This window comes from Aotus nancymaae, unplaced genomic scaffold (assembly GCF_030222135.1).
Source record: "Aotus nancymaae isolate 86718 unplaced genomic scaffold, 86718_ANA_hifiasm-v0.15.2.pri h1tg000089l, whole genome shotgun sequence".
NCBI classification, from domain to species: Eukaryota; Metazoa; Chordata; class Mammalia; order Primates; family Aotidae; genus Aotus; species Aotus nancymaae.
In genome coordinates, this window is record NW_026988504.1 from 24,480,241 (window position 1) to 25,035,075 (window position 554,835).

The 554,835-nt window shown below is 50.3% G+C and overlaps 24 protein-coding genes, 1 long non-coding RNA gene and 3 pseudogenes across 45 annotated transcripts; 19 read left to right on the forward strand and 9 right to left on the reverse strand.

The window, feature by feature from the left end:
• Positions 1-9,035: 9,035 nt before the first annotated feature.
• Positions 9,036-87,257, forward strand: LOC105711172 (signal transducer and activator of transcription 5B). 3 transcript variants are annotated; one of them, XM_064369459.1, is made up of 19 exons: positions 9,036-9,095; positions 54,629-54,766; positions 59,051-59,207; positions 62,179-62,268; positions 63,493-63,667; positions 66,666-66,796; positions 67,044-67,195; positions 67,649-67,804; positions 68,232-68,411; positions 69,072-69,159; positions 69,246-69,368; positions 70,404-70,496; positions 76,015-76,221; positions 77,394-77,488; positions 77,591-77,721; positions 79,594-79,764; positions 83,729-83,780; positions 84,088-84,198; positions 84,657-87,257. In XM_064369459.1, exons 2-19 carry the CDS (start codon positions 54,639-54,641, stop codon positions 84,781-84,783), a joined length of 2,367 nt encoding a protein of 788 aa, XP_064225529.1. In that variant the 5' UTR covers positions 9,036-9,095; positions 54,629-54,638; the 3' UTR covers positions 84,784-87,257. The 3 variants fall into 3 exon arrangements, with proteins under 3 accessions (XP_064225529.1, XP_064225530.1, XP_064225531.1); XM_064369460.1 differs by lacking the exon at positions 9,036-9,095 and adding an exon at positions 53,041-53,200; XM_064369461.1 differs by lacking the exon at positions 9,036-9,095 and having other exon boundaries at positions 54,678-54,766; positions 59,079-59,207.
• Positions 87,258-91,604: 4,347 nt separating this feature from the next.
• Positions 91,605-97,400, forward strand: GHDC (GH3 domain containing). Its single transcript, XM_064369206.1, has 9 exons — positions 91,605-91,700; positions 92,242-93,087; positions 93,379-93,500; positions 93,628-94,129; positions 95,146-95,350; positions 95,462-95,533; positions 95,608-95,741; positions 96,248-96,333; positions 96,595-97,400. The coding sequence occupies exons 2-9, from the start codon at positions 92,820-92,822 to the stop codon at positions 96,811-96,813; spliced, it is 1,608 nt and encodes a 535-aa protein (XP_064225276.1). The 5' UTR covers positions 91,605-91,700; positions 92,242-92,819; the 3' UTR covers positions 96,814-97,400.
• Positions 97,401-100,644: 3,244 nt separating this feature from the next.
• Positions 100,645-102,193, forward strand: HCRT (hypocretin neuropeptide precursor). Its single transcript, XM_021673651.2, has 2 exons — positions 100,645-100,752; positions 101,731-102,193. The coding sequence occupies exons 1-2, from the start codon at positions 100,732-100,734 to the stop codon at positions 102,100-102,102; spliced, it is 393 nt and encodes a 130-aa protein (XP_021529326.1). The 5' UTR covers positions 100,645-100,731; the 3' UTR covers positions 102,103-102,193.
• A 3,382-nt stretch (positions 102,194-105,575) lies between these two features.
• On the forward strand, positions 105,576-128,060 carry KCNH4 (potassium voltage-gated channel subfamily H member 4). 3 transcript variants are annotated; one of them, XR_002479063.2, is made up of 17 exons: positions 105,576-105,651; positions 107,475-107,708; positions 107,999-108,145; positions 108,249-108,376; positions 109,836-110,079; positions 110,410-110,567; positions 113,675-113,882; positions 115,384-115,578; positions 116,005-116,204; positions 118,541-118,790; positions 119,405-119,649; positions 120,777-120,815; positions 120,987-121,339; positions 121,610-121,716; positions 122,923-122,996; positions 125,048-125,752; positions 127,841-128,060. XR_002479063.2 is itself a non-coding variant. In XM_021673650.2 (16 exons), the coding sequence occupies exons 1-16, from the start codon at positions 105,576-105,578 to the stop codon at positions 125,441-125,443; spliced, it is 3,054 nt and encodes a 1,017-aa protein (XP_021529325.1). In that variant the 3' UTR covers positions 125,444-128,060. The 3 variants fall into 3 exon arrangements, 2 of the variants coding, with proteins under 2 accessions (XP_021529325.1, XP_064225649.1); XM_021673650.2 differs by having other exon boundaries at positions 125,048-128,060; XM_064369579.1 differs by lacking the exon at positions 120,777-120,815 and having other exon boundaries at positions 125,048-128,060.
• A 1,964-nt stretch (positions 128,061-130,024) lies between these two features.
• Positions 130,025-159,223, forward strand: RAB5C (RAB5C, member RAS oncogene family). Of its 3 annotated transcripts, XM_064369580.1 has the most exons (7): positions 130,056-130,122; positions 151,294-151,460; positions 154,157-154,406; positions 155,931-156,082; positions 156,344-156,466; positions 157,692-157,785; positions 158,303-159,223. In XM_064369580.1, exons 3-7 carry the CDS (start codon positions 154,241-154,243, stop codon positions 158,416-158,418), a joined length of 651 nt encoding a protein of 216 aa, XP_064225650.1. In that variant the 5' UTR covers positions 130,056-130,122; positions 151,294-151,460; positions 154,157-154,240; the 3' UTR covers positions 158,419-159,223. The 3 variants fall into 3 exon arrangements, with proteins under 3 accessions (XP_012299506.1, XP_064225650.1, XP_021529324.1); XM_012444083.2 differs by lacking the exon at positions 151,294-151,460 and having other exon boundaries at positions 130,025-130,122; XM_021673649.2 differs by lacking the exons at positions 130,056-130,122; positions 151,294-151,460 and adding an exon at positions 135,502-135,576.
• A 1,279-nt stretch (positions 159,224-160,502) lies between these two features.
• Positions 160,503-162,520, reverse strand: HSPB9 (heat shock protein family B (small) member 9). Its single transcript, XM_012443789.2, has 4 exons — positions 162,451-162,520; positions 162,118-162,277; positions 161,179-161,272; positions 160,503-161,057 (listed from the first exon to the last, which is right to left on the reverse strand). Exons 1-4 carry the CDS (start codon positions 162,518-162,520, stop codon positions 160,524-160,526), a joined length of 858 nt encoding a protein of 285 aa, XP_012299212.2. The 3' UTR covers positions 160,503-160,523.
• KAT2A (lysine acetyltransferase 2A) lies at positions 162,456-170,251 on the forward strand. Its single transcript, XM_012444082.2, has 18 exons — positions 162,456-162,857; positions 162,994-163,117; positions 163,450-163,595; positions 163,704-163,793; positions 164,088-164,269; positions 164,369-164,560; positions 165,399-165,505; positions 165,719-165,829; positions 165,923-166,059; positions 166,143-166,351; positions 166,571-166,697; positions 167,796-167,906; positions 168,313-168,456; positions 168,733-168,847; positions 168,948-168,984; positions 169,065-169,128; positions 169,263-169,347; positions 169,505-170,251. The coding sequence occupies exons 1-18, from the start codon at positions 162,519-162,521 to the stop codon at positions 169,696-169,698; spliced, it is 2,514 nt and encodes an 837-aa protein (XP_012299505.1). The 5' UTR covers positions 162,456-162,518; the 3' UTR covers positions 169,699-170,251.
• Positions 170,252-170,903: 652 nt separating this feature from the next.
• Positions 170,904-182,638, forward strand: DHX58 (DExH-box helicase 58). 3 transcript variants are annotated; one of them, XM_012444080.3, is made up of 14 exons: positions 170,904-170,999; positions 171,435-171,513; positions 171,733-171,901; positions 172,135-172,336; positions 172,706-172,896; positions 173,580-173,696; positions 175,271-175,397; positions 175,596-175,787; positions 178,226-178,479; positions 179,021-179,170; positions 179,263-179,424; positions 180,336-180,526; positions 181,738-181,834; positions 182,108-182,638. In XM_012444080.3, the coding sequence occupies exons 3-14, from the start codon at positions 171,734-171,736 to the stop codon at positions 182,291-182,293; spliced, it is 2,037 nt and encodes a 678-aa protein (XP_012299503.1). In that variant the 5' UTR covers positions 170,904-170,999; positions 171,435-171,513; position 171,733; the 3' UTR covers positions 182,294-182,638. The 3 variants fall into 3 exon arrangements, 2 of the variants coding, with proteins under 2 accessions (XP_012299503.1, XP_012299504.1); XR_001105988.3 differs by lacking the exon at positions 182,108-182,638 and having other exon boundaries at positions 180,336-180,603; positions 181,738-181,825; XM_012444081.3 differs by lacking the exon at positions 171,435-171,513 and having other exon boundaries at positions 170,912-170,999.
• A 3,658-nt stretch (positions 182,639-186,296) lies between these two features.
• On the forward strand, positions 186,297-252,395 carry ZNF385C (zinc finger protein 385C). 2 transcript variants are annotated; one of them, XM_012444076.2, is made up of 9 exons: positions 186,297-186,524; positions 218,036-218,287; positions 241,005-241,153; positions 244,338-244,448; positions 246,274-246,439; positions 248,671-248,955; positions 249,497-249,693; positions 250,021-250,116; positions 250,607-252,395. In XM_012444076.2, exons 2-9 carry the CDS (start codon positions 218,038-218,040, stop codon positions 250,841-250,843), a joined length of 1,491 nt encoding a protein of 496 aa, XP_012299499.2. In that variant the 5' UTR covers positions 186,297-186,524; positions 218,036-218,037; the 3' UTR covers positions 250,844-252,395. The 2 variants fall into 2 exon arrangements, with proteins under 2 accessions (XP_012299499.2, XP_012299498.2); XM_012444075.2 differs by having other exon boundaries at positions 250,021-250,131; positions 250,607-252,394.
• On the forward strand, positions 228,576-240,744 carry CUNH17orf113 (chromosome unknown C17orf113 homolog). Its single transcript, XM_064369615.1, has 3 exons — positions 228,576-228,666; positions 235,082-235,817; positions 237,722-240,744. Exons 2-3 carry the CDS (start codon positions 235,275-235,277, stop codon positions 239,204-239,206), a joined length of 2,028 nt encoding a protein of 675 aa, XP_064225685.1. The 5' UTR covers positions 228,576-228,666; positions 235,082-235,274; the 3' UTR covers positions 239,207-240,744.
• On the reverse strand, positions 252,074-257,670 carry NKIRAS2 (NFKB inhibitor interacting Ras like 2). Its single transcript, XM_012444077.2, has 4 exons — positions 257,559-257,670; positions 255,954-256,061; positions 255,311-255,552; positions 252,074-254,067 (listed from the first exon to the last, which is right to left on the reverse strand). The coding sequence occupies exons 2-4, from the start codon at positions 256,045-256,047 to the stop codon at positions 253,828-253,830; spliced, it is 576 nt and encodes a 191-aa protein (XP_012299500.1). The 5' UTR covers positions 256,048-256,061; positions 257,559-257,670; the 3' UTR covers positions 252,074-253,827.
• Positions 257,671-260,411: 2,741 nt separating this feature from the next.
• DNAJC7 (DnaJ heat shock protein family (Hsp40) member C7) lies at positions 260,412-298,873 on the forward strand. Of its 3 annotated transcripts, XM_012444074.3 has the most exons (15): positions 260,460-260,517; positions 266,058-266,216; positions 276,109-276,197; positions 279,365-279,489; positions 280,181-280,294; positions 281,698-281,772; positions 287,647-287,765; positions 288,816-288,969; positions 289,485-289,649; positions 290,463-290,554; positions 294,421-294,494; positions 294,746-294,892; positions 295,139-295,291; positions 298,028-298,090; positions 298,520-298,873. In XM_012444074.3, the coding sequence occupies exons 2-15, from the start codon at positions 266,188-266,190 to the stop codon at positions 298,555-298,557; spliced, it is 1,437 nt and encodes a 478-aa protein (XP_012299497.1). In that variant the 5' UTR covers positions 260,460-260,517; positions 266,058-266,187; the 3' UTR covers positions 298,558-298,873. The 3 variants fall into 3 exon arrangements, with proteins under 3 accessions (XP_012299496.1, XP_012299497.1, XP_064225428.1); XM_012444073.3 differs by lacking the exon at positions 266,058-266,216 and having other exon boundaries at positions 260,412-260,517; XM_064369358.1 differs by lacking the exons at positions 260,460-260,517; positions 266,058-266,216 and adding an exon at positions 275,831-275,849.
• Positions 298,874-301,193: 2,320 nt separating this feature from the next.
• Positions 301,194-309,332, reverse strand: CNP (2',3'-cyclic nucleotide 3' phosphodiesterase). 2 transcript variants are annotated; one of them, XM_064369360.1, is made up of 4 exons: positions 309,286-309,332; positions 307,432-308,104; positions 303,493-303,632; positions 301,194-302,071 (listed from the first exon to the last, which is right to left on the reverse strand). In XM_064369360.1, the coding sequence occupies exons 1-4, from the start codon at positions 309,286-309,288 to the stop codon at positions 301,622-301,624; spliced, it is 1,266 nt and encodes a 421-aa protein (XP_064225430.1). In that variant the 5' UTR covers positions 309,289-309,332; the 3' UTR covers positions 301,194-301,621. The 2 variants fall into 2 exon arrangements, with proteins under 2 accessions (XP_064225430.1, XP_064225431.1); XM_064369361.1 differs by lacking the exon at positions 309,286-309,332 and adding an exon at positions 309,153-309,169.
• A 345-nt stretch (positions 309,333-309,677) lies between these two features.
• On the reverse strand, positions 309,678-342,865 carry ODAD4 (outer dynein arm docking complex subunit 4). Of its 2 annotated transcripts, XM_064369211.1 has the most exons (12): positions 342,646-342,865; positions 337,445-337,576; positions 337,039-337,189; positions 336,508-336,569; positions 336,115-336,280; positions 334,121-334,345; positions 333,729-333,936; positions 330,959-331,045; positions 327,522-327,718; positions 324,020-324,120; positions 315,922-316,006; positions 309,678-311,178 (listed from the first exon to the last, which is right to left on the reverse strand). In XM_064369211.1, the coding sequence occupies exons 1-12, from the start codon at positions 342,757-342,759 to the stop codon at positions 310,694-310,696; spliced, it is 2,013 nt and encodes a 670-aa protein (XP_064225281.1). In that variant the 5' UTR covers positions 342,760-342,865; the 3' UTR covers positions 309,678-310,693. The 2 variants fall into 2 exon arrangements, with proteins under 2 accessions (XP_064225281.1, XP_064225282.1); XM_064369212.1 differs by lacking the exon at positions 324,020-324,120.
• LOC105711387 (ATP synthase-coupling factor 6, mitochondrial-like) lies at positions 328,971-329,764 on the reverse strand (annotated as a pseudogene).
• Positions 342,866-344,958: 2,093 nt separating the features above from the next.
• On the forward strand, positions 344,959-345,386 carry LOC105711167 (small ribosomal subunit protein uS19-like; annotated as a pseudogene).
• A 777-nt stretch (positions 345,387-346,163) lies between these two features.
• Positions 346,164-346,840, reverse strand: LOC105711166 (large ribosomal subunit protein uL22m-like). The gene has a single exon (XM_064369562.1). It carries the CDS (start codon positions 346,838-346,840, stop codon positions 346,220-346,222), a length of 621 nt encoding a protein of 206 aa, XP_064225632.1. The 3' UTR covers positions 346,164-346,219.
• An 8,810-nt stretch (positions 346,841-355,650) lies between these two features.
• ACLY (ATP citrate lyase) lies at positions 355,651-407,133 on the forward strand. Of its 4 annotated transcripts, none has more exons than XM_064369464.1 (29): positions 355,651-355,796; positions 361,270-361,451; positions 362,656-362,778; positions 365,713-365,775; positions 366,292-366,482; positions 366,920-366,999; positions 368,546-368,676; positions 369,470-369,588; positions 370,570-370,706; positions 371,476-371,537; positions 373,566-373,683; positions 377,323-377,477; positions 378,260-378,350; positions 379,435-379,464; positions 383,342-383,483; positions 384,059-384,227; positions 387,702-387,806; positions 389,810-390,006; positions 392,112-392,193; positions 393,169-393,279; positions 396,197-396,324; positions 397,267-397,360; positions 399,774-399,928; positions 401,628-401,778; positions 402,269-402,412; positions 404,204-404,317; positions 404,667-404,749; positions 405,031-405,107; positions 406,156-407,133. In XM_064369464.1, the coding sequence occupies exons 2-29, from the start codon at positions 361,293-361,295 to the stop codon at positions 406,248-406,250; spliced, it is 3,306 nt and encodes a 1,101-aa protein (XP_064225534.1). In that variant the 5' UTR covers positions 355,651-355,796; positions 361,270-361,292; the 3' UTR covers positions 406,251-407,133. The 4 variants fall into 4 exon arrangements, with proteins under 4 accessions (XP_064225534.1, XP_064225536.1, XP_064225535.1 ...); XM_064369465.1 differs by having other exon boundaries at positions 355,660-355,796; positions 361,266-361,451; XM_064369466.1 differs by lacking the exon at positions 379,435-379,464.
• A 1,007-nt stretch (positions 407,134-408,140) lies between these two features.
• On the forward strand, positions 408,141-418,643 carry KLHL11 (kelch like family member 11). Its single transcript, XM_064369159.1, has 2 exons — positions 408,141-408,685; positions 416,919-418,643. The coding sequence occupies exons 1-2, from the start codon at positions 408,141-408,143 to the stop codon at positions 418,498-418,500; spliced, it is 2,127 nt and encodes a 708-aa protein (XP_064225229.1). The 3' UTR covers positions 418,501-418,643.
• Positions 418,644-423,847: 5,204 nt separating this feature from the next.
• On the reverse strand, positions 423,848-435,974 carry KLHL10 (kelch like family member 10). 2 transcript variants are annotated; one of them, XM_012444099.3, is made up of 5 exons: positions 435,734-435,974; positions 428,900-429,389; positions 425,496-426,113; positions 424,512-424,661; positions 423,848-424,301 (listed from the first exon to the last, which is right to left on the reverse strand). In XM_012444099.3, the coding sequence occupies exons 2-5, from the start codon at positions 429,317-429,319 to the stop codon at positions 423,927-423,929; spliced, it is 1,563 nt and encodes a 520-aa protein (XP_012299522.1). In that variant the 5' UTR covers positions 429,320-429,389; positions 435,734-435,974; the 3' UTR covers positions 423,848-423,926. The 2 variants fall into 2 exon arrangements, with proteins under 2 accessions (XP_012299522.1, XP_012299521.1); XM_012444098.3 differs by having other exon boundaries at positions 435,672-435,974.
• Positions 435,975-437,884: 1,910 nt separating this feature from the next.
• Positions 437,885-452,008, forward strand: NT5C3B (5'-nucleotidase, cytosolic IIIB). The gene is made up of 8 exons (XM_021673647.2): positions 437,885-438,259; positions 438,828-438,897; positions 438,984-439,030; positions 440,814-440,899; positions 443,984-444,073; positions 446,100-446,262; positions 447,407-447,607; positions 449,859-452,008. Exons 1-8 carry the CDS (start codon positions 438,173-438,175, stop codon positions 449,991-449,993), a joined length of 879 nt encoding a protein of 292 aa, XP_021529322.1. The 5' UTR covers positions 437,885-438,172; the 3' UTR covers positions 449,994-452,008.
• A 751-nt stretch (positions 452,009-452,759) lies between these two features.
• Positions 452,760-462,042, reverse strand: FKBP10 (FKBP prolyl isomerase 10). The gene is made up of 10 exons (XM_012444097.3): positions 461,711-462,042; positions 458,424-458,569; positions 457,370-457,559; positions 457,128-457,273; positions 456,556-456,745; positions 456,279-456,424; positions 455,490-455,682; positions 454,863-455,005; positions 454,144-454,307; positions 452,760-453,749 (listed from the first exon to the last, which is right to left on the reverse strand). The coding sequence occupies exons 1-10, from the start codon at positions 461,953-461,955 to the stop codon at positions 453,564-453,566; spliced, it is 1,749 nt and encodes a 582-aa protein (XP_012299520.2). The 5' UTR covers positions 461,956-462,042; the 3' UTR covers positions 452,760-453,563.
• On the forward strand, positions 454,710-462,930 carry LOC105711361 (uncharacterized). Its single transcript, XR_010339844.1, has 6 exons — positions 454,710-456,145; positions 457,188-457,251; positions 458,153-458,308; positions 460,506-460,609; positions 462,412-462,598; positions 462,845-462,930. It is a non-coding gene; the product is annotated as an uncharacterized LOC105711361 (long non-coding RNA).
• Positions 462,931-463,084: 154 nt separating this feature from the next.
• P3H4 (prolyl 3-hydroxylase family member 4 (inactive)) lies at positions 463,085-472,108 on the forward strand. Its single transcript, XM_012443785.3, has 8 exons — positions 463,085-463,546; positions 463,675-463,827; positions 463,925-464,096; positions 465,142-465,270; positions 467,284-467,429; positions 468,076-468,159; positions 470,585-470,729; positions 471,037-472,108. The coding sequence occupies exons 1-8, from the start codon at positions 463,085-463,087 to the stop codon at positions 471,057-471,059; spliced, it is 1,314 nt and encodes a 437-aa protein (XP_012299208.2). The 3' UTR covers positions 471,060-472,108.
• A 15,449-nt stretch (positions 472,109-487,557) lies between these two features.
• JUP (junction plakoglobin) lies at positions 487,558-518,024 on the forward strand. Of its 4 annotated transcripts, none has more exons than XM_012444105.3 (15): positions 487,558-487,681; positions 501,386-501,601; positions 504,147-504,406; positions 504,586-504,824; positions 506,202-506,403; positions 509,249-509,393; positions 509,501-509,604; positions 510,339-510,677; positions 512,371-512,526; positions 512,724-512,843; positions 513,729-513,879; positions 513,977-514,098; positions 516,423-516,462; positions 516,739-516,904; positions 517,197-518,024. In XM_012444105.3, the coding sequence occupies exons 2-14, from the start codon at positions 501,394-501,396 to the stop codon at positions 516,888-516,890; spliced, it is 2,238 nt and encodes a 745-aa protein (XP_012299528.1). In that variant the 5' UTR covers positions 487,558-487,681; positions 501,386-501,393; the 3' UTR covers positions 516,891-516,904; positions 517,197-518,024. The 4 variants fall into 4 exon arrangements, with proteins under 4 accessions (XP_012299528.1, XP_012299530.1, XP_064225666.1 ...); XM_012444107.3 differs by lacking the exon at positions 487,558-487,681 and adding an exon at positions 488,233-488,332; XM_064369596.1 differs by lacking the exon at positions 487,558-487,681 and adding an exon at positions 489,665-489,861.
• Positions 518,025-529,617: 11,593 nt separating this feature from the next.
• LOC105711163 (septin-7-like) lies at positions 529,618-531,270 on the forward strand (annotated as a pseudogene).
• A 4,707-nt stretch (positions 531,271-535,977) lies between these two features.
• On the forward strand, positions 535,978-544,415 carry HAP1 (huntingtin associated protein 1). The gene is given in 16 exon segments (XM_064369647.1): positions 535,978-536,109; positions 536,111-536,366; positions 536,369-536,455; positions 537,461-537,544; positions 537,881-538,044; positions 538,149-538,272; positions 538,275-538,317; positions 538,525-538,571; positions 538,574-538,629; positions 538,707-538,773; positions 541,015-541,145; positions 541,922-541,952; positions 541,955-541,990; positions 541,993-542,051; positions 542,194-542,285; positions 542,836-544,415. Coding segments are annotated over 16 exon segments (1,488 nt in total). The 3' UTR covers positions 542,915-544,415.
• A 320-nt stretch (positions 544,416-544,735) lies between these two features.
• Positions 544,736-548,617, reverse strand: GAST (gastrin). Its single transcript, XM_012444086.3, has 3 exons — positions 548,580-548,617; positions 545,076-545,291; positions 544,736-544,946 (listed from the first exon to the last, which is right to left on the reverse strand). Exons 2-3 carry the CDS (start codon positions 545,284-545,286, stop codon positions 544,843-544,845), a joined length of 315 nt encoding a protein of 104 aa, XP_012299509.2. The 5' UTR covers positions 545,287-545,291; positions 548,580-548,617; the 3' UTR covers positions 544,736-544,842.
• Between the last annotated feature and the right edge of the window lie 6,218 nt (positions 548,618-554,835).

A 554,835-nucleotide genomic window follows, 5' to 3' on the forward strand; every position in this document is an offset into this window, starting at 1 on the left:
ACTACTCAGGAGGCTGAGGCAGGAGAATCACTTGAACTAGGGAGATGGAAGTTGCAGTGAGCCAAGATCGTGCCATTGCACTCCAGCCTGGACAAGAAGAGCAAAACTCCATCTCAAAAAAAAAAAAAAAGAAAAACAAGCTGGGTGCAATGGCTCATGCCTGTAATCCCAGCACTTTAGGAGACCAAGGCGGGCAGATCATGAGGTCAGTAGATCAAGACCTGGCAAACATGGTGAAACCCTGTCTCTACTGAAAATACAAAAAATTAGCTGGGCATGGTGGCACCTGCTGGTAGTCCCAGCTACTTGGGAGGCTGAGGCAGAAGGTGGAGGTTGCAATGAGCCAAGATGGTGCTACTGCACTCCAGCCTGGGTGACAGAGTGAGAATCCGCTTAAAAAAAAAAAAATCATCCCAGGTCCCCTTTCTGCCTTGCCCTTGGCAATCAGGTCTGCCCATGCCCCTACCCTGGGGAGAACAGACTGAGGTCACCTTGACCTGACCTTCCTTGGGGGTGGAGGGAGGTGGTACAGAGATGCCTTTGTTTCCTATGATCCAAGTCCCTTCTTCAAGGAGAGTTCCTGTTGCATGGGAGCCAGAGGGGAGGTGGGGTAGGGGTGAAGGGCCTTCCCAAGAAAGCTGGAGGCTTTCTAGGAAGTATCCCTTCACCCTGCGGCAAAGCGGAGCACTTTTTTTTTTTTTTTTTTTTTTTTTTTGAGGCGGAGTTTCGCTCTTGTTACCCAGGCTGGAGTGCAATGGCGCGTTCTCGGCTCACCCCAACCTCCGCCTCCTGGGTTCAAGCAATTCTCCTGCCTCAGCCTCCTGAGTAGCTGGGACTGCAGGCGTGCGCCACCATGCCCAGCTAATTTTTGTATTTTTTTTTTTTTTTTTGAGACGGAGTTTCACTCTTGTTACCCAGGCTGGAGTGCAATGGCACGATCTCGGCTCACCGCAACCTCCGCCTCCTGGGTTCAGGCAATTCTCCTGCCTCAACCTCCTGAGTAGCTGGGATTACAGGCACGCGCCACCATGCCCAGCTAATTTTTTTGTATTTTTAGTAGAGACGGGGTTTCACCATGTTGACCAGGATGGTCTCGATCTCTTGACCTTGTGATCCACCCGCCTCGGCCTCCCAAAGTGCTGGGATTATAGGCGGAGCCACCACGCCCAGCCCCCCTTGGAGCACTTAAACATCCTGCTTCACCCCCACCTTGCCTCTGCTTGGACGGCCTACCTGCACTCCAGCTCCCACCCAGAAGCTCCTAAAAGTGGGGCGATGGGCCCATGATCAGAGTACACTCCATCTCTGAGACCAGGCTCTGGCACCTCCCTGTAGAAATGACACCCCCATTCTTGTTCTTGAAGACAGAGCAGGACCTAGGGAGGGTGTGTGTGTATGCACATGGTGAGGAATTCTGTGCAAATCTGGGAGAAGGGAAGGAGTTGCTGGAGCTCGGGTGAAGTCCGTTCCTGCCTCTGTCCCCTGTCCACCACTCTTTAGGGAAGTCGCTTTACAGTGAAGTCACCAAGAGAACGTAAGGCCATCCTGCCTGAGGCATAGTGACTGTCCTCTGTTTCTGGGAATAGCATGAGGGGAAGGGTGTGGGACTGGCAGGGTGGGTAGAAGGGAAGTCCTGCCTCCTCTGCCCAACTGCCAGCCTGCCGTGGGGAGAGGCTTGTAGGCAGGTTTCTTTCTGGACAAAGAGAAGAGGATGTAGAGTCTGTGCAGGGTTCATGTTTCCCAGCCAGTCAGGTGGGCAGGAGGAGCCCACCCTTTGCAATCCCCTCATTGCAGGGGCAGGCCCAGGAGCCTGGAGAGAGAGGAGAGAGGGCACACAGAGCCAGGCAGCTGAGTGGAATTGGCACTGTCCTAGGCAGGCTTGGGTCAAGCCTGGCTTCTCATCCTCATCCACGATGACTATCGGGCCTCTCTTCCCGCTGAGCTGGTTTCTCCTTCTTCCACCCAAACAAGAAATCTTTTGTGCCTTGGCCAGCCCAGTTCCTGACCTCAAGCCCTCTGGGGCTTGTGTGGGAGGGGGCTGAGCATCTTCCACAACACCTCCCAGTACTCCACCACTTTCCTTTGTTATGACTGGAGGGGGTTCCTTTCTGCAGACTCTGTTTCTCACTGTTCCTTGGTTTCTTAAGTTTCAGACCCACACACATCTTCCTTGCTCCAAGCCTTAAAAAAGTGCTTCAGCCAGGCTGTTCCCTTTATCCTGGCCTCCCAACTCCAAGCCCTTGGCCCTTCCATTCTATGTTCCTGGAATGTCATTCCTCCCTTGGCCACCTGGTGAAATTGTCTTTCCTAAGGTTAGTGTGGCCCAGAGGAAAACACAAGGCTTTGGAGTCATGAGGTCCTGGCGTGGACCCTGGCTCTGCTGTAGGATCCTGGGCGAGTGAGTCTGCCTCTTGGATCTAAGCGTCCTCACTTGTAAAGGAATAGCACGACCCACTGCCGGGATTGCTGTTAAGACTCAGTCACAGGCCAGGCGTGGTGGCTCACGTCTGTAATCCAAGCACTTTGGGAGGCTGAGGTGGGTGGATCACCTGAGGTCAGGAGTTTGAGACCAGCCTGACCAATATGGTGAAACCCTGTCTCTATTAAAAATACAAAAATTAGCTGAGTGTGGTGGTTGACACCTGCAATTACAGCTACTTTGGAGGCTGAGGCAGGAGAATCTCTTGAACCTGAGAGGCAGAGGTGGCAGTGAGCTGAGATCGTGCCACTGCACTCCAGCCTGGGTGACAGAGCGAGACTGTCTAAAAAAAAAACCAAAAAACTCCGTCACAGTGCCTGGTGCATTGTAGGTACTCAAAGGCCTTGGCCAGTAGAGCTGGGCGTTTTCTCCTCTGCCCTTCAGTCCCATCTGCATTACAGGCCCCTTCTTATGGCCCTAACATGTTCCCTAAAGGGCTATGTTCCACTGCTTGTTCACAATAGGGGCTTCATAAATATTTGTTGGATTAATGAAGGCCCCTAAAACAGCACAGAACTTCCAGAGCTCTGACGGTTCAGGGCAGCCCCCTGTTCACTGACCCTCACCCATGGTACCCAGAAGGCTCCCCCACTGCTGCCCTGGCCTCTGCCTGCTCTGGTCCCACTGACCTGCTTTTCCACCCACAGTGGTGGCAGCAGCCTCATCTTTCTGGTGCTGGGCTGATTTTTGAGTTCTTAACCTGCACAGCAAGTCAGCAGGATACTGGCTGCAGTGGCACTATGCTCTCTCCTCTGCGTCTGCCCCACCCTCCCTGGATAATGCTGCCTCGTCCCAGGACTCTGGGTGCAGAGAGCCCAGTGATCCTGTCCCAAGAGGCGGGGTCGGAGGATCCTTGGGTTTTGCAGAGAGCCAACCCCTTAGCCTTTAGCTCCAGCTGGAAGGGAGCCCAGATCGGTGAGGCACACAGGAGCCAGACTGAGAGTGGGCCTGTGAGACTGTCCTGTCTCACGCACCTGCACATCCATCGCTCCGTCCTCTCCCCTCCCCTTCATGTGACAAAGCACCAGCTCCCTCCTGGCCCAGCACACTGGCTGGGATTGGGCTGAGGGAAAGAAAGAGAAAAAATGCCCTTTTATCGAGTGCCAGGCATAGTTCTTAGTTGCCTTCACAAATACTCTCCTTTTTCCTATAAAAAATTGTCCACTTTACTAATGTTTTCATAGAGAGTACCTGCACATGGGACATGTATTTTGTAACAAAAGATCTTCTTTTCTTTTCTTTTCTTTTTTTTTTTTTTTTTTTGAGGCAGAGTCTCGATCTGTCGTCAGGCGCCAGGCTGGAGTGCAGTGGCGTGATCTCAGCTCACTGCAACCTCCACCTCATGGGTTCAAGCAATTCTCCTACCTCAGCCTCCCGAGTAGCTGGGACTACAGGCGCGCACCACCATGCCCAGCTAATTTTTGTATTTTTTAGTAGAGATGGAGTTTCACCGTGTTGGCCAGGATGGTCTTGATCTCTTGACCTCATGATCTGCCCGCCTCGGCCTCCCAAAGTGCTGGGAATACATGTGTGAGCCACCGCACCCGGCTTCTTTTCTTTTTTTGAGGAGTCTCACTCTGTCACCAGGCTAGAGTGCAGTGGCGTGATCTTGGCTCACTGCAACTTCTGCCTCCTGGGTTCAAGCAATTCTCCTGCCTCAGCCTCCCGAGTAGCTGGGTCTACAGGCGTGCACCACCATGCCCAGTTAATTTTTATATTTTTAGCAGAGATGGGGTTTCATCATGTTGGTCAGGATGGTCTCAATCTCTTGACCTCGTGATCTGCGCGCCTCGGCCTCCCAAAGTGCTGGGATCACAGGCGTGAGCCACTGCCCCTGGCCACAAGAGATTTTTAAAAGGGTATGTGGTGAAGTTAGTCTCTGCCCTTTCCTGTCCCCAGGGCCCTTCTGGAGAGGCAACAACAGTTGCTAGGGGCTTTTGTGCATTTAAATGGATTTAGAAGGATTCTGTGCATTTAAAACACTTTACCTCCAAACTATGACTTACACATAAGGGGAAACTGAGGTCCTCAGAGATGTTAAATACCTAGACCAAAGCCACACAGCTAGTAAGTTAGCAGAGCTGGGATTTAGAACCAGATCTAACTTTTCACCACCAATACTCCGATAGAAGTAAGCCGGGGCACTGACAGAGCCCCTCCCAAACCGCAGAGCCCGTTCTAAACCGTGGCCACTCCGTTCTGAGGCCCTGGAGAACTGGGGTTCCACCTTCCTCTCTGTTGAGTGGCTGTACCTTCTCCCCGTGGCTCCAGGCTCCTGTACTGACCTATCCACCTATGGAAAGACTCATCCCCATATGGAAAAAGGGATGTCCCCAGAAGTGCCCGTTCTTAGCAAATATGTGGCTGGTGGTCGCCCAGGGTCCGCCTGACTCCTGGGATGTAGGAGGGAAGTCACAGTAACGGGTCTCTGGTTTCTGGCCAGAGGGGATCGTGGTTGTGGCTTCAATGATGTTCGCAGAAAATGGCCTCATGGAGTAAGGGAGGATGTGAAGTAGGGGAGCTGCCCCACCAAGAGCCATGTGTTCACCCATGAGAGAGGGGAGGAGGCTGCAGGCAGTCCTGGCTGGGAGCAGGGGCACACGTGGACAAGGGTTGTGGACCAGACTTCCAGGCTCTTCCCCCAAAGCCTCTATCCTGGGTCAGGCCAGTGCTCAAAGGGATGAGACCCTCCAGTGGACATCGCTGCATCTCCAAGTACCTCCTTGGGTCATTCTCTCCGGGTTGGACTGTGGGGTCTTTCAGAATCCTAGCTTCCTATTCAGTTTCTTTCTTTCTGTCATGGCTTAATCTGGTGTCCCCTCAATTTAGGGGAATATGTCCCTGAGGCCTAGAAGAAGAGGATCTCACCCAATCAGAACTGTCAAGCAGAGAAACAGGTGTCAGACCTTCTTCCCATCCCAGGATGACAACATTCTGTAATGCTGCAGAAGTCACCCAGAACATTCTGTCCTCGGCGTCTGTGTACACACCGAGCCAGGCCTAGCTTGGTGCCTGATGACTATCAGTCAGAGATGAGCCTAGAGATGCAAGAATCAAGAGGCATTCCCCTCACCCTTCAGGACATTTAAACTAGCACCCTGCGGCTGCCACACACCAGCTGACTTGAGCCCTGGACCTTGGCCAGTCTTGGGAAGAGGGGTATTCATCTTAGCTGCTACTAAATACCATAGTAATAGCTAACCACTGTATAGTGCTTTACAGTAAAGCACTTTACATGTAGTAAACACTTATTTCACTACAGCCATCTGAGGTAGGTAGTATCTCTATCACCACATTACAAACGAGATAGAGGAAAACATGCACGAAGGTTACCTGGCTCAAGGAATTGAGAGTCTTGTTTGAGAACCTGTACTTTTTTTTTTTTTTTTTTTTTGAGAGAGGGTCTCACTCTGTCACCCAGGCTGGAGAGCAGTGGCACAATCATAGCTCACTACAGCCTCAGGCTGGGTACAGCGGCTCACAACTGTAATTCCAGCACTTTGGGAGGCTGAGTGGGGAGGATTGCTTAAGCCATGAGTTCTAGAACAGCCCAGGCAATATAATGAGACCCTGTCTTTACAAATTATTATTATTATTTATATTTATTTATTTATTTTGAGACGGAGTCTTGCTCTGTCACAAAGGCTGGAGTACAGTGGTGAGATCTCAGCTCACTGCAACCTCTGCCTCCCAGGTTCAAGCAATTCTCCTGCCTCAGCCTCCCATGAAGCTGGGACTACAGTTGTGTGCCATCGCACCCAGCTAATTTTTGTAATTTTAGTAGAGATGGGGTTTCACCATGTTGGCCAGGATGGTCTCGATCTCTTGACCTCATGATCTGCCCACCTCAGCCTCCCTAAGTGCTGGGATTACAGGTATGAGCCACCACATCTGGCCTACAAATTATTTTTAAAAATTATCAGGGAGTGGTGGTGCACATCTGTGGTCCCAGCTACTCAGGAGGCTGAGGCAGGAGGATTGCTTGAGCCCAGGAGGTTGCCTTGAGCTGTGATTGTGCTACCGCACCATGAGACCTTTTTTTGTGAGACCACACATTTTTGTGTGAGTCTGTCTCAAAAAAAAAAAAAAAATCATCACCACACCCTTGACTTCCCTTGCTTAAGTGATCCTTCCACCTTAGCCTCCTCAGTAGCTGGGACCGCACATGTGTGTCACCACACTGGGTTGGACCCTGTACTCTTAATGACTGCATAGACCTTGTAGCCTCCATGTCCATTCCCAAAGCACAGGAGTTGTTCCAAAAATATTTATTGAGTGTCTGGGCTTGAGCATGAGTAGGGGGATTTAAACTGAATGGGATATTATGTCTGCCGTTGGGGATAGAGACACATGCAAGCATGAAATTGTCCCTCAACACAAGAAGTGCTGTAATAGAGGCATAAACAACATGGTGGGAAACAAGGAGGGAGGTCATGCTGCCTGGAGCAAGTGTCATGGAAGGGCAGGCATAAGAAGGCAGAAGGACCTTCCAGGCAGAGGGAACAGCATGTGTGCAGGGATGAAAGCTCACAAGAAAGAGAAACATGGACCGGGCGCAGTGGCTCATGCCTGTAATCCCAGCAGTTTGGGAGGCTGAGGTGGGTGGATCACGAGGTCAGGAGTTTGAGACCATCCTGGCCAACATGGTGAAACCCCATCTCTACTAAAAATATACAAAAATTAGCCAGAGGCTGAGGCAGGAGAATCACTTCAACCCAGGAGGTAGAGGTTGCAGTGAGCTGAGATCACGCCATTGAGCTCCAGGCTGGGCAATCAATAGAGAGAGACTCTGTCTTAAAAAAAAAAAAAAAGGGGGGGGCTGGGCGCGGTCGCTCATGCCTGTAATCCCAGCACTTTGGGAGGCCAAGGCGGGCGAATTACGAGGTCACGAGATCAAGACCATCCTGGCCAACATGGTGAAACCCCGTCTCTACTAAAAATACAAAAAAATTAGCTGGGCGTGGTGGCGCGCGCCTGTAGTCCCAACTACTCGGGAGGCCGAGGCAGGAGAATTGCTTGAACCCAGGAGGTGGAGGCTGCGGTGAGCCAAGGTCGCGCCACTGCACTCCAGCCTGACGCCTGGTGACGGAGTGAGACTCTGTCTAAAAAAAAAAAAAAAAAAGGAAGAGAAACATGGAGAACATGGAGCGCCTGAGTGTCAAAACATCATGGGCAGTTGACTGTCAGGGAGGTTGCCAGAGAGCTCAGGGTTGGTTGGTGCATCCATCCTGCTTCCTGCTTCCTGCTCTGGCCTCCAAGCTCCCTGAACCTACTCTGTGCAAAGCACTGTGCCAGGTGTTGGCCCAGAGTGTGGGACTGGAGCAGTGGCCTGGGTAAGGGAGAAAAGCTTTTTAACCAGCTGGAGATCTTTGTGGCTGGTGTCATTCTGGAGGTGAAGAGAAGGCGGCTGGAAAGAGCTACCCAGGGAGGATGATGGGAGAATGTCCAGCTCTGGGCCACCTCTGGACATGAACATTTTGCATACACACAGGGCAGCTGTGTGTGTCTGTTTGGGGCCAGGAGGGGTCCTTCTCTCTCTCTTTTGCCCCCTGCAGCTGGGCTTCTGGAGCTTTCCTATGTCTTGCTTTAGTGCTAACCCTTGGAGGGTTGCCAGGGAAACCGCTGGCCAGCTCCGGGAGAGAGACATAGCGGAGGGAGGAGAGTGGGTGACTCAGGCTGGCTTCCCACACACCGCAACCCCCTCCCCAGTACGTGGAAAGGATCTGGGAGACCCACTTCCCTTGGATCCTAGAGGTGACCCTGGTTATTCTTTCTTCTCTGAAGAGAGCGGTCCCTCCCGCAGCTCTGACTAGTGGGAGCCTGCCAGATTTCCCCAGGAAGGGAACTGGCCCCAGGCACCCCGTCCTTCGTAGGTTCACCCTGGAACAGCGGACAGGTGCATTCGGCCTGGGCGAATGTGAACTCCTGCCGTGCCCATGCAGGCGGGGGAAGCCCCGGCTGAGACGCCCTCCTGGGGCAAACCCAGGATAATTATTGATCGGGACCGCTGTGGACTTCTGACCTCGGCCTGGGAGGGAGAGGACCCGGAACACAGACCTGGGCTCCCAGGGAGGGAGGTGGGCGGGCCGCAGAGGGGGCCAATCAACACGACCACGACAGTGCGCCCTTGCCCTGCTAGTGGTGGTCGACCCAACCCAAACAAAGCAGCATGTGCTTGTGGCGCGGGGCCCGCTGGGACGCCAAGCGGGGAAGACAGCCCCACCTCCGCAGAAAGGGGGTGCTGGCGGCGCCGGCCCCGGCCCCGCCGAGCGCGCCGCCACCCCGGGTGCGCTGAGGGAGGTCGGGTCCCTGCGGGACGGCCGCGGAGCGGGCGCTAGGGGCCCAGGGCTGGCGAGTGCGCGCGGGGCGGAACCAGGAAGCGGAGCGCGCGCGGGCCTGCCGGCGGCGCGCGTCACCGGGCCTCCGCGTGCGAGCGGCGCGCGCGCCCCCGCGGGCCCCGGCGGGAGGAGAGTCGGCGGCCGGAGCCGTCACCCCGGGCGGGGACAGTGCAGGCGACTCCTCGCGGCGGCCCGGCCGAGGGAGGGAGCGAGCGGGCGGGCGGGCGAGCCAGACAGCGGGGCCGGAGCAGCCGCGGACGCCCGAGGGGCCGAGCGAGGTAGGAGCTGCGGGCGAGCCCTGGGCCCGGGGTCGGGGGAGCCAGGCCGGGGAGCCAGCCCGGGTGGGGCCCGCGCTCTAGTCGCCCAGCCGCCCGGCAGTGCCGCGCCGCCGCCATCTCTCCCGGGCCGCGGTGGCTGCGCGCTGGGCGAGGGGCGCGCACGGGGAGAGGGGGTCCGGGCGGGCTGCCGGAGAGGCTGGGGGCGATGCGGGGCGCGCGAGGGGGGCGTGCGGATGCCGCGGCGCGGCGGGGGGCGTGCGCTTTCAAAGCTGTGTGCGCGTGTGCCCGAGTGGGTGTGTGTGAGGACCCCACGCCGACCCTTAGGAGCTCAGAGGGCTGCTGTCAGCCGCCTCGCACCTTAACGTTGCAATTCCGAATAGCCCCAGCCGTCTCCTTGCTTCGACTTCTTTTTTTCAAGAGAGGTGCCCGGACTCCCAGGGATGAGATGAACCTGCGGGGGTGCCTGGTGCGGTGGTGGGCATTAGCAAAGCTTCAAGAAACAGGGCCTTATAAGGAGTCAAGACAACAAATACGAACGTTTCGATACGACTCTGGGGGGCGGGATCCCACATCAGGACCCGCCAGGCCTGGGCTTGTGCGTGTGGCCGTGGGATGCAATGTGCTTTTTCTTTCTAGCCAGGGATAAAGGGTTAAAAGTGCTCCTGGTGTCGGGGGTAGATATGGAGAGTCGAAGGGGAGTTGTTGTATCACAAAAGCTGGTCTGAGGCTAAAGGAATCTGGCAAGATGGTCAGGGTGATCAAAGAAGAAAGAACTTGAGTGGAGCAAGAGGCGTTTGCAAACACTTGTAGCCAGCAGTGATGGGCAAAGAAGAAAAACAAGTGCCAGCTTTTAGGAAGACGGGATTAATGAAAACCACAAGAATTTTAAAGGCTAAAAGAGATACAGATTCTCTGTTTCCCAAAGAGCGAGGGTCAGTTCTTTTCTTCTTGGGCCCTGTGATCCCGCCATACCTTCTATCACATAAATAGTTGTGCCAAAAGTGGGTCAAAGAATGTTAGAGCTGGAAAGGAACCAGCGAAGATTCCACATTCTTTTATTGTACAAATGAGGAAACTGAGGCCCAGATAGGTGGAGTAAGTGGCCTGCTCAGGTGACATGACTGTTGAATAGTTGATTCATGCTCTTCCCAAAGCACCAAGCAGTGTATAGTTCTCCGTCTAGATGCAGTTCCATACATTTTCTCTGCAGTGCCCTCAGGGAATGCCCTTTGAAAGGCCCAGCCTGACACCGAATATCATACTTAGGCTTATGTCATTTTTTTCAGTCTTCAAGTGATGTTTATGGTCTGCTTGTAGCTTAGGTTTCCAGAGCTGTTGGATAGCCGCCTGGGTCATAATAAGCTTTCAGCTGTTGGGTCTACATTATTTCAAATAATTTTGTTATCGTTCAATTAAGATCATAGAACTTTGCCTCTTTCCCCAACATTCTGTTAGTGTCCATTTGCTTAGATTATATTGCGTTATATTAATTCCCTGTCAGTTCCTAGGTGAGGATGTATTTTATTGAGTGTGCCTTTCATGTTTTAAAATTTCATTTTGTCACACTATAAATATTGGATTGGTACTGATCATTTCAAATGGGGAGAATCTTACTGATTGATTTTATTTTAAGGCTTCGGGTTGTTTGTTTATTCATTTGGGTACCAGTTTCCGTCTCATGGAAGATCACAGTTGTTAGAATGGACAGGGCTAAATAAGAGAAGGGGCTGCTGATTTTAAGAAAAACTTCCTATGTGGCAATTTGTGATATCTGTTACATTTAATTAAAACAACACCACACCGTGGGTCAGGTAAGTGCATTATCTAGTAGGTGGCTTGTTTTCTACTGTAGCCTCTGGAAGATGAAATTTTAAGCTCCAGGTTGAGACACGGGGAAGGAATGGAGAGATTTTTTTTTGGTAAAGCAAACCATCAGAAAAAAGAAAAAGTTGATTTCTATCACCAGCAGTTTGGTTATTGCACAACTTGGAGCTAAACTCTGCACAAAATCTTTGCTGTATACCCAACTAAATAAATTATCCCATCTTCTCATTAGTTCCCACCTTTTCAGTACTCATATTTTTTGCCAACAGGATATTAATATGGATTGTGTTAAGAAATTGAAGGTGGATATGTTTCTTGAGTGTGTACTTCATAATATGTATGATAGTAGGAGAAAACTGTGCTATCATTGTTTGGAGTGTTACAACATAAATATTTTGGTCAACACTTCCTATCCTGCTCTGACTTTTCATCTCATCTCCATTTTCTTCCTTTCAGTTGATTGTTTTTATGTCATTTACATATGTAAAAGCCACATCAAGACTAAAGTTGCCATTTATTACCTTTTGATACTTAGGTCAAGTTTTTTCAAATCATAGTATTGTTAGTAGTCAAATTACCGGTAATTTGTGTTAGGCTTATATATTATGAATCCATTTGTTGTGGTTTATTTGGCTTGTTGTTATTTAGGTAGGTGACACAGGTAGTCTTATTGTAAAAAAGAAAGATGTTTTAAGTAGGTAAGTAACATGCTCAAGATTAGCTACAGGTTGCAGGTGGAATCAAAGGAAGCCTAACTATTTTCCTGCCCTACAAACATGTCTGTATCTCATAAAGTTACTCACAGATTTCTGGACATTCTATCTGTGACACATTTTTTCCCTTTGTATTAAGAGTGTAGATTACCACATTATTCCTACAAAAGGAAGCAAAATAACCCTAGTTTATTTGATTTTTCTGATAATTTGAAATTTATTCTTTTAAAAAGCTATCTGGCAGTTCCAGTTTGCTGAACTCTTCAGAAGAATATCCTTTTATTTATTTGCTACAATGAAGTATCAAAATACTTTAACTGTGGCACTTAATAAAAATAATGCTTAAAAGTTAGCTCTTCAAATGTGTGGTATTTAAAGGAAAAAAAAATTTAATTCTGAGCTTCGTGAACAGAACTCTTTTAAAATCATTTTTTTCCCCCTGCAATGTTGAAAACACAACAGTTTTATACTTACTTCTGGGAATAAGAAAGTCAAATTTAACAATCTAGTTTCCATCAATCAGCCAGTTTTTGTACTTAAATTTAAGTTGTAAGCATCATAGCGATAAACATTTTTTAGAAATTGTGTTCACTCTTAATTATAATGGCCTTATTTGAAGTAAAATCTTTTTTTTTTTTTAAAGAAAAAGATGGGGTTTCACCATTATGGCCAGGCTGGTCTTGAACTCCTGACCTCAGGTGATCCACCCACCTCGGCCTCCCAAAGTTCTAGGATTACAGGCGTGAGCCACCACCGCGCCCGGCCTGAAGTAAAATCTTGACATTGGATGTTTTGTTAATGATGATCCTCTGCTACTGGAAAGCTATGCCAGTTTGGAGAAGATTTTACACGTCTAAATCCATACTGTTTAGAAGAGTCATTTACAGGTGTTAGATTTTTAGTGGGTTGAATGAGACCCTCACCTTGAATGGTTTCAGAGTTTAAGTGACGTTTTATTACTTTTGTTAGTTTGGGTCACACCCATGACTTCCTTGGAAGGTATCTTTGAGGTTTGGTTTCCTTTTTTTTTTAAATGGTAATATTGGGGTGGGGGTGCTTCCTGTTTGTATTTTCAAAATTAGGTCCACATGTTAACCTTCTTGTAGTGTCACATTTTTATTTTAAACTTATAAAGACAAACATCAGATGCCACGTGGTTTTGTCTGTGACCCGTGGCGCTACTCCATGACAGTTTTACTGAGTGAAGCCTGAATACCCAGTCTGGAAGGCAAGATGTTCTTGTCTTTCCCTAACTCTCTTCAAGGTGTAACAGCCTTGCAGGGAGTTTTAGAAGAGTAATGAAAGCACAATTAACAGAAAAATGGAGGTGCTGCTCTCTTGTTTCCTCGCAGGTACTTGGAAAATGTACAGCAGTAAGATAGAGCCTTGAATGTCGGTGCTTCAAAGAGGAGTTGCCCTAGGTTTACGTGAGAAAGAATCCCATGTAGTACATGAAGTAGGAATGATAGCCATCTTTCTGGACTAGCCTAAAAGCCATACACAGTGTCATGGAAAAGAATTAAGAACGAGGAGAAATTTAGCAGAGCTCAGGAGGAATCACCTTCAGCCTTAAAACTCTTCCCTGATTCTCTCAGATAACTTTTAAGTGGTCGGTCACTTTTAATAAAAACGTTGGAAAATGAGTTAAATGGAGCCTTGAGAAATATGTATAGATTGTTTTGATGATTAAAGCAAATGTTCTTTTCCTTGCCTTTAACTTGCTTTATTCTAAGAAGTGTAATGACTAAATAGACTTCTAATTGAACCGACATTCAGATGTGTTTGCAGTTTAGGGGGAGTTTACCTCTTCTAACTTTTCATTTAGTAAATGACGTTACTAAGAGTAGTATTGCCTTAGCACAGTTCTGTACAATTCAATTTGCAAATGAAGTTAATGCTTGGAGTATCTTGACTTCCTATTCCCCTGGTGCGCCAATATTCAAGAAACGAGAAGTTGAGAAGTTGTAATTTGTCACATATAGGATGTTTTCTTCTTTAGGTTTATTCATAATAACAATGTCCATTTTCACATGTATGATATCACTGAGATGATGAATACCTGTATTGATTGATAAAGAACATTTATCTTTTTCTGCTTACTTTTGGAAGCTAGCTTGCAAAACCTACTGCAACATACACTCTTTATATATTCTTCTGTTACCTTTGGCACCCTGAATAACCTTTTAAAAAAATTTTACACCTTTCTATTATGAAGATAAATAGCTTCATATTCTATGCTAGTTTTTTGAGGTGCTTGTGCTGACTCATTTTTTAAAATTATACTAAGATATAGAGCATAGTTTGAGAGCAGTAATGAGATTCTCAGAAAATATGAAAACTTTCCTTTCTGACTAGTTAGAGAAAGGTTGGGGAAGACAAGGGGAAATACATCAATGAGCCAATCACTTGTTATTTGTTGGGATTAATTTTGTGACTAATATTTTTAATGCCCATCAGGCTAGTAAATGTGAATTTGGCTTTACCCTGTAATGACAACAGGACAAACCCAACAGGTTTCTAATATTGCTTGTTTTCCCCTGGTAGGGGATTTCTTTGCATATGGGAAATCAGGCCAAAGTTGCCAGTAACAGCCACATTCATGATTTGTATTAAAAATAACTATTCATCATTCTGGGCTAGAGCTCTGCTTAATGTGTCTCACCTGGGAAGATGTTCTGATTATGTATCTAATCATTATGATGCCATCTTTCAAGAAGTGAGCAATTAGCAAGTCCTTCAAATCATGTTCAAAACCCAGAGTTTGAGAAAATGTTCCCATGCCTTCAAGTATGAAGATAATAAAAATATGACCTAATGATTACTGTTCACTGACAGACATTGTTTTCAGCTCTTGCCATGTTTTAACTCGTGATTCTCAGAGGAGTGGGTATGATTCCTAGACGGAAGATGAAGAAATGACCACAGAGAAGTTAAGTAACTTGTCCAAGGTCACATTGCTAGCTGCATCCCTAACTAGTGTACGGCAAAGGCGAGCCGGCCACTGCCGCTTTGTTATAAGACATTTTGTTTCTTTCAGGCTTATATTTGTTTATTTGTGTTCCAAAATGGACTCTTATTGGTTTTTGAATATAGAATATTTTTATATGTTTAGGATTTTTTTAACGTTGATGAAGATGGTTATAAATATTTTTCCAATTAGAGTATATAATTCTGGTGGAAATTACGTTAAAGCAGAGAAAGTCTTAATTTTTATGATAAGTTGTCTTTTGTTCTTCCCCTAGCATTACCATATACATCATAGAAGAAGAGCTATAAGCTGTCTCCTTGGCCTCTGTTTACAAACCAAAGGATCATTTGTCCCCGTGTAATGGGTTCATGTTGACATACGCGTCTCTACCAAGAACTCAGCAGTGCAATTCATTTTATTTACAACTTTATTTTGAGGGGATTTCTGGTCCTCTTCTTGTTTTATTAAAGCTTTTTAGAGCTATTAGTCTTGATTTCTGAGATAGATCTAAGAATTTTACTTATTTGGGCTAATTTATTATCATTATTTATTTATTTATTTTTTGAGATGGAGTCTCACGCTGTTGCTCAGGCTGGAGTGCAGTGGTGCAATCTCAGTTCACGGCAACCTCCGCCTCCTGGGTTCAAGCGATTCTCCTGCCTCAGCCTCCCAAGTAGCTGGGATTACAGGCATGTGCCACCACGCCCAGCTAATTTTTTATCTCTTTAGTAGAGACAGGGTTTTGCCATGTTGGCCAGACTGGTCTCGAACTCCTGACCTTGTGATACGCTCGCCTCAGCCTCCCAAAGTGCTGGATTACAAGGGTGAGCCACCACACCCAGCCTATTTGGGCTAATTTTTTTTTTTTTTTTGAGATGGAATTTCACTCTTGTTACCCAGGCTGGAGTGCAATGGCGCGATCTCGGCTCACCGCAACCTTCGGCTCACCGCAACCTCCGCCTCCTGGGTTCAGGCAATTCTCCTGCCTCAGCCTCCTGAGTAGCTGGGATTACAGGCACACGCCACCATGCCCAGCTAATTTTTTGTATTTTTAGTAGAGACGGGGTTTCACCATGTTGACCAGGATGGTCTCAATCTCTTGACCTTGTGATCCACCCGCCTCGGCCTCCCAAAGTGCTGGGATTACAGGCGTGAGCCACCGCTCCCGGCTGGGCTAATTTTTAATGCAACTGAACTATTGTGTGTCTAGAGCTCTGCAAAGACCGTTAGAAAATAGTCTCAGAATGTTTTTTTTTTTTTCATTTATGATGCTTACTTTCTCTTAGCACTTTTCCTTGGGAGTAGATTGTGAAGTTGAGTCTTAGAGACAGAGTTCACAACCCTAAAGCATAGTGATTTGATTTTGGGAGATCAAGTCACAGACAAGAAGAACTTCAATTCCCTGTGCAGAGAGTATAAACTTGTTCAAATAAACAGAGGATGTTAGCTTCCAGGATTGTCAACTGTCACCTTTGACCAGGGTTGAATTTTCTTTGAATGTTGACAGAAGTTACAATGTCAGTGGAAAAAGCTTAATGTGAGGTATCTATAACTCAGAATTTCCTTATGTTTGTGTCAGTGAGATCCTGCAATTAAAACTGTTTCTTTTTTTCTATGTCTGCTGAGTTTTAAAAGGCTTCACTGGGGTTTTCCAGCCTTTAGGTGAGAGTAAGTTAAAAAGTTTGTGAAAAACTATTTTTTATTGTCTAAAATTCAGAGCCTAGGCCGGACGCAGTGGCTCACGCCTGTAATCCCAGCACTTTGGGAGGCTGAGGCGGGTGGATCACTTGAGGTCAGGAGTTGGAGACCAGCCTGGCCAACATAGTGAAACCCTGGCTCTACTAAAAATACAAAAATTAGCCGGGTGTGGTGGCGCACGCCTGTAATCCCAGCTACTTGGGAGGCTGAGGCAGAAGAATCTCTTGAACCTGGGAGGCGGAGGTTGCAGTGAGCTGAGATCACACTATTGCACTTCGGCCTGGGCGACAGAGTGAGACTTCATCTCAAAATAAATAAATAAATAAATAAAATTCAGAAGCTGTAGCTGGTGGCAAGCCACTGTTTTTGGAGGAGTGGGATTTTAAAAAAATCTAACCTGAGGCCGGGCATGGTGGCTCACGCCTGTAATCCAAGCACTTTAGAGGCCAAGGCGGGCGGATCACCTGAGGTCAGGAGTTCAAGACCAGCCTGACCAACATAGTGAAAACCCATCTTTATTTAAAAAAAAAAAATTCTTATTTTAAATAAATTTAAAAATAAAAATCTAACTTGGGCTAAATGTTAAGCTACATTCATACATGTCATTGTAGCCTTTATAAAAAGAAACTTGAACACTTAATCTCTTAAAGTACTAAAAATTGGAATTCATCAGCTTTGTGATATAGCATTTATTCTACAATATATTAATAGTTTTAAATAGGTAAAATGTTCTGTTAGAAATAATGCTAATTCTATTTTTTTTTGGTTTGATGTTTCTAAAAATCTTTTGGTGATCTTTTAGATTCAGGAAAAGTAGCAAGTTAGAGATCTACAGAAATCTACAGCTCTTTACAAAATGAAACGGTTCAACCCTGTGAATTTGTTTTCAGGATTTGAGATCTGTTTCTGATTCCGGGAAGGTGAGACTCCTACCTCATTTCTGATAGAAAGCGAGGGAGAACTGTGTATAGTGAGAACTGGATACTAGATTCTTACCCCAAAAGGTACAGAAAGTTTCACATGTAGGGATACAATGTAAATTGTCCCTCTTTTTGTATTTTTCTTTGGTTATTGTTTGTTACATAACTATAGTCATGTGTGACTTAATGGTACATGGTGACAAAGTTCTACGAACTGCATTAGGCTTTTTTGTCGTTGTGGGACCGTCATAGAGGGTACCTCCACAAACCTAGATGGCAGACGCTACTCCACACCTGGGCTGTGTGGTAAAGCCTATTGCTCCTAGACTACAAACCTGTATAACATGTTACTGTATTGAATGCTGTAGGCAATTGTAACACAGGGGTAAATTTGTGTAGCTAAACATATCTAAATATAGAAAAGGTACAGTAAAAATATGGCATGAAAGATAAAAAATGGTAAATCTGTACGAGGTACTTACCATGAATGGAGCTTGCAGGACTGGAAGTTGCTCTGGGGAACTCAGTGAGTGAATGGTGAGTGAATGTGAAGGCCTAGGACATTACTGTAGACTTGATAAATACTGCCTGCTTAGGCTACACTAAATGTATTTTGAAAATTGTTTCTTTCTTCAATAATAAATTAATCTTAGTGTATTGTAGTGCTTTTACTTTGTAAACTTTTTACTTTTTTTTTTTTTTTGAGATAGAGTCTCGCTCCTATCACGCAGGCTGGAATGCAGTGGCGCAATCTGGGCTCACTGCAACCTCCATCTCCCAGATTCAAGAGATTCTCCTTCCTCAGCCTCCCGAGTAGCTGGGATTATAAGCATGTGCCACCATACCCAGCTTATTTTTTGTATTTTTAGTAGAGATGGGGTTTCACCATGTTGGCCAGGCTGGTCTCGAACTTCTGACCTCAGGTGATCCACGCCTTGGCCTCCCAAAGTGCTGGGATTATAGGTGTGAGCCACTGTGCCCGGCCAACTTTTTACTTTTTTACACTTTTAAACTCTGTGTAATAACACTTAAACATAAACATGTACAGCTGTACAACAGTATTTTCTTTCTTTATGTTTTTATTCTGTTGACTTTTCTTTTTTTAAAAAAAAAAATTTCAAAACTTTAAAAATGTTTTCTTAAACATGAAGACATAAACACACACATTAACTTAGACCTACACAGGGTCAGGGTCATCAATATCACTGTCCTGTACTTCCACATCTTGTCCCACTGAAAGGTCTTCAGGGGCAGTAACGCATATGGAGCTGTTGTCTCTGTGATAACAATGCCTCCTGAAGGACCTGCCTGAGGCTGTTTTACAGCTAACTTTTTTATATAAGTAGAAGGAGAATAGTCTAAAATAACGATAGAAAGTATAGTAAATACATAAACCAGTAACATAGGCATTTATTATCACTGTCAAGTATTATGTACTGCACATAATTGTATGTACTGGACTTTCATATGACTGGCAGTGCAGTGGGTTTGTTTACACCAGCATCGCCACAAACATGTGAGTCATGCATTGCATTACAACATTATGATGGCTACAGCGTCACTAGGGGATAGGAATTTTTCAGCTACATTATCATCTTATGGGACTACAGTCATATATGTGGTCTAGCGTTGACTGAAACGTCATTATGTGGTGCCTGACTGCATATATGAAAACCCTGAGTGTAGTCATGTTTTACAAGTGAATTTCTCTTGCAGTGAGTTTAAATACCAAGTAAAGATACTAATTTCATTGTAATGTATGTAGAAATTGGCCTTTCTCCTCATGTTGAAGGTATCAAAACAAAATAGAAAATATTTGGCTTCCTGAGTGGCGTGGCTGCAATTCACATGCCGAGCTGATGATGAAGCAAGATCCCTTGACTTTGCAATACCAGAAAAATGCATATAATTAAAAAAAAAAAAATAGAGACAGGGGTCTTGCTATGTTTCCCAGGTGATCCCTCCCACCCCCACCCTCACCCTACCCCCACCTCCACCTCCCACAGTGTTGGGATTACAAGAGTGAGCCATGTGCCATGCCAAAAAGCATATAATTGTAAGGAATGAGCTCTTTTTTCTTTTCTTTCTTTCTTTTTTCTTTTTTTTTTTTTTTTTTGCTCTGTTGCCCAGGATGAATGAAGTGTGCCAGGAATGGGCCCTTAAGTAAGAGAACTTATTACTTTAGGCACACATTTAAAATTTTGTCCAAAAATGTGATATTCCCAAATTTTATGGTTTTGAATTTTATTTATTATTTTATTATTACTATTTTTTAAAGAGTAGGGTCTCACTATGTTGCCCTGACTGGTCTCTAAGTCCTGAGCTCAAGTGATCCTCCCACGTCAGCCTCCAGAGTAGATGGGACTGCAGGTGTAAGCCACTGAGCTTGGCTGGTTTTGAATTTTTTTTTTCTTTTTTAAAAAATTTTTATCTATCAAATCAGTCATATTGCATGGTTTAAAATTTTTATTACCCAAATGTGAAGAGGTCTAGTTTGCACAGAACTTAACATTACATTCCAGTTATATTGGTAAATTTGAACAGGATATAAGTGGCTTTAATAAATAACTGATAAAAGAAGATATATAGATCTTATTGTAAATATACATACATCTTCTTATATACACATAAATATTTAGAACTTCTTTATGTCAGGGTCGGGCGCGGTGGCTCACGCCTGTAATCCCAGCACTTTGGGAGGCCGAGGCGGGTGGACCACGAGGTCAAGAGATCGAGACCATCCTGGTCAACATGGTGAAACCCCGTCTCTACTAAAAATACAAAAAAAAATTAGCTGGGCGTGGTGGCGCATGCCTGTAATCCCAGCTACTCAGGAGGCTGAGGCAGGAGAATTGCCTGAACCCAGGAGGCGGAGGTTGCGGTGAGCCGAGATCGCGCCATTGCACTCCAACCTGGGTGACAAGAGTGAAACTCTGTCTCAAAAAAAAAAAGAACTTCTTTATGTCACAAAACTTACCACTTGCCACCAAAGCTAAGTGGCAAAATAAAAAAAAATTTCTAACATATATAACAAAGCATTATGGGTAAATATTCTTATTATATAAATAATCTATATAAATAGTAAGAAAAAGATGATTCCCATAATAGAAAATGAACAAAAGAAGTAATACATAGTCGATAATCATTTGAAACAGTTTTCACTCACACTAGAAATCAAAAAATGGGAATAAAAATGACTTTTTTTCAGTTAACAGCTTTATGAAGACTGAAATTTTTGAAAAATGAGAGCCATGTTTCTTGGGAATGTGGGGAACTGGACTTTCATACTCATTGGTTGGAATGAAAATTGGTGCTTTTTTTTGGAAGGCAGTTTTATACATGTATTGAGAGCCTTTAAAGAGTGCATACCCTTTGACTTAGTAGTTTCATTTAGATGAATTTCATTCTAGGACATAATCTGAAATACGTTTAAAGGTTTGTATGAAAGGATATTCCTCACAGTGTTATTTAAAATAGCAATAAATTCGAAAAAATCTTGGCGTTTGCATTGGAGGTTTAATAAACTAAATCATTTGTTATTCCTGTGTATAGCTGTCCAATGGAATATTATTCAGCTTTTTAAATTATGTTATAAAACAATATTTAATGACCACAAAATTCGCTATGTATTACTAAATGAAAAATCAAATTACAAACAATCATATACAATTGTGCCTGGAAAAAAGAATAGGCATTGAAAAAAGATTTCTTCTGGGTTGTGGGTTTCCAAGTGTGTGTGCTTTCTACTATCTTTCCATTTTTCTATAATAAACAGATTATGGCTGGGTACAGTGGCTTATTCCTATATTTCCAGCACTTTGGGAAACTGAGGTGGGAGGATCACTTGAGTCCAGGAGTTCAAGATCAGCCAGGGCAACATAGCAAGAGTCCATCTCTACAAAAAAATTAAAAAATTAGCTGGGCATGGTGGCACGTGCCTGTGGTCTCAGCTACTTGGGAAGATGAGGTGGAGGATCACTTGCACCTGGGAGTTCGAGGCTGCAGTGAGCTGTGGTTGAGCCACTACACTGATCCTGGTTAACAGAGTGAGACCCTGTCTCAAAAACAACAAACAAAAACAAACAAAAAATATGATCATACAGAAAATCCTTTTGTAATCAGGAAAATAGTTGTCTTTAAAATGGCATTGTATTTTGATTTACCTCAGAATACGGAATTTGTTTTTTGTTTTCAGTGTTTTCTTTTTAGAAGCAGAAAAAGGAGTTTGTGATGTTTTTGTTAAATATTTGGTATAGTATCCTATTCTTTGACATCATTTGTGGAACTATATTAAAATAATCATAATTCCATTTAACATTTTTAGAGTTAAAATAATTTGAACTTTAGGACTGAGTTATTTCCTATGCTTGGTGGTGGCCTTTATATTTTTACACAGAAGCTTATGGAGAATTACATATACATATATTTTTTTGAGGCAGAGTTTCACTCTTGTTGCCCAGGCTGGAGTGCAATGGCAAGATCTTGGCTCACTGCAACCTCCAACTACCGGGTTCAAGCAATTCTCCTGCCTCAGCCTCTCCCGTAGGTGGGATTACAGGCATGTGCCACCACGCCTGGCTAATTTTTTGTACTTTTAGTAGAGATGAGGTTTCTCCATGTTGGTCAGACTGCTCTTGAACTCTCGATGTCAGGTGATCCACCCACCTTGGCCTCCCAAAGTACTGAGATCACAGGCGTAAGCCACCAAGCCCGGCCTGGGTTTATTTTTTTTATAATTCTATTAGTCACACTTAATGACTTCTCTAAATGTTTATTATGGTACTCATTTGGGAATATCTGGTAAAGGAAATCTCTAGTGAAAGATACTTTCTCTTGGGTATAAGTCATTGCTAATACCCAAGATTTATGTTTTGCCTTAATTAAATTCACATTAAATTGTTTCTTTGTAACTAGAATTACTGTTAAAAAGCATTTTCCTGCATGGACAACATGCAAGACCCTATCTCTACAAAAAATAAAAATATTAGCACGGGGTGCTGGTGTACACCTATAGTCCCAGCTGCTCAGGGGGTTGAGGTTGGAGGATTGTTTGAGCCTGGGAGATGGAGGCTGCAGTGAGCTGTGATCGCTCCCCTGTACTCTATCCTGGGTGACAGAGCAAGATTCTGTCTCAAAAGAAAAAAATAGAATTGTAACACTTTAAGGAGTTTAAAGAAGAGGAATGAAAGTGAATTATGAGTTGATATTTCAAAAGAATTTTTTAAAAATTATAACCTTAAAAAAATATAAATTTTTGAAGCCAGCAGACTTACTTATTTCATGTAAAATTTAATTAAGTAAAAATCTATTTTAGGCCAGACAAGATGGCTCACACCTATAATCGTAGCACTTTGGGAAGGCGGAGGGGGAAGGATCGCTTGAGGCCAGGTGTTCGAGACCAGACTGGCCAACATAGTGAGATCCCATCTCTTTTTATATTTTTAAAAAATCTGGTTAGGCACAGTGGCTCACGCCTTTAATCTCAGCACTTTGGAAGGCTGAGCTTGGCTGATCACTTGAGCCCAGGGGTTCAGAAGTGGCCTGGGCAACATGGTTAACCCTCATCTCTAGAAAAATACAAAAATTAGCCGGAGATGGTGGTGCGAGCCTGTAGTCCCAGCTGCTTGGGAACCTGAGGTGGGAGGATGGCTAGAGCCCAGGAGGCAGAGGTTACAGTGAGCTGAGATTGTGCCGCTACACTCCAGCCTGGGTGACAGAGCGAGAGACCCTGTCTCAAAAATTAATCAATAAATAAATAAAAATAAAAAATCTATCTTAACTTGGATTGTGCTTTGGAATTTATTATAGTGAAATTGGTATAACAATTTTATTTTAAGCCAGTTTGGGGAATACTGAAACATTTTTAAAAATCACATAGTACCTTTTAGTGTTTTTAAAACCTAAATCCATAATTAAAATTCATGAAGTAAATAAGTATTTTTCTGTATTAAAGGTAAAACTATAAACATGTATTGCTTAGTATGCCTACATAAATAAATCATTCTCTTTGACTTTTTGGTTCTTTTTTGCTTATCACCTCTGTTTCCTAAAAACGTGATAATCTCATTTAATTCAAAATTATGTTTTCTGGCAGGATATGGTGGCTTATGCCTGTAATCCCAGCACTTTGGGAGGATGAGGCAGGCAGATCACTTGAGTCGGGAGTTCAGGACTAGCTTGGCCAACTTGGTGAAACTCTGTCTCTACTAAAAATACAAAAATTAGCTGGGCATGGTGGCAGGCACCTGTAATCTCAGCTACTTGGGAGGCTGAGGCAGGAGAATTGTTTGAATCCTGGAGATAGAGGTTGCAGTGAGCCTAGATCACACCTTTCCACTTCAGCCTGGGTGACAGAGTGAGACTCTGTCTCAAAAAAAAAAAAGAAAAAATTGTATTTTCCTTTCAGTTCATTTATAGTTGCTGATTTTCTCTGTAATCTGTTTTACCGATAAAATATCATGACCAGTTAGAGTACTCTCTTTTTTTCTCTTATATATCTGAGTCATTCTCACCAAACCATGAAGTATTTAAAAAATCATGTAACTTTGGGGCCTCATATTTGGCACCATATATTTTAGAATACGTCATCAGTAAGTTACGAAACATAGTTTAAAAATTAATATGTAAAATGATTTATTGCTTCATTTAAAACTAGTTACTTGATCATCTTCTAGTATTTTATCATTTTGAACACTTGGAGAGTATCATGAAGATAAGTCTTTTTTTCTTTTTTCAGTCCATAAATCTTAAGGTTATTTCCATTAAAGAAACGCAAATATATGTAAGATTGAAAAGACTTGAAAAAAAATTTCTTTTGGCTGGGCGTGGTGGCTTGTGCCTGTAATCCCAGCACTTTGGGAGACCGAGGTGAGAGGATGGCTTGAGCCCAGGAGTTCAAGGCCAGCCTGGGAAGCAAAGCAAGACCTCATCTCTATTAATAAAAAATAAATAAACAAATAAATAAATAAAATTACTTCTTTCAGAAGTTAGTGATACATTTCTGTTAGAAACTCTTTACTGTGCTTTTTGTTTCTTAGCTGCTGGAGGGACCTTCGGGGTAGTGTACATGCCAGTATGTTTCAAAATTACTTCCAAAGTGAGTAAAGAAATTTATCCCAAAATTGTATGATAATTGGGCTACCAGTCAAGATAAGAGTAAGTACTAAGTAAATATTTGTTGACTAGTGAATGAATGGCTGTACAATCACATAATGGTTTGTTTGTTTGTTTGTTTGTTTTTTTTTTGAGACGGTGTTTTATTCTATTGCCCAGGCTGGAGTGGAATGGTGCGATCTTAGCTCACTGCAACCTCCGCCTCCAGGTTCAAGCTATTCTCCTGCCTCAGCTTCCCAAGTAACTGGGATTACAGGCCTGTGCCACCACTCCCAGCTAATTTTGTGTTTTTAGTAGAGACAGGGTTTCACCATGTTGGTCAGGCTGGTCTCAAACTCCTGCCCTCAGGGGACCCGCCTGCCTTGGCCTCCAAAAGTGCTGGGATTACAGGTGTGAGCCACCGCATAATGGTTTTTAAAGCCGTTAGGCAACAATTTACTCTATTAAACTATATATATCTAGTGTTTCCTAACTGGGGATCAGGACTAATAAAATCATTGGGTCTCTTCCTGGTAAAATATACATACACATACAGTTTTTGCATACATTTTAAGGAATTAATGGACTTAAGATCCCCTACTCTGAGTGACCAGCTGTCTCTGAACAAAAGTAATCGAGGTGAGGGCATATGGAGAAGAGATAACAAATAATCCAAATTTATGGTTAAAACAAACCTCTAGCCTGATCTTGTTTGGGAGCTTGTTTTTCTGGGAACTCAATAAATATCAATCTACTTCAACATTTTTAAGGTCTGTGTCCCATCATACAGCCCTCCCCAAATTATAATCGTTCATATCTATTAATAGATATTTAGGTTATTTCCAGTTTTGTGTTTTTTTTTTTGAGGCGGAGTTTCGCTCTTGTTGCCCAGGCTGGAGTGCAGTGGCACCATCTCGGCTCACCGCAACCTCTGCCTTCCAGGTTCAAGTGATTTTCCTGACCCAGCCTCCCGAGTAGCTGGGATTACAGACATGCAGCACCACACCTGGCTAATTTTGTATTTTTAGTAGAGACGGTGTTTCTCCATGTTGGTCAGGCTTGTCCAGTTTTTTTACTTTTATAAACAACACTGCAGATTCTTAGATGGAGTAGATTTTTTCACATTTATGGGACCATCTTCTGACGTTCTAGAATCGTAATTGCTGAGTCATTTGCATAAATAGTGCCAATCTGCCCTCCAAAAAGACGAACCTAGTCTGCCTGCTCACCAGTGAACAGTACATGAAGGTGATGGCGATTTCCCCACAGCCTCCGTAATCGAGTATTGGCAGCTGTTTCATCTTTGCCAGTCTCTTGTATTTGTTTGCATTTCTTTGATTTCTATCAAGATGAGACATTGCTTTCATATGTTTATTGGCCATTTTGTTTCTTTGTGATATGCCTTTTTATTTCATTAGTTTGCTTTTGTATTACAGGTGTTTGAGTCTTCCCAAAGCTCTTTTGACTAACGTATTAGAAATGATTTTCTGCCATTTTTATTTTTTGGCTTATAAGTTTATATAGTATTTCACATTTTTGTACAGCAAAATGTTGAACTATTTTTTCATATATATATATATATGTATATATATATATATTTTTTAATAGAGATGGGGTGTCACCATGTTGGCCCAGCTGGTCTCGAACTCCTGACCTAAGATGATCCACCCATCTCAGCCTCCCAAAGTGCCGGGATTACAGGCGTGAGCCACCGCGCCCGGCCAGAATGTTGAACTTTTATGTAGTCTTTTCTGGTCTAGTGATCAAGACATGCCTAGGAAAACCACCCTGATGTGAGTCCCAATTGTAATTTTCTTAGTCTGTATAACAATAAAAAGTAAAAATAACAGATAAAATTAATTTTAACAATATATTTAATTTAATATATTAAGAACTATCAATATAAAAATTATTGATTAATGTAGTATATTGAGCCGGTTTGGCAAGCCAAGGCAGGAGGATCACTTGAGTCCAGGAGTTTGAGACCAGCCTGGGCAACATAGTGAGATTCAGTCACTAGCAAAAAAAAAAAAATTAGCTGGGCATTTGTGACGTGCACCTGTAGTCCCAGCCACTCAGGAGACCAAGGTGGGAGGATCACTTGAGCCCAAGCAGTTAAGACTGAAGTGAGCCGTGTTCATGCCACTGCGTTCCAGCCTGGGCAACAGAGTGAGACCTTGTCTCAAAAAAAAAAAAAAAAAAAACACCCCACAAAAACACAGATATTTTACATTCCTTTGTTTTGTACAAATCCTTCAAAATCTGGTGTGTATTTTGCACTTAGAAAATCTCTCAATTTAGCCACCAAATTTTCACCAGAAATGCACAAACTGCATTGAGATTTTATAAAACTTTCAGTTGATAAAGTTGATTCACATACTCAAGTTGTTCCAAACAAACGGAAAGGTTTTCCAAGTATTAAATTGAACACCAGTTTCTAGGTTTACATTTAAGTTATTAAAGTAACATAAAGTTTGCAGTTGAGTTCCCCAATCGCACTAGCTACATTTCAAGTGCTTAGGTAGCACATGCTGCTAGCGGCTATGGTAGTAGTGTGGTTACAGGCCTTCCAACGAAGGGAAGTGAAATATAGGCTGTCTCCTGCTTTATAACATCTGGCTTACAATCTGCAAATACAAATAGAGTCGCTTGGTGCAGCAAACCACCATGGCACATGTTTACCTATGTAACAAACCTGCACATCCTGCACATGTATCCTGGAACTTAATAAAACAAAACAGGCCTAGCACAGTGGCTCATGCCTGTAATCCCAGCACTTTAGGAGGCCGAGGCAGGCGGTGGATCATGAGGTCAAGAGATCGAGACCATCCTGGCCCACATGATGAAACCCCATCTCTACTAAAAATACAAAAATTAGCTGGGCATGCGTGCCCATAGTCCCAGGTACTCAGGAAGCTGAGGCAGGAAAATCGCTTGAACCTGGGAGGCAGAGGTTGCAGTGAGCTCAGATCACGCCATTGCACTCTAGCCTGGGCAACAGAGTGAGACTCGCATCTCAAAAAAAAAAAAAAAAAAAATAGGGTGTCTCTTGCCCTGTGGAAACTTTGAAGCCACTGCTCTGTAGGAAACAAAAGTGTCTCTTACCCAAAGAAAGTGATGCCCTTGAAGCTTCCTACCAGACCCCCACCCCCAAGACACACCCAGACATCCACAGATGCAACCTGTTGTTTGAAAATTGCTGCACCCTTGCATGACTGAAGCATTATGCATGTCCTTGGAGCTCCTGCTTTCAGAGGACCTCTCATTTCTTGGGAGTAGAAAAGCCCTCTTTGGCCAGGTGCAGTGGCTCATGCCTGTGATCCCAGCACTTTGGGAGGCCACGATGGGAGGATCTCTTGAGCCCAGGAGTTTCAGGTCAGCCTGGGCAACTGAAGATAGTGAGATCCCATCTCTGAAAAAAACATCTAAATAAAAATAAACAGCCCATAATGTGGTATGTTCTGGGGTGGTATTAAAAAATAATAAATAAATAAAAATAAACAGCCCACCCTGTTTTAGATATACCTCAACTGTCAAATCACTTTTAGGCAGGATATTTTGCTGTTTTTGTTTTGTTTCAGAGTGTTGTTTTACTTCATTTTTGAAACTGAGTTTGTCTAGAAAAGAATCATATTCACCTTTTGGTCTAAGCGACTCTTCATGTTTATGAAATACATCAAGTTGATGCCTAAAATTGGAGATCTACTTACAGATGAAATTTTTCCTTTCAAAATAAATGCCTCCACCCCTCACCCCCGCCGCAGTGTTCCTATAGTCGTAGGAGACACTTAAGGGAGGGGAACAATTATTAGTTCCCTTTAGGTGAGGTGGTAGCTTCCCTAAACTGCCAGGTTCCCACCATGACTGGTAACTCCACCGTGTGAGGAATACTGAACAAATGGAGCTTTGGAAGGAAGACACGTAGAGAGATCCTGGTATCTAGGTAGATGCCCACTACCTACTTAGTTTATCTTAATTTAATGGTTTTTTTTTTTTTTGAGACAGAGTCTCCTTCTGTCACCCAGGCTGCAGTGCAGTGGCATGATCTTGCATCACCTCACCATTCATCTCCCAGGTTCAAGAGATTCTCTCATGCCTCAGCCTCCCAAATAGCTGGGATTACAGGCACGTGCCACCACACCCAGCTGATGTTTGCATTTTTAGTAGAGATGGGGTTTCGCCATGTTGTCAGGCTGGTCTCAAACTCCTGACCTCAGGTGATTCGCCTGCCTTGGCCTCCCAAAGTGCTGGGATTATAGGCATGAGCCACCACGCCCAGCCAACCTTTTAACATTAAATAAACTATTCAATAACTTTTACTAATTGGTGGACTTCAGGGACCCCCTTTATGTTACTGTGTTGCCAAAAGTAGGTTCATTATAACGTTGAATACATCCTAATGTAGTTTACTGAATGTAAATTATTCCTCAATAAATTTGAGGATAATTTCCATAAAGGGAAACAAATTCCTTTCTTCCAAATATACTATGACAGCCTATTTTGAAATATTTAAAATATGTCCTTAAATACGAAAATTAAAGAGCAGGCATGAAGTTGTTCTGCTCCAAGGAGTCATTCTTTTGATTTAAAATTCATTATAATTTCCTGATTGTCTAGTGGTTAGGATTCAGCACTTCTAAAATTCATTATATTGATTCTACAAAAGTATATTGTGTGGAATTGAGAAACACATGGGCATTTTTAAGTATTTCAAAATATTTTTGCTATACCTAGGTTTTCACTGAGATGGCATTTGTTGTTTTAGTAGAATTTGACCTGTATTTTATTCTGTGGGAAAAAGAAGAAAGTAAACGTTGACTAGCCACCTGCCACCCTGTACTGCTGTTTGTTTGTGGTCCCATTGTGAATTGTTAACTCCATTCTCTGTATTTTTAGTGCTTTTTGAAGGTTGAATCTGCAAATCATCTTTGAAAGATAAAGGATTTGATTTGATTGTGAAAGTTATCCTCTAAATAAAACTGTATGTCCTGGATCAAAGCTGGAATAGTGCCACACCGTAGTGATCTTAACTGTGGAATCCTTGATTGCACCCGATTTGTTTTGCACATACAATTGCTCCATAAAGATGATCAGCTTTCCGCAGAGATGAACAGATGTTCTGGTTTTATCAGAAATTGCTTTTGCATCACCAAGACTTCACAAAAGCCAATAATCCCCCTGTTAGTCTGATGTTGTGGAGATGCTTTTAAAACTTCTTTGTAAATACTAGTTTGAAGGCACAGACTTTGTCATTGATCTGTAAGATTCAATTGTCAGGTGGTATGTTTCCCCTCAACAGAAATAAAGAGAAGAAGATTAAAAACAAAAACTAGAAAGTATAGTAGGGACGCAATTATTTATTTACACTTTAAAGTATTTGGCTGGGCACGGTGGCTCACACCTGTAATCCCAGCACTTTGGGAGGCAGAGGTGGAGGTGGGGGCGGGGGGATCACGAGGTCAAGAGATCAAGACCATCCTGGCCGTCATGGTGAAACCCTCTGTCTACTAAAAATAGAAAAATTAGCAGGGTGTGGTGGCATTCGTCTTTAGTCCCAGCTACGTGGGAGGCTGAGGCAGGAGAATCGCTTGAACCCGGGAGGCGGAAGTTGCAGTAAGCTGAGATCGCGCCACTGCACTCCAGCCTGGTGACAGCGCAGGACTCCATCTCAAAAAAAAAAAAGTATTTAATATTACACACCATAATCTAAGTTCCATAAAGCATGTGTGTTTTATTCACTGCCACATTCTTAGTACATAGAACAGAGCCTGACATGTAATAGGTACTCAGTAAGTATCTGTTAAATAAGTATAGTAGTCCTGCCTTATCCCCAGGGGATGCCTGAAACCTGAGATAATTTTGAATCCTATATATATATATATAGTTTTTTTCCTATACTTATGTAACTGTGGTAAAGTTTAATTTATAAATTAGGCACAATAAGAGATTAAGAATATTGATAATAAAATAGAACAGTTATTACAATATACTGTGATAAAAGGTGTGTGAATGTAGTCTTTTAAAATACTGCATCTTACTGTGCAGTACTGTGGGTAGCAGAAAGCATAGAAAACAGAATCTCAAATGAGGAAAGACTACGGTATTCCCTTTTAATCTCAGTATAGCAGCTGTATCCAGAGAGCTTCAACCCTCAGAAGGACTGAAAGTGTGCTCTTTACTGTGGAAGAAAGAAAAAGACGGGCTGGGCGTAGTGGCTCATGCCTGTAATCCCAGCACTTTGGGAGCCTGAGGCAGTAGGATCACTTGAGCCCAGGAGTTAGAGACCAGCCTGGGCCATAGAGTGAGACCCCGTCTCAAAAAAAAGGCTGAGGTTGAGGCGCCAGGGGAGAAAAGAGGGGGCAGCAAATATCTTGTTTCCTTTGGATTTCAGAATTAAAGATGGAAAAAACTGAGTTTATTAGGCAAAAACTGGCTTTTTACCCCCATTTTAAAGATTATGGATATATATATATCATAAAATTTACCATTTTTAACCTTTTTTGAGACAGTGTCACCCAGGCTGGAGTGCAATGTCATTATCTCAGCTCATTGCAACCTCTGCCTCCTGGGTTCAAGCAATTCTCCTGCCTCAGCCTCCCGAGTAGCTGGGATTACAGGTGCGTGCCACTATGCCTGGTTAATTTTTGTATGTTTAGTAGAGGTGGGGTTCACCATGTTGACCAGGCTGGTCTGGAATTCCTGACCTCAGGTGAACCGCCCACCTTGGCCTCCCAAAGTGCTGGGATTACAGGTGCACCTGGCCATTTTAGCCATTTTAAAGTACAGTTCAGTTGCATTAAGCACATTCACATTGTTGTGCAACCATCAGCACCTGGTCCATCTCCAGAATTTTTTCATCATCCTAAACTAAAATTCTGTATTCATTAAACAGTAATGAGAAGGTTGGGTGTGGTGGCTTATGCTTGTAATCCCAGCACTCTGGGAGGCTGAGGCAGGTAGATCATGAAGTCAGGAGTTCGAGACCAGCCTGGCCAACATGGTGAAACCCCGTCTCTACTAAAAATACAAAAATTAGCTGGGCATGATGGTGGGCACTTGTAATCCCAGCAACTAGGGAGGCTGAGGCAGAAGAATCACTTGAATCTGGGAGGCGGAAGTTGCAGTGAGCCAAGATCATACCACTGTACTCCAGCCTGGGTGACAGAGCTAGACTGTCTCAAAAATAAAAAAATGAAATTTAAAAATAAATAAATAAATAAAATAAACAATAATGAGAAGAAAACTCTCCATTTGCCCCTCCCCGCAGGCCCTGACAGCCGCCATTCATTCTTTCTGTTTTTATGAGTTTGACTACTCGAGGCATCTCATGTAAGTGGAATCATACACTATCTGCCGCTTTGTGTTTATTATTTTTTTTTCAACATGATCCTTTTGCTTGGAGACTTCACAGTTTTTCTTCCCTTGATGGTTTAGTTTTTGCTTTGTACCTAGACCTGGCCAGTGATGCATATGCAATGAGTATGCAAAGACAAGTTAATTCCGCAGCTTGTTGCATACCACTAGGTGGTTATTAAAGCTTTGAAAATGTGATTCCTCATCTGTATGTCTGTAGGCTTATCTACTCCAAGTCTTGCTGATAAACCTGCACTGACAGTAATAGCAAAGATTAGTCTTTCTCCATGTTTCATAAAACAAATTGTTCTTCTTATAGCCTGATTATGAACTGCAAAATTACAGGTACATTGTTGTAATTATTTATATAGACAATGAGACACACCCTCCACAGGGGACCTCGGCTTTGAGGGAGGTTCTGATTGTAGTGTCATTAAGAAATGACAGTTGAGAAACTCATTTTCCTTTCCCTTCCAGTTTGTCCCTCCCTCCCTCTCTTTCTTACTTTTTTCTTTCTTTTTCATTCTTATTTTTCTGAGTAGTTGCTAAAGAGACAACCTGATCTTAGGAGTCCAAATATAGGTGAAATAGTCATAGCTCTCTAGCAGTTCACCTGGAGGGAGAGAGAAAAAGAGAGTAAGAGAACCAAAATGAAGGGGGAAATATCCTTTTTTTTTTTTTTTTTTTTTTTTTGAGACAGAGTGTTGCTCTGTCACCAGGCTGGAGTGCAGTGATGTGATCTCGGCTCACTGCAACCTCCGCCTCCTGGATTCAAGCAATTCTCCTGCCTCAGCCTCCAGAGTACCTGGGACTATAGGTGTGTGCCACCACCCCCAGCTAATTTTTGTATTTTTAGTGGAGATGGGGTTTTACCATGTTCATCAAGATGGTCTTGGTCTCTTGACCTCAAGATCCGCCCGCCTCAGCCTCCCAAAGTGCTGGGATTACAGGCTTGAGCCACCGCGACTGGCTTTCTTACTTTTTTTTTAAGGACAGAAACTAACTTGTTGAGGAAAAAGAGAAATATATTGGGAGTTCTGATTGGTAAGAACAAAGAGAAAGAGGAGAGCTTTGAAGAATGATTTGAAAAGTAATCTCTGGAGTTTAGCTTTAAAGCAGGATCTTGGGCTGTAGATGACTTTGTTATTATTATTTTTTTGGTTTTTAACGTTAGTGCCAACATTCAGATATTATTATTATTTTTTAAAAGACAGAGTGCAGTGGTGCGATTGTGGCTCACTGTAGCCTCAAACTCCTGAGCTCAAGCCATCCTCCTTCCTCAGCCTCCTGAGTAGCTAGGACTGCAGGCACATACCACCATGCCTGGCTAATTATTTTATTTTTATCTTGTAGAGACAAAGTCTCCTTGTGTTGCCTAGGCTGTTCTTGAACTCCTGGCCTCAAGTGATCCTCCTGCCTCAACCTCTCAAAGTGCTGGGATGTTGTGGACTCCTTTAGAGCCTCTTGAAATAGAGCTAGTAAAGTGATTTTCTCCACTGTATCCGTGCTCATTTACATTGGGCAGATCACTTCTACTTGACCTCATAGTTTCAGCCTGTGACATGAAGGGTCAACAGGTAGATTCGGAACCATCAGTTTAGGCTGAAGCCCATAGAATATGAAAGGTATTTTTAAAGTGTATTTTTATAGTGTCTACAAATGCAGGTATTAAAGTGCCAGAGACAGAAGTATTGACAACGAGAAATTATCCAAAACTAGGCCAGGCGCGGTGGCTCATGCTTGTAATCCCAGCACTTTGGGAGGCAAAGGTGGGAGAATCACTTGAGGCCAGGAGTCAGAGGCTGCAGTGAGTTCTGTTCATGCCACTGCTCTCCAGTCTGAGCCACAGAACGAGACCCTGTTTCCAAAAATAATAATCATCATCCAAAACCAAGATTGGCTCCTATTGGAAAGGTGGATATGGTTGTGATAGAATTTAGCAACACCAATACCTTGCTATTTCTGACTTTAGGATGTTAGGAGACTTTTTCAGTCCTTCCTGTTTAAATATGAATAGACATGTATTGCCATTATTCCCCTGCCCCTACTTCTCCCAAATTTGGATTGCTAGTATTTATGTAAGTTTACTAGTGACAAATAGTTTTTGCATTTCCCATTTCTTGTCATAGGGCCCTCTTTCAGTTCAATATGCTTTTATTGGCACTTACTTTGGTTTACTTTACAGCAGCAGCTGCTAATTAGTGACAACTTTTGAACAAGCAGCTTGTCATTTTTGGCAGAGATAGAGGACATCCATAGCAAGTCAAGACTATATTTTCATTTGCTAAATTTACTTTGCTACATGGAAATACATCTTAGATAAAAAATAGTCAAAGGTGGCTGTGTTTACTGAACTATCTTCCTGAGTTGGCATTCTGTCTTGTAGTTGAAGAACTCACAGAGATTAAAAATAGGGAAAGAAAGAGGTTCAGTGTCTATCAGACTGATACCATTAGTCCTGAGTCATCCTTCTAACATTAATCTACATTCTGGGTACAGAACCTCATCATCTTGTTTTGGCACAATCATAAATCTTTCTGGATTGTGGTTAGTGGCATACATGGTAACTGAAGGAGTGAATTGTTGACAAATGTGCTTCTCATTTATACTCAGCTTCTTTCTTGAGATATAATTAAAAGAAAGGTTAGTTTGCTCAGAGAAGATGCTTTCTTTGGAATTTCAGCTCATCTTAGCATCATCATATTTCATGTAATTCTTCTCTTTGAAATTGCGGCAATAAAGTGTTAGCTCTATTTTACAAACTTGTCACGATGTTTATGGAGGTGGCACTACTTGCTCTTATGTTTACCTTGATTAGCACCAATGATGAGTCAAAACCTCCGTCATGGTTTCTATAAAGTGTGATTCAGTCCTATTATTCCTGTTATAAGGATTCAAGTTAACGACCTTCACAGTGTTAAAAATATCCTGAAGGAAATAACAGCTACCATCCATTTCCCCCAATTTAGGTTCTTTCTGTAACATGAAGGTCTACAAAAATTGTATTTAATACACAATTACTGAATACCAACCATGTGTATCAAGTACTATATTAAGGAAATCAAAATGAATGAGAGAGACACGGTCCTCGCTCTAGGATGGCTTACAGTCTATTAGTCAGGCAGCAGGTAACTCAGTTGCTTGTGTTCTTATGCCCAGAGTGTAGGGTAAATTCTAATTCTAGAGGAGGAAAACATCCTATCTTTTGAAAATAGGATGATCGGCCAGGCACAGCGGCTCACATCTATAATCCCAGCACTTTGGGCGGCTAAGGCTGGCAGATCACAAGGTCAAGAGATCGAGACCATCCTGGCGACGTCATGAAACCCTGTCTCTACTAAAAAATATATTAAAAAAATGTATATATTAGCTGGGCATGGTGGCACACGGCTGTAGCCCCAGCTACTCAAGAGGCTGAGGCAGGAGAATAGCTTGAACCCAGGAGGTGGAGGTTGCAGTGAGCCAAGGTCGCACCACTTTACTGTAGCCTGAGCAACAGAGCAAGACTCTGTCTCAAAAAAAAAAAAAAAGGATTATCAAAACGATCAGAGACATTGGATACAAATACTGTATTGATTCTATTTCTAGCTAAGGTGTTAAAGATTGTGTGAGGCACCTTTCATGGGAGTATGGAACTGCCAGGTGTCTTTGTCCCAAATTTCCCCTAGACATATTACACAGCACTGTTAAATTCAGAAGTTGCCTTCTGTATCAGAGTGTCTGTTTCTTGATGGCATGGCTTGGAGAACCCAGATGATCTCCTAGCATTTGACTCATACTTAATGCACATCAACAACAGTAACATAGTTATTTGTGTATTTTCATTTTTTTTTTTTTTTTTTGAGATGGAGTTTCACTCTTGTTACCCAGGCTGGAGTGTATATTTTCATTTTAACATGTGTTAATTACAGTAGGAATTTATCATGTATACCTCGTCTGCGACCCCATGCACAGTAGCATCAGGTAAGTTGATGTTGAGTTATTGGTATCATGTGAACAGGTATCCAGATGGCAGCTAACTTCAGTATCCTTTGTTATCCTGTCTTACATTTTGGAGTGTTTTGCAAGTTTTTTTCTCATTTGTATTAATGATATTGCCCCATGTATGCGAAATGTTTTCTGCCATTAGAAAACCTGAGTTTCAGATGATATTGGTGATGGGTAATAATGTAAGTAACGGAAACCCATTAAGGAATTTGCAAACAATTATAACAAAGTTAACAACTCAGCTTTTTTTTTGAGTGGGGGATGGAGTCTCACTCTGTCGCCCAGGCTAGAGTGCTGTGGCACGATCTTAGCTCATGGCAACCTCTGCCTCCTGGGTTCAACCATTTCTCCTACCTCAGCCTCCCAAGTAGCTGGGATTACAGGCATATGCCACCACACCCAGCTAATTTTTTTGTGTTTTTAGTAGAGATGGGGTTTCACCATATTGGCCAGGCTGGTCTTGAATGCTTGACCTTGTGATCCGCCCGTCTCAGCCTCCCAAAGTGCTGGGATTATAGGTGTGAGCCACTGCGCTCGCTCGGCCACAACTCAGCTTCTTATAGGAAATGTTGCATTGCTAATTCTGACCACAAGTGGTCAGGATCTAGGTTTTGGCCTTATGGGAAAGTTACCCACCCCCAGGACAGTTCTCGTTATTCTCCTCCCACTGACTTTTACAATCTAAAGCTTCGGCTAATTTCTGATCGACTTAAAAGAAGAAAGGTGAACCTTCACTCCCCAAATATGGCTTCCTTTGGTTGTGTTTGAAGGTTTGTCTTCTTGGTGCTCTCTAGCCCTCAGGGAAGGGAGTCTTACTTAAAGCCTTTTTTGGGGTTGTCAGATAATCTTTTTGTATCCCTTTGTGAGTTGCATTTTGTGATAATTCACTTTGTGGCTTGTATTATAAAGGAGTCTTAAACTGCATGTATCACTGTCAGGAAAAACTCATTTGGCTAGGCAATGATTTTCAAATTTTTTTTTTTTAGAGATGAGGTTTCACCATATTGGTCAGGCTGGTCTCAAACTCCTGACCTCAGGTAATCCACCCGCCTCGGCCTCCCAAAGTGCTGGGATTACAGGGAACGTGAGCCACCGCGCCCGGCTAGGTGATGATTTTGAATAAGTAAAGCACTGTGGTTGACAGCCTGCGCCCTGAAGGTGGGCGAAACTCCTTGGATATTTATTACTACTATTGCTACTGTATTTCTGTTACTACTGCTGCTTATACTTTCTTTTTCTCATTTCCCATGCTTGCTTCTTTGCTATTATTGAAAGTTTGGTGATGAAGTATAGGAAAGGCCTTGGAAATTAAGTAGTTTATTTTGTTTCCAACACAAAGCAGTTTCTAGTGTGGGTGTGTGGGTAGCTTAATTTAACATAACAAACTCACACTTTTTTCCTTGAACTCCATACTGTCTTCATTTCAAACTAGGTATTCTCAGAGTGGGGTTAAACTACTCTCCATCATCAAAGCCCAAACTTTTTAGAACAAGAGCTTGTCTCACAAAAAGCCTGGTGTCTCTTGTTGCCACCGCAACCTGAAACTGAAGAGTTAGAAACCACACAGAGCCGGCATTCGGTAGGAACCCGTCACATTTTCTCGCAAGTTTTTTGTAGCTAGTTTAGCCAGGAACTGATCTGATTGAGAAAACTTTTTAAATCATCATTTTTCCTTCCTTCTCCTTCATTTTTATACTCAAAAGGGTCTAATTTTGCTCCTCTAGGAAGACGGAATGCATAGGCTTTCATGCAGTTTAACTCCTTAATTATCCTGAGCAGTCTAGGAGAAAAAAAGAAGAAAAAAAACCACTCTTAATTAAAAAGTCAGGCTTTGGTGCAGTGGCCCACACCTGTAATCCCAGCACTTTGGAAGGCTGAGGTGGGTGGAGCGCTTGAGCTCAGGAGTTCGAGACCAGCCTGGGCAACATAATTAAACTATGTTTCTACCAAAAATACAAAATATTAGCCAGGCATAGTGGCACACACCTGTGGTCCCAGCCACTCAAGAGGCTGAGGCAAGAGGATTGCTAGAGCCTGGGAGGCGGAGGTTGCAGTGAGCTGAGATCACACCACTGCACTCTAGCCTGGGCAACAGGGTGAGACCCTGTCTCAAAAAACAAAATCTTATTTTCTATCCTCTTCCTCTTTTTGTTGATTTGTTTTATAAAAGTCTTTTCTCCATGTCTAATCTAAGAAACATATATTCATTGTGTATATGCCTGCTGGTTGTCAGCATTGAACCCTCCAGGGCCCTAGCATGTTGGACAATGACTGACTTGACTTTGAGAATAAAATATTTCAAAATTTATTCTTTTTATATCAGTCCATTAGGGACCTTATCTGTTGTTGCATTTATTATCTCTAAAATACCATCTTATTTTTATTATTATTATTTTTTGAATTGGAATCTCACTCTGTCATCCAGGCTGGAGTGCAGTGGCGTGATTTGGCTCAGTGTAACCTCTGCCTCCCAGGTTCAAGCGATTCTCGTGCCTCTGCATCCCTAGTAGCTGGGATTACAGTCACATGCCACCTCAACTGGCTAATTTTGATGGAGACGGGGTTTCACCATGCTGGCCAGACTGGTCTCAAACTCCTGACCTCAAGTGATCCGCCGGCCTTGGCCTCCCAAAGTGCTGGGATTACAGGCCTGAGCCACCGCACCCAGCCTACCATCTTATTTTTAGATGGAAACTTCTGGAGCATTGGTATAAAATCTAGATGGTTACAGTCCTGCCCTTTTCCTCATGTTTAATCTCACCTTCCTAACATTTCCACCACTGTTTAAAAAGTGTAGCTCCATATGATCTTACTGCCTTTCATTCAGTCAAACGAGACACTGACATTGCTTAGATTCTGGGTCTCACGTTTGCTTTGTTTTTCTAGGGAGCTTTACTGGAAACTAAATGCTATTGCGTACTAGCTGCAGAAGCAGGAGGGGAAGTTGGCAAGAATTCGCTGCTTTCTGTTTGGTCTGTCTGAGGCAGCTGACCTTTTGGAAGGAAATCGCTGCTCTTTGCTTCTTCCGGTAACAGTGGCTCTGTGAAAGACTTACACACAGAAGGGGTCTGCCGTTATCCTGGCTCATGCCTTGCAGCATAAGCCGTTAGTTAAGAGGCGGGAGCCTTTCAGGGCATCTGTTGTGTGTTGTAGGGACATGCATTCACGTTCCATGCTAAGTTGTATGTAGATATCCTAGTAGAGGTATAGTGAGAGGCAGGCTGTTACCAGAAAAAGTAGTTTGCTTTAGCAAAAATAACTACATTTTATTGCAGAGTCCCACTGTGAGTGCTGTGTAAAATGTGGACAGTTATTTTGTGCACAATTTTAATTCATCTTAACATGCAATGTCCTGGTAATGGTATTGCTTTTTATACCTCGATAGCTGTTCTTTTTTTTCCTAGCAGGACAAACATTTTGATTTGGTAAGACATGAGCTCTCATTTGAATGTCATTTCTTCTCAGAATTAGCATAAGGTGTTTTTGTTTTTGTTTTTTTGAAACAGTTTCACTCTTGTTGCCCAGGCTGGAGTGCAATGGCGTGATCTCAGCTCACTGCAACCTCTGCCTCCCAGGTTCAAGCAATTCTCCTGCCTCAGCCTCCTGAGTAGCTGGGACTGCAGGCGTGTGCCACCACTCCCAGCTAATTTTTGTATTTTTAGTAGAGATGGGGTTTCACATGTTGACCAGGGTGATCTCGATCTCTTGACCTCGTGATCTGCCCGCCTCGGCCTCCCAAAGTGCTGAGATTACAGGGGTGAGCCACCACGCCTGGCTTGTTGTATTTTTTTTAAGGATAAGATCTCAGTCTCACTCTGTCACCCAGGCTGGAGTGCAGCAGCATGATCATGGCTCACAGCAGCCTTCAACTCCTCAGCTTAAGCAATCCTCCTGTCTGTCTCCTGAGTAGCTAGAACTACAGTCATGCCCCACCACATCAGGCTAATTTTTAAATTTTTTGTAGAGATGGAGTCTCCCTATGTTGCCTAGGCTTGTCTCAAACTCCTGGCCTAATCGATCTTCCCATCTTGGCCTCCAGAGTGCTGGGTTTACAGGCATGAGTGACTGTGCCTGGCCCAGAATTAGCTGTTCCTTCTTTTTTTTCATACTTTTTTTTTCTTTTAGAGACAGTGTCTGGCTCTGTCGTCCATCTGGCATGCAGTGGCACAATAATAGCTCACTGCAGCTGCTAACTCCTGGGCTCAAGTGATTCTCCCGCCTCATCCTCCCAAGTAACTAAGATTACAGGTGTGTGCCACCACACACTACTACTTTTTGTTTTGCTTTCTTTGTAAAGACAGGGCCTTGATATATTGCCCAGGCTGGTCTGGAACCCCTGAACTCAGGTGATCCTCTTTCCTACCTCAGTCTCCCAAAGTGCTAGGATTACAGGTGTGAGCCACTACACCTGGCCAAGATTTAGCTTCTTAACAAACCTGCTACTCGTTGGATCCATTTTGTCTGCAGAACTTGTTTTACTTAAACGTAGGTAGTAGGACACCCCACACTTCGGGATTATTTTCAGAAAGCTGTAGGTGGGTTTCATATCACTCAGTAAGCAAACAAGGGAACTAACTAGCTGATGAGGCATTTCTCTCTTAAAAGAGGAGATTTCAGTTTTCTATTGTTTTAACTAAAACATATTAAGTTCAATTTTTATTTTGTTATTTGAAGTGACTTATATTCAATTATGTCGAAGTAAAAATGAAACAGATTTTAATTCCTGACAAATTAAAGGAACACAGCTGCCTGGAAAATGAGGCAAAAGGCCATATTCTGCATTTAGTGTGGGTTCGGTGGATAGGGGTGTGCTTTTCTAAGGTATTACTGGTCTCTTCCCTAGATTTACTGTTGATGGCAGAGGTCATTGGGTGGAGGTTTGTGTTGATGTACATAGAAGACATAGAGATCAGTAGAGGGAGAAATATCTCAGGGCCTCCTTGGCAAGATTGCCCTGCAGAGCCTCTGCTCTTGGAAACTGCTCTGATCTGTTTCACTTTCTTGAGGTAATGAAGAATCCAGGGGGAATACAAACTCTGCATTGGTTTTAGATATAGGTTCTTGGCACAGAATAAACTGGTATCAACAAAACAGGAAGATTCTCCCCCTCCCAGTTCTGTTGGCCTTTGAGTAGGAGCGAAGTTAGGAACCAACAGCTGAGGTTTCCTGTGATCTGCTCTGTCATGATAGCTTTCTAGAGGCCTTGCATTGTTAGGCTTGAACTGTCTAGGGCCTTCACATAAGCCGACTGTGTTCAGGCATGTGATTAGAGGTAAGAGATGTGTTTGTTTGTTTCTTTGTTTGTGTTTAGTAATGGGGTCTCACTTTGTGGCCTAGGCTTGAGCACAGTGGCGTGATCATAGCTCACTGCAGCCTTGACCTCCTGGGAGTGCTCCCAGCCCAGTCTCCTGAGTAGCTTGGACTGCAGGTGTGAGTCACCATGCCCAACTAGAAAGTGTACTATTTTAAAGAAATTCTAATACCATTGGGAGTGGCTTTCTCTGTATTTCATTCTATTTGCAGTTGATACTAGTTTGCTTAGTCACATCAAAGATGAAAGAGAGCCACAAATATATATAAATAGATGTCAGAATTACAAATTAATCTGTTATTAACAGTCTTAAATCACTACTTGAGCTATCCAGGTAAGACAGTGTCATAACCTGGATATTATCATGTTAGGAAATATTTCTTCCTATGTTTTCATGTCTCTTTAAACTTGGTTCCTGTGGGATAGTCAATAGTATCAATTCCCCGTTGATTATTAAATTTATATTTCAAGTTTTACATCTTAAACACAATTTAATCAAAAACTTAAAAAAAATTGTACCAGAAATCTCCTTCACCTAAATGTAACTACTGTTTACACTTCCGACATTTCTCTATTTGTCCTCTTGCATACGTGTACATGCTTTTATTTCTACTATAAAAAGAATCTGTCTATGGGTCAGGTGGGATGGCTCACACCTGTAATCCCAGCAGTTTGGGAGGTCATGGCGGGTGGATCACTTGAGGCCAAGAGTTGAAGACCAGCCTGGCCAACATGATGAAACCCCATCTCTACTAAAAATACAAAAATTAGGGCCAGGTGCAGTGGCTCACACCTGTGATCCCAGCACTTTGGGATTAGGCTGAGGTGGGCAGATCACCTGAGCTCAGGAGTTCAAGACCAGCCTGGCCAGCATGGTGAAACCCTGTCTCTACTAAAAATACAAAAAATTAGTTGGGCATGGTGGTGGGCACCTGTAATCTCAGCTACTCAGGAGGCTGAGGCAGGAGAATCGCTTGAACCCAGGAGGCAGAGATTGCAGTGAGCCAAGATTGCGCCATTGCACTCCAGCCTGGGCAACAAGAGTGAAAGTCCGTCTCAAAAGAAAAAAAAATAAGCTGGGCATTGGTGGCAGGTGCCTATGGTCCCAGCTACTCAAGAGGCTGGGACAAGAGAATTGCTTGAACCCAAGAGGTAGGGGTTGCAGTGAGCCAAGATTGTGTCAAGACTCTGTCTCAATAAAATAAATAAATAAAATAAAATAAAATAAATATTTTAAAATGTGTCTACATGGTTTGTATATTTCAACATAGCTTTTATATGTCATTTAACTGGTTGCACCTTATCCCATTAGGTTAATACTTTATAGTCTTATCATCCCTCTGTTTTAGACATTTTGGTTATTTCTGGCTTCTCCGATGGCATACGTCCCTGGGAGTTGGCCTAAATCAAGGCACTCTTCAAAGCAAGTTTTGCTAGGTAGAAACGAAATACTGTAACTCTCAATGGTAAGAGGAAGGCTGTGAACTTTAATGAGGAAAATATTGGTAATGTGTAGATTTATTAATAAATTGCCTGTTTTATTCGTTTTTAACTTCGAAACGAGGAATGGGATTATATTTCATTTAAGTAGTACAAAAATAGGGTATTGTAGTAGCTGAGAAGTTTTTTTCTTGAAAGATTTGAATTGTCCAAGAGACACATTCTAAGATGAGTTGATCTAGAATTACAATACAGATATAATCCTTCATTAGAAATTCTGAGGCTGGCAGGTGCAGTGGCTCACATTTGTCATCCCAGCACTTTAGGAGGCTGAGGTAAATGGATCACTTGAGCGCAGGTGTTCATGACCAGCCTGGGTAACATAGCAAGACCGCGTCTCTTAAAAAAAAAAAATTAGCTGGGTGTGGTGGCACATGCCTGTGGTCCCAGCTACTTAGGAGCTGAGGGAGGAGGATCACCTGAACCCAGGAGGTCAAGGCTGCAGTGAGCCATGATCGTGCCTCTGCACTCCAGCGTGAATGACAGAGTGAGACCCTGTCTCAAAAAAAAAAGAAATTCTGAGGCTAACATAGAACTACATGGCAGCTTCAAATCATTTCTTATTTTTCCATAATGCAGATGTCATTATTTATGGGCTACAGCAAATGCTTTTAGTCATCTGGAAAGTGATACTGATGTAGCTTCTTCCCAAAGGGGTGGCTGAAGTTGCTGGCCAGATTTGGACATGAAGATAATGATAACACATGTATGTTGTGGGCCACGGTGGTGTGAGAGAGCCAGACTTGCATGCTGGCGGCCTACCAGCTGCAGCACAATGTCTAAGAAGTCCAGTTTTTGTTTTTTTCCTCTTTTGAGACAGGGTTTCACTCTTTTTGCCCAGGCTGGAGTGCAATGGCACAATCTCGGCTCACTGCAACCTCCCCCTTTCAGGTTCAAGCAAGTCTCCTGCCTCAGCCTTCCAGTAGCTGGGATTACAGGTGTGCGCCACCATGCCAAGCTAATTTTTTGTATTTTTAGTAGAGACGGGGTTTCTCCATGTTGGTCAGGCTGGTCTCGAACTCCCAACCTCAGATGGTCCACCTGCCTCAGCCTCCCAAAGTCCTGGGATTACAGGCGTGAGCCACCGCGCCTGGCCGAGAAGTCCAGATTTTTATTTACCACCAGGGACAGTTTCAAAGTGAGAATCTCTGCTCTCGTTGCTGTGTTTTTCTTTTTTGGAATTTTTGCCCTTAATTTTGATTTTGAAAAACATGTAACTGACTGAATAGTGGAAAGAATAGAACAGTGAGTACTCTTATATACTTCACCTAGGTTGAACCAGTGTTCACAGTTGTTAGATTTACTTTCCCACACTCCCCACCACAGTCACTCTTCCTTTCTCCTTCCAAAGTAAGTTGCAGACGTCCTGACCATTTACCCTCAAATACTTGATGGTGTATCTACTCTGAGCCAGGGCATTCTCCTACAAAACCTCAATGCCATTGTCACTCTCAAATTTAGCAGTGATAAAATAATATCTAATATATAATGGCCTTTAGAGCTGTGGGCTTTTTGTTTTGTTTTGAGACAAAGTCTCACTCAGTTGCCTAGCTTAGAGGGCAAGTGGTACAATCTTGGCTCACTGCAACCTCTGCCTCCTGGCTTCAAGAGATTCTTGTGCCTCAGCCTCCTGAGTAGCTGCAACTACAGGTGTGTGCCACCACGCCCAACTGATTTTTGTATTTTAGTAGAGACAGGGTTTCACCATGTTGACCAGGCTGGTCTTGAACTGTTGACCTCAAGTGATCCATCCCGACCTCCCAAAGTGTGGGATTACAGGCCTGAACCACCGCACCTAGCTGTGTTTTTGTCTTTGAATTACGTTCTTGGTGGTTGTGTCTCTTCAGTCTCCTTTAACTTAGAACAGTTCCACCTGTTTGGGGTGGGAATGGGATCGTTGATGAGAGCCTCACAATTTGGATTTTTCTGGTTGTTTCTTCATGATTTAGTTTGTGTATTCTTTTCAGCAAATCATATCTGGAGGCACATAATATCAGTTTACCCCATGATTGGAGATGTTTGATCACTCAGTTAAGGTATTGTCCACCAGATTTATCCACAGAAATGCACCTTTTCCCCTTTATGAGTAATAAGTAATATGTGAATAGTACTTTGAGACTAAATGTCACTCCCCAACAACTGTCACCTAGTGGTTTTGGCAGCTGTGATGATCCTTGTCTGAGTCTACTCTCTTTATTTTTGAGAATGTGCATTTTTGGCCAACACCTTATATCCTATGTTTAGATGAGAGTTTTAAATATTTAGTAATCTGCTGATTGAAACTTGATTTTTATATTTACAAGTAGGTCCCTTCTCTACCTTTTCCTTTTTTCCCTCCCCTACCTTTTCCCCTCCTCCATTCACTGTTCTTCCCATTGTAATATGCAGTGATTTGGCTGTGACATAAAGATTTATGACTGATTGTCTTCTCAGAATATTATCATCTTTATGTTGCCTGGGTACATTTTTCCTTGTTTGTTTCTTTGTGAGACAAATGCTTTTGTTCTTTCTATTCTTTTCCCATCTGTTTAATATGATTTTTAAAAAAGAGAATTGCCTTCCAGATTGCATATAAAGTAGTATTTAGAAAAAAAAAAAAAGAGCAGATGGCTCTGGTATTGACCTACTTCTACATGTGATAGCCTTCTTATTTGATATTAGTCCAATTTTAATATGAACGAAGTCTTAATCCTTTATTATTTTTTCTTTCCCTTAAAATCCCTATTTTAAGGTCAGGCGCAGTGGCTCATGCTTGTAATTCCAACACTTTGGGAGGCTGAGGCAGGTGGATCACTTGAGGTCAGGAGTTCAAGACCAGCCTGGCCAACATGGTGAAACCCCGTCTCTACTAAAAATACAAAAATTAGCCAGACACAGTGGCATATGCCTGTCATCCCAGCTACACAGGAGGCTGAGACAGGAGAATCACTTGAACCCAGAGGTGAAGGTTGCAGTGGGCTGAGATGGTGCCACTGTACTCCAGCCTGGGCGACAGAGCAAGACTGTCTCAAAAAAAAAAAAAAAAATACCTATACTAGGTGACCACCACCACTTAATATATTTAATAATGTTGGTATCAACAGTAAAGCAGTAAACATAACCAGGGAACTTGCTCTCTATATTCTGTCCAGAGTCTTTAGTCATTCATTGGAGCTGATAGGTTTGACAGTCTTGAACCCTGGCTCCTTGCCTTATACTTTTTAGGTCAGAAGCAATATGTATACATCATCTTTTTCATCTGTCACCCAGCCCTAGCCTTTGCCAAAATCAGAGCCCCTCAGTATTAGGTTTCTTATTTTAATTTTTTATTCTTTGCTCTCTTTAAATTATGAAATATAACAAACAGGCAGAAAAGTACCTAGAAAATGACAAATCACCTTAAGTCCTCAACACGCCTGTAGCCTTGTCCAAATAAGTGCAGGTTCTTGGTAGGTCCAGACCAGATAGCACCCCTCAGTAGTATGGGAGCGACCCGGAGCAAGCGTTTCACCTCTTTGTCTTTTTTAAAATAGCTTTACTGAGATATAATCATATACTATAAAATTCACCCTTCCAAGTATATTCTCAGAGTTACACAATTATCACCACTATCTAAATCCAGACCATTCTCATCATCCCCTCAAAAACCACACCCTTTAGCAATCACTCCCCATTTCTCCCTCCCCTCTGCCCTTAGCAACCACCAATCTATGTTCTGTCTCTATGGGTTTGCCTATTCCAGACATTTCATAAAAATGGAATTTACGGTATGTTCCCTTGCATGCCTGTCTTTCACTTTGCATAATGATTTTAAGGTTCATCCACACCATAGCATGTGTCCGCCCTCCATTCCTTTTTAACATCTGTATAATATTCCATTTTATTCATTGTATTTATCCATTCCTATCCATATTATCTGTTTATGCTTTTGTGGACATTTGAGTTGTTTCTACTTTGGGGCAACTATGAGGTGATTATGAATAATGCTGCTATGAACATTTGTGTACCCATTTTGTGTGTGTGTGTGTGTGTGACAGAGTCTTCTTGCTCTGTCGCCAGGCTAGAGTACAGTGGCTTGATCTCGGCTTACTGCAACCTCTGCCTCCCAAGATCAAGCAATTCTCCTGCCTCAGCCTCCCAAGTAGCTGGGATTACAGGCATGCACCAACACACCCAGCTAAATTTTGTATTTTTACTGACATGGGGTTTCTTTTTTTTTTTTTTTTTTGAGACAGAGTTTCGCTCTTGTTACCCAGGCTGGAGTGCAATGGCGCGATCTCGGCTCACTGCAACCTCTGCCTCCTGGGTTCAAGCAATTCTCCTGCCCCAGCCTCCCAAGTAGCTGGGACTACAGGCGTGCACCACCACGCCCAGCTAATTTTTTTGTATTTTTAGTAGAGATGGGGTTTCACCATGTTGACCAGTATGGTCTCGATCTCTTGACCTCATGATCCACCCGCCTCGGCCTCCCAAAGTGCTGGGATTATAGGCGTGAGCCACCGCACCTGGCCTGACATGGGGTTTCAACATGTCAGCCAGTATGGTCTCGATCTCTTGACCTTTGTGATCTGCCTCAGCCTCCCCAGTAGCTGGGATTACAGGTGCTTGCCACCATGCTCGGTTAATTTTTGTATTTTTAGCAGAAACAGGGTTTCACCATGTTGGTCAGGCTGGTCTTGAACTCCTGACCTTGTGATCCTCCTGCCTCAGCTTCCCAAAGTGATGGGATTACAGGCGTGAGTCACCGTGCCCATCTGGAATACCATCTTTTAAAAGGACCAGGTTCACACCTGTAATCCTAACACTTTGGAGGAGGCTGACTTGGGAGGATCACTTGAGGCCAGAAGTTTGAGACCAGCCTGGGCAATATAGTAAGACCTTGTCTCTACAAAAACAAAATTTTTTTTTTGAGACAGAGTTTTTCACTCTTGTTGCCCAGGCTGGAGTGCAATGGAGCAATCTCGCTCACTGCAACCTCTGCCTCCTGGGTTCAAGGGATTCTCCTGCTTCAGCCTCCTGAGTAGCTGGGGCTACAGGTGTGTACCACCACACCCGGCTAATTTTTGTATTTTTAGTAGAGACGTGGTTTTACCACATTGGCCAGGCTCATCTTGAACTTCTGACCTCAGGTGATCCGCCCCCTTTGGCCTCCCAAAGTGCTGGGATTACAAGCGTGAGCCACCTCGCCTGGCCAGAAAAATTTTGTTTAATTAGCCAGGTGTGAAGGCATGTGCCCATAGTCCCACCTACTTGGGTGGCTGAGGTAGGAGTATCCCCCAAGCCCAGGAGTTTGAGGCTGCAGTGAGCCATGATTGCACCACTGCACTCCAGCCTGAGTGATGGAGTAAGACCCTGTCTCGGATGGATAGATGGATGGATGGATGGATGGATGGATGTAAAAGGTTATACTGGAGGATATTGGTTAAGAATGATAATGAAAGCCGGGCGCAGTGGCTCACGCCTGTAATCCCAGCACTTTGGGAGGCTGAGGCGGGTGGATCACGAGGTCAAGAGATCGAGACCATCCTGGTCAACATGGTGAAACCCCGTCTCTACTAAAAATACAAAAAATTAGCTGGGCATGGTGGCGCGTGCCTGTAATCCCAGCTACTCAGGAGGCTGAGGCAGGAGAATTGCCTGAACCCAGGAGGCGGAGGTTGCGGTGAGCCAAGATCACGCCATTGCACTCCAGCCTGGGTAACAAGAGCGAAACTTCATCTCAAAAAAAAAAAAAAGAAGAATGATAATGAGCTATTTGTGGAGGATTGATTTTGGAAAGTTTGCTAAATTGAGTTAAAATTAGAGATGGGGAGAAAGAACCCAGTTTTGTAAGTTTAAGGTAACAGTAAGAACGGTAGTGAGTACTTACAGAGCACATGCTCTTAGCCAGACTTTTTTTTTTTTTAATACAGACAGGGTTTCTCTATGTTGGTCAGGCTGGTCTCGAACTCCCGACGTCAGGTGATCCGCCCGCCTTGGCCTCCCAAAGTGCTGGGATTACAGGCTTGAGCCACCATGCCCGGCCCAGACATTGTTTTAAGTATGTACATAAAACTAATTCATTCTTACAGCAGCCCTCTGAGGGGCATAAGTATTATTATTCCCATTGTACAAATTAGAAAACTGAGGCACAGAGAGGCTGAAGGGGCTAAGTCTTTGGCAGACCATATTTAAGTGAGTTCAGTATTATCTCTAAAAGTTTTACCCCAGGTTAGAGACTTTTGCCCTGGGGTGGGGGGGATATGATAGAGAATCAGATTTATATAATGCTTTAAATTATACACATGAATCCAGCAGACCAAATCTGTACATACATATTAAAACCCTACTCCCACCCCAAGCTAGAATTCATTCGCTCAGTTGGTAAATACACAGTGGGTACCTTCTAATGTCAGACACTGCTTCCCTCCACCACAGTTTAACTATGGCAAGACCTTGGCCACAGTGTTCTAGAAGTGGTCAGAGAGAGTAATGCTTTTTTTTGGTTACAGTTTATATTTTACTTTTAGAAAGAAAAAGCATCTGAGAAAAGATACTTATTACTGAGACAAAATTATTCCAAATCCCACTCACTTATATCATTTATATGGTGGACATTCATTTTTATGGTTTTCCGTAAGCCTGTAACATTATGAGCTATTAGACTTTGAAACTTTTATTAACAAGTGCCTGAGGGCCCCACTGGTTTATTTGGCTCTCCAAGCCCGTGGATATATCCAGATATATAAGGTTGAGGTAGGTGCTTTATGCCTTCAGAAAGTACAGTCTTCTGTGTCCAAGGCTGTTTTATGTTGTTCTGAAATGCTTGTGAACTCAGAGTGCCGCTGAACCAAGCTCAAATAGTTCTCATGTTTGGCCTAAAAATAAAATTGTGAATCCATTTCCCAGTCTTTAGAGAATCCCCTGTGATGATTTACCAAAGAACAAACCACTTCCCTTGTCTGAGCATCACGCACTGAAATTGGAGCTGCCCGTAAATCAGCAGAAGAGGGTGGGTACTGGGGACAGAGGTCCAGTCCTCTCAGATGCAGAGTAGAGTTCAATGGCTGGATGAATGCCATTTGGAAGAGTGAATGCCAGTTAGATGAATGTCCCTTAGATCAGGCATGGACATAGCCTGATAATGGGATGAAGAGTTCTGACATCTATGAAGAAAAACACTACTTAGTGGCCTGGCACAGTGGCTCACGCCTGTAATCCCAGGACTTTGGGAGGCCAAGGCAGGTGGATCACAAGGTCAAGAGATCGAGACCATCCTGGCCAAGATGGTGAAACCCCATCTCTACTAAAAAATACAAAAATTAGCTGGGCGTGGTGATGCACGCCTGTAGTCCCAGCTACTCAGGAGGCTGAGGCAGGAAAATAGCTTGAACCCAGGAGGCGGAGGTTGCAATGAGCTGAGATCATGCCACTGCACTCCAGACTGGTGACAAAGTGAGACTCCATCTCAAAACAAACAAACAAACAAAAAACCACTACATAGCTTCTAGGTGTTATTTACATAACTGGGGAAACGGTTTTTTTCTGAACTGGGTACTTAGAATTTTATAATGATTATCTCAGTAAGTCGTCTCATATTTCACATGTAGATAGTTTTCAGTTAAACAGTAAAATAAAAATGACTCTGTACTAGTTAGTGTACGTTTTTTTTCTTTTTGAGCTGGAGTTTTGCTCTTGTGGCCCAGGCTGGAGTGCAGTGGTGCGATCTTGGCTGACTGCAGCCTCCACATCCTGGGTTCAAGCGCTTCTCCTGCCTCAGCCTCCTGAGTAGCTGAAATTACAGGCACACGCCACCATGGCCAGCTAATTTTTGTATTTTAGTAGAGACGGGGTTTCATCATGTTGGCCAGGCTGGTCTTGAACTCCTGACCTCAGGTCATCCTCCCAAAGTGCTGGGATTACAGGCATGAGCCACCACACCCAGCTATTTTACACTTTTGAATAGCAGTGAGCAGAATCTACTCTCTAGCTCTATCAAAGCACTTGTGTGTAGTGAAACTACATTGTATTTATTAAAATAAGGTGATTGCTACCTGATATTTACCAGCTATTATCCTTCAAATGGCATGCTATTTTAGAAAATAATTATTATGACATGTTCATAACTAGAATCATAAAAATATTCTGACAGATTCTAAGAGCTCAGCATTCTACTCTTTGATGAAAACTAAGAAATAATCTAAAATTTAAGGCAAAGTAGTGTGACTGACATTTTTATAATACCCCTACATGCATGGTATATCACCACAGTATTTCTTTCTTAAAACACTAATAGGTTCCTAAATATCCTTGACCAGCAGGGCATGTTAAATAGTGGCTCGTGCATGTAATCCCAGCACTTTGGGAGGCCAAAACAGGCAGGTCGCCTGAGGTTGATCATGGTGGAAACCCCATCTCTACTAAAAAAAATACAAAATTAGCTGTGCGTGGTGGTACATGCCTGTAATTCCAGCTACTCAGGAGGCTGAGACAGGAGAATCACTTGAACCCGGGGAGGCAAAGGTTACAGTGAGCCAAGATTACACCATTGCACTCCAGCCTGGACTATAAGAGGGAAATTTCATCTCAAAAAAAAAAAAAAAAATTTGTTTATGTATTTATTTGCTCTGCAAGTATTTTTTGGCCACTTTCCATGGGCCAGCTACCATTCCTGACACTGGGGACACTGTCGTGAATAAAATGTGCTTCTTTCACTTACCACCCTTGAGTACAGTGGGGACCACAGAAACAAAAACTAAATGAGAAATTGCAAACTATGGCATATGTTATGAAGGAACAGATAGACCATTGTCAACAGAGAATCATCCCAGTTATAAAATCATAACTGATCATTGACTGGGCGTGGTGGCTGACACCTGTAATCCCAGCACTTTGGGAGGCTGAGGCAGGTGGATTTCCTGAGGTCAGGAGTTAAAGACCAACCTAACCAACATGGTGAAACCCCGTCTCTACTAAAAATACAAAAAAAAATTAGCTGGGTGTGTGGTGGGGGCCTATAATCCCAGCTACTCGGGAGGCTGGAGCAGGAGAATTGCTTGAACCTGGAAGGCGGAGGTTGCTGTGAGCTGAGATCACGTCACTGTACCCTAGCCTGGGCGACAGAGCAAGACTCCGTCTCAAAAAAAAAAAAATTTTATAATTGATCATTTAAATGGGAATCTGTTCCATTTTCATACCTTGGTGTTTCATACTGATATACAGTTCTATTATAATTTTGAAAAGAGCTGATAGTAGGTCAAATTGTGTGTATACATTTATTTACGCAACAAATAAATTATGATGCTTATGTGCCAGGTACCGCTGTAGACCCAAGAGAAGGCACAGTGAACAAAACAAAGTCATTGTGTTCATGGTGATTTCACCCTGGTGGGAAGTCAGTAAGCAAATATATGATCAATGTCAGGAATTAATAAATGATAAGAAGAAAAATAAAGCAGATTAAGAGGATAGAGAGTGACCAGGATGCTGTTTTATTTGAGTGGGCTGGGAAGGAGTCTCTGAGCAGATAAAAGTTTCCATAGCTTTCCTTCTTTTATCTCTTGAGTCAATTCAGCTAATGAATGCAGATGCAAGAGAATTTTTGTATCTGTTGGTATCACTCACATATTCATTGAGAGCTATGATGAGGTCCTACTTCTTAGGAAGATTTACTACTTAGGAAGATTAACACATGAATTCTTCTCTTCATTCTTTTATCACTCTTCCATGTACCTAAGTGCCTAAGTAAACACCTTCATCCATCCATCCCTTATATATATATTTTTTTTCTCGAGACAAAGTCTGGCTCTGTCACCCAGGCTGGAGTGCAGTGGCACAATCTTAGCTCACTGCCACCTTCGCCTCCCAGGTTCAACCAATTCTCTTGCCTCAGCCTCTCAAGTAGCTGGGACTATAGGTGCATGCCACCACACCCAGCTAATTTTTTTTGCATTTTTAGTAGAGGCAGGGTTTCGCCATATTGGCCAGGCTGATCCTGAACTCCTGACCTCAGGTGATCCACCCACCTCAGCCTCCCAAAGTGCCTGGATTACAAGTATGAGCCACTGTGCCTGGTCATCCATCCCTCATCTTTCATCCAAAAATCATGATTTGGTATCTGTTCTGGTTTTCCAAAATCTTGTGATATGATTTACTTGATTAAAAAAATATATTGTGCAGTTAAATGTCTTCCACTGTTTGATTATGAAGTGGAATTGCTTCTAGAAAGAACTGTTTTATGCAAGTGTTTTGGGGAACTCACAAGCCACTGAAATTTGATGTCTTGGGTGATCTTACAGTGATCCCAGCCTTAATGCCTAAAAGCCCTAAATAAAATTGTACACTTCTCAAGTGTTCTATAGCATTGCACAAGTCTAAAATAGGTAACTGGCACCTCCCTACACCTCATTGTTGGCTAACTGACTTGTCCCATAAATAGCTCAGTGTTACGTGATCAGACAACTACAAGTAACAGAAGAGATTTTTGTTTCCTAACACACTTGTCCAGTCTCTGGTAGTAAACAAAATCCAAGTCCAAGTCACTGGCCCCTAACTGTAACCCAGTTCTTAGGATTGTGCAAATCAGTAGCCAAATCCTGTGGGATGGAATTCAAGATAACCCTGCCTTATACCAAACTCTACATTATGGAAAATAGTGTTACAGCAAGATTCATTTTCAGTCCTTACAGTTGCATGAAGTCTCTTCCCAGTCCACCCAAATGTTTCTGCCCTAATCTGGTTAATCCCAAAGAGTGTCTGCCAAATGAGTTAAAAATTGTCAGGTGAGTTTGAGGGGGCGTCATGGTAGTTTTATAAAGCTGTTTTTTTTTTCTTTTTTAATCAAGAGCATGCTAAAAACAGAAACTACCAGCTATCGGAGCATAATGGTTCCTATTTCTAACTCTTAGTTGGAATGTATTGTTTTTGTGTCTGAAATATTTGTAAATGCTGTAATATAACAGAATATTGCTTCATAAATTCCTTAGCAGTAACTAAGAAGGTAAACCTTGGGGCATTTTTCCAGATAAATCTGGGCTTTTCGTGTGCAAAGCATTGCTGCTTAGGTAACTAGTGATAATGCATCGGGCTCAATCCATGCTTTAGATATTTTTACTTTTCTTTTACTAGGCTTTTTCAAAATGGTGTATGTTTGTTGTATTTCTGAAGTCAAAATACCAAATCTAAAACAAGTGATTTTTTTAAAAAAAAATCTCTTGGCTGGGCACAGTAGCTCACACCTGTAATCCCAGTACTTTGGGAGGCTGAAGTGGATCACTTGAGATCAGGAGTTCCAGACCAGCCTAGCCAACATGGTGAAACCCCATCTTTACTAAAAATACAAAAATTAGCTGGGCCTGGTGGCAGGCACCTGTAATCCCAGCTACTTGGGAGGCTGAGGCAATAGATTCGCTTGAACCTGGGAGGCAGAGGTTGTAGTGAGCTGAGATCATGTCACTGCACTCCAGCCAGGGTGACAGAGCAAGACTGTCTCAAAAAACAAACAAAAAAACTCTTTGCTAAGTATTTCTTGCTGTTGAAATGCTGCTTACCATAGCTGACAATTTTGAACAAAAGTAAAGAATATATCTACAATATCAAAGTTAGTAATTCTTTCCCTAATGCTCCTTTTGTACTTTTGCTTATAAGGACTTAGTATATTTCATAGTCAGAGCTTCATAAACCCAGTTGTGTATCTTTTCATGGCCAGCCAAGTGTCTACATTTCAAAAACATTTTAAAGTTAAAATTCATTTCAAGAGTACTGTCTTCAGTCTACCAAAAGGGCTAAAAACATTTACTTTGGCTGGGCATGGTGGCTCACACCTGTAGTCCCAGCACTTTGGGAGGCCGAGGTGGGAGGATCACTTAAGGTCAGGTGTTCAAGACCAGCCTAGCCAACACAGCGAAACCCTGTCTATACTAAAAATACAAAAATTAGCTGGGTGTAGTAGTGTGCACCTGTAATCCCAGCTACTCAGCAAGCTGAGGCAGGAGAATCGCTTGAACCCGGGAGGCAGAGGTTGTAATGAGCCAAGATGGTGCCACTGCACTCCAGCCTGGGTGGCAGAGTGAGACTGTCTCAAAAAAAAAAATAATAATAATGACAAATAAAATGAAAACATTTACTTTTATTAACTGTGTGAATATTTACTCTGGTGGATGTAAGAGGAAAATAAAAAACACCCAAAGCACTGATTGTTTGTTCAACAGACTGTAAAGCATGGCTGTGTGGATACAAGCTCAGCAGCTCCAAGGAGAAGCCCTTCATCAGATGCAAGCGTTGTATGGCCAGCATTTTCCCATTGAGGTGCGGCATTATTTATCCCAGTGGATTGAAAGCCAAGCATGGTAGGTGAACAAGGATGTTTGCATCATATTTTGTGAAACACAAGAATATTGGAGTTGGGTTAGAAAGATGTCATGATGGCAACTTTAAAAGTTGTATTTAAACATTTTTAAATGTGATCCATGAAAAGGTATTTTTAAAAATTTTTCTTGGTGGGGCCTGTAAAAAAAAAAGGAAAAAAAAATTTTTTCTTGTTATAGCTGAAAGGTATTTAAGCCCATCTTAGATTGAGGGAGATGGAATAACTCTTGGGATTTTTTAAAACAGGATTTGTTCCCTTTAATACTAAATACTGGCTAAAAGCATCAGACTATTACTGCTAATAAAGAGCAGCCAACAGGTATGTTTCGAGTGCCCATAAGTGCTTAGTAGTGTCCTAAGTAGTAGAATTTGTGTAAAAAAAATTAATGCCCTACTTTGTGCTGTAATCCCAACATTTTGGGAGCCCAGGAGTTCAAGGACAGCCTGGGCAACATAGCAAAACCCTGTCTCTGCACAAAACACAAAAATTAGCCAGGTGTGGTGGTGTGCATGTGTAGTCCCAGCTACTCGGGAGACTGAGGTAGGAGGGTTGCTTGAGCCTGGGAGGCAGAGATTGCTGTAACCCATGATCACACCACTGCACTCCAGCCTGGGTAACAGAGCAAGACCCCGTCTGAAAACAAATAAACAAAATTAAAGCCTTCATCTCCAGATAATTCAGTGTTTCACTAGATGTGGTGGCACACACCTGTAATCCCAGTTACTCAGGATGCTGAGGTGGGAGGATTGCTTGACTTCAGCAGTTTGAGGCTAGCCTAGGCAGCGTAGCAAGATCCTATGTCAAAAAAAAAAAAAATTTCGTGTTTAACGGGGGAGGTAGGGTGGGAATATGCATATAATTTAATTATAATTTATTTCTTATAGTTTATTTTACTAAATGTAAATTATTTTACATTTCTTAACAAATTTACCTCTAATAAAAAATTTTAAATGAGTAATTTGACAGTAGAGACATTGGTGTTTTTAATTTATATGTATTTTACGTATACACATAAAGACTAAAAGAAAATTGGCTGGGTATTGTGGTTCATGCCTGTAATCCCAGCACTTTGGGAGGCTGAGGCAGGTGGATCACTTGAGGCCAGGAGTTCTGAGATCAGCCTGGCCAACATGGTGAAATCCCGTCTCTACTGAAAATACAAAACATCAGCTGTGCATCATCACGTGCACCTGTAATCCCAGCTACTCTGGAGGCTAAAGCACGAGAATCGCTTGACCTTGGGAGGCAGAGGTTGCAGTGAACCAAGATTGCACCACCAACCTCCAGTCTGGGCAACAAAGTGATAACACTAATTACATTCTGGTGGTAGATTAGACAAGCATTTTAATTTTTATTTTCCAGATTACTGATTACATACCTCAGGGAGGGGAGAGTTGTTTTAAATTTCTTTTAGAATTAGTACAGTGTAGTCAACTGACAGCACAGGTTTTTTTTTGTTGTTTTTTTTTTTGAGACGGCATCTTGCTCTGTCCCCAGGCTGGAGTGCAGTGGTGCAATCTCAGCTCACTGCAACCTCTGCCTCCTGGGTTCAAGCAATTCTTCCGCCTCAGCCTCCCGAGTAGCTGGGACCACAGGCGCGTGCCATCATGCCCGGCTAATTTTTGTATTTTTAGTAGAGATGGGGGTTTCACCATCTTGGCCAGGATGGTCTCAATCTCTTGACCTTGTGATCTGCCTGCCTCGGCCTCCCAAAGTGCTGGGATTACAGGCGTGAGCCACCGCGCCCGGCCGACAGCACAGGTTTTTAATTGGTATCATTATTACACACCAGGCAGCAGGATGTACCCTGCTCTGCTCAGGGTCTGGGAGCTTGCTAGTGGTTACAGTCTGTCAGTTGATCTGACATATTCATTAGATACTTCAAGCCTCACCGTCTTAACCAGGGGTCCTCTTTGACAGTCCCTGGGAGAAGCCAGCCTTGATGCTGCGATTTGTAGAGGACCATATACCTGTCTGTAATGTTGCCTTAGAATAATCGCACTTGTGTGTTAGTAGCAAATTTCTGTTCCGAAACCAAAGATCACCAAAGAAAGGCAATTTTCTAGGCAATTAAAAAAAAATCTCAGCTTTGTCTAATTAAGTGAGGGGGAAGAAATGATCTAAATATGAGAATGTCAGCTGTATCTTGTTAGTGCTTTCCACTCCCTTTTCATTTTCTCTCCTGTTTTCATGATTTGGAGGATTTAGAAAAACATGAGTAGGAAGTTTCCGTTAATTTCAGATTTCACTTAGCAGAGTTCCCATTTGGTCTTACTAAATGAATTAAAAGACTTGTGTTGATATTAAGGAAAATTTGAAATTTCTTTAGCTTTGGTTTTCTTCAGAATATAACTATTTTAATGAAGAATCTTCAATTCTTTATGTTTAAGCCATCGAAGCAAGTCTCTTTTTTTAACAGAGAATTAAGGTTTCAAGTAAAGAACCAGTACCTGACTTCTATGAGTTTTGCTCAGAGACTGAATCCTCTAAAGAGTGGGTTCCTGGGGCCGGATGTGGTGGCTCCCACCTGTAATCCCAGCACTTTGGGAAGCCAAGGCAGGTGGATCACGAGGTCAGCAGATCTAGACCAGCCTGACTAACATGGTGAAACCTCATCTCTACTAAAAATACAAAAATTAGCTGGGCGTGGTAGCACCCACCTGTAGTCCCAGGTACTCGGGAGGCTGAGGCAGGAGAATTACTTCAACCCAGGAGGTGGAGGTTGCAGTGAGCCGAGATTGCGCCACTGCACTCCAGCCTGGCAACAGAACGAGATTCTGTCTCAAAAAAAAAAAAAAAAGACTGGGTTCCTGGCCGGGCACGGTGGCTTATGCCAAGGTGGGTGGATTGCCTGAGCTTAGGAGTTCAAGACTAGCCTGGGCAACATGGTGAAACTCCATCTCTACTAAAAATACAAAAATTAGCTGGGCATGGTGGCACACGCCTGTAATTCCAGCTACTTGGGAGGCTGAGGCAGGAAAATCACTTGAACCCAGGAGGCGGAGGTTACAGTGAGCCGAGATCGTGCTACTGCACTCAAGCCTGGGTGACAGAGTGAGACTCCATCACAAAAAAAAAAAAAAAAAAAAAAAAAACCCCAGTGAATTTCCAGACCAGGGGCATTGTTGCCAGTTGAAACAGAGGTGCAGGGCTGCCCTCATTCCTTCCTGCCTTTCATTTAATACATACTCTATTTAATACATAGAGCACATATATTTAAAATTTGACTTGCTTTAACTGCCTTCTCAAGGTGCGGATTGGGGCATACTATTTGATAGAGTACGGTATCACTGTTTTTATATGCCTGTTGGTGCCTGTTTTTAAAATTAGTTGGTATCTTCAGGGATTTAGGGATGTCAGAGCCTTTTAGCTACCACTATCTTGTTTAGCTCCAGACCCAGTCAGCAGTTATTGAATGTTATTTCAGTCCAACAGCTGTTTGGTTTCTTCAGTGACTAAGTAATTTGGTACTTCCCAGTGTCAATGGTTGCCTAAGTTGTAGAAAGAAAGAAAGGAAAAAGGAAAGAAAGAGAGAAAAAAAAGAAAGGGAGGAAGGGAAGGAGGGAGGGAGGGAGGGAGGGAGAGAGACGATCCGACTCCTGTCACCAGTTAAATAGCTTGAAATCAATCCAAAGTCTGTAGTGTAGTTTCCCTTGTTTACTGGAAAAATAGGCATTGCCTTCAGGTCCCAGGTCTGCAACTAGTGATATAAATGTCTGACTCATATAAATTCTTGTAGGAACCCTCTGCCTGAATGTCTCATTAGGGCTTCTTAGAAATAGAAATAACTTGTTTCACCCGTCTCTACCTAAGAACCCCGCAGATACCAAACTCCTTGAGGCTGGAAAGGACATGTAGAAGAGTCTTGACCTTGTGCCTCCTTTACACCCATGAGGGGTAATTATAAATAGGAAATTATCCAAGTCCTTATTTCCCTCAGAGTACACAGAACACTTTCCTTTTCCCTGCATTTCCCGGAGCAAATAGCATAAGCACCAAGCACATCAGTGGGAGAAAGGAGAAACGGCAGTGCGTTGTTTAAAAAAAAAAAAAGAAATCTGCTGTACAATCCAACTATTTAGTGAATTACAAATAGATTAATGTAGGCATTGAGTCCATTTCTGTTAGGCTGTTTCTTAAAATTTGCAAGTGAGCTTCAAGAAGAAATCACTTTAGTTGAAGAAAAAGTGGGATGTGTTGAGGCTGCATTTATACAGGCTCATGTGCATGTATGTATACAGATTATGTAATTTTTTTCCCCTAGGGACTCAATAGATCTTGATAATCCACAGGAGAACATTAAGGCCACCCAACTCCTGGAGGGCCTGGTGCAAGAGCTGCAGAAGAAGGCGGAGCACCAGGTGGGGGAAGATGGGTTTTTACTGAAGATCAAGCTGGGGCACTACGCCACGCAGCTCCAGGTGGGTGTGGGCTCTGGGGTCACTCTTCATTATCTTCCCTCGGAGGTCTTCTTCCTGTAGAGACTGACTTTCTCTCCTTCAGCCCAGCATCGTTGAGTTACATGTTACATGCGTAAGGTTCTTATTGTTTGGTTTTGGTCTTTTTGTTTGTTTGTTTGTTTGTTTTACTTTTTATTTGAGAATAATTTCAAACTTCCAGAAAGTTATGAGAATCATACAAAGATTCCCTACCTATCCCCAGATTCACCTTTTGTTGACTTTTATGTTGTCTTATACTCCTTGCCGTCTCTCTACACACATTTTTTAGTCACTGGAGAGTAAGTTGCATACCTTGTGCCCCTGCACCACTGAGTACCTCTGTGCCTTTTCTTTTTTTTTTATTTTTATTTATTTATGTATATATTTTTGAGACAGAGTCTCGCTCTGTTGCCCAGGCTGGAATGCAGTGGCACAATCTCAGCTCACATGCAGTCTCTGCATCCCGGGTTCGAGTGATTCTCCTGCCTCAGCCTCCTGAGTAGCTGGGATTACAGGAGCCCGCCACCACACCTGGCAATTTTTTTTTTTTTTTTGTATTTTTAGTAGAGATGGGGTTTTGCCATGTTGGCCACGATGGTCTTGAACTCCTGACCTCAGGTGATCTGCCTACCTCGGCCTCCCAAAGTGCTGGGATTACAGGTGTGAGCCAGCTTGCCTGGCCCCTCTGTGCATTTTCTAAGAATGAACCTTGTCTTGCATGGTTAAAATACACTGATCAACTTCAGTAAATTTAGCATTGATATAATACTTTTAGGTACTCTTCTGGATTTCCTTTTTCATTTTTTGAAACGGAGTTTTGCTCTTGTTGCGCAGGCTGGAGTGCAATGGCGCAATCTCGGCTCACCACAACCTCCGCTCCTGGGTTTAAGTGATTCTCCTGCCTCAGCCTCCCAAGTAGCTGGGATTACAGGAGTGCGCTACCACACCCGACTAATTTTGTATTTTTAGTAGAGACAGGGTTTCTCCATGTTGGTCAGGCTGGTGTTGAATTCCCAACCTCAGGTGATCCACCTGCCTTGGCCTCCCAAAGTGCCGGGATTACAGGCATAAGCCACCACGCCTGGCCTGGATTTCCATTTTGTCAACTAACTCAAACATGTCCCTAAGGGTATTTTTCCCTGCAGCAGTCCAGAATCCAGTCCAAGATCACATATTGCATCTAGTTGTCATGTCTCTTTAATCTCCTTTCATCTGGAACCATTTTGCGACCTTGTCTTTCATTACATTGACATTTTAAAATAATTCATGTAGCCTGGGCACAGCGGCTCACGCCTGTAATATCAGCACTTTGGGAGGCCAAGGCAGGCAGATCGCCTGAGATCAGGAGTTCAAGACCAGTCTGGCCAATATGGTGAAACCCCGTCTCTACTAAAAATACAGACATTAGCCGGGTATGGTGACATGCACCTGTAATCCCAGCTACTCGGGAGGCTGAGGCAGGAGAATTGCTTGAACCCAGGAGGTGGAGGTTACAGTGAACCAAGACCATGCCATTGCACTCCAGCCTGGGTGACAGAGTGAGACACTGTCTCAAGAAGAAAATAATAATAACTCTTGTACCCCCTACTTTTTAAAGATAAAATGTTCCTCATTTGGGGTTTGTCTGATGTTTCCTCATGATTATGTTCACGTTGCACATCTCCAAGCAGACTTCTAAACATAATTGGCTGTCCATGTCCGTGGGTTCTGCATCCTCCGATTCCACCAAAATATTTAGGAAAATTAAAAAAGTAACAATACAACAATTTTTAAAACACAAATAAAAAAAGATATGACAGAACAGCTTTTTACATAGTATTTCCTTTGTATCAGATAGTATAAGCGATCTGTAGGTGGTTCAAAGTGTACGGAGGATTGCATGGGTTCTATGCAAAACGATACCATTTTATATAAGGAACTTGATCATCTGCAGATTTTGGTATCCAAGAGGGTCCTGGAACCAGCCCCCACAGATACCAAGGAACAACTGTAGGTGACATTGTATCCTTCTCGGGTATCACATCCAGAGGCAGGGAGTGTCCCACGTCCCCTCAGTGGTATTAGTTTTGATTGCCCAGTTGAGGTGGCGTCCAGTTCCTCCTCTGGCGAGGCTTTTTTTTTTTTTTTTTTGAGATGGAATCTCGCTCTGTCGCCCAGGCTGGAGTGCAATGGCGTGATCTTGGCTCACCACAACCTCCACGTCCCGGGTTCAAGCGATTCTCCTGCGTCAGCTTCCCAGGTAGCTGGGACTACAGGCAGGCACCACCATACCCAGCTAATTTTTGTGTTTTTAGTAGAGACAGGGTTTCACCTTGCTAGCCAGACTGGTTTTGAAATCTTGACCTCACCCACCTCAGCCTCCCAAAGTGCTGGGATTACAGGTGTGGGCCACCTCACCCAGCTCTGGGAAGGCTTTTAAAACTTACGTATTCCGTTTTTAAGAATGTTCCCCGAGTACTTTAGGCAAATTAAGATGCAAGACGTAAAACAGCACTTTGAGAGGCCGAAGTAGGTGGATCACCTGAGGTCAGGAGTTCCAGACAAGTCTGGCCAACATGGTGAAACCCCATCTCTACTAAAAAGACAAAAATTAGCCAGGCATGGTGTCAGGTGCCTGTAATCCCAGCTACTCGGGAGGCTGAGGCAGGAGAATCACTTATCGCTTGAACCTGGGAAGCAGAGGTTGCAGTGAGCTGAGACTGCACCACTACACTCCTGCCTGGGTGACAGAGCGAGACTGAGTATTAAAAAAAAACAGAAGTAGTAAAACGATCTTACCTTCTCACTGTAATTGGCTTTCTGTGATGTGCCTCTTTTTCCCGTTGGTATTGGAGGAGCAGTGTCTTCTGTAATTATGCCATCAGGTCCCTCAGGAGGCTCCCCATCCTGAAGCAGGGATAGGCTCCATAGTGTGGAGTGGCACAAAGTGATGTCTGCTGTTGGATTCTTTCAGAACACGTATGACCGCTGCCCCATGGAGCTGGTCCGCTGCATCCGCCATATATTGTACAATGAACAGAGGTTGGTCCGAGAAGCCAACAATGTGAGTGTCCCATGGGGATGGGGAGTGCATTCGGGAAGTCTTTTCTTACCCACCTCCCTCTGGACCCACCTTTGTCAAGGTGACTCAGGGTGCACAATTGGTGTCTCTTTAAAGAGAAAGTTGTCCTAAGGGGCACAAAAGAAATAGGAGACATGACTGAGTGTGGCGCAGCACTTTGGGAGACTGAGGCAGGCAGATTGCTTGAGCCCAGGAGTTGGAGACCACCCTGGGCAACATGGTGAAACCCCATCTCTACCAATAATTAAAAAAAAATTAGCTGGGCATGGTGGCACACGCCTGTAGTCCCAGCTGTTTGGGAAGCTGAGGTGGGAAGATCACTTGAGCCCAGGAGGTAGAGGCTGCAGTGAGCCGTGATTGCACCACTGCACTCCAGCCTGGGTGATGGAGTGAGACCCTGTCTCAAAAAAAAAAAAAGAAGAAGAAGAAGAAATTGAAGACGTGGTCTCTGATCTTCACTGATTTATAACCTTGATGAGCTTGCAACCACAAAACAATATGAACAAGTGCAAAGTAATTTGACCTCAGCTGAACAATTTTTTAGTAAAGGCAGCTCATATTCAGGTGAGAATGCTTAGCCCCTAAATCAGGTGTGGAATGAGTGGTCCGACCAGGTCACTTGCAGGGCTGGATCCACAGAGACCTTGTTTATGCCTCCCCCATCACTTCATTTGGGGGTCTCCAGGATGCCTGTGAGAGGTCTGGCCTCTTCCGTGGCGGAGGCAGATGATTCCATCACGAGGCTGTCTTGAATGGGGACACAGCTGATGTGTGTTCACCTGGCCCACTCCCCACAGCCTCTCTAATGCTTAATGCCATCCTTGCATTGGGTCGTGAGTGGAAGGGGAATTACTTCACCTCCTCATTAGTAGGAAAACCCAGGTGACCCTGAAATGGGTTATGTTCTAGTCTCTCGAAAGGTAATTTGATAGATCCTGTTTGGGATACTCTGGTGGAGGCCAGATCTGCAATGGAAGCTTCTCCCATGCTTTGTGATTTGAGGCGTGATCTGTCCACTCACCTGTTTCTCACTTTTTCTACCCTACCCTATGTCTTACACGTGATGTTTGCTATTCCTCCAACTAAAAATTTACCTTTTGGGATCTTCGCCTGGTTGTAGGAGCTGGCATAAGCTTTTCCTGGGGATTAAGGCCTCAGGCTTCCTCCCATTCCCACTGCCCTGCACTGCCCCCCATCTGTTCCCAGGGTAGTTCTCCGGCTGGAAACCTTGCTGACACCATGTCCCAGAAACACCTGCAGATCAACCAGACATTTGAGGAGCTGCGACTGGTCACACAGGACACAGAGAATGAGCTGAAGAAGCTTCAGCAGACTCAGGAGTACTTCATCATCCAGTACCAGGAGAGCCTGAGGATCCAAGGTGAGGCGCGGTATGGGGAGCCGTGTGTGGGCTGAGGAGGGTGGGTGGGGGTCTAGAAAGCAGCTCTGGTGAGGTTGGGAGAAAGCCCGTTTCCATTCAGAGGCAGTGACCTTTCTCTGAATAGTAGGGACTTATTTGCATTGAAGACAGTGCTGAGAGGATGAGAGTTAGAGAGGGAGATGACAGGGCACCTGCCCTTGAGTGCGGGTCTCACTCAGGTCCCCAGATCCAGGGAGCTTCTGCGCTGCTAGGGAAAACATTTCCTCTTTTTAGAAGGAGCTCACAGTCTAAATACTTCATAGCATAATACCTTTGTATATAGTAGGCATATTAGAAGTTGAGCTTTTTTGGTGCTAGGCACACAGAAATTTTTTTTAAAAAGTTGAGCTTTACTGAAATGATAAATAGAAATTATATAATTACATGTTTAAAAAAAATTCTGGTTGGGCTCGGTGGCTCACATCTATAATCCCAGCACTTTGGGAAGCTGAGGCCAGCAGATCACCTGAGGTCAGACGTTCGAGACCAGCCTGGCCAACATGGTGAAACCTCATCTCTACTAAAAATACAAAATTAGTTGGGCATGGTGGCACACGCCTGTAATCCCAGCCACTTGGGAAGCTGAGGCAGGGGAATCACTTGAACCCGGAAGGCGAAGGTTGCAGTGAGCCAAGATCTCACCATTGCACTCCAGCTTGGGTGAAAAGAGCAAAACTCTGTCTCAAAAAAAAAAAAAAAAAATTATAAGCTGGGAGTGGTTTTGCACACCTATAATCCTGGTGCTTTGGGAGGCCAAGGCAGGAGGATCACTTGAGGCCAGTAGTTTCAGACTAGTTTGGGCAATATAGCAAGAGCCTACTGTCTCTAAGAGGGAAAAACCTTTCTAAGCAGGGACAGTGTAAGTACTAAGGATCCGTATTTGTGGTAACTGACTTCTAATGTTCTGTGCAGTTATTCACAGAAATCTTCCTGGAACAGAGTACACTTACGCACCTTAGGTAGCCCCTATGGACAAAGCTCCCCTAGCCTGGTACGAATCCTGCTTAGTACTTGGGGCACAGAGAGCTTCAGTCTGTCATGAGGCTATGGAGCCCCACCAGCGCCCCCTCTTGACCCTGTAGCAATTTGGCAGTTTGAGCTATTAATAATAGTTTCCTCTCTCTGCTTCCATGCCCAGTTCAGAGTCTCAGGGAAACCTTATCTCAGCCACCCAGCCCCTGCAAACACACACACACAGCACGTGCTCCTCTCAGTCTATGCATGTAGGCTCCATCTTATGTCTGTAGGGATATTACTTATTTACTCTTTGTCTCCTCCACTGGAATATAAATCTTTGAGAAGGGACTGTATCTTTTATCTCTGTACGCTGAGGCCAGCACAGTGCTGGAAACTTAACAGTTACTGAGTCGGGGTTGACTGGATGATTCTAGTATGTCTTCTTGTTATCTGAACCTATCCCAGACTGGCCCTAGAAGAAGAGCAGCTCCTTCTAAGAATGGAAACAGGAGATTGCAAGCTGTTCTTTCTACCCAAGTCCTTAGATTGTTGACAGTGTTTCTGATCCCACACCTGGGTTTTCTGTTTCCTGGGCACGGTGATGGATTAGGTTTGGATCCATCATGCAATGTCTCCTCAGTCCCGTTTGTCAAGTTCACTCAGCAGAAACACGGACTGTTGATCTGTTTGTGCCAGGGAAGGCTCAGCTGCCTTCAGTGGAGGCGGGAAAACCTCCTTCCCAAAAGCTTCTGCAAATTTCCAGGAGAGACCTAAGTGGGTCCCTTGCGTAGGAAGGCTGGGTCAGCCAGGAGCTCCACCAAGACATGCTGGTGTGCACATCTTCTGACTCAGCTCAAGCAAGGACACTGGGCTGTTGAGAAGGTGACAGGAAGGGATTAATAGTCCCAGCATGGGGGACAGGGGCTGTCTTTGGGAGGGTGGGGCGGGCCTGCCTGTGGTGGCTGTAACTGTAGCTGTGGACATGTTTAGTTCCTTAGGCTGCGTTATTGATACACAGGTGTTCCTGTGTTCCACATTCCCTGTGTCTTAACGTATTTCATAATGGATACTTTTTAAAAAGGTAGGGAGGCCTGACTTACTCCCTCTCCCACCATCAAAGAGACTGCTCACAGCTGGTGTGGAGAGAAGCCACCTCCCTTCAGCCTCCCTTTTCTGAGAGAATCTGGGTGGCTCTGTGTCCCCAATGGGCCCTGGACATGCTCTCCCTCTGCCGTCTGTCTGTCTCCCCTGGTTGGTCGTCTGAGCTCACAGTCGCCTGGACAAACATGCTGGGCCCCTTCCAGCCCCTCGAGAAGTTCATCGTCCCCTGAGGAGGAACTGCTGTGCTCAGGGACGAGACAGAGCCAGGGCTGGGGTTCCCTTAGGAGGCCTTGCTATGGAGGAATGGGGCCGAGCACCTGCTTGTCTCTGTCACTGCTCTCTGTCCCATTTCCCGTTAGCCAAGAAAGATGAATCTCACACAGAGCCCACCCATGCCAGGCAGTTTTTTTGGTATCTTCCATGTCCTCATGTATTTAATCTTCAAGCACCCCACTGAGGCAGCTGCCGAGATTCTCCTGTTTTACATGTGGGGAAGCCGAGGCACAGGAAAGGAAAGCAATTTTCCCAGGTTCACCCACAGCCAAGGTCATGGGCACACTTCCACCCTAAGCAGCCTGGCCCCGCCAGGCAGTGAGAAGATGGCTGGCAGCCCTGTGGGGCAGGCAGACAGGAGATAGGCAGGACTCCTCCCGAGCTGCCCCAGCATCCCATGTGCCCCCAGAGGGGACGCTCAGAGTCAGGAGGCTGGTGAGTAGGCCCAGAGGTGCCTCCCGAGGCACACATTCGTCTTGGCGCCCCGAGCTGTTAGGAACACCGACTCGCCCTTGATGCAGCGTCTGAGCCTGGGAAGGTCTCGCTCCAGAACAAGCAAGTGGGCTCCTCTGGGCCTCCTGTTGGATTCTGGGAGGTGACGGTCATGGTGCCCTGTCCCCTCCTCTAGCTCAGTTTGCCACGCTGGGCCAGCTGAGCCCCCAGGAGCGTCTGAGCCGGGAGACGGCGCTCCAGCAGAAGCAGGTGTCCCTGGAGGCCTGGCTGCAGCGCGAGGCGCAGACGCTACAGCAGTACCGCCTGGTGAGTGGGGTCCTGGGCCTCTCCTGGGCATGGGTGCCACAAAGTCAGTCTCTGGGGACCCGAGGGAGGGCTGGGACCGGGATGAGAGCAGAACCTGGGAGGGCAGGAGGCCTTTTTACCTGGGGGCCATACGAGGCAGAGCAGCTTGGGGAGAGAGAAGGGCCTGGGCCCTGCCCTGCCGTTTCCCAGCGAGGCCCTGCGGGGTTCTCTGGGAGCCCAGAAGGGGCTGTTCTCCTCCCTCCCTCAGGAGCTGGCCGAGAAGCACCAGAAGACCCTGCAGCTGCTGCGGAAGCAACAGACCATCATCCTGGATGACGAGCTGATCCAGTGGAAGCGGCGGCAGCAGCTGGCCGGCAATGGCGGGCCCCCTGAGGGCAGCCTGGACGTGCTACAGTCCTGGTAACGGTGTGGAGCAGCCAGCGGGCAGGGCAGGAGGGGCCGCGGGGACCCCAACTGCTTCTGCCTCCTGCGCTGGCTCCTGCAGCAGGCCCCCTCCGTCCTGGGACAGCTCTTGTTTCTGTAGGGGCCTGAGTCCTGATTCAGACTTTGGTCCGCCGTCCTGTGCCACCTCCCCCAGGAAGGGGGCTGCTGTTCTGGGGGTAGGACAGGGCTCGGGTATGCGGAGTGACGTTCAGGCTGGTTGGGCCTAGTCAGGGTCCCCTCCTGTGAACGTCTCTAATTCTTTGAGGCAGGGAGCTCTGCTGTTCCTGTGGGTGGGAAGTGTGGGGAAAGCACAGAGCCTTCCTGGGCGAGACCTTCCCGGGGGAGGAGGAGCCGTGTCTTGGGGCTGGGCTCTGGCCTGGAGTCTGTGCAGAGAAGCCAGTGTCCTGTTGGCCTTGGGGCTCCGTGCAGGTGTGAGAAGTTGGCCGAGATCATCTGGCAGAACCGGCAGCAGATCCGCAGGGCTGAGCACCTCTGCCAGCAGCTGCCCATCCCCGGCCCAGTGGAGGAGATGCTGGCCGAGGTCAACGCCACCATCACGGACATCATCTCAGCCCTGGTGACCAGGTGACGGCTGCCTGTTGGCCATACCCGGGGCTTGGGGCAGCTCCCATGGGGTGGGCGTGTGGGGGGCCACAGGTGCTTTCCAGACCAGCAGCTTCACCTTCATCCTTGTCTCTCTTTGCCTCTCATCCCTCCCCACTCCGTCTCCAGTTACTGTGGCTGCTGGGTGCCGCCCTTGCCCAGTTTCTCTTGTAGACACTGCAAGGGATGTCCTTGGGTGGCATCCCATGCCAGCTGCTGCATTCATCTCACTCCCCCTCTCCAGCCTCTCCCTGGACTCTCACGGCCTCCTTGGGAACAGAGGCTGTGCCGTGCTCTTCCTCACCTGCTGAGCCCCTCGGGAGGCAGCCCCATTCCCACCACAGAGGGACCGAGACCCCTTTCCCCGAGCCAGCCCCTCATCGTGCGTCCGTCCCTGTGTCCCCTGCAGCACATTCATCATTGAGAAGCAGCCCCCTCAGGTCCTGAAGACCCAGACCAAGTTTGCAGCCACTGTGCGCCTGTTGGTGGGCGGGAAGCTGAACGTGCACATGAACCCCCCCCAGGTGAAGGCGACCATCATCAGTGAGCAGCAGGCCAAGTCTCTGCTCAAGAACGAGAACACCCGCAAGTAATTGTGCAGCTTCTTCTTCCCTGCTGCTTGTCTCACGTCCTGGCAACAGGAGAAAAGAATTCTGCCTCCTGTGTCAGATCCCTGTTTGCCCCTCTGGCCTCTTCTGGCTGTCAGAAAAGAAATATAAGGAAGTTATTGGGCTGGGCGTGGTGACTTATACCTGTAATCCCAGCACTTTGGGAGGCCAAGGCGGGCAGATCACCTGAGGTCAGAAGTTTAAGACCAGCCTGGCCAACCTGGCAAAACCCCGTCTCTACTAAAAATACAAAAAATTAGCTGGGCATGGTGGTGCGCACCATAATTCCAGCTACTCTGGAGCTTGAGGCAGGAGAGTTGCTTAAACCCAGGTAGTAAAAGTTGCAGTGAGCCAAGGTTGTGCCACTACACAACAGCCTGGGCAAGAGCAAAACTCCATCTCACAAAAAAAAACAGCTTCTTCAGTGAACTTTTTTCTGTGAATATAGTTTGATTTTGTTTCATTTTGTAGTGGTATGTCTGAGAAAATTACATGTATGTGTTATATAGCTAACATTTCCTTTAAATGATGTACATTTTTAGCAAACTTCTCTATTTCCTGCTACCCCAAATTATATTATGTACCGCACATGTCCTGAGTCCCTGGCCTGGGTTTGGAGCTGATCTCTCTCTGATTTGCAGTGATTACAGCGGCGAGATCTTGAACAACTGCTGCGTGATGGAGTACCACCAAGCCACGGGCACCCTCAGTGCCCACTTCAGGAACATGGTGAGGGTGGAAGAAGAGGAAGAATGAATGTTTTCCAGTTCTTAGAGAACAACTTTCATCTTACATCTCATATTCCTCCTTTGCAGTCCCTGAAACGAATTAAGCGGTCAGACCGTCGTGGTGCAGAGTCGGTGACAGAAGAAAAGTTTACAATCCTGTTCGAATCCCAGTTCAGCGTTGGTGGAAATGAGCTGGTTTTTCAAGTCAAGGTAAAGCCTTCCCTCAGCTCTGTGTGTGTGTGTGGCGGTGAGGGGGGTTGTACTTCGTTTTATAAAAGAATTTTTTTTTAATCACATAGCATCTTCTTCTTTTTGACTGTTTGTAAACTGAAAATGGACTGACCTCACACTGAGAACTGTATCTCTTAGATTCTCTTAAGACATGAACAAAGACCAGGCACAGTGGCTCACGCCTATAATCCCAGCACTTTGGGAGGCTGAGGCAGACAGATCACTTGAGGTCAGGAGTTCAAGACCAGCCTGGCTAACACAGTGAAACCCTGTCTCTACTAAAAAATTAGCCAGGCATGGTGGTGTGCACCTGTAATCTCATCTACTCAGGATGCTGAGGTGGGAGAATCACTTGAACCCAGGAGGCTGAGGTTGCAGTGAACTGAGATCGTATCACTGCACTCCAGCCTGGGCAAAAAAGTGAGACCCTGTCTCAAAAAAAACAAAACAAAACATGAACAAACAAGGCCCAGTGCAGTGCTCACACCTGTAATCTCAACACTTTGGGAGGCTGAGGCAAGAAGATTGCTTGAATTCAGGAGTTCAAGACTAGCCTGGGCAACATAGTGAGACCTTGTCTCGACCAAAAAATTAAAATTAAAATTAAACATGAACAAACAGTAATGAACAGAACTAGTTGGATAGATAGACTACAAAATGGATTATGAGAAACATTACTCGGGATGAATTTGAGTAGAGGTTGTGGTAAGTTTTACACATTTATTTGTAATTTTTTTCCCAGAAATGTCTCCAGTAGTCTCTTTTGTCTCTCCTGTTCTCCATGTAACTTTGAGACACTTTATCCTACAGAAATATCTAAGCAACATTGCCTGTAAAATACTTAAAATGTCTAAGATTGTGCCAGGGTGAAAAGTCATATTATTCCCAGGGCCATTTAGATTCTGTGTCTGAGAGGAACATTAACTGAAACTTGGAAAAGGGAAGTGTTGTGATAGTAAGAGAAGGAGAAGAACTTGAGGCTGGTGGGCGCTCAGCCTTCTCTTGTGTTTTTAGACCCTGTCCCTGCCAGTGGTGGTGATTGTTCATGGCAGCCAGGACAACAATGCGACAGCCACCGTTCTCTGGGACAATGCTTTTGCAGAGCCGGTGAGTGGATTCCTCAGGCATGTGGGTCTCCAAATCAATGCCAGTGTCATGAACCTCATTTATGTATTATCCCTTTAAAAAGCATAAGAGCCGGGCATAGTGGTTCACGCCTGTCATCTCAGTACTTTGGGAAGCCGAGGTGAATGGATCACAAGGTTGAGGTGGTCAGATCACAAGGTCAAGAGATCGAGACCATCCTAACCAACATGGTGAAATCCCATCTCTATTAAAAACAAAAAAATTAGCTGGGCATGGTGGTGCGTGCCTGTAGTCCCAGCTACTTGGGAGGCAGAGGCAGAAGAATCACTTGAAACCAGGAGGCAGAGGTTGCAGTGAGCCAAGATCACGCCACTGCACTCCAGCCTGGGTGACAGAGCAAAACTCTGTCTAAAAAAAAAAAAAAAAAGCATTGGAAAAGCCTGGGTGCAGTGGCTCACGCCTATAATCCCAGCACTTTGGGAGGCTGAGGCACGTGGATCACCTGAAGTCAGGAATTCGAGACCAGGCTGGCAAAACGCTGTCTCTACTAAAAAATACAAAAAATCAGCTGGGCATGGTGGCATGCCCCTGTAGTCCCTGCTACTTGGGTGGCTGAGGCACAAGAATCACTTGAGGCCGGGTGTGGTGGCTCACACCTGTAATCCAAGCACTTTGGAGGCCAAGGTGGGCGGATCACCTGAGGTCGGAAGTTCAAGACCAGCCTGACCAACATGGTGAAACCCCGTCTTTAAAAAAAAATAAAAAATCACTTGAACCCAAGTGGCAGAGGTTGCAGTGAGCCAAGATCACACCATTGCACTCCAGCCTGGGCAACAGAGCGAGACTCCATCTCAAAAAAAAAAAAAAAAAGTGGCTGGGCACAGTGGCTCACAAGGCCAAGGCATGTGGATTACCTGAGGTCAGGAGTTGGAGACCAGCCTGGCCAACATGGTGAAACCCTGTCTCTACTAAAAATAAAAAATAAGCCGGGTGTGGTGTTGGGTGCCTGTAATCCCAGCTACTTGGGAGTCTGAGGCAGGAGAATCACTTGAACCCAGGAGGCGGAGGTTGCAGTGAGCCAAGATCGCATCACTGCACTTCAGCCTGGGCGACAGAGTGAGACTTCCTCTCAAGAACAAAAAAAAAAAAAATAGGAAAAAAGATGCTGTTTTCTTTAGTGGGAGGCAGAATAGAAAGAATGCGGAAAGTGGAAAGAACATGGGCTTGACTTCAGCCAAGGTTTGAACTGAGACTCCATTTCCTCACTCCATGAGTACACGGAAGTTCACTTTCCCCCTCTGAGCCTGAGTTTCCAGTAAGTGTCTGCAGCACAGGGATACTCTTGATCTACTCGTGCAGACACTTACTTGTTAGGGAGATTAAATTAGGTAACATAGAAAATGCTTGTCACGAGGTCAGTCCTGAAACTATTTTGAATCCTCGGGTGAAACTATGAATGGGATTTGGGACTCCCAGGTTCCCTCCTGAGGTTAGCATCTCAAGAGGCTCACTTTAGCATAGAAGTTGCTTCCTATCCTCTACCTTTCAATAAATGAAGATGCCATTAGATTTCTTTTCCAAATTTTAGTTTCTGTGATTCATTTCAGGTCTCTCATGAAGAATGAGATGCTTTGCCTCAAGGAAGATACAATTTGGATTTATGCACCCAAATTCTATCTGAATCCTACTAGCGTGCTGCTTGATGAGCATTTTAAAGATCTTGTAGGCCAGGCGCCATGGCTCACACCTGTAATCCTAGCATTCTAGCAAGCCAAGGCAGGCGGATCCCTTGATCAAGCTGCAGACTAGCCTAGGCAACATGGCAAAATCGTGTCTCTACAAAAAATTAACCAGGCCGGGCGCGGTGGCTCACGCCTGTAATCCTAGCACTTTGGGAGGCCGAGGTGGGTGGATCACCTGAGGTCAGGAGTTCAAGACCAGCCTGGCCATCATGGTGAAACCCCATCTTTTTTCAAAAAACAAAACAAAACAAAAAAATAAAAATAACCAGGTGGCCGCGTGGTGGCTCATGCCTGTAATCCAAGCACTTTGGAGGCCAAGGCAGGCGGATCACCTGAGGTCAGGAGTTCAAGACCAGCCTGACCAACATGGTGAAACCCCGTCTTTTTAAAAAAAAAGAAAAAAAAATTAACCAGGCATGATACACCAGCCTGTAGTCCCAGCTACTTGGGGGGCTGAGGCAGGAGGATCGCTTGGGCCCAGAAGGTCCAGACCACAGTGAGCCAAGATCGTGCCTCTATTTTCCAGCCCAGGTGACAAGGCAACACCCTGTCTCAAAAAAAAAAATTTTTTTTTAGTAGACAAAGGTCTATTTGTTACATATTTTCAGCAGAGATGAGCCCATGAAAGCATGATAAAAGGGTTATTATTTGGGATATAAGAGTATGTCCTTCTCTAAGTATCTCCAACAAACCTGGACTATGTTTTGTTTTGTGGCTATTAGAACATAGGATTTGACTGTTAGTTCAGCAGCTCATTTACAAAACAGCATGGATGGCACGGGTTACCTTCTAGTTGTGTGTAAAGAAGGTAAAATGGAACCTTCTGGTTCATGTGGAGAGGCTTAACATTTCCCAGCAGTCCTCTTTAGAGAACAGTATTTTACTGCAAAGGTGAGATTTTTAAGAGATTCTACCATGCTTCACTTAACAAACCTTGAATTGGAGGCTCCTTTTTGAAAATATCTGCCTACCTCTTGTCCTGATAAGCCTCCTGGATAAGATGGTCACATTTCTCATTTCCTTCCTGCCTGTACACAGATCCACTCTCTGTGAAACTTCCGCATCTCCTGTACCGTGTAATTACTGAAGTATCTTGTCTAAATAAATAAGCATTTTTTTCTTCTTTTTTTATTCTTTTATTTTTATTTTATAAATAAGCATTTTTAACATTGTCAGCTATGTTAATGACTACTGTATATCTTATGCTATTTTATTTTTTTAATTTTTGAGATGGAATCTCGCTCTGTCACCCAGGCTGGAGTACAGTGACACAATCTCAGCTCACTGTAGCTTCTGCCTCCTAGGTTCAAGCTATTCTTCTGCCTCAACCTCCCAAGAAGCTGGGATTACAGGCATGTGCCACCACACCCAGTTAATTTTTTTTTTTTTTTTTTGTGACGGAGTTTCCCTCTTGTTACCCAGGCTGGAGTGCAATGGCGCGATCTCAGCTCACCGCAACCTCCGCCTCCTGAGTTCAGGCAATTGTCCAACCTCAGCCTCCTGAGTAGCTGGGATTACAGGCACGCAACCACCATGCCCAGCTAATTTTTTTGTATTTTTAGTATAGACAGGGTTTCACCATGTTGACCAGGATGGTCTCGATCTTTTAACCTTGTGATCCACCTGCCTCGGCCTCCCAAAGTGCTGGGATTACAGGCGTGAGCCACCGCGCCCAACCAATTTTTTGTATTTTTAGTAGAGACCAGGTCTCACCATGTTGGCCAGGCTGGTCTCAAACTCCTGACCTCAAGTGAACCACCCGCCTCAGCCGCCCAAAGTGCAGGAATTACAGGCATGAGCCACCACATCCAGCCAATCTTATGCTATTTTAAAATGAAGACTTTTGGCCAGACACAGTGGCTCACGCCTGTAATCCCAGCACTTTGGGAGGCTGAGGCAGGCGGATCACCTGAGGTCAGGAGTTTGAGACCAGCTTGGCCAACATGGTGAGACCCCCATCTCTACTAAAAATACAAAAATTAGCTAGACATGGTGGCACGTGCCTGTAATCCCAGCTACTCAGGAGGCTGAAGCAGGAGAATCACTTGAATCCAGGAGGCAGAGGTTGCAGTGACCTGAGATCACGCCACTGCACTCCAGCCTGGGCAACACAATGAGACTCTGTCTCTAAAAACTGAAAAATAAAATAAAGACCTGTGGCCAGCCACGGTGGCTCATGCCTGCAATCCCAGCACTTTGGGAGGCCAAGGCAGGTGGATGACTTGAGCCCAGGAATTTGATTCCAGCCTGGTCACATGGCAAAACCCTGTCTCTACAAAAAATATAAAAATTAGCCTGTTGTGGTAGTGTGTGCCTGTAGTTCCAGCTGTTTGAGAGCCTGAGGTGGAAAAATTGCTTGAGCCAAGGAGGCAGAGATTGCAGTGAGCCAAGACTGAGCCACTGCACTCCAACCTGGTGACAGAGCAAGACCTTATTTCGAAAATAAATTACCTGTGGCAATTTATTCTCCAGATATATTTGCCTATGTGTCCTATGGGTCAAATAACATAAGAACATCGCAGCATTGTTAGTAATAGCTAAAGATGGCCAGACGCAGTGGCTCACGCCTATAATCCCAGCACTTTGGGAGGCCAAGGTGGGTGGATCACGAGGTCAAGAGATCGAGACCATCCTGATCAACAAGGTGAAACTCCGTCTCTACTAAAAACACACACACACAAAAAAAAAATTAACTCGGCATGGTGGTGCACACCTGTAGTCCCAGCTACTCGGGAGGCTGAGGCAGGAGAATTGCTTGAGCCCAGGAGGCGGAGGTTGCGGTGAGCCATCGCGCCATTGCACTCCAGCTTGGGTAACAAGAGCAAAACTCCGTCTCAAAAAAAAAAAAAAAAAAGTAACAGCTAAAGATAAGAGGCTGTTACACTGATGCCCATCTACAGGAGTCTGGTAAAATTTCTTTATGTGCTGATGTGAGGTCTCCCTGATGGAGTATTCAGTGAAAAGAAGAAGATGCGGAACATGTGGATTTTGTGCTACCATTTATTAAAAAAAGAAAAAAATCATATGTCATTGCCGGCATGCTTAGAATATCTTTGGTGGTATGCACAGGAAACTATGTTAAGTGCCTTTAAGGAAAAGAACCAAGTTGCTGGGAGACAGGGATGGGGAGTGACTTCACTGGGTAGCCATCTATGCCTTTTGAATTTTAAGTCATGTGAAAATCACCTATTGAAAAAAATTTATAACAAAATGGAGTACTAGGACTAAATGGGTTGAAAAGCAGTTTATTAAAAATTAATGTTCTAACCTATTTCTCAGTCAAACTGTCCAGCTCACAATTTCCACTCTTTCATACCAAGTTGTTTTACTTTGAGCTGGAGTTCTTGGCAGAAGGAGTCGAGGGCACGGATTCCATGTGTGTGCACACACGCTTACACGTGTACACACATACGAACACACATTCTCTCTTCGTACCTAGAGAACCAGTCTTTCAGATTTCTAAATTCCCAAGGTGATTACAGTCTAAGAGCCGGACCTTGGTTATGTTTTGGTTTGTGGCTGTGAGAACGTAGGATTTGACTGTTAATTCAGCAGCTCATTTACAAAACAGCATAGACAGCATGAGTTACCTTCTAGTTGTGTGTAAAGAAGATGAAATGGAACCTCCTGAATTTCATGGGACTTCATACCCCAGCAGAGTCCGAATTTACCCTCAGGCCGCCCTGCAAGACAAATGTGTGTAACCACCCCCAGCCATCAGGGTTTTTCTTCTGTGGCTTGAGGGAATAAATCATGCAACTGTTTTCTCATAAGATTCTGGCCTCTCTCCCTCTCAGGGCAGAGTGCCATTTGCCGTGCCTGACAAAGTGCTGTGGCCGCAGCTGTGTGAGGCGCTCAACATGAAATTCAAGGCCGAAGTGCAGAGCAACCGGGGCCTGACCAAGGAGAACCTCGTGTTCCTGGCGCAGAAACTGTTCAACAACAGCAGCAGCCACCTGGAGGATTACAGCGGCCTGTCCGTGTCCTGGTCCCAGTTCAACAGGGTGAGGGGCCCGGCCACCAGCCTCTGTTAGATCAGTCCCTCCCAGCCAGACACCCTCAGGAGTCTCCCTGCCCAGGCCCTTATTCTTCCTGTCTCTAATAAAACGTACCAAAAGTAACAGAAGCTTCTGACTAGATGGGCAACTTGAGAGTTACCCAGGTCACGTGTAGAAAATTACATCTTTACACATTTTAAATAAGTTGGGCTTTGTCTACAGTTAATGCATTTTCCTTTGTAAAGGAAAGAGAGTAAAGCACATGTAGTTCATCAAAAGCAAAGCTTTTGAAGTGATTCGAGCTCCAGTGCTCTTTCCCCTTCGCTTTCTTTTGTTCCCCGATGTGTAATGCCAGATCAGGCTCCTATGCGACCCTCAACCAACACAAGGGGATGCTGATGAAAGAAACTTCTCCTCTAGCATCTGGTAATTCAGATGTCACTTTGATTTTTATTGATTGATTGATTGATTTTTGAGACGGTGTCTCACTCTGGTGCGAAGAGTGCAGTGGTGCCATCTCGGCTCACTGCAACCTCCATCTCCCGGATGCAAGCAATTCTCCTGCCTCAGCCTCCTGAGTAGCTGGGATTGCAGGCACCTGCCACCACGCCCAGCTAATTTTTGTATTTTTAGTAGAGACAGGGTTTCACCATGTTGGCCAGGCTGGTCTCAAACTCCTGACCTCAAGTGATCTGCCCACCTCGGCCTCCCAAAGTGCTGGGATTACAGGCATGAGCCACCGCTCCCGACTGTCCCTTTGATTTTAATTTAACTTTTGTTTCTTTTCCTACACCCCCACCCCCAAGGTGTTTGCAGTGTCCTTAGTTTGGAGCTTAACAATGTGCTTTTCTCAGAAGCTCCCAGGTGATACTGATGCTGCTGGTCACAGACCACACATCGAAACTAGCAGGGGGACAGGTCAGCCCAGCCCCAGGTGAAAGGGTCTGTAGCAGGAGTCCTCTGGGTGTTGGTAACTGCAGTTTGGCATTTTCCCCGTCTTCCCTCTCTTCCTCTCCATTCCGTTTTTCGGTTGTGGGACCGTTAGGTGAAACCCAGGTATGCCTCTGACTAGTGCAGATGTTTGTTTCCCATTTAATTTTTCCAGTTAAAGTATGTGTGTAATATGCCAAGTGTTACTCTTGTTTTCTTGTGTTCACTACTATTGTATCTCCAACCAGGAGAATTTACCAGGACGGAATTACACTTTCTGGCAATGGTTTGATGGCGTGATGGAAGTGTTAAAAAAACATCTCAAGCCTCATTGGAATGATGGGTGAGAATCATTATTTCTTAAGGCACCAACAGAACCTGAAGGTCTTCTTTCTGGCATCAATAAGTCACACTCTGCTTCTGTCCTTTGTCCTTGGTGATCCAGGGCCATTTTGGGGTTTGTAAACAAGCAACAGGCCCATGACCTACTCATTAACAAGCCAGATGGGACCTTCCTGCTGAGATTCAGTGACTCAGAAATTGGCGGCATCACCATTGCTTGGAAGTTTGATTCTCGTGAGTGCCCCTCCCTTCTTATGTCCAGAGTTAGCTGCTTTTGTTACAAAATTATTTTCACAAATAATTTATCAGGTACTTGCTCTTTGTTGGGGTCAGTACTAATTGTGAGAAACACAAATGTATAGCCATGCATACTCATAAGGCAACCTATGAAAGATACTATTATGGGAAACACAGTTACTCATTTGGTTATACATGGAAGATATGGTATATGGCAACATGGTTATACATGAACGTATAACCATGACATGGCTGCCTATGATGCAAGAGTGTGCAGACTCTCAATTGCTTCCCTCTTGAAATGTCTGCCTTATTTTATTAATCTGTGTAAAGCTCATTTCAGTGAGAATGACTTGGATGATTTGGAGCCCTTAACAGTAGTAAAATATTCCTTTCTCCTAATTAACATACAGATATTGCCATCAACCATTTCTAACCAAGATGTTAGTTCTTTTCTTTTTTGTAACAGGGTCTCTTGCATGGGCTGGAGTACAGTGGTGCAAACATGACTCACTGCAGCCTTGACCTCCTGGCCTCAAGCAATGCTCCCATCTCAGCCTCCCGATTAGCTGGGACCACAGACGTGCACCACCACCCCCATCGAATTTTTAAATTTTTTGTATGTTGCCCAGGCTGGTCTCGAACATGTGGGCTCAAACAATCCCCTGCTTTGGCCTTCCAGAGTATTGGGATTACAGGCGTGAGCCGCTGCACCAGGGCAGCAGGAATGTTAGTTCTTTCCTCTGACCCTCACAATAAGGGTAGTTTGCCAGTTCGTTTTTTGTGACTTAAAGTTTTTAATAAGTTTTGTCTGGATCCGGTGGCTAATGCCTGTAATTCCAGCACTTTGGGAGCCTGAGGCAGGAGGTTCTCCTGAGGCCAGGAATTCAAGACCAGCCTGGACAACATAGCAAAACCTCGTCTCTAAAAAAATAAATAAATAAATAAATAAATAAGTTAATGAGCTAGCTGGGCATGGTGGTGCTCACGGTGCATGCCTGTAGTCCCAACTACTCTGGAGGTGAGGTGGGATGATCACTTGACCAGGAGTTCAAGGTTACAGTGAGTCATGATCACACCACTGTATTCCAGCCTGGGCAACAGAGTGAGATCCTGTCTTTTAAAAAAAAAAATTATTCATCACTATTAATAGCTCTTACACTTTCTCTGTTTGTGGGCATGCTTGGTGGCTCTTATATATCTTTGTATAGGGAATCAGGGATTGGGGTTAATAAGAACTGTTTCTTCTCCTGAGGGTTGGAATACTGTTTGAACCTGAAACTACTGAGATCATTGGATATCTTGGGAAGTGATTTGTGTATAACCTGCTTATCTACCCATAGCTTTTATCTTTATTTTTATTTATTTATTAATTTATTTTTTGAGATGGTGTCTCTATCACCCAGGCTGGAGTACAGTGTCATGATCTCAGCTCACTGCAACCTCCGCCTCCCAGGTTCAAGCCATCCTCCTGCCTCAGCCTAGGAGCTGGGACTACAGATGAGCGCTACCATGCCTGGCTAATTTTTGTATTTTTAGTAGAGATGGAGTTTCACCATTTTGGCCAGGCTGGTCTTGAACCCCTGACCTCAGGTGATCTGCCAGCCTTGGCCTCCAAAAGTGTGGGATTACAGGTGTGAGCCATCGTGCCTGGCGCCTACCGATGACTTTTTTTTTTTTTTTTTTTTCATTTTTGAGCTACGACCCATGACTTTTAAAACTATTTCATCTGTAACTCATGGTTATTTTTAAACGGATTTCTATTGGAGCCATTATAATGGCAAGCTTGAATTTATAGTACGTTTGAGTTTTAAGATTTCCTATTCAGAAATTATGTTTAGAATATGATTGTTCTGTTTCTTGATCTAGAGGAAAGAATGTTTTGGAATCTGATGCCTTTTACCACCAGAGACTTCTCCATTCGGTCTCTAGCCGACCGCTTGGGAGACTTGAATTACCTTATCTACGTGTTTCCTGACCGGCCAAAAGATGAAGTATACTCCAAATACTACACACCAGTTCCCTGCGAGTCTGCTACTGGTAACAATGTTCGCATTCTGATTTGATTTTGTTGCGATTTTGGTTGTGTGTGTGTGTGGGTGCATGTGATGTCTCTTGCATGAAAACCTACACAATTAGCATTCAGTTAGAGCAGTTTGAGCATTTTCCAGCGCAGATGTAAACCCTGGGCTGTATTCTTCAGTCATACAGAAAACACATCTGGCACTAATCCCAAATATCAAACAGAAGAAAACAAATTCCTCCTAATACAAGCTTAGATCAAACAAACTTAGAGAGGTAAAATTTTGTTTTTCGTGACAGATGGTTTTATTGCTTTGAGTCTAGAAGGATTACATATTTATTATAAAATTTTCAGAAGACACATAAAGGCATAAAAAAGAAAACAGGCCAGCCACAGTGGCTCACACCTGTAATCCCAGCACTTTGGGAGGCTGAGGCAGGTGGATCATTTGCGGTCAGGAGGTCGAGACCAGCCTGGTCAACATGGTGAAACCCCATCTCCACTAAAAATACAAACATTAGCCAGGTGTATACTGTATTCCAGCCTAGGCGACAGAGCGAGGCTCTGTCTCAAAAATAAAAAAAAAAAATTAAACACAAATATATTCATTTAGTGATGGGTGCTCTGAAGACCCATAAAGCCAGGTAGAGGGATAGAGAAGGGGCAGGGAGGAGGGTGAAGGTGTCATTTCACTAGAATGGTCAAAGAGGGTTTCTCTGAGAATGTAATTTTTTTTTTGAGATGGGGTCTTACTTTGTTGCCCAGTCTGGAGTGCATTGCTCACTGCAGTCTCAAACTCCTAGGCTCAACTGATCCTCCCACTGCAGCCTCCCACATAGCTGGGACTATACGCATGCATCACCAATCCTGGTTAATCATTTTATTTTTATAGAGATGAGGTCTTGCTCTGTTTCCCAAGCTGGTCTTAAAAGCCTGGGCTCAAGCAGTCCTCCTTCCTCAGCCCCTTAAGTGTCTGGGATTATAGGCATGAGCCACTGCACCCAGCCAGGATGTGATGCTGGAAAAGACCTGAGCGAAGTGAGGAAGCTAGCCATATACAAAGATCTAGAGAAAAAATATGCTGTGCCAAGAGAACAAGCACAGAAATCCTGGGTTGAGAATGGGCATGTCTGGAAAGCCTCAGGAGGGCCAGGGAGGCTGGAGCCTGTTGAGCAGGGAAGATAAGTGGTAGGAGCTGAGGTCAGAGCACTCTGGCCTTGGAGTTCAAGGTGCAAGGTTGGGGTTTGGACCGTACCATATGTAATCTTTTGTGACTTTTTTTTTTTTACTTAGAAATATATTCTAGGTAGCTGGGCATGGTGGCTCACACGTGTAATCCCAGCACTCTGGGAGGTCAAGGTGGGCAAATCACTTGAGGACAGGAGTTTAAGACCAGCCTGGCCAACATGGTGAAACCCTGTCTCTACTAAAAAATGCAAAAATTAGCCAGGCGTGATAGCGGGCACCTGTAATCCCACCTACTTTGGAGGCTGAGGCAGGAGAATCACTTGAACCCAGGAGATCGCCCCACTGCACTCCAGCCTGGGCAACAGAACCAGACTCTGCCTCGAAAAAAAAAGAAAGAAAGAAAGAAAGAAATATATCCTAGGCAGAGTTACAGCTCAGTAAATGTAATCTTCCAACATCAATTTGATGATTGCATTGTTTGGTGAGTTCATGTTGGTGATTTAAGATACTTATAATTTGGGCCTAGGCACAGTGGCTCATGCCTGTAATCTCAGCACTTAGGTAGGCCAAAGAGGGAGGATTCCTTGGGCCTAGGAGTTTGAGACCAGCCTGGGCAACATGGTGAGACCTCATCTTACAAAAAATAAAAAATTAGCTGCGCGTGGTGGCTCATGCCTGTAGTCCCAGCTACTCAGGAGGCAGAGACTGGGGGAAAGGTTGAGCCCAGGAATTTGAGGCTGCAGTGAGCTATGATTGTACCATTGCACTGTAGCCTGTGTGACAGAGCAAGACCCTGTCTCAGAAAAAAAAAAAAAAAAATCCTATTTCTGGCAGCATTTCTTTCGTTTTTAGCTTCTTAGCCAATCTATAAAATTCTCTGAATTAGCCATGCGGGGTGGCACATGCCTGTAATCCTAGCTACTGGGGAGGCTGAGGCAGGAGAATTGCTTAAACCCGGGAGGGAGAGGTTGTGGTGAGCTGAGATTGCGCTATTGCACTCCAGCCTGGGCAACAAGAGCGAAACTCCATCTCAAAAAAATAAATTTTCTGTACACTGTAAAGCACAAAAACATGAGATGTTATGAAAAGTCGCTCCTGACACTTGAAGCCCTAGAAGAAGCAAATTAGGATAATGAGCAGTTGGTGAACCTTGCAGCATTTCACCCTCTTGGGCTACTTAAATGACAGGCTCTTTGTCCTGTAACCATAGTGTGATCGCCCTTGCCTAATATAATTAACATCCTGATCCTCGTATTCACATACCCGGAAACAAGACTTCATTCTCCCATGTCAGAGATCACACTGTTACTACCTCCTTACCTGAATGTCCATAGTCAGCCTTCAGAAAAGGTAACTCTGGCCGACCAGATCACGTTCAGGTTTATCTGCTCATCTGCCACATCCCGGCGGGAATTCTGTGGGAAACAAAAGGCACATCGCATTCTTGGCACCGACAGCGCTCACTGGGACTAGTGACCATCAGAGTACCCCAAATGCAGAAACACAAGGCATTAAGGAGCATGCAGGTGCCAGGAAAAGTAGCCTTCCCTTTCCTGAAAGACTAGACACTCAGAGTTAGAGGGACCTCAGACATCATCAAGTCAGATCAGCAGCTCTTCAGTGCTTAGGTCTTTCTGCAAGAATCCTGACCATTGTGTATGCACCTGCTTGAAAACCTCCAGTGATGGTTAGGCACTATGGCCCACGCTTGTAATCCCAACACTTTGGGAGGCCAAGGCAGGTGGATCACTTGAGGTCAGGAGTTCAGGACCAGCCTGACCAACATGGAGAAACCCCATCTCTACCAAAAATACAAAAGGTAGTCAAGTATGGTGCTGCATGCCTGTAATCCCAGCTACTTGGGAGGCTGAGGCGTGAGAATCACTTGAACCCGGGAGGTAGAGGTTGCAGTGAGCCAAGATCGCACCACTGTACTCCAGTGTGGGCAACACAGCGAGACTCTGTCAAAAAAGGAAAAGAAAAAGAAAACCTCCAGTGACAAGGAAATCAGTCCTTCCTAAGATAAATCATTTCTTTTCTGGGTAGTTCTTCTTAGAACATTCTTCCCTACATGACTGAACATTTGTCCTCTTATGACCTACCCCTCCTGGTCCTGATTTTATCCCCTGGGTGAGGTAGAACAAATCTTGCCTCTCTGCTTGGACTTTAAGATTTTCACTTTTTTTTAAATTAGTATGCAATTAATGCTTGACTTAGATTTGTATTGAAACACATAGTTCTGTGGTTTGAAGAATTTATTGAAACATCCATGCCAATTTGAAAGATATCTTGAATGTCTGTTTCAGTGTTGACCTTCTCCTCTACCAGGTCTTCCTAACAGATTGAAATATTAAGTGCTTGACCAAGTGCGGTGGCTCACGCCTGTAATCCCAACACTTTGAGGGACTGAGGTGGGTGGATCACTTGAGGTCAGGAGTTAGAGAACAGCCTGCGCAATGTGGTGAAACCCCATCTCTACTAAAAATACAAAAATTAGCCGAAGTGTGGTGGTGCACCTGTGATCCAGCTACTCAGGAGGCTGAGGCATGAGAATCACTAGAACCTGGGAGGCAGAGGCCGCAGTGAGCCGAGATCGCACCACTGTACTTCAGCCTGGACTACAGATTGAGACTCTGTTGTAAAACAAACAAAAAGAAATATTAAGTGCTTGTGTCATATCCTTAGATAAGTGAGGTGGTTGTGTCCTGTCCTAAGAAAAGGTGTAATTCATAACGAAGATCACATTTTTCTTTCACTTGAGAGCTTCGATTCACCACCTTCTCCCCTTGGCAGCTAAAGCCGTTGATGGATACGTGAAGCCACAGATCAAGCAAGTGGTCCCTGAGTAAGTGTCCAGGTGGCTCCGGCTCTCCTTCTGCCTCTTTCCTCCTCCCCCAGACCCTGCCTCCCTTCCTGATCCTGGGCCCAGCTCTCCGATCCCCCGGGAAACCTGACTCAGCCCTGGGGAGGGACCTGGGCTTGGTCACGCTGTACCAGTACCCGAGGCCCCACTCCTGCAGCTGGAGCCCCAGGGGCGGTGGGCACTTTGTCCTTCTATACCCCAAGAAAGACAAAGATGCCCCTTGGTCCCCTCTCCAGGTCACCCGCCCTGGCCTCCCCGGTGGCTGAGCTCTGTGCTCTTCCTTCTGCAGGTTTGTGAACGTATCTGCAGATGCCGGTGGGGGCAGCAGCGCCACGTACATGGACCAGGCCCCCTCCCCAGCTGTGTGCCCCCAGGCTCACTATAATATGTACCCACAGAAGTAGGTGGCATTCTCGTGGGGGTCCATGGAGGAGGAACTGGGGACTTGGCCCCAGCCTGGACTCCTGGAGGGGTGGTGGGCAAAGAATCCAGAGCCACCCAGTCCGGGCCCGGCCTCTGGCCCTTGGGAGGGAGAGATTTGACCAGAAATGATCGGTGGTTTAGAGTTGGGTTGGACAGATATCATCTGTTCCCCTCTCTCAAAATGGAGGTGTTTCTTCCTCTAAGGACAGTGGAGTTGTGAGGTGTCTGGACAGCCCGTGTGAGAGGTATGGGGAGGATGTTTCAGTCCAAGTTGCTGTACGCCAGCTGTTCGGATGGTAGTTCTTTTTCATGAAGCCCCAGGCTGAGGGCATAAGCTGGCTCAGACTGCCCCCGCTGACCCGCGTCCTGTGGGGCTTGGGGTGGTCTCTGACAGCCTTTCCCCCTCCCCTTCATCCCTCTTCTTTCCCTCCCAAGCCCTGACTCAGTCCTTGACACCGATGGGGACTTCGATCTGGAGGACACGATGGATGTGGCACGGCGTGTGGAGGAGCTCCTGGGCCGGCCGATGGACAGTCAGTGGATCCCGCACGCACAGTCGTGACCCTCGACCTCCCCATCTGCCGCTTCTTCATTCTCGCCAGAGGAATCACTCTTGTGGATGTTTTAATTCCATGAATCGCTTCTCTTTGGAAACAATACTCATAATGTGAAGTGTTAATACTAGTGACTTTAGTGTTTCTGTGCATGGTGGCACCAGCAAAGGGAGTGTGAGTGTGTGTTTGTGTGTGCGTGTATGTCTGCGTGTGTGTGTTTGCACCATGGTGTTTCTCCCTCTCACTGTCCGAGAGAGTAGCAGTAGCAGAGGGGCCATGGACAGAGGCTGTGGTGGTTTTTACTTTGTCAAAGAAGGCGGTGAGTTTCGTGAAGTCTGGAACTTGGCCATGTGTCTTAAGAGTGGCTGGACTTTGACATGGTGGCTGTTCGAGAAAGAGAAGGACAAAGGGAGGAGAAAGCATGTGTGCTCCAGTGAGTCTTCGTCACTCTGTCTGCCAAGCAATTGATATATAACCGTGATTGTCTCTGCTTTTCTTCCGAAATGTAGATAACTGCCTTTTGACAAAGAGAGCCTTCCCTCTCCCCACCCCTGTGCTCTTGGGTAGGAATGGGAAAAGGGGCAACCTACAGAGATCGTCGGGGCAAGGGAAGTTGCAGGTTTTCGGATGGGCTTTTCCGTGACACTTAGCCCACCTTAACATTCTCTCTTTGTCCCCTCCCCTCCTGCCCGCCTGCACCCTGGAAGTGCCACTCAGTTCCTCTGGGTGTGCGCATATGCAGACATGTTTGGAGAAAAGAGGGCTGCATAACTGAGAGCTGATGGGCCATGTCCTTTGTGTTCTGGCCAGAGCGGAGCGCCGAGCCCGACTCCCGGGTGCTGAGACTGTTGCCTGGTTACCCAGGAAGCTGCTGTTCTGGCTGCCCAGCCTTTCTCTGAGCCTGCGGATGCACAGTCCAAGGCGTTCTTCAGGCTTCTGGATAATGCTTTCTGCAAATGTTGAATCATGTTTCTGTTTCTAAGTCAGATCTTGTTTTCCCCTTCCCACCCTAATTTGACATCAGAATTCTGCAATGGGCCCTGGGTCATCCGAACCCAGGTCACTTCATTCCCCTTTTCTGTTCATACATGACATACTGAAGAGTGGTGGCAGCAGTGTGGGCTGAACCTAGGCCAGCTTGCTCAGCGAGTCACCCTGCGTGGGGTCCTGGGTGCCGGGTGTTGGTGATGTGGGGAAATGCAGTCACCAGGTTTGCTGGGAAGTTTGATTAAGTATAAAAATGAAACAAAACAAAAAGACTCAGTATAATTTTGTTCCACAATTTCTTCTGTAGCTTTACACCAGAAGGAAGGAATGGGCTACGGCAGGCAGTGGGGGACGAGGGGGGTGAGCAGGTGTATTAAAATAGCTTACGGGTAAGGCCTAAAAGGTCACCCTCGGCCCCCTCTCCAAAAGAAGGGCATGACCACCCCCAGGAGAGGATGGCGCCAAAAACCTTATTTTTATACATGAGAGTAAATAAACATATTTTTTTTACAAAAATAACTTTTGAACTTAACAGTGTTTTGCTGTTAAAGAAAAATATTCCTCTATAGTAAATTATTTATTGGAAGATGACTTTTTTAAAGCTGCCGTTTGCCTTGGCTTGGTTTCATACACTGATTTATTTTTCTATGCCAGGCAGTAGAGTCTCTCTGCCTCTGAGGAGCAGGTGACCCCCATCCCACTCAGCCCCTCCCTCCCCCCCAGGATTTGAAAATTCCCACCACGAGGATGGGTGCATCAGGGAAGGGCGAGAAGGAGAGCCTGACTGCTCAGGGACCCAGGCTCAGAGAGCCCCTCCCTGCCCGCCACCCGTAGATTCTTCACCGGCACCTGCCTCTGAGACCTCCCACTCTGTTCCAGCAACCCTGGGAGGATCGGACTTGATACACTTTCAGGTTGGGAGTGGACCCAGCCCAGGGCCTGCTGAGGACAGAGTAGCCAGGCAGTCCCGGGCTGCTTGGAGCTCACTTTGCAGTTGGCCCTGGGTCTGGGAGGAAGACAGCCGATGAGTGTGGCTTCGCTGAGCGTGGCGTTCCCCTGCTCCTCCAGCTGTGAGCTGTCCTCGGTGTTACCGAGGCTGTGCCTAGAGAGGGGAGATTTTTGACAAAAGGTGTGTTCACTCTCTGCGTTCTATCTTCTCTCTTCTCCCTGCTCCTGCAAACCACAAGGAAAGGTAGTGGTGTGTCTCGACCCCATCAGCCTCCCACCCACTCCCAGACACACACAAGTCCTCAAATGTTTCAGCTCCGTGTGTGGTATGTGCGGGGTTTTGTAGGGGGTAGGGGGAGCCTAAAATCAAATGAAAGTATACTTTTTATAATTTTTCTTTTTAAAACTTTGTGAAATTATTTCAGATACATATTTTAGTGTCAAGGCAGATTAGTTATTTAGCCACCAAACAAAAGTATTGTGTACAATTTGGGGCAGTCACAAAATTGTGTATTTTATGTTACAATAAAGGCTTCCTGTGAAGGGATGGTATTGAGTCCTGTTGTTACTTTTTTCTGTCGTGTGCCAAGGGAGGGCAGCTTGAACAGGGAAAAGTTTCAGGTCATCAGCATGACCCTGAAAAAGGGAACTGGTCAGGAATTGGCTGCCTCAGAGGGCACGTCATTAGCTCTGATGGTAGATGGGGCCTTTCATACCTTTCTGCTCATGTGATGTTTTGAAAATGAGAATGATGGTCTTCATCTTCTAGCCTCCTGACTCTGGAAAGCTCGTCCTTAAGATTCAGCACATTTAGAGTACCTGACCCTAAGTTCAACATTGTGTGTGGGATGAGAACTGGTTCCTTATTGCAGAGTCTCACAGTTGGAGAAACACAGCTAGCACAACTGATGATGCCAGGATGTTGGTTCCTGCTGCAGTCAAGGCATCCCAAAGTCATTACGCAAAAGAACATGCACTGAGCATGACACTGAGCAACTCCAGCTGATTCTTTTTTTGAGAGTGGGTCTTGTGCTGTCGCCGAGGCTGGAGTGCAGAATGGTGTGATCTCAGCTCACTGCAACCTCCGCCTCAGAGGTTCAAGATGCTGTCATGCCTCAGCCTCCTGAGTAGCTGGGATTACAGGTGCCACCACATCCAGCTCATTTTTGTATTTTTAGTAGAGACAGGGTTTCACCGTGTTAGCCAGGCTGGTCTTGAACTCCTGATCTCAGGTGATCCACCTGCCTCAGCCTCCCAAAGTGCTGGGATTACAGGCATGAGCCACGGTGCCTGACCATCCACTGCACCTGGCCCTATTTTTTCTTTGAGTCAGCTCGAGGCTGGGCACAGTGGTTCACACCCGTAATCAATCCCAGCACTTTGGGAGCCCGAGGCAGGCGGATCACGAGGTCAAGAGATTGAGACCATCCTTACCATGATGAAACCCCATCTCTACTAAAAAATACAAAAAATTACCCAGGCGTGGTGGTACATACCTGTAATCCCAGTTACTTAGGAGGCTGAGGCAGGAGAATCGCTCGAACCTGCAAGGTGGAGGTTGTAGTGAGCTGAGATCATACCTTTGTATTCCAGCTTGGGCAGCAAGAGCAAAATTGTCTCAAAAAAGAAAAAAAAAAGAACAAATAGGAGTGAAGAAAACGCAAGACTAGCACAGCTAAAGGCCTAGAGAGGCTGAGGCAGGAGAATCACTTGAACCCGGGAGGTGGAGGTTGCAGTGAGCCAAGGTTGTGCTACTGCACTCTAGCCTGGTGACGGAGCCAGACTCCGTCTCACAAAAAAAAAAAAAAAAAAAAAAAGCCGGGCGAGGTGGCTCACGCCTGTAATCCCAGCACTTTGGGAGGCCGAGGCAGGCGGATCACGAGGTCAAGAGATCGAGACCATCCTTACCATGATGAAACCCCGTCTCTACTAAAAAATACAAAAGAAGTTAGTCGGGTGTGGTGGCACGCGCCTGTAGTCCCAGCTACTCGGGAGGTTAAGGCAGAAGAATCGCTTGAACCCAGGAGGCGGAGGTTGCAGTGAGCCAAGATTGTGCCACTGCACTCCAGCCTGGAGACAGAACAAGACTCCATCTCAAAAAAGAAAAAAAAATTGCAGTAACTGAAATGAAAAATTTGCTAGAGAGTCTCAGATTTTAAAAGGCAGGAGATAGCAAACTTGAGGACAGATTCATGGAAATTATATACAATCTCAAAAACAGGAAAAAAAAGATAAAAAATCTGGGCCAGGTGTGGTGGCTCACTCTTGTAATCCCAGCACTTTGGGAACCTGAGGCAGATGGATCATTTGAGGCCAGGAGTTCGAGAGCAGCCTGGCCAACATGGTGAAACCCCATCTCTACTAAAAATACAAAAATTAACTGGGCATGGTGGCAGGTGCAGCAGTTAAGACCAGCCTGGATAACCCGGTAAAATCCCATCTCTACAAAAAAAATACAAACATTAGCTGAACGTGTCAGCACACCCCTGTAGGCCCAGCTACTCAGGAGGCTGAGGTGGGAGGATCACTTGAGCTGTGATGACGCCACTGCACTCCAGCCTGGGTGATAGAGCGAGAAAAAAAGAAGTCAGGTACAAAAGACCACATATTATATGATGCCATTTATAGGAAATGTCTAGGATAGGCGAATCTATGGAGACAGAAAGTAAACTTGAGGTTGCCGAGAGGCTGGGGTATGGAGGTAATAGTGAAAGGATACAGGGTTTGGGGTTTTTTGTGTGTTTTTTTGTTTTTCTTGAGACCGAGTCTGGCTTTGTCGCCCAGGCTGGAGTGCAGTGGTGCCATCTCAGCCCACTGCAACCGTCGCCTCCTGGGTTCAAGCGATTCTCCTGCCTCAGCCTCCCGAGTAGCTGGGACTACAGGCATGTGCCACCACACCCAGCTAATTTTTGTTATTTTTAGTAGAGACGGGGTTTTGCCATGTTAGCCAGGCTGGTCTTGAACCCCTGACCTCAGGTGATCCACCCACCTCGGCCTCCCAAAGTGCTGGGATTATAGCCATGAGCCACCACACCCCGCCCAGGTTTGAGGGGTTTTATTTTATTTATGTATTTAATGAATTGGGCAGACGCCTGAGCTAGAGTAGGCTCAGAGAGACTCCCCAGGGTTTATTTTTGAGGTGATGAAAATGTGATAAAATTGTCTGTGGTGTTGGTGGCACATATCTCTGGATATACTAGCTCTTGAATTGTAGACTAAATGAGTGATTTGTAAGGTGTGTGAATTATATCTAATAAAGCTGTTATTGGGTCAGACCCAGTGGCTCACACCTGTAATTCCAGCACTTTGGAAGGCCAAGGTAGGAAGATCACTGAGACCAGGAATTCCAGTCCAGCATGGGCAACATAGTGAGACTCCTGTCTAAAAAGAAAATTGTTTTAATTAGCTGGATGTGGTGGCACATGCCTGTAGTCCTAGCCACTCAGAGGCTAAGGTGGGAGGATCGCTTGATCCCAGGAGTTCAAGGTTGCAATGCCACTGAACTCCAGCCTGGGCAATAGAGCGAGACCCCCCCGCCCCGCCTCTCTAAATAAATAAATAATAAAAGCAAATGCAAGACCTCAGCAAGAAAAAAAGTGAAAGTGAGGTGAGTTAGCCAGAGAGTGAGAACAGACCTGTTGAAGAAGCTCAGCTGTGACGAGGAGAGGTACTCAGCAGGTAGCACCTCTCTTCTCAGAGGTTCCCGGAGGCCAGTGAGAGGAGGAAGGGAGTGTCTTAGTGTTTTGAGGGCCTAGGTCAAGAGCACACAACCTGGGCAACATAGGGAGGTCCCGTCTCTACAAAAAATAAAATTAGCTGAGAGTGGTGGTGCACATCTGTAGTTCCAGCCACTCTGGAGGCTGAGGCAGGAGGATCACTTGAGCCCAGGAGGTCGAGGTTGCAGTGAGCTATGATCGCGCCACTGCACTCCAGTCAGGTAACAGAGCAAGACCCTGTCTCAAAAACAAAAGAAAAGAAAAGAGAGAAGTTTGTAATTTTCTTTGGGATAAAGCCAGTAAGCTAACACGGATGGTCACCCATTAACCAGGTAAAGTTAAGATAAACTATATGTCACTGGCTGGGCGCAGTGGCTCACGCCTGTAATCCCAGCACTTTGGGAGGCCAAGGCCGGTGGATCACTTGAGGTCAGGAGTTCAAGACCAGCCCGGCCAACATGGTGAAACCCTGCCTCTACTAAAAATACAAAATTTAGCTGGGCATGGTGGCGCAAGCCTATAATCCCGGCTACTTGGGAGGCTGGGGCAGAAGTGTTGCTTGAACCCGGGAGGTGGAGGTTGCAGTGAGCCGAGGTTGTGCCACCGCACTGCAGCCTAGGTGACAGAGCAAGACTTGTCTCAAAAAAAGAAAAAAGATAAACTATATGTGACAAGTGGTGTCGTCAAGTCCTCTTACTTGAGGACTGGTTATTGTTTATCTTGAAAGCATGTATGTAATGGGTTGTATGCACTTGGCTATACAAAAAAGTGAGATTTCCTTCCGTCTCTGCAAGCTCTTAGCAGATCGCCTGTCATGCACATCACATTCTGGTTGAATGTTTATTCGATAATAAAATTGTTTTCTTTCTCTACTACCTGGAGGGAGAAAATTTCTGAGTTGGGAGAGCTGGGGTTTTAAGAGTTCTCAAGCTTGAGCCTGCTTGAGGGAAAAGTGTGCCCTCCCAGCTCAACAGTGCTCTTTCCCACACACACCTTTCTCTTCCTTCACCTGCATGAGTTTCGGACCATGCCAGTCTGGCCCTAACTCCCTCAACTGCCAGCCTGGGCTAGCACCCGACCTACAGTCCCGTAGGCAACCTGCCCCTTTAAGAGCACCCCCGCCCCCTGCAGCTCCTCCCTCAGGCCTGGTGGCCGGATTTTCCAGTTGGAGCCCAGCCCTTTAAAGTCATCGCTCCTTCTTTCTGGCCGGATATGTGCTGAGACCCAGGGGCCTACGTGCTGTGCCGGGAGTAGGCAGAAGCAGGCTGTGACAGGTGCATGTGGGTATGGACCCCACAGGAGGGCTCAGGAGGGACAAGGAGCTGGGACAGGGTGGATCCCGAGAGAAAGCAAAGCCACTCGGGAGTGGGCAAGAGATGCTGTTAAGCAGCTGCTGTGTGCCCGACCCTGTGCCAGGCCCTTCCTGTACCTTCCCTTCCTGTGCCTTTTTTTCTTTTTCTTTTTCTTTCTTTCTTTCTTTTTTTTTTTTTTTTGAAACAGCATCTCACTCTGTTGCCCAAGCTGGAGTGCAGTGGCACAATCTCAGCTCACTGCAGCCTCAACCTCCTGGGCTCAAGGGATCCTCCTATCTCAGCATCCCAAGCAGCTGGGACTATGGGTGTGCCACCACTCGGGGCTAGTTTTTCAAATATTTGGAGATAGAGTCTCCCTATGGTGCCCAGGCTGGTTGCAAACTCCTGGGCTCAAGAGATCCTCCTGCCTCCGCCTCCCAAAGTGCTGGGATTACAGGTGTGAGCCACTGCGCCCAGCCTGCCCCTACCTTCTGAGAGAGGTATTCTTATTCCCATTTTTCAGATCAGGAAACGGAGCTCAGTGCAGCCCACTGAATTACTCGGGGCCCTGAAGCTAACACAGGGCAGAGGCAGGATCTGAACTCAGGTCAGTGGGACTCCAAAGCCTTGATAATCTCTCCTCCGCATCCCCTGTCCCACAGGGGCCTGCCTTCTTTACAAACTTCATTTTTCCTTTGTTTTCCTGTATGCAGTATAGTATGGGGAAAGAAATGGGTATTTCCTAGGCTGGGCGCAGTGGCTCACGCCTGTAATCCCAACACTTTGGGAGGCCGAGATGGGCGGATCACCAGAGGTCAGGAGTTCAAGACCAGCCTGACCAACACGGAGAAACCCCATCTCTCTAAAAAATACAAAAATTAGCCAGGCATGGTGGTGCATGCGTGTAATCCCAGCTACTCGGGAGGCTGAGGCAGGAGAATCTCTTGAACCTGGGAGGCAGAAGTTTCGGTGAGCCAAGATCTCACCATTGCACTCCAGCCTGGGCAACAAGAGCGAAACTCCATCTCAAAAAAAAAGAAATGGGTAATTCCTGCATGTCCCATATCTGGGTTCCGTTCTCCTCCGAGGAGCTGCTTGGAGATGCTGCTGTGGCCACTTCTGCTGCTTCTGCTGCTGCTGCTGCCAACATTGGCCCTGCTCAGGCAGCGGCAGTCCCAGGATGCCAAGCTGTCTTGGCTTGCTGGCCTCCAGCACCAAGTGGCATGGGGGGCCCTGGGCTGGGCAGCCACCTGGCAGCGGCGGAAGCTGGAGCAGAGCACGCTCCGCATGCACCAGAGCCAGCAGCAGGCCCTGAGGTGGTGTCTACAGGGAGCCCAGCGTCCCCACTGTCCCCTGAGGGGGAGCACAGGTGTGTTTCCCAGGGTCTGGGGAGGTGACCCCAAGAGAAAGAAACCCCACAGGACCGTCAGATTCCAGAGCCTAATGGCCCCCTTGCCTCCTCCACTGCCAACAGAGTGCCCTGACCCAGATGCCCATGACTGGCTCTCTTGTCCAAGATGAATTTCCCATGCTGGGTCCTTATATCCCCTCTACCCCAGGCCTAGTCTCGGCTCCTCCCTCAAGGGTCTCACCAGTCTTGCCTGAAACTCTTGGGAAACTGTGGCTTCCTAAGGCATTTCTGTTGTCATTGGGGCTACAGACATAAGCACCTTCCGGAATCATCTCCCTTTGACCAAGGCCAGCCAGACCCAGGAGGAAGAGAGCGGAGAGCAGCTACTGCCCCTAACCTCACACCAGGACCTGGGGGAGGCCTCTCTGCAGGTAACTAGGATCCCCAGAGCCCAGTCCCACCCGCCAAACCCTCCTATCATGGTGGGAAAGAACCCTCAAATTGGGGGCTCCGGGTCTGGCCCTGACACCAGGCTGGCACGCTCTCTTTCCTCCTCAGGCCACCTTGCTGGGTCTGGTAGCCCTAAACAAGGCCTACCCAGAAGTGCTGGCTCAGGGCGGTGCTGCCTGTCTGACCCTCACATCCCCTTGGCCCCGATCCCTGCCTTGGCCTGGGAAGGCCCTGGGCCGGGTTAGCACCCCTGGAACCAAGGACCCTAGGGTCCTCCTGCTGGAGGCACTGAGGTCCCCAGGGCTGAGGGCACTGGAGGCTGGGACCGCAGTCGAACTCCTGGATATCTTCTTGGGCCTGGAGGCTGACGGTGAAGAGCTGGCAGGGGCGATAGCTGCCGGGAACCCTGGAGCGCCTCTCCCCGAGCGGGCAGCTGAGCTGCGGGAGGCCCTAGAGCAGGGACCCCGAGGACTGGCTCTTCGGCTGTGGCCAAAGCTGCAGGTGGTGGTGACTCTGGATGCGGGAGGCCAGGCTGAGGCTGTCGGTGCCCTCGGGGCCTTGTGGTGCCAAGGACTAGCCTTCTTCTCTCCTGCTTATGCGGCCTCTGGAGGTCAGTGGGATTCAAGGGCAGTGAGGTGGGGGCAAAGGTCAGAGGTCACATAGCAAGCAGCCATGCATTGAGTCCTACATAATCATCTCATTTAATTGTCCCCAACATGCTGTATGCTGGGGTCAGCAGCCTCCTTTTACAAGTGAAGAAACACAGGCTCATATAGGTTAAGAGTCTTGCGGCTGGGTGCAGTGGCTCACGCATGTGATCCCAGAATTTTGGGAGGCCGAGGCAGACAGATCACTTGAGGTAAGGACTTCCAGACCAGCCTGGCCAACATGGGAAACCTGTCTCTACTAAAAATACAAAAACTAGTGGGGCATAGTGGCACATGCCTGTAATCATAGCTACCTGGGACGCTGAGGTGGGAGGATTGCTTGAACCTGGGAGGAGGAGGTTGTAGTGAGCCGAGATTACACCATTGCAGTACAGCCTACAGCCTAGGCGACAAAGCAAGACCCTGTTTCAAAAAAAAAGCCAGGCGCAGTGGCTCACACATGTAATCCCACTACTTTGGGAGGCCAAGGCAGGTAGATCACTTGAGATCAGGAGTTCGAGACCAGCCTGGCCAACATGGTGAAACCCCATATCTACTAAAAATACAAAAATTAGCTGGGTGTGGTGGCACATGCCTGTAATCCCAGCTACTCTGGAGGCTCAGGGAGGAGAATCACTTGAATCCAAGAATCACTGAATCACTGAGCTGAGGTCACACCACCACTGCACTCCAGCCTGGGTGACAGAGCGGGACTCTGTCTCAAAAAAAAAAGAAGAAAAAAAGAGTCTTACACAAATTTATGTGGCACCAGGATTCACTCCCAGGTCTGCCACCTCCTCTTTCCAGTGAGGGCCTAAGAGGCAGCCCGCTAAGCCTGGGGTAGCCAGGAAGGACGGGGTGGAAGGGCAGCAGGAGGAGCAGGTGCTCAGAGGATTGGGCCTGGGGTCCAGGAGGGGCTATTGCCTGGCAGAAAGCAATGGCACCAGCAGACGCTGAGGAGGCTGCTTGGCTTCCACAGGGGTGCTCGGCCTAAACCTGCAGCCACAGCAGCCCCACGGGCTCTACCTTCTGCCCCCTGGGCCCCTCTTTATCGAGCTGCTCCCAGTCAAGGAAGGCACCCAGGAGGGCACCCAGGAGGAAGCTGCCTCCACCCTCCTTTTGGCCGAGGCCCAGCAGGGCGAGGAGTATGAGCTGGTGCTGACCGACCGTGCCAACCTTACCAGGTGATCACCTGCACAGCCCCTGCTACCTCGGGCCCTCTGGGTTGCTTGGTGCCTGGAGCATGAGCTCAGGAGCCCTCAGACCCGACCTCACTCCCACTCGCACCCCATCAGGTGCCGCCTGGGTGATGTGGTGCAAGTGGTTGGTGCCTACAATCAATGTCCAGTCGTCAGGTTCATCTGCAGGTAGGTGACTCTGGGGAGCGGAACGGCCATCCTTGTGTCCTGGGCTCCACCGCCACTCCCTGCCTCCTCTTCAGGCTGAGCCAGACCCTGAGTGTGCGAGGGGAAGATATTGGTGAGGACCTGTTCTCTGAGGCCCTGGGCCGGGCAGTGGGGCAGTGGCCGGGGGCCAAGCTGCTGGACCATGGCTGTGTGGAGAGCAGCATTCTGGGTGAGCTTCCCTGCCGGCTCCTGCCTACCATTCTTGGGCTGGCTACCCTTCAACTCCAAAGCTTTGATAGTCTCTCCTCTGCATCACCTGTCCCAGAGGGGCCTGCCTTCTTCCCAAACTTCATTTTTCCTTGGTTTTCCTGTATGCAGCAAAGTGTGGGGGAAGAAATGGGTAATTCTGCATGGGAGTGGACCCCAGCCCAGCCATTCCCCCACTTCCCCTGCTAGGAAAGAGATAAGAGTCAGCTTCCTTTGCCACTCCTACAAAAGTGCTTCCCCGCATCTAACTCTCATCCATCCTGCTGCAGTTTCTACCCATTTTCTTTCCTGCCGTGTCTCCTATTTAGGATCAAGCTCTAGGTCCCTCTCTATTTACCCCACTCCCCAACAAGAAACTTTTTTCCCTGTGAACCTCAGAGTGGGGAAGAACAGGTGTGAGCAGAGGGCACTGGACTTGGCAGCTGCCCATTCACTGGAAGCATGTGTGCACATGGGGTCTGTTCACAGATTCCGCTGTGGGCTCTGCTCCCCACTACGAGGTGTTTGTGGAGCTGAGGGGGCTGAGGAATCTGTCGGAGGAAAATCGAGACAAGGTAAAGGAGACAAGGCCAGGGTCTGCCTGTAGGCCCCTTCACTCTCACACTCCCGGGGTGCCATGGAGATCAGGTTTGATGGGGAGGGGAGGGGCAGGGGAGAAGAAGCTCCCTGGGGTTCTGGAGGGGAGGAGTGACTCCCACAGACACACACCTGTCCACCCAGAACTTCTAAACACGTGTAGCCTGGGCACAGCCACGCACGCCTCGTGTGCGCCCTCACAATCACACACCAGCTCACTCAAGCCGTTCTGTTCCCAGCTGGACCACTGCCTTCAGGAAGCTTCTCCCCGCTACAAGTCCCTGCGGTTCTGGGGCAGCGTGGGCCCTGCTAGAGTCCACCTGGTGGGGCAGGGGGCCTTCCGAGCACTCCGGGCAGCCCTTGCTGCCTGCCCCTCCTCCCTGTTCCCTCCTGCGATGCCCCGGGTCCTTCGGGACAGGCACCTGGCCCAGTGTCTGCAGCAGAGGGTGGTGTCCTGAGTCAAGGCCTGCCCCACCGGCCAGCTCCTCCCTCTGAGACCTCTCTGGATGGGGAGTCCTTGGCCGGGGTCTGTGACTCTGTGTCACCTGTCATTTGCCCATGAAAGCCGCTGGGCCTTAGGGAGGCCTTGGCCCAGTTGACCAGTTCTGAGGCATGGGCCTCCAGGGTTAGCAGACACCAGCAGCACCTGCCCGTGTCCCCGGGTCCTGGCATGGAGGACACTGCTAGAGTTCCCATGGATGCCGATAGTTTCCTGTGTCACAGCCCGACGGGCTTCTCTGGCAGCCACAGCCGTGTGCTCAGTCCATGCACTGGGCAGGCTGGAAGTGTTGGGGTGTTAATGTCCCCAGGAGCAACCCTGAGTCAATAAAGAGCAGGACCTCAGTTTCATTGTCCTTGAGCGGGACAATTCTGAAGCGTATTCTACATAAACTCTCAGAGGATGCCCAGCAGGATGGAGTCCCTACTGCCCGAAGCAGTAACCCACTCATTCATGTACTTCCTTTGGGGCTCCTCCCCTGCCTCCCTTCCCCACTCCCTCTTTGGGCTTCCTGGGATGCTCCCAAATAAACCTCTCGAAGCCAGATTCTTGCCTCAGGGTCTGCTTTGGGGAAACTGGGGAGTGGACCCTGGCTCCAGGTCTGGTCCGGGCCTGGCTAGGCCCTGACTGTGCGTGCACACAGGAGCCTTTGGGGACACCTAGCACCTCCTAGGCCAGCACCCACAAGCCACTTCTGCGGCGGGAACGAGAGAACGATTGCTTCACACCGTAAGGCATTGTAGCAGGAAGCAGCCCCAGAGACCATCTGGGTTAACTGTTCTATACCAATGAGGAAACGCAGCCTCCACAGATTTGTAGAGGCTAAAATAAAAGAAAGAAAGAAATTGGGCTTGATTTTGTCTTCCTTTCCTCCCCCTGCCTGGGCTGAGTTTTTAAGGTTTTCCATCTTGGAGGCTGCGGGGAGGGGCAGACCAAGACCCTCCAGCTCCTCCTGAGTAGAGCCCGCACTGGTTCCAGATGCCTCTGAATGGCTTGTCCATTCCATGTCCCCATAACCAGGCTCTTGCTGCAAGCCTCCCAGCCCCCGCCTCAGCCTGTCACTCCATCCTAAAATCCTCCCATGGGCCGGCCAGGTGCAGTGGCTCACGCCTGTAATCCCAGCACTTTGGGAGGCTGAGGCAGGTGGATCACAAGGTCAAGAGTTCAAGACCAGCCTGGCCAAGTGGTGAAAATCGTTTCTACTAAAAATACAAAAATTAGTCAGGCCTGGTGGCACATGCCTGTAATCCCAGCTACTCGGGAGCCTGAGGCAGAGAATCACTTGAACTCGGAAGGGGGAGGTTGCAACGAGATGAGATGGCACCACTGCACTTCAGCCTGGGTGACAGAGTGAGACACTGTCTCAAAAATGAACAAAAATCCTCCCCTGAAGCTGGGCACACTGGCATGGGCCTGTAGTGGCAAGAGGCTGAGGTGGAAGGATGGCTCATGCCCAGGAGTTCAAGACCAGCCTGGGCAACACAGCGAGACAGTCCCCGGAAAAAAAAAAAAATCCTCCCATAGTGGCTTCCATCACCCACAGGATTAAGATCAATTAGCTTGGCCTATAAGACCCTTTGACCTTGGCCCCCACCTACTTGTCCAGCTCCCTCTCTCCCCTTGCTTGAAAGAAGTCCTGGACTAAAGACCACACCTCACCTCTCAGCCCTTAGGTTGCTAAGCATTAACTCCAGGCATTTGCTCAAGTTGTCCCCTCTACGGAATGCCCTCCTTCCTGCTGCCCCTGATATGACCCTAGTTTTCATGCAGCGTCTTTGAGGACACCTACCAGGCCCACTCCAGGCAGGGTGACTGGCTCAACTTTGCCTGTGTGGGCAGCAGTCCTCTCCTTCAATGAACTATCATTATGCCTGAACTGCCTCCCACCTGCACTTATAAGCTCCTTGGAGACTGGGCCAGGTCCTGTGCACAGCTGCTCCCATGCCCAGTGCCTGGTGTGGCACACAGTAGGAGCTCAATAAAGAGGTTGTAGACCAGGCGCAGTGGCTCAGGCCTGTAATCCCAGCACTTTGGGAGGCTGAGATGGGTGGATCACCTGAGGTCAGGAGTTCGAGACCAGCCTGGCTAACATGGTGAAATCTAGTCTCTACTAAAAATACAAAAAACTAGCCGGGCATGGTGGCTCTCGCCTGTAATTCCAACTACTTGGGAGGCTGAGGCAGGAGAATTGCTTGAACCCGGGAGGCAGAGGTTGCAGTGAGCTGAAATGGTGCCATTGCACTCCAGCTTGGGGAAAAGGAGTGAAACTCTGACTAAAAAATAAAAATAAAAAAAAAAAGAGGTTGTGAATAAGAGACGGCCAGGCCTGGAGATGCCATGTGTCCATCCTGCAGGGTAGCTCAGTCCCTGTTGATGGTGGAGTGAGACCATATCCCTCCCCTCCAGGCAGCCTGAGCCGGGGAAAAAGCTGGGGAGGTAGAAGCTTTCTGCCAGCTTCTGGTAGAAACTGAGTTTGGTTAGGCACAGTAGCTCACACCTATAATCCCAGCACTTTGGGAGGCCGAAGGGAGAGGATGGCTTGAGCCAGGGGTTTGAGACCAGTCTAGGAGACTCAGTCTCTACAAACAAATTTAAAAATTAGCCAGGCATGGTGGCACACATCTGTGGTCCCAGGTACTTGGGTGGCTGAGGTGGGAGCTTTGCTTGAGCCCTGGTAATGGATGCTGCAGTGAGCTATGATTGTCCCACTGCACTGCAGGCTGAGGGACAGAGTGTAGCCCTGTCAAGAAAGAAAATAAAGAGAGAAAGAAGGAGAGAGTGAGAGAGAGAAAGAAGAAATGCAAGAAGGAAGGAAGGGAGGGAGGGAAGGAAGGGAAAAAAGAGGCTGGGTGTGGTGGCTTACGTCTGTAATCCCAACACTTTGGGAGACTGAGGTGGATGGATCACTTGAGGTCAGGAGTTTGAGACCAGCCTGGCCAACATGGTGAAACCCCGCCTCTACTAAAAACACAAAAGTTAGCTGGTCATGGTGGCACGTGCCTGTAATTCTAGCTACTAGAATGCTGAGGCAGGAGAATCACTTGAACCTAAGGCGGAGATTGCAGTGAGCTGAGATGATCATACCGTTGCACTCCAGCCTGAGCAACAAGAGTAAAACTTAGACACACACACACACACACACACACACACACACACACACACACCCCAAGAAAATAAAGAGAAACTAAACCAGGCTTGGTTTTGGCTTCCTTACCTTCCACTGCCTAGGCTGGGTTTTCAAAGTTCTCCATCTCACAGGCTAGTGGAAGGGGCAGAAGGGCAGAAGAAAGCTAGCAGGAGGGGGGCAGCTAAGGAACATTTTCATGAAGGAAGAAGGCCCTGGAGCCTGACAGTCCCCAAGGGCAGGGACAACAAGCAGGGGAGGGAGAGGGCTGTTGCTGGCTGCTCCACCCCCGACACACATAATGTGGGGTCTTGCAATGGCCTCTTCTCCCGCCCCTAATTAGCAGCTGCCTTCCCCCCACATTGTCCCAGGCCAGCGCCTCTTTTGTGCTCCCAGATTCCTGGGTGCAAGGTGGCCTCATTAGTGCCTGGAGACCGCCCCATCTCCAGGGAGCAGGCAGACAGACAAGGGGGTGACCGGGGCCACAGTGATCCAACCCTGGCCTCCAAACGCACAGCGGCCATTCCTTGGGCCCAGCCTGGAGACGGCCCCCCTGCAGGAGGCTAATCTTAGACTTGCCTTTGTCTGGTCTGGGTGTGGACGCAAGTGCCTGTCTCTTCCCTGCCACCTCAGAGCACTATAAACCCCAGACCCCGGGGAGTGGGTCACAATTGACCGCCTCAAGGTTCCCGGCTATTTGAACCACCGCGGACAACTCCGTTCTTGGCTACCCAACCCTGAGCGCCAGACACCATGAACCTTCCTTCCACAAAGGTAAAGGTCTGGGGACAGAGAGGACTCATGATACCAGAGAGGCCATCAGAGCGCCTGCTCAGAGGGCTGGAAGAAAGGCCGAAGGTGCCTCCATGCTTGGTTTTTTCCTGGGTGTGCTCTGAGGCAGGAGCACCTGGCTTGGCTAACCCTGGGTTGGGTGCTGCTTTCCGAAGAGCCTGTGCTTGCTGAGCTCTTCCTATGTGTCAGGTGCTCCGTTTGCACCTGTCATCTCTTTTCGTCCTCCCGACAGCGCTGCAGAATAGGAATTATTTCTAGTATATCCAGTTTACAGGTAAGGAAGCTGTGCCCCCTAAAAGGGCAGGAAACTGGTTCAAAGCCATGGAGTTCAGTAATTCCGGCAAAGGAGCAGGCAGACAAGAGAGCATTCTGGAGTCCTGCTAGGTCCTCATTTCCACGTTTCCCTGCTGGAGAGGAGGTGGGGAAGGGGGGCTCAGTAAGGCCCCTGTTTTTCCTACGTTTACAACTTCTGCTGCAGACAGGCCTGTTTTTAGGTGGAGTGGTAAGTGTCCTAGTGGGAGCACAGTGGACTAAGTTTCCAGAGGAGAGGGGGATTCACTCTGCCCAGGGGTCTCAAAAGGCTTCCTGGGGCCGGGCGCGGTGGCTCACGCCTATAATCCCAGCACTTTGGGAGGCCGAAGCGGGTGGATCACCTGAGATCAGGAGTTTGAGACCAGCCTGGCCAACATGGTGAAACGCCGTCTCTAAAATTAATAATAATAATAGTAATAATAATAATAATAAAAGGCTTCCTGGAGGAGATTCTCTGCTGGGTCTTGAGCGAGTAGCTGGTAAAGTAGGCTGATACGAGCGAGGGCACAGAGCTAGGAAAACTAAGTGACGGTCAGAGAGGAGCGCAGGCCAGGAGGGGGCGCGAAGCCAGCGGGGCGGGTCCTGGGCGTGCGAGCTGGTGGCGGGCACCATGGGAAGACCCCTAGCGCCCTGTCTCCGCCTCCCTAGGTCTCCTGGGCCGCCGTGTCGCTACTGCTGCTACTGCTGCTGCCGACCGCGCTGCTGTCGCCCGGGGTGGCTGCACAGCCCCTGCTCGACTGCTGTCGTCAAAAGACGTGCTCCTGCCGCCTCTACGAGCTGCTGCACGGCGCGGGCAATCACGCGGCCGGCATCCTCACGCTGGGCAAGCGGCGCTCCGGGCCCCCGGACCTCCAGGGCCGGCTGCAGCGCCTCCTGCAGGCCAGCGGCAACCACGCCACGGGCATCCTGACCATGGGCCGCCGCGCAGGCGCAGAGCCAGCGCCGCGCCCCTGCCCCGGGCGCCGCTGTCCCGCCGCGGCCGCCGTATCCGTCGCGCCCGGGGCACAGTCCGGGCCCTGAGTCGTTCTTCGGGCTCTGTCCTGGCCCAGGCCTCTGCCCTCTGCCCATCCAGCGTCAGCCCCCAGAAAAACGGCAATAAAGACGAGTCTCCGTGCGTGTGGCTGGTCTCTGTTCCTGTGCGGTCGCGTCCTGCCCTTTTGAGGCGGCAGTGCGTCTTGCGAAGGCGGGAGGGCCTGGGAGCCTGGCTCTGGGGCACCAGCCTTAGCTTTTGCGTAGCTGAATTGGAAACATTGTTGGTTGGGGAGCTCCCAGTGCTAGGCCCTGGAGCACAGAGAGAACCGCACACTTGCATGCTCGGATCGGGACATGCGGGACTCCCACGATGCTCTGCTAGGCATTCTGTAGCGGGAACTTTACCCAGAGACGCTGAAGGGGAAGGAGAGAAAGAAAGATTGCACAGGTCGGGAACAGTGCTCATGCCTGTAATCTCAGCGCTTTAAGAGGCCAAAGCAGGAGGATCGCTTGAAGCAAGGAGTTCGAGACGAGCCTAGGCAATATAGTGAGTGAGACATCTCTCCAAAAAGCTTTTTTTAATTAGCCAGGCATGGTGGCACTCGCCTATAGTCCCAGCTACTCAGGAGGCTAAAGTGGGAGGATCGCTTGAGCCCAGGAGTTTGAGTTTGAGGCTACAGTGAGCCATGATTGGGCCACTGCATTCCAGTCTGGGCCACAGAACGAGACATTGTCAAAGAAAGAAAAACACTGCATAGAGGAGCAGAATCCAGCTAGGAAGGGGTGGGAGTTGATCCTTCAACAATGAATCGTCCAGAATGGCTGCACCATGGGGTATAGGGTGTGGGGAGTGGAGAAGCTCGGGAAAGGGACAGGGTTACAGTCAGTGCAGCCCAGCTCACAAAGGCTCTCACAAATCATCAGGCTTTGCACTTTATCTTGTGGGTAACAGAGTCACGGGACGTTCTTAAGCAGGGGTAGGACAAGGTTTTACTGCAACTCCAGCCAAAGACACCTGTTACTGGTGTTCCCAAAATCCATGTGTTGAAGTCCTGACCCCTGGCACTTCAGAATGTGCAGAATGTGACTGTATTTGGAACTAAGGTCCTCGAAGATGTAATTAGTTAAGATGAGGTCATACAAGTGTGGGGTAGACCTCTAATCCACTGTGACTGATGTCCTTATAAAAAAAGGAATTTGAGGCCGGGCGCGGTGGCTGACATCTGTAATTCTAGCACTTTGGGAGGCCGAGGTGGGTGGATCACCTGAGGTCAGGAGTTCAAGACCAGCCTGGCTATACTGGTGAAACCCCATCTTTAGAGAAAAAAAAAAAACGGAATTTGAACACAGAAACGCACACAGGGAACCCATGTGAACATGACAGTAAAGATTGTCTCCTACAAACTAAGGAACACCAACGATTGCCAGCAACCCCCCAGAAGCCAGGGGAGAGGCACGCAACAGGTTCTAGCATCCAGAACTGTGAGACAATAGCTTTCTGTTGTTTGTGTGGGTGGCACTCCTAGGAAACTAATACAACATCCAAAAGTGGAGACACAGGCTGGGCACCGTGGCTCATACCTCTAATCCCAGCACTTTGGGAAGCTGAAATGGGTGGATCACATGAGGTCAGGAGTTAGAGAGCAGCCGGGCCAATGTAGTGAAACCCCGTCTCTACTAAAAATACAAAAATCAGCCAGGCATGGTAACACACACCTGTGATCCCAGCTACTAGGGAGGCCAAGGCAGGAGAATTGCTTGAACCCAGGAGGCGGAGGTTGCAGTGAGCCGAGATCACACCACTGCTCTATAGCCTGGGTGACAGGGCAAGACTCCATCTCAAAAACAAAAGTAGAGACACAGAGAAAGCTGTGGCACTTCTTAGCAATCTAATATCCCAGATAATACCTAGCTCAGAGGGAGGGGAGAATTTAGCCTGCCCTCCTTGCTCATTAAGGTTTTCACTTTCACTGGCTTTAGCTGTTTTGTCATAGGAAGCAGCCACCTTCGGCCACAGAACTCAACTGCCTCAATTTTCTGCATAGGTGGTGAGAAAGTCCTGTGTCTAGTCTCACCTGGGTCCCTCTTGCCGCTGTATTGGTTCCATCTTGGAGAAGTCAGAGGTCAAAGTTTTTCAAACCATGACTCTGACCACCTGGAAACTATCTTTTTCAGGGGTAGTTTCTCCCAAACTTGCTTCCAGCCTCTCTTCCACTTGAAGGGTAGCAGAGAGGAGGATTAAGACAGTAGGAAGAGGGAAAACAGGGAGGCAACTGCCCTCCAAGACACTTATTTTGTGCCAAAGACATGCATTATGGTATTACATTCTCATGGTAACTGCATCAGGTAAGAATTATTGGCTCCATTTTGCAGATGAGGAAAGTGGGACTTGGAGACACTATCGCTCGATTAGTGTCTAGAGCTGGGACTCTACCTGGTGGACTCCAAAGCTCTTTTCTTTCTTTCTTTCTTTCTTTTTTTTTTGAGACGGAATTTTGCTCTTGTTGCTCAGGCTAGAGTGCAATGGTGCAATCTTAGCTTACCACAACCTCCACCTCCTGAGTTCAAGCGATTCTCCTGCCTCAGCCTCCCAAGTACCTGGGATTACAGGCACGCGCCACCACGCCCCGCTAAATTCTTTTGTATTTTAAGAAGAGGTGGGGTTTTTCCATGTTGGTCAGGCTGGTCTCAAACTCCCAACCTCAGATGATCCTCCCACCTCAGCCTCCCAAAGTGTTGGGATTACAGGCGTAAGCCACTGTCCCCGGCCTCCGAAGCTCTTTTCATTCCACCATGCCGTGTGCTCAGTAGGCAGAGTTTGCCAGGGTGTCTTGAGAAAACTGAGGCAGGAGGCAAGAGTTAGCGGTGCTTTCTAGGAGTTGGGGTTTCAATCCTTCCCATCATCTATTCTCTACCAACAAACTAGCCTTGCTATCTCACGCTGGAGCAACTGGGCTGGGGTGCTGCGAAGTATCTCAACTCCAGCAGGCGGCACTGTGAACCAGACACCAGCCCAGCGTGGACAGTGCGCGGGAAAACCCGCGAGGTGGAGCCACAAGGAGCAGCCAGGGAACCACGTGTGGGGGCGTGGCCACCCGATAAGAGGGCGTGTCTATTAGTCAAGCCCCGCCCATCATTTCAGGCCTCCCCTCCCGGTGGGCGTGTCCCGAATTCTCTCCCCGAGAGACACGCGTGGGCCGCTCCCCTCTGGGAGGAGGGCTGCCCAGAGGGGTGCGGGTGTCGCTAGCGGCCCCTCCCCGTGCGGGGCCACGTGGCGGTGCGGGCCGAGCCCAAGGGGAAGAACCTGGCCCTTGGGGAGGTGGGGGGGACCGAAGCGGCGCTGAGCGGAGAGCTACGGGGTTCGGAGCAGAGGCGGCGGCGGCGGCGGCAGCGCAGCAAGAGGGAGGGGAGGAGGCAGGCGGGCGCATGGGGCGCCCTGGCCCCTCCGGTAGCGCGCCCCCTCCGGCCCGGCCGCGCTGAAAGCTCCCCAGCGCCGCGCCTCGAACCCACGCCACGGGGCCATGCCGGTCATGAAGGGGTTGCTGGCCCCGCAAAACACCTTCCTGGACACCATCGCCACCCGTTTTGACGGAACGCGTGAGTGGGACGGAGGTCGGGGCTGGGGCTTCTAGCTGGGGACCAAATCTCCTCGGGGCCGTCTCGGGTCTCCCGGACGTGGTGAGACCCGAGGCAGGAGGAGAGAATGGAGTTGAGGGTCTAGGAACTCTCAAAGCCGCAGTGCAGGAACAGGGCGGGGAGTGCCCTGCGAGGGGAGGAGGTGAAAGGGCCGAGAGCAGGGGGCCAAGGTTAGGGGGTGTGACTCGAGACAGAAGAGGCTCTTTGTGCGGCAGAGTGGAGGAGGGGCCTTGGGAGCCGCCCGCTCTTGGGCTGAGCTGTGCTGGGGGCGTGTATGAGGGTATCCGAGACACAGAAGTGGAACAGAGTGGCCGGGCGTTCTGGGGTCTACTCCCGGACTCCAGCTCCCACTACCCCCAGAAAAAAGGAGAAAAGATCAGACTTCAGCAGGACCTAGCTTGGATGAGGTCGTGTACCCCCAAATCGTGGGGCGTCCGTGTCTGAGGTGGGTGAGGCAGGAGGAGAGGAACGGTCTGTGCGACGGTGGGAACTCCTAGCTCGCCCACCCCAGCTTGGGTTTCAGGTTCAGCACCTTGGACAGCCGCATACTCCTTCCCTGCCTCTTCTCCCGCCATTCCCTCTTCCCACTCTGGAGCCTAGAGATTCCCTGCCCTCACCTCCCCCAACCCCGCCATTCCCTCGGGAACCCTGGCCAGGATTGAAGGGTGGGGGAGCGGTACCCGAGGGCGGAAACTGAGCCGCGGGGCCCTACTCGCTCCCCCCCCCGCCCCGCCTTGTTTCCATAGCGCCGATCACCGGGGCAACAGGCCCTGGGATGGAAGAAGGAGGCTGCGCCCAGAGCCCAGTGCCTCCCAGGCACCTTCAGTGTCCCCATCAGCCGCTCTGCCCTCAGATAGTCATCCCTCCTAGAGCACCAGGACTGGTTGTGTCACAGGCCCCATCTCTTAGCTGAGTCTCTGTCCCTGGATGGCCCACAGGAGACCCCCTGGCCTCCCATCCATTGGAACTGGAGGGAGACAGCTCTGGTTCTGTTGCTGGAGGTGCTGGAGCTATACACTCAATGCCCTCTCCTGTTAGACTTTGAGCACTGGGGCAGATCTCCTGAAAGCAGCTATAAGAATGCTAAAAAGTGGACCTTTCCTGGAAGGCAGGGAAGGATACCACTCATCACTGCCCCCACACTAAGGAGATCTGTGAGTTTGGATAATCTCTGCCTTTTGGTTTCCTATCAATAAAATGGATGTGATGTCACCAGAATCTGCCCTGCTTACTCCGTAATAGGAAGAAAACCAAGTGAATGTGGGGGAACAATTTCACCTTCTCAGAGTAGCACTTACCATGTGCTAGGACTTGTTCTCCCCAAGTAAACTCAAGTAACTCTCACAACGACCATGTGAGGAAGGCCTATTATGCCCTACTTTCCAAATAAGGAAAGTTCAGGCACAGAAGAGGTCATCAACTTGCCCCAGGTCACACAGTAAGTGGCAGTGGAGGGTTGCAGGAACCCAGGCTCTTACTCACCAGGCTATGCTGCCTTCTACAGTGACACCAGTTGGAAGGCAGGTGGATGGACGGCATGACCTCTTGGGGTCCTATTCCAACTCCCCGTTAGACCCTGCTTAAGTTTCTTAAGTTCTTATCTCTTTGCTCTATCTTCTCCTATTCTCAATTCAGAATATCCAAAAGTGGGATCAGGAGCAACATGGAAACCTGAGAAGCTTCTGACTCTGTGACCTCTAACCCCATCTTAGGGGAGGTGCTGCCCACCTGGAAGCCAGCTTGCCTCCCAGCCTTGACTTGACCTTGACCTCTTCTTCCCACAGACAGTAACTTCCTGCTGGCCAATGCGCAGGGCCCACGGGGCTTTCCCATTGTCTACTGCTCCGACGGCTTCTGCGAGCTCACAGGCTACGGTCGCACCGAGGTCATGCAGAAGACCTGCAGCTGCCGTTTCCTCTATGGCCCGGAGACCAGTGAGCCGGCCCTGCAACGTCTGCAGAAAGCCCTGGAGGGCCACCAGGAGCACCGTGTTGAAATCTGCTTCTACCGCAAGGATGGTGAGGGGGCCCACCCCACCCTGCAGCCCTGCCTAGACCCCTGGCCTTACCCAGAGGGAGTCTGAGTGCTCCTCCCCACACTGCCACAAGCTGACTGTGACCGAGTGCATCCCTGACCCTCTCTGGGCCTGGCTTCCCCCATCTGAAAGATGAAGGAGTCGGCTGACAGAATCTCTGAGGTTCCTTTTGGCTCTTGCTTTGCCAAGCTCTTTACCTATGTCTAGTAGGATGAGGAGAAAGTCATGTCATGGGCTGCCCATGCTCCTCCCTCCCTCTCTCCATGCCTACAGGCTCAGCCTTTTGGTGCCTCCTGGACATGATGCCCATCAAGAATGAAATGGGGGAGGTTGTGCTGTTCCTCTTTTCCTTCAAGGATATCACTCAGAGTCGAAGCCCAGGACTTGGCCCCCGAGGAGGCCGCGGGGACAGTAATCATGGTAACGGCAAGTCTGGACGGGCAGTGTGAATGGTCAGAAGCCCTCGCCTACCCAGCCACATGGGATGTGCCCCAACGTATCTCCGCACCTTCCTCCCCAACAGAAAACTCCCTTGGTAGAAGGGGAGCCAGCTGGAAATTTCGGTCCGCCAGAAGACAGAGCCGTACTGTCCTACACCGACTGACTGGCCACTTCAGCCGCCGGGGCCAGGGGGGCATGAAGTCCAATAACGTGAGTCCCACCGCCAACCCAACATCTCCCAAGTCCTCCAGACTTGACTCTGAGGCACCCCTGCCTGCCACCGTCTCCCCGCTTCCTTGCCTGTCTGGTGTCCCTCCTTGGCCTGCTCCTCTGCCCACCCATTTCCCACGTACTATTCTCTGCTCCATCCTATATCCTCCCCCCACCTCCTTCCAACCCCATCTGCCTCACTCCCTTAGGTGATTGATTGACATTATTCTGCTTCAATGATGTCACAAGGGTGGGGATCTAGCAGCAATTACCTCACCTGCCCGAATATCATAGGGTTATGCCATGTGTGGTGAAATTGCAAGCTGCTACAGTTCTAGGGAGAAATCCCTCATTGCGGGCCTGGCATCTGGACCTGTATACCACCTCCTAGAATCCCTACCAAGCCAGGGGATTTAGTCCCCAACCCTCTGTTAAGGATACAGGGAATGGGGTGGGCTATGCCAGTGTCCTCTCCCTGCTGGGACATGCCCATCCCCCACTGGGCCCCCAGAACCCAAGAGGAACTTCAGGGAGAAGTTAGTGACCCCTCAAGCTGCGGCATGTGCCGGATTTGTAATAGTCTCCTTCTCAAGGAGGATGAGTGTTGGGCCAGGCACAGTGGCTCATGCCCGTAATCCCAGCACTCTGGGGGGCCAAAGCAGGAGAATCAATTGAGGCCAGGAGTTCTAGACCAGCCTGGGCAACATAGTGAGACCCCTTCTCTAAAAAAAAAATTAAAAATTATCTGAGTATGGTGGTGCATGCCTGTGGTCCCAGCTACTCTGGGGGCTGAGGCAGAAGGATAGCTTGAGCCCAGGAGTTCAAGGCTGCAGTGAGTTATGATGGTGCCACTGCACTCTAGCCTGGGCGACAGAGTGAGACCTTGTTTCTAAATTTAAAAAATTTTAAATCAAGTGGGGTGAGTGTCAAGCCCTATAAATGCCCGTGACAAGATATGATTGGTTCAAACAGGGGCCTGGGGCAGGGCGAAGTGGCTCACACCTGTAATCCCAGCACTTTGGGAGGCTGAGGTGGGTGGATCACCTGGCCAACATGGCGAAACCCCGTCTCTACTAAAAATACAAAAATTAGTCAGGCGTGGTGGCATGTACCTGTAGTCCCAATTACTCGGGAGACTGAGGCAGGAGAATCGCTTGAACCCAGGAGGCGGAGGTTACAGTGAGCCGAGATTGCGCCACTTCACTCCAGCCTGGGCCAAGAGCAGGACTCTGCCTCAAAAAAAAAAAAAAAGGGAGGGGGCCTGGGAAGTATATTGGCAGGAGAAAAAAATGTCAATGTCAGCCTCTGCGCCCCTCTTCTGGCCTTCTATCTCCTTTCATGGTCAAAAGTGCCCTTGCAGCGCCCACCTGCCCCCTTTCCCCATGCCCTGCCTTTCCCACCCCCCATCTTGGCTCCTCTTTCCCTCAAGTGTCCCCAACCGCCACCCCTCTCCCCTTAGAACGTGTTTGAACCAAAGCCATCAGTGCCCGAGTACAAGGTGGCCTCCGTGGGGGGGTCTCGCTGCCTCCTCCTCCACTACAGCGTCCCCAAGGCCATCTGGGACGGCCTTATCCTCCTTGCCACCTTCTACGTTGCGGTCACCGTCCCCTACAACGTCTGTTTCTCGGGTGATGATGACACCCCCATCACTTCGCGACACACCCTTGTCAGCGATATTGCCGTGGAGATGCTCTTCATCCTGGGTCAGACCCTCTGCCTCACCTACCCACCCTGGCGGGTTGGCTGGGGGAATCCACTTGGTCAAGCCTCACCCACTCCTGGGACCTGCATGACCCAGGCACTCAGACACCCCCACTTTCTACGTCTTTAAGTCCCAATGGCCCATGTGTCCTGCCCCCTGCAGCCTTCAGCCTTGTGACCTGTCCTCCCCAAGGACCAGCCAGAGGCCCAATTTATCTCTCCATGCCTGCCATCTCCTCCTCCCATCTGGGTGTCCAGAGCTTGTTCCCAGCTTTCTCTGTTTCTTGGTCCCTTGGCCAAGGCCCCCCAGTAATAGCCTCTTGCACCCCCAGATATCATCCTGAATTTCCGCACCACCTATGTGTCCCAGTCCGGCCAGGTGATCTCTGCTCCTCGTTCCATTGGCCTCCACTACCTGGCCACCTGGTTCTTCATTGACCTCATTGCTGCTCTGCCCTTTGACCTGCTTTACATCTTCAACATCACCGTGGTGAGTGACCTCCATCCCACCATCCAGCCTAACCTCCCAACCTCAGCACAGCATCTTCCAGGAAGGGACTGACCCCAAATCCAGATATGCCCCTTCCCATCATTCCATCTGCAGATACTTATCAGGCACCTGTTCTGGGCGTAGTCCTCTGCTAGGCACTGGGAGGATCCCAGAGGGTCTGTGCTCCTGGGGAGCTCAGCTCACAATCTTTGAGGGAAGCTGAGACTCATGAAAAGCTAACTATGGCTACCAAGGCGGCATTGGTCTGATGCCAAATGAGTGGTACCTTCCACATTTTTATTTAACAAACAACTGATGAGCATTTAGCTGTCTGCAAAGCACTGTGTGGGGCATGGCCACCGTGGGGAAAGGGAAGAAGGACTCAGCCTCTAAACAGCTAAACTGGTGAGGGGGCAGGACTGCCACAGAGCATCAGGGACAGAAGAGGTGAACGAGGTGGAAGATGGGCCCCGGGTATGCTGCAGAGGGCTGGGCTGACCTTGGAGTTCCAGGCTGGAACATGAGTGTGTGTAGAAATGATCTGAAGTCTGGCCAGCATCTGGGAAGCAAAAGTGGCCTTGTTAGGCAGAGGCTGGAGGGGTCTGGGAAGGCTTCCAGAGGGAGACTGCAGGAGTACAGCTAGACCTTCAAGGGTGAGTAGGATTTAGCTGGTAGGAGATGAGGACAGTGAGCATTTTGGGGAGGATAGTAACCCTAGACAAGAAGGTAGAGGCTGTGGGGTGGATTCAGAGGCAGAGAATGCCAGGACCTGGGTTCTCACAGTTCCCTGGGGATACCCTGGAGGTGCACTGAGTAGTCATCCGTGGCCCCAGCCAGCAGAGAGTAGGTCTTCTCAAGTCCAGGGTGGGGCAGTGCTACCCCGTGTCCCCAGGCCCCCTTGGGTGTGGGGCGGGGAAATGGGGAGCAGTTTCCTTGTGTGCTCTCTCCCTGCACTCAGCTATAGCAGGAAACCACCTACATGTAGCCGAATTTAACTAGCCGCCAACGGGCTGTGGGCCTCCTCTCCTGGCTGTGCACACGTGTGTGTGCGCTCCCATACACGTGCATGTGTGTACATCTGCCTCGAGGCTCTGACCATTCTGAGCCGACCTTCCCACCCCTCCCCAGGAGTGCACCCACTCCTCTATGCCCATCAGGCATCATCAGCTGGGGAGTGGGAGACTGCAGAGAGCCCCCCACCCCTCCTCCCAGGGACCTTTGGGAGCATATTACAGGTCACTACGTTCTTTCACACACATCATCACGTGGGAGACCCACGAGAACCCTTCAGGGCAGATCCTTATTCTTTTTCAGAGGTAGGTACAGGGCTCAGAGAGGTTCAGTGACTTGCTAAAGGTCACATAGCTAGCAGGGGCAGGCAGGAGATTTGAACCAGGTCTCTAAACTTCCAGCCTACTATTTTTTCCAACACACCACCCTGCTTCCCAGGTAACCAGGGCCTCCGAGTGGATGATCTGGTGAGATGAGGAACGCCACTGGGGGCCACAGACGGGAAGAGCAGAGACAGAAAATGAGTAGGCACTGGCAGAGGCAGACTTGAAGGAGCCAGGCCTGGATATTCTAGTCCAAGGAGAATAAGAGGAGTATCCCCAGGAGAGGGGGGCCCAAGGGCGGCTGGCTGAGGGAGCCCTGAAGAGCTCAAGCTTGCAGTCAGGAGCTCTGGGACCCGGGGCAGGCATTAAACCCTGGCAAGGGTCCATGTGGAGGAATCAGAGCCACCTCCTTTCCAGTTCCTTCACCTAAAATTAGAGGAAAATTACACGAGGTGGTCCAGGAGCAGTGTAGGGCCAGGGCTGTGGGGAATGCTCTCTGGGGCTCAGGAAGGGGCAGTGAGGGGGTTTCATACCAAGTTTCCCAGGCACGGCCCTACAGCCTCCAGTCCTAGCTGCCACACTGCCCCCACTCAGAAGATAAGCCCTCCCCAGCTCCAAGATTGAAGGGCTGATCAATACTGATAACCACAATGCAGATGGTACTGGGAGTAATATTAGTGAATACGGGACACTTACTAGGTACCATTAGCTCCATCAACCCCTAGCGCAGCCCAGGCTCCCTCAGTCCCTGCTCTCCTGCCCCCTCGACTCTTCCACTTGACTCTCATCTGCAGTCCATCCACAAGAGGAAGTGTCCCGAAACCTCCCCCAGCCCTCAAGTCCTTGCCTGTCCCCCCTCCACTATGCTTCTCCATGTCTCGAAGGGTGGTCCCCATCACAATTGCTGTCATTGCTACCGGGGCTCTGCGGAGACGATTGTCTATCCCTTGACTCTGACCAGGGCTGGCTCCTCCACCATCTCCCAGTGCTTCGTGGCTGTAGAGCACCAGGTGGACTGTGATGTCAGTTAGCCCAGATGCCCACCCTGAGTCCCAGCTCTACCATGTCCTTGGTCTGTGACCCTGAACAAGTCATTAGCCTCTCTGAGCCTTAGTTCATTCATTTGCAAATTGGGAATGATGATAATTGAACTAAAGGTATAAATGTGTGTGTGTGTGTGTGTGTGTGTGTGTGTGTGTGTGTGTGTGTGTATTTTTAAATAAGGATTACAAATGTTTAGCACAGTGCCTGGCTAAGCACATAGAAAGTACTTACTGGCAGGGCGAGGTAGCTCACACTTTGGGAGACCGAAGCAGGTGGATCACGAGGTCAGGAGTTTGAGACCAGCCTGGCCAAGATGGTGAAACCCTGTCTCTACTAAAAAATACAAAAATTAGCCGGGCTCAGTGGCGGGCACCTGTAATCCCAGCTGCTTGGGAGGCTGAGGCAGGAGAATTACTTGAACCCAGGAGGCAGTAGTGCAGGGAGCTGAGATCGCACCACTGCACTCTAGCCTAGGCAATGGAGCAAGACTTCGTCTCCAAAAACATAATAAAGAAAAAAGAAAGTACTTACTAACTGTTAGCCACTGTATTATTGTTATTATTCCTTTCCTGCTGTGTTCCCTGGCCACTTTCTCAGGACAGCAGGGATGTCTTTCCTGTGGTAGCTTCCCCTGGCTCCAGGGTGTCTGGTGGGAAGGCCCTGGGAGGGGACTCTGAGGGCTCTGAGGAGGTGTGCCTGCTGACAGCCTCCCCCGCCACCCTCCCGCAGACCTCGCTGGTGCACCTGCTGAAGACGGTGCGGCTGCTGCGCCTGCTACGGCTGCTGCAGAAGCTGGAGCGGTACTCTCAGTGCAGCGCGGTGGTGCTCACGCTGCTCATGTCGGTCTTTGCGCTCCTTGCCCACTGGATGGCCTGCATCTGGTATGTCATCGGGCGCCGGGAGATGGAGGCCAATGACCCGCTGCTCTGGGACATTGGTGAGCCACCGACCCCAGACTTTCACAGACCACCTGTCCACCTGTCCCATCCCCAAGCAGATGCCACCACCAGTGCCCATACCCCTCGCCCCACATTCCTCCATTCACCCAACAAACATGCGTTGAGCTCTTTCTGGATCAAGCATGGGAATATGGATTTGCAGACCAGGGCTCTGTTTGGGGCGGCAGGTGGGGAGGAATTTACAGCCTAGCAGGGGAGCAAAACCAGTGATAGTGATCAAAGTATAATGTAGGAAACACTGAGGGTGGAGGGGTGTGTTTCAGGCAGGAGCAGCACGTGAAAAGTCCCAGAAAGAACCTGGCATCTCTGCCCCCATCAATTCCTCCTTCTCTAGGGTTCATGGCCATGGGCCAGGAGACGTGGGCCAGGATCTGACTGGCCTTTCAGGCCCTTGGCATCGCCCTGAAAGGCCAGTCAGATCCTGGGCATGGTCTCTGTTACCTCCCTCTCCTCCGCCCCACACCTAGCCCACCACATCAATCCCACCTCTCAAATGCCCCTTGAATCTGGCCTTTTCTCTCCATCCTCTCTGCCCCTTCCCAGTCCACTCCACATCCCTTTCTCACCCAGTCCTGTGCAATAGCCCCTTACTGATCTCACAAATCCCTTCTCATCCTCCCCACAACCACCCTCCTCACCACAGCCAAATGGGTGTTCCAAGATTCAACACTGACCTGCCACACTCCTGCTGGGATTCCGTTAGTGGCTTCCCACTGCCCTCCAAATGAAGTCCATACTCAGTGCGTGCCCTGGGCGGCCCTGTGCCCCCTGTCCCCACCTGCCTTCCCATTCTCCCATGCTCCCTGCACTGCAGCCACAGCAGCCTCTCCCCTGGACCCAGGACATACTGCTTTCTCACGCTGAGCCTGACCATGTCATTTTCCTCTCTGGAATCCTCCCTTGTTTGTCTTCCCTCTCCACCTAGATGGCTTCTCTGTTCCTTGCCTCATTAGGAACCAACGTTCCATTGGTTCCATTTGTCTCAACCAAAATGTCCTGTCCTAAGGAGCATGCCTTCCAGACACCATGTACCCAACCCCCCAAATGCCAATGGGTTGGCTCTCCCTAACCTGTTAGGATTCCTAACATACCCTATACAATACTCTCCTTCTGGGAACTCACCTCCCACCTGTAATGATTTATGTCATGTCTCTTTCCCCTCCAGGCTATAGGTCTCACCAGGGCAGGGAGAGTGTTTGGCTGAGTCAATTCCCCAACACTTTGTATACAGCAGGGGCACAATAAACTATTGGAAAGTTTCAGGAGCCTTTGAACAGTCAGCAGTGTAGTGAGTTGGCGGCCTTGGACTGCAACTGTAACCAGTGCACCATGCAGGGGCCCAGGCTCAGGCCACTCCTCACATTTCCTGTGCCAACCTGTGCATAAATACTTGCCCAAGGTCAAGTGCAGGCGGCTCAGGGAAACCTGGTCCTCCACCGCCGGCACAGCCAGGGCTTCCTGCATCCATCCACCCCGCAGGCTGGTTGCATGAGCTGGGCAAGCGTCTGGAGGTGCCCTACGTCAATGGCTCAGTGGGCGGCCCATCGAGGCGCAGCGCCTACATCGCGGCACTGTACTTCACTCTAAGCAGCCTCACCAGCGTGGGCTTTGGCAACGTGTGCGCCAACACCGATGCTGAGAAGATCTTCTCCATCTGCACGATGCTCATAGGCGGTGAGGCCAGACCTGCCATGCCTCAGTGGGGCCCTGCAAAGCCCAGTGTGCACGGGGACACTGAGGCCCAGAGAGGGCAAGGCATCGGCCTGAGGTGTCTCCCCAAGTCCAGTCGTGCATTCATTCCTGGACGTTTCCTGAATGCCCACTATGTGCTGGCCCTGGGGATGCCACAGACAGGCATGGCCTCTTGCAAAGGGGATGGGAAACCCAGGTTTATGACCTAATGGTGGGGAGGCCTGAGAGGAGCAGGGGGTGTTACCCATCTCTGGCCCACTCCCTATTCCCCACCCCTAGTCTAGTGCCTGGCACCCAGTAGGCACGCAGGAGCCCTCTCGCTCTTGGTCGAGGACAGGGTGGGTTTGGGAGCTGGGGAAGTGGCCAGAGGGGTGGCCGCCCCTGACTGCCCCGCTGCTGCCACTGCAGCCCTGATGCATGCCGTGGTGTTCGGGAACGTGACAGCCATCATCCAGCGCATGTACTCGCGCCGCTCACTCTACCACAGCCGCATGAAGGACCTCAAGGACTTCATCCGTGTGCACCGCCTGCCGAGGCCACTCAAGCAGCGCATGCTCGAGTACTTCCAGACCACGTGGGCCGTCAACAGCGGCATCGATGCCAACGAGGTAGTGTGCAGGGGCTCCTGTCTTGCCCTCGCCCTCTGAGTGGCCCTGCAGTGGGGTAGGGAAGGGGTCACTGCCCCTCTGGCTTAAAATGGAGGCAGGCTGGATGTGGTGGCTCAGGCCTGTAATCCCAGCACTTTGGGAGGCCGGGGCGGGTGGATCACTTGAGGTCAGGAGTTCAAGACCAGCCTAGGGAACATGGTGAAACACTGTCTCTGCTAAAAATATGAAATTAGCCGGCTGTGGTGGTGCACGCCCACAATACCAGCTACTCAGGAGGCTGAGGCATGAGAATCACTTGAACCAGGGAGGCAGAGGCTGGGGTGAGCCAATATTGGACCACTGCACTCCAGTCTCGGTTACAGAGCTAGACTTTGTCTCAAAATAAAATAAAATAGAGGCAAACAGGGCCCAGGGGCTGAGATGTTCACAAGGTCACACACTCACCCAAAATACAAATTCTTGTTTCTTTGCACTTGAATATGGGAGCGAAAGAGCTCAGGGCCCAGCTGACGCCACCCTCCCTTCTGCCAACATTTCCTGAGTGCCTGCTTTGAGCCAACCTCGATGCTAGACACAGGGAGCTTAGAGATGATGACACTTAGCCCTGGCCTGGCCCTCACGGAGACCCGGAATAGTGACAGAGGGAGACAGATGAACAGGGAGTGTGGCAGTGAATGGGGCTGTAAAAGAGGGATGCTGATGCCATCTGGTCCTCATTGTGCCTGGGCGGGAGGAGTCAAGGAAGGTGGCATAGCAGAAGGGACATTGCAAAGGACAAGAAGGAAATCAGCCTGCTATAGGAAGTCCATCCCAGGTAGAAAGGGCCATAGGGACACAGGTCCAGAAGTGATGCTACAACAGTGCAGAGTGGGGGCCAGGCACGGTGGCTCACGCCTGTAATCCCAGCACTTTGGGAGGCTGAGGCAGGCAGATCACCTGAGGTTGGAAGTTCAAGACCAGCCTGGCTAACACGGTAAAACCCCGTTTCTACTAAAAATACAAAAAATTAGCTGGGCGTGGTGACGTGCGCCTGTAATCCCAGCTACTCAGGAGATTGAGGCAGGAGAATTGCTTGAACCAAGGAGGCAGAGGTTGCAGTGAGCCGAGATCTTGCCACTGCACTCCAGCCTGGGTGACAAGAGTGAAACTCTGTCTCAAAAAAAAAAAAAAAAAAAGAGCAGAGTGAGTGCCTTAGGGAACGGAAAGCGGGTTTGGTAAGCCTGCAGGAATGGGCATGCGTGTCCTGCAGAAGGAGAAGGCAGGGCAGGAGGGCACGATGCCCAGCCCAGGTATGGCCTGAAATTTAGATTTTATCCTGTGTAATGTTTAGGCTGGGGAGTAGCATGGGGATCTGGGAGGGAAGGGATCGGTGAGAGATCTCTAAGGATGGGATCCGCTAGTTGCAGGAGAGGAGCTCAGAGTGACTCCTAGGTTTCTGGCTTAGGCCAAGGGTGGGGATGGAGGCATAACAGGAGGAAGATGGGGCTTCTGGATGAAGGTGAGAGTCCCAGGTCAGCTTAAGAGGAGGGTATGGTGCCTGGAGGAGGTCCAGAGGAGGATTGCCTAGTAGGTAGATGGGAATCAGGCCTCAGCTGGGCGTGGTGGCTCATGCCTATAATCCCAGCACTTTGGGAGGCTGAGGCGGGCAGGTCACGTGAGGTTGGGAGTTTGAGACCAGCCTGGCCAACATGGTGAAACCCTGTCTCTACTAAAAATACAAAATTAGCTGGGCGTGGTGGCAGGTGCCTGTAATCCCAGCTACTTGGGAGCCTGAGGCAGGAGAATTGCTTGAACCTGGGAGGCGGAGGGTGCAGTGAGCGGAGATCGTGCCATTGCACTCCAGCCTGGGCAACAAGAGCAAAAAACTCCATCTCAAAAAAAAAAAACAGAGGTCTTTGGTAGCACCCAAGATCTAGTACAACTCTGCATCTTACAGGCTGAGATACAGACCGGGATACTGAGGCCCAGCGAGCAGAAATGGGTTGCCCAAGGCCTACAGGGACTTAAGAGCGGAGCTGACTCCTGGTCTCCTGACTCCCAGTTGAAGGCTGACCCCCAAGGGATGGTTCTTGAATGATGGGGTTGAGTGCCCAGCAGGTAGCCATAGGCAGGGGACTGATGGGAGATGACCTGGTCTCTGCCCCTGGAATTGGGTTGCGAGCTTCACACAGCAAGCAAAATTGAGGTTAGACACAGAGGTTGTCCTGAAGGTCTGGAATGGGTGACCTCAAAGCAAGGGCAAGCAGAATTCTCTCTTTAAAGACAGCTAAGCACATTTGTAGACTCAAGTAGTAGCTGCAGGGGGATGGCCAGAATGACCTATGCCCCTTATGCAGTTACTGCGTGACTTCCCAGACGAGCTGAGAGCTGACATTGCTATGCACCTGAATCGGGAGATCCTGCAGCTGCCGCTGTTCGGAGCGGCAAGCAGGGGCTGCCTGCGGGCCCTATCGCTACACATCAAGACCTCGTTCTGTGCTCCGGGCGAGTACCTGTTGCGCCGTGGGGATGCCCTGCAGGCACACTATTATGTCTGCTCCGGCTCACTTGAGGTGCTCCGAGACAACATGGTGCTGGCCATCCTGGGTGAGGACCCCATCAGCTACCTACCCCACTACCTACCCCAGTACCACCTGCCCCCACCTCCCCTTGAGGACTTGGGAATGGCCAGGATTCTAGGGAATGGGATATCCCTCGTGGTTACCTACAGTTCCTGCTGAGGAGTACTCTCTCTTGGTCCCTTCTCCCTACGACCATCCCCTTTTGACAGTTCCCCTCTGATTCTCCCCTAACTCCCTTGGCTATCCCTTAACCCATCAACTCTTCCCGGTGATTGTCCCCCAGCTCAGCTGCTCCTTTCCCATTGCTCCACTTCCCAGCTCCATTGACCTTTCCCCAGTGACCTTAAACTCCATTCACCTTTACCCTCTAACTGACCCAACCCCCAAGCCATGGTTGATTGTTATCATCCAATTCCATTGACCGTTCCTCTAGCCCTACTCACTCCCACTGATTGTCTCCCAACCCCACCAGTCATTCTCCGCTGACCTTTTCCTAACTCTGTCGATTATTTCCACCAATCCCATTGACTGGCCCATCCTTCAAACGCACTGACCGCTCCTTAAATCCACTGACCAACTCTGGCTGATATTCTTTTATTCCCACTGCCCCCACTGACTGTCCTCATCCCTTATCTACAGGGAAGGGGGACCTGATTGGAGCAGATATCCCTGAGCCAGGGCAGGAGCCTGGGTCGGGAGCAGACCCAAGCTTCGTGCTGAAGACCAGCGCTGACGTGAAAGCTCTGACCTACTGCGGCCTGCAGCAGCTGAGCAGCCAAGGGCTGGCTGAGGTCCTGAGGCTCTATCCTGAGTACGGGGCTGCCTTCCGGGCTGGCCTGCCCCGGGACCTCACCTTCAACCTGCGCCAGGGCTCTGACACCAGTGTATGTATACCCCTGATGGCCGCCACCCTTCCAGAGTCCCCTCCTCCAAAGCAGACTTCCCAGCCTGAGAGTCTTGTGTACCTCCTTCCACCCTAAAAACATCATGCCTGAAGCCCAGGCACCCTCCTCCATTGCCCCTTACCTGCTTCATACCTTCCAACCCCGCTGACTGTACACTGGCCGTCACCCAATCCCCTGGCCGTCTCTCATCGCCGTCTACTTCCAACTCTACTGCCCCATCTCCTGCTGGCCACCCCTCAGCCTCACTCCAGACTCCTTCAAAGGAACCTCCCTTTTTTTTTTTTGAAACAGAGTCTCACTCTGTTGCCCAGGCTGGAGTGCAGTGGCGTGATCTCGGCTCACTGCAACCTCCACCTCTCGAGTTTAAGCAATTCTCCTGCCTCAGCCTCTTGAGTAGCTGGGATTACAGGCATGCACCACCGTGCCTGGATAATTTTTGTATTTTTAGTAGAGATGAGGTTTCTCCATGTTGGCCAGGCTGGTCTCAAACTCCTGACCTCAAGTGATCTACCCGCCTCAGCCTCCCAAAGTGCTGGGATTACAGGCATGAGCCACCATGCCTGGCCAGGACCCTCCCTTTGGAAACAACCCCTTCATGTGCTTCTCTTTCAAGCCCCTCTGGACCGGGCATCATCCCCTGGGGCTTCCTCTTCTCTCACCAAATGTCTCCCGAGCCCACTTTGTTTTGGGCTCTGGGCCAGGCCTGTACATTACCCCCTGGGCCTTGGTCTTTTGCTGCTTTTCAGTTTCACTTTGCTGTGCAGTGTTTGGTAGCGCCCAAGCTCTAGTACAACTGCATTTGACAGACTGAGATACAGACTGGGATACTGAGGCCCAGTGAGAAGAAATGGATTGCCCAAGGCCCACAGGGACTTAGGAGCGGAGGTGACTCCTGGTCTCCCTTCTCCCAGTTGAAGGCTGACCCCCAAGGGATGGCTCTACAACTCTAACTCTTGTTTGAGTTAGAGTTGTAGTTTCTGACTCAGTTCCCCAGAAGACTCCACATTCTCAACCCTGTAACACTGTTGGGTGGGACGAGAAGCGGGGGGCTGCGCTAGGGCCGTGGGGAGGCGGGAGTGGGCTTGAACTCTCCTCTGTCCTCACAGGGCCTCAGCCGCTTTTCCCGATCCCCTCGCCTCTCCCAGGTAACACCCACTTCCTAGGTGGGGTTGAATTGCCCCGGGGAGAGAGTGAGATGGGGAGCAGCCTCCCCCTTTCTGTGGATGGGGAACTCTACCCACTGGTGAAGGCTCTTACTTAATGAAGGGGTCTGTTGTTCACTGTCCCGAAACATCAGCTGCCCCCTCTGCCCGCAGCCCCGCTCAGAAAGCCTCGGCTCCTCCTCAGACAAGACGCTGCCATCCATCACGGAGGCCGAGAGTGGCGCGGAGTCTGGGGGTGGTCCCAGGCCCCGACGGCCCCTCCTGCTGCCCAACCTCAGCCCAGCGCGGCCTCGGGGCTCCCTGGTCAGCCTTTTGGGCGAGGAGTTGCCCCCATTCTCGGCCCTTGTCTCCTCTCCTTCCTTATCACCATCCCCGTCCCCTGCCCTGGCTGGCCAGGGCCACAGCCCCTCCCCTCACGGCCCCCCCAGGTGCTCTGCTGCCTGGAAGCCCCCTCAGCTTCTCATTCCCCCACTGGGAACCTTTGGACCTCCGGACCTCAGTCCCCGGTGAGACGCCAGCCTCCCCTGCCATCCCCAAACCCTCACTGGCTTCCAGAACCTTCTCTGGGCTCTATCCCCGGCGTTCCAAACAGTGCTTCATCCTGTCTCCACCCATGTGCCCGCTGCACCCTTCCAACCACAGCTTGCAACCCCAACCCACTTTGACTACTGCTCTTGCTCCACCCCCTGGCACTGCTCCCCCAGTCCCCCTCTGCCTGCTCTGCTCTGGCCCTTACCCTCACCCCACAGTGCTGATGAGCACTGCCCTGTCCCCAGGATAGTGGATGGCATTGAGGACTCTGGCAGCACAGCTGAGGCCCCTTCATTCCGATTCAGCAGGAGGCCTGAGCTGCCAAGGCCCCGCTCCCAGGTGCCCCCTACAGGTAAGGACCAATAATGGACTTGAACTCCATCATCCATCTGCCCATACACCTATACGTCCATCTGTCCATCCATCCCACATGTAGTAGGGGCCTACCATGTGCCAGGTCCCATTCTGGGAATACAGAGATAAAACAGACCCAGCCTGCGCTCTTGGCATGAGTCTAGCAGGGAGACACCTCTATACACAGCAATTCCAGATGCTAAATACCATGACAGACAAGAACAGGACTCTGTGGTGGAAGAGAAAAGTGCCCACTGGACTTCCTCCTAGAGGAGAGGAGGGAATGCTTTTGCTTTTTTTTTTTTTTTTTTGAGACTGTCTCACTCTGTCGCCCAGGCTGGAGTGCAGTGGCATGATCTCGGCTCACTGCAACCTCTGCCTCCTGGGTTCAAGTGATTCTCCTGCCTCAGCCTCCCAAGTAGCTGTGCCACCATGCCTGGCTAATTTTTCATATTTTTAGTAGAGACGGAATTTCGCCATGTTAGCCAGGATGGTCTCAATCTCCAGACCTCGTGATCTGCCTGCCTTGGCCTCCCAAAGCGCTAGGATTATAGGCATGAGCCACCACGCCCAGCCTTGGGTTGCTTCTTAAAGGATGGGTGGGATCTTGAAGGGTGGAGCAAAACAGTTATTGAGCTGGCGTGGTGGCTCATGCCTGTAGTCCCAGCACTTTGGGAGGCCAAGGAGGGCGGATCACTTGAGGTCAGGAGTGCGAGATCAGCCTGGCCAATATGGTGAAACCCATCTCTACTAAAAATACAAAAATTAGCCAGGTGTGGTGGTGCATGCCTGTAATCCCCTACTTGGGAGGCTCAGGCAGGAGAATTGCTTGAACTCGAGAGGTAGAGGTTGCAGTGAGCTGAGAGCATACCACTGCACTTCACCCTGGGCAACAGAGCGAGACTCTGTCTCAAAAATAAATAAATAAATAGAGAAGTTGTTGAAAGGCATGAAAACCAAAGAGATGTTGTGTTCAGACACCAAAGAGAAACTCCATACCAAGATGGGGCGAGGGGGCAGGATGAGACTGGGGAGTTACAGGGGTCTCAAAACCAGGCTAAGGAGTTGAACCTTCCATCTCACAGACCCTAGAGCTTTGTCTCCGCCTGCTCTCTGCCTTCCCAGAGATAGGAGGGCTCCAGCCCAAGTCACAGGCTCAGGTATTCATGCTCCATGAACTCAACTGCATCTCTTCACCCTGCAGGAACCAGGCCCAGCCCAGAATTGGCCAGTGAGGCTGAGGAGATGAAGGAAAAGGTTTGCCGGCTGAACCAGGAGGTAGGTTGGGGCTGGCTCAGAGATGTGCCTGATATAAGAGCATTTCGGGCCCAGCACAGTGGCTCACTTGATGTCAGGAGTTTGGGACCAGCCTGGCCAACATAAGGAAACCCCATCTCTACCAAAAATACAAAAATTAGCTAGGCACCTGTAGTCCTAGGTACTCAGGAGGCTGAGGCAGGAGAATCACTTGAACCTGGGAGGTGGAGGCTGCAGTGAGCTAAGGTTGCATCACTGCACTCCTGCCTAGGCAACAGCATGAGACTCCCTCTCAGAAAAAAAAGAGCATTTCAGATTCTGGAGCCAGAGACTGGAATTGAAATATTCATGCTAGGCCGGGCATGGCAGCTCACATCTGCAATCCCAGCACTTTGGGAGGCCGAGGAGGGCGGATTACCTGAGTTTGGGAGTTCGAGACTAGCCTGACCAACATGGAGAAACCCCGTCTCTGCTAAAAATACAAAATTAGCCAGGTGTGGTGGTGCATGCATGCCTGTAGTCCCAGCTACTCAGGAGGCTGAGGCAGGAGAATTGCTTGAACCTGGGAGGCAGAGGTTGCCGTGAACCAAGATCGCGCCATTGCACTCCAGCCTGGGCAACAAGAACCAACCACTGTCTCAAAAAAAAAAAAAAAAAAAAAAAAAATTCATGCTAGCTAGATGACCTTGGGCAAGTCCCACAACCACTCTGAACTTAAACTTCCTCATCTAAAATGGGGAAAATAGTAGTATGTACTTCCCGGAGTTTTGAGGATGAAATGAGAACGCACATGTGCCTGATCCAGTCCCTGGCCCATCATAGGCACTCAGTACTAGTTGGTTCCCTTCCTCCCCGACTGGCTGAGGTTTCCCAGCCTGATAAGAGGATTTCTTCTGTGGGAGTGTCTCCTGCCCAGACCCCTTTCCCTTGTCCTTACCCCACTCATGGGTAATGAGTGCTAAGCAAGTGTGGGGGCAGAGGACAGGGAGGCTGAGAGGCCTTCAAGCCTCAGGGAACGGGATCCAGATGTGCCTAAAATCCCAGCACTTTGGGAGGCTAAGGCAGGCAGATCACAAGGTCAGGAGATCGAGATCATCCTGGCTAACATGGTGAAACCCTGTCTCTACTAAAAATACAAAAAATTAGGTGTGGTGGCACATGCTTATAGTCCCAGCTACTTGGGAGGCTGAGGCAGGAGAATCCCTTGAAACTGGGAGGCGGAGGTTGCAGTGAGCTGAGATTGCGCCATTGCACTCCAGCCTGGGTGAAGAGCGAGACTCTGTCTCAAAAAACAAACAAAAACAGATGTCTGAATTGTGTTCAGGAAGAGTCTAGATCCTATATGCTGAGCCTCTGTGTCTGCCTCCTCCCGGAGGGATTTCAGACTTGTCACCACAGAGCAACCAGGCCCAGCCCCTGGGAGCCGGCCCTCCCTGTGTTCTCATAAACATCGGGTAGCCCAGAGGGGTGGCACCTGAGCTGGTTCGGGCCCTGGGGCCTGGGTAGGGCTGACACATGCTGAGCAAGCTTGAGGGACAGTCTGCTCAAGGCCTGGGGCCTCCCTCGGTTCTAGGCCAGTGTTTCGCAAACAAGTATCTATCAAAACTACCTGACAACCTATTAAGGGCAGACTTCTGAGCCTCTCAGGATTTGATATGTCTGGGGTGGGGCCCAGAAATGCGCATTTTTAAAAGTTTCTCAGTTGATTCTATACTCCCTGAAGTTTGAAAAGCACCGATAGAGACCCTTGAGCTTGTGCGATGGAATCAGCTAAGAATAAGGCTGTGCCTTCACAGATGTATGGCCTCTTGGAGCATTTTTCGACATCTTGGAAGTGCATGTGTGTGTGTTGCGGGGAGCGGGGCAGGGATAGCAATATCTGCTGCCCCAAATCCTTTGTGGAAAGAGACTGAGGCATTTTACATGTAGGCAAAAAGAACCCCCATCCTGCTTTCTTCCCAGGGTGGCCATGAGCAGAAAGTGGCTGTGAAAGAGCTTTGTGAACTGGAGCGGGGGGGTGCACCTGGCTATTACTGTGGCACCTGTGAAACAACTCAATGTGTTTTCAACAGATCTGTCGTCTCAATCAGGAGGTGTCTCAGCTTAGCCGGGAGCTGCGGCATATCATGGGCCTGCTGCAGGCCAGGCTGGGTCCCCCAGGCCACGCAGCAGGCTCCGCTTGGACCCCAGACCCTCCTTGTCCGCAGCTGAGGCCACCATGCCTCTCCCCTTGTGCATCCAGATCACCACCCAGCCTCCAGGATACTACGTTTGCTGAAGTTCACCCCCCAGCCAGTATGGGGACCATGGAGACAGGGACTGCGCCCCTGGACTCGAGACCTTCCATACTGCCTCCCTACCCCCCAGAGCCTGACCCTCTGGGACCCTCTCCAATGCCAGAGGCCTCACCCCCAACCCCAAGCCTCATGAGGCGCAGTTTCCAGTCCAGGTCAGACATGTTCCACTGACCCTGGCCCAAGGCCCAGGCCTGTCGGGGGTGGGCGCTGCTGCTCACCATTCTGGGAGGACCTGGGCCCCTTGGCCTCCTGCCGTGGGGTCAGCAGCCACCAGCTGGCCTGGTTGGCTCTGGATTTCTGGACTTTTTAACCAAGCCTGATTACCTCTGATGCTATTCCCTTTTCCAAGCCTTCCCCAACCTCCCCCTCTGTGAGGGGAGCCACCTGAGGGCCGTGGAACCCAGCAGGCATGGGACGAACCACAGTGCCCATTGGACTGGGCAGATGAGATCCTACTTTCTCCCCAGGACCTGGAGGCAGGTAGAGATGGGGAGCAGAGGGGACGGGCAAGGGACCCAGCTCCAGCCTAGGACATGAAGGCAAGACCAGGCAGGATCATAGCAAGTGAGACAGGTTGCAGGATTTAGCCTGGAGATAGCTTAGTGATATTGTGGGGTCTTCTGTCTCAGCCCCTGGGTCTCTGCTGAAGACCTTAAGAGCAATGTTACTGGCTGGGTGCGGTGGCTCTCGCCTGTAATCCCAGCACTTTGGGAGGCCAAGGCGGTGGATCACCTGAAGTCAGCAGTTTGAGACCAGCCTGACCAACATGGGGAAACCCCATCTCTACTAAAAATATAAAATTAGCCAGGTGTGGTGGCACATGCCTATAATCCCAGCTACTCAGGAGGCTGAGGTAGGAGAATTGCTTGAACCTGGGAGGCAGAGGTTGTGGTGAGCTGAGATCGCTCCATTGCACTCCAGCCTGGGCACCAAGAGCAAAACTCCATCTCAAAAAAAAAAAAAATTAGCCAGGCGTGGTGGCGCACGCCTGTAGTTCCAGCTACTCTCAAGGCTGAGGCAGGAGAATCACTTGAACCCAGGAGGCAGAGGTTAGAGATCACACCACTGTACTCCAGCCTGGATGACAGAGGAAGACTCCAACTCAAAAAAAGAAAAAAAAAAAAAAAGAGAGGTTTTATAGGAATCCAGATATTCCAGTTTCTCTAAAAAATGTAGCACTGGACACAGTCACTCATCCTTGTAATGCCAGAACTTTGGGTGGGAGAGGTGGGAGAATCGCTTGAGCCCGTGAGTTTGAGAGCCGCCTGGGCAACATAGTGAGACCCTGTCTCTATAAAAATATTTTTTGGGCCGAGCGTGGTGGCTCACATCTGTAATCCCAGCACTTTGGGAGGCCAAGGCAGGCTGATCACCTGAGGTCAGGAGTTCGAGACCAGCCTGACCAACATGGAGAAACACCATCTCTACTGAAAATACAAAATTAGCTGGACATGGTGGCACTTGCCTGTAATCTCAGCTACTTGGGAGGATGAGGCAGGAGAATCGCTTGAACTCGGGAGGTGGAGGTTGTGGTGAGTCAAGATTGTGCCATTGCACTCCAGCCTGGTCAACAAGAGCAAAACTTCATCTAAAAAAAAAAAAAAGCTTTTTGCCAGACGTAGTGGCTCACTCGCAGCACTCTGGGAGGCGGAGGCGGGTGGATCACAAGGTCAGGAGTTCAAGACCACCCTGGCCAAGATGGTGAAACCCCATCTCTATTTAAAAAAAAAAAAAAAGAGAGAGAGAGAAAAAAATTTTTTTTTTTTTTTAATTAGCCAGGTGTAGTGGTACATGCCTGTAGTTCCAGCTACTCCAGAAGCTGAGGTGGGAGGATGACTTGAACCCAGCCTGGGCAACATAGCAAGACCTCCCCACCCCCGCCATGCCCCATCTCTATAAAAATAAAAAATTAGTCAGGTGTAGTGGTGTGTGTCTGTGGTCCCAGCTACTCCGAAGGCTGAGGTGGGAGGATCACTTGAGCCCAGGAGATTGAGGCTGCAGCGAGCATTGATCACACCACTGCATTCCAGCCTGGGTGATAGAGTGAGACCCTGCCTCAAAAACAAAAAACCCAGGACATCTGGCTACCATGGGCAAACATTCCATCTGGCAATAATTGAAATCAGCAGGGGCCAGGTGACCACTGTCCTCCTTAATGGGATCTGCTCTGCGCCCTACTTCACAGTCACCACTTGCAGTCAAGAGTTTCATGATCATCTCCCGACACCTGGCTAGCTTCCCTTGTTTGAAACTTTTGTCTGGTCTCTGTAGGTATTTGAGTTCCCAAAACTGAGTGTCCATCAGAACTACCTGAGATCCCATTAAAATGCAGATTCTGCCAGGACGGTGGCTCAAAAATAAATAAATAAATAAAAAGCAGATTCCTGGGCCTCACCCAATTTGGAATGTCTGGGGTGGAGCCCACAGGTGGAGTTGCAACCCCCGCCTCCTTACCTAAGAGCCTGTTCCCAGGTCCCTGTGCCTAACAGGTGCTTTTGGGGCCCAGTAGTGTCTGCTTCTACTGCTAGGCATGAGTCTGGCAATATCTTTGTTTCTGTCTCTCTGCAGGCTGTCTCTCAAGCTGGTCTCTTCTGCTGCTAGCAACTCAAAAATCCCAACAGCACGCCCTATCCCTCCCCTGACCCCCAGACCTCTGCCAAGGCTGTTCTCCCCCATGACAACGTGGTCTCACTCAGGGCCTGGACGGCTCCAAAACTCACCCAGGTCTCCAGCTCTCCTCTACCACCCAACATCTTGGGCTCACTTTTGGATAGAAAATAAAGTCTTTATTTTTGTAGTTATTGGCTCTGGGTGTATCTGGGGGTTAGTCTGAGAGTCCCAGGGCTTTGGAGGAGCAACACAGCAATCACTCCCCACCCCCACCCCCCTCACCCCCGCTGTACCCCAGGGCCCTGTTGCTATCTCTAGGAAGGGTTGCTATCTCTAGGAAGGGCGGAGGCACCAGCCAATCTATTTGGCACCACATTCACACCACCAGGGGCCCCAGAAATGAGGGAGAAACCTTAATTAGTCACTATGGGCCTGTTATATTCTCTTCTCTCCTGCACCTCAGTCATAGCCATATAAACACACAGTCTGTGGGAAGAACAGAGTCCTGGCTCAGGCCCACCCCTATCCTTGGAAAGGAGGGCCCAGGGGACTACCCATCCCTCCTAAGGAATTGTTGCAGAGCTGGGTATGGAAGCGGGGCTGGGGGAAGAGCTAGCCTGTCACCAGCCAAAGCCTGCTAGGAATCCCACTCTGCCCCATCCACTCTGTCCTTCCAACAAGCCCTCTTCCCTCTTCCCTCTTCCCTCTTCCCTTTCACTTCTCTCATGATCACCGGCACGGGAGTGGGGATTGTGTGTTATGGATGTAAGAAAGAGACGCCCTGCTGACCAGATGGAACTAGATGTGGGCACAGTTTTGTGGCAGGTTGTCCCAGAGAGGTCGATTCTCCGGCTGAGGCTCAAGGATATGCCTGGTGTTGGCCAGCACTACAGGCACAATGGCCACAGCTGTCTCCAGTGAGCTTTGATTCCACACAGGTTTTCAGTAGTGTCCCTGGAGGGTAACATGCAAAGGAAGAGGAGGTACTAGTCTGTGTTGAGAGGTAAGGGTGGGCGGAATCAGGAGCCGGCCCAATCCATATTCAGAGGAGCAGAAGAAACAAATAGTCCTGATCCATATGGGGAGGTGCAGAGTGGGGGTGGTTCTAGTCTTTATTTTCGGATGGAGAGGGCCGAGGAGAGGTTGTCCAGCTCTATATTCCGCGTCAGAGAGAAGAGCTGACCCTGGCTGGGAGCAGGGGAAGGCAGAGGCGGAGATGGTCTTTGCACCGGCCCCCACACACACCAAGTAGGGGATGGTGGCAGAAGCTCTCTCTTTGATCTCACCCAGCATCCTGCAGAGAACCCTTCCTACAGCCTTTCATCGCTTTCATCGCCTTCCCCATCACAGAGGCCCCCAGCAATCGGGCTTCCCAAGCAGACAGGGGCTTCTCCAGATCAGCGAGTTCACAGGACTGGTCCACGCAGCCTCGCGTGCATATTCATTCGCACCATGTTTTTCCTTTCCCAATTCTGCACACACAGTCCTCTGCCTTCTTCCAATTCTCCACCACCCGCCTTCCCTCGGGCGTCCGGAACCGGCGGTGACGCGGGTGGCAGGCTTGGCCTTAAAAAGTTCCCGGCCATAGGCCGGGCGCGGTGGCTCTGGCCTGTAATCTCAGCACTTTGGGAGGCTGAAGAGGGCGGATCACCCGAGATCGGGAGTTCAAGACCATCCTGGCCAAGATGGTGAAACCCCGACTCTACCAAAAATATAAAATTAGCCGAGCGTGGTGGTGCATGACTTTAATCCCAGCTACTCGGGAGTCTGAGGCAGGAGAATCGCTTGAACCCTGGAGGCGGAGGTTGCAGTCAGCCAAGATAGCGCCACTGCACTCCAGCCTGGGCAACAGACTGAGACTCCTCAAAAAAAAAAAAAATTCTCGGCCGGGCTCCGCCTCGTAGTCAGCCGGCTCCACCCTAAGCCCAAGACCTAGGCTGCCGCCGACTCTTCCCAGCGCTGCGAACTACAAGTCCCGCCATCCCTCGCGCGCGCCCTCCAGTCACTCCCGCGTTCCTACCGGCGCCGCTGGGTAGGTCGGCCAATAGTGCCTTCCATTGGTCTCTCCGCCCTGTCAATCACCTGGGGAGTATTGAGGGGCGGGACGGAGGTGGAGATCCGGATCCGGAGCGGCTGAAAGGCGGAAGTGGAGGCCGGAGCCTGGGACACCGCCGGGGGGGGGAAGAAGCGGAGCCCGTCCGAGCCCCGGCCCCAAGTAACGCCGCCGTCCCGGAGCCGCCGTGAGTATGCCTGTCCCTGGACCTGGTGTCTCGCCTGCGTTGAAGCATCTCCACGGCAGCCCTTACTCCCCACCCAGCCCGTTTAGGGGGATACTGACCCCTCCCCCGACCCGTAGCCCCCTCTGAAGGGGTTCCCCAGGCGTCGGGCCAAAGGAGCGGGGGAGCTTCTTTCTTTAGCTTACCTGCCTTTCGTGAGCCTTAAGGAAACCCCTATGACTGCCCTCTGGCCTGTCCATCCCAGTTGTGGGAGAGAGGAACCCTAAGTTCCGCTCCCCCTGCTCCCAGAATCGAAGGATCTTTGCCAGGTGTGAAGGAACCTGTCCTTCTTGTCTTTTAGAAGTGACAGGGAGTGCTGTCTGTCGCCGTTTTCCTTCCACCTGTCCCACAAAACCAGTTGTCCCCTCCAGCCCTAGAGGAATATCTCGATTTCCTATGGGGGAGGGGGGTCGTCCGGGTGAGACCGTTCCACACGCACAGAAGTGTATTTGCGCTCCCACAACTCCTTACTTCCCTCTTTCCTCAAGCCAGAAAACCAACCAGGACCTCAGAGTTAAAAGTCTGTTCACTTAGTAAGAATGAGCTGTTTTCTTGCTTTGCCCCTTCTGTCTCCCAGTCCTGTTCTCTAGTTATATTGTTCTCTGAGTGTCTCTCTCTTTCTGCCCCTGAAGAATTTAGCTGAGGTTTCCTCAATCCTAGCTACAGATCACAGATCAGGGTGGATATGCCCATTCATTATCTTCTCTCCCCTCCCCCCTTGCTCCAGGCTCAGCTCTATCCTCCCAGAGCACGTGAGTGGTTTCCAAGCCGCCTCAAAGGGACTGCTTCTCCTGGGACTGCTGTCCATGTGTCTATAGGCAGGAGAATAAGACCCAAAATGAGGAGTCTAGAATTGAAGAATCATCTCTTTCCCACTTCCAGACACACACACATAAACCACCCTGAACAACAGGTCTATGCCACGCTGGTCTCTAATCCCTTCTGGGCTTGGATTTATTACTGAGGACTAAGTCAAGATCCCACTGGCAGTTCTGGGATCTGAATTGTAGCCTAAGGAATTCCCACACATGTCAGAAAGTGCAGGATCCCTCAACCCTATTGACTGTGATTCCTGTCTGTTGCTTGGGGCTTAGGTGTGTGAAATAGCTGCTGTCTCTGACCAAGCTTTGTTATGTGGCCAAAGTACAGGCTGGAGACTGTACCTTAATGAGGAGTAGCCTGGCTCTGAGGCCATGGCTGACCCTTGCTATCTACAGTGGAGGAAGGGGCGGGGAGCCATGCAGTCCGTGGGAATGTCTGTAACTCTTCAGTTTTCTGAGCTACCTTTACCACCCTCTCGTGCCACTTAAAAGTGTTGTTTTTTGGCATTGAGGTGTTTTTGAGTACTTCTGGACAGTCGCTAGTGTCTGATTTCTACAGTCTTGTGAGTAGACCTAGGACTTATTTCACCTTCCCCCAGTGCCCTCCCTTCCCCGCTGCTGGAGTGCAGTGGCCCCATCTCAGCTCACTGCAACCTCCACCTCCCAGGTTTAAGCAAGTCTCTGCCTCAGCCTCCTGAGTAGCTGGGATTACAGGCGCATGCCACCATACCGGCTAACTTTTGTATTTTTGGTAGAGACAGGGTTTCACCATGTTGGCCAGGCTGGTCTTGAACACCTGACCTCATGATCCACCTGCCTTGGCCTCCAAAAGTGCTGAGAGTACAGGCATGAGCCACTGCACCCAGCCTACTTATTTCACTTTTTGTTGGACAACAGAAGCCTTCCTTAATAGGGTCAACAGCTGGATCACAAGCTCTTTATCTGTGTGGGTTCCTTGGGGGCTCATTGGAGACTTCTTCAGCCAATCTAGTTTTTCTGATCTGGTCAGCCTGGGCATCTGAGGGGCAGGGCCGGAGAGGCCTGACTGCTCACTGGCCATTGGTCTCTGACCAGACTTACGCCTTAAGGAATGGACCGTGGTTTGTCATTCTTCAGGAGTCCTGGGATGAGACTGACCAGCCTTCTGAGGAGACCTTTTTTCCTTTGTCTGGACATGCTCTTCCAGCTCTGACTCTGATTTTTTTTGGTTTGTTTTTCTTTTGAGATGGAGTCTTGCTCTGTCACCGAGGCTGGAGCGTGGTGGCATGATCTCCGCTCGCTGCAACCTCCACCTCCTGAGTTGAAGGGCTTCTCCTGCTTCAGCCTCCCAAGTAGCTGGGATTACAGGTGCGTGCTACCACGCCCGGCTAATTTTTGTATTTTTAGTAGAGATGGGGTTTCACCATGTTGGCCAGGCTGGTCTCGAACTCCTGACCTCAGGTGATCCATTCACCTCAGCCTCCCAAAGTCCTGGGATGACAGGAGTGAGCCACTGTACCCGGCCTGAAATGACTTTTGAAGGGGAAGCCCTGCCATTTAGAGAGACGAGGAAGGCCCCAGTGCTTTGGGAGGGTATGCAGCTGCTTCTGGCATCCAGAAATTACAGTCCTAGCAGAGGTCTGATGCTGTTCCTCTCCTGCCCTCTTGCCTCTCATGATTAGTGGGCTGTTAAACTGTAGAGGGGCAGTAACACTTATTTTTAAAAATCATTGTAAAGTTACAAAGTTATTTTCATATGTATTCCTCACGGGTACCCTGGGAATAGTGGGGTTTGTTTCCCCACTTGTTTTTAATTTTTGTTACTTTTTTTTTTTTTGGAGTAAGATAAGGCAAGTATGTGTTCCTGCTTTAGAGAACATGCTAAAGGAATTTAAGTAGCTTGCCTAAGGTCATGCATTTAGAAAGTGGTAGAGCTGGGGCTGGGATTTGGGGTCAGATGTGACCTTATCTTTTAACAGTGGGCCTTCTTTGGCCTGGTTTGTTTGCTAAATGAATGAACATGCAGGGTAAGTGCACTGCAGCACAAGGGCAGACTGTTAACCCTTTAGCCCTCCTCATCACTGGCACACCTCTCTTCTCGTTTTCTTCCCCCACCTCGACCCAAACTCCTGCCTTCTCTCTTGACCCCTTTCTTTTCTGCCTCTGAGGACCAAGACAGTTGGGAGTCCCAAGTCAGTCCTCTTCAGGGCCTGAGAGTTTGCTGACATCTGCATGCCATTAATTTTTTGGGAACCTGAAAGTCTTAATGGCTAGAAAATGAAAGTTAAAGTGAGTGAACTCAGGGGTCACTCTGGGCAGGGTTGAAGGGGAACCAGCAGAGGAGGCCTCTGATTAGTCCTCTGTTTCCCTGCTGGTACTGCCTGCTGATTGCAAGTGGGAAGAATGTGGCTGGCCACCAGGAGCTCTTGTCACTAGAATTTACATGGAAACAGAGCAAGATCATACATTTTTTTGTTTTTGTTTTTGTTTTTTTTGAGACAGAGTCTTGCTTTTGTTGCCCAGGCTGGAGGGCAGTGGCGCGATTGGCTCACTGCAACCTCCACCTCCCAGGTTCAAGAAATTCTCCTGCCTTAGCCTCCTAAGTAGCTGGGATTACAGGTGCACGCCACCACACCCGGCTAGTTTTTGTATTTTTAGTAGAGATGAGGTTTCTCCATGTTGGCCAGGCTGGTCTCAAACTCCTGACCTTGTGATCTGCCCTCCTTGGCCTTCCAAAGTGCTGGGATTACAGGCATGATCCACCGTGCCCGGCCAAGAGCATACATTTAAATTCAACCCACCAGGCAAGTACTTTCTTTACTTCCTGCTCTTCCGCAGGAAACAGGCAGTGTGGTAGGGTGGAAGGCACTAGAACTTTGGAGGCAGTTGGACCTGAGTTCTCATCCCGACTCCCCCACTTATCAGTTGTGTGACCTTGGGCTTGTTACTTGACCTCACTGAGCCTATGTTTCTTCTGGTAAAATGGGGATGCTAAATACCTTGCAGAATTAGAAACAAAGAAAGGAGCTAGTCCAGTGCTGGCACAGACTAGAAAATAGCTTTTGCCTCTGATGGGTAGATAGGGGATTGAAGGTAAATCATAAAATCATAATTCAACACTAAGATTCTTTCTTTCTTTTCTTTTCTTTTTTTTTGAGACAGAGTCTCGTTGTGTCACCCAGGCTGGAGTGCAATGGTGTGATCTCGGCTCACTACAACCTCCGCCTCCTGGGTTCAAGCGATTCTCCTGCCTCAGCCTCTTGAGTAACTGGGATTACAGGAGTGCGCCACCATGCCCAGCTAATGGTTTTTTTTTTTTTTGAGTTGGAGTCTAGCTCTATCGCCAGGCTAGAGTGCAGTGTGGGATCTCAGCTCACTGCATCCTCCACCTCCTGGGTTCAAGCGATTTTCCTGCCTCAGCTTCCCAAGTAGCTGGGACTACAGGCGCGTACCACCACACCCAGCTAATTTTTATATTTTTAGTAGAGATGGGGTTTCACCATGTTGGCCAGGATTGTCTCCTAACTCTGGACTTCAGGTGATCCGCCCACCTTGGCCTCCCAAAGTGCTGGGATTACAGGTGTGAGCCACTGCGCCTGGCCCTAATTTTTGTATTCTGAGTAGAGATGGGGTTTCTCCATGTTGGTCAGACCTCCTGACCTCAGGTAATTGCGACCAGCCTTGACACTGATTCTGATTCAACATTTGTACCAAATATATGCTGGGGCCTGGCGCAGTGTCTCATGCCCGTAATCACAGCACTTCAAGAGGATCACTTGATCCTAGGAGTCCAAGACCAGCCTGGGTTCGGGGTGTGGTGGATCAGGCCTGAGATCCTAGCACTGTGTGTTTTTTTTGTTTGTTTGTTTTGTGTTTGAAATGAGTCTTGCTCTGTCGCCTAGGCTGTAGTGCAGTGGCTCAATCTCAGCTCACAGCATCCTCTCCTGCCCAGGTTCAAGCAATTCCCCTGCCTCAGCCTCCTGAGTAGCTGGGACTACAGGTGCACACCACCCAACCCAGCTAATTTTTTTTTGTATTTTAGTAGAGATGGGGTTTCACCATGTTGGCCAGGATGGTCTCCATCTCCTGACCTCATGATCCACCTGCCCCAGCCTCCCAAAGTGCTGAGATTACAGGCATGAGCCACTGCACCCAGCCAATCCTAGCACTTTGGAAGGCTGAGGCGGGTGGATCCCCCGAGGTCAGGAGTTTGAGACCAGCCTGGCCAACATGGTAAAACCTGTCTCTACTAAAAATACAAAAATTAGGTGTGTTGGCGCATGCCTATAATTCCAACTACTTGGGAGACTGAGGCAGGAACCTGGCAGGCATTTGAACCTTGGAGACAGATGCTGTGGTGAGCCACGATTGTGCCACTGCACTTTAGCCTGGGCGATAGAGCAAGATTCTGTCTCAAAAGAAAAGAAAAGACAAGACCAGCCTGGGCTACATAATGAGACCCAATCTCTAAAACAAAAACAAAATGTCTGCTGGGATGCCTTGTACTTTGCTTGATGGTTTCACAAATTGTCTCATTTCATAGACATTGAACAGAATTGATGTGGGTTGAATTCCCATTTCACAGAAGAGAACACTGCCACTTCAGTCTTACTCAGTGGTAAGCATTTTAATATTTAAAAAGTCCTGCAGCTACTATAGATTAGAATGCAAGGTTTGCATGAATTGAAGCTAAAACAGGAAACTTTAAGATAATTTTTTTCTTGGGACGGGGGCTCTCTCACTCAGGCTGGAGTGCAGTGGTATAATCACCGCTTATGGCAGCCTTGACGTCCTGCTCCCAAGTGATCCTCCCACGTCAGCCTCCCGAATAGCTGGGACTATAGGCGTGTACCACCATGCCTGGCTAGTTTTTGTATTTTTAGGACAGACAGAGTTTTGCCTTGTTGCCCAAGATGGTCTCAGAATTCCTGGGCTGAAGTGATCCTCCTACCTTGGCCTCCCAAAGTGCTGGGATTATAGGCATGAGCTACCGCACCTGGCCAAAGACAATATTTTGGTTGTAGCCAGCTGCTTTGGGTTCGACTCTTAAATTCCTGGGAGTTTCCTCTCCCCTGACTTGAGTCAAGGGTACATTTTTGGGGCTGTTTGAGAAGCACTGCTTTAGGTAGAATTTATAAACTAGGACATGCCAAAATCCAGGTAATCGTGATTTCAGGAACCTTGGCAAAGGAGAATTGAAATATTTTTGGAGTCCTCTGCATTAACAGCTTGGTATTTTAAGAGATTAGTTTTCCAAGTAAATAGTCCCATCCTCTAAATATAAGAACAGTAATATAAATAAAAGCTAAACTTTGATTTTTGTCATGTGCCAAGTACTCTTCTGAGCCCTAAGCATGTGTTGACTCCTTTAATCCTCCAACAATCCCAGGAGGTAGGTTCCGTGTTTAATCCCCATGTTGCAGTCGGGGGCTATGTAGTGATGGCAGAGAAGGTGTCACTATTCAGTACAGCGTCTCTGACCTATCTTTGGGCTAAATGCCTACTGTTCACTTTGCCTTGAAGGATCTTCTCCACCTCATGTGCCTGGAAACTGCATCTCCCTACTTTTCTCTCGAAGCTCAGTTTGAATGCCACGTCCTGTGAAGCCTTCCTTGCCCCAAATAGTCTGAGGGCTTTTCTCCTGCATGGACTTTCTTCTCACTGCTTTCTTATTGTTCCTTGTCTGCCTCATTCTGTAGTGTATGAGCCCTTAAGGGCACAGATCGGGTCCTGTTTCATCTTTGTGTGTTTAGGGCCTAGTATGGCACTCAGCATAGTAGACCCGCTGCTGCTGAAGTTGTTAAAGGAGAGGGCAGACATTCAAACCTACCCTTGAAGGAAACACCAAACACCTGCCCACTTCTTTTTTTTTTTTTTTTTTTAATTGAGACAGAGTCTTGCCCTATTGCCCAGGCTGGAGTGCAATGGCGCGATCTCGGCTCACTACGACCTCCGCCTCCCTGTGACCTCCGCCTCCCAGGTTCGAGTGATTCTCCTGCCTCAGCCTCCCGAGTAGCTGGGATTACAGGCATGTGCCACCACACTCAGCTAATTTTTTGTATCTTTAGTAGAGACGGGGTTTCACCATGTTGGGCAGGCTGGTCTCGAACTCCTGACCTTGTTATCCGCCCCACCTCAGCCTCCCAAAGTGCTGGGTTTACAGGCGTGAGCAACTGCACCCAGCCTCGCCCACTTCTTTTAACACACATCCTTCCTTCACACACTTTGGATGTCTTGAACATAGGATTCAAACTTACATCCATCTGATCCTCCAGCTTGAGCCATATCTTTGGTCCATCCCCTAGAAAGTTGCTCACAGACAAATAGGAGAACAAACAGGTCAATAGAATGAATGTTACAGTACAGATGATGGGGAGCAGGTCACAAACTCAATTTTCAGGAGTTAAGACTCCAAATCTCCATTTCTGGTGAAGGGTTTAGTGGGATAATGAGGGCGTGGCCCTGACTAGCTGCAGTCCTGCTGACTGGCTTTTGCCGTGTGTGTGTCTGAGGGCAGAGCCACCAGGCTTCTGCAGCTCTGTGTGGTGAGGCAGCATCGACCCCAGGCCAGTACTTAACAAGGCTCAGTGAAAGTGAATTTCCCTCTGCCTTTGGGTGCTGTTCTACCTGTCTGCACAAGGCTCATTCCTGAGTGAAGGTGGCATAAGAAAGTGATGACAGCAGCTGTTCAGACCAGTGGTATGAGCAGCCCTCTCTTGTGTATTCCACAGATGGGGTCTTTAAAATTCCTTGATCCTGTGCCTGCAGTGCTTGAATAACCTCTGCTCACCTTGAGGACGGTCTCTTGTTGTTGCTGTTCTTGTTGTTGAGACAGATTCTTGCTCTGTTGCCCAGGTTGGGATGTAGTGGTGCAGTCTCAATTCACTGCAGCTTTAACTGCCTGGGCTCAAGTCATCCTCCTACCTCAGCCTCCCAAGTAGCTGAGACTACAGGTGTACACCACTATGCCTGGCTAATTTTTTTTTTTTTTTTAGACAGAGTCTCACTCTGGCACCTAGGCTGGAGTGCTGTGGTGCATGCAAATCTCGGCTCACCACAACCTCCGCCTCCTGGGTTCAAGTGATTCTCCTGAGTAGCTGGGATTACAGGCACATGCCACCATGCCCAGCTAACTTTGAGACAGAGTCTCCCTCTGTTGCCCAGGCTGGAGTGCAGTGGTGTGATCTTGGCTCCCTGCAACCTCTGCCTCCTGGGTTCAAGTGATTCTTGTACCTTAGCCTCCCAAGTAGCTAGCTGGGATTACAGGTGCCTGCCACCATGCCCAGCCAATTTTTGTATTTTTAGTAGGGATGGGGTTTCACCATGTTGACCAGGCTGGTCTTGAATTCCTGACATCAAGTGATCCACCCGCCTTGGCCTCTCAAAGTTCTGGGATTATAGGCGTGAGCCACCACACCCAGCCCCAGCTAATTTTTTGTTTTTTCTGTAGAGACGTGGTCTCCTTATGTTGCCGAGGCTTAATAAACTTACTCTTTAAGAGTAGTTTGCCGGGCGCGGTGGCTCACGCCTGTAATCCCAGCACTTTGGGAGGCCAAGGCAGGTGGATCATGAGGTCGAGATCGAGACCATCCTGGTCAACAAGGTGAAACCCCGTCTCCACTAAAAATACAAAAAATTAGCTGGGCATGGTGGCGTGTGCCTGTAATCCCAGCTACTCAGGAGGCTGAGGCAGGAGAATTGCCTGAACCCAGAAGGCGGAGGTTGCGGTGAGCGGAGATCGCGCCATTGCACTCCAGCCTGGGTAACGAGTGAAACTCAGTCTCAAAAAAAAGAATAGTTTTAGAAAAATTACAAAGATAGTACAGAGAGTTTTCTCACAACCCCCCACATCCAGTTTCCCCTATTAACATTTTATATTAGTATGTGTTTCCATTAAAGTCCATCCTTTATTCAGATGTTCTTAGGTTTTTACCTGATGTCCTTTTACTGTCCCAGGACCCCACATTACTTATATTCGTCATCTCCTTAGGCTCCACTTGGCTATGCCGGTTTCTCAGACTTTTCTTGTTTTTTATGACATTGACAGTTTTGAGGAATGTTGGGCAGGCATCTAAAGAGGATTTCAGCCAGGTGCAGTGGCTCACACCTGTAATCCCAGCACTTTGGGAGACCGAGGTGGGCGGATCATTTGAAGTCAGGAGTTCGAGACCAGGCTGGCCAACATGGTGAGACTCTGTCTCTACTAAAAATAGAAAAATTGGCCAGGTGTGATGGTGGGTGCCTGTACTCTCAGCTACTTAGCTGAGGCACAAGAATCGCTTGAACTGGCCGGGCGCAGTGGCTCACACCTGTAATCCCAGCACTTTGGGAGGCCGAGGCGGGGGATCATGAGGTCAAGAGATCGAAACCATCCTGGCCAACATGGTGAAACCCCGTCTCTACTAAAAATACAAAAATTAGCTGGGCGTGGTGGCGTGTACCTGTAGTCCCAGCTACTTGGGAGGCTGAGGCAGGAGAATTGCTTGAACCTGGGAGGTGGAGGTTGCAGTGAGCCGAGATCACGCCATTGCACTCCAGCCTGGTGACAGAGCGAGACTCTGTCTCAAAAAAAAAAGAAAAGGAATCGCTTGAACCAGGAGGTGGAGGTTGCAGTGAACCATGATTATACCACTGTACTCCAGCCTGGGCGGCAGAACAAGACTCCATCTAAAAAAAAAAAAATTAAAAAAAAAATAAAGAGGATCTCTTCTCAACTGGGATTTGTCCAGTGTTTTTCTCTTTTTGATAGAGTCTCACTCTGTCGCCCAGGCTGGATTGCAGTGGGGCAGTCTGGGCTCGAGCCATTCTCTCACCTCAGCCTCCCAAGTAGCTGGGACTACAGAAATGCACCACCATGCCTGGCTAATTTTTGTATTTTTTGTAGAGACGGGGTTTCACCATGATGTCCAGGCTGGTCTCAAACTCTTGGGCTCAAGCAATTTGCTTGCTTCAGCCTGCCAAAGTGCTGGGATTACATGCATGAGCCACCACGACTGGCTATGGCCAGTGTTTTTCTCATAATTAGACTGCACTGAGTCTTTGGGAAGAGGACCATCGAGGTAAAGGGCTGTTTTCATCACATTGTGTCAAGGGTACATGCAGTCCACGTGCCTCTCCATGACTGATGTCAACCATGATCCCTTGGCTGAGGTGATGTGTGTGAGGCTTCTCTGTAAAGTTGTTCTCTCCTTCCCCTTTTCATGCTGCACCCTTTGAAAAAAGTCACTGTGTAGCCCACACCTAAGGAACGGGGACTTAGGTTCATGCTCCCCCTTGCTGAGGGCAGAGTAGCTACACGAATTACTAAATTCTTCTATACAAGAGACTTGTCTATTTTCCCCCATTTATTTTCATTTATTTATTTATTTTGGAGATGTAGTTTCACTCTTTTCACCCAAACCGGAGTGCAGTGGTGCGACCTTGGCTCACTGCAACCTCTGGTTCCCGGGTTCTCCTGCCTCAGCCTCCTGACTAGCTGGGATTCTACAGTCTCAGCTACCTCCTGTGTAGCGATTCTCCTGTCTCGGCCTCCTGAGTAGCTGGGATTACAGGCACATGCCACCATGCCCGGCTAATTTTTGTATTGTTAGTAGAGAGCAGTTTCACCGTGTTGGTCAAGCTGGTCTCAAACTCCAGGCCCCAGGTGATCCACCTGACTTGGCCTCCCAAAGTGCTGGGATTACAGGCATGAGCCACCGCGCCTCGCCTATTCTCCCCCATTTATTTGTTCAATTATTTATATCAGTATGGATTCCAGGATATTTATTTTACACTTTGGTTTATAATCCAGTGATAATGCCAGGCTCGATGGCTTATGCGTGTATTCCCAGCACTTGGGGAGGATAAGATGGGTGGATCACCTGAGGCCGAGAGTTTGAGACCAGCCTAGCTAGCCAACATGGTGAAACCCCATCTCTACTAAAAATACAAAAATTATCTGGGTAATTAGAGTAGTTAATTACACCAGAGTAGCTCACGCTTGTAATCCAAGCTACTCTGGTGGCTGAGGCAGGAGAATTGTTTGAACTAGGGAGGTGAAAGTTGCAGTGAGCTAATAAACTGCCACTGCACCCCAGCCTGGGCAACAGAGTAAGCTCAAAAATAAATAAATAAATGATCCAATGGTACTTTGTTTTATTGCCCACAATGTTTCAACTTTGCTCATTGGGTGCTCATTCAGTCTCCTTTGACCTGCACAGTCATTGTGAGATTTTTGTTCTTGTTTGTTGCTTACTTCTTTACTTTTTGGCACTACCAGATTTTTGGAGATAGAGTCTTGCTCTGTCACCCAGGCTGGAGTGCAGTGGCACGATCTCGGCTCACTGCAGTCTCCACTTTCCAGGTTCATCCAATTCTCGTGCCTCAGCCTCCTGAGTAGCTGGGATTACAGGTGCATGCTACCATGCCCGGCTAATTTTTGTATTTTTAGTAGAGACAAGGTTTCACCATATTGGTCAGGCTGGTCTCGAACTCCTGACCTCAGGTGATCCAGCTGCCTCAGCCTCCCAAAGTGCCGGGATTACAGGTGAGAGCCACCATACCCGGCCCCAGGCTTACTTTGTATATTTCATGCCACAGTCATAGTTTCAGCTGGCTCACCAAAGGCCTCTGCCTTTTTCGCAAATGTTTTCTCTCAAGTATGTTGACATAGAGTGATGTGGATGCCTTGAGTTATTGCTTCTCTTTTTTTTTTTTTTTTTTTTTTTTAGATGAAGTCTTGTTCTGTCACACAGGCTGGAGTGCAGTTGCACGATCTCGGCTCACTGCAACCTCTGCCTTTCAGCTTTAAGCGATTCTCTTGCCTCAGCCTCCTGAGTAGCTGGGATTACAGGCATGTGCCACCATTATAATACCCAGCTAATTTTTGTATTTCTAGTAGAGACAGGGTTTCACCATGTTGGCCAGGCGGGTCTCGAACTCCTGACCTCAGGTGATCCACCCACCTTGGCCTCCTAAAGTGCTGGGATTACAGGAGTGAACCGCTATGCCTGGCTGTTATTTCTTCTTTTGATGGTTAGTCATAGTTACTGAAGACTCTGGAGTTGGGTAAGGTAGAGGTGGACCTGGGAAATCTGCCCCATGAGAATCAACTGTAGTCCTGGGAGTTGATCCCAGTAACTGGCTGTCGTCGTTCTGTTCACCCATTAATACTTCTCTTATCCCTGCCTGATGCCATGACTGATCCAAAATGGTCAGATTTGGTCTTCCCTTTGGAATTTACTTTGGAGTTGGGAAGATGAGGTATGTGTATATAATTGTTCTCTATTTCAGGTGCTAAGTTCTCCAGCCAAACCCTCCTGGACTCTGGGTCTTGTAAGAGATTCCACGTGGTCTGGGCCAGTGTCTTTTGCTGCCCTTCCAAAATGGGGTGCCCCTTGGGAGGGTTTGTGGCTGTTGGCGGGCTCAGGGCAGGCCGTCACTTTGTGCTGTGATCTTGAATCATCGAATAGCTTAAATCCTTCCGATGTACTGTTGTCTCTCTGAAAATGTGTAACTTGAGCCTTGCTGGAAACACTAACTTGGGATCTTAACAGGAGTTGGTTTACAAGCCTCTTGTCTTCTATACATAGTGCCATGTGTGTCCCCTTCAGGTGGCTGTCAGAAGCATCCTAGGCGTGGAGGAGGGCGTGGGTGGCCTCCCTAACCCTGGCTGCTCTCCTAGTCATCAAATTGCTCTCTGAGCTGCTCAGACTGGTGATGAATGACGCCAATTTCCAAACCTCTAGCATTTGCAGCCTGGTTTTTAAAAGGAACTCTAGTTTCTTTGTCAGCTCCTCTATTCTGTCCCCTCCCCCTCTCCACAACTGAACTGCTTCTTCCCTTTCCTGAAAGAGGCTTTGAGATGGAAGGAAGGGCATTTGGGCTTTAAGATGCTTTGTGGGCCAGGCACAGTGGCTCATGCCTGTAATCCCAGCACTTTGGGAGGCCAAGGCGGAGGCGATTGCTTGAGCCTAGGAGTTTGAGACCAGCCTGGGCAACATGATGAAACCCTATCTCCACACACACAAAAAAAAAACACAAGATGCTTTGTGTTATGGGGCTTTTTTTTTTTTTTTAATTTAAAGAGGTTATGGTTTGCCTAGTTGGGGCTTCAGCCCCATGCAGATTTATTGGATGGTGATGGTTTCTCCCCTCCATTTTTATGGTTTTGGGAGTCAATCTCAGAGGATAAAAGGTTAGGCTTGTTGACAGAGATTGAGTATCTTCTAGGAAATTGGAGAAAGGTATCCTCTTTAGCATTCTCTCCAAATGAGAGGTGCTGAGGAATGGAGTCCGGGGAAACTGGAGGTAAGAGGAATGCGTGAATGTTGTCTGAACAGATGAAGTGAGGACTCCGCCTCCTTCACAGGGAAGTGAAGGGACAGGGGCTTCCCTGCCACAGAACATGTACTGAATGCTCCCCCACGCCAGGCCCTTTGCTAAGAGTCTCACATGCATCATCTTCCTGGCAGCCCTGGAGATGGGTGGTCCTGGTCTCTCCATTTTAACACGTGAAGAAATGGGTTCAATGACGACACCAGGCCACCCTAGTAAGTGGTGCCTCCAGAACTTGAGCTGAAGTTTGTCTGACTCCGGCACTTGAGCTCTCAAGCCCTGTGCAGTAGGAACTGAGGAAGTCCTCCCTGGGGAAGTGAGGCAGCTCCTCAGCTGGGCTGTGGCTCTGTTAGGGGATCTGAGCCGTCTGGCAGATGAATGCATATTTAAGCCCTCAGCTCCCTCCGTTCACTTGCCAAGTGTGAGCAGGCTGTACCTCTCACTTGCGCAGTTCACTGTATCTGTGCTCACCTACTGTGTGTCAGGCTTGCTATGTGCTGTCAACACAAAGGAAACCCTGGGCTACAGAGTGAGACTCCATCTCAAAAAAAAAAAAAAAGAAAAACATCCAAAATATTGTTCTTTGGTGCTCAGGCTTCTGAGAATAGCCATCATCCCTCAGATCTCCCACTGAGGACTTTGACTTTTTCGTGTTGGTTGCACGGTCTCTGACCACACTGCGTGTGGTGTCTGAACAGAAGGCATTTGGCTTGCTGATTCTCCTTTCTCCTGCTTTCCTCTCAAACATGACCTCTGCTCTTTGTTTAGGAGCGGAAGGCAAAACAAAGAGGGCGGTGATTTAAACTGGCTTTCTTTTGTTTTCCGTTATTTGTAAGGACAGGAAGGGTTTGGGAGAGGTGTCCATTGGTGTGAGTGGCTAGATGAACAGGTGCTGCTTCTGATCCTGACTTTCAACCACGGTTCTTGGAGTCTTTCTGGGCCTAGGGCAGCAGTGGAAGCTGTCCTGGCTAATACTTCTGACCCCTTCAGGGCCCCTTTTGAGACAGGGGAAGACAGGCCCTACATTGATGAGATTCCAGTGAGAAATGTCCTAGGTAAATAGTAACTGCCTGAGCAAACCAAATACAGGATAGTTGTCAGGACTGCAAATCAACAGGAGTCCTCCATCTATCCTGACTGGCTTCCATTTAACTCATGCCCCATTCCAGGACAGTGGCAGGGAGGCTGCGGCGAGGAAGAACCTTTGTCCTGGATGGCACTCTTCCTAGCATCCTGCCTGGCACTGGCAGGTGAAGAACTGACTAGTGGCGTGTGAGCCACCATACAGCCATGTTGCCCTCCCCACCAAGCCCTGTGGCTGGGACGTGTGTGGATTTGGGCTGGCGAAAGATTCCAAGTTAAGCTTTTGCTTGAGGTTTCTGAGAGAACAGCCCTAGACGGGGTAGAGAGTGTGCCACAGCCTTGCTGACTGAAGTGCTGAGTTAAGAGACCAGGTCCTCTTAGGGAGAACAGTTTCCTTTTTTTTAAGAGGCGGAGTGTAACTCTGTTGCCCAGGGTCGGGTGCAGTGGCGTGATCTCGCCTCACTGCAACCTCCGCCCCAGGTTCAAGCCATTCTCCTGCCTCAGCCTCCCAAATAGCTGGGATTACAGGCATGTGCCACGCCGGGCTAGGGAGAACAGTCTCTCAGGAGTGTCAGCGTAGGGCCTGGGCTCCCCCCGGCCCCCTGTACCTTTTGGAATCGGCAGGATGGACGAGAGCCTTGCCTGGTGCAGCTGCAGCCAGGGCCCTGTCTGTGGGCCTTCCTTGCTAACCTTCTGCTCTGTCAGCCAGCAGGGCCAGTGACTGAGAGTCATTGAGCTGCCCATGAAGCCTGGGGCCCTTCTGTGGACAGCACTGGCTGAGCACACTGACCAAGCTGTGCCAGCAAATACATGGAGATGTCCTCCCACTCCAATAGTCTTCCTCCCTGTAGGTGCAAAAAGAGGGAGTGGATACGGGAGGTTTCCATCCAGCTCTGACTGCCCCTCTCTCTGAGCCTCTCTAGAGAACCCATCTGTCATTGAGAGCTGGGAAGACAGCTCAGGAATCAGGGAGGGATTTCATGGAGTTCTGCTGGGAAAGAGTCCTGGAAAGCTAAGGGTCTGCCCCTCAGGGGTGTCTTCCTCCTGACTGAGCTTGGCATCTGTCCCGAGTGATACAACAAGACTTCCCACACAAGGGAAAGGGCTGCGGGAGCCAGCTGTGCTCTGTCCTGGCTGACTTTGGCAAAGTTCCAGGCTCAGCCTGCACAGCGTTTATTAAAGACCACTTGGTAATGCGTGTCCAGGCTTTAAGCCTCTTGGTGCCTCTGCACACTGGCCCCTTTTGCAGGCGTTGGTGGAGTTGGTGGCTGCACTTGGGGCTCTGGTGGACCCCTTCAGGGCCTGATTGTGGTGTGGAAGTCTAGGTACTAAGCCCCAGAAGTCTTATTGAGAAAAGAATGAAATGAAACCAATCCCAGTTAAGGAAGATGGGGGTGCTTTCCCCATGGTATGGGACCCAGCTCACCTCGAGTGCCCCTCTGGGATTATTTACTTCCCTTTCCCCTGGAAAAAGGGTCATTTTCCTGTGGCTTTGGAAGGGTAGCACCTTCCTCGCTACTGCTGCCTCTCCCAAGTCCCCTAGGTTTAAGAGCTGGACCTCCTGAAGGTGGGAGGTAGAGCCCACCCTGTTCCAAAACCCCCCATCAGAATTGGGCTAGATCTCACCCTGGGCTGTTAAGCTTCTGGCTTCCAGGGCCAGGGCCAGGCTTCCCCTGTTAGACTTTTAGGTGAGACACAGGCTCTGTGTGTAGCAGTTCCATAGTCCTGTCACACAGAGGACACCCCTCTCTTTGATTCCATTCCCCAACCCCTAAACCCCTCTTTCCTCTGCAGATATCCTCTGGACTGGTTGGGGAGTGCAGAATATCATACTGTTATAACCTCTTTCTCACCATCGAAAAGATATAAATAAATATCAACTTCTCTTTATTATCGTGAAGCTTTTTTTTTTTTTTTGAGTCAGAGTTTCGCTCGTTACCCAGGCTGGAGTGCAATGGAGCGATCTCGGCTCACTGCAACCTCCGCCTCCTGGGTTCAAGCAATTCTCCTGCCTCAGCCTCCCGTGTAGCTGGGATTACAGGCGTGCGCCACCATGCCCACCTAATTTTTGTATTTTTAGTAGAGACGGGGTTTCACCTTGTTGACCAGGATGGTCTCGATCTCTTGACCTCGTCATTCACCCGCCTTGGCCTTCCAAAGTGCTGAGATTATAGGCGTGAGCCACCGTACCTGGCCATCGTGAAGCTTTAAACCACTTGAAAATTCTTTAGCCCACAGTCAAGCCCAAACACTAGATATATCCTTAACATATATGCAGGAATCTTCCTTTTTATGAGGAATCCCATTACCTTGCACATTGTGTGTAACATTTGGGTGTCTTTGTTCCCTTTGGTCTTTTCCAATTCAGGTGTCATCTTTTTGATTGTCTTTAATATTTTTTTCATACTAAAGAGGCAGAAAATATTTTATGTACAGAGGAGCTAGATTGCATTCATACCCTTTCCAAGCTTTAACTTTTCATGATTATATGCAAAATTCTGTACTAGCAGCATTTTTTATCTTTTTATTGACATGTGACTTACATATAATAGTTTACAAATTATAAATATGGCTCAATGGTTTTTACATTTGTTTGCACTCACGTATTTACCTCTCAAATCAAGATATAAAACTCTTCCATCCAGCAGTGTGCTTTTTTTAGTTTGATAGAAACTCATTTTTCCCTAGCTGAAAAGCCACATTTTATTAAAGCATGTGTAGAGGGTCGCAGTCCCTGTTTTATTTTTTAGTAACAGGGTCTAATGTAATGACATTGTTAACATTCTGGGGTTTTTCTTTCTATCTCTGATAAGAGAGCCTTGCTTGAATTATGAGTCTTGGGCAGGCTTGGGCTCTGCCACCAGCTGGCTCTGTGACCCTAGGCAGGTCACTTCCCCTCACCTTTATTTTTTTTCTCTGTAATTGTCAACAATAGGATGAAGTCTTTAAGGCCCTTTTGGGCTCTGACTGCCAGTTCTAGCCTCTAGGGTACTAAACCTGCCACATGGAAGCTTACCTTCAGCCTGATACTGTGGTGTATTGTTTCACTTGATCTGAAGTACCCTGTGATATTAGCAGTAAGGAATGCCAATTTTTAGATAAGGAACTGAAGCTGATAATGATCACTTGTGTGACTTAGCCAAGGTCACACGGCTAATAAACGGTGGAGCCTGGCTTAAACCAAACCCAGCTCAGCCTCCCAAGTCCTAACCTGCTGGACACGCTGGGGAAGGTGTGTGGGTACCTCATGTGACTTATGGCTGGTGTTGCTTCAGGTTTCTTTTCTCTGGGTCTGCAGCCAGCTAGAAGCCTGGTTAGTCCTGCTGTGAGTCTGTCCTCTGTTTCTGTGTGCCAGTAGTAATTTTCCCCTTTGAGGAGGAGCTGTGTTCTTGAGCCTATGGGTGAATCATCTCCCCAACTAATTGGAGCCTGGGAAGCATTTACAAAACCTTGGCTCCAGTTGGCTTTGTTTTTGGAAACAGAGTCTCTCTCTCTCTCTTGCCAAGGCTGGAGTGCAATGGCTCCATCTTGGCTGACTGCAACCTCAGCCTCCGGGGTTCAAGCGATTATTCTGCCTCAGCCTCCCAAGTAGCTGGGACTACAAGTGTGTACCACCACGCCTGACTAATTTTTGTATTTTTAGTAGAGACAGGGTTTCACCATATTGGCCAGGCTGGTCTCGAACTCCTGACCTCATGATCCACCTGCCTTGGCCTCCCAAAGTGCTGGGATTACAGGCGTGAGCCACTGTGGCCGAATAGTTGGCTTTTAAAACAAATGTCTTTCGCCGGGCGCGGTGGCTCAAGCCTGTAATCCCAGCACTTTGGGAGGCCGAGGCGGGTGGATCACGAGGTCAAGAGATCGAGACCATCCTGGTCAACATGGTGAAACCCCGTCTCTACTAATACAAAAAATTAGCTGGGCATGGTGGCGTGTGCCTGTAATCCCAGCTACTCAGGAGGCTGAGGCAGGAGAATTGCCTGAACCCAGGAGGCGGAGGTTGCGGTGAGCCGAGATCGTGCCATTGCACTCCAGCCTGGGTATCAAGAGCGAAACTCCGTCTCAAAGAAAAAAAAAAAAAAAAAAAAAAAAAACAAAAAACAAATGTCTTTCACTTTAGCCTTTGAACCAATTACCTCTCCTTCTGTGTTCCTTGCTCCCTTTTCTTTAACAACTCCTTTCTGTGGGGTTTTTTTGTGGGGGGTGGCGGGGCTGGACTCTAGTTTTAAATACTTAGGAATGCTTTTTTCTGGAGTAAAATGCAGCTGAAGAGTCACTGGTCAGAACCACCTCCAGGGGGCCCTGCAAGGGGTCACTTGGTTCTCAGGCTACTCCGCTAATCTTGAGTGAGCAAGTCTCTACCTACCCCACCCCTCGTCAACAGTCTGATTGGTTTCCCTAATCAGCTCGCTCTCCAGGCTGTGCCAGGACACTCAGCTAGAGGAAGTCTCTAAAGCAAACAGGAAGCACAAGAGACACTCATCAGCTGGAATTGCTCACCCTTCCACCAGGAAGGACAAAAAATATGACGTGGGTGACTTCGTGGATTAGAGGAAAGGTGAATATTTCTAAGGCAGGCTAGCAGGAGGAATTGCAGCAGCGTCTGGTGTCTTGGAGAAGACTCCAGTTGCTGAGTGAAGCTGAAGTCAAGACCCTCCCACATTTGTGGACTTACTTGCGCGCTTAGTTGTGCACAGCACTGATTGGGGGTGCCTTTCTGTCTCTTGGATTTCTCCCTCCTTCCTCTATCAACCGTAGCTCTGGTGTTTCAATCAACTGCTTAAAATCACTTTGGGAACTTATTTTTTAAATACTGATTTCTGGACTGCATCTCTAGAAATTCTAATTCCGCTGGTCAGAGCATTTTCTAAATACCTCAGAGTGATTCTGGTGAGAAAGAGTTTGGAGGTTGAGGTGGAAGGATTGCTTGAGCCTGGGAGTCGAGGCTGCAGTGAACTGTGATTGTACCGCTGCTCTACCCTGGGCAACAGTGAGACTCTATCTCAAAAAAAAAAAAAAGGCCAGGCACAGTGGCTCACACCTGTAATCCCAGCACTTTGGGAGGCCTAGGCAGGCAGATCACTTGAGGCCAGGAGTTTGATACCAGCCTGGCCAACTTCGAAACCCGTCTCTACTAAAAACACAAAAAATATTTAGCCAGGTGTGGTGGTATATGCCTACAGTTCCAGCTATTCCTGGAGGCTGAGGCATTAGAGTCGGTTGAGCCTGGGTGGCGGAGGTTGCAGTGAGTTGAGATTGCACCACTGCACTCCAGCCCGGGTGACAGAGCAAGATTCTGTCTCAAAAAAAAAAAAAAAAAAAAAAAAAAACTTAAGAAAAAAAAAGGAGTTTGAGACCCACTGACCACTGACCTGTAGTGTCCAGAGCATAGGGAACCCCGGAGCAGAGAAGAGCAGTGTCCCATTTTTCTTTCTTTCTCTCCCACCTTTGGCCCAGAAGTGCCTTTGCATAGGGCTGGGGTGTTGAGGAGCTTAGATCTCTTCTGCACTTTCGTGTGCATTGTATTAATAGGAAAATAGTGTGACTCCAAGTCCTTGTATAGTCTCTCCCCTTTTCTGCAGAAGACATGAGGTTGGGACTGGTGCTTGTTCTTCGTGGCCTCTGAACCAGCCAGGGTTCTTATTTGGATGGTGGGTCATGGCAAGGAGAATCTTTCTCCCTAGGTCTGAAGCTCCAGCACTGCCATCGTACTCGTGAAAAAAAATTAACTTTTTTTCTTTTTTTTGAGGCAGAATCTTACTCTTTCGCCCCAGGGTGGAGCTCGGCTCACTGCACTCTTCGCCTCCCGGGTTCAAGCAATTCTTGTGCGTCAGTCTCCTGAGTAGCTAGGATTACAGGCGTGTGCCACCATGCCCAGCTAATTAAAAAAACATCAACTTTCACTATAACTTGAGCTCTTATGGAGAATTCTATTTTTGTCTCAAAGAAGACTTTGAAAACTATGCCAGTTTTGGTTGTAATTCCATTACCTGACGGCACAAGTGGACAATTTTTGCCAGGGGTTCAAGAGGAAAGATTCCCAGTAAGACGCCCATCCCTGGGAGGCAGGGCAGCTCAGTGGATGAACCCACCTTTACTATTTGCCATGTCTTCAGTTTCCCAGGCTTGGGAGGAGAGGGTATAATGCTTCCTGGGGCCCTCGGTCTGGCCTTCACCTGGCTTAGACACCCTCATACCTCCGTGTGCCCTTCATAGCAAATTGGCTTCCTTGGGCTTTATTGTCTGGAAAGGTTGGACACCACTATTCATGTGATCAAACCACGAGGCAACAGACCATAAAAAGTGCTGTGTAAAAAAAAAAAGTGCTGCGTGTGCCTGCTCAGGTATCTCTGGAAGGCAGGACCAGTGACCAGGCAGAACATGTCAGCAGCTAGTTTATGCCAGGGAGAGCCTGTTTTAGTTCATTGGGGTGGCCAGGGTCTGTTCACCAACAGTCTTGGAGAAAGTGTTATAAATAACCATGTCAATACTCTTAGCTACTGTTTACTCAACATGCTGTGTGTGAGACACCTGGCCAACACTGCATTAACCCTGTGTGCCCCGTGTTAGTGATGAGAACACAGGCTTAGCTCAGGTGGCTTCTACAAGGTGATTCAGAAGCGGCAGGAGACAGTCACACCTGCAATGCCCAAAGCCAGCTAGTGTCTGTGCTCACTCTCTCCATGCCAGATGCTCTAGCCCTGGCTGTGCTTCAGTGACACCTGCAGATGCCGGGCCCTGCTCCAAATCTTCATGGGAATCTCGAGGGGCTGGCTGCACAGATGACTTCAATGTACAGACACCGTTGAGAACTGCTGCTGGAGGGTTATTTGTCTCCCCTTCTGGCTTGTTTTTAAAAGTCACATTCTGTCTCTATCCCTGCAGTTTGGTAGTGACAAGACTTAGATCTGTTACCTCCATTTTTCTCAACTTGCAGGTGGTGGTTACCTCCCAGCCCAGTACCCTCAGCACCAGCTGCTTTGGTATTTTGGAATCAGATACTTGGTTTTCTGTTACCATCTCCCAATTCATTCATACTTCCTCCTCTGGTGCCCCAGCCACACACTGTTGCTCAGCCAAGACTCTATGTCACGTGGATTCATGGTAATAACCAACTTGTAATTCCACTGTGGTTTCCCTCTGTCGCTGTTGCCCTGCCTGGCTCTGGGTGGCTCCTCCTGCTGTTGAGGGCACTCAGAAACTGCAAGATTACTGTGACCGTTGCTAGAGCCAGACCTTGCCGGGCCAGCAACGCTGCTGCCACAAAGAGAGAGCCTCATTCGCCTGGCAACCCTAAACCAGACATCGGGCGGGCCCTGCTTCCATTATTCTTCCATAGCAGGGAAGATGGCATCGTGTCCATGGTGGGGCTGGGGGGTTCTGTCACCTGTTTGCTGGGTGACCATGAGCAGGACATTTAATACATGAATGTTAAATATCTCTCTGTAAAATGGGGGTTGTCATAAAGCTTAAACGAGATAATGGTTGTGCAATTGGGGAGCTGAGGCGGGAGGGTTGCTTGAGGCCAGGAGTTGGAGACCAGCCTGGGCAACACAGTGAGACTCTGTCTCTGCCAAAAAAATAAATAATAATAAATAATGAGCTGGGTGTGGTGGTGTGTGCCTGTTGGGAGGCTGAGGCAGTAGGATCTTGGAGGCCTCCAGTGAGCTGTGATCACAACACTGTACTCCAGACTCCAGTCCGGGCAACACAGTGAGACCCTGTTTCTTTTTTTTTTTTTTTTTTTTTTTTTTGAGACAGAGTCTTGGTCTGTCATCAGGCTGGAGTACAGTGGCACAATCTCAGCTCACTGCAATCTCTGCCTCCTGGGTTCAAGCAATGCTCCTGCCTCAGCCTGGGACTACAGGCGCATGCCACCACGCCCAGCTAATTTTTGTATTTTTTAGTAGAGATGGGGTTTCACCATGTTGGCCAGGATGGTCTCGATCTCTTGACCTCATGATCCACCCGCCTCGGCCTCCCAAAGTGCTGGGATTATAGGCGTGAGCCACCATGTGCGCCTCCTGTTTCTTTAAAAAAAAAATTTATTTCCTCCAGTCACCACTCTTTGAGTTCCTAGTATGCACATAGGCACTGTGATGAAGGCATCTGTTAAGCAGAAAGCATTGCCTCTTCATTGACTGGGGTGAAATGAGAAAGCATCTTAAACCGTGAGATACTGAAGTGGCATAACTTTGAAATATTTACATGGTATTTCTGGTTGCTAATTGAGACCCACCACCCCGTGCTTCCTTCCTTGTACTTTTGGGGAAGAGGTGGGCCCCATTTCAAACCTCTTTTCCTTTGGTGCTGTCCAGAAAGGAAACTGTTGTTTCTGGCTAGTGAATCATTCTTCCTGACGCTCACTTTTTAAATGAGTTGCTGGGAGAATTTGGATGTGGAAAACGATTTGAGGTTGAACAAAGCAAGCCCTTTGCTGTCAGCTTCTTGCATGAGTGGGGACCATTTGCTTCCCACAGACACCTCCTGTTCATCCACATTGCTGTCCCTGGACCGCGAGGGAATGCACTTCCCTTGCTCAGCGGCAGATCAGGGCTCTCCCTGGGATCTTAGACTCCATTATGCAAAAAGGGAAGCCTAATAAAAACGTTTTCTTTCCAACCCAGGTTCAAATGCTGAACAGTGTTCAGTACTTAATACCTACTCACAGTACCTGTTTGTGAAACATTCTGTATATATCCTGTTGTCTGTTGATGTCAGATATATATGTCTGATGAAGACATACACTTATATCTTCTAGAGTCTTCTAGAGGTAGGCTCCTCATGTGTCTTTGCAATTCCAAAACTTACCAAAAGAAACCAAAAACTTAAGCTTCTGAAGCTGTCACCAACCAAGTGATTCAGATGTCTGGGCTGGAACACCACCTGTTGGGGGTACCGGACTTGGCCTCTGCCCTCCCACACCTCCTGCCTCTTCTTTCTCTCCATCGCCCCATCTCTGCCAGTAGAGAATGGAACTAGGTCGCCATTGAGAAAGGGAAAGTTGGTAGCTGTGCTGACTGCAGCAGAGCTCTGACTTCGGTGTGTGTGGTTTCTGCGTGTGTTTTGTTTCTTAATGGCTATGAGACTTCTGGCCCATCAAAAATGAGAGAACTAAAGAAGGAGGCTGAGGATGAGAGAGTGAAGCATCGCTTTGATTCTGGTGCACAGAGGCACACAATCCAGCCTTAGACAGAAGGTTGGTCAGTCCTTCTGAAGGTGGCAGGAGAAAAATGGCTATGTTAATAACAACTTGTGCTGGCCAGGCCCTGGTCCCTGAATGCCCACGAGGTTGGCCTAGCACCTTCTCTGAGGAGCTTTCTACCACGATCCCCTGGGCCCCTGTTTGCCTCACCACTTGGTCCTGGCTATCAGACTACAGGTTCATTGTTGACCTAAATCATGGTATCTTCCTGAGCATTTTGTTTTAAATTTTGCCCCAAAAGCCTGTTGACTGAACTGTCACCAGACTGGCATACATTCATTCGTCTCCTGTGTGTGTTTATTTGCAGGTGAATGTACATATTTGGGATCCAGAAGTCAGTATGTTTGCTCAGAACCATGAGCCTGACGTTGGGAGACCATTCTCTTTATGGCTTAAATGGTGGTAGAGCTGGTAGATAGCTAGTGTAGCCCAGTGCGGCCTCCTGACCTCTGGGAGTGAGGGCAGGCAGGTGAGGTGAGGGGAAGCCGTCAGCTAGGTCTTCAGTGAGGCCAGAGAGAAAGACCTGTAATTTAAGAAGGACACACTGGGTGACGGCCTCTGAACTAACCCAGTCCTTCTCATTTCTCCCTTACAGTTGGAGGTCCCCCTCCCCACTAAGTGCCTCTTTGCATAGCACCGGTCCCGCCCCGCTCTCTGGACCACTACAGCTAGACGGGCAATGGCGGGTCGGGGAGGCGCAGCACGACCCAACGGGCCAGCCTCTGGGAACAAGATCTGTCAGTTCAAGCTGGTTCTGCTGGGGGAGTCTGCGGTGGGCAAATCCAGCCTTGTCCTCCGCTTCGTCAAGGGACAGTTTCACGAGTACCAAGAGAGCACAATCGGAGGTGAGTGGGGACAAGGGTGTTGGGGAGGGGCCTCAAGGTTGCCAAAGAAATGCTTTGACCTTGAGGAGATGGGAAGCTGCCTGCCTGCCTGCATTGGAGACTACCTGCGTCTGTGGTGGCAGCCCTCTTCCTTACCTGGGCCCTGAAATCTAGTCCAGCAGCTGGTCTCCATGCCAGAGTGCCCGAAAGCATGGCGAGTAAGCATTAGCTGGGAGTGGAAAGCTAGCTTCCCATCCTGTTTCTGCCTCTTCCTGATTTTGTGTGGCCTTGACTGAGGCCCTTCCACTGCCCCAGCCCCAGGGAGGGAGAGGCTGGCTCTGTATCTCTCAGGCCCCTTCTTACTGTAATGGGTGGGCCATGTGCCCTGGCCTCTCCCGCTTCTAGTAGGAACGGCCTGGTAAGTCAGAGCTGGTGATAGATGGGCGTTTCTGAAGCTGACTTTCTCCTTTCTGGAGCTCATAGCCTGTTGTTGATTCTCCGGTGGTCAGCATTTAGGATGTGAGTGAGGGTCTGGCCTCAGCCTCTTGCCTTCATGGCTAGCACACACATCAAGAAGCTGGGACCAGTGTTGGCCTTGAGTCATCCGTTCTCTACTCTCTTGGTTGGTAGGAGGTTTCCAGGCAGCTGGAAACAAATGAGCTGTGTCAGCAATCTCCCTGCTGCCTCCTCAGCACTTGGGTCAGGAGCTGGAGAGGGGAAGTGAGGCAGTGTCCCAAGTCCCTCAGTGAGCTGGGGGAGGGCAGACCAGGAAAGCAGTCTTCTACACATGGCTATCTGGGGTCCTCTGCTATGTCCAGGGGCAAAGGGGCCTTTCACTGTCTGTCCCAACTCTGGGACTCCTCCTTTGAAGTATGTGTACAAGCACCCCGCGTTGCCCTGTCTAAGAAGGAGTCACCATGTTCCCTGAAGGTCAGATCACAGGGTGGCCATACAGGAACGGGTCTGGGTCAGAGCTGGGGGCGGTGTCTAGCTGGAGTGCCTGGAGGTGGCAGGGGTGGTTGGGAAGCTGGCCACCCAGCCTCAGCCTGGCAGTGGAGTAGTGTGTACTTCCCCGGCATAGCTAAGTGTGTGAGAACGTCCTCAGAAACCCAAGGTCATCAACACCCCTGCACTGGAGCAAACTGAGGGGTGGAGAGGTTCCCAGCTGGTCTGTTCTCAAGTGGCAGGAGGAGGAGGTCTGAGGGCGCTTGGAGTGAGGCTTCCCCTGGGCATCCCCTCTCCTGCCCCTGCTGCGTTCCTCTTCAGAGAGTGCTCCTGAGACGGCTCAATGCATGCAGGTGTCCCTTCTTCTGCCCTTGCCTGGGCTGGGTCTGTAAAGCCTGTGCAGACCCCATCCCCCAGACACATACATAAAAATCTAAACTCCACCAGCCTGCTCAGGCCTGCTTTGGCTCCTGGGTTGGGGGTTCTCTGTGCCCATCTCAGCGGTGGGCTTCTGAGTGCCAGGGCCTAGAAGCAACCGTGGGAATGTGTGGGGTGGCTTCTAACTCACTGTTGTCCTTGGACGCTCCTTTTCTCTTTCAGCGGCCTTCCTCACACAGACCGTCTGCCTGGACGACACAACAGTCAAGTTTGAGATCTGGGACACAGCTGGACAGGAGCGGTATCACAGCCTGGCCCCCATGTACTATCGGGGGGCCCAGGCTGCCATCGTGGTCTATGACATCACCAACACAGTAAACATTTCCCCTTGCTTCTTCCTCTGCCCTTCATCTTCTCCAAGTCCCAGGGATTGGGTTATCAAAGCCCGGATTTCAGGCCTTTTAACCTTCTGTTGCTGGCTGGGGGGTTGGCAGATTTCCTATTTGGGGACATTGTGCCAGAATCTTTAGGTGGCAATGTCTTAATTTGGCTGTGCCAGCTTGCAAGTCTCTAGTGGGTGGCCTTGGGCTGAATGCCTTCTCTGTCCCTTTGACATTCTGTCCCTGTCTTCTCAGGATACATTTGCACGGGCCAAGAACTGGGTGAAGGAGCTACAGAGGCAGGCCAGCCCCAACATTGTCATTGCACTTGCGGGTAACAAGGCAGACCTGGCCAGCAAGAGAGCCGTGGAATTCCAGGTGGGGAGACAATGGACTTGGGGAACGAGTGGAGGAAGCAGCTCCCCCTGGCCTCACCCAGGCTGCTCAGGGGCTTTGGGAAGGGCCGTGCTAGGAGGCAACAGGGAAGCTTCCATCTACTGTCCTGTCATGCCTCAAGCATGGGCCTAATGGGCATCATGGCTCCTGTCTATAATGCCTTGGGAGGCTGAGGTAGCAGGATCACTTGAGGCCATGAGTTCGAGACCAGCCTAGGTGACATAGTAAGACTCTGCCTCTACAAAGGATTTAAAATTTAGCTGGGCTTGGTGGCACACACCTATGGTCTCAGCTACTCGGGAGGCTGAGGCAAGAGAATTGCTTAAGCCCAGGAGTTTAAGGCTGCAGTGATTGTGCCATTGCACTCCAGCATGCCCGAGAGTCAGGCCCCATCTCCTTAAAAAACAAAACAAAACAAAATAACACCAGGTGCAGTGGCTCACGCCTGTAATCCCAACACTCTGGAAGCTGAGGCAGGAGGATTACTTGAGCTTAGGAGTTCAAGACCAGTATGGGCAATGTGGTGAGACCCTGTGTCTACAAAAAATACAAAAGTTCGCCAGGCATGGTGGTGTGCTACTCAGGAGGCTGAGGTGGAGAGGATCACTGGAGGCCAGGAGGTTGAGGCTGCAATGAGCAGTGATTGTGCCACCGTACTCCAGCCTGGGCAACACAGTGAGATTCTGTCTCCAAAAAAAAGAAAGAAGAAGTACTTTAGTCTTTGCTAACCCTAGAAACTCAACTTTTCTTTCTGTAATTTTCCATTTCTTGTCCTTCCAGAAATATGCACATAGTTTTTAATCCCTTTCTTTACATGGATGGCAGTGTGCTATACATACTGTATATGATAATTTTTACCAGTCCCTAATAATTGCAAAAAGACTGAAAACAGTGCCGCAGTAGACATCCACGTACTTGTGTGCTTTTGTGCAAACATGCAAGTGTATTTGTAGGATAATTTTCTAGAAGTATTTCCTAGCCTAGGGATTTTGAAGGGCAGGAAGGTAGCGTGGACCTAGGGAAACCTGAGTAAGACATCTGCCCATGGTTGTGAGCTGAGAGGTGCTGTACATGACCGGGCAAACCCTGATCAGTTTGTCCAGCTGATCTCTATTATGATGAGGCACTCAAACAGGGAAGGTTTTTATCCTGGGCCCTGGCCCCTGCCATTTCCTCTCACCTACTTTCTCACCTCCATCCGAATCAGGAAGCACAAGCCTATGCAGACGACAATAGTTTGCTGTTTATGGAGACATCAGCAAAGACTGCCATGAATGTGAATGAAATTTTCATGGCAATAGGTAAGTTGCTTCTCCTCCCCTCCTCTCTGCCACACCAAGGGCATATCACTAGTCTGCTGTCCTGGAGTGGGCCTGTGGGGGTCCCTTCACCACTTTTAACCTTCTGATAAAATTGTTTTCATCCTCACCTGACTCCCAGTTGTAGATGTTGGTTATTCACCTCATAAGTTCCTGAAGCCTGGGTCAAAGTCTCAACATTTCACTCTCTGACCCTTTCGCCTGCCACCCATTTCCGAGCCTGCCATCACTACCCCTGCCCACTTCCTGGGAGTTTTTAGCTCATTTGGCTCTGGAATCATCCTGCCTGGGTTGCAGATCCTGCCTCTACTACTCATTAGCTCTGTGGTTTGGGGCAAGTTATTTTACCTTTCCTTGCTGCAGTTTCCTAAAAACACATAGAAGCCCTCAATATGTTAGTTGTCACTTATGGGGTGTAAAGGCCAGGATCTGCTCCAGTGGAAGTGGGAGAGTTATTGGTGTACCCTCTACAAATGTACTTTCCCCCACTTCCAAACAGCTAAGAAGCTTCCCAAGAACGAGCCCCAGAATGCAGCTGGTGCTCCAGGCCGAAACCGAGGTGTGGACCTCCAGGAGAGCAACCCAGCCAGCCGGAGCCAGTGCTGCAGCAACTGAGCCCCCCTTGCCTGCCCGCTGCCCCCACCTCCTCCGCCTGAACGACCCGACTGGAATCCACTCTAACCAATCGCACTTAACGACTCGGGCCACCACTGGGGGGGCAGGGGGGAGGGGTCCACCATGATTTCTTCATATAATTTTGATCATAGGCTGGAGTGAGGTATTCCACCTGCACCTTTCTGTACAAATACTAATTCAATTTTAAGTCTTAAGTCACTTTTTTAATATATATGATCTTCTGCTCTTCCCACTTCCTCCCCTTTCTACTGCTCTCTCACTTTCCCTTGCTGGGAGTAGCCACATGCTCCTGTCCCCCTCGCCACCCTTGTATATGGGGACAGCGGGGTCAGAGCAGCTACACTTTCTTTCCTTCCTGCGGAACAGCGGACCCAGCAAGAGCATCCACATCCTCATCCTGTTCGGAGTGGTCTTGGGTTTGGGCAGTGGGGCGGACCTTGGGAAGGGGCTTGGGAAGGGAGTGGCAGCTCTTCCCTCAGCTGACTGTCATCAGCCTGCAGCCCCCTCCCTGCCCCCGCCTCCCTGCTGGGGAAGCACAGCATTATCACAGCATTATCGTGACAGCCACAAATCCATTTCCCACAGCCCCTCCACTCTCGGTCACCCCGACCTCTGGCTCTGAGCCCTGTTCTGACCAAATCACGATGATGAGTATTTGGGGGTGGGTGGGTAAGGGGGGGAGTGGGAGGGGACGGAACCAACTTTTTCTGTATTTTGTATTGTATGTTTTCTTCAACATGTAACCAATCAGTATCTTGTCAATATAGTCAGCCGATCGACCTCACACTTGTCTTCCTTGTCTTTCTCTGGCAGAGTTTATCAGACCATGCCCTCTCTAGTTTACTTGAAGTTGATTTAAAATGAACCACTGAATCTGGTTAAACAAAAGCTTCCCCTCAAATGTGCGGGAATGCTGGTGGTCATGGTGACCAAGAGAAAGAGGCTCTTACTGTTAGCAGCTCTGATGGGGCAGGGGTAGGGTAAAACTAACCAGGGCTGACCAAGTTTGAAGTTTCAGGGCCTGTGTTCACTTCTCTACCACTCCCTCCCCCTCTACCACCTACCAGATCATGCTGGGGTGATATGCGGTCTGTATTTGATGATCAGTAGTCTCTGAAACACCAGAAGCAATCTCTTTGGGTGTTTTGGTTGGTCTTTACCAAGCCTGTGAGGGTCTGAATCCTCTCACTCTCTTCCCGAAGAGGAAGGAATCTCAGCAGCCCCTGGAGTGCTGGACTGGTCTTAAGGCCAAGGCTGCAGCCCCTGGCTTTCCTCACCACCTCTGTCCACAGCACCCCCAACACCAGATCCAAGTTGCCCCAACCCAGCTCTCTACTGGTTCTGGAGTCAGGTGTGGACACTCTCAGCTCTCTGCTGCTCCCTGCTGGAGCTCCTGCTCAGCTAGGGCCACACTCCCCTCCAATTTCTCCGTGTTGGTGAGATGGAGTCTCTGTCACCTAAGCTGGAGTGCAGTGGGGCCATCTCAGCCCACTACAGCCTCTGCCTCCTGGGTTCAAGCCATTCTCCTGCCTTAGGCTTTTGAGTAGCTGGGGTTACAGGTGCCTACCACCACGCCCAGCTAATTTTTGCATTTTTAGTAGAGTGGGGTTTCACCATGTTGGCCAGGCTGGTCTCAAACTCCTGGCCTCAAGTGATCCGCCCGCCTTGGCCTCCCAAAGTGCTGGGATTACAGGCATGAGCCACTGCACGCGGCCTTTTATTTTTTGAGACAGAGTCCTACTCTCGCTCAGGCTAGAGTGCAGTGGTAGGATCTTGGCTCACTGCAATCTCCCTCCACCTCCCAGATTCAAGCAATTCTCTTGCTTCAGCTTCCAGTAGCTGGGATTACAGGTGCACACCACCATGCCTAATTTTGTGTTTTTAGTAGAGATGTGCTTTCACCATGTTGGCCAGGCTGGTCTCCAACTCCTGGCCTCAAGTGGACCACCCACAGAGGCCTGATTCTTGGTGGACCACCACCTTGAGGTGCCTTTCCTGCCTCCTGTGCCTCCACTCCCTCTACCTCTCACCCCATCCCCAGAAAAGACAACGGACACCCAGGCTGCTGCACACAGGGTTATTGTTTACTGGGTCAGCTTGGAAGCCTTAGAGCCGAGGCTGCTGAGTTTCAGGGACAGTCCTGTTTGGGCTTCAGGGAGAGCCAGTGCCCCACACTGGCCTCTGACCCACAGCTGGCCGGAGGGGGTCAGGCAGCAGGTCATGGCGGTGGGATTCAGGTTGGACAGGAGTCGCGTTTTCCGGTGCATCTTCTGTGACATGCCGTAACTGCCCCTTTCCGGGTCACTGCCCTCCATTTGCCGCTGTCCGGTCACCATCAGCCATTGGCCATCCACTTGCACCACCAGCTCCTCCGGGGCAAAGCCACGGGCATCCATCTTCATTTGGAAACTGTCTCTGGCATGGTCTTTGTCCTCCTGAGCTGCTGGGCTGTGCTTGAGCAGCCGCACCGGCAGTGTGGCCGCCTGGTTCCGTTCAGCGAGGGCCACGCTGGGACACCGGGATGGCACCCGGCTCTCGTTGGAGAAAGTGTTACCGACCCTCTGTATCCGAGTGAGCAACCAACTGCTGTCCAAAGGCTCGAGGCTCCGAGCGCAGAGCTAGGCGCGAGGACCCCAGGAGAGGAGGGACCTCGCACGGCCTAGCTGAGCTCGGCTCCGCTCGGTTCCCTTCGCTTCTGCAAAAGCAGGCGGAGTTCGAGGTCAGCCACGCCCATCTTACCACCAAGAGCAAGACTGTCAGCGCCAGGCAGCTGCTCTCATCCCAGACCCTGACCCTTTCTTCGCCTTTCCCCACCTTGTCAGTGGGTCTGGGGCTGTGAAGGAACTGGATCCACAACCAGGCCAGATCGGAGGGAGCCGGACCCCGCCGCAGCCAGCAGCAGACTGATCCACTGGCTAGCTGGAAGGGGGCTGTCTTGCCTTCTAAGGACCAGACTTGGGGCAAGGATTGTTCCCAGACAGAGCCAGAGGAGGGCGGCCTTCCCGGGTCATCCACCCTGCCTCTCCCTGACCACCCACAACTCCACGCGACACGTGGGACGAGGAGGCAGACTGGTCTCTCCGGCTGCCTTAATAAATCCGCTCCCAGGGCTTCATGTTGCGGCAAGCTGGGTTCTGGGCTCTGGGGCCACAAAGATGAAGACGCAGTTGGGGCTTCAGGAGAGCAGCTCTCAGTGCACAAAGACCTAGCTCTCCTCTGCCTGATCCTCCACCTCAGTAGCCTTGGTGACCATCGTGACCACAGCTATGGCTCTGGTGCTGTTATTTGATCAACTTTATTTTTTAAGAGACAGGGGTCTCGTAATGTTACCCAGGCTAATCTGGAACTACTAGGCTCAAGCGATCCTCCCATTTCAGCCTCCCAAAGTGCTGGGATTACAGGCGTGAGCCACCTCACCAGCCTATAAACTTTATTTTTTTGTTTTTTGTAGAGATGGGAGTCTCCCTCTGTTGCCCAGCCTGGTCTCGAACTCCTGGGCTCAAGCGATCCTCCTGCGTGAGCCAGCCACCTGGCCTGATAAACTCCCTTTGTTGAGCGATACTATTAAATACATACATACAGAAAAGCACACAAAAGGATGCAGGTGAATGTCAGGAAGAGAACGTACCCAAGTCACCACCACACTGCTGCAGAACTGTTGCTACATCTCATCTCTACCGCAGCTGCAATTCCGTGTCCGGAGCCGCGTGAGGCAGGGCCTGTGCAGGAGTTGGGGAGAGGGTTAAGTGGTAGAGAGGCTCGGGGAAGAGGCAGATCCCACGATTCTCCCAAGACTCCTTGTCCCCAAGAGAACAGCCATCGTGACTCGCCAGGACGCCTTTAAAAGAGATTAGAAGTGAAGAGGGGTCAATGTGGGGCTTTCGCTCAGGCCTCACTTGGCCGTCAGGGACCAAGAGACAGGACAGAATAGTCTGGAAGCTAAAGGCAGTGGGGGAACAGAGCGGGAAGACTACAACTCCCGTCGTGCGCCGCGCAGCGACTCCTGCGTACTGAGCGCCGGTTGCCCATGCGGCCCTAGGGCTGGGAGCGCGGCGCCGCTCTCCGCTGCGGGGGAGGCCATGGCGGAACCTTCCCAGGCCCCGACCCCGGCCCCGGCTGCGCAGCCCCGGCCCCTTCAGTCCCCAGCCCCTGCCCCAACTCCGACTCCTGCACCCAGCCCGGCTTCAGCCCCGACTCCGACTCCCACTCCGGCACCAGCCCCTGCTCCAGCTGCAGCCCCAGCCGGGAGCACAGGGACTGGGGGGCCCGGGGTAGGAAGTGGGGGGGCCGGGAGCGGGGGGGATCCGGCTCGACCTGGCCTGAGCCAGCAGCAGCGCGCTAGCCAGAGGAAGGCGCAAGTCCGGGGGCTGCCGCGCGCCAAGAAGCTAGAGAAGCTAGGGGTCTTCTCGGCTTGCAAGGTGGGGGCGGGGCCTGGGGTGAAGGGGCGGGGCTTGGGGCATCCCTGGGCTCGGGTGGGAATGGGGTCAAAGCTCTGGCTGCGGAACGGCTCTTGCCCCAGAGGTATAGGTCACTGACCGATCCTTCCGCCTCCAGGCCAATGAAACCTGTAAGTGTAATGGCTGGAAAAACCCCAAGCCCCCCACTGCACCCCGCATGGATCTGCAGCAGCCAGCTGCCAACCTCAGTGAGCTGTGCCGCAGTTGTGAGCACCCCTTGGGTAAGGCAGGCAGCGCCCTTGGAGCTGGGGGCAGGTGCAGGGTCCTGCTTGGACAGGGTGACAAGTCCCACAAAGCCTCATCTCTGAAAAAATCAAAGATGCTTCCTAAGGAGGGATTGGGTTGGGGGTATGCATGCATCAAGAAAGGAGAGAGGAAACCTCAGCCCAGAACAGGTCCGGGCAACCCAACGGTTGATATCAGAGCAGTCAATCTCACTGTTGGTCACTGGTTGGAGGGACGGAGTGTGTATCTTGGTTGGCTGTGAAGAGGGGCAAGAAGCCTTGTTGCTCTCTTCTATCAGTTTTTCCCAACTCTGCCACCTGTCTTGCAGCTGACCACGTATCCCACTTGGAGAATGTGTCAGAGGATGAGATAAACCGACTGCTGGGGATGGTGGTAGACGTGGAGAATCTCTTCATGTCTGTTCACAAGGAAGAGGACACAGACACCAAGCAGGTCTATTTCTACCTCTTCAAGGTGAGCTTCCACCTAAGGAGGGTGTGAGTGGGTGAAGGAGGTGGGGCCTTGAGGGGTTGTCTGTAGCTCTGCCCCGCTCCCCCCTCCTCCCCTTCCTCTTCTCTCCAGCTCCTGCGGAAATGCATCCTGCAGATGACCCGGCCCGTGGTGGAGGGGTCCCTGGGCAGCCCCCCATTTGAGAAACCTAATATTGAGCAGGTGGGATAGGGGAATTGGAGTTAGGGGATAGGAGAATTGGGGACAGCTTGGAGGAGTGGGGAGCCTGTGTTCTTCATCCTCAAGCTGAGAACATGGGAGAGGTTCAGAGAAGGGAGGGTGTTTTGTGCTAACCTCGGTGCTGTAGGGAGGGGGCAGAGCTTCTCTATAGAGAGCACCTGAGAGAGAGGGGAGACCCTTGTCCCTGGCCTCAGGAAGCATCTTCTTTTGTCTAAGAAGGCCCTGCGGGCTGGTCACACTTCATTCCTGGTTTTGTCCCCACTTACCCCTTCTCAGGGTGTGCTGAACTTTGTGCAGTACAAGTTTAGTCACCTGGCTCCCCGGGAGCGGCAGACGATGTTCGAGCTCTCAAAGATGTTCTTGCTCTGCCTTAACTACTGGAAGCTTGAGACACCTGCCCAGTTTCGGCAGAGGTCTCAGGCTGAGGACGTGGCTACCTATAAGGTCAATTACACCAGGTAGGTTCAGCTGGGGGCAGCGTCGGGACAGGCTTGCAAGCTCAGCCTGGGTTCAGTGGTTTCCGCCCTCACCTGTTTCCCCTCTGCCCCCTACTCTAGATGGCTCTGTTACTGCCACGTGCCCCAGAGCTGCGACAGCCTGCCTCGCTATGAAACCACTCATGTCTTTGGGCGAAGCCTTCTCCGGTCCATTTTCACTGTCACCCGCCGGCAGCTGCTGGAGAAGTTCCGAGTGGAGAAGGACAAATTGGTGCCGGAGAAGAGGACCCTCATCCTCACTCACTTCCCCAAGTAAGGCTCCTTCTGGCCTATCAGGATTTGGCACCAAGTTCACTTCCTCCCTGTTGTCCCCTTTTTTCCAGGAAGGCTTCCTGGATTGGTCCCTCCTCTCCCTCCATGGGCCTTCTGGGATCTGGGCGTCTACCTGGCAGACTTGCCCATGGCCCAGAAGCAACTTGCTAGTACTAGTCTGGGGATGGCAGGTACATGGCCCGAGCTAACGCTGCCCCCTCACCCCACGCCCTGGTAGACGTTACTAATTATTTCCCATGGGGGCCTGGACACAGCCTCAGACTCCTTCCCTGCACAGCTCTCCAAGAAAGCAGAGCTTACGCTTGAAGTGAAACCCATTTCCACTCCTGTTCTGGTCTTTTCTGTACCGTGTTCTTCTGTTTGGCCACACCTTTTAAAATCTGGGTCATAACTCCCCTGTTCAAAAAGCCTTACTGACTAATCCTGGCTCTCTAGTGCCCCCTGCCACCAGGTGGGAACAAAAAATGGCAAGGTGGGGTGGAGTCTGAGCCCATTTTGATACTGAGGGCAGTGAGGGGACTCAGGGTGACAAGGTGTCCTGCCTGGCCACACAGCACAGGATGACATCAGCTCCGACCTGTCTCCTTGTGCTGCCCAGCATGGTGAAACTGAGCCTCTTTGATCTCTGTCCTGGATGTGTCCTATCCTCTTACCTTCAATTGGAGGCTCCCAGAAGGCAGGGACTGTCTCCTCTTTGAGGCCCCCAGTTCCCTAAGAGCAGGGTCTGTCTCTGACCAGCCTCCAGTCCCTCTGCTGCCTGGCCCAGGCTGCACGCTTGGAGGATAGAGTTGTGGGACAGACTGTGTCCTCCCTACAGATTCCTGTCCATGCTGGAGGAGGAGATCTATGGGGCAAACTCTCCGATCTGGGAGTCGGGCTTCACCATGCCACCCTCAGAGGGGACACAGCTGGTGCCCCGGCCAGGTATGTGCCATGGTATGCTCCGTAGGGTCTCTGGCCTCCCTGGCTGAGCTAAGCCTCCGGGGTGGAAGAGGGCTCAGCTGAGCTGGAGGGTCTGGATCCCATTGAGGGATCTGCCAACAGCTGCAACCCCCTGTCCCTGATCTATGTCTCCCTCTCCCTCTCCCTCTCCCTCTCCCCCTCTCCCTCTCCCCCCTCCCCCCCCCACCTCTTCAGCTACAGTCAGTGCAGCGGTTGTTCCCAGTACCCCCATCTTCAGCCCCAGCATGGGTGGGGGCAGCAACAGCTCCCTGAGTCTGGATTCCGCAGGGGCCGAGCCTATGCCAGGTGGGATACTCAACCCCTGACCTCTGACCCTCATTCACCCCTCCCCAAACCTTTTTTACTGTTCCTGGACAACTTTGCCTACCTCCCCCATAGGCGAGAAGAGGAAGCTCCCGGAGAACCTGACCCTGGAGGATGCCAAGCGCCTCCGCGTGATGGGTGACATCCCCATGGAGCTGGTCAACGAGGTCATGCTGACCATCACCGACCCTGCTGCCATGCTGGGGCCTGAGGTGGGCAGCCTGACCTGCTGACCAGCTGGGGGACCCCCCCACCAACCTGAGACCCCGGCCCACTGCCCCTCCTCTCTGCCTAGACGAGCCTGCTGTCAGCCAATGCAGCCCGGGATGAGACGGCCCGCCTGGAGGAGCGCCGAGGCATCATCGAGTTCCACGTCATCGGCAACTCGCTGACGCCCAAGGCCAACCGGCGGGTGTTGCTGTGGCTCGTGGGGCTGCAGAATGTCTTTTCCCACCAACTGCCTCGCATGCCCAAGGAGTACATCGCCCGCCTCGTCTTTGACCCGTGCGTCCCCCGCAGAGCCCCTCCCCCAGGGCAGCACACCTAGGAGCCCTTCCTCCTCCACCTCCTCACTCCTCAAAATTGGGGATCCCCTTCTCCCCACTTGTGAGGTTCAACCTTGGAGCATTCTTACTTCTCACTGCCCAACCCTGACTACAGCTCAGACTTCCAGGGCTCTGAAGGGGACAGGCAGGGACTGTGATGTGCCTCCCTCTCTCTTAGGAAGCACAAGACTCTGGCCTTGATCAAGGACGGGCGGGTTATCGGCGGCATCTGCTTCCGCATGTTTCCCACCCAGGGCTTCACCGAGATTGTCTTCTGTGCGGTCACCTCAAATGAGCAGGTCAAGGTGAGCGCAGCTCCCTTGCTCCAGCCCCCAGCGGGATGTATGAGATGCAGCAGCCCCTGCTCCTCTCTTAGTTAGCGGCCAGTTCCTCACATCCCCACAAGGTGGCAGCCGTGCTTTAATAACTGGATTAGGAAACCACCTGTTCCCAAATGGAGCCCGAGAAGCAGCCACACTTCGGTGTACAAGAACATTTACATACATGGGGGAATGCATTATTTTATTTTTATTTTTTGAGACAGGGTCTCTCTCTGTCACCCAGGCCAGAATGCAGATCATGGCTCACTGCAACCTCTACTTCCCAGGCTCAAGTGATCCTCCTGCCTCGGCCTCCCAAGTAGCTGGGACGACAGGTGTGCACCACTACACCTGGCTAATTTTTGGATTTTTGTTAGAGACTGGGTTTCGCCATGTTGCTCAGGCTGGTCTTCAACTCCTGACCTCGTGATTCTCCTGCCTTGGCCTCCCAAAGTGCTGGGATTATAGTTGTGAGCCACTGCTCCCAGCCGAACTAATAATTATTACAGTAGCCCTGTGCTGATAGTCTTGGCTTCTGTCCTTTGTCACAACAGACCCACGCGCAGGGTCTCTGTCTGGTTCTGTGTGTCACGTGCCCCAGAGCTGCGTGGTGCGTCGTTGGCCCTGATTTGTGGGAGGCATTGCTCCTGCTCCTGCCGCTGGTGATTCCCTCTCCCTTTTCCCCCAACTCTGAGGCCCGAGGACTGGGAATCAGTGGCCCGTGTTGTGTTTGGGCCATGGCTGGCAGCCTGACCGTCAACACATTACCTAAGGTAGCTGAGTTTCAGTTTTCTCTTCTATAAAATAGAGGTGGTAATACTTGCCTCTGGGGTTAATTTGAGAATTGGTCTGTAAAACAGCAAGCACCTGACCCAGAGTGAGCTTAGCCCGCAGACTTCCCTTTCTCCTCATAAACTCTCCTTCCTCTGCCAGCTGCCTTTCTTCCTCGTGCCTGGATGCTCTCACTCTCCCTACCTCCTTTCCAATCTGCCCTGTCCACTGTGGGTTCTCAGCCCTCCTGAGACCTCTCCAGCACCAGGCCCATCCTCTGCTCCTGGTGAGTCCTGCTTCCCTCCCCCACAGGGTTATGGGACCCACCTGATGAACCACCTGAAGGAGTATCACATCAAGCACAACATTCTCTACTTCCTCACCTACGCTGACGAGTACGCCATCGGCTACTTCAAAAAGCAGGTGACCTGTGGCCTCGCCCCACACCCGTCCTTTGCCTGGAGCCTGGGATCATTCTGTCTAATGGAGTAGGAGTCCCTTTGTGTCCCCTGTTTCACCTGACACCTGCCAGGGAAGTCTCCATGCCTTTCTTCCTTCTTTCCTCTGCTGCCACTGCCCCAGGAGAGAATGGGGCCCTGTGGGGCCAGTAGAACAGGCTGGAGGAACTGGGGGGCTCTTGGGGATGAGTTGGGAGCGGGCGATGACCTGGGACCTTTCCAGGGACAGTTTGAAGCCTCACAGTGCCCCAGGAGGAGGTTCAGGATCAGGAGGTGGCACATGGCAAGCACCACTGGTGCTCCCAGGGGAGAGACTGCAGAAGGTGGGAAATACTTAGAGATGGACTGGGTCATGACCATCCATCCCCCAGGGCTTCTCCAAAGACATCAAGGTGCCCAAGAGCCGCTACCTGGGCTACATTAAGGACTACGAAGGAGCGACACTGATGGAGTGTGAGCTGAATCCCCGAATCCCCTACACGGAGCTGTCCCACATCATCAAGAAGCAGAAAGAGGTGGTGTGCGCATCTGTGGAATTTTCATGAATGTGCCTGGGGAGAGCCAGCGCACGTGTGTAGACCTATGCCATGTGTGCATGCGTGTGTGTGACTGAGGAGGGCACAGGCTGGGATCTTGGTTCTTGCTCTGCCTCCTTTGGGGAAGTAACGAGGGAAGGTGCTGGATTAGGTGGTGTTGCAGTCAGGTGGGTGCAGCTGATGGCTCCGACCATGGCCCCTGGAGGGGGCTGTTGCTGGGGCTGGAATTGCCCCTCAGACCCTTCCTCCCCTCAGATCATCAAGAAGCTGATTGAACGCAAACAGGCCCAGATCCGCAAGGTGTACCCGGGGCTCAGCTGCTTCAAGGAGGGTGTGAGGCAGATCCCTGTGGAGAGCGTCCCTGGCATTCGTAAGCAGGGGTCTGGGTTGCGGGGTAGGGGTTGGGGGGCACACTGCTTGGGGTGTGGACTGGCATTCTCAGGGATGTTCTCCCCCTCCCCACTTTGCAGGAGAGACGGGCTGGAAGCCATTGGGGAAGGAGAAGGGGTGAGTGTTTTGTCAAGAGAGCTGGGTTGGGGGGAGGGCAGAGGGACTGGGAGCCTCAGACTTGGTGTCTCTTGCCCCAGGAAGGAGCTGAAGGACCCTGACCAGCTCTACACAACCCTCAAAAACCTGCTGGCCCAAATCAAGGTGAAGAGAGCGGGTTTCCTTTCCAGGGCCCCTGCACCAATTGCTGTGGCCTCTTGATGCAGTGTAGGGTGGCTGGTGGTCTCGGGCTGGTGTGGGTGCAGCAGGGCTGTCCCCAGCTGGGCTCTTCTCTCCAGTCGCACCCCAGTGCCTGGCCCTTCATGGAGCCTGTGAAGAAGTCGGAGGCCCCTGACTACTACGAGGTCATCCGCTTCCCCATTGGTGAGGACCCTCCATTCCATCCCCTGCCCTCCTCTTCTGTCCCCACACCTGCTCCTGCCCTCACTGCACCCTGCAGCCTCATGGGGCCCACCCCGGCAGACAACCCTGCCGCAGCCCTCACCCTCTTAAAGCTGTGCTCCGTCTCCTGCTACCCCAGACCTGAAGACCATGACTGAGCGCCTGCGAAGCCGCTACTACGTGACCCGGAAGCTCTTTGTGGCCGACCTGCAGCGGGTCATCGCCAACTGCCGCGAGTACAACCCCCCCGACAGCGAGTACTGCCGCTGTGCCAGCGCCCTGGAGAAGTTCTTCTACTTCAAGCTCAAGGAGGGAGGGCTCATTGACAAGTAGGCCCCAGCTTTGGGCCGCAGCCGTGACCTGGAACATCTCCACCTCGGATTCTGATCTGATCCTTAGGGGGTGCCCTGGCCCGACGGACCCAACTCAGCTTGAGACGCTCCAGCCAGGGGCCCTCCTGCCCCGATCCTGTAGCCCTCTCTGGACCTTCGGGTACCCCCAGGCCTGCAGCTCTGTCCCAGCCGTCACTGTGTGTGTGAGCAGTCTCCTGGGTCTGGGCCCAGCTCCTCTAGAGTGGCTGTTGGCCGGGGATGGACCTTGCCCAACCGTGGTGGCCCCTAGACCTGTTCCCTAAGAGCTGTGAAGGCTTGGAGTCCTGGGCCTGGCCCAGGTGGCTGTTTCCCTGAGGACCAGGACTGCTCGTTTTAGCTTGAGTGATGGCTGCAGGGGTTGGAAGTCCAGCTCGGACACTCGGACTGGAGGGGCCATGCCTTGCCCAGCACTGTTCTGTCAGGCTCCCCCAGGGCTGGAGGGTATGGGGACCATTCACTCCCTGGCATTAATCCCTCAGAGGGAACAATAAAACTCTTTTTATTTCTGTGTGTAATTGTTTCTTTGGTATACTCCCAGTCTTAGCAGGCTCGCCTTTGCCCTCAATGATCTCTTACGAGCTGGAGGCTGCCCTCCCCAGCAAGCCTCAGGCCTGGTCCTGTGCTCCTAGGGTGATGGGTCCTGCCTGGCTGCAGCCGCTCACCCTCCCTCCTGATCCAGATGCCAGGGCAACGGGTCAGAACCCCCTGCCTTAACCTTAACCTGGGTAGCTGTGCTTAGAACTGACTGCAAAAGGGCCAGAGGGTAGAGGATCCCGTAACAGTGAGAGTATTCCCTGTTAGCACACCCGATTTTTTTTTTTTTTTGAGACGGAGTTTCGCTGTTGTTACCCAGACTGGAGTGCAATGGCGTGATCTCGGCTCACCGCAACCTCCGCCTCCTGGGTTCAAGCAATTCTGCCTCAGCTCCCAAGTAGCTGGGACTACAGGCGCGCACCACCATGCCCAGCTAATTTTTGTATTTTTAGTAGAGACGGGGTTTCACCATGTTAACCAGGATGGTCTCGATCTCTTGACCTCGTGATCCACCCGCCTCAGCCTCCCAAAGTGCTGGGATTATAGGCGTGAGCCACCGTGCCCGGCCCCAGTTCTTTTTCTCGGGGCAGGGATGGGAGCTTTCCTGAGTCGGCTCATCTGGCTCCTCCCCTCAATTTCAGTTTCCATATCCGGTCTCTGCTCTCTGTGCTGAGCACAGCAGCACCAGGCTAGGCACGAGACCGAGCTAAGGCCTACCTGATGGAGCAGGTGAGACCCGGGCTGGGCAGGGGGCAGGTGTAGCTTGTGTTATTCCCACCCCCACCTTTTGGCCAGAGCAGGCTCCTGATGGGTTCTGAGGGTGTCCTGCCCCAGTTCCCTCAAGTGGGGTGGAGTCCTGGGCAAAGGGAGGTCTCTGCATGGACCGGTCTGGCCAGGAGTGGGATGAGTGGAGAGGCCAGTGGGTCTGAGTCCCCTGCCATTCCCAGAATGGAGCTGTGGCCTTAGCAAGGGAGGTGATGATGCCTACCTGGGTGCTGGCGCAGTGGCGGTACTCGCCATTCAGGGTTTGTACTAGCGGCAGTTGGCGATGACTGTTAGCACAAACGGTTCTTTTTCTTCTTGATTCTTTTTTTTGGGGGAGGGATGGGAGATTCCTAAGTCGGCTCAGCTGGCTCCTCCCCTCAGTTTCAGTTTCCATTTCAGATCTCTGAGCTGAGCACAGCATCACCGAGCTGAGCTAATTAAGCAGGGCCGCCCTGGGCAAGCTTACGTGGTAGAACAGGTGAGACCTGGGCTGGGCAGGGGGCAGGTGTAGCCTGTGTTACTCCCGCTCCCACTTTTTGACGGAGCAGGCTCCTGATGGGTTCTGAGGGTGTCCTGCCCCACCTCCCTCAAGTGGGGCGGAGTCCCAGGCAAAAGGGAGGTCTCTGCACAGACTGGTCTGGCCAGGAGTTGGGAGGGGTGGAGGGGCCAGTGGGTCTGAGTCTCCTGCTATTTCCAGAATGGAGCTGCGGCCCTACCAACAGGAGGTGATCACTCCTGCCCTGGAGGGCAAGAATATCATCATCTGGCTGCCCACCGGTGCTGGGAAGACCCGGGCGGCTGCTTATGTGGCCAGGCAGCACCTAGAGACTGTGGATGGAGCCAAGGTGGTTGTATTGGTCAATAGGGTGAGTGGTCTGCCCTGCCCGGCCTGCCCCACTCCCCCACCACCAAGCAGGGTCTCAGCTCTTCAGGCGCCTCTCCCCACCAGAATTCCAGAGCTGCTGTGGCCATCCCTAAGTTCACCTGTCTTTCCACCCCGGCTCAGTACCCAGCTATGTCCTGCGGGTCACCTTACCTCCTCCCCACTCCCCTGGCCTCAGATTCAGCTTTCTCTTCCCACCTCATTCTCCACCCCCAGGTGCACCTGGTGACCCAGCATGGTGAAGAGTTCAGCCGCATGCTAGATGGACGCTGGACCATGACAACCCTGAGTGGGGACATGGGGCCACGTGCTGGCTTTGGCCACCTGGCCCGGTGCCATGACCTGCTCATCTGCACAGCACAGCTGCTGCAGATGGCACTGACCAGCCCTGAGGAGGAGGAGCACGTGGAGCTTACGGGTGAGGGCCGTGGGCAGGGGGAAAAAGGATATGCACCCGGGGTACCTCCTCCCACCAACCCCAGGGCACCTCCCAAAGTACAGGTGGTGGGAGTTTTTGTGGGAGCCTGTTTACAAAACCCCAGCAGACACTAGCAGAAACAGGCTGGGCTATGGTGTAGGATCTTAGGCAAGTCCCTTCCCCAGCTGAGCCTCCGTTTACTAATCTGTGAAATGGAGAGAAATCACCCGTGCCTGGCTTTTCATCCTGGGACCCAGCTGCAGGTTGTGAAAGGAAGAAGGAATTCTTAGATTATTGTGGGGACTGAGAGTTTATGAGAGGGAAGGGCTTTGCAAACACAGGTCACAGCCTTCCCCATTGTGCCCCCAGCCTTCTCCCTGATCGTGGTGGATGAGTGCCACCACACCCACAAGGACACCGTCTACAACGTCATCATGAGCCGGTACCTAGAACTTAAACTCCAGAGGGCACGGCCCCTGCCCCAGGTGTTGGGTCTCACAGCCTCCCCAGGCACTGGCGGGGCCTCCAACCTCGATGGAGCCATCAACCACGTCCTACAGGTGAGCCTGGCCCTGTGTGCCTCCCACCACCAGACACACCAGGGACCTCCCTCCCTCCCTGCCTGCCTGCCCACTAACCCATCCCCCGCAGCACTACCCAGGCTCTCCGTGGCAGGGTCTGGCCCCTTCCTCACCTAAGATCCAGCCTCCAATGGCTTCTTATGGCACAAAGAATTAACCGTAGTTCATACTACAGCCACACTGGACTGCCTTCTGCTTCTCGAACATGCCGGGCTTCTTCCCATCTTGGGACCTTTGCACTTACCATTTCTTTTGCCTGGAATGCCCTTCCCTTTAAACTTTACCTGCTGCCTCCTCCTTGTCATTCACTGAGCAGCTTAAATGCCACTTCTTCAAAGTCCTCCCTGATCGCCCCCTCTGCTCTCTGTCATATCATCCAGTGCTAGCCTCTTCAGAGCTTGTTAAAGCGCTCTGCAAGGTTCCATTATGCTTTGCTGGTTTATTATCTGTCTCTCCAACTCCAGTCTGAGTTCCTTTGTGTCCCCAGTGCCTAGAACAAGACTGGCATAGACAGGGCGAGCAATATTTGAGTGGATGAATGCCCATGCCCCCAATGGCCTTCCCCTCTCCTGTCCTCAGCTGGGATCCATCCTGCCCCAAAGGTTTACCCATTGTCCCCACAGACCCTTACTTTCCAGTAAAGTCCTCTCTGTTGCCCCCAGCTCTGTGCCAACTTGGACACGTGGTGCATCATGTCACCCCAGAACTACTTCCCCCAGCTGCAGGAGCACAACCAGCAGCCTTGCAAACAGTACGACCTCTGCCAGAGGCGCAGCCAGGTACACGGGGGCAGGGACACGGCGGGAGCGGGAGCCCGTGTGAAGCGAGGACCCCAGGCTTGGGCCCCGACTCCACCCTCACTAGCTGTATGACTTCAGGTCACTTGCTCTGTGTCTGAGCCTCAATTTCTCCTCTCTGTGAAATGGGGCAGATACAGCCCATGCCCACAGCCCACTCTTCGGATTGACTCAGAAGGCACCGCCTGCGCCTGTCACAGCACTGACATGCTGGGGAGTGCTCTGCAAACCAAAGAGCAGGGCCGCTTTGTGCTGAGGCTGTGCTGAGCTCTCTCCAATGTGGCCAGGGCCTGGTGCCTGCTGTGACTGGACGGGACAAGGACTAGGTGTCAGGTCCACAACTACACCAATGTTACACTCGGGGTCAGGCTTGAGTCCACGCTGTGGTCTGCAGGGAGTGAATGAGCAGATAGCTGAAAGAACCCTTGGCGGGGCCGTGGGCTGGTGAAATGTAGTTTTAGGCCAGATACAGTGGCTCACGCCTGTAATCCCAGCACTTTGGGAGGCCGAGGCCGGCAGATCATCTGAGGTCAGGAGTTCAAGACCAGCCTGGCCAACGTGGCGAACCCCTGTCTCTACTAACAAGACAAAATTAGCCAGGCATGGTGCTGCATGTCTGTAATCCCAGCTACTCGGGAGGCTGAGGCAGGAGAATCACTTGAACCTGGGAGGTGGAGGTTGCAGTGAGCCGAGATCGCGCCACTGCACTCCAGCCTGGGCAACAAGAGGGAAACTCAGTCTCAAAAAAACAAAACAAAACAAAACAAACTGTAGTTTTATTCAGCAGCTGCAGCTCTCTCACACTGTCCCCCTTTATCTGGGCTGTCTGCTCTGGCTCTGTGGCTCCTGCCACCCCCAGGCCTGCAGCTGCACTCCCTGGCCTGCAAGGCCAGCTCTGTCAGGGTCAGCAGTTAACTTTCTCCCTCTGGGCACAAACTGGTTCCTGGCTCCCCGCTGCCCATCTTCAAGGTGACCAGCTCTCCCTTAAAAGGGTTAGTAGCATTATTATCTCTCTCGGTGCGCCCATGTGCACTGCCATACCACGCAGAACTGAGCCCCGTGCGCAGCATCAGCAGGGCAGTTATACCTTCTGACAATAAAGGCTCAGAGTCATATGAACTTACACAAACAGGCTATATAGCAAGTGGAGTATGCGCCTGCCCCCTAAACTCGCTGAGTCACCCTGGCCCGGATGTCTGCCTCTGCCTATTCCTTGACCAAAGCACATCCATGTACCTTACACTAGGCCCCACCATTCCCAGGCCAAAAGGTAAGAGCACATCGCGGGTGAGACAGGGCAGGAGCCGGGTGCAGGAACCTGGCCCCTGCCTCTGGCCAGGACTCCTCCACACCCCAGCCGGCCTCCCTCTGGAGCTCTCACCTCAGCTAAGACAGATGGGTGAGGCAGTCGCGGCGCGCTGCACGCCGGGGTCAGCGACCCCACTGAGTTCCCATCCTCCAACACATTTTGGTTAGAAAAATGGGGTGTCCACCAGTATCCTCGCAGGCACCTTCCCATGTGTATGGGAATCCCCTCCAACCCTCCTCTTGCTAAGGATCCGTTTGGGGACTTGCTGAAGAAGCTCATGGACCAAATCCACGACCACCTGGAGATGCCTGAGTTGAGTCGAGACTTTGGGAAACAGACGTATGAGCAGCAGGTGGTGAAGCTGAGCGACAGTGGTGAGAGGGGCAGCCCCTCAGGCGGAGGCGAGGATGTGGGAGTGGTCAGGGGTGGGCCCTGCCTGGGTGGAGGCCTTAGGGGCGGGGCCTAGCCACTCAAGGGGTGGAGTCTGAGTGGGAGGTCCCTATGGGGCCGACAGAGGGTGGGGCAGGGGGCGGGCAGGGGCCCAGCTCAGACCCTACGCCCTGTACCCGCAGCGGCTTTGGCTGGGCTCCTGGAGCAGCGGGTTTACGCACTTCACCTGAGGCGCTACAATGACGCGCTCCTTATCCACGACACCGTGCGCGCCGTGGACGCCCTGGCTGCGCTGCAGAATTTCTATCAAAGGGAGCACGCCACTAAAACCCAGATCCTGTGTGCTGAGCGCTGGCTGCTGGCCCTGTTCAATGGTGAGGGACGGGAGAGGGGTTTGTGGGCGGGGGTGATGGGGCCTGGATGCGAGATCAGAGGCCAGGGCACAGGTGCCAAGACGTACGCGCGAGGATATTGGTGGACATCCTATTTTTCTAACCAAAATTCAAGGCCATGGGTAGGATGGATTTATTTCCTCATTTGGGAAGGTTTTTGCATAGTTATATTAAAATTAATTCACATTATTGACTTTTGTTTTAAGAGTCAGGGTCTTGCTCTGTCGCCCAGGCTGGAGTACAGTTATGCAATGATAGCTCACTGCAACCTCGACCTTCTGGGCTCAGTGATTTTCACCCTTCAGCCTCCCGAGTAGCCAGGGCTACAGGTGGGCATCACCACTCCCTGCTAATCAAAAAATTTTTGGAGCCGGGCGCGGTGGCTCAAGCCTGTAATCCCAGCACTTTGGGAGGCCGAGGCGGGTGGATCACGAGGTCAAGAGATCGAGACCGTCCTGGTCAACATGGTGAAACCCCGTCTCTACTAAAAATACAAAAAAATTAGCTGGGCATAGTGGCGTGTGCCTGTAATCCCAGCTACTCAGGAGGCTGAGGCAGGAGAATTACCTGAACACAGGAGGCGGAGGTTGCGGTGAGCCGAGATCGTGCCATTGCACTCCAGCCTGGGTAACAAGAGTGAAACTCCGTCTCAAAAAAAAAAAAAAAAAAAAATTTGTTGGGGGGGCCGGGTGCGGTGGCCCACGCCTGTAATCCAAGCACTTTGGAGGCCAAGGCGGGCGGATCACCTGAGGTCGGGAGTTCAAGATCAGCCTGACCAACATGGTGAAACTCCCTCTTAAAAAAAAAAAAAAAAAAAAAAAAAAAAAAAAAATTTGTAGAGGCAGAGTCTCTCTTTGTTGCCCAGGCTGGTCTCTAACTCCGGGGCTCAAGTGATCCTTCTACCTCTGCTTCCCAAAGTGCTTCGATGACAGGCATGAGTCACTGCGCCTGGCCCAGATTTTTAAATTTAATTAATTAATTTATTTTTTTAAAGATGGGGTTTCATCATGATGGCCAGGCTGGTCTTGAACTCCTGACCTCAGGTGATCCACCCACCTCGGCCTCCCCAAGTGCTAGGATTACAGGCTGAGCCACCGCGACCTGCGGCCCAGATTTTTTTAAACCACTAGTTAGGAGTGATTCCTTTAGACAGGGAGAGTGAGGCTGAAAGTCAGAGGGTGAAATTTAAGGCTGAAAATCTCAGCACAGGCTGGGACTCAAAAGATCTGGGTAGCAGAGGTCAGAGTGAAAAGTTCAAGGGTCATCTTGGTGGCTGGGTTGAAGGGCTCTGGTCTGAGATTCTGTACTGTATGACCCTGGTGTGAGGCTGGCCTTGAGAGTGGGCTCGGCAGGAGGCATCCTTTTTGTTTTTGCTTTGAGAGGGAATCTCACTGTCACCCTGGCTAGAGTGCAGTGGCGTGATCACAGCTCAAGTGATCCTCCCACCTCAGCCTCCTGAGTAGCTGGAACTACAGGGGTGCACCAGCACATCCAGCTACTTTTTGTGTTTTTTTGTAGAGATGGGGTTTCAGTGTGTTGTCCAGGCTGGTCTTGAACTCCTGACTTGAAATGATCCACCCACCTTGGCCTCCCAAAGTGTTGGGATTATAGGCGTGAGACCCCGCGCCCAGTTGAGGCATCCTTAAATATGTCTTGGTGCTCCTGGTGAGGGAGTCAACAGGAGCTCCATCCTCCCCTCACCCCCACCTTCTGCACTCCTATTCCTGTGACCACCTCCTCCACCAGTGCCCTGCCCACTCCAAGACCTGAATCCTCTGCCTCTGTTTGGGGTTGGTCGGTCTCCCTCCCTCCCTCTCTCCCACCCTCCTTCCCTCTCTCTCTCTTTCCCTTCCTCTCTCCCTCTCTCTCTCCCTCCCTCCCTTCCTTCCTCTCTTCCTTTTTCTTCCTTTCGTTTCTTTCTTTCCCTTCTTTCTTCCTTTCTTTCCTTTCCTTCCTCTGTCACCAGGCTGGAGTACAGTGGCGCGATCTCAGCTCACTGCAACCTCCGCCTCCCGAAATCAATCAATTCTCCTGCCTCAGCCTCCTGAGTAGCTGGGACTACAGGCCTGCACCACCACGCCCAGCTAATTTTTAGTAGAGATGAGGTTTCACCATGTTGGCCAGGATGGTCTTGATCTCTTGACCTCATGATCTGCCTGCCTCAGCCTCCAAAGTTCTGGGATTATAGGTGTGAGCCACTGTGCCCAGCCTCTTTCCTTCCTTCCTTTTCTTTCTTTCTGTTTTTTTTTGAGACAGAGTCTCACTCTATTACCCAGATTAGAGTACAGTGGTAACAATCATAGCTCTCTTCATCCTTGACCTCCTGGGCTCAAGCAATCCTTCTGCCCTCAGCCTCACAAGTAGCTGGGACTACAGACATGCGCCACTACACCTGGCAAACTTTTTGGGGTTTTCAACAGACCACAAGAATATGCTGGCCCACTTGGCAACTCATGGCCTGGAGAATCCAAAACTGGAGATGCTGGAAAAGATCCTGCAGAAGCAGTTCAGGAGCTCTGACAGCCCCCGGGGCATCATCTTCACCCGCACCCGCCAGAGCGCGTGCTCCCTCCTGCTCTGGCTCCAGCAGCAGCCGGGCCTGCAGACTGTGGACATCCGGGCCCAGTTACTGATTGGATCCGGAAACAGCAGCCAGAGCACCCACATGACCCAGGTGTAGGCTTCAGGGCAAGATGCTGGCAGTGGCAGGGATTCCATAGGAGACAAGTGCAGGGAACAGGGTATTGAGCACAGAGAGGTGGGGACAGGGAGACCCTGGGGGAAGAAGGTTGACTATCCCCAGGCAGAGGGTCAGGGAGCTGGGGGAGGGAGGCAGACAATGACATCCCCAGTGCTGAAGCCTCTCCCAGTCTGGGGGTCCCTGGAGACAGAAGGGTAGGGCATGGGTGTCTGTAGGAAAAAGGTGGGTGATGCAGATCCTCAGGGCAGATCAGGTCTGGGGTCCCTTGCAGGAGAATATTATGGCTTAGGAGTTGTTCCTAGAGTCCCTAGGGAAGTTAGGGGTTGGATAGGCATCTGGGAAGATGGGCATGATCCCAGGGGTACCTGGGGATAGAGATGGGATTCAAGTGCTCTAGGGAGGTGGACCAAGATTGAGAGTGAGGGCTGAACCAGGAGCAGCTGCTCTGGCAGGGGGTTCAGCCTGAGCCACCTCATGTGCCAGCCTCTTTCTCCTCCCTGCCCTCCCCCTGCAGAAGGACCAGCAAGAAGTGATCCGGAAGTTCCGAGATGGAACCCTGAACCTTCTGGTGGCCACGAGTGTGGCGGAGGAGGGGCTGGACATCCCACAGTGCAATGTGGTGGTGCGCTATGGGCTCCTAACCAATGAGATCTCCATGGTCCAGGTGCTCACACATCCCCTTCCACTCGGCAGCCCTCACAGGATCCTGTGTGGGGCCCCAGCCCAACTCAGAACCGCCCTTGTCTCCCTTCCCAGGCCAGAGGTCGTGCCCGAGCAGGTCAGAGTGTGTACTCATTTGTAGCAACTAAGGATAGTCGGGAGCTGCAGCGGGAGCTGATCAACGAGGCACTGGAGACGCTGATGGATCAGGCAGTGGCTGCTGTGCAGAAAATGGACCGGGCCGAGTACCAGGCCAAGGTCTGCAGGCGGCCTGCATGCCCTGTGGGAGGGATGGGGCGGAGGGAGCACTCCCTGGCAGGTTTCTGACTGCACACGTATGTCCCCCTGTCTCCTCTACATCTCAGAGCTAAATTTGCCCACCTAGGGAAGGATTGGAGAGAGGCCAGGTGTGGGGCTGCCAGGGAAGGCAGTGCCTGGACTCCAGAAGGCCTTGGGAACAGGCCTTATCCAGGGCTCTTTATTTATCCTTGCCACGAGATACTTTATGTATCTGCAAGAGCTGCATTACAGCCCTTCTGGAACCAGGCAGAGGGGACGAGATAAGTCCACGTGCAGAAGATAAGTCCAGAACTGGGACTTATAGCATCAGTTCCCCTGAGGCAGGGCCACCACCTGGTCCAGGGTGTTCCTTGTTATCCCAGCATAATTGTTAATGATGCCCCATGACAGAGTCACAGAAGTAGCTTTGCCTGAAGAAAGCTTACCCCTCCACTGTTGCCCCCACTACCTATACTGCTGCTCTCCATAGCTTCTTTTTTTTCCCCCCCCGAGACAGAGTCTTGCTCTGTCACTCAGGCTGAGTGCAGTGATGCATTCTCTGCCTCAGCCTCCCGAGTAGCTGGGATTACAGGCATGTGCCACCATGTCCGGCTAATTTTGTATTTTTAGTAGAGATGGGGTTTTACCACGTTGGCCAGGCTGGTCTCGAACTCCTGACCTCATGATCCATCCACCTGGGCCTCCTAAAACGCTGGGATTACAGATGTGAGTCACTGCGCCTGGCAACACAGCCTCTTTTAAGAGAGCTCCAGGGAGGGTTAAGGAAATTATCTTCCGGGTACAGATAATCTCAAATCTTTGGAACCCTTTCTCCCCCAGGGACTATTCTCTTAACCCCCAGCCATGCCTGGTGTCCCTTCCCACCCCAGATCCAGGATCTGCAGCAGGCAGCTGTGACCAAGCGGGTAGCCCAGGCAGCCCAGCGCGAGAGCCAGCGGCGGCAGTTCCCTGTGGAGCACGTGCAGCTACTCTGTATCAACTGCATGGTGGCCGTGGGCCACGGCAGTGACCTGCGGAAGGTGGAGGGCACCCACCACGTCAACGTGAACCCCAACTTCTCGTGAGACCTATGGAAGGGGCTACCAGGATGAGGGCTAGGTCTCAATGGGTCTGGTTTGAATGTGAGCAAATGAGAAGGTAACCATGGAGGGCAGGGCACAGTGACTCATGCCTGTAATTCCAACACTTTGGGAGGCCGAGGCAGGTGGATCACTTGAGGTTAGGTGTTTAAGACAAGGCTGGTCAACATGGTGAAACTCCTCTTTTTTTTTTTTTTTTTTTTTTGGGCGGGGAGTTGGGTCTCACTCTGTTGCCAGGCTGGAGTGCAGTGGTGTGATCTCAGCTCACTACAGCCTCTGCCTCCCAGGTTCAAGTGATTCTCCTGCCTCAGCCTCCCAAGTAGCTGGGACTATAGGCATGCGCCACCATGCTGGGCTAATATTTATATTTTTAGTAGAGACGGGGTTTCACCATGTTGGCCAGAATGGTCTCGATCTCTTGACCTCCTGATCTGCCCGCCTTGGCCTCCCAAAGTACTGGGATTATAGGCATGAGCCACCACGCCTGGCTGAAATCCCTTCTCTACTAAAAAAAAAAAAAAAAAAAAAAATACAAAAAATTAGCTGGGCATGGTGATGCATGCCTGTAATCCCAGCTACTTGGGTGACTGAGGCATGAGAATCATTTGAACCCAGGAGGCAGAGGTTGCAGCGAGCCAGGATCGCACCACTGCACTCCAGCCTGGGTGATAGAGCAAGACTCTGTCTCAAAAAACAAAACAAAACAAAAAACCAGTTGAGCTGAGTAGAAGGGACTGTGAATAATGAGATTTAGAAAGAGACAGACTAGCCCATGGAAGATCTTAAAGGTCAGGTGTGAAAGTGTAGCCTTTATCCAGGAGGTTCTTCTTAGGAATCTTGGATGGATTTTAAGCAAGGGGATGTCAGGGCAGATTTATATTTTTAGATCACTCTAGCAGTTGGTGGAAGGATGGCTTGATATTGGGAGTAAGAATGGAGGCAGGGAGACTTGTTAGGAGACTGTGAAGACCAGGTAAGCGATGCTGAGCTTGAGCCTGGGCACAAGGGAGCGTGTGATGGAGGCCACATAGGTAGAACTCGCCGAAGACTGGATTTCCTAGCCTAGGAAGTCTGTGCCTCTTGACCAGCAGGAAAGCCCAAGGTCCAGGCAGGGACTTGGCCAGTAGGAGGGCACGAGATCTGGGGCTGAGGAAGGTCAATGAGGGCTGTGGCCACCCCATTTCCTCTCCAGGGTCTACTATAACGTCTCCAGGGAGCCTGTGGTCATCAACAAAGTCTTCAAGGACTGGAAGCCTGGGGGTGTCATCAGCTGCAGGAACTGTGGGGAGGTAAGAGCTTGGGCCATGAGTCCCCAGCCGTGAGGCCCCAGAGTCCTCAGAGTCCTTGGCCCCAGTCTTCAAGAGGCCCTCACTAGGACAGGGGACACAGTCCCACCCCATGGCCTCCAGTCTGAAGAGGGAGGTCCAGCCCCTGTCTAAGGGAGCCCAGTGTATGACAGCCTCAGCTGGGAAGCAAAGGTCCTGTATTCACAGAATTCCAACTTGAGAGAATCCCAGTCTGAGGCCAGAGACCCAGACCCTACTCTCTCTCTCTCACCCCAGGTCTGGGGTCTGCAGATAATCTACAAATCGGTGAAGCTGCCAGCGCTCAAAGTCCGCAGCATGCTTCTGCAGACCCCTCAAGGGCGGATTCAGGCCAAAAAGTGGTCCCGCGTGCCCTTCCCTGTGCCTGACTTTGACTTCCTGCAGCACTGTGCTCAGAACCTGACAGACCTCTCCTTGGACTGACCACCTCATTGCTGCAGTGCCTGGCCCGGGCTGTAGGGGGCGGGAGAGTCCACAGCTGCAGTCGTCTTCCCCGGGACACAGCCTGGTCCAGGCCCCTCCTTCTGGAATCACCAGCTGTGGGCATCAGGCCCACCAGTCACAAAGGAGTCCTGGGCATCCTGGCTTAGGCTCCCGCAATGGGGAAGCAACTGGAGGGCCAGACCTCAGCCCCAGACCCACCTTGCACACACATAGACACTTTTATATGCACTGGATGGAGTTGGGGAAACGGAGGCAAAAGAATTGCCACACTTTGGACTTGGCTGCCATTTAAAAAAATAAATAAAAATAGCTGGTCTGAGTGCAGTGGTGTTTACAACTAATTGATCACAACCAGTTACAGATTTCTTTGTTCCTTCTCTACTCCCACTGCTTCACTTGACTAGCCTAAAAAATAAATAAATAAATTGCCATACTATACTTTGAATCATCACATTCTTTCCCTACCAAGGCCACTTCTAATTTTTGAGGCTCTTTATAAAAATAAATGGAAAAATGGGGTAGAAAATGTGTGGTGTCTTAACTTTGTTGGAATATAATTGGTAGAAAATAAACTGCACATATAGTGTGCAATTGGATACTTTTTTTTTTTTGAGACAGTCGCTCTTGTTGCCCAGGCTGGAGAACAGTGGCACGATCTAGGATCATTGCAACCTCCACCTCTGGGTTCAAGCGATTCTCCTGCCTCAGCCTCCCGATTAGCTGGGATTACAGGTGTGCACCACCACACCTAGCTGATTTTTTTGTATTTTTAGTAGAGATGGGGTTTCACCATGTTGGCCAGGTTGGTCTGAAACTCCTGACCTCGGGTGATCTGCCTGCCTCAACCTCCCAAAGTGCTGGGATTACAGGCTTGAACCACCGTGCCCTGCCTGGATACGTTTTATCATGCATATCCTCCACAATCAAGATAATGAACATAGCTATCAGCCTCAAAATTTCCTGTTTCTTCCAGTGGAATTTTTAAAGAACAAAAGTTTCCTGGTTCCCCATTGTAATCCATACCTCTCACCATTCCTCGTCTAATGACCTGCTTTGTGGTAATTTTTAGTGTTAAGTGTTTTTTTTTTTTTGAGATAGAGTCTTGCTCTGTCGCCCAGGCTGGAGTGCAGTGGCACAATCTCAGCTCACTGCAACCTCTGCCTTCTGAGCTCAAGTGATCCTCCTGCCTCAGCCTCCCAAGTAACTGGGATTACAGGTGCCTGCCACCATGCCTGGCTAATTTTTGTTTTTTTGGTAGAGACAGGGTTTCATCATGTTGCCTAACAGGCTGGTCTCAAACTCCTGAGCTCAGATGATCCACCCACCTTGGCCTTTTAAAGTGCTGGGACTACAGGCATGAGCCACTGAGCCCTGCTTTGTGTTTTTGTTTTGTTTTTGAGACAGGGACTCACTCTGTCGCCCAAGCTGGAGTACAGTAGTGCAATTGTGGCTCACTGCAGCCTTGATCTCCCAGGCTCAAGCAATCCTCCCACCTCAACCTCCTTAGTACCTGGGACTACAGGTGTATACCACCACACCTAATTTTTGGGGGGTAGCGGGGCAGTGTGTAGACAAGGTCTCACTATGTTGCCCAGGCTGGTCTCCAACTCCTGGGCTCAGGTGATCCTCCCAAAGTGCTGGGATTACAGGCATGAGCCACTGTGCCTGGCCTAGTGTTAAAAGTTTTAGGCCAGGCACAGTAGCTCACCCTTGTATTCCCAGCACTTAAGGAGGCTGAGGTGGGCGGATCACCTGAGTTCAGGAGTTTGAGACCAGCCTGGCCATTATGGTGAAACCCTTTCTCTACTAAAAATACAAAAATTAGCTGGGTGTAGTGGCGGCTGCCTATAATTCCAGCTACTCGGGAGGCTGAGTCAGGAGAATCGCTTGAACCAGAGAGGCAGAGGTTGCAGTGAGCTGAGATCATGCCACTGTACTCCAGCCTGGGTGAAAGAGTAAGACCCAACTCAAAAAAAAAAAAAAAAGTTTTAAACACTCCCTGTTTTTTGAGACAGAGTCTTGCCCTATAGCCCAGGCTGGAGTGCAATGGTGCTATCTCAGCTCACTGCAACTTCTGCCTCTTGGGTTCAAGAGATTCTCCTGTCTCAGCCTCCCAAGTAGCTGGGATTACAGGCACCCACCACCAAGCCAGGCTAATTTTTGTATTTTCAGTAGAGACGGGGTTTCACCATGTTGGCCACGCTGGTCTCCAACTCCTGACCTCATGATCCGCCCACCTGGGCTTCCCAAAGTGCTGGGATTACAGGTGTGAGCCATTGCACCCGGCCTAAACACTCCTCTTTAATGGCTCTCCTAAGCCTTATTCATAAAGAGTATCAACAGTCTCAACTTGAGGCCTATCAAGCGTGTGTGGGCTTCTTGCTCCCCCTTCCCCATAATAGCTTCCAACCCCAATGTCCCTGCTCTACCTTCCCTTAACCTTCAGGTCATCTCCCCTAGGCTGGGAGGAAGCTGAGATCCAGCATTTGAGGGGTGGGCTCAGGTAGGCATGGGGGTGGGGAGAATTACAAAGGCCTAAATTTACTGTTCTCATTTTAACAAGAAAGGAAAAGAAAGGCAAGATCTAGGTTGATTCATCAGGGAAAGGGCTATTTCTGTAGTAAAAGGCCCAGCAGGCAGGAGGCACCTTCAAGAGGAAGGGAGGGGGCTAGGGCAGAGATTTGAGAGGATGGCAGTCCTTCCTGCCGTCTAACCTCCTTCCCTCCTGCTACATCCTTGGTCCTGTCCCCAGGTAGATGGGAAATGCACCCTCTTTTCTCCCATCATTTTATTTTTTCTGTAGGCCTCTTGTCTGATTGAGGGCTGAAATTCCAGTTCTCATCTCCCCTAGAGAGTGTACCCCTCTTCCCCAAGGCCCCCTTCCTCCTCCTCTCCAAGTGTCCTTGGCCCTGACTCCAGGAGTCTCCTTCCTCCTCTCTCCTGTCCCACCTCCAGCTGCCTCCCTTGGGGAGAGTTGCTCATCCTCTCCCCACTTTGCCTTCAGTCAGTATACCGCCTGCCAGCAACGTGCTTTTTACAGGTCAATAAAATTAGCGACTGGGGGCAGAGGGAGGGGGCAGGGGCTCAGGGGTGCTAAGCTCAAGAGCCTTGAATGTGGCTAGACTCACGGAGTCAGGAAGCCTATCATTCCAGGGCTAAACAGTGACAGCTGGGGGACCTGGGCTGGCACTAGGGGCGGAGGAGGGGCTGTGTGGTAGGGAGAGAGATGGGCTGAGATAAAGATGGGCTGGGTGCCTCATGGCCCCTCAGCTGTGTAGCCTAAGCCCCTACACAGCTGACCCCTGGAGAGGGCACCCTACCTTTAGAGGAGGTGTTCGGTCGCGCACCCACCCTGACGGGTCTGAAGAGCTCAGATGGAAGGGGGACAAGGACCTGGAGGGGTTTCTGAGCTTTCTTCTTCGTGTGAGGGGTCTTTATGTGAAGTCACCGGCTCCAGGGCATGTGGTCAAGGCTGTCTGAAGGGGGGATTTCCGCCCCGCCCCCGTCCCCCGCATATGCCCGCAGTCCTAACTTCTCAGCCTTCAGAAGAACTCGAGCTCGGGGCCCTCCCTGTGGCCCAGACGCTCCCCTGGGACGTCCCACCTGAATGAGCCAGCACACCCCACCTGCGGGGCCTCGAGGAGGGGCCGGGCCCGGCTCCCCCTCCCAGCCCCGCCTCCGCCCCGCCGGGCCCCGCCCCTCCCGGCCAGCCCGAAACGCAGCGCTTCCAGCCAGGCGAGAGCAGGTGGCCGCGGCGGGCTCCGTCTCTGCCCCGCAGGTAAGACGGCAACGCGGGCTGGTCCACGCCGAGGACCTCGAGGGCAGCGCGGGAGAACGAGGCAGCCCCTTCCACCTGTCCAGTCCTCTCGCCTCAAAACTGGGGGACCCCAAGGGACAGTGAGGATATCCCTATCTCGGCTCTGCGCGCCGACGTTGGGCATCTGCTGGGCGGGACTGAACTCTGGGGCAATTAGAGGGTCCTCGCTGGTTATCCCTAATGCCAGGCGGGCTCCGAGGGATGGAAAAGACAGAGCCGGGCATTAGACGCGCAGCTTTCTGGAGTGGGGCAGGTTGGGGATGGTGACGACGGGGCTCCGGAGTCAGGAACCTCGTTGACGGAGAGCGCGCCAGGCCTCATCCAAGGGCAGCCTCTTCCCCACGATAGAGTGATGGCTTGACCCAAGCGGCTTCTGTTCTGTGGGCTAATGAGGTAAGAGCCACCGCATCGCTGAGCTGGGGCCTGGGTTTTCTAACGAGCCCCTGGGCACCCGCATCATTTATTTACATCTGGGTACAGAGCTGGTGAGCAGGGGATTACCCCGATGGCCTAGGGAACCCAGAAAGTCTGGGAACTTAGTAGATCTCTTTTGTGTCCGTGTCACAGAGCCGACTGGGGATCACAGATGTGGCCTTATGGTAGACAGGGGAGCATTTGCATACTCAGTGTTGGGATCTGGGCTGTAGGAAAGGGGTCCTGCCTCCCAGGACCTTGAGGAAGGCTTCCTGGAAGAGGAGGACCTGGGCTGACAGCTTGGATTTGATGTGCTCAGAGCTCTGAGCCACGAAGGAGAGGCAGCCTTTGGGTCTTGGTGCTGGGTTGAGGTAGAGCAGAGGACCCTGGATTGTAGAACAAAGGGAAGTCAGAATGTTGCTGTCTGGGTCCAGCTGGGACCCCAGGGATCTTCCCGAGATCATCACAAGCCTTTGGACAGACATGGGTGACAATGGGGGGAGGGGAGCTTCCCTTCCTCATCTGTCTAGATTCCCCATTCCACTGCCTCATTCCACCACAGAAACCATCAGAGGCAGAGGTTCGTTCTCATATCTGACCTTCATCCCTTCTGCGTCTGTGCCAGCTTCTTGCTTCTGGGGGGGGAACTGTGTGCTCTAGTGGAAAAAGTGGGGGCTTTGGGGTCAGACCTGAGTTCTAACACCTCTACCTACTTTGTGACCTTGAACAAGTTTCTTAACCCGTTTGAGCTCGCCTCCTCACCTGTAAAATGGGGACAATAATAGAACCCGCCTCACAGGGTGGCTGCAAGGATTAAATGAGAGTACACATGTAGAGCGCTTACCACAGTGCCTGGCGCCTGGCGAGGGCTCAGAAAGTACAAGTGTCCCCTCATGTGTCTGACTGGAAAGCCGATCTGCAGGGGGTGAGGGCGAGCAGGGGAGGGGGGAGTAGAAGGGTTTTTTTTTTTTTTTTTTAAAGCTAAGCTTGGCTAGAAAGAGTGCCCTTCACTGCATGCCTTATCCCCACCAGCCCCTACCCCCTGCTGGTTCCTGGATCTCTGGACCTGTCTGGGCTGCCCAGGGCCCCTCATGTCTTTAGTCACCTTGTTTGTGTTGCCTTTTGCCTCTGCAGCGGGGGAGAGGGCTCCCCCATCCCCACCCAAGGCAGGGACCAGTACCAGCAGGAGCTCACTTGGGGCTGTGCCTCAGTGGAACAAGCTCCAGCTTAGAGACCCAGCCTGAAAAAAAACTCTGGTCATCCCCTCTCTGCCCTCCCCGCCTCCAGAAATCCACAAGTTGGGATCAAGCTGCACTAAATTTTTCCAGGAAGATAAATAATACAAGTGACTGAAAGTCCTGTTTGGGGATTGTCCAAGCTGTCCTCCAATGGAAAGACAGCTTCGGGTCCTGGCCTGAGCTCTAGGCTGCCAGGGAAGGCTGGGTTCAGTAGCACCCTTAAACCTGGGCAAGGGAGGGAGTGCCCATGCCCTAAGCTGGGGGCTTTCAAAGGCTCCACTCTGGCCCTCTTCCTGCCAGTCCTCTCCCTGTGGGATGAGGAGTCAGCAGGGCCAAGGGGATGAGACTGTGAATACCCTCCAAGACCACATTCTCCATATCTGTGACCCTGGTGGTCCCTGCCCAGATGGTCACCATCTGGCTCCCAGCCCATTCTAGCCTCTTCCCTGGGTCTGTCTGCCTCAGGACAGGTTATGCCAATACTGTGTGCACCCCTAGGGACAGTGAAGGGACAGCTATTTGCAGGGGCTGTGGATGGAGCTGGAATATGAAGCTGAGCATCCTTATACATGCATGAGAGTCCTTTGCGGTGCAGATAGGACCTGGCAGCAGGATGGGGGTGGTCAGGTTGCTGGTGGAGCTGTCTCCTCTGCACGGAGTCGTTCTGGTACGTAAAGCTCAGGAGGCAGACAAATCCAAATTTGCATCTGGTCCTCCAGGTCATTAATGAAGGTATATTTGTCAGGGTGAGAGGTTAGCACATTTCACAGTTGGCTGGCTTGATTTATAACTTTTAAATATTTGGACATATGTCTGTGGGCCGCCATTTGTCCCCCTGCCCCAGGCCCTGCGAGTGTTCCAGGTGGGCCTGGCTGGGCCTGTGACTTCAGCTGCCATTTGGTTAATTCCTGCCCCACTCTCCCCATCCCCCAAAAGAGTAGCATCCCCATAAAACTGGGCTTAGAACATGTTCACCTGGACCAGGAAGGAGTTTCAAGGTGAAATGAAGATTGTCAGTTGTCACCAACAAGCAGTTCCCCTGTGGGCCTCCTGACCTCATTATCCACCACAAAACTGGGACAATTTTTTTTTTAATGTCCTGTGATGCTTGAGAGGGAAGGGCTAGGGAGGAGAGGTTACTTCTCTCCCGTGTGTGGTGAGGGTGTGGGTCACTGGACCCCAGGAACAAGGAGGGAGCTAAATGGGGCCGCAGCAGGAGGCAGGATGGAAGCTGGCCCAGGGAAAAGCCAGGGCTGGACCCCACTATCCCTCCGGCTGCCCTTCTCAGAGGGAGCTGCACCCACAGCCAGGGAGAGGGCCATGTGTCTATAATGTGGGTTCTCCCCTGAGTTTGGAGTTTGGGCTTGGGACAGGAGAGAGTGTGGGGCCAGCTGGCCAGGCGGCGGGGGTCAGCCCCACCGGGAATGAATGGCATGCTGGTGTTGACTGTAGTCAAGTGCCCTGTGGCACCTGGGCACACCGTCTGTTCAGAAGAGAGGCAAAAACCTTTGTTGTGGCCGTCTCTGCTCAGTGAGACTTGATTGGGCTACTTGAGGAACAGCCTGTCACCTTGGCCTCATTAGCACCGTGAGGCTCTTGATGGAACTGGACGCACACACATGCATGCACACTCTCACAGACTCACCCAGGTCCGCATTCCCCCTGCACTAACTCCCAGAGGTCTGTGTATAGGGTTATGTGCACCTAAACCCCACCCCAGGTGCAATCTGGGGTGTGGCCACGCTTGCAGATCCACGCTGACACACACGGCTTGCAACGCCCACACCCTCACCCCAGTCACACTCTCGCTGTCCCTTATTGGTGACTTTTCATTCACCTTGGGTGACCCGCCGGCTCCAGTGGCCAAGGGTTGGCTTACTAGAGGGTGGCTGGGGGCCAGATGCCAGCAGCGGTTGGTTCAGCTTTGGGGACAGGAGGCAGCAGCATTGCTCTGGTGAGGCCACCCTCGGTGGGGCTCAACCCCCCAGCACCGAGGCTCCCCTACATCTCCCAGGAGAGTTTATCGGGTCCTGAGGCGGTCTGTCCCTGTGTAGGTCCTGTGAGCTTCTTTCTACTTCCCCCTGTGAGCATGTCTGGCCCTGTGCCTCCTGTGTGCACGACCGTCTCTGTTCTCTGCTCCTGACCCCATCCTTTGCTGTCTGTGTCTCCTCTCCACCTGTCTAACCCTTTCTCTGTGAGTCTTTCTCACTTTGTCTTTTCTTCTTCCTTTCCTCTGCCTCCTCTGTCTATCCCTTCTCTCACACCCCCGCTCTCGGTGTCTCACTATGTGGCTGTCTCTCTGGGTGGGGCTTTCTGTGTCTTCACCTCTCTCCATCTCTGCCTCTCAGTCTGGACGTGTATCCTTCTGACTCTCTGTTTTAGTCTCTTGAGGAGTCCCGGAAAAAGGATAGCCAAGAGTCATCCCAGCACTTGGGGAGGCCGAGGCAGGAGGATCACCTGAGGTCAGAAGTTCGAAACCAGCCTGGCCAACATGGTGAAAACGTTGGCCATTTTCTGTCTCTACTAAAAATGCAAAATTAGCCGGGCATGGTGGTGCATGCCTGTAATCTTAGCTACTTGGGAGGTTGAGGTGGGAGAATCACTTGTACCTGGGAGGCAGAGGTTGTGGTGAGCCAAGATCGTGCCATTGCACTCCAAATAAACAAGGTGATAATGCCTCCCAGGGGGCCATGATCACTTCTTGGCCCCTCCACTGCCAGGCAAGGAGGCAGGAAGGGGACTATCATGTACTAAGGAGAGTGGATGGACCAGGCATGGTGGCTCACACCTGTAATCCTAGCACTTTGGAAGGCCAAGGTGGGCAGACTGCTTGAGGTCAGGAGTTAAGAAGTCAGCCTGGCCAACATGGTGAAACCTCGTCTCTACTGAAAAATACAAAAAATTAGCCTGGCATGGTGGTGCATGCCTATAATCCCAGGTTCTCGGGAGGCTGAGGCAGGAGAATTGCCTGAGCCTGGGAGGTGGAGTTTGCAACGAGCTGAGATCGTGCCACTGCACTCCAGCCTGGGTGACAGAATGAGACCCTGTCTCCACAAAAAAAAAAAAAGTAAAAAGAGCTGCTGGCTCATCTCCAGCTCCTCTGTTAGGAACGAAGGGGTTTTGGCTCCAACTCTGAAATGTTATTCAGTGATGAGGCCCAGGGTCACAGGCCTGGGAGCAGGGCTGGGGGTTCAGAGTCATCACTCTGGGAGAGAACCCCTTGTCTGTCTGGTTGACCTGATTGACCTTGAACCGAGGGAAGGGTGTTGGGACTTGGAGTCTCCCTCAGAAGAGGCATTGACCAGAGTGGGGCTGAATCAACACTTTTCTTTCTCCTGGAAGCAGCCAAGCTCAACCCACCCACCCCAGGCCCCAGCTTCCTGCTCTAAACCACGCTGTGCTCCCCACCCTGTTGCAAATATTTCTGCCAACTGTCCCAGGCCGAGGGGCCAGTTTAAACAGCCTCCCTGCCCTCTCCCAGCCTCCCCACCTCTGTGGCCTCCCCATCCCTCCCACCTCACACAGCAGCCGCTGTGTTGGCTGTTTGTTTATTTGACTAAGATTTCCTTGGGTGGGGCGAGGACCGATTCCACAGGTCCTTCTCCTCACTTTAGATGCCCAGGCGAGAGGCCAGCCCTAGCTTTGGCCTTGCCCTCCTGCCCTGTCCAGCCTTCCTGGGACCCCCAGATTTCTCTCCTATATCCCAAGCCCCAGACTTCTCTATCCTCCTGATCTCAGCTCTGTTCAGCCCCACATCTGATGCCAGCTGACCCCCTCCCCTGACCCAAAGTTAAGCGCTCTGGCCCTGGAGGGCAGGATGGGGATGGGACACTCCCCGACCCCCTGCTGAGAGGAGAGGAAATGCCAGGAAGAGGCTTTGGGAACAGGAACCCTTGGGTTTTCTAGGGGCCCCTAAAGAGGGAGGCATGGGGCGTGGTCTCTGGAATGTGGGAGAAGTCTGCCCACTCTCCCTGTTGGGCGGCTTGAACCAGTCCTCCAGTGAGACTTTAGCAGAGGAAGAATTCTCTAATGGACTCGGGGCCCCGGCAAGAATCCATCTCCAGAACAATCTCCCTGGGACCCCAAGGGGCCTCCTGTCCCTTGATTTTGTACAGAACTTTGCTGTATACAGAACTGCCTCATCCCATCCCATGAGCACCTGCAGAGATCAAAATTCCTTTTTTTTTTTTTTTGACACAAGTCTCACTCTTCAGCACAAGTCACCCAGGCTGGAGTACAGTGGCTCAATGTTGACTCACTGCAACCTCCACCTCCCAGGTTCACAAGATTCTTGTGCCTCAGCCTCCCAAGTAGCTGGGATTACAGGCGGACGCCACCATGCCCAGCTAATTTTTTGCACTTTTAATAGAGACAGGGTTTCGCCATGTTGTCCAGGCTGTTCTCAAACTCCTGACCTCAGGTGATCCACCTGCCACGGCCTCGCAAAGTGCAAAGATTACCGGCATGAGCCTCCGCGTCTGGCCGAGATCAAAGTTCTTTTTGTAGATGGCGAAAGCTCAGAGAGCAAAGCAACTTGGGCAGAGTCTACTGGCAGAACCTGGACTTGAACCTAGGTGTCCTTACACCTCACTGGACCATGCTGGAGCTGCTTCTTGGACTAAAAGAGTCACAGGCTGCAGTCACCCCTGGCTCTCCCTGAATCTCCCCTCACCCAGATCTCCTCACATACCAAGCAAGACTCCTGGCCGTGCGTCTCTGGCTGGGAGGTTAATACAGGAGCAGGTAGCATTCTGATAACCTCATTCTGAAATTTGCTGTCCTAGTTAGCAGCTTCCTGAGGGGAGAGGGACACAAGAAGCTTTTAGAGATGGTTTCAACCCTCTGGGTGCTAATTGGGAATGAGACTCTCCCTAGGTTGAGACTGGGGACAGCTATTCTGGGTCCGCAAGACGAGGTGTTGGGGTGGAGAGGCCAGAGGGGGGATCAGGAAGTTTCCCCAAATAGCCTGGCCTGAAGCCGCATGTGGGAGCCAAGCCCCAAGGAAGTGGCCCAGATGAAGGGGTGGAGGGGCAGCTGTCCAGTTGGCACATGGGCTTGACCCTTGGGAAGCTGGGCATAGGGCAAAAATGAGGAGCAGGACTGGTTTTGTCTCCTCTTTTGTTTTTTGTTTGAGACAGGGTCCTGCTCTGCCACCCAGGCTGGAGGGCAGTGGTGAGATAGCAGCTCACTGCAGCCTCCGCCCAGAGCCTCACGAACAGCTGGGACTATAGGCACGCACCTGGCTAATTTTGTTACATTTTTTTGTAGAGACAGGGGTCTCCCTCTGTTGCCCAGATTGGTCTCAGACTCCGGGCTCAAGCGATCCTTCTGCCTCAGCCTCCCAAAATGCCAGGATTACAGGTGTGAGCCACGCGCAGCCAGTCTCTGCTCTCCCACTGAAATGGGCTTTCCTGGAACTTGATGTCATGAGTAAGTGGGTGTGTCTCTACCTTGTCCCAGCCCCTCCCACCAAGCCTCAGCCTACTGTCCTAGCTCTCATCCCAGTGACACTGATTTACTCATTTATGTCATCAATATTTATTGAGTACCTACTATGTGCTATACTTGGTAGGCTCTGCCCTGGGAATTCAAGGAGGAACAAGACAGGGTTCCAAGAGGGAACAAGACAGATTCTCGAGAGGGAATAAGAGGCCAGGCGCGGTGGCTCACACCTTTAATCCCAGCACTTGGGAGACTAAAGCGGGTGGATCACTTGAGGTTAGGAGTTCAAGACCAGCCTGGCCAACATGGTGAAACCCCGTCTCTAACTAAAAATGTAGAAATTAGCCAGGTGTGGTGGTGCCTGCCTGTAATCCCAGCTACTCAGGAGGCTGAGGCAGGAGAATCGCTGGAACCCAGGAGGCGGAGGTTGCAGTGAGCCGAGATTGCACCTCTGCACTCCAGCCTGGGCGACAGAGCGAAACTCCATCTCAAAAAAAAAAAAAAAAGAGGGAATAAGAGAGCAATACAGGAAGGCCTTTCTCAGAGGTGATAGTTAAATAAACATCAGCCATGAGAAGGAGGAGGGAGGGATCAGGAGGAAAAGAGCACTCAAGGCAGAGAGAACAGGGTTTGAGAAAGCTCCCAGGTGAGGGAGAGATCACTGTGCTCCAGGGACAGAAAGAGCCCAGTGTGGCTGGAAGGTGGGGAGTCACGGGAAACAGATCCGAGGGGCACAGGATATTTTAACCACTAAGGATATTTTAACCCTAAGGATGTTTTGAATGCAAACATTTTAAACCAAAACATACCAACGCTGAAAACCTTTTAAGACAGTGTTCTCCAGCTTGAATTCTATTCATCCAACTTAATTCTTTGATGAGATTTTTCTGTTTTTCCACTGTGGTACAGTTCAACAAATGGCTGTGTTTTTCATTCCATTGTAATTTGACTGAAACTGTTTTCATCGGCATCGATTCCGTTCACATTTTGCTGCTGAGATTGGAGGCATCCATCAGTTTGGGGGCTGCAGGCTCCCGACACTAGTTTCTGCCATTGTGTGACTGACTGGGTAACCTCATCCCATTTTGGAAGATTTAAATTAAAACCAAAAAAAGATTCGTGTTCAGGATTTGATTCTTTTGTGCATTTTAGTCAATAATGAGCTTTCTCATATCCAGTTCTAGCCATCCTCAGTGTTACTTCTACCCGTAATATTTTTAGGTGGAGAGTTGTATTTCTATCTCAGTTAATCTGTGGGAGGGATCAGGTGGAAGGGAGAGAAGTGCTTCGGGGAGGGGAAGGGCCCGCATCTTCAGGGCTGGGCAAGCATTCTTCTAAATCAAAGGGGAAGCTTTTGGAGCTTTTGGCCCAGATCATGATGTGATCAGATTTGCCTTTATTTATTTATTTATTTATTTATTTAGAGACAGGGTCTTATTCTGTCCCCCAGGCTGGAGAGCAGTGATGTGATCACAGCTCACTACAGCCTCAACTTCCCAGGTTCAAGCAATCCTCCCACCACACCCAGCTAATTTTTGTATTTTTTTTTTTTTGTAGAGATGGAGTCTTGCCATGTTGCTCAGGCTGGAGAGTTGCCCTTTTAAGAGTCTCCCTCTGGCTGTATGAAGAGGGACTGGGAGGGAGGGGAGGTGGGGAAGTTAGAGGCAGGGGGACCAGTGAGGAGGCTATTCTGCCAATCCAGGTGGTAAAGAGAAGTGAACCGGGCCAGGCATGGGGATGTGTGTGCCTGTAGTCCCAGTGCGTTGAGAGGCCAAGGCTGGAGGATTGCTTGAGGCCAGGAGGTCGAGGCTGCAGTAAGCTATGATCGAGGCACTGCACTCCAGCCTGGGGAACAAAGTGAGACTTGTCTATTTTTTTTTTTTAAAGTAAATAGAGTACAGGGTAAAAAAGGGCAGGATAATCTCTGTCCCACTCTCCAAGATCCCACCACAGCCTTCTTCCAACATCCAGAATGGCCTCGCCACTATTCCCACACCCTCAGCTCCCCGCTCCTGGTATTTGAGGCAGCTGGGAGCCCTTCCCTCCAACACCCAGACTCAGAGTTTGCTGCAGAGTCGAGACCAAGAATTGGGGTGTTTCCCTTGAGGCTTTCTACTCCTTTGTGCCGAGGGAGAGTCGGGGGTGCCCTGCTGAGGTTGGGGTTGGGGGTGGAAGTGATGGGAACGCCCTGGGATCCACCTACCGTGAGTCCTGTGGCTGGGGCCGCCCAGGCGGCCGCAGACCTGGCGGTGAAACAGACCCAGACACTGGGCGCTTGTCCGGCCGTGCTCCACCCTCAGGGTGTGACACTGGGCAGGGGGACAAAGGGGCCTCTGTCAGTGTGGGGCACTGCGCCCACCTGAGCCAGCCTAGGCGCCTGAGAAGGGAGGGAGGTGGCCTGGGGTGCTGGAGGAGTGAAGGTTGAAGGGAGACAGACCCCAGGTTTCAGTGCCATCTGGGCAAGTCTCTTCCTCTCCGGATCCTCAGTCTGCTCACCTGTAAAGTGGAAATCTCAATCCCAACCTCCCGGATCCGGCATCAGCAGGACCTACATTGTTGATTGACTACACTTGTGCTATTTAGCAAACACGTGTAATGATGACCATGTGCCTGCTAAACCCTTGGCAAATACTGACTCCTGTAATCCCTAACAACCCTCTAAGAGTGTCGATTAAAAAAAATTAACCATTTAAACACTTGGTTTTATTTAGAAGTCTTACAGAGGACTATAGAGCAACGCCTATAGCCCTAGAACAGTTTTATCAGACTTTTTAATCAGTGTTTTAGCTTATAGTTTATATACAGGGAGTGGGGGTTCAGTATGTGCAAAATGACATCGAAATTTGGCTGTAAGAGTATATTTGGTTATAGATTACGGAGGTGTAATCGCCAACTTTGTCAGAGATTATCTTGTGTGCAAGAAAAAGCAATGACTACGGTTATTTTATTTTTATGGAGACGGGGGTCTTGCTACGTTCCCCTGGTTGGTCTTAAGCTCCTGGCCTCAAGTGATCCTCCTGCCTTGGATTCCCAAAGTGCTGGGATTTACAGGCATGAGCCACTGCGCCTGGCTGGGACTAGGGTCATCGGTCTTTTAAGAAATATAGTGATTCAGGCAAGAGCTGTCAGGTGGTGGGAGGCGCTGTGTTTTATCTTGCTCTCCATATGTTGCCCAGGCTGATCTTGAACTCCTAGACTCAAGCAATCCTTCTGCCTTGGCTTCCCAAAGTGCTAGGATTACAGGTGTGAGCCACCACATCCAGATAGAGGTTTTTTTTTTCTTTTTAATGAAAAACAATTTTTTTGGAGGGAGGGTGATTGGAGACAGGGTCTCACTCTGTCACCCAGGCTGGAATGCAGTGGTGTGATCATGGCTCACTGCAACCTCAAACTCCTGACCTCAAGCAGTTCTCCCACCTCAGCCTCCCAAAGAATTGAGATTACAGGCTGGAGTCACTGCACCAGGCCTGAAAAGTAATTTTGAACTAGGGTTGATAGTAAATGTTAGAGAAGAATTTAAAATAATAGCTGTGAATGACAAAAATAATACCCATTGTTAAACTCTGATGTAGGGTTTTAATTGGCAAGGAAATGTAGTTATTTTTACTATATGTAGTATTTAAGATAATTAGAATTCTGACTGTCAGCACCATGTGAGGATAATCAGATCTTTATTCCTTTTTTTTTTTTTTTTGAGACGGAGCCCAGGTTGGAGTGAAGTGGCCGGATCTTGGCTCACTGCAGCCTCCACCTCCCAGGTTCAAGCGATTCCCCTGTCTCAGCCTCCCAAGGAGCTGGGATTACAGGTGCATGCCACCATACCTGGCTAATTTTTGTATTTTTAGTAGAGACTGGTTTCACCGTGTTGGTCAGGCTGAACTCAAACACTTGAGCTAAAGCCATTCTCCCAACTTGGCCTCCCAAAGTGCTGGGATTATAGGCATAAGCCACCACGCCCGGCCCAGATCTTTATAAATTTTAAATAGTGTTTAGATTATTTATATTATTAACATATCTATATAAATATAACTATCAAAAAGATTTAACATAATTAGAATTATGACTGTCTAGGCATGGTGGTTCACACCTGTAATCCCAGCACTTTGGGAGGCTGAGGTGGGAGGATGGCTTGAACTCAGGTGTTGAAGATCAGCCTGGAAAACATAGCAAGACCCCATCTCTAAAAAAAGAAAGCTTTTCAAATTAGCTGGGCATGGTGGTGCATGCCTGTAGTCAAAGCAACTTGGGAGGTTGAGGCAAGAGGATTGTTTCAGCCCAAGAGGTTGAGGCTGCAGTGAGCCGTGATCACACCACTGTATTTTAGCCTGGGCAACAGAGAGAGACCCTGTCTCCAAAAATGTAAATAAATAAAATTATGACTGATAATATATTAGATTTTTATGAACTAATATAATTTTGAAACATTTATATTAATAACTGTAAGAAGTCTATTATTATATATTATTTGACAATGTCTTTTATATAACTTATTAAAGTCTATTTAGTTTAAAAAGGCTTAATTTAGGATGTTGATCTTGGAGAAACTTGCCAAAGATGTCAAAATGTTTCAGTCATTTCTTCACAACAGAATCATAGGTCATTCTAAAATGACATTTTGTTGTTGTTTTGGGGGTTTTTTGAGACAAGCTCTGTCGCGCAGGCTAGAGTGTAGTGGTGTGATCATAGCTCACTGCAGCCTCGAACTCCTGGGCTCAAGCAATCTGCCCTCATAGCTGGGCCTACAGGCATGTGCCACCATGCCTAGATTTTTTTTTTTTTTTTTTTAGCCCAGATTAGTCTGAGACTCCTGGCCCCAAGCAAACCTCCCATTTCAGCCTCCTAAAATGCTGGAATTATAGGTGGGAGCCACTGCATTCAGCCAAATAATATTGATTTAATCAGAGTGATAAATGACTTTAAAAGTAGCCGGGTGCAGTGGCTCATGCCTGTAACATCAGCACTTTGGGAGGCAGAGGCGGCTGGATCACCTGAGGTCAGGAGTTTAAGAACAGGCTGGCCAACGTGGCGAAATGCCATCTCTACTAAAAATACAAAAAATTAACTGGGTGTATTGGTGGTACCTGTAATCCCAGCTACTCAGGAGGCTGAGGAAGGAGAATTGCTTGAACCTGGGAGGCGGAGGTTGCAGTGAGCCAAGATCTCGCACCATTGTACTCCAGCCCGGGCAACAGAGATAGACTCGCAAAAAAAAAAAAACTTTAAAAGCAATTTAGAAAGTTACATGGATGTTAAAACTTTAATACTTTTAAAGTTCAGGGTTTTGTTTTGTTTTGTTTTTAAGATGGGATTTCACCATGTTGGTCAGGCTGGTCTTGAACTCCTAACCTCAGGTGATCCGCCCGCCTTGGCCTCCAAATTGCTTGGATTACAGGTGTGAGCCACCACACCCAGCCTAAAGTTCAGTTTTTTTTAGTAATCAAAACTAATAAAGGTAATTCAGGATTTTGTTGGTAAAATGTAAAATCTTTTGTTTTTTAGGCCAGTTACTAGAAAACAAAGAAAGACCTCCTGTAGTGTGATCGGTTTTTTACAACATTTTGTCATTGGAGTCAGGAGCTTTGTGAAATTATGCTGGCAAGCAAAAATGAACAGACACCCCACGGCTTCTTACATTTGCTACTTTGTCTCTCTAGAGGTACTTTTTTTGTTTGTTCGTTTGTTTTGTTTTTTTGAGGAGTTTCACTCTATTGCCCAGGCTGGAGTACAATGGTGCAATCTTGGCTCACTGCAACCTCCATCACCCGAGTTCAAGCAATTCTCCTGCGTCAGCCTCCCAAGTAGCTGGGATTATAGGTGTGCACCACCACACCTGGCTAATTTTTGTAGTTTTAGTAGAGACAGGGTTTCACCATGTTGGCCAGACTGGTCTCAAACTCTTGACCTCAGTTGATCCATCTGCCTCAGCCTCCCAAAGTGCTGGGATGACAGGTGTGAGCCACTGCACCTGGCCTTGCCTGGCTAATTTTTGTAGTTTTTGTAGAGACAGGGTCTCACTATGTTGCTCAGGCTGGTCTCAAACTCCTGAACTCAAGCAATCCTCCTGCCTCGGCCTCCTGAAATGCTGGGATTACAGGCATGAACCGCCACACCCAGCTGATACCTGGTTCTTTAGCAAGGATGGAGAGGACGTTCTGGAGCACCTTTGCCTGGGGGAATATAATTGTACACTGTCTCCCTTCCCAGAGTTTGGCCCTTTGGGCAAGACCAAGAGTGCAGTGGGTGAGAGAGAAGCCAGATGCTACAAGAGGAATCCTGGGACCAGAGACTCAGGTCAGGGGGTGGAGCAGGGATCTAGCGGGATCAGTCACCACCCCGCCACCTTTGGCGTAGTTGTGGGAGCAGGGGAGGCTGGAAAAGATTTGGTATTCCTTCAACAAGGACAAGTCATACCCTGTGAGGTGCTGGGCTTGGTGCCATGTGCCATGCATGAGTCGGCCCCACCTCTAGGAGCCCAGGATTTAGCCAGACATGAAGCATGCTGTGGAACAGGATGGCATGAGGGCTTCAGCCAAGGGGCAGAGGTGGTGGGAAGCTTCGGGCTTCATGGTCAGCCCAGGAGCAGGAGCAGGACTTGCCTGGAGCAAGGTGGGGGACTTCCTAGGCTGGGGGCAAGGCGGTGGGACAGTGCTCATGGGAACAGTGGGTGGTCCCATGCAGTGTGTCTGGGCTCAGTGTGAGGAAGGCTCTGAGAGCCAATCTCTGGAGCTCACCCTTGCTCTCCTAGAATCTCTTCAGAATCACCTGGGTGCCTGTTAAAAGGGTTGATGCCGGGCCTCACCTCAGGCTCCTGAATCTGAACACTGGAGGTGGAGCCCAGCCCAGGATGCCAGACAAGCTCCCCAGGTGATGCTCCTATAGCCAGGTACTTGGCAAGCCTGCTGGGCATTAGGTTCTCACTGTTGGCTGCACGTCAATCACCTGGGCAGAATTTTACAGTCCCAGGCTGCATCCAGACCAAGCCCATCAGAATTCTTGGGGAGAGCTCAGGCGCGATGGCTCACAACTGTAATCCCAGCACTTTGGGAGGCCGAGGCAGGCAAATCACTGAGGTCAGGAGTTTGAGACCAGTCTGGTCAATGTGGTGAAACCCCTGTCTCTACTGAAAATACAAAATTATCCAGGAGTGGTGGCACCTGCCTGTAATCCCAGCTGCTCGGGAGGCTGAGGCAGGAGAATTGCTTGAACCTGGGAGGCAGAGGTTGCTGTGAGCTGAGATCGTGCCATTGCACTCCAGCATGGGCAATAAGAGTGAAACTCTGCCTCAAAAAACAAAAACAAAAATTAACTGGGTGTGGCAGCAGGCACAATCCCAGCTACTTGGGAGGCAGAGGCAGGAGAATGACTTGAAGCCAGGAGGTGAAGATTTCAGTGAGCTGAGATCGTGCCACTGCATTCCAGCCTGGGTGACAGACCCCGTTTCAAAAAGATTTTTTAAAAAGTCCCTGGGGAGAAGCTTGGACGTCAGAATCTTCAAAGGCTGCTCAGGTGATTCCCGTGAGTGGCCGTGGCTAAAAACCTTTAGGCAGCCTGTCCCTCAGGTCAGCCAGGTCTGTCTGACATCTCCCCTCCAGAGGGGCCCTCCTGAGGACCTGTCTTCTGCAAGCCCTCGTCTGTCCTGATTCGTGTGTTTATCTGCTGATTGTCTGCGCTCATCCTTCTTCCCTCAACCCAGATTTGCAAGTTCCATGAGGGCCCCTTGGACTTTTGTTCACTGCTAGAACTCAGGGTACACAATGGACGGCCTGGCATATAGTAGGTGTTCAACAAATGTTTATTGAGTGAATGTATTGAGGCCCTACTCTGAGCCAGGCACAAAGGGAGACACAATCCCTATATCACCTCTTGGTTCTCCCGACAACCCCATGAGGTATATACCACCGGGTCCATTTTACAGATCAGAGAGGTAAGGACTTTGCCCCAGGTCTGATGGCTCCTGGAGCTCAGGCTCTGTCCTCCACGCTGCCCTGCCTCCCAGCCAAGGCGTCTGAGCGGCCCTGCTGCGGGAAGCTGCTTGGAAGCTGCACCAGCGGGTCTGGGGGGCACAGGATGTGTTGACACAGCCCGTTCTTGGGGCGTTTCTTGGAACCTCTCAGCTAGTTTCCAAAGGCCTCCTTCTTCATGGCCTGCTATGGCTGTGTGCCTGCCTCCACCCACTGGACTGATCTGAGAGGAGGACTTTGATGTGGTCAGCAACTGCTCCCCGGCCAGCAAGGTGGACCATGGATGCCCCACCGCCTCCCTCAGCCAATGGACTTGGAGGCTCCCTCTTCCCCTGCCCCAGGTGACCCTGGAACCTCGGAGTCATCCCCAGCCTCTCGTGCCTCCATCCTTGTGAGGTTAGGATGCATCAGGATTTCTCATATTGAGGAAGAGGAGAGGACCCCAAGGCCAGGATCGAAGGTCTGAGGTGGGACAATCCTGCTGGACAAACTAAATAAAAGCTTCAGGAAATGAAGGGAGGGTGAGGGAGACTTACAGATCTTAATTTCTGCAGGGTTGAACCTGGCTAGTAGTCAGGGCCCTTCCCTCCCAACACCTCTGAATGCAGCTCTTTAAGTAAGAGGAAAGGTGGCCAAAGTCCCTGTGAGGACCCCTGGATCCTCAGGCTTTCCCTTCCCTTCCGTGGGGCAGGATGAGGCAGTCCTCCCAGGAAGCTGCTGCCTTCTAGAATGCCGCGATTGCAGCTAATATTCAGGGGAGGGGGCCACCCCTGCTTTGGACACCCCAATTCCCAGCCTCCTTTCCTCCAGCTCTGGCCTCTCCTACACACTCCAGGTAGCTCTGCTAAGCTGGGTGAGGTTGAAATAATTTCCATTGTGTTGGCAACAAATACAAGCTGAATATTGAGCTCTGGGCTGGGAAAAATTGGGGACCCCTGGCAGCCTTGGGAGGCAAGGTGATGGGCAGGAGGGGGCCCGGACATGAGGATGGGCACCCTGGGTTGGGAGAGTGGATCATTGATGAGGTCTTTGGCATTCTACCCAAGCCTGTTTGTCTTCTTTTTTTGCCCCATTAGTTTCCAATGCACAGCTGTGAGGAAGTTCTTTCTGCAGTCTTACCACCATCGCTCCTGCTATAACTAATGATGTCATCCCTCACATCGCAATGAGCTTTTAGAGTTTCCAGGGCATTTTCCTACTTTCTTTTTTCAGGGACGATGAGGGAAGACAGAGTCTTACTCTTTCACCCAGGCTGGAGTGTAGTATCACAACCATAGCTCACTGTGGCCTCCAACTTCTGGGCCCAAGTGATCCTCCTGCCTCAGCCTCCTGAGTAGTTGGGACTACAGGCGTGCACCACCACACTCAACTAATCTTTTTTGTTTTTGTTTTTGTAGAGATAGAGTCTCAAACTCCTGGTTTCAAGTGATCTTCTTGCCTCAGCCTTCCAAAGTGCTGGGACTACTACAGGTGTGAGCTACTGTGTCTGGTCAGTATTTTTTTGTTTTTGTTTTTGTTTTTTGAGACAGATAGGGTCCCACTGTCACCCAGGCTGGAGTGCAGTGACCTGATCATGGCTCACTGCAGCCTCAACTTCCCGCCTTAGTCTCTCCAGTAGTTGGGATTACAGGCATGCACCACCATGCCCAGCTAATTTTTGTTTATATATATATATATATAGTAGTTGTTGTTTTCTGTTTTGGAGAGACAGGGTTTTGCCATGTTTCTCAGGCTGGTCTCGATCTCCTGGGCTCAAGAAATCCACCCACCTGGTTCTCCCAAGCTGCTGAGATTACAGGCATGAACCACCATGCCTGGCTAGTATATTCTACATTTTTATATATATATATATATATATATATTTTTTTTTTTTTTTTTTTTTTTTGAGACAGAGTCTTGCTCTTTCATCAGGCTGGAGTGCAGTGGCATGATCTCGGTTCACTGCAACCTCCATCTCCTGGATTCAACCGATTCCTCTGCCTCAGCCTCCCGAGTAGCTGGGACTACGGACTCGCGCCACCATGCTTGGCTAATTTTTTGTATTTTAGTAGAGATGGGGTTTCACCATGGCCAGGATGGACACAATCTCCTGACCTCATGATCTGCCCACCTCAGCTTCCCAAAGTGCTGGGATTACAAGTGTGAGCCACCATGCCCAGCTATTCTACGTTATCTTATTTAATCTTCTCAGACACCTGTCTTGAGTTAGGGAAGTTATTATTAGGCCTTGTTGTTACCATTATCTCCATTTTACAGACCAGGAAACTGAGGTGTGGAGAGAAGAGACATGTCCCCAGTCATACAGTTAGTGGCAGAATTGCAACGTAAACTCGCTTGCCTGACTCCAAGTTACTCCACTTCCCCGCAGCCCCTCCAAACTGCACCCGCAGACACACATGCTCACCTCTATCCCCTGCCTCCTCCCCCTTCCATCTTGCCACACCCCTGAGGCCAGCCCCAGAGAGGTCATGCTGTCCATGCCCCTGCCTCTGCAGCGCAGTGGAGCCTCCACGTGGCCTGTATCTGCAGCTCATCTGGTCGTGGTCCAGGAGAGGGTGACAGTGGGAAAGTTGGGGGAGTCAAGGGTGTCAGCTGCTGCTGCTTCTTTTTGAGTAAAGACTTTGAAAGTTTAATGTGATAATCTCATCCTGATTACTGCAAACTGAGGACCTTGGGCTTGTCCAAGAATCCATTACCAGCAAACACGAGGAGCAGGGAGGTTGCACTGGGTTCCCTACCTCCCCATTCCCCCAATCCCCTTGCATGCTGGGAAGGATCTGAGTCTTGGTTGATTTTTTTTTTTTCTCAATGGAAAGAGGTGTTTCTTGATCATTGTAGAGATTCTAGGCTTCCCACCTTAGGACCTGGACCAGGAGACCCCGGCTCTTTCCTTTTACATCTGGCAATTTAATATCCTAAAAAGTGCGGCTGGTGGCCAGGCGCAGTGGCTCATGCCTATAATCTCAGCACTTTGGGAGGCCAAGGTGGGCAGATTACCTGAGGTCGGGAGTTTGAGATTAGCCTGACCAACATGGAGAAACTCCATCTCTACTAAAAACACAAAATTAGCCAGGCGTGGTGGTATATACCTGTAATCCCAGCTCCTCCAGAGACTGAGGCAGGAGAATCGCTTGAACCCGGGAGGTGGAGGTTACAGTGAGCCGAGATCATGCCATTGCACTCCAGCCTGGAAAACAAGAGCGAAAAACTCCTTCTCAAAAAAAAAAAAAGTGAGTTGTGAGGCCAGTCAGAAGGTGTAGAAAATCAGCGCAGTCAGGGACCCCCGATCCTCATATCCCCTCACCCCAGTACACCACCAGGGAAACTGAGGCCTGTTACTTTTGTCTCCACATCATCTCTGCCCAGAAGCAAACCAATTAGCACTGTGTCTGATTCTGTGTTCCCAGCGCCTGTCTCATTATTTGGGGATTTATGTCCCGGTCACTGTGAAGGACGACTGTCCCAGTTTCCACTGGGGGAGGCTGGCCAGCGCTGGAGCCCAGTGGTGGCAGGAGTGGTGCCGTCCTGCTTGGGGCAGGATGGGGATTTGATTTCAGGGGGATTTGTAACCAGTGGGGAGTCGCCCTGGGCACATGGTGGCTCTGGGCTATTTTAGGAGGCAAAACATTGGGGGAGGGGTCACAGTCCACTTGTTCAAGCCACTAGAGAGCCTGTGCCCTTTCAGTGGGAGCAGAAAGGACCCATGATGGGTGGGGTGGGGCAGGCCCACCCACTGTTGGGGCCTTTCCCACCCTCTTAGAGTCCAGGGGCCCAGAATGATGCCATCCTCCTAGCCCCAGTCTGGGCTGTGGGCCCAGCAGGGAAGCTGTTGGCTGGGCCAGGGTCTCTGGCTCCTTGCCTGAGCCCCTTTGCTGCAGGCTTTGCTTCAGCTGGGGCCCTTAGTGTTATTATTATGAACAATTCTTTTAACCACCTCTTATCTTTGTAGTAGACATTTTATTTATCAAACATTTGGAGAAGGCCCCAGGAGCAAGAAAAAAGGGCCCAGCCTTCAATCCAGCGCTATCAGCTCCTGTTCTGTATGGGCCTCTTCCAAGCTGTGTAATGTTGCCTGCCTAAGTCCCTTCATCTCTCTGAGCCTCAATGTCCCTCTCTCTAAAGCCGGGACCAGCAACACCTAATAAATGACGGCCCTGTTATGAGTTGGGCACATATTATATGGGGTACTTTGCAGGCATGATGTCACATCATCCTCTATACTGTTAAGTATTAATTGCCCTGTGTTAGAGATAAGGCAGTGGAAGCTCAGAGAGGGGAAGTAACTTGCCTAAACTCACACAGCCAGAGCAAGACGCCTGATTCATTTCTCTTGCACCCACAGTGAGAGTTAGTTCATTCCTCAAAGCCGGCAATATGTCTTGGTTACTTTCTGTGTGCCAGGCACTGTTCTAGGGCCGAAGAGTCATCCACAGGCAAAACAGAGGAAGAGGAGACAGTGGATGAGACTGGCCAGTAGTGAGAGCTGGAATGGCCAAACTGGAGACTCAGAGGCTTTATTTAGACTAAGCGTCATTTTCTGGAGGGGGAGCAATATTTAAGGGGCCTGAATCCCTCACTGGGCAAGTGGAAGGTGGACCACCTGGCACCCCCAGCTCTCCATTACCAGGAAGAGCTTTTCCGTTTGTTCTTCCTCTTTGCCCCACCTTTGTAGGAAAAAAGTCACTGGATATATTGGGATAAGGCCTTAAAAGGCACCGTGGTATAAAGGAGAGAGCCTAGATTTTGGAGTCATCTGATGGGGTTCAAATCACACTCTGCCCCTTTCTTTTTCTTTTCTTTTTTTGAGATAGAGTTTTGCTTTTATTGCCCAGGCTGGAGAGCAATGGCGTGATCTCGGCTCACCACAACCTCCACTTCCGGGGTTCAAGCAATTGTCCTGCCTCCAGCTCCCAAGTAGCTGGGACTATACCACACCCAGCTATTTTTTGTGTATTTTTAGTAGAGATGGGGTTTCTTTTTTTTTTTTTTTTTTTGAGATGGAGTCTGACTCTGTCACCCAGGCTGGAGTGCAGTGGCACAATCTTAGCTCACTGCAACCTTTGCCTTGCGGGTTCAAGAAATTCTCCTGCCTCAGCCTCCCAAGTAGCTGGGATTACAGGCATGTGCCACCACACCCAGCTAATTTTTGTGTTTTTAGTAGAGATGGGGTTTCACCATGTTGGTCAGGCTGGTCTTGAACTCCTAACCTTGTGATCCACCTGCATCGGCCACCCAAAGTGCTGGGATTCCAGGCGTGAGCCACCACGCCCGACTAGAGACAGGATTTCACTGTGTTAGCCAGGATGGTCTTGATCTCCTGACCTTGAGATCTACCTGCCTCGGCCTCCCAGAGTGCTGGGATTACAGGCATGAGCCACCACACCCAGCCTCACTCTGCCTCTTTCTAGCTGTGTGGCCTTGAGTGGGTAAGTTAACTTCTCAGAGCCTCCCCCTCCTTATCTTCAAAATCAGGAGAGTAGTGGCAAACTTTCAGGGTTATTGGAGGACGAAATGAGTGGGAAAAGGCGTGGGAAGGATCTGGCATGCAGAAGGCCAGAGATAGATGGCAGCATTTTGCCTGCGTGCAGGGCTGGAGTGTAGGGGTGTGTTATTCCTAGGTATCTAGGTGAAGCCACGTCTTTGTGGGTGGCACTAAGCTGGCACCTGTGGTTCTGCTGAATGATTTCAACAGGCTGAGCAGAACAGGAGAGCCAACAAGTCCAAACATAAGGTCTGGGCCTCCCAGTTCAGGAAACCACCACTCACTCGGGGGCTGGGTTGGGGAGACTGAACTCACCAGCGCATCACGTGGAAATAGACCTGGGGGTTTCAAGGACCCTCAGCTCTAGGCAGAGCTAGTCCAAGGCTGAAGAAAAGTTGAGGGGTGGGCAGCATTAACAGAGGAGGACAGAGGCAGTGAAAGGTTGTGTTGTCCCTTGTTCTGTTCTAAGGAAGATACCAAAAGCCTAAAAGTTTAGAGGGATGTAACTGGGATAAAAAAACACCCGGAAACCATTTATTCAACACATTTTTTTTTTTTTGAGATGGAGTATCGCTCTGTCGCCTAGGCTGGAGTGCAGTGGCATGATCTCGGCTCACTGCAACCTCCGCCTCCTGGAGTCAAGCGAGTCTCCCGTCTCAGCCTCCCGAATAGCTGGGATTACAGGTGTGCACCACCACGCCCAGCTAATTTTTGTATTTTTAGTAGAGACAGGGTTTCACCATGTTGGTCAGGCCAGTCTTGATTTCTTGACCTCATGATCCACTTGCCTCGGCCACCCAAAGTGCTGGGATTACAGGTGTGAGCCACCATGCCCGGCTTATTCAACACATTTTTAACTAAGTGGTTTAGATCAGGTCAGTTGGTTACCATGCAAGGTACCGGGCAAAGGAAATGAATGAAGGCCCAAAACTACCCTGGGGGAGGGGCCCTCAGTATAGCTGGGTAGCCAAAGCAGGGTGTGGGGGAGACAGTTTAATACAGTGTGATAAAGGCAGTGTTAGGGTCCCATACAAGGTGCCCTGGGAGCACATACGAGGAGGAGGCGCATCTTCAAAGGCTTCCTGGAGCAAGTGGCCATGTCCGGGGAAGAATACTTGAAGCAAATGGGTCTCTTTAGCTGGGAGAAGCACCCCTTTAGGACAAAGCTGTGTTTCTCTGACTGTGGAAGGTGGAGGGCGCTTTTTCTGTGTTACCAGGCAGCAGATCTAGGACCAGTACATGAGCATTATCGGGAAACAGTTTCCAAACCCCCATTTTAATAAGCATTAGCATCATGGAATGGGCCATCTTGTTAGGTAGTGATCTCCCCATCATTGGCATGTTCAAGCAGAGGCCAGAGGGTACCTTGTCAAAGCTGCTACAAAAGGGACAGGATGACCTCTAAGATCCCTTCCAAGTCCAAGCAACTGCAGTTCTCCATGGGCAGCCGCCGGATGTGGACTGTGACGGAGAGCAGTGTGAGCAGATTAAGTTAGAAGATGCGTGTGCAGTGGTACACTGAGGTACACATGGTGCACCAGGACAGTCCTCCCCACCCTGGGTTTACTTTTAAAACACATGCTTTATTGAAATATAATTTGCACACCATACAATTCACCTATTTAAAATGTACAATTAATTGTGGATTTACCTTAAAAGTGGAAATGGTTTTGTTATTCATTCAATAACTATTTATTGAGTATCTATTAGGTATGTAATACGCTTTGCACTGGTGCTGCAGATCACTGGGAAATAAAGGCCTTGCCCCCCTGGGGGAGACAGGTCAGGGTCCAAACAAAAGAATTACAACCTGGGAGATACACTAAGAGGGTGGTAAACAGAGTCTGAGACAAAGATTAATGGAGCTGGGGAAAGGGGGGACTGGAGAGGTAACATTTAAGCTGGGGGCTGAGTGACAAGGAGATATCTCTAAATGTCGGGAGGATGTTCCAGGCTGAGGGGATAGCAGGGGCAAGGCCCAAGGCAAGGGTGAGTTAGTGGATGGGTGGACCAGGAAGTGCTGGGAGACGTGGTGGCATCCCTGGGGCTCCCCACGTGGGGCCTCCTCTCCGCATGGCCTGGTCCCCAGGAGGCCTGCCCTAGTGCAAGGCAGGTGAGTGGCACCGCCACTTTTCTTTGGCTGCAAGAGCCCTCTCTGTCCACTTTCCTCGGCTCTTTCTTGCTCTCTTACCCTGGTATTGTTTCTTCAATAACAGAATGGTGGCAGGGATCTGAGGAGGTCATGCCACCAACCTCTGCCTCTTGCCCTCCCTGGGTGGCTCCATGCCCCCTGTGTGTGCCCACTGTGTGCCGGACCTGTGCTGTGATCCCCTGGGATGAATCAGAAAGGACTCCCAGCCACACACACTGGTGAGGTCTCCCTGGCAGATTCTGGCAGTCTCCCCTGACCTCTAGAGACAGTGCCTAGGAGCAGCTTGGAGTCTCCCATTTGGTGCCCACTTCCTGTGTGACTTTGGATTCAGTTACTTAAGGTCCACAGTCTTTTTTTTTTTTTTTTTTTTCCTTGAGATAGAGTCTTGCTCTGTCGCCCAGGCTGGAGTGCAGTGGTGCAATCTCAGCTCACTGCAACCTCTGTCACCCGAGTTCAAGCGATTCTCCTGCCTCAGCCTCCCAAGTGGCTGAGATTACAGGTGCCTGCCATTGTGCCCAGCTAATTTTTGTAGTTTTTTAGTAGAGACGGGGTTTCACTATGTTGGCCAGGCTGGTCTTGAAGTCCTGACCTTGTGATCTGCCCGCCTTGGCCTCCCAAACTGCTGGGATTACAGGGGTGAGTCACTGCACCTGGCAATTTTTTTTTTTTTTTGAGACGGAGTTTTGCTCTTGTCCAGGCTGGAGTGCAGTGACACGATTTTGGCTCACTGCAACCTCCGCTTCCTGGGTTTAAGCGATTCTCCCACCTCAGCCTCCTGAGTAGCTGGGATTACAGGAGTGTGCCACCACCCCTGGCTAATTTTTGTATTTTTAGTAGAGACGGGGTTTCACCATGTTCTCCACGCTGGTCTCGAACTCCTGACCTCAAGTGATCCACCTGCCTTGACCTCCCAAAGTGCTGGGATTACAAGCGTGAGCCACCGCCCTGGCCTAGGTCCCCATTCTTTCGTTTCCTGGTCTGTGAAATGGGGATCTGCACCACTCTGGGGAGAGAGGTTCTGAGGTTTGAATGTGATCTCCCCGGCACCCAGCAGGTGGTCCATGAATGTCAACTTCCTCCTACCGCTGGAGTTTCCTCCCAAAAGAGGGCCCAGCTTGCGAGACGATGCGGGGGAGGGGGTGCTGGCGGGGCAGGGGAAGGCAGCCAGTTTGGGGTCCCTTTCCCTGAACTCTGGGACCCCTAGGGAGCCCTCAGGTACGCTGCGCCTGGTCAGCTAGGGGTAGGCGGGATACTCACCCGTGAGTCCAGCTCTTCAGCCAGGAGAGTCCCCGAATCTCCCCTCTCTTCCTCCCACCCGGGAGCCCCACCGCCGAGCCCCTCTCCCGCCGAGGCTCTCCTGGGCCGGCCGGGGCGGCGCGGCTCCTGGCACCTGCTCCCGCCGGGCCGCCCGGGGGCGGGCTCGGAGACGCGGCGGCTGCCCCGGGACGCGCGGGGCCGGGAGCTGCGACTCAGGACCGCCCCGGGCGGCCGCGAGCGGCTGGACGCAGCCGGGTTTGTCCGGAGCGCTCTCCAGGTAGGTGCGGGCGCCGGACTCAGGCCGGCACTCCACGCTGCCCATCCCGGACCCACGCGCCGCGGGGGCAGAGCAGGCGGGAGGGGGCCCGCCGCGTGTTCAGGGCGTAGGTGGCTCTGCAGGGCTGGGAGCAGCGGCGGGGACCCTGCTCGCCTGGTGACCTGGGAAGAACCGCAACTTAACCGGAAACTGAGGTCTAGAGGAGGACAGCAAGGGTGATGGTTAGAAGGACTTCCAGCTCCCATCAGGAGGAGGGAGGGAGAGAGGGTGAGACTCCCGCCCTACTCCCACCCACCTTAAGGAGGGGACCATTCTCTGGAGACAGGGAGCTCGGCCAAATAACCCACTGTCTTTTCTTAAGAAGTTTAGAGAATCCAAAAGTTGATCCACCCCTATCAACACTGAGATGGAATAGAATGGAAGAGGTGGGGGAGGGAAGAGCACCAAAGATCTTTTTGGGGGGGTGCAAAGAGTACTCCTGCCCCCCACCCTCCACCTGATTCACAGTCATTGGAGGCCTTCCTGTCCCGCCCCTTCCAGCCCTCAACGTGCAGAATGTCTCAGCTTCAGCAAGGGGTATGGGGGGCCCCGTGGCCGTGGCCGGAGCACTCTGCTCCCACCCACAACTCAGGAACAGTCCCAGGAGCTCCCAACCCTCAACTCTCCCAGTCACCTCTTGGAAGCGGTGACTATTGGGAGGCAGGGAGGGGGTTCGAAGGAGCTCCCCTTCTGGGGACTATGGAATTGGGCAGGGAGAGCAGGCAAGGGATAAAACCAGGCTGTGCCAGAATCCTGAGCTCTGGTGCTCCTAGGAGAGGGTGTGGGGGTCCTGTGAGCGGGATCAGGGCAACAGGTCAGATTTCTTGGGCTTTGCTTAGTAGCAGAGGCAAGGACAAGGGGGTACAGAGACATCCACCCCATCCTAGAGGCAGCTGCTCTGTGTTGTCACTGTCTGTGCAAGGAGAGATGCAGGTTAGACAGCAAGAAGAACTGACTTTCTGATGGTAGGGTCTTTGGGGGAGTCTCAGTGGCCAGCCGATGTAGGCCCTGTCTTTGGGGGTGTCAGGAGGGACTGAGGCCCTCTGGAGGATGTAGACAACCAGGGGTGAGGACAGAACAGACCAGGGAGGGGAGGAGGTGGGGGACAGTGACATCACCTCTGGACCATCCTGCTCCCTCCCCTCCGGTGCCCTCTCTCCCTTCCTTGGAGCTGGAGTGTTGACTTTCAGCAGCTCACTCCTGAAATCCCCAGCACCTAGAAGGCCCCAGGGGAAGGTGACAGGCTTCCTCTGTCACCACTTCAGATGGGAAGACAGACAACGGCTGCCTTGGGTGTGCCTAGTGGAACCCTCACCTGGCACTTGCACCAGCTGTTGCCCAGTCCCCGGGCCTCCTGCTCTGGCAAAGCAGGGGCATGTGTGCTGGGGGCTGGCACAGGTGACTCACCTCCTCTGGATCCTCTGAGGGCATTTCAGAGTGTGGCCCTGGGTGACCCTGTTTCCCCTTCCTCGCCCCAGGAAGGTGTCTGCGCTGGGAGAGGGCAGTGGGGAGGTGGCAGGGTGGAGAAGCCAGAATGCTCAGCGGCGGTCCCTCAGGGGCACTCAGCGGGTACCCAGACCCAGGAGGGCTCGCACTCTGCTAGGACAGGAACAGATCAGGCTTCTCTTCTTCCAGGTGCTTCTCTCTGCAGCTGGGCTGGCGGGGAGGGCCAGGATCCCACACTCCTGCCTGTGACCCCATGAATGACTGGGATGGGGGCTGCCAGGGCCCTTACTCGCTGCCTTTGCCTCATAGAATGGAGGAGACCTGGCTCTACCTACTTGCCTCTCTTTGTGACTCTGAGGCTCAGTTGCCTCAGGTGTCAAGCCTCGAAGGACCGTTCTGAGGATTCATGGAGGCGATGCTTCTGTTGTGCCCAGGGGGTAACAGGCACTTGCCAAGAATCGTATACCTTGGCCTCCACCCGCTTCCACCTTAGCAGCAGCTGCTCTGTGTGGCCACTGCAATTCAGCCGGCAAAGGACCTAGAAGCCCAATCCCCTCTCTTATTTTATTATTTTATTTTTTGAGATGGAGTCTCACTGTATCGCACAGGTTGGAGTGCAGTGGCGCAATCTTGGCTCGCTGCAACCTCTGCCTCCCAGGTTCAAACGATTCTCCTGCCTCAGTCTCCTGATCACAGGCACCTGCCACTACGCCCGGCTGGGATCACAGGCACCTGCCATCACACCAGGCTAATTTTTGTAGTTTTAGTAGAGATGGGGTTTTCTTATGTTTCAGGCTGCTCTCAAACTCCTGACCTCAAGTGATCCACCTGCCTTGGCCTTCCAAAGTGTTGGGATTATAGGCGTGGGCCACCACTCCCAGCCTATTATTTTTATTTATTAATTTTTTTGAGACAGAGTCTTGCTCTGTTGCCAGGCTGGAGAGTGCAGTGGTGAAATTTTGGCTCACTGCAACCTCTGCCTCCTGGGTTCAAGCGATTCTCCTGCCTCAGTCTCCTGAGTGGCTGGAACTACAGGCACCCACCACCACGCCCGGCTAATTTTTTGTATTTTAGAAGAGATGGGGTTTCACCATGTTGCCACAATGGTCTCAATCTCCTGACCGCATGATCCACTCACCTCGGCTTCCCAAAATGCTGGGATTACAGGCGTGAGCCACCGCGCCCAGCAATTTTTGTATTTTTAGTAGAGACAGGGTTTCACCATGTTGTCCAGGCTGGTCTTGAACTCCTAACCTCAGGTGATCCACCCGTCTTGGCCTCCCAAAGTGCTTGGATTACAGGCGTGAGCCACCACACCTGGCCCTCTCTCTTTAAAGACAGGAAACCAAAGCCCAGCGGGGCAGGTTCTGGCTCAAGGCTGGCTGTCCAGCCAGCCTGGCCTGGTCTTGGAAGTAGGCTGGGGAGGCGGGAGGGTGGCTGTTGGCTGACACGGAGGAAAATGCCAGAGTGTAATTGGGCTTGTTAAGGGTTTGAGGAGGGAGCCCTTCGTGTTCTGCCAAAGGCTGGGGACAGGCCTCGAACCTTCCTCTCTGGTTTTCTCTTTTTGAGAAGCAGACTTTTCTGGAGGACCCCTTTCCCAGGCTGTAGCAGAAACAACCCTCTGCTGCCTGCTTTCTGACCTCCATAGTCCTCTCCATCCAGCCCTCACTGGATAGACAGGCAGGGAATCCCATCACCTCACGGTGGCCAAGGACCTCATGGAAACCCACGGCCCTGACGTGCACTTGTCACCCAGCCAGAAGTGGTGGAGATGGGACCTCAGAGCCCTACCCAAGTGCTCCCCCGACTCCACCCCCCAGCTCCACATTGACGAACACACAGGCAGACAGGCAGACAGAACCTGGGCTACACAGCTCTCCAGCGCAGGTGGTGTGAGCCTGCCTTCAAGTGGGTGGCTCCCTCCCAGGGCCCAACCCCCTCCCTCTCTGCAGCAGTCTCAGTCCATCGCTCAGGGAAGATGGGGATAAGAGAGATTTAGCCTACTTCCTGTAGAAATCTCAGACAAACAGAAAGACAGATGGGTACATGCATATTCTTTTCCCCTGCTTTCTGCTTGTCCTTCCTCCCTACCTCTTTGGCTCTGGCCCCACCTCTTTCTGCCCAGGATGTGCCCCTCTCTGCCTGGCACTGGGCCTGATAGGCCCTGCACGCCCTGCCCCTCCCAGGAGCTCTTCTCCCAATCTCCGAATCTGTGGCCCCCACCACCCATCATTTCAGGTCAGGGCTCGGCAGGCTTTAAGCAGAGGTGGGATAGGGCAGTGGATAAGGACTTGGGCTTTGAGTTCAGGTCCAGCTACAGAACCTCCCAGAGACTGTTCTCTAATCATCTATGCAGTGGGATAACAGGTTAATAATGGTGCTCATCTCATGGAATTGTGACGTTTAAGAGAGACCCTGTCTGGGCATGGTGGCAGATGCCACCATGTAATCTCACTTTGGGAGGCTGAGGCAGGTGGATCACCTGAGGTCAGGAGTTCGAGACCAGCCTAACCACCATGGTGAAACCCTGTCTCTACTAAAAATCCAAAAATTAGCCAGGCGTGGTGGCAGGCGCCTGTAATCTCAGCTACTCGTGAGGCTGAGGCAGGAGAATTGCTTGAACCCGGGAGGCGGAGGTTGCAGTGAGCTGAGATTGCACCATTGCACACCAGCCTGGGTGACAGAGCAAGACTCCATCTAAAAATAAAAAAGAGAAAGACAGGGAATCTTCTAGAATTAGCTCTTGCATCGTCTTTCCATTTGCTTTGAAGTAAGTCCACTGCCCTGCTCTGGGACTCAGTTTCCCCATCTGCTCAAGGCAGCACTTGGACTAGGTCCTGTCCAACTGTAGGTCCGGCTAGGTTGGATCATGCTGGCTTTGTGTAGGGGCCAGGGTTGGGGATACCGAGCTGCCGATGCTCAGGTCAGGGTTAGACAGACCTGTGTGCCCCCGTCACTGCCTACCCTTCCACATTTTCTGACTGGGCTCCCCTAGCTTAGCTGGGGCAGTGTGGCTCCTAAGGGGACAGCTGGGAAGGCTGGGTCAGGCAGGGCAGGCTTCAGCAGGCCCAGCAGCCTGGCTGGGGGGACACGATTAGCCTGGAATCCAGGCGGCCCTGTGAGCCCAGAGGCTATATATCACAGAGGTTTAATCAGCTGCGTGGCAGATATTTGCTCTCTTGGGCCATGTCCCCGGCCCGCCTGTCATAAATTGCACTGAGATTTCAAAATACCCCTGTCCCCATGCTGGCGGGGCAGGCAGCTCTTCTTGGCATGGCCAGGAAAATCTCATTCCTCTGAAGCCTCCACCCCGGGAATGGGACCTCCCCTCTCTCCCCCCACACCCCTGCAACACTTGCACCTAAGACCTCCTTCCTGCCTCCAGCTTGGAGGGTCGGGGAGGATATGGAAAGGCAGGGGAGTCTCTGTGATGACCTCCATCTAGAGGTGAGAAGGTGCAAAATATTGGTGGGGGACTCCATGCAGCAATGGGGGCCTTCTCACAATGGCAGTGACCTCCAGTGTGCCCTCTGTGGGAAGAGCTGTACCCTGGACCCGTGGCATGGCTCCAGGAGACAGCTTCGTTGCCCCTCGGGTGTGGGGGACCGGGGTCTGTCCTGCCCAGGGGGTACCGAATCTTCACCTACCTTCCCACTGGATGTTCGATGCGCCACCTGGAGGCTATCACTGGTACTGCCGCCCGGCCACAACACCCAGCACTTAGGAACCAGGGTCAGATCCATGGTGTGCTAATTTGCTAGGGCTGCCATAACAAAGTACCACAGGCTGGGTGGTACTTAAACAAGAAGATGGCCAAGCGCGGTGGCTCACGCCTGTAATCCCAGCACTTTGGGAGGCTGAGGTGGGCAGGTGAATCACAAGGTCAAGAGATCGAGACCATCCTGGTCAACATGGTGAAACCCGTCTCTACTAAAAATACAAAAATTAGCTGGGCATGGTGGCACACACCTGTAGTCCCAGCTACTTGGGAGCTGAGGCAGGAGAATCGCTTGAACCCGAGAGGCGGAAGTTGCAGTGAGCTGAGATTGCACCATTGCACTCCAGCCTGGTGACAGAGCAAGACTCCATCTCAAAAAAAAAAAAGACACCCATCATATGAATTAGGGCTCACCCGTATGACCTCATTAACTTAATCACCACTTTGAAGACCCCATCTCCAAATAGAGTCACTTTCTAAGGTCCTGGGCGTGATTACTTCAACATATGCATTTTTAACAGTTTATTTATTTATTTTGAAACAGAGTCTCGCTCTGTCGCTGAGGCTGGAATGCAATGGCGTGATCTCAGCTCACTGCAACCTTTACCTCCTGAGTTCAAGCGATTCTCCTGCCTTGGCCTCCTGAGCAGCTGGGATTACAGGCATGTACCACCACATCTGGCTAATTTTTGTATTTTTAGTAGAGACAGGGTTTCACCATGTTGGCCAGGCTGGTCTCAAACTCCTGACCTCAAGTGATCTGCCTGCTTCAGTCTCCCAAAGTGCTGGGGTTATAGGTGTGAGCCACCGTGCTCGACTAACATATGCATTTTTTTTTTATTTTTTTTTTATTTTCAGGCCCATACTGGCTAAACATATGCATTTTGAGGGACACACTTCAGTCCATAACAGGAGAGATGGGCTCAGTCATGACTCGCCCAGGCCCTAGCCTTGGGGTTGCCCCAGCCTGAGGGAGAGACACAGACCTTGCTCTCAGGAAGCCCGCCCCCGACCTCCCGGCCGTCTGAAGCAGAGCCAGGAAGCATGCGCACAGATTTTGGAGAGAAGGCAAAATTCACTGAGCAGCCCCAGAATAGAAATGGTTAGAGGCAGTACGTCAGGCAGGGCAAGTTTCAAGACGTGAATTGGAAAGGAAAGACTGTCTGTGGGAGATGGGGGCAGGGACCACTTGAGGGTTCAGGAGAGGCAGAGAGAGAGAGGCAGAGAGAGAGAGAGAGAGGCAGAGCGAGAGAGAGAGAGAGAGAGAGGCAGAGCGAGAGTGGGGGTGGCAGGCAGAGAGAGAGAGAGAGAGAGAGAGAGGGGAGAGCGCGCGCGAGCGAGAGCGCATGCGCTTGGGGTGGTGGCGGGGCTGTGTTCAGCGGACCCAGGCAGCAAGGCTCAGGTCTCTACTGAAACCACCAACTGTTGCCTGAGCCTCGGTGGCCGAGACAGCAGGGGGCATCTGGAGCCACGTGAAGCAGGGGTTGGGATGGCTTCACACACTGTCACCATGCGTGAATGTCACCCTGCTGGGTGCAGGGTACAGGAAGGTTGTGTTTTTGGCTGGCGGCTGCTGCGGCTCCAGTAAGCACCACATGCCTGGCTGTCACAGGATTGTCAGCGCTTGCTGCGGAGCTGAGAACAGGACTCTCGCTTCCCCAAATCTGACTCAGCTGGCCTTGCCGCTGCCTCTCCCTCAGTGTCCACCTTTCCTCCAAGACCCAAGTCCCCCTCTCTGAGCTTTGTTCTCTGGCCCTCCGAGTCCCCAGGTGTTTTGGCCTCCTTGTGTGTAGATATGTTGGACACCCCTCCAGAGAGTCCCAAGTTTTGTTTTGTTTTCTTTCTGAAATAGAGTTTTGCTCTTGTTGTCCCGGCTGGAGAGGAATGGCACCTGATCTTGGCTCACTGGAACCTCTGCCTCCCATGTTCAAGCAATTCTCCTGCCTCAGTCTTGAGAGTAGCTGGGATTACAGGCATGCACCACCACGGCCTGCTAATTCTATATTTTTATTATTTTTTTATTTTTTATTTTTTTAAAGACAGGGTTTCAGTTTCACCATGTTGGTCAGGCTGGTCTTGAACTCCCGACCTCAGGTGATCCGCCCGCCTTGGCCTCCAAAGTGCTTGGATTACAGGCGTGAGCCTCTACGCCCAGCTCTAATTCTGTATTTTTAGTAGAGACAGGGTTTCACCATGTTGGTCAGGCTGGTCTTGAAGTGACCTCAGGTGATCCACCTGCCTCGGCCTCCCAAAGTGCTAGGATTACAGGCGTGAGCCACCGCGTCTGTCCGAGAGTCCCAAATTTTAATGCTGCTTTGCTTGAAACAGACCCCATTATGCGCCCTTCCACCATCCTCGAGCTGGGGTGTTTCAGAGCGATATAGATGATACAGAGCTCCACCATCTCCAGCCCCTCCTGCTCCCTCTAAGTATTCACAACCATTTGGCCTTCATTCGTCTCCCTCTCTATCCACTCAGGTATGAAGCGGCCACTGAGCCCACCCCCGCTGGCTGGGAAGGAGCCCCCCATATCTGGAGCTGCTGAGTGCCCCCCTCGGCCCCCAGAACCACCTAAACCCAAGCGGGAAAGAAAGCGGCCATCGTACACACTCTGTGATGTCTGCAACATCCAGCTGAACTCAGCGGCCCAGGCCCAGGTGCACTGTGGGGGGCGGGCCCACCAGAGGCGGCTTCGACAACTCAGCTTGGGGAAGAGCCCCTCAGGGCCAGGTCAGTGCAGAGGGACGCTGCTTCCACAAACTTGCTCTGGGGAGGATCTCTGTCTAGGCCCCTCTGAGGGGCTCTGGGTCTGTGGTCTCCCTCCACAGAGGTCTTTGCATCTGGTGTGCAAAGGGGTCTTAGGGTCTGACGCCACCCCCGCCCCCAACAATGCCAGAAAATTTTCTTCTGCATCTGGATAAACCTTCTGTGGGACCTCTCGGAATCTGTGGGTCTGCAGGCCACCTCTTGGGTCTTTGTTTCTGGGGACTCTGTGGGATCTTTTGGGATCAGGACTCCTAAGCAGCACTTCTCCAGCCTGGAGCCCCCTGCTAGCAAAAGGCTTTCAGACAAGGGCCTCATCTGCAGGGTGGCTGTCCAGGCTCTTGCTCAGGTCTGTGGTCTCTGAAGGCCAAGGTCAGCAAGGTACACAGCACTCCAACTCAGGTACAAGGGGGAGGCCCCTCTTCCTTTGGCTGCTGGACTCCCAGCCAGGATTTCTGCATCTCCGTAGCTGGGGCGACTTCGCAGAGGTTTAGCTGTGAGCTTGGAAGGGGCAGCTGGCTGCAAGGCAGATTTCTGGGGGAAATGGGTGAATGCCTCCATGAGGGTGATTGTAGCTGACAGGTGCATAGGGGCCATAGGGAAAATAAGAACGGCCCAGGCTGCTGCGGCCAGGGCAAACAGATTCACATCCAGGCCCAGCGTGGGGAAGTGGGAAAGGCAGGAACTTAGCCCCGGCTCCTGGGGGAGGCCAACAGAAACCTACCTTGCAGCTCAGGTTGGCAGCTTTGTTGGAGGAGACCTTCCTGGTGCCCCAGGGATGTTCTTTTGCCTTTGTACCTCAAGGGTATGTCGCATGTGGTACCCACAGCCCTTATCTCTTTTCACATCTGTCTCCACCCAAAAGACAGACTCAATCTTGGGGCAGGTGGTGAGCAGAGAGATTGGATCTTCCTTGTCTCCAGCCTATAGGATGGTGTGTGTTTGCGTGTGTGTGGAGCGGAGGACACAGTGAGTGCCCCATAAATATCACCAAAAGAGAAGACAGCCCTCAAGAGGGTGTCTGAGGCATCGCAGAAGCGGTTTGAGCAGGAGCAGTTAGTGTTTTTACGTGTCTCTGGCTTGAGGGTACCTGAGAAGGAAGGTGAGGTGAAATGGAGAAATAGATTCTGGAGCCTTTTCTTTAGCAGAAACGTCAAGACTTGGTGGCAAATGGGATGTGGGGGGTCTGGGGCCGTGTCACGCACAGCTCTAGCTTAGGCAGTGCCACAGAGGACAGCTCAGTTACGAGAAAGGGGGGTGCTGAGAGGGAGACAGAACTGGAGGGCCGGTGCTGACTGGGAAGGCCAGTCCAGTGTCTGAGGATGCTGTCTGGTCCTTGTTCCTCTTGTAACACACCCTCTTCAGGGCTGACTTCCTGGGCAGCGGTCCCTGTGGTAAAAGCTCCTCCCTCTCTGATCCTACCAAGGTGAAGGGAGCAGCTGTGGGGAGAGGAGAAAAGATCACAGCTCCAGGGCCAGGTGCAGAGGCTCACACCTGTAATCCCAGCACTTTGGGAGGCCGAGGCAGGAGGATAACTTGAGGTCAGGAGATTGAGACCAACCTGGCCAACATGGTGAAACCCTGTCTCTACTAAAAATACAAAAATTAGCTGGGCGCGGTGGCAGGCATCTGTAATCCCAGCTACTGGGGAGGGGGGAGGCTGAGGCAGGAGAATTGCTTGAACCCAGGAGGCGGAGGTTGCAGTGAGCCGAGATTGCGCCACTGCACTCCAGCCTGGGCAACAGAGACTTTGTCTTAAAAAAAAAAAAAAAAGAAGAAGCTGGGCGCGGTGGCTCACGCCTATAATCCCAGCACTTTGGGAGGCCAAGGCAGGTGGATCACGAGGTCAAGAGATTGAGACCATCCTGGTCAACATGGTGAAACCCCATCTCTACTAAAAATACAAAAATTAGCTGGGCGTGGTGGTGCGCGCCTGTAATCCCAGCTACTCAGGAGGCTGAGGCAGGATAATTGCTTGAACCCAGGAGGCAGAGGTTGTGGTGAGCCGAGATCTTGCCATTGCACTCCAGTCTGGGTAACAACAGCAAAACTCCGCCTCCAAAAAAAAAAAAGAAAAAAAGAAGATGCCAGCAACTGCCCCTGAAGTGAGGGGGTGCAGGGTGAAGGGAAGCACATCCAGACCCTCAGCCGCTCTGAAGGCCTCTTCAAGTTCTGCCCAGGTGGGGACTAGGTCGGTGTGCTGAGAGAACTTAGGTAGAGCTCCCTCGGCGAGGGCTCCCTGGGGAAAATGCAGAGAGCTGCAGCCATTCCCGGAGGCGGAGGCTGAGTGTGAGCACCTTAATGCACTGCATTGGTCCTAGGCACTCAGTGTCCAGGGCGCCATGCCAGACTGAGGCACGACGTCTCAGGCCTGTGGCAGCCAGGAGGGCACTTTTCCATGGGAGCTGTCACTTTGATTAGGGGCCTGCGGGGCTGGAGGCTTCTGCAGTGACAGGCAGTCACAGGCAGTGAGGCAAGGACCCTCTCCTGCTCACGTCCCCCAAGGCTGTCTGTGGGAGGAAGATTGGGGGATGGCTCTCCCCTCTCTGAGCCTCCTAGCCAAGGTCTCGGTCAGAGGCCTCCTTCCTCAGCAGCACCCAGCTCCTGGAATTCTCACTCCCAGCCCCGAGTGAGCCTCCAATACCTTGGAGGGGCACAGGCGGAGTAAGCAGCAGGAGCCCACACTTTGTCTCCCTCCTCCAAGCACTGCCCCGACTTACCCTGCCCACCACCTCTGCCTCCTACCCAGGAGGCCCTTTCATTCTTCTTTTTTTTTTTTTTTAAGACGGAATCTCACTCTGTCACCCAGGCTGGAGTACAGTGGTGTGATCCCAGCTCACCACAACCTCTACCTCCCAGGTTCAAGCAATTCTCCTGCCTCAGCCTCCCGAGTAGCTGGAATTATAGGCACCTGCCACCACGCCTGGCTAATTTTGTATTTTTAGTAGAGACGGAGTTTCACCATGTTAGCCAATCTGGTCTCTCAACCTCAGGTGATCCTCCTGCCTCGGCCTCTCAATGTGCTGGGATTACAGGTGTGAGCCACCACACCTGGCCACTTTCATTCTTCAGGAATGCATCTTGAACCCTCTTCCACCCCTCTTGGCCTTCTTCTCAGTGGGGGTGTGGCACAGAGACCTTCCCCAGAAAAAGGCTGAACTCCATGACCCTATGGACCATCACACACCCCACCCCCCAAATAACTTTAAGTAATTCTCCGACATCTGCAAAGAAACAGAGGTTTGCTGTCCCCTCACCCTAACCTCTGATGCAGATGTTGAACCAGCACAGGGCATCGGGAGGACAGCTGGGCAAGGAGCCATGATCTACCCCCAGCCCCACGTGGAGCATCTTCAGTGTGACATTCCCTCCTCACCCCGCTATCCTAGGCACAGATGATGACTTTCAGTTCTCACTTTATAAACTGGAGAGTGGGGCTCAGGGGGATTAGGTGATACCCAAGGCCGCACAGTTGGGTTTGGGTCCTAGGTTTCTGACTCTATTTTGTTTTGTTTATTGAGACAGCATCTTGTTCTGTTGCCCAGGCTGGAGTGCACTGGCCCAATCATAGCTCACGGCATCCTCTACCTCCTGGGCTCAAGCAGTCCTCCTCCCCCAGCCTCCTAAGTGGTGGGACTACAGGCATGCCCCACCACACCTGGCTAAAATTTTTTTTTTTTTTTGAGACGGAGTTTCGATCGTTACCCAGGCTGGAGTGCCATGGAGCGATCTCGGCTCACTGCAACCTCTGCCTCCTGGGTTCAGGCAATTCTCCTGCCTCAGCCTCCGGAGTAGCTGGGATTACAGGCACGTGCCACCACGCCCAGCTAATTTTTTGTATTTTTAGTAGAGATGGGGTTTCACCATGTTGACCAGGATGGTCTTGATCTCTTGACCTCGTGATCCACCCACCTCGGCCTCCCAAAGTGCTGGGATTACAGGTGTGAGCCACCGCGCCCGGCTAAATTTTTATTTTTAAAAATTTTAGAGACAGGGTATATTAGTCAATTTTCACGCTGCTGATAAAGACATACCAGACTGGGCAATTTTCAAAAAAAAGAGGTTTAATGGACTTACAATTCCACATGGCTGGGGAGGCCTCACAGTCATGACGGAAGATGAAAGCCACGTCTCACATGGTGGCAGACAAGAGAAGAATGAGAGCCAAGCCAAAGGGGTTTCCCCTCATAAAACCATCAGATCTCATGAGACTTATTCACTACCATGAGAACAGTATGGGGGAAACTGCTTCCATGATTCAGTTATCTCCCACTGGATCCCTCCCACAACACAAGGGAATTGTGGGAGCTACAATTCGAGATGGGATTTGGATGGGGACACAGCCACACCGTCCCATCACAGGGTCTCACTATGTTGCCCAGGCTGGTCTCAAACTCTTTGCCCCAAGCGATCCTCCTGCCTCGGCCTCCCAAAGCGTTGGAATTATAAGCGTGAGCCACTGCACCCAGCCTCAGGTTTCTGACTCTAAATTCTATCTCACACTCGTCTCTGATGCCTGGCTGAGGAGAGGAACATATATCAGGAGCAACTGAGCCATGTTTGAGCATGGGGAGGAGTACAGCCCAGAGAGGGCAGGCTGTCCCAGCAGATGATTCCACAAGTGACCTGGGGCCACTCCTCTGCCCTGTCCCTTGATGTGTGCTTAACTAAAAAATGGGAAGATGCCAGCCATCTGGCTAGGGATGGGGAGAGTAGCTTCTTAAAGCCAACCAGTCCCTCCTCTGTCTCTTGGTAGAAAGAACCCAGCCATCCAATTCGGAGTGGACCTGCCCCACGGCCCCCAGCATCCATCGCAACATGACACAGGAAGGAAGAGGAGGGGATTTCTGAAATGACTTAAGCTCTGGCTTGCTGAAATGGCCAGAACTTTGGTCAGGTAGTGCAAGGTAGACAGTATGGGAAACCGGAAAGCAGAGATCGAGTCAGACTACAGTGGATTTCAGGGCCGAGACGGCTGTAGCTGCCCACATGTCCCTGTGCCTTCCAGCGGGAGAGGGGTAGTGGTCAGAGTGGCAGGTCAAAGCTGGGCTCCCCTACTCTATGCCCTCAGACCTCCCCTAGCTCCTGTTCAAATCAGTCCCTCCATTCCCTCTCCAAGTCTTTGACTGCAGAAGCCTCTGGCTGCATCCTGGGCCCCAGAGATCAAAGACCTTGAGCTCAGGTCATGCCTGAGTCACTGGCTTGATGAGCTTCTCACCCCCACCCCCTGCAGATGGATTAATTTCAGTCCCATCAGGAGGCCCCGCAAGCCCTCCAGCCTGTCCTTCATTCTTCAGTATCTCCCTGGGTTGCTGTTTCCTCCCCAGTCACCACCTCCCACATACATACGGAGGCCTTTGGGTGCATGCTGCAAAGAAACTGAGCTCCCCCAAGTCCACTGAGAAGTTCTTCTTTGCAGTCTGACCTGCCTCTGCCGCTATTCTCCCTTGGTGGCAGGTGACATAAGTGCCCCACGGGCTTCCTGAATGTCATCACATCCCCCTCCCCCAGGTGTGACCCTGACCATTGGCATCCCCCTCCCCCAGGACCACCAGGAAAAGCAAGGCTGTCTGGGTAGAGAATTAGGGGGCTTAGCTCAGATCCCTGCCCTGGAAGGAGACAAAGATTCTGTCTGTGTTTCTGGGTGGGTTAATTAGCTCTGGGCTTGAGTTTCCTTCCTCTCCCCACACAAACAACTCCTCCCCCACAAAACCCCTTCCTAACAAACCTGTTTTCAGGAGCTGCTGCTGCCAACTCCTCCCAGATCTTCTTTGTGAGTGTTGGCTGCTCCAGAGATTACAGGTTATTGTCTGGTGGAGACAGGATGCTGAGGGGGTGGGGGGCTAACACTGAGACCTGGGCTTGGAATGCAGGACTGGATCCAGCTGTGGGCTGGCTGCCTCCTTCCCCCACTCTGCCCACTCCCACCCACCAGGTGCTCAGGGCAGTAAGAGCCAGCTTTTAGGAAGAGGAGGGAAAGGAATGAGCGAATGGAGGGGAGAAGAATGGGGGCTCTGGAGTGGGCAGGGGAGGGGTGTCAGGAGTTCTAGTGGGTGTCAGGGGTGTGGTGGCTCATGCCTGTAATCCTAACACTTTGGGAGGCCAAGGCAGGAGAATCATTTGAGGTCAGAAGTTTGAGACCACCCTGGCCAACATGGTGAAACCCCCTCTCTACTAAAAATACAAAAATTAGCTGGGTGTGGTGGTGGGGCGCCTGTAATCCCAGCTACTTTGGAGGCTGATGCAGAAGAATCGCTTGAACCTGGGAGGTGGAGGTTGCAGTGAGCCGAGATTGCGCCATTGCACTCCAGCCTGGGTAACAAGAACGAAACTCCATCTCAAAAAAAAAAAAAAAAAAAAAAAAGAAGTTGTAGTGGATCAGATAGATAAACTCCCTGCTCTCCTACCTGGCATTGCCCAGGTAGCAGATCCAAGGGTCCAGGCAGAACACTAGACTAACAGTGGCAAGACACCTAGATCCCCACTCCCAATCCCACGTGGCCAGTGCTCCTAGATAAAGTGGCAACACCTGTCTGAGGCTCAGTTTCCTCTTCAGCAACAGCAGCATCCCCTTCTATTTAAGGCATGGTGAAGAGAGGATGAGTGAGGCTGAGCAGGAACGGGCTCCTGCGGCAGCAAGTCCTGAGGCAAGAGGGCGGCCAGAGCCGTCCAGCAGGCAGAGCAGGGCAGCAGCTCCTTCCCTGGAGGTCCCTGAGGACAAAGTCAGCCCTTCCAACCCTTGCTTCAGTGTAAGAGGCCCCGGGCAAGGGACTCCTCTGGGAGTGGGGTGTGTGATGGATGCTCCCTGGTACCCTCCCCCAGGTTGTGGTCTGCGCATTTGTCCCCACACTTCTCCCTTGGGGGAAGAACATGCCCTGTTCTTTCCACCTGCAATTGGGATGGGAGAAACCAGAGAATGGGCAGCTCCTTCCTGGCAAAAAGAGACAGGGCCCAGGAACGATGCTGCTTTCCAGGCAGAACCAGGAGTCCCTCCCTCGCGCCCTCCCCTCCTGTCCCTCACATCCCCCCCCTTCCCTCTGTCACTCTGGCTGGGTTTCATTTGCTCCAGGTTCTGCGCTCCACGGTGCCTCCAAAGGCAGAGAATGCTCTTGGGTGAGTGCTGAGGACGCCTGGGCTGGGAGGTGGGGAGAGGGCTTAGGTGAGGGTGGTCCTCTCCCTTCTCCCCAGCCTGATTCTTTCCTGCTATCGTTGGCCCCCAAAAGTTGTCTGTCAGAGACGCCAGTAGCCAGTTGACTCAGCCAGGGCTGGGCAGGGAAGCCCCCACTCTGGCCGAGAACAAAGGTGGAAGGAGGGGCAGGAATGGTGGGGAGCTGGAGGTCCACCCTGCAGGAAACAGGGGTGCTGGACATCTGGGCAAACGCCTGTCCAGGCAGCCAAAGGTTCCTCGTATCAGACCTCACCTTTACCACCTCTGAGGGGCCAGGGGAATGGGAAGACATCCGAGGGGAGTGAAGAGGGAGCTGTTACTGCAGCAGAGAAAGAGAAGCAGACAGAGGGAGATGGAAATCAGAGGTGCTTCCTCCCTGAGATCTGGCCAGTGTACTGGGGTCCACACTAATGCCTCCTGCCTTTATCCGTGGTCTCTCAGCTCACCTCTCCACACGGAGGGTTGCCTGGCCTTTTTTGAGGGAGATAGCCATCACCCATCAAAGGGTGTTTGGGGGAACCCTTTCCTTGGGGGCAAAGGCCTGGAGGGGAACTGGGGGCAGAGTTTCTTTTGTGACTGGGCTTTGGGGTCTTTCTCCAGCTTGGGGGGAGTCTGCACATCCTGAGTGCCAGATGACCCAGAAGTGGCTCAGGGGCTCTGGAGAATGTGGGGGTGAACCCCCTGGCCATGGTGGGAGTGGGCACGTGGTGGGTCTTGGCTCAACCTCCCACTCCCCCCTTTGTCTCTCTCTCTCGTGGACTCCCATATTCTTCGCAAAGTTTAGGTTTTATCCATGATAGAAATGACAGTGTCAGTATTTGAGATGTGTTGTGTGCAGGCAAGTGCCTCTGGGAGGACCCTATTGTCCACCCTGTGACTTGGGGATAGTGGGGTGGGAGAAAGTGGGAAAGAGACTCTGTTTGGAGATATGCTCTTTTAAGTCCGACGCGTTTACTTTTGTAAGGGGGCGGGTGTGCGCACACCGATCTCTGCATCTGCATATGGCTCTTTGTGTACATGCATCTGTCCTTGTGAAGGTGTGTGCCACTGTGTGCCCATTGCTGTCCGCGTCTATATCTGTAAGGGTCTGCATGTTCCTGTGCGTCTGTCTCTCTGGGTATGTGTATACACAAGCATGTCTCTGTTGCTCGTGCCCATCTGTGTATGCACGCATGCTCTTGCGTGGCCAGTGTACCTGCCTTTGACTCCCAGCCAGCATGGGTATCTGTGTATCTTGGCATCAGTACCACCTCCATATGTATATGAATCTCGTGTGTAGATAGAAGACATCGTTTAACTGTGGGGAGAGGTATGTATGTGTGTGCCTTGATGTGTATACCTGTCACTATCCATGGGTGATATGGGCCCCAGGTTGTGTGTCTGTGCTTGTGTGTGTGTGTGTGAGTGTGTGTATGTCTGTCTGTTTCTCAGTTGTGGTAAAGTAGCAGGATGTGGTTTTCCCAGATCCTCTCCCTTGGTGGCCACCAGGGTGATGTTATTTCATAAGATGTCTGCTCTGTGCCCTGCCCCAGCCTCAGTTGGACCTTTGGGGGCAGCCTCTTCTCCTGTACTTGGTCTGGCTTGCTCATACCTCTGACCATACCCCACCCTCTTGAGGCAGTGGCCAATGAGCCATGGCTACTCCAAGACACTTACGGTGGCTGTTCTGCTGCAAAACGCCATCCAAGAAGACCTACCCGCATCCTGACCCTTTCGGGGTGCAGAATTCTAGACCTCAGGGCTGTGTGGTGCCATTCGGAGGCAGCTGTGGGGGCTGCGGCATCTCCCTTCATTGGAGTGTAGCCAGGAGTCAGGCGGCCACACGTGTGTGTGCATGTGACTCGCGCACCATCCCGCAGCCCTGGGGCTGGGGTTCACAGTGAATGTCAGAGGCAGACGGTGGGTGGCATAGAGCCGTGCTGCATGGAGGATGCTGGGGCGGGGGAGTTCCCAGCAGCCACTGGTGGGGCCAGCACCGCAAATCAACATGCACCCTAGGCCTTTTGCAGGAGAGCAGTGTACCCAATTGTGAGGGGACTGGAAGGCATTTCTGGGTGACTGCTGTCTGGAAGGGGAGACGGGTCATCAAGTGCTTCCAGATTCCCTTGATCCACAGCAGCAGACCTGCTCCCTCTCTGAATGGCCTCCACACCAGCACCTCCTTGGGTCTTCAGACCCATTTCTGTCCTGCCCTAGCCTCCTCCCCGGGTTGTCAGTCCCACTATACAGATGAGGAAGCAGGCTCGTGGCTAAGTGTCCAGTCCAAGGCCTCAGAGTTAAATATAACTGGAGCTCCATCCCAGGCCTCTGGATTCCATCCCTCCAGTTCTGGAGAGTTGTGGTGCCACAACCGCACATTCCTCCTGCTGGGAACCTCCTCGGTTCACCTCTCAGGGTAACACAGACAGGGTGAGGGTTGGCTGTATCTCAGAGTTCTAGGAAGAGGTCACTTCCACCTCTCTCCCTCTTCCCCACTCTGTCAACCCCACTGCAAATAACTAACAAGTTGAGCTTCCCAGCTCCAACTCCCCACCAGGTGGGAAGGTCAAAATTCCCAGCATTCCCCTAGAGCCATCCAGCATCAGGCACTGCCCCCACCCACCCCAGTTCTTCATGAACCTGCAGCGCCCTGTTAACTTCCCAATGGATCCTTGCTCTGCCATCCCATTGCCAGAGTGCGCGTCCCCTAGTAAAAGTTCACTTACTCATAATGCTGCGAACCCTCATTAACCCGCCCTGCAGACCTTCACCTGACAGCCCGCTCCTTCGTGATCGCAAAGCACTTGCTGCCAAACTCTCAGAGCCTTTTGCAGCCTCCACCGCGCTCTACCTGTCAGTCTCTGACGGCTGTGAGCCCCTCGAGGAACCCCGGATACACGCGCGGACCGAGTGAACCCCAGCCCCGCGCCGCCTGCGGTCTAGCCTCAGTGGCTTTTGCGGCGGCGGCGGCGGGGGCCGAGGGCGGGGCCGGGCTGAGCGCGCGGGACTGGAGGCGCGGCAGGTGGGTGAGGCCAGGTGAGCCCCGGGGGCGCCGCCCGCCCAGCCCGCGACCCCGGCCGGCGCCGGCTGCTGGCGCCTCTTCGCCCGCGTTGCCGCTAGTGGCTGCTGTCGCTCCGTGGAGCCCAAGGAGACCGCGGCCAGAGCGTCCACCGCCCAAGATGGTGCCTCCTGTGTCTCCGTGAGTGCGAGCGGACGGGGGCGGGGGCGCCGGGCCAGGCTGGGCGCCCCCTCCCGGAGCGGGCGGGACGGGCGGGCGGGGAGGCTCGGTGCCTCCGCGGGACCCACCGAGGGCTCTGTCACCATGCGCCCCCCGGAGGAAGTTCCCCTGCCCTCCCCGTCCCAGCCCCCAGGTGGATGGGTGAGAAGGGGTGCAGGGGAGCTCCTTCTCACCAGGGCCGCCAGAGCAGGGGGCGCCTGGCCCTACTCTGCTGAGAGCTGGACTCCTTTTAGTGGGGTCCCACGGCAAGGGGCCCCCAGGAGCCCGGGGAGGAGGCTCGGGACCCACATCCTGGGGCCACATGAATGCCGTTTGAGGATGAGGGGCCCTTGTCAAGTTGTTCTGGCTCCCATTGGGCTGGTCAGGGTGTGGAGAGAGGTGAGGGAGCTGGGGGTCTGCGACAAGTGTGCCCTCCTGGTCAGTCTTGGTCGCAACTGGACCCATGTAGTTTTGTTTACACCTCACTCCACCCAGCCTGGTTCCCTGAGGTTGAGGTGGGGAGAATGTCGGTGGAATTTGACCTGTTTAGAGTAGCTCTGTGCAATAGAACTCTCTGGGATGATGTAAATGTGCTGTCCAATGCAATAGCCACTAGCCACACTGGCTGCTAAGCACGTGAAAAATGCCTAGTGTGAGCTGAATGCTAAATGTTTTATTTAATTCTAAGTAATTGAAACAGCCGCATCTACAACAGCTGCAGTGGCCAGCTGCTGTGTTGGACACAGTCGTTTTAGAATCTCTACCTTCCCGGGCTCTATGTACCTGCCCCTTTGTTCTGCAGAATGGGCAGGATAGGCAGCTTCGAGGTACGTGGAAAGGATCTGACACACTTCCATAAGGGGATCACCTTGCTCTTGCACCCCCCTCGCCCCCATTCTAAGATCCTGTGTGTAGTGGGGCTGGGCAAGGTCATAGAATCACAGGATCTTGGAAGGAAAGGATGTCAAAAGCAGTTGTTTTAATCACTCAACAGGCAACCAAGGGCCGGCTCCACTGCCCTCTCTGCCTGGGCACCTGCTCTTTCTTATTCACTGCCCAATTGTGTGGTGCACTTGCTGGGTGTCAGGCACTGTACCCGTCTCTGGGATTCAGACATGAAGAAGTTAGTTACCTTTCCTGCCCTCAGGGAACGTGCATGAGAAGGTGGGTGGAGAGAGAATGAAGCAAGAGAATTACACAGAGAGAAGCAGAGATTTACGACCGAGCATGGTGGCGCACGCCTATAATCCTAGCACTTTGGGAGGCTGAGGAGGGTGGATCACCTGAGTTTGGGAGTTTGAGACCAGCCTGACCAACACGAAGAAACCTCATCTCTACTAAAAATACAAAATTAGCTAGGCGTGGCAGTACATGCCTGTAATTCCAGCTACTTGGAAGGCTGAGGCAGGAGAATCTCTTGAACCCGGGAGGCAGAGGTTGCAGTGAGCTGACAGTGCACTCCAGCCTGGGCAACAAGAGTGAAACTTTCTCTAAAAAAAAAAAAAAAAAAAAAGCAGAGATTTGTAATCTGTGGGGCATGCACTGGAGAGAACAAACAGGGAGCAATGACAGAAAAGAAGGAGCTTCCCGGGAAAGGATGGTTAAGCTAAGGCCAAAGGGGAAATGGAACAGTCCAGGTAAAGCATTGGGAGGGCAGCTGGGAACATTCTGGAAGAAGGGACAGCACATGCAAAGGACCCAGGGGATGGGAACCTGGCACTCTGGAGGAACCCAGAGAGAAGGGCGGTGTTACTAGGAAGGAAAGGAGACACAAGTGGCCACCAGAGAGGTCAGTAACCCTGAGCGCTTGGCCCTGGCCTTAGAGGAGTGGGTGGTTGTGGAGGGGTCTAAAGCAGTCTCTTTTTTTTGAGACTGAGTCTCACTCTGTGTCCCAGGCTAGAGTGCAGTGGTGTGATCTCAGCTCACTAAAGCAGTATATTTTTAAAAGCCTCCTCTGGCTAAGAGAGGGTAAGAGTAGAAACCCAGCGTGCAATCAGGAAGCAACTGCATTCGTCCAGGCAAAAATAAAGGTGGCCTGCACAAGGCCTCCAGGCAGCAGCGTGGAGAGAAGGGACAAGTTAGAAGTGGATTTTGGAGGGAAAATCAACAAGACCTGTGGATGGAGCAGGTTCTGGATGAGGAAGACAGGAGGGATTAAAGGGCAGGTTTCTGGCCAGGGCATCTGGGAAGAAGGATGGATTTCATTTCCTGAGACGGGGGACTGGGAGAGGGGCATATTTGTTTTTGTTTTTAGAGACAGGGTCTTACTCTGATCACAGTTCACTGCAGTCTCAAATTCTCAGGCTCAAGTGATCCTCCTGCCTCAGCCTCCTGACGTAGCTGGGACTACAGGCATATGCCACCATGCCCAGCTAATTTTTTTTTTTTGAGAAGACAGGGTCTCCCTATGTTGCCCACGCTGGTCTCAAACTCATGGGCCTAAGCAGTCCTCCCCCCTCAGCCTCCCAAAATGCTAGGATTATAGGTGTAAGCCACCACATCCAGCCAAGAGGAGCTTATTTGTAAGGACAGATCAAGAGTCTGTCTAGACAGGCCAGGAAGGCAGCTGGATGGACCAGTGTGGTGCCCAGGCTGGGGCCGTGTATTTCCAAGTGGTCTGCAGAGATGGTTCTGAAATGATAGATAATTTGAAGTTGGAAAGGGGAGAAGGAGATGACCTTCAGAGGCCAAGGAGGAGGGAAAACCAAGGGACATGGGATCCTAGAAGCCAAGAGAAAAGAGTGTTCCAAGGAGGGTGTGGTAAGCATCGCCAAGTGCTACTCAAGAGTCCCAAGGAAGAGGGCTAACGAATTTCACCTGCATCTGGCAGCATGGAGGGCCTTTCCTTACACCGAACCGCTGGCCCTGGATCTCTCCTCATCTGCCCTTGTTTTACCTACTATGTGCTGGTTCCACACAGGGCACTGGTATACATGTCAAGTGGACAAGACAGTTACTGCAGTCTCAGAGCTTAAGATCATCTAATTGGGCCGGGTATGGTGGCTGACGCCTATAATCCCAGCACTTTGGGAGGCCGAGGGGGGCGGATCACCTGAGGTCAGGAGTTTGAGACCAGCCTGGCTAACATGGCGAAACCCCATCTCTACTAAAAATACAAAAAAAAAAAAAAAATTAGCTGGGCATGGTGGCGTGTGCCTATAATCCCAGTTGCTTGGGAGGCTGAGGCAGAAGAATCACTTGAACCCAGGAGGCAGAGGTTGCAGTGAGCTGAGATTGCGCCACTGCACTCTAGCCTGGGCAACAGAGTGAGATTCTATCTCAAAAAAAAAAAAAATCATCTAATTCACAGCCTCAGAAACAAGAATTCTTTCATGTGGCCAAAATGAATCCATTCATTCTTTTCTTTTTTAATGTGTTCGCATTGTTCTCTATTTTAATTTTGTTTTTATATTTTTATTTATCTTTTGGAGACATGGGGTGTTGCTGTGTTGACCAGGTTAGTCTTGAACTCCTGAGCTCAAGCGATCCTCCTGCCTTGGCCTCCCATATTTTTATTTTAAATTTGTATTTATTTATTTAGAGACAGGGTCACTACAGCCTTGAACTCCTGGGCTCAAGTGATCTTCCCACCTCGGCCTCCCGAGTAGCTGGCACTACAGGCATACACCACCATGCCCAGCTAATTTCTTTTATTATTATTATTATTTATTTATAAAGACAGGGTGTCCCTATGTTGCCCAGGGTGTTCTGGAACTCCTGGGCTCAAGAGATCCTCCCACCTTGGCTTCTCAAAGTGCTGGGATTACAGGTATGAGCCACCATGCCCAGCCCTTTCATTTTTTAAAATAACCAACTTTTACTGAGAGATATCTGTGTGCCCAGCCCCAGACAGGGACTCAGAGATAAGAAAATGAACAGACATGATCTTGGGCTTCTAGGAACTCAGTGCAGAGTATGTAAAGGATCCCTGCATTCATGACCATATGTGTCATGAAGACTCATGCACAGGGAGCTGTGGGAAGCTAGAGGATGGCTACCGGCCCAGGTTGTGGGGCCCAGGTTGTGGGGATCAGCGTGGCAGAGAGGATCCCTGAGCTGTTCTCAGGGAATGAGTGGGAATTAGCAAGGAGAGAGGAGAGAGAGGGAATTCTAGGCTCAGAGGATGAAGATAGCGACAAAGTAACAGTTCAATGTATACTGGAATGGGAGCCTTTGGGATTGATTGGGCAGACAGGAGTGGTGGGAGGCTCTATTAACAGAAATATTCAGAGGCTGGTGAGGGTATTGTTGGCTTGTGGTGAGGTGTGTAGACTTAGGCAGTGGGATAGCAGTACAGAGGTGGAAGCCAGGAAGTGACACGGTTAGATCTGTGTGTGAGCTTGCTGTCTCTGGCTGTTGGGTGAGGGATGAGTCTGGGGGAAATGGACATGCAGAGATGGAGGCAGCCTGCAGTGATCCAGGTGATACTGAGAGGGCCTGAACTGGGTCAAGGCTGGACAGCTACAGCGAGAGAGATGATACAGACCAGGGTCTCAGGACAGCCTTAGTGGTCAGGAGGATGTGGGTTCTGATTCAACTCGGCTACTGACTGCTTATGAAACTCGGGCAAGCCAGTTAAAGTCACTGACCTCAGTTTTATCCTCTCCAAAAGGATAATGTCTCAGCCACAGAGAGTCATCTGGGTCTGCCCCTGGATCATTGTAAAGCACATGGCACAGGGCCTCAGCTCACATTCCAGAAATGGCAGTTATGGTTAGGCATGAAGAGGGCACAGGTTGGAGAGACAATTAAAAGGTAGAGTTGGCAGGTTTTGGCTGATAGCTGGACATGCCTTTTTGGTCCTCAACTGCTCATCCTGGCCTCATGCCTCAGGAGGTGGCAGAGTGAAGGAGGTAGAGGCAACCAACTACTGCCTTCGTCTGGAGCCCCATGTCCCATGTGGCCCCCAGGTCTGGCCTACCCATCCCAGAACCACTGGGTGGGTATGAGCATGTGTGCACCTGTGCGTATGAGGAAGGGAGCTTTAGAGAAAGCAGATCTTCCTGTGGCTTGGAAGAAATCAGCTTTGTGCTGATTTCTTTCTTTCTTTCTTTCTTTTTCTTTTCTTTTTATTTTGAGATGGAGTTTCACTCTTATTGCCCAGGCTGGAGTGCAGTGGCACAATCTTGGCTCACTACAACCTCCGCTTCCTGGGTTCAAGCGATTCTCCTGCTTCAGCCTCATGAGATTACAGGCATGCACCACCACACCAGCTAATGTCGTAGTTTTAGTAGAGATGGGGTTTCTCCATGTTGGTCAGGCTGGTCTTGAACTCCTGACCTCAGGTGATAGGCCCGCCTTGGTCTCTCAAAGTGCTAGGATTATAGGCGTGAGCCACCCCACCTGGCCATCCTTCTTTTTTTTTTTTTTTTTTAGACAAGGTCTAGCTCTGTCACCCAGGCTGGAGTGCAGTGGTGCCTTCATGGCTCACTGCAACCTCTGCCTCCCAGGCTCAAGCAATCCCGCCTCAACCTCCCTGGTAGCTGGGACTATAGGCCTGCACTACCATGCCTGGCTAATTTTTTTAAGAGGTGAGGTTTTTTTTTTTTTGAGACAGAGTCTTGCTCTGTTGCCAGGTGCCAGGCTGGAGTGCAGTGGCACAATCTCAGCTCACTGCAACCTCCACCTCCTGGTTTCAAGCAATTCTCCTGCCTCAGCCTCCTGAGTAGCTGGGACCACAGGCGCGCATCACCACCCCCAGCTAATTGTTGTATTTTTTAGTAGAGATAGGGTTTCACCATGGTCTCAATCTCTTGACCTCGTAATCCGCCCACCTCAGCCTCCCAAAGTGCTGGGATTACAGGTGTGAGCCACTGTACCCGGCCAGAGGTGAGGTTTTGCCATTGCCCAGGCTGATCTTAAACTCCTGGGTTCAATTGAGCCGCCACCTAAAGTGCTGGGATTGCAGGAGTGAGCCACCACGCCCGGCTTGATTTCCTTTTGATGAAATAGATGACTGTGGGCTGAAGGGCACGGTCAGCTTTTGGGCTAGGAGCTGAGAGTTCTGAGTTTTAGTCCTGGGTCACCATGAATTCCTCATGGGCCCTGAGAACCACTATCTGTCTCAAGACTCAGTTTTCCCCTTACAAAATACAGTTGCCTAGGTGATGCCAGTCTCTCCAGCTCTGAGATGCTTCAGCAGTCAAAGCAATCAGTGCCTTGTCCTGGGTAGAAAGAGACCCTGGGAGGGGGCTGGGTCCCCACACCTCCCGTGCTTTGGATAACATTCCAGGGCACTTTGTATAACTGCACCCACTGCCCAGAGCCCCTGCCCCATTGAGTCCCTCCACCCCTCAGCTGGGAGGACTCTGTGGAGAGCGTGACCTCCCACTCCACCCTAAACCGCCACCACCATGATGGACCCCTAACAGCTCTCCCTTGTCTCTTTCATCTCCAGTCTCCCACCGGCAGAGCAGGAATAAACTCTCCAGGCTAAGTTGGATGGATGGGCCCTCTTAGCCTGGCGGGCTGCCCCCATCCTGCCTCCCCATCAACTCCCCTTGTCAAGGGAGGTACCTCTGTGTGTGGGGGAGGCAGGGGGGCAAGAGCATTCAAGTGGGGGTTGGGGGTTCCTTGCTCAGAGAGCAAGAATGGTGCCCCCAGGGAAGAAACCAGCGGGAGAGGCCTCCAACTCCAACAAAAAGTGTAAGCGTTACTTCAACGAGCACTGGAAAGAGGAGTTTACCTGGCTGGACTTTGACTATGAGCGGAAGCTGATGTTCTGCCTCGAGTGCCGCCAGGCCCTGGTACGGAACAAGCATGGCAAAGCCGAAAACGCCTTCACCGTGGGCACCGACAACTTCCAGCGCCACGCCCTGCTGCGCCACGTGACCTCAGGAGCCCACCGCCAGGCTCTCGCCGTCAACCAGGGCCAGCCCCCTTTTGAGGGCCAGTCTGAGGGCAGAGGGGCCTACCCAGGCCTGGCTACGACTCCCACCTCCAGGGGCGTCAAGGTGGAGGTAGACCCAGCCAAAGTGGCTGTGCTGACTACCGTGTACTGCATGGCTAAGGAGGATGTGCCTGTCGACCGCTGCTCTGCCCTGCTTGAGCTGCAGAGGTTCAACCTGTGCCAGGCACTGCTGGGCACAGAGCATGGCGATTACTACAGTCCCAGGAGAGTGAGGGACATGCAGGTGGGTGAGAGCCAGAAGTATGGGGGAAGGGCTTGGGGAGGGAAGACACTGAGCTACCTGGGAACAGCCCCTGCATGCCAGGATGCCAGGCTCTTGGGCAGCAGATATGGCATTTCATTCATATGTTCACCCTTCAGAACCTTCCCTGAAGGCCCGCTGTGTGCCTGGTGCTGGGCCAGCTGCAGGGGTACAACACTGAAGAGGCCAGACTGGGCCCTGCCCTTAGTGGGCACAGAAAGAGACGTTGCAAACTGGTGGCCTGGAGGCTTGATTACACAGATGTATTTAATTTGTTTATGTATTTAATTTTTTTCCCTAGAAGGAGTCTCGCTCTGTTGCCCAGGCTGGAGTGCAGTGGAACCATCTCAGCTCACTGCAACCTCTGCCTGCCTGGCTCAAGTGATTCTCCTGCCTCAGCCTCCCTAGTTGCTGGGATTATAGGCGTGTGCCACCATGTCTGGCTAATTTTTGCATTTTTAGTAGAGATGGGGTTTCACCATATTGGCCCAGCTGGTTTTGAACTCTTGACCTCAGGTGATCCACCCGCCTCAGCCTCCCAAAGTGCTGGGATTATAGGCGTGAGATACTGTGCCCAGCCTTTTTTTTTTTTTTTGGACATAGAGATGGGTGTCTAACTACGTTGCCCAGGTTGGTCTCGAACTCCCGGCCTCAAGCAATCCTCCTGCCTTGGCCCCCCGCAAAAGTGCTGGAATGGAAATGGAAATGACTTGTGACCTAGTTTCCTTTTGGGGCTATTTTCTGTGCCCAGCCTGTTTAATTAGTTTTCATAGTGTTTTTGAAAAGCTCAAATTTGTTTTCAACTTTAAAAACACTCAGATTACCTATAAAAATCTAGATTTGTGACTTTATTGAAAATCAAGGTCTCCATGCTGTCAGAGCAGGATATGCTAGAGTTCCCCATGCCCTTTGGCTTATCCCTGGCCCTCTCCAAGCTCAACATCTCTCACGTGGCCCCTGGAGGCATGCAAATTGCAGCTCTGTCCTAGGTGCTAACTGTGTGAGTCCTATGGGCTGGGTTGGAGGTGGGGGAGTTGGATCTCATCCTACAGAGTTGACAAATAGAGAAACAGCCCAAAGCTGGGACCCAGGGTAACTGGTTGGGAATTGGGAGTTAGCGTGCCTATCAGTTAATCCCTGAGCTGGACAGAGGAGAGAGACCCCCAGGGATAAGGCAGACTAGGGGGATGCTATAGAAAAACAGTGAAAAAACTAGCTTTCCTGGAGATCTTTATGGTTCATAAAGCACTTTTACAGCAACAAAAGTTGACATTTATAATTCACAACAATGCTTTGAGAAGATGTGGGGCTAGTATTAGCTGACAGCAGGTATAAGAGCTGAGAAGGGCTGGGCGAAGTGGCTCATACCTATAGTCCCAGCACTTTGGGAGGCCAAGGTGGGCGGATTGCCGGTCAGGAGATCAAGACCATCCTGGCCAACATGGTTAAGCCCTGTCTCTACTAAAAATACAAAAATTAGCTGGGCTTGATGGCGCATGCCTGTAATCCCAGCTACTCAGGAGGCTGAGGCCAGAGAATCACGTGAACCCGGGAGGCGGGGGTTGCAGTGAGCCGAGATCGTGCCACTGCACTGCAGCCCGGGCGACAATGCGAGACTCTGTCTCAAAAAAAAAGAGCTGAGAAGACTAGACAGGGTGTGGTGGGAGGCCAGGGTGGGAGGATTGCTCTTACAGAGACCAGGAGTTGTAGAGGTGAGAAAACTGAGGCTCGGAGAGGTGAAGTGACTGGCCAGAGGTAGCACAGCCAGTAAGTGACAAAGCCAGGATTAGTCCCTAAGTCTGACCTCAAGGCCGCACTGCCTGTCTCTGCCTCTCAGGACAAGCCTAATTCTGTCCTCCTTCCCTTTCTCTTCCTGGCTGTCCCAGGTGGCCATTGCCAGTGTCTTGCACACAGAGGCCTGCCAGCGCCTGAAGGCATCCCCATATGTGGGGCTGGTGTTGGACGAGACCAGGGACTGGCCGGAGTCACACAGCCTGGCCCTGTTTGCCACTTCGGTGTCCCCCTGTGATGGCCAGCCCGCCACCACCTTCCTGGGCAGTGTGGAGCTACAGGAGGGCGAGGCCACTGCTGGCCAGCTCTTGGACATCCTGCAGGCTTTCGGCGTATCTGCATCCAAGCTGGCCTGGCTCAGCTCAAGCCTCCCCAGTGGCCGCCTGGGGAGTGTGGGTCCACAGCTCCGGGCCACTTGCCCACTGATGGCAGAGCTGCACTGCCTCCCTGGCCGGACAGATCCTGAGCCTCCTGCCTACTTGGGTCAGTATGAGAGCATATTGGATGCCCTATTCCGCCTCCATGGTGGCCCTAGTTCCCACTTGGTCCCTGAGCTCCGGGCAGCACTGGACCTTGCAGCTATTGACTTGGCAGGGCCTCGGCCAGTGCCTTGGGCGTCCCTGCTGCCTGTCGTGGAAGCAGTGGCGGAGGCCTGGCCTGGCCTGGTGCCCACCCTGGAGGCTGCAGCCCTGGCCTCCCCTGTGGCGGGATCACTGGCTCTGGCCCTGCGCCAGTTCACCTTTGTGGCCTTCACGCACCTGCTGCTGGATGCCCTGCCCTCTTTGCAGAAGCTCTCCCTTGTCATGCAGGCAGAAGAACCGGACTTGGCCTTGCTGCAGCCCTTGGTGATGGCAGCCGCGGCCTCCCTCCAAGCTCAGCGCGGCTCAGGTGGGGCCCGCCTCCAGAGCTTCCTGCAGGAACTGGCATCCTCTGATCTGGACACCAACAGCGGGCGCTGCACCTACCGTGGTGTGGAGCTGCTGGGTTACTCCGAGGCTGCTGTCCGAGGCTTGGAGCGACTCCGGGGGTCCTTCCTGGACTCCATGCGAAAGGGCCTACAGGACTCCTACCCCGGGCCTTCGCTGGATGCTGTGGCCGCCTTCGCGGCGATCTTCGACCCCCGCCGCTACCCACAGGCGCCGGAGGAGCTGGGCGCGCATGGCGAGGGGGCGCTGCGGGTGCTGCTGCGTGGCTTTGCGCCTGCGGTGGTGCGCCAGCGGGCTCTGGGAGACTTCGCGCTGTTCAAACGCGTGGTGTTCAGCCTTGGGCGGCTTGGCCCGCGGGCTCTGTGCACCCAGCTGGCGTGCGCGCACTCGGAGCTGCACGAGCTCTTCCCTGACTTTGCTGCCCTAGCAGCCTTGGCCTTGGCGCTGCCCGCGGGCGCTGGCCTGCTGGATAAGGTCGGCCGCAGCCGGGAGCTGCGGTGGTGGGGGCAGAGTGGGGCCGGGGAAGGCCGGGGCGGTCATGTGGTGAAGATCGCGGTGGATGGGCCCCCGCTGCACGAGTTTGATTTCGGGTTGGCCGTGGAGTTCTTAGAGAGTGGGTGGGGAGAAGGTTTCCTGGCGTCACATCTCACTTGAAGGTGGCCTCCTTCTCTGGGCCCAGCCTTCCTGGGGCCCTGGGCACTCTAAGGGCCAACCTAGACGTGACCATGCTACACCCAAGCTGATCTACTATCTGTGGTCTCCCAGGGGCCTGAGGCCACCCATCCACACTTCTGGAGTGTCCCACCAACACCACCCTGTGGGCTGTGGAGGAAGGGACTGGGTCAATCAAGAGGGACCTGGGGGGTGGGCAGAGATGCTAGGATCTGGGGCACGTGAAATCATTCCTGGCCTTTACACAGTTAGATGAGGAGTAGCTCACCCTTTTCCCTTCTGGACTTGCCCCAAGTTTGGCCCCCCGCCATAATGGAAGTTCTTGGCTGTCGGGTGGAAGACTGGGTCTTGGGAATTGAGTGGCTGAGGGAAAGGACACTGGTCCTTCGTCATTTTTGTTTGTTTGTTTTGAGACGGAGTCTCGCTCTGTCCCCCAGGCTGGAGTGTAATGGTGCCATCTCAGCTCACTGCAACCTCTGCCTCCCGGGTTCAAGCGATTCTCCTGACTCAGCCTCCCTAGTGGCTGGGACTACAGGCACCCATCACCATGCCTAGCTAATTTTTTTGTATTTTTAGTAGAGACGGGGTTTCACTACGTTGGCCAGGTTGATCTTAAACTCCTGACCTCATGATCCACCTGCCTCTGCCTCCCAAAGTGCTAGGATTACAGGCATGAGCCATCACATCCGGCCTGTCCTTGGCTATTTCTTAGCCCCACTCCCAGCAGTGTCTCTTCTCTTCATCTATGACTAGGGAGTAGATGATGGCACTCATTTCTGTCACACAGCACAGCGTCCTCTCTGTACACAAGCTGGTGGGTCAGGGGCACAGTGGTTCTGGGGGATAGCGGTTCCCTTCCTCCCCTCCTCACCAATAGGCTGCCTCAGACCTTTTTTGTGTATAACTATGTGTATAGACATAAAAACCGACAAATGTGAAATAAATCTATGTTATCTTTCATAGTGTTACTACACAAACATCTCAAAGGACTACTTTTGGTTTTGCAACGACAGGGTCCAAAAAAGCCCCAGGTGGGCTGGATTTTTTCTTTTTTCCTAATTTTTTCTTCCTCAAAGTCTGGTTGCTCTCCAGGTTCCTACCCCTCCCCTGCCCTTGCCTCAGACCTTTAAGACCAAAGAGTGCAAAACCACAGTGCTGTACCTGCCGCCTCTGAGACTAGCCTTGAGGCCCAACCCAGGGATACTGGCTTATTTCCTCCTGGGGAAAGCAGTTTAGACCTCATCAGAGCTGGGGACACATCCCTTCAGAGCCATGGGTTTCCCATTCCCTCCTGTCAGCCCTGGCTGTAAAAGTCCTGGGGATCTGATGGGAGGAAGGATAGTTAGAGAGTGAGAAGGGAGAGAGCTGTCCTTTTCCCAATACCCCTGGGTTTGAGTTTAATTTGCAATAAAGTGGAAACCCAGTGCATCATGCAGTCTCCATGGTGGTGTGTGTGTGTCAGGGGCCTGCCCAGACCCCTCTGTCCCTCTCTTGGCTGGGCTGCCTTGGGGTTCAGTGTGCTGCCACAGTAGGGGTGGGAGGGTCGTCCCTCTGGGTTGGGAGACTTGAACTGTGGACTCCCTGCCTCTCCTTCCTCAGCTGTGGGGAGGAAGGGCACAGAGAATGGGGCTGTAATCACCCTGGCTCTGGCTGGTGCCACTCTGGGAAGAGAGACACAAGTTTCTGCCTGGCTCCGTACCAAGAAGCCCATCCGCCTCTTGTTCTGGCTACAGAGGTAGGAGAGAGCCCATTTCAGACCCTGCCCTTCTTCCTCCTGCAGCAGGCACGGCCTCCAGCGCCCCCAGCCCCCTGCTGGCCTCCCTGCCCCTGCCCACCCGGCCTCTGCAGCCCCCGCTGGACTTCAAGCACTTGCTCGCCTTCCACTTCAATGGTGCCGCCCCGCTCAGTCTCTTCCCCAACTTCAGCACGGTATGGGCTGGGCTGGCGGGTGGGGGCATGCTGCCAAGCTGGTGGGTGGGCACAGAAGGTGGGCTCAGAGGGGCTCTCAGCAGCTGGGTCTAACCAGGAGCTTGTTCTCCAACATCCCCCTGAGGGGATAGGTGCTCCCCAAACAGGGACCCCTATTTGGGACCCTAGGAGAAGGCCCCATTCTCTCTTAGGCTGGGGAACAAGATGGTGTCAGCCCTCTCCCCACCCCCACCATCACAGCCGCTGGGCCTGCAAGGGCCTGTAGCCTGTACGTTGCACTCAAGCTTCTGTGTAGGGCTCCTGTGGGTGACCTCTGTGTGTGTGTGTGTAACCTGTGCCTTTCTGTTGTAGTTTGTTTCTCTATAGATTTTTGTATGTTATATGTGGATATGAGTTTGTGTGTTGGTGTCCAGTTTGTGTTTTTGTAAACAACTCTTTGTGCGTGGATAATTGTATGTAATTAAGGTGTGTGCCTGTGCCTCAGGCTTTATTGTGTCCCTGTGTCTTTTAAGTGTGTGGCGTGCATCTGCCCTCTAAGCATGTGTGTTTTTGTGTGGTTTGGGTCATTGTGAGTTTGTCTGTGGTCACGTGCCCTTTGTGTGCATGTGTGAATTGTTCTGCTTGTCTGCGCACGTGTAACCGCCTGAAGCTTTTGTGCTCTGTGTGTGTGTTGTGGTCTGTACATTTCCTTGTGCATGTGTGTGCATAACAAGTATAGAATGAATTTTACTTTGCTATATGAGAGATCAGGAACCATCTCCCTTTTTTTTTAATTTTGAAAAATCAAATGAAATCATAGGTGTGGCATGCCCCATCCTGAGCAGATGGTGGCAAACTCCATCTCAGTCACTCTTGGGAATCCCTTCCCTCCCACCCTCCAGAGTTAGACAGAGGTCCTAAGGCATCTGAGGCATTTTGGGGGTGGTCCTCTGGTCTTGAGTCCCTGCTGTTGCTTGCTGACAGGCTCGGTGTTGAAAGGCATAGCCCCAATTGCAGGGCACCCCACTGGCCATTCTCCTCTGAGGTCCTGTCCCCTGAGTCCTTTGCTGACCTTGGGTGCTGTGAGAATTTGAACCTCTTTCTGTTCTCAGGGAAGTTTCTGCACCCATGTGCTTCTCTCTAAGCTCTGTTTTCTTTTCTTGGTAAGGTTTGGAAAGTTCTTTTTTTATTTTATTTTTATAGAAACAGAGATGAGGTCTCACTATATTGCTGAGGCTGGTCTGAAACTCCTGAGCTCAAGAGATTCTCCCACCTCGGCCTTTCAAAGTGCTGGGATTACAGGATGAGCCATCGCGCCTGGCCTGGAAAGTTCTTGACAAGTTCAGACAACTGCATTTGGCCCAACCTCCTGAGAAAAGGGAACATAAAGCCTTAATTCTATAGAAGAAAAAATGACTTAAAATAAGGAAAAGAAGGCTGGGCGTAGTGGCTCACGCCTGTAATCCAAGCACTTTGGAGGCCAAGGTGGGCAGATCACCTGAGGTCGGGAGTTCAAGACTAGCCTGACCAACATGGTGAAACCCCATCTTAAAAAAAAAAAGGAAAAGAAAAAAAATCCAAATTAATATTCCAAATAAATGATCCCACTCCTCAGGGAAACTTAGGCCCCCACTTGCTGCTCCCTGCCCCTCACTGAGCCCCCCACCTCCCCTGGCTGTGGCTCTCACTCTCTCAAGACAGGTCGTCATGGCTGGGCACGGTGGCTCAGGCCTGTAATTCTAGCATGTTGGGAGGCCAAGGCAGGCAGATCACATTGAGGCTAGGAGTTCGAGACCAGCCTGGCCAACATGGTGAAGCCCCATCTCTACTAAAAATACAAAAATTAGCCAGACATGCTGGTGGGTGCCTGTAATCTCAGCTACTCGTGAAGCTGAGGCAGGAGAATCACTTGAACCAGAGAGGTGTAGGTTGCAGTGAGCTGAGATCATGGCACTGCAACAGAGCAATACTCCATCTCAGGGGGAAAAAAAAAAAAGTCATCAACAGCCTTAGGCCCTGTGCCAGTGGCAGAGCTAATGAGATAGGACTTATCTTCCCCCAGCCCACAGGTCCAGGCATGAAGCCTGGGTGACGGGAGAGGAAATCCAACAGAAGGATTCTTTGTCTCTTCCCTGCCTCTCCTTGTTTCTAGCTTTCTGTCCCAATAGTTGTAACTCTTGCAAAGGAGAAAACAAAAATAATGACCTAAGGGGCAGCAAGAGATGCCCAGGTGATCACCAGGACATGGTTCTGTGCTCCAGAATCATGCAGGACACTCTGGCCATTCCCTTGCCTCCAAGCAGAAGCCCAGGCCGACAAATGAAGACAGCTGGGAATAGGCAGTTTCTTTTTCTTTCTCCTTTTCTTTCCTTTCCTTTCCTTTTTCTCTCCCCTCCCCTCTCCTCTCCTCTCCTCTCCTTCTATTCCCTCCCCTCCCCCCCCTCCTTTCCCCTCCCCTTTCCTCTCTTCAGCCAACTCTCACTCTGTCGACAGGCTGGAATGCAGTGGTGTGATCTCAGCTCACTGCAGCCTCCGCCTCCCAGGTTCAAGCAATTCTCTTGCCTCAGCCTCCTGAGTAGCTGACACTACAGGCATGTGCCACCATGCCCAGCTAATTTTTGTATTTTTTTTTGAGACGGAGTTTCGCTCGTTACCCAGGCTGGAGTGCAATGGCGCGATCTCGGCTCACCGCAACCTCCGCCTCCCAGATTCAGGCAATTCTCCTGCCTCAGCCTCCTGAGTAGCTGGGATTACAGGCACGCGCCACCATGCCCAGCTAATTTTTTGTATTTTTAGTAGAGACGGGGTTTCACCTTGTTGACCAGGATGGTCTCGATCTCTTGACCTCGTGATCCACCCGCCTCGGCCTCCCAAAGTGCTAGGATTACAGGCTTGAGCCACCGCACCCGGCCTAATTTTTGTGTTTTTAATAGAGATGGGGTTTCCTCATATTGGCCAGGCTGGTCTGGAACTGCTGACCTCAGATGATTCACCCACCTCAGCCTCCCAAAGTGCTGGGATTACAGGCGTGAGCCACCGCACCCAGTCATCTGTTTCTTTTTCTAACATCCACAGGACAGAAAAGTTCTCCCTCAAAGCTGACCACAGCCCTCTTGAGTAGTCTTTAGTTTTGGGCATTTTGTGCCACCCCGAACCCTGCTTCCCAAGCCAACCCCAGAGTTATGCCCTCCTACTCCCTTCACAGATGGACCCTGTCCAGAAAGCTGTCATCAGCCACACGTTTGGGGTCCCCTCCCCTCTGAAGAAGAAGCTCTTCATTTCCTGTAACATCTGTCACCTGAGGTTCAACTCAGCGGTGAGAAGTAGCAAAAGCAGGTCTGGGGAGGGGGCTGGGCAGGGAGAGGGCTGGAGGCTGGGCTGCCAGGGTCTTTCTGGGAGGAATACCAGTGGCGAAGGGGCTGTGGGCTGTATTTCCCATCCCTGGTTGCAGGAGAGGCACTCTTGGTCCTTTAACCATCGAATCTGTCCTCTCTCTAGATTCTTCTGCCCCTTCCCCTTCTGCCCAGCTCTAGCCCGGTAGGATTCCATTTTCTTCCGCCAGGCCTCTCTCCTGTGTTCTGGATCCTTCTGCAAGAGAGAAGACTGCCCTTCCTCCACTCTGGGTTCCAGGGGCCACCCCATCAGTTCCTGAGGCACCTGAGAGGATCATGCCCATTACCTTAAATAATAGCTCTCATGATACATCTGTGAGATAGCTAGAGGCAGTTTTTTTTTTTTTTTAAGACAAAGTCTCACTCTGTCACCCAGGTGGGAAGGCAGTGGTGCGTTCTTGGCTCACTGCAACCTCCACCTCCCAGGTTCAAGCGATTCTTGTGTCTCAGCCTCCTGAGTAGCTGGGATTACAGGTGTGTGCTACCACACCTGGCTAGTTTTGTTTGTTTGTTTGTTTGTTTTTGTTTTTTTTGGCAGACATCAGGTTTTACTATGTTGCTCAGACTGGTCTCAAACTCCTGGGTTCAAGTGATCTACCCGCCTCGGCCTCCCAAAATGCTGAGATTACAGATTTGAGCCACCAGGCCTGTCCTAGAGGCGCTAATATAATCCATGATTTTCAGATAAGGAAACTGAGCCTACAGAGGTTAAGTGGCTTGCCTAAGACCACATAACTGATGAGTAGCAAAGCCAGGATTTGAACCCAGGCCTGGCTGACCCCAAGGCCTGTGACTTTCTACTACATCCTACCCCAAGGTAGAGGAGGAACCTCATTCTGGCCTCCCAGGGAAGGTCTGCCTCCTGTCAGGCAATCTGGAGTTTTGGCTAGATGTCAGCAGAACTGCTGTAGTGTGGCATCCAGGGAGGGACCATGGGGGCCTGTCTTTCTTACATTTCAAGGAGGTGGGCCAGGGAGCAGCAAGTGAGGATCCTTGGAGGGAGGTCACTGACAGATCAGATTTGGGATTTCCCTTCGGGCCTTCTGGTTCCATGAGTCCTGCAAGAGATGGAGGAGAGGCCGGGTGAGGTGGCTCACGCCTGTAATCCCAGCACTTTTTTTTTTTTTTTTTTTTTTTTTTTTGAGACGGAGTTTCGCTCTTGTTACCCAGGCTGGAGTGCAATGGCGCGATCTCGGCTCATCGCAACCTCCGTCTCCTGGGTTCAGGCAATTCTCCTGCCTCAGCCTCCTGGGTAGCTGGGATTACAGGCACGCGCCACCATGCCCAGCTAATTTTTTGTATTTTTAGTAGAGACGGGGTTTCGCCATGTTGACCAGGATGGTCTCGATCTCTTGACCTCGTGATCCACCCGCCTCGGCCTCCCAAAGTGCTGGGATTACAGGCTTGAGCCACCGCGCCCGGCAATCCCAGCACTTTTTGAGGTGGTTGGAGGAGGCCGAGGTGGGCAGATCACTTGAGGTCAGGAGTTTGAGACCAGCCTGGACAACATAGTGAAACCCCATCTCTACTAAAATACAAAAAGGAAATTAGTCAGGTGTGGTGGCAGGTGCCTGTAATCCCAGCTATTCAGGAGGCTGAGGCAGGAGAATCCCTTGAACCTGGGAGGCAGAGGTTGCAGTGAGATGAGCCCTGCATCCCTTTGACCTGTCCCCCTGCTGGGCTCCAGTTCATGGATGGAGCATGTGGACTCAGCCAATGAATGGTGACCTCTTGCCCTCCCCTCCCCAGAACCAGGCTGAGGCACATTATAAAGGCCACAAACACGCCAGAAAACTCAAGGCTGTCGAGGCTGCCAAGAGCAAGCAGAGGCCACACACCCAGGCTCAGGATGGGACTGTGGTGTCCCCAGTCCCAACGCTGGCCAGTGGAGCCCCTGGAGAGCCACAGAGTAAAGGTCAGTCCTGAGCTCTTCTCTTCCTCTCGTCCCCACTTCAAATCTGATTTCCTACAGGAGGTCGGGAGATTTCTGCTTATTCGTTGTGCTTGTGTTGGAGTATTGCACACAGTCAAAGGCACACAGGTGAACCACTCAATGCATTTTCCCAAGCTGAACACACTCAGATCAGGAAGCAAGTTACCAGCACCCCAGAAACTTGTCTTGCACCTGCTCCTGGTCACTACCTTGAAGTATTCATTTCCAAGGGCTGCCTTCACAAATGACTACATTCGTGAAGTTAGGCATGGTGGGTCACACCGTGTGATGGTTAACACTTTGGGAGGCTGAGGCAGGAGGATTGCTTGAGGCCTGGAGTTTGAAACCAGTCTGGGCAACACAGTGTGACCCTGTCTCTACAAAAAATTTATTAGCCAGGTGTGATGATGCACACCCACAGTCCCAGCTACTCAGGAGGCTGAAGCAGAAGGACCCACTTAAGTCCAGGAGGTCGAGGCTGCAGTGGGCTATGGTCATGCCACTGCACTCTAGCCTAGGTGACAGAGCAAAACCTTGTCTCTAACCTAAAAAAAAAAAAAAAAGACTACAACCTGGGTGGCTGAAAACAACGGAAATGTATTTCTCACAGCTCTGGAGGCCAGAAGTCTGAAGCCAAGGCGTTGGCAGGGTTGGTTTCTTCTTGGGGCTTAGAGGGAGAAGGTGTCCCGTGCGTCTCTTCTGGCCTCTGGTGTTGTGGGCACTCCTTGGCTCTCCTTGGTGGGTAGATGCATCACTCCAATCTCCACCTCCATCTCCACACCACATTCTCCCTTGTGTGTCTCTGTGTCTTCACAAGCTCTTCTTGTAAGGGTACCAGTCACTAGATTAGTCCCACCCAAACCCAGCGTGACCTCGTCTTAACTAATTTTATCTGCAAAGACCCTGTTTCCAAATAAGGTCACATTCTGAGGTTCCAGATAGACATGAATTTTGGGGGAGATCTATTCAATTACAGCCCCTCTGATGGTAATTATGATCCTGAGTTTTCTTAGCATAGATCAATTTTACCTATTTTTGGTGAATCATAGAGTAGGTAGGGTTTTGTATCTGTTTTGTTTTGTTTTGAGATGGAGTCTCACTCTGTCACCCAGGCTGGAGTGCAGTGGTATGATCTTGGTTCACTGCAGCCTCTGCCTCCCAGATTCAAGCTATTCTCCTGCCTCAGCCTCCCGAGTAGCTGGGACTACAGGAGCCCACCACTATGCCTGGCTAATTTTTGTATTTTTAGTAGAGATGGAATTTCACCATACTGGCCAGGCTGGTCTCAAACTCCTGACCTTGTGATCTGCCCGCCATGGCTCCAAAGTGTTGGAATTACAGGCATGAGCCACTGCATCCAGCCTATGCCACTATTTTTTAAAAATCTGCTCTCCTGTTGGTGGACATGTGGGTAGTTTCAGTTATATGCTATTATGAATAGTGTTCTGTGAACATTCTAGTACATCTTTTTGGTGATCTCTGCTTATTTAAGTAAGCAAATAATAGGAGGGCTGTGAGGGCTTTCGGAGACCACTGTGTCCAACTTTATGATTTCAGATGGGGAAACAGGCCCAAGTCTGCCCAGTGAGTTGGTAGAAAAGTGGGGCCTGGGCTGGGTGCAGTGGCTCACGTCTGTATTCCCAACACTTTGGGAGGGCGAGGCAGGTGGATCACGAGGTCAGGAACTGGAGACCAGCCTGTCCAACATGGTGAAACCCCGTCTCTACTAAAAATACAAAAATTAGCTGGGCATGGTGGCACTTACCTGTAATCTCAGCTACTCAGAAGGCTGAGGCAGGAGAATTGCTTAAACCCAAAAGGCGGAAGTTGCAGTGAGCTGAGATTGCGCCACTGCACTCCAGCCTGCGCAACACAGCGAGACTCTATCTCAAAAAAAAAAAAATGAGAAAAAGATAGCTGGGTGTGGTGGTGCATGTCTGTAATCCCAGCTACTTGGGAGGCTGAGGCAGGAGAATCGCTTGAACCTGGGAGGTGGAGGTTGCAGTGAGCCGAGATCGCGCCATTGCACTCCAGCCTGGGCAAGAGGGATATTCCATCTCAAAAAGAAAAGAAAAAGAAACGTGGGGCCTGGAATTCAGTGCTGGTCATCCGCCAGGGGCCCTCCAGGCCACCTCCATGGTCAGAGCTGAAGATCATGGTCTCCAGCGCCATCCTGGGCCTCATACTCCGCCCTGTGCCTTCCATCTCTGCAGCAGTTCCTGCAGTCCCGCCTCCACTCCAGCCACCACCGACTCCGGACCCTACATCCAGGGAACCAGCCCACTCAGACCTCTTGGATGCTGCCTCCTCTTCCTCTTCTTCCTCCTGCCCACCTTGCTCCCCAGAGCCTGGGAGAGAGGCACCAGGGCCTGAGCCAGCAGCAGCTGCCGTGGGAAGCAGCGTGAGTGGGGAAGGCAGGAGCGAGAAGGGGCGCCTATACTGCCCCACGTGTAAGGTGACGGTGAACTCGGCCTCCCAGCTTCAGGCTCACAACACAGGTCAGTGGTCCCTAGGAGCTGGAGCCCAGGGGAAAGGGTGGGGCAGAAGCTGAGCCTCATCAGATGTGGGCAGGCTTGAGTTCCTGGGTGCTTCGCTCAAGGGTTGGGTGTCAGAGGCGTTGTGCTCGCGTGTTATTGGGCGGGCATTTCTGGGTCCTCCCATTACTCCCTGGGGAGGGAGAATTGGGAAGAGAAGTGTGAGGCAGCAAGAACTGAATGAAGGTCGCTAAATCTCTGAAGAGTCACTCCACAGGAGACAGGAGACGTGTCCCTCTATCCTTAGATCACACCTAGAAGGAGGAGACTGAGATCAAAGCAAAGGGGAAACCAGCCAGTTATAGCCAGGAAGGCCTTCCATGGGAGGGGCTGGCATGGAAGGACAGAAGCTGGGAGGAGAAACCACGTGTGGCTGGAGGGTGATGTGTGCACAGAGCAGCCGTGAGCCTTACAGGGAGAGCTAAACTGAGTGAGTGTGGAGGGGGTCTCCGTGGCCCCTGTAACCCCTTTCTGCTGCTGAGACACTGCCTTCTTCCCTCTCCAGGAGCCAAGCACCGATGGATGGTGGAAGGTCAACGAGGGGCTCCCCGGAGGGGCCGGGGCCGCCCAATGTCCAGGGGAGGCACCGGACACAAGGCCAAGAGAGTGACAGGGGGCCGGGGGGGCCGGCAGGGGCCCAGCCCCGCTTTCCACTGTGCCCTCTGTCAGCTCCAGGTCAATTCAGAGACCCAACTCAAGCAGGTGGGAGAAGTGAGGCTGGGACTGGGGTTGGAGCCAGGGGAGGGGGCTGGGGGACAGGGCAGGAGAGGGAGGGATCCTGAAGAAAGAGGGCAGGTAGGGCAGAGCAGGGCGGGCTGGAGGAGCGAGGGCAGCAGGCCAGTGGGCCAATTGAGAGCAAAGGCCAAGACTCACCTCCCCTTCCCAGGGCCTACCCCAGGGTGAGGACCCAGTCTGTGTGCTTTGGATGTATGAGCTGTGGGTAGAGGAATGGGGAGAGGGTTGAGGATGATGGTCTTGGGGTCCTTGGGCTTTGAAATCTTGTTCCCAATCTGTCTGTCTGTCCATTAGCACATGAGCAGCAGGAGGCACAAAGACCGCCTGGCCGGGAAGCCCCCCAAGCCCTCCAGCCAGCACAGCAAGCTGCAGAAGCACGCAGCGCTGGCTGTGAGTATCCTCAAGGTATCTGTCTCCAGGCAACAGAGCTGGGACTGGGTCCGGAGGGGAGAGGGTGGGTTGGGAGGGCCAGATGGGGGCTGCGGTGGGGCAGGAAAGAGGCCCCCTTGCACTGAGGCTGCTGGGCCAGGAGGGAGCTGGGGCTGGGAATTGGGATCTACCCAGAGGAATTTCCGGGGAGGTGGGCTGGGGTAGTTCATCTTAGGGGCAAGAGCGAGGGGTGAGCGTGCATCCCCCAGAGACCATCTTTATCCCATAAATCCTCCCTTCTCCCATCCTGAGACTTTCCTCCCTCTGGACAGGAAGACAGGTGGTGGAGAAAGCCCTTTGGAATGAATGTTTGGGGGTGGGAAGGGAGGAGGATTTAGGTTTGGAACTCTAAAAGGCACGTTTTCTCTGCAGCAAAAAGCTTGAGGATGGGGCCCAGGGAGGGGATGGGTTTCTGCGGTGGAGACTGTCCATTCCTTTCTTTTCTGTGTAGTCTAAACTGGCCTTGCAGAAGCAACTCACCAAGACGCTGGCAGCCCGCTTCCTGCCCAGCCCTCTCCCCACTGCAGCCACTGCCATCTGCGCCCTGCCAGGGCCCCTGGCCCTCCGCCCTGCCCCTACAGCAGCCACTGCCCTCTTCCCGGCTCCTATCCTGGGCCCAGCTCTGTTTCGCACCCCAGCAGGAGCCGTCCGCCCTGCCACAGGACCTATTGTGCTTGCCCCTTATTAGCCCTCATGGGGAGGCCAGGGCTGATTTCCCAGTAGCCACTCCTTGTCGCCTCCTGTCCCAAGACACCTTGGTTTCCTACATGCCACAGGGACTGTGAACAGCTTCAACGGTCCTGCCTACTCCAGGAAGAGCTGGACTAGTTTTAAGGACAGCTGCCCTTCCAAGGACTGTCCCCACCCTCCTTTCCCAGGCCTTCTAGGCTTCCCTGCATATCCCACCCTGACAGATCCCAAAGATCTATGCAAATCTCAGCCCCAGCCACGCGGTGCTCTCTTTTTCCTCCACCCAAGACCTACACCAAGACCCACATGGCCAGACTCCAGGAATCTTAGCTTCTACAAGCCGTCCTCTCCTAGCCGAGGGACAAGTCTCTGACCTCTATTCCTAGGCTCTGGGGCTTCACTGGAGATAGGGATGGGGTCTCCAGCTGGAGCAGACTCAAGGCTATCAGGAAAAGTGACTGTGGGGGTATGGCAGAAGACCATGGAGGAGAAAGGGGGACCCAGAAGTCCCTCGATCAGCAGTGCTAAGGTGGGGCAGAGCCAAGGAGGTAGTGGGGTTGATTCTGAAGGCTTTGGGGGCTTCATATGCTCCGAAGGGATGGGACTAGGAGAGGAGGTGTTGTTCTGGTTGGGCCCAGGTGTCTTGTTTGTTTCAATCTTAGTCTTCCGGGCATTGATGGGCCCAGTCTTTTTTTGTTTTTTTAGTTTCATTCTGTCACCCAGGCTGGAGTACAGTGGTGCAATCTGGCTCACTGCAGCCTCTGCCTCCTGAGTTCAAGTGATACTCATGGATAGGCCCAGTCTTAATACTTAGGGAATAATTCATCCCTCGGAGGCTCTCCCTTCGTAGCCTTTCTCTGACTTCATGAACCCCAGCTCTTGGAGGGCAGGGGTGGGTCTCCCTCAGACTGTGGACTCAGCTAACACCGAATCCCTCCAGGGCTCCCATAGGAAGAGCTTTCCCCTATAGCATCCCACTCCAAACTGGTCCCAGCACTAAATTCAGCTTTCCCTTCTCCCATCCAGCCCCTGCCCCTGTGAAGCTGAGTGTTGGGAAACAGTCTGACATGCACTTGCAAGACGCATTTTCATGCTGTCAATGTCAATGTCACAAACTCCCTTTCACCCTAGTACTGCCCCCTCCCCACCCCACATCATGGGACCTTGCCAGTATCCCCCTGTATCTTTTTTTTTTTTTAAAAGACATTTCCGATGGGAGAACCAGAAAAAGGGGGGGAGGGAAACTTTTTGATAACAATTGTGGTTTTATTGTGTCCAATGAATGCATCAATAAATGAACTTGAAGCCCAAACCTGTGCATGTCCTAATTCCACTCACCCAGCCCTGGGCACCTGCCCGTCACCTCTGGCTTTGAGAAGGGCGTGTATGGGTGGTTGCCTGGCTGCAGTGTCTCACCTAGGCTAGGCGTGCACCTTAGACGCACAAAGCAGGCACAGGAAGTGTGGGTAATAAGCTCACTTTGTAGCCCGCTGGGTGTGTGCCCACCCTCCTGAGCCCCGAAAGAGGACCTGTTGGCTCCTGAGAGGCTACTACGGTTTGCCTTGTTCTATGCAGGCATCTGAGGTAAGAAGGAGGGGCCAGAGGAGCACCTTGTCCAGCCTTCACCATGGCAGCAGGCATATAAATATAAATACAGGTAAGTTATAAATAGAAGTCCAGCTCTGAGCTGAAAACCACAGGCAGGATGAACAGCAGCCTCCAAGGGTGAGGCTGGCGGGCTGGGCACGGAGCAGCTGCTCTGGCGATTGACAGCAGGTAGTGCACTCTTGCCCCCTGGTGGCTGGAGGGAGCGGCAGATCCCAGCCTCCAGGGCTGGTCGGCATAGCACCTTCAAGAGGGAGAAGCCATTGGCTTTACAAAATCAGAGAACTGGAAAGGATCTAGGAGATCATCTAAGCAACTCTGGTCATCTTACAGATGAGAAAACTGACGCCCAGAGAAGAGGAAGGTTTTTGCTGGGTCAGAGTTGGCTGGCCACTCATAGCCCAGTGATCATTCTATTCCACCTCAACTAATGAGGCCCATCTGCTCCCTGAGCAGGAAGAGGAAGTGAAACCATTGGTGGGGGTGGAGAATTTTTTTTTTTGAGATGGCGTCTTGCTCTGTTGCCCAGGCTGGATGGAGTGCAGTGGCATGATCTCAGCTCACTGCAGCCTCTGCCTTCTGAGTTCAAGCGATCCTCCTGCCTCAGCCTCCTGAGTAGCTGGGATTACAGGCATGTGCCACCATGCCCAGCTAACTTTTGTATTTTTGGCAAAGATGGGGTTTCACAATGTTGGCCAGGCTGGTCTTGAATTCCTGACCTCAAGTGATCCACCCGCCTCGGCCTCCCAAAGTGCTGGAATTACAGGGGTGAGCCACTGAGCCCAGCAGGGGTCGAGGATTTAAAACAGAAAACTACACTCCCAGGAGTCTAGCTTCTTCCAGCCAAGAAAAGGACAGGAGAAATGTCAGGGTGAGGAATGAGGAGACACCCCTAATGCCAGTGTAGGAGCACATGTGTGCATAACTAAATGCATACATGCAATACCTGGACACCCTTTCTCTGGAGTCCAGGCTGGTGCCGTAAGTGTTTGTGTGTTGCTGACAGGAAGCCCAGGGGGTGGGACCCCTATAACAGGAACCAGACCCAAGAAGGGGCACTGCTGCGTGGTGACTCTGCTTCCTGTCTGGGGCAACTGGAAGGGACGGTGATCCACAACTGCTCCAGGTGACAGTGGAGCAGATCTGATAAAAGCCGGGGTGGGGAGTAGGCTAGGAGGGCTGAGGGAAGGGATGTCAATCAAGAGTATTTGTACTTCACAGAGGTGAGGGGGAGCAAAGTGGCTGGGGCCTGGCCTAGTGGGGAGCTCCCTGGCTGACTGGGAAGGTCAGCTTGCCCTCCACTTTGCTCTCAACCCATCTACCAGAGCCCCAGATGCTGAAATGGGGCTGGGAGTGTGAAGGAGGAATGGCAGCTCTTCACCCATCCAAGGAGCCGCTGCCCTTGTTCTTACGGCTGAGGGGGAAGGCAGACTTGCTCTGGGGTTGGGTCATCTTGCTGGCCAGGTAGACGAAAGGCTCCAGGAGGGAGCGCCGGTCTGCCACTGACACCTCCCACAGCTTCACCTTCTCTGACTTGGCCCAATGCTGAGCCACGTCTGGGTCTACACGCCGCTGCTCCTGTAGGTCACACTTGTTGCCAAGGACCACGATGGTGACCTGGGGAAGAGGGACAGAGCATAGGCCCGTGAATGTACCATGGACCCAGGAATGGACATGGGGGCTGGCAACCACCTAGAAGTTCTGTGAGAGGATTCTCAACAGCTGATGTCTTATCTCTATGCTTGAAACCACTCACTGAGCGGAAGGAGATGGTTGCTTTTCCTTCTCTTTCCTCTGTTCAAATTCTGGCCTCCATCTAGCCCTCCTTTTAGGAGTTCTATCACCAGCTCTGTATTGGCCATACATGCTCATTACTAGCAGTCAGTTTCTGGCTCAAAAATTGGCGAGGAGGGCCAGGCGCAGTGGCTCACGCCTATAATCCCAGCACTTTGGGAGGCCGAGGCGGGTGGATCACAAGGTCAAGAGATCGAGACCATACTAGTCAACATGGTGAAACCCCGTCTCTACTAAAAATACAAAAAAATTACCTGGGGGTGGTGGCACACGCCTGTAGTCCCAGCTACTTGGGAGGCTGAGGCAGGAGAATTGCCTGAACCCAGGAGGCGGAGGCTGCGGTGAGCCGAGATCGTGCCATTGCACTCCAGCCTGGGTAACAAGAGCGAAACTCCGTCTCAAAAAAAAAAAAAAAATTGGCGAGGAAACACTCCCAGAATCCTGCAGCTTAGAGGGGGATTTTGGAGAACAGAAGGGCCTTTGTGGTCAGGTGGGGTGGCTCACACCTATAATCCCAACACTTTGGGAAGCTGAGGCAAATGGACTGCTTGAGTCCAGGAGTTTGAGAACAGCCTGGGCAACATGACGAAACCCCGTCTCTAATAAAAATACAAAAATTAGCTAGGTGTGGTGGTGTGCACCTGTAGTCCTAGCTACTTCAGGGGGCTGAGGCAGGAGGACCACCTAAGCCTTGGGAGGTTGAGGTTGCAGTGAGCTGTGATCATGCCACTGCACTCCAACCTGGGTGGCAGAGTGAGACCCTGTCTCAAAAAAAAAGTGCCTTCATAGCTAAAAGCATGGAACCATCAGGAAGAACAACTAATGGGGGCTTCATACATGAGGTCAGAGACTCCTTAAGCCACAGAGGCCTCTTTGGTTGAGCAGATTCAACATGTAGCCACCCCTGAGGGTGAAGGTACCCTCAGTGGCCTCCACCCCACCTCTAGCTCCTAACTCACCTTCTGGCAAATGAGTGAAGAATGGAGCCATGCCAGGCTTCCCAAACCAGCCCACCGCCCACACTGTCTCGCCACTGAGGCTCCCACCAGGAGCTTATGCCACACACCTCCTTCTTGTCCTTGGATTTGTCAATCTCCTTCTTGAGCAGCTCTACGCGCTGAAAGGACTCTCTGCTATCTGTGCTGTACACCAGGACGTAGCCATCAGTGCAGGAGAAGCAGTGTCGGGGCAGTTCAGCCCCGTCTCGGAGCCCCCGGGTGTCGTAGAAACGCACCTGCTCTCGCACCCCTCGGTCTGTCTCAATGGAACCTACGTAGATGTCCTCCTGCGTCTCAATCATCTCCGAACCTGGTATAAAATGAGAAAACTGTCTGAAGTGGAGAGGGAGGTGGGAAATGTGAGTGATGAGAACATCTTAAGACTGACCAGACAGGGAGAGAAAGGAGCGTGGGGGTGCTGAGGAGGCCAGAGAATGGACAGCCTGGGGAACGGACATTAATTTCATGCTAATTTCATACTAAGCACAAGTGTGGCATGAGAGCTTCTCCTTCCTATCTCAGACATTGGGTTTTTTTCCCTCCAGATATGCTCAGTGTTGTAGACTTACTTTTGGGGGTTACAATATAAGTTTTACTCTTCCAGGTGCAAAAACCACCAGGAGCAGCTTTTTGCCTGTGTGTGTTGTGATCGAGTGCTATTCCTTATTCTTCAACTTCTTCCACTGTCCCTCCCCCTCCAACAACACTCACCCACTACATGGTTCCCATACAGCAGCTGCTCTAGGATTGAAGTTTTGCCCACAGACGCCTGGCCACACACGACCACCTTGCAGCTCTTCCCCATGCTTAGCTTTCAACCTTGAGGAACAGAAGCACAATGGTGAGGTAAGGAAAGACAGCATCAACACAGAGGGCAGTTACTAGCTGATGTTTTCTGGTAGACAAAAACAAAAAACAAACAGAAGGCAGAACTTCCATAACTGAGAGCCCAAATTCTAAACTGAATGGTAGTTTCAGGGTTTCAGCACCATCCCAATGCTAGTCAGAAGAAACCAACGTCTCTATGTCCACTACTGGATGGCAAGCTGTTATTCTGTCTTTGTTATCCCCCGTACACAGGCAGTATCTGGCACAGGGCAGGTGCTTGGAAACGCTGCCATAAAGGGAGAGGAGAGTCACTGGCCACTGGCCAGGTTCCCTTCTGTGCACAAGTTGTAAAGAGGACCAATTAGTGAAGGGAGCTCAGCCCACCTTCCTCTCCATTTTTTTTTTTTTTTTTTTTTTTTTAAAGACAGGGTTTCACCATGTTGGTCAGGCTGGTCATGAACTCCCAACCTCAGGTGATCTGCCCGCCTTGGCCTCCAAAGTGCTTGGATTACAGGCGTGACCCACCATGCCTGGCCCCAGCTTCCTCTCTTTAACCATGACCCCATGGAGAAATAAGCAGAAATAGTATTTTGTGTGGCTGTCTGAAGCCATCTGCTCCCCGGAGGGGGTGGAGAGTGAGCAAATAAAAAAGATAATCTAGGGCCAGGCACACTGGCTTGTACCTGTAATCTCAGCACTTTGGGAGGCCAAGGCGGGTGGATCACAAGTTCGAGACCAGCCTGGCCAACATAGTGAAATCTCATCTCTACTAAAAATACAAAAAATTAGCAAGGCGTGGTGGCAAGCGCCTGTAGTCCCAGCTACTTGGGAGGCTGAGGCAGGAGAACTGATTGAACCCAGGAGGCAGAGGTTGCAGTGAGCCGAGATTGCACCACTGCATTCCAGCCTGGGTGACAGAGTGAGACTCCATCTCAAAAGAAAAAAAAAGATAATCTGCTTTCCTGTACGACTCATCTGGACAACAATCAATTCCCTCTAAACCCTAGTCAAGTCTAAGACTAAGATGAACATCAGACAAGACAGAAAAGAGTGAAAAAAAACTAAGGAAAAAAAGGCTTCAGAAAGGAGATACTTTTTGCTGCTCTTGGACGGATAGACCCAGAAGAGAAAGCTCACACACAGAAACCCTAAGAGGTCCCAGACAGATACCTCCCCGAAGGCAAACTTCCAAACACAAGCCCCCGCAACAACTCCAAAGATCCCCCCAGAGAGCAGAGATAGATCACTCCCAAAGACGGTCCCAAACAGAAACCTCTCCAGGGGAAGCTCCTGACACAGACTCCCCTCTCCATATAGTGAGCCCCACAATAAAAGACACCACAAGAGTGGGCCAGAGGGACCGTCACCACAGATTTTCCCACGGGGGAGCCCCCGGAGGGAATGAGAGGCAGAGACCAGCCAGCAAAAGCGGCCCGGAGGCGGAGGCCAATCCCAGCGCCCGACGAGCCTCGCCTCCCAGGTCCCTACCTCCTGGGGCCCCCGCAGCACCAGCCGGACCCTCGGAGCGCGCGGGGACCAGACGAGGGACAGCCCCGCCGCAAAGGCTCCAGTCTTCCTCCCGGGCGGTGTAGGCTCCGCCCCCGCCGCCTGCCCGCCCCGCCAGCTTCCGTCAGGCAAGACGAATTCCGGCAGCGAAGAGCCGGCGCGGACCGCGCAGCTCCCCCAGAGACCGGCGGGGGAATGACGGCCAGGACCTGGTCTGGGTGTGCGCGGGAGCCCAAGGTTCTAGGCTCACTGGACGTGGGCCGATGTTCTGGTGTCTCTGAGACCCGAATATTCTCTCTCTAAAGGCGATCAGAGTACGGTTACTCTTTGTTTACTCAACCACTTATTCGTCAAATGTTTTCTGAGCATCTTCTCTGTCTGTGCCAGGTACAGGGCCATATACTGAGAGAAGGTGGACAAGTTAGACGTGGTGGCTGCCCATCAGAACTCACGGTCTAGAGAAGCTAGATGTCTATCCAACAATTACTGAGATGCTATGGGGCACAGCAAAGGGGCATTTAACTTTGGGTCAGCGGACATTGAAGGGCTTGGGGGAAAGGGTATTCTAGGGTGGAGGAAACATGGCTACAGTCATGGAATTTTCCGGAACTATGATGACTTGGGTTCATTATTGGTGATAGGAAGGACCTAAATAAATATAGGTACTCAAGTCATTTAAAAAAATAAGCAGATAATCAAAGGCCTTGTGTGGCAGGCCAAAGAGATCAAATTGATGGTCATGGAAAGCCACTGCCAATGAAGTGACATCATCACTCCCTGAGGAAGATCACTCTGGCAGAAGAGGGAAGACTGGACAGAGATGAAACTAAGGACTGATTAGGAGACTACTGCTGTATTCCAAGTTTTTTGTTTTTTTGTTTTGTTTTGCTTTTGCTGTTGTTTTGTTGTTGTCACTTTTTTTTTTTTTTTTGAGACAAGGTCTTGCTCTTTTCTCCATGCTGGAGTACATTGGTGTGATATAGCTTACTGCAGCCTCAAACTCCTGGGCTCAAGTGATCCTCCTGCCTCAGCCTCCAAAGTAGCTGGGACTACACATGCCACCACACCCAGCCTATTCCAAGATTTAAAAAAATGATGATAGCCTGAATCAGGATGGAAATGTGGAGACAGATTTGGGAAATATTTGGTAGGAGAATCAACAGAACTTGGCAACACATTGGAAGCCAAGAGTCAGACAGAGGTAGGAGTTCATGATATCTTCCATCCTTCTCATATGGTGGCCAAGTGAGTGGGTTTAATCCATTTAACAAGATACGAAATTCAGGAAAGATAATAATTACATACAGCATTTGTTTTTTCTGTTGTTGAGGTGTGGGTAGAGAATGAAAAGTTCAACTTAAATATGGTAAGCCTTGGGGATTTGTGAAACATACAAGAGATATCCAGTAGACAGTTGGATATATAGCTATGGAACCTGAAGAAAGGTTTAGGTTGGAGATATGAAGGGTTGAGATCATCAACAGATGGAATTAAAGCTGTGGGAATAAATGAGTTGCCTTAGATAGAACATAAAGTGGGAAGATGGCGAGATAGGTTGGCTAGCATTAGACTGAACTTTGAGCCACTGGCAGGCAGGGCAGGTGGTCTGTGAGTCTTGTGCCCTCCCAACCTAGCAGAGTAGGCATTTTGGAAAGGGATATTGAGTGACTGGCTAAACGAATGACCCCTCCTTTCCAACCTAGTGAGCTTGTCCCATCCCTCCCTACTCAGTGGTCGCTGTGGTCTGGATTGAGAACTCATAGGGTACAAGGACACAGCTCCCTCCCCACTGGGATAGGCAGGGTAGGCGCATTGGCACATGCTGTTTTCCTGGAGGAAAACAGGTAAACCCTTTTAAAATTCCTTTGCCCTCTTTTTATTTTAGTTACTCTTAGCTTTATGTTGTAAAACTACTCCTCATACTCCTCCAATTTGACCCCAGAAAGCTCCAATTTAATTCAGCTCCACAAATAGAGGTTTGGGTGAGGGAATAACAACAAAGACAATTAAACTGTGCTCTTGTCCCCTATGAGTTCTCAATCCAGACCGCATTCGGCAAGACGAGCGTGATGAAAGTTTATATGAGAGGTGGGAGTACTGGGGACACAAGAAGCGGGGACCTCACCCCGCGAGCTTCCTTATAAACTCCAGGGCAGGGTCTGGGGCGCCATGTGTCAGCTTTCCTAGGCTTAATGCTGAGATGGCACTCCCAGGTGGCTGACATGAAAGCAGCCTCGTAAAAGGGTCAGCATCATTAGGGTGATGAACCAGCTGGTGTTTGGCGATCCGGAGTGGATGAAAGGCGCAGGGTGAAGACGCCCTGCGTTCCCCTGGCTTGGTTGGGCAGGGCTTCCAGAGAACGATGAAAGCTCGGGGAACTGGACTCAAAGTGTCTCTTGCCTTTCCCGGGAAGAAGCCGTGGACAACACTCCAAGGTCGGAAAGGTAGCAGTGGGGACTCTTTCCTTCCAGAGTCCTGGGTCACCTGGTCCCCACCCAACTCAGACTTCCTGGAGCCTTTCAGGGGACTCTCTAGGATTGGAAGTTGCTATGGCAACGAGGCTCTTGGAATACTGAAAACAGCCAAGCCCTAGAGAGGCTACCACCTGTACACCCCTCTTCCCACCCACGGGTAAAGTGGCGCCGCCTACGCAAAGGAAAAGTCCCTGGGCTCCCGCCCCGGTCCGGAGACCACCGTGGACATCCGGGGGCGGGAGGCCACTCTGGCCCCAAACGGAGCCTCTCGCTGGTAGACTAGCACGAGGTAGCCCTTCTGGGCGCAGCGCCGCTGAGCTGCTCTATGCTCCGACCGGAAGTGCTCTTCACCGCCTGCCTCCCACCCAGCTCTCTGGTCCCGGCGGTAAGATGGCGGCTGCCGCGGAGTGCGATGTGGTAATGGCGGCGACTGAGCCAGAGCTGTTGGACGACGAAGAGGCGAAGAGGTAACCGGGTAGCAGGGTAGTAGAGGGGGCGAACTGCAGCTCCGTGGCTCAGGAAAACCCAGTTCCTGCCGTGATGCAGCCCCCAGCTGTTGAGGCGATGCCCCGCCCTCCGCAAACACCCCCCACAACCTGAGATCAAGGCCGGATGGACCCCCTGAAGGGGCGCTCTTGGGGGTCGGCCTTCCTCTCCTGCTTCCGCCTGGCGAAGGACCTGAGACATGGCCTAGTTCTCCAGCTGAGAGGACGATCGTCCTTATAGGAGAGGCCGGGTCTCCGAGGGCAATTTAAGAGGTCTGATGCGAGGTGGGGGAGGCGGCGCGGCGTCGATGACGACTTCCTTACATCGCCCCCGACCCCCGCCTTTCTCTTGTTAACTTCTGTGCATTGTTGCCTGTCTGCACTTTCCGTCTCCAAAACCTTTGCTTTCCTCACCCCGTTTTCCCTAGTAATTGTACCCCAGCGATCACTAGTCTACGGTTCGAGGTGAGTGTGTCTCCATAATTGACCTGATTGCCCCCTGGTTATCCCAGAAGTCAAAGATGATGAAGAAAAAAGGAAGAGCGAGGGGGTTATCTGGTGTTCTACACGTGAGACTCCTCTTCCCCTATCCTTCCTTATCCTTCCCAGCACTGTTCTTTCTTAAGCAGCAAGCTAGAGGGCAGCTGCTTGGGCGCTGTTGGCACTCTGAAGCAGCCGCAGTGGCTCGAGATTGCCAGTCGGACTAGCCAAGGGAGCTGCTGAGTGAGTGGTTTTCGAGAACACTCTAGATTCTGGCAACAGTTAAGCCAGATTATTGGAAGTGGGGTTGGAACAGAGTTGTGGGTAGTCATACTTGTTCTAATCCTAAAACAGAATTGACAAAAAGGTTCTAGAAGTTTGGAGCCCTTTTCTCATCAGCTGCAGGTTAATCTGCTGCTTTTGTTCAAGATGACTACAGTGCCCTCAGTCTCCTTCCCACATACTTTATATCTTTCATACCAAGCCCGTTATGTCTTCAGGCTGCGTAATTTGAGGTGGTGGTGTAGAATTAGTTCATGAGATCTGAAATCAGTATTCTGAAGTTTTTACTATCTGATTAAGTTAAAAATATAAGAGATACTCAGGTGCAGTGAATCAAGCTTGAGGAATAGTTAACAAGCTGTTATCACAGCCAATGGCTCCCATCTTTGGGGAGCTGAGAGGTCTGACAAAGTGTAATAGGCCCCTGAGATATCAGAGAAGCCAGGAAACCAGAGTCTAGTCTCTGTTCTTAATTTTGAGTTTTCATGTTGTTCCTACTTCTTTCTAGATATTTCAAGTTGAAGCATCATCAATCCTTATACATCATTAAAGAGTTGCAAAATGGGAGACAAAACTCTGCCCAGCGAAGACAGAGCCTAAATTAATTGTAGAGATTTACTTGTATTTGGAAAGAGTTCAGTGGTTCTTTATATTATAAATGGGGACTTGGCCATAGATAACTTTAAAAACTCATTGTGCTCACTGTAAATCTCTGATGCAGAGTGTCCCTATTTTGGACTTGATTTCAAAGCCTCCTATCTAAAGCAAATAAATTTCTTCAATCACAGCCTGAGAGGATATTCTATCATAAAATTGGAGTAAATGAACCTGAAGACATATTATATAAAATAGGTTATGCTATAATGTGACCACATCACACAAAACATAGTATTTGGTAGCAGTACAATAAAATAAGTAAGGTAAACTACCTTATTACTTAAGGTAGTTTAATAACTACCTTATTTCATGGAATTTAAGATGTCATTAGGCCAGGCACGGTAGTTCACACCTGTAATTCCAGCACTTTGGGAGGCCGAGGCGGTGGGTCACCTGAGGTCAAGAGTTTGAGACTAGCGTGGCCAACATGGCAAAACCCTGTCTCTACTAAGAATACAAAAATTAGCTGGGTGTAGTGGTGTGCTCCTTTAATTCCAGTTACACCAGAGGCTGAGGCAAGAAAATTGCTTAAACTCTGGAGGTAGAGGATACAGTGAACCAAGATCACGCCATTGCACTCCCACGTGGGTAACAGAATGAGATTCCATCTCACATCATTTATTGCAGAATGCAAATTATTTTATCTGTCACTAAGAAAATATAACTGTAAATTAAACTATGACCACATGCATTGTTCCTGTAGTTCAAATAGTGAGAGAAAAAAAATTTTTTTAATTGAGAAAAGCCTGGGCCTGGTGGCTCACACCTGTAATCCCAGCACTTTGGGAGGCTGAGGCGAGTAGATCACCTGAGGTCAGGCGTTTGAGACCAGCCTGACTAATATGGTGAAACTCCATCTCTACTAAAGATACAAAAATTAGCTGGGTGTGGTGGTGCACGCCTGAGTGGAGATCATTGCACTCCATCCTGGGCAACAAGAGCAAAACTCCATCCTCCATCTCAAAGAAAAATTTAAAAAAAGAAAAAAAAAAATGCATTCTTATCAGACTTTTATATTTCTCATATATAGCACTCTTTTTGACATAAACATTTATTATATGTCACTTCTGTGCACAAATCAAAAGGAAAATAAATGAAATAAAATCAGTTTAACTTTTTTCCATATCAGACATCCTTAGAAGAATAAACATTAGGGGCTGGGCACAGTGGCTCACGCCTGTAATCCCAGCACTTTGGGAGGCCAGGGCAGGTGGATCACTTGAGATCAGGAGTTCTAGACCAGTCTTACCAACATGGTGAAACCCCGTCTCTACTATAAATGTAAAAATTAGCCGGACATAGTGGTGCACGCCTGTAATCCCAGCTACTCAGGAGGCTGAGGCAGGAGAATCGCCTGAACCCAGGAGGTGGAGGTTGCAGTGAGCCAAGATTGTGCCATTGCACTCCATCCTGAGCAACAAGAGCAAAATTCTGTCTTGAGAAAAAGAATAAAAGTAAACATTAGGCTCTGTTAGTATGAAAAAGCCTTGTTTATATGTGATTTTCCAGTGCTGAAAATAGAGTAGAGATTTAGAAGCTTTGGAGGGAGGTGGTTTTATGTTTTTCATGTTTCCTGGATTCCTTATAGCAGAGGGCAGTGATAGGAACATCCCTTACAAATGCCCTTTTACTATCTGGCTTGGTTAGAGTTCTTTGGCCAAGTTCCTGCCTGTCTCGTTACAGTCCTACTACCAGTTCATTTAGGGATACAAGAGGTAATGGGTCTCTTGGGTTGTTTTTGTGAGGTTCAGCAAGAAGTCCTTCCTTCCTTATATCTTGGCTTAAAATATGTCCTGCTGCTGCTAAATTGTCACAGTCCCACTGGGGGCAAAATGAGAGGAGCTTTTAAGACGTTGGACTTCACAATTGCAGCATTTTAAATGGCTACATGTTTTAGTTCCTTAGCTTTAGTGTCTCTAGAGAGAAAAGAAATGGATTTCAATTTTTTGTGTATAACACTGACAAAGTTCTGTTTCCCTTATAACAGCCAAGAAGCTAAAATAAGGCTAGGCATAGTGGCTCATGCCTATAATCCTAACACTTTGTGAGGCCAAGGTGAGAGGATTGCTTGAGCCCAGAAGTTTGAGACTAGCCTGGGCAACATAGTGAGACTAAGTCTCTACAAAAACATTTAAGGCTGGGTGGGGTGGCTCACTCCTGTAATTCCAGCACTTTGGGAGGCTGAGGCCAGTGGATTGCTTGAGGTCAGGAGTTCAAGACCAACCTGGGCAGCATGGTGAAACCCCATCTTTGTTTAAAAAAATACAAAAATTAGCTGAGTGTGGTGGTGTATACCTGTATGCCCTGCTGCTTGGGAGGCTGAGTTAGGAAGGTCGAGGCTACAGTGAGCTGTGATCATACTACTGCACTCCATCCTAGGTGATAGAGTGAAACCCTGTCTCAAAAAAACAAAAAAGATTGGGGCTAAAATAAAAGACATGTAGTTGGTACTCCAAAATAGATCAGGATTCTATTCATGAAGAGTAATTCTCTTTGCTTACCAGAACAGGCAAAGCTATTTATGAGCCAGAGGGTTAAACTTCAGATGTTTCACATTTCGACTAACTTAAGGCTTTATGTTTTCCTGGGAAGTTGCTGGACTGCTTTACCTAATATGGGAATACCTGGGTTTTTTTTTTTTTTTAATTGTACTTTAGGTTCTGTGGTACATGTGCAGCTCACACAGGATTGTTGCAGCGGTACATAGGGAATACCTGTCTTGAGTAAAGGATCTCTTATCATATGTCCTGGGCTGGGAAACGGCTTGGTCTCTATAGGGAGACTTGAGGGATTTCAAATGGTTGAGTTTTTTTGTTTTTTGAGATGGAGTCTGGCTCTGTTGCCCAGGCTGGAGTGCAGTGGTGTGATAACGGTTCATTGCAACCTCCATCTCCCAGGTTCAGGCAGTTCTCCTGCCTCAGCCTCCTGAGTAGCTGGGACTACAGTTGCATGCCACCGTGCCCAGCTAATTTTTTGTGTTTTTAGTAGAGACGGGGTTTCATTGTGTTATCCAGGATGGTCTTGATCTCCTGACTTTGTGATCCACTTGCCTCAGCCTCTCAAAGTGCTAGGATTACAGGCGTGAGCCTCCGCGCCCAGCCTCAAATTGTTTTTCAAAGAGAAAACACTTCTTTGTCTCAGCATATACCTAGTGTGACCGGACAACAAGATCTAAAAGAATCAAGGGATCCATAGACTTAAGACTCAGGACATCCTTACCTGATTCCTTGAGCTGATAAGCTTAACTTCTCTGTATCTGTTTTCTTGATGGGCACAAATAAGAGCAATTATTATTAGGCCCTTACTACCTAAGTATTGTAAACCCTTTGTAGATTAGGATTTTGCCTTTTATTTCTCTATTCACATTGTTAATGGGAACAACTGAACTCTGAATTCGTATCCCAGGGTCTGCTGTAGTTGCTATTCGTTTCCTGCAGCTTTGCTTGGTGTTTTTGAGTTTGTGGCCTTACTTAACTGAAGAGCTTGTGGGCACTCCTCCCCACTTTCTTTACCCCGTTTTAGATTCTTAGGAACGTCCTTCTAATATTCCTCTTGAAGTTTCAGAGCAAACAGCTAGACATTTTAGTAAGCCTGCAAACTGAGTGGGAATTTATCTTTGAACTTGAACCTAAATCAGTGAGAAACACTTTTTTTCATTTTGCTATGCACTAAATGTAGTCAGAAGTGAAGAAATGGGAGATGGGAGGAGAAATGAGTTATGGTTAAGGAAGGGATAAACCTAGGAATACAGAATTCTGAATACCGGCAAATTAATTGAACTCTGATACTAACAAATGGCAAAGTAGAAAATCATAATTGGAGCAGAGGTAGAGTATAGAGAAGGCTTCTCTGTTATTGCTTTAGTTCAGATTCACATATTAACCAGTGCCAGAGAAACAGGAATTTTGAGAAAATATTGGGCCAAGTGAGTGGCAGTTGCTCTAGCCTCTGGTCCATTCCCAACGACCAGAACTCTGATTGGCTGAAAGCCCAGCCTTATTGTAATTCCAGCCAATCAGGGATTAGTTTAGTCATTGAAGCTAGTATTTTAAAGGTTTTGAAAAGCTGAGTACTGGGCACTTGCTTTTTCCTTCTTTCTCCAGGACTTTAGAAGATTGGAGAACAATGGTCAGCAGCTGCCCAGTTGCCTTGTGGCCTGATGCAAAGTCCCTCTGAGAGCCCGTTTCTCCCTTACTCCACTAGTCTTTGGTCCCCTTTCTCCAGCGCTGAGTGATGTGGAAGTTACTTAGTGGTCGTTCCAGGTATTCTTTTAAATTTTCAGAAGTAAGAACAAAATTCAAAGTGTAGTTATCTCAGTAGGCTATTCATTTTATTGGAGTGACACTGTTTTTTTCTTCTCCAGTCCAGATCAAAATGGTAGTTCGAATGTTTTACCCTCACCATTGGTAAGAATATGAGTGGGTGAGGCTTTTGAGAATGGCAATAGGAGGAATATATGACTATCAGGGTCTTATTCTGAGACCTGAAATTCTGTTGGCCTGCTACTTACAATTTGTGTGGGGAGGCCAAATTGTCAGATAAGCAGTGTTAACCATCTCTTCTGATTTTAATATTACTTTTGGAGAGAGTGTGAGGGGCAAGCAGAACCCTCTCTTGTTTTTGGAGTTTCTGTCCTGAGAGTTCTTCCTTGGATAGTTTGCTCTGAGACAGTTCATCACCTGTCGAACTAAGGAACCAAGACAACTTTGAAAAGTAAAATACCAGTTGACAATCCAGGTTCCTCCTCACTTTAGTTCCCATCTCCACCCCACCTCACCCCACCACAAAAAACTCAGGAAGCAGCCTTTTTCTTAATTGTAGTTCCTCAGTTTTATATTTTTCATGGGTGCTGGTGTCCCTATAGTGGGAGATGTCACAGAATGGGGAACCAAGGGATTGAAAATGGTGGGTTTGGGGATATGTTGTGAAAACAAGCCTCTGGCTAACGCTGAAAAGCTGGTGACTTGTATCTTCAGAATGGTTTCAGAGAAGCATGTTTTCTAACGTAGCTTTATTGTTGGGTCTCCTCTCCCCAGGGATAAGTGAAGGAGAGGTAGATCCCATAGATTGTGACACTTCTCATTTAAGGACCTAAAATAAATTTAAAACTCACAATTGGGAGAAGTATTTTCAAGTTAATATCTTTCTGTCTGCAGTGATAGGATTTGTGTCAGGATTGAATTGGTTGCTTGCTATTTCTTCCCTACTGAACAAGGCATAGCCAGCTGTAGCTTACTGCCTGCTGTCCTTCTCTGCCTGAACAGTAGGGAGTGCTGCTGCTTTTGTAGACAGTCTGTGACTCCTCTTGGTGCATTTTGGGTCCCTTCTGACTACACATGTTGAGGCTTCCCCTTGAATGTCCACCCAGAGAACAATTTAAACTGGTGTGTTAAGGAATTTTCTTCATCTTCTACTTTCCCTCTTTTTTAGGGGGGAGGTTTGGAGGGTTGTTCCAATTGTGCTTTGAAGTGAAAACTGTCTATTCTATATGAGATTGGGTGAAGAAAGCTGGGTAGCAGGTAGCTTTGCTAAAAGGTAGCAGTTGGGTAGTGCTTACCTTCTGTTTTTTCTGGATAAGCACCCAGCGTAAGTACCTTGCAATATTTGTAGAATTATTCCAAGTCATATATCTATGGTCTGGTGTAATGGCTCACATCTTTAATCCCAACACTTTGGAAGGCCGAGATGGACGAATTGCTTAAGGTCAAGAGTTTGAAGACCAGCCTGGCCAACATGGCAAAACCCCATCTCAACTGAAAATACAAAAATTAGCCAGGCATGGTAGCAGGGCCCTGTAATCCCAGCTACTCAAGAGGCTGAGGCAGGAGAATCAATTGAACCTGGGAGGCAGAGGTTGCAGTGAACTGAGATCACACCACTGCCCTCTAGTCTGGGCGACAAGAGTGAGAATCCATCTCAAAAAATATATATCTGTATCTATATATATCTATACCTGAGACTTCCACTTATCTATGTGAAACTTATATTGACATTTCACTCCTATGGGGTGTTTTTGTTTGTTTGTTTGTTTTTTGGAGACAGAGTTTTACTCTGTCACCCAGGCTGGAGTGCAGTGGCTCCATCTCAGCTCTCTGCAACCTCTACCTCCCGGGTTCAAGCAGTTCTCCCGCTTCAGGCACCCGCCATCATACCCAGCTAATTTTTGTCTTTTTGTAGAGATGGGGTTTCATCATGTTGCCCAGGCACCTCAGGTGATCAACCTGCCTTGGCTTCCCAAAGTGCTGTGCTGGGATTACAGGCATGAGCCACCATGCCCGGCCTAGATTTTTTTTAAAGAAGAAATTTTTTTTCTGGCTGGGCACAGTGGCTCATGCCTCTAATCTTAGCACTTTGGGAGGCCGAGGCCAGTAGAGTGCCTGAGTTCAAGAGTTCAAGACCAGCTTGGGCAACATAGTCAAACCCCGTCTCTACTAAAATACAAAAACTTAGCTAGGCATGGTGGCACGAGCCTATAGTCCCAGCTACTAGGGAGGGTGAGGCACAAGAATCGCTTGATCCTGGGAGGTGGAGGTTGCAGTGAGCCAAGATAGCATCACTGCACTCCAGCCTGGGCAGCAGAACAAGACTGTCTCCAAAAAAAAATTTTTTTTCTTGAAAAAGAAACTAAATGACTGACTTTTGGTAAGATATAATAGAAGTTAGGCTCCTGGGCTCCTTTTACTTCATTCTCTTGTGAAGGTCAGGGAGAGTGCAACATGAAACAGGCCCTGTGACATGCCACTGGGGACAAGAGGTCTTGGACCGTGGGAAGGAAGAAAGAATTTCTACTCTGACTGGCTGAGATCCTGTGAATTCTGACGGGTGGAGGGCATTTCTAGACCACAGGCAACTAGTAAATTTGACTGAATAAAATAAATGGAGCACAACAATCATAGAGTAAGGCGACATTTTGCGAGTAGTAAATATAAAGAGGAATGCATAAGGGATATTGACTCATTGGCAGTATAAAGTATTATTTTTAACAGCCTAAAGGAAAAGAAAGGTATCTTTTTCTAAAAAATGTCTCAGTGTCAATGAAATATTCTGCAAAATCAAAGGCCACTAAACACTCCTCTCCTCTGCCAAAAGAAATCATTTTATCTTCAGTTGAAATTTCAGCAAAACTGAATTTTTTCTTCCACTTCAGGAATAACAGAATACATCAGGAAAATGAAAACAAAACTTCATTCAGTCTGCTTTGATTTAAGCTATTATTAATACTTTTGGAAGAGTTTAACTTGGCCAGGTGCAGTGGCTCATGCCTATAATCCCAGCACTTTGGGAGGCCGAGGCGGGTGGATCATGAGGTCAAGAGATCGAGACCATCCTGGTCAACATGGTGAAACCCCGTCTCTACTAAAAATACAAAAATTAGCTGAGCATGTTGGCACGCGCCTGTAGTCCCAGCTACTCGGGAGGCTGAGGCAGGAGAATTGCTTGAACCCAGGAGGTGGAGGTTGCGATGAGCTGAGATTGTGCCATTGCACTCCAGCCTGGGTAACAAGAGCAAAACTCTGACTCAAAGAAAAAAAAAAAAAAGAAAGAGCTTAACTTTATTAAAAATATTATTCTAACCAAATACTTGAAATAAAAGCATGTGGCAGCTGTGTGCAGTGGCTCATGCCTATAATTCCAGCACTTTGGGAGGCTGAGGCTGGAGGATTGCTTGAGCCCAGGAGTTTGAGAACAGCCTGGGCAATGAAGGGAAGTCTCATCTTGACAAAAAAATCAAAAATTTAGCCAGGCATGGATAATGGTTTGTTCCTGTAGTCCCAGCTCTGCAAGAGGCTGAGGCAGAAGAGTTGCTTAAGCCCGGGAGGTCAAGGCTGCAGCAAACAAACAAAACCATGGCCAGGCACAGTGGCTCAAGCCTGTAATCCCAGCACTTTGGGAGGCTGAGGCAGGTGGATCACCTGAGGTCAGGAGTTCGAGACCGGCCTGACCACCATGCTGAAACCCTGTCTCTACTAAAAATACAAAAATTAGCCAGGCATGGTGGCAGGCGCCTGTAATCCCAGCTACTCGGGAGGCTGAGGCAGGAGAATCGCTTGAACCCAGGAGGCAGAGGTTGCAGTGAGCTGAGGTCATGCCATTCGTTAAACTCCAGCCTAGGCGACAGAGCAAGACTCCATCTCAAAAAATCAAAACAAAACCAGGCCAGGTGTGGTGGCTCTCGCCTGTAATCCCAGCACTTTGGGAGACTGAGGTGGGTGGATCACAAAGTCAGGAGATTGAGAACATCCTGGTTAACATGGTGAAACCCTGTCTCTACTAAAAATACAAAAATATAGCTGGGTGTGGTGGCACACATCTGTAATCCCAGCTACTCAGGAGGCTGAGGCAGGAGAATCACTTGAACCCGGGAGACAGAGGTTGCAGTGAGCCGAGATCCTGCCACTGCGCTTCAACCTGGCGACAGAGCAAGACTCCGTCTCGAAAAATAAAAATAAAAAATAGAGTTCACATTTCCTAGGTTACAAATGTTGCAGAATAATGAAACCATGCTAGTCTATTTTTCATGCAGTGAGGTGGGATAAATTTTAAAATGATGAACAATCTCATCCCTGTTTTAATAATCTGCAGATACGTGATATGTCAAGCAATTCCAGAGAGAACCCAGCCATGTTAATGACATTTTTTTTTTTTTTTTTTTTTTTTTTTTTTTTTTTTTGAGACGGAGTTTCGCTCTTGATACCCAGGCTGGAGCGCAATGGCGCGATCTCGGCTCACCGCAATCTCCGCCTCCTGGGTTCAGGCAATTCTCCTGCCTCAGCCTCCTGAGTAGCTGGGATTACAGGCACGCGCCACCGTGCCCAGCTAATTTTTTGTATTAGTAGAGACGGGGTTTCACCATGTTGACCAGGATGGTCTCGATCTCTTGACCTCGTGATCCACCCGCCTCGGCCTCCCAAAGTGCTGGGATTACAGGCTTGAGCCACCGCGCCCGGCCCGTTAATGACATTTTTAAAACTACCACACAATTAATTCTGCATTAGTGGAGGCTGAGTGAAGTTTGTGACTGCTTCTTTAATTGCTAAAAGTTAGACTAGTTGGCCTAATGCAGAGATCTTGCTTAAGTGTTCAACTTGGATGTATTTCAAGAGAAAATGGAAATTTTTATAGGGTACCTAATTTGGGGCATGTCACAACGTCAACTATGATGTTTTAATGTGCTTTTAATTTAGTTGAGTTGTAGATGTGCAAAGTTGGCTAGCGATCATAAGCCCAAGTTGTCTGGTTTAATCACATGATGCTGAGCCCTGCTAAGACCTGTGTGATACCAAATGATTCCCTTGACAGTGTTTGTTGGACTAATTAGTGTCAGCAATGAATGAATGTTGAATTGAGAGAGATAATGTAACTGCATGTCCAAAGGATATACAGATTTTAACCAACATTTGGTGTAGAAGAGCAAGTTTTCAAAGCTGCAGTTTTCTTACTGGTGGTTTTGTTTTTTTGAGACAGTCTTGCTCTTGCTCAGAATGCAGTAGTAGAATCACAGCTCATTGCAGCCTCAACCTCCTGGGCTCTAGCGATCCTCCCACTTTAGCCTCCCAAGTAGCTGGAACTACAGGTATGCACGCCCAGCTAATTTTAAAATTTTTGTAGAAACAGAGTCTCCCTGTGTTTCTCAGGCTGTTCTCAAATTCCTGGGCTCAAGCAGTCCTCCTGTCTCTATCCCCTTAAGTGCTGGGATTATAGGCATGAGACATTGTGCCCAGCAAGGTTGTTTTTGAAAAACAAATACATTTTAAAACAGCAGAGGGGGCTGGGCGTGGTGGCTCACGCCTGTAATTCCAGCGCTTTGGGAGACTGAGGCGGGCAGATCACCTGAGGTCCGGAGTTTGAGACCAGCCTGACCAACTTGGAGAAACCCCATCTCTACTAAAAATACACAATTAGCCAGGTGTCGTGGCACATGCCTGTAATTCCAGCTACTCGGGAGGCTGAGGCAGGATAATCGCTTGAACCAGTGAGCAGAGATCGTGCCATTGCACTCCACCCTGGGCAACAAGAGTGAAACTCAGTCTCAAAAAAAAAAAAAAAAGCAAAGAAGACCAAGAATGGGATAAAGAAGACCAAGAATGGGATATTGTCTCTGAAGGCCAGTAATTCCAGTGCTGATCCTGTTGTGGGAGATCCTCCATGCATCCAGATAGGACAGATTTTTTGGAAAACCTTTCAGTAGCTGTTTTCACACAAATTTGTTACTGGCAATTGAAATGAAAAGACTGGATTGGTAGAGATGGAGTCATTCCCAGCATCTTTTGGTGAATCAGAGCTGTGAAATTCGTTCTGCTTAGAAGTTGGCCCAAGGATTTGGTGGGAGAACTGAATAAATTAGTTTTAATCTAAAAGCTTAACACTAACAGGATGTAGGGGAAAACATAAGCTTCTAGGACTTAGGAGACCTGTGCAGCCATTTTGGGTGCCTCACTAGCTCTTCCTCTGTTGGAGGATAGGTGAAATTATTGTCATAACCACCTCAGAAGGCCATTTGAAAATCTTGGCCAGGTGTGGTGGTTCATGCCTGTAATCATAGCACTTTGGAAGGCCTAGGCGGGTGGATCATTTGAGGTCAGGAGTTTGAGACCAGTCTGGCCAACATGGTGAAACCCCGTCTCTACTAAAAATGTAAAAATTAGCTGGGCATGGTGGCAGACGCCTGTAATCCCAGCCACTCGGGAGGCTAAGGCAAGAAAATCACTTGAACCCAGGAGGTGAAGGCTGCAGCGAACCAAGTTCATGCCACTGCACTCCAGCCTGGCCAAAAGAGTGAGACTCCATCTCAAAAAAAAAAAAAAAAATTGAAAATCTTCATTGGAAATGCTTTGAAAATCTGAAACAACACTAAAAATATATTGTAGTTGTTAATAATACCATCAGGTCAGTTATGGCCAAGTCTATATTTTGCTGTAGTATTATATTTCAGAGTTTAATCTGAATTTGATTTTGTAGCCACAGAAAATAATGTGTAGTTTAGTCTATTTGGAATTCTTTTATTTTTTTTTAATTGGTCTAGATGAAGCCAATTAATCCTAATTCTTCTTTTCTCAGTACTGGTGTGTTTCAGTAGGTACATGTTATAACCTCACTTGTCTATCAGATGAATTGACCCTGGCACTGAGTGAAAGATGCCACCACCAAATTGTCCTCAGTTCCAATGGTAACCAGCTCTTCTCCTTCTTTTCCAGTCCCACGCCTCTGACATCTCATCCTTCAGTCTCTTTGCTGTAAAGGCAACTTGAACAAGCTTCAGCCCTTTCTCAGACTTCCAGGGCAGGACTTGAATGGATTTGACCCTGGAATTGTTCCTGATGCAGCCTTGTTCAGTTCTTGCTGCTGCCATGCTGGATTCCAAAGATCCACTCTTTCCTCGACTGGTCTCGCAGGGTCAGGCCCATTGGTTAAAGCTTGTTGTGTATTTGGTGGGGAGGTTCAAAATGAAGGAGGGACTCCAGTCCACTTTGGGCATTGGACCTGGAGGCAAAAAATAAGCGTTCAGTTTAAAAGCACTAAGTCCCCATTGTTTAGGCAGCTGTTAATCAGCCACGTTTCTATGAAAATAAGTCCTTTTCATGAGGCAATTGTGTGGGAATAGCTAATTCTGGCCTGATGCTGTGCAGTGTGAGGTTAAAAACGTGGTAACTTGTCACAACACAATTCTTCTTGTTCTTTTTGCTGTGGGCTGACTCTACATTACTTGCTTTGTTTGCTCTAGAATGGAATCTACTCACCATTTACTAAAATGAAATGCATTTCTTTGGGGAGGCAAAGTCCATTTCACTAGGTCTTGCATCTTAAAGAGAAAGGAGCCCTGCTTCCTCTATGACTAATTGTTAGGAATGTCATTTTGCTTATTTAAATACCAATTTCAGTTCTGGGATTGAATATTATGTGCAGGGGCTACTATGTGTCTTAGTTTAAAGAAATTTACATATGTTGTCCACATATTTTGTCCATGTCTTACTCCTTATAGTACAGATTAATTTTCAAAATAGTTAGCAGTAAGTGAGGCAAGCATTAGAGAGAAAGCTTGGCATAGTAGAAAGTGCACAAGCTTTGTATTCTGACAAATGTGGGTAATATCCTGACCTCTGGCAAGTTATTTAACCTCTAGGCCTTATTTCCTCCTTTGAATAATGGGAATAATGAAGTTCACTGGACGGTGTTTAGAGGATAACGTATGGAAAATCCCTGGCCTCAGTAATTATGAGTAATCTTCTACCAAAACCATCCTTTGCATTTTTTCTAGAAGTCAGTTCTGAACTCCCCGATCTCCATAAGGGTAGTGTTTCAGGAAGGAGGAGGCTGGGGACACCTTTCAGCAGCCCTGGATGTTGTTTCACTTTCGACTAACAAGCTTTATACTGCTGACACAGTGTCTCCCCACGTACCTAGATCTCTTTGGTTTTCCTCAAAGATTTGTGTATTCTTAGCCACTAGCCAACTGAAGAACAGGCTAGATCTTCTCTGATAAGAGTTTGGGCCTAATGTCTTACTTTGGAATTTGCTACTCCGTTTCTTCACAGCAGTTTGACTAATAGAAATCCAGTATTGGGGAAGCCATTTATTCAAATCCCTTGGCCTGTCTGCTCTTAAAGGATAGGCTCCTCAGAGATTTTGTAAGCACCTTGCTTAATTTAGAGTTACAGGATGGTGTATACCATGTAGCCGGATTTCAGTTGGTCCTTTACATCTTGTGATTGGTGGATCTTTCTTGGAGATTTTTAATAGCAGATGGCCTCTTTACAGCATTGTGACAGTTGGTATAGACATTTACTCAAGCAGATTTATATCCATCACATTTCAGATCTGTCAGCATTTAGAGGTCATTCCCATTTTCCTTCTCCTTTCTTCTAGCAGCCTTTTCATATTAGTAGGGCTTGCCAGGACAGTGATGGAAAGAGAGAATCGCCTCAATAAAAGGAGGGCAGCTTTGCCAGTTTGTAGTTTAAAATACGTAAGTAAATCACAAATTTCCCTAATGCAGATATCCATAGACTCAAGCTGTAAATTGCTATACCATCACCACCATATAAGAACTATGACTTTTGTCCCCACTTTAGGCAACCCTGAACTAGGTTCTTTTTTGCATGTGAACAACAGGAAAAGAAAGATGCTTCCTTATAACAAAAATGATCAGATATTTAGTTATGTTGCAGTAATCATTTCAGTAAAGAATTACCTTTATCATTTAAGTTGAAGAGTGGAATGATTTTGAGTATCCCAATAGAGTTTACTAGTTCTTTTAAAACATTGTTGATCATGTCTGATTTTCTTCTAGGTATTTGCTCAGGAATATAATTCCCAATTATATAACATTGTTCCTTTAGGAAAGCGCACTTTGTCTAATGGCACAGTTTCAAAAAATAGATCTTAGAGGTAGGGAAGAAAATTCTATAACCCAGTTGCTGAATATATAAGGTACTGGAGGGAGTGCAAAGGGGGCAGCAAGTACCCACATAGATGTGATGGGCAGAGGGAACACCATTGGACGGGTGCTCCTTATAGTATGGCACTGGCAGCCTGTACCTCATATGTCCCTGACATCCATGGTCTTAGTCTTTGCTGTCACTCAGCTCTGTTCCTATCTTAAACACCAACAGGCTATGCTTTTAACTCTTGCCACCTACCGTTGCTCTGCTTGTCCTTCAGTGACAAATGCATGAGGCACTTTTCAGGAGATGAAATAATTAAAACTCTTGAGGATGTGATCCATTTCACATTGAGAAATCAGTTGCCCTTGAATGGAGTAACCATTTTTTCTCTTAACTTTGCAAAAGAGGCTGCGGTTGTGACATAGTGGAAGGAAACAGAAAAATTCCTTTCCATGAGGGAATGTCTAAATTCATCTGTCCTGCGGGAGGAGGACTACAGGCAGAAATAGCGAGGTGAGGCAGGAATATGAGAGGGATTTTCTTGATTTAGTTTGAATATCTAAGTGACAAAAAGCATCTGAAGAACTTAGATTCTTTCATTAGCACCTCCTTTTGATCCATTGGCCTATTGAACAAATCTATAAATTCCTTTAAGTATCACACTATTTTCAGCTCAATGTGCTGAGGGCTCTAGACCAAAGATGACTCTGTAAGATTACAGAGGTTATTCCCTATGTGCAGTAACATCATTCTCATTCTCTTTCATTTTCAGGGAAGCAGAGACTTTCAAGGAACAAGGAAATGCATACTATGCCAAGAAAGATTACAATGAAGCTTATAATTATTATACAAAAGCCATAGGTGAGAAAGTCCTGATACTCTTGCTAGAAAATACTTACTTGCCAAATATTGTTAAAAGCAGCTGCCATTCGTGGTAGCTCATTCCTGTAATCCCAGCACTTTGAGAGGCTGAGACAGGTGAACCACCTGAGGTCAGGAGTTCGAGACCAGCCTGGCCAACATGGCAAAACCCCGTCTCTACTAAAAATACAAAAATTAGCTGGATGTGGTGGTGCACAGCTGTAATCCTAGCTACTTGGGAGGCTGAGGCAGGAGAATCGTTTGAACCCGGGAAGTGGAGGTAGCAGTGAGCCAAGATTGCGCCATTGCACTCCAGCCTGGGCAACAAAACAAGACTTTGTCTCAAAAAGATAAAAAACGGTGTCTCATGCCTGTAATCCCAAAACTTTGGGAGGCCTAGGCAGGTGGATCATCTGAGGTCAGGATTTTGAGACCAGCCTGGCCAACATGGCAAAACCCTGTCTCTACAAAAATTAGCTAGACGTAGTGGCGGGTACCTGTAACCCAGCTACTTAAGAGGCTGAGTCAGGGAGAATCACTTTAACCCAGGAAGTGGAGGTTGCAGTGAGCTGAGATTGTGCCATTGCACTCCATCCTGGGCAATAAAGCAAGACTGTCTCAAAAAAAAAAAAAAAAAAAAAAAGGCCAGGTGCAGTAGTAGCTCATACCTATAATCCCAGTACTTTTGAGAGGCCAAGGTGGGCAGATCACCCAAAGACAGAAGTTCAAGAGCCTGGCTAACATAGTAAAACCTCATCTCTACCAGAAATACAGAAGTTAGCTGGGCCTAGTGGCTTGTGCCTGTAATTCTGGCTACTAAGGAGGCTAGGGCAGGAGAATCACTTGAACCCAGGAGGCGAAGGTTGCAGTGAGCTGAGATCGTGCCCTTGCACTCCAGCCTGGGCAACAAGAGCAAAAAACTCCATCTCAAAAATTAAATTAAATTAAATTAAAAAATAAAAGTAGCTTCTCTCTGAGAAGTAGCTTTTTGCTTAGTGGATTGATAACTGTTATTGTGTGAACTCCTTCAGGCTTAATGATCTCATAAAAACTTTTTTCTTTTTATTAAACTTTTTAAATTTTTAAAAAATAGAGAGAGGGTCTTACTGTATTGCTGTAGCTGGTCTCAAACTCCTGGGCTCAAGTGATCCTCCTATCTTGACCTCCCAAAGTGCTGGAATTACAGGCCTGAGCCACCACGCCCAGTTGTGATAACTTCTAACTGGGGTGGGTAGTTTTTCTTTTGACAAATTACAGGCAATTCCAGAAATATTGAATGTTATATCAAAACAATACCTACCTAAATGCATTTCAGTCATTGCCAATTCATTTACTACCTTAGAAAATGGCCTTTGTACATAAAAGAAGTCTTAGTTATCTCCATGCTTAATTTGCCAGCATACTTTAATCCCATGTAATCATTCTTCTCACCTAATTTGTTTACCCCAACTCAACATGCACATTTCATTTTAATATCTCATTATACAAAACATAGTTCATTAAGATTAATAAGCTGCCTCACCCCTCAAAAGATAATCACTGCACTTTAAAGCGGTATCTTATTTTGTTTTAAAACTGATTGTATCATTGCTTCTGTCCATTTGCACAGGCAGTCAGAAATTTGGCTGTAGCCTTTTATTTATTTATTTTTGAAACAGTGTCAGTGTCACCAAGGCTGGAGTGTAATGGCACAATCTTGGCCCAGTTTCAAGTGATTCTCATGCCTTAGCCACCTGAGTAGCTGGGATTACAGGTGTGTGCCACCATGCTTGGCTAATTGTTTTGTATTTTGATAGAGAGTTTTGCCATGTTGGCCAGGCTGGTCTCAAACTCCTGGCCTCAAGTGATCTGCCCATCTCAGCCTTGGTCTCCTAAAGTCTTAAGATTGCAGGTGTTAGCCACCGTGCTGGCTGTGGTCCCTTTTTTTTTGAGATGGAGTCTTGCTCTGTCTCCCAGACTGGAGATCTCGGCTCACTGCAACCTCCATCCGCCTCCCAGGTTCAAGCGATTTTCCTGCCTCAGCCTCCTGAGTAGCTGGGACTACAGTCGTGTGCCACCACTCCCGGCTTATTTTTTGTATTTTTAGTAGAGACAGGATTTCGCTGTGTTAGCCAGGATGGTCTCAATCTCCTGACCTTGTGATCTGCCCACCTCAGCCTTCCAAAGTAGTGGGGTTACAGGTGTGAGCCACTGTGCCCGGCTGGCTGTGGCCTTCCAAAGGGAGCATGTCAGGGTTGGGTGCAGTGGCTCATGCCTGTAATCCCAACGCTTTGGGAGGCTGAGGCAGATAGATCACTTGAGGCCAGGAGTTCAAGATCAGCCTGGCCAACATGGCAAAACTTCATCTCAACAAAAAGTACAAAAATTAGCTGTTCATGGCAGCATGTGCCTGTGGTCCCAGCTACTTGGGAGGCTGAGGTAGGAAGATGGCTTGAGCCCAGGAGGTGGAGGATACAGTGAGCAGAGATCATGCCACTGCACTCCAGCCTGGGCAACAGAGCCAGACTCTGCCTCAAAAATAAATAAATAAAAATAGAAAAATTAACCAGGTGTGGTGGCGCATGCCTGTAATCCCAGCTACTTGGCTACTTGGGAGGCTAAGGCAGGAGAATCACTTGAACCCAGGAGGCAGAGGTTACAGTGAGCCAAGACTGCACCACTGTAACGTCACTGCACTCTAGCCTGTGCGACAGAGTGAGACTCTGTCACACACACACAAAAAACAATCTCCACGAGAAAAAAGAGTTTGTCAGCATTACAGATTGATTCCCTTAACGTGGTTTGGAGGGAGATGCCCTCTACTCTTTTTTTTTCTTTTGAAACAGAGTCTTCCTGTGTCACCCAGGCTGGAGTGCAGTGATACGCTCTTGGGTCACTGCAACCTACACCTCCCAGATTCAAGCAATTCTCATGCTTCAGCCTCCTGAGTAGCTGGAATTACAGGTGCCCGCCAGCACGCCCAGCTAATTTTTTTTATTTTAGTAGAGACGGGGTTTCACCATGTTGGCCAGGCTGGTCTCAAACTCCTGACTTCAAGCGATCCGCCAGCTCAGCTTTCCAAAGTGCTGGGATTATAGGCATGAGCCATTGCGCCTGGCCCCCTCTAAGTTTTCAAAGCCAGGGACCTGTTCTAAACTTTGTTTTATATTCTTCTGCCTTTCATCTAGATATGTGTCCTAAAAATGCTAGCTATTACGGTAATCGAGCAGCCACCTTGATGATGCTTGGAAGGTTCCGGGAAGCTCTTGGAGATGCGCAACAGTCAGTGAGGTTGGATGACAGTTTTGTCCGGGTATGTATGTAATGGGACTGTTTGGGGAAGGCTGGGTTGCTGCAGTTGAGTTTCTTTAGCCCAGTGTTTCTCAAACCTGACAATACTGACATTTGGGACCAGATTATTCTTTGTTGTGCGGGACTTTTACTGTGCATTACAGATTGTTGAGCGGCATCTCTGGCTTTTAATCACTAAGTATGAGTAGCACCCTCTCTGCCCAATTGTAACAACCAAAAATGTCTCCTAATATTGCCAAATGTCCCCTGGAGGGCAAATTGCCCAGGTTGAGAACTACTGCTCTAGTCATTTTCATTCTGTGTTTGTTTGTTTGTTTGAGACGGTGTCTTGCTCTGTCTCCCAGGTTGGAGTGCAGTGGCGTGATCTCAATTCACTGTAACCTCTGCCTCCCAGGTACAAGCGATTCTCCTGCCTCAGCCTCCTTAGTAGTTGGGACTACAGGCATATGTCACCACGCCTGGCTAATTTTTGTATTTTTACTAGAGATGGAGGTTCAGCATGTTGGCCAGGCTAGCCTCAAACTCCTGACTTCAAATGATTCACCTGCCTCAGCCTCCCAAAGTGCTAGGATTACAGGCGTGCACCACTGTGCCCAGCCTCTGTGTTGGTTTTGTGTGGGTGTTTGTTGCTGCTGTTGGTTTCTTTCCGCTTGGCCAATCATGCTCCTTCTTCCCTCTTTGTGTTCTTCTAGGGACATCTGCGAGAGGGCAAGTGCCACCTCTCTCTAGGGAATGCCATGGCAGCATGTCGCAGTTTCCAGAGAGCCCTAGAACTGGATCATAAAAATGCTCAGGCCCAGCAAGAGGTACGGGTCTGATCCTGTTTCTATCAAAAGAAGCAGTGTGGTATATGTGGGAGGAGTGGCTACTTGAAAGTCGGTACTGAGGTCTAGTCTCACTTCTGCCATCAGCACACCTGGGTGACTTTAGGCGAATTTCATAGTCTCTTTAAGCCTCAGCTTCCTAATCTGTAAAATGAGTTTTGAATAGGATTGGCAGCTTTTTTTTTTTCATTTAAGTTTACTGCTTAAAGACAGCTTTTAAAAATCTGTGAAAATGGAAGCATTTCTAATGACTGAGGAATAAGCAAATGCTTCCAGGGACCGATTTGAATGGGGTTAAAGAATTTTAGAGCCTGGGAAACATAGTGAGACCCTGTCTCCACAAAAAAAATTTTTTTAATTAGCCAGACCTGGTGCCATGCACCTGTAATCCCATCTACTCAGGAGGCTCAGGTGGGAGGATTGCTTGTGCTCGGGGTCAAGGCTGCAGTGAGCCATGATTGTACCACTGCACTGTAGCCTGGGCAACAGAGCAAGAACCTGTCTCAAAGGAAAAAGGAATCTGAGTAAATTCAAGCCCTGATTAAATTGGTAGCAGCTAAAACATGTTTTAGTTCCATCTCTGTATGTAGTATGTGTTGTTTAATGACAGGCATACATTTTGTTAGGTGATTTCGTCATTGTGCAGACATCATAAAGTATACTTAAACAAACCTAGGTGGCATAGCCTGTTGGACACCTAGGCTATATTGCAGTAGCTACTGGACTACACACCTGTATAGCGTGTTACTGTCCTGAATATTGTAGGCAGTTATAACACAGTGGTAAGTGTTTGTGTATCTAAACAGAAAAGGTACAGTAAAAATAAGGTATTATAATCTTACAGGAGTACTGCCACATATACAGTTCATTGTTGACCAGAGTATATGACTGTATATACAGTTTTCCCTAGATGCATTTCAGTGAGAATCTCAAAACGTATGCTCAATCCCTGGCAATGCATTGCCTTTATTTTATGTATATCAAGCATGATACTTGTGTTTCTACTTGATTCAAACTGAGGATGAAGTTTGGGTCTAGCCTTTCTGTTAAGGAGCCTTGCCTGTATCGTCATCAACTTGATTTGTCAAATGTCTGTGGTTCTGATTTTCTTGAAAGAAAATCTTCTAGGGACATCTGTGAGAGAGCAAGTGCTACCTCTCTCTAGGGAATGCCATGGCAGCCTGTCACAGTTGCCAGAGGTCTCTAGAACTGGATCATAAAAATGCCCAGTCACAACAGAAGGTACGAGTCCGACCCTGTCTCTATCAAAAGAGGCAGAATGGTGTATTTACTTAATTCAAATTCATCAAGGCCTTGTTAATTTTTTGTGGTTATTTAATCTGCAGCGTCATTAAAACTTTCCTGTGTCTGATTTTCCGGTGTAGTTCAAGAATGCTAATGCAGTCATGGAATATGAGAAAATAGCAGAAGCAGATTTTGAGAAGAGAGATTTTCGGAAGGTACAGTACAACCATGAGATAATCTCATCTGCCCTTTGTCACAAAATTCCCATTTGTGTGTTTGTGTGATAATTAAGAGGAGTAGTATGGCACAAAAGACCTAGAATAGTAAATTATCACTTAGGCTTCTGACGTTTCCTCTTTAAAATATATTTTGCTGGCCAGGCATAGTGGCTCATGCCTGTAACCCAACCATTTTGGGAGGCCAAGGCAGATGGATCACTAGGTCAGAAAATCAAGACCATCCTGGCCAACATGGTAAAACCTCATCTCTACTAAAAATACAAAAATTATCTGGACGTGGTGGCACATGCCTGTAATCCCAGCTACTCGGGAGGCTAAGGCAGGAGAATTGCTTGAACCCAGGAGGCAGAGGTTACAGTGAGCTGAGATTGCACCACTGCACTCCAGCCTGGCAACAGAGCGAGAGTACGTCTCAAAAAATAAATAAAGGAAAAGTTTTAAAAAGTTTTTTGTGCTCATGCCTGTAATCCCAGCACTTTGGGAGGCCGAGGCAGGCAGATCACGAGGTCAGAAGATCGAGACTATCCTGGCCAACATAGTGAAACCCCATCTTTAAAAAAAAAAAAAAAAGCCGGGCGCGGTGGCTCAAGCCTGTAATCCCAGCACTTTGGGAGACCGAGGCGGCTGGATCACGAGGTCAAGAGATCGAGACCATCCTGGTCAACGTGGTGAAACTCCGTCTTTACTAATACAAAAAATTAGCTGGGCATGGTGGTGTGTGCCTGTAATCCCAGCTACTCAGGAGGCTGAGGCAGGAGAATTGCCTGAACCCAGGAGGTGGAGGTTGCAGTGAGCCGAGATCGTGCCATTGCACTCCAGCCTGGGTAACAAGAGCGAAACTCCATCTCAAAAAAAAAAAAAAAAAATTTTTTTTTTTTTGCTAAAATACTTATTTTCTTGTGTTTGGCCCTATGATAAAAAGTAAAATGAGTGTGTCACTAGAGTTTGTTTCTGTTGTTGATGTAAAGCAATGGCCTAATAGTGTACTGCTTAATAAAGGAAAAGCCAGTTGGAATTAAATATTAGGTTTAGATAATCTTTTTTTTTTTTTTTTTTTTTGAGGCCTAGTCTTGCTCTGTGGCTCAGGCTGGAGCACAGTGCCTAAGTGCAATTTCCACCTCCCAGGTTCAAGCGATTTCTCCTGCCTCAGCCACCCTGGGATTATGGACACATGCCATGACGCCCTGCTAATTTTTGTGATTTTTGTTTGTTTGTTTGTTTGTTTTTTAGTGGAGACGGGGTTTTACTGTGTTGGCCAGGTTGGTCTCAACTCCTGACCTCAAGTGATCTGCTGGCCTCGGCCTCCCAAAGTGCTGGGATTACAGGTGTGAGCCACTGTGCCTGGCCCTTGATAATCCATTTTTATTTGAATAATGGGAGCTGGACAGTGCCATGCCTATTGCCCAGCTACTTGGGAGGCTGAGGCAATAGGATTGCTTGAGTCCAGGAGTTGTGGACTGTAGTACCCTATGCTGATTGGGTATCCACACTAAGTTTGGCATAAATGTGGTGACCTCCTGGGAGTAGGGAACCACCAGTTGCTTAAAGAGGGGTGAGCTACCCCAGATTGGAAGCAAAGCAAGTCAGAACTCCCATACTGATCAGTAGCAGGATTGTACCTGTGAAAAACCTCTGCATTCCTGCCTGCGCAACATAATGAATCCTTGTCTCTTAAAAAAACAAAAGTGAGGGGCCGGGCGCGGTGGCTCACGCCTGTAATCCCAGCACTTTGGGAGGCTGAGGCAGGTGGATCACGAGGTCAAGAGATCGAGACCATCCTGGTCAACATGGTGAAACCCCATCTCTACTAAAAATACAAAAAATTAGCTGGGCATGGTGGCACGTGCCTGTAATCCCAGCTACTCAGGAGGCTGAGGCAGAAGAATTGCCTGAACCCAGGAGGCGGAGGTTGCGGTGAGCTGAGATTGCCCCATTGCACTCCAGCCTGGGTAACAAGAGCGAAACTCCGTCTCAAAAAAAAAAAAAAAAAAGGGGAAGCTCCTTTTACATTTTTGAATAGTGCGTTTAACCTGTCATCACCTCCTTTTTAGCGTTAGACTGTTCTAAGATGTTAGACTGTGTGGTAGTTCTTGAAAATTTACATGTCAAAGGGGTTCACATCTGAAATGTGGGAAAGGTATAAAAGTTCTAGATATCCTCCTAGACTTCATGGTTCTGCCTTATCTGTATAACTCCTTTCTTCTTTAGATGGTGCTTAGAAATAGTTTCCACTCAAGTTTCAAAAGGGGAGATTAGATAGCCCCCAAAAGGTTAAAAACCTCTGATCAGGAGAGATCTTCTGGATCACTTAAGTTTGTGACTACCATCCAAGGAAGAAAGTTGTCACTTCATTTGTGGGAATTTGCTCAATGCCTATAGCATGTGCTCAGTGAATATTTGATAAGGGGGTACATTAAGAATCATTCTTAACTCTCACACAGATGGTCTTTGATTTGGTAATGTATATATCTGATTAGCTTATGCAGAGTCCCCACAGTAACTTATTAGCATCCCTCTGCTGTCCGTTGGTTTTAATAACCACAGTGTCTTTGTAGTGTAATTCATAAGTTTGTTTTGTTTGGTCTGTGTGTGTTTGGAAAGCAATTCTGCCTACTGTCATGTTTTCTGAGGTTTACATAGGCAAAAGCTTTGTCTTGAGAGGCAGTCTTTCGGGTTTCTTTTCTCTCTTGCCTACTCTGGAGCCAGATCCTGAGTTTGTGACAGAATCCTCTGTTTGTGACATCCCAGCCCCCCCACTGTAGCTCATGGTGATGTCACAAATGAAGAATTATGATCCTGGCAGGGGAAACAGATGAACTTGGAAGAAACAAAAGATCTTCTTTGCCTGCAGCTGTCCCTAGTCATGGGGAGGTGGGGGTTGGGAAGTGAAGCGCTGATGATCCCCACGATTAGCAGAACCAGCTCTGCACAAAACAGGGTCCTTGTGAAGGCAACAGGGTGTGGCTACTGACATTTTGACTGACTTCTTCCTGCCCCCCTCATTACTTTTCCATCTGACGGGGGCAGGATAGTTAGCACACAATTACACCTACATAATGCTTAAGTTTACAAATTGTCCTTAGAACTTTCAGGACATGCTGGGTGTGGTGGCTCACCCCCATGATTCCAACACTTTGGGAGGCCAAGGTGGGAGGATCACCTGAGGTCAGGAGTTTGAGACTAGTCTGACCAACATGGAGAAACCCCGCCTCTACTAAAAATGCAAAAAATTAGCCGGGCGTGGTGGCGCATGCCTGTAATCCCAGCTACTCGGGAGGTGGAGGCAGGAGAATTGCTTGAACCTGGGAGGCGGAGGTTTTGGTGAACTGAGATCCACCATTACACTCCAGCCTGGGCAACAAGAGCAAAACTCCATTGAAAAACAAAAGAGGCCAGGCGCAGTGGCTCATGCCTGTAATCCCAGCACTTTGTGAAGCCGAGGTGGGCAAATCACCTGAGGTTGGGAGTTTCAAGACCAGCCTGACCAACATGGAGAAACCCTGTGTCTACTAAAAATACAAAATTAGCTGGGCGTGATGGCGCATGCCTGTAATCACAGCTACTTGGAAGGCTGAGGCAGGAGAATTGCTTGAACCCGGGAGGTGGAGGTTGTGGTGAGCCCAGATCACACTATTGCACTCCATCCTGGGCAAAAAGAGCGGAAACTTTGTCTCAAAAAAAAAAAAAAAAAAAAAAAAACTTTCAGGACAGTAACCTGTGCCACTGAAGGAGAGGCATTCCTGTCCCTGCTATGTGACACTGCAGAAAGTCTTCTCAGTGGAACAGCTGGTAGTGTTTACCAGCTTGCTCATATTTTAAATTTCAGTTTTGGAATAGGTGCTATTCATGGTTCAAAAACTAGAAAGTATGGCCAGGTGTGGTGGCTCATGCTTATAATCCCAGCACTTTGGGAGGCCAAGGCGGGAGGATTGCTTGAGGCCAGGAGTTCAAGACCAGCCTGGGCAACATAGCGAGACCCTGTCTCTACAGATAATTTTAAAAATTAGCTGAGTGTGGTGACGTGTGCCTGCAGTCCCAACTACTCGTGAGTCTGAGGCAGGAGAATCACTGGAGCTTGGGAAGTCAAAGCTGCAGTGAGCCATGATTGCACCACTGTACTCCAGCCTAGGCAGCAGAGCAAGACCTCATCTCAAAAACAAAAACAAACAAAAGCTGGAAAGTATGAAAAATACTCAGTGATGAGTGTGCCCTCAAACTTGTCCTCTCTCTGCCCAGTTCTCACTCCCCTAAACTAACCACTGTTCTTATGTCTTATATTTTCTTCCTTAGTTTTGTTGTACATATATAGAATAAAGATCCTTGATTTTCTTCCTTTATTTGCCATGAAAAGTAGTATGCTTTATGCAGTTCTGCAACTTTAAAAAAAAAAAAATAACTGAATAGGCCAGGCGCAGTGGCTCACGCCTGTAATCCCAGCACTTTGGGAGGCCAAGGCAAGTGGATCACGAGGTCAAGAGATTGAGACCCTCCTGGCCAACATGGTGAAACCTGGTCTCTACTGAAAATACAAAAATTAACTGGGCGTGGTGGCGTGCACCTATAGTCCCAGCTACTCAGGAGGCTGAGGCATGAGAATCGCTCGAACCCGGGAGGTGCAGATTGCAGTGAACCAAGATCGCACCACTGTACTCCAGGCTGGCAACAGAGTGAGACTCCACCTAAACAAAATAACTGAGTAGATCTTGGATGTCTTTCCATATTAGTACCTGAAGAGCTTCTTCATTCTATTTTGGAATTACGTAGTATTCCATTATGTGGATGTCTACATTATCTAACCAGTCCCCTGTTGATGGAATTTGAATTTTTCTACTTGTAAGTTTTCAGACTTTATCTCTTCCTGATCCCCGTGGCCAGATTCTTAGAGGGAATGGGTGTCCCTTAACTCCAGGTTTCTTCTTTGGTTCATTTATTCTTGGAGTGAATGTGATTCAGCAAGACTCTCCCAGGAATAAACAGTAGCTAAACCAAAAATGAAAGCTCAGAGGACAAACTAGTAAAAAGAGAAAAACAGAATATATGGAGATGCTTTATGAGGCTGAAAGAATAGATTAATCCCCACCTGGTTGTGTGTGTGAGAGCGCCTTGGCTTATGGTTTGTATAGTAGCATGATGGGGACAGTAATCTGATGTAGCCTATTTAAAGCCATTTAAAATGAAATATTTTATTGGTATGTTTCTCTACTAAAAACAATAGGTGGAAGAAAAAAAAACAATAGGTGGAAGAGGGGCCACCACAGTATTCAGTGTGATGTGAGGCTTACATAGTCAGCAATGATTCTGCACCAGGTTGTTATTTTTGCTATTTCTTGTCTTGCTTAACAGGCTAAGCATGATGAATTGTGCAAAGTAGCAAATAACAGTGTTCCTGAGAAGAATGTGAGTTTTGATGACAGTCACTATGGATATGATTCACTGTGGAGGCAGTTTAGCATGGTTATGAGGTTATAGGCTCTGGAAACTCGGTGTCTAAGATCAAATCCTGTTTCTACCACTAGCTTTGACAACGTGGAACCTTAGTTCCTTAGTTTTCTCGTCAATAAAATAAAAGTTATAATATTGCCTATTTCGTAAGATTGTTGTGAGGATTAAATGGTTTCATATATGAAAGTATGCAGTAAATGTTCACTGTCCTCATTATCATCTGGAATCATTGCTCTCATTTCAGTGCTTTTGTCTCATGAATTGGTTATGCGTTTAAATTTTGATAGTACTTAACAGTGGACCCAGAGACTTCTTTGAGCTTTGAGTCTATTACCTGTGACTAAACTAAAGTGAATATGTTTCTGGAGTCCAGGATGAAGAGCTTTATTGTTTTCTTCTTCCCCACAGGTTGTTTTCTGCATGGACCGTGCCCTAGAATTTGCCCCTGCCTGCCATCGCTTCAAAATCCTCAAGGCAGAATGTTTAGCAATGCTGGGTCGTTATCCAGAAGCACAGTCTGTGGCTAGGTATGCAGTTAGGCCAGTTGGGCATTAAAAAGCCAGATACCGGCTGGGCGTGGTGCATGCCTGTAATCCCAGCACTTTAGGAGGCCGAGGCGGGCGGATCACCTGAGGTCGGGAGTTTGAGACAAGCCGGACCAATGTGGAAAAACCCTGTCTCTACTAAAAATACAAAATTAGCGGGCCATGGTGGCACATGCCTGTAATCCCAGCTACTTGAGAGGCTGAGGCAGGAGAATTGCTTGAACCCGGGAGGTGGAGGTTCCAGTGAGCCAAGGTCATGCCATTGCACTCCAGCCTGGGCAACAAGAGCAAAACTCCGTCTCAGGAAAAATAAATAAATAAATAAAATGCCAGATACCATTGGACTGATGCTGTCAGGCAGCTTCACCATGGGATATGGTCCCCAGAGTAGGCCAGCTAAGCCTGATCAGGCATTGGGACTTAAAGATTAGGCCAGCTTTGAAAACCCTCAGGGCATATATACAGGAGTATAGTAGTATGACAGGTACTTGAGCTATATATGAAAGAACAGCTGTATATGAAACTCATGTAACAGATTGTGTTATGTGAGTTTTTTTGTGGTTTTGTTTGTTTAAGATGGTCCTTTTCTTCTACTCCACTGGTTGGCAAACTTTCTGCAAAGGGCCAGATTTTAGCCTTTGCAGGACACAGGGTCTCTTTGGCAACTAACGTAGCTCTGCCATTGCCGTGCAAAGGCTGCCTGTCCTAGATAATAGATGAACCAATCGGTGTGGCTGTTTCAAAAGAGTTTTATTTACAAAAACCAGTGGCAGAAAGGGTTTGGCCCTGTGGGCTGTAGTTTGCCAAACCCTGTCCAGTCTAAGAAGGATTGTAAGACACAGATGTGTATTAAAGATAATTATAGTTGTTTTATTTGGGGAAGGTTTGGGAACAGTTCTTGGGAATCTGTCTACCTTTGGATACTTTGAACACTAGACACATGGTCAAGGAAAAAAAAACTGGCCACAGTAGATAGTAATGGTGGAGACATTCTAAAGCACAGCTCATTGTGCCCTTTTCTCACTATTGCAGTGACATTCTACGAATGGATTCCACCAATGCAGATGCTCTGTATGTACGAGGTCTTTGCCTTTATTATGAAGATTGTATCGAGAAGGCAGTTCAGTTTTTTATACAGGCTCTCAGGATGGCCCCTGACCATGAGAAGGCCTGCATTGCCTGCAGAGTAAGTTCTAGTCACCAGACCTGACTGGGAAAGAAAGCTTCCCTTTGAGACCTTTAAGATGGTTACAGTGGAAGGTTTTAGAATCACAGGGAATGTGATAGCTTTTCCTCCTTCTTTGCAAGAATGCTTGGTCTTCATTAGAAATGGTTTCCAGACTACTTTTACTTACCTAAAGGTAAATGTGATCGTGTAGAGCCAGATGCCTTTAATATCTGAGTTTTTTTTTTTTTCCTTTTATCCCCCCTCAGTGAAAATAGATAGTAATACCTGCCCTGGGAAGTAGAGGCAGACCCAGTAACATATGTCTCATTGGTATTTTTTGTAACTCTTAGTTTCTCCTGTCCACTCTGTAGGAAGCACAAATGAGCAACAGATAGCCCAGGTTGGGGGTTGGCCGGGCCCTGTGATGCTAAACTACTGGAAGCAGCGAACTTTAAAATAGACTCTGGCCTCTCTGTGCAGTGGTCTGAGGCTTTGTGGATATGCACTGATCCTCTTCTTGCATTTTTCTGTAGAATGCCAAAGCACTTAAAGCAAAGAAAGAAGATGGAAATAAAGCATTTAAGGAAGGAAATTACAAACTAGCATATGAACTGTACACAGAAGCCCTGGGGATAGACCCCAACAATATAAAAACAAATGCTAAACTCTACTGTAATCGGGGTACGGTTAATTCCAAGGTAAGCGCTTGATCTGGATCTTGGGGCCTATAAAGAGATATTTTTAAGGGACATCAAAGGGTCTTGGGAAATCTGCCCAATGAGGGTAAGCAAGATGAAAGAGGATAAGTTATGACGGTTAATAGCTTGTTAGGAACTCCCTTCCAAGAGGCAAGCTTTTATCATCTCTGTGGAATTTGGGGGCAGTTGGACAATTTGCAAGGATATTCTCACCTGTTCTGTAAGGTCCCTTTCCTCCAGTAAGAGAATGGCTAGGGGCTGTGGGATAATTTTAAGCAGCTACTGTTGCTTTTTTTTTTTTCTTACGCAAGTGATCATTTTTTTTAGGAGTGATTTGGAGGAAGAGTAGAGGCAAGCTTGTTTTTCTCCAGTGTAACTGATGGTCACCATGCATGACTGACAATGGCCTGAGTGCTTTTGTGGCCCTACACAACATAAGAAAAAGTAGACTCCTTGCCCTTGCAGAGTTCTGTTAGTTAAAAATCAGAGTAATTTCTGATCCCTCTAATTGGCCTCTGGAAAAAAGGTTGGCAGGAACCAGCCTTACTATTTCCATGTTTTCATTGGGCACTTAACATGGAATGATAGAGCTAGTTTATCCTTGAAGAGAAGTGTGCCTGGCTTGCATCATATACAAGAGAAACCAATTTTGAAGTTGCGGTCCGTAGTCCTAGTGACAAAGAACTAGAACTTCATGTGACATTTAGGAGGCCAGCATGACTGATCCTCTTAGAGTTTTGAAGCCATGCTCACAGCTTCTGGGCTCCCTCAGTCACCAAGAAGTGAAGTATGATTGCTCTCTCTCTCCTGAAGCTTAGGAAACTAGATGATGCAATAGAAGACTGCACAAATGCAGTGAAGCTTGATGACACTTACATAAAAGCCTACTTGAGAAGAGCTCAGTGGTAAGTGTCTCTGGTGGGTGGGGGGAAGAGGGAGTTGCCGCTGACCTCAGGGGAATTGCCTTGTGGATGACGAAGCAGACCCAGAGATGTTGTGAGGTCATTTGGTCCTTCCCCCTGCCTCTAGGTGGGATTGTTCCAGCCCTAGACTATCTTTATAGACCTCCAGCGGAGGAGATTGCACAAGCTCCCTCAGTCTCCCATGCCTGTGTCTAACGCCCCTCACGGTCAGTAAGTTTCCTCTGATGCCTGACCCAAATTCCTTTTGTTAAAAGTTTAAATCCATTTCCTTTGGAGATTTTATTTTGTGTTGTACACTTATGCTCTAACTTGGCACAGTGCTTGACACATAGGTGCTCACTGAATAAATGTTTTGTTGAATGAATGTATGGTGCTTGGAAGAGAAAATATCTCTTAGAGATAGTTGAGAGTTGTACTTTATCCTGTTTCTTCTGGGTGAGGGAAGACAATCTTACAGTTGGAAGAGATGTAATCTGGCTCAGCTTCCCAGGATAAAGGAACCTCCTTTGAAATACCCTGGATGGCTACTGTCTGCTTGAGTGTTTTCAGTAGAGGGCACTCTCTATGTCTGACGAGGTGATTATGAGCCAGGATGTGACTACTTCTCATGCTCAGATTTGCCCCAGAGTCAGGGTATTCCCCGGCATAGTTGCTCCTCTTACTCTTAGACTCGACAGGTGATTTTCTCTAGAAAGGAACAGAGCTAGGAGAAACCTCTCTCAGAAATCCATCTCTTCTGATTTCAGATTATTCTCTAGGCAGAGAAGAACTTCCCGTCTTTAAAGTTCTTAAAGAAGACATATTTGTTGTATACGAATCCTCCAGCACCTGCTCCACTCCTTATTATCAAATGTCATATCCAAAGAACAGGTGCTGTCACTGATGCCTGATGAGCCAGTAGTTTAAGCTTCCTTGTCTCATCAGTGGTACAGAATATCTCATGGACTACCTCCCACTTAGTTTTCTCAAAATTATCTCATTTAAAATAGGAAAACTGCTGCTATGTGTGATGCTTTTTTTAAAAGTGAATTTCTAAGTTGATGACTGAGTCTGTCCAACAGAAACATACATGGAATTATATTATAGCTTCTGTGAGACCAACTGTCAGTCCACACCCAGCCTGTCAGTCATTCAATCTTTGCAAGCCACTGTCACACAGAAGCAGAAGCTTTGGAAGACAAAAGACCACCCTGTAACTCAGCCAAAGACTGACTTTTAACAGACCCAAAATGCTATATACATGAAGGTGTTTGCTGCAGTTTTATCTGTAACAGCAAAAACAAAAACAAAAACAAAAACTGGAGGACGGAGAATCACCTGCATGTCCAGTGGGAAGGGAGTGGCTAGATACTTGATACTGTATCAACTTAATGGAATGCTCTGTATAAGGAATGCCAGGGGATGGGAAGAGAACAGAAAAATAGTTTTGTTTTGTTTTTTGGGATTGAGTCTCGCTATGTTGCCCAGGCTGGAGTGCAGTGGTGCCATCTTGGCTCACTGCAACCTCCACCTCCTGGGTTCAAGCGATTTTCCTGCTTCAGCTTCCCAAGTAGCTGGGATTACAGGCATGTGCCACCATGCCCAACTAATTTTTGTATTTTTAGTGGAGACAGAGTTTCATCTTGTTGGCCAGGCTGGTCGCAAACTCCTGACTGCAAGTGATCTGCCTGTCTTGGCCTCTCAAAGTGCTGGAATTACAGGCAGGCATGAGCCACCACACCAGGCCTTTTTTTTTTTTTTTTTAAAGCAACCTCCAGCTAACATCATAGAAAATTCTTGATTTGCTCGGAGGCTAATTGGATGGAGGATTATTTTCTTCTTCGTTTATGTACAAGAAACAGAAATAAGGAATTGCTTTGATCAGACAACTTCTTATCTTTGTGGTAGAAAGAACAGAACTGCCCTTCTTGGAGTGGCTCTGCCTCTGAGATCACTACAGGGGAGACAGCATGCCTTGTTCAGCTGGCTGAGTATTTGGCAGCAATCTCCTGAAGCAGCTGGAATTGACAAGAAGTACTGAAGATTAGCTCAGGCCAAACCCTTACCAGAGGCCTGACCACTGCTGCAGTTTGCCTCAGTGTACCCCTAAAGTTGGGGAGATGCCACTCCCCGCCCCCCGCATCTTTGCTACACATGCCATCATGAGCTAGAGTTCACCCTTTCTCCCTAAAGCCTTATTTACTTTCCTACTTCAGCTTTAAAACGAAATTTAAATATGAGGATATCCCTGAATTTTAAAAAATGCAGATTAGTACAGCTTGTTTAATACATTACATATGGACCTAAAGAAAGTTCATCAGGGTTAATCATTTGTCACATCATTTTATACCCAGCGCTATCAGCTATCAATTTTCCTTTTTTCTTTTTTTTAATTCAGAATTCAGCTCTATCACCCAGGCTAGCGTGCAGTATCAAAGTATCAATTTTCTCTTCAAATTATATTACATTTTGTTCTGTAAATTGATTCTGAACTCCTACTATAACTTTTATGTCCTGTGTTTGCAGAGCATTGGGTTTTTTTTAAAGTCATAAATCAAAACGTTGCCAGAAAATCAAAGATTCCAAAGATGTTGGGCTTCTCTTCTGCCAGCCATATTTCTTGTGCGTTTGATGTTTGTGATTTCACAAACATCACAGATGCCCACCAGCTTGGAGGCCAGGGCAGGAGAGTGGTACCACAGCACTGTCCTGCCCTAGCCTCCGTTTTTATTTCATTTTGTGAAAATGGGCTTGTGGGGTAGCAATGTGAGAAACTGAATCTCTGTTGTGCAGCACTTCCCATTCCACAGCTGACAGTGGTTATCTCTGGAACTCCTATCACGGTCTTTAATTGGTAGGCCAGCCTTGGTGCCACTTGCTTCTGTGGAAGAGACACTTAAAAGATCTGGCAGTCAGCCTGTCAAGCTCGATTCCTCCCATCTTGGGCCAGGGGCCTCTCCTTTCCTTTTGTGCTACCAAAATAGAAGCAAACCTGTGTTTAGAGTTTCCTTTTCTGTCTCATTTACCTGCATCTCTCATTGATTGGTCTTAGTGACAGGATTTGCCAGCAGCCGCCACATTGAACTTGATCCTTTTAGTGGCTCACTAATCCCACTTCTACTCTGGATTGTAGCTAGCCCTGCATGTTGATGGCACTATAGGTTTCAAAACTCTTTCATATCCATTTGTTCACTTGATAATTTTTCTCTTGTGTGTTTCATCCCCAAGTAATCAAGTAGGTCCCTTCACATTGCCCGTTTTTTTTTTTTAGACGGAGATTTTGCTCTTGTTGCCCCAGCTGGAGTGCAGTGGTACAATCTTGGCTTACCACAACTTCCACCTCCTGGGTTCAAGTGATTCTTCTGCCTCAGCCTCCCGAGTAGCTGGGATTACAGGCATGTGCCGCCACACCTGGCTAATTTTGTATTTTTAGTAGAGATGGGGTTTTTCTATGTTGGTGAGGCTGGTCTTGAACTCCTGAGCCTAGGTGATCCATCCGCCTCAGCCTCCCAAAGTCCTGGGATTACAGGTGTGAGCCACTGCGCCCAGCCCACATTGCCTTTTCTGAGGCAGTCCAGTACCTCTTAGGTGGCTCTGTGTCAGAAGGAACTTTTTTCTCTTGATTACTTTCCGCTCAGAGCTGAACATCACTTTAATGTTTGGGTGCAAGTGCCATGCGGCCTCTTTTTACTTTATTGAGGAATTGATAGCTAATTTTCTCTCACTGCTAGATTAAGGGCTCCTGTTTCAGAAGCATCTTAGCAAAAGTGTGTGTCTCTTGCTTGAGCCATGCCTCTTGCCCTAGAGTGATACTGAGAACCATTGCTATTCATGTCTGAGTGCTGTATTGCCTTGTATTTCCTTCTCAGTTACATGGACACAGAACAGTATGAAGAAGCAGTACGAGACTATGAAAAAGTATATCAGACGGAGAAAACAAAAGGTAAGTTTGAAAGCATTTGCTTTTCAGGGAATTGTGTGGACTTTCTTTGTAAGCCCTAAATCTGTACACAAGGTAGTTTGATTCAGGGATCAGGGATGTACCTAGAACGTATCTGATTACCAGCCGGAAAGAAGTGAACAGAGGCCGGGCATGGTTAACAAGGCTTCTAACTCCCAGCTAGCTGGGCTGAGACCTGGTGAGGAGAAAACCAGAGTCAGATTTGTCCACTGATGCCAGATGTCTTCCTCTAGAACACAAACAGCTCCTAAAAAATGCACAGCTGGAACTGAAGAAGAGTAAGAGGAAAGATTACTACAAGATTCTGGGGGTGGACAAGAATGCCTCTGAGGACGAGATCAAGAAAGCTTATCGGAAACGGGCCTTGATGCACCATCCAGGTAGAGTAGGTGGGAGGAGGAGCTCAATGGGAATAACCCGCGGGGCAGGCCAACTGCCAGACTCAGTCCAGAGGGGATGCCTTGGAGAGGTTCTTCAGCTGAGAATAAGGTGTTGCAGACTTGTGGACCCTCCAAATTTGGGGAAATGCCAAATTCCAAAATCAGACATAAAGTGGTTTTTCTCTTAAACTTTGTTTTCTTGAATCTCTGACTTCCTCTGAGTTGTTATTTTACTCCCAACTTTAGATCGGCATAGTGGAGCCAGTGCTGAGGTTCAGAAGGAGGAGGAGAAGAAGTTCAAGGAAGTTGGAGAAGCCTTTACCATCCTCTCTGATCCCAAGAAAAAAACTCGCTATGACAGTGGACAGGACCTGGATGAGGAGGGCATGAATATGGGTGGTGAGTTGGCCGGGGCAACCTGGGGTGAATTTGACAGCTGTGGAATGTTAGAATGTTTTCCAAAGATGCTTCAGAGGGAGAGTCTGTTTGGGCCAAATCTGATCCCTGGTGCAAACAATAACAGACGTGGAGTCAAATTAATGCAGTCAAGTGTGGCAGGTTCACAGTGTGCAGTGAGCTCTGAGGAGGTGAGCACTAGCAAGGGAAGGCCTGGAAGTGCAGAAAAGCATAGCCCTGTGGCTCACGCCTGTAACCCCAGCACTTTGGAAGGCTGAGGCAGGTGGATCACCTGAGGTCAGGAGTTTGAGACCAGCCTGGCCAACATGGTGAAACCCCGTCTCTCCTAAAATACAAAAATTAGCTAGGCGTGATGGCGGGTGCCTGTAATCCCAGCTACTTGGGAGGCTGAGGCAGGAGAATCACTTGAACCCAGGAGTTAGAGGTTGCAGTGAGCCGAGATTGCACCACTGTACAACAGAGTGAGACTTTGTCTCCAAAAAAAAAAAAAAAGAAAGAAAAATAGAAAAATGAGCTGGGTATGGTGGCACACACCTACAATCCCAGCTACTTGAACCCAGGAGGTGGAGGTTGCAGTGAGATCACCACTGCACTCCAGCCTGGGCAACAGAGCAAGATTCCGTCTCAAAAAAAAAAAAAAAATGCAAACCAAAGCATGGCCCCTTTGGGGATGTGCAGGGGGCTCTGTCTAGGAAGATAAAGAATAGGGTGCTAGAGGCAGGTGGTGGTGGAAGGTGGCAGGTAGCTGGATCAGAGCTGACAGGCCATCAGGGCTGTATGTGATAGGGAATATGGGCATTTTCCTATTATCTGGAAGTTCTTTTTTACCCACTGCAAACTGTATGCTGATACTTATCTGTCATATATTCCTATAAACACTTACAGATTTTAATTTCTCAAAAAGACTTGGCATGATATAAAGCACAGCTGTTGTCAGTATTGTTGCTCACTTTGGGCTCTCAAGAGATAAGAGACCCTGAGCTGTGAACAGTTCGCAGACCACCATCTCTAATGCTAACCCTTAAACTTCCACTAAGAAAATCTATTGGAAGTTTTTTTTTTCGAACTGAGTCTTGCTCTTTTGCCCAGTCTGGGCGCAGTGGCATGATCTTGGCTCACTGTAACCTCCACCTCCTGGGTTCAAGCAATTCTCCTGCCTCAGCCTCCCGAGTAGCTGGGATTACAGGCACCCCCACCACACCTGTCTAATTTTTGTTTTTAGTAGAGATGGGATTTCACCATGTTGGCCAGGCTGGTCTCGAACTCCTGACCTCAAGTGATCCACCCGCTTTAGCCTCCCAAAGTGCTGGGATGACAGGTGTGAGCCACCGCGCCCAGCTGGAATTTAAAATAAGAATGATGGTACTATATAGATAATGCTGAGTCAGTAGACCTAGGTTCACCATAATAAACATGTTCCTCTGCCCAGCAGTTAAAAAGAGCTGTAAGCAGTTTTAAGTAGTGAAGAGTTTTAAGTAGGGGCACTGTGGACCAGATTTTGGCTCTGGAAATATATTTATGATAGAGGTGAGGAGGGGGTTTGGAGGGAGTAAGGAGGATGGAGATGGAAGGAAGACACCAAAGGTAGGAAAGGATTGGAGGACAGTCAGGAGATAGTGGGAGATTCAGCAGGAGTTGGTTGCTGCTTAGATGTGCTGGGGAAAGTGACTTAGGCATAGCTGACTCTTGGGGTCATTCACTGAGCAGGGCAGCCCAGGAGGATTCACAGATGCCAGCAGAAAAACTCTGGACACGAGGTGGCTGTGGGATCACCTGGTGGAGATCAGTCCTTCTGTGCAGCTTGGGAAGTCACTCAGGGATGGGGCCACCGGACGTGCTGTGGCCTCACAGAGAGCACACAGAGCGAGTCAGGCAGGAGTTGGATTTTCCAGGTCTGCTGCTTTCTGCCTGTGATCTTGGGCAAGTTACTTAAACCACCTACATATGTTTTGTTGAATATAATTGGGAATGATACTTACCCTGACAAATTGTTACTAAGATTAAGTAGTATAATGTATGCAAAGTACCCAGCACAATGACTAGCACCTAGTAGGTGTTTTTGCTGTTGTTGTTGTTGTTACTGAGATAGGATCTCACTCTGTCACCCAGGCTGGGGTGCAGTGATGTGATCATAGCTTACTGCAGCCTTGAACTCCTGGGTTCAAGCGATCCTCTCACCTCAGACTCCCAAAGTGCCAGGATTCTAGGTGTGAGCCACCACGCCCAGCTAATAAACCATAGCTTTTTTTTTTTTTTTTTAAGCAGAGTCTACAGTGTAAAAGACATGGACTCAAATACAGTAAATCCTAGATCTTGTTCTTTTATTTTTGGTAACATTTTAAGTGATACATTTTATCCTTTTTAGTAGCCACTCCAGCATTACAGGGAGGCAGAGTATGGGGAGAGTTGTGTAAGTGCAAATGGCATTCCCATTGTTGAGAAAACAGCCCAGCGAAGCAAGCCGAAGCAGAGAAAGCTTTTCTTTGGGGCAGCATTTGGAAGGGGAAGGGAACACGTCCTGGGAGTGGGATCACATAGCATGTTTTGTGCAGGACGGGGCGGGTTTGCTCATGTGCATTCTGAAGTGTTGGGAAAGGAGGGGAGTGAGACTATCTGGGACAGCTTTGGAGATCTGTTCTCAGTGTCATGAGTTCTCTTCAGACCTTTCTAATCTTTTCACCTTTTCTTCCCTTCCATGTTACTTGCCCTGCTGTACAGATTTTGATGCAAACAATATCTTCAAGGCATTCTTCGGCGGTCCTGGGGGCTTTAGCTTTGAAGGTAGGTAGGCCTGCTGTTCTGGGGAGTTCCAAGATCACAAACCAGCACGCTCATTGCCACTTAGGCAGCTCAGAGGGGCCCATGAGTGGAGGCGGCTGAATTCTCATCTAGCAGGGCATCTATCCACTCAGCTGTTGCTAAGGATGAAGACAGGAAGGTTCCCAGGACCTTGAGACCTTTAGCCACTGCATCTCTGCAGGACCAGGGAGGCTTCTCTGCAAGAGCAAAGGTGTTCAGAAGCTACCCATGTATCCTGTGGTCATGGGCTCCCTTTTGCACCCAAAAACAGCCTAGGCTGTTTGATACCCATAAAGTTTCTCTCTCTCTTTGAGTTTGAAGCAGCCCTTGAAGACTTTTCCATAATCAGAGCAAAGTGATCTTCCCTAGAAAATCCACAGCCGACTAACCAGCCCTTCTTTTCCCTTTCAGCATCTGGTCCAGGGAATTTCTTTTTTCAGTTTGGCTAATGAAGGGCAACCACCCAGAACCCAGAAAATGCAGATTTGCTCAGTTTAATCTTGAATGTGGAAACAGTTCACCTCCTCCCTTCATCGCGTCTCCGTGTCCTTAGAGCAGTTTCGTTTTCTCAGTTGGATGCCCTGTGTCTCTGTGAGTGGGTGAAGCAAAGGGAACCAATGCTGAAGACTGCGGGCAGGGGAGGGAGGCGGGGGGTGGACAGGGAGGCAGCTTGTGAATTTTTGTTTTACTGTTTAACTTTATTAAAAAAGGAAAAAAAAGAAGAGAATAAAATGTTTTGGCCCTTTCTGGCCCTTTGCTGTGGCAGCTGCTTTGTGTCACTCCAGAGTCTGAGAGCCAGAGCTGAGCCCCACCTGGACTTGGGGTGCAGCAAGCTGCTGCATGAGGGCTGTGGACCCTGAGCCTGGTGGCAAGTGGTGCTGCTCTGCCTCTCGCAGACCTGTCCAGCGTGTGAGTGCTGGGCAGGCCCTGGCTATGCCCCTGGGCCCAGCCTGACATCAGCCATGAAGTAAGTTGAGAAAGCATGCTTGCTTGACAGTGGGGGCCCCAGAAGTCACTAGAAGCCATGTGCATCCAAAGCTCACCCAGGAGCTCAGGTGGGTACTGACCTAGACAGGGCAGTTTAACTTAGAAAGGCTCTTAGTTCTTGTTGCAGTGTTGGTTTGAGGGAGATGGTAGACAAAAATAACCCTGCCTCCTGACCCCCAGACCCTTTTGAAGTGGGACAGGTGGCTCCAGAGCTCTGGTCTGGCCAATCAGCTATTTTTAGCAAAAGTCCCTAGCCTTCTCCACTCCCCCTCTGCATGCAGGAGACACTCTGCTCACAGATGCAGTGGCATGCGCCATGCTGTCCTGTCAAGCGTGGTGTTCAAGGTGAGTAGCCTTCTCGGGAGCTCTAGGCAGACACTTGAAGCTCTAGCCGAACCTCTAGCTAAAGCTCAGAGATGGCCAGGGACAGGCCTTGAGCTAGAAAGATAACTTAGGATTTCTCTTCTTCTGAGCTCCTGCCCCTTTCTTTCTAGTCTTCCCCGGCTGGTGCCTTAGCCATGGTGAAATGATGCCCAAGTCAGGCCTGGGATGTTACCCATGTGGCTGACTAGGCCTCTGGCGGCCTTGGAAGGGACTCAAATGTTAGGGTCTTCCCTGGTGCCTGAAGTTGCACTGACCTTCAGGTGGCCTTCCCTGGAGAACTGGGAGAAACCCATACTAGCTTCAGGTCTTACTGAGAGACCTTTCTGATCCAGGGGGCTGGGGACACCTGTGGGCCTGGTTCCCTCGTTAATGGGGTATGAGAGGCTTTTGTGCTCCATGTCCCTTGTACCCAGCCAACCCCCACCTTCTGTATGAGTCTGAGGCCAGCCTCTGCTTTCTGCCTCCTCATGAAAGCCAACACTGTTCAGCTGCCCAACCTCACCACAGCTGTGCCCGGCCAGCAGAGGGGAGACAGGACCGATGGCCCCAAGCTGTGGGACAAAGCCAGTCCTAATACACCCAGCCCTAGCCCCAGGGAAGACTGAGCTGGGCACAGAAGGGTAAGAGAGACTGCACACAGCTAGGATTAACATGATTTATTTCATTATCATCAGTCTTACAAGTTGCTGAGGTTGGGCAAAGCCAGGATAGTAACTTAAATCCAAAGCACTTTTGTTGAGTGACAACCCGATTAGCAAGGCCCAGTTACTGAACTGAGGACAGTGGAGGGCACCCCAGGAACCACAGCACATGGACCAGTATTAGAAACCCCTTCCCAGAAGCAACTGATGGGACTTGGCCCTTACCAGCCAGGGCTCTACTCCATTGGTTCTTGGTGCCCACCAGCCCCCGTTAGAGGAGGCCCAGAGGCCTCCAGAGGCACCATGGAGGCAAGATGGGCTGGGCGGACAGCAGGACTGGAGCTTCCTCACCACAGCAGAGCCAGGCTACTGGAAAGGAGGGTCAGTCTGGCCCCTTCCTGGAGTGAGGCCCCAGCCGGCAGGGATGTGGCAGCTGCTTAACTCTTCTGCTTTCTTCTCTAGTTATCAAACTGTTACCTAGTTATGGTGTGAAGGGGAGGGGGCAGGAACTTAGGACCAAAGGTGGGAGGTAGGCTCCTTTTTCTACCCTGGTAAATAGCCCCAGCCTTCCTGGGGCTTCACTGATTAAGAAATGGGATCACTCAGCCGGGTGCAGTGGCTCACACCTGTAATCCCAGCACTTGGGAGGCTGAGACTACTGGATCACGAGGTCAGAAGTTCAAGACCAGCCTGGCCAAGATGGTGAAACCCCATCTCCACTAAAAATACAAAAAATTAGCCAGGTGTGGTGGCAGGTGCCTATAATCCCAGCTACTCAGGAGGCTGAGGCAGGAGAATCACTTAAACCTGGAAGGCAGAGGTTTCAGTGAGCCGAGATCACACCACTGCATTCCCACTCCAGCCTGGGGGACACAGCAAGACTCAGTGTCAAAAAAAGAAAAAAAGATGGGATCACTCAGGAGGATCACTTGAGCACAGGAATTGAGGCTGCAGTCAGCCATGATTGCACCACTGCACTACAGCTTTGGCAACACAGCAGGACCCTGTCTCTAAAAACAAAGAATAAAGAGAAAGAGATGGAATCAAAGCCCAGAGGTCCTCCCCTTCTCAAGGCCACCACTAGTTCTCTGTGACTGTGGAAAACTACCCCCAGACCCCCCTGCCTCCGGTCAGTGAGTTTTGTAGGGCTCAGGTGTCTCCCCACTCACCTGGCTCTGGGCTGGGGCTGAGCTAACCGGAACCTGGAAGTAGGGCTTGGGGTCCTGGCCTTGGCCCCATGCCTAGCTTGGCCCAGCCGCGTTAGGTTTAGTCCAGGTTCCTGAATGGTGCCTCCCTGCCCACCTTGTGTTGGGAGTGCGAGCATTAGAAGGAAAGAGGGCAGGACAGGAAGGGAGGGTCAGTTATTTTACAAGTTTTTAAAAAGTTACAGGTTGGTTAACTTTGAGTAAAAAAGTCACAAAACAAGGATCGAGCAGGACACGTTTCCCTCTCCTCCCCTTCCCTTCTAAAGAGCGAGGGGCATACATGGTGGTACGAACACTCATATGATGGTGCAAGACTGCAAGGCACCCCCCTTCCGGCTGCCTTGTGTGGGCACGGGTTTGCCTTTCCCATAGTATCCCGTGAAGATGGCCCTGACCTCCATGTTCTTGGCCAGGTTCAACATCCAGCGCCCCTTGCCCAAGGAGTAGAGCTTGCCCCGGCTTAGCTCACCCACCTCCTCGCCTCGGCTGCCTCCCTTCTCCTCCCGTACAATCTCTAGGAGGTCAAGGCCTGTCTGCACGGCCTCCACGTCAGCCGCACAGCCGAGGGTGATGTGAGCGCGGCTTCCCCGCGGCAGGTTGTCAGTGGGCAACAGCTTGTCCACATCATTCGGCCACAACTGCAGCTGCTGCTCGCTCAACTCCACCCGGGCCCCAGTCGTCTTGGGTGTCACAAAGAGGGCAGAGATGGTCAGTGTGAAGGCCTTGGAGTAAGATTTCTTTAACACCTGGGGAGAGGGAGAAAGAGGGGCCCAAGCTAAATATGGTGGCCTCTTGAATAGGTGACCCAAGGAGGGTCCCTCCTGGAGGAGAGAAGGGGAAGTCCAACATAAGTGAGCACAGCTGAGCAGGAGTCAGGTATAGGCCCAGCATCCACAAACACCACGCACCTTCCACGGGCACGGCTCAGGCTCAAGTGAGAAACACCAAGGCACTCAGACAAGGCTGCGCAGGGAGAGCTGGACTTCCCCAGGGAGCCCAGCTCCCTGCACACTTGCTTCCGGCCTCAGCAGGCTGGCTGACCTCTTTGTGCCTTGGCTTTGTCACCCATAAAACAGGGAGAACCAGAGCCTACCTCAGAGTTAATGTGGCTATGGGAGTGACTAGGTGAAGAGCCTACAAGGGTGTGTACACACGCAGCTGCTGCCACTGTTGGCACCACTCAGCTTCCCCTGGGACCCAGGCAGCGCCCTGGAGCGCAAGGTGAGGTCAGGCTTGCCCTTGACTCAGAACCTGCTCTCACACTTTGGTTCACATCTGATGATATGTCTGCTTCTATCTGATTCTTTGAGAAAGCCCATCCCATCTCAGCATAAAAGCTTCTCTATTTTTGCTCACAGTCACTTGTCCCAACAGTGTCTGGCATGAAATGGGTGCTTAATAAATAAATGCTAAATGAAGGCATGGTTAGGGATGGTAGCAGCAGGTGTTACATATTCATTCCACTATGCTAAGGTGCTGGAATCAACGAAACTTAAACACTTGCTCTAGGGGAGCTTCCATTTGGGAGGACGCCCCAGTGAACAAACAAACAACTGTGATAACCTAGGCAGAGAAGTGGGAGAGTGGGCTTGGGGTTGGACACTTGGAGGAGGTTGGAGACTGCAGATCTGAGACATGCCTGGCATTCAAGGATCACCGCAGCCTGTGGCTGTGGGCGTAAGGTGCCAGCTGTGTGGTGCAGAAACGCCTCGTACCCTGTTAGCCAATAAGCTTCACTCTCCTATGACACTCCCTCACTCTAAGGCCAGGCCTCAGGCCTGGGGACAAGGACAGGGACCTCAGTGCACCAGGCTCCCTGGGGCCAAGGGACTCCTAGCCTTTGGAAGGTAACACAGGCTCAGAGAGGCCAGAGCAGGAGCCCACTGTGGACCAGCATTCTCCATGAATCTGCAGAAGGAGAAGGCACCTGGGGGCAGGCGAATGCACAGGCTGGTGGTACTGCGGCAGCAGGCTGCTTAGAACCCGCGGCTGAGGTCTATGCAAATATGCCTGGGGACAGGGGAACTAGGAGGAGATGCCATTTTTCTTGAGCTGACATCTGGTTTTTGGTCCCTGCCTGGCACCAGTACCCATCTCCAGAAGACGCTGCAGCCCCTTGCCATCCCCACCCGCCACCTCCGCCATGTTGACCCTGGGGAAGACTCACATCTTGTTGAGCATACTCCTCTGCCCCGGGGGCCTTCCCGTAGTCACAAAACTTGGTTGTGCAGTGCAGCACGCCTGGGGGTCTCTTTCCAAAGTAGGTGACCAGATCAATCTTCTCCCTGGTCTCATCCCCAGAGAAAACTGCCAGGAGAAAGAGGTGCAGTCAGGGCAGGGGAGTAGAGGCATACCAACGCCTGCCACCGGGACCACAGAGGCCCAGAACAAAACACTTCCAGCAACCCACAGAGCTCATTCATTCGTCGGTTGTTCAAACTAAGGGCAACTTTGGAGCTGTAAGAAGTTAAAATTCTCAGGCCGGGCACGGTGGCTTACACCTATAAATTCCAGCACTTTGGGAGGCGAAGGCGGGTGGATCATGAGGTCAGGAGTTCAAGACCAGCCTGGCCAAGATGGTGAAACCCCCTCTCTACTAAAAATACAAAAAAAGTTAGCTGGGCATGACGGCAGGCACCTGTAATCCCAGCTACCAAGGAGGCTGAGGCAGAAGAATTGCTTGAATCTGGGAGGTGGAGGTTACAGTGAGCCGAAATCGCGACACCACACTCCAGCCCAGGCAACAGAGCGAGACTCCATTTCAAAAAAAAAAGTTAAAAATTCTCAGGCCAGGCATGGTGGCTCACGCCCGTAATCCCAATACTTCAGGAGGCCAAGGCGGGTGGATCACGAGGTCAGGAGTTCAAGACCAACCTGGCCAAGACAGTGAAACCCCCCTCTCTACTAAAAATACAAAAACATTAGCCAGGCATGGTGGTGGGTGCCTGTAACCCCAGCTACTCAGGAGGCTGACACAGAGAATTGCTGGTACCCAGGAGGCAGAGGTTGCAGTGAGCCGATATTGTGCCACTGCACTCCAGCCTGGGCGACAGAGTAAGACTCTGTCTCAAAAAAAAAAAGTTAAAATTCTCTAGCTTTATATTGTATAGATCTTTCCATCTCTTCCCCAAACTGTAAGGCATTTGTAACAGAGGCAGGCAGTAGGCCAAGAGAATCTGAGATTTACCAGTACCACATCTCAAAGGGGAAGCAAGTCATGGGAAGTGGGGTGGAAACAGAGGGCTGGGAACAACATGGTACAGTGGAAACAGCCAGAACACAGTGAACATCTCAGCCCTGCTGCTTACCAGCCATCAGCCTGGGGCAAGAGACCGACCCTATCAATCCAGCATAACAGTTAGGGCAACCGTACACCCCAGTCCCAGGACTGCCAGGGAACTATCAGTAGTGCCCCATTTCATTCAGAGGCCCAAATGGACAAGCAGTCACAGGGTCACCATCAGTTTAATACACACCTTGCAGGCCTGTTTGGGGGATGAGAGCCTGTAGGGGGCCTCCTGGTACAGGAAGGGTCTTGGGCTATAATTGGGTGACATTATGGGGCTGGAAGACACAAAGAGGCATGGAGTATCTGTGATTTTGATTTCCAGAAGCCACGCCTGTGGTTGTCTTCAGAGTTTTTCTGTTATATTCTAAGTTGAGCCCCTGTGAAGATGTCTCACCCTCCATGGGGGAGGAAGGCCTCTCCTGAGAGCAGCCTTGCTGGCCCATTACATTTCTCCTGCTGTAACCCTGGGCAGAAAAGGATTCCAGTTTTTCATTTAAAGATAAAGTAGGCCAGACACGGTGCTTCACACCTGTAATCCCAGTACTGTGGGAGGCTGAGGCAGGCGGATCATAAGTCAGGACGTTGAGACCTTTCTGGCTAACAAAGTGAAACCCCATCTCTAATAAAAATACAAAAAATTAGCCAGGTGTGGTGGCGGGTACCTATAGTCCCAGCTACTCGGGAGGCTGAGGCAGAAGAATCACTTGAACTCAGGAGGCAGAGATTCCAGTGAACTGAGATCGCACCACTGTACTCCAGCCTGGATGACAGAACAAGACTGTCTCAAAAAAAAAAAAAAAAAAAAAGCAAAGAAAAGAAAATAGACTGGGCATCAACTCTCCAGCAACCCACCTAGCTCATTCATTCGTTAGCTGGTCAAACTAATGGCAACTTTAGAGCTGTACGAAGTTAAAATTCTCAGGCCAGGCGAGGTGGCTCACACCTGTAATCCAAGCACTTTGGGAGGCCAAGGCAGGGTGGATCATTTGAGGTCAGGCATTTGAGACTAGCCTGGCCAACATGGTGAAACCGTCTCTACTAAAAAGAAATTAGCTGGGTGTGGTGGTGGGTACCTGTAATCCCAGCTACTTGGGTGGCTGAGGCAGGAGAATCGTTTGAACCCAGGAGATGGAGGTTGCAGTGAGCTGAGATTGCACCACTGCATTCCAGCCTGGGCAACAGAATGAGACTCTGTCTCAAAATCAATTAAAAAATAAAAGTAAAAGCAACTTTGAGCAGCAGTCATTCTAGGACAGAGCCACCAGCTCACAGGTACAGGGCTTGCTCCTGGATGATATCACTGCAAATACTACAGTTCCAGTTTAGGAGCTGAGAAAAAAGTTCTCTGAGAACCCACACAGGCACAAATTCCCCGCTTCTGTGCAATATACACAATGTCAACAAACCAGAGTGGGACTATTTCAGGTATGAAGATCATCTAAAATTGGGGGCAGCTGGGCACAGTGGCTCATGCCTGTAATCCAGCACTTTGGGAGGCCAAGGTGAGCGGATTACCTGAGGTCAGGAGTTCGCAACCAGCCTGGCCAACATGATGAAACCCTGTCTCTACTCAAAATACAAAAATTAGCCGGGCACGGTGGTGGTGCACACCTGTAGTCCCAACTACTTGGGAGGATGAAGTAGGAGAATTGCTTGAAACTGGGAGGTGGAGGTTGCAGTGAGCCGAGATCACACCACTGCACTCCCACCTGGGCAACACAGCGAGACCCTGTGTCTAAATAAATAAAATTGGGGGCAACCAGAAATGGCCTAAAGGCATATAGATGGATTTGTGGGTGACATTTATCCAACAGGCCACTGCAGGAGAGCCACCGGGACCCGTTTTAATCCCAAACCCAAAAAGCCCATGCCAAGAGAGGCCCCTGCTAGAGCAACCAGAGTCCAGGGTTCCAGCCCTTAAATCCCACATCCCTCCTGGGCCTGTGTTCCCATCTGAAGACAGGACTTTTGGCGTAGGTGTGAGACTCATGTCCTCTGAAGCTGTAAAATGCCACAAACCTGGCCGGGCGCGGTGGCTCAAGCCTGTAATCCCAGCACTTTGGGAGGCCGAGGCGGGTGGATCACGAGGTCAAGAGATCAAGACCATCCTGGTCAACATGGTGAAACCCCGTCTCTACTAATACAAAAAATTAGCTGGGCATGCTGGCGTGTGCCTGTAATCCCAGCTACTCAGGAGGCTGAGGCAGGAGAATTGCCTGAACCCAGGAGGCAGAGGTTGCGGTGAGTCAAGATCGCACCATTGCACTCCAGCCTGGGTAACAAGAGTGAAACTCCGTCTCAAAAAAAAAAAAAAGTCACAAACCTATGAGTAAATCAAATAGCCCAAGGCCTGAGAACCATCCCCAGTGAAGCCACAGAATTTCATGTCAATATTTTTTTTGGATGGGGAGGGGGGAACACAATTCTGCTGCTAAAAATGAGTTGGAAAACACTGGGCTGGATTCTCCAAGGTTAAGTTAGAAGAGGACGGATCTCCTGTTACTAATTTGTTTTTCCCACCTCCAAGACAAGACAGTGGTCTAGCTCCAGGCTGGGAGGACGGAGGTGGAGAGAAGAGCCCCGGAAGGAAAGGTGTGGTGGGAGGAAAGGGAAGCCTTTCCTCTGGGAAGCCCCACTGTGCTGCCAACTCCCCAAGGCCACCACTGGGACGCCCCCTTGCCCCGCCCTGTCCCGGTGAGGCTCCCTCTGCCTCCTGTGCTTCGTGCCTCATCCTCTAGTACAGTGACGGTCCTATGCCCACAGAGCCCTGTGCCCAGCAAGGTGGGCTTATGATTAAGGCCCGACCCCGCCACCTACAGTGTCGCGACTCCTTCTTGAAGGCCTTGTGGTTCCCCAGCTCTTCCTGGAAGACCTGGCCCACTTTTCGGAGTATCTCAGAGCTCTTCTTGGTCAGGAACCAGCCGAAGTAGAGCGGCAGGAAGTCCTTCTCCAGCCCAGGCTTCAGCTTCTTCAGGTCATCGGCCGACAGCTGCCACTGGTTCTTCTCCTTGAGCTGGGCACAGTCCAGCCGCCACGCCGTCTTGGGCTCCACCAGCACCACCTGGTACTGGTACTGGTCGGCCATTTCAAAGAGCTGCTCCAGCCGTTCCCGCTCGTGGTTGGTGTCATCTAGCACAAGAATTTTGATGTCCCGGCGACGGCAGTAGGCAGCCAGGTCCTCATCGAGCCGCTTGTACTCCTCGGAGAAGGCTCCTCGAGCGCCAGGCGTGATCTTGTAAGCATCAGCCGACACCATCTTGGTGCCATCACGGTACTTGTCCACGATGACCCGTGCCAGCGTGGACTTGCCGCTTCCTGGCAGGCCGCGCAAGATGAAGAGCGTCTTGCACTCTTGCAGCGTGGCCACCGTGTCCTCATCCTGAAGGAAGGGAAACTGCAGCTCAGGCTTGTCCTTGGCCCCTGAGGATGACATCTTGCGAAAGAAGATCTTGGGCAGGAATGTGTGGCTTTTTCGGGAGAAGCCTCTGTTCTGTGTAAGGAGGGGAAGAGATGTCAGCCCAGGTCCTTCGCGGGCTCCCCGCCAGCCTCGCACCCCTAGTCCCTGGCCTGGTTGTGGACGCCTTTCCAAGCGAGGCAGTGCTGGACCTTTGTCCCTTTCCCGGGAGCACCTGTCCGCCTCTGGTCGTGGAGGAGGCAGAGGGAAGCCTGTCTGAAGCTCTCCTAAGCGCGCGCTCTCCCCATTGCTGCCACCTGGGAAAGGAAAACGTGCTGGAGGCATGCAGGGCGCGCCGGGAGCCTGCGGTTCTGGGACTGGCCTCGCTCTTATATGCTTGGCACCTACTAAGAACGTCCTCTTTGGAGGTGGGGGTCTCTGCGTCTGGGCCAAGCCACAGCTGCCCCGGCTGAGTGCACAGAGAAGGGCGGGGAGTGGAGAAGGGTTACCCCAAGACTGCCTCCCTTCCCCCAACAATGGCCGCAACAGATAATACTCTCTTGTCTGGGATGCGGGGACAATGGTCCCACAGAAGGGCTGGTGGGGGGCAGGGCAGGAGAGCTCTGGACAAAGGCCCTCTTTCACCGAGGCTGCCACCTCCTCCTCTGCTCCCTCCCGGCCCCACAGAGTCGTGGTCTTTGTGCCTGCCCAGGCCGGGGCAGCACAGGGCACCTGCAATCGGGTCCAGCTCTGCCCGCCACCGTGCTGTGTGTCAGCAGCCCCCCTCGGAGCCACTTGTTTTCCTGTCTGCTAGAAGCCACAAGAGACAGCAGCTTTTACTGTAAAGCGTCTCCTCCTCTGAACTGGCTCCACCTCCCGCGCGCACCCGGGCGCGGGGCAGCTGTTTCGCGTGAAGAGACGTGGCCCGGGGTGCGGGCGCGAAATGGCTGCCCCAGCGCGGGACTGCGCGGGGTCGGGAGCAGCTCCCGGGCTCCCGCGGCCCCCGGCCCAGGCCCACCCGCCAGCTGGGGCTCCCAGGGGCGCAGCAGCTTCTTCGGTTCCGAGTTCCCTCCTCAGAAACGCCACCGTTTCCCTCCCCAGGGGCCTCTCCGGCCCCGCGCAAGTAACCCCGCTTCTCACCGACCTCAGGGCTTCCCTGGGTACCAAGAAAACTGGCAGTCGAGCCAGAAGCCCCGGGTCCTGGTTTGCAAGACGGGCGCCGACACTCGTTTCCCGCCCCGGTGCTACCCCGTGCCCGGCCCCGCCCGGCCGCTCACCATGATGAGGAGGGGCGCCGCCGTCGCCGCCTCTACCGGCACCAGCTCTCTGGGGCCGCCCGCCTGCGCGGAGGGACGCGGCAGTCCGGCTGTGGCGCCACCCGAGCCCGGCCGCCTTACATAGCTCGGGGGGCGGAGCGGGCCGGCCCTTCTGCGCGCAGGCGCCGCGAATCGAAACCCGAAACTCCCGCCGCACGCTGGAGCTCCGGCGGGCCCCGCCCCTTGCCCGCCCACCCCACCCCCGGTCCCGCCCCTGCGCGCGCCTTCGCCCCCGCGCGCACCCACCCACTGCGACCGCCAAGTGGGCGGCCGCTTCCTTCTTCTGCATGTTGAGGGGTAACTCAGTCACCCTCCCCGCTCTCGTGGATTAGCAGGAAGTGAGTGAGGCAGGGTCGTGCAAGGTCGGATCCTGTCCTTAATTTTTGATATTTTATTCATCATGGACTTTTGCATTAATTAAAATTTTTTTTTTACCATATTGGATTAAAATATCACGCAGGTTGCTGGCACCACGGTAAACTCTGCATCTGAAATGGCTCACTAGCCTCACTCGTCCGGGCCCTGTGCCAGCCGAAAGTCAGTCTCAGCCCCTACCCTTCCTTGTAGGAGTTGTGGAGACAGACCAGGATGGCAGTAGCCAAAGGGGCAGTTAAGTAACGGAGTGAAACCCTAACATCCTCTGAGGCCAGATGCTCAGCTGCCACATCCTCTGTGAAGCCACTGAGAGCTCGGTTGGACTTTTGAGTTTCCTGTGTACCAGGTGCTGTGCTAAGCACTCAGTCTTCGTAGCAACCCCTGAGGCAGGCATCCCATTATTCAGAGAGGCAAGCTTGGAGAGCCTAATTTACCTGATTGTGCCACCCAGAGGTGTCAGAGGCAGAGTCTGCCTGTCCTTCCGACTCCCAGGCTACTGCCCTGTTCTTTGGCCTCAGCTCCAGCATTCGCTTGGTTCTGACTTGGGGCATTCTCCCACCTGGATAGCTGGGACCACCCCACCATTGTTCCATCCATAAAGCGTCCCGGTGTCCTGAGCACTGGAGGGACTCAGCCAGTCGTGGGTGTCGGGGAAGCACCTCTTGTGTCTGAGCCAAGCCACAGGCCTTCCCCTCTCCTCCTCCCTGTGACTTATCATTCCCTGAGGCTCACCCTCCTGAAACCCTTTCATCTTAGCACCTGTCTCGATTCTTCCAGGAGGCTCTTCTGAGAATGGGTAGGGGTGAAGAGGCAAAGTGACAGACTCGGGGTTTGCAAGAGTGAAAGCCATTTACTTAATGGTAAAACAGTGACAGAAAGCAGCAGAAGTGAAACCCTCATTTTTCCTGTCCTCGCTTGAAAATCCAGTTTAATCAGATCCGATGATCCCTCTGGACACCAGCTTCCTGATCCTCATCCCTACTGATGGCTTCACTCATATTCCTTTTTTCATCTCATTTTCTGTTTTTTTCATTTCTCCTATTTCTCCCAATTGTGTTTTTCCCAGTTCTTCTGGCTCTCCTCTGCCAACTTCTGAAAGTTCCTTTAGTCCTTCTGGTTCCTGTCTGCTGAATTCTCCTGAGAATCTTTGGTCTAATTCTCCTGAAGTCCTCCTGTAAATTTCTCTTGATTCTCTTCTGTCAGCTTCTAGTAGCTTCCTGCCTAATTCTTCTGATCTGGTGCCTAATTCTCCTGACAGGCCCTTGGCAACTTCTCCCAAATCGCTTCTGGCTTTTCCTGCTTCCACTCTCTGCTGTCCGCTTGCTGTGCTCTGCAGAGCAAAAGCCTCATCGTCCTCATCCGTCTCTTTCTCATCCTCAAAATGTTCCCACTGCTGTACCACCTTCTCGGGCTCATCTCTATCTCTCCTCCTGTCCTCCTCTGTTGTTATTACTGTTCTATCTTCATACAGTGAAGCTTCTGAAAAACAAGAGAAAGGAAGGAAAAACATAAAAGTTTATTCATGTCAGGCCGGGAGCAGTGGCTCACACCTGTAATCTCAGCACTTTGGGAGGCTGAGGCAGGTGGATCCCTTGAGGCCAGGAGTTCCAGACCAGCCTGGGTGACACGGTGAGACCCTGTCTGTACTAAAAATAAAAAAATAAGCAAGGCGTGGTGGTTGGTGCCTGTAGTCCCAGAGGCTAAGGCAGAAGAATCCTTTGAGCCCAGGAGGTTCAGGCTGCAGCGAGCCAAAATCGAGCCACTGCACTCCAGCCTGGGTAACAGAGTGAGACCTGTCTCCAAAAAGAAAAAAAAGAAAGAAATTGTTCATCTCTGTGGAGGCCTGTGCCTTTGAGAAGCAGATGAGGGAAAGGCCCTGAAAATGACTGTTCTCACTAGCTCTTTAAATTGGTGTGACAGCACACCTTTCCAAAAGCAGAGAAAGGGAACCATCATTGACTGAGCCCAGCTCCATCCTACGCATCATGTGAGGGCTGTATAGCTTATCCCATCTGGTCATCATGAAAATGCGCAGTGTCGTTGATTTGAGTTTGCAGTCAAGGGACCTGAGACTGATAGATAGAAAAGAAATTACACGGCCAGGCACTGTGGCTCACACCTGTAATCCCACCTCTTTGGGAGGCCAAGGTGGGTAGATCTCTTGAGGTCAGGAGTTTGAGACAAGCCTGGCCAAAAAGGTGAAACCCCGCCTCTACTAAAAATACAAAAATAGGGCCGGGCGCGGTGGCTCAAGCCTGTAATCCCAGCACTTTGGGAGGCCGAGGCGGGTGGATCACGAGGTCAAGAGATCGAGACCATCCTGGTCAATATGGTGAAACCCCGTCTCTACTAATACAAAAAATTAGCTGGGCATGGTGGCGTGTGCCTGTAATCCCAGCTACTTAGGAGGCTGAGGCAGGAGAATTGCCTGAACCCAGGAGGCGGAGGTTGCGGTGAGCCGAGATCGCGCCATTGCACTCCAGCCTGGGTAACGAGCGAAACTCCGTCTCAAAAAAAAAAAACAAAAAAAAAAAAAAAAAAAAAAAAAAAAAAATACAAAAATAGGCCAGGCGCGGTGGCTCATGCCTGTAATCCCAACACTTTGGGAGGCTGAGGCGGTGGATCACCTGAGGTCGGGAGTTCAAGACCAGCCTGACCAACATGGAGAAACCCTGTCTCTACTAAAAATACAAAATTAGCTGGGCGTGGTGGCACATGTCTGTAATCCCAGCTACTTGGGAGGCTGAAGCAGGAGAATCACTTGAACCTGGGAGGCAGAGGGTGCAGTCAGCCGCGATTGTGTCATTGCACTCCAGCCTGGACAACGAGCAAAACTCCATCTCAAAAATAAAATAAATAAAAATAAGCTGGGCATGGTGGCAGGCACCCATAATCCCAGCTACTCAGGAGGCTGAGGCAGGAGAATCGATTGAACCTGGGAGGTGGGGGTTGCAATGAGCCAAGATTGTGCCATTGCACTCCATCCTGGGCAACAAGAGCAAAACTCTGTCTCAAAAAAAAAAAAAAAAAAAAAAAAAATTAGCCAAGCACAGTGGCACAATCCTGTAGTCCCAGCTACTCAGGAGGCTGAGGCAGGAGAATCACTTGAACCTGGGAGGCAGAGGCTGTCGTGAGCCGAGATCGTGCCACTGCACTCCAGCCTGGGTGGCAGAGGGAGACTCCATTTCAAAAAAAAAAAAAGAAAGAAAAAGGTGTGGTGACTCACGCCCTGTAATCCCAGTGCTTTGGGAGGCTGAGGTAGAATCACCTGAGGTCAGGAGTTCGAGACTAGCCTAGTCAACATGGTGAAACCCTGTCTCTACTAACAATACAAAAATCGAGTTGGGCATGGTGGTGGCCACCTGTAATCCCAGCTACTCAGGAGGCTGAGGCAGGAGAATTATTTGAACTCGGAAGGCAGAGGTTGCAGTGAGTGGAGATTGGGTGACAGAGCGAGACTCCGTCTCAGAAAAAAAAAAAGAAAGAAAAAAAAAGAAAGGAAATCACACAGTAGTCACACTGCAAGTAACAAATAGCAGAGACCGAATCTGAACCCAGGACAGTCTGACCCCAGAGCATCTTCTCTTTTCCCTACAAGAAATAGCATAGGTGCTGGAAAATGACAGCAGGGTTTTCTCCAGCATCTTCATTCTGACACTTTCTCTTTGTCCCTGGAAAGCACATTCATTTTTTGTTGGGAGGTTTCCTATGAAAGTGTAGAACATAGAGAAAAAGATAGATTTCCTAAAAAAAAAAAAAAAAAAAAAAACATGCTACTAACAAAAAGTTCAGCTAGAGAGCTATTTTACAAGCAAAGGGATCCTTGCTCCTAAATGCTTTTTATCAGGTATGGAGAAAAGTCACATCCCCTTCTGCATCTCCCTTACATTATCTTCCTGGAAACCACTAGTTACTGAGGTGCCTGCAGAGGGTCTCGGGTCTCAGGGGTCACAGCACTTTGGAGGTGAAAACAGATGCAATGCTGCCACCTGCTGTTGTGAGAGGGAAGTGCCCGGCAGTTCTGCGCAAGGACGCAGGTCAGGGTGGGGGAGACTGGGGAGTCCGCTGCTTCCCTGCCGAGCAGCTGTTGCTCCTGTGGCTTCTCAGAGCAGCTTGAAGAGCACGTGGGGGCGGAGACAGAGCGCCTCCGAGGGGGTCCAGCCACCACAGAGCAGGTGCTGGATAATAAAGGGCTGTTGCCGAGCACGATGGCTCACACCTGTAATCCCAGCATTTTGGGAGGCTGAGGTGGGTGGATAAGGAGGTCAAGAGATGGAGACCATCCTGGCCAACATGGTGAAACCCCGTCTCTACTGAAAATAGAAAAACTAGCTGGGCATGGTGGCGCTCTCCTGTAGCCTCAGCTACTCAGGAGGCTGGGGCAGGAGAATCGCTTGAACCTGGGAGGCGAAGGTTGCAGTCAGCTGAGATCGCACCACTGCACTCCAGCCTGGGCGACAGAGAGTCCGTCTCAAAGGAAGGAAGGAAAGGAGGAAGGGAGGAAGCGAGGGAGGGCTGTCATCTGGCTGCTCAGATGCCCAAAAACCTCCCACTGCCCTACCTGGACCACAGAGGATTTCAGCCTGGGCTGTGTCCTCCTGGGCCCCCAACCCTGGCTCCATTGACTGCAGTCTGGCTGGAGTGAGAGTACCACAGACTGGGGCAGGAAAAGGCTGTCTGTGTCACTAGAAACAGTGTGGCACTGTGGCCAAAGCATGGGTTCTAGAGCCAGACTGCCCAAGACTGAAAACCACTGTATGCCTCTAACTCCTTTGCCTCCGTGTCCTCCGTAAAATCAAGCTAATCACACTTCCTTCATAGTGTTCCTGGATGGAGAGGATGTCTGTGCATACAAAGCCTTTGGAAGAATGGCCTGCAGGAAGCATGAATGGAGGTTGGCTACTGCTCTTAACACCCCTGCTCCTCTAGGCCCTTGTCCAGTGGGGCAGGGCTGCTCAGCCATCTTCTGCTCCTCCTTCTCTCCCTCCCTCCCTGCAGGAAAGGAGAGTCCGAAGGCAGGGGCCGAAGGCCTCTTTACTCCCTGGAAGCCTTGTGAGAAAGAATGTGGTAAGACACAGCTGTCAGGCAGCCTCTGCACCTGCTCGTCACACTGCTGGCCCGAGAGCAGCGCCATAGGCCCCGAGTCACCCCTCCCTAGCTACATGCCCCCAGCACAGCACCCACCTCACTCAGCCTCCCTTTCCCCCACAGCACTGCCATCTCCTAGGGTGGTAAGGACCCAACAAGATCATTCCTGTCTGCTGCTTAACCCAGTGCCTGGCACGCAGTAAGAGCCCCAAAAGTGTAGCTACTGTTACTGTCTCTGTGCCTTTGGCCCGCTGTTCCCTGCTGGAAATGCCTTTCCTCTCCCACCTCTCTCCTGGAAAACTTCTGGGCATCTTTTGGAGTGGGAGGTAGATGATTCTTTCTTTCTTTCTTTCTTTTTTTTTTTTTTGATATGGAGTCTTGCTCTGTCACCAGACTGGAGTGCAATGGCGTGATCTCGGCTCACTGCAACCTCCACCTCCCTGGTTCAAGCAATTCTCCTGCCTCAGCTTCTGGAGAAGCTGGGACTACAGGTGCATGTCACCATGCCCAGCTAATTTTTGTATTTTTAGTAGAGATGGGGTTTCACTGTGTTGGTCAGGATAGTCTCAATCTCTTGACCTCATGATCCGCCCGCCTCAGCCTCCCAAAGTGCTGGGATTACAGGTGTGAGCCACTGCGCCCAGCCTGGACGTAGATGATTCTTCCTTGTCAGAGCCTCCCCTGCCTCCCGAGAGGAGCCCATGCCCCGTTGCACATACCCTCATGGCAGCACACCTCCACCTCGCTGTAGCCCCTGCGTGCAGGAGCCCAGCAGCTGAAACTCCTCTGGTCAGCCTTGCCAAGGGGCCATGGGCTCCTCCAGGGCAGGGATGGGCCTCCATTTCCCCAGAATCAGACTCCTTCCAGGTACATGACAAGTGCTCAACATATACTTGATGAATCAGTTGAAGAGAGAAATGAGTGGGCTCTCAGGTCAGACAGTCCAGCCCATGGCGGGCTGAATCCTCACCCTCTACTGCCCCTGAGACAGGCTGGGGCTGCCGGTGACACTGAAATCAGAATGCATGGCGGGCAGTGCCAAACCCCGACTGGGGAGCTGCTGTCGTGTGTGTCTAGGACTAACGGAAGAGAAAGCAGAGGGAGAATGCTAAAGTTGTCTTTCCAGGAACTCACCTGCCTCTCTCTTTTCTTTGAGATTCTCCATGTAGTTGGTTTTCCTCAGTTCTCTGATGATACCCTTGTTGGCATCGTCCAAGGCCTGTGGATGGTAGAGGGAGCTTAACCCCTGTGTTTGGCATCTACACCATTAATTTTCCCCATGCAGATCAATCCCAGAAGGCAGGGCTCTGGTGGAAACCTATCAGCCTCAGTTTCCCTCTGGCCCCTCCAACAACCCCTACCCTCAGGTTAATCTGCACTTACTGACTCTGAATCATCCATGCCAAATTGTGTCTGAGAGATACACGACTGTGAGTCCATCAGACACATTTCTCTTGGGCTTAGGCATGTATTGGGAGCTGTGTCTATCTATTCATTTCTACCTTTAGATAAACTACCTAAAGCTGCTTTAGGCTTCTGTCAATGCAAAAAGACAATCCAAACCTGCAAACACTCAGCATGGCAGCGCTGAAGGGGCCCAGAAACACACCAAGGCGACAGGCTGGGGCTGGCCTGCCTTTAGCGGGGTCTTCCAGGATGTCTGCAGTTTCCCCAACTCAAGTGAGCAATCCATAGGGGCCTGGAGCTCAGCCCGTGAGCTCTGGAGGGCAGGTCTTGCCTTCCTGCTCACAGCAGGCCTGTGGGTGGTACTGACAGCACCAGCTACCCGCAGTGGCATCTACCAAGCAGCTCCAGGGTCTGGACGCACTCCCTCCCTGCGAGCCTTCCTGCCTGGGGCTGCCAATCCAGGAGGGTAAGGGGTCAGGAGCCTGGTCCCATGAGGAGCCACTGAGGGTCAGAGGTACCTTCTCTCTGCCCCTAACCCTTCAAACCACTGCCTAGCGTTCAAGGTGACCTCAAATCTTCCTTGCTGGGAAACCCTCCATCTCTGCCTCCCAGCTGGGGCTCTCTCACTCTGAATTCCCCTAGCCCCCTATGGCGCTGGTTATGAACCAGGGTTTGAGCTTTGTAATTTTTTTTTTTTTTTAAGAGACAGGGTCGGCCAGGCGCGATGGCTCACGCCTATAATCCCAGCACTTTGGGAGGCCGAGGCAGGTGGTTCACGAGGTCAAGAGATCGAGACCATCCTGGTCAACATGGTGAAACCCCGTCTCTACTAAAAATACAAAAATTAGCTGGGCATGGTGGCACATGCCTGTAATCCCAGATACCTGGGAGGCTGAGGCAGAATTGCTTGAACCCAGGAGGCGGAGGTTGCGGTGAGCCGAGATCGCGCCATTGCACTCCAGCCTGGGCAACAAATGTGAAACTCTGTCTTAAAAAAAAAAAAAAAAAAAGAGACAGGGTCTTGCTATGTTTCTCAGGCTAGTCTAGAACTCCTGGACCCAAGGGATCCTCCTGCCCTCAGCCTCCCAAAGTGCTGGGATGACAGGTGTGAGCCACTGTGTCCAGCCTTTTTGCTGTAATCTTCTTGCAGGCCAGGACCATGACCGTACACCTTTGGGCTTGGCAGCCTGGAGCCAGTCTACATTCGGTGAATATTTCCTGAACAGAAATGCCATGCTCCGTCTACAGGGCAATCACATGGAAGAGTCAAAGTATGTGGCGCACAGCGCGTCTGGCAGAGCTTCAGTGAGGTTGGTGCTCTTCCTCTGGAAGCCAGAGCTGGGAGCATGGTGTATATGACGAGGACGACAATGTGACAGGTTCCCTGGGCTGTGTGGTGGCAGAGGATAGACTGCGCCTGCTGCACTCTCTTGGGCATGATTTCTCCGCCATGAGAGGGCAGCGTTAGCCTCACCGCAGTCCTCACAAACAGGTCACCATGAACCTGCCTCCCCAAGCACAGAGGAGATCAGGTTACTTCTCTGCTGTCCACAGCCCTCCAAGTCCAGGCTGGTGTGCTGACTGTCTGGGGCTCGCAACAGCCCATCTCTACCATCAGGAACCCCCCATCTCTTGGACCCAGGCCAGGATCTCTCTTCGGCCAGCCACGGGCCCCGAGCGCCGGCCGCCGGCCTCCCACGTCTTTAGTGTACTTGCTCCTCCTTGGCCAGGCCAACTCTATCCTTGTCCTTCAGAGCACAGCATGAGGTCTTCCTCTAACTGAGCATCCTGAGCTTTCACTTCTCAGGGTCCCTGCTCCCTTTTCCCAGTGTGTGCAGACCCCAGGCTGGTCCCTGAGGCCGTGCCCCTTTGCTGCCCACAAGTTATGCAATCTGGCTTCTTTCAACCATGGCACAAGCTCCCCAAAGACGTGGGCCCCATTTACTTCACTCCAGCAGATATTTCCTGCACTCCAGCTGTGTGCCAGGGGTGCTCTGGAATTTGGCTCTGGAAAGGGCTTAGGAAGCCACCTGGTCAGGAGCGGGAGGAAGAGGCCTGGGAGTGTGCATATCTGTGAGGTCGGTGTGCAGACTTCACTGAGCTTGTGCAGCTACCTGGATGCACTGGGAGTGGGTGGGGTGGGGAGCCCAGAGCACCTCCAAGCTCCTCCCTGGTTTCACCCCTGGTCTCTTCCTCCTGACACAGTCTAGGCCAGCACTATTCAAAAGACATTTCTGTGACAATGGAAATATTCTAGATCTGTATTACGTAGTACCCATAGGCCACACGTGGCTATTAATGACTTGAAATGTGGCTAGTGTGGCTGAGAATTTTACATTTTATTTTATTTTATTTTTTTGAGACAAAGTCTCGCTCTGTCGCCCAGGCTGGAGTGCAGTGGCACGATCTTGGTTCAGTGTAACCTCCACCGCCCAAGTTCAAGCAATTCTCCTGCCTCAGCCTTCTTAGTAGCTGGGATTACAGGCACATGCCACCACACCCAGCTAATATTTGTAGTTTTTATTTTATTAATTTTTTTCTTTCTGAACTGCCCTCACCCAACCAATATTTGTATTTTCAGTAGAGATGGGGTTTCACCACGTTGGCCAGGCTGGCTCAAACTCCTGACCTCAGGTGATCTGCTCCCTCAGCCTCCTGAAGTGCTGGGATTACAGGCATAAGCCACCGAGCCTGGCCCTATTTACTTTATTCAATTTTTTTTTTTTTTTTGAGACAGTCTCGCTTTGTCGCCAAGACTGAAGTACAGTGACGTGATGTCAGCTCACTGCAACCTCTGCCTCCTGGGTTCAAGCGATTCTTCTGCCTCAGCTTCTGGAGTAGCTGAGACTACAGCCATGTGCCACCACATCCAGTTAATTTTTTGTATTTTTAGTAGAAACAGAGTTTCTCCACATTGGCCTGGCTTGTCTCGAACTCCTAACCTCAAGTGATCTGCCCACCTTGGCTTCCCAAAGTACTGGCATTACAGGCGTGAGTCACCGTGCTCAGCCTACTTTTAACTAACTTTAAGTAGCCACATGTGGCTAGCAGCTGCCTCCTTGAGCAATGGAAGTCTAGGCAATTACAAGTGCACAACGTGGACTTTGATGGGGAACATGGCGAGGCTGTGAAAGCCAGATGAGAGGGCTCCTCACCCAGACTCAGGGGTCAGAGAAGGCCACCTTGAAGAGGGGACACGTCCGCTGACACCTAAAGGCTGAACGGGAGTTAGCCAGGTGAAGGCGGTAGGAAGGGAAGGTTAGAACATTCCAGGTGGAGATAACAGCATATGTTATGAGGCATAAGAAAGCTGTTCAGACCGGGTGTGGGGGCTCACGCCTGTAACCCCAACAATATAAAAGATGAGACAGAAGGATCACTTGAGCCCGGGAGCTCAAGACCAGCCTGGGCAGTATAGTGAGAGCTCATCTCTACAAAAAATAAAAATGAAAAATATCAGCCAGGCATGGGGGCCCACATCTGTAGTCTCAGATTCTTATCTCTTGAGCCCAGAGATCAAGGCTGCAGTGAGCTGTGGTCACAACACTGCAATCTAGCCTGGGTGACAGAGAAAGACCTTGTCTCAAAAAAAAAAAAAAAAGAAAGAAAAGAAAAAAGAAAGCCTGTTTAGGAAGACAGAAAGCTGGTATTGGCTGGAGCTGGAATGCAAGGCGGTGGGGGTTAGGACCTGCCCGGCAGGAAGGCTGCAGAGGCCCACGGGGAGAGCTCACCCAATGCCTTCCTTCCCCTGTGGGAAAAAGCCAGGACCAGAGGCACCCAAGAAGCAATAAAGGGTTTAGGCAAGAGAATGAGGAATCACACTGGATTTTTTTGTCTCCTGGAGGAGGTAGTATTTTCCAAACTGCAAGTCCTAACGTCAATTTAGACCAGGGGTCCCCAATCCCTGGGCCACTGACTGGTCCATGGCCTGTTAGGAACCGGGCCACACAGCAGGAGGTGAGCGGAGGGCGGCAAGTGAGCATTACTGCCCCTGTCAGATCAGCAGTGGCGTTAGATTCTCACAGGAGGGAGAACCCTATGGTGAAGTGCAAACGTGAGGGATCTACGTTGCACGCTCCTCATGAGAATCTCATGTCTGATGATCTGAGGTGGAACAGTTCATCCAAAACCATTTCCCCCACCACTGGTCTATGGGAAAATTGTCTTCCACAAAACTGGTCCCTGGTGCCAAAAAGGTTGGGGACTGCTGATAAAAGAAAATGAGGGCTGGGGGCCGGACGAGGTGGCTCATGCCTGTAATCCCAGCACTTTGGGAGCCCGAAGCAGGTGGATCATGAGGTCAGGAGTTCAAGACCAGCCTGCCCAACATGGTGAAACCCCGTCTCTACTAAAAGTACAAAAAGATTAGCTGAGCATGGTGGTGCCCTCCTGTAATCCCAGCTACTCAGGAGGCTGAGCCAGGAGAACTGCTTGAACCTGGGAGGCGGAGGTTGCAGTGACCTGAGATCGTGCCACTGCACTCCAGCCTGGGTGACAGAGTGAAACTCTGAGCAAAAAGGAAATAAGGGCTGGCTACAGTGGCTCAGTCTCAGCACTTTGGAAGGCCAAGGCAGGAGGATCACTGGAGTCCAGGAGTTTGAGACCAGCCTGAATAACAGACTAAGACCCTGACTCTACAAAAATAAAAAATTAGCCGGGGATGGTGACATGCATCTGCAGTCCCATCTAGATGGGAGGCTAAGGTACGAGGATTGCCTGAGCCCAGGAGTTCGAGGCTACAGTAAGCTCACCACTGCACTCAGCTTGTGTGACAGAGAGACACTCTGTCTAAAATAAAAACAAAAAGTAAAAATAACAGGCCAGGCACAGTGGCTCAAGCGTGTAATCCCAAACACTTTGGGAGGCTGAGGCTGGTGGATCATGAGGTCAAGAGTTCAAGACCAGCCTGGCCATATGGTGAAACCCTCTCTCTACTAAAATACAAAAATTAGCTGGGTGTGGTGGCACGTGCCTGTAGTCCCAGCTACGCAGGAGGCTGAGGCAGAAGAATCACTTGAACCCGGAAGGCAGAGGTTGCAGTGAGCTGAGATAGGGCCACTGCACTCCAGCTCAGGTGACAGAACGAGACTCTGCCTCAAAAACCAAAAATAACAAAAAAAGGAAAAATAAAACCAAAATAAGAAAATAAGACTAGGCACAGTGGCTCATGCCTGTAATCTCAGCACTTTGGGAGGCCAAGGCAGGAGAATCATTTGAGGCCAGGAATTTGAGACTAGCCTGGCCAACATAGTAAAACTCCATCTCTACTTACTTATTTACTTATTTATTTAGAGACAGGGCCTGGCTCTGTCACCCAGGCTGCAGTGCAGTGGTGAGATCACTGCTTGTTGCAGCGCAACCTCCCAGGCTTAAGTGATCCTTCCACTTCAGCTGAGTAGCTATAGGCTAGAACTATAGCCATATGCCACCACGCCCGGCTAATTTTTTTTTTATTTTTTGTAGAGATGGGGTTTTGCCATGTTGCCAGGTCCCAGCAACACGGGTGGGCCCCCATCTCTATTTAAAAAAAAAAAAAAAAATGCCAAGTATGGTGGCTCACACCAGTAATCCCATCACTTTGTGTGCCCCAGTCGGGTGGATCCCCTGAGGTCAGAAGTTCGAGACCAGCCTGGCCAACACAGTGAAACCATGTCTCTACCAAAAATACAAAAAATTAGCCAGGCATGGTGGCAGATGCCTGTAATCCCAGCTACTCGGGAAGTTGAGGCAGGAGAATTACTTGAACCCAGGAGGCGGATGTTGTGGTGAACCAAGATCATGCCATTGCACTCTAGCCTGGGCAATAAGAGCGAGACTCCATCTCAAAAAAAAAAAAAAAAGAAAAGAAAATTGGCCAGGTGCGGTGGCTCACATCTGTAATCCCAGCACTTTGGGAGGCCGAGGCAGGTGGATCACGAGGTCAAGAGATCAAGACTGTCCTAGCTAACATGGTGAAACCCCATCTCTACTAAAAATACAAAAATTAGCTGGCATGGTAGTGCACACTTGTAGTCTCAGCTACTTGGGAGGATGAGGCAGAAGAATCACTTGAACCTAGGAGGCAGAGGTTGCAGTGAGCCAAGATCGCGCCACTGCACCCCAGCCTGGATGACAGAGCGAGACTCTATCTCAAAAACAAACAAAAAAACAAAAATTATGGCCAGTCACGGTGCCTCACACCTATAATTCCAGCACTTTGGGAGGCCGAGGCAGGCGGATCATCTGAAGTCAGGAGTTCCAAACCAGGCTGGCCAACATGGTGAAACCCCATCTCCACTAAAAATACAAAAATTAGCCAGGCGCAGTGGTGGGCACCTGTAATCCCAGCTACTGGGGAGGCTGAGGAAGGTGAATCATTTGAACCCGGGAGGCAGAGGTTGCAGTGAGCCGAGGTTGCAGTGAGCCGAGATTACGCCATTGCACTCCAGTCTAGGTGACAGAGCAAGACTCCATCTCAAAAAAAAAATGGCCAAGCACAGTGGGCTCACACCTATAATCCCAGCACATTGAGAGGCCGAGGAGGGTAGGTTGCCTGAGCTCAGGAATTCAAGACTAGCCTGAGAAAAGAAAAGAAAGAAAAAAAAAAAGACCAGCCTAAGGATCACAGTGAGACCTCATCTCTGCAAAAAAATTTTAAAATGAGGCAGGAGGATGACTTGAGCACAGGAGGTCGAGGCTGCAATAAACCTGACAGCGCCACTGCACTCTGACCTGGGCAATGGGAGGGAGAGAGACCCTGTCTCAAAGAATAAATAAATAAATAAAAATAAGAAAATAGAATAGGAAATATCAGCATGCAGAGTACACAGCAGAGGTAAACACATTTAGTAAAACTTTTGTTTTTGATTTTTGTTTCAAATAAAACTATGTGTACTGAGTTACTATACAAACTGATGGCAACAGCAGACACTTCAAAGCCATCACCCCACCTACAGTGTGTTCTGTTGTTTGTGGATAATAAACAGCTGTGAGGCTGGGCGTAGTGGCTCACACTTGGAATCCCAGCACTTTGGGAGGGGGAGGCAAGAAGATCACCTGAGGTCAGGAGTTAGAGACCAGCCTGACCAACGTGAAGAAACCCCGTCTCTACTAAAAATACAAAATTAGCCAGGCATGGTGGTGCAGGCCTGTAATCCCAGCTACTCAGGAGGCTGTGGCAGGGGAATCACTGGAACCTGAGAGGCAGAAGTTGCGGTGAGCTGAGATCACACCATTGCACTCCAGCCTGGGCAACAAGAGCAAAACTTTGTCTCAAAAATAAATAAATAAATAAATAAATGGCTGTGAGGCTGGGCGCGGTGGCTCATGCCTGTAATCCCAGCACTTTTGAGAGGCAGAGGCAGGCGGATCACTTGAGGTCAGGAGTTCAAGACCAGCCTGGCCAACATGGTGAAACCCCGCCTCTACTAAAAATACAAAAATTGGCCAAGCGTGGTGGATCACACCTGTAATCCCAGCACGTTGGGAGGCAGAGGTGGGCAGATCACGAGGTCAGGAGTTTGAGACCAGCCTGACCAACATGGTGAAACCCCATCTCTACTAAAAATACAAAAATTAGCTGGGCATGGTAGCACGTGCCTGTAGTCCCAACTACTCAAGAGGCTGAGGCAGGAGAATCGCTGGAACCCGAGAGGCAGAGGTTGCAGTGAGCCGAGATTTTGACAGAGCACTCCAGTCTAGGGAACAGAGTGAGACTCCGCCTCAAAACAACAACAACAACAAACCAGCTGTGGAATGGCTGCCCAAGCAGGCCAAGAGGGAACTGAGAGCCTGGCCTCCCGACCCCAATCCTGACACCCGAAGCTCGCTGGGTGGAAAGGCTCACACTGATGATGGCCTGCTGCGCCTCGTTGTTACGCACAAGCTTCGCTCTCTCCAGGGCCTTCTCAAAATTGTTCACGGCCGACTCAAAGTCTCTCAGCTTCACTGGAGAACAAGGGGAGAAGGCACAGCACAGGTAGAGTGTGACAACATGTGGTGCACGATGGAAGCTCTGGCTGCCCGCCCACTGCCAGGGCCCATCAGAAGCTTGTGCAAGCTGTAGTCAGCCCCGGGCCTCAGGCAGCATCACTGAGCTGCTCAGCACCATCCCTTCCACCGTGTTCCTGGCTGTGTCACTGAGGACCAGGACCGAGGAACCTGGGCCTTGCATTTCAGGTCATTCAAAGGGGTTTGTGAGAGAAGGGCACTGTGGTGCAGGCTAGTGCACGCATTATGTGTCTCTAAGAGTGGAGGAGAAAACCGTATCTTGCCCCATCTTCAGGTTGTTCCAGAAGAAGAAATTCTTTTTTTTTTTGAGATGGAGTTTCGATCTTATTGCCTAGGCTGGAGTGCAATGGTGCGATCTTGGCTCACTGCAACCTCCGCCTCCTGAGTTCTAGTGATTCTCCTTCCTCAGCCTCTCAAGAAGCTGGGATTACAGGCATGCACCACCATGCCTGATAAATTTTGTTTTTTTAGTAGAGACAGGGTTTCATCCTCCTGACCTCATTTTTTAAATGGTCATTCATTTTTTCAAAAGTGATATGCAGACCAAACAAAGCATGGAGACTGGATATGATCCATGGGCCAGCTGCTGGAACCTCAGCTGTCTTAGAGTCCAGGCCCCACTCAGGTACAATCTGAACCAAGAGAAAACACAGCTCATCTGGGCTCTTCTAGCGAATTAGTGCTGGAGCTGGGAATAAAATGATTAACAGATTGATTGAGAAATCGATTTTTGTCCTCAGAGCTTCATTTTTTTTTTTTTTTTTTTTCAGACAGAGTCTCACTCTGACACCCAGGCTGGAGTGCAGTGGAACAATCTCGGCTCACTGCAACCTCCCCTTTCTGGGTTCAAGTGATTCTCCTGCCTCAGCATCCCAAGTAGCTGGGACTATAGGCAAGTGCCACCACACCCCGCTAATTTTTTGTATTTTAGTAGGACAGGGTTTCACCGTGTTAGCCAGGATGGTCTCCATCTCCTGACCTTGTGATCCGCCCGCCTCAGCCTCCCAAAGAGCTGGGATTACAGGCGTGAGCCACCATGCTTGGCCTCATTTTTAAAAATTAAATACATAGGTCAGGCCTAGCACTGTGGCTCACGCCTGTAATCCCAGTACTTTGGGAGGCCAAGGTGGGTGGATTGCTTGAGGTCAGGAGTTTAAGACCAGCCTGACCAAAATGGTGAAATCCTGTCTCTACTCAAAATATAAAAGTTAGCCAGGCATGATGGCAGGCAACTAGAATCCCAGCTACTCGGGAAGCTGAGGCAGGAGAATCACTTGAATCTGGGAGGCAGAGGTTGCAGTGAGCCAAGATTGCACCACTGCACTTCAGCCTGTGCAACAGAGCAAGGCTCTGTCTCAAAAAAATTAATTAATTAAAAATAAATACCTACATACATACATACATAATAGGCCAGGTGCGGTGGCTCACACCTGTAATCCCAGCACTTTGGGAGGCTGAGGCAGGCAGATCACTTGAACCCAGGAGTTCAAGACCAGCCTGGGCAACGTAGTGAGACCCCATCTCTACCAAAAATACAAAATTAGCTGGGTGTGGTACCTCATGCATGTAGTCCCAGCTACTTAGGAGGCTGAGATGGGAGGATCCATTGAGCCCAGAAGGTCAAGGTTGCAGTGAGCTGAGATCACACTGCTGCAGTCCAGCCTGGGTGACGGAGTGAGACCCTGTCTCAAAAAACATACACACACACACACACACACACACACACACACACACACACGTATATATATATTTAATTAAATTAGTTAAAAGAGACAGAGTCTCACCATGTTGCTCAACCTGGTCTCAAACTCCTGGCCTCAAGCAATCCTCTATCCTGGGCTCCCAAAGTGCTGGGATTACAGGCGTAAAGCACCACACCTGGCTAAGAGCTTCACTTCAGGAAGAAAGAAGAAAGTGCTTAACAGCCAATTAAGAAAGCCAAGAAAGTGCTTAACAACCACTGCCATCTTTTTTTTTTTTGAGATGGCATCTCACTCTGTTGCCAGGCTGCAGTGCAGTGGCATGATCTTGGCTCACTGCAAACTCCACCTCCTGAGTTCAAGCGATTCTCCTGCCTCAGCCTCCTGAGTAGCTGGGATTACAGTCGCCTGCCACTACACCTGGCTAAATTTTGTATTTTTAGTAGAGATGGGGTTTCATCATGTTGGCCAGGATGGTCTTGATCTCCTGACCTCATGATCCGCCCTCCTTGCCTCCCAAAGTGCTAGGATTACAGGTGTGAGCCACCATACATGGCCACCACTGCTTTCTTTTACAATTGAGTATATGTAAGATCTACCTTCCTCCCAAACACTGCTTTGGGACTCATGGGGAAAGGAAGCCCTTGTGTTCATATGTCAGATTGTAAAAGGCCATCACAGCCGGGCTCGGTGGCTCATTCCTGTAATCCCAGCACTTTGGGAGGCCGAGGTGGGTGGATCACTAGGTCAGGAGTTCAACATCAGCCTGGGCAACATGGTGAAACCCCATCTCTACCAAAAATACAAAAATTAGCCTACAATCCCAGCTACTTGGGAGACTGAGGCAGAAAATTGCTTGCTGGGAGGTAGAGGTTGCAGTGAGCTGAGATCGCACTGCTGCACTCCAGCCTGGGTGACAGAGCGAGACTCCATCTATTTAAAAAAAAAAAAGCCAAAAATTGAGGGGTGGGGTCAGGGGAGGGATAGCAGGGGATGGGGGGATTGGGGAGGGATAGCGTTAGGAGAAATACCTAATGTAGATGATGGGGTGATGGATGCAGCAAACCACCATAGCATGTGTATACCTATATAACAAACCTGCAGGTTCTGCACATGTACCCCAGAACTTAAACTATAATAAATAATTGCTTTTTAAATGCCAAAAATTAGCCAGGTGTGGTAGTGGGCACCTGTAATCCCAGCTACTCAGCAGGCTGAGACCAGAGAATTGCTTGAACCAGGGAGGTGGAGGTTGCAGTGAGCCAAGATTGCATCATTGCACTCCAGCCTGGGCAACAAGAGCAAAACTCCATCTCCAAAAAAAAAAAAGTACCAAGGCAGGAGAAACACTGCTCGATACATGTGCAGTGTTTTGAGGATGACATGATGCTGTCTGGGTCTCCAGCTGAGATCCTCAAGGGCAGAGGCAGGCTCAAGCTGCCCTAACCCCTAACCAAGCTTTGCTTAAAGTAGGCACTTACCACATGCTGGTCAAAATGGAGTGGTTTATCCCCACTCTCAGAATGATCTGGGAAGAAAAACACTGGGATGGCAAACTCAGTCCACAGGACTTCCAGCCCTAGGGTAAGCTGGCGCTGAAAGCTGGGAAAGGTAGGGTGGTCATCTCTGAGCCCATACCTTGTGCCTGGGCCACCAGAACACTGGCATTCAGTTGCCACTCAATGTCCCCTTCCTCCTCGGCACACTGCTGGGACTTCTCGCCATAATTCTGGGCCTGCCAGGCCTGGTCCAGCTCCAAGTAGCAACGGCCAATCTCATGGAACAGCCAGGTCTTCTCCAGGGTGGTTTTTGCCAGAGGGATCTTTTCTTCCCAGCTGGGGACATAAATAACCAGGGTTAGCTTCTTGCCCCAAAACCGTACACTAGGCCACAGGATCCCAAGGCTTCCTGCTGGGTGATAGAATAAAACATATTCTCCAACTACCAGTTCTTTTAGATACAAGAGTGGAATTAATCAGCATAAAGATTTTTTTTTTTTTTGAGACGGAGTTTCGCTCGTTACCCAGGCTGGAGTGCAATGGCGCGATCTCGGCTCACCGCAACCTCCGCCTCCTGGGTTCAGGCAATTCTCCTGCCTCAGCCTCCTGAGTAGCTGGGATTACAGGCACGCGCCACCATGCCCAGCTAATTTTTTGTGTTAATAGAGATGGGGTTTCACCATGTTGACCAGGATGGTCTCGATCTCTTGACCTCGTGATCCACCCGCCTCGGCCTCCGAAAGTGCTGGGATTACAGGCTTGAGCCACCGTGCCCGGCCTTATTTTTTTTTTTTTGAGACGGAGTTTCACTCGTTACCCAGGCTGGAGTGCAATGGCACGATCTCAGCTCACCGCAACCTCCGCCTCCTGGGTTCAGGCAATTCTCCTGCCTCAGCCTCCTGAGTAGCTGGGATTACAAGCACGCGCCACCGTGTCCAGCTAATTTTTTGTATTTTTAGTAGAGACGGGGTTTCACCATGTTGACCAAGATGGTCTCGATCTCTTGACCTCGTGATCCACCTGCCTCGGCCTCCCAAAGTGCTGGGATTACAGGTATGAGCCACTTATTATTTATTTTTGAGATAAGATCTTGCTCTATTTCTTACAGGTAGTTAGGAATGAGCAGGGCAGCTGAGGGCTCTCCCTGACTCACCAGGAATGTCAGGTGATGGTTTGGCAATTATCACATTGGCTCTCTAAAAGTGATAAATTGGCCAGGCACAGTGGCTCATGCCTCTAATCCCAGCACTTTGGGAAGCCTAGGCAAGCAGATCACCTGAGGTCAGGAGTTCAAGGCCAGCCTGGCCAACATGGTAAAACCCTGTCTCTACTAAAAATACAAAAATTAGCTGGGTGTGGTGGCACATGACTGTAGTCCCAGCTACTCAGGAGGCTGAGGCAGGAGAATTGCTTGAACCTGGGAGGTGGAGGTTGCAGTGAGCCGAGATCACACCACTGCACTCCAGCCTCGGCAACAGAGCGAGATTCCATCTCAAAAAAATAAAATAAAGTAAAATAAAAGTGATAAATTGGCAGCCCAGGCCAGAGAGAGGCCATTTCCTGATGGTCCACACCTGTGGCACTAAAGTGTTAATTGAACGTAGATGGCAGGGAGAAGCAACTTCCCAGGCATGCACATTAAGAGACAAAATGATAGAGCATGGACTTCTGGAGGCGCTCCACTGGTAAGGGGGAGAAAGCCTCAGATAGGCATGAGTACAACTTCCTAAACACACTGTGCATGCTTACCTCCCAAGGGTAAGGAGGGCACTGCACATATAGGCAGCCCACCCTAAGGGAAGAATTAGGAAAGGGGCCAGTCTGTAAAGTCCTCGGATCAAGGTTAAACACCGCACTTGTCCTGCTCGGCACCCACTTGGGTCCCTTCCAAGTGTACTTTTTTTTCTGCCCTAAAGCTTTTTTTTTTTTTGACAGTTATGAAATGTATGTTTATTCTGAAACTTCTAACTAGTTGTATAACTAACCCATGACAAAGTACCAGATTAATTTTACTTTATTTCTTCAGGCCTGGGGTTTATCAAAGACTTCAAATTTGGGATCTTCAAATTTGAAGGTGGGTAAGGTATTCATGTCTCCTTTACCAAACATTTGCTTGAGCTTAAAAAGCTCCCTCTCCAGATCTTGCTGATATTCTGGACCAGCATCAACAGGTCCTCCAGATTTCTGTCACTTAGATTTGTATTCTCTAATCTTGTCCACAAAGAGTTTCTGTATAGGATCAAGTTCCTTATTTAATGCCACTGCTGTAACACCAATGTTCCTCCACAAATGGACCGAGACTGCTGACCGAATGACAGAGGAGAACCTGAAGAGCCTCTGAAGAATCATGCTAATTCTATGTTACTTGCACTCAGTCCCGAGTTGCCAAAGCCGCCACCACCACCGTTCTCAAGCTTTTTTTTTTTGAGACAGAGTCTCGCTCTGCCACCAGGCTGGAGTGTAGTGGTGCCATCTCAGCTCACTGCAACCTCTGACTCCCTGGTTCAAGCAATTCTCCTGCTTCAGCCTCCCTCGTAGCTGGGACTACAGGCCTGCATCACCATGCCCAGCTAATTTTTGTATTTTCAGTAGAGATGAGGTTTCACCATGTTGGCCAGGATGGTCTCGATTTCCTGACCTCATGATCCCCCTGCCTCAACCTCCCAAAGTGCTAGAATTACAGGTGTGAGCCACCGAACCCAGCCTACCCTAAATCTTTTTTCTTTTTTGAGACACAGTCTCGCTCTGTCGCCAGGCTGGAGTGCAGTGGTGCAATCTCGGCTCACTGCAACTTCCACCTCCCACGTTCAAGCAATTCTCCTGCCTCAGCCTTCCGAGTAGCTGGGACTACAGGCGCACGCCACCACACCCAGCTAACGTTTTTGTACTTTTTAGTAGAGACAGGGTTTCACCATGTTGACCAGGATGGTCTCGATCTCTTGACCTTGTGATCCGCCCACCTCGGCCTCCCAAAGTTACAGGTGTGAGCCACTGCGCTCGGCCCTTAAATCTTTTTAATAAACTTCCACTCCTGCTCTGAAACTTGTCTGTCACTTTTTCTGCCTTATGCCCCTCAGTCAAATTCTTTCTTCTTTTTTTTTTTTTTTAAAGATGGGGTTTCACCATCATGGCCAGGCTGGTCTTGAACTCCTGACCTCAGGTGATCCACCCACCTTGGCCTCCCAAAGTGCTAGGATTACAGGTGTGAGCCACAGCACCCAGCCCAAATTCTTTCTTCTGAGAAGGCAAGAATTGAGGTTGCTGCAGACCTGTCCAGATTCACCACCAATAACTTGGATACCTTCCAGGGGTAACATATTGCCCAGGCTGAAGTGCAGTAGGTGATCATGTCTCACTGCAGCCTTAGCCTCCCAGGCTCAAGTAATCCTTCCACCTCAGCCTCCCAAGTAGCTGGGACCAAAGGCACAGGACACTATGCCCAGCTTTTTTTTTTTTTTTTTTTTTGTACAGACGGAGTTTTTCTATGTTGCCTAGGCTCACTGGAAAAAAATTTTCATGTTAGGGTGAGAAGTTCTAATGGCAGAGGTGGGGAAGAGGCAATTCTTGATCACTCACGTGTCAATGGCTTGTTGGAATTTCCCAACTCTGGCAAAAACTTTGCCAATGTTGTCAAGGGCTCTCGATTTTGCATCAGGAAGGTCACTGCGGGGAAGAAGCAAAACAAGCCATTCACTAGAAATCAGCTGTTCTAGGCACTGTGGAAATAGGAAGGAAGGCAAAGACAGGCGCCCTGGCCTCAGAACCTCAGGGTTTCAGTTGGAGGGACAAGGCCCAGTCTGGCAAGAATATGGCACATAGGTTCTCCTGTGCCTTAGGGCCAAGAGTGAACATTATCAGGACTTTTCTGGAGGATAATCAGTCAACAGCTTGCAAAGATGTCCCTTTGAGCCACCAATTGCCCTTCTAGGAATCTACCTCAAGAAGATAATGTGACAAGAACAGTCATTAAAGCACAGTGTATAATAAGAAGCATTAACAATAATCTAATTTTTTTAAATATATATAGTCTCACTCTGTTGCCCAGGCTGGAGTGCAGTGGCATGATCTCAGCTCACTGTAACCTCCGCCTCCTGGGTTCAAGCAGTTCTCCTGCCTTATCCCCCTAAGTAGCTGGGATTACAGGCACATGCTGCCACGGCCAGCTAATTTTTGTATTTTTAGTAGAGACAAGGTTTCGCCATGTTGGAAAGGCTGGTCTCGAACTCCTGACCTCAGATGATCTGCCTCAGCCTCCCAAAGTGCTGGGATTACAGACATGAGCCACCATGCCCAGCCAAAAAAATAATCTAAATGTTATCAGTGCTTTAAGAAAGGCATAGTGTGTGCGTGTGTGTGTGTGTGTTTGGGGTTTTTTTTTTTTTTTGAGACGGAGTTTCACTTTTGTTACCCAGGCTGGAGTGCAATGGCGCGATCTCAGCTCACCGCAACCTCCGCCTCCTGGGTTCAGGCAATTCTCCTGCCTCAGCCTCCCAAGTAGCTGGGATTAACAGGCACGCGCCACCATGCCCAGCTAATGTTTTGTATTTTTAGTAGAGACAGGGTTTCACCATGTTGACTAGGATGGTCTCGATCTCTTGACCTCGTGATCCGCCTGCCTCGGCCTCCCAAAGTGCTGGGATTACAGGCGTGAGCCACCGCGCCCAGCCCTGTCTTTTTTTTTTTTTGAGACAGAGTCTCACTGTGTTGCCCAGGTTGGAGTGCAGTGGCGTGATCCTGGGTCACTGCAACCTCCACCTCCAGGGTTCAAGTGACTCCCATGCCTCAGCCACCGAGTAGCAGGGACTACAGGCACATGCTACCATGCCCAGCTAATTTTTATATTTTTAATAGAGACAGTTTCGCCATGTTGCCTAGGCTGGTCTCAAACTCCTGGCCTCCATAGCTCACTGCAGCCTTAAACTCCTGGGCTCAACAGATCTTCCTGCCTCAGCCTCCTGAGTAACTAGGTCTACATGCTCAAGAAACTACACCTGGCTAATGTGCCCAGGCTGGTCTCAAATACCTGGTCTCAGGCAATCCTGCCTAAGCCTCCCAAAGTGCTGTGACTATAGGTGTGAGCCACTGTGCCTGGCCTGTGTTTATTTTTGAGAGCAAGACACATTTTTTTTTTTAAAAAAAGAAAGAACATAGCAAGGAACTGCTTTTGTTTTAAAAATCCGACACATGTACATGAGTATGCAGGTAAATACACTGAAAAAAGGCCAGAGATGATTCCAACAAGGGGTTGGCTGAGGGCTGGACACTGAGGGCAAATGAAATGATGGGAGACCAACGAGGCTCAAGACTGGTGAGATGAGTAGAAACCAGCCAGGAGGAAGTCAAGAATGACTCCTAAGGGTAGAACCAGGATGCTGAGAAAGTGATGGAACCTCTGGGCAGAAGCCAGCAAGTCTTGAGAAGAGCTCATTTCTAGAGAGCTGGTGTTACTACTATTGTGGATACCAGGTACTGTCCTAAGCTCTGCACATGTACTTCCGCATCTTCCTCCCTTCTGCCCTACAGGGTGCCCAACTAACAGAGGAGGAGACCCTGAGGCTGAGGGAGCTAAAATGACTTGTCCCAGGTCCCACAGCTGGGCGGCACAAGTTCCACAGCCTAGGTCTGCCTGACTCCACAGCCGGTGCTCTTGGTCAGCAGTGGTTCACAAGACCATGCTTGAACCGACCCCTGCCCACTTCCTTCAGCCTCCACTTGGCCACTCTCCCTGGCAATATGTCGTGCTCTCCAGCCTTAAGTACCCTTCAGTCTCAGGACCTTTCCATAAGCCCTGTGTGTCCCCAGTGTCATCAAGTCTTCCTGGAATATATTTCCCACCACACTGGATCCTGTACTTTTCCTTCATGGCATTTATCACAATTGCAATGAATTAGCTATGTCCCTTTGTGCTTGAACTCTGCAGGGAAATGACTCTGTGTCTGGTCATTACTGTGTTCCCACATTAGCAGCATCTGGCATGTCTGGGGCTTCATACGTGCTTGTTAAGATGATGTAAGACCAAGAACTATTGCAGGAGTATACCAGACAAAAAAAAAAAAGGAAAAAAAAAGATGATGTAAGAATATAAACATAACCTAAGAGCCAGACCACTGGGTGGCTTTTTGGAATTTTGAGCCACTACCCTCCTTTTTGCATCAAAAAAGCTAACAGTCTAGGTGCCCCCACCCTCAGTCCTGGGCAGGTGGTCCCCACCTCCAGGAGAATCTAACTCGGGCATGCAGGGCAGAAAATGGGAGTCAAGCCACCAGCAGCCCTGGCAAGGGCCTCGGATAGCCCCAGCAGCTCTCCTCTGCAGGCTCATGGCAGTGGCCTGCCCCAGGGCACTCACTATTCCTTGGCGATCTCCAGGTCCTTTCTGTGGCTCTGCAGGGCTGCTGCCATCTGCCCCAGCTCAATCTGGGCATTGCCTATGCAGCTGTACAAGTTTCCAACCAGTTCATCCTTGTTGGATACCTCTTCCTTGTTCCATTCCAGTACCTTCTTCAGCACTTTCTCAGCTTTCTGAAGACTCCCCTCAGCACTGCCACTTGTGAGCACTGGGAAAGGAAAGGGGTGCTGTGGAGGCCAGGGCAGCCTCCTCTTCACTAACGGGGTAACTCCTCTCCCTGCAGACACCATCTGCAGGTCAGAGAGACCAGGGACTCAGGCTACTATGTTGCTCCTTCCCTACCTGATAGGGCACTGGAGGCACCTGCCCCACCCTCTGAGAACAACACCCACACATGTCAATGTCCTCCAGGCTCTTGAGGATGTAATGGGCTGTCTGTGAGGGATTGCGTTTGTGGTCCCGCATCCATTTCTGTTGCATCAACTTCCGGTCCTGCTCCCTGGCGTAGATCGGCTTCTGCTGCCTCCAGAAATTGCTGTGAGTATCCAGGTAGTTGAGGCCAGTCATGATGAGGTCCTCCACAGTCAGGCCGCCCTTCATGGTGCCTTTGATCAGGTCTGTGGGGAAGGAGTGTGAGGAGGCATCAAGGAGAACAGGCCTCTAGGGGAGATGCCTCCTGTTGCCTCCCGGTAGCTGCTGCAGGGCCCTCTGTGAAGAGCTCTGCCAGGAGTTGTTGAAACAGAGAGGAATGTGAGTGCGCATGGTGGCAGAGTGGGTTTATCCAGGCCAGGATGCAGCCAGAGCCCCACTCTCAGGCAGTTCCATGGGATGGGCCCCTTATGGCAATATCTGAGGAGCTAGCCAGAAGGGGCAGCTGATGGACGGCTCGCTGAGAAGCCTCGGGGCTTCCCCAGTTCAAGCTGTGTCCTCAGAGAACACTGAGTCTAAATGCATGATCTGGCCCAGGCTGCCAGTGCCCAGTGATTTCCCAGGTACCCAGTGGGCCCTTGCATGCAGGGAGCTGGAGGGGGTGGTGCCCAAGTCCTGCCCACTGCTTGGCCAGAGGTTACAGCCAGCAGCAAAGCTCCAAGGCCACTTGGGGTCATATCAAGCCACCCTTTTCTTCTGTGGCAGGTCCTCTGGAAAATAGGAGGCATTCAAGCCTGTTGCCAAGGAGATGTGCCAGCAGTGAAGCTGTTCCTGTGTCACAGCCCTGCAGGGATCCCTACACATGACCTTGGGAAGCCAATTCTAGAGAAGAGGCATTGGATTCACAGGTGACCTTGCTCAGGCTTATCAGCTGATGGCAACACTACCATCCCCATGTTTATATGAGACATTAATCTCAGGGCTCTGTCCTTCATCCTGTCACTGGCAGCAGTATGGTAAAAGGAGCATTAGACTGGCCAGGTGCAATGGCTCATGCCTGTAATCCCAGCACTTTGGAGGGCCAAGGTGAGTGGATCACTTGAGGTCTGGAGTTCGAAACCAGCCTGGCCAACATGGTGAAACCCCATCTCTACTTAAAATACAAAAAATTAGGCTGGGCCTGGTGGCTCACGCCTGTAATCCCAGCACTTTGGGAGGCCAAGGCAGGCAGATTACAAGGTCAGGAGTTTGAAACCAGCCTGGCCAATATGGTGAAACCCCTATCTCTACTAAAAATACAAAAAATTAGCCGGGTGTGGCGGTGGGCACCTGCAATCTCAGCTATTAAGGAGGCTGAGGCAGGAGAATCGCTTTAGCCCAGGAGGCGGAGGTTGCAGTGAGCCGAGTTCATGCCACTGCACTCCAGCCTGGGCGACAGAGCGAGACTCTGTCTTTAAAAAAAAAGAGAGCACTGGACTGGAGGTCAGAGGCCTGGGTTCCGCTGTTGACTCCACCATGAACTTGCTCGTCACCTTGTAAAATTTCCTCCCCAATAAGGGTCTCTATTTCCTTATCTATGAAAGGAGAACTTGGACTAGATGATGTTTCAGAACATTCTAGAAGTAACATCCTCATATTCAAGCACCTGTCACTGGATTCCTTTGCCCATTGTACAGATTGAAGGCAAAGGGGATGCCTCTTTAGGGTCTATGGTGGTAAAGGAGACCAAATCTCTGTTGTTCCCTCCCAGGGTACCATAGCACTTAGGACCACTGCTCTAAAATTGGACTTCCTGGATTCAAACATAAGCCACGTCATTGCCTACCTATATGTGACCTTAGTTTCTATTGGTCTGCGCCTCAGTTTCCTCATCTGTAAAATGAGAACGCTAATAAAACCTGTACATAGGTACATGTCAGCTAATACTACATGACAGGTTCTGCCTTCAGCTCATGCATTCAGCATCCACCCAGGTTTCCTTTCCCCCAAGGCCCCATGCCAACAAAGTATCTGAAACCTTCATCCAATAGGAGCTTCTCCAAGTACTCTTTGTCCACGTAGAGCTCCCCCAGAAGTTGGCGGACAGTCTTCTCACTCTTGAGTGAGCCCTTCTGCTTGGACTCTCCCTTGGTGGGGTGTAAGAGGTGTTTCATGGGCTGAGGCTTCTGCTGGGCTTTCATATTCTGAGAAAATGGAGCAATACCCAACAGAGCTTCAGCAAGGAACACAGCGTATCCAGCCATGGTCCCAGCGTCTATGATCCCAGATTCCTCCAACTCCCGGACTTTTCTGTGGGCCAAGAACCAGGGAGTATACCTGGTTGAGTTGCAGCCAGACTCCCAAGACCCCTTCTCAGGCACACATAGCCTCTTCCCTTAAAGGGGTACAGCCACAGAACCAGGGCCCTTACCTCAGCCTGCTTGCTTAAGAAGGAGAGGTCCCCTTTGTTCTCTAGCTTAATGGAAGAAGGACCTGCAAGGAAAGAAGCTGGAGCTCAGGTAGGCCAGCCCCCTCAGGCATGACCTATCACGCATCTTTATGTGGAGATGGCTGCCTTTGGCAGGGGGGTGGTGGAGGCTGTGGCAAAGCTGGCCCTATGTTTGGTGAGGGAGGAAGCCAGGGACTATGGAAGGCTGAGCTCAGGACCGTGTTCTAGCTTTGGACACCAGGCTAAAGACAGGCCTACTTTGAAACAGCCCTTCTCATCTGGACTTTAGGAAAACCCAAGGCTGCAGTGCTCAGAGATCAGTGTGCAGTGTGTCAGGGCCTGGTCCTCCCAGTGGACAGTTCCTAATCCTCAGCACTGCAGCAGCCAAATCCAGGTATGGGACTCCCTGTGGGCCTGGTGGTGGCTGCTCACTTGCTGTACCTCAGCCTTCCTCTCAACCTAAGGATTTCAAAAACCTTCCTAAATAAGGGCATAGGCCCTGTGGTCACTTACTTCCCACTGAGTTGTTGATGGCTTCCTGGGCTTTCTGAATGCCAACTTTGAATTCCCGATCAGGCCTCAGCTTGTAGCCTCGATGATAGAATACCAAGGCAAACTCAAAGTCTCCCATGGTGTATAGTGTCTCCGCCTTTTGTAAAATCCCCTGGAATGGGAGGAAGTCAAATTAATGTGAACAGATAAGGCCTTACAGGACTCAAATGTGGGGGAACAGAAGGCTGCTGGGTTGAGGGTTAAGGTTGGAATACAGGGGGCAGGGACGTAGGCAATGACCTAGGAAGAGAAAATGGCATCAGACAGTAGGTTGTCTGGCTGGTTCTTCAGCTACTTGTAACCAGAAGCTGCTGCAGGCAATGGTAGCGGTGAAAGCAAGATGGAGCCCTCCCCGCCATGCAGTCACCTTACAGAAAGTTGGGTCACTCTGGAGCGAAGCTTCAGCATCTTTCAGGGATCTCTCCAAGGCTCCCATCTTTAGGAAGCACTTCGAGCGAGCAACCAGGCAGTTCTTGTCTCCATTCTGAAGTTGAAGAGCCTGACAAAGAAACCAGTCAGGTTGACAGCCACCACGAAGAGCAAGGTAGAAGCTGGAGTGGAAACGGCAGCCCAAACCCTCCTGCAGAGGCTCAAGGGGATTCTCCAGGCCAGCAAACAGGCCTCTGGCTCCTAAGTAGCACAACTCCAATCTGTGCTTGGTCAACCTGATTATCTGCAGGTGGCTCATCTTGAACAAGGTTGAATCACAGCTATTGTGGAAGCCACTGGCCGAAGAGTGGGGATATGCTACTCTGTGGATATGCTGACTTTCTGCCAATGTCTGAGAGCCCCCCAGTACCCTCAGGCAATAGAACTGTGGGGTATTTTGTGCACACCAAACTCAACCACAAACCTGAAATGGCAACACATCATGCTCAAAACAAATTTCAAAGGCTAAGCATTCCGAAGTGGTCTTTAGGACAATCTGCCATGTGGGTTAACCATTCTAGTAGCCTTCTCTTTTTATGTAGCTAATAAAGAACTAATCACTATATCAGGGGATTAAGATGAAAATGCCAGGAAAAGGCTGGGAGTGGGTGGCTCACGCCTGTAATCCCAGCACTTTGGCAGGTCGAGGTGGGTGGATTGCTTCAGCCTGAGATTGAGACCAGGGCAACATGGTGAAACTCTACCTCTACAAAATACAAAAAAAATTAGCTGGGCTGGCCGGGTGTGGTGGCTCATGCCTATAATCCTAGCACTTTGGGAGGCTGAGGTGGGTGGATCACCTGAGGTCAGGAGTTCAAGACCAGCCTGACCATCATGGTGAAACCCCATCTTTTTATATATATATAAAAAAAAAAAAATTTAGCTGGGCGTGGTGGTGCATGTCTGTAGTCCCAGATACTCAGGAGGCTGAGATGGGAGGACTGCTTGAACCTGGGGAGGTCAAGGCTGCAGTAAGCCATGATCACACCACTACACTCCAGCCTAGGTGACAGAAGAGACTCTGTCTCAAAAAAAAAAAAAAGAAAATAAAATAAAAAAGAGGCAAGGTGCAGTGGCTCATGCCTGTAATCCCAGCACTTTGGGAGGCTGAGGCGGGTGGATCACGAGGTCAGGAGATTAAGACCATCCTGGGCAACATGGTGAAACCCCGTCTCTACTAAAAATACAAAAATTAGCTGGGCGTGGTGGCTCGCATCTGTAATCCCAGCTACTCGGAAGGCTGAGGCAGAAGAAACGCTCCAGGAGATGGAGGCTGCAATGAGCCGAGACTGCGCCACTGCACTGCAGCCTGGCAACAGAGCAAGACTCGTCTCAAAAAAAAAAAGTCTGCGCGTGGTGGCTCACACCTGTAATCCTAGCACTTTGGGAGGCCAAGGCAGGAGGATCACGAGGTCAGGAATTCAAGAGCCTGGCCAACATGGTGAAACCCTGTCTCTACTAAAAATATAAAAATTAGCCGGGTGCAGTGGTGGGCGCCTGTAATCCCAACAACTCGGGAGGCTGAGGCAGGAGAATCGCTTGAACCCGTGAGGCGGAAGCTGCGGTGAGCCGAGACCACGCCACTGCACTCCAGCCTGGGTGACAGAGCATGACTCCATCCCAAAAAAAAAAAAATTAGCCGGATATGGTGGTGAGCACCTGTAATCCCAACTACCCAACTACTTGGGAGTCTGAGGCAGGAGAATCGCTTGAACCTGGGAGGCAGAGGCTGCAGTGAGCTGAGATCATGCCACTGCACTACTCCAGCCTGGGTGCCGGAATGAGACACTGTCTGGAAGAAAAAAAAAAAGAAAATGCCAGGAAAACTGAAACTGTGATTTTGACCCTAAAGTGGGGTTGAGGGTGATTTTCCCACTCCCAGTGTCCTCTTCTCTTCTGATTGAGATGATTACCATAGACTGTGGTGTACTGTCCTTCCTGAGGCATCAAACTGTACCCCACCCTGATCTTTTTTTCTTTTTTTGAGAAGGAGGAGTCTTACTGTCGCTCAGGCTGGAGTGCAGTGGCACGACCTCTGCTCACTGCAACCTCTGTGTCCCGGGTTCAAGCAATTCTCCTGCCTCAGCCTCCCGAGTAGCTGGGACTACAGGCACATGCCACCACACTCAGCTAATTTTTTTTGTATTTTTAGTAGAGACAGGGTTTCACCATGTTGGCCAGGCTGGTCTTGAACTCCTGACCTCAGGTGATCCTCCCACCTCCACCTCCCAAAGTGTTGGGATTCCAGGCATTGAGCCACCCCACCCGGCCTTTTTTTTTTTTTGAGATGGAGTTTCACTCTTGTTGCCCAGGCTGGAGTGCAATGTCGGCAATCTTGGCTCACTGCAACCTCCGCCTCCTGGTACCCACCCCTTTCTAAGACCTTCCTATTTTTCTTTTTTTTTTTTTAATTTTTCTGTACTTGCGAACTACACAAAGAGACCTTCCTACTTTTCTAAGAAGAGGAAGTAGCTACTGTCTTTCTGGAAAGTGCTTCTCATCTGAGGCTACCCTCCCTCAGGGTGTTCTTTTTTCTCTGCCAGGGGTACTTCAAGATGGGACATGATCCAGCAGGAGGAGAATGAGTGGGGACAGGGCTCCTGAACTCAATTGTTCACTTATCTTGTCATTTCTGGTATTAGGGTGCAGTTGGTGACTGAAAGGGACAAACGACTCTGTTGAGAAGCTTGATTTTTTTTTTTTAAGAGATGGGTCTCATTATGTAGCCCAGGCTGGAGTGCAGTGGCTATTCACAGGCACGATCCCACTACTGATCAGCACGGGAGTTTTGACCTGCTCCATGTCCGACCTGGGCCGGTTCACCCCTCCTTAGGCAACCTGGTGAGGTCCCCTGCTCCCAGGAGGTCACCATATTGATGCCAAACTTAGTGCGGACACCTGATCGGCATAGCGCACTACAGCCCAGAACTCCTGGGCTCAAGCCATCCTTCCACCTCAGCCTCTGGAGTAGCTGGGACTACAGGCACACACCACCAAGCCCAGCAGAAGCTTGATTTCAGAGGAAGTCTTGAGACTAGTTAGAGGGTTATCCTACCACTCCTTCTGGAATAAGAAGTGGGCAATTTGTAGCAAAAGAAATGGTTATAAAGGCATCTTTTTAGGGCACTGTAGCTCATACCTATAATCTTTTTTTTTTTTTTTTTTTTTTTGAGACGGAGTTTCGCTCTTGTTACCCAGGCTGGAGTGCAATGGTATGATCTCGGCTCACCGCAACCTCCGCCTCCTGGGTTAAGGCAATTCTCCTGCCTCAGCCTCCTGAGTAGCTGGGATTACAGGCACACGCCACTATGCCCAGCTAATTTTTTGTACTTTTAGTAGAGACAGGGTTTCACCATGTTGACCAGGATGGTCTCGATCTCTTGACCTCGTGATCCACCAGCCTCGGCCTCCCAAAGTGCTGGGATTACAGGCTTGAGCCACCGCGCCCGGCCCATACCTATAATCTTAGCACTTAGTGAGGGGCCAAAGTGGAAGGATTACTTGAACCCAGGTGTTCAAGACCAGCCAGCGCAACACAGCAAAACACCCATCTCTACAAACAAACAAAAATTACCCGGGCATGGTGGTGTAAGCCTGTAGCTCCAGCTACTTGGGACACTAAGGTGGGAGGATCACTTGGGCTCAGGAGTTTCAGGCAGTAGTGAGCTGTGATTGTACCACTACATTCCAGTCTCAGAGATAGAACAAGATCCTGTTATACGTAAATTTTCAATTGCTAAATAAATAAATAAATAAATAGTTTCCTTATGCAGATGTCGGATGTGTAGTTTGATGGTTAGCACCTCAGCACTGGAGTCTCAACCCAGCTTTGAATCCCTCCTCTGCCACTTGCTAGTTCAGTGACCCTGGGCATGGTGCTCAACTTCTGTATGTTTCCTCATCTATAGAATCGAGTATGGGCCAGGTGTGGTGGCTCACACCTGTAATCCCAGCAGATCATCTGAGGTTGGGAGCTTGAGACCAGCCTGACCAACATGGAGAAATCCTGTCTCTACTAAAAATACAAAAAATGAGCCAGGTGTGGTGGTGCATGCCTGTAATTCCAGTTAGTTGGGAGGCTAAAGCAGGAGAATCACTTGAACCCGGAAGGCGGATATTGTAGTGAGCAGAGATCGCACCATTGCACTCAGTACTCCAGCCTGGGCCGTCTCAAAAAAACAAAACAACAGTCGAGTATGCTTAGCAGTGTGCGTGAGGCTGAGGCAGGAAAATCGCTTGAACCCGGGGAGGCGGAAGTTGCAGTCAGCTGAGATCTCGCCACTGCACTCCAGCCTGGGCGAAAGGGCGAGACTTTTAGTCTCGAAATTAATAACAATATGTTGCTTACTGCCCACCTTTTGTAAGCAAATGTGTGCTGGAGACACTGTGGCTTCTATACACAACCTCCCAGCCAATCTGCTGGCAAGGGATTGGGTAGGTACATTTTCGATTGCTTTAAAAAAAAAAATTGTTAAATATAAATTTTGATGGGTAGGTAAGGCTGCTATGTGGAAGGAGGCCAGTTAATAATGAAACATTTAAGCAAAAGTAAAGGAAGAGGTCACTGTTAACACAGAGAATGGAGAACGCAAGTGGGAATTGGTAGAAAACTACCAAGCACCGGGCTTATCTGTAACAGCAATGTGTCTATCAAGAATCAGTGAATATTGTTTTTTATTTTATAGGCTAAAAAAAAAAAGGCAAAAGAAAAAAATTTTAAAAAAGAATCAGTGAATAATACAAACAATAGAGTCCTCCAGGCATCATCAAGACCTCAGTGTTATCTGCAGTCAAAAGGTGACGGGTGGGCCGGGCGTGGCGGCTCACGCCTGTAACCCTAGCACTTTGGGAGGCCGAGGCGGGCAGATCACCTGAGGTTGGGAGTTCGAGACCAGCCTGACCAACATGGAGAAACCTCATCTCTACTAAAAATACAAAATTAGCTGAGCGTGGTGGCGCATGCCTGTAATCCCAACTACTCGCGAGGCCGAGGTAGAGAATCGTTAAACCCAGGAGGCGAAGGTTACGGTGAGCCGAGATCGCGCCATTGCACGCCAGCCTGGGCAACAAGAGCGAAACTCTGTCTCAAAAAAAAAGTGACGGGTGATGGGTGATGGGTAGGTTCAGAGCGCGACTCACGTTGCTGAAGCTCTGCGCGGCTTTAGAGAATTCCCCGCACCGGTAGAGCCGCTCGCCTTCCGCCATGTAAGACGGAAAGGTACTTCGCAAGGTCTCGCCTTTGGGATCCGACATGCTGACCGGATTTAGAAACGCTAAAGCAGAGAAATCGAAGAAAAGCTGGAGAACCTCTATCTGGTTTGTGGAAGCTCCGTTTCGTAGCAACCGTGAGACATACAGCGACTTCCGGTTCCGCTTCTGTCTGGCTTGGGCCGGGATTCTGGGTTGCAACCTCCTGGCGTGCGCATGCGCCAGTTCAGCCGCCCACTCGACTGGGGAGTGATGAGTGCGTGGCTGCCGGCTGCAACGCGGCTGCGTACCTTAGCATTGGCTGTTGCGCGCTCCGTCGGTTCTCTCTGGAGTTGCTGCGTGAAAAGTATTCTTTGTAAGACAGCCAAGAAAACAGGAAGAGGGTTGGAGGCAAAGTTCCAACTAGGGTTAAGGCATATGTGGTGAGGATATGTGCCCCGCGTACTGCCATTAGGGGAAGAGAGCACTGGGCTTGGAGTCAGCGGACGTGGTCTGACTTCACTCCTGTCACTTCCTAACTGCGTGACCTCTCGCGGGGCATGTAAGGGCCCCTAGCCTCGAATGTTCCACCTGTCAAATAAATATGAAAATAATGGAGCATTCAGAGATGTGAGGATTCGCATAAGACAACATGGAAAATAACATTGGGTTCAACATAATTTAATGCAGTTATTGAGCAACTGCTAGTAGCGGGCCTTGACCAAGGCATAGTCTGACGTCCTTTCCCATTCCCTCACCATCATCACTCCTCCAAAAGTGGACTAGGTGCTGCTTCTGGGCTCCCACAATACCCTAAGTAGCTTGCTTAACTGCCTTTACTAAGTTACTTTCAAAACGTCTATTCCCAACGCCAATGGCATTAAGTCACTGTTAAAGTTTAAATAGTAAAAAGATAGGCCAGTCGCGGTGGCTCACGCCTGTAATCCCAGCACTTTGAGAGGCCGAGGCAGGTGGATCACCTGAGGTCAGGAGTGCAAGACCAACCTGACCAACGTGGAGAAACCCTATCTCCACTACAAATACAAAATTAGCCAGGAGTGGTGGCAGGTGCCTGTAATCCCAGCTACTCGAGAGGCTGAGGCAGGAGAATTGCTTGAACTCGGGAGGTAGATGGTGTGGTTAGGCAAGATCAATCCATTGCACTCCAGCTTGGGCAACAAGAGTGAAACTGTCTCAAAAAAACAAAATCCTTAACTACAAATGCACACACGCAAACGCACACACACACACACGCATACGGCGTACATGTAAAACTGGGATATCTAAGATCAGTGGATTGTATCAGTGTCAATTTTCTGGTTGTGTTATTGCACTAAAGTTTTTTTTTTTTTGAGACGGAGTTTTGCTCTTGTTACCCAGGCTGGAGTGCAATGGCGCGATCTCGGCTCACCGCAACCTCCGTCTCCTGGGTTCAAGCAATTCTCCTGCCTCAGCCTCCCGAGTAGCTGGGACTACAGGCGTGCGCCACCATGCCCGGCTAATTTTTGTATTTTTAGTAGAGACGGGGTTTCACCTTGTTGACTAGGATGGTCTTGATCTCTTGACCTCGTGATCCACCCGCCTCGGCCTCCCAAAGTGCTGGGATTATAGGCATGAGCCACCGCGCCTAGCCCGCACTAAAGTTTTTAAAGCTGTTACCATTGGGAGAAACTGGGAAAAGAACACATGGGATCTTTTTTATATTTATTTCTTAGAACTGCATATGAATCTATGATTATCTCAAAAAGTCTAATTCAAAAGACAAAAAATAGCATGGTCCCTGCTTGAAAGAGTTCTATCTAATAGGGGAGAAAGATGTGTAAACAAGTAGTGGCCACTTAAAGTGATATTAACTAGTAATTCAAAGTTCTGTGTGCCTGTGAGGGAGATGAGGACAAAGTGGTGTGAAACCCAGACAAATGAATGATTCAGTCAGGTCTGAGATGAGTTAGAGACAGTTTCACAAAGGGATAACGTTTGAGCTGAGGGTGAGTACCGTGGTGCTCAGTAGAGATAAGTAGGGAATGAGGGCTCAGCATGGTAGCTCATGCCTGTAATCCCAGTACTTTGGGAGGCTGAGATGGGAGTATCGCCTGAGCTCAGGAGTTTCAGACCAGCCTGGGCAACATGACCAAGCCCTGTTTCTACCACAAATACAAAAATGAGCTGGGTGTTGGGACACGGCACTCTAGCCTGTGTAACAAAGTGAGACCCTGTATAAAAAAAAAAAAAAAAAAAAAAAGGCTTTTCTGAGGATCCGGCAAGATGGCAGAGGTGGAGCAGAAGAATAAGTGACCTACTGCAGCGTGGACCTGGACCAGCTGCTGGACATGTCCTACAAACAGCTGATTCAGCCATACAGTGTGCGCCAGTGGCCATGGCTGAACCCGGACCTGTGGCAGAAGCAGTACTCACTGCGGAAGCGCCTTTGCAAGGCCAAGAAGGAGGTGCCACCCATGGAGAAGCCAGAAGTGGTGAAGACACAGACTCACCGGTGGGACATGATCATCCTGCCTGAGATGGTGGGCAGCACAGTGGGCGTCTACAACGGCAAGACCTTCAGCCAGGTGGAGATCAAGCCAGAGGTGATCGGTCACTACCTGGACAAGTTCTCCATCACCTACAAGCCCATGAACCATGGTTGGCCCAGTATCGGGGCCACTCACTCTTCCTGCTTCATCCCTCTCAAGTAGTGTCTCAACTAATAAAGGCACACATTGGCCAGGCACAGTGTCTCATGCCTGTAATCCCAGCACTTTGGGAGGCTGAGGCGGGTGGATCACCTGAGGTCAGGGGTTTGAAACCATCCTGGCCAACATGGCGAAACCCTGTCTCTACTAAAAATACAAAATTAGCCCAGCATGGTGGTACATGCCTGTAATCCCAGCTACTTGGGAGGCTGAGGCAGGAGAATCGTTTGAACCTGGAAGGTGGAGGTTGCTGTGAGCTGAAATTGCACCATTGCACTCCAGCCTGGACAAGAGTGAAACTCCGCCTCAAAAAAAAAAAAAAGAAATTAAATAAATAAAAGGCACACATCTCCAAAAAATAATGAGATGTACAAAGGCTGGAGGTGTGTACATTCACAGGATGTTTAAGGAGTAGCAACATGACCTGCAGTGAAACTGGTCCTGTTCTAGGTTAAGGTGGGCTCCTTGATGAGTTGAGGACTGCTACTGAAGCAAACAGCATTAATAAAAAAAAAAAAAAAAAAAAAAAAAAAACTTCTGTAAGAAAGAGATCTACTGATTCAATGCAGTCCCAATCAGAATTTCAGTCTTTTTTTTTTTGAAATGCAGTCTTGCTTTGGTACCCAGGCTGGAATGCAATGGCGGGATCTTGGCTCATTGCAACTTCCACCTCCTGGGTTCAAGTGATTCTCCTGCCTCAGCTTCCAGAGTCGCTGGGATTACAGGCATGCACCACTAGGCCCAGCTAATTTTTTGTATTTCTTTTTTTTTCTTCAATTTTTATTTTTAAAAACTAAATGGCAAAATATATACACTGTGGAGTCTGAATCTCCCCATCATAGAGTGTGAACGATGGTCCGGCTGCGAAGATGCTGAATATACTTTTTGGCCTGGTCAACTGCCATCTTTGGTGGCTCAGGTGGAGGTGGGGGACCTTCCACCAACTTCACAAAATAATGGCAATAAACCTTCTCCATGATCCCAAAGTAACCTCTGCCATGGTAGCGGATGCATTTCAGGCACTGGCCTTGCCCTGAGGTGGAATCAGCTATATATAAATTGGACCTGAATTCCACATTGTGGTCTCTCACTGCCATATCTTGCGCTTCTAAGAGAACCTCTTTAATTATTTTGGCCCCATTTTTGTTGCTGAATTCCAACTGAGCTAAAGCCTGGTCAATAGACATTCCTTGTATCAATTTTGCCAAATACCACATCTTGTCTTTGCTGTCTTTTATTTGTCTTCGACAGTGGTAGATTTCCGCTGGTCTCCAAGGTTCTCCAGGCAGTTGTAGTGGATGAACAATTTTATTATTCTTCTCCCATTTTCGAGAAATGTAAAGAGAAGCACTTGTGTGGATATAGGATTGAGGTAAAACACCAAAGGCCAGCTTCCCCCGGCTCCTCAGTTTCTGTATCCATAACGCACCCAACTGATCCAGTACTGCCGCTGCCATCTTTCACCCTCCCGCTGCCAATTCTTTGTATTTCTAGTAGAGATGGGGTTTCACCATGTTGGCTAGGCTGGTCTTGAACTCCTGACCTCAGGTGATCCACCTGCCTCGGCCTTCCAAAGTGCTGGGATTACAGGCATGAGCCACTGTGCCCACCCTTATTTTTTTTTTTGTTTTTTGTTTTTAAAGAGATAGGGTCTCGCTATGTTGCCCAGGCTGGAGTGCAGTGGCTATTCACAGGCACGATCCCACTACTGATCAGCACGGGAGTTTTGACCTGCTCCGTTTCCAACCTGGGCTGGTTCACCCCTCCTTAGGCAACCTGGTGGTCACCTGATCCCGGGAGGTCACCATATTGATGCCAAACTTAGTGCGGACACCCGATCGTCATAGCGCACTACAGCTCAGAACTCCTGGACCCAAGAGCTCCTCCAGCCTCAGCCTCCCAAATAGCTGAGACTATAGGCATGCACCACCGAGCCCGGCCCCGCCCTTATTTTTATTTTTTGAGACAGAGTTGGCTTTGTCCCCTAAGCTGGAGTGAGTAGTAAGATCTTGGCTCACTGCAACCTCTGCTTTCTGAGCTCAGGCTACCTTCCCACCTCAGCCTCCTGAGTAGCTGGGACTACAGGCATGCACTACCACACTCAGCTAATTTTTTTTTTTTTTTTGAGATGGAGTTTCACTTTTGTAGTCCAGGCTGGAGTGCAATGGGGTGATCTTAGTTCACCGCAACCTCTGTCTCCCGGGTTCAATTGATTATCTTGCCTCAGCTTCCCAAGGAGCTGGGATTACAGGCATGTGCCACCTCACCCAGCTAATTTTGTATTTTTAGTAGAAACGGGATTTCTTCATGTTGGTCAGGCTGGTCTCGAACTCCCAACCTCAGGTGATCCGCCTGCTTCCCAAAGTTCTAGGATTACAGGCATGAGCCAACATGCCTGGCACCCAGCTAATTATTGTATTGTTTTAGTAGAGACAGGGTTTTGCCACGTTGCCCAGGCTGGTTTTGAACTCCTGAACTCAAGCAATCCTCCCACCTCAGCTACCCAAAGTCCTGAGATTACAGGTGTGAACCACTATGCCTGTCCAAATGTAAATATTAAATTTGCTTTTTTAGATGGAGTCTCACTCTGTTGCCCAGGTTTGAGTACAGTAGTGCAATCTCAGCTCACTCCTCCACCTCCTGGGTTCAAGCGATTCTCCTGCCTCATCCTCCCAAGTAGCTTGGATTACAGGCATGTGCCACCATGCCTGTCTAATTTTGTATTTTTAATAGAGACAGGGTTTCTCCATGTTGGTCAGGCTGGTCTTGAACTCCTGACCTCAGGTGACCCGCCTGCCTTGGCCTCCCAAAGTGCTGAGATTATAGGCATGAGCCACCGTGCCCAGCCAAAATATGTTTTTACATTTACATAAATGTAAAAAACCTTGACCCTTACCTCATATCATATACAAAAATTAACTAGTAATATTTAAATGTAAGAGGTAAAATAATGCAACTGGAAAAAAATGTTGAAAATGTTTTTCAATATTTCAATATTTGCCACAAAAAGCATAAAAAAGAAGAAATAAGTTTGACTTTATCAACATTGAAATCCTTTGTTCCTCAAAAGACACTGTTTACTAGAAAACTAAAAGACAAGCCACAGGACAGGCATGAGGCACCCCCCAGCACTATGGGAGGCAGTGATAGGAGGAGGCTTGAACCTGCTTGAGGCCAGCTCGAGACCAGCCTGGACAACATAGTGAGATCTCATTTCTACCAAAAAAAAAAAAAAAAAATTAGTCGGCGTGGTGGCACACACTTGTAGCCCCAAATACTTGGGAGACTGAGGTGGGAGGATTCCTTGTTCCCAGGAGTTTGAGGCTGCAGTGAGCTGTCATCAGGCTGCAGCACTCCAGGCTGAGCAACATAGTGAGATCTCATCTCAAAAAACATAAAATTCTGAAAATGCAAACTAATCTATATTGCCTGGAAGCAAAACAGTGGCTGCCTGGGAACATGGCAGTAGGGAAGTGAGGGGTAGATTACAAAGGAGTACAGGGAAACTCATGGAGGTGAAGAATATGTTCATTATCTTGCTTGTGGTAATGGTTTCACTGGTATATACATGGTTTTTTGTTGTTTTTTGTTTGTTTGTTTTTGTTTTTTTTGAGACAGAGTCTCCCTCTGTTGCCCAGGCTGGAGTGCAATGGTGCGATCTCAGCTCACTGCAACCTCTGCCTCCCGGGTTCAAGCGATTCTCCTGCCTCAGTCTCCTGACTAGCTGGGATTACAGGCACCCGTCACCATGCTCAGCTAATTTTTGTATTTTTAGTAGAGACAGGGTTTCACCATCTTGACCAGGCTGGTCTTGAACTCCTGACCTCGTGATCCACCTGCCTCAGCCTCTAAAAGTGCTGGGATTACAGGCATGAGCCACTGCGCCTGGCTATGCATGTATTAAAACTAATCAAATTGTACACTTTATATGCCGTTTATTGTACATTAATTATATATAAGGAAAGCTGTTTTAAAAATACAATAAAATAGCAATCATAATATGTGCTTTTCGGCAGTTTATAAAGCACCATGTGACCTTCACAACACCCTAGTGAGGTAAAGAGCCAGGCAGTAGTTTCCTGGTTTTACAGATGAAACACTGAGGCTGAGAGAGATGACAGGGTTTGCCCCAGGTTACAACACAAGGATATAAGTGAGCTGGATTGGGGCCTATGCCTTAGGTTGAATCAGCAGGGTAAAGAGGGCTAGAATTAGATTCCAGGCTGTCTCAGCCATTTATAGCTGGGTTCCTCATGTTATTGCTTTATTTATTCTTTTATTGTGAAATAGAACACAGTAAAAAAAAAAATACGCATAAAACATACATGTCTGGCTGGGCGTGGTGGCTCACTCCTGCAATCCCAGCACTTTGGGAGGCTGAGGCAGGCAGATCACCTGAGGTCAGGCATTCAAGACCAGCCTGGCCAACATGGTGAAGCCCCATCTCTACCAAAAATACAAAAATTAGCCTGGTGTGGTGGCACACACCTGTAATCCCAGCTACTCCGGAGGCTGAGTTAGGAGAATCGCTTGGCCAAGGCAGGAGAATCACTTGAACCTGAAAGGCAGAGGTTGCAGTGAACCAAGATCATGCCCTTGCACTCCAGCCTAGGCAGCAGAGCAAGACTCTTAAAAAAAAAAGTATACCCATGTAGTCATTACACAGGTAAATCAAGAAACATATTGCTAGCAGGGGGTGCCCTGAGAGGCCCCTCCTCAGTCACAGCTCCCTCCCCAGATTACTACTGCCTTCACTGTGAGCCCGAATCATCTCTCTCCTGGATTACTTCAACATCCTTCTAAGTGCATCTTCTTGGCCTACCCTCCCCCGCTTCCTTCTCAACACAATAGTCAGAAGATTCCTTTTATTTATTTATTTAGACAGAGTGTTGCTCTGTCACTCAGGCTGGAGAGCAGTGGCACAATCTTGGCTTACTGCAACCTCTGCCCTCTCAAGCAATCCTCCTACCTCCTGCCTCAACCTCCCCAGTAGCTGGAACCACAGGTGCACACCATCATGCCCTGCTAATTTTTGTGTGTTTTTTTTGGTGGAGAAGGTGTTTTGCCATGTTGCCCAGGCTGGTCTTGAACTCCTGGGCTTAGGTGATCCTGCCTTGGCTTCCCAAAATGCTGGGATTACAGGCTTGAACCATCATGCCTTGCCAGAAAACTCCTGTTAGTTTTTTATTTTATTCATTTATTTATTAAGATGGGGTTTCACCATGATGGCCAGGCTGGTCTTGAACTCCTGGCCTCAGGTGATCCACCCACCTCGGCCTCCCAAAGTGCTAGGATTACAGGCATGAGCCACCACGCCCGGCCTTTATTTTATTTTAAGACAGAGTCTCTCTCTGTCTCCCAGGCTGGAGTGCAGTGGCGCAATCTCTGCTCACTGCAACCTCTGCCTCCTGGGTTCAAGCGATTCTCCTGCCTCATCCTCCTCAGTAGCTGGGATTACAAGTGCCCGCTACCACACCCAGCTAATTTTTATATTTTTATTGTAGATGGGGTTTCGCCACATTTGCCAGGCTGGTCTCAAACTCCTGACCTCAAGTGATCAGCCCTTCTTGGCCCCCCAAAGTGCTAGGATTACAGAAGCCACCATGCCCGGCCTTTTTTAAAATTTGAAACAGAACTTTGCTCTGTCACCCATGCTGGAATGTAGTGGCATAATCATGGCTTACTGCAGCAAAGTGCCACCACGTCCAGCTAATTTTTGTATTTCCTGTAGAGACATGGATTCACCATGCTGCTCAAACTCCTGGGCTCAAGTGATCTACCTGCAGCAGCCTCTCAAGGTGCTGGGAATACTCTTTGCACCATTGCCTCCAGTCCCATTCAGCTCTTAAAGAATATCTGGGCTCCTTCCAGTTTTTGGTCACATTGAACAATACAGTACAATCGCAAATGTGTCTCTTGGCACATGTGTATGACATTTTACAGAGCATATGCCTAGGAGTAGAACTGTAGCGTTGTAGTGTATGTGGCTCTTTGATTTTACTAGATAATACCAAATGGTTTCCAAAGTGTTTGCATCAGTCTACCCTCTCACCTTTTTTTTTTCAGATGGAGTTTCACTCTTGTTGCCCAGACTGGAGTGTAATGGCAAGATCTCAGCTCACCGAAACCTCCGCCTGCTGGGTTCAAGCTATTCTCCTGCCTCAGCCTCCTAAGTAGCTTACAGGCACGCGCTGCCACGCCCAGCTAATTTTTGTATTTTTAGCAGAGATGGGGTTTCTCCATGTTGGTCAGGGGGGTCTCGAACTCCCAACCTCAGGTGATCCCCCCCGCCTCGGCCTCCCAAAGTGCTGGGATTACAGGCGTGAGCCACCACACCTGGCCTCCCTCTCACCTTTTTGAACCTCATTTCTCTTGTGTTTTGTTCGTAAAATAAGAGGATTGAAGGGTAGAATTTCTGAGATCTCTTTTGGTCCTGATATCTCATGAATCTGTGATCAAGGAGCCCTAAATCAGCAGCACTTGGTGCTGAGCATTTCTTTCTTTCTTTTTTTTATTGAGACCGAGTTTCGCTCTTGTGGCCCAGGCTGGAGTGCAATGGCACGATCTCGGCTCATCGAAACCTCCACCTCAGCCTCCCGAGTAGCTGGGATTACAGGCATGTGCCACCACACCCAGCTAATTTTGTATTTTTAGTAGAGATGGGGTTTCTCCATGTTGGTCAGGCTGGTCTTGAACTCCCATCCTCAGGTGATCCACCTGTCTTGACCTCCCAAAGTACTGGGAGTACAAAGCTTGAGCAACCATGCCTGGCCTGGTACTGAGCATTTCTGAGGGAACACCAAAGTTATGAGAGAGAGAGGTCAATGCAACCTGTGCTGGAGATGAGGCCTGCAAATGCTGTAGGGCTGGGCACAGTTCTAAACCTTGAATATTGGTGTTATAACAACCTGGGCAAGGTGGCATGACCCAGTCTCTACAAAAAAAAAATTTCTGTTTTTAATTATCCAGTTATGGTGGCATTTGCCTATAGTGCCAGTTACTCTGGAAACTGAGGCAGGAAGATCACCTGAGCCTAGGAGGTTGAGGCTGAAGTGAGCTGTCATTGAGCCACTGCTCACTGCTCTCCAGCCTGGGTGACAGAGTGAGACCCTGTCTCAAAAAAAAAAAAAAAATCCAGCCAGGCACAGTGTCTCACACATGTATCCCAGCACTTTGGTAGGCCAAGGAGGGAGGATCACTTGAGCCTAGGAGTTTGAGACCAGCCTGGGCAACTTACTGAGACCCCATCTCTATGGGAAAAAAAATGGTGTTGGGTAGAGACTTGGGCCTTGACAGAGCCTGGCAACTCTTATCTGTACACCATGACCTCTGCTCCTGTCTGCACTTGAGAGAATTTCCAAACACAGAATATGGCAAAGAGAGACAAGAGGCAAAAATAATAAACTCAGCCAGGTGCAGTGGATCACACCCGTAATCCCAGCAGTTTGGGAGGCTGAGGTAGGTGGATCACCTGAGGTCAGGAGTTTGAGACCAGCCTGGCCAACAGGGTGAAATCCTCATCTCTACAAAAATACAAAAATTAGCTGGGCAAGGTGGCACTTGCCTATAATCACAGCTACTTGGGAGGCTGAGGCAGGAGAATCACTTGAACTCAGGAGGCAGAGGCTGCAGTGAGCCAAGATCATGCCACTGCATTCCAGCCTGGGTGACAAAGTAAGACTCTGTCTCAAAAAAAGAAAAAAGTAAATAGAATGATGAGAAGATGGGTTCCAGATTGATTAATTTGGGGCAGATGAACCTCTGTGCAGGTGTGGTAGGGTAACAAGAGAGTCCTCCTTGAGGAGGCTAGGGGTTAGGGGCAGAGACCTGGTATGAGACCACTGAGTGAACTGGAAAACTTCAGTGGCTGGCTCATGGGCCCTCTGGCCAGCACCTCTCCTCCCTCATTCCTTGGACAGTTATTTTTTGTTGTTCCTGCCCAGGAATAGACAAACTTAGGCGTAGCAACACCTAAATGGAGGACAATCACTCAGCAAACATTTATTGAGTACTTACTATGTACCAGTCATTATTATTATTGTTTTTTTGAGACAGAGTCTTACTCTGTCACCCATGCTGGAGTGCAATGGTAGGATCTCAGCTCACAGCAACTTCTGCCTCCCAGGTTCAAGCAATTGTGCCTCAGCCTCCTGATTAGCTGGATTACAGGCCCATGGCCACCACGCCTGGCTAATTTTTGTATTTTTAGTACAGATGGGGTTTCACCATGTTGGTCAGGCTGGTCTCAAACTCCTGACCTCGTGATCCACCCGCTTCGGCCTTCCACAGTGCTGGGATTATAGGTGTGAGCCACCTCGCCTGGCCACCAGTTATTATTTTAACTGCTAGAAATACAGCAATGAAGAACATAGACAAAGATCCCTATCTTCATCATGCACATATGCAAGTATATCTGAAGGATAAATTATTAGAAATGGAATTACTGGACCAAAAGGCAAATGAATTTAAAATGTTTGCTGATATTACCAAATTGACATACAAAGAGTTTATTATATTTTATGTCCCATTTGGATGACCATTTCCCTAGGAGTGTATCTGTCTGTCTTTCTTTCTTTTTTCTGAGACAGGGTCTAACTCTGTAACCCAGGCTGGTGTTCAGTGGTGCAGTCACTGAACTGCATTTTTTTTTTTTTTTTTTTTTTTTTGAGATAGAGTCTCACTTTGTTGCCCAGGCTAGGGGACAGTGGTGCAATCTCAGCTCACTGCAACCTCCACCTCCCGGGTTCAAGCTATTCTCCTGCCACAGCCTCCCGAGTAACTGGGATTACAGGCATGCACCACCACGCCCGGCTAATTTTTTGTATTTTTAGTAAAGACGGAGTTTTGCCATGTTGGCCATGCTGGTCTTGAACTCCTGGCCTCAAGTGATCTGTCTGCTTTGGCCTTCCAAAGTGCTGGGATTACAGGTGTGAGCCATCACGACTGGCCTCCCCCATTTTAGGACTAAGAGAAGAAAGGTGATAAGGCACTGCTATTTCAAAAAATTGAATGGGAGGGAAGGGACCAGAAAGTGACATCATCAGGGGGCACTTGGTTCAGGCATGGGTAGCAAGTTCAGTTACCTTACTCCTGGCAGCAACAGAAGTGGGGGGAGGGGGGTCTTGGAGAAGTTTTTGTCTGTAAGTGTCACAACACTGTTGCAGCGGGAGTATGACCCAAAGTGCTTGGCAGGAGCATAGGCCTGCTGCTTCCCTGCATTCTGGGCTGACTTCTTCACCTGAGCTGGACAGTGGATGCATTTGGCCTTCTTCCTGGAACTAGACAGCTGTTAGGCTTGGGGAGCAGCTCGGGACCCACAGAGTTGGGGTGCAGGTAGGGAAGGAGGCTGCAGCATGTTGGAACAGTAAATACATGTCCTGATTTCCGGGACTGATTTCATGTATTCTGCCCCACAAGTTCACCAGCACCTGTCAGACTGGATGTCCCGGTTTTTGGTTTGGAAAATACGATCTGTCTCAGGTAATGGAGAAGGGGGAGACAGCAGTTCATTCATTCCAGTGTCTAAGCCTGAGGTTGGTGGGAGCGAGAGACCGTCAGAGATGGCTCCAGTCCTGCGTTGGAATTTCGCCTTGAATTCCCAGCTCCGCCCAGATCCATGCTGAGGCGAGCAGGTGAGTGGGATGGATGGCGCTGTGCCTGGCAGCCTCGTAGCCTCACTTGCTTACCGTGGCCTCCACCCTATCCCACACTGGGAAGTTGTCTCTGTTAACCTCAGCTCAGCTTTGCCCCATCGGCCCAGTAGGGAGACTCCAGGGAGGGGAGAGGCGCCACGTGCTAATGGAAAGCGGCCTGCCAGCCACGACTGCTTAAAGAGATGGTCTAAGCAATCAGGTTCGGTGCGGCCCAGATGCAGACGTCCGTTTCTCCCAAGGGAGGGAGCAAGGGGACTCCAGGTCCCCAAGCTGCACTACAGCCAGTTGGGCTAACATCCCACCCTCCCTTCCCCCAACTCCCCGAGTAGCAGTCCGTCCAACCCCCCAAGCGATCAGGCCACTACCCCCAGGCCCGCGCGTTCTCCTCCCAGCCTAGCCCGGCCCATCTGCCCACCCGGGGCCCCGCCCTCGGCTCCGCCCCGGCCCGGCCCCGCCGGCTCCCAAGAGGCGGTGGACGGGCCAGCGGGACTACAAGTCCCAGCAGGCCTCGGGGCCCGCCCTCGGGGGGGCGGGGACACAGCAGCAGCGAATTGGGAGGAGCCCTGGCGCTCAGGCTAGGGAACGCGTGTGACCAATCGCGGGGCCGCTCTCGCTGTGAGCCGATGGGGGCGGGGAGAAGCCCGGCTGGGCCGGGACAAAAGCCGGATCCCGGGTAGCTGCCGGCGGCTGGAGCACTCCGGATTTTGTGGTGTTCGTGTTTCCTGTGGAGCGAGTGCCGCGCACGGACTTTCGCAGAGAGGTGAGCGCGGACCACTGTTTTCGCTGGCTGGACCCCGCTCGCCCTAGGAGCTTCCTGCCTCCTTCCCCCAACCCGGAACCGCCTTCCTCGACGCGGGCTCGGTGCTCACGCGCCCTCCCTGCACCTGCTTGGAAGTTTTGAGGGTGTTAGCTTTAGATTCGCCTTCTCCCGGGGTCCCGGCTGGTGGCCGCATGTCGACGCTCTCCCCCGCCCCCCCACATTCCAGTTCTTGGGAGTTTGCGCCGGGCTTGCCGCCGTCCTTGCTTTTCCTGCCTCTGCCACATTGCATGGGCCCCCTCCTGGCGCGCCTCACCCCGCCCGGGCACAGCTATCGAGCCTCCTTTGCTGCCTTTTGGCCCCATCAGAGTTCCCCCATCGGATGCCGGGACGGGAAGTCGCGGTGGCGACTGGTCCCACTCCGATCCCTCACTGGCCAGGCCCAGGCCCTTCCCTTGCTTGGTTCTGTGGAGACTGGATTGAGCTCCACGCCCAAGTGGAGGGAATGAGCTGGGCGCGCCTCCGGAGCGGGCCACGCGGGGCCAGGCTGCCCCAGGATGCCGGAGGCCTCAGCAAGGACTCTTCTCGCACTGGAGGTGCCGTCGAGTCCAACCCCTAAGCGACAGATGGTCGGGATGCCACCCCACCCTTGAGCTGACGCCGAGTCTGGCCGAGACAAAGTCCTCAAGGGACTGGAGGATGCTGCCGCCGCCCTCCTGTCGAGCCTGGCAATGGGCCAGTCCCAGCCCCTGCCGCCCTCTCCAACCTTGGCAGCCAGCAGTGCCAAGTTCTGCCGTTACGGGGTCCCAGGAGGTCTCCTGGGAAGAGGATTTTGGAAGGGATGATAAGGAGAAGTGCACAGCACGGTTTGATCAGCTAGCCTACTCCTCTTCACCCTTAGCTTTGCTTTGTGTTTCCAGCCGGCTCAGCTGAACTAAAATATTGGGTGAGGGACAGCTGGTAGGTCCCAGTTGCCCAGAGGGGTGATTTTTCACCTCTTAGAAACCTTCCGAAACAGCTTGGGGGGGCGGTAGTGGGAAGAGCCCTCAGACACTGGGCAGCTGATGCCTCCATCCCCATTCTGACACTAATGCCTGCCTTAGTAGGGGGCACTCACAGAATTCTGCCTTTCTAGAACTTACTCCAGAGATTGCCTGTCCTCTCAAATAATAAAAATAATAATTCCCAGCTGGGCTCGGTGGCTTACGCCTGTAATCCCAGCACTTTTGGGAGGCCGGAGATCAAAACCATCCTAGCCAACATGGTGAAACCCTGTCTCTACTAAAATACAAAAATCAGCTGGTCGTGGTGGTGCAAGCCTGTAGCCCCAGCTACTTAGGAGGCTGAGGCAGGAGAATCACTTGAACCAGGGAGGTGGAGGTTGCAGTGAGCTGAGATCACGCCACTGCACTCCAGCCTGGTGACAGAGTGAGACTCTGTGTAAAATAATAATAATAATTTCCAATCCTGCAGATACTAACCTTCAAATGAGTGTTTTTGTCTTTCCCAGAGGTACCTTAAGTAGCATCCCCAGTGATCCCTTCCACTAGCTGTGTCCCAGGGGTATGTCCTGGGGAGCAGGCTTCTTTCATTCAGCTTTCTGTGTAGGCTGCTTCTTTCAGTGTCTGCTAAAAGTGAACTCAATCCTGGGTCACTCACCCGTCTGCAGAAAAGACCCCATTCAGCTCATAAGGTCTGTCCCTCAGGGAATGTGTGTATGTGTGTGTTTTCAGGTTCCTGGGCATGACTTCCCCCAAATGGTTTACAGATTACCTGTTACCAAGTAACAGTTCCTGGAGTCCGAGCTCAGCCCAACCATCTATCACGAATTTGACAGCGCATTCAGCTACTGGGGATGCACACTAAGACTTTGAGGGGAGAGGTCCCAAACCCAGACAGGTATTTGTAGGTATTTGCCCATTCCACTAGAGCAAATGTTGTTTTTTTTTTTTTTGAGACAGAGTCTCACTCTGTTGGCTGGGCTGGAGTGCAGTGGCACGATCTTGGCTCACTACAACCTCCGCCTCCCAGATTCAAGGGATTCTCCTGTCTCAGTCTTCCAAGTAGCTGGGATTTACAGACACCCACCACCACACCTGGCTAATTTTTTTTTTTTTGTGATGGAGTGCTCTGTCACTCTGTCACCAGGCTGGAGTGCAGTGACACAATCTCGACTCACTGAAATCTCTGACTCCCAGGTTGAAGCGATTCTCCTGCCTCAGTCTCCCAAGTAGCTGGGATTATGGGCAGGCGCCATTACGCCGCCTAATTTTTGTATTTTTAGTAGAGATGGGGTTTCACCATGTTGGCTGGGCTGGTCTCGATCTCCTGACCTCATCGTGATCCACCCACCTTGGCCTCCCAAAGTGTTGGTATGACAGGCGTGAGCCACCGTGCCCTGCCAATAATTTTTTTTTTTTTTTGAGACAGAGTCTCGCTCTGTTGCCAGGCCCCAGGCTAGAGTGCAGTGGCTTGATGTCGGCTCACTGCAACCTCCACCTCTCTGGGTTCAAGCAATTCTCCTGCCTCAGCCTCCCAAGTAGAACTACAGACGCGCACCACCAGGCCCAGCTAATTTTTATGTTTTAGTAGAGACGGGGTTTCACTATGTTGGCCAGGAGGGTCTCGATCTCTTGACCTTGTGATCTGCCCGCCTCGGCCTCCCAAAGTGCTGGGATTACAGGCGTGAGCCACCTCGCCTGGCCTTAATTTTTGTATTTTAAATAGAGACAGGGTTTCACCATGTTGGCCAGACTGGTCTTGAACTCCTGACCTCAGGTAATCCACCCACCTTGGCCTCCCAAAGGGCTGGGATTATAGGCGTGACGGCCAATCAAATGTTCTTAACTGGTGGTCAATCTGTGGGCCATCAGATAGTCACAGGTGAGCACCTTGAAACGATGTGCGCAGTTGAATATGTATGTGTACATTTTTCTGGGGCTTTCTTCAGTCTCAGAAGAGTCTGAGACCTCAAAGAGGTTAAGAGCCACTGCTTTAGAGAGACTTTAAGACCTTACTGAACCATTAAAGTTGCGATTTATCTTTACTGAGTCCACTCCCTGGGTTTATGAGCCAGGTGCCTTCTCTGTATTGGTGAATGTGCAGAGGCCCTTTTTTTATTCTCTTGTATACATTCCTTGACTCAACCTCCCCTATCTTAGCCAGAATGCTCTAGTGGCAAATCTCTTGTTTTGGTAAACTGGCAAATCTTGTTTTTTATCCTTTATCATCCCCTCGTTATATCTTCTTTCCCATCCCCCTTCCAAAGACCCTATGGAGGTGGACTCTTGGACCTGAAATATGATCTGAGTCTCAAGAAAATTGTGATTTCTCAGCTGCAGGGGTCCGTTTTCTCCTTGTCTTTTCCAAAGTTGGATCTTGTATCTGTTTTGGAGGTGCCAGGTTCAGAGGACTGTTTTACTGGGAGTGTCAGACTTCTAGAAAGGTGTAAGTCGAGGGACTTCCTTTCTCCTGGAGTTATGGAAGGAGTCTGAATTGCTGAGGATCATCAGCTATGCCCCCTCTCTCTGAGTGTGCCTTTATCTGCCCTGGGCTACACTCTGTTTGGGAGGGGGGTAGGGGGTGTACCCATTTAATTTCAGGACCAGTTTTTCTGGTTTGAGTCAAGAAGATTGGGAAATGGAGCAGTGGGTGGGAGGTGGAGGACTGTCGGGCAGTGGGGCTGGTTGGGCATCTCTGGAAACTCATATTGAGAAGGAATCTCAAGTCATTCCAGGGGAAGGCCAGAAAAGGGAACATCTCCTCTGAGCCCCTTCCCAGCTACCCCACTTTAGGCAGACACCCAGGCTGAATACGCCCATTGGGTGTGCCATGCTGGATACTAGCTGGGAGGCTTACCAGCCGAGCTAGGATTAGAACCCGAAGCCCTACCAGCCTGGCCAATTGGGAGGTGGTTGCAAAGTGGCCCCTGGAATGTTGGCCTTCTCTGAGCTGGGAATGGAGACCCAGCTTCCGGCATGTGTTAACCAGCCGGTTCCTTCACTCTGCCCTCCTTTATATGTACTGGACTTTTTTCTCCCCTAGCAAATTCAATAGCTTTGCTTCTGGGCCTTGGCCAGGGAGACTGGAGTGACTTCCTGATCCAGCCAAGCTCTTGGCCTCCCCCATTTCCACCTCTTGCATTCCCCTCCCCAGCTCACTCCTTGAGTCACCCACAGGTGAATGGGTGTCTCAGGACAGAGTGGTGGGGAGGGGGGGATGATGAAATTCTCATCATGAACTCTTTGAAGTGAAAATGACACACAGGCCTGGTTCTTGGGAAAATGGTCTTTTCTTGGGCTGGTGTGGATTTTTTTGGGGACCTAGGTGTATTAGGGTTTGGGTTTGAGTCTCAGGTCACAACCTTGCTTATTATTAGGGCTTCTTGGGCAAGTTATCCTAACCCCGCTGAGCTTTTATTCCCCATCTAAGAAATGGGGTTGTAAATCTCAGTGTACCTCCCAGAGCTCATATGAGATGAGTTTTTTTATCTTTTTTTAGACACAGGGTCTTGCTCTGACACCCAGGCTGGAGTGCAGTGGTGCAATCATAGCTCACTGTAGCCTCAAATTCCAAGATGAGTTTCCTTAAATATGTGATGGAGGATGGTTTCTGCCTCTTCTCCTCCTCCTCCCACTCTGGTTCAGTTAGAAGTGACCGGTACAGGGTGGTCCCCAGAGAGGCCTCTGTTTTGTTTAGTGAGTTTTGGTCTAAATTAGCAGCTGGATGACTCAGTGGAGCAGATGGGATGTACTAAAGGTCAGTTTCCCTGCCCTGTGTCTGCTTCATACTTGGGGTAGGAGGTCAGTGTTTGGGAGAAAAGAGCTTTGGAGAAAAGAGCTTTGCGATGACCCTCCCCCTCCCCTACTCTCCTCCTAACCAGGAGCTGAGGGTGTGACTCTGCTTGAGGCTAAGTAAACTTGCTGGCTTGGCCAGTGGCCTGGTGGTGTGTAAGGGTGTGTGTAGGGGTAAATCTGGGTGCAGGGCAGATGAAACCTGTAGGGAGAAAAAGGCTAGCCTTTTGCAATTTCAGCTGTACTCTGCACTGGTCAGAGAACAGAAGGGTATTCAGTGTCTCTGTGCCCACCTCGATGGAACCAGCACTCAGATTTGGGTCAAAGCACTGGTATTCCTGGCCTCCCAGCCAGCTGCCTTTTGCTCCAGGATGAGTCTGGTTGTGGGTTAGCTAGTTTGCCTAGAGGGAATGGGGCAGGGTGAGGCAAGAGTCCCAAGGCAAATGGCACCTTTGTTTTTCTCTAACCTCCCTCACCCACTGTCTCGGGATTGTCTTCCTCTGCTGGCAGAAGTGCTGCTTGAAATCTCTCTTCCACTCCTCCTGCTGGACAGCATTTTTTCCTTCCTCTTGAGAAAAGCCTGGTTTTCTTGTCTGGGGCAACTGGGAGTGGGTCTGCCCTGCTGGGGAAGGTAGTGCCTCCGCATGCCTACCTGCTCTGACCAGCTCATGTCTCCCAGACAGGTAGAGCAGGACCCTCTGCAGCCATGTCGGCCAAGGCAATTTCGGAGCAGACGGGCAAAGAACTGCTTTACAAGTTCATCTGCACCACCTCAGCCATCCAGAATCGGTTCAAGTATGCTCGGGTCACTCCTGACACAGACTGGGCCCGCCTGCTGCAGGACCACCCCTGGCTGCTCAGCCAGGTGAGCCCTGCCTCCACTCTGGGCTGTTCTTCCAGGCCCAGGGTCTGAGGAAGAGAAAGCTGTTGGTTTGTTGGAGACGCTGAGGGGGGTCACAAGGGTTGGAGCCTGCCAGCAGCAGCAGTGGGCGGCATTGCCATGGGCTGAGCAGGGTTTATCTTCATGCTGAGCCCTACATGTTGAGGTAACCCAGCCTGGTATACCCTGCCATGGGCTTGAAACTGGACAAACTGGCACCTAAACCACAGCTGTATTTATTAACCATGTGGCCTGGGGCAAGCCATTTCACCTCTTTGAGGTTTAGATTCCCCATCTCTCCAATGGGATAATACTGACTCTGAGCTCTAAGAATTAGCAAAAAAGTCCGGAAAGCATTTCGCGTGCTTGCTGCCTGGCACATGGTAGATGCTCAGTAAAAAGTAGGTGTATGCTCTCTCTTCCTCCAAGTGGAGTATATCAGGAGTGTATCAAGGCAATTAGGAAGTGTCACTTTGTACTTTGTGAAGAAGGGCCCTGACCCTGGAGGGTCAGCTTGAAATAGAGGCTCCGTTCTTGAGATCTTTGCAGGGCCATTGTTGGGAAGCGCTTAGATTTCTTTGGCAGGGCCCAGAGAGCAGGCCTAGGACCAGTGGTGGGGTTTCCTCCCACTAGGAGGCAGCTTAACTGCAAAGGGAGGGAGGGAGGGAGGGAGGGAGTGAGGGAGTGAGTTTCCTGGCCCTGGAGATGTATGAGCAGTGGTTAGGGGCTACTTGTTGGGCCTTTTGTAGGCAGGGTTCAAGCACAGGGATGGGGTTGACCAGATGACCTCTAAGGCTCCTTGCTGCCCCAAGCCTGTGTCTCTCTGTTCTCCTCTTTGGAACACATGTTCTGGGCCATATTCTGAGGGGCTTACCATTGAATGAAGACACTAATGTATTACATAGGGAGGGTAGAGAATCACTTATTCACTTAGCAGGTATTTGCTGAGCACCTGCTCTGTGCCAGGCTTCATTTGGGCACGAATGGCTCTAGATACCTGGTTCTCAAAAGAAAGATATTGGCTAAGGTAGGTGGGGGAAGCTTCCAGGAATTGACCCTCAAGGATGGATGGGACTGGCTTTGGAGCAGAGTGAATGGGAAGTCAATCCCTGCTGTCCTCTACTTTGGGTCCCCAAACTACTACCGTTTATCTAATTCTTCCTCTAAGTACAAACTCCTCTCATTCCAGAACTTGGTAGTCAAGCCAGACCAACTGATCAAACGTCGTGGAAAACTTGGCCTAGTTGGGGTCAACCTCACTCTGGATGGGGTCAAGTCCTGGCTAAAGCCACGGCTGGGACAGGAAGCCACAGTGAGTGGGTATGGGGTCAGGGTGGACATGCGTGGTAACACAAGCAAATATGGTCACCTCCAGGTCAGCAGTTCTGTGGATCACCCCCACAGCCAGTCCCATTGCAGCCCAGGGAAGTCGGGAGTCCTGTGGCACTGACCCACTCAGGTGGCCACCAGCAGCAGGGCCAGTCTTGGTGCTCATGCCCAGCTCCCTCATCAGGACATCCGAACTTTGTTTTATTGGTTTGGGCAAGACGTGCTATAGAGGAAACCCCAATATAGTTCAAGAGCCAGGTGGAAACGGTCTGATCCTTTAACAGTGATTGTGGAGATGAGGCTCTGAGGCCCCCCACCACTTTTTTTTTGAGAGAGAGTTTTGCTTTTGCAGCCCAGGTTGGAGTGCAGTAGCATGATCTCATCTCACTGCAACCTCTGCCTCCTGGGTTCAAGTGATTCTCCAGCCTCAGCCTCCTGAGTAGCTGGGATTACAGGCATGTACCAACATACCCAGCTAATTTTATATTTATATTTCTCCACGTTTGCCAGGCTGGTTTCAAACTTCTGACCTCAGGTGATCTGCCTGTTTCAGCCTCCCAAAGTGCTGGGATTATAGGCATGAGCCACCGTGCCAGGCCACTTAAAAGAAATTTTTAGTAGAGGTGAGATTTTGCTATGTTGCCTGGGCTGGTGTTGAACTCCTGAGCTCAAGCAATCGTCTTGCCTTGGCCTCCTATAGTTCTGAGGTTATAGACATGAGCAATCATGCTGGACCTTTTTATGTTTTGGTTTTTACTTTATTTGTTTATTTATTTTTTGGGATAGAGTTTTGCTCTTGTTGCCCAGGCTGGAGTGCAGTGGTGGGATCTCCGCTCACCACAACCTCCACCTCTCAGGTTCAAATGCTTCTCCTGCCTCAGCCTCCTGAGTAGCTGGGATTACAGGCATGAGCCACCACACCCAGCAAATTTTGTGTTTTTAGTAGATGGAGTTTCTCCATGTTAGTCAGGCTGGTCTCGAACTCCTGACCTCAGGTGATCTACCCACCTCGGCCTCCCAAAGTGCTGGGATTACAGGCGTGAGCCACCGTGCCTGGCCTACTTTATTTTTATTTATTTTATTTTTTTTGAGACGGAGTTTCACTCTTGTTACCCAGGCTGGAGTGCAATGGCGCGATCTCGGCTCACCACAACCTCCACCTCCTGGGTTCAGGCAATTCTCCTGCCTCAGCCTCCTGAGTAGCTGGGATTACAGGCATGTGCCATCATGCCCAGCTAATTTTTTGTATTTTTAGTAGAGATGGGGTTTCACCATGTTGATCAGGATGGTCTCGATCTCTTGACCTCGTGATCCACCTGCCTCGGCCTCCCAAAGTGCTAGGATTACAGGCTTGAGCCACCGCGCCCGGCCTACTTTATTTTTTTAAAGACAGGGTCTCACACTGTCAACTCAAAGCTGGAGTGCAGTGGCACATTCATGTCTCACTACAGCCTCCACTTCCCAGCTTCAAGTTATCCTCTCACCTCAGCTTCTTGAGTAGCTGGGACTATAGGTGCATGCCACCATGCCAGGCTGCTTTAAAAAATTTTTTTTGTAGATATGGGGTCTCTCATGTTACCCAGGCTGGTCTCAAACTCCTGGCCTCAGATAATCCTCCTGCCTTAGCTTCCTACGTAGCTGGGACTACAGACATGTGCCACGAAGCCCAAATTCAGTTATTGACTTCTCCCAGCTTGGTGATGAATTTCAACTATATAGATGAGAGAGTTAAAGTGAAACACGGTTTAGGAAGGCTAAGAGATACCTGGAAATAAAATTATGTTTTTTCTTCTCACTCCCCAAGGGAGCTGGAGGACTGAGGGAGGGAGTGGGGCTGAGGCCTGGCCTAGCTTGGGAAGAATGTGCTGTCCACACCCTGGCTCTGTGCACGTGGTTCTGAAGGGCCTGGTGCTCGTCTGGGTGAAGCTGCACCAGGGATGAGCTGTTTTCTTCCTTAGCTGCCTCGGGAATAGCAGTGAAGGTGGTGATGGAGGTGTCTTCCTCCCTCATTGGCCTTCTTCAGAGCAGCCCTTAATGTTAATTTCGCAGTTTTTGGCCCTCATTCGTAAAAAGAGATGTTTGAAGTTGCATGTGGACTCAGGCCTGAAGCAACCTGACCCTTGAGTTCCCAGGCCTTTGGAGAGAGGATGGTGGGATTGGAGGGAGGGATGCTGAGCACGTCCCCAGGGAGCACGTTGTGCTTCCTTCTCCTGCTGGCCTCTGGGCGGGGAAGGAGGGGGACGTCAGACATCGGAGCTGGCAGCAGCATTGGGCCGGCAGGAGCGGCTCATTACCTCTGATGGATTGCTGTCTGGTCCCTGAATCAGCAGTGACGCACAGGACGGGTGGGGGGTTTGGAACTTACTGGGATGAGGGCCGCGGCCACCGCCAGGGAATCACTCCAGCTGATTAGCTCTGCAGGCGTGTGGTCCTCAGCCAGGAGAGTCTGTGTGGAGAAGTTTCCCTGATTAAGTCCTGGCTCCCCTCTTCTCCCCCCATTCCCCAGGCCTGGACTCATGTCCTGAGGCTGAGTCACTGTGCCTACCTCAAGGCCGACGAAGTGGAATGGTCAGCTCCCTCCTACCCAGTTCCCCTCCCCCACAAGCTCTGGCACAGCCTTGACTTGTTGGAGCCCTTTCACTTGGGCGGGTCCTATGTCACCATCCAGGGGAGGCCAGGAGTGGACAAGGTCGGTGCGTGTTCAGGCACAGCTTGCATCAGAGCAAGGGGCGAAAGGGCATCTCATGAGGACTTACTGAGCTTAGGGATTGCTGACCCCATTTTTTCTGGAAAATTCTCTCTCTGTTGGATGTGGTGGTGGGAGTGCTTGAGCACCACACCTGGGCAATCCTTTCTTCTGCCCTGATTGAAAGACATGCCATCCCTCTGAGTTTCATCTCCCTCAATTTTTCTGTAGGTTGGCAAGGCCACAGGCTTCCTCAAGAACTTTTTGATCGAGCCCTTTGTCCCCCACAGTCAGGTATGTATGAGGTGGCTCCAGGCTGGGTCTCTCCCTCCTGGAACTTTGGGTTTGTCTACCGTAACATGAAAGAAGTCAAGCTGATGAGGAAAATCAGAGGGACCAGGGTCTCTGAAGCTGCACTGAGGATCTGAAGGTGCTGCGGAATCGGGAGTCCAGAGAGGAAGGAAAGGGCTTGGTCTGCAGCAGGGAGGAATTAGGACTAATAACAAAGGGGACTTCCCAGTATAGGGATGAGAAAGACCTCCAGGCGGGACCCCATCCCTCAGCTGGGGTCACACTGATTCAGTCTGGACCGTCAGCCAGTGGGGTAGTAGCTTCTTCTCCTTGTCCTCAGGGAAGAGATGGTGCAGAAGTCTCTGGGTGAATGTTTTTTACTGAGTTTTAGAAAGCAAGACCATGGGGGTTGGTTTCCTCTCCCAGTACTTGGTAGAACCCCCATCTTCCCCAGTTCAGCACTGCCACCAACCTCACCCCCCAACCCCAGTCCCACCACCTTCTCTCTTTACCTGCAAGGCGGAGGAGTTCTATGTCTGCATCTATGCCACCCGAGAAGGGGACTACGTCCTGTTCCACCATGAGGGAGGTGTGGACGTGGGTGATGTGGACGCCAAGGCCCAGAAGCTGCTTGTTGGTGTGGATGAGAAACTGAATCCTGAGGACATAAAAAAACACCTGTTGGTCCACGCCCCTGAAGACAAGAAAGAGTTGAGTGAAAGGGACGGTGGGGAGGTGGCAGTTGGGATAAGACTGATGGGCCCTGGGCGCAGACCAGGGAGAGCAGAGCGGTCTCCTTGCTGGGAGCAGGCAGTAGGCACTTCCTTAACCTGAGGAAGACAGCTGGGTGCAGGGTGGGGACTGCCTCGGAACCAGACTGAAATATGCCACCAGCGTCCCTCACCTCCTTGCCCCTGTCTGTCTGGCGCCTCCGCCTCCAGCTTCTTGCCTGACAGCTCCTGTCCGCCTCAGTGGCTGAAGAGCGATGTCCAGGGAGCAGGGATTGCAGAGCGGGTGGAAGGGCTGGCAGGGTGCGTGTCGGGAAATGGAGCTGTCAGTGGCAGTGAGAGATTGCTTCGGGGTGCCTGGGGTGCTGCCAAGCTGCTCCCTGATGGATCAACTGTCCCTCTCTCCCTCCCACCTCTAGAATTCTGGCCAGTTTTATCTCCGGCCTCTTCAATTTCTATGAGGACCTGTACTTCACCTACCTCGAGATCAATCCCCTTGGTAACTGGCTCTGCTGGGGTGGGAGGGGGCAAGGGGCCCAGTGCCTGTTGGCAACCCTGGCCTTGGCATTCAGAGAACCAGACTCTCACTGGCCAGAGGGCAACACAAGATAGGGGTGCACAAGCAGAGGGGCCCCCACGCTCGTTTAGTGCCAGTTCCTGTTTCTGAGCTCTCAGAAGGCCGTCATTCTTCTCTCAGTCAATTCCAACATCTCTCTTTGGTTTTAACTTGCTCTGAGATGGGGAAGTCCTGGTGTTTTGTTTTTTTTTTTGAGACAGAGTCTTACCCTGTCGTCCAGGCTAGAGTACAGTGGTGCAGTTTTGGCTCACTGCAACCTCCACCTCCTGAGCTCAAGCAATTTTTCTGCCTCAGCCTCCCAGTAGCTGGGATTTACAGGTACCCACCATCATGCCTGGCTAATTTTTGTATTTTTAGTAGAGGCAGGGTTTCGCCATGTTAGCCAGGCTGGGCTTGAACTCCCAACCTCAGGTAATCTGCCCTCCTTGGCCTCCCAAAGTGCTGGGATTACAGGTGCTGGGATTACAGGCATGAGCCACCCTGCCCGGCCAGAAGTCCTGGTTTTGATCTGACTGTGTGCTGCTGCTGCTGTTGCTCCCACCAGGTCAGGCTGTGCTGACAGCAGGAGGTCAGCCGCCTCTGCACTGCTCTCACTCTCTGGCCCTTCTTTCCTCCCGGGGCACTCAGAGGCCCAACGCTTGCCTCCCACCGTGGGAGTTGGTCAATCATTGACTCTTGATGCTGGAAAGAGCTTGGTCTCAGCCTCTTGGGTTGTGAAGGAAGCAGGTGGTGTTGGGGGAGAGTGGCGTGGGCTGGCTCTGGCCAGGCCTTCTCAGGGCAAAGTCCAAGAAGGCGAGAAATCAAATCATTCCAGCTGAGGATGCAGCCCCTCTAATGGACCAGATGGCCTTGTGCTAACTTCATTAGCTAAATGGTCCTGGGGAGGAGGAAGACGGATGTCCAGGGAGGTGATATAAACGAATCCTGTTGACCAGGGTGGTGTGGGGGGCCCAGTACCCCCAATGGCTCCCGCTCCACCTGACGCGGAGGCTTCCCCCTGGGAGACACGGATGTGCGGATGTGCGTACAGGGGGCGGGGGAAGTGGTCTTCTGTCAGCAACATGTGCCTTAAAACACTTTTTAGTGGCCAGACCATGGGTTTGTGCATGGTTAGATACTCAGGAAGTGTAGCATTTTGGAAAGATGTTTGAAAATTGCCATGGCAACTAATACAGACCTCCGTGTCCCATTACCTATAGGTCAGGGAGAGGGGAATGGTCTCGTAGTATTTGTTTTGCCTTTCATGGGGAAGTGCTCTGTCTCCAATAAGGGTCACTCTGGTTTCTTATTGAGCTTAGAGAGTTCTGACGCCTGAATGGGTCACTGTGGGAGTGGTATTTGCGGAGGGGTTGGAGGTTGGTGGTCGTCTCTCCCCAGAGCCGGTGTCTGATGATTCCCTTGGGAGTGGTGTTTGTGGAAGGGTTGGAGGTTGGTGGGTGTCTGATGATTGCCTCTGCTCCTCTTGAAGTGGTGACCAAAGATGGAGTCTATGTCCTTGACTTGGCGGCCAAGGTGGACGCCACTGCCGACTACATCTGCAAAGTGAAGTGGGGCGACATCGACTTCCCTCCCCCCTTTGGGCGGGAGGCATATCCAGAGGTAAGGCTGGTTTAGAGAGGAGATGGGGACTAGGGGGAGGACAGGGGGAGGTGACTCATCTCTGGTGTGCATTTGGCCCCCCTTCATGAGCTGTTTATTTGGCAGGGAAAAGAAGACCGAGAAGCATTTAATTTTCTTAAAACCCCAATGGGGTAGGGGGTGGGAGTGAGCCAAGCCTCTGAATCCCAGCCAGAAATCCTTTTAGACTTCTCTCTCAATCAGCCTCCCTCCGTTCTTCACTTGATTTGTTGCCTCTCCATGATTGCAAGTGGCTCCTCCTAATCCTGACGGAAGGTCATTTTCTCGGCTGCTCACTGAGAATTTTAATTGCTCCTTCCCACCCTGTCCTCCAATAAGTCCTCACAGCAGGGTCAGGTTTTCTGGGAAGTACCCCAGGCTCAGGGAAGAGGCTGGGCTGGGAGATGGTTTGGCCTGGGGAGACTGGGGGTGGCGTGTGTTGGGCTGGCAGATGCTGGGGTGAGGGCATGGTCAAGCAGAGGGACATGGTGAGGCTCAGTTTAGGCAGAGGGCCAAGGACTTGAAGTCAGAAAAGGGATTTGGGAAGGTTGTCCCTGGGCAGTGATGGTAACTGTGGGTGGTTTTGATACTTATAGACACCATCAACTGTCTTCAAGGCATGTGGGGCCCTGCACAGCCCCTTATTCCCACCCCGTTAAGGTGACTAATGGCCTCTTCATGTCCCTCCTGGGAATGCAGGGAGAGGTCCTAGGATCTGGGACCTGGTAAAGGGGGTACCCCCCAAAGGGCCTATCTGTTGCTGTCTGGTCCCCAGGAAGCCTACATTGCAGACCTAGATGCCAAAAGTGGGGCGAGCCTGAAGCTGACCTTGCTGAACCCCAAGGGGAGGATCTGGACCATGGTGGCCGGGGGTGGCGCCTCTGTCGTGTACAGGTGACTGAAGGGGGCTGCTGAAGGGATGCCAGCCTGGTCTGCCCAGCATCCACTTGTGTGTGACCTGGGTGGATGGGGTCCTGCCACTTTGGTGTGGGAATTTGGGGCAGAGGAAAGCAGTGGCATCCTAGAGGGCTTCGAGGGACTTTGGTGAGGGCCTGCCCTGCACGCGGTGTCTCCTGTAACCTTCTCGTTTGCGTCAAAATGAAGCTGTTTTATGAGTTTAATTCTGATAATTATGTGCTCCATGCAGAGACAGAGCAAATAGAGAAAATGAACTAGAAAGTGAAAGTTGTAAAAATAAAAAAACCAAAAAAAGAATAAAAGAAAAAGAAAAAAAAAAAACAAAAAACAAAAAAAAAAAAAAAAAGAAAAAGAAAAAAAAAGAAAGTAAAAGTTGCCTGGCCATTTCCCTATCCTCTCCCTGACCAGGTCACCCCAGTTAGCAAGCTACTGTATGTCCTGTCAAGCATATATAAATATTTACATTCTTTGCTTTATAGAAATGTTAGGATCATATTCTACACCCTTTACAATAATTAGCAGTCTTGCCTTCAAGCATAGTAGATGCCTGCTCGTTTCTAGATGTGTGATCTGCCATTCCCTTCTGTGAGTGGCTGGCACTCTTTCCTCTGGCTGCATCACACCTTCTCTTGGGCCCTGTCAGGGACTCCTGCAGGGTGTGATTTTTCTTGTCTTTATGTTAGAGAGGTGCTCATTATTCATTTTACTTGCCATTGTCTGTCCGGGGCTCCCCAGTGCCCTGGGGCAGGCAGAGTGTACTGCCCAGAAGAATCTAATGTAGCACCGCCAACCTGCAGGCCAGACTTGCATGGGAGCTGGGGGGCTGCAGGTCCAAGAGGCCGGTTCCACAGGCTGACTCCAGTGTTCTGAGGGATCTGCGTGTCCTCCCAGGCACCAGGCTGCCACCCCCTGCCCCAAGTCTGAGAGCCAAATCTGACTTCTGTGTCTCCTTGGCAGCGATACCATCTGTGATCTAGGGGGTGTCAACGAGCTGGCAAACTATGGGGAGTACTCGGGCGCCCCCAGCGAGCAGCAGACCTATGACTATGCCAAGACGATCCTTTCCCTCATGACCCGAGAGAAGCACCCAGATGGTGAGATGTGTGCGCGTGCACACACACACACACACACACACACACACACACACACACCTGGCCCCACTCCCCCAGGACAGCCCAGTGTGCTGCAATGGGACAGCTTCATCCGAGGAGTCACCAAGGCTGTGTGTCATCCTGGTTCTTTGCAACTTGAGGCTAATCATTTAATTTTTGGCTCTTGGTTTCTCTGACTGCACAGAGGGCAGGGAGCACATCTGTCCATGGGAAGGGACTGAGAGGGTAAGAAGCGACAAGTGCAGGGAGGAGGTGGCTGTAGCATGCTCTTGCTCCGATTGTAGTAAACTCAGTTTATCTGATTATGATAAACTCTGATTGCAGTAAATTCAGTGACCCTCTTATATTACCTGGCCTGTGTGATTCTCAGCACCCCTTTACCACCTGCCCAGTGTTTTGGGGCTCTGCATACCAGTTCCTCTTCCCTTGAGCCAGAGAGAGAGAGATAGAGAGATAGAGAGATTCCCTCCAGAGATATCTAGAAACCAACCTGGATTTTTGGGTGTCGGTTAGGAGTTATGTAGCACTCCTGTGGGTTTGTTCTGACCACTGTCTGGTGGCATAGGTAATGAGAGTTGAGCTGATAAAGTGGAATGTCTGGAGAGACTGTCCTGCTCACTCCCCAGTACCTCCTAGCAGATGGGGGACCCTCATTCAGAGGAACGAGAACTTCCTCAGTTGGATTTCTGGAAAGATGCTCAGGTCTACCTCTGTAACTGTGTTTTTGATTTCTCTCTTACTCTAAATCCAGGCAAGATCCTCATCATTGGAGGCAGCATCGCAAACTTCACCAATGTGGCTGCCACGTTCAAGGTAACAGCTGCAGCAGTGGTGCAGTTTCTGGGAAAAGTGGGTTTGGGGAAAGCAGGGAAGGGGCCTTGAAGGCGGAGTTTGAAGCTGGGCGCAGTGGCTCATGCCTGTAATTCCAACACTTTGGGAGGCTGAGGTGGGTGGATCCCCGAGGTCAGAAGTTCGAGACCAGCCTGACCAACATGGTGAAACCCCATCTCAACTAAAAATACAAAAATTAACCAGGTGTGGTGGCACATGCTTGTAATCCGAGCCACTTGGGAGGCTGAGGCAGGAGAATCGCTTGAACCCAGGAGGCAGAGGTTAGGGTGAGCCGAGATAATGCCATTGCACTCTAGCCTGGACAACAAGAGTGAAACTCCATCTCAAAAAAAAAAAGTGGAGTTTGAGCCAGAGCCAGGTTACCATGAGTTACCCAGGTCAGGTAGGGGGCTCTTGTCCCAGGATCTCTTATGGGGGTGTAGAAAACATTGGGACAGTACCTGTGTGTCTGAAGCTGTGTGTCTGGGCAAGCAGCTGCCAAGCTAGTCCATAACTCTCCCATCTGAGGCATGAGAGGCAAATTTCTGCTTTTCTCCTTCTCAGGACCAATGCTTTGGAGCACTGACTCAGTTGATCCTCCTTTCTTTCTTTCTTTTTTATTTTTTGAGATGGCGTTTCACTCTTGTCATCCAAGTTAGAGTGCAATGGCATGATCTTGGCCCACTGCAACCTCTGCCTCCCAGGTTCAAGTGATTCTCCTGCCTCAGCCTCCTGTGTAGCTGGGGTACTGCCACCACTCCTGGCTAATTTTGTATTTTTAGTGGAGATGGGGTGTCTCCATGTTGGTTAGCCTGGTCTTGAACTCCCGAACTCAGGTGATCTGCCCGTCTCGGCCTCCCAAAGTGCTGGGATTACAGGTGTGAGCCACCATGCCCAAGTGATCCTACTTACTTTCAGCACTCTTGTAAGACTGGGTTCTCTGCATCTCTTGGTCTTACATCTCTTAGTCATGAGCCCCTACTCCAAAAGATTAGAATGAAGAAAGTGCTTTGATGACCTGGGGCTCCTCTCATCCTACCGGGGTCTTCTCAGCCTAGGTGCCTGTTCACGGATCAGGACTGTGTGTGTACATGCTTTAAAGTACATGTGACTGCTGTCAACAAGGATGACAGGGCTAACGTGTCTCAAGAGTCATCCCCTTCAAGATAGCCACCTAAGGAGGCCGTTTATTACTATTCCATACTAACAGATGTTCAGTGAGGGTATTCAAAAGAGTGTGCCACATCTGGTGGATCCATGTAAGTTTTGAGAATAATGACTAGGTAAGTGTCAAACTTGAAAGTCTGAGATCTCATCTCAAATGAGGGGCTGGGCATGGTGGCTCATAACTATAATTCTAGCACTTTGAGAGGCTCAGACAGGAGGATTACTTGAGCTCAGAAGTTCAAGACCAGGCTGGGCAACATAATACAACCTCATCTCTATTAAAACTAAAAATAATTAGTGGGTTGAGGCAAGGAGGATCGCTTGAGCCCAGGAGGTGGAGGTTGCAGTGAGCTGAGCTCGCGCCACTGCACTCTGGCCAACAGAGCAAGACTTTGTCTCAAAAAAAAAAAAACTGTAAAAAAAAACTGTTTCCGCATATCACTTAAGAAGCTTTCATAGGACACTGGCTATGTCTTAGTACCTCTGAGAACCCTTGCATAGGGCCTAGCGTAGATATCCCCACCAAAAAAAGTTGTAGTAAGAGGGACTAATGACTGTAGATGGGACAAGAGAGAAACCAGCAAGGCCTTGGGGATGGTAGAGGCCTGGAGTGCCATGACATTAAGGGGTGTCAATCCCCGGTACCCCACGTTCCCAACTCAGTGGTGTTATGAGTGATCATGTCACAGGCCTTTGGGTGCTGTGCATAGTCCCATGCTTCCTGAAGAGCAGCCCTTGTCACATACACCTGGTCTGTTTGTTTCTCATGGTTATAAATCATTGACTTGTGGCTGGCTACCTTGTATTTAGTCATATGTCTCTGTTCTTCCTTTGGGCTTCCAGGGCATCGTGAGAGCGATTCGAGATTACCAGGGCCCCCTGAAGGAGCATGAAGTCACAATCTTTGTCCGAAGAGGTGGCCCTAACTATCAGGAGGGCTTACGGGTAATGGGAGAAGTCGGTAAGATGGGGACCTTTTCTCTCCCTCTCACTCTGAGTGTGGGTGGCCTTCCTCCTTGGTATTCCTGATTCCCAAGCATCAGTCTTGGGCTCTCTTGCTCTCCACTCCCCTTCCTGGGTAGGCAGTTTGGGTTTCCATTCCCTGTCCCAACACAGAGCATTGTCCTAAACTTTGGAATGGTCAGGAAAGCATTTTCATTCAGCTCTACACTTAATACTTATTAAAGACCACTTGTGGCTGGGCACGGTGATTCACACCTGAAATCCCAGCACTTTGGGAGGCTGAGGCGGGTAGATCGCCTGAGGTCAGGAGTTTGTATCTGGCCCTACCAACATAGTGAAACCCCGTCTCTACTAAAAATACAAAAAAAATTAGTTGGACGTGGTGGCGGGTGCCTGTAATCCCAGCTACTCAGGAGGCTGAGGCAGGAGAATCACTTGAACCTGGGAGGTGGAGTTTGTGGTGAACCAAGATCGAGCCATTGCACTCCAGCTTGGGCAATAAGAGTGAGACTCCATCTCAAAAAAAAAAAAAACCACTTGCCTTGTGCTGGCCATGAGGGTTACAGCCACAAAAAGGACAGACAGCAATGCTCATCATGGAATGGAGGACACAGACTGCAATGTCAGGGGGTGGCAAGTGCCAGGGGAAAACAAAACAGGGAAAGGGAGAATGCGTGGTGTGGGAAGGAATGGGGCAGGCTTCAACAGGGTCATCAGAAAATTCTTGATCAAGGCCGGGCATGGTGGCTCACATACTTTGGGAGGCTGAAGTGGGAGGATCCTTTGAGCTCAGGAGTTCATGACCAGCCTGGGCAACATGACGAGACCCCGTCTTTACAAAAAAATACAAAAATTAGCTGGTCATGGTAGCACACACCAGTAATCCTAGCTACTTGGGAGGTCAAGGCTGCAGTGAGCCATGATCATGCCACTGCACTCTAGCCTGGGCGACAGAGTGAGACCCTGTATCAAAAAAGACAACTGACATTTGAGCAAACACCTGGAGTGAGGAAGCAGCGCCATGGTGACTCTTGCGGAGGGAAGGGCAAGTTCCAAGGCCCTGCAGTGGTAAGGGGCTGGAGCTGAGAGAGAGAGGCAGCAAGACACTACAGGTCACAGGAGCGCTTAGCCATCGCTCTGAGACAGCCAGCACAAGAGGTGTTTAAGCAGAAGAATCATAAAATTTTTTTTTTTGAGACAGAGCCTTGCTCTGTTACCCTGGCTAGAGTACAGTGGTACCATCATAGCTCACTGTAGCCTTAACCTTCTGGGCTCAAGTGATCCTCCCACCTCAGCCTCCCAAGTACCGAGGACTACTGGATGACCACTACCACACCTGGCTAATTAAAAAAAAAAAATTTTGGGCTGGGTGCGGTGGCTCACGCCTGTAATCCTAGCACTTTGGGAGGCTGAGGTGGGTGGATCACCTGAGGTCAGGAGTTCATGACCAGCCTGGCCATCATGGTGAAACCCCATCTTAACAACAACAACAACAAACAAACAAACAAACAAAATTTGGGCTGAGTGTGGTGGCTCACGCCTGTAATCCCAGCACTTTGGGAGGCCAAGACGGGGGGATCACGAAGTCAAGAGATTGAGAGCATCCTGGTCAACATAGTGAAACCCCGTATCTACTAAAAATACAAAAATTAGCTGGGTATGGTGGTGCATGCCTATAATCCCAGCTACTTGGGAGGCTGAGGCGGGAGAATCACTTGAACCCAGGAGGCAAAGGTTACAGTGAACCAAGATCGTGCCACTGCACTCCAGCCTGTCAACAGAACGAGACTCCACCTCAAAAAAAAAAAAAAATTTGTTGTGAAGCAGTGTCTCACTGTGTTGCCCAAGCTGATCTGAAACTCCTGGCCTCAAGTGATCCTCTTGCCTTGGCCTCCCAAAGTGCTAGGATTATAGACATGAGCCACTACAGCCAGCCAAGTGATGCAATTTGACTTAGGTTGGAATCAAATAGTGTTAATTTTTTTGTTGTTGTTTTTTTGAGACAGGGTCTTACTCTGTCACCTAGGCTGGAGGGCAGTGATGTGATCACAGCTCACTACAACCTCTGCCTCCCAGGCTCAAAGGATCCTTCCATCTCAGCCTCCTGAGTAGCTGGGACCACAGATGCACGCCACAATAAATACACAATTTTTGTACAAAAAATTAACACACGCCTGGCTAATTTTTTGTAGGCGAGGTTTTGCCATGTTGCCCAGGCTGGTTTTGAACTCCTGGATTCAAGCGATCTACCCACCTAGGCCTCCCAAAGTGTTGAGATTATGGGCATGAGCCTTTTTTTTTAACAGAGCTGGTTCACAGTTGAGGGCCTACTATGTACAGTGGGTTAGGCCCAGGGACAGCACAGTGAAGTTTACTAAATCATGCTTTTAAAATTAGAACATTCTGGCAGGGCTCGGTGGCTCACACCTATAATCCTAACTCTTCGGAGGCTGAGGTGAGTGGATCACCTGAGGTCAGGAGTTCAAGACCAACTTATGGTCAACATGGTGAAACCCTGTCTTTACTAAAATACAAAAATTAGCTGGGAGTGGTGGTGCATGCCTGTAATCCCAACTACTCGGGAGAGTGAGGCTCAAGTGATCCTCCCACTTGAGCCTCAGCTTCAAGCCTCCTCCCAAGGAGAATCGCTTGAACCTGGGAGGTAGACACTGCAGTGAGCCGAGATCACATCACTGCAGTCTAGCCTGGGCGACAGTCTGTCTTAAAAAAAAAAAAAATTTAGAACATTCCACAAGTGAACAGTAGGAGAAGATGCTAGGGGTCTGTCTATACAAGGAGGAGGAGAGCATGACATGGGATAGAGTGACCATCAAGGTCAGAGGGGGTCTTTCTCAGGAGGTGGTGCTTGGGTTGAGCTGGGAGACCAGAGAGCAGCCAGGCGAAGCTCCATATGAGCTCCATGCAGAGGAAGGAGCAGGGCCAGAGCCCTGGAGGAATGGGCTCAGGGTGTTAAGAGAGACGAGGCGCTGATGTATGCATGCAGCGAGGGCTAAGCAAAGCTGGAGAGCTGGGGTCCAGGCTGTGAACAGGAATATGGGCTCTGATAATGCATTTGGTTACTTGAATCTTGCCAGTAAGTAAATTTGTTTCTTTTTGTCGTTGTTTTTTTTTTTTTTTTTTTTTTTTTGAGATGGGGTCTTGCTCTGTCACCCAGGCTGGAGTGCAGTGGTGCAATCTTGGCTCACTGCAACTTCTGCCTCCCAGATTCAAGGGATCCTCCTGCCTGAGGCTCCAAGTAACTGGGACTATAGGCACGTGCCACCACGCCTGGCTAATTTTTTTGTATTTTTAGTAGAGATGGGGTTTTACTACATTGGCCAGGCTGGTCTTGAACTCTTGACCTCAAGTGATCTGCCTGCCTTGGCCTCCCAAAGTGCTGGGATTACAGGTTTGAGCCACTGCGTCCGGCCTGTTTCTTGTTCTTGTTATCAGCAAGTGGAGTTTAGAAAGATTTGTCTGGTGGGGAGATTATGACAGCTGATTTGTCCTGGATATTGGTCTTCAACTGAATGCGCCAGACACTGATCCTGGCTGTAAAGGGCCTTTGCAGGTTCACATGGACTTGGGTGCTTATCTGAAGACTGGAATAATGGATTTTTTTTTCTTCTCCTTACAGGGAAGACCACTGGGATCCCCATCCATGTCTTTGGCACAGAGACTCACATGACGGCCATTGTGGGCATGGCCCTGGGCCACCGGCCCATCCCCAACCAGCCACCCACAGCGGCCCACACTGCAAACTTCCTCCTCAATGCCAGCGGGAGCACGTCGGTAGGTGCCAGCCTCGCCCAACCTCACAGGAAGGAACCATCTCATATTTTCCACCAGGATATAGTCCTCCTCCTCTGTTCTTGGGGTCAAAGAGGAAATACAGTAGAAGTTAGTGCATAGTTGGTTTCTGGATCTCTGCCAATTTTTTTTCCTGCTCTGATCAAAGTAGTATAATGGAAGGACCAAGAATTTAAAAATTGGATCCAAGTTCAAATTGTGGCCGGGTGTGGTGGCTCACACCTGTAATCCCAGCACTTTGGGAGGCCGAGGTGGGTGGATCACCTGAGGTCAGGAGTTCAAGACCAGCCTGGCCAACATGGTGAAACCCTGTCTCTACTGAAAATACAAAAATTTGCTGGACATGGTGGCACATGTCTGTAATCCAAGCTACTTGGAAGGCTGAAGCGTGAATATCGTTTGAACCCGGGAGGCAGAGGTTGTAGTGAGCTGCAATGGCGCCATTGCACTCCAGCTCTGGGCAACAGAGCAAGGCTTCGTCTCAAAAAAAAAAACAGAAAAAGTTCAAATCATTACTCTCTTACTTTTTGCTGAGGGAGCAACCTTAGCCAGTATCTTACCTACTCAGGGCCTCAGTTTGCTCATCTGTTACATGGGATAATATTAGTGTCTCAGAGGATTGTTAGAATAGTACTTTTGGAAGCAGCTTATAAAGAGAATTGCTGTGCATAATTTTTATTACCAGTTTTCTTTGGGGCCTTTAAGGACAGTGGGTTTTTTCCCAGCTGTAGCTCTTACCTCTTATTCTCCTTGTCTTACCCCAGACGCCAGCCCCCAGCAGAACAGCATCTTTTTCTGAGTCCAGGGCCGATGAGGTGGCACCTGCAAAGAAGGCCAAGCCTGCCATGCCACAAGGTAACTCCCTGAGGCTTTGGGCATGTTGCAGGGAGTGGCCCTCCAGTACCCTCTGTATCTCTCTTCCCTTTCCTTGTCCCCCCCGGGCTGGCAGAGGTGGATGAAAAGTGGTTTGGGTTTTGCTATGGGAGAGGGCTTGGGACTTGAGGATGGGATGACTGGGTGCTCCTGAGGCTGAGGACCCAGCTGTGTCTGGTCACCTCAGTTCCCCCTATTCTCTTCTACCGCTGTTCTTCTTATGGAGGTGTGACCTAGGCAGGAAGGCTGTGGAGGAGATAGGGTTACAGAAATTCTAGGAAGTGGGAAGTTCTCTGAGACTCTTCTCCTGAGTGGAGGGCAGACTCCAGGAGCCCAGGACAGCAGAGCCAGCTCCTACGACAGCAGTTCCTAACCTATCCCCACCATCTTGGGGCCCTAACAGACATTCCCTCCCCTGAATCCCCTGCAAGAGAAGCCCTTGCCTGCCAGCCCATCTGGACTTCAACTCATTTTCTCTCCATGTGGATGTAATTCCTGCCGGCCAGCCCTTGCGGCCAGTTCTACATAAGTGGTGTTAGTTACCCCTGGGCTGGTGTAGCCTATGCAGCCTCTTCCTGGGACACACTTTGGTTACAGCATTTTGGGAAATAGTGACACTGGCCCAAATCGGCATCTTTGTCCACAGCACAGGTCAACACCATGCTGGCCAATCATCTCATAGTGTTTTGTGGAGACAAGGAGGGATTGGCATTAAGAGGGTGGGACTGGGCCAGCTAGAGAGCCCAGAGTACAAGTCCTCCCGCTGTTCCTGCAGAGGGCCTGGGGGAGGCGCTGGTGTTGAGCACACCTACCCAGCCTTCGTCCTCCGCCTGCCTCCTCTCTGCCCCTTTGGTCTTTGCTCTTTCTTGCTTCCATTCTGCTCATCCGTGCTTTCACCTCTTCTGCTGGCCCTACTCCTCCATCCTTTGCAGAACAGGAGAGAGATGGTGAGGGCTTTAGCCCTTAAAGGCTTGTCCATGGGACCCTTCCCTGTTCCCACCCTTTCCCTCCAAAGCCTCCAGCCATCAGTGGGTCACTCAGTTGCCTTGGTCATTTTCTTTGACAGATTCAGTCCCAAGTCCAAGATCCCTGCAAGGTAGGTTGCCCTCACCCTGCCCCCACTCCGCGTGTGGCTTCGTTAACGGGTAGCAGTTTTACTGTGTGCTCTGTTTCCCTCTCCCCTGGTGGGTTGCAATGTTGTCTGGTCTATTTTCTGTCCCTGCCTTGATGTGGCCTGACCCCAAGTCCTAAGTCTTCGCTCATCCTCCCCTCTACCCCTGCTCAGTACATGTCCCACTCAGTGCTTTCCTCACTGTGTGGCTGTTTCTGGCTCCGAGCTTGGGAGGGGGTAGAGACTTTGGAAGGAGCAAGAGCCAGACCCACAGCCCTGGAGAGTGGAGTGGTTTCAAGGAGGGAGTGTTGCCTGGGAAGGAGGGGGCCATCCAACCGAAAGGGGAGTGGCAGTGAGCAGTGGGCGTCTGTCGAGGCTGGGGTGCAGCAGGGGAGCCACAGGTCACACCCCTGATTCTCATATACCTCTGATGTCATTTTCTCACCTTTCCTGCCTCGGCTTCACCACTGCCAGCTTCATCCTCAAGCTCCAGGGACCAGTTTATCTTTTTCTGGGGTTGTGGTAGAGGAACAAGAGAGGTGGAGGAGGAGATAGGCAGAAGTGCAGAAGGGTGTGCAGTGGATCTGAAGACTGGGTAATTGGAAGGGCTATGAGCTTTGTCTGGCGGATGAGGTCACATTTTACAGTGAACACTTCTGTGCATGCACATTCACCCAGTGGACTAGCTGAATAGATTAATTGCTTCATAACATCAGAGCTTCCATTTAACTTTGACATTCACAGCCATGGAGGCAGGGAAGTCTTTGTTGTCCTTTTGCTAAGGGGAGGGGAAGGAGTAACTGGCAGGGTTGATAACCAGCTGGAAAGGTCTGGAATGTAGCCCTTAGGCCTCCTGGCTTTAATCCTGATGTGTTTGCCTCTGGAAAGATCCATTGTTACCTAAAAGTTAAGAGCAGAGTGAACTTGGTGTGGAAAGAACGGGGACCAGGCCTGATTCTCCAGGAGCTCTTCTGTGTGCTGAAGGGGAGGAGGGTTATGAGGAGGGTTTATTCTTGTTATTTTCTGGAGTGTGAGAAATAAAAAGAAGATGTGTCAGGGAAGGAGAGCAGATTACGGCCGAGTGAGCTCTCCCCTCATCGAGGCCAGAGAAGGCTTGGTTGGGGGAGTACAGCTCCTGGCACAGAGGTTAACCTCTGGGGCCTCCTTGCTGCTGGCGGGCTGAGGATACACCCTTTAACTTGGGTTCCTCTGTGCTTGAGGAAGGTCACTCTACCTCCGTCCTTTCCTGCTGGAGATGCTGGTAGGTTTGTAGATTCCAGACTGTCCTGACTTCTGTAGCTAGTGGGGTAGATAGATCAGAGGCATGTGCACGTGCGTCACCTGTCGGGGGTGACATGATACAGGTTCCCCTGAGGATGGCTGGTTGTGATCTAACACTTACATTCTCCCTCCTCACTTTCACAGTTGAGATGCATTTTAACTGATTAAGTAAATGGCTCTGATGCTAGATGACCTAGGACCTCAGTCATTTTGCATCTCTGGGCTTCAGTTTCCGGGGACTGGGAAGTGAGAGAACTGGATTAGGTGGCTTCCCTTGTTCTGTGATCTCATGTCTCAGCAGAACCCAGGTGGGTCTAGGTGACAGTAAATCAGGTATTTGCAACATCAGGAAGCTTCTGTCATGAGAAGCTTAAGGCTATGATGGAAGAGATGGGCCTGTACAGGGATTTAATCAGACTATGAGCTTGGTTAGCCAAGCCTGCTCTAGTACAGAAGGTTAATTAATACCAGATGCCACTGGGCTAGATGCATCTCCCCAGGGGAGCTCAGAACCTTCCTGAGGGCTGCTTTCCTCCACTTGGACTTGCAGGGACCCAGAGGGGCAAGGTCAGCTGCCTGAAGCGTGGTGAGAGTCCTTTCCCTTGAGACTAAGGACTGCACTTTTAATTTTTAAAATATACTTGCTGCGTTAAAACTTTCTTTTTTGTTTTTGTGGGTATGTAGTAGGTGTATATATTTATGGGGTACATGAGATATTTTGGTACAGGTGTGCAATGCATAATAACATCATGGAAATTTTTTTCTTTTTTTTTTTTGAGATTGGGGGTCTCACTATGCTGCCGAGGCTGATTTTGAATTCCTGGACTCAAGCAATCCTCCCACCTCAGTCTCCTAAGTAGCTAGGACTCAAGCATGCACCACTATGCCCCTCTAGAGAACTGCACTTCTACCAGCTTCTTTTGTTCCCTTACCTTTTTTTCTTTTTTTTTTTTGAGACAGGGTCTTGCTCTGTGACCCAAGCCAGAGTACAGTGGCCCAGTCTTGGCTCACTGCAGCCTCCACCTCCTGGGTTCAAGTGATTCTTATGTCTTGGTTTCCCAAGAAGCTGGGATTATAGGCACATCCCACCATGCTAATTTTTTGTATTATTTTTATTTTTTTGAGATGAAGTCTAGCTCTGTTACCCAGGCTGGAGTGTAGTGTCACAATCTTGGCTCACTGCAACCTCCTCTTCGTGGGTTCAAGCAATTCTCCCTGCCTCAGCCTCCTGAGTAGCTGGGATTTCAGGCACCTACCACCATGCCTGGCTAATTTTTGTATTTTTAGTAGTGACAGGGTTTCACCATGTTGGCCAGGCTGGTCTTGAACTCTTGAACTCAGGTTATCCACCCGTCTCAGCCTCCCAAAGTGACGGGACTACAGGCGTGAACCACTGCACCCGGCCCAGCCTTATGTCTTAAGGAGGGCCTATCGAAGAGCACTATCCTGAGCAGGAAGGAGCCACCTGATAGAAGGAAGAGGACAGGAAAAACAGGAGAGGAGGTTGGGGGCACCTGTGCTGTGTGAGCAGCTTGCTGCTCCTGGCTTGTGCAGAGCTGTGGCCTGAACTGCAGTTAGCGATAAGGCTGCCATGTCCTCAGCCTCGGCTATAGCAAACCTTTTCATTGACCTAGAATTCATGATGATTCAAACCCTGACTGGAGCTGGCTTTATGTCCAGGTTTACAGGGTGATAAGCATTGTTGGGACATCGTTTTTTAGTCCTGAGGCCACCAAAATTGGGAGAGCTAAACATTTTTTTCCAATGACCTTACAAGTAATTTGTCAGATCATGCTCAGTGGCTCATGCCTGTAATCCCAGCACTTTGGGAGGCCAAGATGGGCAGACCATCTGAGGTCGGGAGTTCAAGACCAGCCTGACCAACATGGAGAAACTCCATCTCTACTAAAAATACAAAAATTGGCCGGGTGCAGTGGCTCACACCTGTAATCTCAGCACTTTGGGAGGCCAAGGTGGGCAGATCACGAGATCAGGAGTTCAAGACCAGCCTGACCAATATGGTGGAACCCCATCCTTACTAAAAATACAAAAATTAGCCTGGCGTGGTAGCACGCACCTGTGGTCCCAGCTACGCAGGAGGCTCGTGCGGGAGAATCACTTGAACCCAGGAGGTGGAGGTTGCGGTGAGCTGAGATCAAGCTATTGCACTCCAGCCTGGGCAGCAAGAGCGAAACTCCATTTCAAAAAAAAAAATTGTCAAAACTTCATTTGCATATAAGCTGATGACACACCTTGGCTGTGAAATCAAGCAGGTCCTTTAGGAATTCTCCTGGGCATCTTTGACTGTGGGGCCCTTCTTTCTCTGTTCTTTACAGAGCTACTTACCAGCTAGGCAGGCCTTCTTAGCTTGATTTGCTCTCTCTACCACCTTCTTCCAGAAAAATCGAGGTACCTCCTCCCCAAGTTCTCAGAATTCTGTCCTCTTGACCTTCCTTTACGGTTGTGATGAGCCATCATCCTGTGGACCTGGGGTGTGGAGGGATCTGGCAGGCAGCCCTTGCCCCTGCGGGTCTCCCGGGGGTGTGTGTTCTGGTGCACTCTCTGTATCTTTGCCCACCAGGAAAGAGCGCTACCCTCTTCAGCCGCCACACCAAGGCCATCGTGTGGGGCATGCAGACCCGGGCCGTGCAAGGCATGCTGGACTTTGACTATGTCTGTTCTCGAGATGAGCCCTCAGTGGCTGCCATGGTCTATCCTTTCACGTGAGTTACCCTCTGGGGGAAAGCATCTCCTCCCTCCTCGGAGACAAAACTTGGGGCTGATGCCTGTAATCCCTGCAGTTTAGGGGGTTGAGATGGAAGAATTGCTTGAACCCAGGAGTTTGAGATCAGCCTGGACGACATAGGGAGACCCCTATCTCTACAGATAATTTAAACATTAGCCAGGTGTGGTAGTTTACACCTGTGGTCCCAGCTACTTGGGAGGCTGAGGCAGGAGGACTGCCTGAGCCTTGGAGGTTGAGGCTGCAATTAACCCTGATTATGCTACTGCACTCCAGCCTTGGATGGCAAAGCAAGACCTTGTCTCAAAGGGAAAAAAAAAAAAGGCAAGGCTTGGGGAGTCAGTGAGCTCGCTCCCTTTGCTGGGGAAGGCTTTGCCCATCTCAGAGACAGGGGCAGTCAGTATTCCTTGGGGATCTTTGTCCCTTAGATGAAAATTCTTCGAGGGCAGAGACCATGCCTTTTCTACCTTTTAGGTGACGTTCTTTCCCTCAGCTTCCCCTTCCCCAGTCCTGACAGACTGAGGATGTTCTAATTCTTCTTTTACTTTCTCACAGTGGGGACCACAAGCAGAAGTTTTACTGGGGGCACAAGGAGATCCTGATCCCTGTCTTCAAAAACATGGCTGATGCCATGAGGAAGCACCCAGAGGTAGATGTGCTCATCAACTTTGCCTCTCTCCGCTCTGCCTATGACAGCACCATGGAGACCATGAACTACACACAGGTAGATCACTGGGCTCTAGCGGGGGAAAGCGGGGGAAGCAGGAAAGGCTTCTGAGTGATGTCCTCAGTCACTACTGCCTGAGAAAAAGGGCTGGGGATTTGGGAGTAGCCAGTGGTTTGGGTGGAAATAGTTGGAGACACATGATCTTCAGAAGTCAGGATAGTGACCCAGGGCAGGTCAATCCAGGCAGTGGCTGCTTACCTGGGCTTATAAAGAGGCAGCTCAGGCTGGGTACAGTGGCTCATGTCTGTAATTCCAGGACTTTGGAAAGTGAGGCAGGAAGATTGCTTGAAGCCAGGAGTTCAAGATCGGCCTAAGCAACAAAGCGAGACACATTCTCTACAAAAAGTTTAAAAATTAGTCAGGCCAGGCATGGCGACTCGTGCCTGTAGTCCCAGCTACTCAGGAGGCTGAGGCAGGAGGATGGATTGATCACCCAGGAGTTCAAGGCTACATTTAGTTATGATCATTTCATGGCACTCCGGCCTGAGTGGCAGAGCAAGACCCTATCTCTAAAAAAATAAATAAAGTAAAATAAAATACAGGCTGGGCGTGGTAGCTTATGCCTATAATTCCAGCACTTTGGGAGGCCAAGGCAGGAGAAATGCTTGAACCCAGGAGTTTTGAGACTAACAAAGCAAGACCCTGTCCCTACAAAACATTTTTTAAAAAAATTATTTGGGCATGGTGACATGTACTGGCTAAGGTAGGATGATCACTTGAGCCCAGGAGGTCAAGGCTGCAGTGAGCTGTGATCATACCACTGCACTTCAGCCTGGGCAACAGAGTGAAAGTCTGTCTGTCTGTCTCTCTCTCTCTCTCTATCTATCTGAGAGTCTTTCTCTCTCTCAATAAATAAATAAGTAAGTGAATAGATGGTAAATAAATAAATAAGGTGGCTCAGGCTCTACCCCACCCTCACGGTATCCTCTCTATCCATAACTAGCTTGAAAACTGGGACTGGCTGGATGCTGTGACTTGTACCTGTAATCCCAGCACTTTGCGAGGCTGAGGTGGGAGGATTGTTTGAGGCTAGGGCTTCGAGACCAACCTGAACAACACAGCATGACCCTGTCTCTACTTAAGAAAAGGATTAGCCAGGCATGGTGGCACTCACTAGTCCCAGCTACTAGGAAGGCTAAGGTAGGAGGATTGCTTGAGCTCAGGAGGGTGAGGCTGCAGTGTGCTGTGATCATGCCACTGCTCTCCAGCCTTGGCAACAAAGATCTAGATCCTGTCTCAAAAACAAAAAAACAAAAATCAGCATAAAGGACTTTATTTTATTTCATTTATTTTTTGAGACAGGACCTTATTCTGTCACACATTCTTGGCCAGGCTCAAGTGCTTCTCTTGCCTCAGCCTCTTGAGTATCTGGGATTACAGACACATGCCACCACACCTGGCTAATTTTTGTATTTTTTTGGTAGAGACGGGTTTCACCATGTTGGCCAGGCTGATCATGAACTCCTGGCTTCAAGTGATCCACTCCCTTGACCTCCCAAAGTGCTGGGATTACAGGAGTGAGCCACTGCACCTGGCCTATTTTAATTAATTATTTTTTTCAATCCGCAGCTTCCCAAGCTAGAGGAGGCTCAGAGAAACTCCAACATTTTATAATAAAAATATTACATATCACCTGTAATCCCAGCACTTTGGGAGGCTGAGGTGGGTGGATCACGAGGTCGGGAGATCGAGACCATCCTGGCCAACATGGTGAAACCCCATCTCTACTAAAAATACAAAAAAATTAGCTGGGCATGGTGGCGCACGCCTGTAGTCCCAGCTACTTGGGAGGCTGAGGCAGGAGAATTGCTTGAACCCGAGATCGTGTCACTGCACTACAGCCTGGGCGACAGTGCAAGACTCCATCTCAAAAAAAAAAAAAAATTACTTATTTATTATAGAACAGTTTCAAAATACTGATAAATATTGTTTTATTGAAAATAAATACTTTAGGTTCCATTTCAGAAAAACATGACTGCTGCTATGAGAGTATATCCTTATCTACACCTTTCTCTAGATTTGAACAAAGGGAATAATATTGTATGCCATTCATATAATCTGCTTTCTTCAGTTGCTCTTTTTACATCAATAAGCACTTATCGTCAGCATCACTTTTGCTTTTTCAAATCTTGTGATGGGCAATCTCGGATTAACATTTGCCTATATCCTTAATTATTCCTGAAGCATACATTTCTAGAAGTTGAACTATTGCATCAGAAGGTGCAGGTTTGAGGCTACATGCAGTGGCTGACACCTATAATCCCAGGACTTTGGGAGGCCAAGGTGGGTGGATCATTTGAGGTCAGGAGTTAGGACCAGCCTGGCCACCACCTCTACTTAAAATAAAAAAATTATCTGGGCTTGGTGGCACACACCTGTAGTCCCAGCTACTTGGGAGGCTGAGGCAGGAGAATTGCTTGAATTGGGGAGGTGGAGGTTGCAGTGAGCCAAAATCATGCCGTTACACTCCAGCCTGGGCGATAAGAGTGAGACTCACATCTCAAAATAAAATAATAAAATCAAATATTGATTCTTTTGTTCAGAATTATCATCTGATACTAGACTGGCTTATTTCAGTGGTGTGATCTCGGCTCACTGCAACCTCTGCCTCCCAGGTTCAAGCAATTCCCCTGTTTCAGCTGGGACTATAGGCTCCTGCCACCACACCTGGCTAATTTTTGTATTTTTAAAGAGACAGACATATTGCTCTGTAGCCCAGGCTAGAGTGTAGTGATGTGATTATGCAACTCACTGCAGCCTTGACCTCCCAGGCTCAATTGATCCTCCTACTGGGTCTCCCTATGTGGCCCAGGCTGGCCTTGAACTCTTGGGCTCAAGGCATCCGCCTGCCTTAGACTCCCAAAGTGCTGGGATTACAGGCATGAACCACTCCACTCGGCCCCTACAATACTATCTTGACCCTTTATAGAAGTTTGCAGGCCCTGGTTTGGAGCCAAAGAGATGATTCTTGGATCTGTCCCGTGTCCCTCCCACCCCATCTCTGGGTTGAGTGTAGAAGCAGCTTATTTCTCTCAGATGCTGTCCCTGTCCTGTGGGGATGGAGACAAGACTCGGAGGGTACCATGGAGAAAAGCCTTAGCTACTTTATGGGCAGGCACAGGAACAAGTAAACAGCAGGTGGGTGTGAGTTTTTGGGTGAGAGCGAACGTAGCTGTTATGACTGTAGCAGGGCTTCTGAAACATCTGCTCTCTGTTGAGTGGATCACTGCATGGTTAGCTAATGGAGATCAGTTTCGGCTGTCCACCTCTGTTTTCAGAGAGGATTAGAGTGATTAGAGTGATCAGGAGCAGAGGCCTGTGGGAAGAATGTGATACATATTGTTAATATTACTTTGTCGTTGGACCCTGGAAGGGGGCATGGGAAATGGGAAGTGGGCTCTTGAATGGTACTGTCTCGTTGCCCTTTCTGAGGCAGAAAGTTAACAGGAAGGGACTTTTGTCATCCTCTAGATCCGGACCATCGCCATCATAGCCGAAGGCATCCCTGAGGCCCTCACGAGAAAGCTGATCAAGAAGGCGGACCAGAAGGGAGTGACAATCATCGGACCTGCCACTGTGAGCTTCCCCTCCGGAAAGCGTTTGAGGCTATCATGAAGTTCAAGGCCCTTAGGAAGTTTACTTTTTTTTTTTTTTGAGATGGAGTCTCGCTTGGTTGCCCAGGCTGGAGTGCAGTGGCATGATCTTGGCTCACTGCAACCTATGCCTCATGTTTAAGCAGTTCTCTGCCTCAGCCTCCCAAGTAGCTGAGATTACAGGCATGTGCCACCAAGCCCAGCTAATTTTTTGTACTTTTAGTAGAGATGAGGTTTCACTATCTTGGCCAAGCTGGTCTTGAACTCCTGACCTCATGATCCACCTGCCTCGGCCTCCCAAAGTGCTGGAATTATAGACATGAGCCATTGTGCCTGGCCCGGAAGTTTACGTTTTGACTCCTCTATCTCCCTCCTGGGTTTAGGAGCACAGTGGAGCTGGAGCACAGTGGCATGATCTTGGCTCACTGCAACCTCCACCTCCTGGGTTTAAGCCATTCTCTGCCTCAGCCTCCTGAGCTGCTGGGATTATAGGCGCTCACCACCTCGCCTGGCTAAGTTTTGTATTTTTAGTAGAGACAGGGTTTCACCATCCTGGCCAGGCTGGTCTTGAACTCCTGAGCTCGTGATCTACCCACCTCAGCCTTCTAAAGTGCTGGTATTGCAGATGTGAGCCACTGCACCTGGCATTTAGTTATTTTTTTAAAGGGCTCTCTCCCTAGTCCATATTATGTTTATGGTTTCAAGGAGCTAATGAGAAGTTTTTTTAGTATTTGTCTACCTTCGTACAACTATAGCATAGTCTTTGTTAAACCAAAGAATAAGCTTCCTGCAGGCACAAAGTCTTCGTATAAGAAGAAATTATTCTTTTTTCTTTTTCTTTTTTTTTTTTTTTGAGACAGAATCTTGCTTTGTTTCCCAGGCTGGAGATCAGTGGTGTGATCTTGGCTCACTGCAGCTTCCACCTTCTGGGTTCAAGTGATTCTCTTACCTCAGCCTCCCAAGTCGCAGGGACTACAGGCATGCGCCACCACCATACCAGGCTAATTTTTGTGTTTTTAGTAGAGGCTGGGTTTCACCATGTTGGCCAGGCTGATCTCGAACTCCTGACCTCAAGTGATCTGCTCCCTTTGGCCTCCAAAAGTGTTGAGATTATAGTTGTGAGCCACCTTGTCCAACCAAAATTATTCTTTGAATTAATTTTTGTTTGTTTGTTTTTTTAAGAGGCAGGGTCTCACTATGTTGCTGAGTGCAGTGTCTTTCACAGGTACAGTTATAGCACACTTCAGCAGCCCCAAACTCCTAAGGTCAAGCAATCTCCCTGCCTCAGCCTCCTGAGTAGCTGGATTAAAGAAGGATTCTTCCACACCTGGCTTATTTTAACTTGTTACTGCATTAAAAAGTTGAAGCTAGTATTTCTTTCCAAAGAGCTGAGATTACAGGTGTGAGCCACTGTGCCGGGCTGCGTATACTTATCTGAACCTGCATTAGTGAGCCATGTTTTTTTTTTGAGACAGAGTTTCAGTATGTTGCCCAGGCTGGAGTGCAGTGGTGTAATCGTGGCTCACTGCACACTCCACCTTTGGGGTTCAAGTGATTCTTCTGCCTCATCCTCCCAAGTAGCTGGAACTACAGGTGCATGTCACCACGCCGGCTAATTTTTTTGTGTGCGTTTTTAGTAGAGACAGGGTTTCACTGTGTTAGCCAGGATGGTCTCGATCTCCTGACCTCGTGATCCGCCCACCACGGCCTCCCAAAGTGCTGGGATTACAGGTGTGAGCCACCGAGGCCGGCCAGTGACCCATGTTTTACTAATAAGGCTCTCTTTTGTTCTGTATAATGCCTCTTGAGAGAGAGAGAGGAGACTTTTCCTAAGCAGGAAACCCAATGGGCAGGTGCGATTCCTCTTGGTCATTCTCTTCCCAGCCTGGCCAGAGGGGGCTGGGCAGGTAATGCAGGGGCTTTGTGATTCTCTGTGGTGAATCTGGAAGTCACCTTCCTTCCTGATTGTGGTTTCTGCCCCCACAGGTTGGAGGCATCAAGCCTGGGTGCTTTAAGATTGGAAACACAGGTGGGATGCTGGACAACATCCTGGCCTCCAAACTGTACCGCCCGGGCAGCGTGGCCTATGTCTCCCGATCCGGAGGCATGTCCAATGAGCTCAATAATATCATCTCTCGGACCACAGATGGCGTCTTTGAGGGCGTGGCCATTGGTGGGGACAGGTAATTAGATGGGAAGCCAAGGAGGGCTTCCTGCATTGAGAGCGGTGGGCTGGGAGATGACTGTGTCCTTCAGGCTGCTCACTGCCCCTGAGCTCCAGGCCTGCAGGAATGCTGCTCAAGTCCAAAAAGTGGGGCATCTGTGCTCTTGTCTCAGGACTGACAGAGCGTGAAATCGGAAAACACGGAATAGGGCAATGGGCAGGAGAGGCAACTGGGCTTTGGGGATAATTCTGTTTGTTGTGATTGGCCATACGGAGGCAGCAGCATGCAGTGGTTAGGAGGGCCAGTTCTGAAATTGCACTAAAGAGGTTCAAATCCCATTTTCCCTCTTTAGTTGAGGGTGGATGGCGGAGGCCATCCTGGGCTTAGTTAACCTCCCTAGACCTCCATATTTTTTTTTTTTTGAGACAAAGTCTCACTCTGTGACCCAGGCTGGAGTACAGTGGCACGATCTCGGCCTTCTGCAATCTCCACCTCCTGGGTTCAAGCATTTCTCTGCCTCAACCACCTGAGTAGCTGGGATTGCAGGCCCATGCCACCACGCCCGGCCAACCTCCATCATTTTTATACATCAGATGGGTAAAATAATACCCCTGCCTCCTGGGGTCATTCTCGAGGAATAAATGAGGTGTAATATATGTAAGTGTCTGAGCCAGGATCTGCTCTTAGGGTGCTCAGTGAATTTTCACTGTAGTTAATGATATCCTCGTTATTTTTGTTAGTGGGAACACTGATGAGTGGGTCCTCAATAGAGTAATATCTTAGAGTAACATCTGGCACTTAGTAACCCTATAATAAATGTTAGCCATTACGTTTATTATCACTACTATTACTACTGCTATTGGGCTTAGAAACCAAAAGCTGTCGAGAGAGAGTCACCTTGTCCGTCTCCCTGGCTCTACCACATTATTTCAGATAGGATGCCTGGTTAAGGAATAACTCTCTCCAAGGTCTTTAGGGGTGTGGCCTGGGGATCTTCAGTCCTTGGGTCTCCCTGACCAAAAGCTCCAGGTCAAAGAAGTCTAGGAAATGCTGCTTGTTTAGACTGTCTTCTTAGATTTATAGTCCTCATATCAAAAGACATGACGAGGCCAAGAACAGTGGCTTATGCCTGTAATCCCAGCACTCTGGGAGGCTGAGGTAGGAGGATTATTTCAGCCCAGAAATTTGAGACTAGCCAAGGCAACACAGTGAGACCCCCAGCTCTATCTAAAAAAAAAAAAAAAGAAGAAGAAGAAGAAAAAATTAGCCGAATGTGGTGGCATGTGCCAATAGTGCCTGCTACTCAGGAGGCTGAGGCGCGAGGATTGCTTGAACCTGGGAGGCGGAGGTTGCAGTGCACTGGGATCGCACTGCTACACTCCAGCCTGGGTGACAGAGCATATATTTTTTTCAAAAAGAAAAAAAGTGTGTGTGTATGTGTGTTTGATTTTTTTTTGTTTTTTGAGACGATCAAAAAATTTAAGCAATTTGATTGTAAATTGGGACAAAAAAAAAAGAAACAAAAAATTCAAGTGATCCTCCCACCTCAGGCTCCTGAGTAGCTGGGACTACAGGTGCTCACCACCATGCCCAACTAATTTTTGTATTTTGTATTTTTAGTAGAGACATGGTTTCACTATGTTAGCCAGACTTGAACTCCTGGCCACAGGTGATCCACCCTCCGGGGCCTTGCAAAGTGCTGGGATTACAGGTGTGAGCCACAGCCGCTGGCCGGAATTTGTGGATATATTTTATTTTATTTTATTTATTTTTTTTGTAGATATATTTTAAAACAGCTGTACCAGAGTGTACTTTCTAGGTCATCTCTTACTGATCAATGAACCTCTCTGGGCTTATTTTGTGCTTAATCTTTTCCTCTGCGAGTTAAATAGCTCCAACTCCTTCGCTTCCCTTTCCTCCCCTTTCTTCCCTTCTGCTCCATTTGCCACCTTCTCCCTCCTAACCCTCTCCATTATTGCTGGGGCATCTCTGGACCCTTACCGGCCATCCACATCCCCCAAAAGTCCAGTGTTACCAGTACAAGTGTGCTTCCTAACCCTGTACACACCTCCTCATGGCTTCTCCTGATCCTATATCTTCCTGATCCTCCCTGCTCTCAACAGGTACCCAGGCTCAACATTCATGGATCATGTGTTACGCTACCAGGACACTCCAGGAGTCAAAATGATTGTGGTTCTTGGAGAGGTGAGTTACTTTAAAAAAAAATTATGATTGTAAAAGTGTAATAATGCATGATCTCAGTTTTCAAAAAATTAAAACCTTTTGGTTGCATGTAACTTAAAGGGACAGTCCCTGGTAATCCCACCCCCTAGATGCTGGGGCCTTGAGGTTGTCACTATTAGTACTGCCATTTGTTTCAGAGAAAGGAGTTCTTGTCTCCCAGTGTCCCAAACTTTAGCGCCAATAAGAAAGAAGCTCTGCTCTGGCTGGCCATGGTCTCTACCTGGTAGGCAGTGGAAAGCTGGAGTAAAAAGTGCATTTTTTTGGCCAGGTACAGTGGTTCTCGCCTGTAATCCTCCCAGCACTTTGGGAGGCTTGAGATCAGGAGTTCCAGACCATCCTGGCCTACATGGTGAAACCTCATCTCTATTAAAAATATAAAAATTAGCTGGGTGTGGTGATGTGCACTTGTAGTCCCAGCCACTCTGGAGGCTGAGATGGGAGAATCACTTGAACCTAAGAGGCAGAGGTTGCACTGAGCAGAGATCTTGCCACTGCCCTCCAGTCTGAGAGACAGAGCGAGACTCCATCTCAAAAAAAAAAGTGGGGGGATTAAATTTGATGACTTTTGGATAAACGAGTTTAAAAAATTTTCTAAATACTAAAAAATGGAGTCCCATGACACCATCCTTTGTTTGCATCTCTGAAGGCAGGTCTAATCCTAAATCATGTCATGTCTCTAGATCAGGAAGGGGGAGTCCCAGGGATTCTTCTAGGAGACCTGCTGTTTGTTCCTTTAGAAATCCTCCTTGTTTGGTGTTGGAGTAGACAAATCATCAAAAAAAAAAAAAAAGAAAGGAAAGAAATCGTCCTTGTATCCAGGCTGAAACTACACTCCTTTTATTTGGCCAAAGCCCGTGTCCCTCCATTTTCTATCCAGTTTTATGTCACGATGGGCTCTCCTAACTTGGCTTTTTCTCATTCCTCATTCCTTGGCAGATAGGGGGCACTGAGGAATATAAGATTTGCCGGGGCATCAAGGAGGGCCGCCTCACCAAGCCCATCGTCTGCTGGTGCATTGGGACCTGTGCCACCATGTTCTCCTCTGAGGTATGGCTGAGACAAGTCACTCCTGGGCTGGGAGTGGGGATTGCAAGAGGGGGCATTTGAGACGAACCATGTAGACATCTCATTAAACAGCTAGTTCCTTCAAGAAATGTTTGTTACTTGCTTGATTACTATAAAGTCCAGCCAGGGCCCCGCTCTCTGGGAGCTTATATCTAGTTGGAGACCAGCTTACAAGCAGATTGAAGTCAGAATCAGATGCTGAGTCCCTGCTCCTCAAAGGTAGCAGCCAGCTGTCTGGAGAAGTTTAGACAGCTTCCCTGAGAAGGTGATATTTGAACTGCAGTTTAGGGGATGAGAAGGATTTTGCTGATGAAAGGGAGGCTGAGGAGGGAGAAGAGCACAGCCTGGGCTCAGCTGGGCGGGGCTTGGCGAGATGTTTTGTGTGGGGAGAGGTGGTAGAAGGCAAGGTTTGTTTTTGATGTGTTAAAATTATGAAATATATGTGAAAGTGCCTGGAGGCACCTGACGGGTATTGAGTATAAACATTTCTTAGGCTTCTGCTGTCTGCTAAGCTTCTGAGCTAACTGTCTTCTGCTGGGGGATCATAACCCATATGTCACCCCCTGTGCTTGGGCTTAGAGAATCCTCTACCACCTTGAAGGTGGCTCACATGATGATGATGAAATTGAAGGAAATGCTGGGCGTGGTGGCTCACGCCTATAATCCCAGCACTTTGGGAGGCTGAGGCGGTCAGATCACCTGAGGTTGGGAGTTCAAGACCATCCTGACCAAAATGGAGAAACCCTGTCTCTACTAAAAATATGGAATTAGCGAGGCGTGGTGGCACATGCCTTTTTTTTTTTTTGAGATAGAGTCTCAATCTTTTGCCCAGGCTGGGGTACAGTGGCACGATCTTGGCTCCCCACAACTTTCGCCTCCCAGGGTCAAGCAATTATCCTACCTTGGCCTCCTTAGTAGCTGGGATTACAGGTGCCCCCCCACCACACCCAGTTAATTTTTGTATTTTTAGTAGAGTCGAGGTTTCACCATGTTAGCCAGGCTGGTCCCAAACTTCTGACCTCAGGTGATCTACCTGCCTCAGCCTCCCAAAGTGTTGGGATTATAGGCGCAAGCCACCACACTCAGCTGTAGTTTTGTTTTTTATTTATTTTTATTATTTTTTATTTATTTTTTTTGTTTTTAAAAAAAGACAGGGTTTCACCATGTTGGTCAGGCTGGTCTTGAACTCCCGACCTCAGTTGATTCACCCGCCTTGGCTTCCAGTGTGCTTGGATTACAGGCGTGAGCCACCACGCCCAGCCTAGTTTTGTTTTTTAAATAATTCTTCTCCCTTTTAGAAATTTCAGTTTTAGTTTTGAGACATTCTAGAGTTAAAGAAATTTAACTTCCTTTAACCCAGGGTTTCTGAATATAGAATCTCTTTTCTTTCCCACCCATCTACTGATGCAGATTAAATCCTACAAAGAACCCATCGGCAACCCATGCTTTAACATGTCTTTCAGCCTTTGCTTACAGAGTGGCAGTTCCTAACTTTTTCACCTTTTGTTCTATTTGCATGGTGAAGAGCACAGACTAAGGCCAGATTACCTAGCTTCAAGTGCTACCACATACTACCTGTGTGCCTTGGATAAATCAGTTTATTTGTCTGTGCTCCCATTTCCTTTTTTATAGGAAACCATCACAGTTACTGAGAGATTGAATGAGAAAAACTCTTAGAAAAGTGCTTGAACATAGTGTTGACACAGTCACACTGGGCGCTCTGGCCCATGCCTAATCCCAGCAGTTTGGGAGGCTGAGGTGGTTGGGTTGCTTGAGTCTAGGAGTTCAAGACCAGCCTGGACAACATGGCGAAACCACGTCTCTACTAAAAATACAAAAAAATTTTAGCCAGGTGTGGTGGCATATGCCTATTATACCAGCTACACTGGAGGAGGTGGGAGAATCACCTGAGCCTGCAGATTGAGGCTGCAGTGAACCAAGATCGTGCCATTGCATTCCAGCCTGGGGAACTGAAGAGAGAACCTGTCTCAAAAAAAAAAAAAAAAAGACACAACCACCACTTAGCTCTTCTTTTTTTTGTTTTTGTTTGTTTGTTTGTTTGCATTTTTTTTTTTTTTTTTTGAAACAGACTTTCACTCTTGTTATCCAGGCTGGAGGGCAATGGCACAATCTCAGCTCACTGCATCCTCCGCCTCCCGGGCACACACCTGAAGTCCCAGCTATTGGGATGGTTGATGTGGGAGGATTACCTGAGCCCAGGGAGGCCAAGGTGCCAGTGAACCATGACTGCCTCACTTTACTCCTGCCTGGGTGACAGAGTAAGACCCTGTCACTTCAAAAAAAAAAAAGATTAGGCCTGGCATGGTGGCTCACGCCTGTAATCCCAGCATTTTGGGAGGCCGAGGTGGGTGGATCACGAGGTCAGGACTTTGAGACCAACCTGACCAACATGGTGAAACCCCATCTCTACTAAAAGTACAAAAATTAGCCAGGCGTGGTGGCACGCATCTGTAATCCCAGCTACTCAGGAGGCTGAGGCAGGAGAATCATTTGAACCCGGGAAGTGGAGGTTGCAATGAGCTGAGATTTTGCCATTGCACTCCAGCCTAGGTGACAGAGCGAGACTCCATCTCAAAAAAAAAAAAAAAGGAAGGAGATTCTGGGGTTGGGCCACCAGTCTTTATATACTGACTTCCATGCGAATTAGCTGTGTGACCCTGAGGAAGCTCCTGAACTTCTTTGTGCTTTAGTTTCCTAATCTGTAAAATGGAAGTCATCTATTATACCTATTCAGTGAGCTTGCTTGAGTCTTAAATGAAGTGATTCATGTAAAGCGTTTAGCACAGTGCCAACCTATGACCAGTGCTGGCATTTTCCCGGGGATTCTTTGTTCGCTCTTGGGGGATTAGCAATAAAGCTACTTTCCTTTGCTTTCCAGGTCCAGTTTGGCCATGCTGGAGCTTGTGCCAACCAGGCTTCCGAAACTGCAGTAGCCAAGAACCAGGCTTTGAAGGAAGCAGGAGTGTTTGTGCCCCGGAGCTTTGATGAGCTTGGAGAGATCATCCAGTAAGTGGACCTTGAGGAGGATGCCAGCCTCCCTCTCCTTTCCAGACCCCTCCTGAGACAGCAGCCCCTCCCACACAGGGACATCCCATATTCCTGGTCCCTCTCAGTATCTAGCACAGCTGTATGGATGGTTCAAAATCCTCTTTCTCTTTGGTTTTCCTTTTGTTTAGTTTTTAGAAGCAGCAGGTCTCGGCTGGTGTTAAAACGTGTTGAGTTTCCAAGCCTACTATTTGGCTGGGAGGTGGCAGGCATGGATGAGAGATATGCATGGAAATGTTTAGAGAGTGTTACCTCTGATTGATAGAGCGTTATTACATATCCTATGATCTCTTCTCATTTCTTTTTCTTTCTTTTTATTTTTGAGACGGAGTCTTGCTCTTGTGCTCCAGGCTGGAGTGCAATGGCATAATCTTGGCTCACTGCAACCTCTGCCTTCCAGGTTCAAGTGATTCTCTTGCCTTAGCCTCCCGAGTAGCTTGGGATTACAGGCGCCCACTACAACACCTAGCTAATTTTTTTGATGTTTTTGGTAGAGACAGAATTTCAGGCTGGTCTTGAACTCCAGGTGATCTGGCCATCTTGGACTCCCAAAGTGCTGGGATTACAGGCATGAGCCACCATGCCCGGCTGATCTCTTCCCATTTCTACCTCTTACACCTGCCTGGGCTCTCCGCTCTGTCCTTCCTTGCCTTCCAGATTCAGCTTTCTATAAAGCCCCCTCCAGAGATGGGGACTCGAGGTGGTGGGGAGCAGAGGGGCAGGTGCAGTCATGGCTAGAACTTGTTTCCATTTAGTTCACAGAATTCAGCTGGTAAACCAGTGACTGGAAAGGGTTCAGAGTGAAACCCTTAGTGTTTGGGTTAGAAGGAGCATTCTTGGGATGGCTTACAGGAGTCTAAAATAAGAAAATCCATGTAGATGTCTTTTTTTCCTGCCTCCCAGATCTGTGTATGAAGATCTTGTGGCCAACGGAGTCATTGTACCTGCCCAAGAGGTGCCGCCCCCAACCGTGCCAATGGACTACTCCTGGGCCAGGGTAAGTGCCTTGACTGTCCCTAACAGTGTGAGCAGGGGAGATTTGTGGGGCTATGGTGGTGGGTTTTGAGTTGATTTGCCTCAAACTCTTGGAAACCAGGCCTTCTGTATTAGTCAGGAATCTCTTACAGGGACAGAACTAATAGGAGATATATAACTAATAGGAGATATATATATATTTATATATTTATATTTTATTTATATATGTTACATATATTCTATTTATTTATTTTTATATATATATATAAAATAAACTCATATATATATATGGAGCAAGGAGAGCCAGTCTAAGTCCCAAAACTGAAGAACTTGGAGTCTGATGTTCAAGGCAGGAAGCATCCAGCGCTGGAGAAAGATGTAGGCTGGGAGGCTAGGCTTTCATGTTGTTTTTGTAATAAAAATGTAACTGTAAAGCATTTTAAAATTTCATAGAAGATAATTGAAGAAATAGGATTGGACAGAATTGACTGATTTGCCCAACTCTGGAAATGGGAAATTTAGGAGCTCAGTCCCTGTCCCGTTAGTAAAGGGCATTTTAAGGGATTCCCCCATTTCTGTAGCCATGTATCTTGTCACTTTTTTTTTTTGAGATGGAGGATTTTTTTGGGGGGGGGATTACAGGTGGTCAGCAGCACACCCAGCTAATTTTTGTATTTTTAGTTGAGACGGGGATCCACCATGTTGGCCAGGTTGGTCTTGAACTCCTGACTTCAGGTAATTCACCTGCCTTGGCCTCTCAAAGTGGGGATTACAGGCATGAGCCACCTGAGCCTGGCCTGTAGTGTTTTTCATAGTATATTTATTTATTTATTTTTTGAGACAGAGTCTCACTCTGTTGCCGAGGCTGGAGTGCAGTGGCACTATCTTGGCTCACTGCAATCTCTGCTGCCTGGGTTGAAGCAATTTTCCTGCCTCAGCCTCCTGAGTACCTGGGATTACAGGCGCCTACCACCATGCTGGGCTAATTTTTGTAGTTTTAGTAGAGGCAGGGTTTCACCATCTTGGCCAGGCTGGTCTTGAACTCTTGACCTTGTGATCCACTCGCCTTGGCCTCCCATAGTGCTGGGATTACAGGTATGAGTCACCGAGCCTGGCCATCATAGTTTATAATTGTATGATTATTTTTAATTTAATTTATTTATTAAGTTTATTTATTTATTTATTTGTTTATTTGTTTGAGACGGAGTTTCGCTCTTGTTACCCAGACTGGAGTGCAATGGCGCGATCTCGGTTCACCGCGACCTCCGCCTCCTGGGTTCAGGCAATTCTCCTGCCTCAACCTCCTGAGTAGCTGGGATTACAGGCGCGTGCCACCATGCCGAGCTAATTTTTTGTATTTTTAGTAGAGACGGGGTTTCACCATGTTGACCAGGATGGTCTCGATCTCTTGACCTTGTGATCCACCCGCCTCGGCCTCCCAAAGTGCTGGGCTTACAGGCGTGAGCCACCGCGCCCGGCTTGTTATTTTTGAGATGGAGTTTCACTCTTGTCACCCAGGCTGGAGTGCAGTGATGTGATCTCAGCTCATTGCAACTTCCGCCTCCCAGGTTCAAGGTCAGGAACTCCTGACCTCAGGTGATCCACCCGCCTTGGCCTCCCAAAGTGCTGGGATTACAGGCATGAGCCACCGCGCCCAGCCCCATTACATTTTTGTTGTGATGGGCAGCTGTATCCGAAGTATACGTAAGATTTTCCCTTTGGATTCATTTTATTTCTGAGCCAGGTGACCTCAGGCTGGTTACTGAGCCTCTCTAAGTCTCATGGTTTTTTTTTGCTATAACACAAGGAATATTTCTTTGTGAGGTTAAAATGAAGCAATGGACTGTGTCTCACACCTGTAATCCCAGTACTTGGGGAGACCACAGTGGGAGAATTGCTTGAGCACAAGAGTTTAAGACCAGCCTGGACAACACAGCAAGACCGTGTCTCTACAAAAAATTTTAAAATTAGCTAAGCATGGCAGTGCGTGCCTTGTTGCCCCAGCTACTGGGAGGCTGAGGTGGAATGATCACTTGAGCCTAGGAGTATGAGGCTGATCGCACCAGTGTACTGCAGCCTGGGTAACAGACAGACCCTGGCCCCGCTCCAGAAATGAAACAATGGATATAAACTGCTTAGCCTATTTCTTAGCCCAGGAAATGCTCAGTGAAGGAAAGAAATAGTGCTGATAATGCTGATGCCAAGTGGTACCATGGGCCCTCCTATTTTCTATGTCCAAAATGATCTAATGAAAGGGCCTTTGCACTTCTTTCTTGGGAAAAGTTTGTTTGAGAATTGAGAGTTGTTGTTTGGCTGTCAGAGTCTAAGACATTCCTGGGACACTTTGGTTCTAAGAGTACACACAACAGGGCAGTCCTGCAAAACTCTGTGGTGGTCACCATGGCCCTGCTTCCCTCTGCCCCATCTCTGCCCAGGAACTGGGTTTGATCCGCAAACCTGCCTCGTTCATGACCAGCATCTGCGACGAGCGGGGACAGGAGCTCATCTATGCGGGCATGCCCATCACCGAAGTCTTCAAGGAAGAGATGGGCATTGGTGGGGTCCTCGGCCTCCTCTGGTTCCAGAAAAGGTGAGCATGGAGGACAGAAGATGACAGGGCCTTGCACCTCGAAGTTAATCATTTTTCCCCGACAAAGGAGTGGGAGTGGACGGGCCTGGGGAGTGTGTCCAGGGTCAGTCTTTGGGGCCACAGGTCAATTGAAAGGCCAGAGGAAGGACTCACAAGCTATCCCTGAGTCATCCAAGGACAGAAAGTCCAGTCTACACCAAGAGAAGCAGAAGGCAGTGACCTCACTAGAGGTCTTGGAATAGCCCCTTTGCCTTGGGAACTTTTAAAGAAATGTGACCAATAAATGCAGACCTCTTGATAGCAAGATAGAGCTTAAGGAGGGAAAACTAGAAAGATGTGGTAGCCTAAGGAGTGTGGGCCCAGTGGAGCTGCTGGACAGATAGAAAGTACCTTATGGGCCAGGCGTGGTGGCTCACATCTGTAATCTTAGCACTTTGGGAGGCTGAGGCGGGTGGATCACCTGAGGTCAGGAGTTCAACACTGGACTGACCAACATGGTGAAACCCCGTCTCTACTAAGAATACAAAAAGTTAGCGAGGCGTGGTGGTGGGCACCCATCATCCCAGCTACTCTGGATGCTGAGGCAGGAGAATCGCTTGAACCCACGAGGCGGAGGTTGCAGTGAGCCGAGATCACGCCATTGCACTCCAGCCTGGGCAACAAGAGCAAAAAAAAGTCCATCTCAAAAAAAGAAGAAAGTACCTTATGTTGTGTTCACTTTACAAATTTGTTTCTCCCATCAGCCTGAATGTTAGGAAAAAATTGATTTTCTCTGTGACTCCCAATCTTAGCCCTCCGGTGGGACTGATGGCTGGGCAGGGGAGCCCGTGAATATGCAATTCACAGATCTCTGGCTTAAGGTGGCACTGGGAAGAAAGCCAGGTCAATGTCTTGGGTTGTATCATGCCCTCACTTGCAGAGAGATGGGTATTGGTCCTTGTTTGGACCCTCCTGGGAAAACTTCACGGGTTATAACACCTGAGCAAGTCTCCCTCTGTCTGCTGCTGCCTCCCACGTCTCCAGACCTTGTTCTTGATCCTTAGTTGGGAGGTTGAATACTACAGGAATCAGGCATGGGGCCTCTTAACGCTGTGAAAGGACAGGGTTCTCATCCCCTGTCTATCTGGCACATGGAGCGTAGCCACAAATACAGGTCAAATCCTGGTGCAGGCAACTCATGCTGAAAATCACTGACCAAAGAATAGATTTTAAATCTTGGTTGCAAACTCTATTTTACAAACAGTATTTGGGGCCAGGCGCAGTGGCTCACATCTGTATGTAATCCCAACACTTTGGGAGGCCAATGTAGGCGGATCACTTGAGGGCTAGTAGTTCGAGACCAGCCTGGCTAACATAGCGAAACCCCATCTCTACTAAAAATACAAAAATTAGCCGGGCATGGTGGTGCTCACCTATAATCCCAGGTTCTTGGGAGGTCGAGGCAGGAGAATTGCTTGAACCCAGGAGGTGGAGATTGCAGTGAGCCGAGATCTCACTACTGCACTCCAGCCTGGGCGACAGAGTGAGACTTTGTCTAAAGAAAAGAATCAGGAGGTTTTGCCTTAGAGTTGTGTGGTAGTATTAGATTTGGATTGGTAGTTACCCTTCTTGGATTTAAATGACTTGTTCAGGGAGATGGGAGAAACTACAAGTGTGGCCTTGTCAACCATCTCCTGGTCTTTGTTGCACCCTCCTCCAGGTTGCCCAAATACTCTTGCCAGTTCATTGAGATGTGTCTGATGGTGACAGCTGATCATGGGCCAGCTGTCTCTGGAGCCCACAACACCATCATTTGTGCACGAGCTGGGAAAGACCTGGTCTCCAGCCTCACCTCAGGGCTGCTCACTATCGTAAGTACTGTCATCCTGGGAGGTGAACAGTGGGGACACTGGGCCTTGGTCTCATGCTGCTTTGCCACAGCAGGGCCCTAGAAGGAGTCCCTCAAACCTGTTCGGGACACACTGGGTTGCTTTGCCCAGCTTGAAGGAAACTCTTTTTTTTTTTTTTGAGATGGAGTTTCACTCTTGTTGCCCAGGCTGGAGTGCAATGGTGCAATCTCAGCTCACTGCAACCTCCACCTCCTGGGTTCAAGTGATTCTCCTGCCTCAGCCTCCTGAGTAGCTGGGATTACAGGCATGTACCACCACACCCAGCTAATTTTTTGTATTTTTAGTAGAGACGGGATTTCTCCATGTTGGTCAGGCTGGTCTCGAATTCCCAACCTCAGGTGATCTGCCCGCCTAGGTCTCCCAAAGTGCTGGGATTACAGGCGTGAGCCACCACACCCAGCTGAAGGTAACTCTTAAAGCTCAAAGCAGCATGCACGTGTTTCTCCTCCAGGGGGATCGGTTTGGGGGTGCCTTGGATGCAGCAGCCAAGATGTTCAGTAAAGCCTTTGACAGTGGCATTATCCCCATGGAGTTTGTGAACAAGATGAAGAAGGAAGGGAAACTGATCATGGGCATTGGTCACCGTGTAAAATCGGTGAGTTGTTACTCTCCTAAAAAAGTGGGATGGATCTCCCGGGTGGGCGGTGATGGGAGGCATTCATTATATAGGAGAATAACTAAACTCTCAACTCCCAACATACAAAGCTTTGGATGTGTTGTCAGATGCCAAATACGAGGCAGCTCTTTTATCCATATTATAATACAGATTGCTCTTAACAATTTTTCTGTCATTTGAGTGCAGTATGGAAACTACAGTTGAAATGAGAGGGCAAACTTGGTAACTTTGGCTTCCCAAATAAACCTTATGGGAGAAAGGTCCAAGGTCAGGTTGAGGGGACATATTGGTCACGTTATGCTAGTTAATACCTCGTGCTGCAGTAACTGACAACTCCAAAAATCTCAGTGGCTTGCCACAGCAAAGATTTATGTCTCATTCACACTACATCCTCTGAGGATTGGCTATGCTTGCTCTCTGCCATCTGTGCTGAAGGAACAGCCCCTGTCTGGGATGTGCTGGCCTCCTGTCAGCAGGATAACATCAAATGGCAGGACCACGTGCAGGCTCTTAAAGCTTCTGCTTGAATCTTACGTGATTCACCTTCACTCACATTTCATTGGCCACCACAAGTCAAGTGGTTATTCCTGGCAGCACTAGGGCAGGAAGAGTGATAATATCAAGGCATATCTGATGGGGAGAGACCAGTGGGAAAGGACAGTAAATATTTTAAACAGTTTATATAGTCTCACACAGAGCCAGTCATCTCTGTGTCCTCGTAGTGTGCTGTGGTTAGAAACTGAAAAGCAAGAGATGAGGTCACTGGCAGCTGCTCAGGGCCTTATGGGGACAGCTCCTTAGTAGATGCCTTTGCCCTGGGCTCCTTGACTCTGTAGCTCCAGAAACCTCATTTAGTTGGTCACTCCACTGGCCTAGGTGGGGAGTATGCATGTGATTCAGGACACTGCCTTCTAGGCAGCCAAACACTTGGCCGTCTCAGGTGAGACACCCAGAGGTTGCTTGATGAGCAAGGATCAGCTCAGAGCCAAGCAGGGAAGGTGGGTGGCGCTGAGGGACATTCCATCCAGGACTTGCTGAACTTTGCTCAGCCACCCCCAGCTCCTGAGCAGATAACACCTTTCCCACCGACAGCATAGGGCCTCTTTCTAAGATAATGCTAGACCTGCACTCCACACTCACTCATTCACTCTTTGCGCTCCTTGCTGTCTGGAGGATGTACTGACCCAACTTCCTCTCTTTGTTGAGGGCGGAAATTGCTTTGGTATTGGGATTTGGTATGTCCCTAAATCATCTTACTCCCCCACTGACAGGTGGTTAATTTCATTAACGGCAGGTCTAGAGTTTTTCCTAAAATTTTGGGAATACTTTGCCTCCCCACACTCAACACGTGTTTGCTTAGTGTTGAACTTTGTCACAGCTTGAGTAGGCGCAGAGCTGGTAGGGGCATGGCTGGAGGCTAGAACCTAAGACTGAGTTGGAGAGTGGTTAATCCTCAGACCTCTGCTGCTCAACACCGTAGTACCTGACCAGCTCCCTGAATGTCTCCAGGGCTCAGTTTCTTCTTTGTAACATAAAAGTGAGAACCTACAGAGGTTGTTTTGTAACCCAAATGAGATATGAGAGGATTTCAAAAACCAGCCCCACGGCAGTAGCACAGTGGTTGCCACATGGAATTGTACATGTGGGCCAGGTTCCTGAATTGCCTCTGAAGTATGTACAGTTCTACCCACCTGTAACACAGGTATGAACAAACACATCCCTTCACAGCAGTGTGTGAGTGTTCCTCTGTAATGCTGGGTTCATTTCCAGGTAAACAACCCAGACATGCGAGTGCAGATCCTCAAAGATTATGTCAGGCAGCACTTCCCTGCCACTCCTCTGCTCGATTATGCCCTGGAAGTGGAGAAGATTACCACCTCGAAGGTAACAAAGAAAAAACTTCCCTAATTCTCTAATCTTACGTTGGATAAATTTATTGGAGGAAATAGCCAGGTTACATTTTGATTATGCAGCTAAAAGCAAACCCAGTTTTCTGGAAATGTTATTTTTCTTTCATAACTAACTTCAGCAGACATGCACTAAATGTCAGCTGGTTTTGGGTACTTTGCTAGATGCTGGGAATTGAACTGAGTCAGACACAGCGTCAGCCAGTAGGGATGGTGCAAGGTTTTTAAATGATGGTCGCAATTCGTGGTAATAGTAGTAACAGTGGAAAATTACAAAGAAAAAATGAGAAATAATGATAAATGCTTTGAATTTTTTGCCTTCTCAGAAGCCAAATCTTATCCTGAATGTAGATGGTCTCATTGGAGTTGCATTTGTGGACATGCTTAGAAACTGTGGGTCCTTTACTCGGTGAGCATTGCAGCTGTTTTCTTCTTCATAACGTTTGTTAATGGTTGGTGTTTCCTCCAAACTATAAAAGCAATGCATACTCAGAATATTTAAAAAATAAGGAGAGGTATAAAGAAGGAAACAAAAATTGCCTGTAATCCTACCACCCAGAGCATCCCTCTTTTCTACTTTGAAACCAAAGAGAGCTTTTCTTCTCATTCCTGGGCAGTAGTAGTACTGTCAGTGGGGAGGAGGGCAGTCATGTGAGCCTTTTAAAACTACAAGTTGATTGTGTGTTGCAGGGAGGAAGCTGATGAATATATTGACATTGGAGCCCTCAATGGCATCTTTGTGCTGGGAAGGAGTATGGGCTTCATTGGTGAGTCTTTTTGTTGTGGTTTTTTTATTTTTATTTTTTACTCCCAAATGCTTGGAAAGAGTTTCTGTATAGTCTGATTTCATTGTATTGCTGTGGAGGCATCTGGCCACAATGCTCTTTCACATACCTGGCCCCAGAAAAGTCACAGAAGAATGTTGTAAAACTATGAGGGTCATTCAAGGGTATGCTGAGGAGGAGGCGCATAGTAGACACCTGACAGCAACCAGCATACCCCTGAGACTGAGCCTTACGGCAGACACCCCTGACAGCAATAATTTAAGTGAGATTCGTTGTTGTTTAAAGGGGCTTTTTTGTTTTTGTTTTTTAAACCCCCATGGTTCAGCTATACCACTTACACATGTGGTTGAGTTTATTTTTCTTTTTTAGTTCTCTTTTTATGGTTGAGTTTCTACAAGAGAAATGTCATATCCTCTTAATCATTTTTCTTAATCTTTTCCTTTCTTACTTTAAACTTTCCCCTTATCTTTGTTCTTTTTTTTTTTTTTTTTTTTTCTGAGACACAGTTTTCACTCTTGTTGCCCAGGCTGGAGTGCAATGGCACAATCTTGGCTCTGCCTCCTGGGTTCAAGCAGTACTCCTGCCTCAGCCTCCCAAGTAGCTGGGATTACAGGCGTGCGCCACCACGCCTGGCTAATTTTGTATTTTTAGTAGAGACTAGGTTTCTCCATGTTGGTCAGGCTAGTCTCGAACTCCTGACCTCAGGTGATCTGCCCACCTCAGCCTCCCAAAGAGCTGGGATTACAAGCGTGAGCCACCACACCTGTTCCTTTGTTCTTAGAAATGATTGCTAGCCCAGGAAAATATAATTTTTTATTTTTATTGTTTATTTTCCTTTAAAATTTTGTTTATAGAATCAGATCCAACAGTTCCCTTGTACGAAATCTACCTATGGAATGGATATGGACTAAACTTCCCACTGCTTTGTATTCACTTTTTTTGTGTGTTGGAACGATTTCCCTTCCTTAACCTCTCGCTCTCACCAGGCTTATGAAGCTCTAATAAAAAAGATGTGTTTGCTTCATTTTAGGACACTATCTTGATCAGAAGAGGCTGAAGCAGGGGCTGTATCGTCATCCGTGGGATGATATTTCATATGTTCTTCCGGAACACATGAGCATGTAACAGAGCCAGGAACCCTACAGCAGTAAACTGAAGACAAGAACTCCTCCCCCAGGAAAAAGTGTACAGACAGCTAGCTGGCAGTGGAGACTGCTTACCAGGGGCCTGGAATGTAAACAGCCACCGGGGTACAGGCACTGAAGACCAACACTCACAGGCTAACACCCATTCAGTCCACACAAGCTTCATATTTTTTTTATAAGCATAGAAATAAAATCCAAGCCAACACTTGTGACTTTGCTCTGCTACCTGCTGTATTTACTATATGGAAGCATCTAAGTACTGTCAGGATGGGGTTCTTCCTCATTGTAGGGCGCTAGGATGTTGCTTTCTTTTTCCATTGGTTAAACATTTTTTTCTCCCCTGGAGGAAGGGAATGAAACATTTAAGACGTCAAGATACTATACATTTAAAGCACCCTAATGTCTCTCTCTTTTTTTTTCCTCTCTCTTTCTTCTTCCTCATTTAACATGAAGAACATTGTATTAATTTGATTTTTAAAGATCTTTTTGTATGTTATGTGTTAAGAGCTTGTTTGGTATCCCACTGAAATGTTCTGTGTTACAGACCAGAGTCTGCATATGTCAGGGGGATGGAGCCATTGCATCCTTAGCCATTGTCATAAAATACATGGAGTAGTAACTTAATATGTAAAGTTGTAACATACATTTAAAATGGAAACGCAAAAAGCTGTGAAATGTCTTGTGTCTTATGTTCTCTGTATTTATGCAGCTGACTTGTCTGTCTGTAACTGAAGTGTGGGTCAAAGGACTCCTAGCTACTTTGCATATGTATTCCACAAAGATTCTGGGCAGCTGCCACCTCAGTCTCTTCTCTGTATTATCATAGTTTGGTTTAAATAAACTATATAGTTACAGTGAAGGCATACTGCTGTCTCCTGGCATCCACATCCTTTGATCTCTATTTTGAGACAGCATCTCACTTTGTTGCCCAGGCTGGAGTGCAGTGGCGTGATCTTGGCTCACTGCAACCTCCGCTTCCTGGGTTCAAGCGATTCTCCCTGCCTCAGCCTCCCGAGTAGCTAGGATTACAGGCACCCACCACCACACCCCACTAATTTTTGTATTTTTAGTAGAGATGGGGTTTCACCATTTTGGCCAGGCTGGTCTCGAACTCCTGTGATACGCCTGCCTCGGCCTCCCAAAGCGCTGGGATTACAGGTGCCCGCCACCACGCCCAGCTAATTTTTGTATTTTTATTAGAGAAGGGATTTCGCATGTTGTCCAGGCTGGTCTGGAACTCGTGGCCTCAAGCGATCCGTCTACCTCGGCCTCGAAAAGTGCTGGGATTACAGGCGTGAGGCACCCAGCCCAGCCCAAAGTGGCTTTTAAATTAATCTTTTCAACAAGGATATACGATCATTGACTATGAACCAAAGCAGTATGCAGAACGCTTGGCTTAAGAATTATCTCATTGAATCCTCTCCGTGAGCTTGCAAAGTAGGCAATATCCCCATGTTTAGAAGATAAATTAGGGGTAACAGGTAACTCACCCCTCATCCACTTAGCTAGGACTAAATCTTATAAAAATCCTGTATTGTCACTTAAGGCTTTAACAACAGGTGACCTAAGGTGGCTTTTACTCGACAAAATGACTGCAGAGAGCATGCTACCCACTAAGGAAAGGGAGCGAGCCATCCTAGCACCGATGTCCTGGTTAAGAGGCCTGGGGCGAATTCATCCCAACTGGGCGACGATTACAGCCGAACGTCACTAAGGTGGGCGGGGCTTTGGGAGGCTAGGTGGCGCATGCGCAGTCGGCGGGCGACCCGGCTCCGCCCCGCGCGCATTATTTAATCCCAGAATTCCTTTGTGTCGCACCAAACGGCCGCATCGTTCTGAGGCTGCGGAGGCCGGGCGCGGCAGCGTCAAGATGGCGGCTGCGGCTGTGGCGGCAGCGGCGGCGGCGGCCGCGGCTGCATCTCTTCAGGTGCTGGAGATGGAGAGCATGGAGACTGCCGCCGCCGGCTCGGTAGGACTGGCTGCGGAAGTCCGAGGCAGCGGCACGGTGGACTTCGGGCCTGGGCCGGGGATCTCTGCCATGGAGGCGAGCGGGGGCGATCCGGGCCCAGAAGCCGAGGATTTCGAGTGCAGCTCTCACTGCTCAGAGCTGTCCTGGCGGCAGAACGAGCAGCGGCGCCAGGGCCTCTTCTGCGACATTACCCTGTGCTTCGGCGGGGCTGGAGGCCGCGAGTTCCGGGCCCACCGCTCGGTACTGGCCGCCGCCACCGAGTACTTCACGCCCCTGCTGTCGGGCCAGTTTTCCGAGTCCCGTTCGGGACGGGTGGAGATGCGCAAGTGGAGCTCCGAGCCGGGGCCCGAACCCGACACAGTGGAAGCCGTTATCGAGTATATGTACACCGGGCGCATCCGCGTCAGCACGGGCAGCGTGCACGAGGTGCTGGAGTTGGCCGACAGGTAAGCGAGGGAGGCGGGAGCGCGGAGGGCGGCGGGCGCGGAGAGGGGGAGATGCTCGCCAAGGGACGGGCAAGCAGTGCCTGCCACGGCAGCCCGCGAGTCCTGAGTGGGCGCATTGGGTTCACACTCGCTGAGCGCCTGCTGGGGGGCAGCCACCGCGCTGGGCGAGGAGGATACACCCTCAGGTCAGGCGAGGGCGCCCCGCACCCAGGGAGCTTAGATACTAACGAGGTGGTGGGACAAAGATGATGAAAAGGAAAATCAGTATGTGTTAAGTGTTGTGCTGACGTTCAAAAGGAGTGAAAAGATACGGATTGAATAAAGACCTTTCTGAGGAGGTGACGTTTCGACCGACCTCTAAATGTCAAAAAATAACTGACCGTGCAAAGATGGGGAATGAACATTACAGACAGCGCAAAGGCCCTCGGGCAGGATCCAGTTTGGCTTAGAGAAAAGCCTTAAAATACAGTCCAGTGAGACTATCTAGTGGATGAAGAGGAAGAAGATGCGTGAGATGCGTTGGAATAACGACTTTGGATTTCACTGAGTGTGATAGGAAGCTGGGTAAAGAAATAATCTGATTTAAGTATTTTAATATTATTCTGCCACTGTGGTAAATGGATTGTGGGGAGCAGGAATGGATGCTCCAGAGACTGGTTAGAAGGCAGGTAATACCATTTATAGAGATGGAGAGGCGTTTATTTTGGCAATTATCATCTTCAGATTTGTTAACAACGCATCCACTCAGATGCAGGATTCTAAGGTATTAGGGTTTCAACAGTAATCAAAACAGACAAAAGTCCTTTTCCTTATCGCACTTACGTTGGTAGATGGACGGTGAATAAGTAAAATGTATAGCCTGTTATGATGGTTATCACTGATGAAAAATAAAGCATGGGGGGAGTACATAGAAAGTGCTGGGGGAGAGGAAGTGTTTTTCAAATTGGGTGGATAGAGACTGCCTCTTGAACAAGACGTTTTGCTCAGAACCGAAGGAGGCAGGTAAAGAGTGTGTCAGGTAGGGGACACAGGTACAGAGGTCCTGAGGAGGAGCTTTCTGTGTGTTAGAGAACAGCGGGAGCCAGTGTGGCTGTGTCAAAGGGATGCATGGTGAGAGGAACAGGAGAAGCCCCAGGATGGTAATGGGCATGGATCCAGATCCCATAGGGCCTTGATGGCCTGTGGAAGGACATGAGCTTTTATTCTGATTGAAATGGGAAGGTTTGGGACAGAGGAATGATGCAGCCTGATTTGATGAATAGTGCTGTGTTGAAAAAGGATGTGGCGGCCAGGCATGGTAGCTCACGCCTGTAATCTCAGCACTTTGGGAGGCCATGGTAGGTGGATGCTTGAGGTCAGGAGTTTGAGACCAGCCTGGGCAACATGGTGAAACACCGTCTCTACTAAAAAATACAAAAATTAGTCAGGCATGGTGGTCTGCCTGTAATCCCAGCTGTTGGGGAGGCTTAGGCACGAGAATCGCTTGAGCCTAGGAGGCGGGAGGTTGCAGTAAGCCGAGATTGCACCACTGCACTCCAGCCTGGCCAGCAGAGTGAGACTCTTGTCTAAAAAAAAAAAAAGAACAAAGGATATGGCATTGAGGAGGGAGCAACAAGGGCAGACACAGAGAGACTAGTGTAAGTGGTTGTGGCAGTAGTGGTGGATGCTTGGATTGAGGCGGGAGAAGTAAAGGTGATGAGAAGTGCTCTGGTTCTAGATGTATTTTGAAGGTAGATGAGATGAATTTGCTGCTGGATTTGATGTGGGATATAGGGGAAAACACTGCTACCTTTTTGAACCAAGCAATTAGAAGGATGGAATTATTAAGATGTGAAAGATTGCAGAAGAGCAAGTCTGGGTGGAAGATCAGGAGTTTAGATTTGGTTAAGGAGGTGCCTGGGGCAGTTGAATATAAGCACAGGGGAGCTAGAGATACATATTGGGGAAATTAGCATATAAATGGTAACTAAAGCTGTGTGGCTGGATGGTATTACTTAGGGAGTGAACCCTGGGGTTCTCTAGAATGTGAAAGAGGAGCCGGCTGGGTGAGGTGGCTCATGCCTGTAATCCCAACACTTTGGGAGACTAGGAGTTCGAGACCACCCAGGGCGACATGATGAAAATGTCTCTACTGAAAATACAAAAATTAGCAGGACGTGGTGGCAGGTGCCTGTAATCCCAACTACTCGGGAGGCTAAGGCAGGCAAGAGAATTGCTTGAACCCAGGAGGTGGAGGTTGCAGTGAGCTGAGATTTCGCCACAGCACCCCAGCCTGGGCAACAGAGTGAGAGTCAGTCTCAAAAAAAATTAAAAAAAAAAAGAAAAGAGGAGACTGATCTCTTGGAAACGTAGAAAGGAAGGATGTCAAGGAGGGAGTAGCCAGTCGTGTCAACTCTGTCAACCCATAAGTGATGGTTGCAAGTCATTGATGCCATTGACAAGAGCTAGTTAAGCCTTGCTTTATAAAGAGGATCAGAAAAATGGTACAAATGTGGAAATGTTTTTTAGGGGGAGGCAATCCCACCGAGGTAAGAGATACTAGAGCATGTTTGTGTGCTGCTGAAAATGATTCAGTAGAAGAAGAGTAATTGATGTCACAGGAGCAAAGGAATGATTGCAGGAGTAAAGTCCTTGCAACCAGGAAGGGAACTGTAGGGGTGGAAAAGGGGTGATCCCTTTCCTCCTTATCATAAAGGGTCACAGCTGACATTCTTAAAAGACAGGTTATAGGACAGAGAAAAGTGTAAGATTATTACAGGCACATGTGTGCTCGAGAGTCAGACAAAATAAGAAAACTCTAAGCGTGGCTGAAATTTTTAGACCATCCTGTGGTTACAGAAAGAATAGGGACTTGGAGTGCATCAAGACAGGTTATGGGAGAGCCAGGAGAGGAAAGCACGGCACCACAGGCTGTCCTGTTAGGCAGGCGGAACCTCACAGGCAGCAGCTGTCACAAAGAATAGATGTATCCTGTGGGAAAAGTTTCTGTCAGACCTTTAAAGTGTTGGACCTTAGCCTCCTTAGTTTTTCCTGTGAGTGCATCTTTCCTAGATCTGAGTACGAGGGGGGCTTCAGAGAAAGCCTGTTTACCTCATTAATGTGGATTTTCTCTACAGATACAAATCTCCCCCACAAAAGACAGCTCTTCAAAGCAAGTCCTGTGCTTTTGGCCCCTCTGAATATATCAAAGAAGTATATTTTTGGGTGAAATATTCTGTTTCAGTATAGAATCCATATTAAAATTGGAAAGATTGGGCTGCGAAGGTAGAGTATAGGGTACAGCTGCTGGCGGATTGGGTGATGGGAAGATGAAGTTCCTGCCTGATTGTTTCTGTTTTCTCAAGAGGCTGGGTCATCAGTGAGAAGGTGGAGTGGGTTGAGCATAGCTCTGAGGGAAAGAGGGTTGTTGCTGAAAATGGGTGGAAAAGGGTCATTGCACTCACCCAAGCTATGTTTGATTCTGTCATATGATCTTGAGTTTGACAGATTTGCCCCTGCTCTACTGGGGAGTTAGAAGAGAGGGTAGGATACTCCAAGCTTTTTACTCAAAACTCTTCTCTCAATCTGTCAGAGGCTAAGCAGCTGGCTTTTGTCAGGCACTGTTTGATGAGCCCTGCAACCAGCCATCACATTTAATCTTCCCATCAGCTCTGAGGCAGGACCCTCCACCCCTACCCCTAAATGCATTCTGACTGTTGAGCATGCCTGCCTCCTGGGCACTTGTAAGGATCAGAAATATAATAATAGAATATGCCTGATGCCCCTCACGTGACAGATACCTAGTATATGACAGCTATTTTCATAAAGCGTTGCTTCCAGACACCTAAGGGAACATGTCTCTGAATTACCTGGGGTGTGTGCTAAAACTAGGAGCCCAGGACAGCCTGGGAATCAGGTGACGCTGGCACCCAGACATGTCTGGGAGCTGCTATATTCCTTACCACTCCACTTTGTCTTTGCTTTATCTCTAAAATGATATGTTCCCTTAAAAGGGTGAAGGGAGCCTGCCTTATTCATCTTCGTATTATAGTTAAGATAGTTACTAAGCACAGTCACTAATAACAAATGGTTACTGAATTGGGAGAGGCCTGAACTGATGAAGTGATTCTTAATCTTGTTTTAAGGTTTTTCTTAGTTCTGGGGACTTAGTCTTTTTAAAGCAGTGGTCTCAAATTGGCTATCTTCAGGCTGATTGCTGCCAGATTTAAGAATTTGTTTGAAACGATTGTGGGTTTTTTTAAATTTACCTTTAAATGAATTTAGGTGAGCAGACAATATTTAGTCAGCTACATGCCAAATCACTTTGTTTTGTTTTTTAACCTACACGGTTTTGTTTTGTTTTTTTTTTTTGAGATGGAGTCTCTCTGTGTCACCTAGGCTGGAGTGTAGTGGCCTGATCTCGGCTCACTGCAACCTCTGCCCCCGGGTTCAGGCAATTCTTCTGCCTTAGGCTCCTGAGTAGCTGGGACTACAGGCACCCGCCACCATGCTGGGCTAATTTTTGTATTTTTTGTTTTTGTTTTTTGAGATGGAGTCTCACTCTGTTGCTGGAGTGTAGTGGCACGATCTCGGCTCACTGCAACCTCCGCCTTGCAGGTTCAAGTGATTCTCCTGCCTCAGCCTCCCAAGTAACTGGGATTACAGGTGTATGCCACCACACCTGGCTAATTTTTGGGTTTTTAGTAGAGATGGGGTTTTGCCATGTTGGCCAGGCTGGTCTTGAACTTCTGACCTCAGGTGATCCACCCACTTCGGTCTCCCAAAGTGCTGGGATTATAGGCATGAACCACTGAGCCTGGCCTAATTTTTCTATTTTTAGTAAAGACAAGGTTGTACCATTTTGGCCAGATTGGTCTTGAACTCCTGACCTCAAGTGATCCTCCTGCCTTAGCCTCTCAAAGTGTTGGGATTACAGGCCTGAGCCACTGTGCCTGGCCTGAGTCACTGCACCCAGCCTCTACACATGTTTTTTTGTTGTGTTTTTGTGTTGTATCCTGCTTCTTCAGATGTTTGAGTTTGCGTGGCATCCCTGCTTTAGTGAGAACCCAGTTCAGGGCAAATCTTCTGAGTACTCCATCCCCTCTGGCTGCCCAAAGAAAAAGCTCTGGTGATGAGATTAAAACCTCTGACACAGGGAGTATATGTATTCAGGGTATCTTGAATCTATGCTCCTGGAGAAAAATTTGAAAATAAAATAAAATCTCTAGCAGTAAGCCTGTTTCTTCTGATATCTGACTGAAGAGACCCCCCAACAAGTTCCTGCCTGGCTGTTACTTTATACCATAAGGTCCTTTCACTGAGACCCTGTTTCATTTTAAAAGAAGCTGGTGTACTGGGTGTGGTGGATCACACCTGTAATCTCAGCACTTTGGGAGGCTAAAGTGGGCAGATTGCTTGAGCTTAGGAGTTTGAGACCATTCTGGGGAACGTGGCAAAACCTTGTCTCTACAAAAAAAAAGTATCTGGGTGTGGTGGCGTGTGCCTGTAGTCCCAGCAACTTGGGAGGTAAACGTGAGAATCACTTGAACCCAAGAAGTCGATACTGCAGTTGAGGCTGCACTGAGCCATGATTGCACACTGCATTCCAGCCTGGGTAAAAGTGAGACTCTGTCTCAAAAAAGACAAAAACAAACAACATGAGGCTGGTGACTAGCAAGGAATTAGGGAAGAACGGCAAAGACAAGTTTGGATAGGGATTTGCCTTTGCCAAAGATAAATTAAAGTGAAAATAAAGTATGGGACTGTTGTACTTCATTAAATAATATGTTTCATGAAACCTTACATAATTAAAAATTCCCGGCCGGGCGCAGTGGCTCATGCCTGTAATCCCAGCACTTTGGGAGGCTGAGGTCAGGAGTTTGAAACCAGCCTGGCTAACATGGTGAAACCCCATCCCTACTAAAAAATACAAAAAATTAGCCAACATGGTGATGTGCGCCTGTAATCCCAGCTACTCGGGAGGCTGAGGCAAGAGAATCCCTTGAAGCCAGGAGGCAGAGGTTGCAGTGAGCTGAGATTGTGCCACTGCTCTCCAGCCTGGCAACAGAACAAGACTCCATCTCAAAAAACAAAAACAAACAACCAAAAAACTCCAGCTGGATCCAGTGTCATGTGCTTGTGGTCCTTGCTACTCTGGAAGCTGAGGCAGAAGGATTGCTTGAGCCTAGGAGTTTGGGGCTGTAGTTCACTGTAATCACACCTGTGAATAGCCCCTGCACTCTAGTCTGGGCAGCGTAGCGAAAACTTGTCTCCTAAAATAAAAACTCCATGTATGTGTGTGTGTGTATGTATGTTTATATGTTTGTATTTCACATATATGTAATTATATAAACTATAATATAAATAATACTTTAAATATATCATATATATATATATATATATATATATTTTTTTTTTTTTTTTTTTGAGATGGAGTCTTACTCTGTCACCCAGGCTGGAGTACAGTGATACAATCTCAGCTCACTGCAACCTCCGCCTCCTGGGTTCAAGCCATTCTCCTGCCTCAGCCTCCCGAGTAGCTGGGACTTCAGGCGCCTGCCACCACGCCTGGCTAATTTTTGTATTTTTTGTAAAGACGAGATTTTACCATGTTGGCCAGGCTGATCTTGAACTCCTGACCTCGTGATCTGCCCACCTTGGCCTCCCAAAGTGCTGATATTACAGGCATGGGCCACCATGCCCGGCCTATGTATTTTTTTTTTTAAGAGACAGTCTTGCTTTGTTGCCCAGACTGGAGTGCAGTGGCTATTCACGGGCACGATTATAGCTCACTAGAGCCTTGAACTCCTGACCTCAACCAATCCTCTTGCCTAAGCCTCCTGAGTAGCAGAGACTACAGGCATGCGTCACCATGCCCAGCTCTGTATGTGCTTTTTTTTTTAAGGCTAGAATCTCATTCTGTCACCCAGTGGCAGAATCTCGGCTCACCACAACCTCCGCCTCCCAGGTTCAAGCGATTCTCCTCCCTCAACCTCCTGAGTAGCTGGGATTGCAGGCACCCACTACCAAGCCCAGCTAATTTTTGTATTTTAAGAGACAGGGTTTTGCCACATTGCCTAGGCTAGTCTCGAACTCCTGGCTCAAGTGATTCTCAGCCTCCCAAAAGTGTTGGGGTTACAGGCGTGAGCCACCACGCCTAGCCTATATATGCTTTTAAACATCCTTTTCCAGCACAATATTTTCTAATTTGGTGGTGGGTTTTTTTTTTCCTTCAGGTTTTGTGTATAAAGTGAGATTAACCATTTCAATATATATAGTTTAGATGCTCTCAAAATGTGACCATAGACTGGGTATGGTGGCTCATACCTGTAATCCAAAATTCTTTGGGAAGCAGAGGCAGGAGGATTGCTTAAGGTAAGGAGTTCAAGACCAGTGTGGACAATATAGTGAGACCCCATTTCTAATAAATAATAATAATAATTTTTTAAAAACGTAGGCCATGGGCTGGGCGAGGTGGCTCACGCCTGTAATCCCAGCACTTTGGGAGGCCAAGGTGGGTGGATCACGAGGTCAGGAGTTCAAGACCAGCCTGGCCAAAATTGTGAAACCCCGTCTTAAAAAAAACGTAGGCCGTGGCCAGGTAGGGTGCTCACACCTGTAATCCCAACACTTTGGGAGGCCGAGGTGGGCAGATTACCTGAGGTCAGGAGTTCAAGACCAGCCTGGCCAACATAGTGAAATCTCATCTCTACTAAAAATACAAAAAATTAGCCAGATATGGTGGCACATGCCTGTAATCCTAGCTGCTTGGTAGGCTGAGGTCGGAGAATTGCTTGAGCCCAGGAGACAGAGGTTGCAGTGAGCCAAGATGGTGCTACTGTACTCCAGCTTGGCCAACAGAGTGAGACTGTGTCTTAAAAAAAAAAAAAATGTCGGCCAGGCATGGTAGCTCACACTTGTAATCCCAGCACTTTGGGAGGCGGAGGCAGGCGGATCACTTTGAGGTCAGGAGTTTTGAGACCAGCTTGGCCAACATAGTGAAACCCCACCTCTACTAAAAATACAAAAATTAGCTGGACGTGGTGGCAAGTAGCTGTAATCCCAGCTACTGGGGAAGCTGAGGTAAGAGAATCGCTGGAACCCAGGAGGCAGAGGTTGCAGTGAGCCGAGAACACACCACTGCACTCCCGCCTGGGTGACAGAGTGAGACCCTGTCTCAAAAAAAAAGAAAAAAGTAACCACATGAAATATGTACATTTGAAAAATTAATCTTTTCCCTTTTTCTTGATTTTAGGTTCCTACTAATTCGTTTAAAAGAATTTTGTGGAGAATTTCTTAAGAAAAAACTTCATCTCTCAAATTGTGTGGCAATTCATAGCTTAGCCCACATGTATACCCTGAGCCAACTTGCTCTGAAGGCTGCTGATATGATACGGAGAAATTTCCACAAAGTGATTCAGGATGAAGAATTTTATACATTACCTTTCCATCTCATTAGAGACTGGCTTTCAGATTTGGAAATTACGGTTGATTCTGAAGAGGTTCTCTTTGAAACCGTTTTGAAATGGGTTCAGAGAAATGCTGAAGAGAGAGAGAGATACTTTGAAGAACTTTTTAAATTGCTCAGGTTGTCCCAGATGAAACCTACCTACCTTACACGACATGTCAAACCAGAGAGGCTGGTAGCCAATAATGAAGTTTGTGTCAAGTTGGTGGCTGACGCAGTGGAGAGGCATGCTCTGAGAGCTGAGAATATACAATCTGGCACATTCCAGCTTCCCACTTCTCATGTTTCACTACTGCCTCGTTATGGGCAAAATATGGATGTGATCATGGTTATTGGAGGTGTGTCAGAAGGAGGGGACTATTTAAGTGAATGTGTGGGGTATTTTGTTGATGAGGACAGATGGGTAAACCTGCCACATATTCATAATCACCTTGATGGACATGCTGTTGCAGTAACAGAATCCTACGTGTATGTTGCGGGATCAATGGAGCCAGGGTTTGCTAAAACTGTGGAAAGGTATAACCCAAATTTGAATACCTGGGAACATGTTTGTAGTCTGATGACAAGAAAGCATTCTTTCGGGCTAACAGAAGTCAAAGGGAAGCTCTATAGCATTGGAGGACATGGCAACTTTAGTCCTGGTTTTAAAGATGTGACTGTTTATAATCCTGAGCTTGATAAATGGCACAACTTGGAATCGGCACCAAAGATTCTTCGAGATGTCAAAGCACTAGGCATTGAAGACCGGTTTGTATACATTGCCGCCCGCACTCCTGTGGACCGGGACACTGAAGATGGACTAAAGGCTGTAATTACTTGCTATGATACAGAGACTCGACAGTGGCAAGATGTGGAATCTTTGCCACTTATTGACAATTACTGCTTTTTCCAAATGTCTGTGGTCAATTCAAACTTTTATCAGACAGCATCATGTTGTCCCAAGAGTTACTGTTTAGAAAACGAAGAGGCAGTAAGAAAAATCGCCAGCCAAGTATCTGATGAGATCCTTGAAAGCTTGCCTCCAGAAGTCCTAAGCATCGAAGGAGCAGCCATTTGCTATTACAAAGATGATGTCTTCATTATTGGAGGCTGGAAAAACAGTGATGATATAGATAAACAGTATCGGAAAGAAGCCTACCGATATTGTGCAGAGAGGAAGAGGTGGATGCTTCTTCCTCCTATGCCACAACCTCGTTGTAGAGCCACTGCTTGTCACGTGAGGATCCCATACCGATACTTGCATGGCACACAGAGATATCCTATGCCTCAAAACCTAATGTGGCAGAAGGACCGCATCAGACAGATGCAAGAGATACATCGTCATGCCCTAAACATGCGGCGAGTGCCAAGCTCTCAGATTGAATGCTAGGCTCTCTCAAGTGTGCAGCTTAAAACTGTTATACCCGTTTCGTGAAGCTGAAGATATCCAGGCTGTTACTTGAAAAAGTATATCGGTAACTTATTTTCTACATGAACTGGTTATTACCCCATATAAAGGAAATACAGTTAAAACTAGAGAATGGGAAACTCAGTTCAATACGTGGTCGTTTTGTTAGCTTACAATCTTTGTCTTTGGTTTGTGCTAGCTAAATAAGATCTTATTAAAGACAATTGGGAAAATCAGGTGTAGTTGCTTGGCTGTTTTTCTGCCAACGAGTTATAACTCCTTTGTCTTGGGGACTTATGTTTTGAACATGCTTTAAGCACCAATTTTATTTGCACATTTACTTTGATATTTCTCATTTTTCGTGAAATGATTGGTTTTGGCAAGATCAGACTTATGCATTGAGCCCTCTCTGCAGGAGGCATGTGCAATAGTGAGACTGAAATTTGAATGAAAATGCTCAATATTTCAGCAAGATGGTTTGAGAATGTTTGCATTGATACTTTCTTATGTTTATCTAGAAATGCCATTTTCATTTCTAGAAGATGTGACTGATGAGAAATTTGTGATTGGCTCATGCATTTTTTGAATATTTTTTATTAGCAGCTGTTTATAGACTTTAAGCCTTCTGTCTGAGGTGAGGGTAGTTGGCAGAAGTATAGATCTTTAGCTGATTGACTAAATACACAGCAGGTCACATGTGTGAATTTTGTTTCTCTAAGAAGAAAAGTATTAGTGTAGACTGAGAAAGGCATTTAAAATTTTTTTTAAACACTTTTTTCAGGAGTTGCAGGATAATTTGAGGATATGTTAACGAGTGTAAATAACGCCTATGACAATCGACACTCAATGCCTTCCATTTTAATTTTTGCTCTAATGCATATTATATAGAATTTTCATTATTCCCTTTTTTGGCCTTTGAGATGGAATCTCACTCTGTGGCCCAGGCTGGAGTGCAATGGCTCAATCTCAGTTCACTGCAACCTCCGCCTCCCGGGAGGTTCAAGCGATTCTTTTGCCTCAGCCTCCCAAGTAGGATTACAGGCGTGCGCCACCACGCCTGGCTAATTTTGTATTTTTGGTAAAGACGGGGTTTCACCATGTTGGCCAGGTGTTCTCAATCACCTGACCTCAAGTGATTCACACCCGCCTCAGCCTCCCAAAGTGCTGGAATTGCATGAGCCACCGTGCCCAGCATTTTTTTTTTTTTTTTTTTTTTTAAGGCAAAGCCTTGCTCTTGTTACCCAGGCTGAAGTGCAGTGGCAAAATCTCGGCTCACTGCAACTTCCGCCTCCCAGGTTCAAGTGATTCTCCTGCCTCAGCCTCCTGAGTAGCTGGGATTACAGGCGCCCACCACCATGCCCGGCTAATTTTTCTACTTTTAGTAGAGACAGGGTTTTGCCATGTTGGCCAGGCTGGTCTTGAACTCCTGACCTTAGGTGATCCGCCCGCCTCAACCTCCCAAAAGTGCTGGGATTACAGGCTTGAGCCACCACACCCGGCCCATTATTACTTTCTACAAAAACTTTTTTTCAAAATGGGAAAGAAGTCACAATTTAGAGAAACGTTGCTAAAGAGAAGCCTTATTATTTCTGGCCTTGATTGTTATATTTTATCTAGTTGCTCTACACTTTTAAACTTTGCCTGAGCCTAGGATACCAAATTTGGGTACATAATTTTGGCTCCTAAAGATTTATGGGCTGGGCACAGTGGCTCATGACTGTAATCCCAGCACTTTGGGGGAAGCTGAGGTGGGCAGGTTTTGAGCTCAGGAGTTCAAGACCAGCCTGCAGAACTTAACAAGACCCTGTCTCTATAAAAAGTACAACAGTTAGCTTGAGTATGGTAGCTGGCACGGGCCTGTAGTCCCTCCTACTTGAGGCCAAGAAGGGAGCATCACCAGAGCCCAGGAGGTTGAGACTGTAGTGAGCCATGATCATGCCACTGCACTCCAGCCTAGGTGACAGATGCTGTCTCAAAAATTTAAAAAGATCACTTAAGCCATCTTTTATTTAGTTTTATACATTGTTCTAATTCTCTGTCTCCTGAACTTTATAAAAGCACTCAAATTGACTTTTTTTTTTTTTTTTTGCGATGGGGTCTCACTTTGTCACCCAGGTTGGAGTGCAGGGGGCACGATCTTGGCTCGCTACAACCTCCACCTCCTGGACGCAAGCCATCCTCCCACCTTAGCCTACTGAGTAGCTGGGACTACAGGCATGTGCCACCATGCCCAGCTGATTTTTTTTTTTTTTTTGGTATTTTTGGTAGAGATGGGGTTTCACCACGTTGCCCAGGCTAGTCTCAAACTCTTGGGCTCAGGAGATCCACCCCATCGGCCTCCCAAGGTGCTGGGATTGCGGATGTGAGCCACCATGCCTGGCCTCAAATTGACTCCTGGTGCTCAGTTAGTATAAAGGATTCCTAACAGTTTGCAATGTAGTTTTCTTGTTTTTTTATTTTTTTATTTTTTTAAGCTATGAGGTCTCACCTTATTGGTCAGGCTGGTCCCAAGCTCCTTTCCTCAGGCGATCCTCCCACCTTGGCCTCCCAAAGAGCCACCTGCCCAGTGATTTATCCTGTTTCTTAAGTAATGTCTTTACCTTCTTAGACATTTTGGAATACCATTCTAGAAGTCAAATTCCAAGTGCAGTCATTTATTTTTTTCCTAGTCCATTATACTTAACCTTCTTGTTAGTGATCAAATACCGAAAGAGAAAAGCACAACCAGAAATTTTGGCTATTTGCTGCAAGACTAATAGTTTTAGCTCTTGGGTCTATACTAAGAACTTGAAATTTTTAAATTAGTAACCCTGCCTAGGAGAAAAGTTTTTAATAAATGTGTGATGTGTTAAAGTTGAAAATCAACTTTAAATCCCTTTAATTTAGACTGGAGTGGGCGTGGGAAATTGCAAGTCTATTTCTACATATAAGGATATATTATCCTACCCCACCACTACCTTTTTCTCAATTTCCATTTCTTTGTAGTCATTTTAATAAAAGCCATTTGGATTCTGAGAAGCACTAATTCCCAGTTGTGAGAGGTCTATGCAAGTAAGAGTGAATCATTAAGTGAAGCTCATTGAATAAATTCTCATTTCTCTCCGATAGACTATGCTAGCAAACTTCCTTCTCTTGTGTTTAAATAATTTAATATCTCACTACGATAGTTTTTCACTAGAAGGGTGTGATGTGTTTTTTTTGTTGTTGTTCTCAAGAGTTGTCTTCTGAGATAATCATTACCAAGTCTTTCATGGGGTTGTGTTTTTTTCACATGGTGTGACAAAAATTATAACTCATAAGATTTAGGCATAATCTGGTTTTAAAACCTTGATTGAAACTGTTGTTTTTTAACTTAGCAGGCAGCCTAGGCCATGGCTGAAAAGAAGGGGTAAGTCCTTCATTGCATGATGATGTGTGCAGGTTTTCTGGAACTTCTGATTTTTATATTTGAATTCACATGTGTGATTTCACATCAGTAACTTGTGTTTCTGAAATATCCTAACTAACTTGTTAATAAGAAAAGAAACCAGATTTGCTTAAATTGTTCAAGGCTGACATTCTGAAATTCTAAACTGGAAATAACTTGCCAGAGTATTTGGAAAGATTCTAATTACAAAGATCAGGCCTAAAATAGCTCCTTGGGAAAGAAATTTCCTTTTTGATGAAAACTTAAAAGATGGTTTTTGGTAACGTAAGCAGTTAAAAACATGACTTTAGAAAGACAGCTTAGTGTGTGTTCAGGCAAACCTTTGTTTTGTTGCTGTTGCTTTTGCTCATGTTTGTAGAAGAGAGAGGAAGTCATTATACCAAAAAGTAATAAATATATATAACTTTGAGTGAGACTACTTATATCTTAGAATGGGTATCCTTGAACTATATCTACCCCACCATGGCTTAAAAAAATCAGTGGTGTATATTGAGAATGTCAGTCATGAGCTTAGTGTTTAAGTAACACATCCCACTTACAGTTGTTTGCATGATTAGTCTTGTGTATCTTGATATTCAACTTTGCTTTTGCTGTGCCAGTTCAAAAATAACTTTTTTGCTAAAAACTCTTAAAATTCATGACATCAGTTTTATTTTGATCACCTGGTTTTATATAGTGTTTCTGGGACCAAAAAATTTTAAATATACTTTTTTAATATGGAACAGAAATTTGAAGCTGGAAAGATAGTGTTTATGGAAGATTTGTGTGCTTTTGTGTTTTTAAACCCATCAGGCTGCTGGTAAGGCAGTTTCTAGGGCTCACTTTTCCTCATTACCTCTTGACTAGTGTAGCATGTGGTATGTTAAAATTCTTCATTTTTTGCTTCGTAATTCTAATATCAACACTATACTATATGTAGACAAATGAGCTGAATTGTATATTTTAGTTATTTGGTCTAATCAAGCATAACTAAAGGGACTTCTTTTTTGGTACTTTTCTCAAATTAAGTTTAAATATAGTATACTGGCCACATTTCATGTCTTTGAAAGTATACATTATTGTAAAGCAAGTACTCTGTCTATACCAGAGGGTGCTTTAACTGTAAAATACTTGAGAAACAGTTCAGTCTCACCTGAGCTCTGAAACATTTTGGCACAGTTCATCACTCCAGTTTGTTACTTTCTTGAGAATAGTCCATTTTTTGTTTTTGTTATTATAGTGTATGTTCTGGTCATTGGAAACAGAACAGCTCATAGTTGAGTGATGTAATATAATAACAGTAATATAACCTAGTAGTGATTCTGCTTCAAGGAATTTAATTAGATAGCAAAATCACTGCTGTTTGTTGATTATATTTGTAGGGCTTTTTTTGTCTTACTCGGTGACCATCACTACAAACGTCTTACGTTGAAGCACAGACAGACTGTAGAGCACTTGTTAACTTAATCCTCCTGCATAATGCACTCGTGGAAAGTAGTGCTTGCTAGATGTTTGAAGATATTTTGATCCATCTGCTTGGGCTCGTTATTTGTAAAATAAACATTTAGTTTGAGTTGATGCAGTGAGTTTTTTGGGCTAGTAGTATCCAGGTCCCTACTCTACTGAAAATATAATCTTCACTATCTCCCTTTAAGTCAGAGGAGATGTAGTATTTAGAACACCTTGAGACATTACTTTGTAAAATAGCTTGTTTTATGTTCTTGAAGCTATCTTGTTCTCTGTTAAAGCTACTAATTGTCTCAGTGTAAGTTTTAAATAAACATATTTCTTTAAAGCTGGTTTGTACCATGTGGTTTTTCTTCTTTAATTATGCACTGTTGGATATCATTGCCTTCTTCCCTCCCTCCCGCTCCCTCATCCAGCCATCACTCCCTTTAGCGGAACATTTTCCAGTACTCTTCAAAATTTAAACACTGCATTTATTTTAAAAAAAAGAATTAATTCTTATTGCTTAGACTTTTTATTAGCTAAATGAAGAGGCTCATACAGGTAGGGTACTTGTCGAAGCAGAATACTTTACTTCATCTCGCAGTGGTAATCCTGGGAAGTTGTCGCGTCTAGCTGCATATTCCCCAACATTGGCCAGCCCTGGTACCACACAGCAGCTCAGAGCACTGCGGTATATGCTCATGTCATGAGCATCATACCACTCATCGGTCTTTTCGTCATAGCACTCAACGTTAAAGGTGGTGGTAAAGCCGTTGAAGCCACCCACCACAAACAAGAGGTCGTCTACCACCTCGATGCCAAAATTGCTACGAGGGTTAAACATAGTGGGGATTGTGCGCCAAGTGTTAGCCACTGGGCTATAGGCTTCTGCACTCCTAAGGCGATTCGCTCCATCAAAGCCACCTACCTGTGGATAGCAAAAGAAACACCGTTGGCTGCTAACCATTGATTCTGTTCACTGAGGAGGCCCTTGTTGGGGGTACCAGTGATTTCATAACTCCCTCTTCCATGAAAAAAAGCTCTTCAAATACTTCACAATAGTAGCATAAACCCATTTACTAATATAAAATCTGGGGGTAATATGTGCGTGTGTTTTTGTAGTACTAGATAAACTTACCGCATATACGTGTTCTCCGTAAGCAATCACGCCTATTCCACTCCTCCTGCTTCTCATGGGTGCTATGACTGTCCACTGATTAGTTTCAGTGTTGTACACTTCTGCTGTAAACAGGCACTCATTTCCATTAAACCCACCACATATGTAGACCTGTGTGAAGAGTTCCAAGATTATTAAAATTTCCACCTCTAGGGAATAGAAAGAAAGGATATGTGTGTGGTGGTAGGGGATACTTAATCCCAGTCGGTACAATCTCAATTTATTTTTTTAGAGACAGAGTCTTGCTCTGTTGCCCAGGCTGGAGTGCAGTGGTGCGACCTCAGCTCACTGCAACCTCCACCTCCTGGGTTCTAACAAGTCTCCTGCCTCAGCCTTCCGAGCAGCTGGGACTACAAGCGCACACCACCACGTCTGGCTAATTTTTTTGTATTTTAGTAGAGACGGGGTTTCACCATGTTGCCCAGGCTGGTCTCGAATTCCTGAGCTCAGGCAATCCACCCACCTCAGCCTCCCAGAGTGCTAGGATTACTGGCATGAGCCACCACGTCTGGCCTATTTTTTATTTTTTGAGGTGGAGTCTCACTGTTGCCTGAGCTGGAGTGCAGTGGAGCTATCTTGGCTCACTTAAACCTCCGCCTCCTGAGTAGCTGGAATTACAGGTGTGTGCCACCACGCCTGGCTAATTTTTGTATTTTTAGTAGAAACGGGGTTTCACCATGTTGGCCAGGCTGGTCTTGAACTCCTGACCTCAAGTGATCTGCCCACCGTGGCCTCCCAAAGTGCTGAGATTACAGGCATGAGACACCGGGCCTGGCCACATTACTTTTTAATAAGCAAAAGAAGACAGTTTCAGCTGGGTCACTTAGTTGAAGGAAGAATGAGTACTACAAAGTGAATACTGCCACTTCATCTTCCACCCACCCCAAAGAAGAACAGCATCATTTCTGGGCTTGGGCTTTGCACCCTCCCACCCTGGTCCTTTACCTTCCCATAGAGTGTTGTGGCACTTGCATCACTCCTCTGTTCGTGCATGGGGGCGATGAGTGTCCATTGATTGGTCTCTGGCTCGTAACGTTCAGCAGTGTTTAGACGCACGTAGCCATCAAATCCTCCCATGGCATAAATAAAATTGCTGAGGACTGTCACACTGACATAGCAACGTCTGGAGTGCATTGGGGCTACCTGATGCCAAGTTTTCTTGATTGGGTCAAAACGCTTAACGCTATTGAAATAGTCTACACTATCAAACCCCCCGATGATATACACATAGCCTTTCAAATAGGCTGCCCCATGGTAGGCACGGGGACCCTCTTCATCACAAGTAACGTTCACCCATCTGTCTGCCCGAGTGTCATATGCCTCAATAGCATTGGTGGGGCTTCCACCACTCCAGCCACCAATTGCAAAGAGGATGGCATAGGGCAAGCGGGGTCTGGTGAGTGGGTTGGTGAAATCAGAATTAGAGGGTCCATTCATGTTGAGGTCATACATGGCTTTTAGAGCATTAATAATGACTGGTTTGCATTCCTCACTGTCTTTGACATAGTCATTCATCTTAACGTTGTTCATGAAGTACTCAGCATGCATTAAGGCCAGGCGAACCTAAGAAGCAAACGCAGAAAGTTATTCAGGTGAGGTGAGGGTGCCAGGAAATCCCATATCCTTAACCCCCATTTTATAGTCTGCCTTTGAATTGCTGGAAATATTTTGGTTTGTTTTTGAAATGTATAAGTCACAGTTTAAATAGTCGATTTTGAGGCTTGCACCATAATCCCAGGACTTTGTGAGGTCGAAGCAGCAGATTGCTTGAGGCCATGAGTTTGAGACCAGACTGGTACCAAAGCAAGACCCTGTCTATACTAAAAATACAGAAGTTGGGGCCAGGCAGGGTGGCTAACACCTGTAATACCAGCACTTTGGGAGGCCGAGATAGGCAGATCACCTGTGGTCAGGAGTTTTGAGACCAGCCTGGCCAACGTGCTGAAACTCCATCTCTACTAAAAATACAAAAATTAGCTGGGTGTGGTGGCAGGTGCCTCCCAGCTACTCGGGAGACCGAGGCAGGAGAATCGCTTGAACCCAGGAGGTGGAGGTTGCAGTGAGCCGAGATTGCCCCACTACAATACAGCCTGGACAACAGAGCTAGATTCTATCTCAAAAAAAAAAAAGAAAAAAAAATATTCGCCACCAGGCACAGTGACTCATGCCTGTAATCCCAGCATTTTGGGAGGCTGAGGCAGGTGGATCACGAGGTCAGGAGTTCAAGACCAGCCTGACCAACATGAAGAAACCCCATCTGTACTAAAAATACAAAAAATTAGCCGTGTGTGGTGGTGTATGCCTGTAATCCCCGCTACTCGGGAGGCTGAGGCAGGAGAATCGCCTGAACCCGGGAGGCAGAGGTTGCAGTGAGCCGAGGTCGTGCCATTGCACTCCAGCCTGGGCAACAAGAGCAAAACTCCATCTCAAAAAAAAAAAAAAAAAAAAGATCGCCAGGTATGGTGGCACATGCCTGTAGTCCCAGCTACTCTGGAGGCTAAGGCCTGAGAATCACTTGAACCCAGGAGGCGGAGGTTGCAGTGAACTGTGATCATACCACAGCATTCCAGCCTGGGTGACAGAGTGAGACACTATCTCAAATAAACAGTCATTTCGGGGAGGTGGTATATACATTTGGAAGCTGAGAATGAGCTAGATAGAAGGCACCTCAAGTGGCCACAGAGAAATCCCATTCGTTGGCCACTGGACAATGCTGTTAGACCAGGAAAAACCATGGTAATTGTTCAGTAATTGACTATGTCTGTATATGTAAACTAATGCTTATTAGCACCAACTGGCAACAGTTGTGTGCAATGCTCATGTTTTGTGGTTTGTTTTTTGTTTTTTGAGACCGATTCTCACTTGTGTTGCCCAGCTGGAGTGCAGTGGCACGATCTCTGCTCACTGCAGCCTCTGCCTCCTGGGTTCAAGTGATTCTCCTGTCTCAGCCTCCCAAGAAGCTGGGATTACAGGCATGCACCACCACGCCCAGCTATTTTTGAATTTTTAGTAGAGACAGCGTTCCACCATGTTGGCCAGGCTGGTCTTGAACTCCTGACCTCAGGTGATCCGCCCACCTTGGCCTCCCAAAGTGCTAAAATTAGAGACATGAGCCACTGTGCCTGGCCATGATTTGGTTTCTAATTCAACTTCTACCTTGGGTATGGAGAAATTCATAGAAAGGAAAAAAACTGAATTTCATCCCTTTAGAATATTTTTTCTTTTTGAGACAGGGTCTCACTCTGTTGCCTAGGCTGAATTGCAGTGGGGCAATCACGGCTCACTGCAGCCTTGATCTTGCAGGCTCAAGCAGTCCTCTCATTTCAGCCTCCCACCCAGTAGCTGGGTCTGCAGGTATGCACCACTATGCCTGGCTAATTTTTATATTTTATGTAAAGACTGGGTCTCTCTATGTTTCCCAGGCTGGCCTCAAACTCTGGGCTCAAGTGACCCTCCCTTCTCGGCTTCCCAAAGTGAGCCACCACACCCCACCTAGAATTATTCTGACGACTCTCCGCCGGTCACAGTGGCTCATGCCTGTAATCTCAGCACTTTGGGAGGCCGAGGCAGGCGGGTCTCGAGGTCAAGAGATTAAGACCATCCTGGCAAACACAGTGAAACCCCGTCTCTACTTAAAATACAAAATTAGCTGGGCAGGCCGGGCGCGGTGGCTCAAGCCTGTAATCCCAGCACTTTGGGAGACCGAGGCGGGCGGATCACCAAATCAAGAGATCGAGATCATCCTGGCCAACATGGTGAAACCCCATCTCTACTAAAAAAAAATACAAAAATTAGCTGGGTGTGGTGGCACGCGCCTGTCATCCCAGCTACTCGGGAGGCTGAGGCAGGAGAATTGCTTGAACCCGGGAGGCGGAGGTTGCAGCTGAGATCGTGCCATTGCACTCCAGCCTGGCGCCTGGTGACAGAACAAGACTCTGTCTCAAAAAAAAAAAAAAAAAAAAAATTAGCTGGGCATGGTAGCGTGCACCTGTAGTCCCAGTTACTCGGGAGGCTGAGGCAGAACTGCTTGAACCTCTAAAGGCAGAGGTTGCAGTGAGCCGAAATTGCGCCACTGCACTCCGGCCTGGTGACAAAGTGAGACTGCGTAGCAAAAAAAAAAAAAAAAAGGCGCTCTCCTTCCCCCACCACCAGGAAGGATTTTGGTCAAAGACTATAACTGAAGTTAAAAGAACTAGTAATGCCAAGGGAAACAACAGTTGCAAAATTCCAGAGAATAATAAATGCCTTCTATCTAAGGACATGAAGATACAGCCTTGGGATCTGTTATATGTCTAAATTTTGCTTTAGGACAATCTCTCTGGGTAAAGGAATCAAGAGTGAACATTGACCTTAGGAAGCAAAACTGAAATGTGCTGCTTTCTAGTTTGGGGGTCATGGGAAATCCACTTTAAAATGGCCTCAAATACAGCATCTTCCTGTTTGACGTTCAGCTCATCTTTCTCGATGATATCCTTAAGTTCAGTGATTGAGAGCTCTAAAAATTCCGCAGAGACTTTCACCATCTCCTCGAAGTTGTGCAGTATGAACATGTAGGCCTTCTGCCTCAGCTCAGGACAGTAGTAGTAGTCGGTGAACTTACAGATGCCGATACAATTATCCAAGCACAGCTCCGACTTGAGGAACTCGCAGCAACCCCTGACAATACCCATGATGTTAAATTGGTCTGCAGCAGCAAGCAGTTTCTCCACATTGTCCGGTGTGATAGGCACGGTCCGGGTGTATGCATACTCGATGATTAGCTTCATCATGTCGGGGGAAATGCCAGGGATGTTGTATACCTTCTTTTCAGTGTTGTTCCAGCCACTTGTAAACAAAGCTCTGGAAAAAAGAAAGAAACCAGCAGCCACTGACGCATTTCTCTCCTGTTAGGTGAGTACGTTAGAAACGGCCTGACAAGCGGGGTGCAGGCATGTGCTATATACAGTGGACAAGAAGAACAACTTTCCAACAACTTTGACTTTGGCCATTCTTACCTTGTGGATGGAGAAATTAAGATCTAGAACTGAGAGTAACACCCAGGTCTCTTGGGCTGGGCGCGGTGACTCACCTATAATCCCAGCACCTTGGGAGGTGGAGGTGGGTGGATCACCTGAGGTCAGGAGACCAGACTGAGCAACATGGCAAAACCCCATCTCTATTAAAAACACAAAAATTAGCCGGGTGTGGTGGGGTGCACCAGTAATCCCAGCTACCCGGGAGGCTGAGGCAGGAGAATCGCTTGAACCCGGGAGGCGAAGGTTGCAGTGAGCTGAGATCGTGCCACTGTACTCCAGCCTAGGTGACAGAGCAAGACTCTGTCAAAAGACCCAGGTCTTTTCTATCTCAACCAATGGCCCACCAAATCCTGCCTTGCTTAAGGAATTTAAACTTGAGCAATGTACTTTTTTTTTTTTTTTTTTGAGGTGGAGTTTCACTCTTTTTGCCCAGGCTGGAGTATGATGGCGCAATCTCGGCTCACCACAACCTCTGCCTCCTGCGTTCAAGCATTTCTCCTGCCTCAGACTCCCGAGTAGCTGGGATTACAGGCATGAGCCACCACATCCGGCTAATATTTGTATATTTAGTAGAGACAGCGTTTCTCCATGTCAAGCTGGTCTTGAACTCCAACCTCAGGTGATCCACCTGCCTCAGCCTCCCAAAGTGCTGGGAGCAATGTACTTTTAAAATAAGTATCATTCAAACAAATTGGCAGGATTTGATGCAGAATTTGATTACTTCTCACCTCTTGGTCCAAGTCATCCTCTCCTGCATAGAATACCAGGTGTAACCTCCTCACTGATCTCCCTGCTTCTGCCCTTGACAACTCTAGAGTTTGTAGACTTAAAATTTTTTTTGTTGGGCCTGGCACGGTGGCTCACACCTGTAATCCCAGCACTTTGGGAGGCTGAGGTAGGCAGCTCACAAGGTCAAGAGATCAAGACCATACTGGCCAACATGGTGAAACCCCGTCTCTACTAAAAATACATAAATTAGCTGGGCTTGGTGGCGTGAACCTGTAGTCCCAGCTACTTGGGAGGCTGAGTCAGGAGAATTGCTTGAACCCAGGAGGTGGAGGTTGCAGTGAGCCAAGATTGCATCACTACATTCCAGCCTGGTGACAGAGCAAGACTCCATTAAAAAAAAAAAACAAAAAAAAAAACTCATATAAAATATGAGATTGGCGGAGGAGGGGAGGAGGGTCTTTCTATATTGCCCAGGCTGGTCTTGAACTCCTAGGCTCAAGTGATGCTTCTGCCTCAGCCTCCCAAAGTGCTGGGATTACAGGCGTGAGCCACTGCACCCAGTCTAGAGTTTATACAGTTTATCCCAGCAGACAGAGTAATTCTTACGAGTTTATGTTTCTTTTCTACTTGAAATCTTCCACTAAATTCCCTTCTTACTCAGGCTAAAATGCAAAGTCCCTACCCAGGGAATGCTTAAGGCCTCTGAGATCTGGACCACTGATACCTCTCTGACCCTGTCTTCTCCCACCTTCCCTGCACTCTGTGTCCAGCCCTGCCGGCCCCTTTACTGTTCCTGAAGCACACCAGAGCTGCTTCCACCTTTGGGCCTTTGCACTTGCTGTTCCCGCTGCCTGGAAGGCTCCTCCACATCTGCATATTTCTTCCGTCTTCATCCCCTTGAAGTCTTTGCTCAGATATTACTGTGTCAGCAAGACCTTCTCTAACAATCCTATTTAAAATGGGGCAGGGGGCAGTGGCTCACACTTGTAATTCCAGCACTTTGGGAGGCTGAGGCAGGCAGATCACATGAAGCCAGGAGTTCGAGACCAGCCTGGCGAATGTCGCGAAACCACATCTCTACAAAAAATACAAAAATTAGCCAGGCATGGTGGTACATGTCTGTAATCCCAGCTACTCAGGAGGCTGAGGCAGAAGAATCACTTGAACCTGGGAGGCGGAAGTTCCAGTGAGAGCCAAGATCATGCCACTGCACTCCAGCCTGGGGGACAGAGCGAGACTCTGTTTCAAAAAATAAAATAAAATAAAATGGCCACTCACTACTTTTTATCTTCCTTTTCTTATTTTCCCAAGCACTTATGATGACCTGATATGCATTTTACTCATTTAATGCCCATTCCCCCTACTAGAGGGTAAACTTCATGAGAACAGGAATTTTTCTCTCTGTCTTTCTTTCTTTTCCTTTCTTTCTTTCCTTCCTTCCCTCCTTCCTTCCTTTTTTCTTTTTGTCTCCTTTCCTTCTCTTTTTCTTTCCTTCTCTCTCTCTCTCTCTCTTTCATACAGAGTCTTGCTCTGTCATCCAGGCTGGAGTGCAATGGCATGATCTTGGCTCATTGCAAACTCTGACTCCTGAGTTCAAGCAACTTTCCTGTCTTGTCTCAGCCTCCTGAGTAGCTGTGATTACAGATGTGCACCACCACACTCAGCCAATTTTTGTATTTTTTGGAAGAGACTGGGTTTCACCATGTTGGTCCGGCTAGTCTTGAACTCCTGATCTCAGGCGGATCTCAGATCCGCCTGTCTTGGCCTCCCAAAGTGCTGGGATTACAGGCGTGAGCTACCACACCTGGCCAATTGTTTTCTTTTTTTCAGTATCCAGAAGACTACCTGTAACAAAATAGGCATTCAATAATTTTCTTTTAATTAATAATAGAGATGAGGGTCTCACTATGTTGACCAGGCTGGTCTCAAACTCCTGACCTTAAGCAGTCCTCCCATCTTGGCCTCCCAAAGTGCTGGGATTACAGGTGTGAACCACCATGCCCAGCCTTGAGAAATAATTATTAAGTGGGCCGGGCGCGATGGCTCATGCCTTTAATCCCAGTACTTTGGGAGGCCGAGGTGGGTGGATCACTAGGTCAAGAGATCGAGACCATCCTGGCCAACATGGTGAAACGCCGTCTCTACTAAAAATACAAAAATTAGCCTGGTGTGGTGGCTCGAGCCTGTAGTCCCAGCTACTAGGGAGGCTGAGGCAAGAGAATCGCTTGAACCCAGGAGGAAGAGGTTGCAGTGAGCTGAGATTGCGTCACTGCACTCCAGCCTGGTGACAGAATGAGACGCCATCTCAAAAAAATAGAAAAAAAGAAAGAAAAAAATTAGTTGGATGTGGTGGCACACTGCTGTAATCCCAGATACTTGCGAGGCTGAGGCAGGAGAATTGCTTGAACCTGGGAGGTGGAGGTTGCAGTGAACCGATATTGTGCCACTGCACTCCAACCTGGGTGACAGAGCAAGACTCCATCTCAAAAATAAATAAATAAATAAGTAAGTAAGTTGTGGTATCTGCTCTAGGGTTTACATGAGTGAGAGGTTTTAGCAAAAGGTAGGACACATGATCATATATCTTCATTGGAACTGATTACTCAAACGTTTTCAGCTCATGAACAAAATAGCCCTTCTACCTTCTAGGTTACAATGGTTTTAGCCCAAACTCCTTTTTTCTTCTGATAAATATTTCTCGGATATTTCTCCCTTGTCCCCCTTCCCATCCCCTCAATCCTTGTTAATTTATCACCCTGTTTGAAATGGTCTCTACTGGGATAGAGGTACAGGGGTCCCTGAAGTAGCATTGTCATTTGAAATCCAGTAAGGATGTGCAACCTTCCCAAAGGTTAGTTTGGGTGAAAATCAAAGGTGAAAGCACCTGGGCCACCAATAGTTGGTTGAAATCCAGTTGAAAAATCAGATCCTTCAGGTATAACCTTAAGACAAAATTAAAAAAAGAAAAAAGAAAAATCAGATCTTGCCAGGTGCGGTGGCTAACGCCTGTAATCCCAGCACTTTGGGAGGTAGATCACCTGAGGTCAGGAGTTTGAGACCAGCCTGAGGAACATGGCAAAACACTGTCTCTACTAAAAATACAAAAATTACCCAGGCATGGTGGTGGGCGCTTGTAATCCCAGCTGAGGTGGGAGAATCGATTGAACCTGGGAGGCGGAGGTTGCAGTGAGCCAAAATTGCACCATTGCACTCCAGCCTGGGTGACAGAGTGAGACTCATCTCAAAAAAAAGAAAAGAAAAGAAAAGAAAAAAAAAATAGATCTCTCGATAGCAAAAGAAAAGGGAAAACAAAACAAAACAGACAGAAAAATCAAAGAAAAAAGCCCTGACCCTAGTCATGCCTCTTCAGAAGGCAAAGGAGCCAGGCAGGCTGAAGGACCACAGAGTTGGCCAGGCACAGTGGCTCACATCTGTAATCCCAGCACTTTGGGACACTGAGGCAGGAGGATCGCTTCAGGCCGGGAGTTCAAGACCAGCCTGGGCAACACAGTGAGACTCCATCCCTACAAAACATTTAAAAAGTAGCATGATGTAGTGGGATGTGCCTGTAGACCTAGCTACTTGGGAGGCTGGGGTAGGTGGATCGTTTGAGCCCAGCAGTTCAAAGCTGCAGTGACCTCTGATTGCATCACTACATTCCAGCCTGGTCAAAAGAGTGAGACCTTATCTCTAAAAAACTTAAAACAAACAAAAAAAATCTTCTTTGAGATGAAGTCTTACTTTGTCACCCAGGCCGGAGTGCAGTGGCACAATCTCGGTTCACTGCAACCTTTGCCTCCCAGGTTCAAGCAATTCTCCTGCCTCAGGCTCCTGAGTAACTGGGATTACAGGTGCATACCACCATGCCTGGCTAGTTTTTGTATTTTTAGTAGAGATGCGGTTTCACCACGTTGGTCAGGCTGGTCTCGAACTCCTGACCTCATGATCTGCCTGCCTCAACCTCCCAAAGTACTGGGATTATAGGCGTGAGCCACTGTGCTGGGCTTAAAAACATTTTTTTAAGGAGTCCAGAGCCTTGACCGTGTCCCTAAAGTTAAGGTGGTGGGGTGGGAAAGAGAAAATGGATCAAAGTGTCTCAAAATGAGCCCAATTGTGGGTAACCCCCTATATAGGCACTGAGGAATGAGAGCTAAGCAGAAACCTGGCACAGTTAGGGCTTGAGGAATATCTCACTTTATAGTGTTACTACTCAGCTATTTCCTTTTATATAATCCTTTACATAATCATATATTAGTTATAGAAATAGGGCTTGACGAATCCCTTTATATAATCCTCTATATATAATCATATAATAGTTGATAGTATGAATGCCTAAAAAACATTTCCCTACATATATACCTATAATTATATCTTAGTTCATAATCGGAGGAATGCCTAGAGTGGACACAGTACAGAGCATGAATTAAGGAATAAGCAGCTTATAATCGGAGGAATGCCTAGAGCACACACAGTGCAGAGCATGATTTAAGGGAAAAACAGTTACACCAGGACAAGAATCCATGGCCCAGGTGGCAGCGTTCAGTATCATAAAGATACCCGCTGTATGGCAGGCTTGGGGCAAGAGCCACTCCTCCTGATAAAGGAGCTGTAGGACCTTGCTCCAGTTCTTGTGGAAGGCTGCCCTCAGAACGGCAATCCACCTTGGTGACTGTGAACTTTATCAGCTCTTGCTACTGTGCTGCTCGAAAAGCATCTTCCCTTAGAACCCATTGGAAGCTGCCAGAAGGTGGCGGTAACCTTGACAGTTCTGTCACTGCTATGTGACTTAAAGCATCCTCCTATAAATCTTCTTAGAAGTAGTTTGCCCATAGATAGAAGTATTGCACACTGCACCCTCTTCACTGCACACGGCCCACTTTCTTCTTTTTTTTTTATTTTATGTTATTTTATTTTTTTTACGGCCCACCTTCAAGCCTCGGTGACCTAATGGGGGTGGACCCCTTACTGCACACGGCCCTTGCCTTCATGGGAATGGGCCCCTTGCTGCACACTGTCCACCTCCTGGCCTAGGTGACCTAATGGGGGTGGACCCCATGTTTTATTGCTCACGACCCTATCACAATCCTTAAAGATGATTTCACTCACTGCCCTGCCCCCTAACCTATACACAATAAATACTCATGCTTCTGGACATTCGGGGCCTCGCCTGACTCCGCTTATAGGTGGCGTGGCCCCCTGAGCCCAGCTGCATTTTCTTTGTACTTCTGTGTCCTGTCTCTTTATTTCTCGGATCCTGCACCTCAGCACAGCATAAGGCTCACCCCACGACCCTGTGGGGCCATCAGCCCTACATCTGTCTCCCAACGTGCCCTACACCCAATTACCCCTTTGGCTTAGTTTGGCAACCCTGTTATACCTAAAGTAGGAACTGCAGCTACAGAGGATGTTCTTGTGGGCATTGAACTCAAAGCCATTGACCTTGATGACCACGTCGCAGAGCTTGCCCTCTAGCCTAAGCTCGTTGAAGATCTCACAGGTCATCGAACTCATCTTCCTCTCCATGTGAGGCTGGTGGAAACGTGTGGAGGCCGCCACACTCTCCATCTCCATGGCACCCCGGGACCAGCAGAGAGAGGTTGCTCTCCTAGAGTGTTGGGGAGGGTTGTGGGGGGCCCCTTTAGCCAGCTGTTGCTCCTTTACCCTACTACATCTTTTGTATAGGGCCTATCAGGCAGACGAAGTTCCAGAATCCTGGGCCTGCAGTGAGATCATGCAGGATTGTGTTCTCAGGTTCTGGAACTGCCTCCTGGCCTTGCCCACTTCCTTCTCCCCTCCCCCCCACCCCACTTAGGCTGAAAACCACCTCACACCTCCTTCTGTGTCCTTGAACCCAGAACAGAACCGTGACCACTAGCACCATCTGAGCACCATCTGAGTGTTTATTGGTTCCAGCTCCTGTTACTCACCTGATACAGGTCTCTACCCCTGGAGCATCCATCTACCTTTCACTGCCCAACACTTGGCTCCCTAGACACTGAACTCAAGGAAATCCAAGTCACTTGAGGCTGAAGGGAAAAGTAAAGCTGATTAAATTTATTTATTTCCTCCCCTCCCTCCCTCCCTCCCTTTTTTCTCTCTTTCTTTCTTGACAGTTTCTCTCTGTTGCCCAGGCGGGAGTGCAATGGCGTGATCTTGGCTCACTGCAACTTCCATCTCCCAGGTTCAAGTGATTCTCTTGCCTTTGTCTCCCAAGTAGGTGAGATTACAGGCATGAGCCACCATGCCCAGCTAATTTTTGTATTTTAGTAGAGATGGGGTTTCACCATGTTGGTCAGGCTGGTCTTGAACTCCCGATGACTGCAGATGATCCACCAGCCTCAGCCTCCCAAAGTGCTGGGATTATAGGTGTGAGCCACCCCGCCTGGCGAATTTCTTTCTTTTTTTAGAGATGAGTCTCGCTCTGTCACCCAGATGCAATAGTGTGATCATAGCTCACTGCAGCCTTGACCTCCTGGGCACAAGTGATCCTCCCACCTCAGCCGCCTGAGTAGCTGGGATTACAGGTGCTTGCTACTGTGCCCAGGCAACGCTGATTACATTTCAGAATGCTGTCCCGGGTCTCCCAGCCCCTAGATGGGTTAGTCACTCAGTTTCTTCTGGAATGAGGAATGGCCTAGTTAACAGCACCTTCTGGGTGATTAACAAAATTCGGTTTCTGGCTCCTTCATCTCTCCTCCCATCCCGCCGTGTGTTTTTCTGTTTTTGTTTCTGAGACAAGGTGTCATCTGTTGCCCAGGCTGGAGTACAGTGGTGCAATCTCAGATCACTGCAGGCTGGACCTCCCGGGCTCAAGTGATCCTTCCGCCTCAGCCTCCCGCATAGCTGGGACTACAGGTGCCCATCACTACGCCTGGCTAATCTTTATATTTTTTGTAGAGACAGTGTTTCACTATGTTGCCCAGGCTGGTCTCGAACTCTTTGGCTCAAGCGATCCTCCTACCTCGGCCTCCCAAAGTTCTGGGATTACAGGCGTGAGCCACCGTGCCTGGCCCCAGACATGTTTTTGCCACACAAACTTTCAGCCTGGAAATGACCACACCTGGCAAGGTTTTTCCTCCACAGAGTGGCAGAACCCTACGCACCCACGTAACCCCAACACCTTGGGACCTTCACCCTTCTCTTCACAGTAAATAGAACCCTCCGCCAGTTTGCCTAGCGCACCAGGCAAGCACACCCAGATCGCGGCCAGCTCCGGGACCCCTCAATTCTAGGCTCCGTCCCGCCCCACCCCTCCCCGGTCCCCCTCTCCCACCCCCGCCCCCGCCCCGCCCCCGGTCCCCTGCCCCGCGTCCTGCCCCCCGCCCCCGCCCGCTCCCGGTCCCCTGACCCGCCTCCGGCCCCGCCCCACCCCGCCCCCGGTCCCGCCCCACCCCGCCCCCGGTTCCATGCCCCGCCTCCTTCCCCGCCCCGCCCCCGGTCCCCTGCCGCGCCTCCTTCCCGCCCCGCCCCCGGTCCCCTGCCGCGCCTCCTTCCCCGCCCCGCCCCCGGCCCCCGGCCCCGCCTCCGGAGCCCCGCCCCCGCCCAGGCTCTTAGCGGGAAACGACGCCTGCGCAGTGCGGCCGCGCGGCTGTCGTCGTCCCCCGCGCCGCCGAGCGGGCCTGGAACGGGATGGCGGAGGAGGTGAGGTGGGAGGAAGCGTCTGGCGTGGGGCGGGCCCCGACTCCGACCCCCGGGGCACTCCAAGCCCCCCCAGCGGGTAGCCAAGCCAACGCTGCTCCACCCAGGCCAGTAGCGGCCGCCGCGCGCACCCCGGTCCAGCCTAACACGCGCGCCTGAGCGAGCCCCGGGCTCCCCTCGGGCCCATCGCAGCGCGGGGGTCAGTGGCTCTCTCGGGTCTCGGGACAGGTGAGCGCCCTGATGAAGGCCACAGTCCTGATGCGGCAGCCCGGGCGAGTGCAGGAGATCGTGGGCGCCCTCCGCAAGGGCGGTGGAGACCGGTTACAGGTACCTCTGGGGCGAGGTGGGGGCAGCTGGGGCGGCTTCCTACCCATTGGGCCTTCTCGCTTCTCTCGGCTGCGGACCCTGCTAGCTCTCTGCCCCAAGAAATGGCCGGGAGCTTGAACGAGAGCGTGTTGGTTCGCCTGTCCTAAAACCTAGATTTCAGATTTCTCAATCTGGTCATGCTGCTTCCTCTAATTGGACAGAAGGCTCTCCAAACCAGTACCTGGGGCCTTATCCTCCCCAGGCCAGCGGCTCCCCAATAAGTTGAAGATGTTCAGATGGGTCGTAATGGTGCAGATCTCTTAGGGAGGACCTGATATTGAAGGAGTTAGAGGGGTCCTGAGTCTTCACCCTCACCCCCACACTAGGAGACTGCGTTTTCCTTGGAGTTAACAGGGGTGCTAATTAGGATCACCTTCTCCCTATTCCTCTCTGTCTCTAGGTAACTCCCCTATGGCTTTACCTGTATCTGGCCACTGAACTGTTTTGATATCCATAGTCATCCCCCAGGCTGAGGCAGGGCCGCACTAGAAGGTGCCTATTTAGGCATCATCTCTCTTTTGCCTTATAGGTGATTTCTGATTTTGACATGACCTTGAGCAGGTTTGCATATAATGGAAAGCGATGCCCTTCTTCTTACAGTAAGTCACATACTAGCTTCCCTTGTTGGGCTTGACAAGATGATGGGTTCTAACGGACAAGTAAAAGGAGTTTTCTCTTTTTCCAGATATACTGGATAATAGCAAGATCATCAGTGAGGAGTGTCGGAAAGAGGTGGGTTACTCCCGTCCTTTGTTCACAAATGGCTGTCATATGCTTCTTCAGATGGTTCCTGGTTGGAACCAAAGATTCCAGTAGAGAGACCTTAAAAAATTAAGTTTTTTTGTTTTTTGTTTTTTGAGATGGAGTCTTGCTTTGTGGAGTCTTGGTCTCGGCTCACTGCAACCTCCTCCTCCTGGGTTCAAGCGATTCTCCTGCCTCAGCCTCCCGAGTAGCTGGGACTACAGGTGCGTGCCACCACACCCAGCTAATTTTTGTATTTTTAGTAGAGACGGCGTTTCACCATGTTAGCCAGGATGGTCTTGATCTCTTTACCTTGTGATCTGCCCGCTTTGGCCTCCCAAAGTGCTGGGATTACAGGCATGAGCCACCGTGCCTGGCAGAAAATTAAGTTTTTAAAAAAGTGTTGTTTTGCTAAGGAGGATCTAGTTTTAATACATTAAGAGAGCTTTTCCTTACCGGCCAGGACATATAATGATTAATGGTTGGAACTGGACATTATGTTGACTGTTGGCTATAGAGTTTAGAAGAGATTTGAACATTGTGGGAGTTCAGCAACTTACCCAGGGTCATACAGCCAAATGGCAGAGCTTGTTTGTTTTGAGACAGGGTCTCGCTCTGTCACCAAGGTGCAGTGGCTTGATCATTGCTCATTGCAGCCTTGACCTCCTAGACTCAAGCAATCCCCCTGCTTCAGCCTACCTAGTAGCTGGAACTACAAGTGTGTGCCATTACACCTAGATAATTTTTAAAAATTTTTGTAGAGGCCGGGCACAGTGGCGCATGCCCGTAGTCCCAGCTACTCAGGAGGCTGAGGTGAAAGGATTGCTTGAGCCCAGGAGTTCTGGGCTGTAATATGCTATGCCAATTGGGTGTCCACACTAAGTTCGGCGTCAATATGGTGACCTCCCGGGAGCGGGGGACCACCAGGTTGCCTAAGGAGGGGTGAACCGGCCCAGGTCAGAAATGGAGCGGGTCAAAACTCCCATGCTGATCAGTAGTGGGATCGTGCCTGTGAATAGCCACTGCACTCCAGCCTGGGCAACATAGCGAGACTCCATCTCTTTTTAAAAAAAGAAAAAGAAAAAAAAATTTTTGTAGAGATGGGGTCTTACTATGTTGCCTAGGCTGGTCTTGAACTCCTGAGCTCAAGCAATCCTCACTTGCAGGGTGAGTACAAAGGAATGACCAGCTCTGTGGGTCCAGGTGCTCCCTGAACTTCACCAAATAGGTAAAAATTTGAGTGTATTGAGCAATTATGTTGGAAGATAATAAGAGAAGAGAAACTTAGGTCTTATAAATGACATGTCCCCAAAGGAAAACTTCAAGAAGATTTCATGTAACACTCTCTTACATGAAGTTGCATCTTTTTTTTCCTTTTTTTTAGACATAGTTTTACTCTGTTGCCCAGGCTGGAGTGCATTGGTGCGATCTCTGCTCTCAGCTCACTGCGACCTCCACCTCCTGGGTTCAAGTGATTCTCATTCTTCAGCCTCCTGAGTACCTGGGATTAAAGGCGCATGCCATTACACCTGCTAATTTTTTTATTTTTTAGTGGAGACAGGGTTTTGCTGTGTTGGCTAGGCTGGACTTGAACTCCTGAACTCAAGTGATCCACCCGCCTCAGCCTCCCAGAGCTCTGGGATTACAGGTGTGAGCCACCACACCCAGCCACAAAGTTGCCTCTTCTAGGTGACCTTTTTCTCATAGTAAGCTGACTTTGCTGGGGAGAACTTGACGTAGACTAATGGCCTTTCTCCCCATTTGGGTATCCCAGCTCACAGCGCTCCTTCATCACTATTACCCAATTGAGATTGACCCACACCGGACCATCAAGGAGAAGCTACCTCATATGGTGGAATGGTGAGTGATGGTGGTGGAGAAAAGCTTCTGGGCCCTTGAGATGGAGTGGACTGAGAGGGGCATATTTTTCCAGACCCTTGATGAGATGACAGGCTGCCTTACTTCACTGAGGGCCTAACTTAATGCTGTTAGTCCAGCTGTTGGAACACACCTTTCAGATGAGCCCAGGGCTCCTGTGGCTGCTGCTGGAGTGGAGACACTCAGAGAATCCCTTGGTATAAGTTAAAGACCCTTGGTTTCGGAGGGTAAGTGCTTTGCAGAAGTGACTCTGGTCTTAGTCTGTTTTTGTGCTGTGGTCACAGAATAACAGACTAGGTAATTTACATATTTTTTCTATTTTTTGAGACAAGGTCTTTCTCTGTTGCCCAGGCTGAGTCCAGTGGCATGATCGTGGCTCCCTGCAGCCTTGACCTCCTGGGCTGAAGCGATCCTCCCACCTCAGCTTCCCAAGTGGCTGGCCTGGTACTACAGGCACGCACCACCATGCTCAGCTCATTTTTTCTATTTTTTGTAGAGATGGGGTCTCACCATGTTGCCCCTTAGGCCCTTAGGCTATTTTCAACTCCTAAGCTCAAGCGATCCTCCCACTTCGGCCTCCCAAAGTCTTGAGGTTACAGGTATGAGCCACTGCACCCAGCCTTGACTGGGTAATTTATAATGAATAGTAATTTATTGGCTCACAGTTCTGGAAGCAGGGAAGTCCAATTTGAAGGACTGGCTGGCATTTGATGAGACCCTTCTTGCTGTATTATCTCACTGTAGAAAGGCAAAGAGAGTGGGGGAGAGAGAAAATGTAGGGCTGAGGGCCCCACAGGGTCGTGGGGTTAGCCTTATGCTGTGCTGAGGCGCAGGATCCGAGAAATAAAGAGACAGGATACAGAAGTACAAGGAAAACGCAGCTGGGCTCAGGGGGCCACGCCACCTATAAGCGGAGTCAGGTGAGGCCCCGAATGTCCAGAAGCATGAGTATTTATTGTGTATAGGTTAGGGGGCAGGGCAGTGAGTGAAATCATCTTTAAGGATTGTGATAGGGTCGTGAGCAATAAAACATGGGGTCCACCCCCATTAGGTCACCTAGGCCAGGAGGTGGACAGTGCGCAGCAAGGGGCCCGTTCCCATGAAGGCAAGGGCCGTGTGCAGTAAGGTATCCACCCCCATTAGGTCACCGAGGCTTGAAGGTGGGCCGTAAAAAAAATAAAATAACATAAAATAAAAAAAAAAGAAGAAAGTGGGCCGTGTGCAGTGAAGAGGGTGCAGTGTGCAATACTTCTATCTATGGGCAAACTACTTCTAAGAAGATTTATAGGAGGATGCTTTAAGTCACATAGCAGTGACAGAACTGTCAAGGTTACCGCCACCTTCTGGCAGCTTCCAATGGGTTCTATGGGAAGATGCTTTTCGAGCAGCACAGTAGCAAGAGCTGATAAAGTTCACAGTCACCAAGGTGGATTGCCGTTCTGAGGGCAGCCTTCCACAAGAACTGGAGCAAGGTCCTACAGCTCCTTTATCAGGAGGAGTGGCTCTTGCCCCAAGCCTGCCATACAGCGGGTATCTTTATGATACTGAACGCTGCCACCTGGGCCATGGATTCTTGTCCTGGTGTAACTGTTTTTCCCTTAAATCATGCTCTGCACTGTGTGTGCTCTAGGCATTCCTCCGATTATAAGCTGCTTATTCCTTAATTCATGGTCTGTACTGTGTCCACTCTAGGCATTCCTCCGATTATGAACTAAGATATAATTATAGGTATATATGTAGGGAAATGTTTTTTAGGCATTCATACTATCAACTATTATATGATTATATATAGAGGATTATATAAAGGGATTCGTCAAGCCCTATTTCTATAACTAATATATGATTATGTAAAGGATTATATAAAAGGAAATAGCTGAGTAGTAACACTATAAAGTGAGATATTCCTCAAGCCCTAACTGTGCCAGGGTTCTGCTTAGCTCTCATTCCTCGGTGCCTATATGTGGGGTTACCCACAAGAAAGAGAAAGAGAGGAATTATTATTATTTTTTTTGAGACATCTCGCTCTGTCATCCAGACAGGAGTGCAGTGGCGTAATCTCAGTTCACTCAAACCTCCACCTCCCAGGTTCAAGTGATTCTCCTCTTCAACTTCCCAAGTAGCTGGGAGGCACGTGCCATCATGCCCGGCTAATTTTTTATATTTTTAGTGGAGATGGGTCTTCACCATGTTAGCTAGGATGGTCTCAATCTCCTGACCTCATGATCTGCCCGCCTCGGCCTCCCAAAGTGCTGGGATTACAGGCGTGAGCCACCCTGCCGGGTGAGAGGAATTCTTTTTATAAGGATCTGTGATAATGACAATCTATTCCTGAGGATGGTGCCCCCATGACACCTCCTGTTAGGCCCCATCTTTCAACACCTCCACATTGGGGATCAAGTTTCTAACACATGAACTTTGGGGGACAGATTCAAAGCACAGCAACCCTCATCACTGTACAGAGCCCCAGTTCTCCAGATAGAGGGGTCACGGAGGAAGGGATTCAGAAGAGTTTCAGCTTAAGCAGTCAGCTTGCCCCCCACTTGTCTCTGTTGGGTTGCTTTCTTATTCTCTTCATCTCTTCTTATTCTTCCTTTTTTTTTTTTTTTTTTTTTTTGAGATGGAGTCTCACTCTGTAACCCAGGCTGGAGTGCAGTGGTGCAGTCTTGGTTCACTACAACCTCCACCTCCTGGGTTCAGGTGATTCTCCAGGCTCAGCCTCCTGAGTAGCTGGGACTACAGGCATCTGCCACCATGCCCTGCTACTTTTTGTATTTTTATCAGTCACGGGGTTTCCCCATGTTGGCCAGGATGGTCTCAAACTCTTGACCTCAGGTGATCTGCCTGCCTTGACCCCACGAAGTGCTGGGATTACAGTCATGAGTCACCATGCCCAGCCATTCTCTTCCTTTTAAGGATAGCTAACATCCTTCAAGAAGTGGCTCTGTGCAAAAAGATGAGGCCTCTGTCGGTAATGCTATCAGAGAGGACTTGGCTCTGTAAAGGGAAAGGATGATGGATTTACCTGAGTGACTTGAATGTGGGGTTTTGTGGGGTGTCTGTTTCTAGGTGGACCAAAGCGCACAATCTCCTATGTCAGCAGAAGATTCAGAAGTTTCAGATAGCCCAGGTGGTTAGAGAGTCCAATGCAATGCTCAGGTAAGTGTCTTGCTCTGGAAAACATTTCTGCCAGATTATTTGAAACTGTTTTTTTCAAAAAAATGAGGAGAGTAGAGAGGAGTTAGTTGTTTAAAGGGCTGGAAGAGACATGTCACTATGAACAACTGATGTGTTACAGCTAAAGGATTTCTCTGCCTTGCTAGGAAATAGTCAGCAGCTAGTGGATGCAGTGCAAGATGGCCAGGGAGCCATCTCCGAGACAAACCAAGTCTAGCTCATTTTTCACAATGGTCAAAGACTTTTGGGGTCGCTCTGGTGACTGGTGTTCTTCATGGCAACTGGGAGTTGGCTAGACTGGGACCCTTGATCGTTACTGGATGGCTGTCTCTGCTGGAGATTTCTTTCCTGGAGGAGGGACCAGGGCTCATAAAGGAAAGAGTGACATGGGTGCCTGCCCTCAAGGGTTGTGCATCCTAATTGGGGAGATTGGCTAGCTCCTGAAAAGCCAAAACAGTGGAGAGGTGCTGACCCAGTAAGTGCCAGGGTGGTAGTGGGTGCATCCTAGTGAAGGTGCCCAGGTTAGCTGCCTGGTTGTATGGACAGCAACAGAAAACATGCCTACCTTTTACTACAACAGCGTCTCTCCCCAGTATATACCCCAGAAAAATGAGGGCACGTAGCCACTACAAGACATGCACAGGGTTTTCACAGCAGCCGTATCTATAACAGCGAAAACCTGGAAATCTCTCAATTTTCTATCAAGAGGAAGCTCGGTAGAAAAATTGTGATATATTTATATGATGGAATAATGCTGTGTAGCAGTGATAAAGAATAAACTCATTCCATGCAAAATATAGATAAACTACCCAGCATTGTATCGAACAAAATAAGCCAGGCACAAAAGAGTACATTGTATATGAGTCCATTTATATGAAGTTCAAGGACAGGCAAAGTTAATCGATGGGAGGGATGATACTGACTGGGAGAGACCACGAGGGAGGCTTACGCTAGTTAGTTACGTGGGTGTATATGTATATCAGAAGTGACTGAGCTGAACACTTACGATTAGCACATTTTAACCACTTATTGAATATATCGTATGGTTATTTTATTTACTTTTTGAGATGGAGTCTCACTCTTTTGCCCAGGCTGGAGGGCAGTGGCACAATCTGAGCTCACTGTAACCTCTGCCTCCCGGGTTCAGGCGATTCTGTCAAGTAGTTGGGATTGCAGGTGCTTGCCACTACTCCCGGCTAATTTTTGTATTTTTTTTTTAGTAGAGATGGGGTTTCACCATGTTGGCCAGGCTGGTCTGCCTTGGCCTCCCAAGGTGCTGGGATTACAGGTGTGAGTCCACTCAATTTTAAATGTTTTTTTTTTCAACTTTTTTTTTTTTTTTGGAGACAGGGTCTTGCTCTGTCTCCCCAGGCTGGAGTGGAGTGGTGCAATCATGGCTCACTGTAGCCTTGACCTCCAGGGCTCAAGCCATCCTCCTGCCTCAACCTCCCAACAGGTGCAGGCCCCCATGTCTGGCTAATTTTTAAATTTTTTTTAGAGATGTGTTTTCCCTGTGTTGCCCAGGCTGGTCTTGAACTCCTGGACCCAAGAGATCCTGCCTCCGCCTCCCAAAGTGCTGGGATTACAAGCATGAGCCATGATGCCTACCCTAAAAGTTTAAAAAATATATATAACCCATCAGGTGTGGTGGCTCAGGCTTGTAATCCCAGCACTTTGGGAGGCCAAGGTAGGTGGGTGGCTTGAGCCCAGGAGTTTGAGACCAGTCTGGGCAACATAGGAAAACCCCATCTCTACAAATCATAAAAATATTAGCCAGATGTGGTGGTGTGCACCTGTGGTCCCAGCTACTTGGGAGGTTGAGCTGGGTGGATCACTTGAGCCCGGGGGGTCAAGGTTGCTGCGAACTGTGATTGTGCCACTGCACTCTGGCCTGGACAACAGACCGAGACCCTGTCTCACAAAAAACCCAAAACACAAATAACCGAAGTAGGAAACAAAGAACAGCAGTAGAGGCAGTGCCATTTCAGAATTCCTGATCTCGTTTCAGGGAAGGATACAAGACTTTCTTCAACACACTCTACCATAACAATATTCCCCTTTTCATCTTTTCTGCGGGCATTGGTGATATCCTGGAGGAAATTATCCGACAGATGAAAGTGTTCCACACCAACATCCACATCGTGTCTAACTACATGGATTTTAATGAAGATGTGAGCCAGATCCTGTTTGGGCTGAGAAAGGATGAGGGGTGGGGACCACCAGCCAGGGTGGTTTACTCTGCATGAACCCTAACCTGGGGAGGAAGGGGAGGAAAGGCACAATGGCTTCTTCACCCTTAGGCAGTTGTTTACGGGTTACTTTTTGGCCAGACATGGTGGCTCACCCCTGTAATCCCAGCACTTCAAGTTGCCGGGGCAGGTGGATCACCTGAGGTCAGGAGTTTGAGACCAGCCTGGCCAACATGGTGAAACTCCATCTCTACTAAAAATACAAAAATTAGCTGGACGTGGTGGTGGGCACCTGTAATCCCAGTTACTCGGGAGGCTAAGGCAGGAGAATCGCTTGAACCCAGGAGGCGGAGGTTGTAATGAGCCGAGGTCACACCACTGCACTCCAGCCTGGGCAATAGAGTAAGACTCCGTCTCCAGAACAAACAAACCTTTCAAAGGACCCTCTCTCTTTACTGTTTGCCTGACAGTCAACTCTGCCCTGGGGTACCTAGTTTATGGGCCTGCCCTGCCCCATGTCACTGTCATGGGGTTTGTGCCATCCTGGGTCCTGAAAGGCTTGGGCTTTGATTTGTTTTTCCCAAGTCAGAGGTGGGCTGCTCCAACTCATCCACGTTCTGACTTTTTTCCCCATAAAACTGATGGTTGGAATTTTCATCACATGGACCTGCAGTGAGGACGTGGCCCGCAGCTGAGCATAGCGCACATGTAACCTGAACGGCATTTATATTACAGCTTTGTGCATCCAGAACAGATGAACTGCAATATTGGGTGGCTCCTGTCCACTTAAAGGAGGAGTTACAGACTTATCCTGTAAAAGGCCCTGGCGTCAATATTTAGGCTTTGTGGGCCATGGTATCTCTGTTGCAACTGCCCAACTTTGCCGTTATAACACAAAAAAGCAGCCATAGCACCATGTAAACAAATGAGTTTGGCTGTATCCCAATAAAACTTTATTTACAAAGCAGGCCAAGTCTGGCCCCTGGGCCCCAGTTGAGGCTACAAGGAAGTGTTGGCATTATCTATCACTTTTGGGATTCCCTTTTCTCTGTGACTGAGACAGTGGGAACTGGTGCTGCATGGGTCCCTGCAACCCTTCCATCTGTCTCTTGTCTTCCTTATTTAGGGTGTTCTCCAGGGATTTAAGGGCCAGCTCATACACACATACAACAAGAACAGCTCTGTGTGTGAGAACTCTGGCTACTTCCAGCAACTTGAGGGCAAAACCAATGTCATCCTGCTGGGGGACTCCATTGGGGACCTCACCATGGCCGATGGGGTTCCTGGTGTTCAGAACATTCTCAAGATTGGCTTCCTGAATGACAAGGTGGGTAGAGGACCCCAGCTGCTCCTCTTCATGGCTTTCTTCTCTTTGAATGCCCATTAACAAATGCCTTTGAACACGTTACTTTTCTTTTCTTTTCTTTTCTTTTTGAGATGGAGTCTTGCTCTGTTGCCCAGGCTGGAGTGCAGTGGCGTGATCTTGGCTCACTGTAACTTCCATCTCCCAGGTTTGAGCCATTCTGCTGCCCCCACCTCCTGAGTAGATGAGACCACAGGTGACTGCCACCACGCCTGACTAATTTTTATATTTTTTACTAGAAACGGGATTTTGCCATGTTGGCCACGTTGGTCTCAAACTCCTGACCTCAATTGATAGGCCCACCTCAGCCTCCCAAAGTGCTGGGATTACAGGCGTAAGCCACTGTGCCACCTTTGAACACCTTCTATATGCTAGACACTGGGTAAAGAAGGAAGACACAAGCTGTTTTCTCGGAGCACATAATCTCATAGGAAACAGAGACCCAGTGATTACGGGTTTGCCTTACCACATGACCTGACAGAGATTGGATCAGGCCGGCATGGCATCCTAGCCTCAATTTATTTATTTATTTATTTTTTGAGACGGAGTCTTGCTGTGTTGCCAGGCGGAGTGCAGTGGCGTGATCTTGGCTCACTGCAACCTCCATCTCCTGGGTTCAAGCAATTCTCCTGCCTCAGCCTCCCAAGTAGCTGGGATTACAGGTGTGTACCACCACACCTGGCTAATTTCTGTATTTTTAGTAGAGACGAGGTTTCACCATGTTGGTCAGGCTGGTCTCAAATTCCTGACCTCAGGGGATCCACCCACCTTGGCCTCCCAAAATGCTGGGATTATAGGCATAAGCCACCGTGCCTGGCCCCTAGCCTCAATTTACTGAGTGTCTAGTGCACAGTCACTCTTCTCAGCATTTCATGGTAATTAATTCATTCGATTTTTATGATAACCCTTTAAGGTAGTGACTGTTACCCTCATTTTACAGATGAGGAAACTGAGGCCTGGGATTAAGTAAGTTGCCTAAGAAGATAGAGTTCAAGACACAGTGGGGGTGATTACTAGTCCTTCTAAATCATACTGGAAGGCCTGATTGCAATGGGAAATGTTGGTACTGAGGACATGGGTTTATAATTTAGAGAAAAAAATTATAAGAACAGATCGGGGACTGACAGGGGTGAAAGCAACATTGTCATAAAGGGGCCCAAATATGGGGTGAAGCTAGGTGGCTGCCAGGGTGCTTCCCCACAGCTGCAGGCACTGGAGCCCACCAGGACGCTTAAGCCGGATGAAACGGGGGCCTGGTCAGGTGCCGTGGCTCACGCCTGTAACCCCACCACTTTGGGAGGCCAGGGCAGGGGAATCACTTGAGGCCAGGAGTTCAAGACTAGCCTGGGCAACATAATGAGACCCTGCCTCAACAACAGCAACAGCAAAAATCAGCTGGGCATGGTTAGCATGCCTCTAGTTCCAGCTACTCAGGAGGCTGAGATGGGAAGATCACTTGAGTCCAGGAGGTCGAAGCTTCAGTGAGCCAAGATAATGCCCCTGCACTTCTAGGCAATACGGTAAGACCCTATCTCCAAAAAAAGAAAGAAAGAGAGGAAAGAGAGAGAGAGACAGAGACAGAGACAGAGAGAAAGAAAGAAAAAGAGAGAGAGAAAAAGAAAAGAAGGAAAAAAGGAAAGAAGGAAAGAAAAAAGAAAAAGAAGGAAAAGAAAGAAAGAAAGAGAAAATTCAGTCCAGATGGATTAGAGGCAACATTTGTTTGGGTTTTTTTTTGAGATAGGGCCTCACTCTGTCACCCATGCTGGAGTGCCGTGGCTCAGTCTTGGCTCAGTGTAGCCTTGACTTCCTGGGCTCAAGTGATCCTCCTGCCTCACAGGTAGTGGCGCCCACTACCATGCCTGGCCAATTTTTGTAGCGATGGGGTTTTGCTATGTTGCCTGGGCTGGTCTCAAACTCTTGGGCTCAGATGATCTTTCTGTCTTGGCCTCCCAAAGTGGCAACATCTGGTCTTTTGTTTTTATTCCTTGTTACTGTCCTTTGATATTGACCCAAGGATTAATTGTGATAGCCCATGCCCATCCCTCGTCTGTCTCTGAAGGATAGGTCCCGTAACCTTGAACTCCTCTGGCTCTCAAAAGGGAGCTGGGAGTTGCTGCTTGAATGCCCTCCTCCCCAGCCCCAGGGGCTTTCAGAGTGAGCTTCGGAGGGCAGGGCATTTGGGGACCCTCAGGTGTCTTCCTCTCACCCCGGGCAGGTGGAGGAGCGGCGGGAGCGCTACATGGACTCCTATGACATCGTGCTGGAGAAGGACGAGACGCTGGATGTGGTCAACGGGCTGCTGCAGCACATCCTGCGCCAGGGGGATCAGTTGGAGATGCAAGGCCCATGAGGGCGCAGGCTCCAGCCAGGCCTGCGGGCCATGGTGAGGAGGGGGCACCTCCCTGGAGTCCGCTCCCCCGTGAACACAGAGGCCAGGGTGGCCAGCAGCAGCTGGGTCCTTCCATGCCCTTCCGTCCTCCTTTCCCTGAGCGCGTTCATCACCAGAGGCTTGAGGGGCCCCGTCACGTGGCAGGGCACAAGCACCGTTCCTGGTGAACCTGGGACCGTAGCATGCCAGTGCTCTAGGGATCGTCTAGTCCAGGGATTTTTTTTTTTTTCAAAATTTTTAAATGTGGGAAATTGTTCTTCAAACAAATGTAACGTGTGAAACAGATCAAAATTTTAAAAATGAAAAACCAGCTGTTTTTATTTAGGAGATGTGGGTAGGGGTAGAACCTGGACCTCTTGGCCCTGGGAGCACATGTCACGTGATGCTTCTAGGGCTCCACGGAACACAGTTTGAGAACTGCCACAAATCAGCCTGGGAGTCCGTCTGAGCGCAGCCTGATTGTGTCTGTGTGGTTCAGGGTGGGGCTGAAAGGGTATGTTCTAGCCTACAGAGGTTTGTCTTTATTCTGCTGCAGCCATCAAACTTGAAATTCTGTTGGGATTGGTGGGGTTGAGGCAACCCTGAGCGCCCCCTCTTCAGGGCTCCCCTGGGGGACGCATGTGGGTGTGGATTTCCCCTAGGTTCTCCTATCCCCTCCTCTTATGGGTCATGGACACTAAAGTTGATGACCTGAAAAGGGGAATTTGGAGCAGGGCCCTGAGGGAGGCTGTGCCGTGGTGAAACACAAGTGATGTGTGCACTGTGGTCTTGCATTATTGGGCTGACTTCACAGTCTCTTTCCCTTCTTCCCTCCCTGTTGACTTGTATGGTCAAGAACTAGCTGATTCTCTCTAGGGCACTTTTTGAAGAAAAAATATACAAGAGCCAGTTCAGGAGGGGCACGGTAACTCACTCCTGTAATCCCAGCCTTTGGGAGGCCAAGGCGGGTGGATCATGAGGTCAGAAGTTCGAGACCAGCCTGGCCAACATAGTGAAACCCCATCTCTACTAAAAATACAAAAAACCAGCCAGGCGTGGTGGCAGGCGCCTATAATCCCAGCTACTCTGGAGGCTGAGGCAGGAGAATCACCTGAGCTCGGGAGGCAGAGGTTGCAGTGAGCCGAGATCGCGCCATTGCACTCCAGCTTGGGCAACAGAGCGAGATTCTGTCTCAAAAAAAAAAAAAAAAAAAAGGCCAGGCGCAGTGGCTCATAGTTGTGATTGGGAGGTTGAGGCGGGCAGATCATGAGGTCAGCAGTTTGAGACCAACCTGGCCAACATGGTGAAACCCTGTTTCTATTAAAAAAAAAAAAAAAAAGAGCCAGTTCAGCATTTTCTTAACTTTAGAGGAAATCACCGGCACCCTTTCCTGCAGAGTTTGGCTAGCTGTTGGAATGTTCTGTCATTCTGCAGATTTGAAGTGGAAAGTAATGGAGATGTTAACTGAAGTCCCACTGTGTGCCAGGTGCTACTCTGGGCACTTGGATGCCTGCCAGTTGACCCTCACAGTGACCCTGCCAGATCTCAGGCAGGATGGGTAACTTGCCCAAACTCCGTAGCTAGGAGCTAGACCCAGGATTCAAATGTTTCCGACCAAAGTCCATGCCATTTGCTGCATTTCTCTGCTTCAGGCCTGTTCCATTAGGTTTTGGGAGGAGGGAGTGGCTACCATCTGAGGCTGGGTCAGTAACCACTTTCAGACTTCAATCAAGGAGCTTTCTTGGCTGGTGCAGTGGCTCATGCTATAATCCCAGCACTTTGGGAGGCTGAGGTAGGCAGATCAGTCGAGGTCAGGAATTTGAGACCAGCCTGGCCAACATGGTGAGACTGTGCACATGCCTGTAGTCCCAGCTACTGGGGTAGCTGAGGCAGGAGAATCCCTTGAACCCAGGAGGCAGAGATTGCAGTGAACTAAGACAGCACCATTGCGCTCCAGCCTGGGCGACAGATCGAGACCCTGTCTCAAAAAAAAAAAAAAACAGACTTCAGTCAAGGAGCTTTCTGGATGCTTTAGGGCCAGAGAATGTCAGTCACTGGCCATGAGGAGCAGTCAGGTCTCTTAGGGGACTCTGGGCAAGAGGTGCTGTGCTGATGGAGGCAGTTTGCTGTGAGTCCAGTCCTGTCATTTTCTTTCCCAAGTCCCCACCCATCCTCAGAAGGCCTGGGTCATCCCAGGCAAGCAAGAGCAGATGGCCTGGCTGGTGGCTGAAGTCCTCCTACAAGACACTGGAGATCTGAACTCAGTTACCTTTCCCCTAGCAAGAAGAGGATGGGCAGGTGGTAACAGGTGGCGGCCAGGAGCAGGGAGAGATGGGAAAATCGTATTGGAAATGATCGACGGAAAAGGATAATCTGACCTGTGTGCTTTAATTTAATCCTTCAGCTTTGTCGGTTGAGTTTGAGGTCAGGGACCTTGTCTTTCCCATTCGATGGGGACAATTAGGGGATGAGGATCATCACTCCACACCCTGCTGCAGGCCTCTGTCCTCTACACATTCACCCCCTCCACAGACCAGGGCTCCCTTCCCACAGCAAAGCCCCCAGGTTAGGCCCAGGGCAGGCAGGAAACCTCCAGAGGGGGAGCCCCTGGTCTGGGGACACACTGTGTAGAGCTAATGAGGCCATGGAAACAGCCTGGTTTATCTTCTTCCCCAATGTGGGGAGCCCCCCACAACCCCCACTTCATCCCCTAGCCCCTCAACCTGTTCCAAAAGACAATTAAGGCCATTGGTTTAATCTTTTATTTGGAACAAAGGAAAAAGGGATGGACACTTGTTTAGCCTTTTGAGTGTGCAGAGCTCTGCCCACCTCCCTCCCACCCCTCAGCCCCAAATCCAAGATTTCACAGCCCTCACACCCACCCAAGCAGGTTCCCTCACACACACCCTTTGTTTCTTCCTCTTCCACGGTTCCTTAGGGAAAGGCGCCTTCTTTAGGAATGAAGAGCTACCTACAGCCCAGTCCCAGCCTCCAGCATCCCAAGGTCAGCCCAGCCTCCACTGGAGGCGAGGGAGAAGAGCAAAGGGCATGGGGAGGTAGGGCTGCCCTCCAGGAGCTGCCCCTTCCCCAGGAGCCAGTCAGAGCCGGGGATGAAGGCAGAGGCGTCCCGGGGAGCTGTCACAGAGAGGAATGGGGTCGGGGAGTGGGGGTGACAAGAAGTACAAATAAAGAGAAAGTTTGGGGAGACAGACGACAAGCCCAGCTGTGCTAGTGACGTGGAGGGGAGGTATAGTGAGAGACCAGCCATGGCCCTATCCAACCCCAGGCTCCACCAGCCCCAAACTGGCTTTGCAAATCCAAACATTTTAAGGAAGGGGTTTGGGGTTGGAAGAGAACAGGCATAGAGGTCTGTGCTGTGGATTTTCATCTAGGGTGGTGGGAACCCCAGAGATGTCTCCTCTGCCATCACCTTAGATGGCTCCCAGACCTCATCCCAGCAGAGGGAGGGTAACTGTCAGCAGGTCAGTCCCAGCGCCATGCCCCCCTCGCAGTGGGCCTCTGTGTCTCAGGCCTGGCCAGGCTCCCTGCCCCTCAGAGCTCCTCGTGGACCCGCTCCTCATCCTCATCTGACTTTAGCTTGAGCTCCTCGACTGTGATCTTGCCGTCCTGATTGCGGTCCTGGTTCTGGAACATGTCCCCTATGGTTTTCTCAGGGTCCTGCCCAGGCATGAGGCGTCCTTTGCCCTCACTCACTTGAGCCTTGATGAAGGTGGAGAACTGTGGGGAGGGGAGAGCCAGGGAAGTGGGGAGTGAGCATCCTGGCCTTGGGAGAGGCCCTGGGTGGAGGCCAGTGAGTGCTTCTTTTCCTTTCTTCCCAGGCTCCCCCACATGCTGCAACTCAGGAAGGACTGGGAAGGGCACTGGTGCTGGAGTCCTGGTGAGGGTGGGGGTGGAGGCATGGCATGGGGGACAGTCCGTGACTGGGCTCGGGTAGGGAACAGTCTGCATGGGTTCCCAGGAGAAGGCGGGGACGAGGAGCCTGAGGCGTGGGACACAGCACAGGCAGGAGCACCAGGGCGGGTGGACAGGGATGAGGGATGCCTACTTCCTAGATGCTTCCTGGGTCGGGGGAGTTCGTGAGCATGGTTATTAGGACTGAACCTTCACCTACCTCCTCCGGAGGGACCTCTCCATCCTTGTTGAGGTCCATGTCTTCAAACAGGTTAGCAGGAGGGTCCTCGTGCCACACAAACAGGTAGCCTGTGGGCAGCCCATCCTCCCGGGACACCAGCTCCACCTCAAACTGCAGCACAGCACTGCCGGGGACGCCCCGGGCTGGATGGAGGGCAGGAGAGGAGGGAGGGGTCCCAGTCAGGCCAGAGTCTGGGCCTTGCTTTGCTGCCTCCCAGCCTGCACAGGCCTGTTTCCCCTCTTGGAGCTGGGCTGGAGAGTGGGGCACGGGATGTTTAAGGAGCCACCCCACAGGCATTCCTGACTCCTCCCGCCAGCCATCAGGCCCACGATGGGCAGGAGCAACAGGGACGGATGCCAGTCTCACAGTTTCGGACAGAGCACAGTGGCTCACGCCTGTAATCCCAGCACTTTGGGAGGCCAAGGTGGGTGGATCACCTGAGGTCAGGAGTTCAAGACCAGCCTGGCCAATATGGCAAAACCACATCCCTACTAGGAATGCAAAAATTAGCTGGACATGGTAGCAGGCGCCTATAATCCCAGCTACTTGGGAGGCTGAGGCAGGAGAATCGCTTGAACCCAGGAGGTGGAGGTTGCAGTGAGCTGAGATCCTGCCACTGCACTCCAGCCTGGGTGACAGAGTGAGCCTCCATTTCAAAAAAAAAAAAAGAAAAAGTTACTTTTTTCTCATCCCCTCACCTCCATTCTCCCCGTGGGCCAGGTGCGGGGGCACGATGAGCTGCCGCCTCTCTCCCACACACATGCCCTGTAGGCCCATGTCCAGGCCTTCGATCACCTTGTTGGCCCCCAGAGTCGCCTCCTGCGGGGCCCCGTAGTCATGCCTGGGGGAGAGCAGATGCCCCAGTCAGCAGCCACCCTGTCCCCTGTCAGCGTACACCCCACTCTCTCTGAGGTGGGCCCAGAACAAGCGCTCAGTTCCGGCGTCACTCCCACTGGTGACTTGGGCCACACAGCAGAGTGTAGGGGCCCAGCAGTGCAGGCGTGGGGTTCCCTTCTCATCTCGCCTCTGCCCCTAAAATGTAGCCTTGAGGGCTCATGGCTCCCGCGTCAGTTTCCCCTCTGTGAAATGGAAAGAGCAGTTCTCCTGCAGTTGCTGGCTTCACCTTCCTTCCTACTATGAAGCGGAGAATCTCATCTCATCGTTCCCTGACAGGCTCTGAAATGGGACTGAAAGAAGAAGCAGGAGCCTGAAAGCTCCCCTGGGGCTCAAGGACCAAGAGGGAGGAGCAGGTGTCAGGGTGCTGTGAGAACTCCCCATGCCTGAGCCCACCCATGTGCCCAGCCCTGGCCCCACCCCGGACCCACGAGGTGAAGAGCTGGGTGCCGTCCAGCAAAGAACAGTTGTAATGGTATCGAACAAAGTCGCCAAGCTTGGTGGTCTCATTGCAGGTCTCAGATGGCCGGGACAGTGTCTTGATTTCCACCACATCTGCAGGGTTGTGGAAGTCAATGACGTGGACGTTGAAGATGAGCACGGCCGAGCCAGGGATCTTGTCTCCTGAGGCCGGAATCGGGGAGTGTGGTCAGCTCAGAGCACTAGGAGAGGCTCCTTGAAGTCTCTCCATGGAGGCCCTTAGACCTGATACCCATTCCCGGCCCTGGGGAGCCAAAGGAGGATGGGATGGGATGTTTGTCCAGAGTGAATTCTAACATACTCTCATTGGGGTGAGGGGCAGGGGAAGGCAGCTTCCCAGTTAGAAACCTCTTTTCCACTCACCATCTTGCAAACTCCCAGTAACTTACCCTGCGGATCAGCATGGCTTGCCCATTTTACAGGTGAGAACACTGAGGCTCCCAGCACAGCTGGGTCCCGGGGCTATGCTGCTTCTGTTTTTCCACAACCACCCTCCCTCCCCAAACTCAGGAGTTGGCTGCCCTTCTCCACTAGGGAAGGGAGAAGTGGGGTGCCACCCTGGAGGAAATTGATGGAGTCCGTGTGGCAGGAATCAGAGTGACCAGATGTAAGCTGCATGCATTTTCTGTGATGAGTGGGGTAGAGTGGTGGCTAGAATCCCACTATGGAGTAGGGATGGGGGGCGGCCTGGCCACGAGGGGCAGTTCAGGGGAGGAGCTGTGGCTGGGGAACGCCCCTACCAGTTCCGTTTTCCCCGTAGGCGAGGTGTGGGGGGATGGTAATTCTCCGGCGCTCCCCTACACAGGCGCCCTGCAGCCCCTGGTCCATCCCGGGGATGATGTAACCCTGCCCGATATAGGTATTGTAGGTGTGGTTGCGGGAGTAGCTGCAATACAAGGCGGGAGGGCCAGGAAGGGAGTCAAAGGGGCCCTCCCCTTCCAGGCAGCTCAGAGTGCCCCCCCAGCTTCTTCCACATTTTGCCCAGCCCCTGCCCTCCCACCTCAAGACCCTCCGGACCTGGAATCAAACAGGGTGCCGTCCATCAAGGAGCCATTGTAGTGGTAGCGCATGAAGTCCCCAGCCACGGCTCTGCGGACACAGCCCGGGGGGAGCTCCAGCGTCTCTAGCTGGACAGTGTCCTTCGGGTTGTGTACGTCAATCAGGAGGACGTGAAAGACCAGCGAGGCCTGCGGGGGGATCACTGTCCCTGGGGAAGGGATAGGGCTTGAACTATACAGGTGGGGAGCAAGCCGAGGCTCCTTGACTCAGGAAGGCTCCGTGGGCACCATGCAAGGAGACACTAGCCCCGCTCCAGAGCCCTTTCCCGTCCACCAGCAACCCTGCTTCCTGCTCCTCCAGTAAGGCCTGAGCTGGGTTTTACCCAGGGCCACCACCAGCTCATACTGAGCCTTCGTGTGAATCAGAATAAAGCACCCCTTCTTAGTGAGACGAGCACCAAGGGTCGAGTTCGTCCCGCCTTGCGTCCTTGGCTGGATGCCCTTGTACAGTAACAACCTGAGCAACTGTATGTGGAGGCCTGGTTTTCCCTCTTCTGGAGAATCTCCCCTTGACTCCTTGCCCACACTCACCATAGCCTTTCTCGCCATAGGCCAGGAATGGAGGGATGATAATCTTTCTTCTCTCTCCAGGACACATGCCCAGCAGCCCCTGGTCCATGCCCTTGATCAGCCAACCAGAGCCGACGTAGGTGTCGTAAGTGCCGCCCCTACTGTAGCTGCAGAAAACGAGGTGGGGGTGGGAGAGGCAGGCTGGACTCCTGCTCCCCATGCCACAGTCCCCAGTGCCTCAGGGCTCCCCTCTGGCCCCTTACCTGGTATCGAAGGAGGTGCCATCCAGCAGCGTGCCGTTGTAGTGGTAGCGGACAAAGTCACCGTCCTGGATCATGCGGGGGCAGTGGGGCGGGCGCAGCAAGATGCTCACCTGCACAGTGTCTTCCTTGTTCCACACATCCAGCAGAACCACGTCGAAGTAGAGGGTGGCATCCGGCGGAATGAGCCCCGCTGTGAGGGCACAGCAGCACGGAGGTCTCAGAGTTGTGCTCTGCCAACCAGGATCCCAGCCAGGGGCCTTCCTCTCATCCCGCACCAGGAGACCCAAACCAGGCACACAGCTGCCACTATGTTTGTTTGTTTTTTAAGAGATAGTGGGCTGGGCAGAGTGGCTCATGCCTGTTATCCCAGCACTGTGGGAGGCCAAGGCAGGCGGGTGGCTTGAGCCCAGGAGTTCAAGACCAGCCTGGGTAACATGGCAAAACACCATCTCTACTAAAAACAGAAAAAATTAGCCACCCGTGGTGGTGTGCACCTGAAGTCTCAGCTGTTTGGGAGGCTGAGGTGGGAGGATTGCTTGAGCCCAGAGGCAGAGGTTGCAGTGAGCCAAAATCGCACCACTACACTCCAGCCTGTGCAACAGGCTGAGACCCTGTCTCAAAAAAACAAAAAAACAGATGGGGTTTTGCTCTGTCACACGGGCTGGAGTTCGGTGGCATAATCATGGCTCACTGCGGCCTTGAACTCCTAGGCTCAAGTCCTGAGTAGTTGGGACTATAGGCACACGCCACCACACCTGGATAATTTATTTAATTTTTTTGTAGAGACGGGGTCTTGCTATGTTGCCTAGGCTGGTCTGGAACTTGTGGGTTCAAGCAATCCTCCCTCCTTAGCCTCCCAAAACTCTGGCATTATAGACGTCAGCCACTGCCCCAGCCAGAGCTGCCACTCTTCATACTGTGTGCACAGTGTGACACTGGGTAAGTCATTCCTCATCTCTGCACTTCAGTTTTCTAACCCCAGGATCCCTGATTCTGCCTCCTGGTCTCCTCCATCCCCAGCCTGTGCCCCAGCCTGTGCCCCAGCCCTTCTCACCCAGGCCGATGCTGCCATAGCCCAGGTGGGGAGGCACAATGAGGCGTCGTCGCTCGTTGACACACATGCCCATGAGGCCTCGGTCCATGCCAGTGATGAGGCGCCCCACGCCCACCACGATGGCCACCAAGGTGTTGCGGTCATAGCTGGGGAGGAGGGACAGATGGGATACAGTGACCTCAGGCACACACACACTGCCCACAGTGGCACAGGTGCACAGGTGTACCTGCACACATGCACACAATGCCCCTCGCTACACCCAGGTGTGGATATGCACACATGCTCCTCACCTCCTTTTTTTTTGAGACATAGTCTTGCTCTGTCACCCAGGCTGGAGTGCAGTGGCGTGATCTCAGCTCACTGGAACCTCCGCCTCCTGGGTTCAAGCAATTCTCCTGCCTCAGCCTCCTGAGTAGCTGGGATTACGGGTGTACACCACCACACCCAGCTAATTTTTGTATTTTTAGTAGAGAGGGGGTTTCACAATGTTGGTCAGGCTGGTCTTGAACTCCTGACCTTGTGATCTGTCCGCCTTGGCCTCCCAAAATGCTGGGATTACAAGCATGAGCCACCGCACCTGGCCTCTCCTCACCTCCTTTTCAAGTCCCCTTTCTAGGTTGGCCGTGTCACCCACCTTAAGAGAACGGGCTGTTACAAAAGGCAAGGCCCTGAAGAGGCAAGGGGCAGCTATTGCCCTGGGATGGGGTTAGGGTGGGATGCATGGGCCTGAATGCTGCTACTATTTGCTGACAGCAAGTGGGGAGTGGTAGGTACAGCACGGAGGGGCAGAGGAACATGTATTGAGCACTTACCATACGCCATTAAATGCTTGGCATTTTACATTCCTTATTTCTCTCCCCTGTAAGGTGGGGATTCTTGTTCTCATTTTTCTTATGAGAACAATGGAGACTTGAGAGACTAAGTGCCTTGCTCAAGGTCACACAGCTAATTATGTAGTCAGCGGAGATGGAAAGCCCAGGAAAAGAAGAGAGAGCAGAGATGGGGTGGGGATTGCTTTCACATTTTGAAAAGGCCTATTCTAAAAGTGCCATGGCTTTTGCTTGTTTTTAGTTATACACTTTTAATTAATGTATTTATTTTTACTTTTACAATAAGTATTTTTGGAGATGGAGTCTCTCTGTTGCCCAGGCTGGAGTGCAGTGGTGCAATCTCGGCTCACTGTAACCTCCACCTCCCTGGTTTAAGCGGTTCTCCTGCCTCAGCCTCCCGAGTAGCTGGGATTACAGGCGCACCACCACCACACCTGGCTAATTTTTGTATTTTTCATGAGGCGGGGTGGTCTTTGCCATGTTGCTCAGGCTGGTCAAACTCTTGGCCTCAAGTGATGTGCCTGCCTGGGCCTCCCAAAGTGCTGGAATTATAGGAGTGAGCCACTGCGCCCAGCCAATTATATATACTTTTTTTTTTTTTTTTTTTTTTGAGACACAGTCTCACTCTGTTGTCTGGGCTGGAGTGCAGTGGCACTACTATCTCAGCTCACTGCAACCTGCATCCCCTGGGTTCAAGTGATTCTCCTGCCTCTGTCTCCCAAGTAGCTGGGATTGCAGGCACCTGCCACCGTGACCAGCTAATTTTTTGTAAAATTAGTAGAGATGGGGGTTTCACCATCTTGGCCAGGTTGGTGTTGAACTCCTGACCTCATGATCTACCCTCCTTGGCTTCCCAAAGTGCTGGGATTACAGGCATGAGCCACCGCACCTGGCTATATACACTTTCAATTTTATTTTAAGTTTTCAGAAGTAAAGTGAGGATGGGAGATTTTTTTATTATTATTATTGAAGGGGCCATGGGTTAAGAAAGTTTTCCAAGGTCAATACTCATGAGCTGGGCCCCCAGAGTCCCTATCAGGGAAGACAACCCCCAAATCCCAACCCCTGCCTCACTCCCAGCACTCAAGGGCTCAGGGCTGCGCTCCTGGCTACTACCTATACGTGGATTTGCCCACCAAGTGGGCAGGTTTTAAGTCTGGACTGTTTCCTTCCCAGTGCAGTTACAAAGCCTTAAGCTCTGCATGAAGTTTCTATGCGTTAAACAGCATCAGGTCATTTGGTTCTCCTCAAGGTCAATGCTAATGTGTGCTCAACTGGCTGGAGGACTGCCAGGCCCTGTGAGAAGCCCACATTCATTCATCCATCTCTTTCGAGTCCTAACATCAGCCTTAGCAAGTAGGTTCTGTTTTTGTCTTCATTTTTCAGATAAGGAAAGTGATGCTTAAAGAGATAAAATTCTCTGTCCATGGTCATAGCCTGGTTTTGAACCAGGGTCTTGGGACTCTTAGAGTTTGTATGCTTACCCCAAAATATTGCCTGCCTCCAAAGTCATGGCCACTAATTTCCTGTGGGCTGAGTTGTGTGTTTCAGGGGAGGGTCTAAGGCTGACTTCTTTCCGTGTGCTGTGGGGTCCATATGTAACTGGGACCCTAGGTTTATCCCTGAGGCTGGCACACTGGCCTGTCCTGTCCCACTAACAAAAGTGGACTTGCTGGAGCAGACCAAAGTCCTGGATCAGACCAGGAGGCCACTTCACAAACCCCAAGGCTGGCAAAATGGGCGGCCTGCGCCTCTGGCCTGATTTACCTAAAATGGAGAGAGGTGAGGGTTCCAGGAGAACCAGAGAGGAAGGTATGAAACTCCTCTGAGGAGCCCAGGGTGGCATGTCCAACTGTGTGACACGTAGACAGACAGGGCCCCCGCAGGGAGCCATGCCCTACCCCCAGGTCCAGCCGGCTGCCTTCTTAGAATGCCCACCCGCCTTTGTCCCTGCCCACCGACCGCTGAAAACTCCCACCCTCTCCAAAAAAAGTTCTATTCCCTCTTCCCTAACCACAAAGGCACTGAAAATGGAGTGGAGCCAAAAAGGGAGTCAGGGTAGGTGGAAAAGTAGGGGGTCCAGGCTGGTAGACCACCCCAGGATTCTCAGGCAGCAAGGACCACCCCCTTTCCCCCAACACTGTAGACCAGAACATCCCTCTCCATCATGCCATTAAATACAGCCCTGTTAACTACATAGGGCGGTTCACCTTGATTATCGAGTCCTTTCCGGGATGTAGAGAGCTTGTGTGAAAGAAAAGGGGTCCTCTGAGAAGTGAGGGTTCGGAAGTGGGGGTAGGAGGGTATCTTTGGGGAGATGGATGTCTGGAGGCCCCAGGGGTGCTGTCTGGGGTTAGAGTACTAGGATGCAGAGCTTCAAAGAGGCAACTAGGAAACAGGACCCCGGGTTCAGGGGATGGAGTGGTGAATCCATCAGGGGCGCCCAACCCGGGTTACCTTGAGTCAAATTTCTTGCCATCTTCGAAAGTGCCGTTGTAGTGGTAGCGCACAAAATCCCCCATCTGCACTTCTCGGGGACAGGCCCTGGGGATGTGGTACCTCTCAATGACCACATCTTCCAGGGGACCCCCGGCCGGGCTGGCGCGGCCCAACCCCCGCCCCACGGCCTGCACCACCAGCAGCAGTAACTGCAGCAGGGGCAGCCGGAGGAGGCTGTAGATGGGGGGGCCCGCGGGGAACATGGTGCCTGGAGCTGGGACCGCCAGCAGTGAGAGCGAGCGAGGGAGCTGCCGCCAACCTCCTTCTCCCCGCCTCCCAGAACTGGCTTCCCCGCTTCCTGTCCTCCTTCCCTACCCCCGCCCTGGCTGGTCCACGTGGAATGGGGGCTGGGAAGACTGAGCTGGACAGGCGAGGGGCGGGGCGGGGTGCAACAGGAGGAGGGGGTCAGGCTGAGTAAGTTAGAGTCGGAGGGAGGCACCACAAAGAACTGCGAGGTCCCCTCCCCCCATCTCCAATCCTGTCTGCGAGACCTGGGGCCTGGCCAGGGAGGGAGGCTCGGGAAAGATGAGAAGTCTGAGTGGACACCAAATGGGGGAAAAAAAAGTTCAATGTCTTTTTCCGGAGCCCCCGGGTCCTAAAGCCGGGCAGAGGCGCCCCTTGCTTCTTTCGCGGGCACCTCCAATTCTAGTCCCCTCCAGGTGGGTGGTGAAGCCGCGGAGTGTGAGAGGCATCTCCGTGCTCGTCCGTCAACCCCAACTGTGCTCCAAGGGACGGCCTCTCCAGGGAAGAGCAGCTTGGCCCCGCAAAGGCTGGACTGCAAAAAGGACTTTGTGACTTGGGACGTGACGGACACGGAGAAGGAGTGGGGGTCGGTGGCGGCGGAAGGTGAGCAGGTGACAGCAGGTGTGTGCCTCCGACCAGGGCGGGGAGACACTCGGAGGGTGCAGGAGGGCGCAGCGACGGTCTGCCCGGCTCCAGGGCTTACCCCTCGCGTGGGCAGCGCAGAGGAGGCGGCCCAGGCTCTCGCTCAGGGTCCCAATCCCAGGAGGGGGCACTGTGTTTGCGCGGGGAGGGGCTACCTGGGCTCCCCATCTCTGGCGGGAAGCGCTCCCCGACTCACTCTCTGCCTAGGGGCACCCCCAAGGCAGGAGCCAGAGCGACGGAGAGGACTCAGGACACTATCGGACCCTGGGGAAAAGGAGGGGAGACGTCGCGCCCTAGGCCTGGCCCGGCCCCGCCCCGCCCCGCCGCGCCGCCCTCGTGCCCGGCGCTAAGACCCAGCGGGCGCGCCGCGGGCCCCGGCCCCGGCCCCGGCCTCTTCCGTCCGCCGGGCCGCCAGCTCAGCCCGGGAGAGCCGGCGGCGCGGCGGGCATGGCTCGGGCGGCGTGGGGGCTGCTGTGGCTGCTGCTGGGCAGCGTCGGGGCGCAGTACGAGAAGTACAGCTTCCGGGGCTTCCCGCCCGAGGACCTGATGCCGCTGGCCGCCGCCTACGGGCACGCGCTGGAGCAGTACGAGGGCGAGAGCTGGCGCGAGAGCGCGCGCTACCTGGAGGCGGCGCTGCGGCTGCACCGGCTGCTGCGCGACAGCGAGGCCTTCTGCCACGCCAACTGCAGCGGGCCCGCGCCCGCGCCCACGCCCGGCCCCGACGGCGGCCGCGCGGACGAGTGGGCCCGCGAGCTGCGGCTCTTCGGCCGCGTCCTGGAACGCGCCGCCTGTCTGCGGCGCTGCAAGCGAACGCTGCCCGCCTTCCAGGTGCCCTACCCGCCGCGGCAGCTGCTGCGCGACTTCCAGAGCCGCCTGCCCTACCAGTACCTGCACTACGCGCTGTTCAAGGTGGGCGTCCGTCTCGGGCTGGGCCTCGGGTCTTCCCACCGATCGGTCGGAGGAGCGTTGCCTTCACCTGGGGCACGAAGCCCGCTGTGCGCTCCGGGCCGCTCCCTCACCCTCTACCCCCCGACCAGGCTAACCGGCTGGAGAAGGCGATGGCGGCGGCCTACACCTTCCTCCAGAGGAACCCGAAGCACGAGCTGACCGCCAAGTATCTCAGCTACTACCGGGGGATGCTCGACGTCGCCGACGAGTCCCTCACGGACCTAGAGGCCCAGCCCTACGAGGTGGGGTGGAGGGCAGGAGGAGGATCCTGCAGATAGGGCCTGTAGAGGAGGGGGGATGTTGGGGGCACCCTGACTCCCTCTGCCACGCCCCCTCCAGGCCGTGTTCCTCCGGGCTGTGAAGCTCTACAACAGCGGGGATTTCCGCAGCAGCACGGAGGACATGGAGCGGGCCCTGGCAGAGTACCTGGCGGTCTTTGCCCGGTGTCTGGCCGGCTGTGAAGGGGCCCACGAGCAGGTGGACTTCAAGGACTTCTACCCGGCCATAGCAGGTATCCCCCACCCAGACTATGGTAGGCGGTGCAATCACCCACAGGCCCGGTAAGGCAGATGTCCCCTCCCTGCACGTGGAGCACTGCAAATGTGGAGGAGCCAGCCAGGAGGAAGGCTTTGTCCCAGCCCTCAGGGAGCCTTCGGTCTGCTGAGAAAGACACTGGGTACAGGGGCCCCAGCTGGGAGTGTCCAAGGGACTGGATCAATGTGGAGAGGCAGTGATATCCCTAAAGGGTCTGGGAAGCTTGGGTTCACAGGCCTTCCAGACAGAGGGCAGTGCAGGTGCAAAGGTGCTGCGGTGAGAAGTAGCCCGGCAGGTGTGTGCAGAAAGCAGCTGGTAACCAGAAATCACACCTAGTCTTGGGATCTCTAACCCCTGGGTCCCTCGAGCAGGGGCAGAAAGGACTGTCCTTGGTCAGGTGCAGTGGCTCAGGCCTGTAATTCCAGCACTTTGGGAGGCCGAGGCAGGCAGATCACGAGGTCAGGAATTCGAGACCAGCCTGACCAATATGGTGAAACCCCGTTTCTACTGAAAATACAGAAATTAGCTGGGCATGGTGGTGCACACCTGTAATCCCAGCTAGGAAGCTGAGGCAGGAGAATTGCTTGAACCTGGGAGGTGGAGGTTGCGGTGAGCAGAGATAACACCATTGTACGCCAGCCTGGGTGACAGAGCAAGACTTCATCTCAAAAAAAAAAAAAAAAAAAAGGACTGTCCTTTAGCTTCTCTGTTTGGACTTCTGCCCCACTCGTGGACCTCACCTCTGTTCTCCCAGAATGCCCTGGCTCCCTCTGGCTTGGGGTGGTGGTTGAGTGGTGGGGGTGGTGAGGCAGCTCAGCCCAGAGTCATCTTCCTCACCATCATTTGTCGTATAGTGTGGCCAGCACTTTACACACATTCTCCCCTGTGATTGCAACAGCAGCACCTTTTCCGGACCAGCGGCCTGGCTCAGTAGGCAGAGCTTGGATTTGGAGTCTTCTCCAATGGGGGGAGGGAGCTGTTCATGGCAATGCCAGCCTCTCACTGCTCCTTCCCGCCCCCAGATCTCTTTGCAGAGTCCCTGCAGTGCAAGGTGGACTGTGAGGCCAATTTGACCCCCAATGTGGGCGGCTACTTCGTGGACAAGTTCGTGGCCACCATGTACCACTACCTGCAGTTTGCCTACTACAAGTGTGAGCCCCCTGGGTGGGCTTGGGCAGGGGAAGAGGTGATAAGGGAGAGGACTGTGTGGGTGCCTCCCAGAATTGTGGGGAGCTTTCCTTCAGTATTGAGGATCCTGGATGATAGGAGAAAAGGCTAGGGGTGGTGGGGACATGGGGAAGGCACCATGAGAGTCTGGGGCAGGTCAGAGGCTTGTGAGTGGGAACAGACAGCAGCCTCAGAGAGAAGTAGAGGGTCTCTTGGGCAAATGACTAGGCAACCAACAATTGCAGAGCACTTGACAGTTTATTTTTATTTTTGAAACAGAGTTTCACTCTGTTGTCCAGGCTGGAGTGCAGTGGCACGATCTTGGCTCACTACAACCTCTGCCTCCAGGGTTCAAGTGATAATCCTGCCTCAGCCTCCCGAGTAGCCGAGATTACAGGCACCCGCCACCATGCTCAGCTAATTTTTGTATTTTTAGTAGAGATGGGGTTTCACCATGTTGTTCAGGCTGGTCTTGAACTCCTGACCTCAGGTGATCTACCACCTCAGCCTCCCAAAGTGCTGGGATTATAGGTGTGAACCACCGTGCCCCGCCAACACTTGAGAGTTTACAAGGCACTTACGTGGTCCTTTCATCAAAACCATGCAGCTGGCATTGCTGGACCAATTTTTCAGATGGGGAAACTGAGGCTTATAGAGGGCAAGGGGCTATTAGTCTCATGACTAATAAAAAGTGGCACCAGGACTTGTGGCTCTCCTCACTGGAGAGATTCTGGCATCTACCAGGGCTGAGATGGACAGCCTGCAGTGTTCCCATAACTCAGAGATGCCAAGATTCAGACAGAGCCAGGAATCTGAGCAGAGGGGCTGAGAACCAAGGGGCCGGGAGACCCTTCCTGGGAATAGATACCAGAGAGGTTGAGGGCTTCTAATTCCCTAGAGCCATCATTCTCCAGCTGTGTGAGCTTGAGCAATTTAGCTAACCTCTCTGTGACTCAGATTTCTTGGCTGTAAAATTCGGATGACAGTAAAAGGCAGGCTGGACGCGGTAGTCCACGCCTGTCATCCCAGCACTTTGAGAGGCCCAGGCAGGCAGATGGCTTGGGCCCAGGAGTTCGAGACCAACTTGGGCAACATGGCAAGACCCTGTCTCTATAAAGATACAACAAATTAGCCAGGAGTGGTGGCAAATGCCTGTAGTCCCAGCTACTGGGGAGGCTGAGGTGGGAGTATTGCTTGAGCCCAGGAGGCGGAGGCTATAGTGTGCTGAGATCACACCACTGCACTCCAGCCTGGGTGACAGAACAAGACCCTGTCTCAAAACAAACAAAAACATACAAAACATTAGATGGGTGTGGTGGTACGTGTGCCTGTAGTTCCAGCTACTTGGGAGGCTGAGGTGAGAGGATCACCTAAGCCCGGGAGATCAAGGCTGAGGTGACCCATGATGGCACTACTGCACTCCAGCCAGGGTGATAGAGTGACACCCTTTCTCAAAAAATAAAAATAAAAAGACAGGCCAGGTTCAGTGGCTCACACCTGTAATCCCAAGACTTTGGGAGGCTGAGGTGGGTGGATCACAAGGTCAAGAGTTCAAGACCAGCCTGGCCAAGATGCTGAAACCCTGTCTCTACTAAAAATATAAGAATTAGCTGGGCGTGTTGGCAGGTGCCTGTAATCCCAGATACTCTGGAGGCTGAGGCAGAGAATCGCTTGAACCTGGGAGGCAGAGGTTGCAGTGAGCCGAGATCACACCACTACATTCCAGCCTGGGCAACAGAGTGAGACTCTGTCTCGAAAATAAATAAATAAATAAATAAAAATAAAAAGACAATGAAAGTGAGGTTTAAATGAGTTAGGGCCTGGTGCAGGGTCAGTGCCCACTACATTCTAGCTGGCATTATGCTTGGGTGGCGTAAGGAGCCCAGTAGCTATTCTGGGAGGTGGCTGGGTGGCAGGGGTGCTGGACTGAACTGGGAGCTGGGGTTGACTCTGAAGGGGAAGTGCCAGAGCAACTCCTCACCCCTGTGCTGCTGCAGTGAATGATGTGCGCCAGGCTGCCCGCAGCGCCGCCAGCTACATGCTCTTCGACCCCAAGGACAGCGTCATGCAGCAGAACCTGGTGTATTACCGCTTCCACCGGGCTCGCTGGGGCCTGGAAGAGGAGGACTTCCAGCCCCGGGAGGTGGGCACTGCTTTCTGGGGCACTTGCTGGACGTGCAGTTTGCAAAAAACAAACAAACAAACAAAAAAAGCACCTGGCTTCCTTGGAAGGCAGGATGGAAAATGGAAAGAAAGAATATGAGTTGAGGTTTGAGGCCAGCCCCACTGCTGTGTGGTCCTGGGAAGACTATATCCCTTTCCAAATCTATTGTCTCACCTGCAAAATGGGGGTAGTACTGCCCCTCTCAGCAGTGTCCAGATGTGGGAGGTGCAAAGGTACATGTCCACTCCTGCCTGCTCCCCTCCCCACCTTCATCACCCTCACTCCTGGCCTTTGTCCCTCTTCCCCAGGAACCCGCTAGGTAACCAACTGAGAAAACCCCTTGGAGTTGAGGGCAAGGCTGGCAAATATGGGACACATGGTGCCACTCTGCTGTCAGTGGCAGACATTGCTAATCGATTGAGGGATTCTTTCTCACCAGACCCTCAAAATCCTTAACCCAGTGCTCCAGGCAGTCACGATGATCTGATTAGCTTGTGAGCTAATAGCTGTTCCCCGATCGTTGAGCTGGAAGAGGGCCAGTGGACCCAGATCCTAGGAACCCTGGCTTCTTGCCATCTGGCAGCAGGGTATGGCTCACCCCTCACCCATCCTTCCCTCCTTCCAGGAGGCCATGCTCTACCACAACCAGACCACCGAGCTGCGGGAGCTGCTGGAGTTCACCCACATGTACCTGCAGTCAGATGATGAGGTGGGTGCCTCCTGATCTCCAGGACTGGGCTGTGATGGGGACACGTTGGGCTTTTTCCTGGGGCCACCAGTGTGCCAGAGTTGAGCCCCAGCCCCTGGTGGTCAGCCGTTGTGAAGCAGAGAGATTTGCCTGTCCCTTGTCTGGACTGCCCCTTCCCCAGCCTGAGCATTCTCATGCCCCCTGCTGTACATGTCCTAATCCTGTTCTTCCCAGGTGCAGCTCACATGGTGCCTCTTCCAGGAAGCCCTTGCTGCATGCCCTGGCTCTCTGTTCTGGGCTAGCAGTGCTTCTGTGTACTTTCCTGGCCACTTGTGGCCTGGACCTGGATGATTTGCAGTCCTGGTCCATCTCAGGCCTGGCCCCCTTCTCCAGCCAGTCTCCAGGAGGACCTCACTACAGGACACGGGGCCAGGGTATTCCCTGCTCTCCCAGCTCTCCCATGTCCTGCATGGAGCCTGGGCTCAGAAACAGTTTGAACCAGTGAATGAATGAATGAATGCAGGGCATCAGGACCAGAGGACCATAGTGTATTACACTGATTTTGAGTGAGGGTTTGACAGCCTGAGTTTCTCTGAGGTGTTGCTGCTCAGTGCTTATTTATGTATCCTCTCCTTTGTTCACGCCCCCAGCCATCAAACATGGGGGCGGGGGGCAGAATCTACACTGTCAGCACCCAGGATGAGGAGCTAGCTAGATCTGGCTCCACTACTTAGCAGTTGGGTGGCCTCCAGACAAGTGTCGGGCAACCTCTCAAGCTTCTGTTTCTTCATCCACTGAATGGGGAGAATCATGCCCATCTCATATTGTGGTGGTGAGAATAATATGAGAGCTGGCCGGGCGTGGTAGCTCATGCATGTAATTTCAGCAATTTGGTAGGCCAAGGCAGAGGGATCACCTGAGATCAGGAGTTCAAGACCAGCCTGGCCAACATAGTGAAATCCTGTCCCTACTAAAAATACAAAAATTATCCAGGCAGTCGTGGGCACCTGTAATCCCAGCTACTCGGGAGGCTGAGGCAGGAGAATTGCTTGAATTCCGGAGACAGAGGTTGCAGTGAGCTGAGCTGGCGCCACTGCACTGCAGTCTGGGCGACAGATTGAGACTCTGTCTAAAAAAAAAAAAATTAAGATCAAGTATGTAAAAAAAAAAAAAGATCAAGTATGTGTTTTTATTTTTACTGGAGACGGAATCTTGCTCTGTCACCCAGGCTAGAGTGCAGTGGTACGATCTCGACTCACTGCAATCTCCACCTCTTGGGTTCAAGAGATCCTCCGGTCTCAGCCTTTGAGTAGCTGGGATTACAGGCACGTGCCACCACACCCAGCCAATTTTATTTTGTATTTGTAGTAGAGACAGGATTTCACCATTTTGGCCAGGCTGGTCTCAAACTGCTGACTCAAGTGATCTGCCCACCTCGGCCTCCCAGAGTGCTGGGATTACAGGTGTGAGCCACTGCGCCTGGCTGAGATCAAGTATGTAAAGCACTTGATAAAGAGCCAGCACCTGGTAGGTGCACAGTGAATGGCAGCACTTTTTTTTTTTTTTTTTTTGAGACAGAGTCTTACTCTGTCACCCAGGCTGGAGTGCAGTGGCGCCATGTCAGCTCACTGCAACCTCCACCTCTTGGGTTCAAGCAATTCTCCTGCCTCAGCCTCCCGAGTAGCTGAGATTACAGGCATGTGCCACCATACCCATACTTGTATTTTAAGTAGAGATACGGAGTTTCACCATGTTGGCCAGGCTGGTCTTGAACTCCTGACCTCAAGTGATCCACCTGCCTCGGCCTCCCAAAGTGCTGGGATTACAGGTGTGAGCCCCTGCGCCTGGCCTATGGCAGCTGCTTTGAGGGCTGTCGCTTGTTCCATGTGGCTTGTCAGACACCAGACTGGGGACTGGAATAAGTTGGTGAAAGTCATGGTCCCTTTCCCAAGCTCACAGTCCAGTGGAGGAGGTAGAAACAGCTGCTGGAGAGGGCAGCACGCAGCACCAGAGGAGGTCTTCAGCCCAGCCAGGGTCACCAGCAAGGGCTCAGCCTGGAACCAACACCTGGCTTTGGAGGGTTCATTGCGGGCTGCGCAGGCACAGGGGACAGCAGGAGTTCCTGGCAGGGAAACAGCATGAGCAAACATTATGCATGGACTAGCAAGATTCTCACCAGGGTGTTTGTGCTTAAAAGGTGGGGCTGTGCCGAGGCGATGTTTATGCTGACACCAAATTCTACCGGTGGTGCCCTGTGCAGCCACTCAGGGAGGGGCAGGTTGGGAGACATCCTCAGAATGGTCTCATTAGATCTTGAGACTGGGGAAGGGGAGGGGCCTTGGGGACCAAGAGGTGGGATGGGATGTCCCATTGGCCAGGAAGGGAGCCCATATGGGTTTGGGCCTACTGTGACCCAGTTTCTCCCACAATTGTGGCACTGCTGTAGATGGAACTGGAGGAGACAGAACCACCCCTCGAGCCGGAGGACGCCCCATCTGACACCGAGTTTGAGGGGGAAGGTGACTACGAGGAGAGCATCTATGCTGACTGGTGGCAGGAGCCGGATGCCAAGGGTGACGAGGCTGAGGCTGGTTAGTGACAAGTCCTTGAGGGGATGGGGATGCAGCCTGGGATGGAAGTTGGGAACAGACAGATTCACCTGCTGGGCTCCGGAACTCATGGTGTGTGTGGGTGCTGGAGCCCATCCTCCAGGGGCCTGCAGCCTGTTGGCCACCCCTGTCCCACCTGGGGGTGGAGGTGCAGGACCCCCACCCTGGAGCTGGGGGAAGCTGAGACCTGTTCCTGGGGAGCCTCACCCCCTTCCCATCAGGATAGCACCTGGACACCCACTGGGAGTGGGTGGGGGCCAACGCCAGTGCTTTCTCCTTTCCTTTTCAGAGCCAGAGCCTGAACTGGCATGAGAAGGGGGCACCCCACATCCCTCGAGCTTGGGAAGCCTGGGCCCGATGGCCCCACCCTCACCAGCCTGAGCAGCAGCAAGAACTTTTTTTTTTTTTCCTGAACATCTTTCTTAAATTAATAGCAAGAACTATTTATTAAAAACTTAAGATGGGCCCGAGCACGGTGGCTCACACCTGTAATCCCAGCACTTTGGGAGGCCGAGGCAGGTGGATCATGAGGTCAGGAGTTCAAGACCAACCTCGCCAAGATGGTGAAACCCCATCTCTACTAAAAATATGAAAAATTAGCCAGGTGTGGTGGTGGGCGCCTGTAATCCCAGCTACTCAGGAGGCTGAGGCAGAGAATTGCTTGAACCCAGGAGGCAGAGGTTGCAGTGAGCTGAGACCATGCCACTGCACTCCAGCCTGGGCAACAGAGGGAGACCCCATCTCAAAAAAAAAAACAAAAAGCAAACAAGATGGACCAGACACGGTGGCTCACACCTGTAATCCAGCACTTTGGGAGGCCAAGGTGGGTGGAGCACTTGAGGTCAGGAGTTTGAGAGCCTGGCCAACATGGTGAGATGCCCCTTCTCTACTAAAATACAAAAATTAGCCAGGCATGGTGGCGGATGCCTGTAATCCCAGCTACTCGGGAAGCTGAGGCCAGAGAATCGCTTAAACCTGGGAGGCAAAGGTTGCAATGAGCTGAGATCGTGCCACTGCACTCCAGCCTGGGCAACAGAGCAAGACTCTGTCTAAAAAAAAAAAAGATGGACACGGCTGACCGGACCCCCATCCTGTCCCACCCGTGAGCACTGCGCCCCAGACCCATCCTGCCTCTTCTGTGTCTCTGGACCACAGGATGGTGGTGGCATTGCAGGTTGGCAAGTGGGCTGATGGGGTCTGCCCTCTTCACCGCTGAGCCCCTCACCTGGACAGTCTCCTGGACGAGAAGGTTCCAGCTGCTGACTGGAATCTCAGACCGAATTGCAGAGGGTCCTCCAGGGTCCTGAAGAGCACTGGACTAGGAGTCTAGTGGTTCAATAAATGTTGTTTATTGACCAGTAGGTGCTCAATAAGTGTTGAATGAGTCATAGCACCTGCGATCCGGTCTCCGCGGAGCTCAGTTGTGACAGTACAAGTCCTTCCCTCCCTTTCTCTACACCCGTGCCCCCTCATCTGTAAAATGTGGGGTGAGGGGCACCATCTAGGCCCTGCCTGGTCCTCTGCACCTGGGTCTGAGGCTTGTGTGAGGGAGGACGCAGTGTGCAGACTCGCCACCAGGGGGCGTGAGAGGACACTCTATAGACCCGCCGCCAGGAGGCATGAAAACACAGTCCTCCCCAGGCTTGGGAAGACGGTGGTTTCTGATTTCTAAGATGGGAAGTCCTGCATTTTCCTAGTTCAGGATCACTTCCCTCGAGGAATGTGGCAAGTGTGGGAGGGGGCCAAGGACATTTGCTCCTGGTGTTTACTTTCTGGGCATTTACTGACGCAGGTTCCTTAGAGTCAGAGGGTGGTGGCCCTGCCGCTGCCCTGTCTATTCCCCCATTCCAGAGCCGGGTTGGGGCCCCAGCTTCACAGCCAGAGGAGCCCCAGGGATGTGATTTGATTCCTTTGGGCTTCTTGGAGTGCAGTGGGACAGCCAGGCCCCTCTCGACCGATTTTACATGGGTTCCAGGGGCAGAGGGTCTGGAAGTGTGCGGGCAATGATGGTGTCTGGTGGCTACCTCCTAGCCTGGGACCCACTGCCAGACACCCACCCCTATTCCACAGCGGTAGGTGGGGCAAAGGGGGTCTCTCTGGGAGGAAGCCAGGGCCAAGGCCAGCCGGGTGACAGTTCTGTCCCACATTTCCAGCTTCCCGGGGGCAGGGTGGCAGAGGTGTCTTCCTACTCAAAGGTGGAGTCAGGGCTGGGAAGGCAGGTTCTCACTGCCCCACCCCTACCTTCTCTCCAGACGTGCCAGGCGAACTAGCCTGGGCCCTGTCCACCTCTGTGCCCAGGAGGACTCCCTGCCCCGCCCCAAACCCCTCCACTAGGCCTTTGGTCAGGATGGGAGCTGGAAGGGCAGAGTCTTGAGTCTGGAAAAAGGGCTGGGTCAAGGCTGGGGGCTCGGTGACCTCACTCCCTCCTCCCATAGGTGGGTCCCAGGGAAACACATCTGCAGTGGTAGCCTTTCCTGACAGCCTCCGGGTGCAGAGTGGCCGTGCCCCACCCCACCTCTTTCAAGCTGCTGTGTTGTCAGGTCCAAGGCCCAGCCGTTTCTGGGAGGGGCTGGCCCTTCAGAGGGTGGGGAGCGGGATGTGCTTCTGCATGTCTGCGCAGACGTGAACCTGCCATGAGCATGAGCTTTGGAATCTGGACGGCTGGGTGTGGGTCTGAAAGTGCCCGCATGCTTGTGTTGCGTGGATGTGCGGGTCTGGGTGTGAATGTGTGCCTGCGGGTATGCATGAATGAGGGTGTTTTTGTTTGTTTTGTTTTTTGAGATGGAGTCTTCCGCTGTCGTCCAGGCTAGAGTGCAGTGGCTCAATCTCAGCTCACTGCAACCTCTACCTCCTGGGTTCAAGCGATTCTCATGCCTCAGCCTCCTGAGTAGCTGGGATTACAGGTGCCTGCCACTACACCCAGCTAATTTCTATATTTTTGGTAGAGACAATGTTTCGCTACGTTGGCCAGGCTGATCTCAAACTCCTGACCTCAGGTGATCCAGCTGCCTCGGCCTCCCAAAGTGTTGGGAATAAATGTGTTTTTAGAGGGATTCATTCACTCAATCAGCGCATATTTATTGAGTACCTACTATGTGCCAGCATCTTGAGGCACTGGGCATAGAAGAGTGAACAGAGCAGGCCAAAGGCTGGGCCCACATGGGCTTATGTTCCGGCAGGGAGGTGGGCTGTAAACAATAAACGTCAGAATGTATGAATGAGACGGGTACGGCAGATGCGGAGGTGGGAAAGGATCTGACAGCTGAGGGTTGCAATTGAGGTGTGTGGGTAGCTGTGCAAGTGTGCATCTGAGCGTGGCGTCTGAGTGTGGGGTGAAGCAGCGTGTGTGTTAGGGAGCAGGCCCGCCGCTCTCTAGGCACCGCTCAAGCCACTGGCCCAGCCTTGCCTTTCCCAGGGAGCCGCCAGCCCCTCCTACCTCCCCAGATGCCAGCGTCTCCCCATAGCCCAGTCAGCTCCCCAAACCGGTGAGACCTACTCCCAGCCAGTCCCAGTGTGGGCCCTCTGGGGCCCTCCAGCCCATTGTCCCAGCTCCACCCTTCCAGACAGCTTCACCTCCGCCACACCTTCAACCCTGATGGCCACCTCCCCACCTGCCCCCACACCCCACCCAGCACCTCACCAGTCCTGGAATCTTGGTATAATGGGTAGGTTAGGGATGACCAAAAGGGCTCTGGGGAGGCTGGCCTCATGCAGTAGGACCAGACTTGGAGAGATGCTGCAGGAAGACTCCATCCTGAGGAAATCGGAGCTGCCACCTGTCCTAAGTGCCTACTGTGTGCCAGGCACTTGGCAGCTTATTATTTTTTGAGACAGTATCTTGCTCTGTCACCCAGGCTGGAGTACAGTCACAGTCACGGTTCACTGCAGCCTCCACCTTCCAGGCTCAAGCCATCCTTCCACCTCAGCCTCCCAAGTAGCAGTGAACACAGGCACATACTAGCACACCCAGCTAATTTCTTTTTTTTTTTTTAGACAGTCTCGCTCTGTTGCAAGGCTGGAGTGCACTGGCACTATCTCGGCTCACTACAACCTCTGCCTCCCCCTCCCAGGTTCAAGCGATTCTCCTGCCTCAGCCTTCTGAGTAGCTGGGACTACAGGCGTGTACCGCCACACCCAGCTAATTTTTTGTATTTTTAGTAGAGACAGGGTTTCACCATTTGGCCAGGATGGTCTCCATTTCTTGACCTCATGATCCACCTGCCTCGGCCTCCAAAGTGCTGGCATTACAGGCATGAGCCACCACACCTGGCCCAATTTTTTTGTTTTTTGATAGGGTCTTGCTGTGTTGCCTAAGCTGGTCTCAAACTCCTGGGCTCAAGTGATCCTCCCGCCTTGGCCTCCCAAAGTGCTGGGATTACAGGCATGAACCGCCATGCCAGGCCTCTTGAGAAATTATTGATAACCCTTAAAATAGTCCTGAGATGTAGATGTCAGTTCCCCTCCACTCCAGGTGGGGCTGAGGAATAAGAGGCAGTTTGTCTAGGGTTCCTTGAGGTGGTGGGTGACTGAGCTAGGTTTGGACCTTTTCTCGCTACATCAGTGCTGCTCAGAGAAGGGGGAGAATGACCTGGTCCCAGGGGTTGGCCTGTTTTTTTTTTTGTTTTTTTCTGAAATGGAGTCTTGCTCTGTCGCCAGACTGGAGTGCAGTGGCGAGATCTTGGCTCACTGCAACCTCCATCTCCCAGGTTCAAGTGATTCTCCTGCCTCAGCCTCCCAAGTAGCTGGGATTACAGGCACACAGCACTATGCCCAGCTAATTTTTATATTTTTAGTAGAGACGGGGTTTCACCATGTTGGCCAGGTTGGTCTCAATCTCCTGACCTCATGAGCCACACCCCTTGGCCTCCCAAAATGCTGGGATTACAGGCGTGATGAGCCATCTCGCCCAGCCAACCTGGTATTTTAGACTGTCAGCTGGGGCCAGGGAGAGGAGATGGAGGGCTGCAGGATGTGGAGATGAATCCCCTACAGGGCCCTCTGCCATGGCTCACACCTATAATCCCAACACTCTGGGAGGCTCAGGTGGGTGGACCACTTGAGCCCAGGAGTTCGAGACCAGCCTGGGCAACATGGTGAAAGCCTGTCTCTACCAAAAAATAGGAAAATTAGGCCAGGCACGGTGGCTCACACCTGTAATCTCAGCACTTTGAGGGGTGGAGGCGGGCAGATCACCTACTTGGGAGGTTGAGGCAGGAAAATTGCTTGAACCTGGGAAGTGGAGGTTGCAGTGAGCTGAGATTGCACCATTGCACTCCAGCCTGGGCAACAAGAGCAAAACTCCATCTCAAAAAAAAAAGAAAAAAAAGAAAAAGAAAATTAGCTGGGCGTAGTGGAGCGTGCCTGTAATCCCAGCTACTCAGGAGGCGGAGGTGGGAGGATCACTGGAGCCTGGGAGGCAGAGGTTGCAGTGAGCCAAGATTAGGCCACTGCACTTCAGCCTGTGCCTGGGTGACAAAGTAAGTCTCAAAAAAAAAAAAATCCCCTATAATGCCACAGCTCAGCTTGCTGAAGGAGGCAAGGAGTGGGAAGGGAGGGGGAAAGAAAAAAATGAAAGGAAGAAAGGAGGAAGGGAGGACAGAAGGAAGAAATGAAGGGAGGGAGGACAGAAGGAAGAAATGAAGGGAGGGAGGACGGAAGGAAGAAATGAAGGGAGGGAGGATGGAAGGAAAAAATGAAGGGAGGGAGGACAGAAGGAAGAAATGAAAGGAGGGAGGACGGAAGGAAGAAATGAAGGGAGGGAGGACAGAAGGAAGAAATGAAGGGAGGGAGGACAGAAGGAAGAAATGAAGGGAGGGAGGACGGAAGGAAGAAATGAATGAAGGGGAGCCTGGGACAGAGTCGCTGCGATCACTTAGACTAACAACTTCCTGAATCCTGAGAGTGATGATTGGGGAGGTGGAAGGGAGTCCCCTGGGCGCCCTGCAAATTCAGTAAGTTCCAGCAGAAGAAGTTCCACTCTTAGATTTGAAAAGTAGTTGTTGCCGGGCACAGCTCATGTCTGTAATCCCAGCACTTTGGGAGGCCTGAGGTCAGGAGTTCAAGACCAGCCTGGTCAATGTGGTGAAACCCCATCTCTACTAAAAATACAAAAATTAGCTGGGTGTGGTGGCGCAGACCTGTAATCCCAGCTACTCCGGAGGCTGAGGAAGGAGAATCGCTTGAACCCAGGAGATGGTGGTTGCAGTGAGCCAAGATCGTGCCACTGTGCTCCAGCCTGGTGACAGAGTGAGACTTCTTCTCAATAAAGAGAAAAAAAAAGACCGGGCGCGGTGGCTCAAGCCTGTAATCCCAGCACTTTGGGAGGCCGAGGCGGGTGGATCACGAGGTCAAGAGATCGAGACCATCCTGGTCTACATGGTGAAACCCCGTCTCTACTAAAAACACAAAAAATTAGCTGGGCATGGTGGCACGTGCCTGTAATCCCAGCTACTCGGGAGGCTGAGGCAGGAGAATTGCCTGAACCCAGGAGGCGGAGGTTGCGGTGAGCCGAGATTGCGCCATTGCACTCCAGCCTGGGTAACAAGAGCGAAACTCCATCTCAAAAAAAAAAAAAAAAGAAAAAAAAAAGAAAGAAAAAAAGAGAGAGAGAGAGAAAGAAAGAAAAGCAAGCAAGCAGGGAAGGAAGGAAGAGAAAGGAAGGAAAAAGAAAAGTAGTTCTTGAAGTCTCACTCTGGTGCTCTGTCTCTGGGAGAACAGAATCTCCCCTGGGGACAAAGAGCGGCCCCTTCCCCATGTGAGAAGGCTGCGGCCAGTTGTTGCTGGAACCAATAGCTCAACCTGACTGGGGAGGTCCCGGCAGCCACAGGGCTCAGCTCCCGGAAAGTTTCCCATTCTGGGGGCTTGCTCCAGGCCTTCTCTTGTAACTTGTCTCCAGGGGTATTCCTGGCAGATGGCTTCCATTTCGTGGATGGGGAAACTGAGGCCCGGAGAGTCTGGATTGGGCCCTCAAGGCTGAGGTTTACTCTAAGCGAGGCTGGCGCAGCCCTGCCCAGCTCCCTTCACAAGTTCCAAGATGACCTGGGAATTAGATGGGTGTGTGCTGAGGACTGGGGACAGCCCCCTGGTACCAGCCCCATCCTCAACCCCAGGTCTGACCTGTGGACACATCATCCCATAATCACTACCTGCCTGGGTCCCAGCTGGCGCCGGGGTGCCTGGATAGCATCTCTTCTGTCCCCCGAATAGCCCTTGGGATGGGAATACCTCATGCCCGTGACTCAGGTGGGGAAACTGAGGTAGCTGGGAGGATCAGATTGATTGTTTACCCTTCCCTCCACATTCGTATACTGTACGACAGTCCCCAACTTATGATTCAAGATTCATCGTAGGATTTTTCGAATTTAGGATGGTATAAAAGTGATAAGCATTCAGTAGCAGCTGTACTTCGAGGACCCAAACAACCGTGCTGTTTTTCCATTTTCGGTATAGTATTCAATACGGTACATGAGATATTCAACAAGTTCTTTTTTTTTTCTTTTTTTGAGACAGAGTCTTGCTCTTGTTGTCCAGGCTGGAGTGCAGTGGCAGGATCTTGGCTCACTGCAACCTCCACCTCCTGGATTAAAACGATTCTCCTGCCTCACTCTCTGGAGTAGCTGGGATTACAGACACCCACCACCAAGCCAGGGTAATTTTTTGTATTTTTAGTAGAGATGGGATTTCACCATGTTGCCCAGGCTGGTCTTGAACTCCCAACCTCAAGTGATCCGCCCGCCTTGGCCTCCCAAAGTGCTGGGATTACAGGGGTGAGCCACTACGCCCGGCCAAGATATTCAACAAGTTCTTTTTTTTTTTTTTTTTAACAGTTTCGCTCTTGTTACCTGGGCTGGAGTGCAATGGCGCAATCTCGGCTCACCGCAACCTCTGCCTCCTGGGTTCAAGCAATTCTCCTGCCTCAGCCTCCCGAGTAGTTGGGACTACAGGCATGCGCCACCATGCCCAGCTAATTTTTTTGTATTTTTAGTAGAGACAGGGTTTCACCATGTTGACCAGTATGGTCTCCATCTCTTCACCTCGTGATCCACCCACCTCGGCCTCCCAAAGTGCTGGGATTACAGGCGTGTGCCACCGCGCCCGGCCCGTACAAGTTCTTATAAAATAGGCTTTGCGTTAGGCGATTTTGCCCCACTGTAGGCTGAAGTGTTCTGAGTCCATCTGAGGTAGGCTCGACTAAGGCATGATGTAATTAGTTGTATTAAGTGCATTTTCTTCTTTTTTTTTTTTTTTGAGATGGTGTCTCACTCTGTCTCCCAGGCTGGAGTGCAGTGGCGAGGTCTCAGCTCACTGCAACCTCAGCCTCCCAGGTTCAAGTGATTCTTCTGCCACAGCCTCTCGAATAGCTGGGACTACAGGTGCCTGCCACCATGCCCAACTAATTTTGGTACTTTTAGTAGAGATGAGGTTTCATGGTCTGGAACTCCTGATCTTGTGATCCACCCACCTCGGCCTCCCAAAGTGCTGGGATTATAAGCGTGAGCCACCGAGCCCAGCCTTCTTCTTTTTTTTAATTTTTATCTTAAAAAAATTTTTTTTTTTAAGAGATGGGGTCTCGCTATGTTTCCCAGGCTGGAGTGCGGTGGCTATTCACAGGCGAGATCCCACTACTGATCAGCACGGGAGTTTTGACCTGCTCTGTTTCCGACCTGGGCCGGTTCACCCCTCCTTAGGCAACCTGGTGGTCCCCTGATCCCAGGAGGTCACCATATTGATGCCAAACTTAGTTTGGGCACCCGATCAGCACAGCGATTTTTCTGCCTCAGCCTCCCAAGTAGCTGGAATTACAGGCACATGCCACCACGCCCAGCTAATTTTTGCATTTTTTAGTAGAGATGGGGTTTCACCATGTTGGCCAGGATGGTCTTGATCTCCTGACCTTGTGATCTGACTGCCTCAGCCTCCCAAAGTGCTGGGATTACAGGTGTGAGCCACCGTGCCCAGACTTCACCTTTCTTTTTTCAGAATAAAGGTGTGATATTGTGTTTCTGGGGTGAGATAAGGGGTAGCCAAGACAAATTCCTTTCTTTTCCCTTGACTACTTGGCTAAATCCTCCTGGCCTTCCTGGAGGAGGAGGCTGGGAAGAGGCAAGTTTCAGCCAATCTAATTGGGGAATTTGGCCTTTCCTCCCTGGTCCCAGGCAGTAGGGAGTCATTTGAGGGCCTTGCAGCCCTTGAAAAATCCCTCCCATTAAAATTTTTTACATTATCTCTGAATGCGGTTATCAACCCAGTCACAGAGACAGGGGCAGGACTGAAGTCAGAAAACCCTGTCATATGACTTTAACCTTGAGCACAATTATTTTGATAATGACAGTTTGCTTATTTTAAAATACATCTGTATCCTCAAAAACGGAACTGTCCCCGGCCTTGGAGCCCCTTTTCCCCAGCTCACACACACTTTGGTCCCAGCAGCCTTCTTCTCCATCCACCCTTATCAGCGCCCCGGCCCAGGCTTCACCCTCCCCCACGCACCCTCCCCTCCCGCTGGCTGCTTCCAGGTTCTCTGCTGGGGCCAGAAATGCTCCATGAGCTGTAAGTTGGCTGCTGCTTCCACGGGAGGCTCAAGAGCTGATGAAATATTCAAGGATCTCAACTCTCAAATTCCTCGGGGGCCGTGGGATGGGACTGGGAAAGACGGGATGAAAGTACAAGGCCAAGGGCCGCCGAGTCCTGTCCCAGTTCTCAGCCAGGTGGAGTCCAGTGCTCGGAGAGTCGGGAGACACGTGGGAGGCAGAGAGGGCGGGAGGGCGAGAGGTGGGGGTGGGAAAGGGTCTCTTTGCATAATCGCTGGCAGAGGCTCTGGGTGGTGCCATCCGCTGGTCAGCTTAGAGAAAGGAAGGCCTGGGTCGCTGACCTCCCAGAGCTGCCCACCCCTCCCCGAGCCCTGGCTCTCTAACTCCAAGGTTCCCCTGGAGTCACACCTCGGGCTGACAAAATCCAGCCGGCAAAATCAGTTCTCAGTCTCCTCCCCGACTGCTGCCTGCCTTCCCCTTCCCTGGGCTGGAAAGAGACCTACATTGGTGGGGGAGGTGAACTGGCTGGCAAAGACCAAGGTTCAAGCCCCAGCCCTGCCAGGAATTTGCTTGTGTGATCTTAGGGAAGTCCCTCTCCTGGCTCCAGCCTTAGTTTCTTCATAGATGCGGGTAAAAGGGGGCTCTGCTTAGACCATGCCTTCTTCCTCTTCCCAAGGCTCTGCACAGGTGGGGGAAGAGTCAGCTGCCTCTGGCTGTGTGTATGCGTGGGAGGGATGGCCTCTCCATGGGAATCGCGCCTTGTCAGGGCAGGCATCTCTCCTGGCTCTGGGAAGAGGGAGGAGCGGGCAGGCTGGCAAGGCGGGTGGGGCCCCAGCTGTGTCAGCCTGTGTGTGGAGTCGCCCAGACCAGGAGCAGGAAGCGGGTGACTCAGGTGGCAAGGGCTCAGTCACCCCTCCCCACCTCCAAAACCACTCAGGAGGAAGATGTCACTTAGAGAGTCGGCAAACCGGCTCCAGAGCACGATCTAGATGCCAGCAGTCCTGGAGTTGCAGCTTGGGACAGGCATTCTCTGGAGAGTCCGGACAGAGCCTCCAGCCTCTCCCTCCAGCACCACTGGCCGCTGCTGTCTCACCCTGGCCTGTACTATTTCTGGCCCGTCCTATCTCTGTTTTCTTACCTCCTGTTTTCCTTCTGACATTCCATCCCCACCCACACGCCTTGCAGTGAAGTGTCGCTGGAGCTACGTCTGTAATTAAGAGATACACGCCCATAGGACCAGGCTGTGGGCAGCCTCTGGCCTCAAGGCCCCTCCCCTGGACAGGCAGGAAAACAGGCAGGAGACCATCTCCCCCCAGCCTCCCTCCAGGACCCGGCACCATCCTGCTCCCTTCCCAGCTTCAGGCCATGCCTGGGTCCACTCCTGCCAGCAGAGTTTGGGAGCCGGCAGGCTCTTCTGCAGCCGTGTCCTCCCCGAGTCCTGAAGGGGGCCTCCTGAATGAGGCACCACCCCCAAAGCCAGTGGGCAGGGGCAGGGGCACAAATGAGGCCACAAGCCATAGATCTAGGTAAGTTACACAGCACGCTCCCAGGCTGGTCGTGGTGGCTCATGCCTGTAATCCCAGCACTTTCGGAGGCTGAGGCGGGCAGATCATCTGAAGTCAGGAGTTGGAGACCAGCCTGGCCAACATGATGAAACTCCATGTCTCTACTAAAAATACAAAAATTAGCTGGGCGTAGTGGTGCGTGCCTGTAATCCCAGCTACTCAGGAGGCTGAGGCAGGAGAATTGCCTGAACCCAGGAGGCGGAGGTTGCGGTGAGCCGAGATCGCGCCATTGTGCTCCAGCCTGGGTAACAAGAGCGAAACTCCGTCTCAAAAAATAAATAAATAAATAAATAAAAATACAAAAATTAGCTGGGCGTAGTGGTACGTGCCTGTAATTCCAGCTACTTGGGAGGCTGAAGCACGAGAATCGCTTGAACCTGGGAGGTGGACGTTCCAGCGAGCCGAGATCGCACCACTGCACTCCAGCCTGGACGACAGAGCGAGATCTGGCTCAAAAAAACCCCCAAGGCCGGACGCGGTGACTCACAACTGTAATCCTAGCGGGAGGCCGAGGTGGGTGGATTACCTGAGGTCAGGAGTTCAAGACCAGCCTGGCCATCATGATGAAACCCCATCTTTAAAAAAAAACAAAAAAAACAAAAAAATGGAGCACGCTCCCAAACTGCTAGGTCAGATGTACCTTGACAGGCGCACCCCCATGATGACCTGAAAGCCCATGACGGAGCCCCAGGTTCTCACTGTCAGGGCGCGGCAACCCGTGGAGAATGCTGGGCCATTTCCCTTTCCTTCCCATCTCTGGCTCTGCCTGTGCCACAAGGGCCTCCAGCCCATGCATGGAGATTCCCTAGCCCACGTGTCCATGCTGCCTCTGTCTCCCCATCCCAGCCATAACTACCCCTTGTCATAACTGTCCTTTGTCATGCCCCTAGTTTGGCCCAATTGTGTCCCTGCACTGTAGCACTGGTGCCACTGTGCTTCTGGGGAGAAGGACCAGAGCCAGGGACCTGCAGGCCTAAAAGTCAGATCGGTGCTGGGCAGGAACTCCAGAGTGGTCTAGGAGGGATGTGAAGTCCATGCAGGCTCCTCTGTCCCTTTACCCCTGTGTGGAGAGGGCGACCCCAGGAGGGCTAGTGTGGAGGCCTTTTAAAGGCCAGGACCTGGAGAGAAACTCTCTTCTCTGGGTCTAAGGATGACTCTGGCCAGGTGTGGTGGCTCATGCCTGTAATCTTCACACTTTGAAAGGCCAAGGTGGGGATCACTTGAAACCAGGAGTTCCAGACCAACCTGGGCAACAAGCCAAGACCCCATCTCTACAAAAAAAAAAAAAAAAATTAGCTGGGAGTGGTGGCACCTGTGGTCAGCTACTCAGGAGGCTGAGGTGGGGGGGAATCCCTTGAGCCCAGGAGGTCGAGGCTACAGTGAGCTGTGATTTTGCCACTGACTCCAGTTTTGGCGGCAGAGCGAGACCCTGTCTCTAAGAAAAAAAAAAAAAGGATGGCTTTGCCTCTGGGCTGAGAGGTGGCTCACGCCCAAGGTGCCTCTAGCTCCCTGCATTGCCTTTCTTCCAAGTCTGCCATCTGGGAAGAACCTCCCACTGTGTGATTTCCTTTTCTGCTGCTGCAAAGCCCGGGGAAGAGGCTACTGGGTGATGGAAAGGTATCATGATCAGCCTGAAGTTTGGCAACCCAGCTGTTCACCCTGGGCTCCCCTTTATATAAGTGGTCATGTCTTAGGCTACCTGAGGCTGAAGAGGTGAGAAGAAGGTGTACGTGTGTGTGTGTGTGTGTGTGTGTGTGTGTGTTTGGAGAGAGAAAGCTGGTGTTTGTGTATCTGAATCTGCATCTGCAAGTGTATATCCCTGAGGTGTGAGCATAGAAGGTTTTGTGTGTGTGTATGTGGCTTGTGTAGATCTAAATCTCTGCTTATTTCTGGGGAAAGGGCCCCCATAGACTCAGGGCTATGTTTGAACGGAGAACAGAAACTCTACCATCTCCTTGTATGGCCCAGAGGCCTTCCGGAAGATGATGGGCTTGTGAGATAAGCAGAGGACGGTGGCCTGGTGGTCCTGGTGGTCCTGGACACTGGCTGATGGTGTGCACCCTCCCCAAGAAACGAACCTCCCTTCCACAGCCCCTCACTGAACCCCTCTGCGCCAGTTACTTCTGTCTCTGCAGCAGCTTGGGATGGGCCATGTGGTACCCTTACATTCTCTACTCTGAAGCACTAGCAAGCTGCAAGGTTGAGTTAACCATATGTGTTTTTGGCAGCGCACGGACTCTGCTTCCGCTGAGCTCTGGGCAAGAGGAAGGAGTTGAAACTGCAGGAATAGGAATCGAGTCTGGACATTAGAACAAACAGACAGGGGCATTCACTATAAGGGAGGCCGCAGGCTCTTCTTTCCTGGACCTTTGTCATACAGAGAATTCTTACCTTTAAAGGCTTGCAGGCAGGGGACTGGAAAAGACGACCTTGGGGCCTTTTCTTCAAGTTCAAGCTACAGGGGAGACTGTGGTCAGAGCAATCCCTAATCCTATCCCTACATACCTCCCCCTCCCAAGAGACCAAATCCCCTATGCAGACAGCTGATGCTAGGAAACATGATTTCTGATTCTTTTCTGTATTCTCAGATACAGATGAATCCTCAGTGCCTGCCAGGCACATAGTAGGCACTTAATAAATATGAAGAGAATCACCTGATCTGGGAGGAGGGACTCCGCTCTAATCCCAGTCTTTGCTGCTGCTGTGGTGGTGCCTCCACCAGTCCCAACCTGTGTGTTTAGCTCTGGGGCTGGTGTGTTGCAACATGTTCTGGGGACACACACACACACACACACACACACACACACACACACAGTGCAGGCTTTATTCTGAAGTGTTACTTCTACTCCTCCACCCACATGGGCTCCTCCACCCCTCTCTGCAGTCAACCAGCCCTACCCTGCCTGTTTGCTGAGGTCAGGAGAAATGGGAAGGAGTTAGGCCAGGCTTGGTGCTGGGAAGTATGTTTGTGTGCCTGTGTGGAGATGGGAAGGTGGGAGATGGGCAGGAGGGGGAAGAAATGAAACCCTGGCAGCTTCAGCAGTCCAGGATTGTTAGCCCTTTCTCTCCCCAGCTGTGGCCTGGCCACAGCTCTATGTGACAGGGTGACAAGCAGGTGGATGGGGCAGGGGTAAGGCAGGGATAAAGATAGGGAGGTAAGCTAGAGGAGGGGAAGTTGGGGAAACAAGCAAAGGGCAGTGGCCCCTGGTGTGGGATGGCCACTAGTCCAGGGATGTCCATATCTCCCTGGCCCTGCTCTAGGATGGCGCAACTTCAGAAGCAAGAATATTCACCTGCTAGTCCTTTCTCCAGTGGGGAAAGTGGTCAAGGATGCTGCTAAGGTACCTTCATCCAGCCCATCCTGTGTGCTAGCTTTGAGGCTGTAGAGCTTTGTTGATGGGGGACCCTTTTCTAAACCACCATTCCTCCAGCACCCAGCACCCAGCACCCACCCACAGGCTGCTTCTGCGTATCATTCTATGAGCTCAGTGAAGGTTGGGATCATTTTTATTTTCTGTGTCACCAGGTTTTACTTTCTGTGTTCACCAGTGCCTAACATACAGTTGACACTCAATACTCAAGAGCTGAATGAAGGAATGTTTGTAGGGCCCTTGACACACCATACAGCCACCAGCAGCACGAGCAGGATTCACATCATCAACTACAGAAAGGAAGTGTCCTTGTCTTCTTAAACTGCCTGTGAGAAGTTCTTATTTTTTTGAGACAGAGTCTCACTCTGTCACCAGGTTGGAGTGCAATGTCACGATCTCGGCTCACTGCAACCTCCGCCTCCTGGGTTCAAGCGATTCTCCTGCCTCAGCCTCCTGAGTAGCTGGGATTATAGGTGCCCACTGCCACACCCAGCTAATTTTTGTATTTTTAGTAGAGACAGGGTTTCACCATGTTGGCCAGGCTGGTCTCGAACTCCTGACCTCAGGTGATCCGCCTGCGTCGGCCTCCCAAAGTGCTGGGATTACAGGTGCCCACTACCATCCTGGCTAATTTTTGTATTTTTAGTAGAGACAGGGTTTCATCACATTGCCCAGGCTGGTCTCGAACTCCTGACCTCAAGTGATCTGCCCACCGTGGCCTCCCAAAGTGCTAGGATTACAGGCATGAACCACCACACCTGACCGAGAAATTCTTTCTGATCTCTACCCCAGGCTCTCCCACCGTGGAGGGGTGTGCTGCCCAGTTTCTCTTTTTCTTTGTTTTGGTTTGAGATGGAGTCTCACTCTGTCATGCCCAGGCTGGAGTGCAGTGGCAGGATCTTGGCTCACTGCAACCTTTGCCTCCCGAGTTCAAGCAATTCTCCTGCCTCCGCCTCCCAAGCAACTGGGATTACAGGTGCCTGCCACCACGCCTGCCTAACTTTTTGTATTTTTAGTAGAGATGGGGTTTCACCATATTGGCCAAGCTGGTCTCAAACTCTCGACCTTGGGTGATCCACCCGCCTCGGCTTCCCAATGTGCTGGGATTACAGGCATGAGCCAACGCACTCCACCTGCCACGTTTCTTTCATGCTAGGGCTGGATTTCCTTTAGATCTGCGGCTTGATGTTTCCAAGCCCACCAAAGCCTCCTGACACCAATACTGTATTTTTGGGCCAAGTAATTTTTCTATCTCGCTTCCAATTGTTCTATCTTGCCTCTATCTTGTGCCTTTTCTCTGCCCCTTCCCCACTGCCTTGACATTGTATGTCTATGCTCTTCTTCCATGAGGGGAACAGCTGGTTTGGTGGTCCTTCAAATGAGAGGAAGGTGGTTCTAGCTTGGGATGTGTCACTTTGTAGTTTTGTGATTTCTCTGAACCTCGGTTTCTTCATCTTTACGATGAGGGTTGTTTTCTTGTCCTATTTTTCAGAGCTGTCACGAGAATTAAAAACAAAAACAAAAACAAAAAACCCATACCATTAATTTAAATTCTAATCTTTATCAGTTTGTGAGTGCTTCCACAAACCTGACTTCATTTAATCCCCACATACTCCAGTGAGGTAGATATGGCTAGTGTAACCCAGTTTACAGATGAGGAGAAACAGGGGGAAGGGGGAAGTAACTTGCCTAAGGTCATAGTAAGTGGCAGAACACAAACCCTGGCCTTCTAATTCTAAATCCCAGGAGTACCCCATCTTTGGTGAAAAAAATCCCAACCCAGCACAAAGCCTATGAAATGCCATACAAATATGTTATTACCACTTTGGGGCAAGGATGAATAAGCCCAAAGAAGCATCATGCCTGACGCTGAGTTGGCTGGCTGGTGAAGGCGTCTGTCCCTTCCCTTGGTATCCCCTGACTTACCTGTTGGACAGGTAGGGGGAAGGGGAGAGTAGTGAGTCTCACCTGCTCAGAGCAAGGGTGGGGCAAGACACACCCCATCCCTTCCATTGGTTTTTTTCCTTAGTCTTACTGACAGTCCCTTGTCCAATCAGGAGGAAGTAACTTTCTATCTGCCAATAGGTGAAGTGTTAGGGTGAGACCTCAAGTTAGAGTCCATCCCTAGAGCTGACTGGCAGTCCCTGGGGCCAATGGCAAGCGGATAAACAGAGGCGGCAGTGGAGGAGGACTGGACGCGAGGCTCCGCCCCTTGACGGGACAGTCAGGCGAGACAGCCAGTGAGCTAGCACCAGTGGGTGGGCGTCTCCCCCAGGGGCGGAGTTTCGAGGTGGCGAGGGGCGTGGCTTGGCTGTCAGGTCTCTACGCCTTTTGTTCGGTTACTGAGTTGCTGCCTTGGCCAGAGTCCGGAGCAGCCGCCGCCCGAGCGCGCCGAGCTCAGTTCGCTGTCCGCGCCGGCTCCCACCCCGGCCCGACCTCTACCCGGCCCGGCCAGGCCCCAAACTCAGGTGCGGGCGATCGAGGGCAGGTATCGATGGGGAGAGAAGGGGTGGCGAGCGGCCGCGGGGCCGGTCCCAGCCGTCTTTGGGCAGGTGAGGGCGGGTGCCATGGAGCGCCACCCTGCACCGGCGGCAGGGGGCGCGCTGGGGTCCTGGGCGCGGCGACTAGGGGGGCGCGCTGTTCGGGCCGAGCGCGCTTAGGAGCTCCGCGAGTCGGAGATCTGAGCAGGGCGGGAGGGCTCCGGGCAGGTGCCTCTGGGGTCGCGCCTCTCCCGGGGCCCGCGCAGCTCGCCCGACGCCGCGTCCCTGACTCTCGTCCTGAGCTGGAGGGGGAGACTTTGCCCTGCTTTGACGGCGTCCCAGGGCTCTCGCTGCAGTCAGGAATTTACCGTTTGGGAAACTTGCTGCCGCTGGTCTCTTTGGGGCCACCCTCACCCCACCCCACGCGTCATCCTCGCTTTCCCTCCCTCCCTACTCCCCCAGGCCTGGGTGGGGCCCTATTGTCTGCGCCCAGCTTGCCCAACCGTGGGGGCCGAGCGCACATTTTCCCAGTGACGCTGGCCCCACCTGCTGAGCAGGTGAGCGCACGGAGTCCAGAGGCCCAGCCCTCCAGCTCCCGGAGCCTCGTCGATACTACCTGCGGCGCCTCCCTCCACTCCGGTGGGTGCTCGGCTCTGGCTTCTCCAGCGGAGATGGGATGGAGTGACAGTGGGGGCTGGTGCAGGGCTCGGCCCAGTGTCCGGCTGGTGTTTGGCACCCGTGGCTCGGTCTGGGGGGAGGGGTCTGTGCACGGGTGAAGCATTCAGGGTCACCTGGCCCAGTTTCCAGTAGCTGTGGCTGCCAGAGTGTTGGTAGGGGAACAGGAATCGTCTTCTTCTCTAACCTCTTATTGTTGGAAAAATCACCCAAAACAAACTTTGCAGGAGGAAGTATTCACAGCAGCGTTCTCTGGGGGTTTTCCCGTCTCCATGCCCAGAACTTCCTTTAGGCTTAGGAGGTCCTTCTTGGTGCAAAGTCCCCTCCCCCAGCCGGCCCCCGGCTGAACATGGGCCTTTGCCTGCGCTCTGACCCTGGCTTCCCTGCCCCCACATCCATCCTGTTAGCTGCGCCCCAGGGGCCTGAGGTGGGGGCAGGGTGGGGTGGGTGGAAAGGGCCGAGAGGGGAAGCAGCTTCTTCCTTCTCTTCCTGCCTCCAGGGACCACCACACCCCCTCAGATTAGGCCTGCGTAAGTGGCTCTCTCTCAAGCTCTGCCCCCTCCCCAGGAATGGGGGTGGGGCAGGGCTGGGCCAAGCTAGGAAGGTGGGGGGAATGGATGTTCTTGTCTATACCCCATCCCCGACATTACTTAGCTGGCTGGTAATTGGGGCAGAAGAGCATGAGGCTGTGGGGCTTGCCTTCCATTTGATTTCTGAATTATGAAGGTGCATGCTTTCTGGAGGCCTGCGCAGTCCTTTCCCACCCCCTTTCCTGAAAGAATTTGACAGGGAAAGTGAGACTGGAGGAAGGCTCTTGGGGGGAAGGTTTCTTCAATGCTAGACTCCCTCAGGCAGACCTGCATGTCCCCCACCCCCACCCCCGCCACCTTCCCTACTCCTAGTTTCCTGAGACACCCCCTTCAGAATTGGGGGTCTTCACCAGGCTTTTTACCCTGGTTTAAAAAAGTCCTAAGTGCAATCATTTTGCAGGATTTGGAGCCCAGCCTTGGGAACAGAAAGGGAATATAGAAGTTGGGTTCTCTCTCAGTCCTGGGGGTGGGAGAAAGATTGCGGAGCTGGGGATTGAGAGTGCTTGGAGGGGAAGAGCCTGCCACCTCTTTCTTTGCTGTCGATGGGGGAGTGAGGCTGGGGGGCCAGACTCAGCCCCTTTGTCCTGGGTGGGGATCATGCACAGCCCTGGGCCAGGGGAAAGCCAGTGTGGGAACTCAGATCCTTTTCTGCTGGGGAAGGGGGTGCTGCCCACCTCTGGGGAGCAACAGGGCACGGAGTTTGGACAAAAATATCCTGCTTTCCCTCTTCTCCGTGCCAAGGTGGAGGAGGGGAGGGCATTGTAATTGTGTAGGCTAAATGATTAGTTTAGCTAATCTGGTTTGTGGCTGTGATGAAAAGATACTACTGAGGAAGTACTGCTAGGAGGTGCCTGGTGAAAACCGGCCACTGACTGGACTGGGGGCGCGGAGGAGGAGGAGAAGGTAGGATCCAATTAGTCATTTCTTGCTAGATCAAGCCCCAGCTTGGGTGACTTGAGCCCTCCCGCCCCCACTCCACCCCTCCCCTGCACCCTGGCTCCACCCCATTCCCTCTGGAACCTCTGTTTGGAATGCTAGGGCCAAGGCTTTGAGAATTCAGTGCATAGGAATGAAAATGGACGGGCTAGGGCTGCCAGCCTTTTTCCCCTCCTGGAGCCACCTTAGGATGAGATTGGTCCATTGACTAGTCTACAGAAGGACTGTTTATTTGGAGAGATGGGATGGTGGGGCAGTTCTGAGCACAGGGCTTTGGGCTTGAACTGAGCTGGGTTTGAGACCCACCTCTGTCTCTCATTACATTACCTGAGCCTCAGTGACCTCTTTGTCAAAATGGGAATACTAATAGCTATCTGCCCAGTAAGTACTTGACAAATGGTAACTCAAGATCAAGGTAAGACTTTACAGAAACCAAGCACTTTCATTAGCTAGTCTCACTTCAAACAAGGCTGCCCAGGCTCGATGGCTCAAACCTGTAATCCCAGCACTTTAGGAGGCCTAGAGGGGCAGGTTGCTTGAGCCCAGGAGTTCCAGACCAGCCTGGGCAACATGGCAAAACCCCGTCTCTAAAAAAATAGAAAAATTAACCGGGCATGGTGGTGCACGCCTGTAGTCCTGGCTACTGGGAAGGCTGAGGTGGGAGGATTACCTGAGTCCAGGGAGGTCAAGGCTGCAGTGAGCTGTGTCACTGTACTCCAGCCTGGGCTACAGAGTGAGGCTCTGTCTCAGAAAAAAAGAAGCGGGTATCATTATCCCCATTCTACAGATGAGGAAATTGAGACTCAGGGAACTTAAGTAATTTGCCCAAGGTCGTACAGCGAGACCCAAGCAGCACCAAGACTGGCGTTTGGGCCCTCTGATTCCAAGTCCAGAACCCATGTGCCGTATTGCCTCATGCAGCTCTGAAAAGGATTTTTTTTTTTTTTCCTGAGATGGAGTCCGCTCTGTCACCAGTCTGAAGTGCAGTGGCACAATCTCGGCCCACTGAAACCTCCACCTCCTAGGTTCAAGTGACTGTCCTGCCTCAGCCTCCCAAGTAGCAGGGATTATAGGCTTGGGCCACCATCGCTGGCTAATTTTTTGTATTTTTAGTAGAGACAGGGTTTTGCCACATTGGGCAGGCTGGTCTCGAACTCCTGGCCTCAGGTGATCCACCTGCCTCAGCCTCCCAAAGTGCTGGGATTACAGGTGTGAGTGGAAAGGATTTTTCTGCACTCCCTTTTGAGAGCCTCTGACTGATTGGGGAGAAGAGAATAAAGAATGTGACTGGTGAATGTAGGGCAGGTTTGGTAGGCGAGAGTGATACCTGTCGTGGCCACCGGCCCTCTGAAACCTCCCCAGTGGCTTGATCTTTAGTTTCTGGTGGAGGAGGCTTCTCCCTAAGGCCAGGGCTGTGGTGAGTGTTGGGGGGAGGTTGAGCGGGAAACAGGAGGCCGGGGTCAAAGCTGTGCTGCCTCCTAGCTTGACTTAGGTAGAACCATGGGTGTTTTGGGCTTGTCCCTGTGTAAGAGGTGGGAGTTGCCTGCTTTGCTGGGGGCTGGGGCTGTGCCAAGATGAAGGGGTGCTGCTCTGTGGGGAGTGGAGAGAAATGGGAGTCTGATTTATGCCTGGGCTAATGCCCTGCTGGAGTGGGCCAGGCAATGCTGCCAGGCTGCTCTTGACGGGGAACTGGCTGTCCTCTGCTCTGGAGCCCAAGAGACCTGAGATAGGCAGCTGCCGGGAGGGCCTTTCTGGTGATGGAGGTGGGGGGCATGCGTGCTGCCTGTCAGCCAGAGCCTCAGCCCTCTAGGGAGGAGCTGGTGTCAGATTGTCCTCCAGACCTGCCTGGTTCCGGCATTGCTGCCAGCTGGACATCTGACACCAGAATGGGCGTGGATTTGGGGTCTGGGAAATGGGTTCTCTTTATGTGATGGTGCAGCCGGAGTACCGAGCCTGCCACTACTGTTCTTCTGCATCCCCTGAGGGCAGGCGGGGACCCCGGGCCTGGGGATGATTGATCGTGGAGAAGGCTAATGGGACTTGAGACAGAGAAAAAAAGAGAATGCACCCTGTCCTGCTGACTGCTACCGAGAGGGCGTGAGGTTGCAGGTTTCCGTCTCCCCTGAGGACATGAGAGCTACAGCACGATGCTCTTACAAGAAGGGACGCAGTCTAGATGGGAGGAAGGGCTTTCTGCCTGCTAAAGACAGATCTTGAGTTGAGGGGTAAGAGGGAAAGGTGGAGGCTCAGCATTGACTCTTCTCTGATGAGGGCTGTCCTGTCTAGTAGGGAGGCCAGGCAGGAATCACTGCCCTTTGGGGAGACTCCTTATCTTGAATCTTTTGGGGGAAGAGCGACCTGGCAGTGAGAGGAAGAAGCATCTGTGAGCTGGCCCTGTGACCCCTGTGAAGAGGAAAAGCAGTGTGGCTGGGCAGGCCACCAGGGCTTGTGTTCCGCAAGTGACACTGAGAGGCCTCTCCTGGGACGTGGTTGAGTCTGGGGACATGGAGTATCTCCTTGTGCGGCAACTTCCTCTGCCGGATCTGAAGGGAAGAAGGCTCTCGGACCCTCCCCAGTGCTGAGCCTCCTGGTGTCTTGGCCTTTGGGGCCCTCAGGGCAGGAAGCTCAGTTTTCTTTCCTCCTCTCTTCTCTGTGCCCTCATGCCTGGCTAATTTTTTGTATTTTAGTAGAGATGGGATTTCAGCGTGTTGGCCAGGATGGTCTCGAACTCCTGACCTTGTGATTCGCCCACCTCAGCCTCCCAAAGTGCTGGGATTACAGGTGAGAGCCACCACGCCCAGTCTTTTTTTTTGAGATGGAGTGTCATTCTGTTGCTCAGGCTGGAGTGCACTGACTCGATTTAGGCTCACTGCAACTTCTTCCTCCCAGGTTCAAGCAATTCTCCTGCCTCATCCTCCCAAGTAGCTGAGACTACAGGCGCCCACCACCACACTTGGCTAATTTTTATATTTTTAGTAGAGACGGGGGTTCAACATGTTGGCCGGGCTGGTCTTGAACTCCTGACCTCAAGTGATCCGCTCACCTCGGCATCCCAGAATGCTGGGATTATAGGCGTGAGCCACCACACCCAGCCTCCTTTCCTTTTTTTTTGAGGTAGGTACTCTGTTGCTCAGGCAGGAGTGTAGTGGCGTGATCACAGCTCACTGCATCCTTGAACTCCTGGGCTCAAGGGATCCTCCCACTTCAGCCTCCTGAGTTAGCTGGGTCCACAGGTATGCACCTCCATGCCAGCTAATTTTTTTTTTTTTAAAAGATGGGGTTTCACCATGATGGCCAGGCTAGTCTTGAACTCTTGACCTCAGGTGATCCACCCACCTCGGCCTCCCAAAGAGCTAGGATTACAGGCGTGAGCCACTGCGCCCAGCCATGCCAGCTAATTTTTAAAGTTTTGTGTAGAGACAGGTTCTTGCTATGTTGCCCAGGCTGGTCTTGGAGTCCTGAGCTCAAACATTCCTCCCACCTCAGCCTCCCAAAGTGCTTGGATTATGGGCACGAGCCACCACACCCAGCTGAAACTCAACTTTCTGTGTCTTTCCCCACTATGGAGACAGTGACAGGGACCAGGGCAGAGTTGGGACAGGGGCTTGGCAATCAATAAGCTGCTTATTTAGGGGAGACTCCTCCTCTCCCTTGATTGAGAAAATAGTATCTGGTTGGAGGCAGTGACTCACGCCTGTAATCCCAGTCACTCTGAAGGTTGAGGCAGGAGGATTGCTTGAGGCCAGGAGTTTGAGACCAGCCTGTGCAATATAGCAAGCTCCTATCTCTTTAAAAATAAAAAAACAAGGCCGGGTGTGGTGGCTCACACCTGTAATCCCAGCATTTTGGGAGGCTGAGGTGGGTGGATCACGAGGTCAGGAGATCGAGACCATCCAGGCCAATGTGGTGAAACCCTGTCTCTACTAAAATACAAAAAACTAGCTGGGTGTGGTGGTGCGCACCTGTGGTCCCAGCTGCTCGGGAGGCTGAGCCAAGAGAATCGTTTGAACCCAGGAGGCAGAGGTTGTAGTGAGCTGAGATCGCCCCACTGCACTCCAGCCTGGCGACAGAGCAAAATTCCGTCTCAAAAAAAAAAAAAAAAAAAAAAAAAATTAGCCGAGCATGGTGACATGTGCCTGTGGTCCTGGCTACTCAGGAGGCTGAGGCGGAAGGATCACTTGAGCCCAGGAGTTCAAGGCTGCAGTGAGCCATGATTGTGCCACCATACTCCAGCTTGGGCAACAGAGCGAGACCCTGTCTCAAAAAAGAAAAAGAAAAGAAAAGAAAAGTAGTATCTGATCATTGTAAAAAAAAAAAAAAAAAACTGGGAAGTTTAGAAAAGTTTAAGAGAAAAGGAAAAAAATTGCCCATAATCTTAAAGGCAACTTTCATTAAGGTCCCTTCCTCTTTCCTTGGCATCCTTTTATTCACGAGCCTTGATCTTTATGAGCTCATGCTCTGTATATAGTAGCAGTTTTTGTTTGTTTGTTTGAGATGGGGTCTTACTCTGTTGTCCAGGCTGGAGTGCAGTGGCATGATCTCAGCTCACTACAACCTCCACCTCCTGGGCTCAAGCAATCCTCCCACCTCAGCCTCCCAAGTAGCTGGGACTGCAGGCACCTGCCACCATGCCCGGCTAAGTTTTGCATGTTCTTGTAGAGACGGGGTTTCACCATGTTGCCCAGACTGGTCTCGAACTCCTGGGCTCAAGGGATCCACCTGCCTTGGCCTCCCAAAGTGCTGGGATTATAGAGGTGAGCTGCTGCACCCTGCCTACAGTAATGGCTTTTAGCCAAACCTTTATTCCAATCCTGGTTTTCCAGCATGTGTTGTATAATAAACAGATGGATTGTCCCAGAAGAGGGTCATGTAGGGATCCTTGCAGAATCACACCCTGCAGAATCACTCCCCAGGGAGTGGGCGTCAGTCAGCTGGGGCTGGAGCTGCTGTGATTGAGGAGTGGGCTGCGCATGAACCCCAGGCTGCCCCAGCCCCACTGGTGGTGGTTGGAGGCAGCGGAATGAGAGTGCTTGTGTGTTGTGCGTCACCAACACATGTAAGCCTTTTACTGTTGTTTCCTGGTGTTGGGTAAAGTGTTTTTCCATTCCCAGGAGTCCCGTTTTGGGGTTGTCTGCCGGTTTGGGAATCTGCCCACGGGGGTCACCAGCAGGGAACGGAGCTCCAGCTGGAGCCCTCTCCAGGGGAGCATAGAGGTGCCCGGGTCGAGCCACTTGGCCGTGGCATTTCCCTCTCCTACAAATCCCCTTCATTTTCCCAGCCGGGTTTGTTTGCTTTGGGAAGGAGCCCAGAAGGAAGAAAACAAACAGCAGCTGGGTCGGCAGGCCCGAGCCTCCCCCAGCCCCAGCTCATCCTCAGGCCACAGCCCGGGCTGCCCTCCAGACTGGAAGTGAGGGTTTTCCTCTGGAAGCCTAAGATCGGCTTCTCTGACACAGCTCCTGCTTCAGTTCTGCGCTCTTGGAATGGACCACTTTGCTGATGGAGACCACAGTCTCTGCCAGAGAAGCTCTAGTCTTCGGGAAGTTCCCTCCTGGAGCTGCCAGCCAGAGGGTAGAGGCCTCCCTGGGAAGCCCCAGCCTGAGTGAGAGACAGGCTCTCAAGGGAAGCTGTCATGTCTGTCTCTCTGCACTTTTCTAGAGTCTCTTTGTGTCTGTGCTTGGAACTGCTGGCCAGACCACAGCGGGAGCCAGGGACAGCATGGGGAAGGTGGGGGGTGGAGACCCCACTGAGCCCAGCCTCCCCCGGGACTGCTGTGTGGGGGCCTGGCTGTGCAGCTGCCCCTGGCTGCAGGAGGCAGCCTGGACTCACGGGGGCAGCCTCGTGTCTCCACCTGGCCTGAGCAAAGCTTCACTCCCCATCTGCTCCTCAGCCATGTTCCTTCTGCCTCCCCAGGGCCTGGGAGGCAGCTCCCTACCAAGTCCCCATTTCAGGGGTCAGAAAGCAGCCAGGGTGCCCCCAAAGAGACCGCCAGGCAGGTCTCTGTGCCACTCTCACCTTTTTTTTTTTGAGACACAGTCTCGCTCTGTCACCCAGGCTGCAGCGGCGTGATCTTGGCTCACAGCAGCTTCAATCAGCTGGGCTCAAGTGATGCTTTAGCTTCCAAAATAGTAGCTGGGACTGCAGGGGCGTGCCACCATGCCCGGCTAGTTTATTTTTATTTTTTGTAGAGACAGGGTCTTACTATGTTGCCCAGGCTGGTCTTGAACTCCTGGGCTCGAATGATCATTCCACCTTGGCCTTCCAAAGTGCTGGGATTGCAGGCATGAGCCACTGCACCAGCGGCTTCTGCCTCCTCTGCCACCTTTGTTCTTCTAGTATGAGAATGCATGCCTTTCCTGTGGACTGAGGGCTTCCAGAGTCACAGTGACAAAAGAAGTCACTTGATTATCTCCATTTTACAGATGAGAAAAGGAAGCTTAAGAAAATTGAGTAATTTGCCCAAGGGCATAGCCAGTGAGTTCTGGGGCTGGAAGGACCCTTCTCCTCACTCCGAATCCTGCGTGCATCCTCTGTCACTGTCTGAGCCTGGGGACCCATGTCTGCACAGGGTGCTAGCCTCTGGCCTAAGGAACCTCTGGGGGACCCAGCCCTGCCCTGCTCCGCCCTGCTCCTGTGTCTCCAAATGCCATGTTTCTGAGCCTGCTTCCAGCATGGCCTCTGGGGTGACCCGTTCCTGTCCTTATTTCCAGGGGTCGTCTTTGCACTTGGTGCCCTGCAGTCCAGCCTAGTTGTGCCCGTTGCTGACTGTCCTTGGCAGGTGCTGGCTGGGGAAGGAGCCTGGTGTAGCTCTGGTGGGGCTATTTTTAATGTCAGGGCTGGCTCACACTCTGCCAGGACGGTCTTGGACCTAGGGTGCCTGGTGCCAGCGCTCTGGGTTGGCTGTGCAGAGGAGGCAGGAATGAAGGGTAGGGGTGCACCCAATCTAGCCTCATTACTTGCTCACTCTCTTAGCTGGTGTGAGCCCGGTAGGGAAGGGTTCTCTGCACCCCCTCTCCAGGGCCTGTCACCTCTCTTCCTGTCCTTGGGCTGTCCCTGCAGTCTCTGAGCTGGCTTCTTCCTCCTGCGCTTCTAACAATAGAGCACGCTCTAAACAAAGGCCCCCCATTCAACTCAGAAACCCGCCCTGTCTCTGTCCCTGCCTGGCTGGGGTGAGTGGGCAGGGCCCGCGTCTGTCTCTCCCGCTTCCACCCTGGCTCTGTCCGGGGGCATTGCGGAAGGTCTGACTCTGGGTCCAGGGTGGAGAGGGACAGGACCGACTGGGTGTGGCCCCTCCACCCTAGAAACTGTAAAACCAGCACTTTTGTTTCTTGTGGGAGAAGTTCTCTTGTTCTGGGCAGTAGGTAAGGAGAGGGGTGGGGCTGGTTGACTGTCCTGCCTGAGGTCTGACTTCCAGCCTTCCTGTTGCAGGAGCAGCTCCCCCAGCCCCTTCCTCAGGAGGAGTTTCTGGTGTGTGTCCTCTCTCTGAACTGCTTCCCAACTCTGATGTTGCCCACCCTCAGCTTTCTTCTGTCTGTCGTGGGAATCCTGGTATTGTATTCCTAGAATCTTGGACATCAGTGTTCCTTTGAGATCCAGGGACACAGGGACACCAAGCAAGTTTGTGGCAGAACTGGGACTAGAATCTGGGACTTTTTTTTTTGAGACGGAGTCTTGCTCTGTTGCCCAGGCTAGAGTGCAGTGGTGCGATCTCAGCTCACTGCAACCTCCTCTGCCTCCGGGGTTCAAGTGTTTCTCCTGCTGCAGCCTCTTGAGTAGCTGGGATTACAGATGTGTGCCACCATGCCTGGCTAATTTTTGTACTTTTTAGTAGAGATGAGGTTTCACCATGTAGGCCAGGCTGGTCTCAAATTCCTGACCTTGTGATCCGCCCACTTCAGCCTCCCAAAGTGCTGGGATTACAGGCATGAGCCACCACACTCGGCCTGAACCTGGGACTTTTGATTCGCAGCTGGGTGCTCTTCTTCCATCTGCAAGCGCCTTGGTTCCCTCCTCCCCTTGGCAAGAGGGCTCAGCCCCACCCAGGCTTCTCTGGTGGACTGGATGCTGGTCCTACCACGAGTGCTGCCATTTTGTCAGTGTGCAGCCATAGCCTCTTCACCTAGAAATTAGGAATAAAGCCGGGTGTGGTGGCTCACGCCTGTAATCCCAGCACTTTTAGAGGCCAAGGTGGGTGGATCACCTGAGGTCAGGAGTTCAAGACCAGCCTGGCCAACATGGTAAAACCCCGTCTCTACTAAAAATACAAAACTTAGCCAGGTGTGGTGGTGCGCGCCTGTAGTTCCACATACTTGGGAGGCTGAGGCAGGAAAATCGCTGGAACCCGGGAGGTGGAGTTTGCAGTGAGCCAAGATCGTGTCACTGCACTCCAGTCTGGGTGACAGAGCGAGATTCTATTTCACACACACACACACACACAAAAAAAAAAAAGGGAAAAAATTGGGAATAATAAAACATCTGCCAGGGTTGCTTTGAGGGAAGAATGAGATTCATTTAATACTAAAGACCACTGGGCGCTCTGCCGCCCCCATGGCATCCTGTGGCTTCTGCCTCTCCCTGGGCAGCCGTCCAGCCCTCAGCAGTCTCCTGGCGGCAGACCTGGGCTGTTGGGGGTGGTGAGGGGCCTACTGAGGAATTTCCTCACCCGCGGCCAACCTTGACTGTGATGGTCCTTTTCGATGTGAGGCTGGCGAAGGGTGACCCTTGTGGTTTGGACTGAGGCCCACTCCCCTCCTGCTTAGCTGAGAAGCCCCAGGGTGAGGCAGTGTCTATGGAGGAGAGTCCTCTGGCTGGGATGCAGTGTGTTTATTGACCAGAGCTGCAGATGTCCAGCAGTGTCCAGATGTCGCTCAGCCTTGAGCCCAACAGAGCAGTATTCAGAGGGTTACTGTGGCCGTGTTTACTGGCACATTGCACCTTCCTTCTCTCCTGCTTGGATGTCTGGTTTTCTCCCTCCTCCCCGGGGGCAGCTTCTCTTCCAAGCTCTCCTCTGTTCTCTCTTGGGACCCACCCTTGGGGCAGGGGGATGGTTGGGGAAGGCAGCCGGCAGGATTTTCCCGAGTCTGCCTTCACTGAGCCCCCCCACTCCCGTTTCCTGCCTGTGGCCATTCCCCTCTGATGCCGGGGAAAGGGTGCATGTGGAAAGGGGGCTGGGGGGCTCCTCCTGAAATAGCTGCACTTGTGAATGCCTGGGAAGCAGCTGTGCATATCTGGCGGCCCAGAGCCTGCTGTCTGGGGTTGCGGACCTGCTTCTGTTTATCACGAAACTTTTTTGAGTAGGAGTTTCACTCTTGTTGCTCAGGCTGGAGTGCGATGGCGCAATCTCTGCTCACTGCAACCTCCACCTCCCAGGTTCAAATGATTCTCCTGCCTCAGCCTCCTGAGTAGCTGGAATTACAGGCATGCACCACCACACTTGGCTAGTTTTGTATTTTTAGTAGCAATGGGGTTTCTCCATGTTGGTCAGGCTGGTCTCGAACTCCTGACCTCAGGTGATCCACCACGCCGGGCCTCAGCCCAAAACTCTGAGTCACTCGGGATGGCGGGAGGAGAGGGAAGGAGGCAACTGGGAGCCAGCCCGGCCCCTGCCTCTGTCTGTTCCAGGTGTGCTCACGGCTGCCTGCCATAAAAGGCTGGGAGACCTGCAGGAGCATTCGTCATCCTCCTGGAGGGCGGCACTGGGGCTGTCACGGGGAAGACTTATCCTTGGTGATCTTTGTTCCTGGGTGGGACCAGATTGCCAACCACACCACCCTCACCCTCACCTGGTCCCCGTCACAGTGAGACAACCCGGGTGCTGCTTGGCTTCGTGGGTGGACCAGCCTGACTTCTGCTTACTCACGGAGGCTGTGCTGGGATATGTAAAGGCCACAGAACTCAGTGCCCCTCACACCCATGCTTGGTCCCAGTCCCAACTCTGCCACTCTGCCATTTCTTTTTTTTTTTTTTTTTTTGAGATGGAGTCTGGCTCTGTCACCCAGCCTGGAGTGCAGTGGTGCAATCTTGGCTCACTGTAGCTTCCGCCTGCTGAGTTCAAGCAATTCTCCTGCCTCAGTCTTCTGAGTAGCTGGGACTATAGGCACGTGCCACCATGTCCGGCTAATTTTTTTGTATTTTTAGTAGAGACAGGGTTTCACCTTGCTGGCCAGGATGGTCTCGAACTCCTGACCTCGTGATCCACCCACCTCAGCCTCCCAAAGTGCTGGCATTACAGGCATGAGCTGCCGTACCTGGCAGCTCTACCTCACTTTCTGCATCTCTATGTGGGGGGAACAGCGCGTGCGCTTTGAAACCCACTCGTGAGTATGACGGTGTCTGTGAGAGGTCTGGCTTGTAGTAGGCCCTCATGGGATCATGGCGTCCATTCTCCCCGCAGCTGATGATCTCTGCAGGTCAGTTTCCAGGACAGTGGAGCCAAACACAGACCAAGTGGGAAGTTCACCTCCCTAGTACGAAGTATGGTCCTGCTACTCATTAACCTTCAGGTGCCCCTAAACCTCTGCAGAGAGAGAGAGGGGTTCCTGATGGCAGTGACCACCCAGAGGCCTGCCCCACCCCAGATCCCTAGCCTGGGCTCGGGGAGACCAGGAGGTGAAGAAGTACTTTTGGGGGAGAGGCGGTGCTGATGGTGATGGCCGTGGCCTCTGAGCACCTGCTATGCACCAGGCGCTGCACCAGATCCTCACAACCACCTTGGAGGGAAGTGGCGTGACCCCATTTTATGGATGAGGACACTGAGTTTCCGTGGAGAGGGGAATTGCCCCAGTAGTGAGAAGCTGAGATTTGAACTGCTCCGCAGGACTCACAAAGGCTTCTAGGGGCTGGGAAGGCTGGGAGAGAAGGGGCCTTAGGGCCTGGGCCTTGGGGCCACTTATGATCCTGCCCAACCTGTAGGAAAGCCAGATCCTGGAGTCTCGGAGGGAGCCTGGGGCGCTCCAGAGAAACCTGTCAGACCGCTTCCCTGCCCCACCCAGTTTCCTGCCCAGTGGCTGGGCGCCTCCTCCCTGCAGCCTTTCCCAGGGAGTCCCAGGGGTTGAGGGTGGATCCAGGGGACCTCAGAAGCTGCTGGAGGCCCTGAGTGCCTTCTCTTGCCCCTGGGAGAGTTGGGTCAGGGCAGCAAGGTGAGTGAGCAGGGGCTGCTGGCGGCAGCTGGTCCTTTACTGCCCTGCCCCCTGGGGCTCATCCCTCTGAGAGGTCAGAGACACAAGCCCAGGACTCACACACAGCTGCACCCCTGGGGCTCACTGCTCCCAGGGTGTCTCATCATAGGCAGCCCCTCCCTGGGCCTGGTACCCTTCTGGGCACTCCCCTCATCCCCTGCTGCACCCTCATTGGAACCCCTGGGGCCAGGGTGATGATGTGGGAAGACAGGCAGGACTTGGGGATAGGGTGAAGCTGGGGGCTAGGCAAGGTGTTGGGGTGCCCCACTGGGGCCAGCTGACTTCCTGCTTCCTGACTTCCTCTTTTGTGCCCCCAGTAGCCACAATGGAGGTGATGAATCTGATGGAACAGCCTATCAAGGTGACTGAGTGGCAGCAGACATACACCTACGACTCGGGCATCCACTCAGGCGCCAACACCTGTGTGCCCTCCGTCAGCAGCAAGGGCATTATGGAGGAGGACGAGGCCTGTGGGCGCCAGTACACTCTCAAGAAGACCACCACCTACACCCAGGGGGTGCCCCCAAGCCAAGGTCAGGACCCCCGGGGACTATCCGTGGGGCAGAAAACCTGCCTGGGTCCTGGAGAGAGGCCAGAGTGAAAGGAGGCAGATTGTGGGGGGGCTCCTGGCCTGAGGGAGGAGGCACAGCTCATGCTAACAGGGGCCCACCCAGTCTGAAGGAGGAGGTGCAGCTACTTCAGGGTGCTGCATCTGGGAGGGCTGCAGAATCCTCTTCTGTGAACTGCCGGTAGAAAGGGAAGGCATAGGCCGGGCGCGGTGGCTCATGCCTGTAATCCCAGCACTTGGGGAGGCCGAGGTGGGTGGATCATGAAGTCAAGTGATTGAGACCATCCTGGCCAACATGGTGAAACTCCGTCTGTACTAAAAATACAAAAATTAGTCCAGCATGGTGGTGTGCACCTCTAATCCCAGCTACTGGAGAGGCTGAGGCAGAAAAATCACTTGAACCCGGAAGGTGGAGGTTGCAGTGAGCCGAGATTGCGCCACTGCACTCCTGCCTGGTGACAGAGCAAGACTCTGTCTCAAAAAAAAAAAAAAAAAAGAGATAGAAGGCATAGACCCTGCCCTCAGGGTGCCCCCAGTCTGAAGGAAGAGGCATAGTCCTTGCCTTCTGTAAACAGAAGAATCTGATGAGGAGGCTGGGCTCATGCCTATAATTTGGGAGACTGAGGTGGGCGGATCACCTGAGGTCAGGAGTTCAAGACCAGCCTGGCCAACATGGTGAAACCCCGTCTCTATTAAAAACAAAAAAATTCTCATGTCTGTAATCCCAGCACTTTGGGAGGCCGAGGCGGGTGGATCACGAGGTCAAGAGATCGAGACCATCCTGGTCAACATGGTGAAACCCCGTCTCTACTAAAGTAATACAAAAAATTAGCTGGGCATGGTGGCGCGTTCCTGTAATCCCAGCTACTCAGGAGGCTGAGGCAGGAAAATTGCCTAAACCCAGGAGGCGCAGGTTGCGGTGAGCTGAGATTGCGCCATTGCACTCCAGCCTGGGTAACAAGAGCGAAACTCGGTCTCAAAAAAACAAAAAAACAAAAAAATTAACTGGGCATGGTGGTGGGTGCCTGTAGTCCCAGCTACTTGGGAGGCTGAGGCAGGAGAATTGCTTGAACCCGTAAGGCAGAGGTTGCAGTGAGCTGAGATTGTGCCACTGCACTCCAGCCTGGGTGACAGAGTGAGACTCTGTCTCAAAAAAGAAAAAAAAAGAATCTGATGAGGAGGCATCACTACGACTCTCAGGGAGCCCATGGATGACAGGGAGGACACAACTCTTTGGCTCCAGGAGCCTCACGTTTGATGACAGAGCCAGGCCCGTATGCCCCAGGAACCTCCCAGGGATTCCCCTTTGGGTAGAGGAGGTGTAGGTCTCAAGCCTGAGGGCTCCTCTTTGGGGCTGGAGGGAGACCAGGCCTCTGCCGCTGACATGCAGGTAGGCTGAGGCTACGGGAGGAGTGACTGACTCAGCTCTGGGGCTTAGCCTGAGACGGGGATGCCCCACCAGCCCAAGGTTCCCCTGCCCCTCTCAGGGAGAGGAGTAGCTAGACCCTAGGACTGTTAGCCACAGGTGCCTCCGGGGTCCTGAACATGCCAGCGGGTGGGCTGTGGGCACTAGGAGCAGTGTGGGTGGACTCTGGCTGGTGGGGCTCTACGAAGCTCAGCCCCTGCACGCTGGTCTCCTCCCTGACAGCTGGTAGGAGTGGTAGGGGCCTCTTGGCTGGGCAGGGCCAGCTGCGTTGGTAGCAAAAAGTACAGCATCCAGGTGGGAAAGCCACGAAGATCTCTCCTCCTTCCTGACTAATTAGAGGGTGGAAACTCTGCCTCCCCACTCCTGGGGGCATCAGGACAGTTGCCAGGGTGTGGCTGCCTGGGCGCCTACCTATGGCACTCCCAGGCCCACCCAGGGGATGGAAGCTAGAGAGGAACCTGACGTCTCAGCTGAGGACCCAGCTCCTGCTCTCTAAACCCACAGCCCTGACTTTCCCTTTGACCGTCTGTGTGACGTTTGTGGCTCTCTGGGCCTCTGTTTGCCTGCCTGTATAGTGGGAGGGTTGCTACCGATGGGGATGAGGAGGGTGTAATTAGACTCTGAGGTTTCAGAGTTGAAAGAGACCTGATGGGTAAGGGAGGAGAATGAGTAGGGGTCTGGGCCCCTGAGTCAGGCTGCCTTATAACCCCCCTGTGCCCAGAGGCTCTGTAAAGTGGAGCCATTGATAGTACTTACCTTGCAGGGTCGTTGTCCGATTATATGAGAAAATGTAAGAAAGGCACTGAATTCACTGCCAGGCATGTAATAAGTGTGCAAAAAAAAAAAAAAGAAAATCCCATGATGGACAGAGCATGTGGGGTCCATTTTACAGATGAGGTTACAGAGGTGATGGCGATTCCCCAGGTCCCTAGTGAGAGGTAGAATGGCGAGTCATGCGCTGGGGCTTTGGGCAGGGTGGGAGGTGGCCCGGATGGCCCAGGTGGGGCTGTCTGCAGCCTGCCCTGCTTCCCAGTGTCCGCCCAGCCCACCACCCACACTCAGTCCTTCTCCCCATGGCCCCCAGGTGACCTGGAGTACCAGATGTCCACCACAGCCAGAGCCAAGCGGGTGCGGGAGGCCATGTGCCCTGGCATGTCAGGCGAGGACAGCTCGTTGCTGCTGGCCACCCAGGTGGACGGGCAGGCCACCAACCTGCAGCGGCTGGCCGAGCCATCCCAGCTGCTCAAGTCGGCCATTGTGCATCTCATCAACTACCAGGACGACGCCGAGCTGGCCACCCGCGCCCTGCCCGAGCTCACCAAGCTGCTCAACGATGAGGACCCGGTCCGTCAGGGTCCCGGCGAGGGCGGGTGGGTGGGTGGGGCATTATAGGGCTGGAGGAGGTCTTGACCTGGGCCCCTCCTGTGTGTGAGGAGTCTGACTGGGGTCCTCCTTAGCGCTGTGGGAGGGTATCCCAGCCCCTCCTTAGTGCTCACTTCCCCGAACCTGCCTTTGCCCTCCAGGTAGTGGTGACCAAGGCAGCCATGATTGTGAACCAGCTGTCGAAGAAGGAAGCGTCGCGGCGGGCCCTGATGGGCTCTCCCCAGCTGGTGGCAGCTGTCGTGCGCACCATGCAGAACACCAGCGACCTGGACACGGCCCGCTGCACCACCAGCATCCTGCACAACCTCTCCCACCACCGGGAGGGGCTGCTCGCCATCTTCAAGTCGGGCGGCATCCCTGCTCTAGTCCGCATGCTCAGGTACGCATCCCTGCTCACTGCAGGAGCCTGAGACCCCCTCTCACGTGGGCCTCTCTCCTCCCTTCCCTGGGCTCCCATAAATACCCGCTGAGTACCTCCCATGTGCCAGGTAGAAGCACGCCCCATCCTGGTGCTCAGTGGCTCACAGCCCAGAGAGGAAGACAGGCATGTAAACAGCAGGTCAATGATCAGGATATGACAGGCTGTGGCAGAAGAGCATTGAGATTGCTCAGAGGTGGAATCGCTTAATGGCAGGGGATGGACAGATGAGTGGCATTTGGCTAGCGTAGAGGAAGGAAGAGTGTTCCAGGCAGAGGGAACAGCATATGCAAAGTCCCGAGCACACTTTATCTTTCCTGGCCTCCTACGAAATGTTCACTGGCCTCATTTCTTGATTTCTTTTTGAGATGAGGCCTCGCTCTGTCCGCCAAGCTGGAGTGCAGTGGCATGATCTCAGCTCACTGCAACCTCCACCTCCCGGGTTCTAACGATTCTCCTGTCTCAGTCTCCTGAGCAGCTGGGATTACAGGCTGTCTGCCACCATGCTCAGCAATTTTTTTTTTAGATGGAATCTCCCTCTGTTACCCAGGCTGGTGTGCAGTGGTGTGATCTTGGCTTACTGCAACCTCCGCCTCCTGGGTTCAAGTGATTCTCCTGCCTCAGCCTCCCAAGTAGCTGGGATTACAGGTGTGCACCGCCATACCCAGATAATTGTTTTGTATTTTTAGTAGAGACGGGGTGTCACCATATTGGTCAGGCTGGTCTCGAACTCCTGACCTTGTGATCCGCCCGCCTTGTCCTCCCAAAGTGCTGGGGTTACAGGTGGGAGCCATGATGCCTGTCTAATTTTTTGTATTTTTAGTAGAGACGGGGTTTCTCAGTGTTGTCCAGGCTGGTCTCAAAACTCCTAACCTCAGGTGATCCACATGCCTTGGCATCCCAAAGTGCTGGGATTACAGACATGAGCCACCATGCCCGGCCTCATTTCTCATCCCCATCCCAGGCTGGGAGCTCCCTGAGGGGAGATACTGATTTCACTCCCCTCTGGACACCTTGCAAGGCCTCTCTAATATGTGGCCTTCCATGTGGTAGTTACTTAGTAGGGATCTGTAGGGGACCTACTATGCACTCAGCACAGGACTGGGGGCTCAGAAGCAGGAGGAGTCATTGTCCCAATTGGGAGAAGAGAGGTGCTGTTTGCTTTATGCTTAAGAGCAGGGCAGGCTCAAGGAATGATGAGATTTTTGCAAAGGGATATTTCCAGACGGGTGTCAGTATGGGGGAGGCTACCTGGGGGAGGTGGAAGCCCATGCCAGGTTCATGTGTATGCCAGGGACATGTGGGGCCTCAGCATACTAACCCCTGCCCACCCCCCAGCTCCCCTGTGGAGTCGGTCCTGTTCTACGCCATCACCACGCTGCACAACCTGCTCCTGTACCAGGAGGGTGCCAAGATGGCGGTGCGCCTGGCCGATGGGCTGCAGAAGATGGTGCCCCTGCTCAACAAGAACAACCCCAAGTTCCTGGCCATCACCACCGACTGCCTGCAGCTCCTGGCCTACGGCAACCAGGAGAGCAAGGTGGGTCCCCCAGCCCTCCCGAGGCCGGAAGCCCACCCTCACGTCACCTTCCATCCTGCGCAGCCTCAGGCCGCTGCCTGCTTACTCCTTTTAGATGAGATATAGGTGCGGCTATGCATGCTCCATCATGCGACTGAATTGCTCGCAATTATTGTTTTGAGGATAAGGAAAAAAATCACTCATCCTCATACAGCCACTATTGTCATTGCAATGCGCTTCCTTAAGAGCTGTTCTGTGGGCATATTACAGATGTGTGCACATCCCTGTCACCATAACAATCTGCAACGTTGCATCTGTTTTCTGCCTGATTTTTTACTTTTTATTTTTTGAGATGGAATTTTGCTCTGTTGACCAGGCTGGAGTGCAGTGGTGTGATCTCAGGTCACTGCAACCTCTGCCTCCCAGGTTCAAGCGATTCTCTTGCCTCAGCCTCCTGAGTAGCTAGAATTATAGGCACCTGCCACCACACCCGGCTAATTCTGTATTTTTAGTTTGGATGAGTTTCTCCATGTTGGTCAGGCTGGTCTCCAACTCCCAATCTCTTTGCAAATATGCATTGATAAAAAGAAAAAAAAAAAAAAAAAAGCTCCCGATCTCAGGTGATCTACCTGCCTAGGCCTCCCAGGTCTCCCAGAGTGCTGTGATTGAAAGCATGAGCCACTATGCCCAACATTATTATTATTATTATTATCATTATTATTATTGTATTTTGAGACAAGGTCTCACTCTGTCACACAGGCTGGAGTGCAGTGGTGTAATCAGGGCTCACTGCTGACTTGACCTCTTGGGCTCAGATGATCCTCCCATCTCAGCCTCCCAAGTAGCTGGGACTTCAGGCACATGCCACCATGCCTATTTTGTTTTCTTTTTTCTTTTTTGAGATGGAGTCTTGCTCCATTGCCCAGGCTGGAGTGCAGTGGCGCAGTTTCAGCCCACTGCAACCTGCCTCCTGTGTTTAAGTGCTTCTCCTGCCTCAGCCTCCCGAGTAGCTATGATTTAAGGCACGTACCACCACACCCAGCTAATTTTTGAATTTTTAGTAGAGATGGGGTTTCACCATGTTGTCCAGGCTGGTCTTAAATTCCTGACCTTGTGATCCACCCACCTCGGCCTCCCAAAGTGCTGGGATTACAGGCGTGAGCTATCACACCCGACCCCTGGCTTATTTTTTGTAGAGATGGGGTTTCTCCATGTTGCCCAGGCTGGTCTCAAATGCCTGGGCTCAAGTGATCTGCCCGCCTGGGCCTCCCAAATCGCCAGGATTACAAGTGTGAGCCACTGTGCCTGGCCTGGCCTGTATGATGTGTATGTTTTTGTTTTTGTTTTTTTGAGACCGAGTTTCACTCTTGTTGCCCAGGCTTGAGTGCAATGGTGCGATCTCGGCTCACCACAACCTCCGCCTCCCAGGTTCAAGCGATTCTCATGCTTCAGCCTCCTGAGTAGCTGGGACTACAGGCATGCACCACCATGCCTGGCTAATTTTGTATTAGTAGAGACAGGGTTTCACCATGTTGGCCAGGCTGGTCTCGATCTCCTGACCTTGTGATCTGCCCACCTTGGCCTCCCAAAGTGCTGGGATTACAGGTGTGAGCCATGGCGCCCAGTCCCAACCTTGATAAACAATGCTGTAATGACCGTCTTTGGGCATATGGCCTTTGTGAAAGAGTGGAAACAATTCTCATCAATGGGGTTAAAGATTTTTAACACTTCTAGGCTTTTACCCAAATGGCGAGATTGATTTCCAGAAGGACTGGACTAATTTCCAGTGCTATAACTGGTAATGTGTATGCATACAGTTTTGCCACATCCTTGTCAGCACTGGGTATTATCCTTTTTTCCAAAATGTTGGCTTATGTAACAGTCATGAAACTATTGGGGCGGGTTGGTGGCTCACACCTGTAATCCCAGGTGTGAGCAAAACCATGGTGGCTCACACCTGTAATCCCAGCACTTTGGGAGGCCAAGGCGGGTGAATTGCCTGAGGTTAGGAGTTTGAAACCAGCCTGGCCAACATAATGAAACCCTGTCTTTACTAAAAATACAAAAATTAGCTGGCCATGGTGGCACACACCTATAATCCCAGTTACTTGGAAGACTGAGACATGAGAGTTGCTTGAACCCAGGAGGCAGAGGTTGCAGTGAGCTGAGATTGCGCCACTGCACTCCAGCCTGGGCAACAGAGGGAGATGCTATCTCAAAAAAACAAAAACAAAAGCAAAAAAAACTATTTGGGTGTTTGGCTGGGTGTGGTGGCCAACACCTGTTATCCCAGCACTTTGGGATGCCAAGGTGAGAGGATCACTTGCGGCTAGGAGATCAAGACTAACCTGGGCAATATAGCGAGACCCCCCCATCTTTATAAAAAGAAAAAAATACAGCTGGATGCAGTGGCTCACACCTGCAATCACAGTACTTTGGGAGGCCAAGGCAGATGGATCGCCTGCGGTTGGAAGTTCAAGGCTAGCTTGAGCAACATGGAGAAACCCCGTCTCTACTAATAATACAAAATTAGCTGGGCATGGTGGCTCATGCCTGTAATCCCAGCTACTCGGGAGGCTGAGGCAGGAGAATCACTTGAACCTGGAGGCGGAGGTTGCGGTGAGCCGAGATTGTGCCATTGCACTCCAGCCTGGGCAACAAGAACGAAACTCAGTCTCAAAAAAAAAAAAAAGAAAAAGAAAAAGAAAAAAATACATTAAAAGAAAAAAAACGAACTGTTCGTGCTTTAGCTGAAGCGCAGTAATGACAGCTCTGTAGTAATGACGGCTCTGTCTCCTGCCTCGCCCTTCCTTGTTCCCAGTCATATTCCCTGTCCATCTCACACTCATCCCCTCTTCGCCCACAGCTGATCATCCTGGCCAATAGTGGGCCCCAGGCCCTCGTGCAGATCATGCGTAACTACAGTTATGAGAAGCTGCTCTGGACCACCAGTCGCGTGCTCAAGGTGCTGTCTGTGTGTCCCAGCAATAAGCCTGCCATTGTCGAGGCCGGTGAGTGTGATGGCCTTGAGGGCGGCTGGTGGGGGGGCTCTGCCCAGCTGCCAGGCTCAATCAGCCATGCTTCCCCGTGGCTGATGGAACCCCTATCCCCGCCCCAGGTGGGATGCAGGCCCTGGGCAAGCACCTGACCAGCAACAGCCCCCGCCTGGTGCAGAACTGCCTGTGGACCCTGCGCAACCTCTCGGACGTGGCCACCAAGCAGGTGAGGGAGGTGTCTGGGCCTGGGGTTGACTCTTCAGCTGCCCCATCCAGCCTCCTGTCTGGGTATCCGATCTTAGGTACTGTGGGGGGACTGGGGGCTCTAATTCTCTCTTTCTTGTGGCTGAGGCTATAGAAATGCCTTGAAGACCGTCATCTTCAAGCTGGGGTTTTTCTATCCCGCTACAAGGCCCATGTGTCTCTCTGGGAGAAGTGAGATGTCTGAGTTAGTGATTTTCCTGGAAGTGGATTAGGCTCAGGGCCCCAGGGTGGTGGAGCAGTAGTGAGGATGCAGAAAAGTGAGAAGCGATTAGACATGGCTCAGCTGGGTCACTGAAGGGTGCGGCCCCCTCAACAATTGCCTCCTGGTCTTGAGGCCTTTCTTGGCCACCATACTTTGGACCGAGGATGGTTCTTCCTGGGTCTCAGGGCCCCAGGGAGAGGCTGATGAGGTGGAGGGAAGAGCCTGGGGCTTAGAGCCAGGCCTGGGTTCAGATCCAGCCACTAGCTGTGTGTCTGTGGGCAAGTTCCCCAACCTCTCTGAGCCTCATTGCCTCATTTGCAGCATGGGATAGTAACATCCTTTCACAGGGTGTGGCGGGTCATAGGGATGAAAGTTCCTGGGGACACACAGGCAGGACTGACCCTTTGAGCTCATCCTGCTCCCCTCGGACATATTTGAGAAGGCACCCTGGAGTTGGTTGCTCCCTGACTCCCCCTTCCCTTCCTTCCCTGCAGGAGGGCCTGGAGAGCGTGCTGAAGATTCTGGTGAATCAGCTGAGCGTGGATGACGTCAACGTGCTCACCTGTGCCACGGGCACGCTGTCCAACCTCACATGCAACAACAGCAAGAACAAGACGCTGGTGACGCAGAACAGCGGAGTGGAGGCTCTCATCCACGCGATCCTGCGCGCGGGTGACAAGGACGACATCACGGAGCCTGCCGTCTGCGCCCTGCGCCATCTCACTAGCCGCCACCCCGAGGCCGAGATGGCCCAGAACTCTGTGCGTCTCAACTATGGCATCCCGGCCATCGTGAAGCTGCTCAACCAGCCCAACCAGTGGCCGCTGGTCAAGGTACTGCGGTTAGGCGCTGGGAAGGCCCTGCGGCAGGCGTAGGCGCTGTGTCGGCATCGGCAAAGCTGCAGTAGCAGAGAAGCCCCAAATACAGTGGCTCGAATAAGAGAGAAGTTTATTTCTCTCTCGTGTAACAGTTTAGACCTCAACAATGGCTCTGCCCCAAAATTCCAGATTCCTTCTGTCTTGTAGCTCCACTATCCCCTAGGGCAGAGCTCAGAGTTCAAAATGTAACTGAATACCCCGGGCGGTTTCATTAAACTGCGGGTTCCAGGGCCAGGCACAGTGGCTCACGCCTGTAATCCCAACACTTTGGGAGGCCAAGGTAGGAGGATTGCTTGAGGCCAGGAATTTGAGACCAGCCTAACAACGTAGCAAGACCTGTCTCAACAACAACAACAACAAAATTTTTTTGTTTTGTTTTTTGAGACAGAGTGTTTGCTCTTGTTGCCCAGGCTGGAGTTCAGTGGTGCAATCTTGGCTCACTGCAACCTCTGCCTCCCAGGTTCAAGAGAATTCTCCTGCCTCAGCCTCCGGAGTAGCTGGGATCACAGGTGTGCACCACCATGCCCGGCTAATTTTGTATTTTTAGTAGAGATGGGGTTTCTTCATGTCGGTCAGGCTGGTCTCGAACTCCCAACTTCAGGTGATCCGCCTGCCTCGGCCTCTCAAAGTGCTGGGATAACAGGCGTGAACCACCGCACCCGGCCAACAACAACAAAAATTAGCCAGGCGTGGTGGTGCACGCCTGTAGTCACAGCTCCTGGGGAGGCTCAGGTAGGAGGATCGCTTGAGCACAGGAGTTGGAGGTTACAGTGAGCTATGATTGCATCAGTGCACTCCAGCCTGGGTGACAGAGCAAAAACCCATCATTTAAAAGAAAAACAGGAGGCTGGGTGCTGTGGCTCACATCTGTAGTTCTAGCACTTTGGGAGGCAAAGGGGAAGGCGAAAGGGTCACTTGAGGCCAGGAGTTTGAGACCATCCTGGGTAGTAACATAGTGAGACACTCACCTCTTATAAAAAAATTGAAAAGGCGGCCAGATTCGGTGGCTCAGACCTGTAATCCCAGCACTTTGAGAGGCCAAGGTGGATGGATCACCTGAGGTCAGGAGTTTGAGACCAGCCTGACCAACACGGAGAAACCCTGTCTCTACTAAAAATAGAAAATTAGCTGGGCCTGGTGGTACATGCCTGTAATCCCAGGTACTCAGGAGGCTGAGGCAGGAGAATTGCTTGAACCCAGGAGGCAGAGATTTCAGGGAGGTGGAGGTTTCAGTGAGCCGAAATCTCACCATTGTACTCCAGCCTGGCCAACAAGAGCAAAACTCCATCTAAAAAAAAAATTGAAAAAAAATCCAAACAAACAAACAATCTCTCTCTCTCTCTCTCTGACACACACACACACACACACACACACACACACGGACACTGCAGGTCCCAATTCAGCAGACCTGCTATAAGAGCAAAACTCCATCTCAAAAAAAAAAAAAAAAGAATTAGCTGTGAGCACCCCAGATCCTGTGGAATAAGTGACATGGCTGGGGTGGTCTCATTCTCTGGAGATCTTCCAGTATGACTGTGTCTGTCCTCGGGGAAAGGTGAAGGAGGGAGGGGATACCCGAAGCTGGGAAGCTTGGGATCCTTCAGATGTCCAAGAAGTGCCCCTGATCGCTGCCCCTTTTTTTTGCCAGGCAACCATCGGCTTGATCAGGAATCTGGCCCTGTGCCCAGCCAACCATGCCCCCCTGCAGGAGGCAGCGGTCATCCCCCGCCTCGTCCAGCTGCTGGTCAAGGCCCACCAGGATGCCCAGCGCCATGTGGCTGCAGGCACACAGCAGCCCTACACGGTATGTGAGCTGTTAGTGCCTGTGACAGCCTTCCTGGGAGGTCAGGGTATTCTCTGGGTGTGTGTGTGTGAATGGGGACGTCAGTTGCAAGGGATGCCAATTCCAAGCACCTGTGAAGTTGATTCAGCTGTCAGGGTCGGGAGGAGTTGTCACCACGTTCAAGGCACCTGTCCCATGCCCCCTGCCTGTCCATGTAGGACGGTGTGAGGATGGAGGAGATTGTGGAGGGCTGCACCGGAGCCCTGCACATCCTTGCCCGGGACCCCATGAACCGCATGGAGATCTTCCGGCTCAACACCATCCCCCTGTTTGTGCAGGTGAGTCTGGGGCAGGTGGGCAGGAGAGGTTCCCCCACCACTGCTTAGAGGGCAAGGTCCCAGATTTGGGAAGCCTGGACCAGGCATCCAGAGGTCTTCGGAGGAGTTTGGAGGAAAGTGGACATACCAGGATTGACTACTTAGCAACCCCCTGGATGGGCATGACTCTCTAAGCATCAAAGCAAGGAAAGAGATCACAAATGGAAGAAAAAAACTCTTGAGATTCAGTCACATAAACATGAAAAACATCTGTATTTCAGAAAGAACCTTAAAAAAGCATTTTAAAAAATTAGCAAACTGGGAGAATATGTGCAAATACCATGACGGACAAGCTTTTAGGCTGGGTGCGGTGGCTCACGCCTGTAATCCCAGCACTTTGGGAGGCCAAGGCAGGCGGATCACAAGGTCAGGAGTTTGAGACCAGCCTGGCCAACATGGTGAAAACCTGTCTCTACCAAAAATACAAAAAATTAGCTGGGCATGGTGGCAGGTTCCTGCAATCCCAGCTACTTGGGAGGCTGAGGAAGGAGAATCACTTGAACCCGGGAGGTGGAGGTTGCAGTGAGCTGAGATCGTGCCATTGCACTCCAGCCTGGGCAACAAGGGTGAAACTGTGTCTCACAAAAAAAGAGTTTAACATCTTTCATGTCATTGAGGTCATTGACACTAGATTCCAATGGTTAGATGAGGCAGAGTCATGGGTAATTTGAAGGTAGCCCATGAACAATGCTCAGCCCAGTTAAAGCAATAACACCCCATGGTGAGGGCCCATGTCCCACTATGGAAGTGCTACAGGGTGGAGGTGGGCAGGGCTGTGGGGTGTGTTGTCCGGCCTGCCTCATCCCTTTCCACTGCTCCCTTGCTTCCCGCATCCCCTGTCCCCAGCTCCTGTACTCGTCGGTGGAGAACATCCAGCGCGTGGCTGCCGGGGTGCTGTGTGAGCTGGCCCAGGACAAAGAGGCGGCGGACGCCATTGATGCAGAGGGGGCCTCGGCCCCACTCATGGAATTGCTGCACTCCCGCAACGAGGGCACTGGTGAGCTGGGGGAAGGCAGGAGACTGGGTCCCCCTCCCCCAGCCATGATGGAGGCCGGCAGCTGTCTGACCTGGCTTTTCCTCTCCTCTCTGCTCAGCCACCTATGCTGCTGCCGTCCTGTTCCGCATCTCCGAGGACAAGAACCCAGACTACCGGAAGCGTGTGTCGGTGGAGCTCACCAACTCCCTCTTCAAGCATGACCCAGCTGCCTGGGAGGCTGTGAGTATCCTAGGTTGTTCCGGCTGGGAGGCTGTGAGCATCCTAGGTTGTTCTGGCTGAGAGGCTGTGAGCATCCTAGGTTGTTCTGGCTGAGAGGCTGTGAGCATCCTAGATTGTTCTGTCTGGGAGGCTGTGAGCATCCTAGGTTGTTCTGGCTGAGAGGCTGGGAGTATTTTAGATTATTCTGGCTGGGAGGCTGGGAGTATCCTAGATTGTTCTGGCTGGGAGGCTGGGAGTATCTTAGGTTGTTCTGGCTGGGAGGCTGTGAGCATCCTAGGTTGTTCTGGCTGGGAGGCTGGGAGTATCCTAGGTTGTTCTGGCTGAGAGGCTGTGAGCATCCTAGATTGTTCTGGCTGAGAGGCTGGGAGTATCTTAGGTTGTTCTGGCTGGGAGGATGGGAGTATCTTAGGTTGTTCTGGCTGGGAGGCTGGGAGTATCTTAGATTATTCTGGCTGGGAGGCTGGGAGCATCCTAGGTTGTTCTGGCTGGGAGGCTGGGAGTATCTTAGATTATTCTGGCTGGGAGGCTGTGAGCATCCTAGGTTGTTCTGCCTGGGAGGCTGGGAGTATCCTAGATTGTTCTGGCTGGGAGGCTAGGAGTATCCTAGGTTGTTCTGGCTGGGAGGCTGGGAGTATCTTAGATTATTCTGGCTGGGAGGCTGGGAGCATCCTAGGTTGTTCTGGCTGGGAGGCTGGGAGTATCTTAGATTATTCTGGCTGGGAGGCTGGGAGCATCCTAGGTTGTTCTGGCTGAGAGGCTGGGAGTATCTTAGATTATTCTGGCTGGGAGGCTGGGAGTATCCTAGATTGTTCTGGCTGGGAGGCTGGGAGCATCCTAGGTTTTTCTGGCTGGGAGGCTGTGAGCATCCTAGGTTGTTCTGTCTGGGAGGCTGGGAGTATCCTAGATTGTTCTGGCTGAGAGGCTGTGAGCATCCTAGATTGTTCTGGCTGAGAGGCTGGGAGTATCTTAGGTTGTTCTGGCTAGGAGGCTGTGAGCATCCTAGGTTGTTCTGGCTGGGAGGCTGGGAGTATCTTAGATTATTCTGGCTGGGAGGCTGTGAGCATCCTAGGTTGTTCTGCCTGGGAGGCTGGGAGTATCCTAGATTGTTCTGGCTGGGAGGCTAGGAGTATCCTAGGTTGTTCTGTCTGGGAGGCTGGGAGTATCCTAGATTGTTCTGGCTGGGAGGCTGTGAGCATCCTAGATTTTTCTGGCTGAGAGGCTGGGAGTATTTTAGATTATTCTGGCTGGGAGGCTGGGAGCATCCTAGATTGTTCTGGCTGGGAGGCTGGGAGTATCCTAGGTTGTTCTGGCTGGGAGACTGGGAGTATCTTAGATTATTCTGGCTGGGAGGCTGGGAGTATCCTAGGCTGTTCTGCCTGAGGCTGGGAGTATTCTAGGTTGTTCTGGCTGGGAGGCTGGGAGCATCCTAGGCTGTTCTGCCTGAGGCTGGGAGTATCCTAGGCTGGACTGCAGTAGATGATTGTGCAAGTTGTATACTGCCCAAGGGCAACACTTTTAGAGGGGCTTCTACTCCTGTCAACTTTCTAGATCTTTATTTTGTAATTGATCATTTATAACAATTCCTAGCAGATGGAAGTAGGGTGAACCATATATCCACAAAATGCCAATTTTTATTTTGCCCAAATGAGTATACAGTGTTTGAGGAGGGGGTGCCTTTTCCTAATTTGTGTGGAGGTGCTGGATAGGCTATGGGCGGTCTTTTCTTGAGTCCTCTGCCTCCTCACCTCCTCCCCTGAGCTGCTCTAGTCTGGCAGGAGCCCCCACACCATGAATGGGGAGCCCTCCTCCCTCTGGAGCACTGAGGACATGAGTACATCAGGGGACTAGGTGATCCCATTTCATCATGCTCTATTCCTCCAAGGGCTCTGTTTTCTCTGGCCCCCTCTTTTATTTATTATTTATTTTTTTACTTTTTTTCGAGATGGAGTCTCACTCCTGTTGCCCAGGCTGGAGTGCAGTGGCACAATCTCAGCTCACCGCAACCTCCGCCTCCCGGGTTAAAGCGATTCTCCTTCCTCAGCCTCCTGAGTAGCTGGGACTACAGGCATGCGCCACCATGCCCAGCTAATTTTTTTGTATTTTTAGTAGAGACAGGGTGTCACCATGTTGGTCAGGCTGGTCTGGAACTCCTGACCTCAAGTGATCTGCCCGTCTTGGCCTCTCAAAGTGCTGGGATTACAGCCGTGAGGTACGGCGCCCAGCCCCACCCCCTTTTTTACAAGCATCTCTCCCTCCCGCTAAGCTGAGATCCAGCCAGAGCCTACATTTTCAAACCTCTCCACTCACGTTTCTCTCTCCTTTAGGCCCAGAGCATGATCCCCATCAATGAGCCCTATGGAGATGGTAAGTGTGCGCTGGGCTTTTCAGGACCCTGGAGAGCCTGGGCAGCTGTGTGTGGGTGTGAGGGGGCAACATTATGTCTCTAGGGCCAGAGGACCGGTGGCAACTGCTATGTGGCGTCCACATGCACCCCTGTCTAGATGCCCTGTGTGGGGTTTGGGAAGGGGCTCAGGCCCACCTCGGTGGGCATGGGGGGAGGAGGTGGGTGAGGGCTGGGCAGAATGCCCCCTGCAGAGCGGCTGGCAGACGCTTGGACAGAGCTCCACTTTTCGTCCCCAGACATGGATGCCACCTACCGTCCCATGTACTCCAGCGATGTGCCCCTTGACCCCCTGGACATGCACTTGGACATGGATGGAGACTACCCCATCGACACCTACAGCGATGGCCTCAGGCCCCCGTACCCCCCTGCAGACCACACGCTGGCCTAGGCGGCTTGGCCCCAGTACGGCCCCCTGTCTTCAGGCTTTTCCTCCTCTCTAGAACCTCCTTCTGTTGGAGGCCCTCCTGTCTCCCCACTAAAACCCGAGCTCCTTTTTTGGGGGAAACTTTGCTGCTGAGCTTCCCCAAGTGAGGCGTGCCCCAGCCTGCCTTCTTGTGTCTTTGGCGGGGGTGGGGAGTCCTGTTCCTGCTGGCCCCTTCTGGGGGTGGTGGGCAGGTGACACGGAGTGGCATGAACTTCTGGGGAGACAGATCCACCGAGCCCCTGACCCCTGTCTGTCCTCCTCTCCCAACAGGTGCAGTTCCTCATCTGAGAGGCTCTCCATGCAGGCGATTGGGGCGAGACAGAAAAGTGCCTGAGCTGGGGAAGCCGGGGTGCCACTTCCTGCTGCTCCCTGCGCCTCCAGAGGTCCTCCGTAGGGTCTTTCTTGGGATTGTGTTCTGCTCATGCTTTTCTGTCCTGGGTATGGGTCCAGGGCCTGACACCCCCTCCCCGCCCCCGTGGCCCTGGCCACTAAAGCTTCAGACTCAAGCACCCACTGTGTTTTCCCCCAGCCATGCTCCCCACGCCAGCCTCCCTGTCTCCAGCTGCCTGGGCCCGGAAGGACTTTGGTTTCTCTTCTGGGTCTGATTTTTCTCACCAAACTCCGCAAACCAACTGCCCTAAGCCCCCAGGGTCTCCAGGATCCAGATTCAAGACCCAAACCCCCGAAATCCAAAGGTTCTCTTGAAAAGTTCAGGGACCATCCAGGGGAGATGGAGAGGAGATACGGAGTGAGTCACCCGCTCCAGGAGACGCGGCTTCTCTCTCCAGGATGCTTAGTTGGCTTTGCCCACCCCTCACTCCCCGGGGAGCTCTGGGGACAGCTCCCTCACACCCCGGTCCCACCCACACAGCTGCCCTAGCTGGCCCCGAGAAGTGCTCTTGGCTGACCCCTCTGGTGTGCGGTGAGGGGCTTTCTCTTCCCCTTCCTGTTTCAGACCCCCCCATCTCCTGCACATGGTGTAGGGGGCCGGGGGAGGTCCCAGCAGAGAGTTTTATTATTATTGCTTTATGTTTTTGGTTATTGGTTTTTTTGTATAGACCAAAGCAAAGAAAATAAAAATAACACAGATGCGTTGGAGGCTGTTGAGGGGAGTGGGATGGGGAAGTTGAGGCTGGGTCCTGCGGGTCCTCAGGGCTGCCTGGCATGTGGGAAGGACTAGAAGAGGCGAGTTGGGGAGCCAGGAGGGTTGGAGGAGCCAGAGTGGATTTAACCTGATAATGCGCTTGTAGGACGAGGAGGGGAAAGAGGGAAATGGGGTTGAGCCTCCCACTTCAGGGAGGCCAGCCTGGTTCCTCTTTTTTTTTTTTTTTTGAGATAAAGTTTCACTCTTGTTGCCCAGGTTGGAGTGCAATGGCGCTGTCTCGGTGAGCGCAACCTCCCGGGTTCAAATGATTCTCCTGCCTCAGCCTCCTGAGTAGCTGGGATTGCAGGCATGTGCCACCATGCCCAACTAGTTTCCTTGTATTTTTAGTAGAGATGGGGTTTCTCCATGTTGGTCAGGTTGGTCTTGAATGTCTGACCTCAGGTGACCCGCCTGCCTTGGCCTCCCAAAGTGCTGGGATGACAGGCATGAGCCACTGTGCCTGGCCTTGTTCTTTCAAACAGGCAAGCTTCTGGCTGGCTTTCCTCCCATCTGGCCTTAATGTGAATATGGCAGATGTCCCCCTTGCTTAACGCTTAAGGCTTATGGGTTGGAGTCCAGGCCCCTTGTTGGTCAGCCGTGGGCACACCCCGGTGCCTTCCCACCTCCCCTGTCTTTCCCCCACTACCTACTCTGCCCTCAGCCGTGCCCATGACAGCCAGCATGCCCCTCCTGTTCTTTGTCCATGCTGTTCTGCTGTCTGTGTGCCTCTACTGTTCAACTGCCGGGATCAGCTCAGACCTGACTCCAGGAACACCTGCTCCCCAACCTCTGCCCCGAGTCAGGATGAGCGGGTGCCTCTCCTGCTGTGCTCCACGATGCCCCATGCACACCGTTATTTTACCCATTACATTGGTCTGTCCTTCAGCTCATGTGACAGTTCCCCCGCCCACAACCCCAAATTCTCCTTTCTGAACGCACCTAGCAAACCTGAGAACATGCGGTGCCTGTGCGCCTGCCCTGGCAGGGCCCGATGCCTGCTTTCTGTGCCCACCTGGAGCTCAGGGCAGTGGAGGGAGGCCACGGCCTTATTCACAGAGGATTAGTGGGATGTGGGGCTGGGGCTGGAGGCAGGGGTGCCTCCAATATGGGGGTGGCTGTAAGGTCCAGACATGAAGGGATGAGACAGTCCTGAGCTCTGACCAGAGCCAGGGGAGCAGGGCAGAGGACAGAGTTTTCAGAGCTCCAGAGGATCTCAAAATCTTTTAACAATGCCCCCCGACTTTTTTGAGATGGAGTTTCGCTCTTGTCTCTCAGGCTGGAGTGTAATGGCATGATCTTGGCTCACTGCAACCTCCGCCTCCTGGGTTCAAGTGATTCTCTTGCCTCAGCTTCCCCAATAGCTGGGGATACAGGCGCACACCATGCCCAGCTAATTTTTGTTTGTTTAGTAGAGATGGAGTTTTGCCATGTTGGCCAGGCTGGTCTTGAACTCCTGACCTCAGGTGATCTGCCTGCCTCAGCCTCTGAAAGTGCTAGGATTACAGACATGAGTTGCTGTGCCTGACGGTAAATTATTTTTAAGGCTTGTTTTAATAACTTGTCATTCAGTGTGGCACAGGCGTGAGCTACCACACCCAGCCAATGGAACCCTTTGTATGTGCTCCGTGTTCCGGACTCTGGCAGGAAACACTAGAATTGGGTGACTTGAGGAGAGTGTGGTAAGGGAACAGTTTGCAAAGGTTTGGGCAGGTATAGGAAAGAGCAAGGGAGAGGACAGGGTGCCAGGCTATTTATAGCAATATCACCTCTGGCCTGAGCCTGGGAGGAGCGGGAGTGCTCCCTGGGACAAGATCCTGTGGATGAGGCTTCCTGACAAGGGGAGGCTGTGACCTCACCCCCCTGTACCAGAGCTCCCTATGGGCCCCGCCCAAGCAGAAACCAGAGCCCATCTCCCAGCGTAGAGTGGAGAGAAGATCTGGAGAAGCCAGTGAAGATAGATAACCACCACACTAACACCATTTTCTCCACCCCAGCTTTCCAAAAGAGGGCTAGAGGCAGCCTACAGAAAAGGACTCATCTCTCAAGCCTCATGACAGGTGGTGAGGACAAGGGAAAGGAGACAGCTAAGTCCCTATGCTAAGGGGCAGTGCTAGATTGTAGGCTCTCAGCGTCCTGGCAGCCTGGCCAAAATGGGAAACTTAAGGCCAGTTAATTTCAATGCAGCGAGTTGGCCACTTCAGTTTTCATGGAGGAACTATCTGAGTCTTGCAAACTTGAGAAAGTCAGTTCGCTTCCCTGAACATCAGTTTCCTCACCTGTAAAATGAGGATGAGGCCAGGTGCTGTGGCTCATGCCTGTAATCCCAGCACTTTGGGAGGCCAAGGCGGGCGGATCACTTGAGGTTAGGAGTTCGAGACCAGCCTGATCAACAGGTGAAACCCCCATCTCTACTAAAAAAAATACAAAAAATTAGCTGGGTGTGGTGGTGTGTGCCTATAATCCCAGCTGCTCAGGAGGCTGAGGCAGGAGAATTGCTTGAACCCAGAAGGTGGAGGTTGCAGTGAGCTGAGATTGCACCACTGCACTCCAGCCTGGGCAATAAGAGTGAGACTCCATCTCAAAAAAAAAAAAAATTGTGGAATGAGAAGACTGAGGAAGAAAAAAAAAATGAGGATGATGTCTTCTTCATCTACCTAATGTGAGGATGAAATGAGAAAGTAGGGCTGGGCGCGGTGGCTCACGCCTGTAATCCCAGCACTTTGGGAGGCCGAGGCGGGTGGATCACGAGGTCAAGAGAGCGAGACCATCCTGGTCAACATGGTGACACCCCGTCGCTACTAAAAAAATACAAAAAAAATTAGCTGGGCATGGTGGTGCATGCCTGTAATCCCAGCTACTCAGGAGGCTGAGGCAGGAGAATTGCCTGAACCCAGGAGGCGGAGGTTGGGGTGAGCCGAGATCGCGTCATTGCACTCCAGCCTGGGTAACAAGAGCGAAACTCTGTCTCAAAAAAAAAAAAAAAACAGAGAGACAGTACAGGGGTTCCAGGTGGGCAGAACTGGGGAAAGGGCAATGGGCAATTTCCTGGAAAGTTTTTGCCTTTTTGATTTTCAGAAGGGATATCCATCCTGGGGACTTATCTGGATCTTGGCCTGAGATATGTCACATGCCCATCCTTTGCTGCAAAGAGAGCTGGGAAATGGAGAGTATTTTAACTGCACACAGTGCCCCCTCGATAAGAATCAGAGGTTTTTCCTTTGTTTCATTTTTAAGAGAGAGGGTCTTGGCTGGGCACGGTGGCTCACACCTGTAATCCCAACACTTTGGGAGGCTGAAGAGGGCAGATCATCTGAGGTCGGGATTTCAAGACCAGCCTGACCAACATGGACAAACCCTGTCCCTACTAAAAATACAAAATTAGATGGGCATGGTGGCACATGCCTGTAATCCTAGCTACTTGGGAGCCTGAGGCAGGATAGTTACTTGAACCTGGGAGGCAGAGGTTGCAGTGAGCCGAGATCATGCCATTGCACTCTAGTCTAGGTAACAAGAGCGAAACTCTATCTCAAAAAAAAAAAAAAAAAAAAAAAAGACAGAGTCTTGCTCTGTCGTCCAGGCTGGAATGCAGTGGCATGATCACAGTTCACTGCAGCCTCAAACTCCTGGATTCAAGTGATCCTCCTGCCTGAGCCTCATGCGTAATTGGGACTACAGACTATAGGTACATATCACAATGCCTGGTTAATTACAAAAAAAGATTTGTAAAGATGGAGTCTTAGTATGTTGGCCAGGCTTGCCTTGAACTCACAGCCTCTAGCAATACTCCCACCTTGGCCTCCCAAGGTTCTGGGATTATAGGTGTGACCTGATGCACCTGGCATAAGACTCCGTGTTCTGACAGTAGGAAAGATAAATATGGATAAGGCATTGGGGACATCACCACGGGCATCTGCCACAGCTAGGAACGAGTCTCCTCAGACTAACCTTGCCTCTTTTTCAGTAGGCTTGGTCAGGGAGGCGGCAGGATAGCTCTGAGTCTCTGGGTTTCAGTAAGACCAGAGGGGAAATGCAGGCTTCGGTGATGTGAGCTGGCTTAGTGGAGCAACCATCCCCAGGGAGCAGCAGACGTGGCCCTGTCCATCTGGAGAAAGCTCTCTATCTGCCCTCAGCCAAGGTCAACATTTCTATGTCGGAATCTACAATACCAGTGGAGACAGGGCTAGAACTATCAAAAAGGCAGGTGCCACACTGAATGACAAGTTAGTAAAATAGTCAAAAATAATTTATCAGTTGTGAAACTAAAACTGCTCTTAAAAATTGTGCTAATCCAGGTGTGGTGGCATGGCCTTATAGTCCCAGCTACTTGGGAGGCTGAGGTGGGAGGATCACTTCAGTCTGAGAATCTGAGACCAGCCTGGGAAACATAGTGAGACCTTGCTCACAAAGAAACAAAAAAGCGTCAATTTTAAAATAGTTACTCAAAAATAAATAAGTCATTAAAGTCAAACCAGCAAAAAATTAAAACATGTACACAACCTCATCCCAGAAAGCACGTCACTTGATTTAGAAGAGGACCATTGGTGGGTGCGGTGGCTCGTGCCTATAATCCCAGCACTTTGGGAGGCCAAGGTGGGTGGATCACCTGAGGTCAGGAGTTTGAGACCAGCACGGACATGGTGAAACCCCATCTCTACTACAAATACAAAAATTTGGGCATGGTGGTGCACACCTGTAGTCCCAGCTACTCTGGAGGCTGAGGCAGGAGAATCACTTGAACCCGGGAGGCAGAGGTTGCAGTGAGCCGAGATTGTGCCACTGCAGGACAGAGCAAGATTCTGTCTCAAAAAAAAAGGAAAAAGAGAAAAAACAACCAGCCTGAGCAGTAGAGTGAGAGCTTGTCTCTACAAAAAATTTTTTAAAAAAATTAGCCCAGCATGGATGGCACCTATGGTCCCAGCTACTCTGAGGCTGAGATGAAGGGATTGCTGAAGCCCAGGAGGTCAAGGATGTAGTGGGCTTTTCTGGTTTGGTTTGTTTTTTTTCATTCTTTGAGAAGCTGTGAATGACATGTAGTGAGCTTTGATCGCTCTGCACTCCAGCCTGGGTGACAGAGCAAGACCCTGTCTCAGGCTGCATGCGGTAGCTTACGCCTGTTATCCCAGCATTTTGGGCAGCCGAGGTGGGAGGATCACCTGAGGTCAGGAGTTCGAGACCAGCCTGACCAACATGGAGAAATCCCATCTCTACTAAATATAAAAAGACCCTGTCTCAAAAAAAAAAAAAAAAAGATAATTAAAAAAACAAATTTAATAATAAGTACTCCTGACCTCAAGTGATCGGCCTCAGCCTCCCAAAGTGCTGTGATTACAGGCGTGAGCCACCGCACCTGGCTGAAATAATGGTTTTGTTTGTTTTTGAGACAGAGTCTCATTCCGTCACCCAGGCTGGACTGCAGTGGCACAATCTCAATTCACTGCAACCTCTGCCTCCTGGGTTCAAGCGATTCTTGTGCCTCAGTCTACTGAGTAGCTGGAATTATGGGTGCACGCTACCATGCCTGGCTAATTTTTATAGTTTTAGTAGAAACGGAGTTTCACCATGTTGGCCAGGCTGGTCTCAAATTCCTGACCTCAAATGATCTGCCTGCCTCAGCCGCCCGAAGTGTTAGGATTACAGGCGTGAACCACCACACCTGGCCAGAAATAATGTTTAATCTGGGCACCCCATGCCGGTCAAGTTGACACATAAAATTAACCATGGCACCTACTTCATATTGATAGAAGTATCACGTCTCCCAAGGAAAGCCATGGGCACGGCCTTGGCTAGATTCCTTGGTCATTCATTCATTTTTTTCACCAAATGTGTCCCTAGGGCTGCTCTTTGCCAGCCTTGGTTCAAGGTCCTGGGAATAGAGATGTCCAACATTCTTGTCTTCCAGTGAGGAAAACCACAGAAGAGTGTGAGAATGAGCATTGAGCTCGGAGTCTGGGCACTGGAGGCGGGAGGGTCATTCCAATCCAGGAAGAGGGAGTGAGTGAGATTTGGGGAGGAGGTGTTTGCTGGGCCCCAGGGAAGGCACTGGCATTCCTGGCAGCTGCAGTAGCGATGACATGGAGATCTGACCTTCCTAGAGGGAGGGTGTGAGAAGTGACAGTGGGTTGACGTGTCCAGCCTGGGAGAAGAACCGGTGAGACAGCCAGAAACAACGCTGGAAAGCAAAGCAAAAGTCCAACGGGGAGGCCCTTGTCTGTCAGGCCAAAGTCTGTGAATTTGATTCTACAAAAGATGGGGGTGGAAACCCCTGATTGATTTTAACTGCAAGCCAGCTGTGACCTGTTCTGGAAGGTGGGGTTCTGTCCTGGGTCATTCTTGGAGAGCCAGGGACAGGTGACACTTACTGATCATGCCCATCATAGACTGAGCTTTCCTTGCACTGGGCCCTGTGCTAAGTAAGTGCCTTCCTTCTAACAACCCTGAGGTTGGAGATGTTTCTCCTTTCTTTCTTTTTTTTTTTTGAGGTGGAGTTTCGTTTCACTCTTGTTGCCCAGGCTGGAGTGCAATGGTGTGATCTCTGCACACTGCAACCTCCGCCTCCCAGGTTCAAGCAATTCTCCTGCCTCAGCCTCCCAAGTAGCTGGGATTACAAGCATGAGCCACCACACCTGGCTAATTTTTTTTGTATTTAGTAGAAATGGGGTTTCACCAAGTTTGTCAGGCTGGTCTCGAACTCCTGACCTCAGGTGATCCACCTGCCTCAGCCTCCCAAAGTGCTGGGATTACAGTCATGAGCCACTGTGCCCAGCTGTTTCTCCTTTCATTTCACTTTGGAGACCAGAGAAGTTTGAGTGCCTTGCCTAAGTGACCCTATTGGCTCACTCTTTCGCTCTCCATTTCTTTCTTTCTTTCTCTCTTTTTCTTTTTCTCTTTCTCTCTCTCCTTCTTTTTCTTTCTTTCCTTCCTTCTTTTTCTTTCTCTCTCTTTTCTCTCTCTCTTTCTTTCTCCTTCCTTCCTTTCCTCCTTCCCTCTCTCCCAGTGCCTGCACACAGCACTTTGTAGACTCCCTGGCCGAGCCCTTGCTGGGAGGCCTGTCTGTGCCTGTCCCCACCAATAGCAGCCACAGCCAGCACTCTTCCTTTTTTCCTTTGAGACAGGGTCTTGCTCTGTTGCTAGTCTGTTGTTAGTCACTCAGGCTGGAGTGCAGTGGTGCAATCGTGGCTCATTGCAGCCTCTGCCTCCCAGCCTCAAGCAATCTTGCCACCTCAGCCTCCTGAGTAGCTGGGACTACAAGCCTGCACCACCACACCCGGCTATGCTGACCAACATGGTGGAACTCCATCTCTACTAAAAATACAAAATTAGCTACATGAGCCTCCACGACCAGCCAGAATAGTGTTTTAAAATGCCTAGTATAGGCCGGGCGTGGTGGCTCACACCTGTAATCCAAGCACTTTGGAGGCCAAGATGGGCAGATCACCTGAGGTTGGGAGTTCGAGACCAGCCTGGCCAACATGGTGAAACCCCATCTCTACTAAAAATACAAAAATTAGCAGGGCATGGTGGTGTACCTGTAGCCCAGTTACTCAGGAGGCTGAGTCAAGAGAATCGCTTGAATCTGGGAGGTGGAGGCTGCAGTGAGCCAAGATTATGTCATTGCACTCCAGCCTGGGCGACAGAGAGAGATTCCTTTTCAAAAAAAAAAGTTATCAAAGCAATTAAAAATTTCTGATATAGTAATATATGAGAGTCTTTGTTACTGTAAGGCTGATTGCCTCACCGGAAGATAGGACGCACATCCCCCTACTTTTTTCTGAAAGCTTGGACAAGCTCAGGCATGTTTCCTTCTCCCTTTCTCGCACAGCCTGACTTTCCCTTAAAGAACCCAGTATGCAAGCGGGGTCTTGTGATTCTAGCCAATAGCAGCCAAGTTTTTCTAGCCAATATCAGCCAAGTCCTGTATGCAAACAAAGGCTTGTAACCTTACCCAATAGTAGTCTGCTCTCCCAAAACCAATCGAGCTATTTCACCCCCTATAAAACCCCACGGTTGAGAGGAGTCTGTGCGACTTCTCTGGCCTCTCCTGTTGGACTGCAGAACCTCGCCCGGGAGCCTGAATAAATTTCTTCACATTGGATCTTCTTGTGTTGGCCTCAGTTTCTTCCTTTTAAACTCAGCAAGAACCCAAGAACAAACCTCACAAATGGTGCCGGAAACCCGGGAGGAGTTGTAAGACCCCCTCCTAGGGGAAACTGACTCCTCCACACAAAGCCAGACTGGGAAATTACCGTTCTACCGCAAGGTAAGACTTCTGTTGCCCACTACCCCTTCCGCTGCTTGCCTCGTCTCGTGGACTCCCTGCTCGCAATCGCGGCCGCGTCGGGGATTCCTTCTCTTCTTGTCTCGAGGACCTGAGTGTAAGAGGAGACGTCCCTACACTCTTGTTTTCTCCCCATAAGGGGTTTCTTAGGGTCAGGATTTTGAGGGAGATGTCCCCACTTTAACCCTCTCGTCTTTGGTGCTCGGTAAGTGTGGCATGGGACGCCTAGCCGCTCTTCCGACCATCTCCACAGCAGCGACTGAGGTGTGGGTATTCAGAAGCCCCGTTTAAGCAGCCCTGCCTTACAGTAGAGCCAAGCCCCCGGCTTATACCAAAATCTTTATTTTGAATTAGCCTATTGGCATAAAAGGCTCTGGTTAAGGAAGGAACTGTATTTTTGGTTTCTTTTTCTGTTTCTCTCTCTTTTTTTCTCTTTTCTTCTTTCTCCTTCTCTTATATGTGATACTGTCTTTATTGTAGCTTCTAATTTTGCCATGTGGCAGATAGCCCTAGTCCTGTCTTTTTTTGTTTTCTTCCTGATTATAATCATTGTACATGTTCAGGCTTTCAGGTATTTTCGTTCCCGTCCCACCCTCTGTTCCTCTTGCACCACTGCCCAGGTGCTTCTAGCCAAAGAAACTTCCTCTATGCCCTTAGCCCCTCCACCCTCCCCCTCTTCCTTTTCCGACCCCTACGCGCCTGAGGAACTCTCCTTTCCGCTGGCCCGACCCAATAATCCTCCGCCCTATGACAGACCTCAACCCCCTCTCAGCTTCTCCACCTCCTAATTACAACCTGGCCTTTCCTGTTAGTGCTCACACCTGCTCGTGCTGTGCTCCTAAGGATGCCTCCTAGCAGGCATGCAAAGCGCAGCCCAGAAGGTAGTTAATTATGATAAGCTGAGGGAAATAACTCGGGGCCCTGCTGAAAACCCCGCCGCCTTTCTCGACCGACTAACTAATGCTATGATCCTCCATACCCGGCTGGATCCGGCCTCTTTAGCGGGGGCTACAGTTCTAGCCACCCATTTCATCTCCCAGTTGGCGGCTGATATAAGGAGGAAATTTAAAAAAGCTGAGGAGGGCCCCCAAATTTCCATATGGGACCTGGTAAACATGGCATTTAAAGTTTTTAACAGCTAAGAGGATAAGGCTGAGGCCACCCGACAGGCTTACTTATGGCAGAAGGTAGGTCTCCAAACCCGAGCTCTTGTAGCAGCCCTGAGGCCGGCAGCCCCCCGAACATCCGGTGGGGGAGGTCCATCGAAACCCTTCCAAAAGGCTCCAAGGGCCCAGCCCAGGCCTTGCTTCAAATGTGGCCAAGAAGGACACCGGGCACGGCAGTGCCCTTGTCCTCGTCCACCTCCCGGACCCTGTCCAAACTGCAAACAGACTAAATTATAAGACCTAACAGTGGGCTCATAAGTACTGTTATGTGGAAGCAAATCCAGTGAGCACAGGCAGTCCCAGGGTGCAGGAGAGGGAGGGTCGCCCAGCTCCTTCTGATCTGGGAGGCCACGGACAGCAGCACATAGGCTGTTGGTAAGACAAGACTTTGTAATCTTCCCTCCCTGATACTTCCGGGCTGTGAGGCCTTGGATAAGTTGCTTGACCTCTCCGGGCTTCTGTTTTTCATCTATAACACAGTAATATTTTTTTCCTTCCAGTGATGATAAAATGAAGTACATCCAAAGCATGGCAACTAGTCAGGTCTCAGTGAATGTGCATTTCTCCCTCTGTCTGTCCCCAACCCTACAAATTGTCCCTGGAAGGACTCAGAGCCTGGATGTGGACACAGGGATGAGAGGCAGTTGTTGACAGTGGGGACAAAGATCAGGGAGCAAAGGGCTCCTTGGTGTTATCCCTGATGACACCTGAGTCTGGAGGTAGCTTGGGGAGGCCAAGGGGCTAGGGAACATCATTCAAGGCTTTCCAGCACCTGGCACTGCCTGTGCAGCAGGCTGGACATGACTGATGGTCCTGCCCTCCTCACAGTGGGTGCTGTGGTCCCCCAACTCCCCACGGCTTCCAGCAGAGCCTCCCAGGTCAGGGAACTGCGGACCTGCTGGACAAAGCTCCCTATCAGGCCAGCCCAGGCCTCCTGCTCTGGTCCCTGGGGAAAGGAGCGGGGCTGGGCTGAGGGCTCTAGGGAAGAAGCGGGCACCTGGTTGTGCTGAGGGCCACTCCCGGGGGGAATCTGTGGCTCACATCCTGGCCAGGCTCCACCCTCTGCCACAGGTGCCCCTGGAGGGTTCTTGGTAGGGCTCACCTGTGCCAGGGGATGAGGAGCCATGGTTTGGAGTCCAGAGTCCTAGGGTCTCACCCTGATCAGAAGTCACTTCCCCAGGGTGATGACTACTCCCACTGTCCATACCCAGAGAATCCACTGATGTGTTCATTCAACAAATATTTACTGGACACCTCATTAGAGTTCTGAGAATAAGAGGTGAGCAAAACAGATACTGCTCTCATTGCTACTAAATAGATCATCTTGTCAATGACATCATCTTACCTTGTGAATGGGCAGAGTCTCTAGAGGATGCCAGCAGAGGGGAGGACACAGAGAGGCCCCAACTGGCATAGGGGACCTAACACAGGTGAGCCCCACTAGGGAGGGCTTCTCAGAGGAGGAGTCAGATGTTAAAACCAAGAGCAGGAGTAAGCCTGCGTGGTGGGGGCGTGGCCTTCGTCCAGGATGGGAGCCCCTAGGTGGGGAGGAACTTCAGAGTGGGCTCCCTCCACCTGAGGTCCTGGCCGCCTCAGCCCTTGCCCTTGTCCCCCGGCACTTGCTCTCTGTCCCCTCTCTCCTTCCCTCTCTCTTTTGGTCCTGGCCTGCAGGGGGGCCTTAGAAGACGGCAGGCAGAGGGCTCAGGCCCCCAGCAGCCCCCAGTATCTCCCTAACTCCTTGCTCCCGGCCAGAGGGGCTCAGTGGCCCAGGAGTCGGTCTGCACTCTCTGGGAAGGGTAGAAAAGTTAAAGGGGGCCAGGTGTGGTGGTTCACGCCTGTAATCCCAGCACTTTGGGAGGCCGAGGTGGGCAGATCACGAGGTCAGGAGTTCGAGACCAGCCTGGCCAACATGGTGAAACCCCATTTCTCCTAAAAATACAAAATTTATCCCACAATAGACTGTAAGATTGAGTTTAAAAAAAAAAAAGCAGTGTGAGATGCGCTGCTGCTGAGGAGAGGAGCGTCAACAACAGCACCATTACCACTGTTACTCAACAGAAGAACCGTGAAGGCTGTGGGATTTGCCAATCTCCCAAATCAAGTATACAGAAAATCAGTGGAGAGAGGTTTTGAATTCACGCTTATGGTAGTGGGTGAATCTGGATTGGGAAAGTCGACATTAATCAACTCATTGTTCCTCACAGATTCGTATTCTCCAGAGTATCCAGGTCCTTCTCATAGAATTAAAAAGACTGTACAGGTGAAACGATCCAAAGTTTTAATCAAGGAAGGCTGTGTTCAGTTGCTGCTCACAATAGTTGATACCCCAGGATTTGGAGATGCAGTGGATAATAGTAATTGCTGGCAGCCTGTTATCGACTACATTGATAGTAAATTTGAGGACTACCTAAATGCGGAATCTCCAGTGAACAGACGCCAGATGCCTGATAATAGGGTGCAGTGTTGTTTATACTTCATTGCTCCTTCAGGACATGGACTTAAACCATTGGATATTGAGTTTATGAAGCGTTTGCATGAAAAAGTGAATATCATCCCACCCATTGCCAAAGCAGACACACTCACACCAGAGGAATGCCAACAGTTTAAAAAACAGATAATGAAAGAAATCCAAGAACATAAAATTAAAATATATGAATTTCCAGAAACAGATGAAGAAGAAAATAAACTTGTTAAAAAGATAAAGGAGGGCCGGACGCAGTGGCTCACGCCTGTAATCCCAGCACTTTGGGAGGCCGAGGCGGGTGGATCACGAGGTCAAGAGATCGAGACCATCCCGGTCAACATGGTGAAACCCCGTCTCTACTAAAAATACAAAAAATTAGCTGGGCGTGGTGGTGCGTGCCTGTAGTCCCAGCTACTCGGGAGGCTGAGGCAGGAGAATTGCTTGAACCCGGGAGGCGGAGGTTGCGGTGAGCTGAGATCGTGCCATTGCACTCCAGCCTGGGTAACAAGAGCGAAACTCCGTCTCAAAAAAAAAAAAAAAAAAAAGATAAAGGACCGTTTACCTCTTGCTGTGGTAGGTAATAATACTATCATTGAAGTTAATGGCAAAAGGGTCAGAGGAAGGCAGTATCCTTGGGGTGTTGCTGAAGTTGAAAATGGTGACATTGTGATTTTACAATTTTAAGAAATATGTTGATAAGAATGCACATGCAGGACTTGAAAGATGTTACTAATAATGTCACTAATAATGTTGGCAGCTGTGACTTACAATGGAGTCGGTAACAATAAGAATAAGGGGCAGCTGACTAAGAGCCCTCTGGCACAAATGGAAGAAGAAAGAAGGGAGCATGTAGCTAAAATGGAGATGGAGATGGAGCAGGTGTTTGAGATGAAGGTCAAAGAAAAAGTTCAAAAACTGAAGGACTCTGAAGCTGAGCTCCAGCGGCGCCATGAGCAAATGAAAAAGAATTTGGAAGCACAGCACAAAGAATTAGAGGAAAAACGTTGTCAGTTTGAGGATGAGAAAGCAAACTGGGAAGCTCAACAGCGTATTTAGAACAGAACTCTTCAAGACCCTTGGAAAAGAACAAGAAGAAAGGGAAGATCTTTTAAACTCTCTATTGACCACCAGTTACGTATGCGTTGCTAGTATGCCAGCTTGGACATCAGTGCTTGTTGGATCCGTTTGACCAATTTGCACCAGTTTTATCCATAATGATGGATTGAGCAGCACGACAAAAATTATTATTTTTTGTTGTTGTTCTTGATGGAGATTAAGATGCCTTCAATTGTTAGGGTGTTGTGTACTTAGAAAGTAACAGCTCTAAGTACCTTTCCTACATTTTCTTTTTTTATTAAACAGATATCTTCAGTTTAATGCAAGAGAACATTTTACTGTCGTACAATCATGTTCTGGTGGTTTGATTGTTTACAGGATATTCCAAAATAAAAGAACTCTGGAAGGTTTTCACTGAGGATGAATTGCCATAATATGATGCAAACTATGCTTCTCTATGATAATTATAATACAAAGGTTCCATTCAGTGCAGCATATACAATAATGTAATTTAGTCTAACACAGTTGACCCTATTTTTTGACACTTCCATTGTTTAAAAATACACATGGGGAAAAAAACCCTATATGCTTACAGTGCACCTAGGGCTTTTTTATAACAACCTCTTTTTGTTTGTTTTGGATTCTTTAAGTATATGTTATTCTTGTTTAGTGCCCTCTTTAGCCAGAATCTTATCACTGCTTCATTTTTGTAATAAACATTTAATTTAGATATTTTCCATATATTGGCCCTGCTAAAATAGAATCTAGCATCTTTCATATGGTGGGAACCAGCAAGGAAACTTTCCTTTAACTCCCTTTTTACACTTTATGATAAGAAGAGAGGGGAAAAATGCATCTATAGATCACTTCTAGGCAAAATTGTGAAGCTAATGACCAACCTGTTTCTACCTATATGCAGTCTGTTTATTTTACTAGAAATGGGAATCATGGCCTCTTGAAGAGAAAAAAGTCACCATTTTGCATTTAGCTGTATTCATATATTGCATTTCTGTATTTGCTTGTATTGTAAAAAATTCACATAATAAATGATGTTGTGATGTAATAAAAGAAAAAAAATACAAAAATTAGCCTGGCATAGTGGTGGGTGCCTGTAGTCCCAGCTACTGGGGAGGCTGAGGCAGGAGAATCACTTGAACCCGGGAGGCAGAGGTTGCAGTGAGCAAAGATCTGCACTCCAGACTCCAGCCCAGGTGACAGTGTGAGACTCCGTCACAAAAAAAAAAAAAAAAGTTAAAGGGAACCTCTGGGGATGTGGAGGGGCCTCAGCCCTCAAGCCCCCCGTTCTCCACTGATGTGAGGAGGTACTGTGCCTGGGTCCTGGGGTGGGGGTGGGGAACTATGGCAGCTACTGCCTGGTTCTGGAGGGGAAGGCCTGGATCCGAGACCACCACAGGAGAGGGAGGAGGGCCCTCGAAAGACTTGCAGGATGCCCGTCCACCCTGCTCCCCTGCAGAAAGTAATCCTGGTGCCTGGCCCCACCCAGGTCCCTGGCACCGACCCTCATGGCTCTATGACATATCCTGTTCCAGGTGGCTTTTTCCAGCGTCGGGTCAGGGGAGGAGGCGGGGGAGGGGCCTGAGTCACCTGTGTGCTGCCCAGGGCTGGGCACTGGAGTGACCGTGCCCAGGTTCAGGGGACTGTGCACAATTAGTTGGGGGTGGTCTGGCTTTGCAGCCTGGCAAATCTTCTGCGCCCTCCTATCCTCTTTCGGGTCCAGCAGGGTCAGTGGGTACACACTGGGAGGGAGGGCGGGAGCCGAGGGTCTCTGCTGTGTCTGATTTCTCTCCCTAAAGCAGCAGCAGGGAAGGGAGGGGGTGGTGGACAGCGAAAAACCACTTGAGAGGCCCGGATTAGAGACCACCCCGGGTCTCGTGGACAGCCTTAGGCCGTGGAAAGGCAGACGTCTGCCAGCCAGGCCAAAATGCTTACTTCCAGAATGACAGGGCCCCGAGCCCTGCTTTCTCCATCTGTAAAATGGAGTCACCGTCCCTAGTGCACCTGCTGTGGGGCGACCGAGCCTGTAGGTGAGGGAGCCGTGTGTGGAGGTATGCGGGCTGGCACTGCCCTCTGGTGCCCATCGCCAGAGTTGCTGGCTGCCGGTGCGCTGACCTAGAGGGGCGGACTACTGGGGGAGCTTTCAGGAGAGGGGAGGACACAGAGAGTCCTGACTTCATCTCTGTCTCCTCCATCCTACTGCCTTCTTCTCCCTCAAACTCTCCAGAGGGTTCCCAGGGCTGCTTCCTCATGGGCCAGAAACAGTTCAATTCAGCAGGAATGCAATAGGCTTCTTCTGTATGCCCTGTTCTGTGCTTGGTGGTTGGGGCTGCAGAGATGTCCGAGGCACAGACTGTCCAGGAAGCTGGGCTGTGGGAGGACCACTTGGCAGAGCCTCACGAAGCCTGGGCTGTGCTCATGCCTGAACAGCCACCTCCTCATGTTCTTCAACCTCACTGTCGCAGCAAACACTGGGGTGGCGTCTCCTTCAAGCTTTCCACTGACAAAGAAACCATAGAAAACACGCACGCTTTGGACAAGGTGGAGAACAGGTGAGGTTATGAAAGTTCCTCCATTTCCAGAATTATCCTGGGAGATGGGTTCTCTCTTCTGCACCTGTTTTCTCCTCTCTGAGGGAACAGTTCCATCAGCATGGAACAGTATTGTCCCCTCTCCCATCTTCAAAACACACTCCCCAGCACACACGTCCTCCTTCAGCTCCTGTGCCCTTCTCCAACTCTCCTTTGTTGCAGATTTCTTCAATACAGTTTTCTGTAATCTGTTTTCTCCCTCCCTCCCTCCCTCCCTGCCGACAGGGTGTTGCTCTGTCACCCAGGCTGGAGTGCAGTGGTATGATCAAGGCTCACTACAGCCTCGACCTGTGCTCTGGTGACCTCCCACCTCAGCTCCTCAAGTAGTACAGGTATGCACCACCATGCCCAACTAATTTTTGTATTTTTTTAATAGAGACAAGTTTTTGCCATGTTGCCCAGGCTGGTCTCAAATTCCTGGGCTCAAGCAATCCACCCTTCTAAGCCTCCCAAAGTGCTGGGATTATAGGTGTGAGCCACAGTGCACAGCCTCCTCTGTGTTTCCATTTTGTTACCTCCCATTATTTCCTCACCCCTCTTTGATCACTCTCACCTCCATCACCAAGACCACTCTTTTTTTTTTAGAGATGGAGTCTTGTTCTGTCGCCCAGGCTGGAGTGCAGTGGTGCAATCTCGGTTCACTGAAACTTCTGCCTCCTAAGTTCAAGCAATTCTCCTGCCTCAGCTTTCCGAGTAGCTGGGACTACAGGTGTGTGCCACCACACCCAGGTAATTTTTGTATTTAGTAGAGATGGAGTTTCACTATGTTGGCCAGGCTGATCTCGAACTCCTGGCCTCAGGTGATACACTCGCCTTGGCCTCCCAAAGTGCTAGGATTACAGGTGTGAACCACTGTGCCCTGCCCTGCAAGACTGCTTTTGCCGAGGTTGTCCATGACCCCAGCTCACCAAGGTTGCTCATGACCCCAGCTTGCTAAGCTCAGTCTCTGTCCTCAGTCTTTGCCTGACCCAGCCCAGCAGCACCGCACAATACATGTGTCCACTCTACATGAAACTCCTTTCTTCTTTTCTTTTTCTTTTCTTTCTCTCTCTTTCTTTCTGCTTGCTTCTTCCTTTTTTTTTCTTTTTGTCTCTCTCTCTCTCTCTCTCTTTTTTTTTTTTTGAGACGGAGTCTCGCTCTGTGGCCTAGGCTGGCAACAGTGCAGTGGCGCGATCTCGGCTCACTGCAACCTCCGCCTCCCAGGTTCAAGTGATTCCCCTGCCTCAGCCTCCTGAGTAGCTGGGATTACAGGCGCGCACCACCATGCCTGGCTAATTATTGTAATTTTAGTAGAGACGGGGTTTCACTGTATTGGTGAGCGGAAAACCACTTGAGAGGCCTGGATTAGAGATCACCTTGGGTCTCCTGGACAGCCCTAGGCCGTGGAAAGGCAGGTATCTGTTAGCCATGCCAAAATGCTTACTTCCTGTATGACGGGGCCCTGAGCCCTGGTTTCTCCATCTGTAAAATGGAGTTACCGTCCCTACTCCGTCTGCTGTGGGGCAACTGAGCCTGTAGGTAAGGAGCCACGTGGTGAGGTATGCGGGCCGGCACTACCTTACCCTCTGGTGGGCGAACTCCTGACCTCAGGTGATCCTCCCGCCTCGGCCTCCCAAAGTGCTGGGATTACAGGCCTGAACCACGGCGCCCCGCGACAGGGAGACTTTTAAGCGGCGTCTCCCCAGGAGAACAGGGGTTCGCCAGCCTGGCAAGAGGAGGGCAAAGCGAATTAGGGTTGGAGGTGAGGTGAAGAACCAGGAATCGCAATCAAATGGAAGACGTCTAGTGTCGCGAGCACGGGGGTGTGAACGTGAGGGTCGGGCTTGCAGCGCCAGGCGGGACAGCACGTTGGAAGCGCCCTGGAGTTTGGAATGTCTCTCCCAGTCAATCGAGAAAGATGCAGCCCTGCCCTCATGCACTGGCCACCCCAGACCGTACGCACAATGTCGGGTTGGCAACTTCTACACCAGGGAAGGCAGCCCAAGCCCCGGCGCGGGAGCCGGGTAGGGGAGGCCCTCAGCCAGGGACTTGCCCAGTCCCGGAGTTCCAGGGCAGCCGCGGCTTGGGCAGAACCATTCTTTGGAGATGGAGAGGGGAGAAGAAATCTTTCGTTTCCAGCCCAACTCGGAACCATCCGGAACCTGCTCTCGGCCTTCTTGCCCTCCTTTTTTTTAAGGTGCTCTGTTCCGTCACCACTAGCTCCCCTCCCGCGCGGCTCTGAGTCCCACGTGCCACTAGTTGCTTCTCGGCGGCCCCCACCTCTACGCGTGGTCGGGCCTGGCGGGGCGCCCCTGGGCAGGTTATAAAGGTCCCGCTGCGGCAGTGGAAGGCGGAGTCAAGATGCGCCAGAGGCGGTGGGGGCACGGCTGCGCCGGGAGCCTGCGGGGACCGGGACTCGGACCCGGGGACCGAGCAGCACTCATCTCTGCACCCTCGCCCTCAGCCAGTCCCACTCCGGAGCCCTCTGCGCGGGCCGCAGGCACGGGGCGCTGCACCGAGAGCAGGATCCCGAGCTGCCTCTGGATCGCAATGCCTCTTGGAAGCCCGCACCGGAGCTTGTCCGACTTCCGAGGCTGGAGCCAAGGCAGGATCCCGGCGCGCGTCCGCATTCTCGGCCATCCAGGGGAATGCCCGGTCTGTGCCCGACAGTTCGGACGCGCTGCGGACCCGCTTCGTATTCCAAGGGCCGTTTGGTCCCCGGGCCACTGGCCTGGGGGCTGGAAAGGCAGCAGCATCTGGTCACCAGCCGCCTACATTGGCCGGCAACCCGGGGTGTCCGGCCCTGAGCGCGCCACCTTTATTCGGGAGCTGGAGGAAGGTAAACCGGGCCCCCGGGGTCCTGGACCGGATGGGGACTGGGGCAACTCTGGGGAGGAAGTGGCCCCGCTGGGTCCAGGCGCCCGGTCCCCGCTGGTACTCAGTGTCACCGTCCACCACCCCCGCAATATCACTGCGGCGCCTGTCTGGTCACCCCTTCCCCATCTCCTCCTCCGCTCTCGTCCCCTGATTTGTGCCAGTGAGTCAGGTCCTGGGGCCTGCGCTCTTGCCCACCCACCTCCACGCGCCTGTTGCTGCGGCAGATCTGCGTCCCCTCAGCGCCCCTCTCCCGGGTCTACTGCAGTGCTAGGAGAGGGACGGGGGGCTGCAGGAGGGCACTGCCCGGCGCGCTCTGAGCCTGCTCTGGCCGACAGGGCTCGCGCGCGATGGAGACGCGGGGTGGGCGGAAGGGGAAGTTTTGCCCACTTTTGGTTGTGGGTTTGGGGGCAAGGTCGTGCCCTTCCCCCCGCCCCTTCTCTTTCCTTCTATCCTCCTGTGGGTCGGGGGAGATCTCTGGATTGGGTCTAGAGGCTCGAATGCACCCTAATCTGGTGCTGGAGAAGTCTTCCTCTTCAGGTGCAGCGTGAGTGGCTGCGTCTGTTTGTATGACCCAGGAGACTCCATTGCACTGCCTTCTGGGTAGGGGGTGATGAGCCAGTCTGAGGCTGTACTTCCCCTGGCTGTCTCCATTCTCCTAGGCGCCAGGGACCCAGGTGTCCGGAGAGCCCAGTTCCTGAGCCTGGAGGACTGTGACCCCCTTACTTGATCCAGGCTCCTCCAGGAAAAAAAAAAAAAAAAAAAAAAAGAGCCACAGTCCACTTGGCCCTGGGAGCAGGGAAGGGAGTGTTGGGTGCTGAGGGGTAAGAGGAGGATGTTGGGGGCAGGAGGGGAGCCCAGTCTTTTCTTCTGATGACCCTTGTTGGAGGAAACCCCTGGTTGCTGATGGCATCCGCTCCTTTTTCCTGACCTGCCTGGGCCTTTCTTCCCCACCCACCGCCTCCTGCAGCGCTGTTTCCTAGCCTACCTCCGCCAGTCAAAAAGATCACCCAGGAAGATATCAAAGTGATGTTGTATTTGCTGGAGGAGGCGTGCACTGCCTTCCCAAGTCAGGCAGGTCCTCGTTCTAGTTCTGCCCTGTAGGGGTGGGGTCTTATTTCCTGTTTGGCTGTCTCTCTGGGGGCCCAGCTAGGGGTCCTTCTTATGGAAGACAGGCCAGTGTGGGATGTTCAGGCTGGAAGAGGTCTTAGAGCCAATCTGGTCTGATCTGCTTTTTCTGTGAGGGGAAACTGAGTCAGGTTCCACAGTGGGTTAATGGCAGACTCTGGTCTAGTACCCTAGAGAACTAGGGGATGGGGAGGGTTCCCTTAGGGGCCTAGCCTCCTTCTGACCCCTGTGTACCCCCCAGCTTCTCCCGCCTGTCTGGAAGATCCTGGACGCTGGGAGAGTATTACCTATGAGTGAGGGTCCTTTTGCAGAGAGAGAGAGCTGAATACTGCAGCCCGCATCAGCCAGTCCCTGGTGAAACAGAACAGTGTTTTGATGGAGGAGAACAGCAAGCTGGAAGCCCTGTTGGGCTCAGCCAGGGTGGAGGTAACTGGGTGGGGAGGGTAAGGGGTCAGTCCACCCCCCTCACGCCAGGACCCTCTCCCGCCCCTGCCCACTGCCAACCCATGGCTCCTCTCCCTTCCTGACAGATTTTATACCTCAGACACCAGGTGAACTCGAGGGATGACCTCCTCCAGCTCTACTCAGATTCTGATGATGAGGATGAGGATGAAGAAGAGGAAGCAGAAGACAAGGAACAGGAAGAGGAGGAAGCAGAGAAGACCAGCAGCATGCTCATCCCTGTGAAGCCCCCAAGCTGTGAGTTCCTGCCTTTGCACCTGCGAGTCCTTTCTCTGAGCCTCAGTTTCCTCATTTGTTAGGAGGGACACAGGCAATGTGCTTGTGGCAGGGTTGCTGGAACGAATTGAGAACACTCCCCTTAGCCCTGGTGGGGAGGCCCTGGGTGGGCTGGGGACTGGGAAGCCCCACTCCCTGCACCCTGACTCCCATTCCTCCCTCCCCTAGGACTTCAGAGGAGGCATGGCTGCACCAGCACCACTGCCTGCAGCTGGAAGCCTGCAGGAGAAGCTGAGGCTGCTGGAGGAGGAGAATTATCAGCTGAGAGAAGAGGTAAGGAGAGGGGAGAAAGGTGTCCCGCTAGCAAGGGGTGTTGACTTCCCTGTCCCTTCCTCTCTCCCTCCCTCCAGGCCTCTCAGCTCAACACCCTTGAGGATGAGGAACAGATGCTCATTCTGGAATGTGTGGAGCAGTTTTGTATGTAACGTTGTCACTCGAGGTGGGGGGCTGTCCCAAGGAGCAGAGAAAAGAACTCAGGATTCGGAGTATGGAGATCCAAGTTCAAGTCCCAGATCTGGCACTCCTAGCTGTGTGAACTTGGATACATTCCTTGACCTCTCTGAATCTTTGTCTTTAGAATGGGGATGAATTCTCAGTCTCACTGATCTCTCCAGGGTTTATGAGGATTAAGAGTGTCAACAGCTGAGGAAGTGCTTTGTGCAAACTATAAAGAGCTATACAGAAGCTGTGGGTCTCTGACACAGCAAGACTCCATCTTAAAAAAAAAATGGCTGGGTGTGGTGGCTCACACCTGTAATCCCAGCACTTTGGGAGGCTGAGGCAGGCGAATCAGAAGGTTAGGAGATTGAGACCATCCTGACTAACACGGTGAAACCCTGTCTTTACTAAAAGTCCAAAAAAAAAAATTAGCCGGCTGGTGGCACGTGCCTGTAGTCCCAGCCACTCAGGAGGCTGAGACACTAGAATCACATGAACCCGGAAGGCAGAGGTTGCAGTGAGCTGAGATCATGCCACTGCACCCCAGCCTGGGGGACAGAGTGAGACTCTGTCTCAAATAAAAAAGTGGTGCGTCTCTTCCAAGTCTGTCTCCTATTATCTGGGGCAGGCAGGAGGGAGCCATGAGCTGCCAGAGACCAGGTACCCAGGGCAGGGACAGTTCAGAGTCATGCACGGGGCAGTGACTACGCCTGGCACCGTCCTAGGTGCTGTGTGTTCATGAAGATGAGTGAGAGCAGTGTTTGTGCATGAGTTCAGTGTAGCTGGTGAGATGCAGACACAAAGTGGGGAACAGCGGAACTCCTGTTGTTCCCTCTACCCCAGACCTGACCTTCCTTTCTCCCCAGGCTCTGCAACTCCCTGAATGTCCCCGCTGGTCCCCAGGCTACTGGAGTAGGAACCGGTCACCAAGCTCTGTTGCTTTTACCGCCTAGGAATGGCTTAAGTCTCTTTTCCCCTCCCCCTCTGGCTGCCTCTAGCCCAGGACACCTCTCAACTATTCGCACTGCCTCTACTCCCTCCCTACCAGGAACTTCTGCACACAGCCGCATTGAGTTTTCTAAAACCAAACCTGGCTGGGTGCAGTGGCTCCCACCTGTGGTCACAGCCTCCCAGGAGGCTGAGGTGGGAGGATTGCTTGAGGCTGAGGTGGGAGGATTGCTTGAGCCTGGGAGTTCTGGGCTGTAGACACTATGCTGATGGGGTCAGGATGGTCCAGGGAGTGGAGTAGCACTGGGTTGCCTGAGGAGGGGTGAACTGGCTCAGGTCAGAAACAGAGCAGGTCAAAACTGCCGTGCTGATCAGTAATAGGATTGCGCCTGTGAATAGCCACAGCACTCCAGCCTGGGCAGCTGGGCAAGACCTCATTTCTTTCTTTTTCTTTTCTTTTGAGATGGAATGCAGTGGTGCAATCTCTACTCACTGCAGCCCCTGCCTCCTGGGTTCAAGTGATTCTCCTGCCTCAGCCTCCTGAGGAGTATCTGGGACTACTGGTGTTTTTTTTTTTGAGATGGAGTTTCGCTCTATTGCCCAGGCTGGAGTGCAATGGCATGACCTCAGCTCCTTGCAACCTCTGCCTCCCAGGTTCAAGCGATTCTCCTGTCTCAGCCTCCTGAGTATCTGGGATTGCACGCCACCATGCCCAGCTAATTTTTTGTATTTTTAGTAGAGACGGGGTTTCACGTTGGTGAGGCTGGTCTTGAACTCCTGACCTCATGTTCTGCTTGCGCTGGCCTCCCAAAGTGTTAGGATTACAGGTGTGAGCCACTGTGCCTGGCCGTATTCCCTTCGTTGCCTGGCTGAGCTTCACTTGCCCTGTGGTCTTAGCTTAGTGGTTCCTTTTTCCAGGAATCCTTCCTATACCTTGCAGGTCTGGGTTGGGTGCTGTAGCTGTGATGCCTTTTCCCCAAATGCCCTTGACATTTGTCCATCATGCCCTGTATGCGTGACTGTGGTCTGTCTCCCCACCAACTTGACCTCAGTGTGGGGCTGGATCTTGTTGACTACTCACCTTGGTGCCCTGCTCAGTATCGGTCAATGAACATTTCTTGAATAGACCTGAGTGAGGAATGCTAAGCCCTGTGGGACCTACTGGCATAGCCCAGTAGCCGAGTGTGGGGCAGACAGAGGCATCTGGGAGGGTCAGAGCTGGACCCCGAAGGCCAGGGGCGCCAGGGCAGACCTGTCCTCTGCCCTCCTCAGTGGAGGCCAGCCAGCAGATGGCTGAGTTGTCGGAGGTGCTGGTGCTGAGGCTGGAAAACTATGAATGGCAGCAGAAGGAGGTGGCTCGGCTGCAGGCCCAGGTGGTGAAGCTGCAGCAGTGGTGCTGGACAGTGAGTTGGGCCTGTGTGGAACCCTCTTATCGTGGTCCTGTGTGACCCTAGCTTCCTTTCTCCCTGCCTCCGCTCGGCTCCACCAGGCCCAAGGTCCCTTTCTGTGTCAGAGTCAGAGTTAGAGGAGACTTCAGCGAGACCCTTATCTTGACTCCTTATTTAAGGAGGGGCCAAGGCCCGGAAAAGATCCTGGAGTCTTCTAGGAACCAGGCCATGTGACTCCCCTGCCTTCTTTGCCCTCCTTTCGTGTGACTTCTCACTTTACAGGCTGCCAAGGACTCACTGATGTGCCTGGCGAGACTTGCTGGAAGCAGGGGGTGCCCCGAGTGGGGAGGCCTCAGGTGGGGGTTCACTGGTTTTGGGTCCTTCCAGTATGGGGCTGAGACTGAGAAGTTGTAGCAGCAGCTGGCTTCGGAGAAGGAAATCCAGATGCAGCTCCAGGAAGAGGTGAGGCTCCCTCCCAGCTCCTGCCCCCACCCTGGAGAGCCTCTGGCCCAGAGTGCGGACCCTAGGCCCTTGGCAGCTACCTGACTCTGGAGAAGACTAGCAGGGACTGAGTCTTGTCCCTTTCCGTCCCCTCCATGCTTGGCACAGCCCAGCAGGTGGCAGTTCCGTCAAGGTTCAAGTGATGTGGAGTGCAGGGACCTCCCTTGGGTCCACCACATGGCACGTGGAGTCCAGAGCCTGGGCCTCTGGCCTCAGCCTGAGAGCGCATAGGCAGAGGTGCTGGACGGGGTGGGCCTGGGTCCCAGCAGAGCCTGCGGGTGGGTTCCCAGCTGCAAGACCTGCAGGAGAAGTGCACGGACTGTGAGGGATGCTGATTGACACACAGGAGGAGGTGAAGACCCTCAGCAATCCCCGGTGTCCACTGGGTCTGCCGCCCACTGCCCGTGCAGCATGCCTGTGGTGAGGACCCTCTCCTGGCTGCCCACCTTTCTGCCTCTGTGTTTGTGTTTCAGCCTTGGTGTCTGATTGAGATCCCAGTTCCCTTCTGTGCCTGAGACTATGGCTGGGGGTCCTCTGGTAACGTCTGTTCTCTCCACCATAGGAGACTCTTCCTGGTTTCCAGCAGACCCTGGCTGAGGAGCTCAGAACATCCCTAAGGAGGGTGATCTCAGATCCCGTGTATTTTATGGAAAGGTGCGTGGCTGGGGCCCTCCCCTGCCCGTAGGCGTGGCCTTTCCTGTAGCTGGCAGGGGGTTTGTCCTCACACTCTCACATGCTTCCCTTACCTGCCTTGTTCACTGCCTCAGCCCCTCCACTCCACTCATCACTTCTCTATGAGCATAGACCCGTCACTTCCCCCTGAGGTTCTTTTCTTCTTTTTGAGATGAGTCTCACTCTGTCACCTGGGCTGGAGTACAGTGGTGAGGTCTCGGCTCACCACAACCTCCGTCTCCTGGGTTCAAGCGATTCTCCTGCCTCAGCCTCCCAAGTAGTTGGGATTACAGGCACGAGCCCGGCTAATTTTTGTATTTTAGTAGAAACAGGGTTTCACCGTGTTAGCTAGACTGGCCTTGAACTCCTGACCTCAGGTGATCCGCCCTCCTCGGCCTCTCAAAGTGCTGGGATTACAGGCATCATCCCAATACATATTTACAAATATGTTGGGTTCCTCCTATTCTTGCCACTGGGGATAAGAAGGGAGGAGGGACATGTGGTCCTCACGCTCAGTTTCCTGTTTCGCCAGAGAGGCAGACGATAAACTGGCCAACAAAACAGCTACAGATTGTGAAATGTGCTCTGAAGAAAGTACTGTGCTGTTGTGAGACAAAGCAGCAGACGGCAAGAAGCCGTGTTGGCCTCTTTCTGCTCGTCAGTGCAGTTTCACAAAGACCCCGACTGTAGTCAGCTCTCCAGAAAGATGCTTTGAAGACAGCACAAGAGAGAGCCCAAAGCCCCCCACGCCTCTTGCCTGAGTCACCACGTTTCGTTTCTTCTTCTTTTCTTTTTTCTTTGAGAGAGGGTTTTGCTCTGTCGCCCAGGCTGGAGTGCAGTGGCGTGATCTCTGCTCACTGCAACTTTTGCTTCCTGGGTTCAAACAATTCTCTTGCCTCAGCCTCCCGAGCAGCTGGGACTACAGGCACAGGCCTGGCTAAGTTTTGTATTTTTAACAGAGACAGGGTTTCACCTTGTTGACCAGGCTGGTCTTGACCTTCTGACCTCGAGTGATCCGCCCTCCTTGGTCTCCCAAAGTGCTGGGATTACAGGCTTGAGCCACTGCACACCTGGCTTGAGTCTTCACATTTCTTAAAAGAGAAATGATCCTAGTCCCTGCCTTTTCTGACACGTAACATGTCCAAGATGACATCTGACGGAGTTAGTGATGATGCCTCTGTGATCTAGGAGTGGCCAGATGTACTCTGACACCCAAACCTTGCTGTGATTCTGCTCTCATGTAATTCTGAGCAAGTCTGACGGGATTGCGCACATAGGGAACCTCCCCCGTCAGCCCCCAGCTATGTATAAGCAGGAGACCGAAACACTGTGCCACAGCCTGCTCCTGGGCTGGAGGCCTCAATCTATAGTCCTCAGGAAGACCTGGAATAAAACTGGCATTAATTCTTTAAAAAGCTAGATCGTTTTCTTTTTATTTGGCCCTGTGGTAGAGAATAACTGGCTCTATGTGTGAAGGGTGAGGAGCAGAAAGGGTCGGTCTCTCAGGAAGAGGCATTTTGCCCAAGAGCTAAGGAGGAAAGGGGAGCCCACCGTATTCGTGCCTGGGGAAGAGCGTTGCAGGCACAGGGAGTAGCAAGGTTGGAGGCTCTGAGCAGGAGAGGACAAGGCATGTCTGTGTAAGGGAAAGGAGATGAGGAGGAAGGGGAGGAAGCCACGTGACGCAGAGTGGAGGGGAACCCCGGGGCTAGCTTTCAGGGCTGTGGTAGGGAGTTCAGGTTGTATTCTAAGTGCAATGGGAAACATTGGAAGGTTAAAACTGACAGTGACACAGCTTGATTGATCTTTCAAAAAGCTGCTTCTGAGGCCGGGTGCAGTGGCTCACTCCTGTAATCCCGGCACTTTGGGAGGCCTGGGCGGGCAGATCACCTGAGGTCAGGTGTTTGAGACCAGCCTGGCCAACATGGTGAAACCCCATCCCCACTAAAAATACAAAAAAAATTAGCAGGGCGTGTTGGCGGGCAACTAATTCCAGCTACTCGGGAGGCTGAGGCAGGAGAATCACTTGAACCTGGGAGGCAGAGGTTGCAGGAAGCTGAGATCTCACCATTGCACTCCAGTCTGGGTAACAAGAGTGAAACTCTGTCTCAAAAAAAAAGCTTACTGTGGCTCTGAACCCTACCATCTATTATTCCACCCACACCTGTGGATTCTTGTTCAGTGTGGGGCTCTAGGGGACCCAAGGAGAATCAGCTAGAGTAAGGGTCCCTGCCCCTAAGAGGCACTCCACTCTCCTCCCTCCTGCAGCCTCACCCCCAGATGAGTCCCCCTTCTCTTCCCCATAGCACTGACACAGTCCACTGATCCACTGGAAACTATTTATTTATTTTATTTTTATTTTTTTTTAAAGACAGGGTTTCACCATGTTGGTCAGGCTGGTCTTGAACTCCCAACCTCAGGTGATCCGCCCATCTCGGCCTCCCAGAGTGCTGGGATTACAGGCAACTAGTTTATTTTTGATTTGTTTTTCAGGGACAGGGCTGGGGTGGGGTGGGAGGTGGCTGGGCTCTGCAGCTTGGTTCTAGGGCCGTTGGTTCTCATCATCAGCACTGCGCCGGCCGAAGTCCATCCATCCGTAGGCTTCTTCTTCTTCCTCCACCCATGGGCCCTTCTTCTTGGACAGGTCTGAGGAGGTGAGAGAGGTGAGAACAGGGGAAGGTGCCTACCCTCCAGGAACCCAGGTCAGGGCCAGTCTGGGGAGACCTTGGCTAAACCTGCCCAGGCGAGGCAAGCAGGGCGGTCAGCAGCTCCTACCTGCCACCAGGTGTGGGGGACCCTGGGGTCCCAGCTGCCTTCGGTGGTGAGAGTCTGGGCCCTGCTGTTCCAGCCAGTGTTGCTCCAGGTCCCTGTTGGCCCCTGTACCTAAGGGTGCATCTGGCCGCTGGGTGTGGGGCTTCCAAGAAGCTTCCGAGAAGGTGACCAGAGCCAGCGCAAAGATCAGCGCATACACACACAGTTGCTGCATCTCGTCTGCAAAGGGGAGAAGGGCCCAGCTTAAGGGTGGGGCTGTCCCCACACAGGCCCAGAGGCAGGGGACTGAACCATGTGGCTCCAGGCCTCTATCTGCTGATGAGTCTGCAATTTTTTTTATTTTTGAGACAGTTTCACTCCTGTTGCCCAGGCTGGAGTGCAGTGGTGGGATCTCGGCTCACTGCAACCTTTGCCTTCTGGGTTCAAGTGATCCTCCTGCCTCAGCCTCCCAAGTAGCTGGGACTACAGGCGCACACCACCATGCCTGGCTAATTTTTTTATTTTTAGTAGAGATGGGGTTTCACCACGTTGGCCAGGCTGGTATTGAACTCCTGACCTCAAGTGATCCATCCTCCTCAGCCTCCAGAATAGCTGGGACCACAGGCTTCTGCCATCACGTCCAGCTAATTTTATTGTATTTTTTGTAGAAACGGGTTTTCGCCATGTTTCCCAAGCTAGTCTTGAACTCTTGGGCTCAAGCGATCCTCCCCTCAGCCTCCCAAAGTGCTGGGATTACAGATGTGAGCCACTGTGCTCTGCCCAAGACTTATTATTTAAAGTGAACTTTTTAGGCCAGGCATGGTAATCCCAGCACTTTGGGAAGCTGAGGAGGGCGGATCGATTGAGCCCATGAGTTTGAGACCAGCCTGGACAACATAGCGAAAGCCCATCTCTACAAAAAATACAAAAATTATCTGGGCATGGTGGCATGCACCTGTATTCCCAGCTTGGGAGGCTGCGGTGGGAGGATCGCTTGAGCCCAGGAGGCGGAGGTTGCAGTGAGCCAAGATCGCCCCACTGTACTCCAGCCTGGGCAACAGAGTGAGACCCTGTCTCAAAAAAAAAAAAAAACAAAAAGTGAAACTTTTAAATAGTAATACCAAAGGAACATAGATATCCAGCTGTGTTACAGACCACATGCTTTCACTTTGGAGACTGAGGCACATTCATCACTTGGCGGGTCACACTGGTGGTTTTTTTGAGATGGCATTCACTTTTGTTGCCCAGGCTGGAGTGCAGTGGCACAATCTCGGCTCACCGCAACCTCTGCCTCCTGGGTTCAAGTGATACTCCTGCCTCAGCCTCCTGAGTAACTGGGATCACAGGCATGCACCACCATGCCCGGCTAATTTTTTTGTGTTTTTAGTAGAGACGGGGTTTCTCTATGTTGGTCAGGCTAGTCTCGAACTCCTGAGCTCAGGTGATCCGCCCACCTCAGCCCCTCAAAGTGCTGGGATTACAGGCATGAGCCACCATGCCTGGCCAGATCACACTGTTTTTTGTGCAGCCCTCAGAGGAAAGGTTCTCCTGTCATTTTTGCTTAACTGAGGAAATATCCTATGATTATAATGAAGCAGTTAAGAAAAAATGAAACTGTGACCATTAGCAATTATGTATCAGGGTGAATCAAGTTTGGGGAAAACATAATATAGAGCTAAACTGGAATCTCAAACAAACATAACATTTAAATGGTCACCTGTTCCCTGGGTTCACTATTTTTGTATTATTTTAGCGTCACTGTTCTGATTGGCTTGATAAATCATTTTTTGATTTATCATTTTTATCATTCCTTGATAAGAAAATGATAAAAATTTTCTCTTGTCAGAATACATTTGTATTAATAAAATACTATACTGCTTTTAAGTTTTTCTTTTTCTTTTCTTTCTTTCTTTCTTTTTTTTTTTTTGAGACGGAGTCTTGCTCTGTCACCCAGGCTGGAGTGCAATGGCATGATCTTGGCTCACTGCAACCTCCGCCTCCTGGATTCAAGTGATTCTCCTGCCTCAGCCTCCTGAGTAGCTGGGATTACAGGTGCCTGCCACCACCCCCACCCACCAGCTAATTTTTGCATTTTTAGTAGAGACAGGGATTCACAATGTTGGTCAGGCTGGTCTCGAACTCCTGACCTTGTAGTCCGCCCACCTCGGCCTCCCAAAGTGCTGGGATTACAGGCATTAGCCACCATGCCCAGCTTCTTTTTTCTTTTCTTTTTGTGAGACAGAGTCTTGCTCTGTCTCCCAGGCTGGAATGCAGTGACTGGCATGATCTTGGCTCACTGCAGCCTCGACCTCTTGGACTTAAAAGATCCTCTCACCTCAGTCTCCTGAGGTAGCTGGGACTACAGGTGTGCTCTACCACACCCAGCTAATTTTTTTGTCTTTATTTTTAGTAGAGACGAGGTCTCACTATGTTGCCCAGGCTGGTCTGGAACCCGCTCAAGCAATCTGCCTGCCTCAGCCTTTTAAAGTGTTGTGATTACAGGCATGAGCCACTGTGCCTGGCCATCAGGTTTTTCATAATGAGGTTCTGTCAGGTTTTCTTTGGCAGCAAAGAATTCTGCTGCTGAAGATTTGAAAAATCAGTGATCTGGAGCTGTTCTGTCGAATGCTAACCACATGTGTTATTCGGTGTCATAGCCACATGTGGCTCTTTACATTTACATTAATTAAATTAAAAAATTACAGCCAGGCACGGTGGCTCACGCCTGTAATCCCAACACTTTGGGAGGCTGAGGCAGGCAGATCACTTGAGGTCAGGAGTTTGTGACCAGCCTGGCCAACATGGTGAAACCCCATCTCTACCAAAAATATAAAAAATTAGCAGGGTGGTGGCAGGCATCTGTAATCCCAGCTACTTGGGAGGCCGAGGCAGGAGAATTGCTTGAACCTGGGAGGTAGAGGTTGCCGTGAGCAGAGATCGCGCCATTGCACTCCAGCCTGGGAGATACGGCGAGACTCCATCTCAAAAAAAAAAATTACTCCCTTACACTAACCCCATTTCAAGAGCACACATGGCTAGTGGCTACCATATTGAACAGTGCAGATAAAGAACATTTCCCGAATCATGGGACATTCTTTTGGACGGCATGGGTCTAGGAAAGGGCTTGAAATGGGATCCTGAAGCTGTGGATTCCCATCCTAGCCCTGCCTAATACAACTTAAGACTTTGGGCGAGTCACATCTTGCCTCTGGGCCTCAGTTTTCTCATCTGAGAGAGGAGAAGAACCCCAGTCCTCCTCACCTCCCAGGGCTGGGATGAGTGTGAAGGGAGAGGCGAAGGGCAGGGCCCCGGCTGGGGCAGAAGGGCAGGTGGAAGGCAAAACTGGGAATACCAGGGTGGGTCCTGGAGCCACGACCTAGTTCCATCCTGGGCTAAAGAAAGAGTCCCAGCTCTGGATACCCCAAGGGGTGAGCCTCAGACTCTGGCCGGTAGCCCAATACCTTGATGGAGGAGAGGACCTGTCAACACGCTTCCCAGCCTCTCCCCTCTCATCCTGGGTTTTCTTACCTGCAGAGCTGAGAGGTGTGTGGTGTAGCAGGCCTGGTGTCTCGCAGGTCTCTGCTCTGCTTGGTGCTCCAGACCTGCCTTATAAAACCCTCATGGTCCCTCCCAACTGTGCCCCTCCGCCCCTACCCTGTCATATGAGTCCAGGTGAGAGGAATGGGGTGGGGCACAGGTACAGCCCATCACCCGGCACCGCCCTGTCATTTAGTGTCGGTCAGTCATCCTGGATGTGGAGGAAGGATAGAGGAGTTGACCTTCACGGTGAGGTGCTGGAGAGGGGTGGGAGGAGCAGGAACCAAGTTCCCTGGGTCAGGAGCAATGCTCCCCACTATATTCTGGGGGTCAGGGGCCTGGCACTCATCTCTCGGACTACATAGGGACCCTTGTGGGTGGTGTAGGTGAGGGAGTGAACCCAATGACCTTAGATTCAGGGAAAGTGGATTTCACCATCCACTGATGTTTGACGAGCAGGGAGTGTGTGAATGTGGGGTGATGTATTGATTCCCCGTCCCCTCCGCTGGACTCTGCAAACACAACGTGTTACCAGGAGCAATGGGTTGTGGGCTGATGGCCTGTTCTCTCCTTCCAGTGGCTCACATCCTGGTCACCTCTGAAGCCCCTTCACCCTCCCCCTAGCATGGAACACCCTCGGTGCCTTCTTCTACTTCGGGCCTCTGTGCTGGGCTGGGTTTGGCTGGCAGCTGCCCCACCATCTCCTAGTCAGCTGCCCATGCCCCACCACTTGCAAACCCCCTATGCAGAGCCAACTCCTAGAGGACCCTGCCTTTCAAGACTCCTTCATTTTGCTTTCAAGGGGAGCTAGTAATCTGCATAACAATTTTTGAGTATCGAAATATACCTTCCAATGGTTACCAAACAGACTAAAGCATTTGCCAAAGATGTACCAGAAAATAAAATGATGCCTTGTTGACTTATGTGATAACCTGCTGCCTCCACGTGGTTTGGCCAGATGTAATGAGCTGTTTTTGATTTTTCCACCATTGAGAGCAGATATTTTGCTCTTGTTCATGCGTCATCGGGCCCCCCTCCTTTTCTGGGAGACTTTGATGCCCCTTGGGTCTTGGTAATGGCAGTGGTACCCATGCTCACAACCAGCATTGCTGAGAATTGATGGGTGATGAAGGAAGCAGGCTGTGCGGTGTCCACGGCAACGGATGGCTGAATAACTTGTGAATAACCATTCTAATCCAGAGCAGGACACAGTGACTCAGCAGATGGGATAAATGAAAATGACAAAAAGCGGTGCAGGCTTTGGTGGTAATTAATCGAATCACAGCATCTCAGAGATGGATGGGAGGGGTTTGGGAGGACAGGTGGGGGGTGTAGCTCTGCTCATACACTAGGGGAATGAAGACACGAGTGTTGCAGTAGTAATGGGAAATGATAAGCTTTCAGCAGAACCCTGGCTGTACCAGAGCCCAAGACTCAGTTTGTGCCTGTGAAGGGGGTTATATCCCCTTGGCTGTTCTTCCCAGACTGGTTACACAAAGGATGGCAATTTCATCAAATAGAAGCATGTCAGTCAGCGCAGTGGTGCATGCCTGTAATCCCAGCACTTTGGGAGTTGGAGGCGGGCAGATCGTGAGGTCAAGAGATCAAGACCCTCCTGCCCAACATGGTGAAACCCCGTCTCTACTGAAAATACAAAAATTAGCTGGGCATGGTGGTGCGCACCTGTAGTCCCAACTACTTGGGAGGCTGAGGCAGAAGAATTTCTTGAACCCGAAGATGGTTGAATCTCGGTTGCAGTGAACCGAGATTTCACTGCACTCCAACCTGGTGACAGAGTGAGATTCCATCTCAAAAAAAAAAAAAGCATGTCTCCCATTTCACAGGCAATAGTTAGAATATCACCATTTGCAGACCCTGCTAGGTGTGCAGGAGAGAGGTTGCATTCAGAGATGAGCACCCTGGACCCCAAGGAGCTCCCAGTCATGGACTGCACGTTCCCTTCACAAGGGGACCTTGTCTGATGGAAAAGGAAGGGTTTCCTGGTCCTGTCTTTTTCCAGCTGTTGAGCTTTGAGCAAATTTCTCCCTGTCTCTGAGCTGTTTTCTCTTCTAGGAAAAGAGGAAAGTAACTTGGGGAGGAGGGTCTCGTGAAGGTGATGTATGTAAAGCGCTCTGCACAGTGCTCAGAATGTCACAGTTATTTGGCCAGGCGTGGTGGCTCATGCCTGTAATCCCAGCACCTTGAGAGGCTGAGGTGGGCAGATGACCTGAGGTCAGGAGTTCGAGACCAGCCTGACCAACATGGTGAAACCCCGTCTCTACTAAAAATACAAAAATTAGCTGGGTGTGGTGGTGTGTGCCTGTAATCCCAGCTACTTGGGAGGCTGAGGCAGGAGAATCGCTTGAACCTGGGAGGCGGAGGTTGTAGTGAGCTGAGATCGTGCCACTGCACTCCAGCCTGGGTGACAGTGAGACTGTCTCAAACAAAACAAACAAACAGAGAGCATCACAGGTATCTAATCCATTTTGCATCTTCTCCCCTGTCCTCTCTGGGTCTCAGTTAACCACACTTGTGAAATAGGAATCATTCATTCCTACTTCACAGGGCTGCAAGTGAAAGAAAAGGTGACAAGGTCTGTGCACATGCTTTGTACACTTGGGGAGTTCTCCTCCCCCAAGGCTTAAAGGAGGGTAATTCCCTAAAAAGCATCACTCTGTGAATCCAAGGGTTTCTCTCCTGCCAGCTGTGACTCAGAGGGACACCAGTCTAACTGCCACTGAAAGAGGCAGCAGGGACAGTCTATGGAGGCCGGACCTCCTGGAGGGGGTTTTGGAACTGGCGAGGCCAGGGTTTGAATCGTGGCTCTCACGTCGACTAGCTGGGTGAGCAGAAATTTGTTTCTGGGCCTACCAAATTGAAGACCAGATCCCAGATCTTGAAACCCGTCTCCATACCCCTCCAGGGTGCAGGTGTGTGGACCCTGCCCCGGTCATCACAATGATGACAATGCTGTGTATCAGGCCCTGATAAGCTCTTAGCATGAATGAATGCAGTCACTCTTCACCGTGATCCTAGGACCTAAGTGCTAGTGTGAACCCATTTTTTTTTTTTAATTTGAGACAGTCTCACTCTGTCGCCAGACTGGAGTGCAGTGATACGATCTCGGCTCACTGCAACCTTTGCCTCCCTGGTTCAAGCGATTCTCCTGCCTCAGTCTCACAAGTATCTGGGATTACAGGCGCACCACCACGCCCAGCTAATTTTTGTATTTTTAGTAGAGATGAGCTTTCACCATGTTGGTCAGAATGGTCTTGATCTCCTGACCTCGTGATCCACCCACCTTGGCCTCCCAAAGTGCTGAGATTACAGGCGTGAACCACCGAGCCCGGCCAGCTCTTAACTTTCTTTAGCTAAAGGCAGAAGAGATGTGGCTGAAGGTGAGGTCAGAGAGCTGGAGTTATGAGGACTCTACAGGCAGTTGCTGGTCTGAAAATGGCAGGAAGGCCACAGGATGAGGAATGCAGGGGCCTTGAGCTGAGGGGTTCTCCACCTACAGTCAGGAAACAGGAACGTCAGCCCCACAACTACAAAGAATGAAATCTGGCCAACAAGCTGGAGGAGCTTGGCAGTGGATTCATCCCCGGAGCCTCTGGAAAGAACCGCAGCCCTGCTGACCTGACTGTGGCCTTGGGAGACCCTAACCAGGGGACCCCGTAAGCCACTCTGTACCAGGACTTCTGACCTACAGGACCATGAGAGAATGAATTGGTGTTGTTTTAAGCTTCTAAATTGTGGTGATTTATGGCAGCAATTCAAAATGGATACAAGGGCTCACAGCTGTGTGAAGGTTTCTGTTTAGTAAAAACTGGCCCAGCATGAATTTGCATGTACATTTTCAAATACAATGAAGGGAGATGTTGTTTGAGGTATTTTGATCTTCCAAATACTCCAAATTCCAGTTACTGAGCACCTGCTGTGAGCTAGGGTACAGATGAGGCTACCTGGGGATAGGAGGTGAATATGACAGGGCTGGGTGCGGTGGCTCACACCTGTAATCCCAGCACTTTGGGAGGCTGAGGCGGGTGGATCACCTGAGGTCAGGAGGTCGAGACGAGCCTGGCTAACATGGTGAAACCCCATCTCCACTAAAAATACAAAAAAAATTAGCTGGGCATGGTGGTGCATGTCTGTAGTCCCAGCTACTTGGGAGACTGAGGCGGAAGAATCGCTTGAACCTGGGAGGCGGAGGTTGCAGTGAGCTGAGATGGTGCCATTGCACTCCAGCCTTGACAACAAGAGTGAAGCTTTGTCTCAAAAAAAAAAAAAAAAAAAAAAGAGGTTACAGGACAGACCTTTTCATTGCTTTGATGGAATTTAGATTTGAGGGGCAAAAAGTAACAGAACAACAAGGGTTCCCTGTGGAGGAGAGCCCGTTCCCTGAGGAGGGAGAGGCTTTTCAGTGGACCTGGGCACACTCCTGCCTGCCAGACCTGGCTTTGGGAACCAGATCACTATTGATGAGCTGCAAACCGCTGTCGGGCAGGCAGTGCCTTGGCTTCCTAATCGGTTATTGATGGCAGAAAAGGAAGAGGTTGATGACGGCTCAATCATTCTGGCCCAGGCAACCAGGGCTTTGGAGGATGTGACGGTTTTGGGGACAAACAGTGACACCTGGAAGGTGTTTGCGTCAATGTGGGCATCCATGTCCCCGCCTCCCCGGGATAGGGGACTGGGTAGCGGGAGGTGGGTTCTTGGGTTCTGGCCTCATCTTCTGTCTGAGAGTGGTGATGTGGCAGGACCACGAGGACGGCAGCCTGCAAGCTGCTTGAGGACTGGGCTGGAGCGGCCTCCCACCACCCCTGGGCCCAGGCCCAGCTGTCGAGGACAGAGGGTAACGGCTCCCCTTGCTCTGGCTTCCGCTTCTCTCCTCTGATGCCCACCTGTGTCTCCGAAGCAGTCAGTGGTTGTCAGCCCAGGCTTTGTATTTGGATCACCTGGTCTTAAGTGAGCCTCCCTCCTGGCCTCCCAAAGTGCTGGGAATAGAGGCATGGGCCACTGCACCTGGACTAACAGTGTTTTTAACTGGGAAAAATAATCCTAAAGGCTCCTCTGTGAGAAGATGAAAGGAGCCTTTTTTTCTTTATTTTTTTTTGAGATGGAGTCTCACTCTGTCACCCAGGCTGGTGTGCAATGGTGATCTTGGCTCACTACAACCTCTGCCTCCAGAGTTCAAGGGATTCTCCTGCCTCAGCCTCCCAAGTAGTTGGGATTACTGGCAAGCGCCATCATGCCTGGCTAATTTCTTTTTGTATTTTTTGTAGAGATGGTGTTTCATGGCCAGGCGTGGTGGCTCACGCCTGTAATCCCAGCATTTAGGGAGGCCGAGGCAGGCGGATCATAAGGTCAGGAGTTTGAGACCAGCCTGGCTAATACGGTGAAACGTGGTCTTTACTAAAAACACAAAAAAATTAGCGGAGTGTGATGGCCCATGCCTGTAATCCCAGCTACTTGGGAAACTGAGGCGGGAGAATTGCTTGAACCTGGAAGCCGGAGGTTTCAGTGAGCCGAGATCACGCCAGCTGGCATTTCACCATTTTGGCCAGGCTGGTCTCGAATGAGAGGAGTCTTTATTCCAGTGTGTTCCAGGCTGAGTGGCTCACCCTGGGCCCTGCAGGTAGGAGGTGAGGGAGCTGAACTGGGGACCCCTGGGGTCTTGGACTCCATGTGCTGCTGCCTCTTCTTGGCCCACAGCCTCCCCTCCCACCCTCTCCAGGAACCCGGTTCTGCTGAGTCTGTCTTCACTATGACCTCCAGCTCCTCCACTGTCCAGCTCCTCCCAGCCCACCTATCCCTCCCAGGGTTTGTCATCTCAGTTATGTGTGATACATGTAGATTGCTACCACTGTCCTGCTTCTGAACCTGCCAGACTGGTCCCAGGTCCCTGCAGGCCACTCCCACCCCTTCCTGAGCTCTGGTCTCCCACTCCCTGCAAAAACTGACAGGAAAGTTCCAAAAGTGACCAGTTGATTCAATTGCAAATTAATATTCTAAAGCTTGGTGGTTGCCTGGCGACTGTGAGGAATCATTTCTCTTTCACTCCCAAGGTCATGTGACGTCAGCCCTCTTTTCCCCACCGTGAACACAGATGCCTAAGTCCCCCTTCCGTCCTTTTCTCCTTTCCTCCGTCACTGGAGGATCTGTCACCCCATTCGGGGTCAGCCCCTCCACCAGGGCGCGTCATCTCAGATCCTCCTACCTGCTTAGAAACCATGTGCTTTCACTTTTT

Excerpts from the sequence above, each read along its gene's own strand:
- LOC105711172 (XM_064369459.1), top strand. The coding sequence starts at position 54,639 with ATGGCTGTGTGGATACAAGCTCAGCAGCTCCAAGGAGAAGCCCTTCAT. Across the intron at positions 76,222-77,393 it reads CCTGGTCCCAGTTCAACAGG|GAGAATTTACCAGGACGGAA; the intron begins GTGAGGGGCCCG and ends ATCTCCAACCAG. Across the intron at positions 79,765-83,728 it reads TCCCTGCGAGTCTGCTACTG|CTAAAGCCGTTGATGGATAC; the intron begins GTAACAATGTTC and ends TCCCCTTGGCAG.
- GHDC (XM_064369206.1), top strand. The coding sequence starts at position 92,820 with ATGCTGCTGTGGCCACTTCTGCTGCTTCTGCTGCTGCTGCTGCCAACA. Across the intron at positions 93,088-93,378 it reads TCCCCTGAGGGGGAGCACAG|ACATAAGCACCTTCCGGAAT; the intron begins GTGTGTTTCCCA and ends TTGGGGCTACAG. Across the intron at positions 95,534-95,607 it reads GTCGTCAGGTTCATCTGCAG|GCTGAGCCAGACCCTGAGTG; the intron begins GTAGGTGACTCT and ends CCTCCTCTTCAG.
- HCRT (XM_021673651.2), top strand. The coding sequence starts at position 100,732 with ATGAACCTTCCTTCCACAAAG. Across the intron at positions 100,753-101,730 it reads TGAACCTTCCTTCCACAAAG|GTCTCCTGGGCCGCCGTGTC; the intron begins GTAAAGGTCTGG and ends CCGCCTCCCTAG.
- KCNH4 (XM_021673650.2), top strand. The coding sequence starts at position 105,576 with ATGCCGGTCATGAAGGGGTTGCTGGCCCCGCAAAACACCTTCCTGGAC. Across the intron at positions 110,568-113,674 it reads ACATCTTCAACATCACCGTG|ACCTCGCTGGTGCACCTGCT; the intron begins GTGAGTGACCTC and ends ACCCTCCCGCAG. Across the intron at positions 113,883-115,383 it reads CCCGCTGCTCTGGGACATTG|GCTGGTTGCATGAGCTGGGC; the intron begins GTGAGCCACCGA and ends TCCACCCCGCAG.
- RAB5C (XM_012444083.2), top strand. The coding sequence starts at position 154,241 with ATGGCGGGTCGGGGAGGCGCAGCACGACCCAACGGGCCAGCCTCTGGG. Across the intron at positions 154,407-155,930 it reads CCAAGAGAGCACAATCGGAG|CGGCCTTCCTCACACAGACC; the intron begins GTGAGTGGGGAC and ends TTTCTCTTTCAG. Across the intron at positions 157,786-158,302 it reads TGAAATTTTCATGGCAATAG|CTAAGAAGCTTCCCAAGAAC; the intron begins GTAAGTTGCTTC and ends ACTTCCAAACAG.
- KAT2A (XM_012444082.2), top strand. The coding sequence starts at position 162,519 with ATGGCGGAACCTTCCCAGGCCCCGACCCCGGCCCCGGCTGCGCAGCCC. Across the intron at positions 164,561-165,398 it reads ATCCTCACTCACTTCCCCAA|ATTCCTGTCCATGCTGGAGG; the intron begins GTAAGGCTCCTT and ends TCCTCCCTACAG. Across the intron at positions 168,848-168,947 it reads GGAGAGCGTCCCTGGCATTC|GAGAGACGGGCTGGAAGCCA; the intron begins GTAAGCAGGGGT and ends CCCACTTTGCAG.
- HSPB9 (XM_012443789.2), bottom strand. The coding sequence starts at position 162,520 with ATGGCCTCCCCCGCAGCGGAGAGCGGCGCCGCGCTCCCAGCCCTAGGG. Across the intron at positions 162,278-162,450 it reads GCATGGGCAACCGGCGCTCA|GCGTCCTGGCGAGTCACGAT; the intron begins GTACGCAGGAGT and ends TCTCTTTTAAAG. Across the intron at positions 161,273-162,117 it reads GACACGGAATTGCAGCTGCG|CCCCAGACCCACTGACAAGG; the intron begins GTAGAGATGAGA and ends GTTCCTTCACAG.
- DHX58 (XM_012444080.3), top strand. The coding sequence starts at position 171,734 with ATGGAGCTGCGGCCCTACCAACAGGAGGTGATCACTCCTGCCCTGGAG. Across the intron at positions 171,902-172,134 it reads TGGTTGTATTGGTCAATAGG|GTGCACCTGGTGACCCAGCA; the intron begins GTGAGTGGTCTG and ends CTCCACCCCCAG. Across the intron at positions 175,398-175,595 it reads GGTGAAGCTGAGCGACAGTG|CGGCTTTGGCTGGGCTCCTG; the intron begins GTGAGAGGGGCA and ends CTGTACCCGCAG.
- ZNF385C (XM_012444075.2), top strand. The coding sequence starts at position 218,038 with ATGAAGCGGCCACTGAGCCCACCCCCGCTGGCTGGGAAGGAGCCCCCC. Across the intron at positions 241,154-244,337 it reads TCTTCCCCAACTTCAGCACG|ATGGACCCTGTCCAGAAAGC; the intron begins GTATGGGCTGGG and ends CTCCCTTCACAG. Across the intron at positions 246,440-248,670 it reads TGGAGAGCCACAGAGTAAAG|CAGTTCCTGCAGTCCCGCCT; the intron begins GTCAGTCCTGAG and ends CCATCTCTGCAG.
- CUNH17orf113 (XM_064369615.1), top strand. The coding sequence starts at position 235,275 with ATGGTGCCCCCAGGGAAGAAACCAGCGGGAGAGGCCTCCAACTCCAAC. Across the intron at positions 235,818-237,721 it reads GGAGAGTGAGGGACATGCAG|GTGGCCATTGCCAGTGTCTT; the intron begins GTGGGTGAGAGC and ends TGGCTGTCCCAG.
- NKIRAS2 (XM_012444077.2), bottom strand. The coding sequence starts at position 256,047 with ATGGGGAAGAGCTGCAAGGTGGTCGTGTGTGGCCAGGCGTCTGTGGGC. Across the intron at positions 255,553-255,953 it reads GTATGGGAACCATGTAGTGG|GTTCGGAGATGATTGAGACG; the intron begins GTGAGTGTTGTT and ends ATTTTATACCAG. Across the intron at positions 254,068-255,310 it reads AATCCAAGGACAAGAAGGAG|GTCACCATCGTGGTCCTTGG; the intron begins GTGTGTGGCATA and ends CCTCTTCCCCAG.
- DNAJC7 (XM_012444073.3), top strand. The coding sequence starts at position 260,441 with ATGGCGGCTGCCGCGGAGTGCGATGTGGTAATGGCGGCGACTGAGCCA. Across the intron at positions 260,518-276,108 it reads GACGACGAAGAGGCGAAGAG|GGAAGCAGAGACTTTCAAGG; the intron begins GTAACCGGGTAG and ends TTTCATTTTCAG. Across the intron at positions 288,970-289,484 it reads AGGCCTGCATTGCCTGCAGA|AATGCCAAAGCACTTAAAGC; the intron begins GTAAGTTCTAGT and ends ATTTTTCTGTAG.
- CNP (XM_064369360.1), bottom strand. Across the intron at positions 303,633-307,431 it reads CAAGAAGGAGTCGCGACACT|TTTTCTCTGGGGATGAGACC; the intron begins GTAGGTGGCGGG and ends TTCTCCTGGCAG. Across the intron at positions 302,072-303,492 it reads AGGAGTATGCTCAACAAGAT|GTGTTAAAGAAATCTTACTC; the intron begins GTGAGTCTTCCC and ends CCCTCTCCCCAG.
- ODAD4 (XM_064369211.1), bottom strand. The coding sequence starts at position 342,759 with ATGTCGGATCCCAAAGGCGAGACCTTGCGAAGTACCTTTCCGTCTTAC. Across the intron at positions 336,281-336,507 it reads TCTTAAGCAAGCAGGCTGAG|AATATGAAAGCCCAGCAGAA; the intron begins GTAAGGGCCCTG and ends CCATTTTCTCAG. Across the intron at positions 311,179-315,921 it reads CAAAGAAAAGAGAGAGGCAG|AAGCTTCACTGTATGAAGAT; the intron begins GTGAGTTCCTGG and ends CTTGTTTTTCAG.
- LOC105711166 (XM_064369562.1), bottom strand. The coding sequence starts at position 346,840 with ATGGCAGCGGCAGTACTGGATCAGTTGGGTGCGTTATGGATACAGAAA.
- ACLY (XM_064369464.1), top strand. The coding sequence starts at position 361,293 with ATGTCGGCCAAGGCAATTTCGGAGCAGACGGGCAAAGAACTGCTTTAC. Across the intron at positions 392,194-393,168 it reads TGATTGTGGTTCTTGGAGAG|ATAGGGGGCACTGAGGAATA; the intron begins GTGAGTTACTTT and ends ATTCCTTGGCAG. Across the intron at positions 399,929-401,627 it reads CTCCTCTGGTTCCAGAAAAG|GTTGCCCAAATACTCTTGCC; the intron begins GTGAGCATGGAG and ends ACCCTCCTCCAG.
- KLHL11 (XM_064369159.1), top strand. The coding sequence starts at position 408,141 with ATGGCGGCTGCGGCTGTGGCGGCAGCGGCGGCGGCGGCCGCGGCTGCA. Across the intron at positions 408,686-416,918 it reads GTGCTGGAGTTGGCCGACAG|GTTCCTACTAATTCGTTTAA; the intron begins GTAAGCGAGGGA and ends TCTTGATTTTAG.
- KLHL10 (XM_012444098.3), bottom strand. The coding sequence starts at position 435,865 with ATGGAGATGGAGAGTGTGGCGGCCTCCACACGTTTCCACCAGCCTCAC. Across the intron at positions 429,390-435,671 it reads AGCTGCAGTTCCTACTTTAG|AGCTTTGTTTACAAGTGGCT; the intron begins GTATAACAGGGT and ends TCTTTTTTCCAG. Across the intron at positions 426,114-428,899 it reads TTTCAGTTTTGCTTCCTAAG|GTTCGCCTGGCCTTAATGCA; the intron begins GTCAATGTTCAC and ends TTTGCTTCTTAG.
- NT5C3B (XM_021673647.2), top strand. The coding sequence starts at position 438,173 with ATGAAGGCCACAGTCCTGATGCGGCAGCCCGGGCGAGTGCAGGAGATC. Across the intron at positions 440,900-443,983 it reads CTACCTCATATGGTGGAATG|GTGGACCAAAGCGCACAATC; the intron begins GTGAGTGATGGT and ends GTCTGTTTCTAG. Across the intron at positions 444,074-446,099 it reads GAGTCCAATGCAATGCTCAG|GGAAGGATACAAGACTTTCT; the intron begins GTAAGTGTCTTG and ends ATCTCGTTTCAG.
- FKBP10 (XM_012444097.3), bottom strand. The coding sequence starts at position 461,955 with ATGTTCCCCGCGGGCCCCCCCATCTACAGCCTCCTCCGGCTGCCCCTG. Across the intron at positions 457,274-457,369 it reads GGCACCTCCTTCGATACCAG|CTACAGTAGGGGCGGCACTT; the intron begins GTAAGGGGCCAG and ends CGTTTTCTGCAG. Across the intron at positions 453,750-454,143 it reads GAGAGGTCCCTCCGGAGGAG|TTCTCCACCTTCATCAAGGC; the intron begins GTAGGTGAAGGT and ends CCCTCCCCACAG.
- P3H4 (XM_012443785.3), top strand. The coding sequence starts at position 463,085 with ATGGCTCGGGCGGCGTGGGGGCTGCTGTGGCTGCTGCTGGGCAGCGTC. Across the intron at positions 467,430-468,075 it reads AGGACTTCCAGCCCCGGGAG|GAGGCCATGCTCTACCACAA; the intron begins GTGGGCACTGCT and ends CCCTCCTTCCAG. Across the intron at positions 470,730-471,036 it reads GGGTGACGAGGCTGAGGCTG|AGCCAGAGCCTGAACTGGCA; the intron begins GTTAGTGACAAG and ends TTTCCTTTTCAG.
- JUP (XM_012444105.3), top strand. The coding sequence starts at position 501,394 with ATGGAGGTGATGAATCTGATGGAACAGCCTATCAAGGTGACTGAGTGG. Across the intron at positions 504,407-504,585 it reads TGCTCAACGATGAGGACCCG|GTAGTGGTGACCAAGGCAGC; the intron begins GTCCGTCAGGGT and ends TTTGCCCTCCAG. Across the intron at positions 504,825-506,201 it reads GCTCTAGTCCGCATGCTCAG|CTCCCCTGTGGAGTCGGTCC; the intron begins GTACGCATCCCT and ends CCCACCCCCCAG.
- GAST (XM_012444086.3), bottom strand. The coding sequence starts at position 545,286 with ATGCAGCAACTGTGTGTGTATGCGCTGATCTTTGCGCTGGCTCTGGTC. Across the intron at positions 544,947-545,075 it reads TCCCCCACACCTGGTGGCAG|ACCTGTCCAAGAAGAAGGGC; the intron begins GTAGGAGCTGCT and ends TCACCTCCTCAG.